This window comes from Notamacropus eugenii, chromosome 1 (genome assembly GCF_028372415.1).
Source record: "Notamacropus eugenii isolate mMacEug1 chromosome 1, mMacEug1.pri_v2, whole genome shotgun sequence".
NCBI lineage: Eukaryota > Metazoa > Chordata > Mammalia > Diprotodontia > Macropodidae > Notamacropus > Notamacropus eugenii.
Genome location: NC_092872.1, coordinates 476965540 through 477458804, shown reverse-complemented (window position 1 = coordinate 477458804; position 493265 = coordinate 476965540). Strand labels below are relative to the sequence as shown.

General features: G+C 42.1%; 3 protein-coding genes across 7 annotated transcripts; 2 read left to right on the top strand and 1 right to left on the bottom strand.

The window, feature by feature from the left end:
* Nucleotides 1-19658: 19658 nt before the first annotated feature.
* On the bottom strand, nucleotides 19659-56160 carry KIF12 (kinesin family member 12). 2 transcript variants are annotated; one of them, XM_072632429.1, is made up of 19 exons: nucleotides 55980-56160; nucleotides 55791-55856; nucleotides 55564-55642; nucleotides 54941-55068; nucleotides 54444-54519; nucleotides 53737-53871; nucleotides 53348-53483; nucleotides 51476-51567; nucleotides 49750-49894; nucleotides 47615-47733; nucleotides 47320-47421; nucleotides 46820-46925; nucleotides 46356-46446; nucleotides 45124-45210; nucleotides 44822-44939; nucleotides 44608-44706; nucleotides 23422-23606; nucleotides 23192-23331; nucleotides 19659-22122 (listed from the first exon to the last, which is right to left on the bottom strand). In XM_072632429.1, exons 3-19 carry the CDS (start codon nucleotides 55630-55632, stop codon nucleotides 21977-21979), a joined length of 1974 nt encoding a protein of 657 aa, XP_072488530.1. In that variant the 5' UTR covers nucleotides 55633-55642; nucleotides 55791-55856; nucleotides 55980-56160; the 3' UTR covers nucleotides 19659-21976. The 2 variants fall into 2 exon arrangements, with proteins under 2 accessions (XP_072488530.1, XP_072488529.1); XM_072632428.1 differs by having other exon boundaries at nucleotides 55992-56160.
* A 77007-nt stretch (nucleotides 56161-133167) lies between these two features.
* COL27A1 (collagen type XXVII alpha 1 chain) lies at nucleotides 133168-376109 on the top strand. 3 transcript variants are annotated; one of them, XM_072632426.1, is made up of 61 exons: nucleotides 133168-133255; nucleotides 143870-143940; nucleotides 149015-150972; nucleotides 161043-161096; nucleotides 167394-167447; nucleotides 185045-185098; nucleotides 186899-186952; nucleotides 204516-204560; nucleotides 205451-205504; nucleotides 212379-212423; nucleotides 216658-216711; nucleotides 217806-217850; nucleotides 238836-238889; nucleotides 242996-243040; nucleotides 253023-253076; nucleotides 253794-253838; nucleotides 258091-258144; nucleotides 259919-259972; nucleotides 260099-260152; nucleotides 261890-261943; nucleotides 262254-262307; nucleotides 265276-265320; nucleotides 266417-266470; nucleotides 268755-268799; nucleotides 280212-280265; nucleotides 283265-283318; nucleotides 284158-284211; nucleotides 295297-295350; nucleotides 306273-306326; nucleotides 307261-307305; nucleotides 307499-307543; nucleotides 307794-307847; nucleotides 308769-308822; nucleotides 312044-312097; nucleotides 318058-318111; nucleotides 320169-320222; nucleotides 324289-324396; nucleotides 334505-334558; nucleotides 334662-334769; nucleotides 336737-336790; nucleotides 337903-337956; nucleotides 342420-342476; nucleotides 342764-342817; nucleotides 343067-343120; nucleotides 344766-344819; nucleotides 349967-350020; nucleotides 350111-350218; nucleotides 350809-350916; nucleotides 355198-355305; nucleotides 356888-356941; nucleotides 358015-358077; nucleotides 359475-359528; nucleotides 359736-359771; nucleotides 359890-359907; nucleotides 360702-360737; nucleotides 361028-361054; nucleotides 362799-362861; nucleotides 369006-369174; nucleotides 370308-370417; nucleotides 372827-373045; nucleotides 373712-376109. In XM_072632426.1, the coding sequence occupies exons 1-61, from the start codon at nucleotides 133203-133205 to the stop codon at nucleotides 373856-373858; spliced, it is 5754 nt and encodes a 1917-aa protein (XP_072488527.1). In that variant the 5' UTR covers nucleotides 133168-133202; the 3' UTR covers nucleotides 373859-376109. The 3 variants fall into 3 exon arrangements, with proteins under 3 accessions (XP_072488527.1, XP_072488526.1, XP_072488528.1); XM_072632425.1 differs by having other exon boundaries at nucleotides 362796-362861; XM_072632427.1 differs by lacking the exon at nucleotides 362799-362861.
* A 24515-nt stretch (nucleotides 376110-400624) lies between these two features.
* On the top strand, nucleotides 400625-404666 carry ORM1 (orosomucoid 1). Of its 2 annotated transcripts, XM_072632423.1 has the most exons (6): nucleotides 400626-400802; nucleotides 401379-401521; nucleotides 402529-402599; nucleotides 402708-402815; nucleotides 403255-403358; nucleotides 404484-404666. In XM_072632423.1, exons 1-6 carry the CDS (start codon nucleotides 400692-400694, stop codon nucleotides 404571-404573), a joined length of 627 nt encoding a protein of 208 aa, XP_072488524.1. In that variant the 5' UTR covers nucleotides 400626-400691; the 3' UTR covers nucleotides 404574-404666. The 2 variants fall into 2 exon arrangements, with proteins under 2 accessions (XP_072488525.1, XP_072488524.1); XM_072632424.1 differs by lacking the exon at nucleotides 402708-402815 and having other exon boundaries at nucleotides 400625-400802.
* Nucleotides 404667-493265: the final 88599 nt, after the last annotated feature.

Sequence of the window (493265 nt, the reverse complement as noted above, 5' to 3'; positions counted from 1 at the left end):
CTATTTTACAGAGAACTCACACAAGACAAGAGCTCACATGGAGGTCAGAAGTGATAGGATACTCTCAAGGTCTCTCTGAAGAACTTTGGAATCCATTGTGATTCATGGGAGACACTGGCACAGGATCTCCCAGTAGGGCTCGCTTCAAAGAAGGCACTAGGTTCTATGAACAAAGTAGAATTGCAGTAGCTCAATGGAAAAGGGAGATGTGCAAATTTAGAGACATATTCATGCCAAATGCTCATATACCCACTAGGGGTAGAGCCTTCTGAGCTCATATTGGTCTTATCCACCACAATCAGCTACGCTGTACCTTGACTCTAACATAGTGACACCATTTTGGTTCTTTTTGAAAACAAAAAGCAACCATTAACCCAATTTGACAGATAAGACCATTGAGGCTCAGAAAGGGGAAATGACTTCATAGGCAATGGCACTGTAAGTACCACCTAGGCCTCTTTCCGCTATCCCTCAGTCACTCCTTCTGGAGGAGGAGCACAGTAGTTAACTCAGTTCAGGTAATTGTCACCCCCTTATTCCACTCACCCTCCTGAACCAAACCAAATCATTCAAAGAAGCAAAATCTTGTGCCCTGTGATTCACTCACTAGTCTGTTTCAGGAAGCTGAACCCTGCTCCCTAGCCCAGCCCTGAGCCCCCCAGGCTCTCACTGCTGTGTGTCCTCTCAAGGCCCAAATTCCAGTCCACTCTTGTGTTCTGCCCTCTTGCCTCCCCAGTCTAAACTGTACCTTTCCTCCCTAAAGTAAGGCATGGATTGGACTCTTTTAGGGGTTAGGGGACCCCTTTTCCTGGCACTTCTTTACCTGTGGTCTGACTATTACCTCCCCCAAAATTTCTTTTGCCTGAGGTGAACAATTTTCTACTTAGGGTTTTAGACAAAAACTGAAGGCAGGGCTAAGGTAAAGCATTTAGGGGCCTAGTCAAGGTCAACTACTGGCCCATCCCCCAGACTTTTCTGTGCTCTTTGTGCTCCTGGGATGATTAACTAAAGCAAACAGGGAAAGAGTAAACTTTGAGGGGCCCCTGAGCCCCAGCTGTCTGCCTTTGAACCTGTTTTTAAAAATTAATCTTTAAGCATCAGAGATACCTGCAGAGATATCTGTTCTCCTCTTGTTCCTGACCTTTTCAGGTAGTGACATGGCATGGGGCCAGTGCTTTCCCTTAATCCCCATTCCTTTAGGTCATTCTAAGGAGTGAAGCCTCCTGCACTATTCTTTTTCCTTCCACTCTCCCCATCTCTACCCCAATTTCCCCTATTGTTGGCCTCATGCTACGTAAAAATCACAGAGCTTTGGGTCCTAAAATACCTTCCTGATTACTCATGGAAGGCCTGTTTGTTTGGGCCTCCATGCTGTGGCCAGGTGACTTTGTGCCAAGATGTTTGTTATTAGCTAAGCTGTAAGGGATAACCCCAGTGAGAAGGAATATATACCCTAGATTTCCCCCAGCTCCTTCTTTCTGGGTTTCTAGCTATCTGTCTACCTTCCAATCCCCTAGCCCCTCAGGGATTGATTTCTTTTCGAATGCCAGCATGACTTCAGACTTGTTAGGGCTCTCTGATCTTCCAACCTTCCCCTATAAACTATTGTGATTGAAATCTGGAAAAATCTGCTTTCCTCGAGGTTCATTTGAGATAGAGTTGGCATTGTTCAAAAGAGATTTTTCCTAGGAAACTAAGGGAATAAACCTCTTCCAATTATTAGAATCTGGGAGGGAACTTAGAAAATAAAATTTTAGAACAGACAATATTGACTGTTAGAGTTGGAAAGGACCTTAGAATGTTAAGAGATAGAGCTGGATAGGACCTTAGAACATGGAATGTCAGGGCATGGAACACAGGACCTTAGACCAAACAATATTATAACATAGATCATAGAATATTAGAACTGGAACCATCCACAGAGATCATTCAATAGCTAGACTCTGTAGCCCAAACCTCTCCTCACTTTGTAAAAGAGGAAACCATGGCCAGCAAGGAGAAATGAATTTGCCTTGTATGGTCACACACTGAATGGGTATCCATCCAGGCCCTCAAGACACAGGTCTTTTGATTTCTAATGCCTTCCCACAGTTGTGCTTGGCTGGCAGACAGCTCCCAATATATACATTTTGTTTCTTTAACTCCCTCTGGGCACCAGTCCAATAGGCCCCCTATCAAGTCATTAAAAGTCTCCCTTCTATTTCAGTCCCATGGCTCCCTTTCTCCTCTTTCCAAGGAAGGAGTTGGCTGAGGGGAAAACTAGATTTTAATCTTTGGGTGTAGAAAGGTACTAGCTGCCAACAGTTGGCAGAGATGTGTGTATGTATATAGTCCAGATGCAGAAATGCATGGAGGGCTTCCTTGACTTGTGAAGACACACAGTAGTCTTAGTCAGCCAGAGGCTAGGCATGTGTAGCTAACTAATTATAATAATAGCTAGCATTTATATAGCACTTACTATGTGCAAGGCACTCTAAGTGCTTTATAATCCTTATCTAATTGGATCCTCACAATAGTCCAGGGAGTGCTATTATTATCTCTATTTTATAGATGAGGAAACTGAGGCAAACAGGGGTTAAAGTGACTTGCTCAGGGTCACTCAGCCAGTAACTTATAAGGTTGAATTTGAACTCTGGCCTAGTGTTCTATGCCCTGCACCACCTAGATGAAAGGTTACGCCTTTGCTGACACACTACTCATGATCCTTGGTGTTCTAGATATAGTAGGCAGGATTAGCAGGTAACAAGTACACATTTTCCATGTCTACCCATTCAAAGCCAAAAAAAACCCAGTTGACATTGTCTCAATATAACCTAAATGTCCCAGAAAATCACTGACTCCCTTCTCTCTCTGGAACTTCCAGGGCCCTTCACAATCTGGTTTAAACATACCTTCCTAGCCTCCTTTCACATTTCTTCCCTTCGTATCTACTAAGTTCCACCCAAATTCCTCAAATTCAACATTCCATTTCCTGCCTCCATGAATTTATACAAGAAATCCTTCTATTTATGCAATAGGGGAACACTGGGATTTTTAATGAACCACCCCAGAATGGCTCCCACATGCCTGGAGTGACTCGTTAGCAAGGGAGCTATTTCCTAAATTAAATGCTAGGATGTCAGAATCTTGTGAGGTCATGTGCTTGGATTTGGGGATTGTGTCGGGACCACAAACTTGGAAAAGGAAGGATGGAGGATAGGGGGCTATATGAAAATGGAGTCTGTGACCTTTCTGAGCAGCCCTGAGCAGAGAACTAAAAAGGAACCATCTGATAGTATAGGACATGGCCTGCTGAATAAGAGATACCAACATTCCAACTATTTACTAGGAAGATGGGAACTCAGGGTAACAATTTCACCTAGAGCTAGGGCTCTTGACCTTTTTTGTATCATGGACCCCTTTGGCAGCTTAGTGAAGCTTATGGATCTCTTTTTAGAATAACAGTTTTTAGGTGCCTAAAATAAAACCAGTTATATTGAAATACAGTTAACAAAGGGGCAGCCAGGTGGCACAGCAGATAGAGTGCCAGGCCTTGATTTAACCCTTAGGTTTGTCACTCATAGGTTTATGTTTTTCTCAATAGTTGAGATATTTTTCTGATCTTGTCTTATTACTTTGTCTGCATTCTCAGCAATAGAATAGCATGTATATCCAGATTTTTTTTGTTATGTTCTCCATATTAGTGATTCAGCATCAGTTTTAATGGTGCAGCTAGGTAGCACAGTGGATAGAGTTCCTGGAGTCAGGAAGACTCATCTTTCTGAGTTCAAATTTGGCATCAGACATTTACTAGCTGTGTGACCCTGGGCAAGTCACTTGATCCTGTTTGCCTCAGTTTCCTCATCTGTAAAATGAGCTGGAAAAGGGAATGGCAAACATTTCAGTATCTTTGCCAAGAAAACCCTAAATGAGGTCACAAAGAGTAAGACATGACAGAACAACAACAATAAAACACTTTTTCTTAAATTTTTTTTAAAGTCATGGACCCCAAGTTAAGAACTCTTGACTTAAAAAGAAGCTGGCAGCTCAGAACCAGAATCTAAATCTAAGAGGTTACAAAAGATCTCCAAGTCAGCCACTGGGAGCATGCTGAGAGTAGATGGGAATATTTAACAGTTTCCTCTGTCTTCAACCCCCACATACTTCTCATGGTGATTCATTCCCCATCTACCACTTCAGGAAATGTAAGACATGACATTCATTAGTAAATTGTGTGAGAATTATTTGAGTAGTTCATTCCCTCTCGTTACTTATATTGCTTTTGTGTCTTAATTAAATGTTTTTGCTATTGAATTGGTGGCTCTTCTTGATCTATGAATGGAGACTATTGAACTAGGGGATCCCTGAGCCATAATTTGTAAAATTATTGTTCAAAGTAGTGCAGAGGAGAGGAGCCAAGATAGCAGAGAAAAGGCAGAACCTCACCTGAGTTATCTCCCAAACCTCTCTGAATCTCTTTAAATAATGCCATAAAACAATTCCTAGAGCAGCAAAACCCACAAATGGACAGGGTGAAATAATTTTTCTGCCCAAGACAATGTAGAAGGTCAGCAGGAAAGGTCTATCATACCTAAGTGAGAACAGAGTGTAGTTCAGTGCAGGCCACACCAGCATAGAATCAGCTCCAATAAACCAGGAATAAACCTTGGGAGTCACTGAATGAGCAGTAGCAACAGCTGCTTCCAGAACTCTCAGCCCAGAGACAATAAGGGGGAAAACTGGTCAGAAGGAGATTACAAAGATCTCTTTGCTAGCATTGAGGCAAAACTCTGTTGTGCTGCACATACTTGGATCTGGGTAGCAGTCTTGGGTGGCTGTTTCAGAGTGAGAAGGAACACTAGCACACCAGAACTTGCTGCCACAGTATAACAAGGACCCTCATCACAGTTCAAGGGAAGAAAAAAGTGTTTATAGTCACTTACAGACCAGAGCACAGGCCAGAAAAGCAGTAAACACACCTCTTCTTAGGTTACATCACCTTGGAAGAACTGAAAACTTATAGGTCCCTAGAAGTACCTCTGAAAACAGCTGCACAAACCTCCAGAGCTTGGAACAATGTGCTCTCTACCGTGGAATCAGGGCCCCACTTTAACAAAGAGTTAAAAGTCAAGAAAATGAGCAAGTAAAAGAAAAAAAATTGACTATTGAAAGTTATTATTGTGACAAGGAAGATCAAAACATACACTCAGAAGAAGATAACAAAGTCAAAGCTCCTCCATCCAAAGTCTCCAAGAAAAATATGAATTGGCTTCAAACTACGGAAAATTCAAAAAATATTTTTAAAATCAAGTAAGAGAGGTAGAGGAAAAATTGGGAAGAGAAATGAGAGTGGTACAAGAAAATCATGAAAAATGGGTCAATAGCTTGGTAAAGGAGACACAAAAAAATACTGAAGAAAGTAACATCTTAAAAAAACAGACTAAGAAAAATGGTAAAAGAGGTACAAAAATTCATTGAAGAAAAAGAAGTCCTTAAAAAAGTAGAATTGGCCAAATGGAAAAGGAGGTCCAAAAGGTCACTGAAGAAAATAATTCCTTAAAAATTAGAATGGGATAAATGGAAGTTAATGACTTATGAGAAATCAAGAAACGTTAAAACAAAGCCAAAAGAATGAAAAAATAGAAGAGAAGGTTCAATATCTCAGTGGAAAACTATTGACCTAGAAAATAGATCCAGGAGAGATAATTTTGAGATATCGGACTACCTAAAAGCCAGGATCAAAAAAAGATCCTAGACATCATATTTGAAGAAATTATCAAGGAAAACTGCCCTGATATTTCCTTCTCCAGCTCATTTTATGGATGAGGAAACAGGTAAACAGGGTTAACAGAATCATATGGCTAAGAAGTGTTTTCTAGATTTGAACTCAGGAAAATGAGTCTTCCTGAAGTCAGGCCTGGCACTCTATCTATCACTAATATGAAAAATATCATAAAAAATCTTGAAAGATCACTCCACTCAATTGCAGACATTACAGACAATGAAGAGGAAGTAATAGGACAGACTCAGAAAAATAATTCAGCTATTGAGAGAATCATAACCTGTATGAGTGACACTTCTAAGGGTTAAATCAAGATTCAGTTTTTTTAGGATTACTGATATCTGGGGAAATTTAAGGGAAAAAATGATTGATTACTACATTCCCGAAAATTATTCAAGTAAAAATTTTCAGAATTAACCAAAAATAAGTGATGACATACAATTAGAAAGAATCCATAGAACCTCATCATGGCAAAATTTAAGATTCAATTATAAAGTAAGTGCATCAAGAAAAGGACACCAGCTGCATAGCTAGGTATTTGTGAGGGTTTATTTTGTAACCTGCAACTTTGCCAAAGTTGTTTGTTATTTCAAGTAGTTTTTTACTTGAATCTCTGGTATTCTCTAAGTATATCATCATATCATCTGCAAAGAGTGATAACTTAGTTTCTTCTTTGCCTCTTCAAATTCCTTCAATTTCTTTATCTTCTCTAATTGCTGCAGCTAACACTTCTAGTACCATATTGAATAACAGTGGTGATAATGGGCATCTTTGTTTCACCCCTGATCTTATTGGAAATGCATCTAGCTTATCTCCATTGCATTTAATGCTTGCTGAAGGCTTTAGGTAGATACTGCTTCTTATTTTATGGAAAGTTCCCTTTATTCCTATGCTCTCCGGTGTTTTTAACAAGAATGGGTGTTGTATTTTGTCAAAAGTTTTTTCTGCATCTACTGAGATAATCATGGTTTTTGCTAGTTTTGTTGTTGATATGATCAATAATGCTAACAGTTTTCCCAATACTGAACCAGCCCTGCATTCCTGGTATGAATCCTACCTGATCATAAGGTACTATTCTTGTGATAAGTTGCTGTATTCTTTTTGCTAAAATCCTTTTTAAAAATTTGCATCTATATTCATTAGAGAAATTGGTCTATAATTTTCTTTCTCTGTTTTGTCTCTTCCTGATTTAGGTATCAAAACTATATTTGTATCATAAAAAGAATTTGGGAGGACTCCTTCTTCCCCAATTTTCCTAAATAGTCTATATAGTATTGGAATTAGCTGTTCTTTAAATGTTTGATAGAATTCACTTATAAATCCATCTGGCCCTGGAGATTTTCTCCTAGGGATTTCATTGATGGCTTGTTCAATTTCTTTTTCTGAGATGAGGTTGTTTAAGTATTCAACTTCCTCTTCTGTTAATCTGGGCAATTTATACTTTTTAAAATACTCATCCATCTCATTTAGATTGTTGAATTTATGGGCATATAGTTGGGCAAAGTAATTTCTAATTATTGTTTTAATTTCATCCTCATTGGAGGTGAGTTCACCCCTTTCACTTTTAATATTGGTAATTTGGTGTTCTTCTTTCTTTTCTTAATCAAATTGACCAAAGGTTTATCAATTTTATTAGTTTTTTCATAGGACCAACTATTAGTTTTATTTATTAGTTCAATAGTTTTTTTAATTTCAATTTTATTAATCTCTCCTTTGGTTTTCAGTATTGGTAATTTGGTATTTACTTGGATTTTCAATTTGTTCTTTTTCTAGCTTTTTCAGCTGCATGCCCAACTCATTGATCTCCTCCTCCTCTATTTTATTCATGTAGGCATTCAAAGATATAAAACTTCCCCTAAGAACTGTCTTTGAAGTATCCCATAAGATTTAGTAGGTTGTCTCATTATTGTCATTCTCTTGAACAAAGTTGTTGATTGTTTCTATGATTTCTTGTTTAACCCACTCCTTCTTTAGGATTAGATTGTTTAGTTTCCAGTTAATTTTTGGTTTATCTTTCCATGGCCTTTTATTACATATAATTTTTATTGCATTATGATCTGAGAAGGATGCATTGACTATCTCTGCCTTTCTGCACTGGATTGTGAGATTTTAATGTCCTAGAACATGGTCAGTTTTTGTATATGTGCCAAGTACCACCGAGAAAAGGTATATTCCTTTCTATTTCCATTCAATTTTCTCCAGAGATCTATCATATCTACCTTATCCAGAGTTTTATTCACCTCCTTAACTTCTTTCTTGTTTATTTTAAGGTTAGATTTATCAAGTTCAGAAAGGGGGAGGTTGAGGTCCCTCACTAGTATAGTTTTAGTGTCTATTTCTTCCTGCAACTCCCTCAGCCTTTCCTCTAAGAATATGGATGCTACACCACTTGGAGAATACATGCTAAGTAATGATATTGCTTCTTTATCTATGGTGCCTTTTAGAAGGATATCGTTTCCTTCCTTATTGCTTTTGATTAGATCTATATCTGCTTTTCTTTTGTCTGAGATTAGGATTGCTACCCCTGTTTTTCTTACATCAGCTGAAGCACAATATATTCTTCTCCAACCTTTTACCTTTACCCTGTGTGTATCCCCCCATTTCAAATGTGTTTCTTATAAGCAACATATTGTTGAATTATGGCTTTTAATTCATTCTGCTATCCATCTCCATTTTATGGGAGAGTTCGTTCCATTCACATTCACAGTTATATGATTATAATCTGTGTCTTTCTCCCTCCATCCTCTTTCCCACCATTTGTGCTTTTTGTTCTCCCATCTCCCATGCCCTCCTCAATAGAGTTTTCACTTTTGACCACTATCTCCCTAAATTTTCCCTTCCTTGTTTCAGGCCCCCTCCCTTTTACTCTTCTTTACCCTTACTACTTCTTCCCTCCCTTTTAGCTTCCCCTCCCCTTTTTTCCCCCTTCTCCTTCTACTGCCTATAGATGTAGTAAGTTTTATATACTTAATTAAGTTTTTTGTTCCCTCCTTGAACCAAATCAGAAGAGAGTACCTCTTAAACAATGCTAATCTCCCTCCCCTCTTTCCCTCTACTATAATTTTGTACTTCTTCCTGTGATGTAATTTATCATTTTCTGCTTCCTCCTTTTCACATCTCCTATTACAATCCTTTCACATTCTTGAATCACATTTTTATTATCACATCATTTACTTTATACCCATTCCCTCTATCTATGTATATCCCTTTTGTATTTCATAATAGATGTACAATTCTCAAGATTAACAAGTATTACCTTCTCTTATAGGGAGGTGAACAGTTTGCCCAAATTGAGTAACAAGTTTTTCTTTTCCCCTGTTTACCTTTTTATGCCTCTCTTGAGACCTGTGTTTGAAGATCGAATTTTCTGAGTTCTGGCCTTTTTGTCAGGAAGGTCTGGAAATCCCTTATTTTGTTGAAAGTCCGTCTCCTTGCCTGAAATGTTATGCTGAACTTTGCTGGGTAATTGATCCTTGGTTGTAGTCCCAGCTCTTTTACCTTATGGGATATCATATTCCAATTCCTTCAATCTTTTAATGTAGAAGCTCCAAGGTCCTGTAGCTCCTCAATATTTGAATGGTTTCTTTCTGGCTGCCTGTAGGATTTTCTCCTTCATTTGATAGTTCTGGAATTTGGCAACAATATTTCTTGGTGTTTTTACTTTGGGATCCCTTTTGGGAGGTGAATGGTGGATTCTTTTTCAATGACTATTTTGCCCTCTGGATCTAGCACTTCTGGGAAGTTTTCCTTGATGATTTCTTGAAAGATATTGTCCAGACTCTTTTTTTCATTGTGGCTTTCTGGTAGGCCAATAATTCTTAAATTTTCTCTTCTAGATCTATTTTCCAGGTCAGTTGTTTTTCCATTTAGATATTTTACATTTTCTTCTCTTTTCATTCTTTAGATTTTGTTTGACTGATTCTTGATGTCTCATAGAGTCATTAGTTTCTACTTGCTCAATTCTAATTTTTATCAAATTGTTTTCTTCAGTTAACTTTTGCATTTCCTTTTCCATCTGTCTAATTATTCCTTTTAAGGAATTATTTTTTCCAGCTAGTTTTTGTACTTCCTTTTCCATTTGTCCAATTTCCCCAGTTAGGTTTTGTGCTTCCTTTTCCATTTGTTCATTTTTCCTTTTTGAAGAGCTGTTCTCTTCATAGAATTCTTTTTTCATACTTTTAAAATCATTGCCCAGTTTTTCTTCTATTTCTTTCTTCAGCTGTTCCAGGAGAGCTCTTTGTGCCTGCAAGCAGTTCATAATCCCTTCTGAAGTTTCAGATAGGAGTACAGTCTCAATATTGACCTCTTTGGTATTCATAATTTGGTCCTTGTCCCCATGGAAAGATTCTATGGTCTTTTCCTTCCTCCTTTGCTTCTTACTCATGGTAGTGAGGCTTTGTGTGTTGTGGCCTCTGGTTCTTTCAGCTAGAAGCTGGAGAACCTGGTACTGAGCTGGCTGGTGTGAGAAAGGAAAGGGCAGGTGCCTTTTTTTCTTTTTGTTTTGTGTTTTCCCAGATTAGTCCTAGGGCTAGCCTGTTAAGTGTAGAGGAGGGGTGTTCTGGTCATGGGAGATCTTCTCAGCTGAGGTAGAACAAAGGCAAGCTCAGCACTTGGTGATCCTGGCTACTCTATTGTCTTCCCGTTTGCCCTGGAGCACTGAGGCACACCTGGGTCCTAGTGAGAGGCTTCACTCCTCTGAGGCTCCTCTCCTCCTGGTTCTCCCCCTGGTTCTACAGTAAGAGGAATATTCTTTAGTGATTTTCCTACCCTCAGGTGCTACGAGACTGTTTGCCCCTTCTGTTGATCCCTCTGATCCAGGATTTTTCTGGGGAAATATTTTATGGTTCTTTCAAGGTCAACAAGGGGAGGGGGAGAGAGCATTTACTGATCACTCCACCATTTTGGCTCCCGGAAGTTCAAGTAGGTGACTTACAGACGTTTAATCTGTGGGCTGAAAATCTCAGGAGCCACTGCAGCTGATACCTGGGGCTCAGAGGCTGTCAAGCTCCATTGGTCTCCCGCCCTGGACTGCCACTCTGCCATTGTGCTGTGCTACAACTGCCTCAGGCCACCCCAGGACTTTCCTGCTTAGTCAAGCTGTAGTGGGCTGCACTATGCTGTATGCTGGGAGTTCTTCTACCCCTGTGGAACAGATCCTTCCCATTGACCTTCCAATCTTTCCTGGTCTGTGAATCTGCCACAGTCTGTCTCCTATGGGATTCCATACCTCCAAAATTTGCTCAGATCTTCTTTTTAGAGGTATCTGAAGGAGTTTGTCTAAGAGCTTAGGTGAGTAGTTGCTCTCGCTCCACCCCCCCTTTACTTCTTAAAAATAAATTTTCTTGTTTTTCATTTTTACACTATAATAACTTCCAAATCTAATCTTCCTCCTCAGTCCCTGAGCCCTTTCTTGTCACAAAGAGAATCAATTAAGTCTCTTGATAAAATGGCTGCATCTCATAATGCATATAATATTCCACATATGGATATATATGCACACACACACACATGCACACACACACACACACACACATATATATACATGCATATAGATGGATAGATAGATAGATAGATAGATAGATAGATAGATAGATAGATAGATAGATATAGTCCACACTTCTCTAACAAAAGGAGGGATATTCATTTGCTCTTGTCTAGGGCCAAGATTGATCATTATAATTACTCTGTATTCAGCTTTGTTTTAATGTTCCTTTTATCAACATTGTTGTAGTCACTGGGTATTTTCTTCTCTTGATTGTATTTGCTTCACCTGTCATCAATACATGTAAATCTTCTCATGCATCTCTGAAAAGAATGCTATTTTTGCACATGGATTATATAAAAAATGTCAAAAGGAGTAAACATATTTGCTTTTGTTTAATTTTATTTTGTTAAAATGTAGGGCATAATTTGCCTTTTTACTTATCTAATCAAGATAGAAATGGTTCAAGTTTAGAAGTTTGGGCTAGCAATTTATCACATATTTGGTTCAATTTTTGGTTTATCAGTATTTCTTATAAATGTTACATTCATAGTAATAATGATCCTTTTGTTTAACCCAAGGGAGGATGAGTTCAATTCAAATTAACAAACACAGTCTCTCAAAGATCACCATGACCTTCTTATTACTAAATTCAATTGCCTATTCTTAGACTTCATCCTACTTGACATCTCTACAGAATTTGAGATCTTTGATCATTATCACCTTCTTGATATCCTTTCTTTCCTTTATGTCCAGGGTCCCAAAGTCTTATGGTTCTCCTTCCTCCTACTTTTATGGTTTCCTTTATTTTTTCTTTGTTGGTTTTCATCTTCTTTATGCTCTTTCAATGTCTGTTTCCCCAAGGTTTTGTCATAGATCCTCTTTTCTTTCCTTGATACAATAGTCTCCCCCATGGCAATTTTGTCCACTCCTATGCCATCAGTTAACATGTCCATGGAAATAACTCCCAAATCTCTATTTTACTCCCCAGAACTCCAGTCTTTATTTCAGACTTGCTTTTGGATATGTCTGTCTAGAAGTCTCACTAGTAACTTCCCAAACTGCCTACTTTGCCCCCTATCTATCCCTTCCAAACTTGCCCAATCCCCTAACTCTATTTTTGTTGATGGGGATGACCATTCTTCAAGCTGCCCAGGCTAAAAACTTTCAAGTTAGCTTTGACTCTTCTCTCTTCTTCATCCAATCAATTGCCAAATTCTTTACCTCTTGAATCAAACTTCTTTCCACTCCCACTGTAACCATTATAATTCAGGCCATCACCTCTTCTTCTGTAGGTTATTATAACAGTTCCCTAATGGTTTTTTAATCTTCTAGTCCATTCTTTTGAACTCATCATCTTTCTAATTAATTCAGTGTTTTTGTCATGTCACCTATTTACAAACCTTCAGTGGTGTCCCATTGCTTGCCACATAAAGCATAAACTCTTGATCCTTGGATTCAAGTCCCTCAACAATGTGGCTTCCTTTCCAGCTTTACTTTAAACTTCTCAACTTTATATACTCGCCATTTCTGTAAAACTGGATTACTCACCTTCCCATGTTCTCAGTTTGCTATTTTCCATTTCTGTTCCTTTGCTTACACCAGAGATTCCCAAACTTATTTGGCCTACTGTCCACTTTAAAAAAAGAAAATTACTCAGTATGCCCGGAAATCTATTTTCTTTAACCTTTTAATATTTAAAAAAATTTATATAATTTCAAAAAAATGCAATTTAAAAAAAATGTCACATGCTAAATGTAATAATTTATTGTTAAATTTGTGGTTCTTTTCCTACATTGAAATTTTGATGACATAATGTATCCGTATAGTATCATATTGTAAACAAGTCATTACACACATATATTCCTACCAATGCATGCTGGAGTTCCTGACAATGTACCACATGCTTGCCTACCAATACTTCCTTATTAAGACCCATTGATGAATTTGACCACTGATTGGTTATAACTTGTGTTTTGTGTGTTTATTTGGAAAATAAGGTAATCACTATGACTTTAACTGTGTTACATAACAGACGAAACATGTCTGAACAGTTTTTCAAAATGTTTTTCTCTTTTTTCCTTATGCTTCCACCACCCCCTTATCTTTATTCAATGCTCCCCAATTGTAGCCAAGGCTGCTGCTGCCCCTCATTGTTCCAGTGCCACCAGGGGGCAGTGTGACCCACTTTAGGAACCTATGGCTTACATTGACCCTATAGCTAGAATGAATTGTCCCCACATCCAACTTAAACTGTTGAACCACCCCCCCAATTATTTTTCAAGGTCCAGCTCAAGTTCAACTCCTCCATTAATCCTGTGAAACTCTACTGGTTTCTCCCTTTTCAAATTTCTAATATCAACCAATCAATAAACATTTATTAAGCACCTATCATGTGCCAGGTAATATAACCTTAATCTAATACCTTGTACATAGTAGATGATAATTAGGTCTTTAGTGTCAATTCACCTCTCAGTTTTGGGGTGAAGTTAATAAATGGATGAATGAATAAAAAAACCCTCCATTTATTAAATGGTTACTATGTGCTAGGTATTGAACTAAGTGCTGAGGATACAAAACCTACCATCAAGAAACTTATATTCCAATAAGAGAGTCACAAGGTTGTTGGTGGGGCCATCAATGTTGGATTTGAATTGTTGTTCCCAGAGCAAGACCAATGAGCAGGGCACCAGGATGGGAGCTGGAGGTCCTCCTAGGAGGCTGCTATAGAAGGAGTAGCAGCCCTCGGTAGTGTGGTGGAAAGACCAAGGACTTAGATGATGGAAAGTTTCCTCTTTTAAAGGTCACCTAGTCCAGCTCCTTCATTTGACAATTTAGACAATGGAGACCCAAAGAGGTTAGGTGTCTTTAGTGCAATCCCTTTGCTGTGTGCAAAGCAATGGAGATACACAGCCAAAATATCAAAAATGATCTCTGCCCTACAGGGCTTACACTCTACTGTGAAGGTACGGTGTGCAAATAGAGATATTTCTGGTTATTTAATGAGGTAATGGCCACTAACAATTAGGGGGAGATTAGCAAAGAGCTTGCTCCAGCTCTCACACCAATGGGCAGCACAGGAGAGATTCAAATCCAAGTCCCTTGACTCCAAATCCAGAAATTTTCCCACTACATCTTCCTTTCAATGCCACCTGCCTCCTTAGGTATAAAGCACACTTCTCTCTTAGCTCCGAAATATTGGGACCACCACTAAATCATGAAGGAAATGATGTCATGGGGTCTTAGTTCCACCAGGTGGAGGCAGAGAGCTTTCAGAATAACTACCAATGGTTTTTTTCAGCATTTAAATATCCCTTGTACTTTGCAACTGGAAGAGACTTAGAGTTGATAGGGACCATAGAGTCCATTGAGTCCACTCCCATCCCATTTACCAGATAAAGAAACTGAGACCCAAAGCCACACAGTCAGTGGAGGCTGTAGGGTTGAGATTTAAACCTGGGTCTTCTAACTCCTAATTCAGTGCTCTTTCCAAAGTACCTGAACTGAATCCTTGGAGATCATTTAGCTAGCCCAACCTCTTCATTTTACAGATGAGGGAAGTGAAACTTAAGAATGACTCTATCCACTGCGCCACCTAGTTGTCCCCATAGAATTCTTAGCTTCTCACAAAGCATGGCTTGAATCCCACTTTTCCTGATCCCCTGTTGTTAGCACTCTTGAAATGTGTGTTTTGTTTTGCTTTATACGTTGTATGCATTTCCTTTCTTTTGTGTATGCTGTATTCTTCACCCTCTGCCCACCACCTCAGCCCCCAGTAGAATGCAAACTCCTTGTTAGTAGGACTATTTCATTTTTGTTTTTTTAGTCTCCAGAACCTTGCTCATAGTAGGCCCTTCATATATTTTGTTTTTTAATCTTATTGAGTACAGAATTCTTAGCTGTCAGGCTCAAGCTTATTCTGCTGTAGTTCTCCTGCTAGACTTCCTTGCTGTGGACTCTCAGTACTATAGACTGTAACACAAATGGCAGATAGGTCCTTCTTGCTTCTTTAGGTCTGGAAATTCTTAAATTTTCAGGGCAGATGGACAAATAAGGGTCTTGGTAAAAGTAACTGGTTTAAAAGAGTTACCAGTTCATCTGGGTGAAAAATCAGTCTGGCTATTGGCATCAAAGGAACTTGAAAGGTCTGTTGGGGCTCATTGGGCTTGGCTGTGGCCTTGAATCATGATGCATGTAGCCAGGCAGGGCTGGGAACAGACATCCCTAGGGGAAGGTCTGGATGCAGTTCTTGGGGCAGGCCCAAAATCAATGTCCTTTGGAGAGCAGGAACACAAAGCTCTCCTTGTGAGCAGTGGTTCAGAAGTTCCTCTTTAGAAGACGACAATAGCCTCCCAGCTCCTGTTGCCAGAGTGGCAATGTTGATGTTGGGGGTTAGAGATCCCTCTCTCCTTGGGATGATCAGGACTGTGGGACATCATAGGGATGGTAAGGAGATAATGCAAATATTGGTGCTTGGTCCACATTCTATAGGTTTAGGCTGGATTGTGATTGCGGCTTTGGTGAAATGTACCCAACGAGAAAACTGCTTCCCCCAAAAAGGATAAACACGTCCCTTTGGGAAAAACCATTTTTATATGTATATGTATATATGTGTATACATATGTATGTATGTATACATATACACATAATTTTTAATTCATGAAACAAAACAAGCATTTCCATAACATAGAATTTTTTAAAAAAAGATGATTACACATGAAATTGCAAATTTGTTATATACAACTTGATATTTCTTTCAAAATTTAAAAAAGTTATCATGTAACTTTCTCTTTTTTCACTTTTTTCTTCCCTCTTCCATAAGATGGCTACTATTAGACACAAATATAAAATCATTCTATATATACTGTTATTTATCAGTTCTTTCTCTGGATGCAGATAGAATCTTCCTTCATAGATCCTTTGCAGTTAATTTGGGTTGTCATAATAATCAAAATGGCTTAGTTGTTCAAAATTGTTCTTTAAAAAAAAGTGCAGGTGGGCATTTTTGTGAATTATCTGTCAAGTGTCTTGTCTAAGGTCATGTGACTATGTACAAAATCACTACAAAAGGGTGATGCTGGGCTTAAGATGCACATCGGAGTCCATCCTGAGTTCTTTCCGTTTGGTTCCATTATTTATTATGTGACCTTGGGCAAATCGGTTCATGTTATTGTAAGACTCCCTCATCTACCAGAAAGTTTTTTCTCTCCCAGCCTGTTGTCTTTCTTTTTCTTGGTCTCATTAAAGGGGCCATCCCCTGGCTACTTCTTAAACACGCCTATTCAATGAATGGGTGTTACCTCACCCTAAGTGACTACCTGCAAAGACCTTGGCCTAAAGGGCCGAAGGTCTGCCAGTGCATCCTGGGTCATCTCCAGTCATTCTGATGAATATCTGGTCACTTGATTCAGATGGCCCTGGAGGAGACGTGAGTCTGGTGACCTTGCACAGCTCTCCCTCACTCAAAACAAAGCCAAGTACAAGTCATGTCATCATTTCTCTGATGGCATGGTCTTCCTCAGCAATGAAAGATGAACACAATCTCATCTGCAAAATGGGGGTGGGTGCCTGACTTGTCTCTTGTTCTATTGATGGACAGTAAGTTTCTTTCCAGTCTAAAATCTATGATCTTTAAGGCTTAAAAAAATTGGGATTAATTTGACTAGATGTCAAGAAAAAAAGTCTGTTCAATCTCTTTCATTCTCTTGCCCAAACAAGAAACAAGTCAGAAGGGAGAATGATAAGGAAAGTTCCCCGTAGTTTTCTTATCCATTTTTACTCTTGACATTGTTCTCTGACTTTCCAAGTCCAGCCCTTGAGGCTCAGTCTCGAAGAAGGTGAGGGGGGTAGGGGAAATAGCATCACTATTGGAGCATCTTCTGCAGCCAGGGTCTCGTTATATAATGCTCTAGTAACCTCCTACAACTCACATGGTGGTCAGAAGAAGCAATACAAGGACATTCTCAACATCTCACTCAAGAACTTTGGAATTGATTATGTGACATGGGAGACACTGGCACAGGACTGCTCAGCACAGTGTGCCCCCATCAGAAAAGGCGCTGTGCTCTGTGAACAAAGCAGAATTGAGACAACTCAAAGGAAATGCAAGATGCATAAATTTGGAGAATCCATCCAGATGTTCTCACGGACTATTTGTGCCTTACCTGTGGTAGAACATTCCAAGCTCATGTTGGTCTGATCAGCCACGGTCGAACACATTGAAACTTGACTCTAACATAGTGATGTCATTTTGATCCTCTTCAAAAATGAAGGACAACAGCCAATGAGTCAGATTCACATTGTGAGGACTTTGAATGACACTTTACCTATCTTGGCTCTTTTGCTCTTACCTGATTCAAAAAAAAGCTAGGTAAATCTGAAGTTAATTCTAGCCTAAGTATTTGGTTGCCCACCATACTAACAGATCCAGGCATTGAAGTGATCAAACATTTAATGGAGCCAAAAATAAATAAGAAGATGAAACAGATTCACTTGCTTCGTCACTTTTGGTCTCTGATGTAGCTCCTGACTTGGTGCTTCCACTCTAAGTGGTCACAGACCATAGTGGTGGCCTTCAGAAAATCTCCATCCTTGTGTGTCAAAAATGTGTTCAGGAAACCTCAACAACTATTGGTAGTCAGGTGGTGGGAATGGTGGTGGTGGGAAGTAAATTCATCCCTATCCCCCAGGATGCCAGTGCCTCTTTCTGCTTCTCTGGCATCTCTTCACCTTCTCTGGTGAAGGGAGGGCATTGCACATAGACCAGCCCTATGCTCTGAGATGCCTCATTCATCTCTCTCTCCCCTTCCTCACTGCTACCTAACAAAAGTTTGGTTTAGCCAGAATTGTTTCTATTTGTCAGTTCATCCATTCTGATTCTGGGTCCTTTCCCGTCTCCTTCCAGAGGCACTGTGATTTCAGCTGAGTTCTAGAGAAGTCTTGTGATCCAGAATTCTAGGGAATAGGCCTTCAAGGCCCTATGACATTCAACAAATCCTTCAGGGTTTTAGACATGTCCAGGATTTAGGTATCCCAAGAAGTATAAGATAGCTTGAGATAGATGGAAGAAAAGTTGTCCTGGCAGTGAGGAAATTTGGATTCCAAGCAGTGTGATCAATCACCTATCTTTACCTAATTTTACTTTCCTTTCAATCTCCTCATTAGTAAAATGAAGCAGTTGGATGAACTCTGAGTGGTAGAACTTCAAGGGAGCTTACTTTACTCTGTTTTATTAAAATCTGCATAGTGCTCATAGCTAATTGGTGAGAGGAGACTAGGGGCCCAGTCTCTCTTCAAACCCCAGACACACTCATCTGTCTGTAGGGCCTTTGCTCAACTGTGCCTTGACTTGCTCAGGGTATCAAGATTTGCAGACTAGTAGTACCATGAAATCTCCAAGCATCCTTCAGTCTTGGAGGCTACGTGTTAGGACATAAATGGGGAGTGTAGGAAAAGTTGCTCCTTCAGCCTCGAAGTAGAGGATGGAGGCGGCTTATCTAATCTGGACTGGAGTGCTTTGGAAAATCCCTGTGAGGCTCAAGTGGGAGAGAAGAGAATCTAAATATAACCAAACAGCAATTAGTGTATTCCCCTTGGGTGGTCCTGGCTTCACTAACAAGGCTAAATCAGAGTTCCCGTACTCAGTGCCAGGGCCTTGGTTCCTTTAGGAGGCTGAGTACCTCCCAAGAAGTGGGCCTGGTGATGAAGCCATAGACAGTGTGTTCTGGGTTACAGGGTGAGTGAGATGATGCTCACTGTGGCCAGAGGGATGGAGGGGAGGGTCCACTGGGGTAAACTAGCAGGTAGTCTAAGGAATTGGCTCCTTTCATAGGTAAGGAGCATTGGACTGGGAGTCAAGAGGTCTGGGTTGGAGTCCCAGCTTTACTCCTAACTAACCGTGTGAGTTTAGAGAGTTACTTAACCTCTTCTCCTCTGTCAAATAAGGAGGCTGATCTAGAATAAAGTTACTACTAGATCTTAAATCTAACCCAGGCTCCATTTACTAGCTGTGTGATACTGGACAAGTGACTTAATTTCTCTAAATCTCATTTATAAAATTTAAGGAGGGTAGCCAAGTGGTGCTTGGAGTCCAGAAGACCTGAGTTCAAATTCAACCACAGAAACTTCCTAGCTGTATGACCCTGGGTAAGTCACTTAGCCTCTGTTTGCCACTAGAGAAGGAAATGCAAACCACTCCAGCATCTTTACAGAGAAAACCCCTTGGACAGAGTTTCACAGGGTCACAAAGAGTCTGACACGACCGAAATGACAGAACAACAAAAATTTAAGGAAAGTGTCTAGGCCAGCCACAGTTTGGTTCCTCTCCAAGTCTCCCACTCCTGAAGCTCTGGACTTTTTCCACCAGGTCCTGGGGGCACCTTCTCCCTCCAGCCCCCCCCCCCCCCCACTCCCGCTTTAACTTCCTTTTATGTATTGTCTCCTATGATTAGAATGCCTGACAGATAGTCAGGGACTGTCTTTCTGCTTATATCTGTGTTTCCAGCCCTTAGCATGGAGTCTGGCACATAGTAAGTACTTGACTTGACTTGACTTGGATTAGCTATACTGTAATAGCTTGCATTTAAAATAGTCAAGTAAGCAAGGTAATGACGATTCTCTTCGTCTTCCCCTCCCACTGCATTCTCCATCCAGCCATATTCTACTCCCCTTCCAATGCCCACTTCTGGATGTCAGGAGCAGCCCCAGCCTATTTGAAGTCCAGTTCAGCCATTTTTATACTCATGTTCAACTCTTCATGACCCCATTTGGGGTTTTCTTGGCAAAGATACTGGAGTGATTTGCCATTTCCTTCTCCAGCTCATTTGACAGATGAAGAAACTGAGGCAAACAGGGTGAAGTGACTTCCCCAGGGTCACACAACTAGTAAATGTCTGAGACCAAATTTGAAGTCAGGAAGATGAGTCTCTAGACACTGCTCTCCTTTCCCCATAAATTCCTTAAATTTAACTGGACAAGTCACTAAAATAGAATGCTGAGGAAGGAATGAAGGCTGCTACAGTAACTCCTTTTAATAGTTCCGATCCTTAAAGCACAGACAGGGAAGGAATGGGGTGCAGGGGGAGTCTTACAGCTTGCCCAAAGGTTTTCAACAAATTTCCTGTAGCTTTAAGGTGCTCAGGGATCCAGTGTCCTCACCTGGTGGGAGCTGATCCCACCCTTGGGATTCCCCACAGGGCTCCCCCTTGGATGGCAGGATAAGAAAGCCCTAGTGTTTTGATGACGTTTGGGCAAAGATTCTATGACTGGGCATTGTTCCATTTTCCTGGATTGGGATTGTGGGAAAACCTTCTGGAATCTGAGGGGAGGGGGCTGGGGGGGATGGCTTGGCTTTTGGGAAAGTTATTCTGGCTGGGCAGCAGTTCCAGATGAGTTTAGTGGATGTTCTTATAGCCCTGGAGATCCCCCTCACTGGTAAGTTTCTTAGCTCCCCCTTCTCAGTTGTCCCTCCTCTGTCGGCTCCCTCCCTCCACCCCAACAAAGGAATAAAGTCTAAAGCTAAAGTCTCCCTTACTTCAGTATCCTTGAGCCCCCAGTGCTCAGGGTTCTCAGAAAGTCCACAGCCCAAAGTCTCATCGATTCTAGTCCAGCTCTGCCACAAATACACTCTGCATTCATGGGCCCTCTGAGCCCTTGCAATCACCCTCTTTGTCTATGTAGACAATGAGATATAGTGAAAAGAACCCTGGAATTGGAATCAGGAAAGACCTAGACTCAAATGTGGGGCAAAACAGGGCTCATAGATTTAGAGAGGGAAGGAACCTTAGGTGGTCATCTAGTCCAATCTCCATATTTTACAGATGAGGAAACTGAAACCCAGAGAGGTGAAAGGACTGACCTCAGACTACACAAGGATTAAAATAGAAGAGTTGGAATTTTAACTCAGTTCCTCTGATGCCTAACCCAGTATTCTTTATCCTAGAGTCATTGCCTCTCCTCTCAGGATGTATAGTACTAAAAAGCACAGAGTTGTTGTGAAGCTTAAGCCAGCTAATGGATATAAGGTCTTTTGAAAGCTTTAAAGAACTTTACAAAAGATGTCAAAGATTGATGATGATGATGATGATGAAGGGATTGGACTAATGACCCTATCAATGTTAAAGTTCTGATTCAGTGAAACTCCATAAATTCCATTGTCCATGACTTCATTCCTGAGGACACCATGGATATTTGGAGTCTTTGTGATTTCACCGCACTCTGGGTTCCTAGAGAGTAGGAGGGTCCCCCTCCCCTATATTCCCTTAATGGAGTGGGATATAGGGGCAGAAAATTCCTGCTGGGCTCATGGGCAATTTCATATTACACCTCCTCACCCTCTGGAAGCTCCCATCCTGTGCCCTGGTTTCATCTGTGGTGGCAAAAGGAACAAGGAAAACCCAAGGAAGACAAGAGACTCATTGTCTCTCTTTGTTAGTATTTTTACTTTCTTGAAGGCTGATTATTTCAGACTTGGAGGACAAAAAAAAAAATAAAAAAGGTAGCCTGACCTCTGCCTCCTATGAGAGATCCTAAGGCAAATGTTTGAGGGGAGCCTTCTTTGAGGCCAGGGATGCAGTACCAAGTATCAAACTACTCTTTCTCTGACCTTGGACTATCATTGCCCCTCCCTTCCTCGATTCCCCTCTTCCCCACCCCAGTCCTACCCTAACCCAAGCAATCAGTCATTCATCACTTGGAACACTGCTCCCAGGTAGAGCAAACAGGACAGATACAATTCAACAGGGTGGAAGGTATTGTCTGGAGCCAAAATGTTTCTCCTGGGAAGTAGGTGGCTTTCCTTGGCCCAGTTGCAGAGTAGAGTCAATCTGGTCCCTCAGCACCTCCAATTCTTCCTCCAACATCCTGGATGAATTTGGGACCCCTGACACCAAGATGATACAATGAAGCCCAGGGACAACCCTCCACCCAACCCCTCATGCTCCTGGAACATGTCACCTGCCATTGATCTCTGACCAGTGACTTCCAGAGCTCTCAATTTACTTTATAATTGAAGCCTACCTATCCCTGTTGGTTTTCTTTCACCATTTCCATCTCTCTAAAGGCAACTAGGTGATAGAGGATAAATCATTGATCTGAGTTCAAAGGCTATCTCTCTTATTAGCTGTGTGATCCTGGGCAAGTCACTTTACCTCTATGTGCCTGTTTCCACGGCTGTAAAATGGGGATAATAATAGCACCTACCTTTCAGGGTTGTTGTGAAGATGAAATGAGAGAATATTTGTAAAGCACCTGGCACACAGTAGGCATTTGATAAATGCTCACTTCTTTCTTCCTTCCTTCCTTCCTTCCTTCCTTCCTTCCTTCCTTCCTTCCTTCCTTCCTTCCTTCCTTCCTTCCTTCCTTCCTTCCTTCCTTCCTTCCTTTCTACAGTGACCTTCCACTGTTAATGCCTATAGTACCTGCCTATTTATTCTAAGGTAGTACCGAGTAATGTTAGCTGGCTAATTTTTAATGTGCTTTTTTTCTCCCTCACTAAACTATAAATATGTTAAAGGCAGGGACCATGCTGCATCTTCGGATTTCCCTCCAGACCTTGCACACAATAATTACTTAGTAGTCTTGTTCAGGGAGGGACCCACTATGCCAGACACCAGAGAGGCAAAGAAAAAAATCACATTAGTGCTTTCAAGTAATTTTCAGTCTAATACTGAAGCACATATACACAAATACACACATATGTAAATATATATGTATAATGTATATATGTATAATATATATGTATATATGTATATGTAATATATATGTATATATGTATCTGCACACGTGTGTATGTGTGTGTGTGTATAAACTGTCAATTAGAAAATGAGTACATAAGAAAAGCACCAAGTGCTATGAGATGAGCTTTAGTGGCAGGATCACCTGAGTCCTTGGTTGCTAATGCAGGATGTTAGGTGTGAGACTTCCCCTTCCTCCATGGTCCCATCTCTTACCTCTTGACCTCCAAGGTGTGGTGCAGGGGCCCTGAGGTAGAGGTGGGGCTGAGGGTGTGACTTGGCCTGCTCTTCCAGAGATTTCCTCCTTTGCCAGGGTCTCTGCCAAGAAGTGAGCCCAGGCCCACTCACTGCTTTTCCTGGGGGAAGGAGGTGAGTGAGCGTGCCATTCTATTTCCCCAGCACCCTCCTTTTCTTTTCCTGCCACATGGCCTGGAACCCTCACCTACCTCTTCACAGGGTGCTCCCTGAGGTTAGGGCCTGGTGATTGGGTGAAGGGTTGGTTCTGGACTGGCGGACTGGGAACCTCCATCTTCCACGGGGTCTTGGAGTGGGCACCAAACACATGGAGTGGAGGCAGTTCTGACAAAATCTGGGAGGGCAGATATCCTGGAAGCAGTGAGGCTTCTCCCCTCTGGAAAGATAATCAGTCTATTAGCATTTCCCCTTCCGGCTCCTCTTCCTCATTCTCCTTTCAGAATCCCCAGATATACTAGGCACTGTGGTAGGAAAGACACTGAGCCAAGACTCCTTCTAGTCCCAATTCCTCCATGTGCAAAGCACGGAAGTTTGTGGGGAGCCAGTGCTTAGAGAATATTTATGGAATTAGATTATTGAATTTCACTCGCTTATTGTGTGATCGTGGGCACATCAAACCTTCTGTGGGTCTCAGTTCCCTTGGCTGTAAAATGCTGATGATGTCTGTCCTGTTGACCTCACATTATTGGTTGAGAATCAATATGAAACAATATAGACTGATAGAATGTTAAAGTTGGCTGGGAAATGAGAGAATATGTAGTTTAACTTCTTTATTTAATGTTGTCTAGAGAAAACTCACTGATTAGATCATATTTATCACAGAAAATATTAGTATATAAAAGACAAGCCTTTGAAAGATAACAAACCAAATATAAGATTAATTTGGCTAAAATAAAGATTTATATGTGGACAAGGGGAGATTCAATATTAGCTCATCTTCCTTATTTCATTTTACAATCAAAAATTAATTTTGAATTCACTTAGAAAAACAACAAAAGGAAGATAGGAAAAGTTATTGCTAATTCCAAAGAAAAATTCCTATCTTAAAGAAAAAAAATTATGAAAAGTAGTAGCAGCAGCTTTTCTAAAACCTACAGATAAATCAGTATAAAATATAGGAATTTTGTTTGATTTGTGAATTTAGTTATAGTAGTAGGTTTAAGAAAGAGAAAAATTATGCTCCCTAATGACAACACAAATAACAAATAAGTAAAAAAAAGATAGAAGTCAAATCTAACACTAAAAATGGATAATACTCTCCTATAAAAAGAAAGTTATGGAATAATGTGAAAATACACAGGGAGGTTAAGATTTAAAAAGTTGATTAAATAAACCATACAATGGCCATTTTGAAATAAAAAACTTGGATAGAAACATATTTGATCTCTGCTACAGATAGAATCCAAAAGCAGAAAGCATTAAGGGAATATTATGACATACTTGTAGAATGACAAGCTACAAATTTTACAATACTAAAATGGCATGTACTATCTAACACAGCAGTTAAGTTCATAAAAGAAAAGCTTATAACATTATTAAAAAAATTGGAGCATACTCTGCCTAATGGAATTAATTGATTCTTTGAAAATATATTAGACAAAGCATAATTATATTTATAAAGCATAAATATATTTATTATATTATAATTATTTACATAATTATATTTATAAGGCAGTTATTTTAAATGCTATAAAGTATTATAAGTTGGTAACTAGCTAAAGTTTATTCATTGTTTGATTATGTTGTATAAGTGACGTTACTGTGAAATGATATTGGTCAGGGAAAGTGTATTTTAAAAAGGTCTTTAGGAAATCCTAACCCTCCATTATCCAGAATATAATAAATTTAGCAAAATGCACACATTGTAACTTTGAATAGTTCAGTGAACAAAGTATAGTCAACATATCTACTTACAACTAAAAAAGGAGAAAATATACATTTTTTCCTTAAGGACACATGGAACTCTCACATATATTGATCATGTACTCAGACGCAAGAAGAAACCCTTAACATACTGCATTTCTGCCTTGCTGAATTTACCATCTTTTGGCCACAGTGTAACAAAACTAGAGATAACAATTTCCTCAAAGGTTCAAGTTAACAGTGGCTTTTTTTTTTAATTTAGCAACAATTGAATCAAAATGTAACCAATCCTGCTGCTACTGGAGAGGAATCCATGTTGGTGTGGGGGTTAGGGCAAGCACAGTCCACTCAAAGAACTGGAAGGAATCCTTAGAGGTTGAATTAAATGCATATCTGAACAGTAATTCTCTCTACACCATACCTGATAAGTGGTCATCCAGACTCTGCTTGAAAACATGCAGTGATGAGGACTTCATTCTCCCCTGAAGCATGTAATACTTCTTAAGGAAGGAGGTAAGGATAAAAATTCCTAGCAATTAGAGCCATCCAAATGGGGCATTAAGACCTAAACTCAATTGTCTAGATATAGTTTGAATAGAAGACTGTGACACTAGTTTGAATAGAAGACTGTGACACTATCAACTCTTCATTCTGGATATGAAATATTCCTTATTAATGGAATTGAAGAATGCTTTAACTTTGGGGGCTGCCATTTCATCCCGTTGAGTGTGCAGCCAACATAACATCTGGCAGAAGCATTACCTGCCCCTGCTGCAAGAGTTAGCTGCCCAATAAGTCAAAATATAGTACCCTGTAGCAACAGTTTGGTTTATTTCATGAATAAAAGGTCCAATACAAAAGAGAATGTCATGTTATGCATTGTGGTCTCCTTCCAAAAGAGAGATGAGGAGCTCAGGGACTAGGTAGAAATGAGTCAGTCTCCTTGGATCAGCATAGAGAACCCACCTGCAAAATTTTCTGGTCAGCTCCTTGGCTTTCTAGTTTAGACCAGGTTATTTGTGAACCTATAAAGCTAGACAGTGCCAGTCCAAACTGACCAAGGTGGCTTTTTGGAGCCTTCTGTCTTCAGTGCTGGTATGGCCTGCTGCCTATTTGGGAACACCAAACCTTAGAGGACAGTCCCTTACTAGGTCATCTGATTACTTGTGTAGCAATTCTACTAGACTTTTCATAACTATGTCTAGGGAAGAAATTCTTAAACAAACAAGGTATAAAGGAGAGCCTAAAAGAGAAAGCAATTTTGACTACACAAAAGCAAAAAAATATTTGCATGAACAAAATCAATGCAGATAGGAAGACAAGAAGGCAAACAATTAATTTTTAAAGTTTTTTTGCATCAAGTATCTAATAAAAGTCTGACACTTAAGGTATATAGAGAATTAATGCAAATGTATTATGAACAGAACCATTCTCAATAAGTGAGTGGTCAAAGGAAATCAACAAGTAACTTTCAAAGGAGAAATGGCAAATTATTAACAGCCATAATCTTGAACACCCAAATCACTAATGACAGAAATGCAAATCAAGGCAACTCTGAAGTCTCGCTTCCCATCCAGGAAATGATCAAAGACTACCAGGCAATTTAAGCCTGTCAAAATGATGATTATATGTCACTCCTAAAGGGCCTGCCCCATAGTTTCTTGCTTCTTTTTTCAACTTAATTGGAATTTTGACCCTGCCTGCTTTAAGGATTTGCCTTCTTGTTAGTCTATCTTGATCTACACTACTCCCTGGTACAAGGCCCACTAGCCAACCTGCAGGTGCAGAGTCTCACAGATGGGCTTATGGGACAGTCATAGAAATATCCAAAGCATGAGCAAGAACAATGTGCTTTTAACGTTATTCATCTTGCTCAAGTAGAATTGATTATTTTCAATTAGAGAATCCAAGGTAATCAACCCAAATGGAGACATGTTAAAAGATAACAACTCTCATTTATGTAGCACTTAAGGTCTGCACTGCTTTCCTCCTAACTAGGCTGTGAGCTAAGTAATACAATCATCCCCATCCTATGGATGAAGAATCTGAGAGGTTAAGCAATCCATTTGAGCATGATCATCCAGCTAGTACAAGGGATGGCATTCAAATGCAGTCTTCTAATTCCAAATCCAAAGCTGTCCACCATATTGCCTTGGAGATATCAAATCACAAAAGTCCCCTACACTGTTTTAGGGTACAAATGAGAGATGAAATGATGAATAAAACACACTGTTGACAATAAATGCAAGAAAACAAATTATTTGCCAAGGTACACACGAGATTTTTTAAAAAGAAAATTATAAAACCCTCATAGGAGAAATAAGAGAATGTAACAAGCAGAGTCATCTTTCCTCCATTGATATTAACATGATAAACATGTTAATCCTTCCCAAATTAATCTACAGATGAAGTTCACAACCAATGTATCTTTTTATAGAACTAGAAAAAAACCAATAAAGTATATATGGACAAACAGCTGGGCAAGAATTTTGAGAGTCTTTGGAAAAACTTTTCATTCCCTCTTCATCAGCTTTTCATTTCCTCTAGATTCAATTAGACAATAACCAAGCTTTCTTCTATTGGTTGAAAAGTCTTGCATGTATGTATATTGTGTGTACATATGTGTGTGTGTGTATGTGTGTGTGTGTCTGTCTGTTTGTCTGTGTGTGTGTATGTGTGTGTGTGTGTGTGTGTGAGAGAGAGAGAGAGAGAGAGAGAGAGACAGACAGACAGACAGAGACAGAGAGAGACAGAGAGTCAGTGGAAGAGAAGGATTCTAGAAATAGAATATACCAAAAGTTAGTGCATAATAAACTTATAAAAAAAACCAGGAAACGAAGCTTCTAATATATGCTTTGGGGAAAACTGGATTATAATATGACACTTCATTATCCCATAAGTCTTTGGCCCTTTTTTCTCCTCTATATATTTTCTTTTGGCAATTTCATGACCTCCTAAAGCTTCATTACACTTCTCTGCAGAAGGAAGGGATTCCAACTTTATCTCCCCACCCTTGATTTCTCCATGGAGCTCTGGTTCATACCTTTAGCTATTGGCTGAACATCATCTGTAACCTCACAAAGTCGATATCTTCCACATGGAATTTGTCTCCCCCTTTCCCAAATCTCTCTGTAAAGCTTCATTCTTTCTGTTGATTCTTTTGTTTTGTCCCAGTTACCAAGGTCTAAAACCTTGACATCATCCTTGAACCTTCCCTTTCTGCCTCAAATGCTTGCATGCAAATCAGTTGCCAAGTTCTTTTGATTCTATGTACACAATCTAATAACTATGGCCTCTTTTATACTTGTGTTTGCCAGTAGCCTGGTCCAAGACCTCATCATCTCCTACCTGAAGGTTGTAATCATCTCCTTCCTGATTATCCTACCTCCAATATCTTCCCTCCTCTAATCCATCATTCACACAGTTACTAAAATCATATTGATACTTAGGTCTGACCAGGGCATAGTCCTCCTTAAGAACCTTCAGTGGTACCTTATTACTAAAGGGTAAAGTACAAACCCCTTAGGCCTGGGAATTAAAGCTCTCTAGAACCTGAATCCAAATGACATTTCCAATCTTATTTCACACTACTTGCATTTATTCAGTCTAAGATTTTCTCCGATCACATCTTTCCCTCTTCTGTTTCTATGTATTTGCCTAGACTTCCGATACGCCTGAAATGAACTTCCTTTAAATCTTCACAAGTTGGAAATCCTCTCCTTTCAAGTACCATCTCAAGTGCTATATTCTTCATTGTTCCTGGCTCCTCCTTAGTTGGTAGCACTCTCTCTGCCTCAGATACCTGCTTCTTAGCTATGTGAACCTGGGCAAATTAATCTCCCAAGGCAGGTTAAGTACTTCCTGTGTAAAATGAACAGATTAGATTACTTCTGGGCATTTTCTATCTCTAAATCTATGAATCAATCAACTGGATTTCTTCTTTTCCCTTTATCACTGTTAACTTTATCTCATTCTTATTTGTATGTGTGTAATATACTCCTGATTAAATTGTAAACTTTTTGAGGCCAGGGTCATGTCATATTTTATCCTTGGATCCTCCAAACCTAGCACAGTACCTTGCACATTTTGGGTCTTTAACTGACACTTATTAAGTTGAATGCTTCACATTTCACATAACAATTACCTACAAACAGAGAAATGAGAAACAGGAAAAAAAAATTTCTTTAAAAAAGGTTAGGAGACAATGAAATAACATTTGTCACAAATATAATGGACAGAAAAGTTTTAGTCCCTGGAACAAATTTCATTACTGGAGTCCAAATAAATAGATTTGATTGGATAAAAATAAAAAAAAATCTATACAACAAACATCAAAATTATCAAAAAGTAGTTGATTTTGATGACATCATACCTGACAGGTTTCCTGAAGGAAGCCAGAGGGAAGGGGTGAAAAAGTAGAGAATTCCAGGCATGAGAGACAAGTGAAAATGCATGGAATAGGAGATGGAGAGTCTTATGTAGTAATGATAAGGAGACCAGAGCCACTAATCACACAGTATGTGGAGGCAACCAAGATCAGAAATGTAAGAAGGGGTCAGATTATGAAGGGCTTTAAATGCAAGTGGAGGATTTTGTAATCTATCATGTAGGCATTTGGGAGCCACTGGAGTTTATTGAAAAGGAAAATGACATGGTGAGACCTGAGTTTTAGGAAGTTCACTTCACAGACCTAAATAATTGGATAAATATTAATTGTTTATGGATAGACAACTAATATAATAAAAATAAGAATATTGCCTAAATTAATTTACTTATTCAGTGCCATATCAAAGTACCAAAGGATTATTTTATAGAGGTAGCAAAAATGATGATTAAATTTATATAGAGGAACAAAAGTTTAAGAATCTCAAAGGAAAAAATGGAAAAAAAAAAGGAATTAAGGAGTCATAGTAGTACCATATCTCAAACTATAATTCAAATACATCAATTTATCAAATATATTCAAATACAATTCCAAATAATAATTATCAAAATAATGTGGTACTGATTAAGAAATAGAGAAGCTACCCAGTGGGATAGATTAGGAACACAACATACGGAAGCAAATGAACCCTAGTAGCCTGGTATTTGATAAACTCAAAGACCCAAGCTACTAGGGTAATGACTCACCATTTGATAAAAATTGCTGGGAAAACTGGAAATTTATCTGGCAGAAATTAAATTTGTTGTGTTTGTCCTTCTTCATTCTCAAAGAGGACCATGACATCAAGGAGATGATGACATGACTTGCAGTTGACTTTGATTTGAGTGAGGGAGGGTTGTGCAAGGTCACCAGCCTCACTTTCTCCTACAAAGAGTCCCTACCCAACCTCCACTCAATGGCTGGTTTTGGACCCTCTTGGCTTAGAGTGAATGTCAATAATAACAGTTTCTCTTCCAAACAATAACTCTGAGGCTCCTGACCTCCCAGAGTGATTTATATCTTTATTTTCTCTATTCTATTAAAGGGGCCATCCCCCTGACTACATTTTTAAAGAGGACTATTCACTGAATGGGCATTACCTCTCTTTAAGTGAGGACCTGAAAAGGCCTTAGCCTAAAAGACCAAATTTTCCCATTGCATCCTGAGCCATCTCCAGTCATCTTGATGAATATCTGGTCACTGGATCCAGATGGCTCAGGGGGGGAAAGTGAGGCTTGGTGACCTTGCACAGTCCTACCTTACTCAAAACAAAGTCAAGTGAAAGTCATGTCATCATTTCTCTGATGTCATGGTCCTCTTCAAAAATGAAGGACGAACACAACATGTGGGTCCAGTGTTGTCCAGACAGTTATCAGGAAAATTGGAGATGGCCCAGGATGCAATGGGAGACCCTGTCTCTTTTAGGTTAAGATCTTTTCAGTTTCTTACTTTCAGTGAATAGGCCTCTTTAAGAATCTAGTAAAGCCTAGCTGTGTGACTTTGGGCAAGTCACTTAACTCCAATTGCCTTACCTTCCCCCCTCCAAAACAAAAACAAAAGAATCTAGTCAAGGGATGGCCCCTTTAAATTTACACCCATATTTCACACCACATACAAAGTTCTGAATGGGTAGATAACTTACACATAAAAAGTTATAGTATAAACAAATTAGAGGAGCAGGGAAGAAATTGCTTTTTGGATCTGTGGACAAGGGAAGAGTTCATGAGCAAATAAAAGAAAGAGAAGATGACAGAAGATAGCTTTGAATATATAAAATTCAAGTGCTTTTGCAGGAGCAAAGCTAATGAATCTAAGATGAAAGGGAAAACAGTTAGCTGATGAAAATATTTCCAGCATGTTTCTCTGATAAAGATTTCATATCCATAGCATATTCACACATACACACATAACATTTGTGTGGATATGTCATGTTTATGAAATTTTTATCAGAGAAACAGGCTGATAATATTTTTCTCAATTAGCACATATAATATTTGTGTGTATATAGAATGGATTCAAATTTATAAGAAGAGTCATTTAATAATGACATGCAAAAAACTCCTATGAATTACTAGTAATTATAAAAATGCAAAATAAAACAATTCTGAGGCACTATCTCATATCCATTAGATTAGCAGAGTTGTTAAAAAAAATAGAAAATGATAAATATGGAAAGACCTGCAGAAAAACAAGGACATCAGTGCACTCTTGGCGATGCTGTGAATTGGAGCAGCTGCTCTGGAAAGCAAATTGGAACTCTGTCCCCAGACCCATATATCTTGCTAAAAGAAGAAAGCTAAGCTGGGAAGGCTATACACACATAAACATAGTTCAAATATAGAAATTGGCAAAAGTAGCAGAAGGGGCTAGAAAAGGAAAAATAATTTAAAATCTTTTAAATATTATAGTTTTAAATGTTGTTTCATATTGAGAAAGAGAAAAAAAGGAAAAGAAGAAGGAAAAATGAATATATTTAGGAACCAAAAGCCCAAGAAATGAAACAATCTATCCTATTAAGTGCCTGCTCTGTGCTAGGCACTGTTAGTCACTGGGAATGCAAAGACAGTCCCTACTCTGGAGGAGCTTACGTTGTATTAGGGAAAACAGCATGTTCATTAATAAGTATAAAAAAAGATATACAAAATAAATTACAAGGTAAATTTTTTGGGAAAGAACTAGTAGTTGGAATAAATCAGAAAATGTTTCATGTAATGAGTTGAATGGAATAAGGAATTCTAAAAGACAGAGATGAAGTGGGACTGCTTCAAGGCATGGTATAGAGGACAGAGTATCATTTGGGGAAAAAACGTCCTGAACCAGATCAACAAAACAGAAAACCTTGAACAACCTGATCTCAGAAAAAAAAAGTGAATAAGCTATAATTAAATTCCCAAAAGGACAAGGGAAATGGTACAGATATATTTATAAGTGAATTCAATTATAGATGTAAAAGAAAAAAAAAACAATTTCTGTAATACAGAAACTCTTAACAAAAATTGAGAAAGCAGGGAGCCTATCAAACTTCTATGACACAACTATGATCCTGATACTCAAATCATGGAGCAATAAAGCCGAATAATTGAATTGAAAAGGAAAAGAAAAACTGCAGAAAAAAAGAAAAAGGAAAATGACATTCCTATAAATTGTTAGAGATAAATCTATATTTGCTTAGCAAATGGAAGAGATTGGCAATAAGGTATATTATTTGCTTGTAAAAAAAATAAAAATTTTGTATACAAAAGAAACCTTTAAGTAGGACAACTATTTAGCGAACATGGTGGGCAGGACTGGAAACCTGTGTGGTAAATATCAAATAAAGACCTGATATCCAGTAGCTAAAAATATAAAAATAAAAGTTCACCAGGGCAACACTCAGTCCTCAATGAATATAAATTTACCTATACATATATTTATTATATATTAATATTTATATATATATATATATATTAAATAATCACAAGGACAGCTTCCAGGTCACAGAAGCAAGAAGATGGTGGACTAGGCATTTTCTTTGATACCCATGACCTTTCAAACCTCTCCAAAACAGAAATTATGTACTAAAGATTAACTTCAGCTGTTTCCATGGTCTGGAACACCCAAAATCCAAAAGAAGGTTGACAATAATGACAACAACCACAACAACCCAGGAACTGACCCTGAGCTCACTCAGCACCCTCCCACACTACCAGCAGCAAGGCTACATGAGCAGATCTAAGGACATGAAACAAGTTTACATAAAAACCAACCCCTACACCCCTAGTCTACTTTCCTTATTTCCAGTGCAGTGGAGACCCTGGATTTAGGTTGTAGGAGATTGTCGACCCTGCTGGGGCTGTGATCCAGAAGCACTGAACTACCAGTGCCTGGGAAAACAGCCTCTGAACTGGTGGTACTGGGCCAGAGAAGTGAAGACTAGAGGGAGTGCACACAGGGGGCTGTGAAGCACTCTACCACGTTTGAGGAAAAAAACATAGCATCCAGCTAGGTCCAGTTCTGACCTTTCAAAAGTTAGTTGGGGCTGAGACTTGCACTGGTAAATTGGGAAGTGCCCAGTATGTGAGAAGTCTGAGATGCTTTGAGATATAAGCCTTAAGGAACCACAGTCAGAGGAGAGGGAGTCAGAAAGTGAGAGATAAGGAAAATAATGAGGAGGGGGAAGGGTGAGAAGGCTGAAAGCACCAAAGATTTCAGGAAGAAGAAAACATAAAGACCTTGAACATAAACAGATAAACCATCAGGAAAAACAGAAAAAAATATGACCTCCAGATCTAGTAAACAAATTCAGGTTTCTATAAAGAAATACTGAAAAATAAAGGACAATTTGATGAGACAGAGATCCCTGTGGAATTTGAGGAGGACATGGAACCACAACATGCTATACCTGAGTGGTTTAAAAATAAAGGGGAGTTACGGGAGCAGAATTTATATCCTGCACAGCAAAAATAATGAAAAGAAGAGAAAAATTTTAATCTGCAATCCTCACCAAAGAAACAAAAGGAGAACAATAAATAGATTGAGAATGCAAAGACATTATAAATGAAGACAGCCTAGAAGAAAAGCAAAAACAAAAACATTAAAAGAAAATCTGTTCAGTATGCAAGCAGTACATAATGATCTTGAAGACAGGATGAGTAGAGAAAACATAAGGATCACAGGTCTCTCAGAAGAACTTGACAGGACAAAAAATCTTGACACCATAATGAAGGAAATAATACAAGAAAACTATCCAGAAGTTTTGAACATAGATAATGAAATTCCAAAGCAAAGAATTCGCAGATTGCCTCCAGGAAAAAACCCAAAGATGCAAACTCCAAGACACATGATGGTTAGATTTAACAATTCAACTCAGAAATAACAAGTTCTGCAAGCCATCAGGAGAAATACTTTCAAATACAAAAGAAGGGACATTTGAACAGTGCAAGACTATCCTGTAGCCACAAGAAAAAAAAAGAGGGAATGGAATAATGTATTCTGCAGAACATACTGCCCAGGGTGATCTGTCTGGCAAATCTGGGCTTAACTATATAGGACAAAAGATGGACATTCAATAACATGAATTTGAAACATTTTTCAAGAGAAAACCAGAACCAAAGAGATTATTTGCCTCTTCAACACTCCAAACAACAGAAATTCAGGAGGAGTGAATGAATGTAGTGAACAAAGACAGCAACAATGAGTAATTACAGAAGAACCAGTAAGCAACTTCTTTCTAAATGTACCCAAAGAGACAGGGGTAAAAGCAGAAATCTTACAGAAGCAACAGTGAAGAGGCAGGCAGGGAGCTTTACAGAGAGAATCTGGTGATACCCTGCCTTTAGGTGAATTAATGCTTCTTTCTTATAGCATGGGAGAGTACATAAGAGCAGAGGACCAGGGTGAGTAATGTGAGTAATGTACTTGGGCTAACAATGAGGGGGAAGGTGACCTTTGTGGTCTTTGAAAGAGAAGAACCTATAGGGAAGTGAGTGAGCAGGACAGGAGAAAGATTGAAAAGCTGGGGGCGGGGGAAAGGAAGGAGTCCTCACATTGAACTGATGAACACTGCTATGAGTGAAGAGAGATGACTCATGAGGGAGGAAACCTTGCACTGGATGAAATTTGGGGGATTTAATACTTAAAAAAATCTACTTGTCCTGAAAGAGGAGGAATTGGAAACCTTAGGGAAATGGACAGAAGGAGATTTCCAGGAAAATATAGAAAAATGAAGTCATCAAGAGAGAGTATAAATCAGTGGTCAGAAAAGTGTCCTGCCATGTTTCAGTGTCCTCTCTGACACCAGTAACAAGTGGCATTGTTCTGAGAGTGAGGCACAATGGAAAAGAGAAATCCATGGAGCAAGCCCTACAGAGAAGAGGCAGAAAGAACCTGGAGGGAAGTAATTAGAATGGAGAAGCTTTGGCTGTATGAGAAATGCAGAGAAAAAGAGAGACCAGATGATTATAGCAGTTATGAATTAGATAATGAGGGTCCAGATTAAATAGAAAGAGAAGATGAATAAGGAGGAGAGTACCCCTTTTTAGAAAGGGGTACCAGAAATGAAATTTAATAGAGGCAGTAACCTAGCTGAACTCTCTCAATATTCCCCTCTAAATAACTTTAAAATAACACCAAAAATCAAATTTTGGAGTAGAAGAGTCAACGAAAGGTCAGGATGAGATTTTTCTGGCCCGAGAAAACTTAGGAGGTCTGCAGGAAAGATCTATGACACCAGGGTGGAGGTCTATCCAGAGGACACACACAAAGTGGCAGCAGTAGCTTCTGGAGCTCTCAGATCAGAGACAGCAACGGTGCTGGAGAACAGATCAAAAGGAAATTACAGGGGATCCTTTGCTGGCACTGGGTGCAGTTGATACTGCTTGACAACCCTATTGTCCATACAGTTCTGGGTCACAGTTCCAGAGTGAAGAGGAATACTTGTGATCAGTGACAAGAAACTGGGGGCCCTGGTCATATGTCCAGGGCCAAGAAGAATGCTAACACTTGGAGCAGCAAGGGAACAGAGCAGCAGAGACGTGATCACATCTCTCCCTGGATCACATCACCTTGGAAGCACAAAAAGCTTACAGACCCTCAGAACTAGTTCTGAAAAGAGCAAAAGTGCTGGGTTAGTGCCTCTCCACCCGCAGGTGAGCAGAAGACAGCTTTAACATAAAGTTAAAATTCAAGAAATAGACTGGAAAAGTGAGCAAATAACAACAACAACAAAAGAAGTTGATCATAAAAAGCTACTATGGTGGCAGGATAGACCAAGACACAAACTCAAAAAAAGATAATAACATGAAAACAGTTACAACCAAAGCCACAAAAATGCTAATTGGACACAAGCCTAACAAGAGTTCCTAGAAGAATTAAAGAAAGAGAAGTGGTAGAGGAAAAATTAGGAAAAGAAATGAAAATTATGAAAACAAAATTAACAGCTTAGAAAAAGAGGCACTAAAAATTTGATGAAAACTACACCTTAAACAGAATTGGCATGATGGTAAAAGAGGTACAAAAATTCATTGAAGAAAATAACTCCTTAAAAAAAGAATAGGCCAAATAGAAAAGGAGAGGCAAAAATTCACTAAAAAAAAGAATTCTTAAAAAGCAGAATTGGAATGGAAGATATATAAAAGCTCACTGAAGAAAGTAACTCTCAAAATTAGAATTGAACAAGAGGAAGTTAAGAAATTCATGGGACATCAAGAAACAGTAAAATAAAGTTAAAAAAAGAAAAAATAGGAAAAAAATGTGAATTATCTCATTAGAAAAACAACTGACCTGGAAAATATATTGAGGAGAGATGATTTAGGAATTATTGGACTATCAGAAAGACATGACCAAAAAAGAACATAGATATCTTATTTCAAGAAATTATCAAGGAAGACTGCCCTGATCTCTTAGCTCCAGAGGGTAAAATAGAAATTGAAAGAATCCACTGATCACCCCCTGCAAGAGATCCCAAAATGAAAACTCCCAGGAATATTATAGCTAAATTGCAGAGCTTTCAGGTCAAGGAGAAAATACTACAATTAGTCAGAAAGAATAATTCAAATATTATGAAGTTACAGTCAGGATCACTCAAGATTTAACAACTTCCATGTTAAATGATCAGAGGATTTGGAGTATGATATTCTAGGAAGGAAAAGGAGCTAGGATTACAATCAAGAATCACCTACCTAACTTCTCCTCTTCAGGGGGAAAATGAATATTTAATGAAAGAGAGGATTTTCAAGCATTCTTGATGAGAAGACAAGAGCTGAAAAGAAAAATTTGATATTCAAATACAAGACTCAAGACAAGGATGAAAAAGAGATCATGACAGAGAAATCATAAGGGACTCAATAAATTAAGCTGTTTATGTTCCCACATGGGGAAGATAATTCATGTAATTCCTAACTCCTATCATTGTTAGAGCAGTTAAAAGGAGTTTACATAGATAGAACAGATGGATATGAGTTGTTTATGTTAGAATGATCTCAAAAAAAAAGAAGATAAAGGTGAGAAAGAGGGACACACTCAGAAAAAGGGATCAGGAGAGGTAAAATGGGGAAATTTTCTTACACAAAGAGGAATAAAAGGAAGAGTTTTTAGAGAGGAGAGAAAAATGAGGAATGGTGGCAGGCAATGCTTGAACCTCACTCTCATTAGAATTGGTTCAAAGAAGGAAAAATATACATACACACACTCAGATGTGTGTAGAAATCTATCTTAAGCAATAGGGAGGTAGGAGAGGAGTAAATAAGAGAAAGGGATAAATGATATAGAGGAGGGCAGATTGGGGGGAGGGAGTGGTCAGAGGCAAAACAGACTTCTGAGGAAGGACAGGATACAAAGAGAGAGAGAAGAAGAAACAAGAAAATGAGATGGAAAGATACACACAGTAATCAGATCTATGAATGTGAATGGAATGAGCTCACTCATAAAACAGAAATAAAGAGCAGAATGGATTAGAAACTAGAATTCAACAATATGTTGTTTACAAGAGATATACCAGAAACAGAAAGACACACATGGAGTTAAAACAAAGAGCTGAAGCAGAATTTAATATGAAGAAGAAAAAAAAGTTATCTACAATCATATAAAAAAATGCTCTAAATCACTATTTACTATAGAAATGCAAATTAAAGCATCTCTATGGTACCACCTCACAACTATCAGAAATGACAAATGCTGGAGGGGATGAGGAAAAATAGGTAACTAATGAACTGTTGGTGAACTAGTCAAATCATTCTGGAGAACAATTTGGAACTAGGCCCAAAGGACTATAAAACTGGGCATAACCTTTGACCCAGAAATACCATGATTAAGTCTGTATCTCAAAGTGACCAAAGGAAAAGGAAAAGACCTGAATGTACAAAAATATTTATATTACTTATTATGGTGGCAAATAATTAGAAACTGAGAGGTTGCCTACCAGTTGAAGAATGACTGAACTATTATTCTATAAGAAATGATGAGGGAGGTGATTTCAGAAAAACATGGCAAGACCTACGTGAACTGATGCAAAGTGAAGTGAGAAGAACTGGGAGATTATTGTGCACAGTATGTGTGTGTGTTCGTCCTTCATTGCCGAAGAAGACCATGACTTGCACTTGACTTTGTTTTTTTTTTGAGTGCTGGAAGGCTGTGCAGGTCACTAGCCTCACTTCTCCTCCAGAGCCATCTGAATCCAGTGACCAAATATTCATCAGGATGACTGGAGATGACCCAGGATGAGGCGATTGGAGTTAAGTGACTTGCACAAGGTCACACAGCTAGTGAGTATCAAGTGTCTGAGGTGAGATTTGAACTCAGGTCTTCCTGACTCCTACACTGGTGCTCTATCCACTATACCACCTAGCTGCCCCTTGTGTACAATAACAGCAATGCTGTAATGATGATCAAAATGATGATCAACTGTGAAAGACTTGGCTACTCTAATCAATACAAGGAACAAAGATAGTTCCAAAGGACTCATAATGAAAAAATGACATCCACATCTGGAAAAAGAGAGTTAATGAGAGAATTTGGAACTCAAAATGTAAAAAGAAAAGAATGTTAAAAAATAAATGACAATTTTTTTAAAAAAGAAAGAAGAAACCTCTAATTCCCGGAATTTCACTACTTTCTAGGTCAGCCTATTCTACATTGAATTTAATAACAAAAAGGTTTTCCTTAAAAAAAAAAAAGAAATTAAATTTTTTAAAAAAGAAACTAATGAACAGGACATGTTGGGGAGGAGAGCAAGGGAAAATCTATTTGACCAAGATTAAAATAAGAGGGAAAAAGAAAACATAATTAGATAAAAGCAGGAAAAAGAAACTAATAAGCACAACTCTAAATGAAAGGGGGATAACAAATGAGAAGAGGGGATTAGGAGTGAGGTAAACAGAGCCAGTGGGAACAAGGCCACCTTTAAAAATGTAACTGAAGTCTAGCAATATCACTTCTAGGACTGTATCCCAAAGAGATCAAAAAAATGGGAAAGGGTCCCACATGAAAAAAATATTGATAGCAGCTCTCTTTGTGGTGGACAAGAACTGGAAATCAAGGGATTGCCCATCCGTTGGGAAACAGCTGAAGAGTTGTGGTATATGAATGTAATAGAATACTATTGTGCTATAAGAAATGATGAACAGAAAGACTTCAAAGAGGACTGGAAATTGATGCTAAGTGAAAGGAGCAGAACCAGGAGAATTTTGTACACAATAACAGCCATAGTGTGCAAGGACTGTTTCTGATAGACTTAGCCCTTCACAGAAATGCAAGGATATAAAACATTCCCAAAGGACTCTTGAGGCAAAATGTCATCCACATCCAGAGAAAGACTATAGAATCAGAATGAAGCAGACTGTTTTCTCTTGTGTTATGTTTTGTTTTGTTTTGTTTTTTCTCATGGTTTGTCCAATTCATTTTAATTCTTCTATGCAACATGACTAATGTGAAAATGTGGTCAGTAAGATGTATGTGTAGAACCCATAAAAGATTGCATGCTGTCTCAGGGAGGGAGAGAAAATTTAAGACTTATGGAAGTGATTGTAGAAAACAGAAAACAAATAAATTAACTTTTAAAAAATTACTAAAAGAACATAATACTGTGTTTACAGTAGGACCAAAAAAATATAACTCAAAAAAATTTTAGAGACAGATGGAGGAAAATATGAAACTAATTCTTATAACTTTAAATGTGAATGGATTAAACAATACAGTAAAATGAAAAAGTGTGACAGATTAGAAAAGAAAACAAAACTCTACATTTTGTTGCTTCCAGAAAGCATTTAAAAAACAGACATACGTATAATAAAACTGAAAGGATGGAAAAAATATACTATGCACTAGGTTAATCCACAAAAGCAGAAGTTGCCATCATGCTATCAGACAAGCAAAAACAACTATTCAAATAATAAAAGATTTAAACAACAAAACTGTATTATTCTGAAAGAAACGATAGATAACAGACCAATATCAATAGTAAGCTTATATGCTCCAAATGACCTAGCATCCACATTCATAAAGAAAAACTTAATTGAGCTTCAAGAAGACGTAGACAGTAATACAATAGTAACAGAACTCTTCAATGACCTACTATCAGTTATAGGTAAGTCAAACAGAAAGATAAACAAAAGAGAAAATATGAAACTAAACAAATTTCTGGAGAAATTAGAGTTAAAATACTTATGACATTTTCCAAATGGAAAAGCAAAATTGTATATGAAAATCTATATGTACATATAGGCACATTTTTGTTTATACATACATACATTTTATATATGTGCATGTTTCTTCACATCACATGGAACTTTTTAAAAAAAAAACTGACCATGTAAATGATGTGTGATGAATACAGAGAAGCATGGAAAGACCTATATGAACTGATGCAGAGTAAAGTAAGCACATCCGAGAAAACAACATTCACAGTAACTACCACAATATAAATGAAAAGAACAGCTCCCTCCCACCATCAAAAATATATTTATTATATCATAACAAAATTATAAAAATCAAGTGGGACTCAGACGAAAAGATACAAGAAACACTCATACCCTAACCCTTTGGAGATGGGAATTCCACAGATGGTACACATTGCACATGTTCTTATGCTTTTTCAATATATTGATCAATTGGGCTGATGTTTTCTCCTTTCTCAAAATATTATTTGTCATATCAGTTACCTCTTTGTGAGGAGAAGGGGGAGGGATATATGGGATAGTATGGTGATATAAAGAACAGAAAATATCAACAAAAACTTATTAAAAATAATCACAAAGACAAATATGTTAACCTTAAATTTGTGGGATTTTTTTCTTAGTAAACTTTTAGAACTACACTTTATGTACATTAAGTTGGAAACAAATTCAGCATTAGTAGAGCTGAGGGGCAACTTGTATACTATTACATTACTCGTGGCATTGCAAAAGGATGCAATCTTTTTGAAAAGGCCAATCTGACTGCACACAGTAAGAGTTATAGATTATACCCTTTGACCCAGAAATTAAATGACTTGAAATACGCTTTCATGGTGTGATAAAAAAAGTATACGTATGTACACACACATATAACTATAGAAGAAGCTAAGGAAGGTTTTGGGTGTTTTGCATCAACTCATACAGAGGATTTCTGGGGAGACATGGATAAAAATATAGGATGATAAGTAAAGGGCAAAATATCCATAACACTGCTATTTGTTACAAAAAAAATAATTTGGAAATAATCCAAGTGACCAATGGTTAAAGAATGCTTTAACATAATTGAGTATAACAACATTAAGAATGAGGTGAGAAATGTGCAAATACAGAAAGTCACATAAAACAGGGTAAGATGAAGTATAACAATATGTATTAGAAATATAAATGGACAGAGATTGGAAAGAAACAGAGGGAAGAGTAGAAAATTTGTTAGTACTATCAGCTTAGGGTGGGCAGCTATGTGGCTCAGTGCTGTGCCTGGAGTCAGGAAGACCTGAATTCAAATGTGGCCTCAAACATTTGCTAACTTTGTGACCCCGGGAAACTACGTAACCTCTGTTTGCTTCAGTTCCCTCATCTATAAAATGAGCTGGAAAGGGAAATGGCAAACCACTCCAGTATCTCTGCCAAGAAAACCCCAGATGGGGTCCCAAAGAGTCAGATGCAACTAATCAACTTAACATATTTTTGGGGGGAATGTATTCATACTGAATTTTTTCTTAAGCTTCTGGTTAAGAATTTTAAAAAGCATAAGCATGTCATTCCAACGCTGTTTTAAAAAGAGTTTCTACACTGGATATATTAAGGAAATACCCTAGAATTACACCTGGATTTCAGCAATCTTGCAATTAATAAATGTTCTTACAATACTCTTATGGACAAGAGAGAGAGAAATGGATTGAATGAGGGTTCAGCTTGTTAGATTTAGAGTTGGTTAGATGAGACACCCAAAATGTTGAGAGAAAGGTCACCCTGAAGGGAGGTCTCTCATGACATATCACAGGGTATGTCCTTTGTCCTGTGCTGTTCCAAAATTTATTGATAAAATATTGATCTAGGCAGGGAATTCATGTTCATTAAATTTGTGTACATCATATAGCTAGGAGAGACTAACAATCTGAGGGATAAAAATCAACATTCAAAAAAATTGATAGGCTAGATTGGTGAGCTGAGGCTAATAAGATGAAATTTAATAGGTGATAAATACTAAGTCCTATATTTAGGTTAAAAAATGAATTGTATAAATATGGCTGGATTTAATGTGAATGTGAAAAGAAGAAAGGAAACATGCCTTTATTAAGTGCCTGCTATGTGTCAGGCACCACTAAACACTGAATTTACCTCATTTAAGTCTCACAACCATCCAAAGAAATAGGTGTCATTATCTCCATTTTATAGTTGAGAAAGCTGATTTAGACAGAAGTTAAATGATCTGCCTAGGGTCACACAGCTCCTAAGTATCTGGCTAAATTTGAACTCAGGTTTTCCTGATTCCAGGTCTAGTGATCTATCTGCTGTCACTAGCTGCCCCCCCCCCCCCCAAAATGGGAATTTTAGTGATTTCAACTATTAGCAAACTCCACATAAGTCAAGAATGTGATGTGACCCCTCCCAGGCTACATTAATTGAAACAAAGTACCCTTTGTACTCTGATCAGATTCCATCAGGAGAATTGTGTTCATTTCTGGGTAGCACATCCCAGGGACATTAACAGGAGTACGTCTACAGAAAGGTAGCCAGGATGGTGAAAGGATTCAAAATCATTAGATATGAAGGAATAATGGGAAGATCACACGATTTAGACATGAAGAGCTTGAGTTTTTATTCTGGCTGCACTGCTCACTACCTACGAGACTAAGGACAAATCACTTCTCCTCATTGGGATTCAGTTTCCTCATCTGTAAAGTGAGCCAAGTTGGCTTGGATGACTTCTAAATCATCCTTCTAAGTCAGTCTTCCAGTTCTAATCTAATGCTACCATTCTGTAAATGTTTAGCCTGAAAATGAGGGAGACATCAGGAGCACATGAAACTGGGAGGGAGCTTAGAGGTTATCCAAGCCAAACCCTTCCTTTTAAAGATGAGGAAGGGCTTTCATATGCGAAAAGGATTAGACATATTCTGCATGGCCACCATAGGGCAGAGGGTACAGAAGCTGATTTTGTCTCAGTGGCAGGAAGAGTTTGCTAACAATTAGTCACCCAATGATAGAACAGACTTCTTCAATATCATACAGATAGATTTAGAACGGATTACTCTCACAAATTGGTGTTCATCCTTCATTCTCAGAGATGACCAATGATGTCAGAAGGGTGATGTCTGGACTTACAAGTGAATTGGATTTGAATGAAGCAGGGCTGTGCAAAGTCGTCAACCTCACTCTCTCCTCCAGAGTCATCAGTCCAGAGGCAAGACAGAAGTTGGGATGATTGGCGGTGGCCTCAGATACAGTAGGAGATGTTGGCCTTTTTAAGCTAAGGTCTTTCCCAGGCCTCAGTTTGTCTGAGGCAATGTCCATTCAGTGATTAAAGACTAGGTAAGAACTGAGGTAAAAGATGGCCTAGTTTGCCTTCTCAAAAGAACCAGCCTGAGAGGGGAAACCTCTCAGAGCTTCTGGCCAGAACAGAAACAATTGCTATTTACACTCACCCTGAGGCATCAAAACCCAAGCAATACTTGTTATTGGTCAATCAGCAAGAGTCTAGAGTCTGTAGAATCGTTTGTTAGGGAAATTGCTTCAGGTAGGATTGGGACTAGGTGAACTGAGTCTTCACCAAGATTCTACAGTCTTTCAACAAGCATTTGTTAAGTGCCTGCTATATTTCCCTGATGGTATGATCTTCTTCGGCAATGAAGGATGAACACAAACTATGTGTGCTTGACATCGATGTGATAAAAACCAAAATGAAACTATTTCTGTCCTCAAGAATCTTATATGCTACTGGTGAAAACAATATAAAAACATCTAACTAATGTGCAAAGTAAATAAAAAGTAATATGGATCTACACATGAAAAAACTGAGACCCAGAGAGAGGAAGGGACTCATCCAAGGTTCCATGGTGAGCCCAGGTGTCCTGTTACTGAGTCTAGGGCTTCTTCTACTAGAAACCAACCATATTCTCTTCCAACCCATTCTTTTCCCACTTCACCACAGCTTGTCCTACCTGGGCCTGACGGAGCCTAGAACCAGCACATGGAGGCAGAGGAGCGTAGCACAGGAAACAGAGTTGGTTGCAGTGACAAGAACAGGGTCGGGGCAGCACCTGCCACATGTAGAAGAGTATAGTGAAGTTACCTGCTGGTTCTGGGGTCCACCCCAGGCTGAGAAGAGTCCTTCTGCTTCTCTGTCTCTACCAAGGGCCAGGAAGCTAGACTCACATGGCAAGGTAAAGCTTGGTAGTGCCCTCGAGATGGTGAGCAGGTGCAGAGCAGGGTGGGACTGGAGAAATGCTGAGGAGGGCATTGGATACTGTGGCTGGCAGAGTTGAGGAGGTACCTGTAAGAGATGTTAAGGGAACAAAGTCTTCAGAAAGGAGGAGATCTTGGTCTCCCTCCTGGAATCCCAGAACCTTCTGGGCTCCTGGGCAGAAGAGGCCCTCCAGAGTAGGGCCTTGATTTCCGTGGCTTCCCAGGGTTCCCAGAGTAGAGGCTCCATCTTCAGCCCCCTCCCAACCACTCACCTCTTGAGTTCTTTAAGCTGTTGAGCCAAGACTTGCTGCTCATTCCAGGCACGGTGCCTGCTGCTCTGAAGCTCATTTTTTTCCTCCCTGGGGGAAGAGCATGACAAGAAGAGAACCCCTTCTTCCTTTCCTCCCATACCCTCTCTTGCTCCTTATGCAGAGAATCACTCTATCTGGATGCCCAGATCAGGAGGTGTCCCTGGGGACAGTCTGGCCAATGATCCAGGGACAGATGCGGGTAGGGGCAGAGATGAATGATCTGAGCTCTAATAAGCACTTACATTCCTGTCATGCTCTGGACAACTTCTCTAACTGGATCCTCACAGAACCTCTGAGATTATTCCATTTTATTGGTGAGAAAACTAAAGCTCAAAGAGGGAAGTGATTTTTCCAAGGTCACCAGTGTGGTTAGAGGCAGAACTGTGATGAGGAATCTAAATCTGTTGATGAACACACATGCACACACATGCACATCTACACAAATGCACAGAGTTAAACTTGGAAGGAACTTTTGAGATAGTCTAATTCAATTTTCTCACTTGACAGAGATCAGGAAGGCCAGAGAGGAGAAATAACTTCCAAGGTCAGAATTCTTAGAGTGTAGGCTCCTGGAGACTATGTCTTGTACAATATATTTGTACTTCTTGTTTCCCCTGCAAAGTCTACCGCATACTATCTATTCAATGAATATCTGTTGAATGAAGAGAGGCCCGACCCCAATGGCTCCCAAGGTCAAGGTTCTTTCTAGCGCAACACAGATTGATTGGGGAAGGATATGGAGAGGGAAGAGGAAGGGTAATACCTGGCTTAGGAAGGCTAGTTTGGGGGTCGGTCGGGGTAGAAGTCCCAACAGCAAACATGTATGTAGAGGTTTTGCTAAGTGCTTCGGGAGGACAAAGGGTTTAGATAGGACACAATCCCATCCTCACAGAGCATGCAGTCTGGTAGAGGGTAGGACACTGACGATGATGATGATTAACATTCATATAGTACTTCAAGGTTTATAAGGCACTTTACCAACATTTTCTCATTTTATCTTCACAATAACCCTGGGAGGGAGCTGCTCTGAGCATTCTCATTTTACAGATAAAGAAACCGAAGCAGACAGAGGTTGTCACCCGAGAGACATCTGAGAGCTGATTTTCATTTCTTTTAAATGCTATGTGTGGTCTGAGGGAGAAGGTTATTATCAAATGGATAGGGGCTGGGGCAAAGATAGTGAGCGTCCCTACCTAAGCTGTTGGTTCTCCAGCATGAATTCCTGTAGCATCCCATAGAGGCTTCTCTCAGCCCAGCCAGACTGGGGCCCCTTGCTCTTGGAGTCTACAGGAGGAATGGAAGAGAAGGGGGATCTACACAGCTGCCCAGAAGCCTTGTGAGAAGCTTGGAGGTCCACTCTCAGCTTCCTACTGGGCTAGGAATGGGAGTAGGGTGGCGATGGGAGGGGTATAGAATCTCTGCTCTTTCTCCTACTCCCTATCAGATCCATAATTAAGGTGGCATGGCTCAGCCTTCATCCCAGGGATGCCAAGAAGGCATTAACAGCAGCAGATTCAGGATGTGCTTCCTTGCCTTTTCTTGCCCACACACTGGATGAACTCCTCCTTGGTTCAGTCCTACTCAGTCTTATCTTTACCACCCCTTTGTCTCAGGCTCATGAATTTCTTGTCATGGGTCTCCTTCCCAATCCTCATACCCCTGTGACCCAGAGGCTGCTCCAGTCTCTGTTTCAGCATCAAATTCTCCTGACGGAGCCGCTGGATCTCCTCCTCAAGCCCAACAGGCTGTGGACCAGGGGGACCCTATAAAGTAAAGGATAGGGGTTAACATGAGAGATAGCTACTGTCTGCTCTGACCCCAATTTTACCCTAACTCTAACCTATCTAGTAACAGGATAGGATTTAGAGTTGAAAGGGGTCTTAGAGACCATCTAAGTCCAATCCCAACATTTTATAGATAAAAGAACCTGAGACCCAGAGAAGTAAAGCAATTGCCCCATTGCCTAAGACAATAAGTATCAGCGCTAAAATTCAAACCCAGGTCCTCATTCTAAACCCAGCAGTCCAGTCACTAAGCCACAATTGTCCTCTAGCCCCAGCTGTAATGGTCCCTAATCTCATCCTTGGCCCTAGTCTTGCCTTCCACCCCTACTTGATCCCAACCTCCTCAAGATTGTCCCAACTAGATTGTCCTCACCTTAGGCATGGGCCGGGTGGTAACCCTCTGAGCTCGGCTGGCATAGCGTAGTGTATTGAGTGTTTCTGGGAGGGACTGGGCTGAAGGGGACACACAGGCCACCTGTGTGAGGGTCAGAGGTTAGTTTTTCCTGAATCTCTGCTTTCCACCCTAACCAATCCATAAGCCTGGCCTAGTCCCTTTTCCCTTGAACCTATCCCGTGGGAGTGAGAGAAGAGCACAGGATTAAAGGGTTGGCAGTACCTAATGACCCCTGACTCTAGGATTCCTTCCTTGTGCCTCCCTCACCCCATACCATGAGAGTGATTCCACTGCCACCCAGAGAATCTGCCAGCAGTCGAGTAAGCTTGCTGTCTCTGTAGGGGATGTGGTGCTTCTTTTGTCGTGGGTCCAGTAGCAGAGAGATGCAGTGGCCTGTGGGGAGGTAGGATGGTGAGTTCCATGGAAAGCCATGAGGCTGCCATATTTCTCAAGGACCTTCCAAGGCGGCTGAGAAGGCAAGGGATGGGATCAGAGTGTAAGATGGGGAGGACACTCGGAAATCATCTGGTACAACTCCGTAATTTAGAAGATGAAGAAGACCAAGTCCCAGAAAGCTTAAATGACTTGGACAATGTCACACAAGTAGAAATAAAAAGAGCTAGAATTTGAACCTTGGTCTTCTGATTCTAATTCTCTTTCTCCAAATCTGAGCTTCTGCTCAGGCCACACCCTGCGTATCTAAACCCTCCGCATCCTTTAAGGCCCAGCTCAGAGTTCCACCTCCTATAGGCTGTTGTTTGTACTTCTTTCCCAAAGAGGACCATGACATCAGGGAGGTGAGGCCATGACTTGCAAGTGAATTGGATTGAAGTGAGAGAGGCTGTGCAAAGTCACCAGCCTCACTTACTCCTCTGGAGCCATCTGAGTCCAGTGGCCAGATATGGACCAGCGCAACTGGAGATGCCCAGGATGCAGTGGGGACCTTGGCCTTTTCAAGCAGAGGTCTTTAAGACGTCTCAGTTTATCTGAGACAATGCCCATTCAATGATAAAGGCTTAATAAGAATGGAGGCAGAAGACGGCCTCTTTACCTAGTAAAAAATAAACAAAATCGAACTGGGAGGGGAAGACGCTCAAGAATTCTGGTAAAAATAGAAATAATTGCTATTTACATTCATTCTGAGTTAATCAGCGCCCAAACAATGACAAAGTAGAGTTCCTACAGGGATCTTTCATTGATTATCCCCACTACTTCCTCATCTAAATTCTATTGTACTTCAGAGGATGTAATAGAATCAAATCCTGAGTGACTTTAAGTTTACTCATTGCTCTTGTTGAGGAGTAATAATAGTCTTCTGGGAGAATGCAGAGACTGGGGGAAAGAACACTAGACAGTCAGAAGATGTGGATTGCACTTCTATTCATATTTACTGAAGGGTCCCGTATGATGATGATGATCCATTGCATCTTGGGTCATCTCCAGTCATCCAGATGAATATCAGGTCACTGGACCCAGATGGCTCAAGAGAAGAAAGTGAGGTTGGTGACCTTGCACAGACCTCCTTCACTCAAATCCGATTCACTTGTAAGTCATGGTCTCACCTCCCTGATTTCATGGTCCCCTTTGAGAAGGAAGTACAATAACAACCTATAGGAGGTGGAACTCTGAGCTAGGCCTTGAAGGATGGGGGAAGGTTTAAATATGCAGGGTGTGGCTCAAATCAAAATCATCTGCAAGTCATGTCATCATCTTGATGTCATGGTCCTCTTTGAGAATGAAGGACAAACATAACAACAATTTACTGAACATTCTCATTACATGAGAAGCAGTGTGGAATAATGGATAGAGAGTCAGCCTTGCAATCTTGAATACCTCTCCAACACATATTGTCTGTGTGACCATGGGCAAGTCACTACCCTCTTGGTACCCCAGACAACTATTTAAAACCATAAGTTGGGAATCAGGGGCTGAAATGCATTGACAGAGGGAGTTTCTTCCCTGCAGTTTCCTATAGAATGAAATCTCAGGTCTGGTCCAATAACCAAACCAAACCAAAAAACAACCTGTTATATGTTAGATGCCAGTTTGGAGATATAATTAAATACAACACATGGACCCTCCCCTCAAGAAGGTTATAGTTTAGCTGTTTGACCAGGTACAAGGCATTTTCCCTTTTGGTGCCTCAATTCCCTCATTTATTCAATGAAAGGGGTCAAACTAGTGGTTTCCAAGGCTTTCATCTCTAACATTCCATGTTCTAATGTTCTATCAAGCTCTGACATTCTATGATTCTGTGGTATCACCACAAGACAATAAGCCGCTTCTAACGGGAACTAGGTCTTTCCCTCCTCTCCCCCCGCATTGCACCGAGGTATTACTTAAGGGAAAATGGGGAAAAAGAAAGTCTGGGTGTGGAGAAGACATCCCAGTCCAACCCTCTTGGCTTACCCAGGGCTAGCAAGCTGCGATTGATATTGCTGGCCTCCAACATCAGCTCTCCTCGAGAACGTGTGGCTGCTACTTTCTCACTGCCAGCCAGATCTACAAAGCACAGCTTTCCAAATGTATGTTCTTTTGGCCTGCTGGGGGACCCCTGTTAAAGGAAGAGTCAGGAGCTTACCTGGAGTGGTGCACTGCCCTCCTCCCATCCAAAGAGGATGGAAAATTTAAAGTTGAAAGGGACCTGAGGAGTCATCTGATCTAACCATTTCATTTTATGAATAAGGAAACTGAAACCCAGAGAGGTTAGTGACTTGCACAAGGTTATACAGATAGGGGACCCAGGATTAAAACCCAGGTCTTCTGGTCCCCAATCCAGCCCTTTCTATGATACCATGATTCTAGAACTGAAACTCACAACACTCGTGAGTGACTCTGAACCATATTAAAATGTAATCAGGAAATATTTAGCAAAATAATAAAAATACAATGAAACATAGATAATATTAATATGTGGTTTTTTAAGTCAATATGTGGCCCTCAGAGATCCTTATGTATCATAGAGTGGCCCCATTTTTATTTGAATTTAACCCACTGGCAGAGATCCTCTAGTCTAAACCATACCTAAGCAGAAATCTTTTAGCAACATTTCTGACAACCTCCATTTGAAGTCCCTCCAGTGATGGGGGCCTCACTACCTGCTGAAGCATCATCCCATTCCACGTTGGGGCAGCTTAACCTTTAGGAAGTCTTCCTTTTGTCAAACCAAAATTTGTTTTTCTGCCACTTCTATCCATTCCTCCTAACTGTGTCCTCTGAGGCTTAGGCAAAACAAGCCTCACCATCTCTGTTCCATATCATAACTCTTTCAATATTAGAAAACAGTCCTCATGTGCCCTTTGAAGGGAGACCCTGGGGACTCTTTGATGAGTTCCCAGACATCTTGGTATGACTAATCTGTCATTTGGTATAGAATCAAATTATCTGCACTAATGGACAGGGAAGTAGTGGTTACCAATAGGCCAAAATAACTAATAAACCCTTAGTTATTTCTATTTGTGGTTCACTCATTTTTCAGTTATGTCCAACTTTTTGTGACCCTCATTTTCTTGGCAGAGATACTGGAATGGTTTGCGCATTTCCTTCTCCAGCTCATTTTACAGATGAAGAAACTGAGGCAAGCAGGGTGAAATGACCTGCCCAGGGTCATGCAGCTAGTCAGTGTCTGCGGCCAGATTTGAATTCAGGAGGAGGAGTCTTCCTGACTCCAGGCCTTGCACTCTATCCGCTGTGCCACCTACCTGACCCAGTTATTTCTATTGGACTTTATTAATCCTACTTCATTAATCCACATTCCTCCTTTTCTTTCCTGCTCCCTATACCTGCCCCCATCTTAGTAGAATTCATTTTCAAACTAAGTATGGCTCAGGCTGTGTTAACTGGAGAGATAAGTCAGGTGGGGAATTATCCCGAAATTAAAATTATTAAATTAAAATTATCCTGAAAGACAAGAAGCAAATGGGAAATAATTCACTAGTGGATAACTGAAAGATGAATTTATTTGACTCTGAAAGAAAATGTCTGTCATCTTTCCTCTGGGAGCTTCTCTTTTAAGGTAAGCATCTTGGACATTGTCTCCTGCCATCCTCCCCTCCCTCAGACACACAGCAAAATACACACACACACACACACACACACACACACAAACACACTCCTTTCTTTGAGGGCAACTCACAATAGGACACTGAATATGGATGGTGAACAGGGCATGACTACGGCTGGAGACCTCATTCAGACTGTGAGCTGAACTCCGACGTCTTCTCAGACCTGGGGAAGACAGAGTGAGGGCAAGGATTCAATCCTGTGCCTGGAGACATGCAGAAGAAGAAAAGTAGTTATATCCACATTCTCTAGGCTGAGTGGTGGAAGTAAGTCAGCTAAGGAATCTCTAGCCCTAAGATATCTGGCTACTCATTTCCATCTAGAAAACTATCTCCACATTGCCTACACGCCATGGCTTTTGATTTTAACAAGCCACATTACATTTACATCTTACTTTGGGTTTACAAAATATGTTCAAATCTAAATCTTCAATTCATCCTTATGCCATGCTTGAGAAATAGGCAGGGTAGAGATTATTATCCTTGGAATATCAGCTTCAATAGTTTCTCCCATAGAAACTATAGATTCTATCCTGTATGTTTAAAAGGCAATGAAATTTTGTCATTACAATTTAACTGTTGTTGTTTGAGGAGTCTCTGAGGAGAAAGGGAGCTTAACATTTGTTCTGGAGGGACTATTAATTGTGATATCTGAAGACAGGAGAGAGAAAAGGGCTTAAGAAAATTTATTTCCATAGAGAACTGGGTTCAACTTTTGTCTTTTAAAGAAACAAGAAAAGAATTACTTGGAGAAGTCTTTAATTGGCATCCTGAGAAAACTAAATGGTAGGGCTGCGTTTACAGAACTGAGGAGAAGTTAGTAATTGGAATGTTGGTTAAACATAATATGACTTTCTCATAACTTGTATATCTTAAATAATTATGTGTGTCTGATTTTTTATTGTTGATCATACTGTTAATAAATAGTATAGTCATTAACCTTGATGTTTATTTAAGCCTGGGCTATCAGGGAATTTTATATAGAGAGATGCTCAAAAGCCTATAAGAACATGGGGAAATAAATTTCTCCAGGCAATAAAATAAAATTTAATTAACTAGAATGGGAGTTCAATATTAATTGATGAGAAAGATATTATACTTTTAGTAACTAATAAGGAAATGTCAAAATATTGCCTTAAAACTCCAGTATGAGAATATTAAAAATGAACTAGTAGCAGGTCAAAGAGGCAATCATTCCACTTAGGCGACAGGTAAGGGTAGTTCCTACCTAAACCCCTGCTAAATCCCAATTTTAAGGATGAGGAAACTGAAGATCAGAAGTTAAATGACTTACCCAAGGTGATAGAAAGCTCACTCAAACCTGGGACTCCTCTTTCTGGTCCAGTTCATTTTCTGCTATATTAGTAGATAATTGAGTGCTGGATTTGAGTCTGGGACCTGTATTTCCATCCAGGCTCTGCTTTGTACTATTTTGTGGCCTTAGGTAAGTCACTTTGCCTTTGTGACTATCAGTTTCCACATTTGTAAAATGAGAGAGTTAAACTACATGACTTCTAAGATCCTTTCCAGCTCTTTAACTTTGTAAACTTGTGTTTGGCTTTCTCTATGCCTTTCTTCATACAATTCTCTCTCCCAAGGGTGCCTTCCTTCACCCCAGCTGTGGGCACTGAAGGTCTATCCATCCTTTAAGGATCCAACTCAGACATCACCTTTTTCATAAAGACTGTGCTCTTCCTCTCACCCCTGCCAAGAACTCTCTTTTGAGTTCAAATATAGTGTCATATCTGATTTGGATTGTCCTTAATATCCTTATCTTATATTTCTAAATGGATTATAAGGTCCTTGAGAACAGGGATCATATTGCATACTTGTCTGTACCCCTTTCCCCGCCTGATTCTTAGGAGCTAAGTCGTAACTGGGCACAGAATCACCCAAAAAGTTTCTTGAGTGATGGTCCTAATTCTGAGGACCCCTGGACTCTGTACCTTCCAGCAGGAGCTCCATCACTTCCTCAAATGTGCCAAATTTGACTGTTTTCAGCTTTTCCACATAGAAGCCCCGGGTCTTGTTCCAGCGAACAGGGAGGTGATGGTGGGGCCCTTGACTCAACAGGTCTCTAACCTGGAAGGTCAAGTAAAGAGGGAGGAGATACAGGTTCTCTGCTCATGGATGACCCTCTTCTATTACTCCCAAGTAGATATAATCCCATGACTCCAGTCCTGAATCCATCTCCTTGACAACAAACCCCTCATCCATATCTTCACCCAAATTCCCATGTCCCTCTTAATCTGACACTCCCTCCCCAAGGCCCAAATAAAAGTCTCCTTGAGCAAGAAGACCTACTTGTTTACCTTTCTACCCCATTTGGCCCCACCTGTTCATTGTAGATTTCTAAGTAAGAAGCACTGAGCATGACGCGGGTTCCAATATGCTGGACTTTATCCAAGAGACAGGCAAACGACCGCTGCATGAGCCCAGTTAAGCTGGGGGGCACAGTTTCTCCTTCTCCCTATGAGGAAAGGGAAGGCTGAGGGTGGAGGTAAGTCTAGAACCAGGTCATGACACCGAGAGATAGAAAAAGCAGTACATTGGTCTTCATGAGACCTGGATCCTTCATAACACTGACTGTCACTAATTTATTTTGTGCAACTCAAGGGACAAACCTTTTTTTTTTTTTTAAACTTTGAGTTTCACTCTCTTCTTTATCTCTAGATTAGGGACAATAGCCCTTTCCCTGCCTACCTCACAGGACTATTATGAGGATCAAGTAAGATGTGAAACAGCTTTGAAAACTGCCATGGAACACAATTGTTACTGATGCCTACAGTATTGGCCTAAGCCACCTTTGCCAACATAGACCTGGAATTGTTTTGTCTACATGGTTCTTCACAGACTTAATTTCTGAAAGTCTAACCTAAATCTCTTTTGTTATGGTTCAAGTTTATTTGCTCCTTTAGCAAGTTTTTTTGGTTGTTGTTGTTGGAGCACTGGAATCAACAATGACTGTTACTATCCATCAGTCAATTTGGTGATCTTTAAGTTTCAGGTTGGTTCCTCAGAGAGAAATGGAGTGGTACTCACCTGGGGAGAAGGCCCTGTCAGAGTATAGGTCTTCCCGGAGCCTGTCTGGCCGAAGGTGAAGGCTGTGCAAGAGAAACTGCAAATAGGAAAGGCTGGAGCATAGATGCTGAGATAAAGGGTCAAAGGTAGATGGGACCCAGAGACTGGGGATCATATAGAGAGTTATTGGGGCTGAATGAGAGAAAAGGAGTAAGTCAGAAAAAAAGTGATGGGAATGGAGGGTCTTAGGAACTGGAAGAGAAAGTCTTGGGCAGGTGTGGGAAACCTGTGAAAGGACACATGTGGCCTTCTGGGTCCTTAAGTGTAGCCTTTTGACTAAATCCAAATTTTACAGAATTCTGGTGTTGGGCTTTTCTACCCTAGCATTGGCCCTAGGAAGTCCTTACTCATGCAGGAAACTTGTACTGGTTGGGAAACTAAGGGGAAAAGAATAGGCATCTAGGAGAGAGTAGGAGTAGTGGGAGCGTGAGAGGAGATGAAATAGACAGGAACCTTACCCACGGAGAGAAAGCTCCACCAGACGCTGGACTCCACTGCCCTGGAACACCTCGTCCTGAGTTCGGGCTCCATCCAGAACCACGCTGAAGTGAAAGGCTACATCCTGGCCACCACCTAGCGGACTCACCTGAGGACGCGTGGAAGCTCAGGATCCAACCAGAAAGGGATGTGTGTGTGTGTGTGTGTGTGTGTGTGTGTGTGAGAGAGAGAGAGAGAGAGAGAGAGAGAGAGAGAGAGAGAGAGAGAGAGAGAGAGAGAGAGAGAGAGAGAGAGAGAGACAGACAGAGAGAGAGAGAGAAGGAGAGGGAGAGGGAGAGAGACAGAGAACAAATGAGAGTGAAAGAGATAGTGAAAGTGGGAACAAAAGAAATTGAGAGGGAGACAGGTGGGGGAGGGGCACGAGGAATCCAGACAGAGACTCAGACAATGCTGGAGTCACTATGGTTGATTCCTTTACCCATAGCCCTGGGAGACTGGACAGGTTGTTTAGATGAGGAGTTTGAGGGACTGAGAGGACAGAGGCCCCTCTGAGCTAAAGAAAAGGAAGATTCAGGCAAAGACTGGGATCAGAACAGGGAAGGGAGAAATCCATATGGGAGAGGAGAGATGGGGAGAGTCTTACCCGCAGAGTCCTGGGGCCAGAACAGTAAAGAACACTCTGCTCTCCCCTGCGCAGCTCAGCCTGGTTCATTGGGCGAACTCTGCAGGAGTACAATCTTACTCTCTGGTCCCTGCTCTGACTTCACTCAGCACTGGTGTCCCTTCCCTTCCCTGGTTTTCCTTAGTCCATGGTCTATTATCTCCCCTTCCCCCAAATTCAAGCAGGATCATGCTCCCACAATTTCTCACCTAAGCACCACTTGGATAGGTGTTTCCGTTCCTTCTGCCCTCTCTCCCCGGGCTTGGGGCAGATACCTAGAGAAAGTCACTGAAGTTACCACCTCCTCATAGCTACTCCCACCTACCCTACTCCTCTCCTCATCCCTGTCCATCCCACCAGCTCCATTTGGAACCATGAAGTCTGTGGGCACAGTGTACCTTGGGACTCACCCAGTGAGACACTGGAAGGGTTGTCCATTTCTGACTTCCATGGTGAATCATGTACCTGCTATGACCATGGCTGGGCCTTTATGTGGGGAAGGCCAATGTGTTCAGAAGAGATGAAGCAGTCTAAACTCTCACACCTGGAGGAAAGGAGACTTCCCTCAGCTTCTACAGTAACTCCTCCTCCCTGATGCCATGCAGAGCCCCACCTCCTCCCCCCACCCCCACAAGGTTAAAAACTCACTCCCCATCCAGGAAGCCATCGGGAATCTGCCCAAGGCTGAATACCATGTGGGTAGTTAAAGATTTACCCCTACAGAATGTCTGGAGCAGGTTTACCACATGGGTGGGTTAAGAGCAAGGTGGAGCCTCGGGGTAACATATTCATAAAGGGCCCCATTCGATAAGACGTTTTGTTTATAATACATTTTAGAATAAAAATGAGATGGAGTGACTTTTTGGGACAATTGTCCTTTCTATTCTTATAATAAGGATTATAGAACATTTGCCTGAAGAAGTACCCTAAAGACCATGTGGTCCAATTCTCTTGTTTTACAGATGGGGAAAGTGAGACCCCAATAAGGAAAGTGATTTTCTCAAAATCAGACAGTGGAGAAAGTATGACTAAAACTCAGATATTCTGACCCTGACCCTGACATCACCTGCCAGAAAGTGACTTGAACCTTTTTGTTTCTTGCTTGAATTATCCTCAAGAATCTAGTCTTTTGTGGCTACTAAGCAGAGAGGGGTAGGATCTGCCTCAGGTCTAAGGTCTGAGCTAAAAGAAAAATGTAATTTCCCTAGCTACCAGCTTTATTCCCTTCTAAAGCCAGGGCTGAACTTGACTGAGAAGATTCTCCTCCCCTTCCCCCCTTCCCCACTGCTGGGATGGGGGGGGGGGGGGGTGGCATGCTGTAGTGCAGATCTGGTTAAACATTGTAGGATTGTCTGTCGAAAAAATGTCTAAATACCAAGACTGGTCTGCAGAAAAGCTTTAACTCCTTGAAGTCTGGTTCTAAGTAAGCTGGCCACACTGGGAAAATATGGGGCAACTTGTGTGCTCACAATCCCACATGAAGTCATAGTCATTTATTTATCCAGCCCCATGCTCATAGTGGAAACTCCTCAAGGAAAGACTATTCCATGGATGCCACCCTGTCTGAAAGGATTGCTTCTCTGGATCTCAGTGGACTGAATTTCACTTAGAAATTCATTTGGGTTAACAAACTTCTCCCAAATAAGGCATTTACCTCTTAGAATGAATTAGTTGAAATGAATGACTCTTTTTCTACCATTGGGAAGGGGAGAAGGGATGAAGGGAATAAGTATTTATTTGATGCCTTTGATGTACTAGGCATTGTGTTAAGCATTTTCCAAATATTATATCATTTGGTGTTCACAGCAACCCTTTGGTGCAGGTACTGCTATTATTCCCATTTTACAGTTGAGGAAACTGAGTCAGACAAAAGTTAAACAACTTGCCCAAGGTCACAGAGCTAGTAAGTGTCTGAAGTCACATTTGAAATCAGGTCTTCCTAATTCCAGGCCCACTGCTTTATCTACTGCAGTTAGTTAACTAACCAGATTTGATGAGAGAATGGGTAGGGCAAGAACATAGTGTGTAGAGAGCTGGACTTGGAGTCAGGAAGACTAGAGTTCAAATCCAGCCTTAGACTCTTACTTGTGTGACCCTAGGCAAATCATTTAACCTCTTCTTGCTTCAGTTTCCTCATCTGTAAAATGGGGATAATAACAGCACCTACCTCCCAGGGTTGCTGTGAGGACAAAATGGGATAAGTGTAAAGTATTTTGAAAAACTTAAAGTGCTATATAAATTCTAGAGATTAATGTTAATGATATCAAAATATCAGAGAAGAGAGAAGACAGGGTCTGGGAAGCTCAGAGAAATATGAAGTCACTGGATACTGGGGGAGACAGGTGGAAGAAGGTTCCTGGAGTAGGGATGGAGCATAGAAAAGGAAACGGTAAATGATCAAAGACAAAACTTCCCCATCCCTCCCATGCACACTTCCAGTATTTTCCAAGGGCTGATTCTTTATCTTTACATGAACGTAATATAATTTATCTCATATGCTGGTCATGTTTCCATGGCTGGTCATTCCTGAAGCATTTGTTTCTTCTGGGAAGGATTCTGGAGTTGATACCTGATATTTCCCCCCATTTTAAAAAGTAGATAATTTAAAATTTTTTCTATACCCTGAAATCATCAATCAAATTCATTATGGCAGGAGAGTTGAGATTGTTCCCATTAAACAGAACTAGCAAACTGAGGCCCTGGGAAATTTCTCCCTTCCTTCTTTCCCATTCCCTACCTCCTAACCTACCTCATCTCAGAGGATGAGGGTGAATACTAGAACATGATTTTCCACAATCAATTCTCCCTTCAAGACTACAAGGAATAGTAGAGAGAACAGGTTGATCTGAATGGAGGGTTAAGGATACCCAGGGCTGAGCTGTCAGTCACCCCTGGGTCAGAGGTGTGTTCAGCACCACGGATAGTTCCCAAGGGGTTGGAAGGCATAGGTCCTAGAATATCTGATTATCTCTAGCTTTGTAGCATTCTATCCTCAAATCCCTAGAATTAAAATCAACAATTCAATGAAAACTATGTGCAGGGCAAACAATAAGCATTTATTAAGCAATTACTCTATCCCAAGTACTGTGCTAGGTCCTGGGTATGCAAAGACAAAGATGAAACAATCCCCAGCCTCAAAGAGCTTAAGTTCTATAGGAGAGACAACATAAATATATAAATGCATATATAAAACAAATGCAAGGTAATTAAGTACTAGCAAGGGGAAGCCACAGGAAGGGCTTCATGTAGAAACTTCAGCTTCTAGATTAGGATTTAGTTGAGGTCCTCCTACTTAGAGGAAGTGACAGGATCAGGGAGAAAAACAAAAATATCCCAGAGCTGGGAGAAAACAGATTACAGGAAGGATGGAAAGTGGCCACAAAAACACTTAAATGAGAAACAAAATGGAAAGTAAGGCCAGTGGGTTCCTCTCTGTAGGCAGCATAAAATGTGGGAAAGATCTATCAGACTTTCTGATTTGTGAGTCAAAGCCCCTGATATTATTGGACTCCAAGAATAGGTGCTCATGGCATCTGCTTCATGCAGAACATTCCAAGTTTATACATTTCATAGTATCATAGGATTCAGAACTGTAAGGGACCCTCTAGTCTTGCAAGAGATCGTCTTTCTCAGCCTCATTATTTTACAGAGGAAACTCCTGAGAATTAGAGAGGTGATGTGATTTGTCCATGGTCATACAGGTAGTGAGAGACAGAACTGGAATTTGAACCCAGGTTTTCTTATTTTTTAATGCAATTTTATTTTATTTTCAGTTCCAAATTCTTTTCTTCCCCTTTCCACTCTCCCATACATTGAGAAGGTAAGAAAAGCAAAAACCATTACAAATATGTATAATCCTGCAAAACAAATTTTCACATGAGCCATGTTCCAGGGGAAAAAAAGAAAAGAAAATAGGCTCCAATCTGTACTCCAAATCCATTAATCTTCTGCTTGAAGGTAAATGCATGTTCCATCATGAGTCCCTTAGAATTATGGTTGGTCATTATGTTGATCAGAGTTACTAAGTATTTCAAAGTATTGTAAAGATACTGCTGTGACTATATAAATTTTCCTCTTGGTTCTGCTCTCTTCACTTTGCATTAGTTCATACAAGTCTTCCCATGTTTTTCTTCATTATTTCTTACAGGACAATAGTATTTGATTGTTTTCATACACCATAACTTCTTTAGCCATTCCCCAGTTGAAGCATATCCCCTCATTTTCCAATTCTTTGCTACCACAAAAAGAGCTGCTATAAATAGTTTTGTACATATGCATCCTTTTCCTTTTTCTTTGATCTCTGGAAACATAGGCCTAGTAGTGGTATTGCTAGATCAAAGGGTATGCATAATTTAATAGCTTTTTGGGCATAATTCCAAACTGCTTTCCAGAATGGATGGACCAGTTCACAGCTCTATCAATGGTACATTAATGTACCTGGTTTCCAAGAGCCCCTCCAGCATTAGATATTATTTTTTCTGTGGGAGGTGGTACCTTAGAGTGGTTATACTTTGCATTGCTCTAGTTGTTAGTGTTTTAGAGTATTTTTCTGTGGCTATCGATAACTTGGATTCCTTCAACTGAACACTCATTCATATCCTTTGACCATTTATCAATTAGGGCAATTTGTATTTTTTAAAATATTCATCCATCTCATTTAGATTGTCGAATTTGTGGGCATAAAGTTGGGCAAAGTAGTTTCTAATTATTGTTTTAATTTTCTCCTCATTGGAGGTGAGTTCACCCCTTTCATTTTTAATGTTAGTAATTTGGTTTTCTTCTTTCTTTTTTTTGATCAGATTAACCAAAGGTTTATCAATTTTATTAGTTTTTTCATAAAACCAACTATTGGTTTTATTTATTAATTCAATAGTTTTCTTTATTTCAATTTTATTAATCTCTCCTTTGGTTTTCAGTATTTCTAGTTTGGTATTTACTTGGGGATTTTCAATTTGTTCTTTTTCTAGCTTTTTCAACTGCAAGCCTAAGTCATTGATCTCCTCTTTCTCTATTTTATTTATGTAAGCATTCAGAGATATAAAACTTCCCCTAATAACTGCTTTTGCAGTGTCCCATAAGTTTTGGTACGTTGTCTCACTATTGTCATTCTCTTGAATGAAGTTGTTGATTGTTTCTATGATTTCTTCTTTAACCCAATCCTTCTTTAGAATTAGATTATTTAGTTTCCAATTGATTTTTGGTTTCTCTTTCCATGGCCTTTTATTACATGTAATTTTTAATGCATTATGATCTGAAAAGGATGCATTGATTATCTCTACCTTTCTGCACTGGATTGTGAGATTTTTATGTCCTAGTACATGGTCAATTTTTGTAAATGTTCCATGTACCGCTGAGAAAAAGGTATATTCCTTTCTATTCCCATTTAATTTTCTCCAAAGATCTATCATATCTACCTTATCCAGAGTTTTATTTACCTCCTTAACCTCTTTCTTGTTTATTTTGAGGTTGGATTTATCGAGTTCAGAGAGGGGGAGGTTGAGGTCCCCCACTAGTATAGTTTTGCTATCAATTTCTTCCTTCAACTCCCCCAACCTCTCCTCTAAGAATCTGGATGCTATACCACTTGGAGCATACATGTTTAGTAATGATATTGCTTCATTGTCTATGGTACCTTTTAGCAGGATATAGTTTCCATCCTTATCCCTTTTGATTAGATCTATTTCTGCTTTTGCTTTGTCTGAGATTAGGATTGCTACTCCTGCCTTTCTTACATGAGCTGAGGCACAATATATTCTGCTCCATCCTTTGACCTTTATCCTATGTGTATCCCCCCGTTTCAAATGTGTTTCTTGTAAGCAGCATATTGTTGGATTATGGCTTTTAATCCATTCTGCTATCCGTCTCCGTTTTATGGGAGAGTTCATCCCATTCACATTCACAGTTATGATTACAATCTGTGTATTTCCCTCCACCCTGTTTCCCACCATTTGTGCTTTTAACTCTCCCGTCTCCCTTCCCCTCCTCAATAGTATTCACTTTTCTCCCCCTCCTCCTGCAGCCTTCCCCTCCTTCTTTTAGCCCCCCTCCCTTTTAGTCCCCTTTACTCTTATTGCTTCTTTCCTCCCTTTTAGCCACCCTCCCCTTTCTTCCCCCTTCCCCTCCTACTACCTATAGAGCTAGTTAGGATTATCTGCTTAAGATTATTGTTCCCTCCTTTGAACAAATCAGATGAGAGTACCTCTCAAACAATGCTCATCTCCCTCCCCTCCTTCCCTCTACTATAGTTTTGTACTTCTTCCTGTGATATAATTTGCCATTTTCTGCTTCCCCCTTTCCACACCTCCTATTACATTCCCTTCTCATACTTAAATCATATTTTTGACATGACATCATTTACTTTATGCCCGTTCCCTCTACATATATCCCTTTTATCATAATAGCTGCACAGTTCTCAAGATTAACAGGTATCATCTTCCCTTATAGGGAGGTAAACAGATTGCCCTAATTGAGTTGCAAGTTTTTGTTTTTGTTTTTTCCCCTCTGTTTACCTTTTTATGATTCTCTGGAGACCTGCATTTGAAGATCAAATTGTCTATTGAGTTCTGGTGTTTTGGTCAGGAAGCTCTGGAAATCCCTTATTTCGTTGAATGACTTTCTCCTTGCCTGAAATGTTATGCTGAACTTTGCTGGGTAGTTGATCCTTGGCTGGAGTCCCAACTCCTTTGCCTTACGGAATATTGGGTTCCAATTCTTTCGATCTTTTAATGTAGAAGCTGCAAGGTCCTGTGTGATCCTGACTGTGTGACCTTGACATTTAAATTGTTTCTTTCTGGCTGCTTGTAGTATTTTCTCCTTCACTTGATAGCTCTGGAATTTGGCAACTATATTTCTTGGGGTTTTGAGTTTGGGATCCCTTTCCGGTGGGGAACGGTGGATTCTTTCGATGACTATTTTGCCCTCTGAGTCTAGTACTTCTGGGCAGTTTTCCTTGATGATTTCCTGGAAGATATTGTCCAGACTTTTTTCTTCATCATGGGTTTCTGGCAGGCCAATAATTCTTAGGTTTTCTCTCCTGGATCTATTTTCCAGGTCAGTTGTTTTTCCAATTAAATATTTTAGATTTTCTTCTATCTTTTCATTCTTTAGATTTTGTTTGACTGATTCTTGTTGCCTCATTGAGTCATTAGTTTCTACTTGCCCAATTCTAATCTTGATCATATTGTTTTCTTCAGTTAGCTTTCGCATCTCCTTTTCCATCTGGCCAATTTTTCCCTTTAAGGAGCTATTTTCTCCATTTAATTTTTGTACTTCTTTTTCCATTCGACCAATTTTCCCAGTTAGGTTTTGGGTTTCCTTTTCCATCTGATCAATTTTCCCTATTAGGTTTTGAGTTTCCTTTTCCGTTTGATTAACTCTTCCTTTTAGGGAATTATTCTCTCCAGTTAATTCTTGAACTTCCTTTTCCATTTCTTCAATTTTCTTTTTCAGATTGATGTTCTCATCAGTGAATTCTTTTTTTATAGTTTTAAAATCATTGGTCAGTTTTTCTTTTATATCCTTCTTCAGACGTTCCAGGTAATCTAGTTGTGCTTGCGAGAAATTCATAGTCCCATCTGAGGTTTCAGATGGAAGTACAGTCTCAGCTCTGACCTCTTTGGTGTTTGTGTTTTGGTCCTTATCCCCATAGAAAGATTCTATGGTTTTTTCACTTTTCGTCTGCTTTTTCCGACTCATGATGTTGGCTGAGTGTTGTAGCTTTTGGTTCTTTCAGTCAGAAGATACAGATCTTTTAAGTTGAGTTGATGTTTGTCTAGGCTAAAAGCAGGCTTTTTGTTGTTGTTGTTGTTGTTGTTGTTGTTGTTGTTTCCCAGATCAACCCTGGGGTTAGCTTGATAGGTGTGTGGGAGGTGTGGTCTGGTCTCAGGATATCTCCTCAGCTGGCCTGAGGCAAAGGCAAGGTCCGGGGATGGTGATCCCAGCTTCCCTATTGTCTTCCCTTTCCCCTGGAGGGCTGGGGCATGCCTAGAGGCTAATGCGTGTTCCCGCCCCTCCTGGGGCTCTTCTCCTGGGCTGAGGCTTGCTTGGGTCTCAGTGCGAATTTTCTCTGCCCTGGGTCGTCTGTCCCTCCAGATAGCCTCCACCACGGTGGGAAGAATCCCCCTTTGCCACTTTTCCAGCCTCTGGTGCTATGAGACCACCCGCCCCCTTCTGCTGTTCCCACTGATCCAGGATCAATCTGGGGAAGAATTTTATGGTTCCCTCACGGTCATCGGGGGGGAGGGGAGAGCACTTACTGATCACTCAGGCATCCCAGCTCCTGGATGTTCAAGTAGTGACCCACTGAAGTCCCGTCTTTAGGCTGAAGATTTCAAAGGCTGTTGCGCTGATATCGTTGGCTCGGCCTGGCTTATCTCCTGCTCCGCTGGTCTCGCCCGCCACTCTCGGGCCCCTCGGGTCGCCTCCGCCCTGTCGCACCGACCGCGCTGCGCTGTGCGCCGGGGTCTTACCCCCGCGGAACAGATCCCTCCCGTGGACCTTCCAGTCCAGCCTGGGCTCCGAATCTGTCAAAGTCCGTCTCCCACTGGATTCTACACCTCCAAAGTCTGGTCAGACTCTCCCCCCAGAGATATCCAAAGGAGTTTTTCCAGGAGCTTAGGTGAGTCGTTGCTTTCACTCCGCCATCTTGGCTCCGCCTCCCCCATTTATCAATTAGGAAGAACCCAAGTATTCTGATTCCAAATCCACCACTCTTTCCATTACACCAGGCTGTTCATAGGAAAATCTTTTTTAGTCAGCACTGTCACTGTCATTCATTAGCACTCTCATTTTCATTACCATGACAACACTAATAGAAGTTCACATGTATATAAACTCTTAAATATAGAAACTAATTTGTTCCCCACAAAACCCTTTGAGGAAGCTAATGCAAATATTTTCCCCATTTACACGGTGGAGAAACTGAGGATCAGAGAGGTCAAGTGATTTAACTAAGGTTATGTAGCTTGCAAGGAGTAGAGCCAAGATCCAAATCTAGGTTTTCTGATGCTAAATCTGGTGCCCTTTTGCCTAAACCCTAACTGCCTCTAATCATTTCCATTACATAATAGTAATTCACAGTTGTATGATGCTTAAAAGTTTGAAAAGTGGTGTCTTCATGAAAGAACATGATTAAGACTCCCAACAAGTTGACTGACTTACTCTTTTTAGGAAGATGTGGATGATATTTGAAAAGCATGAGTAGGTGTGGATAGGTTGCATTCCACTTCATTGTGAAGAACATTTGAATTGATAAGATTCTAGATTCACTGGAATATTTCTTTACAACAGTGCTATGAAGTAGTTATCATATTATCATCCTGAGAAAACTGATTCTCTGAGACTCTAGATAACCTGCTGAAAGAGAAATGACTATTGAGTTGTGGAATTGGGACTTGAGCTCAGGTCCTCTGAATCATAATTCAATTTTCTTTCCACTGTCCCATGACCACCTCTCATCACCATCACATTACTGTCCTTACTAACGTCACTATCACACCACTCTCCTCTTCATCACTGTGATCATCTTTCCTATTGCTACCATCACCTTCATTCTCAATATGATCAAAACCATCCATCCATCCATTTGTCATTTGGCAAGCATGCTTCCCATGTGCCATGCACCATGCTAAGGGAGATGAAAGATTAAAAAGATACCAAAAAAGCTTATAGTTTAGTAATATCAACATAAACTTATTATGTTTTTTGTACTTTTTGTAAATCATCATCTTACTTCACACCAGTGAAGCAGAAGTAAACTTGAAGACAGGGGCTGTTCTGCTTTTTTCTTTGTATCTCCAGTGCCTTGAAAACAGTAAGTTGAGCTGCTCATTGTGTTTATTCAATTGAATCTAGATAACATAAAAAATAATACTCTGCAGGGTATGGTTGAGTAAAAAGCAATTTATATCAATACAGGGAGAGAGCTTCAATCGTTAACATTGGGTTAGCTAGAGAAAGCACAAGAAAAAATGAGACAGCTTCTGTTCTCAAAGAGGTTGCATTGTGGTGGGAATGGGGTGGAAAGCCACATGTACACCAAAAGTGTGCAATTTTTGTGTGTCATGGACCTTTGGGGAGTCTGCTGAAGTTTATGTATTCAAAATAATGTTTTTAAGTATATAAAATAAAATATAGAATTACAAATGAAGCCAATTATATTGAAATTCGAGTATCAAAATATTTTTAAAATAGTTCACATTAAGAATCTCTGTTATTCACATAGATAAATGATATAAAATATATACACAGGAAATATAAAATAATTTCTAGAAGTTGAGACATGACTCAAAATATAATATGATCACCATGATCATTCTTCTTATCATCACCAAATAGAAATCTGTTTCTGTGAACATGACCACAATGGGACTAAATTTACAATTATTATTCTAATTGCATCTCCCGAAAGTATTTGATTTGTGCCTGTTATATGCAGGGAATTGTACAAAAGATATAGAAGACATGACCTATCCTCTAAAGATTTTGCAACCAAATCTGACTGGTCTCTCTCTCCTCTCTTTACTCTTCTTTCTACACATTTCTACTCCCAGGTTTGACCCTAATTTCCCACTGTGAGACACCTTCCCACTGGCAAGTTAGGAAGGTGAAGAACTGGTTTATGGAAGCTGCTTAGTGAGTGGGTCATCAGCCTGTAGGAGTCTCTCCTGCCCCTTTGAAGAAACAGGAGAAGCACTGTCCATAGGACATAGGAGATGAGAGAATAATGCTGCTGTGTTCTTGAGCAGGTCTCTACCAAATCCAATTTTGGATGGAGATGATTCCAACAATTGCCTATAAAGGATGTGGGTGATTCTCCATATGTCGCTGGGGGGCAGTACAGGCTTGTTCTGCACCAGGGCACAAGGAAGCTTTGTGAAGACTTGGAAAGATCTTTCTCCTTCTGGCTCTGTCCAGATAGGGGATGATATACCTTTGGAAGACTTTCCCACCAGAGGGCAGTGGGGATAGTATTTCTGAATCTGTGGTAGGATGTGGTAATGAGTACCTGACAGGAGTTCCATGCCCTGCATATACTAAGTGTATAAGAAATATTGACTGAATTAAAATTGACTATAAGGGCAATTCTCATTCATTTCATGGAATATCTTCATTGTATTTACCAACTCTGAGTGGTTGGGTGAGAAATAGCAATTCAGTCCTTACAGATGGGATGTCCCAGAGAGGTTATTCAATCCATCAGTACCTGAAGGGGAGGGTAAAATAATGGGAACAGCACGGGATTAAGAATCAGGAAATCCAGATTCTAGTTCTTGCTCTGCCACTAGCTAATTAGTGGAATGACCTGGGGAGGATCACCTCACATCCATGGGCCTGTTTCTTCATCTCTAAAATGGGATCATAGGGTCAGAGATCTAGAGTAAGAAGAGGCCTCAGAGGCCATATTCCAACTTCCTCATTTTACAGCTGAGGAAACTGAGGGTTCAGGTCTTTTAACAGCAGAGCCAGAGCCCTTGTATCCTACCTACCTCACCTTTCTCACAGAGAGATTGGGGGTTGGGGAGGGGGAAGCAACCAGGAAACAGAGTCCTAAGAACAAAGGGAATTGTCTTTTCTGAAGGGCTGGAGAAAACAACAGAGCTATCTCTGCCATGACTGTTGAATGGGAGAGATGCATAGGGTTTTCCTTATAAAGAATGACAAAGCCTATGATGGACCTGGGTGTGGATGTGATTTTTGTCCTTTGCCTGAATCTCTGTAGCTCAGATGAAAGATTTTCATTACCAATTGATGGGATAGTTCAAATTTTCACTGCCCTTCTGTCCTCAGACTAATCCCAGCCTGCTTAACCAAAAAATATCCAGCATCTCTGTGACATAAAAATTAATTTTAATTTAGGGACATTTTTGTCTTGGGAAATAGCAGCTCCTGCCCCAAAACTACCTCTCAGTCAATGTATCTGACAGTAGTTTGCAAATGTTGTGTTTCTTTAAGTACATTCCCAACCAGGGCTTACCTGTTTCTAAGCCTTCTGGAGTTTTCTAGTTTTCCTTTCTAGAAAAGGACAGATCACTTATGTCTGTCCACCTTGCTCTGTTGAGTTCCACATCACAGAGGAGCATTTAATCAATACTTCCCAGTAGTGGTGGAAATAAGCCCTTCCACAACTATTTTTTAAAAGTATTCTAGTAAGTCAGAGTTGGAAGGAACTTTAGACACTGTCTATTCCAATTGCTTCATTTTACAGGGGAGGAAACTGAGACTGATAGAGGGGAAAATGACTTGCCCAGTGTCAAAGCATGAGTAAGTGACAGCCAGGTCTCAAATCCAAGTTGCCAGACTCCAAACCTGGTGCTGTTCCCACTGGGTCATGCTGTCTCTTTTAAATTATGGTGGCACATAAATGATGGGGGATGGGGATGGGAAGAGGGGGTCATTTAGAAGAGGCACCCAAAGGGATTTCTAAAGAGTTCTGAATTTGAAGTCAGAGGACCTATGTTTGAATCCTGGCTCCTGTGTGATGCTGGGGAAATTTCTTAACCTCTCAGGACCTCCATGTCTCCTTTCACAAAATAAAGAGATGGAACCAGACTATTCATAAATTCCCTTCTAAATCTATAATGCTATAATCCAGTCCTAGCTTTTCAATCCTCTTTCTTTTCTTATTTGCTTTTAAATAAGTTTAAGGGTATTCTGGAGTTCTGAAAAAAGAAATTCACAAAACTGATGTGAGCTTAGATGTTATCTAATTAAAATGATAAATGTCAATACATTTGATGAATTAAAAAACATTTATTGAGTATTTACTATCTACTAAGTCCTATGCTAAGATGCGCTACAAATGCAAGCAGAAAGCTGAGACAATCCCTCTTCCCAAAGAGCTCACATTGTAATCAGAGAAGACAACATGTGTAGTACAGGGGCAACTATACTGTGGGATTTGGAGGCAGAAGGCCTCCAAAGGCTGAGGGGCTCCATTTCAGGGCAGATGACAAGGCCAAAAAATCCTCAGGGTGCAATAGAAAATAATAGAATCATAGGCTCCCAGAAACTTAGAAATGAATTGGACCTTAGAGACCTTCATGGATAAACCGAGGAGCAGGGGGGATCCTAAGAGGAGACAGAAGAAGAGGTTACTCACATGTCATGATTTGAAACTCATCACGGGCCATCTTAGAATACAACTTCAAAATTTCTCTCCCATCGATTTTCCGAGGGCCTTGAAATTTCACCAGTAGAACCATTCATTTTAGTGAAGGCACTGAAGGCCTCTCCTAGGATATATGTGTGTTGTCTAGAGTAGAGGTGGGATAAGAGAGGAAGGGTATAACACATAAATCCAACAATGCCCAACAATGCTTCACCATAGACTAGATTTTCAGATGAATTTACTGAGTTTTCTGGATCTTGAAGGAATAGGGCATCAGATGGTTACATTTTTATTTCTGAGGAGTTGTTATCATTGTTTGTCCTATGGTTTTGAAGAGAACTATGACATCATGGAAGTGATGTCTTGACATGCAAGTGAATTGGATTTAAGTCAGGCAGGTGAAAAGTCATCAGTCTCACTTTCTCCTCTGAAGCCATCTGGATTGAGTGGCCAGAGATAGATTAGGACAACTGGAGAAGACCCTGGATGCATTGGCCTTTTCAAGCTGAGGTCTTTGAGAGGTCTCAGTTTAATTGAGGCGATACCCATTCAGTGATTAAGGCTTAATAAGAATTGAGGTACAGAATGGACTCTAATCGGAAAAAAAATGGATCTGGGAGGTGAAGACCCTCAGGGTTTCTGGCCAAAATAGAAACAATTGTTATTCACATTCATTCTGAGACAATCAAGGCCCAAACAATGACCAAGTAGGGCTTACCTTGGACAAAATGAAGAGAAAGTCTTGAGCTTGGGGCACTAAGATGATGGCTAGCCAAGGTGACCTGGCACATAACATTGGCCTAGGCACACTTCATAGACATGCCTTTGGATCATATTATTTCCCTGTTTTAATAACCTTCAGTGATTTCTCATTGCCTGCAGGATAAAGTCCCAAATCCTTAGCCTGTCATTCATGGATCTTCACAATTTGGTTCTTATCACAAAATCTTATTATTGTTATTATTTTTAACCACCATTAACCTGCAAAAACTCTCCTCCAATCAAACCAGTTTAATGAGGACCTGTTGCAGTATATTAGTTGTCCCTATACTAAACGGTCCCAAATGGCTGTACTTATTTCTCATTAAAAAAAAATCTGTTCCCTCCTTCACTGTTAACTGGTATTTGTCTCTGCATACCTATACTATCCCCTCACCTTTCTTTCCTTTTCTTTTCTTTCCTGCTTCTAATCTTCTGGAATCCAGCTTATAATGTTTATTAGAATTGTTTATAAAGTAAGAGTCAATATGTTCGGAGTAAGGGCGTGAGAAGTTCTCTAATGACTTAAGTTCATAAGCTCTAGTGTGGAGCCCTCATGAAATATCTTCATGCTCTGCTGGCTTTTTTCTTAAGCTTTTTGTTATACTTAGGGTAGATGATTGACTAGAAGTGGAATCCAAGTGAATGAGGCATTACTCTTTTATCTTTCACTTGTGTGGCTTCTCAAACTTTTCATAAGATACAGAGCTTGTAGAGAACCCTTAGTTCAACCTTCTCATTTTATAGACAAGGAAACTGAACTCCAGAGAGAAGTGATTTTGCAAGATCACACAGGTAGCAAGTGGCCAGAGCATAGATTTCTCAAACTCAGGCCTTCTGCCTCCAATTCCCATATTCTTTCAATTATACCATGCTATTTCAAAGAACTTGGAACAAGGTAGAACTCCCATTACTCAGATGGTCTAGTGACATTTGTTCACTTACGCATCTGGAAGAGATAAAGTCCTGAGGGAGACTGGCTCTGGCTCCTGGTTATTATTATGCATGTGATTAGCAGAAATAACTGCTGTGTGTTGAAGACTGAGGACACCAAACTTTGAATGCCTTGGTTGGTTCCCAACTTGACTGTTGACTTTGGCCATCTAAATAGCACCAGATCCAAGCCAACAGCAAAGCAATTAGCCTGGCAGTTTCAGACCATGAAGTCAGTCCATTTGGATGTTCTGGCCTCCAACTGCAGCCTTCCCATTGGACTGCTCTTGCTGGACTCTAGTGAAGAGGGTCCAATTTAGAAATCAGTAGAAATGGGTTATAGTAGGCCTGGCTGAGATAATATCTCTTCCCACCACAATAAACTGTCTTCATCTGGTGTGCCTGTCACTTTAATTCTATTTTTAAAAAATTTTTAATTTATTTACTTATTTTTAACATGTATTTTAAAAAATTTTGAGTTCCAGATTCTTTCCCTCCCTCTACCCGTTCCCTTACTCATTAAGAGGGCAAGCAATATATCAATTATACATGTCAACATATTTCCGTATTAGCCATGTTGCAAAAAAAAAAAAAAAGCAAGAAAAATAAAGAAAGTGAAAAAAATTATGCCTCATTTTGCACTCAGAATTCATCTGCTCTCCCTATGGAGGTGGACAGCATTTTTAAAATCATAAGTCCATTGGAATTGTCTTGGGTAACTGTAATGATCAGAGTAGCTAAGTCTTTCTTTCTAAAAATAAATTTATTTTATTGAATATTTCCCTATTACATGTAAAAAATTAACATTCTTTTTAAAGATTTTGAGTTTCAAATTCCCTCTCTCCTTCCCACCACTCTCTCTCACTCCTTGAGAAGGCAAGCAATATATCAATTAAACATGTGAAGCAATGAAAAACATTTCCATAATAACCACATTGCAAAAGAAAACACACACACACACAACCCAAGAAAAATAAAGTAAAAAAAGTGTGCTTCAATCCACACCCAGAACATATCAGGTCTCCCTCTAGAGGTGGAGAGCATTTTTTGTCATGGGTCCTTTGGAATTGTCTTGGATCATTTGTCTTTTGTTTAAAAAAATAATGTTTTTTTCTCAATCACAAGTAGAGTCGATTTTTAACATTCATTTAAGACATTTTTGAGTACCAAATTTTCTCCCTCTTTTCCTCCCCTCCCCTGTCCTTGAAAGGGCAAATAATGTGATATAGGTTATACACACTCAATCATGCAAAACATATTTCTGTATTCATGTTATGAAAGAAGACTAACCAAAAGAAACAACTTTTTTTAAAAGTGAAAAATAGTATATTTTGATCTGCATTCAGACTCCATCAGTTCTTCCTCTAGATATGAATAGTATTTTTCATTACAAGTCTTAGATCACTGTATTGTTGAGAATAGCTAAGTCATTTGTGGTTGATCACTGTACAATATTGTTATTACTGTGTACAATGTTCTCCTGGTTCTGCTCACTTCATCTTGCATCAATTCATGTAAGTCTTCCTGGGTTTTTTTTTCTGAAATCACCCCCCTCACTATTTCTTATAGCACAATAGTATTCTATTGCAATTACATACCACAGTTTACTCAGTCATTTCCCAATTGATGGGCATCCCCTTAGTTTTTAATTCTTTGCCACCACAAAAAGAGCTGCTATAAATATGTTTTTTATAAAGGTCTTTCCTTTTCTCCTTTGATCTCTTTAGGGTACAGACCTAGTTAGAGGTATTACTGGATCAAAGGTTAGGCACAGTTTTATAGCCTTTTAGGTATAATTCCAAATTGTTCTCTAGACATTTGGACCAGTTCACAACTCCACCAACAGTGCATTAGCATCCCTTATTTGCCCACACTCCCTCCAGCATTTGTCACTTTCCTTTTCTTTCATGTTAACTAATTTGATGGGAGTGAGGTTTATTGTGAGGGTTATTTTAATTTGCATTTCTCCAATAAATAGTGATTTAGAGCATTTTTTTCTTGTGACTATAGGTAGTTTTGATTTCCTATCATTTCAATTCAATTCCACTAGCATTCATTTAGCACCTACTATGTGCCAGGCAGTGTGCTAGGCATTAGGGGGTAGAAAGATAAGAAATCTTGACTCAGATGAATGCGTGTGTGTGTATGTGTGTGTGTGTGTGTGTGTGTGTGTGTGTGTAGAAAGGATGGTGATAATGACAATGAAGTCCTGTTGTGGGTCATTTGGGGAAGTGTTTCTAAGGAAACATTACTGATTGCCTCTCCCAGATCACAGTCATGCCCTTTTCCTCCAGCACAGATGGAGCAGTCAAGCTTGGTGTTAGATAGATAAACCTAGGGGCCCTGAGACAGGGCTTCCTACCCCCTCCCATTCTACCATAACTTCAACTCTAAGTGTCATTTTAATAGTTATCTCACCTACCAGGACCAAAGTGGATAGTGTGGCTATGTGCTAAACCCAGAAGAATATAATAAGCTCCTTGAGGACAGGGGTTGTTTCTATTTTCATTTTTTCCATCCCCAGTGCAGGCACTGTGCCTAGGACATAGCAAACATCTTATAGATGTTTATTGAATTGCATTGAATTGAATGTCCAAATGCCCTTTAGCCAAGTGTTTCTAGAAGGTATGTAGGGTGAGGGACAGTGAAATGTATTGAGAAGACAGATGGACAGGGATTCAAGAGACTGGGGTTCTTCTAGAGGGGGTCTGCTACTAATGAACTGTATGGCTTTGGAAAAATGACTCTGCTCTCTAGGACTCAGTTTTCTCACCTTACAACATGAAGTGATTGTAGTCCTTTGAGGTCCCTTCTAGCACTAAACCTATCAGCCTATGTTCTGACATTTTAGAAATCTCAACTTTTCAAACTGTAAGTTAGATGTAACCATTAAAGGTCACACTACTCCCTTCGTGCACCCCAGGACTACAGTTTTGAGGTCCTAGTGCCTATTTCTTAGGACCCAGCATCTCCGCTCTTGCTGTGTGCATCTATGCTGCGTTAGATGCAAAGCCCAGCCTGGGTCTTGACTCCCAGGCTCCTGTGGCTCACTCTTTTGACCTTTAATGCTCCCAAGGCCAGAGATTCTGCTCCCTTAGAATAGAAAATGAAAAGGTCAAAGGTTGAGGCCCATTTTTCGGAGGTTCAGCCTTGGTCTCTCACTGGCTGCTGTGGGTGGAGTCATCAAATAAAATCAAACAAATAAATGAGGCTGAAAAATGATAGAGCTGAAACTAATCCCATCCTAGTAGTTATGTTGAGGCAGAGGGAAAGTAATTTTCTTTTCACTTTTGGTCCTGTCTGTTTAAGGGACAACCTTTTAAGACATCTTTGCTACCTTAGGTTTAGAAAGGGAAGGACCAAAGCACCAAGAAATAGGCCTCAAAGCTATGACCCGACAGTGGGTATATGAAGGATGCCATAGTCTCCAACTTGGGAGGTCAGGGTTGGGGAATTTGTACCCCACAGAGGGTCCTCAGTGTGGCTAGACCTGTGGTCAGGTCAGGGTGGGTCTCAAATACCCCTCTCAGGGACAGAGCAATGGGGCTGGGACTCTGCTAAAATGTTAATAGGTGAGAGGGAGCTGGACTGTGGTGGGGGTCCCTAGCCACTCACTCAAATGGCAAGTTAAAACAGAAATAAAGAGAGTAAGCTGGTGCTAGTGCCTTTCTATGAGATCTGAGCATAGAAGCAGAGAATATGAAATTAATTCTTCCTTAAAGTTCAGATGGAGCACTTGACAGAAATCTGGAGAGTATTCATGTTTTTAAAGCATAGAGAGATAGGCATTTCTGGACTCCATTTGTTAAGACAGGCATGGTTCCAAGAAACCATGCTGTTTTCCCTCGTCCCCTTCTCTCCCTTCTCCATCTTTTTCTCCCTACCCTTCCCCTTCTCCTCTCTCTTCTCCTTAACCATGTAGAACTTTGTTCTCGTCATCTCAGGTGCTTATCTCAGTAGATATATGTGGCTAAACATGATCTCCTTTGGGAACGGGGGCAAATGGGATGTACAGCAGGTGCCTGTTCACCTTGATTGCATTCCTTTAATGTGATGAAGAGAACAGAGCCCCAATTCAAAATAGCTGCCTCCTCTTGCCCTGCCCCACCTTGCCCCTCAGAAGAGCTGTCCCACACCCCCTGTGATCTTCAGTGCTTGCTAAATGGAACACCACCTGCTCCTTGTCCTCCCTCCCCACCTCTGCTTCATTGAATCCTTCCAAGACCCAGCTCAAGCACCATATTCCGTAAGAGCAAAAACTTTTGTGATTCCCACAACTGCTAGAGCTCTCCCTTTCCAAGTACTTGGTATTTATTTTATATTTTTGTGGTACACATATACATGGTATCTTCCCTGATAGAATGGAAAGCTCTTTGAGAAAAGGGATCTTCTCTGTCTTGTATGCTCCTCTCCTAAAACCAGACATCCTGCATTATTCTTTGGGGTTCCAGAAGGGCACCCTAAAGGGTTTTGGTGTTTATTCTTTACCATCATCAGCTCAAACCCCCCATACTTGCTGCATTATTCCCATTATTGGGGGCTGGTAACCTATACCCTGGTTCTATTTAATGATTAGCAATGGGTAGCTTTTACAGAGGAACATTCAAGTCAAAGATACAGCAGCAAGAACAAATATAAAAATATTTCCCAAACGTGTTAGGGACATAATATCCCTTGTACCAAAGGTGTCAAACTCATGTCCCACACCAGAAAAACTCCTGAGTGGAGTCTGGGCCAGATTAAAATGTAACGGGGAAATGTTTAACAAAAAAACAAAAATAAAAATAATAAATAAAAATGCAGTACAACATAGATAATGTGAATTGGTAGTTTTCTAAGTCAACATGTAGCCTATAGTGATAAGTTTCTGTCTGAGTTTGAAACATTGCACTACACAACCACAGTCTAGGGATGGGGGATGGGATAGAGATTAAGCTCATAATTTAGCTGAGCTCCTAACATAGCACTGATCCCACCAAGTTCATGTCCAGATGTGGCACGACTGCCAGGTGAGTCCTTCCACTAGGCTGGGGTCCAAAAGATTGTTCTTTGCCCGATTCTAACCCTAAATATTGCTGCTGCTACTGAGTCATTCAGTCTTGTCATTCCGATACTGTCCATGGGATTTTCTTGGCAAAGATATGGCCGTGGTTTGTCATTGCCTTCTTCAGTAAATTAAGGCAAACAGAGGTTAAGCGACTTACCCAGGGTCACACAGGTAGCAAGTGTCTGAAGCCAGATTTGAACTTAAGTCTTCCTGACTCTATGGAGCCACTTAGCTGCCCCATCTATGCTACATTGGATGCAAAGCTCAGCCTGGGTCTTGAATTCCAGGCTCCAGTGGCTCACTCTTCTGACCTTTGATACTCTCAAGGCCAGAGATTCTGCTCCCTTAGAGCAGAAAATGAAAAGTTTAAAGGTCCATTTTTCAGTACGATAGCCTTAGTCTTAGTATAGTCACCCACCTTAGTGTGTGAAGTCATCAGACGAAGTCAAACAAATAAATGAGGCTGACAAATGAAGGAGCTGAAACTAACAGCCCTTTTTGAATGCCTTTGAAGCCAATCAGAAGACCACATGATTCGTCAACCAGAAACAGTCATGGAATGTCTCCACATATTCTAAAATCACTTCAAGGCGTATCCTTTACACATCATCACGGTTCTCCCAGAAGCAAGCTCCCTAGCCTCCCCTTGATAGAAAAGTTGCATCAATCAGCCAACCTGATGGGATCTACACATATGCTAGACACTCATTACATTTTATATTTATATTCTCAGTGCCTAGCACATAGTAGAGGCCTAATAAACATTTCTTTATTTGTTTGATTGATAGTTCCTGAGGCCCTTGATGTATGAATAGGCTATAGGAGGTTAGCACAGCAGGTTAAAGCCCAGAGCATTGGAGGAACTACTTTGATTCCCTGGGGAGACTAGCTCACAGGATTTCAGGCTAGAAATGACCTTAGAAAGTCAACAATTAAGTACCTACTGTGTTTAAGGTGCCAGGGAAACAAAGAAAAAATAGTCCTTTCCCTTGGGGAACTTGCATCTAGTCATACCCCTTCATTTGACAGAAGAAAATAACAGAAAGCCAGAGAAGAGGAGTCACTTGACCAAAGTCACACAAGCACAAAGGTCATACTAAGCAGCAAAGCTGGGATTTGAACCCAGAACCCCCAATGCCAGATCCAGGATTCTTTCCTCTACATCCTGATGCTTTTCCAGCTGGCTTTGCTGGATGCTCCCCCAGCCCCAGCCAGCTACCATACCATCTTTAGTTTTAAGAAGGTCTGGGTAAGTCAGTCAGTCAACAAACATTTATTAAGTGCCTACTATGTGCTAGGCAGGGTGCTAAGCATCAAGTACACAAAGAAAGGCAAAAGACATTCTCTGTCCTCAAGGAGCTTCCAATCTAATGAGAAGGCAGCATACAAACATTGGTGACCAAACAAGCTACATACAGTACAAAGAGGAGATGATGAACAAAGAGATTAAGGAGGACTGGGAAGGGCTTCCTATAGAGTGTGGGATTTTAGCTAAAAGTGTGGATCCCTCGGTGCAACTCAATCCCACCACTTGAGATACAACTTAGAGTAAGTCTCTTGTTGATGATAGCGCTCTCCTTGCAGCAACTCCCTTACAAGGCTCCGAACCCAAGCCTGGGTTTAATAACCTCAGTTCCTCACCAAGTCCAGGGGCATTCATTGTGCTGTGGAGGGGAGAGAAGCTAGACTGTGGCAAAACACCTGGACTGGGATCTGAACTCTGCTACCAAGTCACTGTGGAAGTCTGGGCAGTTAAAAGGATGGACTCAGACCTCCAAACCATCTACCCTGAAAGCGTTCAGATTGTTTGGAAATTCAATTTACTTTAAAGACAGACAAATAAGATCTAAAATAAACAAAAGAAAGAAGGAAGGAGGGGAAAGGGGGGGAGGAAAGGGAGGGAGGGAAGAAGGATAGAAAGAGAAAGAAAGAAAAAGGAAGGAAGGAAAAAAGAGAAAGAAAAGGTAGAGTAAAGAAAAAAGAAAGGAGAAATGAGAGAAAAAATTTCTTATAAATAAAATTCTCTTTTCTTCTCTGTAAAAAAGTGGGGCTAATATTGGGTCATCATAAAGATTCTGTGTCTCACATCTGTGAACCTCAATATGGAGAAAAGGAAATCAACCTACTGACTGATTTTTTTTGACTCTGGGCATGTACAGTAGTGCTTATGTTAATAATGAGTTGTATCTGAATGGTGAAGCCCCACTTGGAGACAAGGGACTGAATGAAATGCACTTCAGAGCTTCCTCACACTGGTAAGAAGGGGAGACCCTAGAGAGATGCAGAAAGAATAGATGGCTGACTGTCTCAGCTGAATTGCACTTTGTCTAGCATGGAGGCAGGGGGCTAGGGCACATATGGGGGGGCCCCCAGGATTCCAGCAGCCTTCATTTCTGGCTTCCTACTGTCTCCCCCCTGCCTGTCTGGTCCAGCTCAAAGGTCTCCTTCTATGAATGTGTTAGTAGGGGGCGGGGGGTGGGGGGAGAGGGAAGGGAAACGTCTAGCGGGGAATTGTAGGCTTCAGGAGGCAGAGAGACAGGGACTATTTCCAGTCAGGTACTCAAGGATGGGTGGGCCAAGGGGGTAGCTATTGGAAGTCCTTGGTGTTTACTTGTGAGATCTATCAGTCCTGTGTTGTTGCAGGGTAACTTGAGAGGCTACCCCACACTAACTTTGATGCCAATTTGCCTTGGGCCTCTTCTTCCGGCCACGACTCCAGGACAACCACCGGGAGGTCAGGCCTCCTTTCTTTCCTCACCCAAGAAAATACCAGAGAAAAGGCAATCTTTCACAGTCAGAACTGTAGTACAGCCTCACCATTCAGTCTGCTCCGGCCCTCTGTTTGCCTTGACTTCCATCCCCTCACTAAGGGGACACCCAGCACCTTCCTCTCCTGAAGGAAGGAAAACAGAGATGCTGATAAGAGGTGGCCTTATCTTAGCAGGTCCTGGTCACAATAAGTCATGTGTGCTGGGTGGGGTGGGGAGACCAAAGGTCTGAGTCTGAGTACCAGGTGGGAGACTGGGGCAGGAGGTCCAGACCCCAACTCAGGAGAGTAAGTTTAATTATGCTGAAGGGCAGTCTTTACATTTTCTAAGTGTGAAAAGCATCTCTAATATTTGTCCTTATAGGATTTAGAGCTGGAAGTGACCTTGGAATCAAGTGGTCCAACCACTTTTTACAATTGAAGAAACTGAGGCCAGCAGACATGAAGGGATTTTGCCCAAGGTCATACAGGAAATAGATAGCAGAATTGGAAGCACCTCCTTTAATCTTCACCAAGTCCTGGGAGGTAGATGGAGCAGGCAGAATGGTCACTGTGGAACAGATGAATTGCCCTAAGAAAATCGTGTTAGGCATTCAACCTCCTAATTGGATATATTGGGAAAATAAAGCTCAGAGAAGCTGCTAACTGATTTGCCCATCACTCAGGGAATGAGAGCAGAGCCTAGATTAAAACCCAGGTCTTCTGAGTCCAGTTCTCTGAATCAGAGTGCTCCATATCCTGCCCACACCTCCCAGATATGTAGCTTCTCCCAAACATGCCTGAAATCACTGGGGTCAGCCTCTTCGGCTGCCATCCCTCCATGCCTGCCGAGGCCCTCTCCTGTGAATAAAGGGACTATTTTGCTCCTGTGATCAGGCCGCATGGCTCACGGCCCTTGATTCCCACCCCCAACACACGCGCATACACATACACACACACACAGAGCTCAGTCACCCACTCGCTGTTTGGTAAAAGTCAATAAGAGCATTTGAAAAGTCTTTCTGTGTGGAGAATCTGTTTGGATAGGAGCAGGAAATGGGGAACTGGCGTATAGGTAGAAATATTAATGAAGCTTGTTATAAAGGCTCCATTCAAGTCTTTCAAAATAAATAGGGCTCTTGTCGGACTGGCCAGTTATCTGCCAAGTTCAAGAATGTGGTTGGAATTGTATTTAAAAAATAGAATTTAAAGGGCTAAGGTGGTGAGTTAAATGGCCTAGTTATCTAACATAAAGCCAAGCACACCCACTGGAATGCCAGTTAGAGAGGACAAGATTTTGCTGATGTTTGGGAAGAAATGCTAAGACTTGAACTTGTCCTTGTCCTAGGAGAAGGAGGGAGAGAGAAACCTTAGGATAAAGGAAAGGTGCTGTGCTCTCTGCTGTGTTCTCCCAGCTTAGGGGCGACTTGAAAGGATGGTGTTGAAGTGCAGAGGGGGAGGGAGAAAGGAATCTGCCTGGATCTGGTTGTAGACCACAGAAAGGATTAAGTGGACTTGATACTCAGGAGGCTGTGCTGAAGAACTGACAGGATAGGGTTTTTCTGTGGGGTGTCGCCTCACTGGAACAACTATGGCTCCCTACCCTTCACCCAACCTTCAGAGATTTGGCTGCCCAGCCCTGGGCTTAACAGAGTCCTTAGCTTTCAGTAAACTGTTCAATGAAGACTTAATAAATGGAATGGAAAAGGAACTAGGACATTTGTTAACTTGCAGTCAATGAGCTTCCTCAATGGCATCTGAAAAGCCCTACTGTTGCTGGGGTAAGCTTATATCAGGTGGAGATTCTAGTTACAGGTCACAGGAACCTGGCAAATTTGGAGGTCAGGGTCCAGGACAACAAGGCTATGTTAGGAGACCTAAGCTACAAGAGACCGGAGTTTATAGCTGTTTGCTAATTTTTGCATGAGTCTGAGAAACAGGACTCCTCAGAGTCTATTTTTGGTTGGAGAAAGAGTAATAGACCCTTTTCCTCTTTGACCTTCCAAAGGGGATGATCCATGTTTACTAGAGACCCTTGGTCAATGCAAATAGAGATGTAGTAGAAAAAGTTCTGCTTTAAAGGGGTTAGAGTATGAATCTCTAAGGAGTCATGGGTCAGGGCTAGAGGTCTGCCCTCATACTCCAAATGATAAATGAAGTAATAACAGCTAGCAGGTATAGAGTGCTTCAGTATTGCAAAGTGCTTTATAAATATTATCTCAATTAATCTTTGCAGTAGTCCTGGGGTGTAGATGATGTTATTATCCTCAGTTTACAGATGGGGAAACTGAGTCAGAGAGTGGTTAAATGACTTGTTCAGGATCACACAGCTAGTAAGTCTGAAGGAGTCAGGTCTTGCTGAGTCCTGGTTCATGTTCTGTCCACTGTGCTGCCTACCTACTTTTCCTCTATCACAATACTTGATTACTGGCCGGGAGGAAATTACAGACATTTTTCATCACCCCTGGGATCCAGGAGGCAGGCACATATTCATGAAGGTTTTCTCTCACCATCATTCTCTGAATACCAAACTGAGTGGTGCTAGGAAGTGAAAGTGACAGTGGACATTCTGAGCCCCATTTCATAACTGGTCATTCTAGGTCTCTCAGTTTATCTACTGACGAAATGGGTAAAATGACTGTGTAAGATGGAGTAAAGTACACCTTGCAATCTATTCTCACTGGGCATGATCAGGTCCAATTTATCCATGGTCATCAGACAAGTTGGATTAGGTAGGATAAAGGGGATTTCGTGCCAAATTGGAGAAATTCTTAAGTTTGTTTTCAATTTCCTTCCCTATCCCCATAGCTGACCCAGACATTCCATCATCATCTAGGCTCCTTCCATTAGCTCTAGACCTTAAGGTTTCCATCATCCTATAAGGACCTCAAATGAAAAAGGATACTTGTCTGCCATTTCTCTTCCTGAATTGCCCTGACTAAATGTGAATCTAAAAGAGTGAGGAAACATATCTTTTCTTTCCCCCTTTTCCTTTTGAAGGGGTAAATTTCCTTCTGAAATGCTCAGTATTTTCCTTCATCTCTTTCACTTACACCCATATCTGCCTTTCTACTTCTGTAACATCCCCTTGCCTGATACTTCATCCTTCCTCCCCTCTCTGCCTCCCCAAGCCCTACTAACTTCAAGATCCATCTTGAGGACCATTTCCTCTTAGAAGCCTTCTCTTACCTTGTTACCATGGAGTAATCTCACCCTTCTCTAAGAATGAGGTGATCTCACTGAGCGAAATGAGCAGAACTGAGAGAACATTGTACACAGTAACAGCCACATTGTGCAGTCACTGACTTTGGTTGACTTGGCTCTTCTCAGCAACGCAAGGATCTAAGACAACTCCAAAAGACTCACAATGGAAAATTCCACCCACATCCAGAGGAAGTATTATGGAGTCTCAGTGCAGATGAAAGCCTACTACTTGATCTCCTTTTCTTTTGTTGTTTCTTTTTTCTTTTTCATAGTTTCTCCCATTATTTCTAGTTTTTCTTTATATCATGACTAATGTGAAACTATATTTAATATGAATGTATAAGTAGAGCCTATATCAGATTGCACACCATCTTGGGGAGAGGGAAGATAAGGGAGAAAGAAAAAATTTAAAACTCAAAATCTTATGGAAGTGAATGTTTAAAACTAAAATTAAATAAATCAATTATATTTTTTTAAAAAAGAATGAAGTGATCTCTAAGGTTCCTTTCAGCATCGATGTCTTATTTTTCTAAAGTTCTAGATTGCATGGTTCATCCTTGTAAGTAATATAAGAGATGAGAGAGAATGGGTATTGAGGGTACTTGGCAGAGCTAAGACTAAAACCAAGTCTAACTCCCAACCAATTACCAATTACTATAACTGATTGGTCAGCTAACTAACTAATCAACCAACCAATAAATCAATCAATATCAGTAAACTTTTTATTACATATTAATGTTATTATCTATGATTTTATCATATTATCATAATATACTTTAAAGTTTTACTTTTATTTCATTCATTTTATTTTGTCATCATATAATAAGTTTATTAGTATATTAAATTATTATTAACACCCTACTATGTGCCAAACACTGTGCTAGGGATACAAAGAAGAAAAGAAAATTGTATTTCTCTTGGGGTGTTGGGGTGGAGAGGAGAAACATATGTATAAATAAGAATATACAAAATAAATACATGGTAATTGGTATTGAAACAAAGGGAATCAGATGAAGTTTCATTTATGCTGAAGGTGGTAAATGAGCTGAGTTGTGATTAGAGATTCTAAGATATATATGTATGTATATGCATATCTATTATATATGTCAAACATAAATACATTGTTGTGTTCTAAAACTCTTTTGTGCCCCATAACTATACCGATAGCTCTTTGAGGTTAGGACCTGTTGTCTTCTCTTGTATTCCTTGTATTGTCCCAAAGCATCGGGTTCACATTTGGTGCTTAATAAATGCTTGCAGGCTTCCTGCTTTCTAGAATGAGAAATGCATAACGACAAAATTGCAATCTTGTTTGGTTGCAGAATGCCTAGGGGTCATCTTCTTGAGAGCTGGAGGGTAGGGCTCCCCTTGACTGAACTTCACAAAGTCAGAGTTTGTCCCACGCCCTCCCACCTTGGGTGGGAGAGTGAGTCAGGCTTTCTCTAACCCTTAATTCTCAATATTCCCTTCTTTTTGAACTGATTTTTCCAGCTTGGAAAATCTGAGCAGAGTTAAAAATCTTTGCTGGCCTCAGTGCACACTAGCATACACACACACACACACACACACACACACACACACACACACTCATTTTCTCACCAAATGCTGCATCAGTCAGTGGTTGAGGATGGCACCAGATGGTGTGATAATTAACACCCCCTGAAAATAGGAGATGCCCAGGAGGGACACACAGATGAAGCACTCTCTTCAGGAGACGAAGGGGATCATTCCAACAGGCTCACCTTGTTGGATGCCTCTGTTTTATGGAAGTCCTGGTGGTTGAAACACACCCTGGTCCAGTGTGGGTACTTTGGCCCTCAGGTGACGGACTCATCCCAACAGCCACAGTGGCCTCTCTCTCCCTGCCCTTATTTTACAAACTTCAGGGTGACTCACCCGGGCTTTTAATAGCTGGCCACCTCCCTCAGTGGCCTCTGTGTGGGGCTAGTGTGTGGAAGATGTTAATCCAGAAACAGTGAAGCTAACAAGGGGTGCCAAGCCCCCGTGGTTGGCAAGGAGGCTAGTAAAATGCCCTGAAGGGCACAGAGGCAGGACAGAGAAGCCAAGTCCTTCCTTGGCTTCTGGATTTGACCCCTGGATGGTCTCCTAGGCTTAGGGTAAGATGCCCAAATAGGTACTCTTCAAGGATTATTCCAGTGACCCCTGCCCCAACAATACCCAGGGGATAGACATTTAATCCCCTTTTTCTTAAAGTAGAGGCAGAAAAAACAAAATGTCTACATACCTCTCCTTGGATTGGTTATGGGGATCTGAGTCTGGGGTGGGGGAAGCCTCTCTGACTCACTGGCCACTAGGATTATCCTGGCAGCTCTTGGGCTCATTGGGCTGTGGTGTGCTGCAGAATCAGGTCAAAGTACAAGAGTGGGAGGTAAACCTTTGGAGAGGAAGAGTGGTGGAAAGAGCATCATAGCATCAACTTTTCCATCTGAGCAATGGGGCTAATTCCTACTCTTACCTAGAACTAAAAAACCACAGAATGTTGGAGCTGGAAGGGAAGGTAGGGGTCACCTTGCCAAGTGCCCTCATTTACAGATGTGGAAGCTGAGACTCAGAGGAGGGACATGACTTGTTCATAGTCACACAAATATACAGACACAACTAGTAAGTGGTAAATCCCCAGATGTAATTCTAGTCTTTCAACTTCTATGCTATGTTTCTTTTAAAAGAGAAGGGAAAATAAGAAACTGTATGGGACTCGGGGGGAAGGAGACCATCTAGACTTCATCTGATGGCGTGGGTACTGACATGACACAGGGCACAGATGGAGAGAACTGCAACAGTGCCCCCCGGGTGGGTCTTGATTGAGGTCAGTGGCTTGACCTATGTCATCGAAGGCATTTGAGGTGGAGGGAGAGGCATGGAGGGAGGCACGGAGTCCTGTGGGAAGGAAACAAAGGGGGCAGTCAGGCTGGGACGGTGAGTGGGTGGAGGGCCAGGGAGCTGGTGGGGCTAAGTGAAGGGTGGGGGCATGGCTGTGGCTGGGAAAAGGTTGGGTGGGACCCAGCTGTGGTGGCAAGGTGACGTGTGACCAACAACAAGGCCAAAAACATGTAGGGTAAGAAAACCCACCAACTCCCAGAGAGAAGATAGCAGCAATGTGTGTGCTATTGAAATCAGGAGTAAGAGTCCTATCTGACCCTGGCTGACAGCCAGACAGTTCTGTAGCACACCAAGCAGGCTTTAAATACCTTTGTCCCTCAAGCATCTTGACTTACACTCTGGTGTGACTATTCTTTATTTAATAGTGGGCAACCCAGAATCATCAGGAAAGCTAGAGACATTCTGGAGGAACCTACCCTACTAAACAGAAATAGGGGAGATTCGCTCAGCCTAAGAACTGTCAGCTATTGTGTATGATGACTTCTATCTAGTTTCCCTGTCTTCAGATCCTCCCCGGCCCATCCTGCCCAGGCTGTCAAATTCATCTTCCTAAAACACAACACTGATGAGGTCCCTCTCTGCCTCAAAAACTTTCTATGGTTCCCCATTGCTTACCATATGTAGTCCAAACTCCTCAGTCTGACATTTGAGATCAGATACAATGTGACTCAAAGCGGTGTTGTGAGCAAAGTGTTTTGTTGGTCTTGGTTGGTTGCTTGGTTATTGTCCTTTACTCTCAAAGAAGACCAAAATGACATAACTATGTTCGAGTTAAGTTACAATGTGTCTAACTGTGGCGGATCAGACCAATAGGAACTCGGAAGGCTCTACCACAGGTCGGGCACAAATAGTCTGCATGAACATTTGGAGTGGATACTCTGAATTTGCCTATCTCACATTTTTTTTGACCTACTTCAACTCTGCTTTGCTGTTTTGTTGACCTTAAAGGAACTACAAAGCTCTAGCTTTATCTTAGGCTGCTTCTCTGAAAGCACGCATCCTCCATGCCCACCAGTCTGATGTCCTCATTACCCCCCTTCTCTCTGCACTACCTTATGTTTTCCCACTTCTTTGCTTTTGTTACTTTATGGATCAGCTTAGACACCACCTCTTTTATGAAGATTTACCTCTATTAACCATGTGCCAATTTGGGCCCTGGTCCCTGAAAAGATGGATGAGGTTCACCTTGAGGGTCTCTCAATAATCATTTCTATGGTTATTTTGGACCAGGCCAAAGAACACTTGAGAACGTTGGAATTAGACTTATCAACTTATCCAAAGTTCCATCTGGAAACATTAAAGCTGGCCTTATATCTATCCAAGGGCCCTTAGTTCCCTTGTAAATATTTAGGCTAATAGGATATTGGATAGAGGATGTGTTTTATTTAACCTGACCAAAACTCAGAACATACTTGTGTCTTGGCCCTGCAAAAATCAGTAAAATTCTCTTTCTCTTTCTTAAGGGTATCAATTGCTCTCCCCTCTGATGGGTCCCACTTTCCTTCTGAGCCTAGAGCTATCTAAGAGAGCATTTAGGTTGCTTTGGGGGGCATATGATTTCCAGCTGTGCTAATCCTTTTTTTGTCTTTGGAATAGATAGACAATATAGAAAGAGAGCCTCTTTCTAGATTTATGTGAGACAAGGATCTGTGTCTCATCTCTTACCTTCTCTCATCAAGGCTCCAAATCTCTTTCCTTTCTTATCAAGGCTACATTTCTGCCTTAGGTGCACGTGATTCTCTATAGAAATAGCATTAGCCTGGAGGTCTCCATAGGCTATACAACCCACTCTTCCTGTATCTGTCCTTCTCAGTTTTTGTGTTTACCTCTTGGATGTGCCCATGTCTCCCTCCTGCATCTGTCTGTGACTTTCTCTTCTATCTTTGTCTTCTCCTAAAAGCCAGGCTAACTTTCTGGAATCTATTATTAATATAGGGTCAACTTGATGAACATCACAGCTGTTTCCTGACCAAAGGATATATTGGTCAGGCTATGAGGAAGAATATTGAGAATTCATGCCTTACCCAGAGAATTCTAACCCTCCTCAGAAGATAGTAGAGGGGAAAGAGATCATAGCCTGATTCCTATGGGTGCCTGCTTGCTACACCCAATCCTCTTAGATTGAAGTAATTTTTCCCTTCTTGAATCTCTGAGAGCACCTTGACCTGATCCTCCATGTTTATCCCATTCCAATTTTTATTGTAGTTATTTTTGTGCCTGTCTTATCATCCTTTTCTCTTCATTTGCCCAGCAACTAGCAGAGGATGCACATAATAGGCAGTTATTGAATGAATACTCATTGAAATAGGTTGAATTGAAATGAACTGGCCATGTCCACATGGTATGCCCTTTCTCTTCTCAAATTTCTACTCATCCTTTAAGACCAAATTCAGGGAAGCATAGGAAGACTTATATGAATCAATGCAAAGTGAAGTAACAGGAACAAGAAAAACAATATACATAATGACTATGACAACGTAAATGAGATGACCAATGACAAAACAATAGAACCTGAATGTTGTGAAATTATATGACTAAGCTTGACCCAAAGAAGTGATATGAGAAGGTGCCTTATCCTTTGCAAAGATGAGGGCTTTGAGGTGTAAACACTGTGGGTAATATAAGAATTATATGATATCTTGGTTGGGTTTGCAGACTATTTTTCCCTTCTTTTAATTGATTATTCTAATTTATTTAATTTTTCATTTTTATTTATTCTTATTCTCTGGATGGGTAAAGGCTAAGGGATTCATGAGGAAATGTAGGTAACAGAAAAAACCAAAAGATATTTAAACAAATTTATTTTAAAAAATAAGATCTAATTCACATAATTTCCTCCTCTGTGAAACCTTCCCAGACCATCCCATCAGTAGTAATCTTTCCTTCTCTGAACTCCTGCAGATCTTATGTCTGTATCATTCATTAAGTGTTCGGTGGGTTTTAACTATGTACAGATTTTTTTTGCATTGTACTTCTGTAAGAGTAGGGGATCAGTTTAATTCCATCAGTCAATCTCCCCACCCCATTTAAAATAACTTACAAAATACTCTAGCTCTGATACTTTTATCAGGTGAGAACACCTCTACTGAACCAATTCAAGGCATTAAATTAATGCACACCCTGTGGGTTTTCTATAAAATAACAAACTAACCCAGCACCTGGATGTTTGAGTGTCTGGCAACTTGGAAGAGAGAAAAGTCCCAGCCAAGCCCCTGAGAAGGAATTGCTTGGTGTTCGAGGAGGGGGAAGAGAGAAGAAAGAGAGCTTGTCTTCTCACCCTCACCTTGATTGAAGGAAGACCTTGGGAACTTCACAGGGTCAGAGGATGTGGACTTCTCATCAGCATCCTGGCAATGTTCCTATAATAGCAATGACTGGTGGTGATTCCAAGATAAGCTAGGCACTCTAAGGAAAGGCTCCAGGACCACCAGGTGCCCGGCAGAAAGTCACTCTATACCTAAACAGAACTTCAAGAGAGCTTCACCAAGGGGTAGAAGGACTTCTGGCAAAAGCGTTTCTAGAAACTATGTTACCCCCCTTTTTCACTCTAAGCTTTAAGACCAATGTATCTTAGACTACATATGGACCTGTAAGAGAATGTGACTCTGCTTTGGTGGATACGTTTGTATCCACACTTCTTACTATGCAAATATCTTACTTAGCAAATATCCATTTCTAAAAGCTAATTAAGTTTGGCTGGGGGAATACATCAGTACAGGCTCATGAGCTATAACGTTAGAAAACCATAGTTTGGCCCTAGGAGTTAACTCTCAGAACCCCGAAGAAGATTGGAATTTCCTCTTTCTGGTCACTTGACAAGCAGGAGGTGGGAGATGTGTCAGTTACATGCTACACCTGTTTAACTTTTTACCTGCTTAATCCCTATCTCCCCCAAGTAGATAAGAATCTCCCTGATGACAGTTGTTGAGTCATTTCAGTCATGTCTGACTCTTCATAACTCCATTTGGAGTTTTCTTGGCAAGAATACTGGAGTAGTTTGCCATTCCTTTTTTAGCTCATTTTACAGATGAAGGAACTGAGGCAAACAGGGTTAAGTGACTTGCCTAGGGTCACACAGCTAGTAAGGCTGGATTTGAACTCAGGTCTTTCTGACCCCAGGGCAAGCATTCTATCCACTGTGCCACCTAGCTGCCCTTCTGATGACAGAGGCTGTGCCTTATTAATCCCTGTATGCTTTGAAGACATGACCTTGCATATAGTGGGTGCTTGGTAAACGTTTGTCAAGGGTACAGGGGCTGCAATAATAACAAATCATATTTATAGAACAGTTCAAAGCTTATGAAACATTTTCCTCCCAGCAATCTTGTGTGCTAGGCAGGATTGGCATCGCTACTTCTATTTCATATTGATGTTTTTGGGGAAAGACCACTATGAAAATAATGGCAACCTATAGAAGATGAAGAGATGAATAAAGTCTATGAAGGACCCTCCAAATTAAATTAGCATATACTTTGATATTCAGTGACTTTGATGTCAAACTAGGAATACATAGTGAGTAAAGATGGTGAGAACTACATTAGGAAATATGGGTGAGGAATAAGGAATGAGAGAGGCTGAAGATGTGCTACATGGAAGTCTTATGTCTATATATGAACACTTGCTTTGAGAAAGAATCAAAAAGTGCTGGACATGGCAAGCATTGAATAATAATATCCTAAAAAGTAGAGCTTATTTTTTTTTAACTGACAGCAAATTCCTTGTTACTGATGGGAGGAGTCAACTCTGAACAGTACTTGTCTATGTATAGTCAGACTAATGACTTGCTAGAGCAAAGATAAAAAAAATACTGCAAAGCTAGGATAGAAATGAGAAAAAGATGTGGCATACAGTTAAAACAACTCCATCCTGACAAATCCAAACAAGTTATTGCTAATTTTTTTTAAAAAATAAGATATAGGAAGAAGATAAGACATAGACTTGGACTATTTGGAGTTTAAATGGAAGTTTTACCAATGTAAATCAGCTATCATAACAAGGAGGCCAAAATAACCTAAAAAGCCTTTTTATTAGCAAACACTTGGCTCATTTGCCAAGTGAAGATATACAGCAGCCAAGAGCAAGGCTGGTTTAATCCTACATTGAAGCATGATGGAAGATTATGAGCAGTAATGCCTCATAAAACATAGAAACAGTGAAGGTTAAAACTAGTTTAAAGAAAGCTTGGTGAGAAAGTCAGCTAAGCCAAGTCATTCAGAGTTCACCTAAGGATAAAAATGAAGCACGAAGAGATAGAATAAAAAGGTAAAATTTCTGTAAAGATTTTTATAACAAACATTTTTCACCTTCAAGGAGTGTATAACTACCACAATTGGACTTTCACGTCATAATCCCAGAAGTGTTTCTTTAGAAGAGCTAGAAATGCCAATAAAGAGAACAAAGACGGGGAGAGTCACTGGATTAGACAAAGTCATGGAGAGAGGGTCCATGTTGGAGGTAACAGTAACACAATTATGAAGGTGTTGAGCAATCATTTTTCAAATGGGCCGGCTATGTGAGGAAGATAGTAACCTTTCTGAAGGTCACTGTAGGAATTCAGAATAAAGGTTGCTAGCTCCAATGCATGTGCACGATGGATGGAGCACTGGACTGGGAACCAAGAAAACTCATCTTTCTGAGTTCAAATCTGGCCTCAGATATTACTAGCTGTGTGACTCTGGGCAAGTCACTTAAACCTACCTCAGTTTCCACATCTGTATCGTGAGTTGGAGTAGAAAATGCCAAACCACTCCAGTGTCTTTGCCCAGAAAACACCAAATGGGTTCAGAGAGTCAGACATGACTGAACAATACCAGCTCCAATGCCCTTAAGTGACTCCATGAGGCTTGTTATAACCCAGCAGTAGTTTATATGACCATGGAGCTAGTTTCCAGGGACATGATGGAAAGTGAAAGGAATTTTTAATCCAGATATTAATTGCGTCTGAAATAATTCCCAACCCAGACCTGAACAAAAATCTTGTCTGTCATATTCCCAACAAGGGGTCATTTGGCCTTTCAATGAAGACCTTCAGTTAAGGGGAATGATAACCCCTGAGATTGCACAATGCACCTTGGGATAGCTTGGATGGTCATGATGTTTTTCCTAAACGTATCTGTGAAATTTCCTCCCACTGATCTTTGTTTTCGCCTAGGGACAGGGGGAGAAACCCTGCCATGTACAATGAGAGTGATCTTGAGCAATTTTATTAACTTTTTTAGGCCTCTCCTAGAGGATAGTCCAAACTTCTCAGTTAATAGATGAGGAAAGTGAGAGGATTGGCCTTTGATATCCCTTCCAAAAAATCTACTAGGGGGAAATACCAAAGGCTTAGAAAAAAAGCCAGACTTCATAAATTATGAAAAAAGTCCACTGGAAGAGCAAGTCCTTCTGAACTACAAATCTACTTTTAATCAGCCAATCAATCATTCAATAAGCATCTATTAATACTTACTATATGCCAGGCATTGTGCTAAATGCTGAAGATACAAAGACAAAAATGAAACAGCCCCTCAAGAGGCTCGTATTCTCTTAGGGGATCAGCTACATACACATAAGTATGAAATGCGCACAAGGCAAAATCCATGTGTGTAATTTTAACAGGAGCGCACTAGCAGCTGGGGAAAGTCTCCGTGTAGGGTGCTCCTTGGCCTGAGCTGTGAAGGGAGCTGGGGATTCTAAAAGGCAGAGGAGAGGACAGAGTACATTCCAGATAGGGGGTGCCTGGCTCAGAAAGGGGAATGCTGGGTATGTAGAATGACAAGTAGATTTATTGGAATGGACAACCCAGTGAGTGAAGGGGAGTTCTGTGTGATAAGCCTGGAAAGAGATGCTGGAGAAAGATTATGAAGGGAAGCTGCTTGAGCAGAAGAGGGCCATGGGCTCTAGACTATTACTTTGGTAACTCTGGGGAGGGTAGATTGAGAATGGAGAGACTGCAGGCAGGGAGACCAATCTGGAGGCTTCTGCTTTTTGGATGATTGGTAGATGTTGTGGCAAAATGAATCTTATGATTTAACTAACACAGCCAATAATGCCCATCTTCCATGTGGATATACATGTCTTGGTTAAAATTTCCTTTTTAGTTGTGACAGTAATTTTAACCAAGTATCAGAATAACCTGAATCTAGAACCAGACCTTTGAATAATTATTTCACAAAAATGTTAAACCAAGATTTTAAAAATTAATGAAGCATTTTCCATCATATTGCTCTTAATCACATACAATAAAAGTAATATTTAGGGAGATGAAAAAAGTTTTTTTGTACTGTTAATAAATAAAAGCGTTAAAATATTCTTTATTTCATCTTTATCTTATCTCCTTTAAATTTCCATTTTTGAATGTTTCATAATATATGTCTGATTTAGTAGCACGTGTATGTAATTTATGAATACATTTACATATGTTGGGGATTCACACCTCAAAAATGTTTTACTGATGGGGCACTCTATCCAAAAAGTTTGGGAGTTATTGATTTAGGCAAGAGGCTTGAACTAAGATGGAAGTCATGTGAGTAGCAAGAAAAGAAGAGATGCCAGAGTTGTGGAAGTGGAATTGACAAGATATGGCAACTTATTTTATATAGAGGTGAGAGGGAAGGGTTGAAGATAACTCTGAGCTTTCAAACCTGGGTAGTAGCAGCAGCAGCAGCAGCAGCAGCAATAGTAGTAGGAGTAGAAGTAGTAACTAGTATTTATACAGTGCTTTGTGGTTTACAAAGAATTTCACAAATATTTCATTTTCCCCACAACATCTCTGGGAGGCAGATGCTATCTTACATCTGTAGATAGGAGAAGAAAACCTAATCCCCATTTAACAGATGAGGAAACGAAGGCAGACAGAGATTACAGGTAAGCCCAGGATCATATTAGTAGGTGACTGAGGCAAGATTCAAACTCAGGTTTTTCTGACTCTAAGTAATTGGTTAAGTGGGTAACTGGGACAGTAATGGTGCTGCAACAGAAACTGGAAAGCTAGAAAGTATTGTGGATTTGGGTGAGAAGTGTCGATACTTTCCCAACTACAGGAAGTGTTGACAAGAATAATTAAGATGCAAATCAAAAGCACCCTCAGTGAGGTTATGGTTACTAGTAGGGAACAGACAGGTATTCACACAAGAGATATTTCCTAGTAAACCAAATCTTTATTAACACACCGTTGAATGAAAGATATAGAGAATATGAGTCGGTTGTGCTTAGTGTTGATTATAAAAAAGCTTATGTTTCATTAAAGGAAAACACCACCTGTAAAGCTCCCTTTCAATAAGGGCTCTTCCATCCATCTGTCCATTCATCCATTCATTGATTCATTCATTCATCTCCCTATCCATCCAAAGAATTCAAGATTCTTTGAAAAATATAACAGAAATAGCCTTCTCTGACAACCCTTTGATCACTAATATGAAGCAAGGCTTAAAAGAGAAAGATCTCTGCTTGCCAAAGATGTCACTCACTGTCACAGAGGAGATCCAGGACAGAGTCCAAATTAAGGAGGGGTTCTCCAGATGCCCCTGTTCGTAGATGACATCATGCCACTGTCATTCATCCCTGGAATTTTGTTTTGTTGCGTTACAATAACTTTAATCTTTGTCTTTGCTGCTTCTCACAGAAATACTGGACATGATCAGTGTGTATTGTTCCAGGGGTGTGGGCGAGGACAGGAAAATTATTTGGTCTTAAACTGTACGGTCTGATGGGAAAGCATGTAGAAGGCCCCTTCAGACTGGGGCCAAAGTACAGAAAACTCTCCCCTTTCATCCCATCCTTCCCCAGACTAACGTCAGTCCCACCCCATGAGGGAAGAAAATGGGTGCCAGATCCCTCAGTCTTGGGCTATCTTCCTATAATCCCCCAAATGAGGGAAGGGAGGCAACGTCTGTCCATCTCATGGTGGATAAAGCATTGGAATTGGAGTCAGGAAGGTCTGAGTCAAATTTGATCTGAAACACTTAGTAACTGTGCGACTTTGGGCAAGTCACTTAACTCTACCTCAGTTTCCTTGGTTGTAAAATGGAGATAATAATAGCACCTAGCTCTCAAGGTTGTTGTGAAGATCAAGTGAGATGATATTTGTAATATTTGTGATATTAGTACAGTACCTGGTATATAAATGCTTTTTTCTTTCCTTTTCCTTTCCTACTTTGATGAGGCATTTTGCATAAAGTGAAAAGACTTAAAGGGTACCAAATTCTGGGCTATATCTATAGGTGCCTTCTCTCCACTCCCACCTCCATCTCTCAGGGAGGGAAACCTTGGGAGAAGAGGGCCTCATTTTTCCTTTCATTTTAGGATCTAAACCTAGAAAATTTCCTGGAAAGATCCATAAGCATGCAAATGACTTTGACCTAACTACTCTCTCCTCCAATCCCCTATTTCCCCAAGAAAAACTTGGATGAACTAGATGAAGAATGCCTACTGCTCACGCAGCAAAGTAAAGCAGCCAGGCAATACAGTAAATAGAATACTGGGCCTGAGTTCAGGAAGACTCATCTTCATGAGTTCAAATCCAGCCTCGGACACATACTGGCTCTGTGACTCTGGGCAACTCACTTAACCCTGTTTGCCTCAGTTTCCTTATCTGTAAAAATAAGTTGGAGAAGGAAATGGCAAGCTACTCTGGGATCTCTGCTGTGAAAACTACAAATTAGAGGAGAAGGATGAAGAGTTGAGCACAAGTAGAGCAAGGGGTCTGGAGCCAAGAAGACCTAAAATCAAATCCAGCCTCAGACACTTACTAGTTGCGTGACCCTGGGCAAGCCACTTACTCTCTGTTTGCTTCCATTTCCTCAATTGCACAATGGAGATGATAATAATAGCGCGTGCCTCTCACTGTTGATGTGAGGATCAAATAAGGTAATAATCATAAATATTGTGCCTGGAACATAGGAGATGCTTAATAAATGCTTATATATAAACCCTCCCAAACTTATGAACCCTGTCCATCCCAATAAATTGTAGACTTTGGGAAGACAGTGCAAATTGAGTTGTGTCCATTGTTAAATAGGAAAAAGACAGCAGGCTGCATTGCCTTCGGGAAATTTCAAAGACATTTTAATAACCATTTCCTATAATCTACCAGTTGTGCTGCATGACTTGGAGTCATAGAACACTATAATTTCCAAAGAACTACGAAGCTGCCCCTCTAGGCTCACTCTTGTAACTCATCCTCCCAATGGTAGGTTGGGTCCCCAGACCTGCTTCCCTTTGGGTTCCTAAGAGGTCACTGAGATTTCTATTGCTATCACACATGAGTCTCTATCTGATATGTTCCTCTCAATATTGAGCGATCACTTGATATCAATTGGTTTCTACAAAGACATGTTTATGGAGAAGCAATGAGGAGGACAAAAGACAAAGGCTTCACCCTCATCTGGAAGCCTCACTTTCCCCTAACACGCAATCAGTCCAGAGTACAATGGGTACACACTTAAAGCAGAAAGATGAGGAGACACAAAGCATGGTAGAACGATAGCTGCAGATACCCGGTCGTAGGTGTCTTTTTCTCCCTTTGTGGAATCCCCAGGTATTTCAAAGCTCCCCAGGGAAGACAGGCATGGAAAATCTGCATGAACCTTTTGTGCAAACCCTCAGTTCCACTTCATCAGCCAATTAAAAGACTCATCACGGTGCCAGTCCCCTCAGCCACTTACGACGAGGAGAAGATTTCTCAAGCTTCCACATGTTGGATTGGGAGAGATTGGAAGGGTACACTTGAAACAGTCAAGTAGTAGGTGAAGTTGGAAAGCTGGGGAGGGCATAGTAAAGTGAGGTAGTTAGAGGGTACAGTTGTGAGAGTTCTGGACCTGAGGTCACCAAAGCTGGTCTCAGATAATTACTAACTGTGTGATTCTGGGCAAATTATTTTAACCTCTTTTGTCTGTACCCACTTGTAAAATGGGTATGATAATAGTGCCTACCTCCCAGGGCTGGTGTGAGAATAAAATGAGATCATATTTTTAAAGCACTTAGCAAATCTTAAAGCCATATATAAATGCTAATGAAACAGTTCTTACTTTATGTTAAGTGAACCTTTCCACAGACCTCTAGGAAAAGTGATTTTTATGCAATGTGAAATTGAAGGGAGGAAAGGAGTCAGGAAAGGGAGGGGACCAGTACATAATTCAAAGCCATGTGGGAGCCAGGGACAGAGAATTGAGAGCAAGAGGAGGAACACTTGGCCAGGCCCATCATGTGGAGGCCTGGCTGGAACTGGGAGGAAGAATGTGGGGCCAGACACAGACACAGGCAGGACAGGACTGGCAACAATATGGACCAATGGAAAATTGACAGGCATGGCCTGATGTGTGGGCACAGAGGGGCAAAGTTCTCCACTTTCTGCAGCACTGGAACCCCCAATCCCACAGCAGCATTGGGGTCAGGGGTCATTCTTCTGCTTTCACTTTTTTTTGGGGGGTCATGTAGGAGGCCAAAGAACCAAGCATAAAGTTTACATAGGTGTGTGTGGTGTTTTTTTTTTTTTGCAATGAGAATGTCTTTCATAATTCTGAGGCTGAATTTGAGTAATGCACCTTTTCATAAAGCAAGAATGGTTTGCAATTATTATTATTATTCTTAAAATAAAGGTTAACCAGGACCTGATAGAAATACCGGGTGTGAAGTGAGGCAGTTATCAGTCAGGAAAGTGCAGAAGTTCTGGAGATGAAAGGCATGGTCTCTGGTGGCCAGGCAGTTGGCCCAGCTTTCCAGAAGATGGTAAGAGTGTAGGGAATGAAGTAAAGCATGACTGGGCTTTGACTGAAATAGTGATAAAAGACACAGATCTGTTTAAGTATTTAACTATCCCTATTTGACACCTGAGCAATGGAGCTGCAATAGCGTGGGGTGAGTGGGACTTTGTCCAAGGGTGCTAACATGGAATCCTGATTTCCTCTCCAGGGGTGTATGTGGAAGGTAGAGGTATGCTTCCTTCACTAAGCCTGGTTTTCTGATTCTCTTCTGCCAGGGAGGGTCCAGTCACAGAGGGCTCACTTCCCAACCCCCAATTCCATTGGAGGAAGACCAGGGGACACGCTCTCCTTTGCTGGTGTGCCAGTACTCTTGGTTGAACAGTTTTCTGGGGTGACTGAAGGCTGACTCTACTGGAACGGAGGGAGCCAGTACAGATATAGGCCCGAGAATGGATGGAGTTAATGAATTGTTGTGGAATGAGGAGGCAGAGGAGTAATAATTGAAAATCCAGCATGGTAAGTAAGATCCTTCCATTTCCTAGAATGAGCAAATGTGGAGATGGGGGCAGGGGGAGGTGGGGATGAGAAGAGCCTAAAACATGTGACTTGTGGCAATTTCTTTTTATAACCTGTTAACACCTTAGGGATTCAATCTGCCCTTCTCTGTCCCCTTCAGAACAACCAATATGTCCAGACAGGCCCCAACTATGCTTTGACAGGCAGAAAAGGAAGCTGACAATTGATATACTCCCCTCTGAAGCTTCCAAGCCCCCCTTCTCATCCATGGAGCCAGTCCCTCCATCTATTTCGCAAGGCTTGATCTAGAAGCTAACACCCATCACACTTGCTACCTCCTCTGGGAAGGGCCCTTGGTCATGGGGTCAGAGAAGCATGGAATCAGAGAACCTCCGTGTTGAAAGGGACCTGAGAAGGCATCTAGACCAATCTGCTGCTAATTACCCATGGGCCCTTGGGCAAATCACTTAACCTTTATGGATCACTCTAGGGAACTAACACAGCAGATCATTTTTTCCAAAGAGAAGTTTAATAAGTTGGGCTTTTGGAAGATCCTGTTACTGCTACACTGTAGCCCAGCTTTCTGCTTATATCTTATTTCAATATCAGTAGCGACTTCTCTTAAGTGCTGCCCTGTGGGCATTGGGATGAAAGAAAGCCAGGCAAGGCTAGGCAAGATCTCTTATCATTTCATTAGGGAATACAACTGTGGTCCAGAATATAGGTTCACTACTAGTCATTCTGTTGGCTTTGATTTTCTTTTCTGTAAGATGGGTCTAAGGATATCTCTACATCAGGAATTAACCTTTTTGTGTGTTATAGATCCCCTTTGTCAGTCTGGTGAAGCCCATGGATCCCTTCTGAGAAAAATGTTAAGTGTTTAAGAGGATCACAAAGTAAATCAATTATATTGAAATGAAATTATCAAAATACATTTTTTAAATTCACAAGCCCAAAGTTAAGAACTCTGGTTATAAGAAAGAGATGAGATGCAGCATAGTTTTCTATTTTTATCGTATCTTTCTAATTACATAGTCATAATAATAGTTTAGTATTCATAAAGTGCTTTAAGGTTTACAAAGCAGTTTATATACATTATCTCCTTTTATATAGATTATATACATTATGTCCAACAATATTGTGAAGTAAATAATACCCATTTTACAAATGAGGGAACTAAGGCTTAGGAAAAGGAAGTGACTTGTCCAATGTCATACAACTCGTGTATTGGTAGAGTCAGGATTCAAATTCATGTGTTCAGATTCCAAGTTTTAGTGATGTAGAAAGAATATTGGATTTTAGAATTCAAAGACCTGGATTCAAATCCTAGAGTTGCTACTTATTATGGAAAGGCAGCAAGGTACGGTGCAAAATGTGTTGGATTTGGAGTTTGGAGAGTTTTGGATATTGGACAGGATTTGAGTTTGAATCTTGCAGCACTGAAGAAGTCACTGAATTTCTCCAGGCCGTCTTTAAAATGAGAGGGTTGGATTAGATCCCTTCTCAGGACCTTTCTAGTTCTCTGTCTGGGATCCTAGGACCTCTACATCCTCAGACAATGTCTTTTCCTTCTGGCTCTCAGTTTCCCTATCTTTAAGATGAGGAAGTTGGATAAGATGATTAAATTCCCTTCTAGCACTAAGTGTAATTAGTGATTACACCAGAATCTGTGTTCTTTCTGCTCCAGGGGAAGGCAGAGGCCCCAAGAATTCACCTCTGTATAGCTCCGAACACAGTGCTACCCCAGCTCTGTGACCCCAATGGGGAAGAATTGGCACAGTGGAGGGCCACATGCTTGGAGAAGCACCTGGAAGGGGCCACGGTTTCCCAACCCAGTTAATACCTCGGTTTTTTACGTGAACTCTATTATGTCCTCTGTGAAAGTAGAACTCCCCATAAAGGAGGGTTGCTTGATGCCCTGTGGAAAGGGGAGGAGAATTTTCTTGAACACACAGGGGCCCAGATACAAGTTTATCCGCATTTTTATTGAGTTAGATTAAGCCTTCCTATAGCACACAGTTTCTTAACCTGGGGTCTTTGACTATACATACCCACACACACATGCACACCACACGTACTCAGATGTGTGTGTGTAATGTGTATATATGCACATATATACATGTGTCCATATATATATACATATACACATGTATACATATATACCTATACATACTTTCACACATATAAAACTGTGTATGTGTATATAAATTATACATGTATGTATATGAATACACACTGTATTTTACTATAGTTGTCTTCCTTTGTAATTCTATGCGCCATATTATACTTTTAAAAATATCATTCTGAGAAGACATCCATGGGTTTCACCAGACTGCCATAGGAGTCCCTGAATCCTAAAAAAGGTTCAGAAAACCCCATCTTCAATTCTGAGCACCTGTAATTCTATAGGATAAGTGTTTGAAGACCAAGGTTAGAACTGGGACTTCGTCTGGACCTGGGTAGAAGACAAATGGAAGCTGGAGACCAGGTTGCCCTTAAGAATTGGCCTGTTCCTCAAGAGTGGCCATAGTTGCTGATCAGAAGGGATCTGCTCCTAAACCCAGCTCTAAGGTAAAGTTCCTCTGATTAAAGCAACAGGGCAGAGCAGACCAAACACTGTTTCAGATTCAAAGGGTCTGAGTTAAAATCCTACCTCCCTCACTAGTGTGACTTTGGATGAGTCACAGCCCACCTGGACCTCCGTTTCTCTTCTATAATATGAGAGACTTGGACTAAATGGCCTCTGACATCCCTTTCACCTCAAGATCTGTGATCCCAGGATTCCTTGAGTAATCTACAAATACAGTTTCTCTGACAAGAAAATATCACCCCTTTCCACTGGGGCCTCCTAAAAACTGGCATTTACAGTCAACACAATCTATAGGCACCGAGATGATTCCTTGGAAGGTCTTCAGTATTGTCAGAGCAGACCACTGTCAACCATACCCATGACAGGTTAGCAGGAAAACCTTTTTAGAAAAGTTGCCTCCATTTTTGGCTTCTCATCATGGGAAGGCTTAACTAAGCTCACTGTTCTCCTGGTTTTCAAGGGGGAGCATGGAATACTTTCCCCACTCCCCAAAGTCTCTCAGAGGCTTCACTGTATTTGGCCATGGGGAGAATGCTTTCTTTTGGCACCTGAGAGGTGGAGCCCAGCAGCATCCGGTTCCTGAGGAAGGAACCTCAGGGAACACAGGAGCTCAGTGTTCTACCCTCAGGGCCTTATTTACCTTAATTAGAAAGTGCACTTGTTGAGAACTCAATTAATTAGGTAAAGCTGTGTCTATTGAAATCAAGTGAAAGGTCTACTGTGTTGGGGAGTGAACCTAGCAAAGGGAGGAAAAAAAGATAATACAAATCCTGGATAACTGGGGCTTTTACCAAAGCCTCTTAAATCATAGAATGAGCTGAGAAGTTCTTAGATCTGTGACAAATGTTTTATGTAGGCATGAAACCTTGACTGTCAACCAGTCCCGTGGCTTTGAAAAAAAACAACCTTAAATCCATAGATTTTATTCTTCTAAATTTCAATCAACCAGCATTTATAATGCCCTTCCTATGTGCCAAGAAAAGTGCCAGGTGCTCTGGATACAATGACAAAATTGAAACAGTTCTTGCCCTCAAAGAGCTTAAAACAGATACATGGACTCATTATGGAAAAGATCACAGAATGAAAGAATCTTAGGGGAATTTAAAACAAAAAAATCTCAGAGTAAAGAGTATAGAGATCTGGACTAGCCTCCTACCTGATGCAAAAACTCACTCCACAGCATCACCTATAAATGATTAATCCAACTTCTACTTGAAGATGGCCACTGATGGGGACCCTACTATTTCCAAAGACAGCCTGCTCCTTGTTACACAACCTTAGTTGCTGGCAAGTCATTCCTTATACTGAAGAATGAAAGTGGGGCTCAGTGCCATGTGGGAGACATGAAGTGGATAGTCTAATTGAGGTAGCAAAGCGTACACATAGGAAATACTGTAGAGATAACAGCCGCTTTGGGGGTATTAGCTTCACCAGTGGTTTTTCCATACCTGTCTTCTGACTAAAATCTGGAAATATAAGCTTTGTTAGGGCAAGGACTCTTAAAAAAATTTTTTTTGTCTTTGTATCCCTATCTTCTATCCCAGTGCCTGGTTTAATAAATGTTTGTTGATTAATTGACTAAACTCCACCTACCTCCCAGCTGCCCTAAAACAGTCTACCACAGGACAGAGGATAGTGATCCTAGAAAAATGATGCTTGGATTGTCTTTTTTACAACAGATGAAAGATCAAGAGATCATAGACTGAGAGCCAGGGACAGTAGAAAAAGCTGTGTTCAGATTCTGATGCTTCTAGTGTGACCTTTGGCAGGTCACCTAGGACATTGAGCCTCAGTTTCCACTTTTTTTACATGGGGGAGGGGTTGGACTCAAAACCTCTGAGTTTCCTTCTAGTTCTAGACCCCTAAACCTCCTCATTTTTCAGACAAGAAGTGAAGTGACTTGTTCCAAGTTCTCCAGTACTGTGATCCAGATTCCCTAGTTCCATATCTAAAATTCTTTCTATCACAGGGAATGAGCTGCAGCATCTGCGTGATGTCGTAGAGAGAACGCCAGACTAGGAAGCAAGCAAAGTGGGGTCCTAGTCCTGGCCCTGACATGATCTTGGGCAGGGATGGGGAACCTTTGTCCTCAAGGTCACATGTGGCCCTCTAGGTCCTTATGTGCAGCTGGTCTTGGGTAAGTCACAGCCCCTCTGTGAGCCTTAGTTTCTCTGCCTGTAAAATGAGATTCAATGGTCCACAACTGTCTGGCTCTTATCATTTGGTCTATTCATGTATTGCTAAGGAGCTTTTTGTTGTAAAGAATCAGTGTTTCCCAAGGAGCCTTCTCCCACTTTCTCTCCTCCATCAGGCTGTTCTCAGCTCACCATTTAAGAGGCGTCTGGAAACAGCACGGGTCGCTCAGCTCCATGGTGGATTCTTACCTGCCCCTCACACTCAAACCCCAAATTGCCTCCTTGATGGAAAAATGATTGAAAAAAAGGTTTTTTTTGTGTGGTCTCTCCCTGCAGCAGAGCCAAACTGCCAGAATGTTTAAAACTCCAGGAATATCTGTAAGGACCGTCTTTGTTGAGTTACCGAGAATGAAGTGAGGACAATCTTTAGGATCACTTCTTTTCTGGGGGAAAGAGGGAGGAGAGGGCTGCCTAGTGTGGACTGGCATTCACACAGCCGAGCAGCTGGCACGCAGTAACTAGAGGCCTTGTACGGAGCAGGCCAGCAAATGGACGCGTCTGAAAATAGAAAAATAATGCCAACACTGGTGTTTTTGTCTCGATTCACCAGTGGGGTGTAGAGCAGGCATTTGAAAGAGGCTTTTAGCCCTGGCTGCGAAGCTCTGAGCAGAGTGAATGACCCTTCAGGCCACCCTCCACCCCCTTCTCTTCCCGTGTAGCCCCATTTCACGAGGGTTGAAACAAAATGTAAACATTTGGGTTCAGCCCTGGCAGGGTAGAGCCCGAGCTTCCAGGCCTTCAATTCAGGCCGCTTTAGCTCTCTGTGGCCCCGCTCCCGCGGACGCTGAATGGACCGCTCAGTTCCTTCTGGTTGTTGGGATGTGTACGCGTTCCTCAGTGTCAAGGGCTGCTGGGTTATTCCCAACGCCCCTGTCCTTCGCCAGAGGGGAGGGGAGATGGGATTTGCTCTGATTCTTAGGAAACCAGAGATCCAGGGGGCTCCAGCCACTGTTCTCTCTTACGGGGGAGGAGGAGGAAAATAGGATATCAAGATGTAGTGAGAAGGGCATTGGCCTGGGAACAAGAGAGCTGGGTGGGGGTCCGGATGCTGTCTCTGCCTAATTTTTTAACCTCAGAGTATAATACAATTTGGGCTTTCCATGTATTATATCTCATTCTGGGGATTATGCATCTAGAACAAGGAAGGCCGCCTGAGGCCCCCTAGTCTAATCCCCTTGTTTAGGTATCATTCCATTGTTCTGTGGCTTGCCTGACATTGCCTGAGATTGGTGGGATTTGTGATCTGCAGACACATAGTAACGCTGATAAAAGACGGATGGTAAAAAAGATGCACTCTTGGCAGCTGGGATCAACTAGGGACCGTTGCAAGTATGAATCAGTTACTCAGATTCAATACACATCACCCTGTTTCCCTATAATGTGAAGCTTCAAGTCCCTCCCTCATCTATTCCATCCCACAAACCGGGGTTAAAGTAATTTTCCTTAAACACATATCTGACCATATGACTCTCCTACCCATCCATGTCCAGTTACTTCCCATTGCCTCTAGGATAGAATATAAGTTCCCTTGTCTAGCTTTTGAAGTCCTACCTGGTCCCAACCTATCTTTCCAGACTTGGTGGATATTATTGTCCCCCTCTGTGATAGAGCCAAACTGTTCTCTTTGTTCTTCATACATGACATGACATCTCCTATCTGCCATCTCTGCACCTTTGCATTGTCTAAACTGAAGATCTGAAATGCACCCCTTCCTTACATTTGCTCATTGAGTCTCTCCTTTTAAGTTGCAGCTTCTGTACCATCTTTTGCATAAAGCCTTTTCTGAGGTCAAACTGTTAGCAACCCCTCCCCAGCCCCAACCAACTTGGATTTAACTACTCTGTAACAAGTAGCTTGATAGCTCAGTGGATAGAGGACTGGGCCTAGAGTCAGAAATTTCCTGAGTTCAAATCTGGCCTCAGATACTTATGAGCTGTGTGGCCTTGGGCAAGTCATACAACCCTGTTTGCTTCAGTTTCCTCATCTGTCAAATGGCAGACTACTCCAGTATCTTTGCAGAGAAAATCCCAAATGTGGTCACAAAAGGTAAGATATGACTAAAAAATATTGAAACAATACTCTGTACATTAATATTTACTAATTTTATATTTTTGCTGCATGGGTCTGTATATGTACTTGCCTCTCCCATTGGAATGTAAACTTCTTGCCAGGAGACAATTGTTTCATTCTTTGTATTGATCTCCCCAATGCCTGACACAGTTCCTGACATGATGTAGGTATTTAGTAAATACTTATTGTCTGATTGATTGACCAGCCTGTCCATCTAACTTTATTTCATGAACTGTTCTCTCTCTCTCTCTCTGTCTCTTTCTCCCTCTTCCTCTCTCCTTCAGATGGTTTCCAGTCCTTATCTGTGAATGTGTTTTATCCTACTAGATGATGTTTCTTGAAGACAGATACCAATTTTGTCTTGGTACCCCTAGAGTCTAAAACAATGCCTAGAATAAAAGTGTTTGTGGAATTAAATGGCATGGATTGTCCACTCTTCATCTGCTGAGTTTTGCTTCTATTATTTGAGAGGCTTATTTCCTTGGAGTAGTCTTAGATCTCTTTTACAGATCCATCTAGTGTTTTGGGTCCTGACACACCACCATCTGCAAAGAGGAGCTACTTGGAAAACCTCATCAATAAGGAGTACCTGGTCCACTTGAATTTTCACAGGACACTCTCCATGGTAGGAGTAGACATCTCTAGGGAACACGTGGTTTTTTTATGTGTCTTGCTTGATATTGATAATCAGAAGATTGTTAAGCAAAGTTCTTTCTGTAACTAGGCAACTTGTGGCACAGTAAATAGAGTATTAGGCCTAGAATTAGAGTCCAAATCCAGCCTCAGACACTTACTAGCTGCATGACTTTGAGCAAATCATTTATCCTCCTTTGCCTCAGTTTCCTCATCTCTAAAATGGGGATAATAATAGCCTCTACCTCCTAGGGTTGATGTGAAGGTCAAATGAGAAGTTTGCTACGTACATATTTGTTTGCATGTTTTCTACCCCAGTACATTGTAAGTTCCTTAAAAGTAGAGATTGTTTTTTTGCTCTTTTTGTATGACCAGAACTTCTCACAGTGCCTGGCACATAGTAGGCACTGAATAAATGTTTATTGATTGATTAATAATTGTAATGTGCTTAGCACAGTGTCCATCACATAGTAGGTACTATATAAATGTTAGTTATTTATCATCATCATTATTATTCTCTGTAGCTACATGTGTCCAGGAATCTTGTATAATCTTAGCATATACATAAGAAATACTTTGCCTTGCTAAAGGAGAGACCTCTTTGGAATAAACAGACAATAAACACTTATATCTTATGTTTTCTACACTACTCATGTTTGGGACTTTGAAGATGTGGTATGCTAGAGAAAAATCTTCATGGAAAATCTATATGTTCTCTTCTCCTGTTTTCATGAAGGATAGTTTCAATATATCCATAAACTATTTCCCTAAAGATTGTCTATGCTCATCCTTCATTTTCGCAGAAGACCATGATGTGAGAGAAATGTTGACATGACTTGCACTTGACTTTGTTTTGAGTGAGGGAGGGCTGTGCCTTGATCACCAGCCTCACTTTCTTCTCCTGAGCCATCTGGGTTCAGCGACCAGATATTCATCAGGATGAGTGGAGATGAGAAAGTTGACAGTTGGGGGATTATTAACAAAATTGCAATGGACAGCGTGCCGGGATCAGATTCAAGAGCATGGTTTCAAAACTTCCCTGCAGCATTTACTAGCCATGTGATGCTTTCTGAAACAACCTACGTTACTTTATGTGTAAAAGGAGAAGCTTGTGTTTTATGACATCCAACATCCCTTCCACTTCAAAATTGAGAATCCTTTGAATCTTTGGGATAGCTTTAGGAGGTAGGGGAGCAAGACTAATATTGACTGTGATCTTTCTTATTCATATGAAAACTTCTTCCATTTGAGATATAATAAAAATTAATCTCTTTATCTTAAAAAAAATCACGTCACTTCCAGAGTGAATTTGTCCCCTGTGTATTTCATCAGATCAAGCTGATTTTTCTGACTTCATTTTCTTGAGTTTGTGGATAGGGAGTATTGATTGCTGTAGAACTCCTAGCAGCAGCCCTGTGTCTTTTATGTATATGTTTGTTGGCCTCTTTCCAAGAATGGCTTTCTTCCAGATCATGGATGATCTAGCTTGGTGGGATCTTTCACCAAGATTTCTCCAGGCTTGTTTTCACCTTTACTATTTTTTGTTTTGTGAGGTAGTCCTGCTTATAATCTTCTGTCCTACTCCTCCATAATGTTTTGCAGATGAACTTGAACTCTAAGCTGATGTCAGCTTTGGCCACCATTTTTCTCTGTTTGGTGATGAGATCATACATTTATTGGCTAAGATGGTTTCTATGCTCTTTTGGTCCCTTTGTTGAGGTGATTGTTTCATATTAGTTAAATTCCAAGAAATGAGTTGGAATTAATATCTTTATTTTTAATCATTTCTCATTTCTTTTCAGGCTCAAAAGCTTGTTCTAATAGGTTGAGTTGATGGCATTTTCATTTCGCAAAGTATCTTTTCAATTTTACGTTTTTTCATGACCTGGTATTAATTTGTGCCTTTGTTCTAACCAAAGTTTCCCAGGCAAAGCAGATTCTGTAATGATTTTGTTTTGAGTAAATGATTGTTTCCTTTCTATTAAAAAAGAGTCAGCTTCTTTTTTGTGTATGTTGTTCAGTGCTTGCTATTTCTGGCATCTTCCTATTATCTTCATGAAGAAAATATTTTTCTGAATAAGCTACAAAGCTTTGGTTTCTTTCATTTCTAAGTCTTGAAACATATTTTCCAATGATTTTTTTGCTGTTTGCCTCAATGCCAACTTTTTTTTTGTGGTCACTGAATATCAAGTTACATGTAACGTGGTCTGGATTTTATCAAGCTCAGAATAATGTGTCTCCACTTCTTTATCCTCTGTAAACAGATGTTGGTACATATGCGGTAAACTGTCTTCATGGTGGTACCCTTGTCTATGTTCATAATAAGGAGGTGACCCAGTGTTGGAAAGAACAACAGTGCTGGCTTGTTGCCCTTGGATATGGGATGAAGCCAACTCCATTAACCCCTTGATTTCCCTCTGTGAACCATCCTTCCATCTATCTTCAGCCTTGGCATGGAATTTGGTTTCATTTGTAGCCAAAACACCAATATGGACATGTGATGCACTCCTTTCCTCCAGGATAATCAATCCTTAGATAAGATTATCCCATTTAGAGGACCAACTGTAAAGCTCATACTCTTAAACAGTCTAAAAATTAGTCTCTAAGTATCTTTTATCCTTTTCTGCCACTGTAGAAAAGAATTTCATAGAACTGAAGGCCAGCTTTGACACAGAAAATAGCTATAAATAGTCATAAATACCACAACATGACATGTGCACGTATGTGTATGCACATAGACATATATGTAACCACATGCATACAATACACATAAATATAGTTGTGTGTATATTTATATTACATTTATTACAGTACACATGTACAAGAACATTGTACATAATGAGCATGTATGCATATACATGTGTATATATGTTGTGTGTATATACACAGACTCAATACATATATCTGTATGCTGTTGTTCATCCTTCATTTTTGAAGAGGAGCAGTGACATCACGGGGTGATATCTTTTTTGCACCGTCAACTAAATTTAAGTGAGACAGAATTGTACAAAATCATCAGCCTCATTCTCTCTTCCAAAGTCATTAAAGTCTAGTGGCAAGACAGAAGTCAGGATAGACTGGTGACTGGTGACAGCATAAAATTGCTGTCATCTAGCAGTAGATGACCTTGGCATCTTTGATGTCTGATCAAGCTCTAAGTGCTCCACAGTACCTGCTTTAGCCGCTTTTGTAACCATTGGAACAAATTGTTCTCTTCTGCCCATTCTACTGGAGGAAGTCTTCACATGCTTGGGGTAGACATCCCTCTAACTCACTGATGGGTTTATGACCTGTAGGTTATCTTCAACCTGGTTTAGCCCATCCACCAAGACAGTTTTACCAGGGTGTGGACACTGCCCATGCTACAGCTTCTTGGAGCCACAGGTGAGTTGGTTGAAGGTGGATGTGTATGTGCATATACTTTATAGATACAGAGATGGCTTTAGAATTTAGTAGAGGAAGAGATCCCTGGAGGTTGAAGTGCTTAGAGAAGGCTTCATGGAGGAAGCAGGACTAGATTAGGTTCTAAAGAATCTAGATACACAAAAGTAAGGGTAGAGTTCAAATATTCCACATATAAAGAGCAGTGTAAGATTTCATACATGGAAGAACATTCCACATGCAGGGAATGGCTCTGTTGCCACCTCTGCCACCCTAAGTCATACCCTCATTCTTTGTCACCTAGGTTAATGTGGTAACCTCTTTCCTATCCTATTTTCCTGCCTCTTTTACAATCTTTACCATCCATCTTCCACATCAGTACACATGTAGTATTCCTAATGCAGATTGTGCTTGTTCTTCTCTAACCTCTAAGCAAAACCTTTTCAGAGGGTCCCCCTTGTCTCCTTAATAAATTTTAAATTCCTGATCCTAACATTCAAGTCCCTCCATAATCTTGTTCCAATCTACCCTTTTCTCAAACTAAGTTACTCTCCATTTACTCATTCTTGCCTGGCCCTCTTGGATCCACGTGCCACTACTCATATTACCCATGTTTGTACATTACCCTCTTCAGGGGTGCTTTACTTGAACTTAAGGGTTGGAGTCTCCAGAAGGTGGCTGACTACTTCTTCCTTTAGGGTTTTATGAAAACCATAAGGAGCTGGGGTTTCTAGTACTTTTATTCATAAGCCCCTACCAGTGTGCTCCCCATTGATTATGAGCCAGAGTTAATTAGCTTTAAGAAAGAATATTAAAAAATTTTTTTTAAAAGAATATTTAGTAAACATGTCTAGTAAGGACAGTGGTTACAGAAATATTTCCCCAAACAAGAGGCATGTCTATGATCTATTGATTAATTCTATCCCACCTCTGATCCTTCTATGTTTACATTAACTAGGTTTAGCACTATTTAGCCAGCTGATATCTCCTTGAAATGCAACAGTATAAATTAGCTTTTACAAAGGGATATTTGGGATATTTACTGAGAAAACCTAGCAAGTATTGAAGTACAAATGCATGTCCCAAGCCAGAGACACAGACTCCACTCTCCTTCCTCAGTTCCTGGGAGAGGTATAGGCTCAAACTTAAAATGATTTCTCCCACCACTGGCTTCAGTTCTTGATTTCTGGACCAATGCACTGCATTGGATTAAACAAGTCAGTCTTACAAAGTTCCTTCACAACCTTAGTTGCTGAACCTCTGGTAGCTCTTTCAACCCTTTGGAAATCACAAGGTCAAAATTTGGTTCATTCTGTCTCTAATACATATTTATCTAGGAGCAGGAAAGACACAAGAGAGACACAGTGTCACATTTTTAAGTGTCACAGTTTTAAGGCCATATGTTAGCCCAGGTAGGGAGAGTAGGTCACTGACACTGCCTCTGTACTCACCCACAGGCTTACAACAGTTCTTGCCTTGCTTGCCATCAAAGAGGGATCATATTTCTGTATTGGAACCTTTTGTATACACACTCTCAGTTCTATATCAGCAACCAATGAAAAGATTTTTCTTCATCATGAAGTAAATAGGCAGGAAACATTTGCAGAATACAGGATGTGCTCTGAATCAAGGGTCAGGACCCCTCCAATGAAGATCTCCACTCATTTTACAAACTTACAACTCCCACACCATGTGGGTTAGCAGGAAGCAAATCTCATTCTGTGTGCATTTTCTCAAAGCTCTTTCCCTGCACATTCTCTGAGGACTGGCCCCATTGATCAGTCCCTCCATGAGACACATTTTGAGGATCCCTCAATCTGATCTGAGATCCCCAATGATAGGGAAAAAGTAGCATGAAAGACACATAGCAGTCAGGAGTGCTGGTTGGGAATCAGGAAGTCTTAAGGCAAAAATCTTATGGTCCAGATTTTAAGAAAGCAGACAGATTGGTGGAAGGGCAATCACAAGGTGAGGTAGTCTCACTTACTCAAGATTACAGGGAATGCAGACAGTGCACAAATCAATCAACAAGCGTTTATTAAGCACTGATGACTTGCCAGACATTGTACTGGGTGCTGGGGATATAAATATTAATAGTTGCTGCTTTCAAGGAGCTTACCTTCTGTCAATGGAGTTCTCTCTCTGACACACACACATATGCACTCGTACACACATATACATATATACACATGTATACAAACATACACACACACACACACACACACACACACACACACACACACACACAAGAAACAGTAATTTGAAATCCAAGTAGTCCAAGAATGTATATAGGGAGTTCACCAGGCAAGGTCTGAAATAGAGGCAAAAATATTAGCAGAAGCTAAACTGGAAAAAGGCATCCTTTGGAATAGAAGTTTTAAAAACTGACTGAGAGTTTTGTCTATCTTTGATGCAGAACCAGTCCTTAGCTGCCCACTTAACACAGCCATGACTGGTCAGCTTTCCTAGTTTTAAAGGTTTCTTGCTTGTTGCTGAAATGATTATCAAGCATTTACTAATCCTGAGACTCCACTTTAAGCAGACTCTCCTGTTCTCCTGGTTAGGACCTTGGCTCCTAAGTGGCAAAGTGGACCTGGAGTGATAGGCCTGAAGTTGGAAAGACCTGAGTTCAAGTTCAGCCTCAGTCACTTCTTATGACTCTGGGACAAATCATTTAGCCTCTGTCTGCCTCAGTTTCTTCATCTCTAAAATGGAAAAAATAATACTACCTAGTGACCAGGGTGGTTGTGAGGATCCAATGAAATAATATTTGTAAAGTACTTTGAAAATCTTAAAGTGCTATATAAATGCTAGCTGTCATTATTTTCTTGAAACATGACATGTCGATCTGGAACTGTCACCTTCAATCCAGATATTGTACTTGAGTTGTAGGCAAATGCAGGATCGGAATAGTGGAGGGATGGGGTGGAATTGGATTTCACACATTGCCATATGTTGGAGAAGCTGCCAGAGGGGAAGAGAAGTCAGGAATTCCAGAGGCTCAGCACTTTGGGGGACCAGGAAGGGTATGGATGAGAGTTTGGAGTGTAATACTCAGCAGTTCTTAGAAGAAATTTCCCTGAAGAGCTGATGAAATTTCCCTTAGGGTTGAGATGCCCATGATGTTAGAAAGAAGTAACCTTCTGTGGAAGAATCTCCTTAATAATATGTAAGTCTCTCTGACACATCAGGATGAGAACTTTGTATGGCAAGCCTTAATTTGAAATATTTTTCTCCCTGGAGTTTTCTTTCCTTGCCATATTTTATATACTATTGTCTTTCTGTTGTGATCTGTGACTCAGGCCCCCATAAGGTCTAGGTCAGGTGTGGGGAACCCACAGCATCAAGGCTACATGTGGCCCTCTAGGTCCTCAAGTGTGGTCCTTTGACTGAATCCAAACTTCACAGAACAAATCTTGAGGCTGCAGGTTCCTTATCTCTGGTCTAGGTTGTATTGGGGGGAGTTACCCTAAAAGATTTGAGTCTTATCTCTAAAGCAAGGGAATAGGCTTCAGTGACTCCTGAGGTCTCTTTCAGTTCTGAATCTGTGATTCTGTGATCACTCACTTTTGGCTGGTTGTGCCCCACCCAGTTTACTCTGGAAATCTCTGAATATGTCTCAAGTATCTCCAGCACTTAGTACAGTGCTGGCCCATAGTAAGTGCTTAATCAGTGTTTGTTGACTGACTGACTGATGTCTGGATTTCCACAGATGTAGGTAACAAGGACTCAAAGTAATGATTCTATTGGGAAAAGGAAAGCCTTTATCTCACCTGACTCACTCAACTAGCATCTACTGTGGGTTAGGTACCGTGCTAATCACTGGGGATGCAAAGAAAGGCAAAAAACAATCTCTGCCCTTAAGGAGCTCACAGTTTAAAGCAGAAGATATAAATGTAGGAAGGAATTCTACTCTCTGCACTTGGGAAAAAAGACTTCCTTCTTGTTTTATAGGTCAGTGCAAAGATCTTGTATTCCAACAAAACCTTGTCCTCCCAAGAGTCCATCCAAATTAATGAAAACCTTTTTGGGGGTAGCCCTAATCATTGAAATTCCTTCCCTAGGAGATACTCAGGGGCATCTCCAAGCCAAGTCACTGAGTCTTAATCTTCTGTACTCTTAATAAGATACCAAAGGACATTCCCTAAGAAAAGGTGATTTACGAGGCGGAGCCAAGATGGCGAAGTAGAAAGACGCACGTACACACAGCTCCGAGCCCACAAACCACAGAGCGGCTAGAGGGGACCAAGCCAGGGCGAATTCTGCACCCAGAGACCACGGAGTATTGGAGCGAGGGAGATTTCTGCTCCGGAGAGACCTGCAAACCTCTCGCAGGGGGTCCTTCGCGCTGTGGACTGGGCGCTGGGACGGGGAGCAGAGTGCAGTCCCGCCGCGGCCACGACACCGAGGGGAAGAGATCCGAGAGGGCTACGGGGACGGGATCTCCAGCGGCCATGCGGGTCCCCCCACCCACAGAAGGACCTGCAAACCTCTCGCAAAAGGTCCGTCGCGCTGCAGACGCGGTGCCCAGCCTGGACCTGCGGCGGCGGCGGCCGCGGCTCTGAGAGACACGGATCTGGGAGGGCTCCAGAGACGGGATCTTCAGCGGCGGCACAAGCCCCCCCACCAACAGGTGACTGACAGGGGTAGGTGAGAGAGTCTCTTTGGCGGGTTGAGAGGGGAGTGGGGTGCTCCCATGGCTCGGGACCCCCCAGGAGATGGAAGCTGAGAGGCGGCTGCAGACAGGGTCTCCCCAAACGGGCGGGAGCCTGGATCCATCGTGGAAGGTCTATACATAAACCCCCTGAGGGAACTGAGCCAGAGAGGCGGCCCTGCCCATGACCTCAGCACCTGAACTTAATTTAACACTGAATAGCAGCCCTGCCCCCGCCAAAAACTCTAAGGCGGGAAGCAGCATTTGAATATCAGTCCCCAAACACTGGCTGGGAGGACCAGGAGGTGAGGTGGGTGTGAGGAGAACATTCAGAGGTCAGGCCACTGGTTGGAAAAAATGCCAAGAAAAGGGAAAAGAAATAAAACTATTGAAGGGTATTTTAGCGGAGAAAAGACACTTCCTCCCTTCCTTTCTGATGGGGAGGAACAATGCTTGCCATCAGGCAAAGACACAGAAATCGAGGATTCTGTGTCCCAGCCCACCCAATGGGCTCGGGCCATGGAAGAGCTCAAGAGGAATTTTGAAAATCAAGTTAGAGAGGTGGAGGAAAGACTGGGAAGGGAAATGAGAGGGATGAGGGAGAAGCATGAAAAGCAGATCAGCTCCCTGCTAAAGGAGAACCAAAAAAATCTTGAAGAAATTGGCACCTTGAGAACTAGCCTAACTCAGCTGGCAAGGGAGGTGCAAGGGGCCAATGAGGAGAAGAATGCTTTCAAAAGCAGAATTAACCAAATGGAAAAGGAGATTCAAAAGCTCACTGAAGAAAATAGATCTTTCAAAACTGGAATGGTACGGATGGACGCTAAGGACTTTATGAGAAAGACAGATATCTCAGAACATACCACGCAGATTCGAAAAATGGAAGATAATGTGAAATATCTTATTGGAAAAACAACTGACCTGGAAAATAGAATCAGGAGAGACAATGTAAAAATTCTGGGACTACCTGAAAACCATGATCAAAAGAGGAGCCTAGACATCATCTTCCATGAAATTATCAAGGAAAACTGCCCTGAGATTCTAGAACCAGAAGGCAAAATAAATATTCAAGGAATCTGCAGAACACCGCATGAAAGAGATCCAAAAAGAGAAACTCCTAGGAGCATTGTGGCCAAATTTCAGAATTCCCAGGTGAAAGAGAAAATATTGCAAGCAGCTAGAAAGAAACAATTCAAGTATTGTGGAAATACAATCAGGATAGCACAAGATCTGGTACCCTCTACATTGAGGGATAGAAGGGAATGGAATAGGATACTCCAGAAGTCAAAGGAACTAGGTCTGAAGCCAAGAATCACCTACCCAGCAAAACTGAGTATAATACTTCAGGAGAAAAAATGGTCTTTCAATGAAATAGAGGACTTTCAAATTTTCCTGATGAAAAGACCAGAGCTGGAAAGAAAATTTGACTTTCTAACACAAGAATGAAGAGAACCATGAAAAGGTGAACAGCAAAGAGAAGTCATAAGGGACTTACTAAAGTTGAACTGTTTACATTCCTACATGAAAAGACAATATTTGTAACTCTTGAAACATTTCAGTATTAGGGTACTGGGTGGGAGTACACACACACACACATGCACACACGCACACATACATAGAGACAGAGTGTACAGAGTGAATTGAAGAGGATGGGATCATATCTTAAAAAAAAAATGAAATCAAGCAGTGAGAGAGAAATATTGGGAGGAGAAAGGGAGAAGTTATATGGGGCAAATTATCTCTCATAAAAGAGGCAAGCAAAAGACCTATTAGTGGTGAGATAAAGAGGAGAGGCAAGAGGAAAACATGAGGTCTACTCTCATCACATTCCACTAAAGGAAAGAATATAATGCACACTCATTTTGATAGGAAAACCTATCTCATAATACAGGAGAGTGGGGGACAGGGGCACAAGCAGGGTGGGGGGGAGGATGGAAGGGAGGGCATGGGGAGGAGAATGCAATACGAGGTCAACACTCATGGGGAGGGAAAGGATCATAAGAAAATAGAAGTAAAGGGGGACAGGATAGGATGGAGGGAAATATAGTTAGTCCTATACAACTCAACTAGTATGGAAATCATTTGCAAAACTAAACAGATATGGCCTATATTGAATTGCCTGTCTTCCAAGGGGAAGGGGTGGAGAGGGAGGGAGCTAAAGAAGTTGGAACTCAAAGTGTTAGGACCAAATGTAATGTTCTTACCACTGGGTAACAAGAAATACAGGTTAAGGGGTCAAGAAAGCTATCTGGCCCTACAGGACAAAAGAGAAGACGGAGACAAGGGCAGGGAGGGAGGATAGAGGAGAGAGCAGATAGGTCACAGGGGCAATTAGAATGCTTGGGTTTGGGGGGGGAGGGGAGAAAAGGGGAGAAAATTTGTAACCCAAAATTGTGTGAAAATAAATGTTAAAAGTTAAATAAAAAAAAAAAAGAAAGAAAGAAAAGGTGATTTACAAAGTCCCAGATAAAGGTTCACTGCTCAATAAGATCACTGAGTTGGCCAAGGAACTCCCCTTATGTGATTTCTTCCCTATCTCTTATTCCCTTTCTTCTGGATTCTTGGTATTGTCCAAAGCTGGGGATTTGATCATAGATATAGAGTAGTGCTGTAGTGCTACTGTAGTGCTGAAAAAAAAAAACCTTAGAGACCATTTAGTTCAACTGCCTATTTTACAGATGAGGAAAATGAGGCCCAGGGAGGGAAAGGTCGGACAGAAAGCAGAGGAACCAGACCTTGTACAGAGGTTGCTCAACTTAGCCCAGGGCTCTTTTCATTGCTTCAAGCTGCTCTCCAAGGAGTTGATTTATCATAATCAGCAGGATCTTTAGCCTCTGTGAAGTTCCCTAGTGATGCCAACTGTGACTGTGACCTTTTAACTCCATTTGATGTCTATAGAATAATTAAAAGTAAATCCTTCCTCTTCTCTTGAAATAAGGATATTTTTCTTAATTAGCAATAGTTCCTTGTCCATAAAACAATGAGAATATGGTGCCCTTGTAGAGTAGATCAAGGGAGGCAGTCTGTAGCATTGGGGCCACCACCAAAGGGCACTGGAAGTGTAGATGGTGCAATCTTCCCTAGATGCAGGACTTTGTTTTTTCTGTTTCTTTTTCCTTCTTCTATTCTCTTTCTTCCTCAATCTTCACTTATTCTTGCCAATGCCTTCCATATATCATAGCCCTGAGACACTGGCTCTTAGGCTTGCTGCATGCTCTATGAACTCTTATCTCTTGCTTCTGAAAGGGAGTCTTCTTTTTCCTTTCTCTCCTGAGAATAATCCACAAGACCCAAGGGTGGGTTGCTTAGATGTTTTCATTATGTCTGCCTTATAGCTGATGATAGATTTTGGGAAAATCAAAAAGCAATTTGGGAAAGTGATATTATTCTCCATCTCACACCTACTGCTTCGTATGGGCAGAGGAAAGAAGAAAAGAATTTCCAAAATGGCGGTAGGCTTGGCAAAGGGAGAAATTTTTGAACAGGTGAGGCCTTTCCATATACTTCAAATCTTACCATCTAAGGTTAGCCTCGGGGCATATTGACATTGACTAGAGACCTGAGAGAAATATGATAATGGATGAAGGAAAGGAAACCTTTTTTCTCCACAATTTCAAGTATTATCACTCCTCTGTGTTCTTGACCCTCTCCCCCGACCCCTTGGGAAAATTATATCTTATTACAGGAGCTCTTAATCTTTTTCATATCCTATACCTCTTGAGCAGTTTAATGAAGCCCCTAGATTCCTTCTTAGAATAATGTTTTTAATTGCATAAAATATAACATATAGGATTACTAAGGAAACCAATTATATTGAAATACTATTTTCAAAATATTAAGGAAAAACAAATTCATGTTATGAACCTCTACTTCATTCTCTCTCTTTTTCTTCCTGCCCCATGAAAGTTTCTGGAAAACCTGTTGTTACAAGATAGCCTAGCATAGCTTCTGTGAGAAGGGATGGGGTTCTCTTAGTTTCCTCTCCTGACCCTGCCCTGTTTTAGGGAAAGGGTGGAGGTTAGGTTGAGAGGATAAGATTAAGAGAAAGGTCATCAGGTTAAGTGGCATTTGGGAAGCCTGTTTGCTGTGGCCTATTGCCCATGAGGAGGTAGAATATTCAGTCACCAGCATATCTTTTTCCATCTAATCCCTGTGAAGTGATGAATACTCATTTAGGTGGTGTTCTTACTGCACTGAACTAGGTCACAGACTTTTGGAGTCTAGAAACCACAGAATCTGCAAATATGAGAATCTTAGTCAGATGTGACCTTAAAGGCCATCTCTAGTCCATCATTCTTATCACTGCAAGACTCCTTTCTCCAGTATCTCTGAAGGATATTGGGATATTATCCAATTTTGCCAATCAACTTCCAACACAGAGGTTAGATGAGGCTAATAACCAGGTATTAGTGTCATCCTCCTAAACAGACACAAAGGTGGCTGACCACCTGAAGGGTGTAATTTAAGGGGTTCAGATCAGAGGCTCCTGCTCTGAAATGTGTCCCCTGGGCCTATTACAGTGCCCAAAATTTCATCATTAAAAATTCATCCCTTTTGGGTGTCACAGGCATTTTGATCTCTAAGGGACCCCTGTAGAAGCTACAGAACATAAGATAAGCCTGTCTTGGATAGTTATGTATGTTCATCCTTCATTGCAGAAGAAGACCATGCCATCAGAGAAATGATGACATGACTTGCACTTGACTTTGTTTTGAGTGAGGGAGGGCTGTGCAGGTCACCAGCCTCACTTTTCCTCCAGAGCCATCTGAATCCAATGAGCAGATATTCATCAGGATGACTGGAGATGACCCAGGATGAGGCAACTGGGGTTAAGTGACTTACCCAAGGTTGCATAGCTAGTGAGTGTCAAGTGTCTGAGGTGAGATTTGAACTCAGGTCCTCCTGACTCCTGCACTGGTGCTCTATCCACTGCACCATCTAGCTACTCCCTTGGATAGTTATTATTGAAACTAGAAGGACCAGAGATTTTTCTGTGTTGCCCATAGAACATTCTAGTCAACAGTCTTTTTCCTCCCACCCCATTTGCTACCACTTTAGTGTCAAGCCTTTTGGGAGAGGAGTCACACCTTTCTCAGCTAATACCTCTAGACAAATTAGTCAATAGTCAGCTGGGAACAAAGTAGAAGGAGTTCTTAAACCTCTGTGTGTCATGGTGCTTTGGTGATCTGATGAAGTCTGTGGTCTCCTTTTCAGAATAATGCTTTTAAATGCGTAAAGTACATAAGATTACAAAGAAAACCAATTATACTGAAATACAATGATCAAACTGTTTTTTAAAGCAAGCTTATGGACCCCTGGTTATAAACTAGCTGCTTAGACAAATAACCAGACTAGAGATATATAAGCCTTTAAATACAGGGAAGGTTTTACATTCATCTTTCTATCTCCAGCACCTAACACAGTGCCTGGCACATAAAAGGCTCTTAATAAAGCTTGTTGATTGAGCAATCAATTGACAGGAGGGAAAAAGAGCATTGTACCACTCACTCTGAATGTGAGGAGGGCTTTTCCCTCAGCCCTTTCTCCCTGCTGGGTAGTTTAAGAATTTGCTCTCTCTATGTATTACCCCTTTCACAAAGTCACTCAAGATCCCCAAGAAAGTGGCCATGGCCTCCTGTCCATGTCATTCTCTGGGATCCCTTCCCCATTGCTCCATTTTGTGTGCTGATGGTGAATTCAGTCTGTTCTTCCTACTTGGGGTAGTTATTCTGAGCAGGGTGTAAAAGCCAGAGCCGTGGCTGGGTTTCATAGCCCCAGATGTACTTACAGCCTTTTGGGGTGAATCCCTGGCAGAGAGTTAGTCTGTAATTAGGGGGTGGAGGCCCGGAGGGTGGGTGAGACCATCTTCTGGCCCAGTGGACCCAGGGGATGGGAGGTGGTTGCAGGGGTTGAAAAATTAAAGCCTTCCCTCCTGCCCGTGAGAATAAAAATATTTATGGCAATTTTCCTCACTCCACAGAGAGCCTGGGCACAGAAACAGGCTGTTTTTTTCCTTGGCTATTCCTGACCTTTTGGTATGAAGGGAGTTAGGTTAGGGGACAAACACAGGCTGTTTACAGGGTTCACAGGAGAGCTCCAGGAACCCTGCCTCTCAAACAGCTCCCCCTTCTTCGGCTTTACCTTGAACTTCTGGAAAGTTACCCAAAGGAATAGGGTGGATTTCTGTCTCTGATGTTAGGCCGCTTGTTGTTGGTAGTGGGGTTTTTCCCTGAGAGATCAGGAGTGTTTTTGTGAATAACATGTTTCCCATAATTTAGCTTTTGAGAAAGTCAGAAAATGTGTGTGTGTGTGTGTGTGTGTGTGTGTGTGCATGTGCCCACATGGGCATATATATATGTGTATGTATAGCTGAAATATTCTGGAGAGACAGCCTTCAGAATACACTCTCTCATTTCTCTACAGCATCAAACAGATACGCTATTCCATCCCACTCCACCCAGCCCCAGATTTGTTGAATTAATAAATGAAAGAATCAATGAATGAATACATGAGCCTGAGATCTGGATTTTTTTCAGAGCAGAGAATCAATAAACATTCCTTGACTGATTGCCCAATAGGGAACTGAACGAGGTGTTCTATAGATTTAAAGAATGAGACATTTAAAGAGCAGGGTGGAACCTCATAATCCATGTGCTCCAGCTACTTTAGAAAAAGGATCCAACTGAATCCCAGAGGAGGGTAGTGACTTGTGGAAGTTCGCATAGAAAGCGGCAGATCTAGGATAGTGACCAGGCCTCCCAGTATACTATTTTTTTCCCTGTGCTTATCACTGGCACAGTTCTCCAATTGGCTGAATGAAACTGATCATTTTGATCAAAGCTTTAGAGCTGGAAGGGACCTTAAAAACTAACCCATTTATTTTTCCAGACATACCCTAGAGAGGTTATGTTGTTGTTTGCCCTTCCTTCTTAAAGAGGGCCATAACATCAGGGAGGTGAAGCCATGACATGCAAGTGAATTGAATTTAAGTGAGGCAGGGCTGTGCAAAGTCACCAGCCTCACTTTCTCCTCCAGAGCCATCTAGGTTAGGATGACTGGAGATGGCCCAGGATGCAGTGGGGGACCATGGTCTTTTCAAGCTGAGGTCTTTCCCAGGTCTCAGTTTGACTGAGGCAGAGCCCATGGTCACACCACTAGTACTAGCTGTGTTTTTAATGTTTTGATCCTGAGATCAAGGTATGGTACATGACGCTGTCTGGGTCCAAAAGGAAACCTAGTACTCTACCATAGAAGTTGGTGCACTGGAGAAACAGGTATCAATGAGATGATATAAGTTCATTTTAGGAGGGGAGGGGAGAGATTCATACCATTCTTATATTGAATGATGAGTGGGCATCCTAGAAGACCTAGGGCTTGAGGTGAATTTGGAAGGGAGAGAAGGGAATGAAACAAGAAGACACTGAGCATGTCAACACCTCAGTAGGCCCAGGATATACACTACAATATCAACTGGGGAAAAAGTTACCTGGAAAAATTCTCAGCAAGACTGTATGCATAGCCAGGGACTCATTGGAATGGTAATAGACATTAGTTTAGGATTTCCCCCAGAGATGAAAGAATGGGGAGAAAACAAAGTTGGAGTGGAAACACATGGAACAGTGCAGGTCTAGAGAGGATTTAGGGATAAAAGAGCTGCCGAGTTAAGCTCTGTCTGTGAGTTACCAGGTGTATCCAAGGGAGAGAGAATTCTGGTTCCAGATGATCAATTCTAATTTTTACTACAGAAATGTGTCTAGAGTGGTGGAGGAAAAATCATCAGGTGACTGGAGTTAGGTGAAAATATCCCCTTATAACAGCCATCTCCCTTTTCTGTGGTTCATTATTGGCCAAGCTACCATTTGATCTGCCATTTTGTTTCTCAAGTGGATCTGCCTAATAGGAAAGAATTGTCCAAGACAAACAATCAATCCCCGTTCTATAAACTCCAAGTTCCCAACCTGGTATTTGGGCTCCTCCCAAATCGACCTGTCTAGCTTTCTTTCCCTTTCCTCATCTACAACAATGCTGTGCTCTAGTTATCATGGTCCTTTTAGCTACTTCCTGAATGGGTCTTATATTCTCCCTTCTCTATTCCCTATAGATTTAAAGGCAGTATGGGAGAGACCACTGGCTCTGGTTTCAAATCCCGCCTCAAACATTTAGTAGCTCATCACACCAGGTAACTTACTCAGTTTCCACATTTGTAAAATGAGAGGGTTGGACTTTATAACTTCTAAAGTCCTTTCCAGCTCCAAATCTATGAGACTATGACTAACAAAATTTCAGAACTGGAAGAAGAAATCTCAAAGGTCTGCTCCAACCATTTTCTTTTACAGATGAAGAAACAGAAACCTTGACCCAGCAGAGAGTTCCATATCTTCAGTCCCACTTTCCAGTCTCCCTGCAAGCATCTAAATTGGTTAAGACTAACCCCAGGGGTGGGAAGAAGAGGGTTGTTGACCAGAGGAGTCTTTGGCCAACGTGCGACAACTCTAGTCCTTCTAGTTTTAATGACAATTCTCCAAGGTCGGCTCACCCTAAAGCTCCATAGGGACGTCTTAGAGCCCAAAGGCCTTTGACACCCAACAGGGATAAATCTGATGAAATCTGGGACGCTGAAATAGGTGGTGGGAGAGACATTTCAGAGCAGGAGTTTCTGACCTGAACCCCCTTAACAGGAATAATAGCTAACATTTATATAAGTCTTACTGTGTGTCAGACACTCTGCTAAATGCTCTGCAATTATCTTCTCATTTGCCCTTTTCCCCCCCAGCTTTGAAACTTTGACTCTGAATGTTTTGTACTGGAAGAGAAAAATCATTGGCCCAACAGACACAACATAGAGATATGAGTCCCCCTCAAGGCAGCTGCCATTTTGTAGTTGTGAAAGAATTTCTTTTTAGGGGAGGTAGTATGGTCTAATGGAATGGGCTTGGAATAAAAGAGCTGAGGCTGAGTCTTGGCGCTTCCTAGCTGTGTATAAGACATAGATAGTCACTGGTCAAATTGCTTTGTATCTCTGAGCCTAGGTTTGCTCACTTGAAAAAAAAATGGAGATGATATAATTTTCTCTAGTTCCCTCTTATGGTTCTGAGTCTCAAAATAGTGAAAGGACACAAATCAATATAGGAATGTAACTGATGCTTATTGTTCTATGTCACGTGCTTTTTCCTATGGAATAGGAGGAAATCCTCTGATGTGAACTGTTCATTGATAGATTCTCATTTGAGGAGAGCTCACTGCTTTCTAGGTCTTAGGGGAAGGTAGGAATAGATGATATAGGAGGAAAGAAGCTTAAGGAGTCTAACTGTGCCCCCAGAGGCGTTCCTATCCACTCCTTGTCTTTTTGGAATACCAAAGGCAAGTGGTCTGGTGAGGAAAAGGCCTTGAGGTGTTTGTAGCAGACAGGAAAGGGTACCCTGGATGATAGTAGTGAGGAGTCAGAAGGATGGATGCCCCATGATATTAAAACCCCCATTTTTGTGCCCATAATCATATCCATGAGCTAAAATTATAGAAATTCTGGAATTTTATTTTAATGTAAATGCACCTCTTTTGCTGACTTCCTGATTGGAATTCATCTTGTGATGACCCCTGAAGCCTGCCATTTCAATGCTCCTAAGAGTCTGGAGAGACCAAACAGAGGTGGACTGGGTTTGAGTTTCAACTGGCTGTGTAACCTTGGGCAAATCCAGGGCCTTCTGGAAGACTCATTTGCAAACTGAGTTTCCCCCACTCACCCAATATATCGAGGGATAAGAGGGTGTAACGGGGTAAAGTTAGGTAAGAGATAAAATCAGCTATGAAGGTTTTGCCACTTTTAGATTTTGAATGGTTGCATTCACAGCTTATAAAAGTCTTGAAACCTTGATTGGCTGATATGGAGTGACCTTTTAGTAGATTACAAACTATGTGGAGTTTATAATGGCCTGTTCTCTTTTTTACCTCTTTCAGACTTTGATGCGACAGTGTAAAAAGTGTTTCTACATATTTACTTCAAGAAGCATGAAGAAGCTCATCTGACAGCTAACAGAATTATAGGACAGTTATCCATTGACTGACCGAAGGATCAATCATGTCGCTTGTGGTTTTAAAATATGATCAGATGTTGAGAAGGGAGTCATCTCTGGCAGTCAAGAAGCGAGCCTGCTGGCCATGGAGCAAGAAATCAGCTCCTGAGAGGGACTCATTTTGTCTCTTCTGTCCCAGAGTGCTGCTGTCACCTGATGGGTGTGCCTTCATACCCAATGCAGTTGCTGGGCCTGTGGACCAATACTTTAGATGCTTTAGAGGAACACTGAGTCAATTACAAACATTACACTGATTGTGTTAGGTCCAGGCTGGGGATATGGAGGACAAAAGGTTACAGATGAATCAAGATGTTGATTTCTATGCTGTGTCTTCAGTTTTGGAAGGCATGGGTAGTGTCATAGTTCATTGTGAAGCATGAGTAGATTATTGACTATGGTGGTAGTCATGTACAATTATGAAACTATTCCCTCTCAGCCTACATCAGGCTATATCCTCACCTTCCCTGTTGTCTACCTGGAACTTCTGATCTTAGCTTTCCTCTTAGCCCTTATTGACCTTGTCTCCTCTCTTCAAATTCTACCTTTCATATCTTAGGAGACAGAGCATCAGAATTAGAGGAAGGAGGGGAAGGCATCTGTCAGAATGGTCCTGCATTAGGACCCTCCATAGGACAGAGTTGAATTGGGCCAGCCAAAGTCTTCACCCCCTTTTCCCCCTCTTCCAGGACTGAAAGCAGGGATGAAGAAGGCCAGGGTGGGGGATCATTTTTTGCTTGGTCACATGAAGAATGCAAGAAAAAGAAAGTTAGATTAAATTGTTTTATATGTTGAAAAGAGAAGGCATCATTCTTTTCCTTTTCCTCTTTTGCGTTTAGCAAACTACAGAAGGAAAGGGAACTTCTTTCTTCTCCCTGCCACTCATTAGCTATGGTCTCTTGCAGGAGATCAACTTACCCAGGAGGAGACTGAACCTGCAGAGAACAAGCCCACAAAGTCAGGTTTTGGAGTCAAGTTAAGCCACAGCGGGGTGAAGACCCAGTGGAATCACATGGTCAGTAGAGGTTTTTGTTGTTTGCCCTTCATTCTCAAAGACAACAGTGACATCAGGGAGTTTATACCATGACTTACAAGTGAACTGGATTTAAGTGAGGGAGGGCTGCACTAAGTCACCAGCCTCACTTTCTCCTTGGGAGCCATCTGGATCCAGTGGCCAGATTTAGAACAGGATGACCTGAGATGGCCCTGCAGGCAATGGGGGAGCTTGGTCTTTTTAAGCTGAGGTCTTTCCTAGGTCCCAATTTGACTAAGGCAATCTCCATTCAGTGATTAAGACTAAGTAAAAAAAGAAGCAAAAAATGTCCTCTTTTACCTGGTCAAAAAAAAATCCATTTGGGAGAGAAAGACTCTCAGGGTTTCTGGCTGAAACACAAACAATTGCTGTTTACAATCACTTGGAAGCAATTAGGCCCAAACAGTGACCAAGTGGGGTTTGGCCAGGGATCTATTGTTGGCCAATCAATGAGAGCCAGAGGGAGAGGAGTGATGTAAGCATACTACACAAAGAGAAAGGATGTTGAGGCCTGCAGTACCGGAGGTGTGGGTTGTCTTGACCACTCTTTCCCTACTCATGTTTTCTTTTCTACTAGTGTATCTATATATGTACTCCCTGGTTCCACTGATGCTATTTATATTTGTGGGAGAGTGTGTCCTGGGTTTATGGAGGAGATGCTTTATTATTTCTGCTCATGCTATAACATTTTAGTGGATATCTCTGCTGTGAGCTAATTGTGTCAAGTGGATCCACTGGTTGGGTCCGATAGTTTTAGGCTGTTAATGTTAGCCCCTCAAGGTACCTCGGATTGGGTTGAGTCACCTCCTCTTTTTTGCCTCAAACTCATCCAAGTTAGATAACCCAGAGGGGGTGCTGTATTAACAAGCTATGGTTTCCAACATGGGAGGGACAGACAGAAACATGGCCAGTGTCTGCTATCACTTCTGAGGTTTCCCAATGGTAGAGAGCATTCCTTTGAGGATGATGAATGATGGCTGACAAGATGTACAGAAGGCTTCTCTGATCTTTGATACAGAGCAGCTCAAACTCAGGCCTCAAAAACTGAAATCTGGTTTCACTAGCTGTCAAGTTAAATATTTTCTTTTTTTTTCCCTGAAGTTCCTATCATTTGATCCCATGATAAAAATGGAAAAATAAAGACCCAATAAAATAAAATACAGGAAAAAGAGAAGATGTTTTGTTTGGAGCCTAAAGCAGATTAAATCTTGAATGAAATGGAACATAAAGAGATAGTCCTAAAAGGACATAGTTGGGGGAGGAGAAGGAGACTGAGTCTGACCATCATCTAGTCTACATATCTGAAACACTGTCCCCTCCCCCATTGTTCTTCTTAGCACAGCCTGATTTTTGTAAATAAGGAGAGTATTAGAAACACAAGTCCCTCCTCATGTTGCAAGACAGCTAGGAAAAAGGGAATTTCTGAGCAAGCTTCGATTTGATTTAACAAATATGCATTAAGCTCTGTTACCTTCCAGGTACTGTGGATACATAGACATAAATAAAATAATATTTGCCCTCAATGAGCTTCCATTCTAATGGAAATAAATAAGCATATATGTGGGAAATTATCACATATGGGAGATTGAGGTGGGGCAGAGTATCAGCAATTAGGGGAGGGTGGAATTAGAAAAGGCTCTATAAAGAAAGTGGCACCTAAGCTGAATCTTGAAACAAAGGAGACAGCAAAGTCTGATGGAAAGAGTGTTAAGATTTGCATCAAAAGACCTAGGTTCAAATCCTAGCTTTGACTGAAGGCAAATCACTTCACTTTTCTGAGACTGTCTCTTCACCAGTAAAAGGAGAAGGCAGGATTAGATGGCCTCTCAGGTCTCTTTCAGCTCTAAATTCATGATCCTATGAGCCCGGGATTCCCAGAATACCCCACTACCACCTCTCCTTACAAGACATCTTAGATGTAGCCCTCCACTTAGGAAAGTTAGAAGTCAACTTATACGCAATGCTGGTGAAAATAACCACTCCTCATTTGCTTTTCAGTAAACAAGCAGAGTGTTGTCTTTTTCTTCTTTATCTTTTAGAGACTAGCTGACTTTCCTGTCTTAACCATCTCCCTGAGTCACCTCCAAGGTCATGAGATTGACTGATAAATTGTTAGCCTCTGACTTTCTGTATTAGAAATTCTTTTTCCCATTCAACACTACCTAGTAAGTCAGTCCTCTTTCCCCCTCCTTTTTTTTTTTTAACAGGATGCTAAATCCCCAGCATTTCTATCTAAGGTAAGCAATAAAATAGTTAGGATCTGTTGCAGCCAATTAGGAGTCTCATTACCACATCCCTTCACATGTTCCTCCTAACTTGAATTTTCTTGCCTCTCTTAAAATTTTTTAAAAAGCATTCTGAGATACCCAAAAAGAGCATTTCTATATACAAAGTAGGATACAAAAATAAGACTATATAGAAGTCTCTTTTTCCATAGTGCTTGCTTTTAAAAAATACAATTCAACACATTATTTTCAAAACTGTCCTCCTTTTTTTGTACTTCCTTCTGAAGTTCTTTCTATTCTCCATGCACTTTCAAAAATGCTTCAGGAGTCTTCTTTTTCTCTTGTCCTTCCATATTCTTGCCCCTCTCTCCCATAGATCAAGTAATATTAGGTCAAATGTAGTCAATTTGTATCTGGTTTCAGGAAAAGCTAGAAGTGATTTGTCTTATCCTGCATCTACGCTTTCTTCCTGTTTTCCTGTTTCCCACAAGATGCTGGAGTTGGAAAGGATCTTAGCACTTGTCTAGTCCAAACTCTTATTTTTGTGGATCGGGGAGGAGAGAGATACTGGAAACCAAAGAAAGGAAGTGACTCACTCAGAGACATAGCAGCAGAGCCAGGATTAGAACCCAGGTGTCTAGGCTCCTGTGCCTCCTCATTGTCACACAGCCAGGGTTAACAGGGTCTAGATAAGTTTTTTCCTCAAGGAAAAGGAAAGTTTGGAAGATAGTCTGAGATCTTTCTCTGTTTTAGTTTACATTATTTTTTCTTCCATTGAAAGTAAGAACTAATGCTTCCCAACTCAAAGTATGCTGCTGTCCTCCAAACCATCCAATCATCCCGTTGCCCTGGGGACTCAGTCAAAAGAAGATAGTCTTTGTGTGGAGGGGTGGGGGAAGAGGAGACAAGTGGACCTTCCACTGGAGCCTTGCCCTAGTGAATGCTTCATCTTCAAGCTACTGCCTCAGAGACTGAAAAAACTGGGCCATCTGTAGGTGATCATTGCCCACAAAAGGGCTACTTTGGCCCCTGGCCAGCCATTTGGACACATATGAAGTATGCTTTTTGGCTTAGACCCACTCACTCATTCCATTGTGATTGAGTTGTTTTCCCTAGAGCCTCATCACCTGCAGGGTTAAAGGATGCAGGGGCCATGTAGGAAGAGGCCAAGTCCTGGAAATATCTTAAGCCATCACTTGCCTGGATGATATTTTGGTGCAAGTGGGTGATGAAAGCAAGGAGTGAGAGGAGGGAAGGGAAGGGAGACTTTGGTGAGAAAACAGAAATGACTTCTTGGAACCAAGGGATGACTAAGGTGTGTAAGGTATATAAGACATGGTTTTAAGGTGTCTTAGCCAGGGAAGTCATAGGGTCAGCAGTCTTGGAAATCTTTAACAATTAAAGTAGCTGTATTTCCTCTTGCACACAACTTTCCTCACATAATGTTTTTCCATTCCCTTTCTCTGTGTCTTTGAACTTGTCCCCAGTGCCCAGAAAGTATTTGTTCATCTCTGCCTCCTAGAACAGGGGTGGGGGACCTGTGGTCTCAAGGCCACATGTGACCTCAAGGTCCTCTAGGGTGGCCCTTTGACTCAACCCAAACTTCATAGAACAAATCCCCTCAATAAAAGAATTTGTTCTGTAAAATCTGCACTCAATCAAAAAGCTGTGCCCAAGGACCTGGAAGGCCACAGATTCCCCAACCCTGTCCTTGAAGCTCTGCCTTCCTTAGGGGGTCTGCTTAAGTACCCTCTTCTATATGAAGATTTTTTTTCCTGATCTCTCTAGCTTCTAGTGACTTCACTGCCCCATATTATCTGGTGCTCACTTTGGAGATTTCTATATTTGTACATGTTGTCTCCAACTCAATAGATCATAAGCACCTTAGGGATTGTTGTTATATTGTCAGTGTCTAGCATGGTGCCCGGCGTACACATAGCAGGTCCTTAATAAAGATTTGATTGATTGGGAGCTGTCCTACTTAGAGACACGGGGACAGGCTAAACGACGATATTGATGAGATTCATTTGTTTAGAACTTTATGATTTATTAAGTTGACCTCACATGGAGATTGTGAGGTAGGAAGTGCAAATGTTTTTCTTCCCATTTTAAAGATGAGGAAACTGAGACTCAAAGGGGATAAATAATATGCCCAAGATTACCTGGCTAGTAATGAAAAAAAAACAACCAAGCAGAACTCAAACCCAAGTTATCAGAATTTAAGTCCGTTGTTCATTTACTCCTAATGACTTTCTCAGCCTTGGGATTCCTTGATTTCTTTATTTGTAAACTCCATCCTTGAAATCCCTAGTCAGAATTTGGAGCATCTACTATTGTATGCTTTGCATTCCATAGCTTTCTGCTCTTAAGGGGCTAGGCATGGCAAATTTCAGCAGGCTTAGAACATGTGAATAGTTCATCTCTTCCCTAGAAGAGAGGTGCCTGGTGAAGTTATCCCGTGGGTCATTTTCCATCTTTCCACAAAATCTCTTTGAGTACCTTGAATCACGGCCTAGGATGAGAACGCGGATGGGGCAGAGAGTAGACAGTCTATCCCTGCCCTGGAAGAGTTCACAATCCTGGTCAGGCTTATCTCCTGTCTGTTGTCCTCTTCTCGTGCACATTTCTGCACTTGGATCTCTCGATCTCTCTATCTATTTGTCTTTCCTTACGCCTTTATTGTAATAACCTTAAGAGATGGATAGTGCTATTATTTTCCCTATTTTATACATGTAGAAACTGAAGCTTATAGAGTTTAATTGATTTGTTTGGGTCCCCAAGATAGTAAATATTAAGAGTCCCACCAAACCTCATCTTCTCGGCCCACTCCATCAGGTGGTCATCGCTGTCTTCCTCTGAATCCCTAAACTGTTTACAGTCTAGATCACATGGTTTTACTCATGTTCAGTTTAATTCAATAAATTCCTAATATGTGAGACTGTGCTGGGGATTAGGAAAATAAAGACAAAAAGGAAAAGATCATCCTCAAGGACCATTTATTCTGAGTCAAAAAACAACATGTACATAAAATACAAGTTAGATACTTTTCTTTTGGGAAATGGCAAGAAAGCTAATTATTTCAGGAATTAGGAAAGATCTCGAGGAAAGCTGGGACTTGTGTTAATCTTCAAATGGAGCAAGGGATTCCAATAGTCAAGCTTTGAGGCAAGAAAGCATTTCTTTCAGAGAGGAAGAAGGAGGGAAACAAACATTTATGAAGCATCTACCACATACCAGGCATTGTAAAATGAGATAGTATGAGAGCTGGTTGTTTGATATATACTAACACACCCCTGTATATATCCTACTTCTGTCTCCTAATATCTCCTGCAAATCTGGGAGAATAATAGTAACTCATATTTTTCTGGAGGAACTATGAAACACTCCAAATATGGTTTTGTCAGGGTGACAAGCATTTGGGGTTTTCCTAGCCCCTACATTCACAGAGTAAACAGATGACTCACCTCTACGATACATCTGTGAATGGTTCTTGAATTAATGAATTGGCTGAATTAATGAATTCCCTCCCCCAGAGCCCATGTTTAGTTAGGTTTCAGGAAGTCCTTACTGTGTTGAGCTCAATGTTGTTGGAGGTTGAGAGCTCCCTAGGCATGAGCCTGGGTCTGAGATGTGGCTGGTGACTAGACCAGAGCTGAGCCTCCACATTTCATGAATATGAGTGACTCTCCCTTTGGGGAATGCAATGACTTTCTTAGGAATTGATTCATGAACAGTGCTGGGAAAATCGTCGCTTGTCTGAGTTGTTGAGAGCTGTTGACATGGCAATGTGGCACTGCTAAATGTCTTTCCACACACTCTTGCTCGCCCTGCCTTCAAAATCCTATTGGAAACTCACCTTCTTGATGAAGCCTGCTCAGCCTAACATCTTTTGCCTCCAGTCACCCTGGGACATTCTCAGCCTCTTTAAGCCACGGTACTGTACTTAGTTGTTTATTCTTAACTTACAAATTCTATTACAGATATGAAATCTGGTTTACCTCAGTTGAGTTTGTCCTGTCTCTTCTATTAGACTGTATGGTCCCTGAAGGCAAAGAACCCTCCTTCTTTCTCTTAATGATACATAGAGGGAGATTGACTGAATTCCTGGTCCAGGGATTAAACCACTGATCTCAGTCTCTGGTGTATCACAGAAGGAGCTTGTGGGATCTCTCTACAAACAGTAACTTGCCTGACTTGGAGTCAGGGCATCCTGGTTGTATTTCCAGCTCCATCATTTTCTGTGTATGAGACCACAGATAAATCACCTAATCTTTGGGAGTTAGAGTTTCTTCATTGGTAAAATGGAGATAATGTGTGTTTTTGTGAGGAAGCACTTAGTATATCTTAAAAGGAATGCATAAATGGAAGCTGTTAAATGTGAATTGTTTTAACCACTACTTTTGCTTGGAACTGAAGAGGTAGAGCTAGGCTATGAAACTAGCTAACTTCTCAAGCTCCCCTTCAGGCCCAGAATGCAGTGTTGGTTACTGAAAAACTGTACTTAACCTGGTTCTCACAAGCTGGGATAGTCTTTGCTGAGTCATTTTCTAACTGACCCACAAAAATTTACCTCCAGCATGTTCCAGAAAGAATGGGACATGGGTACTATGATGCAGTTCTTTTTGGCCATGACCTAGCTGATGAATCTCCACTTCAAAGGGACATGTAAATTAAGAAGTGGGACTATCAGACCAAGTTTTATTTATGCAACAAATAGTTATCATTTTACAGATGAGAAGAGGTAGGTGACTTGTCCCAGGTCATATGAGAAAAAGTGCCTGCATTGTGACTAGTTTCAGGGTCACAGTTAATGCATCTGAGGCGGATTCAAACTCAGGTCTTACTGATGTGAAACCATCACTCTTTCCACCTTACAGCCTAAATACCTATGGTGGGTTGTTGTTTTGTATGATAGTTACTATGGATTTTTCCTTACAGCCCCAACCCCAACCCCACTAGCTTGTAAGTTTCATCAAGGTAGGGACTCTGACTTGTCCAAGCTGCCTCAGTGCCTACTACAGTGCTAGGTACATGTTTAATAAATGCTTGTTGAATTGTTATGCCCAACGAGCTGCAGAGATACTAAGTGCTGTTGAAGAAGACATGTGACCCTCCCCTGGATGCCAAACCTGATCAGAACCTAAGGGGTCAGAGGTGATTTGGGCACTTATCTCTTCCATCAGCCTGACATATAAGGGATTGTGCCAATCTTGCTTATTCCTACTCAACTCAACAACTCCATCCTTCTCCAAGTATTTCTTCCTTGGGGCTGGATTCTTGGGGTTGAGGGAGCTGGAGTTTTGTTTTTTCCTGTGAAGGTGGCATTTTCCACCTCAGGCAAGTTAGACTTTCTTATGGCAACTATGACTTCTCCGGTGACACAGGCAGGAAAATCGAGAAGTACACCAAATCACCTCCAAGCTGGAAAACCGGAGAGGGAGGGTTGTCAGAGGAAGACACCAGGAGGTCGCCTTGACAACTCAAGGGCGGGTCTCACTTCAGGCGCAGGGTAGCGGAGAGGACCTGTAAGCATCTTTCCCAGCTCCTGGTCTGTTTGTCCTTCGCACTTTTCCCAGTCATGGGTACCCTGCCCCCTGCAGGAAGGATTTTTTCGGTATTTTTTTTTTTTTTTTTGCTAGGGACTTTTCTCGCCTGTTTGCTGAAACCAGACACCTGGCTCGGTGGAGCCTAGTGGAGTCCCCATGCAGCAGCTATTTAAAAGGACAAGGGCAGCTTTTACAATCCCCCCACCTCTCCACGCCAGCCCCCCTGACCCCCCCTCTAGCGGAGACTTCAAAAGGCTCAGGTCCCGCTCCAAGCCCCCTCCCGGCTCCCACAGCACCTATGAGCCGCCAACCGGGAGCGAGAACGGCGGGCCAGGATCCCAGGGAAGGATTAGCCGGTGAACTTGGGGTCTCCTTGTCTCTCCCTCTCTAGGAGACTAGAGAAACTGTCTAAGCCAATGACCCAGGAGGTCCCCGCGACTGTCCAGCTCTCCGGTCGCTGAATTACGTTGTGATTATTACTCAACCCCTCTCAAAAGAGAAATTTTACGCCCCTCTTCCCTTCCCATCAAACAAACCCGAGCCGATTTTCCCTTAGCTGCGAGGACCAATGAATACAAATGAATTTAGGGGCCGGAAGGAGAGACTCCTCAACCTCTCGCCTTCGCACGAAGTAAGTAGCAAGTGAATGGATTAGGGGGCCCGGTGAAGATGAGGTTTGCCGGGTGGGGAGGCGGGGCGGTTGTGCGATAACTGAGGAAGACCGGGTGTGGAAGAGGCCGACTCTTTCAACTCTGGGCACGTGTAGGAGTTTGGGGGTGTGTGCGTGTGTAAGTGCTTTCGGTCCTAAACCTTGGGCGTTCCTTTGTCTGGCTTGAACCACGTCTTGTCTTCAGTTAGGGCTGGCTGACCTTGCACCGGGCAGACAAGTGATTGGGTCCAGAGGGCCAGAGACTGCAAGGCTGGAAGGCGGGACGGGTAACCAGGGTGGTGGTAACGGGGAAGGTGGGGGGGGGGGGGGAGGGAGAAGAGAGGAGATAGGGCTCCTCGGAAGGCCATTTCGTGGTCCCTCTTTGGTCTGATTCTATGAAGTATTCAGGGAAGGCAGGGCATTGTCTACAGAGACCGAGATGAGATCCTCGGGGAGAACTGGATTCTGGTACCTCCCTATGAGAGAAGGATGGGGGCAGAAGCTTAGTACTCCTCCTACCCCCACTCCCCACCCGACCCCGCAGTCTGTCTGCCAGACTCTTGGGGACAAATAGTAGAAACACCCGAAACAGAATCGAAAAATGTTAACACAGGAAGGGACCTTAGAAAACCCACATTTGTACATTTGGGGAAATCGAGACCCTGAGAGGCCAAGTGACATACCTAAGGTCATACAACACGTTCCTGGCAGATTCTGGTCTCGATTTTTTTCTCTCTCTGTGTTGGGAAAAGTTTTGGACTCCTGGGTCTCATTCTCTTGGAAGTTTTGGGCGAGGGGTGTGTATATGTGGCTGGGGGCGGAGGAAGAGAGAAGCGGGGGGACCGGCAGAGAACCTTCTTTCGGATTCGATTAATAAGGGGGTGAAGCTCACTGACCCCAGTAACTATTCGCCCGCTGAGAACACCCTTTCGCTCTCCCAAGGAGCCTGCCTCCTCTCCCCTCCCCGGGGGGAGGCCCTGGGAGGAAGGAAGGAAGGAAGGAAGGGGTCCCGGGGTTCCTGGGGCTAGGGCTGAGAGTGTCTCACCTCTCTCTAGTCGGAGGGGGGCAGCAAAGAGAGGGATTCGAAGAGAGGAGGTGGAGGGGGGGGAGGAGAGCGCCTTTAAATCATTTTCAATTTCCCCAAATCCTTCCTTTTCCTCTCCTCCCCAAGTCCAGAGGAGAGTTTCTGGAGGGAACTTTTGGCACGATAGGGCAAGATCCAACCACCCTCCTAAGTAAAATATCCTGTCTCCGGCTTGGCCCTCCCTGCCATCAGGGACTGGCACTAAAAAGCAGGAACACCAATCTCCCGTAGAAAAGTTTTTTTCGGGGTGCGTGGGGAGAGAGGAGCCCCCGGAGTTCCTGCACCCATGTTCCTGGCTCTCTTGTTCACTGGTGCACCGCAGGGCTTGCTGCCCTTGGCCCCAGAGGGAGCGGAGATCCGCTGCGAGAGAGTTCCATGGTGGGACTGAGGCAGCAGCCGAGAAGAGGACTAAGGGAACCCCAGGAGTCCGGGCTGGGGGAGGTGCTGCGTAGAGCTCAGGGCGGCCGGGGCCAGGCCGGCTGGTCGGCGCTGTCGTCGGGGCGCGCGCCGTCGGGGCGCAGGGCGCGCAGCTCCCCATGGATCGCGCTGAGACTCCTTTGCCCCCCGGGAAAGAAAGAATGAAGTAGGAACCCGCGATGGAGCCGGAATCAGCCCCGGTCTCCAGAGTCAGAGCAGCTGCGTCCAGGGGGTGAGTAAAAACTCCCAACTCTGACCAGTGGAGGAAGAAGAGGAGGAAGGGGCGAGGGGAACGTGGAGAGCCTCCCACAGCCTTTGCCCCGGCCTCTGGGAGAGCCAGACTTAGTAGGGATTCTTTTCTTCTATCTTTGGCTACATGAGTTCAAAAGCCCAGTGGCGGGGAATTCCGGGGTCCGTTTTTGCACTGGGGGATGCCCTGGGGCGGGGGAGGCTGGAGCTCCTAGCTTCCTGCCCCGGTGTCGGGTCCCGCCTCGGGAGAGGGAAGGGGAGGGCCGAAGCTCCGGCAGACAGCCTGTAGGGTTTCCCTGCAAAGCTAGCAAAGCTGGGTGCTGAGGGGTCTTTGCGCTGCCCCCGCCTCCCGGCGAAGGAGGGAAGAGACATCCGGAAGGAGAAAAGAAGAAGGAAAGAGCATCCCTCCCACCCCCTTTTGTGCCTAATTTTGGGCTTCTCAGCCTTCCAGTGAAAAGTCTGTTCCTAGCTATCCCACTAGCCCAAAGGGTTCGATAAGAAGCAGGCAGTTAAGGGTTAATGAACATTGCGTTCGTCCCAGGCCCAATGATTTACAGACGCTCCCTTCCGAGGCTGGACTCCTCCGGGCGATTTGCAAGTCCTGGGCTCAATTTTCTTTCCTCTTCCCAGCCTGGGGGTTCTGGGGGCTCCGGAAGCCAAGTGGGGAGGGAAGCTAGAGATCTGCTGTGCTGGCGCAGGGCCCCTTCTTCCTGAGAACCTTGGGTGGAGGGGACAGCTTGGAGCCGTAGTGCCCCTAGCCGGGTGGAATCCTTTCAGGCTGGGCTGGGCTGATCTGGTTGGGGGGGTGTGTCTGAATGGTGTGCGTATGCCATAGTGTGCAAGTGTGCAAGTGTGCAAGTGTGTGTGTGTGTGTGTGTGTGTGTGTGTGTGTGTGTGTGTGTGTGTGTTAGCCAGTCAGTCTGGGACTGTACATGAGGAACACAGTGATTTTAACTTTCCCCTTGTCCAGCTGGGAACTCTTGTCGTCAGCATCTGTGCTTGGAGAAACTCTGCTTTAACTAGAGATTAGTTCCATTACAAGCTTCCCTTTTAAAGGAGGAGTACTGACTAGTCCCACAGCTGTGTGCTCCTACACGCCCCTTTCGTGCCCAGAGTCGAGGTTCCCATAGATGGCCCCCTCCCTGCCTGTTTTGTGAAGGAGAACTAGGTATTTGCAGCCTCAAATGCTTGCAAATCTGCTCCCAAGCTACCTTTCCCAGAACCTGGGCTGCCTAGGACTGCTGGTGACAGCTACTTCTCCTTCTTTGGCCCATGGCACTCCTCATTCCTACTTCAGACCTACTGGATTCCTGGAGACCAGAACTCCTTAGCTTCCTCCCCTAGGTGCCCCAGTCTCTCGATTTATCCCCATACCTCCCTTGCCAAAAACTACAGCTTAGAAATGAATTTCTAGTGCCCTCCCTTGAAATCTGGTGTTAAGATAGATGTCAGTTGGTGGGGACAGGGATTGGTTCAGGATAGGCACCCCACTGATAGAGCTGACCTTAAATAAGCAGACAATAATAGACAATTGAGTGTTTGAAGGAGCAGGAAGCCTGGATAACATTCTTCCCCTCCTCTGAGCCGAAGAAGCAGACAGTGGGGTTCAAGAAAAGGGCCCCAGAACTAGAGTCAGGAAACTTGTTAATCCAACCAGGAAGCCTGAACAGGATAGTTTCCCTATGGGAACCACAAGGCATTTGCTATAGTCTACAGTTCTAAGGAGAGATGATCGTCTCTCCCATACCTGCAGCCATAACATAAAACTTAAACCTCCTTCTAACAGAAGAATCTTAACATGTTGAATCTTAACATGTTGCAGAATCTTAACATGTTGAAAAGAGGAAGAAGGAAATAGGTGAGTCCTCATGGTGGCAAAGCAGAATACCTTCCTGGCTTGGTTATCCCTGGGTGTCTTTTGATGTGTGTCTATTGACATGCTTAGGCACTGCTCCTGAGCCTTCCGAGTTATAGAGAACAGCGAAAGGGTTTGACATCATGGAATGTATCACAATCAGATCAGCTTCATCTTTAATAGCTCTTCATCCTTTATCTCTTCTCTAGGGTGTGTCTGTGTCAAAGGAACAAGAGAGAACTCTGTTCTAGCCCCAACCCTGCCACTTTACCTTTAAGGGCCTCAGTTGGCCTTATTTGTTAAACAGTGATAAGCTTTCCTACCTCCCAGGATTGTGAGAATAAAATTAAATGATGGATGTGAAACACTTCCTAAACAAACACAAGGAATAATTGTAGTTCTTAATGAGCTTTTTTCTCTCAGCATGACATTGGATAAAACTGAGCAAAACCCTTCACCCTCACTTTGTCCCTATAGAAAATCTGTCTAGGCACAAAGAAAGTGATGGATTTTCTGTCCCTACATGTAGTGTTCCTACTGATCTCTTCTGGTAGTCAGTTGGACCAGTATCCTCATAAGCAAGTGAGTGGTGCCACTGACTAATTTCACTCCAGAGTTGATCCACTGAGGAGAACCCAGGAAGAAGCTGATAGGGGAGGGGATGGTATAGTCGAAGAATGCTGGATTTGGATTAGGGGACCAAGTCTGAAGCTCTACTCTGCCGCTTATTTCCCATATGACTGGGGTCAAGTCACAAATTCCTCTGGCCCTTAGTTTCTTCACTTGTAAAATGAAAGAATCCTTTCCAGTTTTAAACCCTGTGAAATTGAAGTCTAGAGAGGTATGTCTGACACATAGTAGGCGCTTAATACATGCTTATTGACTTCAGTATATCATATAGTAAGTTAGTGAGTAGTATAGGTGGGACCTGAACTTGGCCTTCTGACTCATCCCACAATTCTACCAACTACACCACCCCACTTCCCTTAGTATGCAGAAGTCAAAGAGGGGCTTCTTGAAAGGAAAAACAATGACATAGAATCGCAGAGTTGGAAGGGACCTCAGAGGTGGCCTGATCACAGCTGAACTTGAATAGAAATCCTTCCCATACTTTCCCCCCATGTGACCATCATCCAAGTTCAGGATCATAATTCCCTCAACCTTTGTCACCTAGACTATTTCTTAATTGATCTCCCAGCTTTCTAATCCATTTGTGTGGCTGCCAAAGTGATCTTCCTGATGTATAGGTCTGCCTATGTTACTCTTCTGCTCAAAAAATGCCAGTGTTTCCCGCTTTTTTGTTTCTTTGTGTCTGATTCTCTGTAACCTCATTTGCAATTTCCTCGGCAAAGGTACTGGAGTGGTTTGCCATTTTTTTCTCCAGCTCATTTTTGAGTTGAGGAAACTGAGGAAACAGGGTTAAGTAACTTGCCCAGGGTCACAGAGCTAGTAAGTGTCTGAGGCAGGATTTGAATTCAGGTTTTCCTGTCTCCAGGTTGGATGATCTCTACACTGTGCCACCTAACTGCCCCAGAAGGGCCTTGGGTTATAGCACATGATTATTCCCAAGAGAAGTCAGAATCCATATCTTATAATTAATTGGAAGAGGGCCCTTCAGCCTAAAAATGGGGATACCTGCATATACTCTTTTTAAATCCATAATTAGAATAAAAGCTCACTTTTCTCTAGTGGGTTACAATTTCAGCAAAGTACTGCCTTCACAATAACCCTATCCAGTAGGATTTTTTACAAAGAAGGGAACCAGCTAAGAGATGTGACTTGTCCAAGGTCACATAGCTAGAAAGTAGGCTGCTGGTATTGGAGTCTAAATCTAGAACTCTTTATATTACACTGACTTTCTATGGGGAAGACTCTTTACAATGTGGTTTTGGGCTGCTGTCACAACCTTGGGAGCCTCTCCCCTCCTTATCCCTCTTCTTCTTTCCCCTCTCCCTCTTTTCCATTTCTTCTCCTTCTTCCCCCTGCCTCAAGTATCCCTGATTGGGAGCAGTGGCCTCTTCTAGCTCCCCCACACCCCTTCAATAGGCAGAAGGGCTGAGCAAACAAAGCTAAAAAAAGGAAGCCCAGTGCTAGACATTATTACTGATAGTCTGAACAGGAGTGGAAACGAACAAAATGGTCAAGATGTTCTCAAATCATGGGACGGGGAACTAGACTTTCAGCCAGGAGAGGTGAGACAAGTGGACTTTGAAGCTGGTTGCCTCTGATGCTATTAATAATATAATGTAGACCCAGCCTTTCTAAGTTGTGACCATCTTCCCAAATGGTAGCCCTTTGACATCCCCAGAAACTATGTGGGAAGTAGAGCCGGCTAATAGGACCCAGAATGGGGACTTGGAGACAGGACATTGGTTTCTCAGCCCCAGCTCTGTGGTTGGCACAATCACAGTGATATTGGAAGAGTCAACTAAACTCTCTTTTTCTGCTCTCTGCAAAGTCGATTTAATATAGTACCTACCTCACTCACCCATATGACTGCTATCTTAAGTAGATTTTTAAATAACTTTCTGAATAATAACATTACTTAATATAAATTCATCTTTATATAGGGCTAGGAGGTTTATAATGCACTTTTGTCAGAGCAGTATCTTGTGACATAGGTAATGTAAATATTGTCCCCATTTTGTGGAGAGAACTGGCCCTTAGGGAAGTCAAGGGACCTAAGGTTGTACAGCTCTAGAATCAGATACCAGGTCTGCTTACTGTACAGACTCCTTTATAATATATCACAATGCTCAGTGTGTTGGACAGAACCTTGGATTGGATGCATGGGGTCTGGGTTCTAATTCCAGCTCTGACATAAATTTGCCTTGTGATCTTAGAGAAGTCCTTTCCTGTTCTGGACCTTAAGTTTCCTTCTCTGTAAAATGCGAGGATTGGACTAGATCAGGATTCCCAACTTTTTTAAGTCTCTGTGTCCCTTGGTTTTTAGTAAACCATCCTATATACCCCACTCTCCTTCACTATTGAATAGGAAAGGAATAAATTGTGGAGTTCGCCCTGCACATGAGATTAATTTTTCATAAAGAAAATTTGATTGATCCTGTAACGTTTTTTTAGTATTATGAAGTTGTTAAATGTTTATTACAACACAAATAAAGTAGTGAGAACCTTGGTTCTATTTCTTGCCACTGGTAGTCATTTGAATCTTAGTATGGTTTATTTCCTGTTTTTTGATTTGATTGAGAACAGGACTGAGAATCCTAGAGATAAATTGTTATAAACAGGCTGGTGAGCACATTGGGTAAGAAATGAGATATGCTTCTCCAAGAGTATACCAGAAATTTGTAACCTCATTGATTGGAAATCAATTTGGAGTTTCTGATTATTGCAGAGATGTTTTTTTAGCTCATCTTTCATTCATCTTTGCTCCTGATTTTTCTTAGCTCAATATGAGATGGGTTTCATGGTAAAGCCTCATTTGTTTGGTTTTAGTCAATAAGAACGACTCCTTCAATTGCCTCTTTCAGCTTCTTCAGAGGTTCTAGAACAATCCTCTTTCCCATCAGGTACTTGTCCTTCACCATCTTCTCTCCAATCCCTAATTTTTTTCACTAGTACGACTACTTTTGTAATATTTCATTAAGATCATATAGTTGTTTACCAAATAGTCATTACCCACCCCTTCACAAGTTTTTTTTGTGCCCTCTGGGGTACATTCAGGCCCTTGGAGCAGATGGTCTATAACAGGGGTTCTTTACTCTTTGTGCCATGGCCCTCTTTGGCAATCTGGTGAAGCCTATGGGCTCTTTCTCAGAATAATGTTTTTAAGTACATAAAATAAGAGACATGGAATCACAAAAGAAGTCATTTCTATTGAAATACAATTGTTCCAGGGCAGCTAGGTGGTGCAGTGAGTAGAGCACTGGCCCTGAGTGCAAATGTGGCCTCAGTCACTTGACACTTATTCCCTGTGCAACCCTGGGCAAGTCACTTAACCGGGATTGCTTTGCCTCCCCCCTAAAAAAAAGAAATACAGTTATCAAAATATTTTTAAAAATCATGAACCTCCTGAAATCTATGGCTCCTGGACCCCAGGAGCCCCAGCTCTGTGGTTGGCACAATCACAGTGATATTGGAAGAGTCAACTAAACTCTCTTTTTCTGCTCTCTGCAAAGTCGATTTAATATAGTACCTACCTCACTCACCCATATGACTGCTATCTTAAGTAGATTTTTAAATAACTTTCTGAATAATAACATTACTTAATATAAATTCATCTTTATATAGGGCTAGGAGGTTTATAATGCACTTTTGTCAGAGCAGTATCTTGTGACATAGGTAATGTAAATATTGTCCCCATTTTGTGGAGAGAACTGGCCCTTAGGGAAGTCAAGGGACCTAAGGTTGTACAGCTCTAGAATCAGATACCAGGTCTGCTAACTAACAGCCTTTAAAGTCCTTTACTGCTGTAAGGTGTTTTGAAACTATGGCTAAATGCATCTGGATATGAAATTCTCAGCTAAGACTGTTACCTGTGGGGGCTTGGTTGGTTGGGCATAGGCTCTTGAGATAGGAATATTAATTGCAATCCTAACTCGGGTGTTTAGACAGAATGTGCCGTGTTCTGGTCATCCTCTGACTACTCCCACTTGAAAAGTAGGAATAAGAAATCCATCAACCTCACAAGTAAATATAGTACTTTAGGTGTTAGGATTGACTATTTGCAAAGAGTTATTTATAAAGAGGAGAGGAGGAGGAGGCTACCCATGGAAACTCTTGGATTCCCAAACACAGTCCTTCCAAGAAAGCTCAGCACACCCAGCATAGTATATTGCATGCTGATAGTACCAGTGGCTGGGGAGGCTGAGGCTGGTACGTTGCTAGATTTTGGTAGGGCTAAAGTTGGCCAGGTGTCTACACTGCCTGGCACCAAGCTAGGGAACCCTCAGGAAGCAGAGGACCCCTAGACTTCCTAAGAAGTGAGCCAACCTGGCCAGGTTGGAAACAGGAGGTCACAGTATCTCCTTGGTGAGAAGAGAAGAGCTAATCTCCAAAAAGAAAAAAAAAGTTCAGTAAAAGCTAGTTTTTAGAGACAAACTGACAGAAACAACTTATTCACTCTACCTAAATGTTTTTGACAGTTGAGAAATTGTCCCTCCCCCTATCGTGTTCATGCTGTTATAGTTATGATAGGTTTGCAAAGTGCTTTACATACATTATCTTATACTCTGACCAAATTATCCCATGGATAATCCAAAACCAGGGATGCTTTTAAAATCACTTCTTCAGGGCTTTGGAGTACACTGTGACTTTTGGACAGCAGACTGATCTTTCTCATTCACTTTGGCTTGAACTAATATGAAAGCAAGTTTACATTTCCTGAGAATGCACTGGCTGGTGGCCAGGGGAGGCAACCCTGAAGTGAGCTTGGGGCTGGAGGAAGCCAGGCTTGGATGAAACATTGCCAGTTTGGCGATTCACATCATGGATAAGTTATGAGTGGATAATCAAAAGTTAGTTCTATGTGGAACATTTTTTATTGTTGTTCAGTTGTTTTCAGTCATGTCTGGCACTTTACAACACCATTTGGGGTTTTCTTGGCAAAGGTACTAGAGTTGTTTGCCATTTCCTTCTCCCACTCATTTTACAGATGAGGAAACTGAGGCAAACAGGGTTGAGTGACTTGCCCAAGGTCACACAGTTGGTAAGTGTCTGAGGCTGGACTTGATCTCAGGAAGAGGAATCCTCCTGACTCTAGGCCCAACGCTATATATGCTATACCACCTGGCTGCTCCTGTTGAACATTAAGTAGGTAATAAGCTGGGTCCCTTTAGGAGGAGAACTCACAATGGCCTAAAGGGGAGGGAGCACAGGGCTTTGGAGTAGTAGGTTCTGAGTTCTATTTCTTCCATTTGCCCACTTTGTGACCCTAAGTCCTCTGAATCTATGGGGCACTTAACCTCTCTTGCCTCAGTTTCCTTATCTGAAATATTTGAACCACCTATGCCTAAAGGGTTATTGTAAAGATCAGTATAGAAAAAAATAAATGCACATATATATGCACACACATATACATACATATAGACATACATGCATATATACATATATACATACACACATATATACATATACATACATATATATGTAGTGTTTTGCAAACTTTAAGGTGATAGATAAATCTAAATTCCTGTTATTATTCATCATCTTTAGGAGATCACCTGAAGCCTTTGTTGTTTGCCTTAAACCAGTTCCCTGCATATTCCTGGTCCCTGAACCTCTACCTGTGGCCTGGAGAGGATACTAGCCTTCACTCAGTCAAATTTAAGAAGTTCATGGGATCATAGATTTAGAACTAGAAAGGACCTCATCGATCATGTAGTTCAGTTGCCTCATTTGACGTTCCCCCTCCCCTTTCGCACTCCAAACATACCCAGGCCTTTTACTGTGGCTGGCTTGGGCTGGAAACTGTAGGCTGAACTCTGCTGAGGAAGGTGGAACTGGAACCTGTGGGGAAGAGTCTTTCTGGACTCCCCTGGCTCAGAGGTACTCAAGGGGCCCTGGGTGGGGAGCTCTCATGGAAAAATTCAGGAAGGGGAACCTGTCGGGATTAACAGTCCCATCCGTCTCTAGCCACACTTGGAGAAACTGTTCAGTTTTTCCACTAATGCCAGTGTCGTCTTGCCAAAGTGTTTTCCGTCGATGTTTTGGTCTTTGTCGTAGGGCCAACTGTGTTTAGAGTGGGCAGTGGAGGCTGAGCAGCCCGGGGCCAGCTGGAACCCTACCCTGGGCTGTGTCAGTGTTGCTATCCATCAGAAGTCTCTGGCTTAGGGCAAGGGACTGTACTGACCCCAATGTTGAGTTTGCCCTGCTTCCTAGTCTGGGAATTGTATTGTTTTTTGGTCCAGGATGGTACTGAGGCAGGAGCAGTAGAGTCACCAGGCAGGTGGGAAGAAGGTAGGAGACACTGCAATGAAAAGAACCCTGGACTCTAGTCTGAGCTCTTCCACTCATTTGAACAAGTCATTTCTTTTCTTTGAGCCTCAGTCTCCTCATATGTCAAGTGGGTATAATAATCTCTGGTGGTACCTCCCTCCAATGGGTTTTATGAGGTTTCAATGAAGGAACAAATGTGACGGACTTTGAAAAATTAAGTGTAAATGCACTTTGCAAATGCAAAGTGAAATGATTTGTAAGGTTGGAAACAGAGTGGCCAGAGGAGGGTTTGAGCATGGTACTTTTCCACCTGATGCCTCTGGGAAGATCCTGACCCTGTCTTTCTTCTTTATTTGGAGCCATTGGGTGCTCAGTGATCCTTAGTGAAAGGTCAGCCAGTGTATAGTAAGGGTAATCCCTTCCCCTTCTATGTGTGGAGAGTACTGGTTATCCTCAGCCCCTGGAAACACAAGAGGTCAGTCTGCTAAAGTAGAGATGGATTGTCACCCGCACCAGTGTCCTGGGAGCCTTCAGGCATCAGAGAATCTACGTATCCAGCAAAGAGGAACAGGCAGGGCAGTGTGGAAGATGTGAGGTAGGGGAGGGTAAGTCTGGCTGTGCCTCCCATACCTGCCCCTCAATCAGTTTATGGGCTGCTTGTATGTAGCTGAACCTCTAGCCTTTTCTTAGTGTCTTCTAGGGGAGCCCCCTTCTCCTCCTCCTCTGCCCTCTTCAGTTTCTCATTTTGGGGGCAAAACAAGGGGTTGAGAGATCCTGTGAATTAGTTAGACCCCAGTCTTGTTACATAAGCCAATTTATTGCCAAGCATCTGGAATGTACTAGGCACTCTGATAGGTCTGGGGATGCAAAGAAAGAAATTGTCAGACTTGTGTTTTAGAAATAACAATTTGTTAGCTGTGTGATGGATTGATTATTGATTGATTGATTAGGTGCCTGCTATGTGTTGGGCACTGGGCTAGGCCTTGGAGATACAAAAAACAAAAGTGAAACCCTCCTTGTCTACCATAAGCAGTAAGACTCCCTGAAATACAGAAGTTGTCATGTGCCAGATGGGGCAAACCACCACTGCCACCTTCCCTTAGATTATCGTAGACAGAGTGGGATTCTGAAACCCCAAGCCCCGGGATGAGTAGTCTCCTTCAGACCACTGGCCCTGCTTCCAGCGGGACCTTGCAGTGATCACTGGCAAGAAGACTGCATTTGTGATGGTCCCACCACCATGGCAGTCAAAACAGCCTAGCCAAAGCAGCAAATGTCCCAAGGGAAAGATAAGGCGAGGCATATGCCACGTCCGTCAAATTATTGCTACTAGTTCAACCACTACCTCCTCTCTGATTCAGGTAGACACAGCCCAGGACCTTTTGTCCAAGAACCCAGGAATAGAAACCCTTTTCCCCTTAAGCTGTAGACTCTGCTGCCAACTTGACTCCTGTTGCCATCATTGATGGTAGCAACCCTTTGCCACCCCCACAAGCCACTGAACAATTGCTAGCAGTGGGCAGGTGAGCCCAAGAGCCCCAGGAATAACAGTGTACCGGCCTTGCTTCCAGCCTAGCTGCTGTAATCATTGTCTGTGGGAGTAACCCTTGTAGAGATGGAACTGGGCAACGGCTTCTGCAAGAGCCCTGTTTCACAGAAGGATGCTGACTCTGAGTCAGTCCTTGTATCTTCGCTGTTTGGGAGAGATGACCATTTGTGGCTTTGGATGGTCCTGGCCAACTCCCTTCTCCCCTCCCCCAAACCACATTCCCTGGCAGTGGGATCTGGTTACTGGAGCTAGAAACTGATGTGTGTACTTTCTTCCTTTCCCTCTCTGATTCATAGGGGATTCTTCTTAGCCTGGATTGTCTTCTCTTCTACCTGTGGCCTGGCCTTCACCCAGGGAGATCCTGAAGGTACTTTTCTCTCTCTCTTTTTTTTTTAAACATTTTTTTACTTTAGGAAAAGGGAGCAAGGGAGGTAAGCATCATCCTTGGGAGATGTAGCGGAGAAACTCGTGTTCTGAACCACAACTTACCTTTGGATGCTTCAGTTTTCTGCACCAGTAAAATGGGAATAATCGTTATAAAGGAACAAAAGGCATTGTCAGAAATCTATGCCTCTCTCCTGCCTCTGGTTGGACTTCAATATTATTAAGCCCTTTCTGTATGCCAGGCCCCGTATGAAGTTCTGGTCATACAAAGAGAGGTCCCTGTCCTTATGGGAATTTAACAATCTAATGAGAGAGACAACTAAACAAGTACAAAGAAACAAGTTATGTACAGGAAAAACAGGAAAGCATGAATAGGAGGAAGGCACTGGAGATTAGGAAAGGCTTCTAATAGGAGGTAGGCTTTTCTTTGGGATCTAGAGCTTAGCTTTTGTTTTGTGTCATGGACCCCTTTAACAATCTGATGGGGACTACAGAGCCCTGTCTCAGAATAATGTTTGTTACCTATATTCCTAATAAAAGGCAATGCTAGCTTTCAGTTAGAGGTTGGTCAGAATAAAGATGTAATTAATTTCCTGTGTAAGTTCATGGACTCCAGATTCAGAACCCTTGATCTAGAGTTAGAAGGGACTCAGAGGTCCTCAGAGTTCAATGCCTCCCTCCATTTTTTGTCATTGTTCAGTGATTTTCTGAAATGTTCTACTTTTTGTGATCCCATTTGGAGTTTTGTTGGCAAAGATGCTGGAGTGGTTTACCATTTTCTTCTCCATCTCATTTTACAAATGAGGAAACTGAGGCAAACAGGGTTAAGAAATTTGCCTAGGGTCAAACAACTTAGTAATTGTCCAAGGTCAGATTTAAACTCATGAAGATGAGTCTTCCTGACCTCAAGCTAGGTGCTCTATCCCCTAGCTTTCCCTTTATGTTACTGATGAGGAAACTGAGGCACAGAGAGGTTAAATGATTTGCCCAAGGTGACCTCCGTTGTAAGCATCCACTTGTCACAGTGCAGGGAACATGAGTCAGGGGATCCAGGCTCAAATACCATACCCAAGTCCTATGACTCCAGACTCCAGAGCCTGTGCCCTTTCCTCTGTACCAAGTTTATAAAGCTTGGTATTGACAGCCCCAGAATTGGAGGCCAGGCTCCCTGACCCGTGTCTCAGAGTGCGAGGAAATGAGCTTGGTATGTGGAAAACTGGAGTGACATGGAAATGGGAGAATAAATTAGGGGAGCCTGAAGGTGTGTACCCAGAGAAGGGCTAGATAAGAGAGCTAGTGTGGGCTGCTGGAAGAGACTTGATAGTCAGGGTGGTAGGGAAGGAAGCCTGGCCTCACCAGCCTTCTTGCCTCTCACTCCTTGCAGCAGTTGTCCCACTGAGGGCCAGAAGATCCTCTTGGAAGAGGGGCGGGTGGGTGTGACTCTCTCTTTATGTCTGGAGACTGAAACATCTCTCTCCCACATCTGTTTGTCAGGCAGCCACCTACTTGTTCTTAAAATAGCAATACCTCTTTCTCCCTAGCCATTGCTTTAGGGGTGGGCAAAGTAGCCTAGATTATAATCCAGGGATCCTAGAATTGGAGGTGTAAAGGGAAGTTTCCAGGCCTAATCTTTGCTTTAGCAATAACCTAGCTTCAGAGAGAGGATGGGGGTGGGGTGAAGCCCAGCAGGACTTTTTTGCAAATGTCATATTTTCCAAACTTGCTTCCCCCTCCTCCCCACCCCCACCTCCCCTGCAAAGTAGGTGAACAGCTGTCCAGAGCCCTGAGTCAGGCACTTGGGGGGAGGGGGGTAGGAGCAGAGGAGGGGTGTTTTGGAGCAAGGTTTATGTAATAAAGGCATCTAGCCTGCTCCAGCTGGAGAGCTTGGTTGGGTTGGCTCAGTTCTCCCATCTCAGCCATTTGGCCGGTTCTTACTGATACTCTCCTACCCTCCTCTATTCTCTTTCCCCCACCCCCACCTCTGACCCATATCTCTCTCCCTCTCATCCCCGCCCCCCAAATGACCAGATGTTCTTTCATTGGTACTTTTATGACTCTTGTACAGAGTGAGACCCAAGGATCAACTCCGAATGGGCATCAGGTACTCTGGGTTCACATTCTAGTTTTTGATACAGCGAGGTGGCACAGTGAAAGAAAACTGACTTAAAAGAGTAATCCTAGTAACCATAATGTTGGTTTTGTTCAGTCTTTTTTCAGTTCTGTCTGACTCTTTGTGATCTCATTTGGAGTTTTCTTGGCAAAAGTAACTGGGGCAGTTTGCCATTTCCTTCTCCAGCTTGTTTTACAGATGATTACAGATCCCTGAGGCAAACGGGATTGAATGACTTGCTCAGGGTCACACAGCTAGGAAGTGTCAGAGGCCAGATTCGAACTCGGGAAGAGGAGTCTTCTTGACCCCAGACCTGGCACCCTTTTCATTGTGCCGCTTCACCCCAGTAACAATAATTAGAGCGAACATTCACTGTGCTAAGTGCTTTAACAATTATTATCTCAGTTGATCCTCACAATCACGCTGGGAGGTAGGTGCTATTATCATCCCCATTTTATAGATGAGGTAAGTGAGGCAAACAAGTGATTTGCCCAGGTCACAGAGCTTGTAAATATCTGAGGCAGAATTTGAACTCAAGTTTTCCTGACTCCAGGTCCAGTACTGTACCATCAACTACAGACACCTATTGTGTGACCCTGGAGATAATAATAGTACCTACCCCTCAGGGTTGCTGTGAGCACAAAATGAGATCTTATTTGTAAAGCATTTTATTAACCTTAAAATACTATAAATAAATGCTCTCTAAATGTTATTATAATTATTTTTATTTTGCAAGTCACTTACCCTCTCTGGGCTCAGTTTCTTCATCTGTAGAATAAGCGGAGCTGGACTCAGTGACCTCCACGGTTCTTTGTAGTCCTGATAGTCTGCTCTCAGTGACTCCTTCAGTTTTGACATTCTTTGTTCTATGGGCCCTTTTAGCTTTGACTTTTCAAGTTCTTTTGTCTCTTCCAACTCCAACTTTCTAATGTTTTGTGTTCTAACAGCCTATGTTCTAGCTCTAACATTCTATGTTCTTGGGCTCCTTCTAGTTCTGACATTCCATATCCTCAGGTTTTCTCTAGCTCTGATATTCTGGGTTCTAAGTGGCAGTCTACATCCTAAGGTCCCCTATAGCTTACCATTCTTTGTTCTGAGGTCTCTCCGCCTCTAACATTCTGTGTTCTAAGACTCCTTCCAGTTATAAATTGACTGGGTTCTAGAGTCCCTTCCAGATCTAACATTCTATAAATAAATCCTAGGTGGGCTGTGAGAGATGGGGTGTGCATTGTATAACTTCCCCCTTCACTCCAACACTCTCTTCCCTCCCATTGAATTGACTTCAATAACCTTTTACTCCTTCCAAATTTCTCTTTTCTGAGACTTGAACCCAGATTTTCTGACTCCCATCTCTTTTCATTTTTCCAGCTGAGAAGGAGAGAAGAGAGTAGGCATTACCTGGTCCCTCAGATTCTTTGGGTCTCAGAACTGTTTTAAAGAGAAGGGGAGTGGATGATGCTGAGAGAGACTTACGAATCTAGAGGAATTCATCTAAGGCTTGCTTACCAGGGTTGTTAAAAATCCAGGGATATTTGGTGGGGATCCCCATTTGTTTAGCTGGTGATTTTATGTCTCAGACCCACCCAGCTCAGTGAGTTAGCCAAATCTGACCAGGGCTTAGGAACCCACCTTCTTATTGCTAGTTCCCCAGATGCCAACAACTCACTTGACTCAGTCGCTTCAGGGTGCAGAAGGCCAAAAGCAGAAAGAAGGAGAGAAGCTTGCAGGATCTTATATAAACAAATTTGGGAAGTTTTTTTTTGGACTGTTATTTTCTTTGGTCCATCAAATTCCGTGCTGGTAATTACTGGGCGGATGTGGCCTGTCTTGGCTCATGGTCAGTTGTCCAAACTTTAAGCTCTGGCCAGAGGACAGATTTCAGGAGGAAACCGAGACTGCCTCTTCCCCATAGAGAGTTACATTTAAAAGTTCAGCAGGTTGATAAGAATTCTTTCTCCTAGTGTGATTTTCACAATTGGAGCCTTCCTGGAGACCTCAGGACATTGTCTCAGCCAGATCTCATTGAATCTCACTGAATCACTAGAGACCTTAGGGGTTATCTGAGTCTAGCATCCCTCCCTGTGTTTCCACAGTGTATCTGTGGTTCTTGTGATGGAGGCTGGCCATACTTGGCTTGGGAACTTTCAGTGATGGGAGTTTACTCCCTTATGAGGAAGCCCTTTTCATATCTGGAAACTGGGCTACACGGAGGATCCCCTTCATTTGCAGTATGACAGTAACTTTCAGAAACCCTTCTGATTTTTGAAGACAGCTCTCATACTGCCCCTCTTTTCTAGGCTAAATAGAAGGAAGCTGTATGGTACAGTGCTCAGGGCATCAGATTTAGAATCAGAGAGCCCATGTTCACATCTTGGATCTGTTACTTCTTATCTGTGGGAGCTTGGGCAAGTTACTACATCTTTCTGGGCCTTGGTTTCTTCATTTGTAAAATGAGGGGCCTAGGTTAGATGACTTCCCTCTCAGCTTTAAATCTGTGATCTCATGATCTCATGATCATCAGTAGGAGGTGGGAAGGCTTTACAGGAAGAAGAAATGGGACTTGAGCTGAGCTTTGACAGAAGGGCAAAATTTGGAGAAGTGGAAAGTCTTAACAAAAACAGAATAATGAGTTAGTGGTTTAGGGTACATCCCCACTGTGCAGTGGATAAAGGTTAGATTTAGAGTCAGAAATACCTAAGTTCAAATCTGACCTCAGATACTAGCTCCATGACCCTGGGCAAGTCACTTAACTTCAGTTTGCCTCAGTTTCTTTATTTGTATAATGGGTATCAGAGTGGCACCTATCTTCCATGGTTGTCGTAGGATTAACGTGAAATACTTATAAAGCATTTTGCAAACATTAAAGTGCTACTTAAATATTAACAATAATAAGGTTGGTGCATTTCCCCAAGACTGTAACTGGCTCATCTTGTTCCCCACCTCCTAGATGTGGATGTCCTCCAAAGGCTGGGCCTCAGTGGGAAGAAGTCGTCTGGTGGTGGACGGGCCCCGGGGCTGGCCCCTATCCCTCCAGGAGTCATCCCATTCCAGTCGGGATTCATCTTCACGCAGCGGACCCGCATTGAAGCCCCCACCCACACCATCATTCCCACCACCTTTGGTACTGAGCTGACCTTGGTGCTGAGCCTTTGTTCTCACCGTGTCAATAATGCCTTCCTCTTTGCTGTCCGCAGCATCAGGAGGAAGCTGCAGCTGGGTGTCCAGTTCATTCCTGGCAAGATCGTCCTCTACCTGGGCCAGCGGCGCTCCCTGGCCTTCAGTTATGATGTGCATGATGGGCGGTGGCACCACTTGGCCATCAGTATTCGAGGCCAGGTGGTTACCCTCATTACTTCCTGTGGGAAGCACCAGATACCCATGGATTTGCATTTTAAAAAAGATGAATCTCTCGATCCTGAGGGGTCTTTCCTCTTTGGGAGGATGAACCAGCACTCAGTGCAGTTTGAGGGTGCAGTATGCCAGTTCAATATTTATCCTTCTGCCAAGGCAGCTCATAATTACTGTAAATATCTGAAGAAGCAGTGCAGACAGGCTGACACATACCGGCCACTCTTGCCCCCACTCCTTCCCCTCCTTCCCCAGGACCCTGATGCCAATGCCCACCTCGGCCTCCAGACTGATGTCTCTCTGCAGAGCCTGAGGAACCTGACCACTGTGATGCCTCCATTGGCATCCTTTCGAATTGCAAAGACCACCCAGGCCTTGCCCAGAGCACCAGGCAAAGGTGCCAAGATAACGGTGGTGCCTTCAGCACTGACCAGCCCTGGGTTGGTGGTGCCCCCCCCCCAACCTATGAGGACTAGCACTGTGGATCCTTGGTCATCCCGATCCACCCCAATGAGTAGTCTGGTCTGGACCACACCAGTGACTGCAAAGCCATTGCCTTTGTCTTCTGGCAAAGTTTCCTTCCCTGTGCTCAGGCCTGCACTGACCACCTCTCAGAGCCGCCCCCCTAAACCTCCCATTCCTGCCATGATGCCTGTGCCTCCTACATCTAAAGCCAGTGTGGTTAAGACTCCCTATATTCCCATTAAGCTAGTAACTCCTGTCACTGTGGTCTCAGCTAAGAGATCCCATTCCATGGTCAAGCCAGTGCTAACTTCCCCATCTAAGAGCTTCCCTTCTACTATGAAGCCAGTGCTCCCTGCCTCCCACCTCATCCCTGCCAAAGCCCCACATCCTCCTACAGCAAAGCCCGCACTTCAGAACTCTGCAACAGCCAAAACTCCTCTTCCTACCGCCAGGCCAGTGCCTCCTCCTATACGGTCTTCCTTTCCAATCACCACCAAGACAGTGCCCCAGGGCTCCAGAGCCAATATGGCCAGAAGCCTTCCTTCTACCAGCAAGCCAGTGTTGGCTTCTACTGGCACAGCCAAGCTGACCTCCCCTTCTACTAAGCCATCCTTGCCAACCTCAGGTTATACCTTAACCCAGACCCCTAGGCCCCCAGTGAAACCAGTGTTTCCTACCATGGGGATCAAAATGCCCAGAACAATACCTCCCACCTTCTACCCAAGCTCTTCTGGTCTCAATTCCACTGCCAGCAAGAAGGTGGCTGAGTCCACTGTGAAGAGGAAATCAACTCCAAAGAATACTCCCTGGCCACCCAGCCATCCAAGCCCTAGGAAGGCTGGGGATGCACCTAGTACTGTTTCCTTTCCTTCAAGCCTGAAGAATCTGACTACCCAGCCCATCCCCAAACAGTCTCAGCCCAGTCATATGGCTGCCACGATTCTCACACAACGCCTACCCTCCAGCTCACGAATTGGGGGTGCTGTCACCCTCACTCACACGGATGGCTACCTGTTCTTTGATCCAATTGGTCCCACCTTGTTTCCATTGCTGTTGGGACCTCCAGGGCAGAAGGGAGACCCTGGCTTCCCGGTAAGTCTAGATGCTTAATGTGCCTCTTCCCTCCCTTTTATCTTAGAGTGTAAGTGACAGTGGCCATAGAGACCAATATCAAGCCAAGACAGAGGTAGTACCTGTCATCTGATCACTGTTTGCTCCAGCTTTTATGGGTACCCCAGGAAGATTTGATGAGGTTCATGACAGCCATGGTGCTCTAGGAAGAACACTGGACTTGAGGCCAGAGGCCATGGATTCAAATACCAGTTCTGATTACTTTCTGATGGAGCTTGGTTAGGCCACTTCTCTCAGGCCTTCAGTTACTCAGCCATAAAACAAGGGAGATTGGCTAGGTTCCTTCCATCTTTGAATTCTGTGATCCTGTGTTTTCTGACACTGGATAGATATTGATTTATAAATCCAGGCCTATAATGGATGCCCAATGTTTGCCTACTATTCTTGACTTTTCTGAAGTATTAATTATGGCATCATGGGGTTGTGGAATTGGAGCTGAACTTGGAGTCAGGAGAGACCTGGGTTTGAATCTCTTCCCTTGACTCTTCCCTATGTGATCATGAGCAAATTCACTTTGGTTTGATGAATATCTTTTAAGCACCTCCTATGTTCAGAGAACTTTGGAAAGTGTTGGGGATCCAAACACAGGATCCCCAAGAATCTTCCATTCTCCTGGGGAGAATTGCTTCACCTCTCTGAGCCTCAATTGTAAACTGGGATAATATTATCTTAGGGTTGATTTTTATTCTTGTTGTGGTTAGTTTTTTTTAAGACCTAACCATGCGATTTTATTTGTGAGTTAACTCACAGGGAGTTAACTCCCTCTGCCAGTGCAGAACGGCACCTGCTCTGTAATTTACAGAGTTGCCTGGGGCACTGGCAGGTTAAGTGCTCAGGATCATACCCCACATTATGTATCAGAGTCAGGACTTGAGCCCAAGTCTTTCTGACTCCAAGGCCAGCTCTCTAGCTGCAATTGATTTAAGAGACAATTGAGCTTTTATAAAGTGCTTGTAAATCTTAAGGTATTATATAAATGCCAGCTTTTTTTTGTATTATGATGATGACAGATCCTGGGGTAGGAGTTAGCTGATGGCACAAGTTGCTTACTAGGGCTGATAACCAAAGATCATTTTAAAAATCACTCGTAGATTATAGCTGATTTTGGGGGGATCCCTGCTATAAAGACTGAGTTTCCTCCCAGACATTTTGCTGATAATTCTCCACTAGACAGAAAATGACTCCTTCTTGGTTCTGTGAAGAATTTCCCTTCTTGAGTTGTAGGATTTTTAGCACTGGGACTTGAGAACTAACACAGGATCATAGGGTCACAGACTTGCAAGAGATGATCTCGTCCAACTACCTCATTTGACAGATGAGGAAATTGAGCCTTTGAGAAACTTCCTTGGGGTCCCAGAGCAAGTTGACTATAGATGTAGGACAAGAGCCCTGGATTCTTGGAACCAAATCATCAGTTCAGTTTTCTCTCCATTATCTTTCTATTCCCAAATGACTAGTGTTCTTCTAAGGTCTTCTTTTGGCTCCCTCTTCCTTTTCTTTCACCCCAGACACCTGGCTCTTCCCATTCCCCTGCTGGGTCAGGTTTCCTATTGTTTACTAATTCAGTGTTTCTCAATCCAAAGTACCTTAGAGACAGTGACAACACTTCACATTCTCTTCCTTGGACTCCTCTGTCCATCGCATCCTCAGCAAGCAGCTATCAGAAGGTAGGGAGCAGAATTTAGAGAGAAAGAAGAGATTTGGGGTGGTAGCAACAGGATGAAGAGAGAAACATAGAAATGAGGAGCTATTTAAAATTTTTTTTATAGATTTTAAGATGTGAAGACCTTTGGTAGTAAAGAGAGCTGGATGGATAAAGTGCTGGTCTTGGAGTCAGAGAGACCGAATTTGATTTCTACCCCAGACACTAACTAGCTATGTGACCCTGGGCATGCCACTTAACCATTATTTGCCTCATTTTCCTTATTTGTAAAAAGCCCTTACCTCTTAGAGTTATTGTGATGATCAAATGAGATAATATATGGAAAGTGCTTTATAAACCTTAAAGCATTTTATAAATGTTATTTCATCATTATCATCAAAGGTTTGTTAGACCAGGAGAAAGTCCCCAGACAGAGATGCTCTATGGACCAGTGGTGGGAAAAACCAAGAGAGGCAGTGGATCTGCTGTCTGGAGGAAGGGGTGTGGAGATCCATGCTCCAGGGAGATTTTTCATTTCCATAAACAGGTAGTGTAGTAGAAAGAACACTGGTCTTGGAGGAATAAAATCTGAATTTGAATTCTGGTTCTTCAACTTATAAGCTGTGTGATCTTAGACAAATTGCTTTCCCTCTCTGGGCCTCATCTGTGAGAAGGTCAGGCTTGAATAGTTTGGGTTTGTATGAGCAGAGGAGCAGGGGGCAGGAACATTTGAAACATTTTAGATCACCAAGAATTCACATTCACCTTTAAGCTTTCCCACTTGTTTAGGGTAGAGTGACTTTCTCAGGGCTGCCGGGCTGACTCATCAGCAGGTCGGGCCACCAGATCTAGTTTCCAGGGGGCCAAGGCCACAGCTGCTGCTTCTCCCCTGCCTCAAAATGTACCAGCCCCCAGGCTCTTTAATCCCCTGCCCAGGCTCTAGAGCTCCCGGCCAACCACTCTATTTGAAGTCCCTGTTCCCTGCTGAGTGGACAGTGGCTAGTGCTTGGAATTTCTTGATTTTAAAAACACATTTAATTATTTTTGATAATCATTAGTAATAATATTTATACAGCCTGTCTCTAAAGGGACCAAAGCACTATTTTTTATTGTAACCATATTGTAAATCTTATGGAAATGATTTACATTACTTTTCAATTATGTAAATGTTCCCTAAGGCCCTGTTTTCTGAAATCCATTTACTCCATTAAAACAGCACCAACTAACACACAGTGAGGGCATGATCCATGTTCCCAAGGGAAGGACACAGTCACATGGAGCCCTCTGAGCTACATAAGACTGGCCACAGGCAGAGGGCCCAACTTTCATGGCTTTCTCTGACACTACTCATCTCTCTAAGTTTCACGTCCTTCCTTCTATTTCAAAACTGCTCCATGGGGCTAGTCAGAGGATCATAGCATTTACAATTGTCAAGGATCTTACTTAGAGATTTTGTAGTCATTTTGCAGGTAAGGAGTCAGAGACCCAGAGAGTTGAAGTATGTTGTCTAGCGGCTCACAGCTAGTTAGTGTCAGAGTCAGATTTGTACCCCTTCTGACTCCAAATTCAGAGAGATTGCAGCTCCGTTGGAAGGACTGGAAAGGTATTCCCATTTTATGGGGCAGAGGTTGGGAAATGGGGTAGATGATAGTGGGAAACAGGCCCAGCAAGGTGTTAAGGGCTTTGCCCAGAGTCATTCGGGGTGTTTAAGATAAGACTCCCAAACTATTCTTTCCACAGAATTTAAGAAGTTGAAGAGACCTTTTAAGATCATTTAGTTCAACTTCCTCATTTTAAAGATGGAAAAACTGAGTTTCAGAGAAAGAAGGAAGGAAATAAGCATTTATTAAGCACCTAGTCTGTGCTAAGCCCTTTATAAATATTATCCTGCTTAATCTTTACAACAGCCCAAGGAGGAAGGTACTATTGTCATTCCCATTTTACAGTTACTGAGGCAGACAGGTTAAGTGACTTGTCCAGGGTTACAGAACTGGTAAATATCTGAGGCTTGATTTGAACTTAGGTCTTCCTAACTCCAGGCCCAGTGTTCTAACCACTGAGTCTAATGTGATAGAGCTAGCCATTAATGGGTAGAGAGTTACAACAAGAACTTAGGCTTCCCTAACTCAGGAAGGCACGTCTTTCATTCTACCATATTGTCTTTGAGGTCCTAAAAGGAAGATAGTGTTTAGACTACCCTGGCCCCTGGCCAGTTTTCATGTTTAGAATCTGCTTTCCTTCTTGTCACGCTCCTCAGCACCTTCTCCCCTCTGCAGCAAATACTTTCCATTCTGTCTTGCTGTTAGAATTGGGCTTCCAGCTCTTACTGCCACTCAGAGAAACACTCCTTAGACCTGATGGGAGAACAGACGTGTCCAGCGTCCTGGTCTGCCCTCAACCTAGCTTGATAGGTACACTGACTTCTCTTGATTTCATCCCCTACCTCACTAAATCTCCACTTGTACCAATCTCAGCATTCATCACAGCCGGATAATAGGTAGATACCTGAACGTAGAGTCAGGAGACCTGAGCTCTAATGCTGACTCTGTCCCTGTCTCTATGAACTTGAGTAAGTAATTTCTTGCTGAATCTCAGTTTTCTCATCTGTAAAATAAGTGGGTTGGACTAGGTGATTAAACGTGAGAATAAATGTCCATTGCTTGAAGTTTCTATGAATGTCAGCTTTTACATCTCTGGTCCCTTCCAACTCTAATGGCCTATGATTTTTAGTTAGGAGATGTTTCACTCAAGATAAAGTTAGGCAAAAGTACCTGTGCAGCTGCCCCTTTTAGCCACATTCAAATATCATAATTATTTTAATTTTAGGACAGACATAAGCTCAATGGAGACTTTCATTTTTCTGTAGAAACTTTTACTCGTCTTTGTAAATCAGAGCTACTCTTTAGTGTAGTGGAAAAAGGTGTGGAAAAATGGGTGTGATTTTTATAGATGGAAATGTTTTTATCTGTAGAAGTGAGGTGACTCACTCAAAATCATGAAGCCACTTAGTGGCAGAGCTGGGGCCAGAATTCAGGTCTCCTAAACTCTCAGTCCTGAGTTCTGGTAGCTTACCCTCTACCTCCTGGCCTAATATCACTTACTCTACCAGCTCAATAAGCTGAGGCAACCAGACCACTTGCTATTGACTGGATGATTGGACTGTGTTCTATGAGAACTAAACAGTTCCTTTGCCACCAGCCATGTTGGGGGGGAAGGGAATAGGATCTTTCTAGGTGACCCTGGACATCAAGAAGATTCTAGGGAATGAGATCAGCCATCCATGCCATGGATGAGGAACTTCCCTCACAATTTGCACCACAGGGGTAGTGTGAGAATGGAACTTGACCTTCTTCATCTCTCCTTCCAGGGGTCTTTAGCCCCCATGCTCCCCCTCCCACTTTCTTCCATGAACAGAGCAGTTGTGCTGTGTACTGGCCTCAGAGGGCTCGTTGTTTGCTCGAGGTGGAAAATCCCACCCTTGCCTCATGAATCATCAGGAAAGCCACCCCAACTCAGGCTTGGTTCCCTGGAAAGAGATGGCAGATTTTTTTCCACTGCTCTGAGAACAGGCAGGGTCTCAGATTGGTTAGGGAGGAGGGGTGGCAGGAGAAGGAAAGAAAGGGAACACAGCCCACTAGCTCCTTTCCTTACTAACAAAGTTAGTACTGAAAACTTAAAACACCCAGGCTGAGCCACCATGCAGGGACAGCTTAGAGGCTCAGACCTCTCCCAAGATTCCCACAGTGACAGAGCTCTACAGCGTTTCAATGGGTGAGAGAGGGGGTTGGGAGAACACAGATGCTGAATCAGGTCAACACTTGAAGGAATTCATTTTTGCCCCAATATCATCCAATGAGCACATATCTGGACTGAATTGGGCATGGCGACTCTCATTTGAGTAATTACTCTGGCACTTAATGTGTCTGCTCTGGGCAGATGTTGTGTATGAGGTCAGTCTCCCATCCAGGGCCTTTCTGCCCTGGTTATTTTTTGATCATTTCTTCAGCTGAGGAAATTTTAGTGTTCGAGCTGGGAAGGAGATGCTTCATAGTTGTCATAGACATAGAGGACTTTTCACGAGCTGGGTTTCAGGGCTGACTCTATCCCTGACTGTATAAGCAAGTCTCATTGTTTTCATCTGTGAAATGGGAATGATAGTTTTTTTTCCTCTGCCATATTGCAGGAATATTAGAAAGTACATATCAGAGTGAAAGAGTTGGGGAAGGAAACGGACATAGTCACTGAGAACCGTCTTGCCTAGATTCTAGTTCCATTCTTACCCTCAATTAGTTGTGTTTCTTTGGTGCTCCATCCTTTGCTCCTTGGAATTTTCCTCCAGTTCTGAGTAAAGTGGAAGCATAAACCCCAAGGTAGTGGGCTGATGTTCCCCCAAGGGGATTCTGCTCTTGCCACCTTCTAGCCTAGACGTGACCAAGAGCAACCAAGCAACCAAGGATTTGTAAATCTGTGTAGTCATATGTCAGCTTCCTTAGAAATACACCCACGGGAAGAAGGTTGGCCAGTGAATTGGACTGGCCCCAAAATACAAGCACATTTGCTTCAAGGAAAGCCTGTGCCAAAGTCCTTTGTAGCTGGAAGTCATAATTAAAAGAGAGGAATCCAGGAAAAAAAGCCAGGCCTTCCATTTCCAGATGTGAGAGGCAGGGATTATTCTGCCCAAGTGATAAGTAGGAAAATAGAGGCCCTGAGAAAAGGACTTATCCAAGGTGATACTCTGAATTAGTGGCAAAGACCAGACTGCATCTCAGTTCTTTTGATTTCCAGTTCAGATAAGAGACCATGCAACCTTAATCTCTCTATCTTACATGTCTCAAGTGGGGATATAGAAAGGGCAGGTGAGGGGAGTGTTGGCCATATTCTTTTTTAAATATTACTCTTTCATGAGAGAACACATTGTTCTCTTAAATAAGATTTCCAGGAGTGAGAAATGGGAATTAATTATCAGCCAAACCATGCTGAATTTCTTATGCTTTTTCTACTTTGAACTAGAAACCTGGGGTATGGATAGCGCTGAGCAAGTATCCCATACAGGTTACTCAAAAACAAAAGTCTATTTAAAAAGCCCCTAAAAGACCAACTCCTACTGAGAAGAGGAAATCATGGTGCAGAGAAAGGAGTACTGAATTTGGACCCATAATATTTTCTTCTTTCCTTTGTGACTTTAGAGAAGTCTTTTCCTGTCTTTGGGCTTTGATTTCCCCATTTGTCACATGGGGAAAAGACTCCCTCTTTTGTCTCACAAGGCTGATGTGAGAATCAAATGAGATGGTCACTATGAAAACTTTGGAAAAATTTTCAAAATTATAAGTCACTATACACGTTTAAGGGTTATTTTTATTAGGCATAGAGGATGGGGACTAGCCCTGTGATCTCATTATCTAGGGAACTCAGATGATAAAACACTTTCCAATCATGCAGATCAGCACCTGCAAACATTTGACCATAGAGACTTGTCTAGAGACAAGTTCCCCTGGGCCACACAGCCTTGAACTCAGGTGTTCCTGGCTTTGAGACTGGAGTTCTATCTATTAGGCCACACTCCCTCTCCTATTATTGTCATTCCTCTTCAAATGGGGATGGCTCCTCATGTTTCTCTAGACATGCTCTGATGAAATAAGTTTTGGCTTGGGTTCTGGGTAGTGGATTTGGTGGGCCTTTGTCACTGCCCACTCTAATTCCTCCTATCACTGGGTGTGAAATCCTAGCCTCTATCTACAGCAATAAGTTGCCACAGAATATTGGAATATGGACTGTTAGAACTGAAAGGGACCTTAGAATCATCTGATCTAGAGCTGTGAAGGATCTTCAAGAGGGTCTCATACAACCCCTCCTTTTATTTAATAGATGAGGGGTTTACATTTATGAAGGGGCTTACCCAGGGTCACGCAGATAGACAGTAGCAGAGACAGACATTGAACCCTATTCCTCTAATCCTAACTATAGTGTCTTTTCCATTGGGCTAAATTGCTTTCTGGAATATAGAATGTTAGAACATAGGAACTGACTACAGCCAGGCTGGTAGAGACTTGAGCACACAGAGTGTTAGGCTATAGGACATGGTAGAACGAAAAAGGATCTTTGAGAACATCTTGGGGATGACTTAAGCTGAATGAATGTTTCTGCTCTTTACTCTGAATGGGTCTGTCATTCCCCTGGTTACAGGCCTGGAGAGTAGATAGGGATTGAGGGACAGGATGGGTTATTGTCTCTGAGGCTTTGGCCCTTTTAAAAGCCTGGTTTGTGTATGGGGGAAAGAGGAGAGCATACAGATGGAACATCGAGTACCAAGGAGATGGTGTAGAAGGAAGAAAACATTTCAGTAAGATGGACTGCATAGGTAGGAGAGATGAAAGATGCCAGAAGGGGAGAATTCAGTTGGGAGGGCAGTGAGGGAGAAACTCAAAAGGAGGAGATCTAGGAGGCGGACAGCTGGAACTGTGGCTGGGACTGGTTTGGTTCTAAACTGCTGCAGAGGGGCATTGGTTCAAAGGGTTGTCCTCCAGACTGCTCTAGTGTCATTACCCATGCTGATGGCTGGCATAATTGTCAGTCAGTGAGTCAGTAAATATTTATGAAGCACTTATAACCAGGAACTGTGCTGAACAGTGGGGATACACAGACAGGTAAGAGGGTTCCTGCCCTTGAGGAGCTCTCAATCTAATGAGGGAAACAGCATGGCAATAACGAGGGTATAAACAAAATAGATACAGAGATAGATTAAGATAGAGATAGATATGACAAGATAGAGATAAATTTGTAGGTATAAATATATCTGTCTTTACCTCTACTTCGCTGTTTGACTGTCTTTCTTTCTATCTGTCTGTCTGTCCATCTGTGTCTGTTTACTTGTCTATCTGTTGTCTGTCTGTCTGTGTCTATTTAGCAGTTTATTTGTCTGTCTCTCTGTTTGTCTGTTGTCTGCCCATATCTATCTAGCTGTATGTCTATGTCTGTCTGTCTATCTAACTGTCTGTGTGTCTATCTGTTCTGTCTGTTTTCTGTCTGTCTCTTGTCTGTCTATGTCTGTCTAGCTCTCTGTCTGTGCGTCTGTCTATCTGTTGACTATCTATGCCTATCCAGCTGTCTGTCCATCTGTTGTCTGTGTCTGTCTAGCTGTCTATCTGTCTATCTGCTGTTTTTCTGTGTCTATCTAGCTATCTGTCTATGTCTGTCTGTCTAGCTGTCTGTGTGTCTGTTCTGTCTGTTTTCTATCTGTTTTCTGTCTATGTCTATCTAACTGTCTGTCTGTGTGTCTGTCTATCTTATTTGTCTGTGTCTTTCCAGCTGTCTGTGCTTGGCTAGTGTGGCAATAGACCAGAAATAGCAGGAGCAACATGGTATGGTGAGAAGAGCTCTGATTTGGGAGTCAGGAGACCTAGGCTGTATTCTAGGTGTGCCTCCAACTCATTGTGTGATCTTGGGTGAATGACTTCTCAGTCTTCATTTCATCATTTCTTCAGTGGAGAAAATGGTCCCTGGCGTGCCTGTCTTACAGGGTGATATAGGAGGCTAAAACAATTACGTCACGCATGTGTTTTAAAATATCAGGGGATGGAGAGGGGGAATGATGACAACCTGTAAAATGATGATCATTAAATGAGGGATAGCACTCTGTTGTTGCTAAGGTTCCTTCTAGTTCTTTGTGTTCTTCAAATTCTGTGATTATCTTAGCATCTGTCATCAAGTCCCTAGGTGACTCACTTGCTGTTGGGTGGTGTCAGTTTTTGTCTGTAGCATGGGTAGATTAGCATAAAGAAGCCTCTTTGAGAACCTGGGGCTCTCAAAGGGTATGAAGTGGCATGCTGGGGTGCCCCAAATTCTCTGCAGTCACTCCTTCCAATCTCATGTGCACAGGGGATCTCCTGCCTTGCTGTAGTGTGTGGAAATTCGTCATAGCAAAGAATAACTGTGTCATAGTTACTTCCGTTTATCCTGTATGTAGCTTGTTTGCATCTATTTATTTTCTTGTTGCCTCCCCCTTTAGATTGAGAGCTCCTTGAGGGTAGAGGCTCTTTAGCCTCTTTTTGCGTCCCCAGCACTTAGCACCTTGTATGGCACATAGTAGGTGCTTATTAATAAGTGCTTATTGACTGGCTGACTTCTCTGACACAGAGGGTCAGAGAACCATGACTCCAGTTGGACCCTCTCATCTATAAAATGTGGTGGGCAGACTACATGACCTTAGTACCCTTCCATCTCTGACCTTGCCTATGCTGACATTCTCTGCACTGAGGTTCCTTCCACTCCTAATGTTCTCTGCTTTAGTATTGTATGTTTTAAGGTTCCTACCAAGCCTGCCATTCTTTGTCCGTAAGGTTGTCTGTCCCTGGGCCTTATTTAATACTTGCTTCTTTCTCTGTCTCTCTAGGGCCCTCCTGGCTTGCCTGGGTTGCCTGGGATATCAGGCAGAAGAGGACCGCGGGTAAGTGGTTGTCTCTTTGAGCTGTTGCCATTGATGTTATGATGATATATCTTGGATAAATCAGGTACCCCCAGATTTCTTGATGGGTTCCCACCAGAGATTCCCCTGGAGGAGAAACCTCTGGACCAACTACTGGTCACATAAAGCAGAATGTCCATAATGCAGCTCGGCAACATTGCCCCCAAAATGTTCCTTCCTGGGCCAAGCAGCTGCCCTGGGCCATTGACCGAAGCCCTGGAAGACGGAGTGGGATGGCGCTTATTTTTAGCTCATAGCTCTCCAGTATTCCTGGTGAGACAATTACATAAACCCACAGTTCACTCCAGACCTGGCCCCCTGCTCTCTGGGAAGCTGGTCGGTGGAATCCACTCTGGCTGAAGTGATGTTTCCGTTTTCCATTTGTTCTCAGTGCGTCCAGCTCCCCAAGCTGCTGTCAGCAGAGCAGCTCTGGGCCAGGCTTGGGCTTGCAAGACAGGAAAGGTTAGGGGGCCAATGTGGGACTCTTGTGGGAGGAGGTTGGTGATTTGCCTATGGGGTGGGAGCTGTTCCCTCTTGTTCTGGAATAGGACTGAGGGTCTAAAAATGGGCATACTTGTGTCATGGAATAATAAAAAATAATAAAAAATAACATTTATATAGCTCTTTCTCATTCGATCCTCACAACAACTCTAGGAGGTAAGCCCTATTATTTTTCACATTTTACAAATGAGGAAACTGAGACCAACAGAGATTTAGTGATTTTCCCAGGGTCATATAGCTAGTACGTGTTTGAGACCAGAATTGAACTCAGATTTTTCTGCCTCCATATCCAGCCCTCTAACCATTGCTCTTGGTCAGCTCTGTGGAAAATTCATGGATTTGTAGAACCATAGAATGTTAAAACTGGCATAGAGCTTTAACTCAACGCTATATATTTTATAGGTTTAGAGAATGAAACTACAGCGAAGCTTAGTAACTTTCCTGAGATCACATAATCAGTTCATGGTAATGCTGGAGCCAGAACCCAGGTCTCTTGTCTTCCAGTCTTGTGTCCCTTGTGTCCCTCCCTCCTTTCTTCCTTCCTTCCTTCCTGCCTTCCTTCCTTCCTTCCTTCCTTCCTTCCTTCCTTCCTTCCTTCCTTCCTTCCTTCCTTCCTTCCTTCCTTCTTTCTTTCTCTTTCTTTCTCTCATCTCCTTTCTCTCTCTTCTCTCTTTACTTTTTTCCTCTCACTTTCTTCCTTCCTTCCTTCTTTTATTCCTCCCTTTCCTTCCCTTCCCTTTATCTTTTTTTTCCTCTGGTATTCATAGACCCCTATATATAGATTTCAGGGGATTTATGAACTTGAATGGGAAAAAAATCAAATTTTTATTTCAACCTAATTGGTTTCCTTTCTAATCCTATGTGTTTTATTTTGTAAATTTTAAAACATCACTCTATGAAGGGAGTACATAGGCTTCACTAAACTGCCAAAGGATGACCGATGACCCCTGCTCTAGGTCAACCTATTTTATATTCTGGGGAGTTTTTTTTTTTCTCTCTTCCCTTCTTCTTCCAGAATTCTGCCATTCTGCAGGCCAGGGTGGGCTGAGTGTGTGGATGGGGGAATCCCTTGTCCCTTCCCCCACTCTACTTCTTAGGCTGAAGCATTATGCAAACAGTTTGTTTGGCTCCTTTTCAAATATTTGGTTCATTTCTCAGTGAGGCAGAGATCAGAGAGTGGAATCAGAAGGCTAGGAGAAACAGGAAAAAGCCCCCAGCCTTAAACAGCTGTAAATGTAGAAGTCATTCATGGCAGAAAAATAGATAACCATTCCTTGGGACAGTCGCTGGTCTAGAACCAGGAAAGGGTGGCCCTGGCTGGAGTGAGGGGGCTGCTCCTACTTGACTCTGTATAGGCCTGGTGGTATTTGTGGGTGGGAGGTTTTCCTGTCAGAGTTCTCCCTTTATCATCCTCGAACACTGCCCCCACCCCTGCTCTCTTTTCCCCAGAATGCACTGGTTCTCCAGGATGAATTGGTTCTACATAGTTAGGCTTCGGTCCACTAAATTAAAGAGAGAATGGTCCTGAGGAGGAACTTGATGTAATGGAAAGAACAGGGAACCAGGAGTCAGAATCACAGAATCTCAAAAATTGGAAAGGACACTGGCAGTCAAAGCAGGAGATCTGAGTTTGAATCCTGGATGATAATAACTTTGTAAGCCTGGATAAGTCATCTTATCAAATAGGTAATAGGTAATGCAGTCAATAGCGTATTGTAGCTGAAGTCAGGGAGACCTGAGTTCAAATCATGCCTTAGACACTAACCTTCTAACCCTGGGAAAGTTACTTAAACTTTCTTAGCCTTCATTTCTTCCTCTGTAAGATGGGGATAATAAGAGCACTTATCTCTCAGGGTTATTGTGAGGCTCGAATGTGACTATATGTATAAAGTGTTTCACAAACCTTAAAGTCCTATGTAAATGTTAGCTATTATTATTATATGGAAAGTATTTTGAAAACCTTAAAATGCTACATAAATGTTAGATATTAGTATTTCTCTCTTTGGGCCTCAACTTTCCCATGTTTAAAATGAGGACCAGAGGTCGTGGACAGAAGACTGGACTTAGAGTCAGGAGGACCAGAGTTCCAATCCTGCCTCTGACATATTCTGGTTGTGTGGTCATGAGCAATTAACTTAACCCTTTCATACTCTAAGCATTTGTCAAAAGCTACAAATTACAGATGAGTTGTCAACTGTAGTGTTAGAAGGGGTATTTTATACCAAGGCCAGACAAAAGAATGGAGATGATTCTTGCATTACCTGTCTCACCGAGTTGTTGTATACAGTTTTAAAACTTTAAAGCACTACCCGAGTTATTTATGTGATACCTTCTAGGGGTTACCTCCCTAACTCACGACTAGTCACTGGTTTATAGGTTGCGACTTCTATTAGAATCACTACTACTTTCTTCAGTTTTGAAGTTATTCTGTGGGTCCAAACTCCAAAACTGTGTCTCGTGAGGCCCCACTAGTGAACTTACCTTTAAAAGTCAGCCAGTTGACACAATTGTTGACACAGTTGACACAAAGCAAAAGCATGTATAGTATAAACAGTAGCTACAAAATAGTCCCCCTCACACGTCCATGATGTGGGACACACTCTCCCACAAATATATACAGTAGCTCATACCTACATCACTATAGGGTCCCGTAATGCCTTCTCAAAGACCACCCCTTACCTCCTTGCACAGAATCTTTTCTCAGAAGGTCTTTCAACGGAGGTCCCTGGTTCTTCTCCTTTCCATATCTTAACTCTAGGGCTGTAATTATCCTTTGAATCCATAGTTAACTCTCTCTTGTTGTATGGGACAAAACTGTTCCCTGTCCCTTAATGCCCCAATGGCCTCTCTGCTTCCATGTCTGTCTGGAGAGTATGTGTCTCTGCTCCTTCTTGAATGTGGTATCTCCTACTGATTGAGTAACTCCACTGAGAAATGCAATGGCTGATAATGATGAGGAGAGATGAATCTCCTTCCCGGCTGCCTTTTGGCATAGGTCTAGGAGCCACGCTCCATATAGTTGTTCCCTGCCTCAACTAGACTTTGACTGCTTCTCAGGCTGGCAGGGCTTTGACCAATCTTCAAGCATTCAATGAAAAACTACCCTTCTAATTCCATCAGGGAAATGTCCTTCATACTTCCTAAAGGGATAATGGGGTGCAGACATTTCTTTCCACTTCGTTTATATTTTGGCAACTCGTTATTTCTGTTAGAAGTAAGTGAATGAGGGGAAAAATAGAAATCATTCCACACTCCACACCCCCATTACATCTATTGTTGTTGACGTTATTATTTTATTTTAAGGGAGACTTCTAGGGTTCCAGCATCATAGATTCAGAATTGAAAGGCACACGAATGTCACCTGGTCTAATTCCCTCATTTTACAGATGAGTCCAGTACATCCAGAGAAGTTAAATGGCTTAGCCAAAATCATAAAAGTAGTCAGAGAAGAATTGGGATTTGAACTCAGGTCTTATTCCTCCACATCCAGCAACTCTTTCCATCATGCTATCTCCCTAAGCATAGGGGAGGGAATAGATCTTCTTATAAGGTTATCTCACTTCCATGGCTGAGTGCCTTCCCAACAGAGGAGTGCCTTTTCCTAGTCAGGTATAGAAAGGGGAAAAATCAGACCATAGAATCAATTATAGGTCAGGCAGGAGCTTAGTTCAGATCAGGAGACATGGCTGAATGCAACAGACTGCAACTGGGGAGCTAACTTGAGTGGACCAAGGAGAAATCGAATTCAGATGCTGCTCAACTTGTTTAGATGTCAGCAGTCAGAGGTGAGGGCAGTCTTGCTAGAAGCAGGGGGATGGACTAAATGACCTGTTGAGGCTCCTTCCAAGATATTTTTCTGTGATGGTTCCTCAATGCTACATCTAATAGAGGACCTGGACATGGACTTTGGGCAGATGGTAGTAATTATGTAGACCATAGGGCAAGGATCCAGGTTGTTAGGGCTCTGTTTATACGACAGGCCTGGAAGCCTCGTATGCATAGGAACCTTTCTGGAGAAAGTGACCTGAAGCAAGATCTAACCATTTCAAAAGGGTGTGGAAATGCAAAGATTTAGATCCCTTTAGGCTGCAATAAACCTACAAATGCATTTCAGCCGTTCAGTCTATCCCTCTAGTTTTATGGAGCACCTCCTTCACTCATGTTTTCTGACATGGGGGATACAAAGAAATAGAAAACATTTTTTTGGCCTTGGAATAATTGCTGACATTTATATGGTGTTTTAAAGTTTGCAAAGCACATCTCGTTCATTGTTTCATTTGATCCTCAAAATCACCCTGTGAGGAAAGATATTATTATTCCCATTTTACAGATGAATAAAACTGAAGCTGAAAGAAGTTAGAGGACTTGCCCAAGGTCACAAGCAGTAAATCTCTGAAGTAGGATTTCAACCCAGGTCTTCCTGACTTCAGGTCTAGCATTTGAGTTACCACTAATCCTGTTGGAGAGACAAAGCTAAATCATCAAGGGTTAAACTATGTGGGATAGACCATGTAGTAGAAGGTCAGAAAATTAAAAAAAAAAAAAAAAGACCCAAATGTGCTTGAGCAGTCAGACATTTCAGCCTCAAGGGCCATAATATGTCTTTTGCCCTTATCCTGTATTGCAGGAGAAAATGTTACAGAAATGAGGGAAACAGGCAAACCTTAGAAGAGAAGGTTTCCCTTGTCCCTTCCCTTCATCATCTCCAAGTTTACTCCTAATTCTAACAGTCTCTGAGTCCTTGGAGCAAGAGAAACTTGAATTTCACCTTGGAGAATAAATAGATGCTGCACTGGAAGAGTTTAGTCAGGGCATTTCAAGAGAATGGGGGTGGGGTGGGGGTGCATGAGCAAAGATATACTGTGAAGGACAGATGAGAGTCAACAGTGAGAAGTCTGTCCTGGGGAGCAAAGGACAGAGTGGGCAAAGTAAGGTGAGACCAGTCTATGGAGGGCTTTGAATGTTAGACTGAGGAGTCTGGGCTTATGCTGCTCTTACATCAAGATAGGTATGAGGCTATGGGAATGTGCAAGAAGTTGGTAGTAGTGAGAACAGACAGATAGCCATCCCTTTATGCCCTTTTATGTGGCTAATCTCTTCAAGAAAGATGGGGAGGCACTTTTGATTAGGGACTTGAATTTAAGAGCCGGACCTTGTAGATTACACCTCCTGTCTTGGGCAGAGGGAAGAGTTGGACATGGGGATAGATCAAGTTGAGCCATGCCCTCTACGGGCAAGGGGCCAAAAATGAGTAATTATTGATCTTTTATAATTCTACTCCTGAGATGACAGGATTAGAGATCTAGAACTTAACGGGACCTCACAGACAAGCTAAAACAACAAGCATAAAGTATCAGCCTGGAGCCAGGCATTGTGTTAAGCACTGGGTATACAAAATAAGGCAAAAAAGAGCCCCTGCTCTCTAGTAGCTCATCCTCTGATGGGGAAGACAACATGCAAACAACTACATACACGCCAAATATATACAGGATGAACAGGGGGTAGTCTCAGAGGGAAGGCACTTAAAATTAAGGAGCTCTAGGAAAGGCTTCTTTTATAAGCTGGGCTTTTGGCTGAAGGAAGGAAAGAAGGTGGAGGTGAGGGGGGAGTTCTAGGCATGGGGGACAGCAAGGGAAAATTCCCTGAGCCAGTGATCTTTCCACTGTATCACAGATACCCTTGGCTTGGTGTTGGTGGAAGCCACTGGGTACCACTGTGTGTAGATCAGGAATGATCCACTTTCCTCTCACTTTTTCTTTTTTCTTTTTTCCTATTCAGGGTCCCCCCGGGCCTCATGGAAACCCTGGTCCTCCTGGCCCTCCTGGTGCAAAGGTAGGTATTTGTGGCCAGGTAGATTTGATTATCCCCTTCATCAAGGGGGAGAGAATGGAAAGGGTCCATCTAAGCCAGTGAATCCAAGCTTTGCCAGCAATGGACCACACAATCCAATTTATTTTGTGAAGGCTGTAGGAATTTTTTACAATTGTCTCAAATCTATCAGATGACCCCTGGTGACAGACAGATGATTTAGGTTTACTAGTTCATGTGTGTCCTATGTGCTAGCAAGGTAATTAGATGAAATTTTAATTTTTGTTAAAAGACAATCTTGGGTGGGTGGTACCACCATCTGGGTCAGGTGAACTACATTTGAGTTGCAGGATCTATACTGTATGTCCAGGGCAGAGGGTAGGAGTTCTTAACTTGAGTCTGTAAGCTTAAAATAAAAAAAAAAAAGCAATATATATGTATTGTATTTCAATATAATTGATTTTCTTTGTAATTTCAATTATATTTTATGCATTATACAACATGTATTATATTTTATGCATTTAAAAGCAGTGTCCTGAGAAGGGGTCTCCAGGTTTCATCACACTGCTAGAGGGCTTCATAACACACACTAAAAGGGTTAAGGACCCGTGGTCTAGGGTGACAGCCTGGAAGGACAGGAGCTGAGACATGGATGGGGGGTAGGTCCTGGGAAAACTGATCCTTTGGTTTGTGTGTCAGGGTCCTAGATTTAGATAGGACTTTGAAGACCATCAGGCCCTGGCTGATATAGGATTTGAATCTGAATCTTCCTCACTTCAAGTCCCATCCCTATATACTTTGTTAGGTTTGTCTTGGTTAAAATGACCTCTCTCTGGAGCAACATACTGTCCTTCATCAGTAGTGTGGTAGTCCCTGACAGGTTGGTGTGCCAATGGTAGGCTGAACTTTGGGATTAGTCAATAAACTTTATTGAACACTTATGTGCCACTTACTGTCCTGAGCATGAAATAAAAAGAAGGGCAAAAGAGATCCCAAGGAGCTCACAATCTAATGGGGGAGGGCTCAGTGACTTGAATCTGCAGTTCCCAGCGAGAAGCCTGTTGTTACCAGCAGTTTTCTTGGCTGCCTGTGGGGTAGGGGCTTCCTTCTGGACTGGGGGCCAACATTTTAGTTCATTGCATCAGCTAGAACTGATTGTCACAGATCCTGGCTAGTCCATCAACTTCTGCTCTTAGGTACTGTTGCCTTTTGAAGCAGATAGTTGATATCCTCTGTGCCATACAACATTTCTGGTAGCACCTGTTATGACTGGAGTCAGGGTGGGGATGGTAGCTAAAGTCAGCTGGGCATTTGTAGGAAGTAGAGGAGAAATAGTTTAGTTTGGGGATTGGATATGTTGCAGTATCCAGAGAGGTTCTAAGTGGTATTGCCACTTTGGGAACTGGACTGATGCCACCTCCAGCTTGAAAAGAAATCAGCTTCTCTGAGCTGGGGCATCTGTTTTGAATCGGAAATGCACAGGGAAGGTTCTCCCAGTGAATATTACAACCTGGTGTGACCCAATCTTGCCTCATCACTGCTTTCCAGATCATGTTTGGAGGGTAAACCTAGTTGTTTCTGGTCCTTTAGAATGAGACAGGTATAGGAACATGCACAGACACAGACACAGACACACAGAGTTATGAGCTGAATGTCAGAGGCCAGAGTGTGTGCATGCTCTCTCTCTCTCTCTCTCTCTCTCTCTCTCTCTCTCTCTCTCTCTCCTCCATCTCTCCATCTCTCTCTTTCTCCCCCAAACTTTCTCCCCATTTCTCTCCCCATCTTTCTCTTTCTCCCCATTTCTCTCCCCATCTTTCTCTATCTCTGTCTCTCCATATCTTTCTTTCTGTCCCCCCTCTTTCTCCCATCTCTCTTTTCCCCCCATTTCTCTCCCCCTCTATCCCCATCTTTCTCTCCCCATTTCTCTCCTCATCTCTCTCTGTCTCTATCTGTCTCTCCATCTCTCTCTCTCCCCCCCTCTCTTTCACCATCTCTCTTTCTCTCACCTTCATCCTTCCCTCCCTCCTCCCCTCGTTCTCCTTTCTCCCTTTCCCTTCTTTCCCTTCTTTCTCTCTTCCCTTTCTTTATTTTTCTTTGTCTCTCCTCTCTCCTTCCCTCCTCCCTCTCTCCCTTCTCTTTTTCTTCCATCTCTCTCCTCCCTCTCTTTCCCTCTCCCCTTTCCTCCTCCTCTCTTATCTCTCCTTCCCTCCTCCCCCTCCCCCATTCCTTTGGCTATGCAACTTCCAGATTGCTGATAGAAGGGAAAGACCAAGCTGACTCACTTGGAGATCTCTTCCTGTCTGATCTTCAGAGAGGGGCTTCAGGAATCTTTCTTCTTTGGATGGGCAGGTGACCAAGTGGAGTTTTTGCTTCAAGCTCTGCTTTTTGATTTTGTGTTTTCTTGAACCCAGATTTCCTGGCCATATTTTAGAATGAGGTAAAACTGTGCCATGCTTAAGAAGAAAAACGAATGCTTTGTCTTCAGCTCTGGTGGTATCTGAATCTGGCTTAGTGAAAGGGCACTTTTATTTGAAAGTAGAGAACTGGTTGAAATCCTGTCTAAAGTAATGACTATGGGTATATCACCCGAGATTCAGTGTAAAAAAAAAACATTGGATTTGGCATCAAAGGATCTGAGTTCAAATCAAAGACAGTTAGTCTTCCTTATTACTTAGATTACCTTGGGAAGTCCCCTCAATTTTCTCATCTGTAATATGTGGGATAGGACTGAATAGCCCCAAGGTACCTTTCACTTCTGATCTACTCTGGTCTTATCATGGTGGCCATGCCAGGGATCATGACAGGCCTTTGCTACATGCAGACTTAATGACTATTAGAGCTGCAAAGGACCTTGAGAAATCATCAAGTCTAGCAAGCCTTCTCATTTAAAGAAGAATTTGAGATCCAGCGAGGGAGTGGCTGGCACTAACTTCCAGGTGTGCTGCAGGCAACCCCCTTTGCCTTATATCACTCCTTTCTTAGCATCTACCCTCCCTACTTTTGTATCCTTCCATTCTAAAGATTGGATATTAAATTTAGGTCATTGGTGAAGGGAGGGGGAGAGTGAAAAAGTGTGTTTTATATGTATTTACAGATAAACATGTTATTTATCAAGAAGGAATGCCTACAGGCAGGAGAATGGATGATATGATATTGTCATTCCTTCTGGTGGGAGCATCACAAGATTGGGAGCTTGAAGCAACACTCATCTCAAGTTAGAAATGAGAAAAATGGAGACTTAGAAGAGGAAATTGACTTGCCTAAGGTTCTTGCAAGCAGGATTTGAACACAGGTCTCTGACTTGAGAGCCGGTGTTTTTTCTACTATACCATACTAGTAAATCTAGAGTTTTCTTCTTGAAGACTTTCCTGCAGCTATTGCTGTCCAAGGCTTGTTTCCACAGCCAAAGATTCCCCAATGGCTACACCCTCCTCCCCCGCTTCTTCCTCCCCCACCCAGCTGTGCACTTCTCATCATCAAATGATGCCACTCACTTGGGCCCCTGACCTACAACCTCACCAACACTGGCAGACTCGCTCTGCCTCACCCCACCAGCATATGTGGCTGATGGGGGAAGCCAAGGCAAGACTGGGGCTGGGCAGCCACTCAGCGATCAATTTTGGAAAGTAGCTGGCTGGAGTGGTGGGGGAGGCGGGGAAAAGGGTGGGTGGAGACCAACTGGGGAATTGCTGCTAATAGCTGAAAGTGAGTCCAAGTGGCCCAGCTTGCAGTCCTGTGCCTGTGTACTTTGGACTGCCAGGCAAGAAGACTTCAGTCCTTTATAATTTTTAATAGATAAGGGTGCGGATTCTGGGAACAAAAGCGTAGGAGGTGTTTCTCCCACTGGGGCCGTGTCTCAAGCCAAAAGGAGCTGTGTTGTTCTCCTGCTGGGGTCAGCCCGTTACGGATGAACTTAGCCTCAATAATCAGAGCTTACATGGATGTGTCACTTCACGGTTTACAAAGCACTAGACAGGCATTATTTCATGTATTCTTCATGATGGCGCTGTCTGAGAGGCGGAGAGATGTCATTCTTTCCTTTTTACAGACAAGAAAGTTCAGAAGGGTTAAATATGCCTCAAGGTCCCACTCAGTCTATATTCACCCCAGCAGGGTCATAATTTGAGTTTAGCTAGTGGTATAATGAGGATTTAAATCCAAGTCTTTTGTCTCCAAATGCAATGCTTTGTTTTGTTTTGTTTTTTTCTTTTAAATCCTGACTCCAGATTAAGGGGTTTAGATTCTGACTTAAAGGCTAACATGTCATGACAGTTTGCCCTTTGCACCTCTGCTACTACTGGCCTATAGCTTAGGGAAGGGGGGTTAAAACTACCTTGGATCAGGAGGAAAAGCTCAGCAGATGGACTGACGGGCATAACCAAATCTGCATGACTGAATGCTAGTACTTCCAGGGCACAATCTGTAGTCCCAAACCTCCTGCAGAATTTAGCTGCAGCACCATATCTAACCCCGGGAAAGTTACCTGGGGTGAGCATCAGTACTGATGGCACCTGGCAGATGTTAATCATCCGTCACTCTGGAGTGATGAATGGGAACCTTCCAGAGCAGGGGGCTAGGGCTTGGGGTGAAGGATTTGAGGACTTGTTGAGGAAGGAGAGTCCCAGTCAACCATGCATACACCAGGAGGAGCCATGGCCACATCCTTGGGGAGCCACAGTTTTGATGGAAGAGGCATGATTCCTCCTCTTGATTGGCTGAGTATCAGCTCTATGGCAAAGACATAGCCCCCTTTTTCAGGAAGCGCCCACTCTAATGACGGAAGCATGATGAGGGAGGCAGCAGTGGAAAGAACTCTAGTTTTAGATTTAGAGCACAAACATTTCAAACCTGGTATGATCAAGGGCAAGCAAGCTAACTTCACCACCCAAGGCCTTGGTTTTTTTTTCTGTAAAATAGATGTGTATATTGGAGATAGAGTTGGACTAGACTCTGGGGTTATTGTTAAGGTTTCTTCCAATTTTAAATAGATCGTGTAATAGGGATTGAATTCCCTTCAAGCCCATCCTCATGAATGCTCCCCTTGGGTATACTCCAGTCCAACCCTCACTCCAATTGCATGCAATCATTCAACCTTTCTGAGCCTCAGTTTACTCATCTGTAAAAGGAAGATGATAATGTTTCCAATATCATCTTCACAGGGCTGTTGCAGGGATGGCGCTTTGTAATTCCTAAGATACTATGTAAATGTGAATTGTTTCTAGGGTCACTTCTCTACTTAGCTCAGATGGTTTAGTCTAGATTCGATAGATGCTCTCTAGGCCTTGGCTGAACTGCAGAAATAGGCTTGATTGTTCTGGAAAGCTGTGAGAAGAGGAAGGACGTTGACATTGCCCTCAGTTCTTTACTCTTTTGGTGGAGAGGAAGCCGTGAGCTTTTGGCAACCCCTCAGGTATTTGCAGAGATGGACAATTTTAAACCCAGGTTCCTGGGGGGTCAGCTGTCTAATGTGGATTTACTTAGAGAATTTTGTAACCTAGTTCTATTCTGATCTTCTATGGTCATTACATGTTAGTGCTGCCATTTTAGTGTGGATGTTATGCTGTCTTCTTTTGTATAAATGATTGCATCTATACCCATTTGAAGCGATAGTTGTACCATCCAAATGGATTTGGATCCATGTTATTTGACCTGGATGGGAGAAAGAGAGCAGGGCTTTTGCTAAAGCACAAAGGGTGGAATACAATAGAACAGATATTCATAAAGCACCTCCAATGGACATAATGTTGTCTTTGATGATATGACAGATATTGAGTTAAATAAAACAAAGTCTCTGCGGTCAAGGATCTTATGGAAAAATGAAATTACTTGACCTCTCTAAGGCTCAGTTTCCCCTTTTGAAAAATAAAAAAGAGGTTGAACTGATTGATGCCTAAGATCCCTTCTTTAGTTCTAACCCTTTCCATTCAGAGGTTCCTCCTGGCTCTGATATTCTGTAACTTGATATCTCCCTTGCTTTTCTAGAGTTTATAGAAATCTATTTAGTGTCATTGTGTTTGATTTCTTACCTCAAAATTGTGATCCATAGTTCTTTTCTTCCAAGGGCTGTATTCAAACATCGTATTCCTTTCCCGTTCATCCCCTTTTTGAGGTACCAAAGAACGGTACAACCCATATTTCTACTTTGTATGATTGTCATATTGGGTGGCTGACTCTCAGGCTGAATTTAGCAGTTTGGCATGAGATGTTCCTCAGGCAGTTTGACAGCTCCACAGAAAGAACCCCTTCATCTTCAACTGAGGATGGGTTGACCCAGGCCCAATTTTCTGATCATGGAAAGTACTACCTGGCATTGCTACTACTTTTCCGATCTCCTAGCAAACAAAATGATTTCAGACCTGGAGAGTTTTCTTGCTGCATCCCAATATAGGGTCCTGGAAGAACTGTCTTTCTCCATGGCTGGCTCCCAGGGCCAAACTATTAGCTAAAACATTAGACTGTTTCCCAAAGTGCAACCCAGTTTCCTGGTCCGTCCTAGGCTAGAGGAGGGTCATTTTCCATGTTTCATGGGGAATTGTGGTTTGGCACCGTTAGTAGTGGAGATGGAAAACTTCTTCTCACTAGGCAATGGACTAGGTGATAAAGGCTTAGAATAAACGGGTCTCTGGTATTGCCTTTGGCTAGATTAGGATGTTATGCCCAGTACTGGTGGAGAGAGAGTTGCAGTCAGGGGTGAGTAGGTATGCGACCCTTTGGTTACCTGGACAGACCCTCTAGAGGATTCAGAAAGAAGATACCCTCAGAGCAGAGCCTCAACTCCGATAAGGGCTATGTGCATGGGGAGATTAGTTGCATGACTTCACTTACTATTTGGCAGTCTTTGCCGGCCTTCATTCACAATTTGCCCTGATACATCTGTAATGAATCAGCGGTGTTCCATGCTGCCAGCCGCCAAGAACACGTTCCCCTGCTGGAGAAAGCTGGAAGGAATGGGGAAAATAGGCTGGAGGGCTGGGTTAGAGAAAACGATGAGGGAGGAGGGAGGATTGGCTAAGTTTGGGGAGGAGGGGGATGGTATAGGAACAAATATGACTCAAGAAGGCTCTACTGCTTGACTCAGGAAGTGGCATTCCCTCTGAGATCTGTCCCATTACCTCAGAGCTGGAAGAGCCTTTTAACCAAATGGCCCTTTGGCTGAGTGTGGCTGAGCACTTTTTGATGATGCTGAGGCTGCACAGAGTTCATTAGTGGTGGCCACATACCCTGAGAGATCTTGGTAATACCAGACCTTAGGGGATTCTGGACTCAGAGTCCCTCTAAAGAAGGTTCTAAGGAAAGGACCTGGTTCAAGTCTGGGCACAGTAGTTGCTCAGCAGTTCCTGAGGCCAGGATCCCTCTCAGCAAAACAGTTATTTCTGCTACCTCCAACCTCCCCTTCCTGCAGCCTTTCTCTCTCCTGTGGTGCCCTTTTCTCCACTCCTTGGGACCTTTTGCCTCTTGTCCTATCTCACGAAAATCTTTGGCCTATGCTCCTACTGAGTTGCACCTGACAGGTAGGACAATGTAGTATGTTTCTTCCCCTAGGTGCATTCACATGAGAGGATGAAATGAAAATTTCAGGAGACACCTGGGGGAGGTATCCTGGAGGAACAGAACGAATGTACATGTTCTTAAAATGCTACATGATTACTCTTTAGTAATAGTAATCACAGGTTTTGGATCTGAAAGGTCTAGCTCATATACGCCAACCCTCTCATTTTCCCATAAAAATGAAGTCATCTACCTTAGGTCATCTAGGTAGTAAATAACAGAGCTAAGATTTGTCTTATTCTTATTCTTAGACATGGAGAGTCTACATGACTTGTCCAAATTCACTTGGCTATTAAGTGGTGAAAAGGGACCACCTCAAACTTGGCTTTTCTGGTGTTAAGCCTAGTACTTTTCCTACTGTACTGTGCCTATCACAAGACTGCTGGGGGTCTTTTATCCCATGTTCCCCACTATTTGAAGTGCTTTCTTTTTGCTTATTTCTCTTCCCTTCCCCATGTCCTAGTCTTTTTCCTTCCTTGCCTATGTCTTTGGAATACTCGTTGGCATGCCCTCTTGGGACTAAGGTGTCCTAGTGGCCTAGATATTCCTTAGCTGGCAAGGAGAGGATGTATATGTGGGGAGAATCTGGCATCCTTTTTTGGCCATTAATAAATCTTCAGTAGCACAGGGGCAAGCTCAGAGATGTGGACATAAAAGGTGTTGTAACTGTGGGTGGAAACAGCCAACAAGAGCAGAGTTTGGGGGGTGAGGGGTATGGAATGCAGCTTAAGGATGCAGAGCAGAAGGATCCAAAATGCCAAGGTTCAGCAGAAACGAGTAACCTGGAATGAATCAGTGTCAAAGGCCTGGGAGTTAAAAGGAACTGGGAAATGAGGTTTGAGCCCATAACCTGATCCAGTTATATCCAAAGGAAGGTGCAGCTCTAGGGGATGGAGAGAGGGGATTGATGGGGAGTCAGGTTGGAGAGTGTGGGAGAGAAGGGGTGGTAGGTTTAGAGAATTTGTGTCAGGGGAGGATGGAGAGATACTTTTTCTTCCCTTAGGGTATTATGGGAAGAACATCTGGTGTTCTGTGTTCGTTTCTGGGCATCTCATTACTAAAAACACAAAGGCCATCTGGAAGGAGAACCAAGGGGAGGGAACTGTCAGGACACCTGGGTTCTATTCCTGGCTCTGCCATTAACCAGTTGTGTGGCCTTGGACAAGTCCCTTCTGATCTCTGGACCTCAGTTTCTTTATCTGTAACATGAAGAGATTGGACTACATAGTCCTTCAAGCTCTGGCATTCTCTAATTTTCTAAGAATAAGTGATAGCTAACATTTATAGAGCATTTTAACCTTCATAAAGCACTTTACAGATAACAACTCTGTGAGTCTGGCACTATTATTATCTCCATTTTATAGGTAAGAAAAATGAAGCTAACAAAGATTATATGACACAGCTAAATAAATATCTGAGATAGGATTTGAACTTAGATCTGAATGAGTCTAGCATTCTATCCACTGAGCTGTCGAGACGAGAAGTTAGAATGTCTGAACTTAGAAGGAGAAGAAACTAATGTGATATTCTTGGCTTGAGATGAAGTAGAGAAGGCTGGACATGACTTTTTTAAAAATAATTTTATTGACATCTTTTGTTTTTACATCATCCGAGTTTCTCATTGTATCTCTCCTCCCTCCCCAGAGAGCCATCCCTTATGATAAAGAATATAAGGTGGGGGAGGGGGGGCAGAGGAAGCATTTCATCAATCTGTCAATCAACAAGTATTTATTAAGCAGTTACTATGTACCAGGCATCTCTTCCCTCAAGTAACTTGTATCAAAGGAGTCTCACATTCCATGCATGATTTCACATCCCTTATCTCCACCTCTGCAGTGAAGGGTAGAATTGTACTTTCTTGTGTATCTTCTTTGGGGATTGTCTATTACGATCGCACAGCATTCCTTTTTCTTTCTTTTTTTGAGGGGAGACAGTCAGGGTTAAGTGACTTGCTCAAGGTCACACAGCTAGCAAGTGTCAGAGGCCAGAATTTAAACTCAGGTCTTCCTGACTCCAGGGCCAGCACTCACAACATTCCTTTTCAGTTGTTTCATTGTTCTTTCCATTTCTATTGTGGTCATTGTGTATATTACTTCTTCTGGATCTGCTTACTTCACTTTGCATCATTTCTTTGGTACTACAGTAAGAGTTGCTATAAATATTTTTGTGTATATGGGACCTTCCTCTTTTTCTCCCTAGTTCTGCTTATTCCTTTTGCATCAGTTTATTTAAATCTTTCCATGCTTTTCGGGATTCATCATATTCATTATTTCTTAGAGGATAGTAATGTTCCATGAGATTCCTATACCAGTTTGTTTGTTGCTCCCCAAGTGATGGGCATCCACTTTGTTTCTAATTCTTTGCCACTTCAAAAGTGCTATTACAATTTTGGTGGATAAGAAGGCTTTCTTTTTATTAGTGACCTACCTTTGGGGGATGGGCCTAGGATATAAGCATCTTTGGGTCAAAGGATGTAGTCACTTTGAAAAGGTTTCATTGCTGTCTTTTTGTTTTACATCACCATAGTTCTCCCTATCATCCTTCTCCTTTCCCCTCCCAGAGAGGTATCCCATATAATGAATAGTATTTTAAAAAATCCAAACAATAAGGAAAAGGAAAAATTGATGTGACTTATCAATACATAGAAAAAGACTGAAACTATATGTAATGTACAACCTTACAAACCTCCAAACCTTTCCAAAGGGGAGGGGTGGGAGTGTCTTCTCATATGACTTCTTTCAAATCATGTTTGATCTTTATAATTTTGTTACATTCACTTCTAACTGATTAAATGTGGCTATTCTTTCTATTTGCTTTGTTGTAGTCACTGTGTGGGACGGCTAGCTAGTGCAGTGCATGGAGTGCTGGGCTTAGAGTTAGGAAGACCTGATTTCCTAATCCAGCCTTAGGCATTTACTAGCTGTGTGATCCTGGGCAAGTCACTTAACTCCTATTTGCCTTGGTTTCTCATCTGTAAAATGCAGACACACTAGAGAAGGAAATAGAAAACTACCCCGGTATCTTTGCCAAGAAAACTCAGTGGACAAGTCCGTTGGACATGACTAAACAACAACCAAGTCACTGTGTATGTTATTTTTCTGTCTGCTTACTTCATTCTGCATCAATTCATGTAGGTCTTTAAATGTTTTTCTATATTCGTCACATTCATCATTTCTTAGAATAATACTTCATTGTATTCATGTACCATGGTAGGTTTAGTCATCCTCCGGTTAATGAGCATCTTACTTGTTTCCAGTTCTTTGTTATCACAAAAATGCAACTGCAATTATTTTGTTGTGTGTGTGTGTGTGTGTGTGTGTGTGTGTGTCTTTCTTCATCTCAATGACCTCCTTGAGGTATAAACCCTGGGAGCATAAATGAAATCTCTGAGGCAAAAAGTATAGACATTTTAGTCACTTTCTTTACATAGTTCCAAATTGCTTTCCAGAATGGTCATATTGGTTCACAGTTCCACCACAAATGCACAAGGATGCTTATCTTCTTGCAATTCCTCCAACATCAACTATTTTCATCTTATCATCTTTGCCAATTTGCAGGATGTGAGTTGTAACCCCAGGGTTGTTTTGATCAGCATTTCTCTTATTTAGTGATTTGGAGCATACTTTCAGGAGATTGTTAATAATTTGCGGTTTTTCTTTTGAGAACTATTCACATCTTTTGATGACATATCTATTGAGTAATGGCTTTTGGTTGTGTGTGTGTGTAAAATATACACATATACATATAAACATACACATATATGTGCATATAATATGTATATATTATATGTATATTATATGCATTAATTGTTTATATATCTTAGATACCAAACTCTTATCAGAAATTTGATTTTTCCCATTCAACTACATCCCTTTTTATCCTAGGCAATTTTTTGTGTGTAGAAGCTTTTCAGTTTCATGTAATAAAAGTTACCTATTTTATTGTTTGTAATTACTTTTATCTCTTCATTTGTTAAGAATATATCTCCCACCCTTGACCTCTCAATTCTTTCCCAGGATACCTCCCCTGCATTAGTTGCTCTCTCCTCTTTTCTACAACTTTGACCCCTTAGTGAACTAATTTAACCCTGCATTGTCCTTTTTTGAATCCTAGCTCCCTTACAATATCACTGATTATGCCCTGCCAAGCCTCAGCCTTGGATCACTCACTATTCGCTACCTTTGTTCCTCTATGCCATGCTGATGAACAAAGGTGGAGAAAATTGCACAACTGTTCTGCCTGAGTCCATTATAGATTTGTTACACAAACTCAACTGGGTCCTCACTGCTGCTAGGCAATCCTTTTATAACTCCCTTATCATTATCCCACTTTCCACAGCGACTCATGCAGAACTTTTCATCTTCAGATCTCCCATGACTTCTCCTCTTCTCCACCCTGAGGAAAGAACCTGCCTCATATTTTACAAAAATAAAATTTTGAAGCCATTTTCTGTGACCTCTTTTTTCCTCACATCTTCCCTATCTAATGTTACTGTTATTACTCAGATGCCTTTTGGCACTATCTCCTGCTTTACCCCTGGCTCATAGGATGAAGTGGACTTATTTCTTAGCAAGGCTAACTGTTGTACTTGTTCAAGTAATTCCATTCCATCTCCATCTCCTCCAAAAGATTGCCCCCTCTGTCATCCCCACTTTTTCACTTATTTTCAATCTTTTCCTTTCTACTGATTCATTCCCTACTGCCTACCAGCATGCCCATGTCTCCCCCATCCTCCAAAAACCCTCATTTGATCCTTCTATCCCCACTAACTTTTGTCCTGTTTCTCTTCTCCTTTTTTGGCTAAACTCCTTGAAAAACCATCTACAATAGGTATCTCCACTTTTTCTCTTCTCATTTTCTTCTTTACCCCTTACAATCTAGCATCTGACCCTATAATTCTACTGAAACTGCTCCTTCTCTCTTCAAAGATACCATTGATCTTTTAGTTGCCAAATCCAACGGCCTTTTCTCAATCCCCATTCTCCTTGACCTCTCTACAGGCTTTGATACTGTGGGTCACACTCTCCTAAGTGATACTCTCTCCTCTCTGTGTTTCTAGGACACCACTTTCCTGGTTCTCCTCCTACCTGTCTGACTACTCCTTAGTCACCTTTACTGGATCCTTATCCAGATAATGCCCCCCTTACCCTACATTACTGTTCCATAGGGTTCTGTCCTGAGCCCTCTTCTCTCTTCCTTTATTCTACTTCAGTTGATGATATCATCCACTCCTGTGGATTTAATTAGCATCTCTATGCTGATGACTTTCAAATCTACCTTTGCTCCTTCAGTCTCTGATGACCTACAATCTCACATCTGCAACTGCCTTTCAGACATTTTGAACTGGATGTCCAACAGACATCTCAAGTTCAACATGTCCAAAACAGAACTCATTTCTACTCTAAATCCTTCCTGCCTTTTACCTTCTTTGTTACTATAAAGGGCAACGTCATCCTCCCAGTCCCTCAGGTGCCCAATATAGAAGTCATCCTGGACTCTTCACTGTCTTTCACCATGACCACCCCCCCCCCCCCATATCCAAGCTCTTGCCAAGGCCTGTTGATTTCACCTTTGCTACTTCTCTGCACTATGCCTCCTTCTGTCCTCTGATGCTTCCACTACTCTGGTATAGTCCCTTATTGGCAACTAGGTGGTGCAGTGGATAGAGCACCAGTGCAGGGGTCAGGTCTCAAATCTCACCTCAGACGCTTGACACTCATTAGCTGTGTGACCTTGGGCAAGTAACTTAACCCCAATTGCCTCACCCTGGATCATCTCTAGTCATCCTGATGAATATCTGCTCACTGGATTCAGATGGCTCAGGAGGAGAAGTGAGGCTGGTGACCTGCACAGCCCTCCCTCACTCAAAACAAAGTCAAGTGCAAGTCATGTCATTATTTCTCTGATGGCATGGTCTTCTTTGTCAATGAAGGACGAACACACACATAGTCCCTTATTACCTCATACCTTGATTACTGCAGTAACCTGCTGGTGAGTCTACCTGCTTCAAGTCTCTCCCCACTTCAGTCCATCCTCTGTTCATCCACTAAAATGATTTTCCTGGGGTATATGACGTGTTCAAGGAGAACTGACACCTCTGATGTGAGGGCTTGCTGAGATCTTTTCAGGTCTGCTCACCTACCTTTGGTGTCCACCTTCATCCAACTCTCACCTGTGGCTCTAGGAATCTATAGCATGCACAATGGCCACATACTGGTAAAACAGTCCTGGTAGACAGGCTAAACCAGGTTGAGGATAACCATTAGGCTTCAAACATGTCAGTGAGTTATAGAGATGTCTACCCCAAGCATCTGAAGACTTCCTCCAGTAGAATGGGTGGATGAGAACAATTTGTTCCAATCGTCATAAAGGTGGCTGAAGCAGATGTATGGAGAGATTAGACCTTGGTCAAGCATTGAAGACACCAAGGTCACCCACTGCATCCTGGGCCATTGCTAGTTGTCTTGACATGTGTCCTGCCACTGGACTTTGATGACTCAGGAAGAGAGAGTGATGCTCAAGTCAAGCCATCACCCATGATGTCATTGGGTTTCTTCGAAAATGAAGGGTGAACAAAAAAAAAGTGATTTTCCTAAAGCACAGATCTGATCTTGTCACACACACCCCAAACACCCAACCTCCACTCAAAATGAACTCCAGTGGCTTCCTTTTGCCTCTAGGATCAATTGCAAAATGCTCTGTTTGTCATTCAAAGCCCTCTATAATCTAGTCCCTTCCTACCATTCTGATCTCCTTACACCTTACTCCGCAACATATATACTTCATTACAGTGATACTGGCCTCCTGGGTGTTCCACAAATAAGACACTCCATCTCTCAGCTCCAGGCATTCTCTCTGTCTCCCATGCCTGCAATGTCTTCCCTCCTCACCTCTGCCTCCTGTCTTCCCTGGCTTGCTTTAAGTACCAGCTAAAATCCCACCTTCTGCAGGAAATCTTTACCAACTCCTCCTAATTACAGTGTCTTCCCCTTGTTAATTATTTCCTATTTATTCTGTATATAGTTTGCTTTTGCACATATTTATTTGCATGTTGTCTCCCCTGTTAGATGGTAAATTTCTTGAGGCCAGGGAAAGTCTTTTGCCTCTTTTTGTATCCCCACAGTAAACATAATAAATGTTTGATTGACTAATTGATCCTGCCCATACAAAGGGATATCATCTGTTTCTCTGCTAATTTATAATGTTATGATCTTTAATATTTAGGTCACGTATCCATTGAGACTATATTATATAATATGGGGTAAGTTGATGGTCTAAGCCTAATTTCTGCCAGAATGCCTTCCAGTTTTACTAGCAATTTTCATCAAATAGGGAGTTCTTTCCTAGGTAAGGTATGACTTTTGTGCTATTAGACACTGGGTTATTGAGTTCTATTATTTCTTACTCTCCCCTCTCTAGTCTGTTCCATTGATATTTGTATTTTTAAACCAGTATTAAATGATTTTTATGACTACTGGTCTATAGTCTAGTTTGAAGTCTGGGGGTGCTATTCCCACTTTGTCCTACTTTTTCCCCATAATTTCCCTTGATTTTCTAGATCTTTCAGTTTTCCAAATGAATTTTATTATTTTTGTAAAGTGCTGTAATAGCTCCTTTTAATGTTAGTCATGATATTAAAAGTATAAGTTAACTTTGGTAGTATTGTCATTTTTATTATATTGGCGTGACCACTTGCACTAATATTTCTCCAGGAATAGGAATAGGCATATTCTATCCTAAATTTGTTTTTTTGTTTCTTTAAGAAGTTCTTGGATCTTTACAAGTCCTCTGTGTGCTTTGGTAGATTGATCCCCAAATACTTTGTGCATTTGGTAGCTATTTGTAATGGGATTTCCCTTTTTATAATTGCCTCTTGGATTTTGTTATTATATAGAAATGCAGCTGATTTTTTGAGAGTTTATTTTGTAACCTGAAACTTTGCTAAAATCGTTGTCTCAATTAGTACTTTTGCTGATTCACTAGGATTTTCCAAGTATAACATCATATCACCAGCAAAGAGGGATAACTTTATCTTCTCTTTACCTCTTTTATGCCTTTAATTTTTTTTCTTGTCTTAGTGTCACTGCTAGAATTTCTAGTACTATACAAGAAATAGTAAGGAGAATGGGCATCTTTATGTGATGCCTGTATTTATTGGAAAAGGTCCTAGGATATCCTAATTGCATATGGTGCTTGTTTTAATATAGTCACTTTCTTTGTATAATTCTAAATTATTTGAATGTAAATTTTCATTCGGGGGGGTAAAGAATTCTTAAAATCAAAGTGGCTGTAGCTAAGACCCAGTGGATAATGCCAGAGGAATAGGGATGGGGGTTATTTCAGGGTTGTTATCAGAAAAAAAATCTTTATAATAAGGAAATCGTGGCACAGGTGAGTTTTCAAAGAGGCTGTGGATGCTGTGTCACTAGGATCACTTCAGATGAGCTGGACACAACCAAAAGTGATGACATTAGGGAATGACCCTTACCTGATCCCTCTAAGGAGGTATCGATTTCTGCCTTTCCATGCTCTCTGCTGTGGAGTGTATGTTTAATGTATCGTTGGAACATCCACCTGATTTTGGACACTTGGTCAAACAATGAGGCTGTTTGATCTTACATTTGTGCTTATCATTCACAGAGGATGTTGGGCCAGTCTGTGGAAAGGTACAGGTCTTCCCTTCCAACTCAGAGATGACTCTGAGACACTGTGCAATTATCAGCAGTGTAATACCTGGATTCTTAGAATCTAAACCCTGTTAATGGACGAATTATTTCAAGACAATAATAGATCAATAAACATTAGGTGCTAGGCACCAAGCTAAGCACTGGTGATGCAAAGACAAAAACAGACCTTACATTATATAGGGAGAGTATACACATAGGTATATACATACAGGTACATTCACATGATATCTACATAGATATCTATCTACATATATATGAACATATATGTTATATGTATATATTCACAAGTATATGCATATGTTTATATATAAGGGGCCGTTAGGTAGCACAGTGGATAGAGTGCCAGGCTTGGATTTAGGAAGACTCATCTTCCTGAGTTCAAATCCAGCTTCAGACACTTGCTAGCTATATGACCCTGGGCAAGTCACTTAATCCTGTTTGCCTCATTTTCCTCATCTATAAAATGAGCTGGAGAAGGAAATGGTAAACTACTGCAGTATCTTTGCCAAGAAAATCCCAAGAGGGGTCGTAAGGAGTCAGCCATGACTGAAAAACGATTGAACACCACCACCACCACACATGTATGTATATATCCACATAAATATATCCATGTATATGGATATACACATACATGTATACACACAAAAAATAAATTCAGGACATTTTGGGGGAACAAAAAATATTGAGAGAAGAAAGGGTGCTGGATTTGGAGCCAGGATACTTGGGTTTGTATCCCGCCTCTGAAACATACTGTGTAATTTTGGGATAGTCGTGTAAACTCTCTTGACCCTTAGTATCCTTATCCATAAAATGAGTATAATGTAATTATATTATCTCATGAATTATTATGAGGAAAGTAAAGTATATAATTGAAATGCTGTAAAAGTGTCAGATATTATTATGACTGTGCTAGCGTTTACTCTGTATAACGTATACTTGAAGGAGTATTCACTTTCTGGGTACCAACAGATTGAAGGATAATCATGTCAAATAGACTGGGGACAATGTCTGTCTGAGATGCATTCAGGAGGAGGGCTAGAAGATGTTTCTTAACTCCCACAAGGTGACCAACTGAGAACTAACAAGGAAGATGGAGCTAGTGAAAGGTCCTAGGAATGACTAGCTATCCGTGCACTGAGGTGAGGGCCAGTGGGTTGAAGGCAAGTGATGGGTCAGGTTGGTAGACTGACAACAGAGATGAAGCTGGTGAGAAGTCAGGCGGAGCTTGAGGTCCCCTTTTCAAAGGGGGGAGGGATGTGTAGGAAGGCAGGCATTTGAAGGATGTCTCCACCTTCTAAGACTAAGGGACACCTTAGGGCAAAGCTTTCAGGAAGAGTGTCTTTTCTAACATGGTCACAAATTGGACTTTTTTTTCTGTTGTTGTAGGGACAAAAAGGAGATCCTGGGCTATCCCCTGGAAAGGCCTATGATGGTGAAAAGGTAGGTTTCTCAGGAACTCCAAACTCAGGGGTGGAATAGTGGCATGAGCTGATGTCAACAGGACTTTAGGTTTTTGACCAGCTTACTCAGCAGATACAAATCCCATAATCCTCAGGAGTTAGGAGGAGCCTCAGCACTCCAGGGGTAGCAACAAAGGCACTTCCAAGCATTCAAAGACTAGGAAATGCTGAATTGGTCTTCAGCTTTATGAGATGTTGAAATTAGCTAAGGAAATCCTTGGTAAGATGTATTCACCTTCTTCAATTCAGGGAAGTGATGATTTATGTTAAGGGAAAATATTGATTATGTAGACTTTCTATGTACATTCTTCCTAGGGCAGGCTGTTAGAGAAAAGCAAAAACACATGCAGGTGGTTGGGTTGCCTACTCATTTGGAAAGCCGTCAGAGACCATAGTTATGCAACGGAAAAACTTTCTTAAGCCATTATTTAAGCAGCAGGCCTGCATCTTTGTTAAATACCCAGCACTTTGCCAGCTATCCTCTTTCCAGGAGACCTCCTGGAATCCTGGGTCATGTAATATAATAGAAAGAGCAATGAATTTGATGTTAGAAGACCTGGGTTCGAATCTTTGTTTCATCACTTATTCATAAGCTGTGTGTTTTGTGAGCATGATGCCTCTTCACCTTTTCACCTTGGATTTTTACATCTTTAAAATCAAAGAGTTGGACTAGATGATGAGATCTAATTGCTAAGGTCCCTTCCAGTGTCATGGAAGTCCTATGATCTTTGTGATAAGTATTATGGACATGGCCCCCAGTTCCCCTCTCACTCCTGTGATACCTTTTTTGTGGGACTTCCTTTCTCCTTTGCACTCTGCTTCCCAAACACCTAAGTCAGGGAAGCTGAAGGGTCCCTCATCCCCTTTTCTGAATATGTCTTTCCTCCAGGTGCCCCTGGGAATGCTATACTCCCAGCTGTAGTGGGAAGCCCTGCCCGGGGCTCTGGCTCTCCACTCTCATCAGTTATTAGAGATGTGTTAGTTTGCCTTTATGTAGGAAAAGGCAGCCCTGAGTCCAATTGCTTAAATCACATAATAAAGGGCTCTGTGATGCTGGAAAGCCAGGAGGACTGGGATTCTGTACATTGAAGTCATAAAATAGAAACAACTTGGCCAGAGGATTTAATCCATTCCTACAGTGTCCCCAATAAACCAAGGGAGTTGGAGGGTGGTAATCACCCAGAAGCACCGGAAACCTGTAAATCCCCTCTCCTCCCCTCCCCCCATCCAACCCTCCTAAATAGCCAGGAACAAGATCACTCAGCATCTCATATACCAGGGAAAGAACTTTATAGCTGGTTAGTCTGGCTTTCCTCTGGTTGCTATCCAGAAACTCTTCCAACAGAAGCAGATGAACTAGTGGAATCTTTGTTTAAAGTACCAACCCCAGGGACCCCGTGGGATTTAGAAGCAGCTGGTCACTTGTTTTCCATACTGGAGATCATTTTAAGTTGTAGAATTTAGTCTCTGTTAGAGAGAACATAGTCTGGTATCTGGAATTCCCAATCTAGGGGAAAAACATTGTTGGAGTGCTGCATGGAATGCCTCTCAGAGATGTGTGCTTTGAGGAATGAAGGAAGCAATGCCATTCTTAGGGCAGTCGCCATAAGATGAGATGATGTCATAGGACGAAAGCTTCCTCAAAGGGTAGAGGAACCTACAAAACAAAGGGGAATGGCTACATGGGAGGTGTGGTGACCTCAAGATGATTCCTTCCTCTTGCGTGTTGCAAAACTGGTCAAAATAGCTGTTATAGCATCACCCCCTTTTGTGTTTTCAGGGAGACATAGGCCTGCCTGGACTGACTGGGTCTCCGGGATCTGTTGGCAGAAAGGTAGGTTATTTTTTTTCTTTCAGTTATTAGAAAGACCCATCACTTGGGTTGGGAAGCCATTTGTCTAATGCTTTCTCCACAGCCACATGGTTTTAGATGAGGGAACTGAGACAAGAGGCAGCATGGAGTAGGGCTTAGAGAACTGGACTAGTATTCAGGAATCCTGGATCTTTGTTCTTATTCTGCAAACATCTAGCTGTGTGACCTTGAACCAATCACTTTCCCATCCTTAGGCCTCAGTTTCCTCTTCTAGACAGTAATACCTTCTGCCTGATTCCTTCCAGCCCCCTGGCTTAGAGTGCCCTTTCCTCTCCTCTTCTGTAGCGTTGCTGATCTCTTCTCTATTGGCCCCACTTTCCTAAATAAATTGTAAGAGCTTCGAATCTCCAGCAGCATGCTTTCCACATTGCTGGTGCTCAGCACATATTTGTTGATGAGTCTAATGATGCCTGGACCAGGCCACAGACTTTTTAAGGATATAATAATGTCCATGTCCAGTGAGGGCATTAGACAAAGAGCCATTTTTTATGGACAGGGACCTCAACTCCAGCTGTGGTTACAGATGTCTTTGCCTCCAAGGTCATATCCCATCATGGCCAGTTGTGATATTGTCCATTGCCATCCCAGCCAGGTCCTTCTTTAGTCTTTGGTTGTGCAGGATTTCAGCTCTGGGCTTCCTTGGTGTTGGCTGCATATGTGATGGGGAAGGAGAGAATCCTCTCTCCCACTCCCCTTGTTCTCTATGAATTTAGTTGGAGAAAAATGGGTACTCAGTCTTGGAAGGATAGAGGAGCCATACAGGCCAGTTCCAGGCCCCTTAATACTAACCTGGTAAGGACAGACCCAGACAAGAAGCTGAAAGTGTCTGCAGGCTGTGGGGAAATGCTGATTTTTTTGGCCCAAGGAAATATCATGGGCCTCTTTCCTCCTGGGCTACAGCCCTGTTCTGATGGATGAAGTGTGAGTTACATAGTTTTCCTACACTAGCAGCTTATAAAGCAGAGTGTGGTGGTTTTAATGTGTCCAGTCCTAAATCTGGGCTGGAAAATCAACAGATGATGGAGAGAACTCTCTCATTTTGCCCCAAAGGTCCATGTTAATCTGGGGAGGAGTTGCCCATGGCCTGGTTAGAGAGTAGGCCTCTCTTCAGGTAAAAGGAAGCTCATGACCCTAAACCAAGAAGATAAATCTTTTCCCCTAGGTGCAGCATGACTTGTCTTTCTAAATTCAGAAAAGGTCTCTGTGGTTGGAATAATACTTGACAAAACAACACACATTTTGAATTCCCTTCTGGCCTGAATCCAGTCTAAATATCATGGAGCTTGGTCTACCAGGGAGAGGGTATCTCCCTTTCCAAGTGGGCACAGAGAGAGAGAGAGAGAGAGAGAGAGAGAGAGAGAGAGAGAGAGAGAGAGAGAGAGAGAGAGAGAGCCTAGGAGAGCTTGACTCTGGGATGAGGACTGTACCAGTTTGGGCAGGGTGAATGGAAAAGAGTCAGCTGGGAATAACAGGAAATTCTCACGTAGCTTTTTTCTAATTGAGCCTTCCAACTGCAAGACAGTTTCATTTCTGGGTTTTCTCCATCCACCAGAAACATTTTTCTTTGTGAGAATAGATGAGTCTTCTCTTTTCCTTCAACCAGAGTCACCTGTACTGGTATCTTTCCTTTGCCTGGCATGGTGGACATCATGATGGGGAAATGTCTTCTTGGTGGGTCTCTGAGTTGGCCCTACCCTTTGTTCTCCACCACTTTGATTGTGTTCTCTTCAAAGAGAGACAGATCTCAAGTTGGCCTCAGATGGGTTTGATTTTTTTTGACATTAATAAATTAGTTAAACAATCTCATATCTTCCTGAATCTGAATCCAAGACCTGGTTAATATCCTTAGAAGGTCCTTTCAGATGAAGATATAACTGGCTCTATCTTTGTAGGCCCTGGAGAGGTTGGTTTTCAAGGGAATCTGCCAAGACCTGAGGGTTTACTTGATGATGTGTAGGAGATAGCTTATGTCCTGGGAGGCCCCTTGAGAACAAGCCTTCTAAAGTCACCTGCAATAGAGAGTCTAAGGAGAATCAACTAACCCAAGCCACAGTTATTCTGATTCATTGGGGTTCTAGAGCTATGATATCATAACCCCTCCTTGTGACAGCAGTAGACTCTTCATCAATCCAGATCTAAATGCCCAGCCCTGCTGCCCCAGGTCAGATGTTTATATGGCAAGGACCTATTTGGCACAGCCACCATGGGTGTTAACTTTGGTTTTCCATCTGCTGGTTCTTTGTGAGATCTGTGGTCGCACACTGACTCAGACACTGCTTTCCTGCGTCAGGCATCAGACCTTTCCCATGGGTGGCCTTCATGTCCTTTCAGTACTTTGTGCCATTGTTCAAAGCTCAGATTTCCTTGGCAGCCCCTGGGATGTGTCTCCTATTTCTCTTCAGGTAGCTCTCCCTTTTAGCTTTTTGGCTCTCCCCTTTGTCCTAGAAACTCCTAGTTGGTGAACTGGGGTTCTTCCCACCAATAACTGGACAGAGGAACTTGGATACTTGGACAGACTCCTACCAAAATGACTATCAAGACCCCATCTATAGCTGATGCTATCTGCATCCTTTCCTTTACATAGGCTGTGTCAATGTATTTGCAAAATACTATTCAGAATTATAAGAACTGGCTTCAGACTTAGGTTCATTACTAACTTTCTGGATGATCTTAGATGAGTCCAGTCCCATCCCATCCAATTTATTTATTTTTATTTTTTAAAAAGACTTTCTTAATCAGGCTGTAAGTATAGGGAGTATTCATGTGTCCATTCCCACTCTGATCAGTATAAAAGCCTTGACCTGCTGTTTGTAACATGGGCAGAATTGCCCCTCCTTAGGCAACCCGGCAGTCTTCCTCCACCCCTTCTCCTGGGGACTCACCATATTTATGCCAAACTTAGCAAAGACATTCAATCAACTTAGCTCAGTGCAGCTCAGAATTCCTGAGCTGGAGAGATCCACCAGCCTTAGACTCCCTGGCAGTAAGCATCTGCCACCTTACCTGACCTCACTCAAATTCAGTTTACCAAGAGTTTATTAAGCAGCTACTTTGGGGTAGGTACTATGCTAAGAATTCAAAAACAAAAATGAAAGCAATCCCTGCCCTCCAGGAGCTGACATTTTCCTAGAAGCAAACAACATGCACACAGATGAGGAAATGCAAAAAACCCAAACAAACAAACAAAAAAAGAAATAATAAAATAAAATAAAAAAACCAAACAGAGTCAGGGTGGGGTGGGGGTGGGGGGGGCGGGGTTTCACCAGAATTCAGGTTCACCAGATGTCTGCTGGAAAGGACCATAGAACATAGTATTTTTTTTTTTTTAAGTTTCATTGATGGTCTTTGTTTTTTTATACCTTGATCATTTCTGAATATTACCTGATCCTCTTTTGTTATACAAAACATTTAAATAAAAGCAACACACATACACTCTACTTATGTCAGTAATATTTCAGTTATGTGGAGCAAAGTCTTTTCCCTTACCTTTTTCTCTGGAGTTATCATGGGTTATCAGAGGCATCTGGGTAATGTAGCAGATAGTGTTGGATCCAAAATTGGGAAGACCTGAGTTCAAATTTGACCTTAGACCTGTAGTAGCTGTGTGCCCTTGATCAAGTCACTTAAGCTGTTTGCCTCAGTTTCCTCATCAGAAAAATGGATATAATAATAATATCTACCTTCCAAGGTGGTGAGTATCGCAGGAAATGATTTTTGTAAAGTATTTTGCAGACCTTAAAGCCCTATAGAAATACTAGTGATGACGATGATGATTAGTCTTAGTTCAGCTTGTCAGTGTTGTTTTCACCTGTATCGTTGTAGCCACTGTATATAATAGTAGCCCCTACCTTATAGGGTTGTTCTGAGGATCATAGAAAGTGTTTAGCATGCTACCTGGCACATAGTAAGTTCTATATAAATATCACTATCATTATTTTTCTCATGGTTTTGTTTTCTTTACTCAGAAACATTCATGTAAGGCTTCCAGTACTTCTCTTAATTTCTTATCTTCTTAATTTCCTAGGGTGTAATGATATTCCATTATACTTATGTATCACAGTTTGTTGAGGCATGTCTTAGGAGTCAGTGGGTACCTATTCTTTTTCTACTTTTCTGTTGATTACCATCAAAAGGACTGTGAAGGATATCTTGGCATTTATGGAGCCTTTCTATTTTTTAACCTCCATGGGGCATATGCCCAGCAGTAAGGGTCATGGATCAAAATGATACAAACAATTTGGGAACCCTTTCCCCAGATAATTCCAGATTAGAACATAGAATGTTGTACTTGGGTCAAAGGATATGAAGAGTTTAGTAACCCTTTCCCCAGAACTCCAGATTAGAACACAGTGTGACACTTGGAAGGGATTAGAGAGATCATTTTGTCCAGACCCCTTATTTTACAGATGAGGAAACTCTGACCAAAAGAGACAAAGGTGACACAGATCATCATACAACCTCTTAGTGTCTGTTTCCTAGTTTGTAAGAGGGAATAACTCCTTTTCTACCTATTCATAGTAGATTGTAAGGAACATACAATACTATATATGTAAGAGATAAGTGTGTAGAGGAATATGTTACATTCAATAAATATTTATTAAATGCCTCCTATGTCCAATGCACTGTACTTTATTAGGTGTTATTATCAATCAACCAAGCATGCATTTATTAATCACATAGTATGTGCCTGGTTATATGCTGGGAGTTAGGCTTATGAGGATAAAATGAAGCAATTCCTGCTCTTAGGATAGAGACTGTTTCATTCTTTTACTTGTATCTCCAGCTCCTAGCCTAGTACTTGGCACATAGTAGGTGCTTAATAAATACTTCTTAAGTGACTGATTCTATTGGAGGAAACACTTTGTGCATATATTACTATGTCCAAAATATATAGAAGATAGCGGAGAGAGCACTAGGAGCTGGGGGAATCAAGACAGACTGGTGTTTGATCTGAGCTTTGGAGGAAACTAGACATTCCAAGAAGCAGAGGAGGACATGGAGGATAGCCTATGCAAAGACCTAGAGATGGGAGATAGAATGTCATATGTGAATAACACCAAGAAAACCAGTTTGACTAGACCAAGAGTCTGTGAAAGGGAGGAGTATATAATAAGGATGCAAAGGTATATTGGAACCAGGTTGGAAAGGGCTTAAAAGACCTGTATCTGAGGTAATAGGGAGCCATATATAGATTGGTTACCTTACTTGGAACTGATAGCATTGATGTCTAAAACTGGAAAAAGCCAGGATCATTTAGATGGTGTGGACCATATGGATTTTCACTTAAAGTCACTTCATAGAAGAGGAAATGCCACCCTGCATGGCCTTAAAATTTGAATTTTGAAGCTGGCGTCATGTTGTCACATCAAAGATGCCATGAAAATAGATTTGGGTCCTGATCTTTTCCATATAGCTGAGGCCCCTTATATTATGTCACAATCAATGACTCTGGGGGTGCAGAATAAACAGGTGAGCTTTTGGAATTTTCTCAAAAGTGGGGTCTTGGGTAATGGTTGTCAAATTTGTTAGATCCTTGGCCTACTTAGATGGAGACATGAGACTGTGTATCTGCTGAGCACAGCGAAGATAATCTCAGGCTGGAAGGGGTGATGGGGTGCTGTTTTGGATATAATACCAATGAGGTGATGTCTGGTTTTTCCTGAATGTCTTAAGTAAATGATTAATTCAGGCCAGAAACCAAAGTATAAACCTAGTCATATTATAAACATTGATTTTACTAGAGAACCCTCTAGGGGCCCTGCGTAGACTGTCACTGCCTCCCATGAGTTTACTGTTGCGTTTCTGCCTTGGACCTCTGACTATCGGTGAATAGTCAAGGCTCAAGGGGTGCCTCTCACTGGGAAATGATTACCCTGTGGCCTACCTTGTGGTTCCTAGCCGGTAATTGCCAGACAATGTCTGGGGAAGATAGTGGCCCATCTGATTTTGGCTGTCATCCCCCTGTCATTTGGAGCTATTTGAAGATGGACAAAGGCTGGTAAACAGCCCCTGCTCTGATGATCTTCAGGAGACTAGGGGTGTTCCTTTCTTTAGTGACAGAGCTGTCCCTGGATTGTGGTTGCTTGCAGCCTACCAGGAAATTCCTGTGATTGACGCTTTCTTGTACAGAAAGATATAATGGTTGTACGCTACATTTAATGGGAGGAAATTAGTTTAATGGATGGAATACCAGATGGAAAAATCAGGAGAATTGAGTTCTGGTCCTGTCTTTGCTACTGTCACTGCCTCCCATGAGTTTACTGTTGCGTTTCTGCCTTGGACCTCTGACTATCGGTGAATAGTCAAGGCTCAAGGGGTGCCTCTCACTGGGAAATGATTACCCTGTGGCCTACCTTGTGGTTCCTAGCCGGTAATTGGCTTTGGGCCAATGACAATGACGTAAATGACTTTGGGCAAGTCATTTCCCTTTGGGTCTCAGTTTTCTTCTCTATAAAAGGAAATGGTTGGACTAGATGGATAGCATCTAAATTTAGGTGGGGGCAGGTATGGTGGCTTGGCTCACTGAAGAGGTATGCCCCGTAAAAAACAAGCAAACAGAAAACAAAAACATGAACATGTTAGTTAGGGGGAAAAGCCTAAGGCTGTTGCATGTTATTATTTTTTTTAAAAGTTTTTCCTTTCTCGTTCTGAGCCCTATGCACCCAAACCAGCTTCATTCCTGAGCCACGGTTTGCCTATTACATGGAAAAGGGTCCATGGCCATTAGCCCTACTAAGTGTTGGCAATGTTTGCTTCAGTTGACCACAGGGATTTCAGAGACAAACATAGCACTCAGCAGTCTGAGAAGTGAGTAGGTATAGAAGGAATGCTTGTAAAATAACCCGATGACTTGGATCTCACTGACTCTGTTCTGTTTGTAATTAAGCGTTCCAGTTTCCTGGGGTCGTATATGTGAGAATCTTTGTGCGCGCGCCTGTGGGTGTTTAGAAAGACTTGTTGAAGACAAAAAGTTTCCTCTTATTATTGCAAATGCATTCTGGGAAGCCTCAAATCCCCAGAATCTCAGAACGTTAGAAATGGAAAAGAGTATTGTGGTCATCTAGCCCAACTCCCCTATTTTACAAATGGGGAAACTGAGTCACAGAGTGAGGAAGTGAATTGCCCAAGATCACACAGTACCTCAGGGGCAAAACCCCAGTCTTCTGGCTCCCATTCCATTATTCTTTCCATCGTAGGATAATATAAGGGAGCCTCTCTTCATCTTGAGTACAGATCCTGGAAACTTCTACCCCACCAACTTCCAACTTGGTTTTCCTCCTTGCCTATGTGATAGCATGCAGCTATCTTTCTTTCCCTTTGTTTTTTCCTACTCACAGTAGAATCTAGGTGTGTGCATTTATGTGCCAAGCAATCAGCTCTAAAATGTGGGAACTGGCCTGCATGTTTTCTTGTAGCCCTAAAATCCTATGACTTAAGTAGATCAATGACTGATGGGAGGAGGTAATGGTATTTGTATTTGTTGAGTACCTGTTAAATGTAAGGTAGTGCCCTAGACAGGATAACACAATATGGACAAATTAGGTCTTGGAGAGAACACTGGATTTTGAATCAGAAGACCTGAGTTCAAATCCTACTACTTTTACCCTGTCAAATAGGCAAGTTATCTTGGGTAATTCAAGCCAAATCAACAAGAATTTATGTGCTAGGCATTGTGCAAAAAGGCTCCTATCACCTTTAGGATCAAATATAAAATCATCTGTTTGACTTAGCATTCAAAGTCCTTCAAAACCTGACACCTCCCCCCAAATTCCCCCCCCCCCCGCTCTCCTTGCTGTTTTTTGATAGCATTTTATTTTTTCCAATTATTCTTACAATTTTTAGCATTCATTTTTACAAGATTTTGAGTTCCAGATTTTTCTCCCTCCCTACCCTTCCTCCCTTCCTAAAATGGTAGACAATTTGTTATGTTATACATGTCATATCATGTAAAATATATTTCCATATTAGTCACAGTTGTGAAAGAAGAAACATAAAAAAACATGAAAAAGAATAAAGTAAATGAAAAAAGTATGCTTCAATCTGCATTCAGAGTCCATCAGTTCTTTATCTGTATGTGGATAGCATTTTTGTTTGTGAGTCTTCTGTACTTTTCTTAGATCATTCTCTTGCTGAGAAGAGCTGAGTCATTCATAATTAATCATCACACAATGGTGCTGATATTGTGTACAATGTTTTTCTGGTTCTGCTCATTTCACTTTGCATCAGTTCATACAAGTCTTTCCAGGTCTCTTGGAAGTCTTCCCATTCATCAGTTCTTATTGCACAATAATATTCCATTAAATTCATATACCACAGTTTGTTCCACCATTCCCCCAATTGATGGGCTTCCTCTTAATTTCCAATATTTTGCTATCATGAAGAGAGTTGATAAAAATATTTTTGCATTTGTAGGTCCTTCATACTTCACTGTGGTATTTTTAGATCAAAGGGTATATACAGTTTGGTTGCCCTTTCAGCATAGTTCCAAATTGCTGTCCAGAATAGTGAACTATTCAGTTCACAACTCCACCTACAGTGTATTTCCCACATCCTCTCCAACATTTATCATTTTGCCTTTTTTGGTCATATTAATCAAGTGACAGGTGTGAGGTGGTACCTCAGAGCCGTTTATAATTTGTTTCTTTACTCAAAAGTGACTTAGAGCACTTCTTCATATGCCTACAAATAGCCTTATTTCTGATCTGAAAACTGCTTGTTCATATTCTTTGACTGTTCTCATTTGGGGACTGGCTTGTATTCTTGTTAATTTGACTCTATATATTTGAGAAATGAGGCCTTTATCAGAGACACTTGCTGTAAAGATTGTTTTCCAGCTTTCTGCTTTCCTTCTAATCTTGGTTGCATTGGTTTTGTTTGTGCAAAAGCTTTCAAATTTATATAATCAAAACTATCTATTTTACATTTTGTAATGTTCCCTATCTTTTGTTTGGTCATGAACCTGTAGCTCATTTAACTTCTCCTTTAAGAATTTGGATGCTATACCATTTGGTACATATATATTTAGTATTGGTGTTTCTTCATTCTCTATAGTAGCTTTTAGCATGATATAGTTTCCTTTCTTATCTCTTTTAATTAGGTCTATTTTTGCTTTCACTTTGTCTGAGATCAGGATTGCTACCCCTGATTTTTTTTTCACTTCAGCTGAAGCATAATAGGTTCTGCTCCAGCCTCTTACCTTTACTCTGTGTGTGTCTCTCTCCTTCAAGTGTGTTTTTTGTAAACATTATCTGGTAGGATTCTGGCTTTTGATCCACTCTGCTATCTGCTTCTGTTTTATGGGAGAATTCATCCTATTTATATTAACAGTTTTCATTACTAACATGCTAACAGTTTTGTTTACAAGTGTTTACTTCCATCCTGTTTTTCCTCCTGTTTGTCCTCTCTCACCTTTCACCTTTTCCTTCCTTGACAGTGTTTTGTTTTTGTCTTCTGCCTCTCCTGGTGTACCTTCTTTTTTTTTAGTCCCTTCTCCCATTTACTTAATCTCCTCCCCTGCTACTTTCTTGTTGGTTAAGCTTTAGGTGTATATTATTTCTACATTCAACTGATTGTGTATATTATTTCCTCTTTAAGCCAATACTGATGAGAGTAAGGTTCAAGAAATGCCCATTGCCCATCCTCCCATCTTTCCCTCCACTGTAATTAGTTTTTGCACCTCTTCATGTGAAATAATTTACCCCATTCTACCTCTTCCTTCCTTCTACACCCAGTGTACTCCTCTTTCTCATTCCTTAATTTGCGTGTCATTCCCTCAAATTTACCTTATACCTATACCCTCTGTCTATGCATATTCCTCCTAGTTGTACTGTTAGTAGTACAATTTTTAAGAATTACATGTATCACATTCTCATGTAGGGATGTAAACAGTTCAGCTCCAATGAATCACTTATGTTTTCTTTTCCCTTTTTACCTCTTTAGACTTTTCCTAGGTCTTGATATTGGAGATCAAATTTTTTCTTCAATTCTAGTCTTCTCTTTATGAAAGCTTGAAATCCTTCTATTTTATTGAATGACCATTTTTTCCCTTGAAATATTGTATTATGCTTAATTTTGCCAGGTAGGTGATTCTTGGTTGTAGTCTTAGCTCCTTTGCCTTCTGGAATGTCATGTTCCATGACCCCTAATCCTTTAATGTTGCAGCTGCGAAGTCCTCCATAATCCTCATTGTGACTTTCCAATATTTGAATTGTTTCTTTCTGGCCACATGCAGTATTTTTCTTTGTCCTGGTAGTTCTGTTATTTGACTATAATGTTCCTTGGAGTTTTTATTTTGGGATCTCTTTCCTGAGGTGATTGATGGAGTTGTTCAATGCCTGTTTTGCCCTGTGGTTCCAAGACATAATGGAAATTTTTCTTGATAATTTCTTGAAAGATGCTGTCCAGGTCCTCCCTTTGATTATGGCTTTCAGGTAGTCCAAGGATTCTGACATCGTTTCTTCTAGATCTATTTTCCAGGTCAGTTGTTTTTCTAATGGAGTATTTTACATTTTCTTCTGTTTTTTTTTTTCATTCTTTTGAATTTGTTTGATTGATTCTTGATGTCTCATAGAATCATTAACTTCCACTTGCCAAACTCTAACTTTTAAGGAGTTGTTTTCTCTGGTTAGATTTTGTATTTCCTTTTCTATTTGGCCAGTTGTACTTTTTAAGCAGTTGTTTTCTTGTTGCAGGTACCTGACTCTTTTTTCATAATTCTCTTGCATCACTCCCATTTCTTTTCCCAATTTTTCTTATACCTCTCTTATATGATTTTTAAGATTCATTTTGAGCTCTTCCATGGGTTCTTTATGGACTTGAGATCACTTTTCATTTGTGGGGGGTGGGGGGAGCAGTTGCCCATAGATGTTTTGAAATTTTTGTCCTCTGATCTTCCATGTCACCATAATAATTTTCTGTGGTCAGATTCTTTTTTTGCTGTTTTTTGCTGATGTTTTTTGGCCTTTTTCCTTTCTTTTAAATTTGAGCTCTGCTCTTGGGGTGGAAGGGGCACTGACTCAGGCCTTTTGTGCCAGGGGCTGCAGGTTCTAGCTGTTTACCTGGTGTTGCACTGAAGTTGCTCTGAGACCCATGGGAGAACCCTCATGTCTGATGCTCTGATGAGGGGGTAGGGAGGCCATAGGGCCATAGGCTGCTTACCTGGTGCTGAGCTGGGGTCCTAGTGCTGGTGTCTGATTATGCTGAAACTGATGGCGTGTTTCTGCATTCTAGGACTTCATTGAAGCATTTGGTAGTCTGGTGGTGGGCTGTCTGTTTGCCCAGGGCTATTCTGAAGCATGTGGCTGTTCCTAGAGCTGGAGTCTGTCCATTCCCCTGGCTGTGCTGAAGCATGTATGTGGGAGGGATCCTCGTGTTGATGTTTGCTTGATCCACAACACTGGGGCTCAGGATCTCCCACTGGTTTGCTGAGATGGGGCTTGTTTCTGGCTTTCTGGGATGCTTCCTGTTTCCCTTTGCGTTCTCCTTTTACTTCTCTGAGACAGACTTTTCTTGCCAATCTTAGCCAAATTTCTTGGGCTAACAGATTGTTTCATCCCATCTTTTTGCGGGTTCTACTGTTCCAGGATTTGTTTGAGGGAGTTATTTTACAGTTTTTTGGAGGTGAATATGGGAGAATTATGGCAATTTGCTGCCTACTCTGCCTTCTTGGCTCCTGAAATCCAAGCCTTGCTGTCTTTGGAACAAGACAGGGCCTCCCTTGGCTCTGGACATTTTCTCTGGCTGTTGTCCATGCCTGGAATGCCCTCCCTCCTTATCTCCACCTTCTGCAGGAAGTCATTCCTGAGCCCTCTTAATTCTGGTGCTTTTCTTCTGTTGGTTATCTCCAATCGATCTTGTCTGTAGCTTGTTTGTACATAGTTGGTTGTGTGTTATCTCCCTCATTAGACTGGGAGCTCATTGAGGGCAGGGACCATAGTTTTGCTTTTCTTTGTATCCTTAGTGCTTAGCAGAGTTTCTGGTACACAATAAGCCCTAGTCAGCACTTAATAAATATTTATTGGAATGACTAACTAACTGATCCTCACTTTCCTCACCTGTCAAAATGAAGAGGGTGGGATGGGGATAGACCAAATGTTCTTTTAAGGTCTCTTCTTACCCTGTATTCTATATTCTGTGATCCTATAATGAGAACCTTGCCCAAAAGCACAGAGCCTCTCAATAAAAAGGGACATTGAATGTCCTTTAGTCTAGGAATTTCAATACAGAAATTCCTTCTAGACCATCCCTGACAAGTGGTCATCCAGCCTCTGAAAACTCCCAGTGACAAGGAAGGAAAAGAAACAAGCATCCTTTAAAGTGCCTACTATGTGTGTACTAAGTACTTTACAACTATTACCTCATTTGCTCCTCACAACCTTAGGAGGTAGGAGCTATTATTCCCATTTTATAGTTGAGAAAACTGGGGCAGACAGAAATTAAGTGAGCTGACTTACTGGTTAATTGAGTCTGGTTGGAGGTACCTTAGGACACTCCTAGGATCACAGATTTAGAGTGGTAAGGGACCTTAGAAAGCATTCAGTCCAATCCTGTCATTTTATAGATGGGAAAACTGAAGCCAGAGTAGCAAAGTGATTTACCCAAGGTAGCAAATCATAGGTGGTTAATGTTAGACTGAGGATGTGAGCCCAGGTCCTCCAAATCAAGTACTCTTTCAATTACTCCACCCTGCAATCCTGTTGGAATGACATTACCATTCCAAGGTAGTTACCTTGTAATGACATTACCTTCCCAAGGGAGGAATCATCTTTATTAAGCTTCGCTTTATAATCCAAAAACACTAGGGTAATCTGCTTCAAACTGGTGCTTTCCAAGAAGAAAAGAGATGTACATAGGTTACTAGAATGAGCTGCTCAATGAGGCAATGAGATCTCAATCACTCACAATCACAAAGCCAAGTATTCAGAAAGAGACTGGATAAGGTTGTTGAAAATCCTGTAAGGAGAATTACTGAGTGAAAAATTAGACTAAATAATCTGGTGCCAAGAAACATTTGGTATAATGGAAAAGAGTGCTTTACTGGGGGTGGGGTGAGGTGGGAGGAGGAGCAGAGAACCTAGTTTGTTTCCCATCTCTGCCCTTTAATTATTTGGGAAAGTTGTTTTCCTCTCTGGATCTCAGTTTCCTTATCTGTGAAATGAATGTCTGGCAAAATGATTCAGATAGTCCTTTTTAATTCTAAATCTAATAATAGTTAGCATTTAAGTTATTGCTTTAAGGTTTCCAAAGCACTTTATTAATATTAACTCATTTTAATCTCACAGCAACCTTGGGGGATAGGTGGTGCTATTCTTATCCCCATTTTACAGATGAGGAAACTGAAGTGGGCAAGGGTTAAACCAGGTTCTCTGCTCCTCCCAGGTTCACACAACTAGTACGTGTCTGAGGCTGGATCTGAATTCTAGTCTTCCTGACTTAAAGCTGAGAGTTCTATCTACTGTGATATCTACCTGCCTGGCAAATCTATTATCCTAAACTCTTGAAGTTCCTTCAAATTAAAAAATTCTGTGATTTTCCCATGTTATTCTTCCCTGAGGTGGGTGTACCTGAGGTGGGTGTGATGTTCTCTCTAGGTTCTTTCTGTACTGAGGTTTGCTCATTCTAATTGCTCCTTTAAAAAAAAAAAAAAGTCATACTCCACCTGTTACTTACTGAATGTACAAATTCCTGGCTTCTCTAAGAGCCAAGATGATCACTATGATCTTGAAAGAGTAGAGGTAGAAAGGAACTTTGAAAGCCTGCTCTTGGGCTTTCTTCCTTTTAGAGATGAGAAGACTAAAGCCCAGAAAGGGGGCTTACTTGCTCAGGGCCACACATTGAGTTTGTGATGGGAACCTTGGCCTCCCAACTCATGGTGCGTTGCTCTTTCCCCTATTAATGATAATAATAGCTCATTTTATATGGTGTGCTAAGATTTACAAAGCAATCTCCTTACTACAACTCTGTGAGGTTATTAAGTATTATGATTTCCATTTCAGGCTGCTTCTTTGGAGCTTTATTTGGAAAGTGAATACAGGCTGTGGCTTGGATCCCACTGATGTCCTCAAAGCAGTGGCATTTGAGTGACTGGTTGTCCAGGACACTGGTGACAGGTTGGGTGGGCGTCACTGCAGGACACAGGGACTCTGCATCCAAGCATGCCTGGGTGCCAAAAAGAACAGGATACTGCCTCCTCCTTCTCCATCTTTTCCACCAGCCAACACCCCATCCCTTAGGCCACTGCTTTCTGCTTTCATCCAGACAGAATGTCTCATTCAGGCCAGAGGGATGAAGGGAACTTATTGACTTGGGCCAAGTTAGGAAGAAGCATGTTTTTTTCATGGAGCTCTATTTTGGGGGTGTTTGGAAAATTGAAAGTGGCAAGAAGGGACTCCAGCTGTGGCAGGTCCTGGTTCTTGTCACCACTTTCTGCATATACAAAGAGAACTGAGCATTTGCTTTGAGATTCATGAGACAAGACATAGATGGAGGCGAGGAAGAAGGGAGAACCCAGATGGTTGTGTTGAGGAAAGAGATAGCCTCCATAGTTAGCCAAAGACTTCGAGTCCAAAATCCTCAGCTTGGACTTCAAGACCCTCTTCTATCTGTTCTGCCCAATTTGATCTTCATTATTTTTTCTTTATTATTCCTTCACAGGAACTCTCAATTCCAGCCAAATTAGTTTCTTCAATGTCCCCTAAACTCAAAGCCTTTACCTAGACCACTCCCCTGTTGGAACACCTTACCTTTCTTCTTTCTCCTTTTGCAAATCTTATCCTTTCATCAGTGCCCAAATTAAGTCCTAACCTCTCTGTGAAACCTCTCCTGACCTCTTCAAGCCACAGTCCTCTATTCCTCTTTGAACACCAATAACATTCATTTGGGTTTTGAACCATGTGCTGCCTTGTGTTCTGTCCTAACTGATAATCTCTCTTCATCTATCCTTCAGGGTCTTCAAGAGCAGTGTCCCACACCATAATACCTCACCCATTGAAATGCATTTGTCTTTCATTCTCTTCCATCTGGACTACAACCAAGAATCAGGAAAATTTAGGCTATCAGAAAGTAAGACTCAGGAAGGAAGGAGAAAAGGCCTTTGAACAGCTCCAGCAGATGGGGCAGCCTCTATGCCTTAGAGTTCACATACATTGCTCACAATAGGGTCTTATACATATTATTTGTTGAAGATGGTTCCACTGACCTGATGTTTATGTGAGCAGATCCAGAGGCTGGTGGCATGTCATCTTCAATGGCATCTGGAGCTATGGCCATGTCGATCAAAGTTCACTGAGAGCAGAACAGATGAAAGAGCTCAAAGGCAGAGCCAGGGGTCAAATATATCCCAATAGGCAGCAATGATGACTTGAATCTAATGAGATGAAATTTAATAGAGATAATACTTGGTTTCAAACAATCAACCATACAAGTACAGATAGGGGAGTTGAGGCTAAACAATGGTTGCTGTGTAAAAAGTCTGGAATCTTTAGTGGTTTGCAACCTCATTATGATCCAAAAGTATAACATAACAGCAACCCTCTGCCTCCCCAAAATCCATGATACTATTTTAGGTTATTTTGAGATGCATAGCCTCCTGGGTGAAGGAGGTGATTGTCATTGTGTAGTCTTGTCTGGTTAGACCACATTTAAAATATTTTGTATATTTCTGGACTCCACATTTTAGGAAGGACATTGGGAAATTGGAGACCCTGTTATATGAAAATCACTTACAAGAATTATAGTATGAGTAGCATGAGCTTTTTTTGTGGTGGCAAAGAATTAGAAATTGAGAGGATGCACATCTATTGGGGAATGGCTGAACAAGTTTTGGTATATGAATGTAATGGAATACTATTGTACTATAAAAGATGGTGAGCAGGTGGATTTCAGAAAAGCCTCGAGAGACTTCTATGAACTGATGCTGAGTGAACAGAACTAGGATAACATTGTACACAGTAGCAGCAACATTGTGTGATGACCAACTTTGATAGACTTAGCTCTTCTCAGCAATGCAGTGATCTAAGACAGCTCTAAAAGACTCGCGATGGAAAATGCTATCCACATCCAGAGAAGTTTTGTTTTTTCTTTCTTGTGGTTTTTCCCTTCAGTTCTGATTCTTCTTTCACAACATGACTAATGTGGAATTATGTTTAATATGGTTGTACGTTTATACCCTGTATCAGATTGCTTACCATCTTTTGGAGAGGGGAAGGGAGAGAGGGAGGGAAAAAAATTTGGAACTCAAGATCTTATAAAAGTGAATGTTGAAAACTATCTTTACATGTAATTGAAAAAGTATAATAATATTATTGGGGGGGGAATTATAGAATGTTTAACCTTGAGAAGAAAAAGATCATTGGATTATAGATTTAGAACTAGCAAGGACCCAACCTTCTTATTTTTAGATGAGGAAACTGAGGAACAAAGAGATTAAATAACTCACCCACAGTCACACAGTAAGTAAGCATTTGAGATAGAATTTGAACTCAGGTCTTCCCAATTCCAAGTTCATTACTCTACTTATTGTACCTACTTGCTTCTTAGGAGGAACATAGTTTGAGACTTCAAGTCTCTGAAGAACTACTAGGTAGAAAAGGGATGAGATCTGTTCTGTTTGACCTCAGAGGACAGACTGAGGAGAAGTAGATGGGGGCTGAAGAGAGCCAGATTTCAGTTTCCCTGCAAGGAAAAGTTTCCTAATCATTAGGGCTCTGCAGAAATGGAGCAGCCTTCCTTGGGAGGCTGTGAGATCTGGATGACTACTTGGAGGAATGTCAGTCACTCCTTTTCAGCTAGGGCTCGCACTATCTTACAACTCAGGGTCTTCCCAACGTTGAGACTCTGTGATGAGACTCGACATCAAATAAAGAGTGGGGACACCTGTGTACCAAATCAAATCCTGTTGTTGATCAGGACCTTGTGTAAATCTATAAAGTCCTCTTGGCTGTAATTCTATAAAGTCGAGAGACTGTCTTTTTCAAGGAGATGGAGTAGACAAACAGTGGACCATGTCCTTTGTGGCATCCTTTCTTCCTTAAAGCTTTAAAACACTTGACAGCCACAAACTAATTTACATCCACCCGGAAAGCTGCATGTGGGAAAGAGCTTTGGCTACACTTGTGTTTTGTTTTATTTCTGGTAAAGTCGTGGCAGTCTAGCATAGTGGATAGAAAACGTTGGGAAGACCTGGGCTCAAGTCACCCTTTCATGACCACTGTGTGACTCTGGGCAAGTTCCACAACTTCTCAGTATCTCAAGAATGCCAGCTACAGAGCAGGTGTCTGTCTGAACTGGATCAGAGGGTTTCCCATAACCATTGGATGCCTGTGTCCAATTTTTTAAAAGTTGGTGATAAGACCATGGGAATGGAAGGGTTAATGTCAGCCACAAGGCTTACAAATACTTCTCTGAGTCAGGAGCAATGGCTTCTGGCCCACTTGAATAGTTGGGTTGTTGTAGCTGTCTTGCTTCCCCCAAATAGGAGTCCCTTCAAAGCATTCTCTAACTTGGCCTGGGACATTTCTCCTTTCAGGGCCTGAAAGGCTATCCTGGACCACCTGGACATCCTGGAGACCAGGTAAGTGAGTATCCTGGCCCTATGGCTAGCCACAAGGCCTTGATGGGGAGTTTTGGTTCAACCCCAGCTGATCAGAACCTTACTGGTTTTCTCTGTAGCAGCATCCTGTCTTTTTAGGATCTCCCTTCCCATACATGTCTCCTGATTTATGCCTTTATTGACAGTCACAGACACAGAGCACGCCCCTCCCCGCAGCCCATCCTGCATGGATGGACTTCCAGTGAGCCTCTCCCATCCTTCCAAGGCCCTACCTACCACCCTTCTCTAGCCCTTGGGCACTGAGCCCCATATCCTCTGGGCCAACAGAGAAATAAGGAAGCTCTTGCCTTCTCACTCGTCCCTTCTTTGCACTAAATTTGCCACTGGGTCTTTCCCTCCCTTCCTAGCTAACCACATCTTACTGAAAGAGGCAGTAATTCCCTCATGGAGTGTTTGGATAAGCCTGATGTTTGCAGTAAAATCCATGAATAGCTGGGCTGTTCTGTTCGATGTTAAAGGATATTATACATGCATCCATCTAGTTTGCCAGAATCTTGGCAGCATTGACCCAAGGAAAACAGTTCCATATGCCAGAGAAGGAGGACACCTTTGCTTTGCTCCCTGTTTTCAGGGCCAGGGGGCTTTGTGTAAAGAGCTGGTTGAGCCGGTTTCCCTGGCACATGATTGGGAGGGGAGGAGTTGAGAAGGGTTGTAGAGGAGGGCTTCCCCTTCATCTTTTTTCATCTCAGTTTCCTTCCTCTGTCTTTGTCCTTTTGCCATCCTTTTGTCCATTGTAATTGAGATGTTTCCCTTCCCCCTACTCATTCTCTGTCCTGGGCTTAGCTTGAGTGGTCCCTCCTCTCCTGTCCCCTACTCTAGAGGAACTCACTCTTCTCTCCTTTCCTTTACAGGGGGAACCAGGACCTGAAGGCAGTCCGGGAGCCAAAGGCTATCCTGGCAGGCAGGTGCAGTAAATGGCTTCTCCAAGGCTCTCAAGGAGCTGGGTTTCTGCCAGAGGGGAGGGTAGGGGTGGGGAATAGCACTGATGGGAGGTGGACTGATGTGGGCAAATATCTTTAGGTATGACATTAGATTCTGGTATCACGGTCCCAAGGTAGGAGCCTTGGGTCACAATCAGGATCTGGTGATTGAGAGTAGAGGAATACATAGGGGCCACAAGCAGTCTGTTCTGTGGGGAATTCCACTACCCCAGGGATTTCACGTTAGATATAAGTAATCCATAAATTATTCCAGAATCTTTCCAGATTGGCAATATGCATATTCAGAACCACTACTTCAGAAGATAGTTGGGTATTTATTTATGCATTGAACAGTCTGTATCTTGGAAATTTTTGCCAGGTCAAGGAAGGGAGAAGCAGTCTCCTGGCACCCATGAAGATTGGGCCTGTTGGGTTTCCCTTTGACAGGGGCACTGTCTCTGCTCCCTTGTTCTAGTAGTCAGCTTTTATTCCATGAGAGGAAGACTGTCTTCTCATCGAATGCCTTAGAGCCTCCCTCTGGATTTCTACAGCCTTCTCAGGGCTCTTTGGCCACCTCCATGCAGGGAGCCATTTTCAGGGCTCCTTGGGTCCCATGTTTTTTTTCTTGGAATCCAAAGGCTAATTCAGAAGGTTAAGGCAGTGTTCAGATGCTGCCTAGCAGGAAAATGAGGCTACAAAAGGTTCTGAATACACCTTCAGGGAATGATTCCTTGGGATCCCCAGTCCTGACAACCACAGATGGGTGTATACCTTCATAATATATATTAATAGACCTGGCAGAGAGCTCTTATCTAAGTCCCTAAAGATCCCAAGCCTGGACTTATGTGACTGGGAATTCCCACCAATCCCTTTGGGGGTCCCTGGGGATTAAAATATTTCAGTTCTATTCATCTAAGTCCCCCCCTAATACCTACATCACAGAATGCCAGAACTGGAAGGAATCTTGTGATGTGGAGTGTTACATTATAGACTGTAGACTTAAAAGGGACCATTGAGAGTAAGTGTCAGAAACAGAATCACAGCTTTTAGGGTGAGAAGGAGCCTCAGGGACCATCTAGTCCAGTTCATATCTGAAATAGGATACACCCCCCTACAACGTATCTTTCAACTGGCATCCAGCCCCTGCTCAGAGAGCCCCAGTAAAGGAGAAACCATTTTCCCCAAAGCAGTTCATTCCCCTTTTGGACAGTTCCCATCGTTTGAAAGTTCTGTTCCTGACAGTAAGAATAAATTGGGGGTGGGGGGGGAATCTAGGTGATGTAGTAAAAAGAACACTGGCCCTGGAGTCAGGAGGACCTGAATTCAAATCTGCCCTCAGATATTACTAGCTGTGTGACCCTGGGTAAGTTATTTAACACTGACTGCCACTACCGCCCCTCAAAAAATAAAGAATAAATTTTCCTTTTGTAACTTTCATCCATGGTTTCTGGTTCTTCTCTTTGAAGCCACATTGAACAAATTTAATCCCTCCTCCAAGGAAAGATCTTCAGAGACTTGAAAACAATTCTGGTTCTATTCCCCCGTCTCCTGCAGTCTCTCCAAATTGGCTTTTCTCTCACCTAAATAGCTCTACTTACTTCAATCAAAGCTTATATGACAAAGACTCAAGACTTTTCAACAATGTAGATTATCCTTTCTAGGGTAATTAAGCTTTCTAGTTTATCAATGTCCTTTCTAAATTAGATGGGGTCTAACCAGGGTAGAGTAAAGCAGGACTATCACCTCTTTCTTCCTAGAGACTCTGCCTTGCTTAAGATCAGTTTGACTCCTTGGATTGTTATATCATACTATTGATTCATATTGAACTTGCAGTACGCTAAAACCTCCTAGGTTTTTTTCGGAAAGATTGCTATTTGAACATCTCTTGCTTATCTTGTACTTGTCGAGTCAATTTTTTTGCACCCAAGTTTGAGAGTTGACATTTATCAAGGTTAAGTTTAATGTTCTTAGATTTAGCCCCGTGTTTTAGTTTATCCAAAAAAAAATCTCTTTGGTTCCTGGTGTGTAACTTATTCCTTTAAATTTCAGATCACTTTTAAATTTGTTAAACTTAACTTTTTAAAAATTTGATTTCATTTAAAATCAATGAAAATCCATTTTTTCTCCCTTTTCCTTCTCCCTCTCCCCATCAAGAAAGAAGGGAGGGGGCAGAATCTGTTACAAACATGTGTAGCCAACAAAACAAATTCTCACATTGACCTCATCCAAACATATATATATATATATATATATATATATATATATATATATATATCTTTATACATATACATACATATACATATATATATACATATGCATATACATATATATACATATATATATGTATATATATACACATATCTCAACCTATACCCTGAGTCAATCACTTGTCTATCAGAAGGTAAGATAGCATGTTTTGTCAAGAGCCCTCTGGAATTGTGATTGGTTATTGGGTTCATCAGAAATCCTGAGCCTTTCAAAGTTCTTTGTCTTGACTACTGTTGTTATTGTATAAATAATTCTACTGGTTCTGCCCACTTCACTCTGTATCAGTTCATCCAGGTCTTCTTAGATTTCTCTGAAATCATCCTTTTCATCGTTTCCTTTAGCATAATGATATTCCATCACATTGATAGGCTGTAACTTGCTCAGCCGTTTCCAGCTTGATGTACTTATCAAGTTTTTGGCACTCCTGCAGTTTTTGATTCTCTACCATTACAAAAAGAGCATTAACTTGACTTTTATGTCTTTATCCATGTCATCAATATAAATGGCAAATACATAGAGCCAAGTATAGATCCTGGAGCCAATCCACTGGAAACATCTTGCCAAGCTGACATTCATGACCGCTGAGTCCAACTATTCAACCAGTTCCAAATCCATTTCATAGGACCATTGTTTAGCCACATCTTGCCATATTTTCCACAAGAATAGCGTGAAAACTTAATCAAATGCCTTTTTAGAACCCAAGTCAGCCATATCAGCAGAAGTCCCCTGATCTAGTGGTTAAGGAAGATTGCTCAAAAAGGTTTTTTGTTTTTAAGGTTAGTCTGGCATGACCTGTTCTTGAGTCTTGGTGGCTCTTTGTAATCACTGCTTTCTTTTCCAAATGTCACTAGCCATTTTTTAAATAATCATTTCAAGAATTTTGCCAGGAATTGGAATCAACTTCATAGACCTCTAGTTCGCAAACTTTATTTTTTCCTTTTTTGAAAATTGGTACAAAATTTGCCCTTTTTTCCACTCCTTTGATACCTCCTCCATTTTCCACAATTGCTCAAATGCTCAAATGTCACTCATCATGACCTCAGCAACTATATCTGCCATTTCTCTTGATAGCCTTGTATTTCAGTTCATCTGGGCTTGACTTCATTCAGGGCAGCTAGGTGCTCTATTTTTGTCTTCTTATTTATATGGACTTTCAATTCCCTCTTAGCCAGTTTCTTCCTCTGTCCTTTGTCTTATTCTTTGGCAGAGAAAACCAAAGCAAAATGAGAACTGAAAGGATAGCTTTCTCTCTATTAGCCATTGTTATCATCCCATCCACCACAAGCAGTGGTCTTGTTGCATTTGTGGTCCATCCTCCCGCTGAAGATGTCACAACCTTAGAACCCAGAACCCACTGTATCAGACTGAGAGAGACCATAGGGGACAGAGTCTGATTTTACATTCCATTTATACTGTATATATTATTTCAGTTTGGTTGTCACCTCCCCCAGAACCCCATTAGAATATGAATTACCTGAGAGGAAGACTATGTTTTTACCTTTCTTTGGATGCCCAGGACTTAGCACAGTACCCAGCACATAGGAGAGTGTTTGTTGATGGACCAACCAAGTGAATAACTGTTGTGCAACTGAAGGGTTCTTAATTTTTTTGTGTCAGAGTCTCCTCAGAATAATATTTTCACATGCAATAAAACAAAATCCATAGTATTGTAAAGGAAAACAATTATTTTGAAAGAGTTACAAAGATATTTTTAAAAGCAAGTTCATGGACCTCATATTAAGAATTCTTGGTAGTCTGACCCTTTAACAGTTGGGTCTGGAGATGAGAAGTGACATTGCCAAGGTCATACTGTGAATCAGTGGTAGAACTGGATTAGAACCCAGGTCTTCTTACTTCCAGCTTTCTGTAGCCAATCCACTGGGCTGCCTTAGGTCATTTACAACCTTCCCTTTTACCTAAGTCCCTTTGAAGGACTAAGAGGAACCAAAATGATGGACAGTTTCTTCCCCTGTAAAATAGAGGTGACAAGGTGCAAAAGGAGGGGTGGCGTTACATGATGAAGCATACCAGTTACCTCCTGATATAAAGGGTAAACGTTGAAAGATCTGTTTTTTTGATATGGCTAATGTGGGAAATTTATTTGCTTGATGATGCATATTTGTCACAAAAGTCTTCCTTCCTTCCTTCCTTCTTTTTTTTGTCAATTATAGGGAATACAGAGGGAGAGAAAACAGATTTTTATTAATTGAAAAAATTAAATTACAAAAAAATGAAGAGGATTAAACTAGATGATCTCTAAGGTCCCTTCCAACTCTGACTATACCATTAATTAACATAGACCCCCATCTCTGATTTAACAGGAAAATATGAGACCCTTCACACAGGACCAGGCTCCTGCTGTTTCTCTTATCAAAGCAAAGCCAAGTGCTTTGAAGAAAGGAATCAGAGAGATCCCAGATGCAAAAACCTCCTTTGGGAGTTCATGCCTGAAATACTACATTGTCCCACATGTTTTTTATCCCTAAGACCAATTTCTGGATCTCCTCTTAAGGGAGGAGTTTGTAAGCAGAGCTGAGCTATAAGCTGGCAAGGACATCAGAATTTGGGTTGAGTGGGTTCATGGAAAGAGTCAAGACTTGCTTCTGTTTAGACTGGGGCTTATGTAGGAGTGGGGAATCTAGCCTTTCTCCTAGTTATTTTACTCCTCCCACATTTTTGAAGAGTTGAAATCATCCCAAAACATGCCTCCTGCCTTACCCTTCCTTCTTCCAACCCTGCCTTCTCTTTGTTTTACTCCTTCCTATGCCTCTCATCTCTGTTTTCAGTGCAATATTCAGGATGGCTTTCATTAGGGTTAGAGTCAAGAGTATGTTAAGGTGAAAGATATCATAGGGAGCATCATGCAATCTCCTCATTTTATAAGTGAGGAAAGTAAGGCCCAAAGAGGAGAAATTACATGTCCAAGGTCACATAGTACAGTGACTTTGGAGTCAGAGGATCTGGTTCAAAGTCTACCTCTGATGTGTATTATCTGTATGATCTGGGTCATGTTACTTAGTCTCTCTGAGTCTCAGTTTCTCCATCTGTAAAGGGGGTTGGACTAGCTGGTCTGTGGGGTTCTTCTTAGCTCTAGAGCATGACCCTGTGACTTAGGACAGAACATGATCTGAGTGGGAGAGGAGAACCATTTAATTTAGTTTCTCCTATTACACCTTTCATCTCATATTTCTCACCCTTCTCTTTCCATCTCCCTCATGTTTGGACCAATATGGTTACCTGGGTAGCTTTGCCAAGAATCAGGTATAATATTTATAACGAACATTTCATTAGGAAAAAAATATTAATATCTTTTGTTTTTACATCCTTATCATTTCTGAATATCTCCCTTCTGTCCCCTTTACTCCAAGGGCCCTACTTGGAAATGAAGAAAAAATGAAACATAATAGTTCTACCGCAGATGTCAACCCAGTTGTACAGTATAGACAAACCCATAGTTCGCCACTTCTCCTCTAAAGGGAAGAGCTGTATGTTCTCTTCTTTTTTTTGGGAACAAGCCTGGTTGTTATAGTTATACTGCATTCAGGGTTGGTTTGTTTGGGCTTTTCCATTTGAATCAGACAACTCACTTTTCTATGGTGCCTTATTTAGGATTTACAGAGAGTACAGGTTTCATTGGTGTGGAGACTAAGATCTGACCATCATCTCACCTGGTGAGGGCCAATGCTGGGATTCAAACTCAGGTCCTCATAAGATTATAAATTTATATATGGAATGGCTCTAAGAGGCTACTGAGTACAACTCTCTCATTTTGCAGATGAGGAAAGTGAGACAGATTAAGTGAATTTTTTCGGGTCATACAACTAGTAAGTTCTTGAAGTTGGATTTTAATGTAGGTCCGCCTGACTGTAATCCTCCTGTTTCTTTGCACACGCTTTCCATGCCTCTTATGAGTTTCCCAGGGTTGAGGCACTCATGATTTTTTAATCTCCCATTTCAAGGATGTGGGTGATTTGAGGCTCTAGAAAAAGCATTTCTCAGCCTAGAGCTTCCCTCTTCTCCCTCAGATGACTCTGGTTAGTCATGGATCTAGTTAATTGTGAGTGTGGGCATGTTGTGGTGTGCTGGCCATGTGGTGGTGCCTTCCATGACTTAGCTCTGACAGCCATTCATGATTCTTCTGCCTCTGACTACTTCACATTTCCCTCTTGGGTCCAGCTTGGGTCTTTGGCCTTTGGAGGCCCCTGTTCAGAGGCCATCACAATAACTGTTTAAGCAGCCATCAAGATTTCATAAAACCTCTTCCTCACCATGCCCCCACCAGCCCTGTTGTCATTTTACTGCTGAGGCTTCTGACTTTCTCTGGTTCAATGTAGCTAGGAATTAACCAATAAATATTCTCTAAAACTTACTATGTTCTAAGCACTGGACTAGGCACTAGAGGTGTCAAGACAAAGAATGACATAATCCATCATCTAGTAATGGTCTGAGCCAAGACAAACTCAGATCTTCTGGCTCCAGGATCTCTTTTTATTCCTGGTCCATGTACGGAATATAACCTTGACAGTGCTTGTTTGAGGCTACTTAAGGCTTCTTCATACTTGTCTTTCTTTCTTTGGTTCTTGTGTTTCAGGGATTACCTGGGCCAATAGGAGAACCTGGACCCAAAGGCAGTCGGGTAAGTGCCTTTTGGCAGCATTCTATGATACTCAGATTATCAAATGCTACTTAGAACTCAGAGCAGGTTCTACAAATGGATGCTGCTCTCATCCGTCCTGCTCATCAGGGTAACAAGAATGCCCCTTTGTCTCCAGTGTTGGAGATCCTCAAGCACTTTCAGCTCTTATGTCTCTCACTTGGCCATGGGCAGCAGCCACCCCCACCTCCCTGAGTCCCAGGGCAAGGAGATTCTAGGAGAGTGGGAAGAAGGGCGGGACATGGATCAAGCATGAAAGCCTCTTGCTTAAGCCAAGCACAGTGAGCCAGGGAGATCCAGGGTTACTGGATAGCCCCATCTGTGGCACAGAGGAAATCCAGCTGAGGCCAGGATGTTGGAGTCAGTTGCAAGTGATCTTACCACCCCTTGGTCTTCCCTCCACCCCCTTCTCCAACCCCACTCCCCACATTCCTGCCCCTGCTGGGGTAGTCAAATGGAACAGCCAGCATGACTCATATGAACAGGGTGTTGTGGCAGTTCTAATTGGCTGTAATTGGTGGCTACAGCATCCCCCCAGCTCCTGGTGAGTGTCCACAACCTGGCAGAAGTACTCAGGGCACTGGAGTTGCCTACAAGGTATATATATGTTCAGACAGTGGCCAGAGGCCAGGTATGGTAGCCAAAGGTCTGTCCATTTTCTTCTTCCCCTTAAGGGGTCCCTTTGTAAGCTATTCCCATTCTTGAGGAGGGAGTCAGTCTATGGGAAACCATGATGATCCCTGCAAAGCAAAGCACTAAGTGGGTGAAAGAATGAAGCAGTAGGAGTAGGGAATGTGACTCTACCAGTGACTACTGTGAGGGCCAGTTCTCCCTCCCTGCCTTGTCTGCCATCTGCTCCTCTTCTGTCTTGCTCTCGGAGCCCTGGGAGTGCCAAGCTAGATCCTGCATGTGTAGTCTTATGTAGCACCAGACCCAGGTTCTGATGTTGATTCCACTCCTGACTTGCTACTGACATGACTCTGAGCAAATCCCTGGGCTTCTTTGTTCTTCTGTGAAATGGCATTTTTATCCCTACCCTGCCCATTTCCTAGGGTTTCCTCTAGAATCCCATGAGATAATGAATGCAGAATCATACCCTAGACTGAACGGGGCTATGGCATTGTAAAGGGTGATAGTTGTCATTAGGATTGGGGGTGAGCAAAGACATTCTTGGGAAGAGGTGAAAAGGGGCAACTATCCCAAGGAGTTCGAGAGCCAAGTTGGAAGGTCTCATGGGACCTCCCACGAGAAGCTGGAGACAACCCCATTTCTGCCTCATTGACTCTGTCTGTCAGTGGCTGCTGAACCCTTGTCTGTGCTTGGCCTTGTCAATAAGCTCTTAAACATTTTCCATATGCTCACCCTGGTTGCTCCTGTCTACCACATAAGGGTGGGGATATGCCTGGCAGCACTGGGCATGTAGTCATCTGTGCCCCCAAAGAGCAAAGTCAGCTTGTTCCTGAGAAGCCCTTCCCCCAAAGCTGTGCCATTATGACAGATGAGAATTTACCCCACAAAGCAGCTTTCATACACCCCCAAGGATGAGAGGATAAGAAGAGTCCCACATTGGGTCCCCTGGACCAGCCTTGAAGTCCTTGTATGGTATTTATTGGCAGAGTTAGATCGACTTATTGGATGAGGATCAGCTGTTTGGGATGTTTTACCAGGGTGGTATTATACTTGCACTTGAGGGCAGTCTGCTCTAGTCAGCTCCTGAGGCTTGCTTACTGGAGGAACATAGGAGATTAAAAAGCAGACCTCTCAGTTGTATCCTTCCTGGGGCATTGATCTTGCTGCAGCTCTCCAGTTGCAGAAAAGGAATTCTTTTCTATCCAAACCCTAGGAAGACATGCTCTTGGGATGGGGCTGAGGGGAATGATAAGCCAAGGAAATTTGGGACTGATTTATACTCTTCGTGTGGACAACATCTTGATGCCACATGCATGTTGGAAACTGAACCTCTGCTCCCTTCTCTCTGACTTTGGCTGAGATGGTTCTCTTGATGGAGCTCTGGGCTCTCTCCAGCAGTGGCTTGAAGCCCAGAGGGATGACCCTGTGATACATTGCTGATTGTAGCCACCAGTCATAAAAAACCCTGCTCTTCCCACTCCTCCCTTTCTGTGGCCCAAGAATGTGACTAATCAGCTCCCATCTCCTCACTGATGCTCAGCATGCATCCATGTTAGTCCCTCGTGGCTTTGCCTGCCCCCAAATCACTGCTTGGGTGATTAGGAAAGGGGCCTAGGTGCTAAGGAATCTCTCCAAAATCATGTGTCTCACTTCAGAGCCACCTGAGTAGGTGTCCTGGGCATGGAGTGCCAAGAGAATTTGCCAAATAATTAGAATGTTGCTCTCCTTTTGTGACAAGGTAGATTTGCAGGGAAAACTAGGGCATGTGGAAAGTGTTGCTTGTCTGAGGACATTTCCTGAGTCTTGGAGCTAGACTTTAGTCCAGAGTCTTTCCTGATAGAAAAGGTCCTGATTCTACTTGCCTGATATCTGAGATGTAACACAACTCAGCTGACCTCAGTGAAAGATGAACCCCCAAGGCTATACTTCTTCCTAGGAAGAAGGAACCTCATTCAGCTTCAGGGTCTAGATACAACTTGCCTTCCATCCCTGCTCTTGTCTTACATCTCTGGAGCCTAGCACCGTACCTGGTGTGAAGTAGGCACTCAGGGGCTTTCTGATGGACAAATTTTAAAAATGGTTGAACATACATATGCTACCAAACCAACAGCACAGAGAAGGGGCAGTCTGAATGAAAGAACCTGGATCGTGTGTGTGTGTGTGTGTGTGTGTGTGTGTGTGTGTGTGTGTGTGTTGGGGTGGGACGTAGAGTGGATGTACTTTCTGTAAGCATCTCTAGAGAAGGAAGGCCGAGGATACCTAGAAGAAGGTGTGAGGAGGGTGAAGAAGTCTTGTCAGAGCAGCAAAGGGTCATGTGGCAGGTGTCTCAGGACTGTGAACAAATAGGAGTAGGGGGGAAATGGCTTGAGTGGGGATGACTTCGTTTAAAAACAAGTGCTATGCTTCCATTGGGTGCAGAACCATGGGCTTTGCTCTATGAGGATACAGAGTTATTAAAGATGATCCTTGTCCTTCATAATAAGCTTCCAGTGTAGTTGGAGGCCTCCACATAGAGTTGGAAGGGACCTTTTAGACCATTTAGTCTGGCCCATTCATTCTACAGATTGTGAAACTGAGGCTCATAGAGGTTCAGTGACTTGCCCAAGGTCATGCGGCTGGGATTTTCAACCCACATCCTCTGATTTCTACTCCAGTGTTCTTTCCATTGTGCCACATATGGAATTATGCCATTATGCCACATAGCCAATAATGCTATGGCAAGGAATAATTTAAAACAAGTCAAGGGATGGCACAAGGCACAGTAGGATTAAATGGCCAAAGAGTGGCACAATGACCATGAGTCTGTAGGAAGGAGAGATCATAGTGGATTGGAGTAGGCAGGGGAGGCTTCCTATAAGAATTGGTATTTAAGTTGGGTCATAAAAGGTGAAGAGGGACCTGAAAGGGCAAGAAGAGGTGGGAGGATATTCCAGACAGGCGACCCAACAGGGATGTTTTTGGAGAGGGTAACTGGAGAAACTCAAAAATGCTGAGTTAGTTTGGCTGGGAGGGTTATGGTTGGTGGGGTTGGGTGGAAAATTGTATTGGAGGAGGGGAGGGGAAGGAGAAACCAAGGAAGTGGGAAGGAGAGGGCACCCAGGAAACAGCCAGAGGTGCTAAGTATCACAGTAGACATTCTTAAGAGGAGGCAGGTCAAGGAGAATGAGAGGCAGCTATAGAAGGAACTGCTTATCAGCTATCCCTGGAAGTACCGCCAGCACATCCCCTTTCATCTAACCCCGAAGCAGGCTTCCTTTCCTTTAGGTCCCAGGAGCAGCCAGCAAGGGCACGACAGCCTTCTGCCCCTTCCCACCCTGCCCCCACATGGAGAAGGAGCCTCCCCTACCTGCCCCCCGATCCCTGGTGTGAGGGTATGTGCCCTTGGACTACATCGTGGAAGCCAGCACCATGCAGTCCATGGGCATATACACTTGCCTCAAGGTTTATGTCAACGTGGAGCACCCAGGACCAACGCTGGAGGAGCAGGAGGAGGAGGAGGAGGAGGAGGAAGGCAGCCAAGATGGGATGGAGACAAGTCTGCTTCCTGCGGATGACCCATTTGATTTTTTGTTTGCTCTGTCCATAGGGGTATATTGGTCTCCCAGGGCTCTTTGGCCTGCCAGGACTTGATGGAGAAAGGGTGAGTATCCTTCTGGGCATCCTAATGTCCCTTCTCTTTAGCCTAAATGCCTAGGGCACAGATAACCCTGGGGATTAAGTAAAGCAGCTCATAACAGAGCTGGGGATGAACAGGGAAAGGATGAGAGACAGCACTCGACCTCCATGGGTTGTTCTTAATGAAGAGTTGGTAGGGCAGTGGAGGCTACTTGGACCTGCTCCCTATCAACCAGGACCAAAATCTGGAGAAACTGACACAGCCAAGGGAATGAACTAGAACAGTAGCATCCAGGAATATTAGAACTGGAAGTGACCTCCGGACATAGACTATTAACAATAATAATAGCTAGCGTTTATACAGTGCCTACTGTGTACCTGGTTTTATAAATATTATAAGTATTCTCATTTGATCCTCATAATAATCCTGGGAGGTAGGATTATTATTGTCCTCATTTTACAGTTACGGTTGGGGAAACTGAGGCTGACAGGGTTATAGTGATTTGCCCAGGTTCATACAGCTAGTTAAGTGTCTGAGGTTGTATTTGAACTCAGGTCCATCTTGACTCTAGGCTTAGTGTTCTATCCATTACACCACCTACCTGTCTCTATCTAATGTCTATTATGATTCACGTATGTGGGCTGGTAGGTATATATAAGGACCAAGAGGAAAGAGACCTTAGAATATAGAATATCAGGAACCAGAATTATCGGAGCTGGAAAATGATCTTTTAGACCAAGTTCAAGTCTTTTAATTTACATGATAAGAAACTGAGGCCCAAAGGGATGAAGTTAATTGCCCAAATAGCAAGATCCACTACTAGAATTGCTCTCTCCTATTACTAGTGACCTCGGCTACATTGCCTCAGTTTCTCAAACTAACCCCAAAGGATTATTTTGAACCTACCTTTGACTAGGAACAGACACACAGGAACTCACACTGGACACAAAGTCAGCTGGGTACCATCCTAGTTCCTGTTTGTATGGTACCACAGAAACCTGGGCCTCGAGGGAAAGTCAGAGCATCGTGGCAGGATTCTTTGAGCTTCAGATAACTCTCGTTCCTTTTAAGTGATTCCTATCCTGACATTAATTTTGTTTTTTTTTTTGTCCTGACAGGGACCTCCTGGAGTTCACGGCAAGAGGGGCAAGATGGGTAGGCCGGTAAAGTTTTTCCTTGTCTATTATGCAGATTTTGTTGAATGAAATCAAACCATACCACGATCTAGTTGTTTTTGCCTGACTTGGCAAGGTAGCATTTGGGGGTATTTCCCATTATTCTCTTTGGAGAGTTTTGATTTCTGGTCTACTCTGGCTTTTTTCCCAGCCTGTTTATGTGTGTGTGTATGTATGTATGTATGTATGTATGTATGTATGTATGTATGTATGTATGTATATATGTTGGTGGGGGGACAAATGGGGAAGGGAATGCTGTCTCTGTGTAGGTGTGTACACATGTGCCTCTCTTTTCCTAATTCTGTGTTTTTTCTACCTGTTTGCCTAGATGTTTTTCCTGATATACCGTGCTCACTGTATGTCTTCTATAATTCTACATGTGATTGCCTTTTTCTTGGTCATATTACCCTAGATTGCCAGTCCTCTTCCCTGGGAAGGGGAGGAAAAAGCAAAGACTTGACTAGACATGTGCTAGTAGGGTGACTACTTTGGACACCTTATCAGAAAGCACCTCTCACTAGCTCACTGAGCTGGGGATTCAGTCTAAGCCAATAAGCATTAATCACCTGCTATGTGCAAGACACTAGGCTAGGCACTTAGGGATGCAAGGACAAAAAGTGAAAAGCAGTCTGCTCTCGAGTTTCTATTCTATTGGGGTCTATTCACTGAATGGGCATTACCTCACTTTAAGTGAGTACCTGAATAGGCCAAGGTCTCCCAGTGCATCCTGGGTCATCTCCAGTCATCCTGATGAATATCTGGTCACTGGATTCATATGGCTCTGCAGGAGAAGTGAGGCTGGTGACCGGCACAGCCCTCCCTCACTCAAAAGAGAGTCAAGTGAAAGTCATGTCATTTCTCTGACGTCATGGTCCTCTTCGAAAATGAAGGATGAGCACAACAACAGTAACCTATTGGGGGCTAAAATATGGAAGCAGAAAGTAAGTACGAGACAAAGGATAGAGGGGATAAGGGGGATTCCGAAAAGGTTTTCCATGTGGGATGGTATCTGAGCTGAGCCCCAAAGGGAGTTAATTGATCCCAAGTCAACATTTATCAAGTGCCTATGATGTACCAAACACTGTGTGAAATGCTGGGCATACAAAAAGAAGCAACAGAAGGTCCCTGCCCTCAAGGGGCTTCCAATCTAATGGGGGAGACAACAAGCAAACAAATATGCACAAAGCAACCTCTGTACAGGAAAAGAGGGAATAATTAAAAGAGGGAAAGCCATGGAATTGAGAGGGGTTAGGACAGACATCCTGTAAAAGTGGGATTTTAGTTGGAGGTCAGTAGTCAGAGCAGAAGAGGGAGAGTGGTCCAGATAGCCAGAGAAAGTGCCTGGAGCTGAGACATAGAATGTTTGCTTTGTTTTGTTTGTTTGTGGAGCAGCCAGGGCCCAGTGTTGCTGAATTGATGAGTATGTGTTGGGAATAAGGTATAAGAAGACTGGAAAGGCAGAAGGGTGGTAGGTAGGAAGGGCTTTGAATACTGAGTGGAGCATTTTGTATTTGCTGCTGGAGGCAATGGTGAGCCACTGGCTGGGGCTTTTAAGAAGGGAAAGGGAGGGGAGAATTCATTCCAGGCATGAAGGATGGTCTGTGAAAAGTCTTGTCAATGGGGAATGGAATGTAGAGTTCAGGGAATAGCAAATAGGCCAGTTTGATTGGAACATAGGGTATATGAAGGGAAATAAAATGAAACATCTGACAGGGTTGACAAGAGCCAGCTACAAAGGGCTTTAAATGCCACATTAAGGAGTTTGTATTTTATCTTAGATGCAACAGAGAACCATTGAAGCTTCTGCCATAGTCTGGTAGAAGAAGAAGCTCATTCATTTCTTCTTAATTTGGTTCTGTAATCTTGAGCAGCTAGATCAAATGAGAAGGTTGGGGTTTTTCTGCTTTGGGAAACTTAGCATGGATTGGATGTTCATAGTTCTGCTTTTGGTGATGGCAATAGAAATAGATGCTTCTTAAAATTATAGACTATAATGAATTTATCTAATTAAGTTGGGAGGAGCTTAAGAGATCATCTACTTCAGGGGTGGGAAACCTACAACCTCGAGGCTACATGTGGCCCTCTAAGTCCTTGGGTGAGGCCTTTCACTGAGTCCAAGTTTTACAGAACAAATCCCTTTATTAAGAGGATTTGTTTTGTGAAATTTGGATTCAGTCAAAGGGCTGCACTTGAGGACCCAGAGGGCCATGTGTGGCCTTGAGGCCACAGGTTCCCCACCCATGTCCCAATATCCTCATTTTCCAGATGGGTAAATTGAGGCCAGAGAAAGGAAGTGACTTGCTTAATATCACATAAGTATTAAACGGTAAAACTGGGATCAAAACCCAGATCTGATCTTCAGGTACAAAGAGGTATGGGAAGTGATCCTTACCTTCAAAGAATTTGCTTAAAATCTAGGCACTCGGTGGTTCTGTGAACTCGTTTCTTTCCAATAATGATTTGGAGGGGAATATTAGTGTTTACAGAAGCTTCTCATCTCCTACATGACTGTCTGGGTTACTGGAGAACCTCTTTTTGCTGACTCTGTGCTTGTATGTCCTTGGGCCAGTGACTTACCTCTTCAGTGTCTCAGTTTCTTCAGCAGTGAAATGGACTAGATGATCTTTGAGGTCCCTGTCTGCCCTGACATTCTGCAAATCACTAACCAGATTCCAATAAACAAGGAAACTTCAGTTAGATATGTTGTCTGTACTTGAAGTTTCTTAGGAAGGGATGTATTCTCATACTCAGGATATGGCCTTCTCAGTGCATTCCAGCTGTTCCTCTCTTTTTCTTATCACTGTTTGGGATATTTTTTTCCCAGCCATAATTTACATTTGCTGCTGAGATCTCTCCCTGGAATGTGAAAACATTCAGAGCCTTATCCATCCTTCCTTTTCCCTACCTTTAACACCCCTCCCCACAAAAGCAGGAACATTCCAAACTGGTGGTCCTCTGTAATTGGATGGCCAGCTGTCTTGTCCAGTCTCCCTCCCATGTAAGGACTCTGACTCTCATATTCTTATAGATTCCAAGATACAGGACTTTGACTTTAAAATGTTGGAAGAGAGAGGAAGAAAGTTCTTCTAAACTCACAGAACCCAGTTTTTGTCCATTTCCTCCACAACCCCAAGTGTGTTATTTTGCATACTCTTTGGGAAATTTTCACCCACTTTGAAACCATTGAACTAGAAAACTGTTCTTAGTAAGCCAGTCAATAAGTATTGGCTGGTAGGCACAGAGCTAAGCACTGGAGATATAAAGAAAGGCAAAAGCCTGTCCCTCCATGCAAGCTATGTACAGAATAACTGAAAATAATCAACAGGTGAAAATCAATTGGTTGATCAATTAATAAACTTTTATTTAAATATATATATCCATGTCTTTCTATACTATAGGATTCTATGATTTTTCTAGCTCTCTGGTTACCCCAACTCTTACCCCGACCCCATCCTAGCCCACAAATTTGCATTTAATAGCACTTATGAAGTGTCTGCTCAATTTCTTATACCGTGCTAAGGGCTGGATTTGAATTTTGTTTGAGTAAAGGGAGGACTCTTGGGAAGACCTCAGTCCCATTGGTAAGGGAGAGGCAAAGTGGGACACCAGAGAGAGCCTGGGACTGAGAGGACAAGAGCAGCCACCCCAAAAGTGCAGCTCACTCATCATGTGACATCAGGCAAGTCACTCTGTTGAGCTGGATTTCAGTTTCTCCATCTGTAAAATGAGATAATTGATCCAAGTGGTCTTCAAGATCTCTTTCAGTTCTGAGATTCTCTGAGTCTATGACTCTGGGGGAGATTGATTGCTATTGGCAGGGCTCTGGTGCTCTCCCCATTCTTCAGCACTGACCACAGCTCTGCTGTAGGCAGAGAACAAGCCTCTGGCTTCCAGTTACTGGAATGGACCTGCATTTTCCACATTTGACCACAGTTATGCCTGCCTGACTCCCATAGAAGTGCTGACATTGGGATTCCAAGGAACTGGGAAGAAGGAAAACTTTTTCCACATAGGATGTTGTATGTTTCAATTCTGTTGACACAGGGAGGGTAAGTTCCTCTTTCTGGATAAGAGGGAGTAGTTTCCCAGCTCTAGGGATGGTCAGTTCTGTTGATTTTTCCCTCTCCATCCCTTGGTCCATTCTAGTCAGCACCCCTCCATCCTCTACTCTCCCACTCAGAAGGGAACTAAAGTTTCTGCTTTCACCTTAGAATGGGAAGAAATCTCCAAGTCTGACATGAGACTGGAGAAAGCCATACTATTGATGATAATTAGTATAATGCCTTAAACATAGTATACAGCAAGGGGATGTTTATTGCTGGAAATGGCTGCCAGCTGTAGTGGGAAGAGCATTAGATTGTGGGTTCAGAGAACAGGGATCTAGTTCTAGCCCTTTAACCTTGGGCAAAATGTTTATTGGAATCACTTTCTTTACCTGGGCTACAGTTTTCTTATCTGTAGGATGGGAAGGTTGGACTAGATGGTCTTGCAATATCCTGCCAGTCCTATTAAAGACTCTTTCAGCTGTGATGTCCTATGTCTCAATATGGTAAGACTCTTTCTAACTGAGATTCTGGGAGAGGCAGACTGATAGAGTGGAGAGAGGATGACCCTTGGAGTCAGAGAACCTGAGTTCACATCCCACCACTGATGTTGTGTGACCTTGGACAAGTCATCTTTCTATGCCCTCGGTTCCCATCGATAAAATGAAGGGTTGGACTCAGTTGGTCTCTAAGGGTCTCCCTCTAAATCAATAATCCTACAATCCTGTGATGATAATTTGTTTGCAGTAAGAGTCAAAGGAAATGAAGCAAGCTTATTTTGAAGAGTAGAGAGAATGGGATGGGATTAAATTTGGAGGGTTCTGGACTAGAGCACCTGCACAGAAGAATTGTCTTCCTAGCACCTTTCATTGCTTCATCTCTTTCTGTCTCTGGGCTCCCAGCCTCTTTTTTAAAATTCATCGAGAGCTGCAGCTAGCCCTATAAGGGTTTAAGTAACCAGCCAGATAATTCTGGCTGATAAGACTTTGTGAATGAGCAAGAGGGTTTGGGGACCAAAATAGTCCATCTGGGTGTCCTTGGCATAGAGCTAACCAGAAAGTCAGCATGAACCCAGCTCTACTCTTGCCTTCGAAGCAATTGGATGGCTGCCAGGTGTACAGAATCCAGCGATTATGTATGGGGGACGAGGGGTGTTCAAATTGGCTGCAGAAAGCTAGACACTCGCTCACCCCACTGTCAGCATCCCTGTGATGCATCTGGCATAGGGATCCCTCTTATCTAAAGTGCCTAGGGCCATGAATCACCACTGAGGACTGTGAAAATAAACTTTATTGTTCCCCCAAAAATCAGCTTGAATAGCCAACAAATCTATTTTGTCTGCCTCTGACATGATTTAATGTTTTTCATATGATTTCATATCTGTAGATTCCAAAATGAGGGGATCAGAATGGCCCCTGGTATGACTTTGTCAGCCTTCTTGCATCCTCTGTGAAATTCATGTCCTTCAGACTGCAGCAGGCCAGAAAGAGAGCCTTGTACGGTCATTAAGTCCATCCCCCTGTGGTAGACTATGAAGTCAGTAGGGAATAAAGGAGAAAGGGTTGTCATTTAAGAGAAAATTATTTTTCTCCTTAAAGTTTGAATTTTGGAATTTTTTGTTACTTAGGAATGAGTGGACTAGCCTAGGAGTTTGGGACTCATTTAGTTCCCTTCTGAAGTTGGCAATTAATCTTTTCTCCAGGAACATTCTTACTGATGAATAACCTCCTACCTCCACCCTTCTGCATACTTGTACTAATCAGTCTTTTCTAGGTTTGGGGTATTTGTTTTATTTAGGAGGCATTCACATCAAACAGTTTCATTTACCATGAGTATGATTTATCATCCTTCCCACTAAGGCCATGTCATAATTCCCTGGGAGCCAAGGAACTTGTAAGGAGGTAGGATCGAACAATTACTTCCCACTTTCCCCCTCTATGGAACAGTTCCAGAATCTGAATCACATAATCATAGAATGTCAGCTCTGGAAAGAACTTTAGAATATAGAAGACAGAATGCAGAATGTCAGAGCTTAGTGGAGCCTTAGGATATAGTGTCAGAGTTGGAAAGGACCTTTGAACGCAGAATATTAAAATTGGAAGGAATCCTAGATGATAGAACATTATAGCTAAAAGAGAATTTCAAAGATCATCTCTTCTGCTTCATTTTGCATAGTTTCCTCAAATGAAGTATAAGGAAATGAATGAACTTGACTTCAAGGTCATCCAGTGGTTAGTGGCAGACCAGGAATTAGAAAAGAAGAGATAACTGCAGCCTTATAAGGTTGAGAGACTTTCTCAGGGTCACACAGGTAGTAAGTCATAGGGCTGGAAACAGACCTGGGTTTCTTTCATATTAGGGTGCTGCTCTTTCTATGCCATTAATCAGCACCAAAGTGGCAGTAGGGAATCATGGATTACAGGTTGTATCTACATTTTTTTAGCAGAGCCTTTTGGAGATAGTACCTAACCCAAAGGAGCACAGGGATTTCACAGGGATTTCAAGCTAGTAGGAAAGATATTTGGTATCTTCAGGTAGGTATTCTGAAATCACACCCCATCACGAAAGGTAGACTTTGCTTCTCAGACACCTGGAGAGAAGGGCCAAGTGACTGTCTGGAAGCTATGTGACTCCAGCCTAAGAGCTAAAAAGTTTTCTCTCTGTCCCCTGATTAAAAAGGCTTATCACTGACCTCTTTAAAAGCTAAGGGGAAAATTGAATTCTTCTTTCCTCAGACCATGTCAAGCCACCACGGGAAGAACTGGCTTCCCAAATGATTGTCTTTTCTGTTAAAAAAAGAAAAAGAAAAGAACAAGGAAAAAAAAAGAAATGTGTTATGGTTTTTTAATGAGGGATCCAGGTTTGTGGTTTAAAAATAAAAACAAAAACAAACTTGGCTTGGGAGCCTGACAAGATTCTGAAAAGACTTCTCTGTCTTTGTAACTTTGCAGATGGGAAGAAGCAGGGGACTTTGTGAGGCCTGATGTCCCTTTATCCTACTGAGCAAGCAAATGTCCCCTTGACCTGGAATCTCATTTGCTAGCTCTAGTTTTTTGGTAGCAAAATTGTCTCAGGCCATGGAAAATGAGATTCCTGGGAAGAGTTTACCATGGAGCCTGGTGGACATGGAACTAGGAGTTTGCTCTAAGCACTCACATATTCCACCATAGCTTCAGCTTGTGCAGGCTAATAAGCAAAATAACTACACTTATCCAGTTATTTATGGCATCAAGTCAGGAAATCTGGGTTTTTAGTCCCATCTCCTCTCCTATCTAGATTTTGAGTCACCTTTCCTTTCTATAGGCCTCCTTTTCCTCATTTGTAAAATATTACCATGTTAGCTCTCCTGTTTCTTCCTGCACTGATGTTCTGTGTCTGACCGTCCATGTTCTTCTATTCCTTCCAGCTCAAACATTCTCTAATTCTAGAAATAAGACTTCTTTTTGAAGTCACGTTTTCTTAATGAATATAAAATACTGGTCTTGGAGTCAATTTTCTCTTTTGGGCTGTGGGAGTTGTGGCAACTTGTTTGTTCCTTTGTAAAAACGTGGAAGGTTTCAGTGATAGGTAAGCCCTTTAAGGACAGGGAGTTGTGTTTTGGGCTCTGTATCTGCTGCATCCAGCAGAGTGTATGGCCTTCAGTAGATTCTTATTAAATCTTATTGGTATTTGATTGATTGACTCATGACATCCAGCCGTAACCTCCAGTCTAGAGAACTAAGCTGATCATAATGTCAGCAAATGGTAAATATTTATTGCTTGTAGATTGAATCATTTTTTTTATTCAACAAATTTTGTTAAATACCTTCTGTGTGAAAGTCCTATGCTAAGCAATGTAGAGGATGTAGAATGAATAAGGCATGATCCCTTCCCTCAAGGAGCTTACAATATAGTGGCAAAGATAAGAAACCTACAAATATTTAAGAAGTACCTACTGTATATAGTTCCATTGTAGGAAAAGCAGAGATAAGACATGATCTTTGTCCTCCATTATAGTCTATCATTATATGTATATAAACATATGAATACAATATAAAACAGAACATGATAAATGCCATGTGAGTGACACAAGCTAAAAAAGAGATACAGAATCTGATTTCTTTTTTTAAAGTAAGTTTTATTGACATTTTCTGTTTCTTATATCACCCATAGTATCCCATGTATTCTTCTCCTTGCCCCTCCCAGACAGACATCCCATATGAAAAATGATATATTTTTAGAGAGGAAAAAAATCAGCACAGCTGATCAATAAATTGAAAAAGTCTGAAAGTATGTGCTAAGCATAATATCTGTGTACCTCCCACCTCCATGAAGGGGTAGGTTGGGAGTATCTTCTTATAGCTCTTCCTTCAAATGTTACTTGATATTTATAATTTTGTCACATTTACTTTTGATTTTTCATGTGCTGTTTTTATTTCCATTTTTATATTATTATAGTCACAGTGTGTATTGTTTTCTTAGCTATTCTTAGTTTACTCTGCATCAGTTCACATAGATTTTCCTACACTTCTCTCTATTTGTTATATCATCATTTCTTACAACACTGTAATATTCCATTAAATTCATGTACCATAATTTGTTTAATTATTCCTCAACTCATGGCTACATATTTGGTTTCCAATTTTGAACTACCACAAAAAAAATACTGCTTTAAAAATTTTGGAGCATTGTGGGACCTTTTTCTTTTCAGTGGCTTCCTTGGGATTTAAGCCCAGTAATGGAGTCTCTCATTCAAACTGACATTTTAGTCAGCTTATTTGCATAATTTCAAATTGCTTTCCCAAATGGATTGTGCCACTTTGTAGCTCCACCAACAAGGTATCAGTGTGTTTATCTCCCCACAGTCCTTCTAACATTCACTGGGGCAAGTTGTTGTCATTTTTGCCGATTTGCAGGATGTGAGATAAAATCTCAGCATTGTTTTGGTTTGCATTTTTCTTATTATTTGTGATTTGGAGCATTTTTTCCTGTGGTTGTGAATACTTTGCAGTTCTTTTCTTGAGAACTGCTTGTTCATATCTTTTGCCTATACTGCAGAATGGCATATATATACATACACATACATAATATACATATGCATACACATACATATCTACATACTATAGTGTGTGAGTGTATAGTTCCTCTATCTTTGGATATTGGATACCAAATCTTTGTCAGAGAAATTTGATACAAAGATTTCCACCCCTCCATTTTACCATTTCCCTTCTTAATCCTAGATGTATCAGTGCTGTCTGCGTAGTAACTGTTCAGTTTAAAGTAACCAGTTATCTATTTTATCTCTTGCAAATGCCTCTATTTCTTGGTTGGTTAAGAATACATCTCCTCTCCATAGCTGTGAAAGGTATATGATGTATTTCTCTTTTAATTCTTTTAGAGTATGATTTTTAATATTAAGACCATGTATCTATACAGAATGTATATGGTATGTAGTGTAAGGTGTTGGTGTAAGCCTAATTTCCGTCAGAAAGCTTTCCAGTTTTCCCAGCAGTTTTTATGAAATATGGAGTTTTGCTCTGAGGTACATTCTGTTTTCCACTTTACCAAGCAATGGGTTGTTGAGTTTTGTTGCTTTTGAATTTCCCTTGTCTAGTCTGTTCTATTGATCTGTCTGTTCTTTAACTAATACCAGATGGTGTTGATGCCTGCTGCTTTAGAGTTGGAGGTCTGAAAGTGCTATTTCCCCTTCATTCTTACTTCTCTTCACCATTTCCCTTGATAATCTGGATTTTTTTATTTTTCTAAATAAATATTTTTTATCAGTTTCTATAAAGTATCTCCTTGGTAGTTTGACTGATGTAGCATAAAACGTAAATTAATTTTGGTAGTATTATCATGTTTATTGTATCACATGTTTATTATATCATATATATATATATGATATAGAGCTGGGAACTCTGAATATTCCTCCAACTATTTAGTTTGTTCTTTGTTTCTTTAAGAAGTGCTTTGTAACTGAATCTGCATGTCTTTCGTGTGCTTTGGGTGGTTGATCCCTTGATATTTTATGCATTTTGTAATTATTTAGGAGGGGATTTCCCTTTCTATCACTGCTGCTTGTGTTTTGTTATATAAAACGCTATTGACTTTTGAGGATTTCTTTTGTAGCTTGTAACTTGCTGAAGTTGGTAATTGTATTAATTAATATCTTTGTGGATTGTCAGGGGTTTTCCAGGTAAACCATCATATCATCAGCAAATAAGGGATAACTTTATCTCTTCTTTACCTATTGTTAGCATTTCCAGAACAATGTCAAATAGTAGTAGAAAGAGTGGGCATCCTTGCTTCACTTCTGTATTTTTTGAACGAGGTCCTAGTGTATCCCCATCGCATATGATGCTTGCTTTTAGTTTCAGATAGATGCTTTTTATGAAACTGAAAAATAGCTTATTTCTAACTGAAATGGGAAGGGGAGGTGGCACTACAGAGGAGGGGGCATTTGATCTGGGTATTGAAGGACAGGTAGGATTTCAGTAGGCAAGGATTTAGGGGGAGAGCATTCCAGCATTCCAGAGCATACCATTAAACAGGACATGTTTTAAAAAAAAAACAAAAACCTGATAATTCAGTGTGAGTGAAGGATAGTGAGAAATAAAGGCCTTGAATGCCAGACTAAGACTTTTTCTTATAGATAGTGGAGAACGAAGCATTAGATATTTTGAGCAAGGGAGTGAAATGGTTAGAAATAGACATCAAGATGATTAATCTGGCAGTGATGTGTAAGTTAGATAGGAGGGAAAGAGACTGGGAAACAGAGATCCTCTGGTAGGAGGCTATGGTAGTAGTCCAGGAATGAATATGAGGAATTTGGTCTAGGGTGGTGGCAGTGGCACCAGAAAAGAGGAGATGGATGGGAAAGAGATTACCAAGGAAGACTTTTCCCAAGGCATTGCCACTCTCTGGGAGGGGAGCTCTATGGCCCTGTACAAGAGTTCTGTGAGGAGTTCTTGGGGTCTCCTGCCAGAGGGAAGTGGGATAGACCTTCACAGGTCTGGAAAGGTTTGAAGGTTGGTGGGCCTGGAGGTGGGGGCTCATAAACTCATGGACTTATCGCTGGAAGGGACCTTAGAAGTCATCAAGCCCATCCCTCTCATTTTATAATTTAATAAGTAGAGGCCCAGAGAGGTTAGGTGTCTTGCCTAAAGTCACACAGGCAGTAAGCAGCAAAATGAGAATTTGAACTCAGGTCCTCCAACTTCAAATCCCATGCCCTTTCCACTGTCCTAGGCTGCCTGGAGGCTTCTACTCACACCTTTGGCTCGACTAGAAGGAAAAAGGACTTATCCTCAGGTTTTGTGAAACATGATACTACAGGTGGGGAACCTGTGAAGGGTGAGGGGTACCTCTTGAAGCTTCTCTTCTGGCTCACCTGGTCATTGTTTAGCTGAAGAGTAACCCCAGTTTCCCCAAGACCTGAATGGGGATGGAAATTAAGAAAACTCATGGCTGAATGCCTGATGGTAGGAAGCTGAACTCACTCTTTTGGCTGAGGAAACAAATTCTTCTGATGGAAGAACATCAGACCAGAGAGGGAAAACCCTATTCCTTGTTCCTCATTTTGGCTGAGTTGGAGGCATTTTCCATCAGGGAGCACAGAGTGACCAGACAGAAGGACACAGTCAGATTAGAAATGAGGACAGGAAGTCAGAGTCTAAGCAACTATGTACAAGCATCCTCAGTGAGAGCCAGATTCATGGGACAGGCTGCTTGATATAGAATGTGGAACCTCAGAGGTGACCTAGTACTCAAAAGGTAGCCAGCTGAATGACCTTAAGTAAGCCATCCATTTAGTTATTCTCGTCCTCAGTTTCCTCTTCAAAATGAAAGAGCTGGGACTAGATGATGCTGAAGGTCACTCCTTGTTCTGAATTCATGCTATTTTTCTCTGATTATATGATTTTCTGGGTCTTGTCCATTAATAATAACCACCACCACCACCACCACTACCACCTCCACCACCAACAGTACTTCAACAGGTCACAGATAAAGAGCTTAATATAAAAGCCCATTCAGTCTAAGCTCTTTATTATTCAGGAGAAGAAACTGAGGTCCTGAAAGATACCCACACATTGCCTCAGATGTCACATTAGTAGTAAATGGCACAGCTGTGCTTTGAATCCAGGTCTTTTGGCTCAGACTCAATTCCTTTTTCCATGACTGTACGCTGTTTCCTTCAGTGGTTCAGTGATCCATGACTTCCAAAGTCTGCTCCCTTTCTTCTTGAAGTTAGTAAAAGGTCTTTAAGAATTGCTGTGGCTAAAAAGTTCATCCCTTCGAGGCTAATCCAAGCCTCTCTAAATTTGGTGAGTCTGTTCCTTGGACAACAAGCATACATAATCCATCACTCTATTGGATTGGGGACTGGAGCTACAATTTCACTGATGCAGGGAAATCTTGCATGAGGGAACTCCTTTTACCCATGCAGGTTACCGCCTTCTCTGAAAGAGCCTTAAGAAAGCACCAAGCAGGTGTGACTTGCCCAGGATCATATAACCAGGATGTTTCAGAGAAGGGATTTGAGGCCAGCTTTTTAATCTACTGTGCCATGCCTACCTCTCCCACCTGAGATTTCTAATGGTTGCCTGTACAGACACCTAAATGTTTTGTTCCAGAAAGATGGCAGTAGAGTTGAGGGGATAAAGTGAAGAGCTATATTATCCTAATCTATTCATTTATGGGGACACCTGAAGGAACTCAGCACAACACTTTAATTTGCTCAGTTCCGTTTCCTATATGATGCTTTTTAAAAAGTAGTAAAACTGATTTCCCTTTAAAAAAAAGACTAGCAACCACAAAAGCACAATTGCACCTCATGTAACTTGCGGCAAATGTAGATATTTTGCTTACTCTGAATGGACTCTCTCTCCATGTTCGCCTGCCTTAGGGAGGGTTTACAGTGCATGCATGAGGTCCCCTCACCACCACTAAGCAGCATTGAGATCCTGGCAGTCGCCTCCAAGTAGACCAATCATGTCAAACCTCTTAGCCTGGCTTGGTGTGCTGTGAAGCCACTGCTAGTTGTGGCCACTATGAGTGGGGCCAGCCAGACGGCCTGTGTCAAGCCCAGAAGCTGCTTCTGTCTGAGTAAGGTATGACCGCACAGGCGCCGTCGCTCAAGGCACCCAGGCCAGATGCGCACAGCCAAAGCTGGGAAAGGGGCCAGAGGACCATCAGTCAAGGTCATATGTCTTCTTCTGGGCTGCATAGGCATTTCTGTTAATGAGGAGAGAATAGCAGGCTTGGAGTAGGGTTGGGGACAGACCCAGAGAAGGTGAATTGTAGAGTCAGACTGTAGTCAGACTTCCTAACTGCCAGGAAGTCTAGGGGTCATGCTGAGTAGAGCATGAACTTCTTAACTCTTGTGTCTCTGAACTTACCCCCATTCATCCATGCAGTTTGCCCAGCTTCCTTTGTCACAACCATGTCCAATAATATTAGCTGCAATATCCAGATCCTTTCCTTTGCAGGGCATTTACACCCCTGTATCCACCTGACAGAGCTTAGGCAAGATCTCCACCCCTGCTGGGGGACCCTTGGACAACAACTCACCTGGTGTACACAGCTTTGGCCCAGGGTCTCTTGTTGCAGGTGGGGCCAGAGGGCCTAGGAGTTTTGAATGGCCTATCTTGAGCCAACAGGAAAATAAAATCTTATTTCTGGATTGGGATCTGATTGGCATAAGACCTGCTAGAATTCTCTGGAGTGCCTGTGCCAGGCTCCTTCCTTAACTCCTGCCGAGAAAAGACCTTAAACAAATCCAGATGTTCTTTTACACATGCATGGATATTGCCTACTCACAGACAGACAGACACACATATGCATCCTCACACTTTTCTAGATTTCCCCAAGGTATGGAGGAGAATTGAGCTCTGCTCCGCTCGGAGCCTTGAGGCCTGAAGTTTTGGAGAAGGTCAGCTGGGCTAGGACTTGGTATATCATTTGATTTTATGAGCTAGGAAAGTAACAAGAATGTTCTTCACCACTTGGGTGAGTCTTTGATCTTCAGGGTCTGGGGAGACCTCCATTTTTTTTAATATTATCTCCTCTGCTGGAAGGTGTTGCTACCCTCTTTCTGTGTGCACTGGTCCAGGGTCCTGGCCAAGGTGGTAGAGGAACCTACATTCTGTTACTTTTCCTGGCATCAGGCTAGGGCCAGGAATTGGGTCATGACTAACTGTAGCTGTCCCCAGAGCGGCCCCTGGGCCTCGTGCCAGCCCAGATGTATTACATGAGAGTTCAGAGCCCTGCTCCTAGCCCCTGAATGGCGGTCTGCAAGATGCTACAGGATCATGCATACCTCTCTTTTCAGGGAGGAGGAAGAAGAGAAATGGGTGCCCTTCCTTCCCCCAGCCTCTTGACCAGAACCTATGGCCTCTAGTATCCTGAAAGAGACTCTGGAATTTGCAAATTTTAATCACTTTCCTCACTGGCCCCTAGTTGGATTGCATGGGCCAAAGGGAAGGGTTGAGTAACTGAGGGAATATGTGTCCAGGACAGAGCACATTGTCTGGATGTGGAGGGATCAGCAGGGACCTGGAGCCCTGGGAACTCTGCCTGCTTGCCTAGCCACCGAAAGGATTCCCCTTGCCTGCTTGAGGGAGGTTGTGTAACCCTGCCCAGTGGCCATAAGCATCTTCAGAATTGCTGAAGTCGCAAACTCCTCTGTTTGTAGAACTCTGGAAAGCAGATGGGATTATCCCTTAACCCCTTGCTGCCCTCCACCCCTTGAGGGCTGTTTTGCTTGTTCCCTGGCCTACGCTGTTTTGGGGGTTGGCCAGCTCCTAGCATCTTCCTGACTGTGGCTGCCTGGAAAGTTTTAGCCTAAAAGAAGGGAATGGGCATCTCTGACAAAGTCAATGAGTGAGAGGCATGGCCTTGAGAGGAAGGAGGACCTGACTGATAATGTATATAGGACTTAAGTCTTCTTTCCATTGACATGTGAAACTGACCTGGGAGAGGAAAGCAGGAACCATGAGCCCTTATGCCTGGATTTTAGTGTATACGGGGTGTTGGGCCAGATAGTGGGGGTGGAGGGAGTTCAGTAATTCAATTTAACAAGCATGACGTAATGGAAAGAGAAGCACACTAAATGTCAGGAGGTCTGGGTTCTACTCCTGACTGTGACATTAATTGACTCTTTGACTTTGAGCAAATAATCTCCCTTTTCTGGGCCTCATTTCCCCATCTGTAAAGTAAGGGAGTTGGGCTAGAACAGGAGTTCAGAGAAAGGAGAGCTCATCATGGGCTGCAGTAGTCTGGGGAGGCTTCACAGAAATGGTGGGAGAATTGTCATCATTTTTCATTTTCTAGGCTGTTGTTGCCTAATGACAGCAAGCCACTGTAAAAGCAAGGCCTTTCACCATATGTGGATCAAGTGCTGAGCTTCCCCATGGCTCAGGAAGTCCGCTCTTATTGTTTCAGCATGTAGAAAAGTCTTTGTCTCACTCTATTTTCCCCCCTTTCCCCACCTTTCCTCCTCCTGGTTCTGTGTGTCTTGCTGGGGGCTCCTGAAATGCCTGCGAGTCATCCTTGCTCACCCCAGCCCCATGAACCATGCTGGTCCCTTGGCCCCTGGCATCCTAAGGATTCTCTTGGTGCCATGAGGGCTGCAAAATAGGAAGCCTTGTCCTGGCGTTGCTCCAACTATGCATATGCCTCCATTATTATATTGTATTTAATTTGCATATGTTCTGCATTTGTTCATCTGTGTTCTTGCTACTTTTCTGAGAATGTGAGCGCCTAAAGGACTAGCACCGTGGTTTTTTTTGTCTTCGTATATACAGAGCTAGCCCAGTGTCTGGCACATAGTAGGCATTTAATAAATGCTTGATTAATGAATGAATGAATGAATGATCTCCTGTTAAGTGACTTCCTCTTAAGGATCTCTGGGTAACTGGGTGATGTGGAGATGAGCTCAACTCAAGCCAAGTCATCACTTCTGGTTCTTAGTTTCCTCATCTATAGTGTTAAAGGATTGGACTGGGTGATCTCTAGGGTTTTTTCTGGCTCTGAAATCCCATGTTTTAAGGTCTCATTGAACTTTGATGTTTATTGACTTTGTGTTTTGCCCCAGAGACAGTAGGAAATTTTATAGGGGAAGAAGGAAGTCAGATGGGAAATAGCATTTCCAAAACAGGACCACAGTCAGGTAGTCAATGAGAATTTATTAAGCACCTACTATGTGCTGCAGTACAAATAAATGGGAAGACAAGTAAATGCAAAAGAGGAGCTCACAGTTAAATGAGGGAGATCATAGGAAATACTTAGATAAAAAAACAATATATGCATTTGAGGATAAATTGAAAATAATCAACCAAAGGAAGGTATTAGCATTAAGGGGGATTAGGAAAGCCTTCTTGTAGAAGGTGTGATTTTAGTTGGGACCTGAAGGACAACACTGCTCTTTGGGCACTCAGTCTGTGGAATTGATAATGGTCACACTTGCTAGCCTTTAGTGGAGGGTTGGTCCTTTTTCCTCCTGTTACCTTTCTGCTTTGCGCGTCCCAAATCCCCTCGGACAGGCCGAGGAGTATCTCCCTGAGCACAGCAGGAGCCTGTCCCAGGAAGAGCACAGGGTAATGGCTTTGACCCCTGTCCAACCTATTCTCAGGGAGAACTATTCACAGGCTCATTCTGTCTCTGATATCTGGGGGGACCCAATGGGGTGTAACCTGAGCTGCTGCAGGAGGAAGAGACCTGCTAGAAGTGCCAACACCAGAGTGTTCTCGCTGCTGCACCTCCCCCATGAGCCCATTCATAGTTCTTTCAGTGCCTGCCAGCCCCACGTCAGGAGAAGAGGGCTGAACCTACACTGAATGAGACTGGCCTTTCTCATTCCTCCAAATTCCCAGAGCTGATTCTGGGACATAATGCCATAGCCTTTTCTCTCTCCCTCCATAACAACTTTGGGGCTGGGCTTAGCCTTGGGAAGAGATAGTCACATAACTGAACCAGAGAGAACCCAGAATCTTGAATTTATAGGGGCTCTAAAACTTATCTTGTCTACCAACTTTGAATAATTAACTGGAAGGGACTTTAGAGACCAACCAATCCAGCCCACCATTTTACAGCTGAGGAAGTTAGGTATAAAGGTCAGAGACCAGATTTAGACCCAGGTCTTCTGACTCCATTGACAATGCTCTTTCCATTATACTATGCTGCCTTTTATTTTCAGATGAGGAAACTGAGGCATTGAGAAGTGACCAATTAAACAAGGGCTCACAGCTAACTAGTGGCACAAGCCATGACTTGAACTCAGGTTGCCAAGTCCCTATCGAATGGGACTTGGAGATGATATGGATGCAGGGCTCAAAGTATCATCAATTGGAAGCTGGAAAGAAACTTAGAGGACATCTATTCCAATCATCTTTTTTTTACAAATGAGGAAACTGAGGGTTAGCAAAGGGAAGTAAGTAGCATCATGGTAAGTAGCAACGCCTGTATGTGAACCCAAGTCCTTTAACTTACCACTCTTACCCCTGGCTCTTGTTGCCTCCTTAGGACATAAAGTGAGGCAGAGGGAAAGAACCTGAAATGGGATGAGTTGAGGCCAGGGTTGAATCAATGGTGGTATGCTTTCTATAATAATAAAAAAAAAAGTCATTGATGGTTTTTAAAAAAGTCATTATCACTTCACAGTGACTCTCTACCTGCCCTCCCAAAATGGAACTCTCCCTTGTCCCAAATAAGTAAACAGAGTCAAGAAAAACAAATTAACACATTGACCACACCTGGAAATGTAGACCTCATTCCTCACCTACTATCCATCCCCTCTTTGCTGGTATATGGAGCATCACTTGACAGAGATAAAGTGCTAGATTTGGAGTCAGGATGACCTGAGTACAGATCCTGCCTCAAATACATTATAGTTGTGATCTTTAGCATATCACTTCTCCTCTGTCTCTCTCAGTTTCCTTATTTGCAAAATGGGGATAATAATAGCTCCTACCTCCCAGGGTTGCTGTGAGGGTAAAATGAGATAGTATTTGTAAAATGCATTGCAACACTTAAAGCAACATGTGAATGCTGTAAATTGTAATTACAACGTAACTTGTTGTTACAGCTAGGAAATGTGCCCTGCATATTTCTATTAGGTTGGAACCAGGGACCACATCTGAGATAATTATAACTTCAAATAGTGCAAATTTGTATACATATGACCACTTCAGGGGATTCATTATTTGAACTGAAAGGGACTTGGTTATATAATTGTTATTATAATTAGTTGAAGCATTCATCACAGTTCTGAAGTCTTCTAGAGTTATTTTTCTTTGCATTATGTGGTTACTATGTAAATTGTTTTTCTGGTTTCTTCTTTTCTCCCTCTTCATCAGTTCACGTAAATCTTCCCAAGATTCTCTGAATTCTTTATGTATATTATTTTTTATGGCACCATAATAGGGCAGCTAGGTGGTGCAGTGGATGGAGCGCTGGGCCTGGGGTCAGGAAGACTTATTTTCCTGAGTTCAAATCTGGCCTCAGAGACTTACCAGCTATATGACCCTGGGCAAGTCATTTAACCCTCTTTGCTTCAGTTGCCTCATCTGTAAAATGAGCTAGAGAAGGAAGTGGCAAACTACTTCAGTGGTTCACTACCTAGAAAACCTCAAATGAGGTCATCAAGAGCCAGAAACAACTGAAAAATAACTCAAGAACAAATGGCAAATATTCCATTATATCTTGTATACTACCCTTTGTTCAAGCATTGGCCAGTCAGCGCATACCTACTTTCATTCTAGTTCTTTGCTGTTACAAAAAGTGCTGCAATGTATTTGCATGTGTAGGCTCCTTCCTTCTGTCTCTGACTCCTTGGGGGGTATATGCTTAGCAGTGGTATTGCTGGGTCTTTGTCAGTGTCCAATTTAGTGCCTTTTTGGATGGTTCCATATTTGCTAATTACTTTTCTTCCTGTGTCTGAAGGACTTCTGCTGGATTCCTTTCCCACTGTGTAATGCATGGTCCAGCGCGTTTAATGTTTGCAAAAGCTGGAATGCTCTGCTCTCCTCAGTGATTGGTAGCGATTGGGATTTATGTGATACCCATGAGCAGAGGCTTGGGGCCATCCTTTCTTATAGCTCCACTTTCTTGAAGGGCAGTTGGGAGGTGATTGGGACATTAGTTATGGGGTGGGAATTTCACCCCAATCCATTGATCCCAGACAGGTCCTAAAGGAGGAGGAATTTCAATCGAAGCTGAAATGAGTTTGGTTAAGGGGAACTCAGACATTATGGAATCACAAGCATTTCAAGTTCTTGGTTCTTCCTTAAAAAAATGTTTGGGTTTAATGTATTTATTTCTCTAGTAGCCCTAGAAACCAGGGTCTGAGTTACTCTCCAACATGAATCTTTATTGTTTGAATAGTTCAGGCTTTTACTTAGTTAGAAAAACATGTGGTTTGTTTTTTATTAAATTTCCCCTGGAAAACAATGGTTTAAATTCAAGAAGGGGAAAATACTGGGTTTCGCTTAGCCCCAAACTGGTCTTCTGTCTCCCTTTTGAAGTCAGAAGGAAATTGTCCCCTCTCTCCAGTGGGGCTTTCCATGTTTGGCATGGTCCCCTTGGTTCAAAGGCCTGGCTTTTTTCCCTAGAGTAGAAGAAGCCCTAATTCAGTCTTGCCAGAGCCAAGACTTTCCCCCTTGGCAGTGCCCCTGAACTCCAGAGCTTCCTCAGTGAGCTCCTTTTCCTTCTTGACATGCTTCATACACATGTCTTAGGCTCTTATAAGCCTGGGCTTAGTGCCCAGGATTTATCAGTATTAAATTAATGAGACCTCCTGTGAGAACAGGCAGTAGAAAGAGCACTGTCTCTGGAGTCAGAGGGTATGGATGCAGATCCTATCAGATTCTTCATGTGTGATGTTGGGCAGGTCACTTAACCCAGAGGTATCAAATATGTAGTCCATAACACTCCTGAATGTGGGAAATCAGATTAAAATGTAATTGGGAAATATTTAACAAAAGAAATAAAAATACAATGTAACATAGATAATGTTCGTTTGTGGTTTTCTAAATCAGAGATCCTTATGTACCATTTAGTAACTTCTATTTGAGTTTGACACCACCAACAACCTATCCATGCCTCAGTTTCCTCATCTGTAAAATGAAGGATTGAACTTGATGGCCTCAGGATCCACTCCAAGCTTTAAATCTATGAGCCTATGATTCCCCAGATTTCCTTGTATATGGTCTAAGATTTGAAATTTAATAAAATTCTCAGAGCTTTGGACTAGTCAGGGAATCTGCATTCTAGACCTGTTAACCAGCTGTATGGCCTTAGGCAAGTCACTTCCCTTCTGAGTCTTAGTTCCCTTGTTTGTAAAATTAGAGTCTTGTCTATATCAGATTGTTTACCTTCTCACTGAGGGGGAAAAGGAAAGGAAGGAGAAAATTTGGAATTTAAAAAGTTTTTTAAAAAATAAATGTTAAAAATTGTTTTACATGCAATTGGAGAAAAAATAAAATATTAAATTTTTAAAAATTTAACGGAATGAAAAGGATTGGATTAGTTGACCTTTCAGATTCTTTTAACTTCATAGAATCACCAGATTACAGATTTAGAGCTGAAAAGGGCTTTTCCTTTTTTATAGAAGAGGAAACCAAGTTAAGTGGCTTGCCTAAGGTTGTACAGGTACACAAGTAGGCCTGGGATTTGAACTTGGGTCCTCTAACTCTTGATTTTGTGTTCTTTCCATTACAATGAAGTTCTGAAATTCTCTGAAATCTATAGTGTTTCCTCCTTGGGAGATGTGAGATGATGTATTTTAATCTCTGGAATAAAGGAGTGGAAATAAAATGGGAGCTCATCCTTGTGTTGCAATTTGTCCACGGCTACTTCTTGCCCTGGCCAGGACACTATTGACTAAATCTGGAGTGACATGAATGGTCTGTGTTCATGTTTTGACTTAATTTTCCTCTTTCTCTCATCCTTTTAGGGGTTTCCTGGTGACTTTGGGGAAAGAGGGCCCCCTGGATTGGATGGCAACCCTGTAAGTGTTTGGAGATAATGTAGAAAGAATGTGGGGTCTGAGATAGGAAGGCGGGGGGAGTTGGATATGGAGAGGAGGTGAACTGTCTGCTGCTGGATCAGGGAGGCCAAAGAGAAAAGCACATTTATCAATTTAAGGCCACTTTGCCATGTACTGCTAATTCTCCACTGTCTGATTTAAAATCTAACAAGCAGATCCAAGGTGTTCGTATCCCCCTACTTCCAGTCCCCTGAGGCTTTCTTCATTTTCGTTAATCTTGAGGTCCAATTCCAGATGGGGTACATTACTATTAGAGAAAGTTTCTGTGGCCTATGGTCTGATTATAGCCCCTGGTATATCTGTGAGCTGAAAGAGACTAGACTGGAATTGGGAAAGAAATGAAACCTCTCTCAGCAGGTTTTGTGAACTTGCCTTGGAAGTCTTGTCTATCCCATTAAGGGTATTATCAGTTCAAGGAAGAAAAGAGAAGGCACGTTTTTAAGTGCCTACTACGTAGCAGATACTGTGCTAAGCACTTTACAAATATTATCTCATTTAATCCTTAAAACAACCCCGAGAGGTTGGGCTTGTTGTTATCCCCATTTTACAGTTGAGGAGATTGAGGCAGACAGAAGTTAAGTGACTTGCCCAGGGTCACACAACTAATAGGTATCTGAGGCAGGATTTGAATTCAGGTCTTCCTGACTCCATGGACAGCATTCTATCCACTGCATCAGCTAGAGGCATGAGAGGCATAGCAGCGGAGGAGGCAGTAGTTCAAGAGACAAGACAAGGAGGTCTAGGTTCCTAATTGTCATTCCCTGTGTGGTGTTGAGCATGTCATTTCTCCTTTTTAGGCCTGTTTCCTTCTCTGTTCATTGGAATGGTTGGATTATCTGATCCCCAAGGTCTCTTTTAGGCTGGAAAAAACAAATGGCTTCGCTGTCATTGACCAGAAAGAAGGCCAGGTGCAGGGAGCGAGGGCTCCAGCCCCTTCTGCTTTTTCCTGTCTGGAGTGTAGAGTATGAGAGCGCGTTGATTTCTCCCTCTAGGTCCATAGGCAAATTCCTGGTTTGCCTTCTGGGAGGATCTTACCTGGACCCAAGGATGTTCATGCCTCTGCCAGCCAAGAGCATCTCCGTGCCAGAGGGCCTGGGGGCACAGGAGAGTTGTAGTTGCTCATTGAGCTGGGAGGCCCACGCTGCCTGGGAACATTCTCCAAATATTTATGGCTAGCAATGGGTTTTGAATGAAGGCGAGATGTTTCCAGATACTTGAACTTGAACTATAGGGAGATAACCCCTTTCTATAAGAAGAGGGTGGGGAGGAAATCCTCCCTTGTTTATAGAGTTTACAAATAATTGGAATCCTCCAAGTGCAGGAAGATGTTCAAGTTTGGTTTGAGATGTTTGGCTGCAGTATTGCTAACCACAGAGCCAGGTCAATCTGCCCCAGGGTCTGGGACCCTTCTTCAAGTGCTTCCTGTTCTTTGGAAGGCAACCTAGGGCTTTGGACCAGACTGAATACCCAAGAGATTCCAGAGCTGGATGCTGTGAGGAGTGAGGAGTGCCAGGATCTCAGCGTGCGCCTATGTGCAACATTTACTGACCATTCCCCCATTCCTTCCTGAGGAGGCAGTGAGACAACAGTGCTTCACTTCCTGTCCTAACAGCTGTGCCCAGCTGTGCCCATCATGAAGGGGGCTAGCTTTTGGTTTATTCACTCTCCCCTCCCACAAAGTTCCATTAATCATTAGCTGTAATATGTCTGAAATGAAGAATCACAATGAATACCCCTAAAATGTCCCTTATCAGGTCGATTAATAATAAATAATAAAAAACCCAGTATCTTGCTTTATTCAAGGACCCTCCCCCTCAAGGAACTTCTACTTCCAATAGGGTATTGGACTGAGAGTAAAGAGACTTGAGTTCTAGTTCTGATTCTAGAAGTCTAGAGACTCGAGTTCTGCTCCTGATTCTAGGTGTATAATCTTAGGCAGGTTAATTCACTTCTCTGATCCTCAGTCTTCCTTTCCATACAGTGGAAATAATAATTCTTTTCCAGCCTAGCTAATACACAGAGAAGCTGGAAGTATATAGGGTTGTAAGCCTACTGACCTAGCCATTGGGCCATCCCAGTTAGTGGATATAGTGACAAAGATAATTAAATTAAAATGATAGCTATTCATTTCTGCTGGCATTATTCATACCTTACTTTTGTATGACACCTTTATATTTCTCAAAGCAGTTTACATCTCTTATTTTATTCAGTCCCCACAATCTTGTGAGGTAGGCAGAGCAAGCATTTTTATATTCATTTTATGGTTGTAGAAACCGAGGCTCCATGAAGTTCCATGTCCCTTGGTAAGTTAGTGATAGAACCAAGGCTTATGCACACACCACTTGATTCATCCTCTAATAGTCATTCCACTGTGGATAAAGTGCCCTGGAGTAGAGAAGACTTGAATTCAAATCCTGCCTCATGGACTTACTATCTGGGTAACCTTGGGCAAGTCACTTAATTTCTCTCTGCCTCAGTTTCCTGAACTGTAAAAATAGGATGATGATAATAATACCTACCTTCTAGGGTTCCTGTGAAGATAAAATGAGATAATATTTGTAGAGGGCTTAGTACAGTGCCCAGTCAATAGTAAGTACTTAATAAATACTTATCCTCCTCTCTCCCTCTTCTGGGGTTACAAGCACAGTTGGGAGAACCAAGGAGGGAATTTATAGGGGTTGAGAGACAAGGTGGGCACATCCCGAGATCCTGGAAATCTCAGATATGACTAAGCTTGTTTATCCTTCAGCCTTCCCTACCCTCTAGAGGAGAACTTCCCTCCCCCCATCCTCCTCAACCCTACTCCCTTGTCCCACCACCCCCACCCCCACCCTCCTGTTACCGAAGCAGAGGATTTGAACGGATAGTCTGACTTCCTTCCTGCTGTTGTCTGACATGAAGGTGCTGATGCTGGAAACATGATTCCATTATATCTTTTAAGCTCATCGACTCTTTAGGGAGAACAGAAGATGAGTTTTCTCAGCAGCTAAACACCCTAAGGTCTCTAGTCTAACTTTCAACAGAGGCTCAGAAAGAGGGGGATTAGTTGTCTAGAGCCACATATAGAGTTTATGATGTGAGGAAAAATCTCAGGCAGGAAAGGAGCAATGCTCTCTGCTGTTCTCCAGCCCAATTCTGACAGCCTGTGATTCTGTGACTCGATCTGGGGTCTACCCACTTCCCTGTAGGCTCTGGCAGAGGGTACCCAAAGACCAAGCTGGCACTTCTTCTTATATGGGAAAATTCTGTGTCCTGTGGAAGGTGATGATCAAGGAAATCTTCATGGCTGAGGTGGCGCTTGAGCTGGGTGCTTTGAAGGGTGGGTCCAGTTTGTTTAGGGAGACAAAAGAGAGAAGGGTATTTGAAGTTCAGTGGGTGCCATGAACAAAGGCACAGAATAGTGTGTGTGTGGAATAGAGAGGACTCAAGTAAATGTGGGATGAGAATAGTGGGGGATGAAGGTGAAGAGGTTTTAATGCCAGCATAAAAACTTTGTCTTAAAGCAAATACAGACCATTGGAAGCCTCCCATTTCCTCAATTTTACTTTCTTTTCCTGTTCTACACTTCTTGGATTTTCCTTTTTCTTGCCACAGAACACTACTTTCACCTCTTTCCAATGACTTGCCCGCAGAGCTATGGGGATACCCCAGTAAACCACCTGTTTAGAGAGGCAGCGAGGGCTACTGTAAAGCATGGGTGCTAGACTTGAAGTCAAAAGAGTCGTGGGTTCAAATACCAGTGATGATACTTGCTGTGTGACCTTGGGCCAATCATTTAATTTCTCTTAGCCTCAGTTTCCTCATCTGTAAATGGGGTTTAATAATACCCTTAATTCATATCTAAAAGGGTTATTGGGAGGGCCAAATGAGACGATGCATGTCAAGTGATTTGCAAAACTTACGGTGACATGTGACTGTGAGCTGGTGTTATTATAGTAATCCCCTCTCTAAGTGATTGACTGTGGAAAATACCACCACCAGATGAGAGTGGGCCTAGTACTGTGATCCCCCAACAGCCCCTGATCCCTTGACACCCCTTAACTCTGTTGGTTTTATTTCATTTTTAGGGAGAGCTGGGTGCCCCAGGCCCACCTGGAGTTCTTGGACTTATTGTAAGTATGAGAATATAACCTAAGCCTGACTTGGGGGCCTGGGAACAAGAGGAGAGGAAGGAATTGAAACCATTTCCTTTGCAGGGGGGTGGCGGCTTTGTTTAATGTACAGAGCAGGGAACTGGAAGTCAGATCTGGCTTCTCATCTGAGCTCTGTTACTAACCAGCTGAATGACCTTGGTTAAATGAGTTAACCTTCCCTTCAACTCAATTCCAGCCATTTCATCAACTCTTTTGGAAGAACAGGGTCTGAGTTTTCTCTGCAGTTAAGAACCCTAAGGTTTCTAGTCAAAATTTCAGTAGAGGGCCAGAACCATGCAGAGAGTTCATGATGTGACCTTGGGGAAGGTAATTTTCCTTCTCTGGTTCCCTCCCTTGTAAGAGGAAGAAGTTAAGTTAAATGCAAGGTTCTTAACTTTTGTGGATGGATCCCTCTCAGTGTAATGTTCTTAAATGCATAAAAGTACAAAAGATAGGATTTCAAAGGAAAGCAATGAAATACAGTTATCATAGTTTATTAAAATTTATAAAAAATGCATTAACCCCAACTGGACTAGAGGGCTCTGGGGATTTACTTGGGGAAGCAAACATCCTAGGCCTCTGAACCTGCCTGTATCTACTGACAGTCTTTTGACTGTGCTATCATCTAATTAATTAAATCATCGCCCTCTGCATCTAAGCCACTCTCCCTCTAGTCCTGGGCCTTCTACAGGCATCTCTACAAGGCTTTAGAATGTCCCAGGGTGGAATCTCAGAAGACCTGGGTCCATACTTTGCTATGGGACTTTAGGCAATTCTTGCAATGTGTCTGTAACTCTCTAAAATTCACCTGTACTAGGGGCAAGTGTGACCCTCTATGGAAAGCAAAAGTGAGATGACGTAGAACACTCAGAACCTGGATGTAGGATGAGGGAAGATTCTTTTGAGGAAAATTCCTTTCCCGAAACATGGGCGCCTAGAGATTCCAACAATTTTGAGTCCTAGGATATTTCTCCCTAGTAACCCCTAGAAAGCCCCTGTAGCATCATTAGAAAGGAGCAGAGCCAAACTCCTTGGTCCTATTACCAGATCAACTTATTCTTGGGAATTGAAGCCTCAGTCTCTTACCAGTCCTGTCTTGGGTTATATGCTTTTGAAGGTCCCTTCCAGCTCTGAGATTTGGGTGTTCTGTCCTAAGGCCCTTTCCATAGCTCTGATGGTCCAAGTCTATTGAAGCCTTATGCCAGTAGAGTCCCATAGTTGAACTTTACCTTTACTCAGCAATGAACCCCAAGAGTCTGCCAACTGTGGGTGACTGCAGCCACAACAGAGAGAAGTATTTCCCTGCATCTTTTCTTTCTGGTCTAGTGGTCAGGCCATATTGCCAACAGTTGGACCAGACAAAGAGACTGGAGATGGCAGATATGTGGATTGGATTCTCCCACTGCCCAGGAGAGAGCCTGGAAATGTCTGTCTCAGTCCTCAGCAAGATCTACAATACATTCCCACACACCAAGTCTTCAAGTCCCTGAATCTGCAGATCTTCCAGGAAATTTCTACTCTTCTCCAATTAGGAATGGGAAAGAATGTTTAAGAGGGGATGGCTAGGTGGTGCAGTGGATAAAGCACTGGCCCTGGAGTCAGGAGGACCTGAGTTCAAATCAGACCTCAGACACTTGAGACTTACTAGCTGTGTGATCCTGGGCAAGTCGCTTAACCCCGATCGCCTTGCCAAAAATAATGGCGCTTAGAGTGGTGTGACCCTGGACATGATACAACTTCTCAGCCTTTGTTTCTTCATCTACAAAATGGGGTTTCCTAATACCCTAGGATCTACCTTGAGGAGTTATTGGGAGCATCAGTCAGAGCAGTAGGATCACAACAGGAGCATGGTTGTAGAGCTGTAAAGGTATTTTAGAGATCATCTCATCTAACCCCCTCAATTTCATATGAGGAAATTCAAACCTGTAATGGGGAAGTGTCTTGCTTAAGGTCATACAGGTGGCAGGTGGCAGAACTAAGATTCAGTTCCTCTAAATTTCCAGTGGGGTGTGTGTGTGTGTGTGTGTGTGTGTGTGTGTGTGCGCGCGCACGCACTTGTGCATAAGCACTTCTTAGTGCTGCATTTTGAAACTGGGCTGGAGGGTCCAGTAATTGCAACACTGCTGACCTTGGGGATCGTGGAACAGACCTCTGCCAAGCCATTGGCATTGTCACATCAATTCAATTCAGCAAAAACATCTTGTCTAGTCCTTTGCATCTAAACCACCCTAAACCCATGGTTGTCTATTACTTACTTAAAGAAAACATAGGACTTCAACTGATGACTTGCCTCTGTCTTGCCACTGAGGTGTTCCTTGTATCTGATCTAATAGGAACTCTAAGTTACAATCACTATTGTAAAGTGGTGAGGCTGCACTCAGACATCTCTTAGTCATTCCTTCCTACCCCAAGCTGGATAAGAGAGATTTTCTGGCAGACTTACAGATCCAGAGATAGAAGACTTAGGAGATGTTATGGGACTTGCTTAAAGATTGGAGCACTGACAATGAGAATAAGCATCCAGTTTTCAGACACTAATGTTGGAGGATTATTTGACTATATTTTTCTAGTGCCATCTCAGGCCTGTAGGGTAGGGGAGCATTGCTTTACCCAAGACCTGTTCTACAGAGGCCACCAAATTAATTCACTCACTCCTCTTTCTTTTTCTACTTGGAACTCAGGGCTCGGCCCACGCAAGGCTCCTTGGGGATCAGCAGATGCCGAGAATGAGGTAGAGTGGGCTGGTTGTATAAGGCAATCGCATAGTCGTTAAGTGGGGCGAGCTGTCAGGGCCTGGGCTGGAGCCAGAGTATTCTATATCGACAGGAGGTCTGCTACCATTGTTATGGAGAGAGGGGAGACAGTTTGAGTAATTGTTCCTTCCAGCTTTCGCTTTAACGAGAATCCCAGACATCCCTCTGGCCAGCTGTGGGCAGGTTTCTGCATCTCCTGCAGTTGGGAAAACAGCTGTGGGAAGGGACCACCTACATCTCGGGCATAATTAAGAAGCACCAAAGTCACCCCGCTGCAAAGGCTATTGGTGCCTCCCCTGAGCAGACTGACTTTCTCTTTTAGTCGACCCGGTCAGGCTGAGGGGTTGGTCTCCAAATGTTTGTTGGAGCCAGCAGGGTGGAGAGGAAAGTTAAAAAGAATACCACATGTATCAGCTGCTTCAGTCACTGTTCCTCTGTAGCCTGGGATAGGCTAGGCCCTGGCAGAATGAGCAGGAGACATATAGGGCTTCTAGGAGCTGATGCTAGAAAGAGCCGCGGAATCTTCTGTGACCAGTCCCAACCTTGTGGCAGGTTTTCATCTTAGAGGTGTAAATGCTTTCTGGCTTTTTTTTCTAGACAGTTATCATCATATCTACTAGGTCTAGAACTCATTGGGAGATCCTAAAACACCATGCATGTTTGTATGAAAACCTCACTGAGCCCATGCTGTGGGTCCTCATTGTACCCTCTGGTTTTAGCGCCCATCTAAAGCTGTAAAGATAAAAATTTCCTTCCAAATACTAGCCTTCCAGATACTTGAAATCTCTGGTCATATCCCCCTCAAGCCTTTTCTAGAAGTCAAAAGAGATGCCCCATATTGGCTTTGTAGTGGATATAGTTCATAAAATCTTGGAATCGCAGCTAGACCTACCTGAGATCTGGGAGGCTTTTGCAGCTGGCAAAAGACCTTAGGAATGGTCTAGCTTATTTGGCAAGTACTAAGTTATGCAGGGCACTGTGCTAGGGGCCATGGGGAAGAGGGAGGAGGGGAAGATATATTTGACAGATGAGGAAGGTGAGACCCCAAGAAGAAGCTAAATGACTTTTCTCAAGGTTGAGGACTGAGTCAGTGGCAGAGGTGTGGGATTAGAGCCCAGGGCTGCCTAACTCCTGGGCCAGAGCACTTTTCACTAGGCTAAGCTCAGTTGCTGAGGCGTGAAATGTGGCAGAACCATAGAAATGACTGCCCTTCTCAAGCAAAGGTCCCAGGAGGAGCTTGTGATACAATAGACCTTTTTTTTTTCTAGAGTCACTCCTTCAGAGTCACTGCCCTCTCTTGGCAGGGGGGAGTAGGGTGAAGGTGGGGGTGGAAGGGAGTGTTGCAGATGGGAAACTCTCTGATGCTGCCTTGAACTTTAATTCTTCTCATACTAAAATTCACTTGACTCTGCTAGTTGTAACCACCCTGGAAAATCTAGCAGAGGAGGCAGAAATGGAGAAAAGCAATGGGGACTTTTTTTTTGGAAGAAATCTATCTAATTCTAAAGTCTCTCCCCTTGGCCCTAGAGGGTTGTGGTTTGTCAAGTTGCCAGGACCCCTAGAAGAAGCTCACCTTCCAATACAAAGAGGGTTCCTTCAACCCCCAGCCCAATCCCTCACCCTCCCTGGGAGAAGCCTTGGCAGCCAGGAAGCAGGAGGCAAATGTAGCAGACATGACAGGCTCTGGTCCCAGTGGAGTCGGTCTCCTGGAGGAGCAGTGGAAGGAAGGAGCCCTCTGACTTGGAACTAAAGGGAAAGGGAGAGATTATGAGTCTGGTTTTCCACAGACTAGGAGGAAGGATGTGGTTTTGGTTGCTTTTTTTTTTTTTGCTGAGGGGATCAAAATTCCATTTATTAATAACTATTTTAGTGGCAACCCAGATTAATTCAGTGCCTTATTTCTTGTGAACCCAAGGCATTGTACATATATGTCAAAATCTCATGGAAGCCCATGTTGTGGAACTGTAGCCTTAATAACGAAGAACTTTAAGGAATTTGAGTAGTTACACTCCCTTGAAATAGAGCCACAAAAGTCTCACTTTATATTAAGTTGTATCTTATAAAAATGTGATATTTGGAAGTTCCAGATAACTGTTTTATTTATTGTAGTGAGTTCACAGGGGCATCACTGTCCTACTGTTTAACAGAAGACCAAGAATCAATAATTGTAATTTGTCCTAAACCTTGTAGAAAAAAGGCTTAGACTAGACCTACCTGAGATCTGGGAGGCTTAGCCCTAGTTCCAACTCTATTTCTAACTCACTCTGTGACTTTTAGTGAGTAACCTTCAGTCTCCCTTGGCCTTATTTTCTTTTTAAAGTGGGGATGATAATACCGGCCTACTTAACTCCTCTCTCCCAGAAAGTCTGTTGAATTAATATCTGTAGAAGGCCTTTAGAAAGTTGGAAGTTCCTTATAGATGCAATTTCTGTGAAGTCCCTGGAGGACAGAAAGGAGGTGCCTCCAGCCTACAACAACCCCTATTCTTAATCACCCAATTTGTACCATCTTCTTTAGCTTAGCCAGCTTGTCTGGTTCTCATGGAAGTTCCCAGCAAGTGACCTTGCCTCTTCCAAAGACCAGTCCTGAGGATGCTATAGGAAAACTGTCACCATAGCTTTGTCTGTGCCTCAGGGAAAAATAGTGTTGTCTGGGTAGGTTAAAAAACAAGATAATCTTCCATGCCTAAAGACTGATTGACAAGAAAAACAAATCTGTAGCTGTTGTGAAAAAAAAGAAATGTTTATTAGCCTAAGGAAGAAGCCATATTTTGATGACCAGTAGCATTCTAGGAAAGTATTTCCTTGTCCAGGGTCACCGCCGTGAAACTGAAAATGTATGCCATTTAAACCCATGCTGTAATAAAGTCTGCAGACCTTAGTTTTGCAAATGGTTAGCACTGACAATAGAAGTACAAAAAGAACCTCAACGAATGGTTTTGCTAATTGTTTTTTCCATGTTTGGGACATGAACTTCTATTTATCTTTAACTCTGATACATAGGAAGAGGGACTGAATCTGTGGTTTCATTAGTATAGGGAATTCTCCCTACCAGTGCAACTTATGGTCTTAGAGAGTTGCCCGGAGAACTGAGAGATTAGGTGACGTTTGTTGTTGTTCAGTTGTGTCTGCCTCTTCTTGATCCCATTTGGGGTTTTCTTGGCAGAGATACTGGAGTGGTTTGCCCTCTCCCTCCTCCAGCTCATTTGACAGATGAGGAAACTGAGGCAAACAGGGTTAAGTGACTTGTCCAGGATTACTCAGCTGGACACACAGCCAGATTTGAACTCAGGAAAATGTGTCTTCCTAACTCCAAGACTGGCACTCTATCCATTGTACCACCTAGTTACCTCTGTGCCACCTAGCCATCCAGCATCAATAGCTAGCATGTATTTAAGACTGAATTTAAACTCAGGTCTTATTGGCTTCAAGGAGTTCTCTCTGTCCACCATACTATGTGACCATCTATCTATCTGTCTATCTATCTGTCTGTCTGTCTATCTGTCTATCTATCTATCTATCTATCTATCTATCTATCTATCTATCTATCTATCTATCTTTCTTTCTTTCTATCTATGTATCTATCTACATACATACACACAGAATTTAACTGAACAAATATTTAAGAAAGGAAAAAGAGCCTGCTTAGAGAGCTAACCCCAAACAAGTTGACTCTCCTCCATTCAGCCATCCCTCTCTCCCCCTTGAATTCATGAATGTTGCAACGGAGAGAGTTCTCAGTGAAAGATCTAAATTCAATAGCAAATAACCTCATCCTCTAGAGTTTCTTTGCTATCATTACCCCTTCAGTGCTTGTGGCCCTTTGGGGTCTCTGCTGCTACTTTGAGGCCTCCCAAGGTAGAGATTGTATCTCAGAAGTCCCCATGTCTGAATCAGATGCCTCTGGAGTCCCTTGTGCTGATCCTGAACTGGACAGGGGCTGCGTTGAAGTTTACACCCTCCATGTAAGAAGCCTTTATGGCCAGAGCCCTGAAGAAGGGGACCTGTGTTCCTGAAGGCTCCTAGTTCAGGACTTGTCAGTTGCTTATAACCAACCACACAGCCTCTGGTGAAGGCAATGTTCCTTCAGTCCACCTAGCACCGTTTATTTATACACCACCAGAGAGGCTGGGCCCTCCCTCACTGGCTCCTTTTATGAAGAAAGGGCCAATACAAGTAACAGGGGCCTGTTAAAATGCAAACCTCTGAAAGGTTTTCCTCCCACCCTTGCTTTGCCACACAGCCAACACCCCTGTGTTTTATCCCCTCTCCTCCATCTGGGTTCTCTTTTTTTAAATTGAGGCCTCAAATTCCTGATGGGAAGATACCTCAGCCACTAGCTGAGGTTCAGTCAATTGCAAACTTTTCCAGTGATTAATTATCTGGGGGCCTTTAAAAACCTGGAGTTCTGGGGAAAAAAACCCACCTATGTTCTTGAGGGTTCCTGGTTCAGCCCTTAGAGCCACAGAATGTTAGAGTGACCTTTGAGATCATCTAATTCAATTCCCTCTTCTTATCAATTGGGAAACTGAGGCCCAGGGAGGGGAAGTGGCTTACTCAAGATCATAGGATCCTAGATTTGGAGCTGTAAATTTGCCTTAGGAGTCATTAAGTCCAATGTCCATATCTTCTAGATGAGAGAGTGAAGTGAGTTGCTCAGAGTCACAGAGCTAGCAGATATCTGAGATCTAGCATTCACCCTGTGCTGCCTCTTACAGGGAGCATGATTTCAGGGTACATGAATCAGCCCAAAAGCCACATGTCTCATGACTTCTTGCCTGGCACACCCCACATTCCTTTCTCAGGCAGAGACCCACCATGAGTGCTGGATCTTTGATCCTCATAATTTTGTAGTCACTAAGACCCTACTCTCAGTCCTTTTCCCAAGAGTCACTTAAAATGGTTATTCATTTATTCCTTCATTCCCAAGGAATCAGTGAGCACTCATAGAGTGTTTGCCCTCCCCCTCCCCCCAAGCTAACTTCCAGGAAAAGTGAAGACTGAGTCCAAGAGAAAGAACTTGAGGTCCAAGACCCAGGCCAGCATTATATACTCCTAGCACAAGGTAGAAAAGGAATTCTCCCATGGCTGTTGTGGGACTGGAAGAAGCCAAGTTATATGGATATGAATCCCTATCAATGGGTTATGTTCTTTTCTTTCTTGGACATCTAAGCTGACTCTGGCTGACTTGAGAAGGAGCCATCAGATGAAGAAAGTTATGGCATACAGCATTAATGGGGGGAAGGACTCTGGTCCCTGACCAAAGTCTGCCACTTAAGTGGGGAGCTGATAGCAAAGCAGGTAGAAAGTAGGTTAGAAGAATGTACCATTTTGGAATTAACTTTTTTGAGACGATCTTAGATTTGGAAAGGATAGGTCAGATCTTTACTTTCCTGGAAAACTGAGTCACAGAGATGGGTCCCAGTGGCTGAAGTCATCTGTTTGAGGCTAAGTCCACCCCTAAAGAGGGCCCCTGTCATATAGTTGGGGAGTGGGGAGTGAGTCAGCCTCTACAGTATGTTTGCTTTTTTCTGTTCTTGTCTTGGCTGAACCAGCTTTACAGGGGTTGACTAGTGAGAGGGAGAGAATGGGGATGGGTAGTTCAGCTGGAATGAGACCCATCAAGAGGCCCAGGGCTGGAAAATTCAGATCCCTTCTGTGATATCTGTGATGTAAGAGCTAGCACCAGAGGTAAAGCCATACCTGCAGAGGGAGCAGGCCTATTAGATCCAAGCTGCTAGCTTTTTCACCTCTCAGTGGCATCTTTCCATACCAAGGCTAATGTCAGGTTGATGGAAGGTGCTTCACATGGTCACCAAGGGGTCTGGAATCCAGGCATCTCACAGAAATGAGAAAACTGAGCCTGATGTCTTAGAAAAAATAGATCCTAGCACTTTTTTTGACCTCTAAGTTCATCCAGTTTAGGGGTTCTTGGCCATGTGTGTGTATGTGTGTGTGTGTGTGTGTGTGTGTGTGTGTGTGTGATGGACTCCTCTGCCAGGCGAACCCTATGAACTTTTCAAAATAATGTTTTTAAATGTATGAAATAAAATATATGGGATGCAAAGGAACTATACTGAAGTACAGTTGTCAAAATGCTTTTTTAAGTTTACTGACCCCAGGTTAATAACCCTTGATCTAAGTCCTCATTTTATAGATGAAGGACCCTCAGGTCTTGACTTGGCTAAGATTATACAATGAATTGAAGAGTGCAGGCTAGAATTCAAGTCTTCTGACTTAGTCTTGCATTGGGGATGGACGGGAGTGAGTTAGGGAGGAAAGAAAGTCAACTGAGAAATGTCTGTCTCAGATTTGTCCAAGCTCATGGAACTCTACTCATTCTCTTTCCCTTGAGGCATCCCACAGCCCTGGTTTCCCATTGGCTAGAATCAGTGGATCATAGAACAGAATGTCATTCTTTATTTTTCCTCCTACTCCTTCCCTCTGAGACATCTCCAAACAGCTTGTCAGAGGAACTTGAGTGTGTATTTCCAAGCCTGGGGGACCTGGTGAATCCATTACTCCTTTCAAATGACTTCTGCTCCAGTTTTCCACTTTGTCTTTGGCAAAGAACTGGCCAAGTCCCTTTTATTTACTTTCCCTTGCCATAGCCGAGTAAGGATGTCCGTCTTTCTCCCTTTAGTAGGAAGGGAAGCCATAGAGAATTTGATTAGGGTGGTTGTGTCCCCATAACCTGTCTGCTTGTCCCCTCTGTGATCATAAAGCTTTTAGGAAGAGCTTTTTAAAGACTCTGACTCACAGAAAATAACATAGGATTTAGAACTAGAAGGAATAACCTAAGCCCAGAGAGAAGAGACAATTTGCTCAAAATCACACAAGTAGTAAATAGTAATGCAAGCTGGGTCAGAATTCAAAGCCACTAAGGCCAAACCCAGTGCTCTTTCTATTACACTCCCTACCTGTTTGCCTTTCCCAGTCTTAAGGACTCTGGAAACACAAAAGGAAAGAAGATTTCTGTAGGAGAGGGGAACTTTGACGAAAGCCCAGAGGAATCTTGGGCTGAATAAAGAACCTTCCTTGAAGGTCTCTAATTCTGAGAAAGCTCTGGATTTGTGTGGGTTAATAGACTAAAATGGCCCCTAAGGCACAGGTCATTCTAGTAAGACCTTTTATAATACATTGTCTGGCTGTGAGACTCTAGCTGTTCCCTTAACACCTGAAGTGTCTTTTTATTTCCCCTCTTCCTAGGGTGACATGGGAGCTATTGGTCCAATTGGCTACCCAGGACCCAAGGGAATGAAGGTAAGTGAACCACTGAACCTGCTGTGTCCTATAACAGCACGTGGAGTGTCTGGTCATTGATGCTGTAAATTTTAAGATGTCAAAAGCACTCCCCTTGAAGGGGAGTGGAGATAGAGAGAGAAAATAAAGTGGGGAACCCAGGGAGAAGAGTTTGTACAGTCTTGCCCTTTAAGGGATATTATAATCCTTGGACTATGTCTTGTCTGGTTGTGTTATGATGTTGTGATGGGATTAGAGACTGGTAGGAATTGCTAGATTAATTTCATGAACCAGGAATATGGTGGCTGTATGGTACAGTGGAAAGAGTTCTCACTAGAGTCAGAGGACCTGGGTTCACTTCCTACCTTATTACTTCTTTTGTCACTTAAGCACACTGAGTGCCAGTGTCCTTCTCTGTCAATGAAGAAGTTGGACAAAATGACCTCTAAGTCATCTGGCTCTAGATCTAGGCTCCTCTGATCCTTGCTGAGATGCTCAGTGAGGCAGTGGGAAAAACAGGAATGAAGACATCTGGATTCTAGTTCCAACTCTTTCCCTGACTGATGCTGTAACTTTGGGCAAGTCATTTGACTTTTCTGGGGCTCAGTTTACCCCCTTGTAAAATGATGGGGTTGGACTAGATGATTTATGAAGCCTTTTTCAACTCTAAAATATTTTAGGAAGCTTTTCTTTTCTTTTTTGGGAGCTTGGCACTTAGACAGGGTTTCTGTCTTGCAGGGGCTTATGGGAAACATCGGAGAACACGGACTGAAAGGTGATAAGGTGATCTGAATACTCCCTTATTGCACTGTATTTTATTCTGCATGTAAATTCCTCCTCCATATATCCCCTACTGGAAGCCTCACTATCCTCTTTGCTGGTATGTGTCCTCTGTACCTTTTCCTCCTCCTTCTATTTCTTCCTAGAGCTAGGCTGCCCCTAGCCTTCTCCCTTCGGCACCATGTCACAGGCAGCAGTGAGAGAGGGTAACCCTTTGCAGAACTGAAGGCACATTGTTAATTCAAGAACAGGAAACTGTATAATGTATAACATGGTCTGCAACTAAATTTTTGAGTGTGGTTCATTTAGAAATGTGAAAACCCAGGAGAAAATATATTAAAAAATTGTGCAAATATTTTTTCTTGTGATTTTTTTGGGGGGAAGACAACCCCCAAATTTCCCTCTTCTAAATTTTCCATTTTCCCCCTCTGGTTTTCACTTTTCTGAAATATTTCTCCTGCCATGAAAGAAGCAGCTTGGTACAGTGGCTTTGGAGCCTTTTGGAGCAGGAATAAACAATTTTAACCTTTTTGTGTGTCATGGGCCCCTCTGACAGTCTGGTGAAATCTATGAACTTCTCAGAAAAAAATGTTTTTTTAATTATTTAAATAAAATAAAAATACATGGGATTACAAAGGAAATAATCATATTGAAAGACATTTGTCAAAGAAAAATTTTGTTTAGGATTATAGACTCCAGGTTAATAAACCTTGCTTTAGAGAAAGAGGATCTGAATTTAAATCCTACCTTGGGTAAATCATTTAACCTCCCTTGGTCTCAGTTTCCTCATCTGTAAAATGAGAGGATTATATGAGATAGCCTCTCTGAGGTCCTTTTGTCCCTGGTTCTATGATCTTCCAGTCATTTTTTCTGTGATTCAAGTATATTCAGATTCTCACCATAAGGCAGAACCTTCTAGAGGTCTCTTTGACTTTTTCCTGATGAAAAAAACAAAACAAAAAACTGTTCCTTTTTATCCCAGTGACCAGTCCTATACAGAAGCCCAGGTTTTCCATGACCTACGTTGGATGGGTTCCTACTTACAACCACTTGGCTTTCTATGCCTCCTGGCTTGGAGCTGAGCACTGGAACAAAGATTCCTGTTTGAATTGAACAACCCTCCAAATCTATTTTCCCGATTTCTTGGGTAGCTTTAATTTTTTTTTCTTAGCCCATTTCACATTTGGACTAAAAAAGGCTCCTTGGCTACCAGGACATGGGAATCTACACAGGATTTTCCAAATTGGAAAAACCATTTTTTTGAGGCCTGACTTGATTATTGGTAGCAGAATTCTCCTGTAGGGTTATGTCCTTAGTAATTTGATACCAACTCTATCACCTCTATGGAGCTGCCCCATACTTTACTTGACTCTCTGGGCTCATGGTGGACCAAAACTCAATCCCCTTGACAGGCCTAAGAATGCCTGGGCTGCATGAGACACCCTCCGGGAACTAGAACACCACAGGAATTTGTTTTCCCAAATCCCCTTTGTCCAGTACAGTCTTGGTTATCTGAATTTCAGGCCAATTCAACCTTTTGGAATAGACAAAAAGTGAGAGAGAAGGGGCTTTTGAGAAAAGGGGCAAGTCTGAGGGAGATTCTTTTAGGTTCGGTATCAAAATATCTCTTGTATCTGGAGGTCATTTTCCAGAGACCTTACCTATGTGGAACTTAAGAAAGAACTAAGAAAAAAATGAAATGCCTTTGAGCAGCCAGGCAAGATGTCACAATGTTCATGAATGAAGTCATGCACTTTCCAGTCAAGAGAGCCCCTCAGGCCTTTAACGCAGACCTGGTTTCCTTTTCTCTGAACTATTTCTAGTATTCTTCCAGCATATTCATAGTAGATTAGAAGGAAGAAAGGTAGTGATAGAGAAAGAGTTCTTTACTTGGCATCTCCAGATGCCCAGGCATCTATGGTTAGATTCCAGGGAGACTATGACTTCAAAAGGGGCAAAGTCCCCCCCAAATCCCACATCTTTGTTTTTGCTAACTTTTGGTTTTCTTTGTAATCCTATGTATTTTTTGGTATACATTTAAAAGCATTATTCTGAGTAGACAGGCTCCACAAGATGATCAGAGGGGTCCAGGGTACTCATGCAAAGGGTTAAAACCCCTGGAGTACAGACAGGTATACTTCGTTGACTTTGAAATGAAGTCAAGCACATACTTTCTCCCAGAGATACCTTCATCTTCCATTTACCTGACCTACCTGCCACCAAGGAAGCATAGGATATGAGAGTGGAAAGGAAGAAAGGGACCCTGTGTAACCTACTGAGGAGTTAATCCAACTGACTGGAACCCTCTGCCTCCTGCTCAGAATTTATGGCTGGAAGGAACCCAAGAGGTCAGGTCCAGTTCCTCTCTATTTACAAATGAGAAAAGTGATTGAGGATCCTAAGTCTGGACTTCTAACCTCTCACCCTGTTTGCTTGCTACCACACTATGGAAGTACTACTTGGAGCCAGGTGTCCTGATAGCAGGCAAGGCAGTGACAAAGAAGCAGCTGGTCAGTGAGGGACGAGATAACAACTCGGAAAAGAAAGCACTAGCATTTAGAAAGCATAGAAGCCTGGGGCTATCAGGGGCAGACTGCACCAAGCTCTCAGGAGGCCCCAGGGTGTCATTGTATTACAACCCACTCTGGTCCCTGATGAGGGGAGGTCACCTGATGAGGGGAGGTCACCTGAATAATAGGAAGAATTCTGTTGTGGCAGTGTGTGTTCTAGGCCTGGCTCCCTCATGATCTCTGGGCCTGTTTCCATATTTTGGGGGGCTGGTTAGGGGGGAGAGATAAAGAAGATTGAACTAAATCAATCTCTAAAGTCTTTTTGACTCTAAAGTTCTTCAAATATCTGCCCATCAAGAGAGGCAGTACCATGCATTGGGAAGTCTGTTGGATTTTAGTCAGAGAAGCTGGGTTCAAATCCTGACCGTACCACTTCTGAACATGACTTCGTGCAAATAACTGAATCTCTCTGGCCTCAGTTTCCCCAGTCTTTGTTTTGGTTGTTGTTCAGTTGTTTCAATCTTGTCTAATTCTTTGTGACCCCGTTTGGGATTTTCTTGGCAAAGATACCTGAGGCATGATTTGAACTCAGCTCTTTCTGGCTTCTCAGAAATAAAGTAATGAGACTCATTTTCTGGCCAGTAGTAGAAGCATGATACACTGCTTTGTCTCTGGAATGTTCTCACACGCATTCACCCCAGCCCTCTTAATTCTAACCTTCCATCTGTTAATCACTTCCTACTATCTGGTTTATGACTTGCTTTGCTTTGTGTGTATTTGTTTGCAAGTTGTCTCTGCCCTTAGATTGTAAGCTCCTTGGGGGCAGGGAGCATCTTTTGATTCCTTTTTGTATCCCTATTGCTTAGTATGGTGCTGGGTATATAGGAGATGCTTAAAAAAATGTTTATTGTTGGATAGATCAACATGTACACACATATGCACACATATGTATAAACACATACATTCCCCCTCCTTGGCCTGATTGCAGACAACTACAAAGTAATGAGACTGATTTTTCTGGTTTATAAACCAGTTCCAAAGGTACTTACAATGAGGGGGTCCAGATTTGGTTTTAGCAAGGAGAACATTGTCAGAATAAGTGTAGGACCTTGTGATGAGGCCAGTACCCTTTGGATGAAAAAGATGTGGATTAGACTAGACTTTCTCATTCTAAATTCCAAGTTCAAATCTTTTTGTTAAAAAAAAAATCAGTCTCAATACTTTTAGAGTCACATCTCATTAGTGATTATTAGATCATCCCATTCTCTGTTACCACAGATAACCTCTTTGAGCCCTTGTGAGATTAACTATACACAGGTCCTAGTTGTTCTAGGCTTGGGAGGGCAGTGTGGTTGCACTAGCTAATGATCTGTACTCTCATGATCCTTTATGAGGTATTTCTGTATTAGGAACTTCCAGTTGAGCATGACCCCAGAGAAGCCAACAGGCCAAATATAGTTGCAACGGGACTTTCAAAGGTCATTTAGTTCCTCTTTAGTGTTAATCCTAGAATAAGTCTCTTTGGCCCTGGTTTGGCCCTGGTCCTCTTTGGCTGTGTTTGGAGACCATCAAGTTCCAGCGACCCCAGCTTATGGGCCCTGACAGTCAGCCTTCTCCTCTCCATCATGGCCTGTCTGTCGGCCCTCTCCTGAGGAAGGAAGGCTGACAGTGGGATGAGGGTTGGGGGGATGGGAGTTTGCCATAGCTGGGGTCTATTGTAACTCTCTTTGCTGATGTGTATTCAGGGCGATCAAGGGCTGCCTGGTGTGCCCGGAGATATTGGATTCCAAGGAGATAAGGTAACTGCATTTCATTTCCTCTGCTCATGCCCAACTTGCTTTCTTCCCTTCATAGATAATGTGCCTTGAACCTCTGAGCTGTTTGCCTTTCAGCCTCACAATTCCCCTTGGGCTCTGGGGACCAATGGCATTTCCCAGAGTGGAATTCTGAGCTCTGGCGCTGTAACTTCCTGCTTATAAATCACCCCCTTCAGAAGGAAAAGCACAGTGCTGTGAGTTATAGGCAGGGTGCTCCAATGCTTTATATCCAAGGGCCACAGAAGCAGGCGACACCATTTCCACCAGCCACAGTTATAAATATTCCTGGCATCCCCATCAAACATTTTAACCCTAGTAATGGATGGAGACAGTGAAGCTTGGGAAAGCGAGAAGACTTGTTCACAGTCATATAGTTAGGGTTAGCAGCTCAGGGTCTCTCAGTCATTAGCTACCCTTCCTCCTCCTTCACCTCTACAGATATCTCCCCAACACTTTCCTTGGTATATACTGAAAAATAGTCCTGTGTGTGTGTGTACAGTTTACATACTGCCTTAATCTCTCTTATTTGCTTCCCATTTGACCGTGGGCAAGTCACCTTTCTGGGCCTCTGTTTCCTCATCTATAAAATGGCAGATTTGTATTCATTGAACTCTCAAGTCCCTTCCAGTTCTAAATCTACAGCCCCGCGATGACTCAGTTACTCACCCCAATTCTGTGAAGTAGACAGGGCAGGATTTATTATCCCTATCTTAAAAATGAAGACACTACATCTCAGAGAAGTCAAACAACTTGCCCAGGCTGACATGGCTAGTAAGTGTCGAAGCCAACACTGCAACCATGCTCTTTCCATTCCAAGGCCTCTGTGCCTTTTAGGGTGCTGTGTTGCGTGTGTAGGCTTTTCTGACCTTTTCCTAAATGAAACGCTTGCTGCCAGCTGTCCCAAGATCTCTGGGAACTTTATGAAATGCTTTCTTGCTGGATTGAAGCCGGGAGTGAAATAATATCAGCTGAGCATCTTGGGAAAAAGCTTGAAAGATTGCTCCAAGACTGCTTTGCCAAGGGTGGACTTCCAACCTTGATGTCTACCCAACATTCCATGCTCTTCCTGCTTCTCTCTGGCTTCTGTAAAGGAGAAGGCCCCTCTTCGCCATTGGCACCCTCATGAGGAGAGCATTTATGTCCCCCTCTTGGGCTATTGTAGGAGAGAGGCGGAGCGACCCACATCCAGTGCCCACTTTCTTTTTGAACTTTACTTGCATAGATAGCTAGGGCTCAATAGAGGCATTTGTATGTTTAGGTGTGGATACCTTCCTTAGTGGACACCCAAGGCAGACAGAGTGGTTGACTGCTCTAAACTCTACTCTACTAGATGGACCCTCAGCTCCATGAGAGAAGAGACTGTCTTATCTAAATTTTGCATTTCACCCAGCACCAAGATGTGCTATGCTTAATTAACATAGCAGGTGTTTAATTAAATTGAATGCATAATCCCTCTCTTCCTCAGTTTCTTCATCCATCAAATAGTTATACTCATGCTGCCCACCTCATGGGGTTGTTGTGAGGATCATCCAGTCAGCAAGGATTTTTTAAGAGTTTATTAAGAGCCAAGCATTGTGTGAAATGTTGAGGATACAAGATTCTGATGATGTTTGTAGAGCCTTCTGTAGCCCCAAATAGAAGCTATAACTATTATTTCCTGAATGTGTGCCCCTGCTATTGACTTACTGAGACCAAAAGATGTTTTCCTTGAAATTCTCTTCCTTCTCCTAACGTCAGACCGCTCTGTGCTTTGCAGGGGAGCCAGGGAATGTCAGGGTCACCGGGTGCTCGAGGAAAGCCAGGCCCCCCAGTAAGTAAGCCTTTTTCATTTGTTTCCAAATACCCCACCCCCTCACTTCAGCTTGAGGGACAGCAGTTCCTGGGGAGATTGTGTTTGGCACTTACCTCTTTCCTTCCTGTCTTCTCTGCCCCTTAGGGCAAATCAGGTGACAAAGGACCAGTTGGCTTTCCTGGACCTCCAGGCCCTGAGGTATGTGGCTGCTTGGCTTGTTTGTGCCCTAGAACTAGGGTGGCAAAGTATTGCTTTTCTCCTTCTGTCTTCTTTTCTCCTTGGGCTCCTGACCTTTGGCAGTTGCTGGGGAGTCCCCCCAGAGTTCCCTAGAGCACTTATTGGCAGGTGCACAGTTGGAAGTTGGGGAATGGAGGGGTTAACATTTTAATTTGAAGAGAACTAGCCAAGAGATCTAGTCTTTCTTTCTTTCTATCTGATCAAGGCTACGCTTATGGCTCATTCACAGAGTACTTGGGCTCAGAAATGTTGGTTATATAGAGTTGTGGGTTCTTTACTGAGACTTCCAACTCCCCTCTTTTTGAACATCTCCTGAGCTCTGGAATCATGTGCACAGTATAATCTGGGTAGATTTTTTGATGTAGCTGATACAATTTGACAGCCATATCTAATGGTATGATGTTTTTCCTCCTTTTCATTAATGTTATATCAAGGCCCTGAGACCTTAGTAGGGTGGAGTTATGGGGGACTGTGGAGAGTAAAAGGAGGAAGTTTAGGGGGAAAATTTATCTGGTCTTCTCAGGGTTCTCAGAACCAGGGATCTTTCAGTAGAGGGAGCCCCAGGCCTGACTGGTCCCAGTCAGATCCCAGTTGAAATTGGGCTGGCCTCAGGAATCCACTGAGCCCAACAGCAGCCTGACCTGCTGTACTTGGCCCTCAGTGAGGCCTCTCTCTGTCCAAGACAAAAGGTCTTTGGCTCTAGTCAGCTTCCTGAATCATTCCAAGGATTCTCATTTCCATGCCTCTGGGGAACCCTGCAGACAAGGGAATGTTTCCTGTGGTGCTGGGATGTCTCTATATCTTCCAGTCTCATCTTTGTGACCCCGGCAGATGCCTGATTAAGAAAGGGATTTGGAGGCCCATAGAGAGAGGTGTAGCCTTTTGTTATGTGGTACAGTTCCAAGGTTAGCCATGTTCTTGCTCCCTGCCCTGCCCAGCCCCACTGTGGGCTTAGCAAGCAGCTCTTACCTGTCCCTAAACAGGGCCCACTAGCTGGGACATTTAATTCATCACAGTGCTGACTTTGGCCTTGGAACAGGACTATCTTTAGAACTCCGAATTCAGCCACTTTTCAATGGCCCTATCTCCTTTCATTGGTCCCCAAGGAGAAGGCTCTGTGAGTACCCAAGAGCTTCTCTCCAAGGCTGGCTGACAAGCCTTAGCCTTTCATCAGCGTCTTGGCATTTGGCTGTGACTAAGGCTCTCTGAAGAGCCCAAGTGACAGCTCCTACAGCCCTCTTAGTTTTTATGGGACGGTAGGGCATCTTTTTCATTTGTCCTTGAACGGTGGGGTGGAGTGGACAGGATTTAGCTTAGTTGCAGACAGAAGCTGATGAGCATGTCATCACTCTTCACTTTTCCCCTCCCTTTTCCTGTGGAGAGAGGAATACTTTGATTCCTCAGAAAGAACACATGTGTGTGAACACCAGCCACTGATTAGCAATGTAATAGCCAAATTCTCATTCGAGGAAATCAAGGGCATCTCCAAATGTCCCACCCCTTCTCCCATCCTCTTCCCAGGACACAAAATTCAAAAGAGCCTTGAAGAAGAGGATGTGTCCTTGCTCAGTCCAATGACCAATGTCATTCTGTGGTGTGTTTGAAGATTGTGTCGGGCATTACCTCCCCCTAGATCCTGATTGTTGTGCCCTATGTCAGCAATGCATGCATGATCTCTACCTTTCTTCTTCCATGTAGGGGTTCCCAGGGGATATAGGACCACCAGGCCAGAATGGTCCAGAAGGTGCGAAGGTGAGTTGGTGGCCAATAACAGCTTTGTGCTTAGATGGAAACAGCTGAGGGAGATGGGTAGGGAAACTTGGAGGAGGGGGCATGAGGAAATAGAGGGGGGAAAATGACTAGAGATTGTTCTGGCTCAATGCTGGCTTTGGGATGTTTGCATTGAGGGCCCTCCAAGAGTTTTCGCCACGGCGGAATTGATGTTGGATGCTGTCCCATGGTAGCATGTGCTAGAAGGCCAGAGGCATCTTGTCTGTGTCAATGGTCCCTTGGAATACAGGCTCCGATCTTCTGAGACCCCTTTCTTTTCTCTTCTCTCCAGGGCAAGCCAGGAGCCCGAGGCTTACCGGGACCGAGAGGAGAGCTTGGGCAGGAGGTGAGACAGCCTGGCTCCGTCTGCTGCCCTCCCTGGAGTCACCTCCCTGGCATGTTTCCCTGTCTCTGAACTTGAGCTCTTGGCCGTGCTTGGCTGTGGGCATTTGGAGGTTGGAATCCTTCCCTCACTGTGCCTGGAAGCCACTGGGGAAGAGGCCCAATAGACTGGGGTTCAGTATTCATATTGGAGACACATGGATAATAGTGGGTTGGGGATGGGATGTCTCCAAGCAGGGACATGGGGAACACTACTGTCTCAGAATATCTTGAGGTCCCTGTCCCTGGAGATCTTCAACAGGATGGATAACCACTTTTGAGGAATGTCATAAAGGGCTTCTGAAATGCATTCTAGGTCTAAGAGTTCATGGATCCCATTGTTTTCTTCAATCTTTTTCTCTCTACCCCTACAAGGGAACCTTCTTACTATTTTTTTTTAAAATCTTTTCCCTTTCCACTCCCAATGTGATTTGTTTTAGTAAGAAAATTGTGGTAATAATGAGAAAGAAGAGAGAAGAGAAATCAAGACATAGCTTTCAGGCAAATGAAGAAAGCATTGGCTTGAGGGCTGCTGGGGGATGTAAATGTGAACTATGGTCTGTGAATATTAAGCAGATGTTCCAGAGACTAAAAGGACTGGAGGATTTGGAAGTGGAAAGGACCTTTGGGATCATCTTGACAGGAAACAGCATTGTGCAGTGGGAAAAATCCTTGATTTTAAATCAGAAGGTTTGGGTTCAAATCTTGGCTCTGATATTCACTACCTGTGTGACCTTAGATAAATCACTTCTTGAGGCCTCAGTTTCCTTATCTGTAAAATGAAAGAGTTGGATTAAATGACATCTAAAGTCTTTTCTGGCTCTAAATCTAAGATTCTAGGACTGAGTCCAGCCTTTTCTAGGAAATTGAGTCCCAGAAGGGAAAAATGACTTTGGAAGAACCAAGGCAGGATTTAAACTCAAGTCTTCTAACTCAAATCTGACATTCTTTCCATTTATATTGTTTCATCTTACTCTCCAGAACCTTTCTTACCCTCGTATGTGAGTCCATTGTGAGTCCTGATACAGAGCACTGGGTTAAGGAGTCAGGGAGAGTCTTGTCTTCCTACAACCACGCACAGACAGTCTGCTGCTACATATCCCCTTTCCCTGGCCTGGTTCAGAGCCATTTCTGGGAGAGATTGCTTTGCCACTTTGTGGTATGGTTTTCCTGGAAGCCTGTGCATGAGGAGCAGCATGGAGTAGGTGACCTAGAGCTGGCAGGACCTCTGTGTGTGAGGAGAGGATAGGAGATCAGTGAGAGCTAAGATGTCAGAGGATCCCTGAGACCCCCTCATTTTATGTATAAGGACACTGAAGTCTAGAATAATTAAGATCATAGATTTAGAACTAGAAGGGATATTAGGAGTTACTTGGTTCAGTCTTCTTATTTTATATTTGTGTAAACTAGCTTGATAAAATGACCCCCCTAGGGTCACCCAGGCAGTAAGTGACCTCACCAGGATCCAAACCCAGCTTCTTTCTCTCCAGATGGCACTTTCCACAGCACCAGGCTGGGTAGGGAGTAGAGCCAGGGATATGTTCTTTGACATCAAATTTATTCCTCTTTCCAGGTATTCATGGGGAAGTTTAGTACATTCCAGAACCTTTTTTAAAACCTAAGAAAACCCTCCATGCAGTAGTTTCATCACTGCAGATTTCTTCTCTGGTTTTGACATTGTATAATAGTATTGGTGGCTTAGCTGTTTAAAATATTTTCATGTAAACGGCTCTGGGCTTCATTTTCCAACGTATTCTTTCTCCTTCTTCAAACCCTGGTGATACTCTCAACACAGTCCCCTTTCGGAGGGCAGGGATTTTGCCTTGTGCTTCTTTGTGTCTTCTGCAACTTTTAGCTCAGTGGCCTGTACCTTGGTTTTTGTTATTCAGCCCTGTCCTACTTTTTGTGACCCCATTTGGGGTTTTCTTGGCAGAGGTACTGGAGTGGTTCGCCATTTCTGTCTACAGCTTATTTTATAGATAAGGAAACTGAGACATGCAGAGTTAATTTTGTTGATTTGTCCTGAGTCACACAGCTAGGAAGTGTCTAAGGGAGGATTTGAACTCAGGAAGATGAGTCTTCCTGACTCCAGGCCCAGCACTGTGTGACCTAGTTGCCTTGTACTTATTTAGTGTTATGTCCTTCACATTGAAGATACCTACCCAGTATTATTACCTAGTCAGCATTATATGTTGTGACATTTTCTTTTGCCCCTTCCCATTGGTAAGGAAGTGCTTCATTTGTTATCCGCACTTTCAATCACAGATACCATTTGTAGATGACTGGCCAGGGTTAGGCACATGTTATGTAGCCAGGTAGACCACATGAACTTCAAAGCCATGGATTTGGCCTGTAGAACTTGAGTCTAACACACTAACTCTGCAAATACACTTATCAGAAATATTCACCTAGATGTTTCTAGTGAGAATTTGCTCTTCCTTCCAGTCCATTGAGGTCTACAATTCTCCCAATAGATTGAGGTTGGTCATAGGCTCACTCAAAGACAATCTCATCTACAACGTGGAAGCCAGGGGGCCATGAGATGGTGTGAGTCCTTTCTCCTGAGGCTAAAGGTGTCAAGGCTATGCCCTCCTGAGAAAAATGTTCTGAGTTCACTATTTTTCTAGGGCCATGGACCATTTTAGGGCTATTTTAAAGTGTTACCCAGTTACAAGTTTACCCAGTAAATTGTCTTCAGGATGAAGGTATGCAATAGCCAGTACCCATTTCCCCTCAGTAGCTTAGCCCTTCCCTTTAGAGATGCTCCAAGTACTTTGCAGGCCTGTTCTCCTTGGGCTAATTAGTAACCATGGGGAAGGAAAGAGGGAAACTCGCCTCAGGAAGTTTGTGTCATTGTGTTGGCACGAAGCTAATGGAGCTCCCTGACTTTGTGCTCTCCATCTCTTTTTCCTCTTCTCTCCCTTGGTCTTTAGGGAGATGAAGGACCAATGGGGCCACCGGGATCCCCTGGGTTAGAGGTAAGTGTCCTAGTCACTGCATCATGTGGAATTTTTGGTAGATCCAAGTTAGGCATGGTGGAAAGGGGAAGACAAATACCCTGAGAATAAACTTGGCTGGTGTTCGTAAGAGCACAAGAAAAAGCTAGAAAAACTGTCTCTGTTGTCAGGATGCCAAGTTCACCAACTTTTACCTTGGCCTAACCAGTAATCCCTTGGGATCTTAGGCCTGGAGGAGACCCTGATTAGTCATCTGATCTAGCTCTCTGCGTCAGACAAGTAATTGCACAAACCAACTGATGTTTGAAATAGCCTCGTGTTATTTTTTCCAGTTCCTTTTTAATCCTGCCTCCAGCACATACTGGCTCAGTTACCCTGGGCAAGTCATTGAGTTTCTCCGTGTTCCTGGCAACTTAGAAGTTCTCTATATCAATTAAGTCAGAGGTCCAACCCCTCTCCCTAACCTATTTTAATTTTTACAAAGCTTTATTTGATCTGTTTCACTTCTCTTCATTCTCCCAGCAATCTGTAGCTGGAATTGGCAGATATTATAATCACCATCCAACAGATGGAGAAACTGAGGCCCATGGAGCTGCAATGGCTTACCCAAGCAATGCTTGACTAAGTCAAATAGTCAAACTGGGAGTAAAATCTGGTAAAATCAGGACCTGTCCAAAGCCCTTTCCACCATATTACTGTGCCTCTACAAGACCAACAAAAGGATATTTTGAATAGCTTCTCTTCGTGACATTGTAGCCTCTGTTAACTGCCCATGTTAGGGGTCTGTTCTGGCTAATATGGAAATATGTTTTGCATGACTTCATGTGTATAATGGGTATCATATTGCTCACCTTCCTGATGGCTAGAGGAGGAGCTAAAGGGAGGGAGAAAATTTGCAACTCAAAATTTATAAAAGTAAATAAAAATAATTTTAGAAACATATTTTTAAAGTTCTTGCTCTCAGTAGACAGATTTAAAATAATGAAGGGTCTGTTACCCAACTCTTATCATTCTTCATGTACCTGTACTGTTCTCAGGTACCCCCGGTAACCAGAGGGCTTCAGTCATACCTCTTACCTTGACTTTGTCCTCCTTCCAACTCACTTTTGTTTTTCAGGGTCAACTTGGCAGGAAAGGATTTCCAGGAAGGCCTGGCCCTGATGGCTCCAAGGTAACAAGGATTTTAGAATGACTGTGCGACCAAGACTAGAGATGCTGGGGGATAGGGACTTGGAGAATAGGGGTCTGACAGTGGAGATGAGTTGAGTGATGGAGAAATCAAACAGCACAGAGCTTGAAACCAAGCCCTGGCCTACGTGCCCATGGGTAAAAATCTGTAATACTAACAAATGACAGTAATGATTAGGACAACTCAGGTGGAAATCTTTGAATCTTTGGTCACAAAGCTCTTCTACTTCCTTGATTTCATCTGATCCTCACAACATCCCTATAATGTAGACAAGATAGGGATTATTATTCCCATTTTATAGTTGAAGAAACTGAGGCCCAGAAATGCCAACAGGTTCTCCCACAGCCAAATAGCTGCTAGTAAGTGGAAGAGCCAGGCTTGGTTTTTTTCACTATTCTCAACATTAAGCACCAGGTCTCATGAGTAATTTGCTGTCCCCGGTACTCTGCCTTCTGTTCCCTTTCATGCTAATGGGATACTATGATGGGGAGACATTTGTACCCTCAACTCTGTGACAAAGAGGGGTATGCAAATGATGCATTTTGTGTGGAATACCAAGAAGGGGTTGTAAATGCAATCGACCCAGTCGAGTTTTAAAGTTAAGGGATCGGGAAAACTCCTTGCTAGGCACAACCTGTGGTCAGCAGCTCCACAGAGGCCTGGACCCTTCTTTATGCATCTTGGCTTGGTTTCTGTGGCAGAAGGAATGACGAGCCTTTAGCATATTACATGTTGTTTTACAAACCCATGTGGCTTCCCTTCTCTGTTTGGTTCTTTCCATGTTGCTGGTCTTGTGGATATGATGGAGGTGGGGGGAGGAGAGGGACATTGAGGTTTCTTATTTTCCCTCCATGTCCTCTGGGCCTTAAAGTAACAGCCATTCCATCTCCAGGCTGTGGGACCAGTCAGGCAAGGTCAAGAAGGGATGAAAAATTCAGACGTGATAGACTCATAATGGCTTTAATTAAGGTCATTTATGGGTGTTTGAGAAATAGAATGTCATAGCTGGAAAGAACCTTAAACATCATTCGGTCCAAGACCTTTATTTTACATAGGCAGAAACGGGGGTCCAAACAGGGGAATTAAGTTGCCTGGAGTCATATGGTAAGTGTTAAAGCCAGACCTAAAATCTGAGTTTCCTAATTTCTAAGCCCTGTTTTCTTCACAGGATGTCCATGAAGGTTGAGTCATAGAAGATAGCTGTGCCCTCCCGCTAGTGGTTGATGTTCATATTCCTGGATTAGGTGGTTACTGGAGCTGATTCAAGGGGCATTTCTGATGTCCTTGTGGAATGTTCATGCCTAGGGCTCTGGAGTCAGTCAGACCCTGCTGTGAATTAGCATGTCTTGTGCATGGGACCATATGCATAAGACATAGTCATTGTGGACACAAGCCAAGTAGAAGCAGGCATTGAGCCCCATTACAATGTGTGAACTGGTAGAATGGAAAGGATACTGAAATTAGAGTCAGAAGACCTAGTATTGAGACCTGTGTGATCTTGAGCAAGTTCATGAACTGTTCTGGATCTTCATCTTTTACAGATGAAGGGGTTGGGCTAGATCACTTCTAAGGTCCATCTCAGCTCTAAATTTAAAATTCAGTAATCTATGGCTTATCTGTCCCTTAATTCTTGCCCTCCCTTGTTGGAAATGACAATCAGCTACTGGGAAGAGAATGAGCATTTATGTAACATTTACTATGTGCCAGGTAATCTGTTCAGAACTTTACAAATATTATCTCACTTAATCCACACAACAACCCTGGTAGATAGGTGCTATTATTAATTTCACTTTACAGTTGAGAAAACTGGGGGAACAAATAACTTGCCTAGGGTCATACAGCTAGCAAGTGTCTAAGGATAGATTTGAACACAGATCTTTCTGACTCTAGGCCCAGCACTCTATCCATTGAGCCACCTCATTGGCTGTAGATACAATCAACTCTTGGTTTTCTTATCTCTGGTCTATTCTGTTCCCTGTTCTTCTGTAAAATTTTATTCTACAGTCTATGATGGCCTGTGGCCAAGATAACTCTGTCTAAAATGGCAAAGTATTGGGAGGCAGAGCCGCTACAGCATAGAGCCCCTTGGAGAAGGCAGCTTATTCCACAGCTCTGGAGTAATTGACTGAAAAATTCTCCTGAGCCCTGCATCTGAGTATTCCATAGAGAAATCAGAAATGGACGTGACCACGGTCCAGCTATTAGCCCCAATGGTTGGGCTTCCTTCTCTAATCCCCGGCTGACTTTTGTCCTGGTCTCATTGCAGGGTGAGCCAGGAGAATCGGGCCGGCCTGGAATAATGGGTGAGCAGGTATGTTATTGACTTTCTTTCTAATTTCACTCCCTTAAACTAGCGCAGGGGTGGGGAACCTTTGGCCTTAAGGCCACATGTGGTCTTCTAGAGTCTTGAGTGTGTCCTTCTGGCTGAGTCCAGATTTTACAGAACAAATCCATCCCTGAACTAGTGCATCAGCCCAGCCTTGGGACTCAGGGCGTGATTATCCATCCAGCATAAGGGTTCCCTAGTTGCTTCCCTTCTCTTCCTCTTCTTTTGTAAGTTTTTGGCCTTTTCACTGCTGGTTTTAATCTCCCTTTGTGAATGGGTCCCTATTATTGATGAAAATCATGATAATATCTTACATGAGTATAGAACTTTTATTTACAGCTAACAGAGCACTTCAGCTACATCCCCCAACTTATGTTATAGTAGCTCAATAAAAAGAGAAGTATTATTCCTAATTTACAAATAAGGAAACTGATGCCCATACAAGTAAAGTAATTTGCCCACTGTTGCACTGCTAATAAATCAAAAAGCTGGGACTAATCTTCATCTCCTGATTCTAGTTGGTGATGAATAATAGTGGCCAGTAATAGGTATTGGACTTGTGACTTCACTGGTGTACAGAACTCCCAGGTGAGGAAATGCCCTCTACCAATGCAAGTTGGCACCCTCTCTATAACCTATAGCCTTTTTTTTTTAAGCCAAAGGAAAACAGAGTTTATTAAAGATTCACCATCTTGGGTTGGCTCTTAAGGAGCTTAAGCATTTGTAACGCTTGTATTCACAAGCGGGCCAGATACAATCTCAGCTAGGCAGAGTCTGAGCTGGATTGGATCTGAGCGCCTTCATGGAGGCGAGATGGAACTAATACAGAAAAGACTATAGGAGGGATCTGGGGGTGGTCTGGTAGTCCAGGGTGAGAGGAGGAGGGGTTTAGAGAGGGTCTTGAGGAGAAGTCCAAGGAGAATAACTATAACCTTAAGAGAGCTGTCCAGAGGCACGGAGAATTTAAGTGACTTGCCCAGGATGTGTCCAACTTAGAACTTGGACCCAAGGTCTTCCTGATTTTGAGGCCAGATCTCTATCAACTATGGCACACTACCTTGAAATATATCCTGTCTTTATATATTGTCAGTCAGTAAGCATGTATTAAGTGCCTGCTACGTGCCAGATGCTGCTAGGTGCTGATGCTGATGCTTACATTGTCATGTGACTCTCACAACAACCCCACAAGCAACTAGACCATTATCTGCATTTTTATAGATGAGGAAATTGGTTGAAAGGGAAGACATTACTTTTTTGCAGCCACAGGTCTAGGAAATGGCAGAGGCCAGACCTAAATTCGATATTCAGTATCAAGCGCCAGGCACCGTGCTAAGCCCTGGAGACACAAAGACAAAAATGAAACAGTCCTTGCCCTCAGGTAGCTTATATTCTACTAAGAAATCGTGTGTATGCAAGAAAGTTTAAGACAATGAAAATCAGGGAGGCAGAGAGCACTGATGATTGGGGGCCAGGGCCCCTAAGATGAGGGAAGACTGGGAAGGAGGAGGCTTCTGAGCTGAACCTTGAAGGAAGACAAGGATTGAGAAGGACAGAGATGAAAAAAGAGAGTATTTCAGGCCTGTGAGATGGCTTGTTTGAATGTATGGAGACAAGGAATGGCAGGTCAAGTTTGGAAAACATCTAGCAGTCCAGTCTGGTCACCTGGTGGCTATGACTTTGTTGGAGGCTCTAGCAAAGGCCTAAGCAGAAGAAGAAGTCATCACTGGTTATGAGAAGGATCTGCAATGATTCATTTATCCAGCAAAGTTTGCCCCCACTCCAGGGATATCAGAGACCTAGCATTGGGGATATTTGTGGCTGGATCCAGACTGTGTTATCTCAGTTACTCCCAACTAGGCTCACTAATCTCTGAAAAGTAAAATCTCCCTGAGGTAAAGGGATGAAGCCCTTCCAATATTTAGGCAAGACTTTGACTTTGGATGAAGCCAAGATAGAGAAAAGCTACATGTTTGTTTCCCAGTTCTCCATCTTCCTTGACCCGAAACCTCCTTGGAGAAGCCCTGTAAGGCATTATTCTCAGAACTGAGGTAGAGAAAAGGAGTCTCTGGAAGCTGACATCCAGGAGCCCTGGAGGAATTATCCATAATGGAAAAGCCTGGACTTGGAAGGGAGGAGGGGGACCTACAACGTAGCACCTAACCAATTTGCCTCAGTTTGGGGATGGGTTGGAGAACTGGGGGAGAAAGAGCAATCTGGAATTTTAAAATAATTCCAATGTTACTTAAGCATGTTCTGGAGGAAAACTGAGAATTTAGAAGGTCCATAGATACCTTCGTTTTTTCCCTATTAGAACAAATTTTAAAAAGAAATTAGTGAATTTATTTCAGCGTCATAGTAGTGATAGGTACTCAGGAAACAAATACATAATGGCAATGAGACAATAATGATTAGTATTTACACAGCAAGGTTTGCAAAGTGCTTTACATGTATTATCCTATTTGATCCTTACAACATGCCTGTGAAGTAAGTGCTGTTATCACCATTGTACAGAGGAGGAAACTAAGGTTAGAGAAGTTATGACTTGTTCAGGGTCATACAGCTACTAAGTGCCTGAGACTGGATTTGAACTCAGATTTTCCTGTCTCCAAGTCTAACCCTCTGTGCTGTACATCATCTAATTGTCTAGCATTGTTGTTGAGTCATGTTCAACTCTATGTAACCCCGTGGACCATAACATGCCAGGACCTTCTATTCTCCACAATCTCTCGAAGTCTGGTCAAGGTCATGTCCATTCCTTCCATGACACTATCTATCCATCTCATACTCTGCTGCCCCCTGTTCCTTTTGCCTTCAATCTTTCCCACCATCAGTGTGTTTTTTCAATAAGTCCCATCTTCTCATTATGTGGCGAAAGTATTTAAGATTCAGCTTCAGTATTAGACCTTCTAGTGAATAGCCTGAATTAATTTCTTTAAGAATTGAATGATTTGATCTCCTTGCTGTCCAAGAGACTCTCAGAAGTCTTCCCCAGTGCCACAGTGTGAAAGCATTGATTCTGTGGCACTCAGCATTCATTGCTACTGGAAGACCATAGCTTTGACTATATAGACCTTTGTCAGCAAGGTGATGTCTCTGCTTTTTAGTATGCTGTCCAGATTTGCCATAGTTTTTCTTTTCAAGGAACAAGCTCAAGCAACTTTTAATTTCATGGTTCCAGTTGCCATCTGCAGTGATCCTTGAGCCCAAGAATTTAAAATCTGGCACTGCTTCCAGTTCTTCTCACTCTGTTTGCTAGGAAATGATGGGACCAGTGGCCAAGATCTTCATTTATTTTACATTAAGCTTCAAGCCAGCTTTTACACTCTCCTCTTTCACCCTCGTCGAGAGGCTTCTTAATTTTTCTTCACTTTCTGCCATCAGAATTTGCCTAGTAAATATTTGATTAATTAAAGAACAAACATCGTGAAACTAAAGGTGTCCTTAGCTCTTCCTACTAGCAGGCAGAGGAAATTTGGAGAGCATTCAGGTCCAGTTGGATGGAAAATCCCCAGGAGCTTGAGGTGGAGATGACCATTTCTCTGAGTGGATTTTAACCACAGCTTGGGTTGAACCAAGGAATGGCCATGTCTAGGAGAGTACCAGGGTCACACAGCAAGTATTTGTCGAACTTGAACCCAGGTCTTCCTAATTTGGGAGCCAGCTCTCTATCAACCATGCCACACTCTCTTGAAAACTATCTGATATATGTCAGTCAACGAGGATTTAATAAGTACCTACTATGTGCCAGGCACTGTGTTAAGCTCTGGTGCTTTCACAAAATTATCTCATTTGAGATGTCTCATTATCTCAATGTTCTCTCTGCTGGAAGATGTCACCCTGTATCTTTATGAGGAGGTTGCTTAGGGGGCTTCTCCTAATTCAGAACAGAGCTCAGACAATTGAGGAGGAATTCATCAAGAGGAAGGAGGAAAGCTGACTTACTCTATGTAAGCTCAGCAGACAGGAACTAGGACCAGTGTGTGGAAGGTTCACAGAAACAGATTTCAGCTCAGTAGAAAAGGAAGAATGTTCTAATGATCAAAACCATCCAATCATAGATGAAAAGTCTGCCTTAGGGAAATTATGAGCTCCTTTGTAGGGGTAGTGCTCTAGTAAAGGTTGGATAGCTGTGTGTTGGATTTTCTGTAGGGGGTTCCTATGTTAGTGGGAAGAGAGACCATGGGACAGCTAAGGTCCATTCTAAGGTGGCCATGTACTGAGTACCTGCCATGTACAAACCTCTGTACTGTATCTATGAAGGTACAAAGGAGCAAAAGATATGGTAATTGTCTTCAAGGGGCTTACTGCTGCATGAAATTTTAAAAAGATATTGTGTGATGTTGATGTACATGCATACAATCAGCCACAGGACCTTGCCTCTGGTCATCACTAAGTGTAACTGGAGGTGTAAATGGAGCTGGCCACAACGCACCCTCCCTTGGATCCTTTTCACATGCCCACCTCCAGCTGCAGGTGGCTCTACTCTGACATCTTTCCCTCCTCCAAGACCTCCCTTGATGTCCATTTAGCCAAATTTGACCTGGATATAGTAGGCAGTGGGAGACACAGTCTGATTTGGTCTGGCAAGGAATGATGAGATCTCATGGAATATCCCATGGAGATAATCTAATTTCATCATTTCCCAGTGTTTGGGGGAGAGGGAAGCATAGTGGCAGAGAAGGTGAAGACCCCCAAATGAGGCAGTCATTAAAACACAAGTTATGGACAAACCCATTTCCTTCCCTTCTTCCCCATCCATCTTGCCTGAAGCAAAGGAGCAGAGAACTGTGGCTTAACTCCTTTCCAGTGGGTCAAGAGGAGTAGGTACTTGAGCCACAGGTGGCCTTGGAATAGCTTCCTTAGCAGCCCAGCTTCAACCCTTTCCTTTTCCCCCATTCACCCTGTCTGCACTGTGTTTGCTCAGAGGGAGCTAGGAAGGAGTTTTTGAATTGTGAAATCTGTATAGATATTTTGCATTCTTTGACAGGAACAATGATGCTATTAATGAGAACCGACTTGTGCTGAGTTGCTGGGCACGCTGGTCTCATGTGATTTTTCTATAGTCTGTCCCAGTGCCATGAATGGTTCCATAGAACTAACTAACAAATAGTCTGTCTGACTCCCCCAGGGGAACTGTGAGCTATTGGGTTCCTCATGGTTATCTGGAGCCCTTTGAAGGCAGGGACTGTCTTTTGCCTCTTTTTGTATCTCCAGTGCTCAGCAACGTGCCTGACATATAGTAGGCACTTCTTAATTGCTTTTTGATTGATTGATAGTAGAGGATCCTTAAAGCAGATGCAGAATTGCAAATGAGAGGATGGTTCTTCATTGCCCTGACCTTCCTTCCCCTCCCACATTATCTGTTGTTGTCCCATATGATCATAAACATAGAGCTCAAAGAGACCTTGTAGATCCATTCAGACCAAAGCCGCTTGACATATTTTGTTGTCATAGACCCACTTGACAATCTGGTGAAGCCTATGGAGCCCTTCACAGAATAATACTTTTAAATGCATAAAATAAAATATATAGAACTGCAAAAGAAAATAAATATACTGAAATACAGTTATCAAAACATATTTTTTTAAAGTTCATGGATTCTAGGTTAATAACCCATGAGATCCATCCCTTTATTCCACAAGTAAGAAAGTTGAGTTCCTATTGCTTCTAGGATCAAAACCAAATTCCTCTGTTTGCCATTTAAAGCCCTTCACAATGGTCCCCTTGCTGTTTTTCCAGTCTTTTTACACGTTACTCCCCTCCACGCACTGTTTGATCCAGCTTTCTTGCTGTTCTTCTAATAGGATGCTCAGTCCCCTGGCTCAGTGCCTTTCTAGAGGCTGCCTCCCTTGCCTGCAGTGCTGGATCCTTGTCTCCACTTCTGAGAATTCTTTTCTCCTTTCATGACTCAGCTCAAACTCAAGCTTCTATAGGAGGCCTCTCACCTCTCACTCCAGGCTGCTGGTGCTGTGCTATCTAAGGCTACCTTTCATCTGCTCTGACTCGCAGCTCAATCCTTGTAAATGTATCATCTCCCCATTAGAATGTGAGAGCATTAGCTTAGAAGGTTCTGTGCATCTGAAAAAAAATACTTTTTCAGTTATTCCTTCATTTGTACTCTGTATATCTTGTTTTCATTATTTTATCCTTGCTATTTCCCTCATTAGAGTATAAGGTTCTTGAAGGCAGGGACTATTTTTGCTTTATTTTTTTCTTTGTCTCCCCAGTTAGCTTAGTGGCTGGCACATAGTAGATACTTGCATAGTGACTGGTGCATAGTAGGTATTTGATAAATACTCACTGATTGATTGACCAAGGTCACACAGTAAGTGCCAGAGCTAAGACTTGAACCCTGGTTGTCCAATGCCAAATCTAACAGACCTTTCAAAGTGAAAGGTCTCCTCATCAGTAGTCCTTTTGGCTAAGCCAGTAGCCAGAGTAAAGACATAGAGCCAGGACTGCTGGGCTGGCAGCTTCTCCAAGGCACAGACCAGACTTTTTTTCTGCTTTTATATCTGGGCTAGAACAGTGCAGTAGGTGCTTAATAAATACCTGGCAACTTATCTTGAGCCTAGAGCTGATATCGTTAATCAGCTAACATGGGAGCCGGAGTCAAAAAAAAAAAAAAAGAACAAATATTGAAAAGGGAACGATTAGGATGTAAGAGTTCTGTAAGGGACGTTAGAAAAGTGATAACTGGAAGAGTCCTTAAAGGTCCTCTAGGCTCATTTTCCTGGTGGAGAAAGTGGGGCCCAGGGGCAGAGAGTGGTTTGGTTTCAGTTGTACAGTGAATTATTAAAAGGTCTGGGAGGAGGCCCTAGATCTCCAGACTCAGAATCATACATTATGAGTTGAATGAGACCTGAAAGACCGTAGCCTAACTCCCTTATTTTACGGATGAGGAAACAAAGATACTCAGAGATTGTGATTTGCTCACAGTTATGTAGTATATCACACAGTAGTGAGAGCTTTGAACTTGGAGTCAGGAAACCTATAGTCAAATCTTGGTTATGACCATATATTAGCTTTCTGACCTGCTGCCAGCTTCAGTGTCCTCTCATGTAAAGTGGGGCTACACCATTCACTTTACAGGGACATGGTGAGGAAAGCATTTTGTTAGCCTGTCAATGCTATATCTAAATGAGTTAATATTGATAAGTAACAGATCCAAGGTCCAAGTCCAAGCTTCTTGACTTTCAGGTCAATTTTATTTTCCCTCCACCTACTATATTCCCAGTACTTAAGGCGAAGATTTACAACCAAGCCATCTCTCTATTAGCAAAACTGAGAGTATGTGTCGTGCAGGCAGTGGACCAAGGGCTTCACAGTACCTACACTACACTTGGGATAGTGTAGATCTGTGGGGGGAATGTGATACATCTCATGGCATGAGGAAGTGTTCAGGTTGTTGTCTCTTTCCTCCATGGTCTTCTGCCTTCATCTGGAGACACTTGGCATAGAGGTAGCCTAATGTAATGGATAGAAAGAGACCTGGATTAGGAATCAGGATACCTGGGTTCATGTTCCAGACCTACCATTTGCTACTTATGAGACTTTGGGCAAACCACTTTCTATTTCCAAGCCTTGGTTTTCTCATCTGTAAAATGGGAATAATAATACTTGTAACACCTGCCTAGAGAATTAATGAGACTATATATGGTGCTTTACAAGCTTTTAAGATCCCTATTAATGTAAGCTAGTATATTTTATAAATGAACCTATAATCTAAACAGTGTAGAGACCTCAAATATGGAGCTTTCACTACCAAATGCAGACCTGGTACCTTCTTTTCAACTTACAGTCTTAGAGAATTGCTGTTAATTATTAATTATTATCAATTAATGTCAAATGTTAGGACCCAGAAGGGAATTTCTCCTCTTCTGCTTGGGTGCTAAGCAGGAGAAGCTGACAGGGTCGTCAAAACCAGGTTCTTAGAAAGAACATGGAGAATCCGCAATCATGGCGGCCTCAGCTGGGAGATTTCTGCCCTAGTCTTCCAGGTGTTTTCTGGGGTGGTGTATTTAGCAATATGCATGCCACTAGGCTGGCCCCAGGAGGCCTGACTGTATGAAAGCTATTCATTATAATTCTGTTTGAATTCTTGTTAGAGGTTTATGACCTGTCTGGGATCCAATACCCAGTAACCCATAAATATAAAGTAGCTATGAAATTTCTGCTTTTCCTCAGCCAACCTGGCAGGGAGTGGCCCCTTAGCACAGAGCTTCCTTGATGTACTTCCATTGGCATTCTTGGGATGGGGCCCCGTGCAGAGTGACCATCTGTCGTTAACCCTTTGACTATGGGGTCCCAAGGAGTCACTGGCAGAGGTGAATGGAAAGAGACAGTCAGAAAACTTGTTTCTAAGATGTGACTGGGAGTAATAATAGAGAAAGCAACCATCTCTACCCTAGAAGTCCCATGAGTGCAGAGCAGATGCTTCTGGGCTATTCAGAGCTTTCAGAATCAGAGGAAATTGTTTCCCTCAGAGCAGGCAAGGAGAAATATTCTTTGGCGAGCAACAGCGTGTTCCCCTTTTCCATATTATGTCTCAAGCTCCAGGACCATGTGCCTTTTTCTTGCAAGCATCCTCATACTGTGCCTTAGAGCATCCACAGAATTCAGACTTTCAAAAGAAAGGCCATTGTGTTCATCAGAATTCTTAAGTCTTTTCAACCAGTGGGTTTTTTTTTTATAATTTTGTTGTTATTATAGAAATTGTTCTCCAGGTTCTGCCCATTTTATGTCAATTCATAACAAATCTTTCCAGGTTTGCCTAAAACTGTCTTTTTTCTTCCTATCTTAGAGCATTCCATTCCATTCTCATACCATAATTTGTTCAGCCATTCCCCACTTTATGGGATACCATCGTAGTCAGCAGTTTTTTGTCACTACAAAAAGCTGCAATACATATTTTTGTGCTTGTGCATATATGTCCTTTCTCTCCTTCTTTGATCTTCTTGGTGGTATAAGTTTAATAATAGTATGGGTAAGTCAGAGGGAACATCATATATTTGCAGGATATCTGAATGGGAAGAGACCCCAGAAGACATCTAGTTAATCTCCTCATTCTTAAGAGGACAAGTCAGACCACCAGTAAGTGGTAGAGCTCACATGCAAGTCCAAGATCACAAAGTTAGTAAGTGTCTGAGCTAGCATTTGAATTCAGATCTTCCTCCTTCCAAGTCCAGTGCCGTATCCACTACACCAGGCAGCTTCTCTATGCTCTCTTGTGTTACTTACAAATAATGGTGTCTCTGCACTTGTTTCTGGCATAAATGAATAGTGTTCTAATTGTTGTTGTTTAGTGATGTTTGACTCTTTGTCATCCCATTTGTTGTTTTCTTAGCAAAGATATCCAGCTCATTTTATAGATGAGGAAACTGAGACAAAACGAGGTTAAATGACTTGCCCAGGATCACACAGCTAGGAATTGTCTGAGGCTGGATTTGAACTCAGATCTTACTGATGGCAGACCTACTGTTCTACTTAGTGCCACTAGCTGCCCCGTGTGCCAGTGTCACCAAATAAAATCTAACCGTGAAGTCCTTTGTTTTGGTTCCTTCATAGCAGTACTATTCTTCTGTTTCTGGGCATTGAGGGGGGATGATTAGCTTCCTAGAAAGTGGCAGTAGGTAAAGGAGGATGTCTGAATTGTCCTGGGCCTTCTAAAGTGGGGAGGAGTTATAGAAAGCCTCTGTTCCAAATAAAAGGAAATAAGTGTAGCCCATCCTGGAGTACACTAGCATTGAAGGTGGAGTTGCTGATTCATCTCATGCTGTTCCATCAAGTGCCATCTAATTCAGTGAATAAACCAGGACTAATACTACATTTGCCTGTAGTAGGCATTTGATAAATATGTGTTGAATTAAACTAAATTAATTTAATGTGAAAGAATTTGCATTTCTAGGAGAGAAAAGGTGGAGAAATACAAATTCTTTTCAAAACTTTTTCTCCCTCCCCCACCCCCACACATGCCCAGTGCCCAGCGCAGTCCTCTTGCTTTACAAACATCCATTGAATGTCGAATGTTCTTTCTGTATTTGGCAACAATTTTATGCCCTCTTAAAATCTCCCTTTGGATCATGAAGAGTTAATCAAATGGTTGGTTACTTAAGGTTCTTCTAATTAATCTGCTGATAACCATACAACAGTACAATGTATCAGAGCAGGTAACTTCTTTTTCCAAATGGGTGCAAATAAGTATCACTCACTTCTTGCCAAAAATTTGGCAGATTAAGAAGCAGGTCTTAGTATGTTTTAAAATTCATTCTGCAAAAGAAGTCATCCGCTGAAAACTGAATTGTGTTGGCCCTCTACCCCCCATCCCCCATTCTCTCTACCCCTAAAGCCATCTTTGCAAAATTCCATCAAACCTCATCTTCCAGTCTCCTTCAAAGGAGAAAGCAAAGGGTCTACTGGAAAGGGAATCAGATACCCGAGCTTCTAAGTGCTGTCTGTCTGTATGACTTTTTTCAAGTCCCTTACTGGGCTTTCTGTCCCCATCCTTTTCCCCCCTAAAATGGGAATAAACTTTGAATTCTGGCCCATAGGGCAGGCATTCTTAGAACACAGAGTAATTTTACCACGACAGTTGAAATTTAAAGGAACACCAACAATTATTATGTGTTCCCTTTCAATAATGAGAAGAAGAAAGGTTTGCAAAGATAGTAAAAGTTCTCAGATTTCCAGATTTTGATCAGCTTTCTTGGCTTGGTCTGTGTACATTCAGTTTCTTTATCCAGGTGCGGGATTTCTTGATTTCTCACTTAGTAGCAACAAGGACACACAGAAATGGGAACAAAGTCCTAATGGGACAGCTTCTTCTCATTGCTTCCAGGCTATCTTTCCCCCTTCTCCTTTGAATTGTATTAGATCAGAGGTATCATACTCAACTAGAAAAGGAGGCCAATAAACCCTTTATAAGGATCCCTTAGAAAACCATGTATTAGTGTTATCTATGTTCTATTGCATTTTTATTCATTTTGTGAAATATTTTCTAATTATATTTTTATGTGGTCTGGGCAGCATTCAGGAGTGTTGAGTCCCTCAGGTTGCTGTGTTTGACACCTCTGTGTTAGAAGACTTTGCTGCCCTGGCCACCCGCCAAAACCCATCCCTGGGGTAGGCAGAGGGTGTGCAGCTCACAGAAACCCTGGCATTCCATCCTCCAGTTGGCTCAAAAAGTTGAACCAGCTGGAGCGAGGGAGGCTAGAGTGGGACAAACCCTCCTCTCTCCAGCAGTCCTGCTGTCCGCCAATAATTACTGTTCAGTAAACTAGAGACACTTGGAGAATTCAGCTAAGGGAAAAGAAAAAAAAACACAGCACCATTTTTTAAACAGCCCAACACATGCCCAAATTCACTTTATTTCCTTCTTAAAAAAAATGTTTCTCATAGGGCCTGATGGGATTTATCGGACTGGTTGGAGAGCCAGGAATCATCGGAGAGAAGGTAGGTTGTATTTTTAAAAATAAATAAAGGAGCCCTGCACATTTTGGGGGTGGGGGAAGGTGATGGAAGCTGCTGTTTTAGGAATTTAAAACCCTGTCTCAGTTTACTCTTAGCTCTGTTGTTCCTTGTCCAAGGACCTGAACAAGCTCTGTTGCCAGAAGTTGCAACTTGGCATTTGGGGGCTAGGGACTGAGCTGTCAAAGGACCATTGTCTGCTGTTCTCCATGGCTGCCTTGCATTTGTTTCCTGGCTTCCATTCCTTTTAGTGCATAACTATCCCTCCCTTCAGGACCACTTGGCTTCCCCTCCATATATCAGGTCTCTCTTTACTTTCTCTTACCTGCCCACTGTGATTTCTCAGGGCTATCCAGAACCCTGAGGGCTGGTTAATAGGACCAGAGTGGCACAGCCACATGGGCCTCAGTATGGACTCTTTAGATGTGTCCATCCATTTGACTACATAATAGTGCATTAGGTGATGGATTTGGGAAGTGATCCACATGTCTTGAGTGGATTTGCTTTTTCTCTGAAAATACTTTATTGAGTATAAAGCTAAAAGAGATGGCCATTTCCATTTCCTGATCCCTCAAGGAGAGAGAATTTTATTTCACTTTAGCCCACCAGAAATCTATTTGGGAATGTGATACATTGGTAATAATAATAACTAACATTTATGTAGCACTTACTACAAAACACTTTACAATTATTATAGCTCATCTGAGCCTCTCAATAACCTTGAGAGCTAGGTGCTGTTATTAACCCTATTTTACCGATGAAGAGACTAAAGCAAACAGGTTAAATGACATTACAGATTGTCACTCCCACCTCCCAACCCAATACACATAAAGTATATCTTATGTAGATACGGTATAGACACAACCTGGTTCTCCAGAGGTCACAACAGCCAGGGTAGTACCTGCTAAGCACAGAGCTTGGTTCTTGAGTAGATCTATCTTCTCTGTGGATTCAGGATGCTTCTCCATGGGCAGGGCCACTTCCAGAGAGGTACCCCTAATGTTAGAGATGACCATCCAAACAGAGGCTTAGCTAGACCCAGGGACAAAATCTTGGACCCCGAGTGAACGCTAAGATTGTAATGAACTTATTGAAAACAAGGTCAGTCTGTGAATGCCCCTTGTAGGCAGAGTCCACATCTTACACACCAACATCCCACCCTGCACAAGGCTCAGTCCAAAATAAATGTTCAGTGTAACTGCCCATTTGTTGAGCACCTGATCCATCGATCAACTCCTCAGAATCCAGTTCTTGTTCAGGCAACCAGGGAGTTGGGGTGTATTAGTAGAAGAGTGAAGGGATGGGAAGGGTGGGAAGGGAAGGAAATGCCTTCTGTTGACACATCGACATCTGTAGGTCCAACCTAGCCCAAGCCAAACTTAAACCAGAACCAAATGGTACCAAATAGGAATCAAAAGGAACAATATAATTAGCAGTTCCTTAATCAGAACCATCTCTGCTGAAGGAAAACCCTCACTTGTGTGTGGGAGGTGATTTCAGAGGGCTGGCCACCTGGAGATTCTGGCCCTGTCTAGGTTTACATGTTGTTCAGCAAACATTTTGGAGCCCCCGAAGGATGGTACCAGACTAAGCTTTTGGGGAGCTCTCAGAGAACTTGTCATCTAAGGCTACACAGATAACGACAGAAGGTAGATCGCAGTAAGGAGGGGCACAAACAATGCTTTGAGAATTCTGCAGAGGAGAGATTTTGCTGGCTGAAATAATCAAGGAAGACTCATGGAAGAGCTAGTATTGGAAGGTTGAGTAGGAGTTTAACAGGAAATGAAAGAGGAAACATTCCAGGCAAAGGGAATAGCTTGAATAAGGTATGAGACAGCATTTTCAGGAAAAAATGAGTAATAATAATGACAGGAGCTGAAGGGCTGAATGTATTCATATCATTTCATTTGATCTTTACAACAACCTTATGCTGTTAGTAGTTCAAGAATTATCATCCCCATTCTACAGATGAGGTGAAATTACCAGCCCGGAGTACCCCAGCAAGCACCTTATAGATCCAGCATTCAAAGTCAGGCCTTCGGAATACATATTAGGTGTCTTCCCTCTAGCCCACAGTTGTTTCCTGCTGGTTGGAGCACAGGGTATATAGAGACTGGATTTAGATTGTGAAGGGCCTTGGATGCAATCTTTATCCAGGCATGTTGAATGGTAAAGGGGAGGGAAGGCGTCAGAGGTTGTGTGAATAGATTGGGACTAGGGAATTTTGTTGTTCAAGGATTCCTAGACAAAGTGAAATGTTATATAAAAGAGGGAGATGGTGACATGGCAATGGGCAGGAAGGAAGAAGATTGTTCCATGCCATCAATGGGAACTTTATCCCACTAATCTCATCCCAATCCTGTATCTCAGTTGGGAATAGATACATCTGTGGCTGATGACTGATGCCAGACATGACTAGGTGATGTCCATATAGACAGGAGCGGTTAAACCCCAGGACAGCAGACATTCAGAAATATGGCAGTTCCCATAACAATCCTCGCTCTATATGCTAATGATAGTAATGATAACTAACATTTATATCACACTTTAAACACTTATTACACTTGATTCTCATATCAGCTCTGTGAGGTAGGTGCTATTAGTATCCTCGTTTTACAGATGAGGAAACTGGGGCTGAGAGAGGTTAAGTGACTTGCCCAGGGTTACACAATTTTTAAGTATTTGAGATGAACTCTGAGAATACCTTGTGTCCTTTAAGACTCAGCTTAAGTGTCACTTTCTAACCCCTAGCCTGCCTTCCCCTCCCCTCAAAATCACCCTTGCATTTATTTTGTGCTTAGATCATGTATAGTGAGATATTTGCAGGAAATACCAAAGGAATGTTCCTTGAGGGCAGAGACTATTTCCCTTTTGTTTTTGACCTTCCCAGCCTCGCAGAATGCCTGGTACATAAGAGGTGCTTAATAAATGCTTATTGATCACTTAATTCCCATGCACTCATTGATGTTTCTCCTTTACTGAAGGGTGGCCGAGGTGCAATGGGACCACCAGGTGCTCCTGGAGCCAAGGGGTCGATGGTAAGGAGTAAGTCTGCATTCCCTAACTCTATCTCCACTCTCTCTTTTCCTAAAGTGCAGGTCTGATCATGCCATTCCCCTTCTCTATGAACTCCAGTGGCTCCCTATTGCTGCTAATAGCAAATAGAAGTTTCTCTGTTTAGCTTTTAAAGCCCTTCATGACCTAGCCCTGACCCAGTTTTCTAGCCTTATTATTCATTACTCATTCCTACATTCTCAGCTCCAGCAAAGCTGGCCTTCCTATGGTTCTCACTCCATTGGTGGTCCTTGGTGGTCCCCCATGTTTGGTATTCTTTCTCACCTCACTTCTACCCCTTGGTTTCCTTCAGATTTCTGCTCAAACCTTGACCCTTTTCCTGGTCTTTCCCAGCTGCTAATGCTCTCACCTTCCAAATTTACCTCATACTGATTTTGTGAATAGTTTTTGTTTGCCTGTATATCACAGGTTATATCATCCAATAGAATGTAAGCTCCTTGAGGTCCAGGACTGCTTTGTTTTTGTTTTTGGCTCCCCCTGAGCTCCAGTCTGATATTTTCACCTACAAAGTAATTGCTGAATAAAGGCTTGTTGTTTCATCGATTGTCTCTGGCATGGTAGTTCTCCTTTCATCCCATTTCCTTCTCTTTGCCTTCTTCTCCTCATAGCTCAACTAGATGCTCCAAGATCCTTCCATTCATCCTTCCCATCATTAAGGAGGAGAGTGCTTAGGGTTCCCAAGGATCTGGCCTCTTGGTCCATGACCTTGATGCTCCCTTAGCTACAGATAGGGCAGGGCTTAAAGTAAGAAGTTGTATTTCTATGAGCTCATCACAATTATTCCCCCCACCCCTCTTTCTAGGGTCATCCTGGAACAGCAGGTGGAGTCGGAGATCCTGGAGACCCCGGGCCCCCAGTAAGTATTATCCCAAGAGTAATCCCTGAGCAAGGACTCACTTGGGAACACTGTCTCTCCAGTCAGAGGGCTTGAGGTCACATCCCACATTCTCTGATGTCTGCCACTTTATTTCCCTATCCTCAGCTTCCTAATCTGTACAGTGAAGGAGTTGAATTAAGGGATAAAGTTGGATGGATAGGTTTGGTCCAGATTATGGGAGACCTTGAAAGGCCAGATTGTATTTGGTACTAAAGCGAAAATGAAGTCACTGAAGATTTGAAATGAATTTTTAAAATAGGGAAGGGAAGGGTGAAGACTCACAGAACTGGTTAGAGAAACATCTTCCACCATTCACAGCAGAGATAGGAAATTGGGTGGAGATGCAGATTGTGTGTATATGTAGTTACACATACGTATGCATGGATGTATATTATGGATATATATAATTTTGCTTTTATGAATATCTTTCATTTTAACATTACATTCTTTTCATTTTCATTTCATTGGCCCCTCCCCTTTCCTCCCTAGTAAGCCATTCCTCGTAGCAAAACTTTAAATAGAAGACAGTTCAGCAAAACCAATTAAGTCTGACAGTGTATGTAATACACTTCCTCTTCAAAGAAAGTCCATTTTCGCCTCTCTCCTAGGACCAAGCTTAGCTATTATTAATTACAAAGTGTTCAATTTGTTCTTTCCATTTCCATTGTCATCACTGTGTGTAATTTTCCTGCTTTTCTCTGCGTCGTTTCACATCTTTCCTTCACTTATTGTGCTTTATTCTTTGTGTTTATCTCTTACAGCACTCATACCCCATGACATTCAAGTGCTGGAGTTTGTACACATACCCTTTTCTAAACAATAGCCACCTACTTTGTTTCTAGTTCTTTGCTATCACAAGAAGTCCTACTAGGAATATTTTGTCATCTTTCTTTCTGTCTTTGAACTTGTTGGGGTATATACTTAGCAGTGAGATCTCTGGGTCAAAGGGTATGGACATTTTATTTTTTAAACATAACTCTAAATTGCTTTTCAGATTGCTTGGAAACCTTCGACCTAGAAGCCACATGTGGCCTTCTAGGTCCTCAAGTGTGACCCTTAATCCAGTCAAAGGACTGCACTTGAGGATCTAGAGGGTCACATGTGGCCTTGAGGCCACAGGTTCCCACCTCTGGCTTGAACCAATTTATAGGTCCACCTATAGTATATGAGTATGCCTGTCTTCCCATATGAAACACAGATTTAGGAGGAAAGAAGACAGGTTTTGTTTTGGATTTGTGGAATTTGAAACATTAGAAGTACATTCAGGTGAAGGTGTCCAGTAAGCAGTTGGAGATGTGGGACTGAAAATCAAGGGAGAACATAGGGCTGAAGATACAGATCTGGGAGTCATTTCATAGTCATTGTTGAGTGTTCCCTCTCTTGAGTCCCATAATTAATCAATCTCTTCAATTTTTCCTCGCAGTCTCTGTCCCATGTAATTCATTTCTGTCACTAACACTCTGGTTCATGACATTATTACCACTTGTCTAATCTGGTTCAGTAGCCTCCTACCTAACTCATGAGATTGCTTTGAGCAAAGTGCTTTATAAACTGGAAAACATGATGTAAGTAAGCATGGTGGTAGTGGAGATGAAGCTGATGAGGAGAGCCCCACCCTGCCCCTTGCAAATTCCATGATCCACACTGATAGTTCTTCTCTATATGCTTGCATTGATCTTTGGCAAGGGACCCCAGTGCTCCCAGGACCAGATGTTGATTTGAGCTGGGTATCAGGAGGCCGAATCTGGCTAACTGGACTCCCATTGCTCGAGAATTGCTTAATGAAAAACAAGCATCTTGTCACTGCCATCTGCTGACAGTTCCACACATATTCTATCAATTATCTCTTTCCAGGCAGAAGGAATACCCTGTCCTTGATTTATGTGTATCTCCAAGGGGAAATCTCTCCTGTTGGATGAGAAGGGGCCAGTCCCAGCCAACAAATCAGATAAAAACTTTTCCCTATTCTGCAGGAATTGAGTAATAATAATTGTTATGGTAGTAGTTGCCATGGAAATAAGCCAGAAAAAAATAAGAGACTCAGTTATAGGGTAGAGAAAGGACAGAGAGGTAGTATGGTCCAGTCATAGAATGCTGGTTCAAAAATGGGAACCGAGTTCAAATCCTTATATTACTACTGGTCTACTGTGTGACTCAAACTCCCCCCACCTTTGCTTCCTCCCTGGTAAATTTATTCCTGCCTCCCAGGGGAAGACAGATATTCCAGAGAACTGGGGTTTTCACTATAGACAGCAAGATGCCACCCACCCACCCTTTTGACATAACCCATTCCCTCCTAGGGGTGATCCTGAGGGAGCCAGAGGGTAAGTGCCTTTCACATGATAATAAGTCACATTTCTACAGCCCTGTAAGGGTTACAGAGTGCTTTCCTCACCCTGTGCAGTAGGTCACATGAGCTTTTTTACCCCCCATTTTGCATAAGAGAAAACTGAGGCTCATGGGAGGTAAAAATGGTCACATTCTCATATAGCTAGTATCGAGGAAGATTTGAACTGAAGATTTCATTCTGGACGTTGAGTGTTCTTTTCAGTAGTTAAAGGAACCCAGGATCCTTAACTCTTAGTCTATATCTCAAGCCACAAGTTCCACCATCACCTTTCTGCCAGGGAACATCTACCCTACTGTATGCCATCTTTTGGGTGGAAGGGCTGAAGAGGCGATCAGGCTGCTTCTATCCTGCCAGTCAAATCACTTTTCAAGCAGGCAGCATGAAACACATTCTGTTTCTGCCTCAGGGAACCAGTCATGTGCCTAGGTCAGTCAGCACAGGCCGGGGCCAAATTGGGACTTATGGAGCCCCCAGCACAAAGGGGCTTTAAGGTTTCTGCCAGTAGGGCTGAGCTGCCTGTGCCAAGTGGCAAGGAGAAGAGACTGTTTCTAGCCTCCCCATGGGCACCCACAGAGCTGGCTGGATGCCTTGCTCTTCATCTTGGCCATATATACCCCTCCTCCCCCAACACTGGTCATACCTTTGCTGTAGTCACTCCTTGGCTACAGCTCAACTCCCTTGTGGCCTTCACCCTTCAAGGTGAGGCAGCTGATCAGTTTCAATGAAGAAGCATTTCCTTGGGTACTCATTGTGTATCTGGTCCTGTGCTAAATGCATGAAGACATGGTCCCTGCCCTCAAGGAACTTATCCCATCCAGTGGGGAGACAATACTAACACTATGGAATCAGGGATAAATTGTTTGGTTCAGATTCTGAATTCAGAGAAGGAAATTAATTAGATCAGGAAAGGTCAGAGCATTTAGAACTGGAAAAGAGAGATCATCCAGTCCAGGGATCCTTAACCTGGGGTTGGTGAACTTGTTTGTTTTTTTTTTTTTTTTGAACTTGTTTTTTTAAAAAATATTTTGATAATTGTGTTTCAATTATCAGTATGTTTTGTAATCCCATGTATTTTATGCTATGCATGTAAAACATTATCCTGAGAAAGGAGGGGGCTATAGCTTAACCAGATTGCCATAGGGATCAATGACACAAAACAGGTTACAGGAGTGTGCTGGTAAATGGTTAACCATTTACCTCATTGATTGGGGGGGGGGGGAAGAATATGTGCATGACACACTTCTAAATTTAATCTGCACTATTAAAATTTTTTCCTGCACTTCCTTAAATCTGGATAATCTGCAGAACAATACCTCAAACCTTATTTGGAGCACTTTCTGATTTTCCAGGTGTAAATTCTCATGCTGAAAATTTAGTAACCAGCTCTCTTAAGCCCATATGAGCTAGCTCCGGTCACCACACGTGTTAGTACAATCCCTCTATTTTATAAATGAGAAGACGATGGCTTGCAGAGGTGAAGCAATTTGCCTGGGAACATTTAAGCAATGAGTAAGAGAGCTGAGATTTAAACCTGGTGCTATAGTTCCAGGTTCAAATCTCTTTCTGCTGTACCAGAGGAGGGAGCTGAGCTGGGCTTTGATAGATAGATGGGACTCAGAGGATTCTGATTTCTCAGAATTCAGAGAGGAGAAAGGAGGTAGTTTTAAGCAAGAAAAACTAAAATGAACCAAGGAATATAAAGTTCCTCCTGGAGGATTCAATAGAATCCCTAGAGTTGTCAGTAGAATATAACCTCATTGAGGGCAGGAACTATATTATTTTTGTTTTTGTGTCACCAGCACCTGGCACATAGCACATAGTAAATGCTTGCTAGTTGATTGATTGATAAGCCTGGATGGGTGCAGATTAGCCTAGAATGCCCAGTAGAATAGTTCAGAGTTATAAACCAAAAGACACAAGACATTGGCAGACCAGATGAGAATTTGGAATGCAGGCAGAGGTCAGGAAGACAGACCCAGAGAGGAGGGCTGGTATTAAGCTCCATTGATTGTCTGGGTCTTTGCACCTACTTATCAAGAGAGTGCTGACCAATTGCCACAGTGGAAGGGCAGGGTCAGGCTGGAGGAAAGCTGCATGTGAACCAGAATCCACACCTGGTCCAGGAACTCAGGAAGCCAAGTCAGTCTTGACACTACAAATCAAGTTAGTCCAACCTTCTATCTCAGCAAGTTGACTGGGAATAGGGCCAGCTTGAGGAATTCAGTCAGAGGGAAGGGTCACCTTGGCAGCTGGAGATGCTGTCTCAGGATGGATTCCTGGGTCCCTTTCCAACTCCCGGGACAAGGCTCTTAGCCATTCTTTGAAAAAACCTCTTTTGTACTTTTATTTTTAAAAATATATTTATTAGTTATTTATTTTTAACATTCTTTTCTTTTTAAATTTGGAGTTCCAGAGTCTCTCCCTCCCTCTCACCCCTCCCCCCCAAAAAGACAAACAATATGGTATCAATTAAACATGTGAAATCATGCAAAAATTTCCATATTAGCTATATTGAAAAAAAAGTGATAAAAGTATTCTTCAATTTTCATTCAGAGTTTATCAGTTTTCCCTCTGGCAGTGGATGGCATTTTTTCATCATGAGCCCTTTGGAGCTGTCTGAGGTGACAGATCAGAGTAGCCAAGACTTTCACAGCTGATCATTATTACATTACTGTTGTCACCATGCACAGTGATCTCCTGGTTCTTCTCACTTCACTTAGCATCAGTTCATATAGGTCTTGCCATGTTTTTTTTCTGAAATTACCCCTCTCATAGTTTATTATAACACAATAGTAATCCATTATAATCAGATGTCACAACTTATTCAACGATTCACCAATTGATAGGCACCCCCTAAATTTGCAATTCTTTGCCCCCACAAAAAGAGCTACTATAAATATTTTTGTACAATTAGGTCCTTTTTCTTTGATTTCTTTGGGGTACAGACCTAGTAGTGGTTTGGTTGGACCAAAGGGTATGCACAATTTTATAGCCCTTTGGGTTCTGGATTGTTCTTCAGAATGGTTGGACCCGTTCACTACTCCACCAACAGTTCATTAATGTATCTATTTTCCCTCATCTCCTCCAGCATTTGTCATTTTTGATAGGTGTGAAGTGGTGACTCAGAGTTGTTTAATTTGTCTTTCTCTAATCAGTACTGATTTAGAGCATTTTTTCATATTCCTAATATAGCTTTGATTACTTCATCTGAAAATTGCCTGTCCGTCTCCTTTGACTATTTATCAATTGGGGAATGATTCTTATTTTTATAAGTTTTACTCAGTTCACTATATATTTGAGAATATATTTCTCTTTATCAGAGAAAGTTGCTGTAATTTTTTGATATTACTTCATTGTATGTGGTACTTTTTAGCAAAATGTAGTTTCCCTAATTATCTCTTTCAATTAAGTCTATTTTTGCTTTTGCTTTTGCTTTGTCTGAGATCATTACCGCTACCTCTGCCCTCTTCACTTCAATTGAAGCATAGTAGACTGCTCCAGCCCTTCGTTTCAACTTTGTGTGTCTTTCTGTTCCAAATGTGTCTCTTGTATACAACAAATTGTTGGATTCTGTTTTCCAATCCATTCTGCTATTCACTTCCATTCTATGGGCTAACTTATCCCATTCACATTCAGTTATGATCACTAACTGTGCATTTCCCTCCATCCTATTTTCCTCTCTCTCTCTCTCTCATCCCTTCTCAGAAGTCTGTTTTGCTTTTGACCATTGCCTCCCCCATCTGCCCTCCCCTTTATCATTCCCCCCTTATCTCCGTATTGGGTAAGATAGATTTCTATACCCAAATGAGTGTGTATATAGATTCTTCCTTCTTTGAACCAATTCTGATAAGAGAGAGGTTCAGGCACTGCCTGTCAACCCCTCCCTCTCATTTTCCCCTCCACTATAAAAGCTCTTCCTTGTGCACCTCCTTTATGTGAGAAAATTTGCTCCATTCTACTTCTCTCTTCCCCCTTCTCCCAGTGCATTCCTCTTTCTGTCCCCTACATTCTGTTTAGAGATCATCCCAACATAATTGATTCACACCAGTGCCTTCTGACTGTACAGACTCCTTCTAACTGCCCTAATAATGATGAAGTTCTTAGGAGTTACATGCATCCTCTTCCCATATAGGAATGTAAGCAATTTAACTCCATTGGGTCCTTGTGATTACTCTTTCCTGTATACCTTTTTATGTTTTTCTTAAGTCTTGTATTTGAAAGTCAAAATTTCTATTCAGCTCTGGTCTTTTTAGCAGGAATGCTTGGAAGTCATCTATTTTCATTTCATTTCATTAAATAACCATTTTCCCCACAAAAAATGATACTCAGTTTTGCTGAGTAGGTGATTTTTGGTTGTAATCCTAGCTCCTTTGTTTTCTGGAATATTCTCTTCCAAATCTTCTATTTCTTTAACATGGAAGCTTCTAAATCTTGTGTTATCCTGACTGTGGTGCCAGAAGATTGGAATTATTTCTTTCTGGCAGCTTGAAGCATTTTCTCTTTGACCTGGGAGCTCTTGAATTTGGTTACAATATCCCTGGCAGTTTTCATTTTGGGATCTCTTTCAGGAGGTGATTGGTGGATCCTTTCAAATTCTATTTTACCCTCTGGAAGATATCAGGGCTTTATAATTTCTTGATATATAATATCTTGGCCCTTTTTTTGATCATAGCTTTCAGGTAGTACAATAATTCCCAAATTATCTTCTCTTAATCTACTTTCTTTGTCAGTTGTTTTTCCAATGACTTTGTTTTATTATTTTTTGCAATCTCATGGAGTCATTAGCTTTCAGCTGCCCAATTCTACTCTTTAAGGAATTCTTTTCTTCAGTGAATTTTATTATTAGGCCAATTTTGTTTTTTAAGGTGATTATTTTCTTTAATATTTTTTGTATCACTTTTTACCACACAGTTAATTTTCTTGTATCACCTTTATTTCTTTTCCCAATTTTTCCTCTACCACTCTTATCTCATTCTTTAATTCTTCTAGGAATTCTTGCTGGTCTTGGGTCCAATAAGCAATTGTCTTTGGCTTTGCTTATAGCTGTTTTCACATTGCTGTCTTCTAAATTTATGTCTTGGCATTTCCTGCCACCATAGTAGCTTTTTATGATTGAGGTCCTTTTTTTTCTATTTGTTCATCTACCCAGCTTATTTCTTCACTTGAACTTTATGTTAAAGCTAGGCTGTGCTCACCTAGGGGGGTGGGAATGGGTAGGAAGACATTGTCCCAAGCTTCAATCTTTTTTTGTGCTACTGTTTTCAGAGCTAATTCTGGGTGTCTGCAGGTTTTCAGTGCTTTCAAGCTGATGTTATCCTGAGAGGTGTGGTGACTGCTCTCCTGGTCTTCTGTCCAGTGTTTACCTGGGAAAGTCTCTTACTCCTCTGCAGCTACAATTACTACTGCTCCTCCTGGCCCTGAAACTGTAACCAGCATTGCTACTCTCTTGTGACTAACCACAAGCTCTCCTCTCCACTATGGAACTGCAATCCAGAACTAAATATGGCAATAAAGTTACTAATCAGTGCCAGCTATACCCAGTGCCAACAAAGGGTCCCTTCTAATCTCTTTCTGACCAGTTATCCCACCCCCTTACCATCTCTGGACTGGGAGCTCCCAAAGCTGCTGCTGGTGCTGCTGTCATGACCTTCTTCAAAACTGGTACTCTACTGTGCTCCAGGCCTGAGCCCACCCCAGTGATACAGACGTCTCCTACAGACCTCCTAAGTTGTCTTAGGCTGGAAAAATGTCTCCCTCTGATCTTTTGTTGGCCCTGCTGCTCCAGAATTTTATTTGAGGTGTTAATTTAAAGTTGTTAGGAGGGGAATGTTGGGCAAGCCCAGTTGGGTCCCTACTCTACCATCTTGGCTCCCCCTCCCCACTTAACCCTTCTAATTCTCAGTCTTTCTAGCTATGTATTGGGCATCAGAGAGACTGGAAAGTCACAGGCCCCACAAAATGATGGGTGAATGAATTTTGAAGCACTTTGCTTAAGGAGGCATCATGCCTGAGCCTCAAGAATGAGACCTCAGGGATATGGGACCTGAGGGTCTGGGAGATCACCACGTGGAGATGAACTGCTCTCTTGCATGTGAAATCTGCAGCCTTATTAAGTCCAGCTGTGGCTCATTCTTCCCAGCTATGTGGATGCTGTAGCCAAATCCTAGCCTGTGTGCCTTTGAGGAGGCTCTAACCTGAGCTGTAATAATACTAGGAACTGGGAAGGGAACCTTTGGCTCCATCTGAGAAGGAGGCTCAGAAAGGGGAGGGAATAAGCCATGTCTTCCTTTCTATTGCCATCATCATTGATTGATTTCATTTTGAACTTTGTCTGAAAGCTGGACCCCAGGGCTCAGGGTAGGGTGGGACAGCTTCCTACCAACCACTTGCCCCTCAGAGCACCCAGGTAATGACACTTTTAGGGGCTGAGGGCATGTATTAAATAATATAGGATCATAGATCTAGATTTGAAATGAACTTCAGAAGCTATCTGGTCTAACCTCTCCTTATTGCAGATGAGGAAACTGAGGCCCAGGGAGGTAGTGATTTGTTCAGTGTCATACATGCAGTAGCCCCTGTAGTAGAAGCAGGGTTCTAATGTACTCTGACTTCAGATCAGAAATGAATTTGGGTTTAGGGTTATAGTCAGAGGCAAACTTAGGGTTACATCTTTATATTGAACCAAGCTGTCGTGTGTGCGTGTGTGTGTGTGTGTGTGATTATACAAAACTAACAAACAGTGTGACCTTAGGCCAGTCCCCTTTTCTGAGCCTGAATTTCATCATGTTTGAAATGAGGATGTAAAACTAAATCTCCAAGGGGACCTTTCTCCTCTGATTTAATTTCCCCAAGTGATTGATTATTGGATGAAAGGATAGAAGAGAAGAAGGGGAGGAAGAGAAAAGAGAGGAAGCAAGTGTGCCCACTGCCTCATTTCCTCCAGACCTGGAGCCCCATCTGTGTGACTGTGTGACTACACATACCACAGTGACTACTGTAAAGACCTGAGTGGAAGTATGAGTAACAGAACCCTTTTGGAGGCTTGGGAAGATTCCCCTGCACTCCCATCTCTCTGATTCCCAGACCGGGTGTGTTCATTTTATGAGCATAGAGAGTCTCTCTCCAGCTGCCAGCAGGGAAGCCACAGCCCCTCTCTGGTGTGTGGAAAAATAACTCCATCTGCTGCTCCCATCTTCACTCCTTCCTCGGTGCTCCCAGTGCCGAGGAAGAAGGCCATGCTGCCCAACATGAAGCAGACACCAGGCTGCTGATGGGGTCAAGGAGGGGCGGGTGGGGGTGGGGTGAAAACACAGGGCAAGCCCTGTTCTGTTAGCTTCCTTGTCTGGAGTAGATCTAGGGTAAGGAAACTAGTTTGGTCCAAAGAATCAACAGATCTGATTCCTGGATACCAGAGACAAGGCGACTGGACAAGTATCTGCCATTTTTATGGGGCTATCTACTAACCACAATACATGTCCAATTTGGAACTGGGAAATTCCAAAAGACAAGGTGAGAAGTAGGTCTGGAGTCAGCTCCTGGCTCAGCCTCTAATTTTAGGTGATGGTCTTGAGCAAAGCACTTTCTTTCTCTCAGTCTGTAAAGTGGAAATAATAATCCTTACTGGGCCTACATCATTGTAAGGAACAAATGAGATAAAGGATTTTTTAAAAAGTCATAGGAACGTAGATTTGGAATTGGACAGGACTTGAGAACTCATCAAAGTCAACTCCTTCATTTACATATGAGGAAGCTGAGACCCACAACATGCATTCATCGACTAGCCCGAGGTCACAGAGTAGTAAGTGACTGAGGAGGCATTTGAACCCAGGTCTCACTGACTGCAGGTCCAACACCTCTCCACCATTCTAGAGAGTGTGTAGTAAATGGTACCTAGGGTCACCATACATCCCCATGTGATTGATTATTGGATGAGAAAAAAGGGAGGGAAGTAGTCAATTGAGTGATATTGTCACCTGTTAACAAACTTCCAAAAATGGCTTAGACTGACCCCACTCTCTACTGACTGATTTACCTGGCTCAAACCGACCAGTAATTAGCAGCAGGTTGATGGTTACACCCAGCCTTTTGGGGATGAGTGCCGCTGATCCTGCCACAAACACCTGACATACTAGTTCACCCCATACCTCTGATTCCTTAAAGCTGAAGGTTATTGGGAAAATCCTTACCTACCTATACAAAGCAGATCATTTAATGAGTTGCTGTTTCCAAAGGATATTCTGAATCTGATGGTCAGTTAGAGGAGACAGGCACATGTCATCACTGGGCCCATGTGCTTATTTTTTCAGGATTTCGAGGGCCTGCCAGAGAATACAAGTTTATTGGCATCCACTTAGCTGTGTTGTGTAATGGTTAGAGAGCCTGCATGGAAACAAAGAGGTCATTTGGTCAGCTCTCACCTCTGATACATACTGACCCTGGGCAAGGCACTTGACCTCTTGCCTCAAGCAATCCCTAAAACTCCAAGCTGCAGAGCTGGTGATGATCTACCCTGGGAGAGCTGGTTTCCTCAATGTAAAGTTTACTATACCAAGGAAATTTCAGATCTAGACCCAAAAATCCAAATGGGGTATCCAGTCCTCTATGGCTTTCAGCACTATTTCTCTTTCTCTGGGAGACATAGTGCTGGTCCCCAGTATCCTTCTACCTCCACCCAAAGAGGACACTTTTCTGACTTCATGGTTTTCTCACTGCAGGGACCTCCTGGAACTCGTGGGCCACAGGGGATACGAGGAGCCAAAGGACGTCGGGTAAGCTCCCTCAGAGGTCTTTAGAGGCTGGATCATCTGCTGGGTTAGGAGACCCAGGGAGGCTGTGTTAAATGGGTGGGACAATGAGGAAAGGAAAGGAGAAGGCAGACAACAGATACCAATCCTGACAACCTCCAGGATCTTTGCAAAGTGACTTCTCTTCATCTGAGCTTTCTAGACAACTCCTTTTACATTCCTTTGAGGATCACTCCATCTGCCCTGCCCTGCCCTCCCCCACTGCCACGCATGGGAAGGAAAGGGGTCAGCATGCCCTTTGGTCCAGTAAACATCTTTGCCTATGTGGCCAGATGCAGAGGCCAAACCCAGGTCTGTGTGCAGTACTGAGCTCAGAAATGCCCATTTTTCTTTTCCTTCTGCACTTTGGAAAACTAGCCTGTCCAGCCAGCTGTGTACAGATGTACTCTTTGGCTTCTGTCTACTATCCTTTGCATTCTCACGTCCCCATTCAGCAGCATCACCCTGGTGTAGGGAAAGTAAGGGAGATGAGATATCAGGGTATGGCCTAGCAAATACTGAAATCGGCAGTATTAAACATATCCGTTTAAGCTTTCCTGTAAAAAGGCCTCTTTTCAAAACCCTGCGATGGGTGATAGAAGGGTTAGGAATTATTTTTTCTTTTTCCAATGCCCTTTTCCCTTCAGATGGATTTTAAGTGGATTTGGCTTTTTCCAAAACCAGATGGTCTGATAAGCCTGTTGGGCTTCAGGGAGATTAGGAGACATTCCTCAGACCCAGGCACGAGCTCCTAACTATACTTAGTGTCACAGGACTCTGTAGGGGGATTCAGTCCTTGTGTTGAGGAAGCCCCTACATGAGCCTAATGCTTCCCTCCCATCCCTCACTATGTGCCGAGAACTCTCAGCTACCCCAGATATTTGCAGCATCTCAGGCTGGGGACCTAGGGCTTGTTTCTCCAGCCCTTCTGACAACTGCTTCTGTTCCCCCTTTCTTCCCCTTCCTAGAGAGACATACATTCATTTGAAAGCTTGATTCTGCAGCTTTGGCCTGTATTTCCTCTACAGATGTCAAACCCAAGAGCTCCCCAGGTCCTAGCCCCTTCCACCCTCCCCTTTAGCAAGCTCGCCCTACTCTTTTCCCAACACTGAGTATAAAAATGCATCTTCTACTTGAGGAAACCCAGGCCCCAACCACATCAAAGTCCCCCAAGCTGAGTATTTTAGGAGGCATCCAGAACCTGCAGAGTCAGGCCTTACTGGAGCTGTGTATTGTACCAGCAAGATGCTCAGAGGGTTTGGGATCCAGTCTTTTAAGTCTTTAAGTCATATGTCCCCATATATAGAATATAGAAATATGAATATAGAAATAACCTCATAATTTACTGTCCCTACCCCCCTTTCTGTAGAAAGTGGTAATAATACTAGACCAAGAGTTAGGAGTCCTGGGTTCTAACCCCAGTTCTTCCACATACTCATTGCAAGACCATGGACAAGTTGTTTGCCACATTCTCTGTGCCTTAATTTTCTCTACTGTAAAATGGGTCTTAGACTAGGCAACCTTCCAGTTCCCTTCTAGCTCTGCCAGGCTGGGAGGCAAACCTCAATAATGTGGGTGACACAGGCTTTTGGATTTGTGTAATGTTGTTGCCCTTCCAAAGGAAAAATTGGAGCTGAGGAGAGTTAGTCAATTTATGGAATGGGGAGTGTGTAAGGAATGGAGTTCTCTTAATCAGTAAGAAAAAAACATCTGGATTTGGAGTCAGAGGGTGTAAGTTAGAATCTTTGCTCTACTGTGTACTGAGCCTCTCTTTCCTCATCTGTAAAAGCCTGAACCTCCTCACAGTGCAGACAGATCTTTGGGGTCCCTCCAGCTCCCCAGCCCCAGCCTTGAGAACTCCCAGGTTCACGTTAAGTTTAGAGACACCAGGCGTGGAGGATGAATGGTCTGAGAAGAGACCCTGAGAGGTAATTGGACGGAGTTGTCATTCACAGTGGGTTTCCAGTACAATCTTAATCAGGTCTGGAATGGAAACATTCATGAGATGGAGAGTGTTCATTCCAGGCAAGCCAGACTCCCAGGCCCATCTTCCAGGACTTAATGAAAAACATCTCACTTGGGTGGGGGGCGGGGGGCAGATATGAAAGCATTGTCATATGGCTTTGATTGTAACCAGTCGCCACAACCTGGAGGGCTGATGAAGTCTGCGCTGTATTAGTTTGGGAGTGGGGGTGGCAGAGGGAATGTGTAGTTGAAAATTTAAATTAGCAGCCAGTCACAGTTTGGTTCAAGCCTCTTGTTTTGGGCCATGTTTATGCTTCTGTCCCTGACCCCACATCCAGGGCCATCCCTAGAGAGGCTTGTAGCTCAGAGATCATACTTTATCTGACCACTCCTGCCCCAATCCCCTTAAACATGTGGATCCAGGTGAAATCTGGTTAAAATGAACTTTAGAGATGCCTTGGAGGGAGAAAGAACAGAACTGAGATTTAGCATGGAGCCCCACAAGCTATCTCCCATACATCAACTTCACTTCTTTTTCACATCAGCTGAAGGGGCCAAATCCTTTTTCTCACTTTCTTCTTCAAAGCATGGGGCCTGGGAGTGTTGCTCTGATTTTCCATCTTATTTTAGACTCAACTTCCTGCTCTAAGGTCTCAGAGTGGGATTGGAACTCATAGGTTTGCCTCTTTCCAAATCTCTCTGGTCATCTCAGGGGAGGGCAGAATCACTACCTTCAGAGAAGGACATGGGATCATAGAATCCAGTGAGTGGTGAGGACCCCATGGTTGGCCCTCTGTTAACTCTAAGACTTGTTTATACTGTAAGTCTTGGCTCTTCTCAACTTTAAGAGATGTTGGATGAGAGCTTTCCTAGAAGGGTCAGAAGAGAATCCTTAGTCCCTGCTAATTAGGAGGGTGCCAATCCTTTACCATTTGTAGGTAAAAAAAAAATACCCATTAAAAATATATAAAATCACTCCTTCTCCTCCTAACTAAAACCAAAACTCAGTTAGGGTCCTAGACTTCTTTCTCACCTCCCTATAATCATAGGCATGATTCCATCAATAACTTTCTCAGTCCTATGGAAGGAAATTGAATTACTGTATTCATGCATGGTCCTTGGAATCTTAAAGGGATATTGAGCTAGGGAAGAAGGCATTTTCCTTGGCTATCCAGTCACCCACTCCCTGGGCAGAGGACCACCTGTCTTGGAAAGTGACCTTCAAGTCAGTATCTCAGGAATGTTTAGACCAGAGGCTCTTAACCCTTTGTGTGTCATGGCAGTCTTTGGCAGTTTGTTTAAGCCTATGTGCCCTTTCTCAGAATAATGTATTTAAATAATTAAAGGAAATGCTAAATTTCAGTTAGAGGTTAATGAAAATAAAGATGTAATTTTTTTTCTGTCTAAGTTCATGGAACCCCTGATATCTGTTCATGGGCCCATTGGGGGGTCCATGGACCCAAGGTTGAGAAGCCCTGGTTTAGACAGTCTGGCTGGTCCAATGAGGCTATAAGATCTTTGACTTCATCCTCCCTTCATTCTAGGAAGGACTCAAAAAAATCATAAATTTAACTTCTAAGCCTTCATGAGCTATGCAATTGGGCCATTTACCAGACCACTCTGAAACTCAGCTTTCCCCCTGCTAACGGAGGACAACTCCTACCCCTCCTTTCCTGGTGAGATCACATCCCAGTGCTTTATGACTGTGTGGTGGATGGGTATATCACCAATGGAGCATGATGGATCCAGCTCTTTGGCTAGCCTGCCTTGGAACCAATAGTCAGGCTATCCCCCTGCTATATTCATCCTTAGCTTTGTCTTGCCCACGGACTGCCTGGCCCCATGCCTCCTCCTTTGTCTGACTCCCTTGTTGCTTTTGACTAAACAGGGAAGGGCGAGTTTTGTTCTTGCACTCTTGGCTCAGAGAACTGAGTTCTTTGGCAGTATGGTGTCAACCTCTGGCAGGAGTCTATAGGAATGTCAGCTGTACCCTTCTGGGTCAAACTGATGGTCTGTCCAGCTCAAGACTCTTTCTGATGGGACACCTTGGCAAATTAGCTATTTGGCATAGTGGATTGAGATGAATGAGGGTACTCTAGACTACAAACTCCCCAGGATAATGTTTAGGGCACTGGGCTTGTAGCCAAGACCTGGATTCAAATTCCACCTCAGATACTTGCTAATAGTGTGACCCTGGGCAAGCCATGTAAGCCTCAATTTCCCCAATCTGTAAAATGGAGATGAGAGTAACATCTACTTTAGGGGTTGTTGTGAGGATCAAATGAGATGACATATAAAAAACGTTTAAAGCTGTAAGTGCTAACCATTTTCATTATCGTGGCTGAGTGTGGGACACATCTTCTCTACCTAAGGAAGTTAGTGATGTTTCCTTCACAAGGAACAGATAATGTTAGTGCCAGAAAGGACCACCAACAACATTTAATTCAACTTTTTTATTCTATAGATGAAGAAACTGAGACCCAGAGAAAGAAAGGGATATGCCCAAGGCCACATGGCTAGTTAGGAGTGGAGCTGGACTTCCAGTTTCCTGAATCCTACTCAAGCATTCTTTCTGTCACATCATTCCTATCTGATATCCTGAGACTGGGTCTTTCTTCTACTGATGAAGATGAATTTTTAAAAGCAAGTTTCTTTCAGTCACACTCTCCTGGTATCAGATACATTTAAAAACCTGGTCCTTCATTCAGACTTTTAACACACTGATTTTTCTTGATCCAATGTTTGACTGGGTTCTAGGACTGGGGCCTAACTAGGGTCATAAGATTTTGATCTGGAAAGGATCTGAGAGGATCCCATCCAGCCCTTTCACCCCACAGATGAGGAAACTGAATAAAGAAAAAGGAAATGGGGTATCTATGGTAATACCAATAGGAATTGTCAAAACTGTAATTTGAATGCATCAGACCACCTAGGCCAACCCATACCTGTCCTGGATTCCTTGACAAGTGATTATTCAGCCTGTGGTTGAATACTTTCAGTAATGGGGAGCCTATTCCGTTCCAAGATAGTTCTAATGGTTCGGAATTAGAAAGCTCTAATTGTTAGGGAGTTTTTCCTTATGTTGAACATGTGTTCTTTTCTGCAGCTTTCCCTCAGTAGTCCCCTGGGGCTAAGCAGACAATATTAATTGTTTTAGTACATAGCTCCTCAAATGTTTGCTTCCTTCTCCCACCCTTAAGACTCCTTTTCTCTAATCCGTATTCCCTAAGTGTTTCCTCTGGGCCCAGCTTGGCACTGTGAAGGATACAGAAGAATAAGATAAAGCCCCTGCCCTCAGGGTGTTGTAGTCTTGTTGGGCAAGCCAGACCAATACATGCAAAGCAATTAGCAGACCTTCTACTAGGCTGAATGTAATTAAGTACTGAACTGTATAGTATATACTAGATTTTTAACAGTGCTGAAAAGTTGATTTTGTTTTAAGTTCAGGACCTTACATTTATTCCTGTCAAACTTCATAATTCTCCAACCAGCCTCATCTCCAATCTCTACCAGAGAGCTTTAAAACAGCTGATGTTGGCTAGACAGCATCCTTTCAGCGGGTTAGGGAAAAGATCAGGCTTGGTAACAGGAGCTTTCTTGTCTTTTCTGCCGGCTCCTTGAAGGACAAGCTCCATTTGCCAGCTCCCTCCCAGTCCCCATCCCCAGTATCCTTGGCCCACAGAGAGCCACTAGGAATACAAATGTCACACTGTTCTTCATGTAGAGGAACTCAGCAGGAGAACCAGGAAGGAAGGGAGACCTCGGTCAGGTCAGCCTGCACAGAGTCCTGGAGGAGGGGGTGCCTTCTGCCCTTCCTCTTGCAATAGGGGCTTCTGGATTTTTCAGTCTTGGACCCAGGACCCTGGAGTGTCAAATCAAAGTCTTCAAGTTGGGAAAGCCCTTAGAGACTGCCTAGTCCAACCCTCCTCTGAAGAATATGTGTCTCCCACTCCATCCCTGACAAGTGGTCATCTGGTCTTTGCTCATGCATCTCCACTGATGGAAACCTGATGCTTTACAAGGCACTCTATTCTATTTCCAAAAGTGTAGAAATCTTTTCCCTATATTAAGTGAAAAAACTACCTTTCTATGGCTTCTATCCATTGTTTTCAATTTAATCTTCTGGAATAAGACAGAATAAGTGGAATAAGCCCCAATCCTCTTCCAGAGGACAGCGCCTAAAATATTTGTATACAGTGATCGTATTCTCAGCCCCCCACCCATCTCGGAATCAAGAAGACTTGAATTCACATTCTACCTCAGCCATACACTAGCCGTTTGATCCTAGGTGTGTCGCTTAACCTCTGTAGGCCTCTGTTTCCTCATCTGTAAAATGAGGGAGTTGTACTTGATGACCTCTCAGAATCCCGACAGCTTTAAATCTATAATTGTTCCTCATGACATGTGGTTCCAAGTATGCTTTTTGTGAGAGATTCCAGTTGCTAAGTGTCTTGCATAAAATGTGTTGCTCAGGCATGGGGGTGTTGAATGTAGCCTCCCAGATGTGGTGTGACCAGCAAAGAGTACACAAAGGACTGTCACTCTCCTATGCTTCTCTTCTAGCACATCGGGCAGCTAGCTGTGTGGCATGGTGGATAGAGTGCTGAACCTGTAGTCAGGAAGATGGAGTTCAAATCTGGCCTCAGATACTGACTCTCTGTGTGACCTTGAGCAAGTCACTTAATTTCTGCTTGCCTCAGTTTCCTCATCTGTAAACTGGAAATGATAATAGTACGTACTTCCCAGGGTTGTTGTGAGGATCAAATGAGATAGTAATTGTAGGGAGCTATGTAAATGATAACTATTGTGATTATTATGAAGTCTAATATCCCATTAGCCTCTTCAGCAGTCACATTACACTCTTGCCTCCAGTTGGGATCAATTATATTTTAGAAGATTCTTCAGAATGAAACTCTTGGCCACAGTTCTGAGGATCATGTGCAGATGGGAGGGGGGACCTGAAAAGAGTCTCCAATTACCTCTGACCTTCATATAGCTTTTAGAAAACTGTTTAATTCCACATCTATTGCCTTATTCCTAGAAAGAGTTCATTGTCACCATACCTGGAAGCCTGAGAAGGCTACTAGCCAATGGAGATGCCTTCCTCAAGTCAGATCCAGCAGATTACTGGGTCACTAGGTCAAGTGTGGAGACACTGGGAGAGTCCATTTACCCCATAGCCCTGTGGGTCACTTCCCTCCTTCTCAAATGCGTGGCAATCAGTCAGTCAGCATCTATTAAGAGCCTACACTTGATGAGGCACAAGAGATGCAAATACAAAAATGATCTGGCCCTTGCCTTCAAGCAGCTTAGTTTCTACTGTGGGTGGCCGAGAGTAACCATAGAGTCCCAGGTATGTAAATACAAGATCTATACCTAATCAATATGTGATGATTTTCAGTTTGTTTTTGGTGGGAGACTAATAACTAGGAAAATAAGGAAGGGCTTCTTCATGACATCGTAGATTGTAGAATCGTAGATCTAAAGCAGGAAGGAACCTCGGAGGTCATCTGGTACAATCCTCTCATTTTACAGGTGAGAAAATTGTGAGAGAAGTGATTTGTTAAAGGTCATAGAGGTTGTAAGTTGCAGAGCTGACTTTTGAATTCTGGTCCCAAGATTCTAATTACAACACTCTTTCCACTGCCATGTTGCCTGCCACAGCGCCTCTTGAAGGGGGCAGCAATTGAACTGTCTTGAGGGGAGTGAGGGGTTCCAAGAGGTGAGTAGGAGGAGCATTCTGGATACAGGGAAATGCTTGTACAGAGCCACAGAGATGGAAGATGGAATATTTGAGATGGGGAACCGCAAGTCGGCAAATTTGACAGGAGCATCGAGTGCATGAGGGGGAGTGAGGTGTGGGCAGCCTGGAAAGGTCTGAAAGGCTTCAAATGTCAAACTGAGGAGATTGTTTTTGATTCTAGAAGTTAATTCTGGAAGTAGTAGAAAGTTATGTCTGTAGCTTCTTGAGCAGGAAAGTGACATGGTCAGAGAGCATCAACTAATGGGGATAAAATTTGGAACTCAAAATCTTGTGGAAATGAATGTTGAAAACTAAAAATAAATAAATTTAAATATTAAAAAATAAAATAAATAAATGATAACCTAAAAAAAAGGAGCATCAACTTAGCTATTAGGTGAAGAAATATGGATGGGAAAGGGGAGAGATGTTGAGGCAGGGATACCAGGTAGGAGGTAATTGCAATAGAAGAGAGATGAAGAACTGAACTAGGGTGTGGTTAGAGGAATGGAGAAGAGGGGATATATTTGAGAGATATCAGAAGGCAGAGTTGATAAGACTTGGCACTTGATTGGATATGAGGGTAGCGGGGAGGAGAGTGAAGAGTCAAAGATAGAGAAACGGGGTGACTGGAAGAATTGTGGTACCCTCAACAGAAAGAAAAATATTTGGAAGAACAACCTTTCTTCTTTCATCATCCAGAGAGCCAGACCTCAGTTTCTTAGGGGACACTAGAGCAAATAGGAGAGACTAATCACTACGGTAGAGCCAAGTCCTTCTTTCCCTGAAGAGTGTATTCTGGGATCCCAGCCAAGAGTTAAAGGAAGTCTATCACTGTGCCTCTGATAAACTCAGATTTTTCTCCATTGGGCTCAGTGTCAATCAATCCCTTCTTTTCTATTTGCTCCCAAGGGACATTCCCCCACCCCCACTTTTCTTCCCTCAAATGTTTGTTGTTCTTCCTGGGATGGGAAGCATGTGGCTGCAGCTGTTTTGACTTACAAGTCAAAGAACTGGTCCAGAGAAGAAGAGAATGGGGAGGTGGAGATGGCCCAAAGGATCCCCCTCTAGCCCTGCTGCCTCCTCTCACCGTTCTTATCTTCAGAACTGACAGCTTGGATCTTTCAGCCTACTCCCAGCCACCCCAGGCTCCTCACTCTTGGTTTCTACAGGGAGGGGTTCCCAAGAGCATCCACCCCTCAGACCTCCCCCACCCTCCATCCATTGGTTCTTTCGGTAGCCCCAGCGGGAGACTGTCTCCTGGTTCTGTTGCTTCTATGTTGGCCTCTTTCCCATTCACTTCTGATCTGTCAGCATGACCAGATGGAGGCCCCATGCAGATCAACTCTTCATTTCGTTTTGGGGGGTTGGGGACATTCCCCATTGCCTAACTCCGCTTCCCAGGGCCTTCAGTGAAATGTGGTTTGTTCTAGGATCAGTGCAGTGACTGGATTGGAGTTTCTATCCATTTCCCATTCCTCCCTCCCTGTGTTTCCCCAAACTCCAATGAATAAACCATCAGTCACTCATTTTTTGACGATTTACCTAGGGGCCTGATTCCTAACTAGCCTGTGTTATTGCCTTAATCCCAAGATATTTTCACCATCTCTGTAGGCAGCTGGAGAAGTCATAAGATCATGAAATTCAGAGCAGAAAGGAATATTAGAGATTATCGAAAACAACCCCTTCCTTAGACAGATTGAGACCATGTGTAACTTGGCCCAGGTTGTACAAGTCATTAACAGTGCTGGGATTAGAACCCAGGTTTCCTCCTGCTCCTCATCCAGTGGTCTTTGCACTCCTTTTACCCTGCCTTGCCTCTGCCCATCTGTGTCTGACTCTAATGCCAGGTGTCCAGACAGATCACCTCTCCCATGAGCCTCCACAGAGACTGCTTTTTCTACTGTTTTGGCGTTTGAGTTTTTTTGTTTGTTTGTTATAAACCTGTGCCTGGCCTCCCATCTCTTTACCCCCAACCACAAAAGGGTACATGTGCACTTCTGTTCCTCTTATGCTATCTGGTATCTCTTCTACAACCATCTGCTGTTAAGAGGGCTAGGGGTCCTAGGCAGATGGTCACTGTTCCTCTGCCAGAGTGGCAAGGGGAATGAAAGTATTACTCCCCTAGCAGGAACTGGATTGGGCTTAGTGGGACTGCAGTAAGAAGGCTGAGGGCAATCAGCAAAGTCAGGCATAGGCGGGAGGGGGATTCTACAGCTGCCACCACCATTCCAGCCTCCATCCCCTCTTGCCTAGACTATTGCAATAGCTTCCTAATGTCTCTCTGTGCCCCAAGTCTCTCCCTTCCTCAGTTCATCCTCTATGCAAATACCAAGCTGATTTTTCTAAAGTATAGGTATAACCATATCACCTCTCTCTCTCTCTCTCTCTCTCTCTCTCTCTCTCTCTCTCTCTCTCTCTCTCTCTCTCTCTCTCTCTCTCTCTCTCTCTCACACACACACACACACACACACACACACACACACACACACACACACACACACACACACACAACCTCAAGCAGCTCCAGCAGCTCCCAGTTACCTCCAGGATCAATTATAAACAATCTATTTGTCATTTAAAGTCCTTCACAAGCTGGCCCTAACTTTCCTTTCCTCTTTTCCAGTCTTTTTATTTCTGACTCCCCTCTACAAACTCAACATATAGCTACACTGGCCAATTTTCAGCTCTTCAAACATGATATCCCGTCTCCCAGGAACCTCTCTTCCTTTGCATTGGTTGCTCTCCATACGTTGAATGCTCTGCCCCCTGAGCTTCATCCCCTCGCTTCCCTGCTTTCAAGATTCAGCTGCAAACCCATCTTCTTCAGGAGACCTTTCCTGATCCCCACAACTGCTCCTACCTTTCCCTTTGAGATGGTCCTACATCTACTCTGTACATATCTGAATGTACCCAGATAATTACAAATCATTTCCCCTCTAGAATGTACACTGAAAGAGGGAACTGTTGTGTGTCTTTGCAGAGAAGGCCAGAGAGCTGGCCCCATGCTTGTTCTGGGAAAAGCCATGGAGTGGGAGTTGGAGGGAATAGGGAAAGTATGGGCTGGAAGGGAGTGGAGGGGCCAGGTTGTGGGTTGGGGTGGAAGCTGGGGGCGGGCAGCACTGTTCTGGTCCTCCCCCTGTTTATGGCCCAAGGGAGACCCCTACTGTTCACACCGCTCTTCTGACTGTCCTCTCTTCAGGGGCCCCGAGGACCAGATGGACCAGCAGGGGAGCCAGGGTCACAAGGTGTCAAGGTATGTGTCCTTCCCAAAGTGCATGCTTCCCGACCCAGAGATAGACCATCCCTCCTTCCTGGATGGATTCAGAGGGGTGGGAGTATGATTTTCCAACAGCTGAGTCCTGTTAAATCTCTCTGCACTAGTCACCCCCTAAGCAGTCAGTATTCCTGTCCAGGGCAGTAGCTGAACTCCAGATCTAGTCAGGGACACATACACAAAGCCCTTTCAGGATTCTTGGATTGGAAAGGAAGTTGAGAAAAGTTATCCTATCCACCCTTTCCTCCACTCTTCTTCCACAGGCAGGACTGCCCTAAAATTGACTTGGCAGTTCCAAGAAGATCATTCTGGAGAGTCAGGAGTGGGGAACCTGCCACTTAAAGGCCAGAGGTGGCCTTCTAGGTCCTCAGGTATGGCCTTTTGACTAAGTCCAAGTTTTACAGAACAAATTCTTTTATTAAGGGAATTTGCTTTGTGAAGTTTGGATTCAGTCAAAGGACTTAAGGACCTAGAGGGCCACATGCAGCCTCAAGGCCACAGGTTCCCTACCCCTGGGTTAGAGTCTCACATACTCACATATGGCCTTGCTAGCCACAGGGATTGGGGAGAGGACGTGGAGGGCAAGGGCACAAAATGATCCATGGGAAGCTCAGTGTTTTTCTCATGATCAGGAGTGCTTCTCCTTTGTAAGAGGAAGGGCTGGACTCTAAATTCCCTTCTAGCTCTAGCAATCTCTAATTCCGAGATCCACTCCACTTACCTGAGGAAGTTTGGAGTGGAGAGGGATGAGGAACAATGACCCTCTCCCCTGCCTCAGACCCCAGGCCTTCTGAGTCAGACAGCTATACCTGGTCCAGTGGCTCCAAAGAGTGTGGACCTCTAAAACTATCGACATTTGCCTACCCCTCGCAATGCCAAAGCCCGCCTTTCTGTTATTTGCTCTCCTTCTCAGGGCCCTCCAGGAACACAGGGCAAACAGGGCCTGGATGGACAGCAGGTATGTCAGCAATTTCCCTGGAGCCAAGGGCATGGTGCCAGACTGGCCCCCTGCCAATCTCCCCTTCCTTCCCCCCCAGACACACACACTCCCTTCACTGTCATACATGCCTTTGATGGACTTCCCTGATGCAGGAGCATGAGGAATTGGGACCCTGATTCTCAGCCTCTAATTATCCCAAATATGTTTATAGGGCCAGGAAGGCGAGAGAGGAGAGATGGGGCCTCGTGGCTTCCCGGTAAGTGTTAAACACTGGTGGCTTTCTTTCTCTTTCCATGATATAAGCAAGTGGACAAGGGGGAGGATGTAGTAGAGGGAATGACTTCAAAGATAGATTTGCTGGTGAGGCTTATTTTGGCTTCATTCAGTTCCAGGACATGTCTCTGTCACTTTCCTCCAGAGTGACTGAGACCAAGGTGGTGGGCGGGAGTCAGGAGAAAGGTGGTGGTAACTAGAACAAAAATAATTCCAGGATCTGATCCCTGCAGGGAATCCCAGGTCCTTCTGGCCCCCCAGGGGCTAAGGGCATTCCAGGAGAACCGGTAAGTTATCTCTCTCCCTATTCTCTTCCTCTTGCCTTCCTGTTTTTTACTCTTCTCTAAGCTCATAGGAGCCTCCAGGATCCAGGGAGGGTGCAGTGGGGGGGTGGGGGGGAGGGGTAGGCAGTGGGGAAAGGGGATGACTCCTGTCCTGCCAATATCATGCATGATACTCAAAGGTTGTGGGGAGAGAAAATGTGTGGACACTGTAGGAATGACCAGAAGTGTTGTCTGCAAAGAGGGACAGGGATTGTTTTGGGAAACCCCCCGAGAGAGGATGGAATCTTTGCTTTCTAAAGAGATAATATGGAGTCAGGTGAGGAGGGCGAGGTGAGAAGGAGAGACAGGAGAGAAGGTCTGAACACCATAGCCTCAAAGAAGCTGGGAAGGCCCCAAAGGAAATTAGGCCCTGGGCCTAGAAGCACTTCAGTATCTCCTCCACCTCTCTTATTTAATCCTTTTTACAGAGCCAATCTGGACTGCCTAGTTTTCCCAAATGATTAGTCCAGGGGGAAAAAAAAAGAAATCTATTTGTGTGGCTGGCCTGAGCTCCGAGCTCTGTGGTGGAAAGAGGACTCCAGTGGGAGTCTGGCAGAAACGAGTTGGAGGAAGGCCGGGGACCAGGCTCTGGTGGTTTGGAAGCTGCTTGTGGGCCAGGTCTGCACAGACCAGAGGCTTTACCAGTGCTCCACAAGGCGAGGGCACAGGTTGGCCTTTGTCCATGGTTGAGGGAGGAATGAAACAAAGACTCTTGAGAGAATCTGAGCCTGCTCTTTGGGCCAGTGGTGGAGCCTACCCTTTGGCTAGGACCTGACTGGGAGCTTCTGACTGCTTAGAAGGCCTGATTGCAGCTGGCTAGAAAGATAACTTTCCATAGGAGAAAAGTGGCATCTTAAAGAGATTTTTGTCCATCTGTCCTTCTAGGGCCCTCAAGGACCACAGGGACTGGTTGGCCCATTGGGAGAGATTGGACCAAAGGTAAAGTGTTTAAATGGACCTTCTTGCTGTCGTCTTCTGTGCCTTTCTCCCAGCCAAAGCCTCCTCACAGGGGGTCTCCTGGCTTCTTCAAGAGGACAGGGAAGAATTTTCAGCAGGGATTACTCTGGAAGTATCGACAAGTTGCCCCCAACCTCCATTTTCTTCATTCTGCCTCCCCTATAGGCCCTCCTGAGTTTTCCTTCTCTCCTTATGAAAACTTATTATCAAAGAACGATTTAATAAACTTGTTCACTAATAAGGTCCAAATGACTGATAACAGATAAATCAGTCTTCTTTCTCCCAGAGATGTTTGTGTTCTAATAGAGATCAAAACTTGAAGCTAATGGAATTCCTTTCCATGAGGCAGGTAGATGACATAGTGCCTGGAGTCAGGAAGACTCATCTTCCTGAGTTTCATATCTAGCTTCAGACACTTACTAACTGTGTGACCCTGGGCAAGTCCTTTCAAGTCCAGTTTCCTCATCTGCCTCAGTTTCCTCATCTATAAAATGAGCTGGAGAAGGAAGTGGCAAACCACTCCAGTATCTCTGCCAAGAAAACCCCAGATGGGGTCACCAAGAGTCAGATGTAACTGAGAAGTGACTAAGCAAGAAAATCCCTTCAGAGTACTCATGATTTCACATACATTAGTTAAGTTCAGCAGTGCTGTGAGGTAGGTATAAGGGGTAAGGAACTATTATCTTATTGTTATTATTGCAGATAAAGAACCTGGGGGTCAGACAAAGTGAATTCTGCTTAGATTCTCATTGTTAGTAGCTGGCAGAGTCAGGATCCTGACCTAGGCCTCCTTTCCATTTCAAATCCCACTTTCACCTTCTGTGTTTTTTCTGTTATACCTTACTGCCTCTTACTCATACCGAAATTTCAGGAAGATGAGGGTGGAGGAGCTTTCCGGGCCTCCCCAGTGAAATGTGGGCCAACCCTCTGAAATGATACCAACTTAGCAGCTGCCTGCCTTGCCTCTGTGTAAAGCTAATCTGGATGACTACTCCTCTCCAGGCCTTTGGGAATTCCCAAAAGGGCTTACTGTGAGTTCAGAGGTCAGTCATCTGAACTGAAGGAAATCCTATTCTCTTTCTCCCACTGTAACCTACGAGGAGTTTTGTGACCTCTAACTATCCTGCTTCTTTTTTTCCATATACTAGATCCATTCTCCCCATCCCCTTTTTACAGAAAGGACACAGAAAATTTAAGAGACTTGCTCAAATATGCACAGTGAGTTAGTGAGTCAGGACTAGAATCCAGAATAGCTGGAGAGCTATAGAAGATAGCTTTGCTTCAGTGCCTCACTACTGTGGTGTCAAAATAGCAATTACCCCAAAATGAGAGAAAAGATGAGTTCAGGGAAGGAGATAAAGACTCCTAGATCTATTTCCTGACTTTACCTAACTAGGCAGCCTTACCTTGTGCAATGAACATAGGCGTTACAAGACTTAAATTAAGATTCTGGCTGTGGTTTGGGGCAAGCCACTCAAACTTTCTGGGCCTTAGTTTCTGCATCTGTGAACAAGGGTGTTGGACTAATGCTCCCCAAGGTCCCTTCTAACTTAAGATCTTATGATCCTCTCACTATTCAATGCCTCTCTTTCCTTCACCAAAAATGGGAGGAGGCATTTCTCTCCTTATTTGACTTATGGGAACTTTACTGCAGTATAGAACTCTGGCAATAAGACAGAGAAATAATTGAGATTCACAGAACTTAGGGTCCTTTCCAACACACTCCAGCTCCCCAAAGCAGAGCCCTCATCCCTTGGGGTTGGTTGTCTGTCATCTTTTTGCTCGACCTCAAAGAGAATGGATGTACTCATTCAGCTTAAAGCTCAGCTATCAGGAGATTCCTAACCCTCCCTCCCCCATAGTTGGGTGAATCACAAGATTTTCCATCCCAGACCTGCCAAAAGGCTCTTAATGTGGTAAACCACACGAATGGGGAGCTCAGCTCCCAGCCTGCCTCCAAGCAGCTTCTGGGCTCGGCTAGGTTGTACTCATCTTAAACTCTCATCACACATGGCCTGGCATGGGTCCTCCTTCCTATGTTCTGATGCCCAGAAAGCCTTTTGTGTTGTCACAGTGGGGAGTATGGCCCCATAACCCCCCCGCCAGTGACTGAGCCCATGCCTTCCAACCTCTAGGAAGAAAAAGAGAAGAGTGTTGGGGCTCTCTCAGATAAGAAACTACCACTCCTCTTGTGGTTCTGATACCACTGAAAACAGTCTTCTTCCATGGGACCCCCATCAGGAAGCCTGATGCCTGCTGTGGAGAAGGGCACAGTGCTTACAAACTGATGTCTCCTTGGAGCTCCTCGTAGTTGAGATTGATCTTCCTCTGATCTGATAACCAGGCCCAGGGGCTAGATTAAAGAGAAAGGGGCTGGGGGAATAGCTCTTCAGTTACAAAGCAAACGTGTCTCATTTCTGTTGCTGCACCCAGAGGTTTTTACAAGAGACTTGCCCCATGCCCCGAAGGGGGTGCTACACTCACAACAACCCTCAAAGTAAGTAGTGAGCATGTGATTACCTCCATCTTCCAGATGAGAAAACTGAGTCTCAGAGAAAGAGGAAGTGGCACAGCTAGGTGAGCTGAGGCTCACCCTGGGTCTTAGGGGCACAAGAGGCCAGGTCCAGTGTTGTTGTCCTTCTACCTGTCAGTCACTCCCTCAGTTTGCCTTCAAGGTTTATTTATCCTGCCTTCCAAAGTGTGTTTTCAGCTGGCTTGCTGGTCCCCTTTGGCTACCGCCTGGGTGAGGTCCTCTATTAATAACCCTGGGCAGCAGTGATCATGCCATGGGAGGACATAGCTGCCTTTCTCCTAAGAGCTCCAAGGACTTCACAGGATCCTTTATCCTCCCATCCCATGTCCTTGGACCCCCAAAGAGAGCCAGTGTAAGTTTTACCAGAGGTGCTCGGAAAGGTTAGGGCCCTGCCTAGGACCACACAGTGAGTTGATGGTAGAGCTAGGGCTAGAACCCAGATTGAGAGAGTTGACTTTCCGGTGATTCTTCTTGGAGACCACAGTCTCAGCAGAAACAGCATCTTCCCTCCTTTGTCTTTTCTGAGATCTCCCCTCCATCCCTGTCTATTGAGCTGAAGCAGGTGAACAATAGTACTTCCCTAAGGGGGTGTGGAGGGCCAGGCTTCCTCTCTTCACCCCTCCCTGCTGGTGGTCAGCTCTGGCATAGTTACAACAAAACTTTCTTGCAGGGACCCCCTGGTGCTTTGGGAGAGCCTGGCCTTCCAGGTGAAGCTGGGATGAAGGTAAGTGGAATCCACAGTTTAGTCTCCCCTGCCCTGTCCCCACCCCCACCCCAAGACCAGGAGAACAGAGGTCTTTGTTTGTCACTGGCTGACTGTAATGCCTGGGACATGCCTTTTGAAAAGGGATCTGGGCTGTGCTACAGGGCCCCACAGTTCCCAAGAGTCATTGGCTTCTATCAGCCTTCCAGGGTTGATTGCTCTGGTGCCCCACAGGAGAGACTGGGCTTTTCCTCAGCTTTACCCTATCCATGAGTAGGGTAATAGAATCTTGGGAACCCCAGAGAGAAAACAAGGAAATCATCTCCAGGGGCCACTCAGCTTTCTCAGGCAGCTGCAATTGGAATGTAGGAGAGAAGCCTTGGGGAAACACCCAGAGCCTGGTTGGGACACCATTTGGAAACCCCAGCTTTCACTGCCCTTCCATTCACCTCAGAGCCTTGAATGTATGGGAGCCCATTTTGGCGTGTTCCAATGCTTGCATTTTTATTTTAATTTTTCTTAAGTTCACTTGAATAGGTCAAACCCATTAAAGCTTCCAGGACCCACAGAACCCAAATTCAGATGTCATCTCTACTGCTTACTAGTTATGTGACTTCAGGCAAATCCCTTTACCTGCCTGGGCTTCAATTTTCCTCATCTGTAAAATGATCTGGTTGACCCTGGTGGTCTCTAAGATTCCTCCCAGCTCTGATTTCCTCTATACTAATAATCTACTGAAACCCACCTTTTGAGCTCCTCTCCCCACCCCACCCCCAAAAAAGGCTTGCCCAAAAGCCAAATTTTCCCTCCCCACCCTCTGCCCAAGCATTCCTTGAGTTCCCAGGGGGTTTTGGACTTGATCTTAGCTAAGTCAGAGTCAGCAACATTCTGGATAGCCTGCCCCCAGATCATGTCCAAAATGTCCATGGAACTTAAAGAATACTGTGGGAAGGGGGGCGGGGGAAGGAGACATGGGAGGGTCCAAAAGAACTGTCCACCATCAGACAGCCCCTAGCCCTCTGGCTCCCTGTCCAAGCCTTTTGGCAGGGCTCAAAGGATGGGTTACATCTATTCCAAGAGCTTTTCATGCTTTAAATAATCTGAGGTCCCTCCCTGTTCTAAATCCTACAGCAACCAATGTGCCCAGGTTTTGGATGGGATTGAGATGCTAACAGCCACCACTGTCCCCCCACCCCCCACCCCCAGGAAAAGAAATATCTATCTTTTTTAGCAACCTAGTGAAAACAGGAAGCATTGTGCTGAGCCAGCTGAGTAGCTCTGGACCAGAGGGGACTTTGTGTAATTCAGCTTGTCCTAACTAGGCTCTCACACACTTTTCTGTATCTCTCTTCTCTCATGTTTGTTCTGGCAGACTGACCTTCTGATACATCTCTAAATCTACTTTATCTTCTGATGCTGATACTCAATCTGAATCTTAACTCTGTACCCACCCACTTCCCTCGCCTACCTCCTGCTCTATCCTGTGCCCCTAATTACTTGCCTAGGGAACAAACCTCTATTGATCCACTTGGCTATTGAGGGCCTCTCACCTGGAGGGGATGGGGGAAGACCTCTGAATTGAGAAAGAAACTTGTGCCTCACAGTTCCTGTGAAGTTGATAAGGAATGTTGGCTCAGGGTAAGGGTATTGTTGGAGTCTAGACCCCAGGAGAGGCTATGAACACCTGAAAGTAGTGGGACCTGAGAGAAAGGAAAAAAGGAGGTGTGGTTTAATGGGAAGAACACCACATTTAGTGTCTGAAAACCTGGATTTGAATACTGTGATCTTAGGCAAGCCCCTTACCCTCTCTGGGCCTCAGTTTCCCTCCCCTGCCAAAATGAAGGACTAAATGATCTCTGAGGTCTCTTCTAGCTCTGGGTCCTGTAGTGTAAAAGCAGAGGAAACAGGAAGATCAGGCTGTTGCAGGATCCCAAGAATAGAGGGAGTTTTGAGGATATAAAGCATGGGACTCAAAGCCTTCCAGGCTGGAGAAAAGCCATTTCTCTTCTCAACCCTACCTCAAATTTCATTTTACTTGCATGGAAAGAGATACCAGGGCCATGGGTAGCAAAGAGCCTTAACTCCATCACTGAGAATCATCAGGGGTTGCAGCCTGGAGGATGGAGAGAGAAGAGAGGGGATTCTATATACACTTGACCAGCAGCCTTGCACAACTATTTTCTCTCTCAGGCCCTCATTCTTTAACTCATCTCCAATTTTGTCATCTCAAAGTTCTACAAATGAAATGATGGATGAGTGAATAAATGAATGAATGAATGAATGAATGAATGAATGAATGAACAAAAAGCAATTATTGGGCACCTATTAGGTGCTGAGTATCATGCTAAGCAGTGGGGCACAAATACAAAGACAACTCCTCACATTCTAATGGGGGAGACAACACATAGCAGAGAATGGTGGCCAGAGAGGAAGATGTTTGACTTGAAAAGGTTCAAAGATGGGGAGTGGAGCCATAGGGGAGTAAATTGACACAGCTTTGAGTGTCTTATAAAAATATTATGTGCAGAAGAAAAACCAGCTTGGAGGCATAGTGGATAGAGTGCTGAGCTTGGAGTATGGAAGACTTGAGTTCAAATCCTTTCCCATATACATTTTATCTGTGTGATCCTGGGCAAGATTCTTAACCTCTCAGTTTCTTCGTCTGTAAAATGGAGAGGTTAGACTTGAGAGTATCTGTGATCTCTTCCAGCTCTAAGTCTAGGAACAGTGCTATCAGTTACTCTGTTCATAGTCACTGAGTTACACTTCATGGCAGGATAATAGGTTGCTCAGTGGCTCATTGAAAACAAATTTTAACATATATACATATATATGTACATATGTTTGATTTACAAATAAAATTTGGCATGAGGAAACTCATATGAGAACTCTACCACCTAGTTCAGGTTACTGCCATTTTTTCCTCTTTAAGACTGTCCTCAGTTTGAATAATCCAGACCTATGGGCAAGAGGAGCATTTTTCTTTGCTTGCTCCCCCCACAAAAGAGTTACAAAAGATAAGAACAATGAACCAAAATAATTGCAAAGAACTTTTGTACTTGCCCGATTTTAATATTTTTATCAAATTATTTTCTTCAGTTAGCTTTTGCTTCTCCTTTTCCACCTGTCCAATTGTTCCTTTTAAAGAGTTATTTTCTCCAGTTAGTTTTTGTACTTTTCCATTTGCCCAGTTTTCCCTGTTAGGTTTTATGCTTCCTTTTTCATTTGTCCAATTTTCCTTTTAAATTCTTCTGTGATTTCTTTTTTCATATTTTTAAAATCATTGGCCAGTTTTACTTCTATTTCTCTAATTTGGCTTTTAAAATCTCTCTTCAGCTCTTCTAAGAATGTTTTTTGGGCTTGCAACCAGTTCATATTCCCTTCTTAAGTTTCAGATGAGAGTATGGTCTCAATGCTGACCTCTTTAGTATTTGTGTTTTGGCCCTTGTCCCCATAGAAAGATTCTATGGTCCTTTCTTTTCTGTTTTGCTTCTTACTCATGATAATCACCCTTTTCCTGGTTTTTTTTTTTTCACGTGTCAAGTTTATTTTAGATGTAATTCTTTTTTTTTTTTTAATTTTGTAATGTTTAACAATCACTGCCATACAATTGTGATTTTATCCCCCCCACCTACCCCCCACTCCCCCCCTCCCTCCCCACGACTGCATACAATTCTGTATAGATTCTACATATACTTTCCTATTGAGTATATTTTCACTATAGTCATGCTATGTAGTCAGACTAAGATAAATGAAAGAAATCGTATAACAAATCAGAACATGATACACAAACACATACACATACACAAATATGATCTGCTACAATATGTGAGTGACTTCCATATTTCTCTCTCTGAGTGTGGCAGGCATTTTGCCTTGAGATCCTCCATTGGGATTTTTTTTTTTTTTTTTGGTAAGAAGTTCTTGTGTTATTACAAAAATCTAAGTCTACCAGAAAAAACTCTCACACACTGTGGTTGTTGCTGTGCATAAAGTTCTCCTGGTTCTGCTCCTTTCACTCAGCATCAGGTCATATAAGTCCTTCCAGGCCTCTCTGAAGTCTTCTTGTTCATCATTTCTTATGGCACACCTTTTCCTGGTTTTTAAAGTAAATCTCTGCATCTGGGGCACAGGGGGTTCTGTCCCATAGTTCTTATGCCTGAAACTTGAGGCTTTGTGCGTTGTGACCTCTGGTTCTTTCAGCTAGAAGCTAAAATGATGCAGCTTACCTGGGGCTGAGCTGGCTGGTGTTGGAAAGCAGAGGTCTGATGAAGTGTTTTTGAATTTCCCTGCAGTTACCCTGGAGCTACCTCATTAAATGTGGGGGAGGGGCAGTCTGGCCACAGAAGGTCTCCTCTGCTGAGCTAGGGCAGAGGCAAGCTCAGTGATTGGTGATCACATCTGTGCTAATGTCTTCTCGATTCCCCTGGGGTGCTGAGGCACACCTGGGGTCTTGGTGTTGGCAGTTGCTGGCTTTATCCCACCCCACCCCACCCTCCCCCTGGGCTCAGGAGGTTCTCCTGGTTTGTTGAGGTGGGGCTGTCTGAGACAGCTCTGATTCTGCACTGATCCCCTTCAGCCACAGCAAGAGTGACCCTCCTTAGCAATCTTTCTAGCCTGACGGTCTAAGAGACAGTTTACCCCTTCTGCTGCTCCCACTGTTCCAAGATATTCTGGGGAAATATTTTATGGTTCTTTCAAGTTCAACAAGTGGAGGAGGAGAGGATTTACCAATCACTGTGCCATCTCGGCTCCCGGTAGTTCAAGTAGGTGACTTATAGGCATTTAATCTTCAGGCTGATAGTCTCAGGGGTAGCCACTGCAGATACCTGGGACTCCGTGGCTCTCACTCACTCGGTTCCACTGGATTCTCTTCCTGGGCTGATATGCCCAAGATTCCGTAGTGCAGCTGCTGCTCAGACCACCCCGGGACTTCCTGCCGGGCCCTGCCACAGTGGGGAATGCACTGGTACAGCCTGTGCACTGTGTGCTGTGTGCTGCTCCAGCCCTGCACAACAGATCCTTCCCATCAACCTTCCAGTCTGTCCTAGGCTGTGAATCTGCCACAGTCTGTCTTCTATGGGATTCTGCCCCTCCAAAATTCATTCAGATTTTTTGCTTAGGTGAGTAGTTGCTCTCACTCCACCATCTTGACTCTGCCTCTGCAAAGAACTTTTTTGAAGACACATTTAGTGATAGCCAAATACCACCAACCACAAGAAAGCAAGGAATTGGATCTGTCATTTCATTGGCCTGACTCTGCTCAGAGATGACAGAAGACTCCCTATACTGCTTTTCTGGAATTGGCCCACAAGGAGCTTATAGTCTACCCAGAGAGGCCCTGGGAAGGTCAACTGGGCTATAGAACCATCAGTGAAAGAGCAGGTAGCTAGAGTCCTTTGGGACACAGTGCAGAGTTGATTGTTTAGTTGGTACATATTCTGAAAAAACTTTTTGTCTCTATGATCATTCATTTGCCCTTCGTTCCATTTTCTGCCTCCACATCTTTATATAGGCTCTGTCCCTCATGCCTGGATTGTACTTCTTCCTCATCACCACCTCGGAGAATCTCTAGTTTCCATCAAATTTCAGTTCAAATACCACCACCTTCATTAGAGCTTTCTTTATCTACCCCAGATCCCAATGGTTCCCCCAAAACGTTACCAAGTATTTATTTTATAAATACTTAAATGTAAGTACATTTTCTCTGCCAGTTGAATGGAAGTTCATTGAGGGAAGGAATGATTTCATTTTTTTCTGCATCCATAGTTCCTGACATGTAGTAGGCACTTAATAAATGATTGATAAAGAGGAGTATCCCAGACTCCAGGTCCCTCATTGGTACAAATAAAGGAGCAAGGATTAATCTGACTACTGGAAAATATGGGAGGCTTATGACTAGTGGGACAGGGGAAAGGGAACGTTGGTGTAAATGATAGGAATTTGAAGTTTGTCTCCATGACACTGTTTGGGTTTCATAGGGCGATTTTGGACCTTTGGGCATCCCTGGAGAGCAAGGTCTGGTTGGTCAGCGGGTAAGTAGAAGCCAATATCCTTCTTATCCCCAAGACAGTATTGTGTAGTCTAAAGGTCAGTGGACTAGTCATCAGAAGACTTAGTTTTCATATCAGCTCTTCTACCATCCAACTGTGTGACCTGAAACGAGATTGGACCTGCTCTAGAACCCAGTTCCTCCAAAGTTAAAAGAGACTGTTGCTCTAGAATATCTCTAAGGTGACCATCAGCCCTGAATTTGGGATTCTCTTCTAACTCATTCCTCTCCTTACCAATCCTTCAAGAAAAAAACACAATCACTCTGATTTTACATAAGGAAGATCTGGGCTGTAGTTTGCTCTTCATTGCCTGTTTCTATGCTCCATAATGATATCTGACTCTTCAAAGAGCAAGGACCCAGCCTCTAACAGCTCCCTGTTGATCCTTGGGCTGCTACCAGCTCAACTAATTTAGCATGGCTGATTTTAATCTATCCTGACTTGGAGCCCAACTCTTCAAGCCCAAGATCCATGAATGTAGCCACAGCAGGTGGTGATGCTCCCCGTCAAAGTCATAGACATCATTAAGATTGAGTCCCAGCCTAGGGTACACTGGCATTTACTTTCACAAAGGAATTCCCATGCACAGAAGCAGAAGAGAGTGTGTTTGAGTTAAACAAGCGAACAAAGACTGTAGTCATGCTCAGTGGGACTGATAGATGACTGTACAGTACAGTATGTTAAATGCCTTTGCATGGTTGGGTGTTTCTTCTATGGTTTTTTTTTAACTTCTCAAAAGACTACTCAAGAAACAAAGTACTTATTAACGGATTCATTTTTCACTCTGAGCATAGAATATTAAGGAGAGGGTGAAGAAAGGGTAAGAGGGAGGGAGAATTCCAGAGGTGGAGAAAAAGCCAAGTTCTTTTACTAGTAGCTCTGGAACCTGTGTCTCCAGACATAGTTACATAGAGGAAAAGCGTAACAAGACACATACCCTTAAAGCTAGATGGGACATGTTGGTGACCAGAGATTCAGGTGCATGCTGGGACCAGCTCATACTGGCTTTTGAGATCTCATTTAAATTGTCAGTATAAGCATTTACATGTTAAAAATCAGTAAATGCTACAAATTAGGTCATGATTTATTATTCTTCTGATTACCTAGACTTAAGAAAGTATGATGGAGAAAATGTTAATAGTGCAAATTAAACTTAAAAGTGTGTTTGATGTATATTTTGGGAAGGGAGCCCATTGCTAGCACAGCTTTGAAAGCCAGCCTTGGAGTCAGCAAGACCTGGACTCAAGTATTGACTTTGACATGTATAGGCTGTGTGACCATGTGTGACCTCTCAGTGTCCCTGATAAGTCCCTAAAGTTCTAAGTTGCCAAGCAGCTGTTAGTCTGCATTGGTAGAAAGCATTTCTTTACTGAGTATTCCCTATTCCAGTTCATGGGTCCTGTCATCCCTTCTGCCAAAAAAAGGGAGAGGAGATGTTGATGACCCTTCAAGGTCATCCAGTCCAACAGTCTCATTTCAGAGGAGTGGAAACCAGAGTCCACAGAGGGGAAATGATTTGCCCAGAGTTCCTGGGAAGAGTGTGATTTTATTTGGGGGAATCTGTTTCTGCATTCTACCAGTAACTCCTTGAAGGGTATATTGGAGTCATTCTCCAATGGCTAGATAAATGAACTTAAAGCTGTGACTGATACACCAGCTTTTGGTCTTTGAGGAAGCATGGGTGGCAATAGGGAGAAGGGGTCCTGGCTTGGGGAGTATGTCTTGGGGCAGAACTAGAGATAGAGATGACTTCACAGAAGAAGATGTATTCTCCCTAACACAGTCTCTTCTATTTCTAGGCATGGATTGATGGCCTGAACAGCAGACTAAGAGTCCCTAAGACTGAGTTCAAGGCCTAGGTCTGTCACTTGTATGGGCAAATCATTTCATCTCTCAAAAGCCTTAATTTGCTCCTCTGTAAAATGGGGATAACAGTGCTTACAGTATCTACTGCGTAGAGTTGTTCAGAAGAAATGGGATAATGTGTATAATTATAAGTACCCTATATGTGCAACCTATTATTGTTCTTATTTCCACAGGGAGAAACAGGGCTGGAGGGAGATGGTGGCCCAGCTGGACCTGATGGTCTGAAGGTATATGGTGAAATGGGTTTGGGGAGGTAGGGATGTCCCTTGAACTAATCTTCTAAGACAGATGGACCCTTTCTATCATGTCACCAGAAGCAGACTCAATAAGCTTCAGTTTTCTCCTATGGTATTACAGGGCATGAGGATTTATTGGTGGGAAGAACTGTAGAGATCATCTAACCCAAACTCTTCATTTTTATGTAAAAGGAAACTGAGGCGCAGAGAGGTTGAGTGTCTTCCCAGTAACACAGGTAGTAAGCAGCTGAGTTGGAATTTAAGGGTCTTCTAACTTCAACCACAGTGAAATCTTACTGCCTCAACTCTTACTTTTTGCCTTCTCCAAACTCTCTGGGAATGCTATCTCCTGGGTGATCTCAGTGTCATGGTGGTTACATAGCTGTTTCTGGCAGGTGCTCACTGACTCCTCCTACCCTTCTCCTCTTCCTCCTCTTTGACCACATTATCCTAAAACCAGTGGCCAGCAACTGACTTGCTCTTGAGACATGAAGGGGAAGAGCTCTGATTTAGGATACTAAGGTCCAAATGGGCTCCAGTTCTTTTGTCATAGTTCAGCCAACTCTTCTCCAGTTGTAGAATAGGCAGGAGAATCTTCTCTTCTCCCAACAGAAGAGTCTGAACAAGCCCACATCTGTTCTGGGTGCACCAGATTTTCAAAACCACATCAAGTTATTTTCAGATCATAAGCAAATACCCAGATGTTTTTAGATGAAGCCTCTGTGTCTAGTCTCTTGGAATTGGAGTCTGCCTCTCTATTAAGGAATCTGAAGCTACAAATAGGGCAATCCCTTCTTCTGAGCTTGGTCAACAGCCTTGGTCTCCTTTCCATAGCACTGTTCCTATTTCTTGCATCACAGTGAAGTTGTCTTTGTTCATTCAATATCCTCCATGTCTTCTCATCTCCATTCTTCCTGAAGACTTCTAATTGGGTCCCAGGACTTTGGATTAGAAAGAAACTTAGATCAACTAATCTAACTTTCTACATTTTACATGAGGGAAAACTGAGGCTCAGAAAGGTTAAAGAATTTGCCCAAGGTAATATGGTCGTGAGAGCACAACTGGGATTCAAACCCAAGTCTTCTAACTCCTAACTGAATCCACCCTGCTAATCCTCCTTTTTTTGCTGATGAATAGGTCTTTGGGTGACTGTTTCCCTTTGGTCTGCTCCTGAGCCCTATAGGATTGAGCAGAACACTCCTGACGTGTCTTTTTGGCTTTCCAAAAATTTCATTTATGCGCCCAAGATTCCTAAGTGACACCTAAGATTTCTGGTCTCCCCCAGGCCCTTTAGCTTGAATATTTTCTGACTGGCCAGGAGATGTCAAGTCCTCCCATCCTGCAGGGTTATCATTCCAGCCTCCCTCTGTCTCTGTTTTCATATAAGGGTCTCTTAGTCTCCTCTCTCCCAATTCTGGAAGAATCACTACATGGCATCTTCTGACCTAGAATTCTGGGAGCAGAAAAGAAGCCAGCCACACATCCCTCCCTTTGCCTTCTCCCCCACCCTGTTGCATTCCAGAAATCCCCCAGGCAGGAATCAATCATGAAATTCCTGGCTCCCAGTCTCAGGTTGGAATCCTAGCGTTCCAGAGCCCTGGCCCCACTCTCTCAATTCCAGGCATTTCATGCCTCAGGCAAGCTGCAAGAGCCAAGGGAGTACTACTGTATCTGAGCCCACCAACTTCATTCTCCAGGTGTCTGTCCTGGAAGCCCAACTGACTTCTCTTGGGGGATAGTTCTTTGAAAAATACTGAATCTTGCTGTGGCAGGCTAGGTAGCCTGGTGGGACCAGTACTCAGCTGAGCATTGGAGTTTCGAGTACCAGCTTTCAAAGCTACTAATAGAAGCATGTTCTTGGAAAGACTTCCAACTGTCTTTGGGTCCTTGTTGTATGATCTGATGTTCATACTTACCCCAACTCACCACCTCAGAAAGGTTGCAATGACGCTGTCAGTGAAATTGAAGGTGGGATTTATAAAAGTCTGTTGTAATACGGTTGCATTATTTTTCACATCAGCATCTGATGATGTAAATATCAGCCTGAAGAGTCTTCTGTCAGTCAGAATTTCTTCTCCCCAGACGGTGCCTCTACTGGGCCTCAGTCTCTCATCACACGTCATTAGTTGAACAGCAATTCCCTTTCAATTAGTGTAATCCTCAGGGCTCTCCCCTAAGTAGTAACAGACATTTCAATTAGGGCTTTGAGGTTTACAAAGTGCTTTCCCATCAGCTGTGTAGTGAACATAGCACCCCCATTTTATAGGTGGGGAAGCTGAGGCACAGAGAGGCAAAGTAATTTGTCTAGCCTCACATCTAGGAAAGGTCCAATAGATATTTGGAGCCTGGTCTCCTGTCTAGAAGTCCAGCGTTCTTTCAGTCACTATGCCACGCCTCTTTCTATTTGGTCTCCATCCTAGCATCCTATCCTTTCATTTCACCATGATCCAGGATGAAAAGAGTTGTTCTCTTGCCTCTCGAGTCTTAGTCTTTTCTTCTATTTTCCCAGTTTTCCTAGGTAGTATCCCTAACTTAGCTTTCAGTCCATATGGCTCCTGAGTATCCACAGTTTTGTCACAATTATGTCAGGGGACCAGTGAGCTTCAGTAATTTGGGGGGGGGGGGTTCCCTTTTAAAAATTTGTAATTCATATTCATTTAATAAGCATCTATTTTCTTGTCCTTCCACCCTATCCTCTCAGTTTAAAAGAGAAAAAGAACAAAACCTTTGTAGCAAATATGCAGTCAGGTGAAGCAGATTCTCCTCTTGGCCATATCCCAAAAATGTAGGTCTCATTCTGCATACTGAGTCGGTCTGTTAGGAGGTGAGTGTTGTGGTTCATCTCGTGTCCTCTTGAACCTTTGTCGGTAACTGGATTTATCAGAGTTCCAAAGTCTTTCAAAGCTGTTTGCCTTTACAATGTTGTTGTTACTGTCTAAATTGTTTTCCTAGTCCTTTAGCTTCAGTAATGTTAATGAGGCCAAGGTCATGAGCTCAGACCCTGTGTAAACTATGTAAGCGCTTACTATTCCCCAGTTACAGGCTGAAACTCAGAACCCATCTGAAAAGAGGAAGTACAAGGAGCTCTGTATCTAGGAAAGAAGGTCATGGAGACCTCCAGGGCTCATATGGACCATTCATAGTAGCCATCCAGGGCCTTAGAAGTTCACACAGTACTAGAGCTAGAAGAAGTCTTAGGCATCATCCCCTTTTTCCCCTCTTGCCACAGATGAAGAAACTCTAAACCAACCAAGAAGAATAATTCCCCCTACATGAACACCCCCTTGATCATCAGCCACCTTCCTTAAACTGCCATAACTTCATGCCACTTCCTCTTAGTTTTCTCTAAGCCAGTCTCCAGTTGTCAGACCACATGTCAGATCTCAGTGGCAGGCCTGTCACCCTCTATTTGAGATAAATATCCCCAATGGTAATGAAAAGGGCTCCCAATTGCCTGTGAGATTGTTCTTTGGCATGGGGACCCTTATTACTCATATCGCTACAGTGGGTTAGGCTACACCTGATGTTTGAGGATGGCCCAGATTGGGGGGTGATAGTGCCACGGAAAAGTCTTTCCAGGCATAAAGCAACCTATCTCTATGGTCTGACAAAATGATTTATCTCTCCCACATCTCTGGGTCATCAGAAATCAGAACACATTCATAAATGAGCTAAGGCATATTTAAGATGGGGAGAATAGTCAGGGGTTAATTTTAAACCTTGGTCCTGCTCAAAACTGATCTCATTCTGCCTGGGAAGAAGCCACTGGGTCCATGGGACGAGCACAGGAGAGTAGTGTTTGAAGATTCTCCCCCCTCCCATTTCTTCAATGTCCTCATACCCCAACTGGACGGCTCCCTCTGCCTGGCCAAGGACATTTAAATTATTACTCTTTTTCTCAGCTGACATGGCTGCTGTAATTCCACATGACTCAATTTTTGTTTTGAAGATGGAACATGAAATCATGGGTCGTAGGGCACCTAACTCTCCCCCTCCATGTGGCAGTATCCTCATGTTGCATTGGCTTGGGTAAGCTGATAGCTCTTTCCTTTCCCAGGGAGACAAGGGTGAGCCAGGCCCAGATGGCGAGCGAGGAGAGAAAGGCAAAGAAGGCCTGAAGGGCAAAGAAGGTCCCCCTGGCTATCCTGGCGTCACAGGGGTCCGGGTGAGTCAACAAAGCCAATCTGCCTGTTTCCTTGTCACTTCTGCGTTCGTCTGCATGGGTCTCTTTCCCTCTTTCTGGCTGTACTTGAGTGAAAACAACTGGTGTCAAGCCAAGAGATCCAAGAGGGCGTTTGAACTCTCTTGGCATGGTCTATAGACTGACATTCTGCCATCATAGTACACTGTGCTTTCTCCAGGTCACAACAGGATACCAGTCAAATTGGCCTGAGGCTAACTATGTTGATTTGTTCAACAAGCCAACTAGTCAAAGACTTCAATCCAACAATGTCTTAAAGAAAGGGGATGAGTTAGCCTTATGGATAGGATCCTAGAATGATTGATTTAGAGCTGGAAGCGACCTTGGAGATTAGTCCAAAACCCTCATGTTACTATAAGGAATGTGAGGCCCAGAGAGGCAAAATTACTTGCCCAGAGTTCTACAGTTGGTATTTGAGGTAGAATTGTAACCCCGATCTTCTCCTGGCTCCAAATTCAGTATTCTATCCATTTTTTAAAAATCAGCACCCCGTTATAAGGCTTCCCATTGGGGCTGTGGAAGGAGATGGGACCGTCCGCATTACAGTATGAGAAACATTCTGCCCTACTTTGTACCTAATAGATGTGATTTAATCTAAGTCTGAGACATGGCAAGTTGTTTCATGATGGATTTCATTTATTCATTCAACTATTTTGCACTCTGTACCTCCTATGTGCAAGGTCCATAGCATAGGGGAATCTAGAAAAAAACCTTCAAAAAGCTTATGGTTTAGTAGCAATGTAATTAGGGAACAAAACAAGAGAGGCTAATTGGAGGAATATATATCATCGCTGTCTTTTTATTTGAAAGAGCTCTCCTGGGAGAGAGAGAGAGATTAGACTTAGATAGCCCTCTTAGCCCCAGAGGGCTTGGAGCTGGGAGTAGTGGGTGAAAGGTGGGGGAAAGTGAATTCCAGTTGTTTGTAAAGACCCACTTCCTCATAGAACTGTTTAAAGGTAGAGTGGGCAGTGGTGGAAATAGCCCTTAACAGAAGCTAGCCACCTCTAAGCAAAGGCTGAAGGGAATACTCTTCAGATAATTCCTGTTGGAAATGTCACAAAATCACAAAATCTCAGAGTTCACAGGAACCTTAGAGATTACCTAGTCCAATCTGTACTTTTAGAGGAATTGCCTCTGCAGAAATCCCTGACAGAGAGTCATCCACCCTTCACTTGGAGACTTCCAAAGAGGGGAAACCCATTATCTCCCAAGGCAGGTCATTCCACAGCTCTGATTCTTAGGAATTTTTTCTTTACTTTGAGCCTAAATCTGCCTCTCTATAATTTCTGTCTATTGTCTCTCCTGCTCTCTGGGGGAAAGCAGAACTTCAGTCCTTGAAGACAGTGATCATATCTCTCTCCACCCCCCACCTTGCTCCAAGTATTCTCTTCTTTAGACTAAACATCTTCAGGTCTTTAAGCTGATCTTTATCTATGATGTGGCCTCCAGTCTCCTCCCTACCCTGATGAGCCTTCTCTGAATGCCCACCAGGTTGTGTGTTGGAGGTAACTCGCTGGACTTTGTTGTGTTCAGTTGTTTCAATCGTGTCTAACTCTATGACTCCATCTGGGGATTTCTTGACAAAGATCCTAAAGTGATGTGCCATTTCTTTTTCCAGTTCATTTTACAGATGAGGAAACTAAGGTAAACAGGGTTAAGTGACTTGCCCAGGCTCACATAGCTAGTAAGTGCCTAAGGCCAGCTTTGAATTGAGGAAGGTGAGTCTTCCTGACTCCAGGCCCAGCACTTCATTAACTGTGCCATGTAGCTGCCCTATTCATTAAACTGCTTGACCCCAAAAGTTCCTTTCAACTTTGAGAGTCTGTGACTGAGGCAATGTCAATATCAGATTCCATGCAGGAGTTTAGAGAAGGTCCTGGGAAGACTGTAACACGATCTTAATGGATCAACAGTTAATCAGCAAGCATTCATTAAGTACCTACTGTGATCTAGGCACTAGGCATAAAAGGGCAGAAATGAACTCATCCTGCTCTCAATGAGTTTCCACTCTGTCAGATGGGAATAGGAGGCAGAAAAAGAGAAGGTACGACTGAGGCAGGGTATACTGTATGATGTCTGAGAGAACAGTTGACAGACTTGACGAGAGCCTAGAGGGCATGTGAGAAGAGGAGGGCAGAAAGGCTGGAAGCAGATCTGAAAGTTCTGCCATTAGATGGTGGAGTGCCAAGAGAGGGGAGCCAGGGAGACGTTCCCCTAGCCTCGTGTGTTTCCATGTCTGTGTTCTGGCTGCTCGGCTTGTCAGTGGCCTGGCCTCGAAAGCGGTGGTCACAGGGCCCTGTCTCAAGAGGCCTTGAGGCTCACCATGTCCAGAAGCAGGCACTTCATTAATATCTCCTTATAGTGACTCCCTTTCCCCTTTGTCCCTTTATGAAGACATCCCCAAGGGTCTAGCTTAGGAGGGACTGGGATCTTCAGAGAATCCTCTTGCCAACAGGCTACTCTCCTTTGCTTTGCTACCCTCCTCAAATTCACTGTGCTCTGTGCATTCATGACTGCCTGGACTGGATGACCCATTTAAGACCAGACTTATTTAAAGTCACACAGCATCTATGAACCTCCCCTCCCCCGCCCCATCAGATCTTGGCACTGGAAAGATCTTTTCTCAGAAAAGCATTCAGTAAATGCTTTGATGATCCTTGTCTTCCCAAGGATATTTTTTCTGGGATCAGACATTCACTTTTCTGGTAAATAAGATTCCCTCCCCAGCATGGCGAATGAATCTTATGGGTCTCCCTATTGCCACGCTCCCCAAACCTGCAAGGGTACTAGGTTTGAGTTCTGATTTCATTAAAAAGTGGACATTTTTCTAAAAACTTTAGGCAAGAATCAAGATTGTGCATATAGAGCTGGTAGGGACCTTAGAGGTCAACTCATCCAACTTCTTCATTTTATATTCGAGGAAGTTAAGCCCCAAAGGAGGTAAGTGATTTGCCCAAGGTCACTTGGATAGCACATAGCAGGGGTGTACTTTAAACCCTGACACTGTGACTTCAAATTGCTGTTTCCTCTTAGACCATACTGTGTCTCAGGGACCTTAGAAATTACTTAGTGTATCTCCTCACATTTTACAAAATGAAGAAACCAGCCAGATGACCATGGGCAAATCACTTTGCCCCTCTAAGCCTCGATTTACTCATCCATAAAGTCGGCCTGGTTATCAAACAATTTTTGTGAAGATCAAGCCAAATGGTATGTGTGTGGAAATCATTCAGTAACCCTTAAAGCAGAATACAAGCATCTCTGCAGCTCTCCAGTTTTCTTTGGACCCTTGGCTGTTGTGGATTAGAAAGGGTTAATTAGGTATGACTCAAATGTCAAATTTCAAAACGCCACAATCCCTTTGGCATTTGATCTGTGTTTTAAAATAATAATAACAATCCTCAGCTCAGCTTCCGATAGACTCTTTGCCAGAACTGTAGCTGAGAAATGGTAGAATTTTTTAAAAAAATAAAATCTGATGGGCAGCTAGTGCCTGGGAATGAAATGTTGTCTGGCATTTCAAAAAAACATATATATGTACTGCAAAGCAGCCAAGATGCTAATTCCATCTCAGCAGTCATATTTCATTGGGAAAAAAAATCTACAGCCTTCTATTCTTTTGGCCTGGGGAGGTAGCTGGTTATAACAACTGTGTAGCCTACACTGTGTGGGGTGAGCTGAAAGGGCGGGAGACCCAGAGGCACTCAGAGAGAGATCGCGTGTCTGATCGTGAGTCTGAGTTTTGGCTCATCATCTTTGGATTCTTATTAGTTGAATCACTTTTTTTTTGACATGAGAATCTGTTGTTGTAATCTTCTATTTGACGAGAAAAATTACCTCCCATGATTTAATAATCACCCTGCTGTCTGGGGAGCATCTCTGGCCAAAAGGAAGGTCCATTACGTGAAAAAATTGAGAATTTCAGGTTCTAAATTCTTTAGAGAATGCTGTGCAACCCTTGGTAGGTTTTTCTCCCTCTCAGAGAATTGAAACTATACTGTAGACCCTTTTGAGATATAGTACAGATGAGATATGTTTATCTTCCTGGTCTCACCAAGATGATAAAAGCCTGATAGTGAAGAAGAAGAAGGTGAGAGAGAGAGAGAGAGAGACAGACAGACAGACAGACAGAGACAGAGACAGAGACAGAGACAGAGAGACAGAGAGAGAGAGAGAGAAAGGAAAAGAGAGAGGAGAGAGGAGAGAGAGACACCTTGTCAATAGGTCCATAAAACCAGAAACAGAACCCAAACATCCTGCCTCTGTGCCAAGTGCACAAGTATGAGTTGGTCATTGGAAAACACTTTCATTCAATATGATAGGCATATATTAAGTGTTTGTGTTCACAGAACTACTCTAGTTGCTATGAACACAAAGATAGATACAACACAAGCCCTTCTCTCAAAGGAGACTGGTAATGTAATGGTAGAAGAAGAAAGACAAATATGGCAATAGCTGCGATACAAGAGACAGTGTGATCATTTACCAGAAAAATCCTGGTGAAGTGCTCCAAGAGTGTAAGGAAAAGAGTAAATTGTCACCCTGGGACAGCAGGAAAAGTGGAAGAGGGAGAGAAGAGAAGATGGTCAGAGAAGATTGTATTAAAATAGGTCTTTGGAAAAAGGGAGGCTTTCATTCAGAGTTGAGAGAGGTGGAGGTGGTGAGGGAGTCTACTCCAGGCCTGGGACATGGTGGGAACAAAGGCACAGCAAAAGGAGAGGCAGGCTGAGAGGGGGAGATAAGCGTTGTCCAATTTGTCTGAAATAGAGACTCCATAAAAGGGAGTAGTATAAGATGAATTTGAATGAGTAAGTCTGAGCCAGAATGTAGTGAGAGCCTTGAATGTCCATCAGGAGCTGTTAATAAATAATGGAGATCCATTGGAAGTTTCTGAGGGGAGGAGTAATATGAACGTATTGGTTCATTAGAAAGACTACATGGTTAGCTACATAGAGGATAAACTGGAGAAGGGTAGTCTATAAAGGCAAGAAGGCCAGGGCAGATGATATTAAGTGGTCCAGTTTAAAAGAGATGCAGGCTCAGACTAGCTTTGTTGTAGCAGGAGCAGGAAGGAAAGACTGGGTGTGAATGATATTAGAAAGGTAGAAACAACACAACTGAACAGCATAGGATCGGTGGGGTGAGAGAGAGACAGAGAGAGAGAGAGAGAGAGAGAGAGAGAGAGAGAGAGAGAGAGAGACAGAGACAGAGACAGAGACAGAGACAGAGACAGAGAGAGGGAGGGAGAGAGGGAGAGGGAGAGGGAGAGGGAGAGGGAGAGGAAGAGGAAGAGGGAGAGAGGGAGAGGGAGAGGGAGAGAGGGAGAGGGAGAGGGAGAGAGGGAGAGGGAGAGGGAGAGGGAGAGACAGAGACAGAGAGAGAGACAGACAGACAGACAGATAGACAGATAGACAGAGAAGAGTGATTCTTGGATTTAGAGTTTGAGGGCTGGGGAAAAGATGATGCCTTTAACTGAAGTTGACATTAGGGTAAGGGAACGAATTCATAGAAACTTATTAGGGTGATGAGGTCGGTAGGGACAGAATCAATCGATCAATTTACCAATGCTTATTAAGTGCTTTGTCATATGTCAGAAACTGGTAGATGCTGGGGATAAAAATACAAAAGAATGAAACAATCTCTACTCTCAAGGAATTCAGAATGCATAATGGTAGAGCTGATAGAGACTTTAGAGAATGCAGTCGAAGCCCCTCCTTTTCCCTCCTCTAGAAACTGAGCTTAGAGAAGGGAAATGACTTTTCCAAGAATGTGCATATACCTCCTTTGCAGCAGAAGTAGGATTAGAACCCAGGGCTCTTGACTCCCATTTGAAAAGTGGTTCTACTTCACTGAAGCTGCCTCAAGAATTAAAGGGGAGAAACAAATGAGATGAAAGGACTGTGATCAGTGGAGATCAGCACCTTCTCTCCAGCTTTGAATCTCAGAGTTGCCTAGAGCACTGAGTTAAGTCACTTATCCAGGCTCGTGGAGCTCGTCAGTGGCAGAGTCAGGGCTGGAAGCCAGGCCTTTCTGGCTCGGGGGCTGCTTCTCCATTCACTATGCTAGCTGCTTCTGATGGGAAAGAAAATGAATTGGTGACTTTTTTCATCTGAATTTTGTGAACATGATGATCTTGCTATTTTCCTAAATTAAGCTCAGTGTCTTACAATGAAACTCTTTCTCCCCTCCATATTCAAAAATCATTTCCCAGCAACCAAAAACATTTTTCTCCCAAACAAACTGAAAAAGTCCCTCACATGTCACAAAAGGCCCTTCTTACAGACCCATTTATGTCAAACTCCTTCTGACTATTAGAGGGGTAATTACATTTTCACTGGCCCCTAATTTGTTATTTCACTGAGACTCAAAGCAGTACAAATTTACCTCAAGTCAATTAGCTTTCTAAACTCACAGTCCTTCATAAAAGTTCAGAAGAGGGAAGGATTGTAGTAGATTTTTAAGGTGGTGATTCCTCATCTCTGTATACTGGGGTGACAGATAAATCTATGTCTTAGGGTTTATAATCTGGATTTTAGACCACTGAGGGCAACAAGTGGGGCCAAGTCTTTCATTTTCACTTGGGCAACAAAAGAAAGAACAGACACAGCCCAGGGTGGGATGGAGCAAAGGCAATAAATAGTCCCAGAGAAGTGCCTCAGGGCAAAATGAAAAGGAAGAGGGACACATCACTGAGATCGGAAAGTCTCTGATTGACCCATATCTAGAAAGGCCAGTCCTGGGCAGGCAAAGGACATTTCAAAGGCCAACATCTGTTTCAGCATCAACTCAGTGGGACCCAGAGACAGAGCAGGCAGTGAGAAAAGTATCCTTTTGCCCTTTAGAAGGACACAGCAAGGGAACTGGAGATGACGATGTCAGCACTAGCCGAGAGATGTGGGCTGACCTTCCAAGCACAATGGGCCACTGTCAGGAAGGCACCTCTGCAGACTCAACTAGCTGCCCACTCCTGGCCTCTCTCTGGGTTCTGCCCCAGTTGCAGAGAAGGCAGATAAGATGTGACCAAGTTCCAAGATCCAAGAAGAGTGACCCGCTAAGATGCACAAAATGTCACTCTGGCAACTTGGAAGAAATAAAATCATGCCTTAGAAATAGAAGAAGCATTAAAGCTCATCTTGTCCAAACTCTTCATCGTATGGAGAATAAAACCTAGGAAGTGGAGGCGATTTGGCTAAGGTCACGCAGGCAGTTGGTTGCAGAGCCAGGTCTAGAATCAAGGTTTCCTCTTTTTAATGTCTATGCTCTTTCCACTGTACCATAAATAGCAGGTGACTATGTGTCTATGTAGATGACTCCCAGATCTAGACATCTAGCCTTCTCCAGTCACATCTCTCTAACTGCTTGCTGAGCATCTCTCCCAGATGTCTGTTGTGCACCTGTAACTCAACATATTCAAAACAGAATGCTTTCCCCCTAAATCCATCCTGTAGAAGGCACCACCAATCCTTCCCCATACCCAGGTTCACAACTTTGGAGTCATTGTTTACTATTTCCTCAACCCCCCACATTTAATCACTTGCCAAGTCTTGTTGTTTCTACCACCACAATATGTCTCACATCTACATTATTATGACAATCAGTATAGTCCTTGTCAACTCTTTTCTGGACTATTACACTAGCCTCCTAATCAGTCCCTCTGCTTCCAGGTGCTTCCCTTTCCAATTCCTCCTTAATACAGATGCTATAATCTTATTCCTAAGGCAGAGATCTAACCATGTCATTCCCCTACTCAAAAGTCTCAGTGGCTCTAAATTCATTCTAGGATAAATCAATCAATTAACTTTTATGAAGCATCTTCTATGTACCAGCATTAGCTACAAAGATACAAAGAATACTGTGCTAAGCTTTACAGATACAAAGAACACTGTGCTAAGCATTGAAGATATAAAGAAAGAGCTCCAGGCATAGGGGACAGCCAGCAAAATATAAAATCAGGAGATGGAGTATCTTGAAGAACAATATGAAAGTCACCAGATCTGAGTATGTGGATAGGCCTAAGGTATAAGAAGACTGGAAAGGTAGGAAGGGGCTGGGTCAGGACGGGCTTTAAAAATCAAACAGAAGATTTTATATTTGTTCCTAGAGGTGATAAGGAGTCACCAGAGTGAGAGAAATAATATGGTCAGAGCTGCACCTTAGAAAGATCAGTTTGACAGTTGAATGGAAGATGAGGAGAGACTTGAGGCAGGGAGACAATGGTTGGTCTATGGCTTTTGCAGTAGTCCAGATGTGAGATGATGAGCCTGCTCCAGGGTGGTGACAGTGTCAGAGGAGAGAAGGGCAAGTATATGAGAAATGTCGTGAAGGTAGAAATGGCAGGGCTTAGCAACTGATTATCAAGGATGATGTGTAGGTTGTGAGCCTGGGTGACTGGGAGCATGGTGGTACCTTGGACAGCAATAGGGAGGGTAATAGGAAGAAGAAAGGGTTTGGGGAAAGATAATGAGCTGCATTTTGGACATGTTAATTTTAAGATGCTTTCAGAACATCCAGTTCAAGGTGTCTAATAACAGTTGGAGGTGTGAGACTAGAAGCTGAGTGGGTAGGGCTGAGTCATCTGCATTAAAAAAAATTTGAAACCATGGGAGCTGGTGAGATCACCAAGTGAAATAGTGTAGAGGGAGAACAAAGAGAGTCTAGGACAGAGTCATGGGGAACCCCAGAGGATAAAATATAAACTTTTTAGCCTAGCATTTAAAACCCTTCACAATCTGTCCAGCCTTGTCATTTTATAGATCGGCAAACTGATACCTGGAAAAGGGAAGTAAGTTGCCCAGTACCACAGAAGGTGGTGATCTTTTAGTAAACCTCATATGCTTGTAGGGTTTTTGAGTTAATGAAGTCCTAGCAAATAAGTAATCTTATTCCAGCTTCACTGTAGCCCCATGAGGGCCACTCCAGAAGGTATTTTTGTCATCATTTTACATACAATGAAATAGATACTTAGTGAGATAAAGTACTTGTCCCTGGGCATGCAGCTAAAACACAGGACAGCTAAGTATCCACAAACAAGTCTTTTGATGCCAAAGACTTTGTTGTTTCCACTGACTATCACTAGATCCCTATTGGGTTCAGTAGATTTCCTATAACATAGGAAACCCAGGGGCACTGGTTTTTACCATCATAGAGTCTTTTTTAGCTTTTTATAGATCTCACTCTGTGAAGCTGATGTGTTTGTATGACATTCATTCTTCCAATTCCATGTTTTTCCTGAATAACTGTCCAGATTGAATTACTGATCTTCTGGCACCATGTTCTAGTACCTACTGGTTCTTGGGCTTCATGCTGGAGAGGTCAGGCCCCCTCCTCAGAGAGGTCAGCCTTGAAGACACTTCATGGAGCCTGACCTGCAGAAATCTCTCTGCTAAAGGCCACCTGTAGGATCTGTCAGGTTTTGGAAGGTCTCATCCCATAGTCTCACCCAAGCCAACTAGTAGAGATTTTTATGTCACCATTGTTGCAGACATCTCAGAAGAAAAGTCTGAAATCTGGGGTTGAGAGATATAATTTGGGAGGAGAGCCTATTTGCAATATTTTATCATCAATGTAAAAACACATACACCAGAACCTTGGACTTAAAATTCCCCTCCACCCCCACTATCCTTGGACTTGGTGCAAAGGCAAATAGATTTTTCTTTAAAAACTTAAGAAATGTCTCCAGTTCACCTTTGAGTGAGGAGTGACTTTCTAGAGACAGGAGAACCTTACTCTTCCCCATCCCATCTGGTGGCCTGATCACTCCAGTTCATATTGTACCTTATCCCTCTTCAATGTACCCAGTGTAGGGACTGGGTTTTCTACTTAAGTTGATCCTCTAGGAGTCTGTTCTTTCCTGCCTATGAGCATGATTTGGTTACATATTGGGGTACTGAACTCTCTCAGTCCCAACTCACCAGGGCACCTAGAGATTCATGTCCATAGTGAGGGATTAGGTATTTTTTTTCATAGGAAAAGTAGGACATGTGGTGAAGTGGAGGTGAGGGCGTGGGGAGAACCTGTTGGGTTTCCCATTGAGTAAGCCTCATTTCTTTCTTGGTTTGGGTTTTCACCATAGGGTCCAGAAGGAAAACCAGGCAAGCAAGGCGAGAAGGGACGAACTGGACCCAAGGTAGAGTTTGCCACTTCTTTCTCATGCTCTTACTGGTCTTCCCCTTTTTCTTGTAACATAGTCCCAGAGAGAATTACAGTTTCTCTCCCTTTTACTCTTATAGGGTGCTAAGGGCTACCAAGGGCACCTTGGTGAGATGGGTGTTCCAGGAGAGCCTGGGCCAGCCGGCAACCAAGGCCCAAAGGGATCGAGAGGCACCCTGGGACCAACGGTGAGAATGACCCTGCTGCCCATGGGAACTGTGACTTCAAAGTATCCTGGGACATGGGAGGCCTGAGTTCAGAAGGGCCAATGAATGGGTGAAGGGAGAAGAGATTAATTTGTAAGAGCCATTTGTGCTCCAGCCAGTTGGGAGATGATTTAGGGTATAAAGGCAGCTGGTTCCTTTGGCACTAATGTCAATATTTTATCCAGCTGTTAGCAGAACAGCTGAGAGTGTTTTATAGTGACATCTCTTTTAGAGGTCTGTGGTTGATCCCAAACATTGGGACTTCTCTGTGCAGTCAGTCATCTGTGACAAACTGACCTTTAAATCCTGGAAGATGCTGCAAAGGTCTGGAATTTCCTCTGAGATAGACCCAAACTCATTTGAGCCTTTGTAAGCCCACATTACATCAACCTTACTATCCCACCCAGGGATCTATGAGCCAGACAGAGAGTGGGTTGGGTCTTCCTTCTGTTCCTTATCAAACAAAGCAGAGGAAATCCAGGAGCCAACCAGTACAGAGAACAGAAGGGGGATAGAAGTGGTGGGCATGCCAACTCCTGGGATAAAATCAAGGGAAAAGTCAGTGAAAGAGAAGAGCTAAGGAAGGTCGTCTGTATTTCAATGAGGAGCAGGGATACCTGCTATATTGGCTTTTACTTTTCTTGTAACTTGATAACTCTCTCCTTTTGTTGTTTGTTAGCTTAAACCCTATCTAATCCCCTTTAGTCGCTACCAGTTTAAAAAAACCTTTTAGATGAAAAAACAAACAAACAAATTAGAAAAGAGCTTTGTGTTTCTTTGAGAGTCAACAGAGAGGTGGAGAGCTGTGACTCATTTCTCAGAGTCCCTAGGTCAGGGAGAGTCCAGGTACAAGTGTGGGAGCTGGGGATGCCAGGTTGCAGAGGACTCTGGATAAAAGATTCCCAAGAGAGAAGAATGTGGGGCCCTGGGGACTCAGAGATGTCCCCAAAGGCTCTTAATTGGCAGGAGACTTCATGGTGCAGCACACCACCCAGAGGAAATCTAGAAGACAGCTTTTTCCCTTACACAAAATAATCCAGATCTGTTGAGTCCTGTCTTATGTTTTATCTCCCGTCAGAATTTCTGCTGGGAAGTGGATTAAAAATAGTTCAGTCAGTTCTTGCCAAAGGATTTGGAAATGGGTTCAAAACATTTAAATCCTGTATGGAAAATTCAGACCATGGGATCATAGATCATGGGATCATGGAACTAAAATTGGAAAGGACCTCAGAGGCCATCTGGTCAAACAGTCCAATGAGGTTTTCCCTCCAGAGAGGCTGCTTCCATAGGGAAATGTTGCTGAGGTATAGGCCATCTAAATTGGCTCTTGGCTACTATAATAATACCAATGATAATTATGATAATAAGTGATGTTTTTAAAGTACTTTAGAGATTACAGAGTGCTTTACCGACCTCATCTAATTTGATCCATACAACAACTGTGGCAGAGAGATGCTAGGTATTATTAGCCCCAGTTTTACAGATGAGGGAACTAAGGCACAGAGTAGTTAAGAGACTGGCCCATGGTGACACAGCTGGTAAGTGTCAGAGGTGAGAGTCAGACAAAGGTCTTCTTGATTCTAAGTCCAGAGTTCTATCCACTATACCATATTGGATATACATGTCTCTGAGAGGGTTAATAACATGGAGGACATAGCTTAGGGATCTGGGTCTGCATTTCTTGACTTCCCCAATGGAACCCTAGTTTGAGAGGCCAATAAGAAAGCAAACAGAGGTCAGCAGGGACTACATGGCTCTGGAGCTAGCTCTTCAATTCAACCACTATCTGACTAAAGCATCTGGTTTCATGACAACCAAAAAGGCCAGAACAGCCCAGCCACTTGGCTGACTCCTGGGAGAGCACGACTCCCCAGGCAGGGCTTTCTTTCTAAGCACCACCCAGTAACAATGGACATCCTATTTTTTCTTCTCTCTGGCTCCTTCCATAGGGTGCTCCAGGAAGGATGGGAGCTCATGGAGAACCTGGATTGCCTGGTTATGATGTAAGATAACATTTAAATGTTTTTAAAAGATTCTCATTTCTCCTTTCCTTGAGAACTCTGTCCTGCTCCCCAGTAATGCATTGTATGTAACCTTGCACTTACCAGAAGGGGAGGAGGAGATGATAAAAGGGAAAAGGAGGGCCCCTTTGTACACACTGTTCAAATAGTGATTCCTAACCTAGTTTATGGAACAGTGGCCAGTTGGTAAAATATCCTACCAACACCTGCTTGCCAATTTGGTTAAAATATGAGATCAAAGGCTCTCTGTATCCTGTGGTGGAGAAGAAAGAAAAATAGGAGGAGAGAAGGGGGGGATGGGGAAAGGGGTGATAGGGAGGGTATCACATAGACAGAAGTGAGAGAAAGGAGGGGACAGAAGAGGAAGAGGGATAGGGCAGAGGTGGAAAAAGCTGAGTAGGAGAAGGAGAATGAAAAGAAATTGGAGGAGGGGAGAAATGAAATAAGACACAGAAGAAGGAAACACAGAAGAGAGGTGAAGGGGGTAGGGAGACAAGCAGGAGAAGGTGAGATGCTAGTGATGCCATCATGATAGGCTACAGGAAGGTTTCAGAAGCATCATAGCCAGGACTACTCGAGAAAGCCATGCAACACACAGGATGGGAGGTGGGCCCTATAGAGTCTCTCCAGAGTAGGAGCATTTGTTAGCACTAGATTAAATAACTTGAAGGCATTGCCTTCCCATCCAGATGTTCTACCTGAGTCATCAGCTAATACTTGACTTCCTGAAGTGCCTGTTACTTTGGCTCAAGAGTGAGTACCAAAGACCATGTGTTTGTGCCTAGTAACCTGGAACGGTTGATCAAAGTGGCTGAAAGGTTAGTCACAAAGGCATGGAACCTTCGTGATAGAAGGGCCTTTCAGTATCACTCAGCATAATGCCCTCAATGTTACAATAGCGTAAATTGAGGTCCAGAGAATAGAAGTGACTTGTGAAAGGTCAAAGAATTGATGATAGAACTCAGATCAAAGCCACACCTTCAGTCCAGTTTCTTCATTTCTGACTTCTCCTCCTCTCTCCTCTGCCTTACCAGCTTCTTTAATTTCTGATTCCTTGGACCTGGGACACTTACACTGTATTCTGTTTCCCATAGGGACACAAAGGACTCCCAGGACCCATTGGACCCCCAGGGCCAAAAGGCGAGAAGGTGAGTGAGTCCCTAGTGTCTGGAGAGAACTATGGGGAAGACAAGCCAAATTCTTGTAAGTGAAATCAATGGTGTAAGCGCAGTCCACACGGCTTCTAGGTGCAAGGAAAGCAGTGAGCTCATCCTGTCCATGTCACTGGCAAATTATTGTCGCATGGAGAGGCAGACATAGACCAAGAAGCCCCTTTGGATGGCTGTGTTCAGAGAAGCAACATAGGTGGATTGGATAGGGCTCCTGTGACCCTCACCCTGTGAGCCAAGACTTGAAACTGCAAGGCTCCCATCAGCCCACTGCCCTGGGCTCCAGGCTCATTAAAGCAAAGCAATCATCTAATGTTAGATCTGGAAATACTTTCATTTACCCAGATGAAGAGAGTGATGCATCCAAAGTCACACCATAACAGGGACAGAGCCCACCCCTAGGGTCTTCTAATTTGGTATGCCATTCATTCTACTCCTATATTGAAAGAATTCTCGGTAGTTTGCTCTTTTTCCCCTTCCCCTCTTTGGTCCTGAAGCCAGAGTGACTCAGAGGAACCATCCGACCACTGTATCCTTTTTTTTTCTCTTTCCCTCATGCTGTCTTTTCTTCTCTCTTCCCTGGACCTTTTAAAGAATTTTGCTGAGTCAGCTCCTTTTTAACCACTCCAAGCTGTGAGTCACACAACCCTAGCTTCCTGTCAAGCGCCAGCCCCTTCCCCAGCCCAACTGGCTGAGACCATCCCTGAAATGTGTTCAAAAGTGGGCCCTGAGCCCTGGCAAACCCAGAGCCGCAGACGCCAGTGAAAGTGGAATCTGTTACACCAAACCCTTGCACTTATCATGTTCTCAGTTATTCCTGCCGTGACTAGAGTCAGTGTGGAGGAGGTTAACATCTCCCCTTCTAACGATTCCCAATGACCTTTTGCTCCATGAAAAATTTAAGTCTGTGTTCTGTGTCCCAAGCCATCTGCAGCCAGAAGAGTGTCATCTTTGGTCAGGAATCAGGAGAGATCTAGATTTCCATCTCCGCTCTGCTACTGAGTCACTGAGTATCCTAAAAATAAAAATTTTAAAAAAAGTCATTTACCTCTCTGAGCCTTAGTTTCTTCCTCTTTAAAAAGAGAGGATTGGACCAAATAATCTCTTAGGCCCAAGGAGTCACACAGTTGGGGAGAGAGTCTTCCAGGGTCAAGGCAAGTAGAATCATTGTCTCAGGTGTCTAGAAGCATTGTCCATGCAGGGTTCTCAGACTTTGGACAAAGAAGCTCCACCTTCAAGCTTTGCCTGTGGAAGCTTTTGTGGTGAGGGAGTAGGCAGGAGAACATGCTGAGATGTAGGAATGGGCAGCAGTTAGGATTATTCCTGAGGTCCTTATCACCAGAAGTCATGCTCTTCTTAAATTTCTTTCTGGCTGAGCCTACCCTCATCAGAGAGCGTTGGACTTGGAAGAATCATTAGAGATCTTTTCCAACTCTCTTCCCCCATTTTACAGTGAGGGAAAATGAGGTACAGAAAGAAGAGACTGTTCCACAGGCTTCCCTCAAAGACCATGGCACCCCAGTGTCAGCTCCTGAGGCCATAGTGGATACTGAACACAGAGGAATACTCAAGGATATTGAGTACAGGAAGGTCATATAATTTGTTCAAGGTCACCTAGCAAATCGTTCACTTCTCTAGATCAGTATCCACAGAAACAAAACTCCTGGGTCATTTATCAGTATTAACCTCTCATGCTGTGGTACAACCATTGACCAATGTCTGGTAAGATTCAGCTTTTGCCATACTACAGGCTTCCAACACCTGTGAAAGGAAGAGTCTGTGAGATAGTTAGAGGTTGTCCAACTGAATGTTGGGGCTGGGAGGGGCCTTAGAACATGGAATGTCAGGGCTGAGAAGAACCTTAGAACATGAAATGTCAGGTCTGGGAAGGGCACTAGAACACAGAATATAAAGACTGAGAGGAACCTACAACACAGAATGCCAGGGCTGGGGGGAGCCTTAGAACATGAAATGTCAGGGCTGGGAGGAGTCTTAGCACATGGAATGTCAGGGCTGGGAAGGGCCTTAGAACACTCTGGATAGCAGATGTTCAAACCTCTTTTCTTCCTGAATCCCCTTACACCACTATCCTTCCAGTCTCCTAGACTGACAACCCTTGGCTCTTCTTAACGCTAACCCTTCACAACCCATCAGTCACCAAGACCCGTCAGTTCCTCCTCTACATCTCTTGCAGACATCTGTCCCCCATCTCTCCCTTCACATGACCACCAGGCCTTGAATTTTTATTTTGCTACTAACAAAGTGTATGATTTTGAGCATGTCTACAGGCCCTCTTTGAAGTCTCACTTTGTTCATTTGTAAAACGAGCAAGTTGAACCAGAGTTTAAAGTCTTCTCCAGCTATCATCATCTCTCATATGGTCTTTGAAATAGCTCCTTGTTCACTTCCCTGCCCCCAGTCCCATCTTTCTCCAGTTCATTCTTCACACAGCTGCCAAAATCATCATTTCTTTGCTCAAAAATCTTCGATGGCTCCCTACCTCCTTTAGATAATACCCCAGCTTCTCAACCTGATGTTTTAGGCCCCTCACAGTCTGACTCCAGCTTGCCTTTGCATATTTATTTCACGAGTCCTCCTTCACAGACTCTGAATTCCAGGCAAACTGGACCGTATGCATTCCCTGAACTCGGCCTTCCACCTCCTGCCTGGATGTGTTTGCTTCCTTTGCCTGCTTTGAGGCTCAAATCTGGCGCCACTTGTGTGGTGGAGCCTTTTCCTCATGTCCCTCGTTGTTAGTGCTCCTTCCCTCCTCCTCCCCCAGCCTTGCATCCACTTGTCTGTTGACATCATGTAGGTTCCCCAAGCGCAGAGGCTGCTTTTCTTTGTGTATCCTTGGGGCCTGGCGTAAGACCTTGGCCCATTTTGTTTCACTGCTAGAAAGAATTCTCAGGGATGAAACTACTCCCCTGCCAATGAAGATGATCGGCTGCTCTAGGATTGCTAGCTTTAGAGACTCTGGGGCATTGAAAGTTTAAGTGACCCAGCTGATCCAGCCAGGGCAAAAGATGACACTTAAAGCTGGGTCTTCCTGAATTCAAGGCTCATTTTTATCCACTAAAGACACTCTACCTCTTTTGAAAACAGTAGACACATAATAAATGTGTATTGAGGTGTTGTTGAGTAGACTGTTAGAGCTGGAATGAATTTTAAAACAGAATGTTTGAGCTAGTGTGGACTTATTAGAGACCTTTTAAAGCAACCTTTTAATTTTATAAATGAGGAAATTAGGGAAAAGAGGCAGTATGACCTGGTGGCTAGAGTCAAGAAGACTTTGATTCAAATCCACTTCAGATACTAACTAGCTGTGTGACCCTGGATAAGTCACTCAACTGCTCCATGCCTCAGTTTCTTAATCTGTAAAGAAAAAATGAGGGGGGTTAGAGTTGATGGCCTCTGAGATCTCTTTCAGCTCTAAAGCTTTAATCCTGTGAAATGACTTGCCCAGTGTCACATAGCCTATCACTGTTCACTATGTTCTGTCACTACCTTCCCTTCTAAAAGGCATCTTTTGCTTCTTTCTGTTCTTTCTTCCCCCAAGGCAATTTGCCTTCCATAACCAACCTGACCTTGGTGAGTTGTTGTAGCGCAGATAATTGTTGCTTTGGAATAGCTGTGTTTTAGGAGGGAAGAACCGTGTTCTCTTTATTCTCATCTCCTCTTCACCTCATTTCCCCCTCCCTCCACCCTTGGGGACACAGGGGACACTGGGCAATGTTGCCGTGAACCAGAGTAGGCCTTAGGAAGTGCAACATAATGATGGGGGAGATTATGTCTGCCTGTTCCAGAGTGCTTTTAGAGTAGCAAATGCATTCCTCCTCCTTACAATGTAAGGAAGGACAGGTGGTATGGCCAATGGAATAGCTGAAGTCCAGAGTATTTAAGGGAAACCAGAACCAGTCTTCTTCCTTACTGTCCAGGACTGATTTCTCTGTAGAATTCCTCTCTCCCTAGGCTTGGTTTGGTTTTTTTTTCTCTTTAGGGGCTTATTGTTGTCAGATAGGAATCTGAGGGTGAGGCCCATGTGTGGGAAGAGATTGATGATTTTCCCAGAGGGAAAAGGTTGGCTGTAGGCTGCTTCTGTTGTCCCATAGGGTGGGAATCCCCAGGGGAGGCTGATAGGCTCAGACACCCACACTTTAGCAACTGCCCTTACCAACCAGATGGGAACCTTTAAAAAAATATATATATATGTGTGTGTGTGTGTGTGTGTGTGTGTGTGTGTGTGTGTGTGTGTGTGTGTGTGTGTGTAACCATCTCTCCTCTGCTGACTTGGCTGCTAGGGAAGTGGGGAAGCCTACAATAATGTGGCAGCTTGGTGGAATTTGACCCCTGACGGAAGTATGGAGACCTTTACTGGCTAGCAGGATGCTCACCACAGCTCTGTGGGAAGTGCTTCCTAAAGTCTGGCTCTTTGTCCACAGGGAGAACAAGGTGATGATGGGAAGACTGAGGGCCCCCCGGGGCCTCCTGGAGATCGGGTAAGGCCTTCTCTTCCTTTTCCCCATCTCTTGTGGTATTAACTTCCCCAGGAAAGATCAGCCTTAGATTGAAGAAGGCCTTGTATTTCCTGTTCCACTGGCTGGATTTTTGTTCCTTTTTCCATGGAAGATACTGCAAATGTGACTGTGACAGGGACAGGGAAGGTTGTTATAGTTGGAGTTTGGAGATAGCCATGGATCCAGACCTACCTGCCCTAACCTGTGCTAAGTTCAGTAATCCCCTAATTAATGGTGATGACTTAGTTTCTGTTGCTTATGACCTTCAGGGTCCAGTGGGTGATCATGGAGACCGAGGAGAGCCTGGAGATCCTGGATACCCTGTAAGTATCAGTAGTGCCAGGTCTTGTGCAAAGGCCATGATTTCTTGGGGGTGGGGGGTACTAGAAAGGCCCCTTCTCTCTAGCCAAAGACTATTTCCCCTACCCATTAGTCAGCAGCAAAATGAGTGGGAGGGGTGACATGTCAAGGGGAAAAATAGCCCAACAGGGTTGGCCAAGAAGTCATCATGAACCAGTAGGGGCAAAAGAAAACCCGATGTACCTATTCTCCTCTGCACATCTGCATTCCAGGGCCAGGAGGGTGTTGAAGGAAGCAGAGGAAAAGCTGGTCAGCAAGGTTTACCGGTAAGTAAAACTTATAACTGTCTTCTCTCTAATGAAAACCTTGCATTAAAATCCTCAAGACCCTTTCATGTCTTAAAGCCACTGTTCTATAGCTTCTTCTCTTCAAAACTTTAGAGGCAACATTCTAGAATTCTAGACTCATGAGCTTTCAGCCTTGGGACCTGGCAAGGAAGGGATAGGGGATGACAGGCATCCATACCATTGCTTTTCGGTGATCTTCAGAGATGGCCCCATGCCCCAGCCTACCCTATTCCTGGTTAGGGACCCCAGAAATTTCCCTGACCACAAAAGGTTCTCTCCTCTCCTCTCCTCTCCTCTGGTGTTCTACCCAGGGGAAGGTCTGCTCCATGATCAAAAGCTGCCTTTTTTCCTTTGGGTTTGCTGGATACATTTCTTGGTCAAAGATCAGGCCTTAAACCCAATTCACTCTGGAGCTCATAGACTGGACAACAAGTCCCCACCCACCTAGCACAGAGTGGATGTAATTACTAAATAGTTGTTATTGTTGGGTTCATCCTTCACTGCCGAAGAAGACCATGCTATCAGAGAAATGATGACATGACTGGCACTTGACTTTGTTTTGAGTGAGGGAGGGCTGTGCAAGGTTACTAGCCTCACTTTTTCCTCCTGAACCATCTGGATTCAGAGACCAGATGTTCATCAGGATGACTGGAAATGGTGCAGGATGCAGTAGGGGACCTTGGCCTTTTTAGGCTGGCCTTTTCATGTACTCATTTAGAGGGAGGTAATAACCATTCAGTGAATAGGCCTCTTTAAGAAGTAGTCAGGGAATGACCCTTTTAATGAACAAAAGAAAAAAAAATAAATCAAGCTGGGAGAGAAACAGAAACTGTTGCTATTGATAATCACTCTAAGCCAGCCATTAAGTGGAGCTTGGACAGGGACCCACTGTTGTCTAGTCTATGGGCTTCAGAGTACACTGGGTTTAAGGTTTTGGGAAAGACAAGGAAGGAAGGAAAGGGGAAAGAAAAGAAAGGAAAGGGAAGGGAAGGGAAGGAAAGGAAAGGAAAGGAAGGAAGGAAGGAAGGAAGGAAGGAAGGAAGGAAGGAAGGAAGGAAGGAAGGAAGGAAGGAAATGGAGGACATCTAGCCAGTAAACCCCAAAGGAAGGGGAGGAGGAGACAGAAGGGATGAGACAGAAATATGAGCTGGGTTACCCCTGCTAAATAGTAATTGTTTCTCTTTTACCCAAGAACACTTAGGGTCTTCTCCCACTTTGATTTTTTTTTATTAAAGGGGCCATCCCTTGAGTAACTACTTAAAGAAGCCTGTTCATTGAATGGGTGTATCTCACTCAAAGTGAGAATGTGATAAGACCTTAGCCTGAAAGGGCCAGGGTCTCACATTGCATCCTGGGCCACCTCCAGCCATCCTGATGAATATCAGGCCACTGGACCCAGATGACTCAAGAGAAGGAAGTGAGGTTGGTGACTTTGCACAGACCTCCCTCACTGAAATCAAAGTCAACTGCAAGTCATGTCATCATCTTGATGTCACGGTCCTCTTCTAGAACAAAGGACAAACACACAGCAGAACCACAAAAGAGCTATTCCCCCAATTGGCCCTGCATCCCTCTGAAGAAAGAATTCCAGACCAAATCTTCTTTATTTTATTTTGGTTTCCAGGGGCATCCTGGACCCCGGGGACAACCAGGACCCAAAGGATCCAAGGGTGAAGAGGTGAGTCTTTCTATCTTTCCCCAAGACCAGTGTCACCCCTTACCCTGATCCAGAACCAGATGAGTCATAGTCATAAAATGTTAGAGGATCCTCAGACCCTTGAATTATAGAACTAGAATATTAGTCTAGAAGTAGAACTGACCATAGAAAGAAAAAATGGTAAAGGTGAGAGGATCATTAGAATACAAAATATTATCCTTTTAGAGAATCTTAGACCATGAAGTACAGAGCGGAATGACTGTGTTTAGTAGCGAGAAAGCAAATGGCTGTCTGATGAGGACAGTTGAGGAAAGGTGGAAAGGGAAAGGAGAAAGGGAAAGATATACCCAACTGAATACAGAATTCCAGATAATAGCAAGGAGCGATAAGAAAGTTTTCTTAAATGAGCAGTGCAAAGAAATAGACGAAAAAACAGACTGGGAAAGACAAGATCTCTTAAAAAAAATTAGAGATAACAAGGAAGCATTTTGTGCGAAAATGAGCATGATAGACTATAGTGAAAATATACTCAATAGGAAAGTATATGTAAAATCTATACAGAATTGTATGCAGTCGTGGGGAGGGAGGGGGGTAGTGGGGGGTAGGTGGGGGGGATAAAATCACAATTGTATGGCAGTGATTGTTAAACATTAAAAAATAAAAAAAATTAAAAAAAAAGAAAATGAGCATGATAAAAAAAAACAAAAATGGTAAGGACTTAACAGAAGTAGAAGAGATTAAGAAGACGTAGCAAGAATACTCAGAAAAACTATATGAGAAAAATTTAATATCACTGATAACTGGTAACTACAATGGTGTGGCTACTGATCTAGAACCAGATATCCAGGAGAATTAAGTCAGATGAGCCCTGGGAAGCATTGCTAACAACAAAGTTAGTGAAGTGATAGAATTTCAGCTGAGCTATTTAAAATCTTAAAAAATGATGCTGTTAAAGTGCTTCACTCAATATACCAGCAAATTTGGAAAACTTAACCATGGCCGCTAGTTTGGAAAAGATCCGTTTACATCCTAATCCTAAAGGGCAATGTCAAGGAACGTTCAAATTACCAAACAGTTAGTTATGCTTATTTCACACTCCAGAAAGCTTATGCGTAAGATTGTGCAAGCTAGATTTTAGTAATCTGTGAATCGAGAATTACAGAAGAGCAGGCTGGTTTTCAAACGATTGCCAACATTTGCCAGATGATGGAGAAAGTAAAGGAGTTCCAGAAAAACATCTACTTCTGCTTCATTAACTACAGTAAAGCCTTTGCTTTTGTGCATCACCACAAAATGTGTAAGACCTCAAATAAATGGGAGTACCAGATCACCTTGTCTCCTGAGGAACTTGTGTGAGTCAAAAAACAACAGTTAGAACCAAACATGGAATGGAAGATTGGTTTGTAATTGGAAAAAGAGTATGACAGGGCTATATATTGTCACCTTGTTTATTTAACTTATATGCAGAGGGCGTCATGTGAAATGCCAGGCTGGATGAATCAAAAGTTGGAATTAAGGTTGCTGAGAAAAGTATCTGCAGTCTCAGATATGCAAATGATACCACTCTGATGGTAGAAAGTGAAAAAGAATTAAGTCTCTTCATGAGAGTGAAACAGGAGAGTGTAAAAGCTGACTTGAAGCGCAGTATAAAAAAATGAAGGTCTTGGCAACTGGTCCCATCACTTTGTGGCAAATAGAGAAATGCAAGCACTGTCAGATTTTATATTCTTGGGCTCAAAGATCACTGTAGATGGTGACTACAGCCATGAAATGAAAAAATGCTTGCTCCTTGGAAGGAAAGTTATGGCAAACCTGGACAGCATACTAAAAGGCAGAGAGAGATATCACCTTGCTGACAAAGGTTCATATAAGTCTAAGTAATGATTTTTCCAGTAGCAATGTATGGCTGTGAGAGTTGGACAATGAGGGAAGCTGAGCACTACAGAATTGACACTTTCAAATGGTGGTGCTAGAGAAAACTTTTAAAAGTCCCTTGGACAGCAAGGACATCAAATCAGTCAATACTGAAAGAAATGAATTCAGACTGTTCCTTGGAAGGTCAAATACTGAAATTGAAGCTTAAATACTTTGGCCACATAATGAGAAGATGAGACTATTAGAAAAGACCCTAATGCTGGGAAACATTGAAGGCAAAAGGACAAGGACAGCAGAGGATGAGATGGATAGAAAGTGTCATGGAAACAACGAACATGAGCTTTGGACAGACTTTGTGAGGTAGTAGAGGATAAACAGGCCTGGCATGCTATGGGCTCAGGAGGAGTCAGACACAACTAAATGACAACAATGTGTGTATAAAGACCAGTTAGTTCAACTGCCTCATTTGACAAGTGATAAAGCTTAAATGCAGAGAAAAAAGACTTGTTTAGAGTCACACACAAAGCTAGGGGCAGAATTGGGACTACATATTGAGCTCCCAGGCCAGTGCTTTTTGCTGCATGCTCCCCCTTTATCACCTTTAGATTTCTTGGATCTTGGGAGAGATGATGATCAGCCAGGCTACCCACCTGGCTCAGCCAGAGGGTACAGCCGAGCCTCAGCTAGCTCTTTGGTCATTAGGAGCTCCTGGGCAGCATAGCAGGATTGGTGGCTTACCCTGGCAAGTCTGAGTGAAAGCAAAGGAAAGGAAGACAGGGAGAAGACAAAGGAGGAAGCGAAGCAAAAAGGGGAAATGGGGCAAAGAGAGAAAGAGAAGGAAAGATAAAGAGGAATGGGAATAGAAATGGAGGAAGGAAGGGGCAAAGACCCAGAAATGATGAAAGTGGAGAGAGTCAGTCAATCAGTCAGGTATTGCTTAAGCATCTACTGTGCATCAGGCCCTGTGCTGGGACCAGCAGTCCAAAGAATGCAACAATCCGTACTTGCCAGAAGCTTGAAGGTGACAGCATGTGCACATAAAATATATGTAGCACAAAGTAACCGAATGCATGTATGTTGTAGACACAAGCACACGCTTGTGTTTGGGATTTTGAGAAGGAGGACATTTGCAACTGAGGGGAATCAAGAAAAGCTTCTGGCAGAAGATGGTGCCTAAGGACACAACTGACCCTGGGAAGCCCCTCTGTGACCCCCAGGGTACTGGACCACTCCCCAGATCATCCTTCCTTTCTCTTAACTACATTTGGATCTTGCCACTTTCTTGCTTGTAACCCACAACTGTGGTCCCCTGCTCTTGAGGAACATGCTGATTTAACAAATGTGACTTTGGGCTCAAACCAAAAGCTGTCTGCTGCCATCTCCTGGTCATGAAGCTCCTCTCTCTGGTCTTCCCCAAGTTCCTCCAGCTGCTGTCAGAATCAATCATTTACTAAGCACCTACTGTATACCAGGTGCCTAGGCAGAGAGGAGGGACTGCTAGGCATTTCCTGACCCAGAGGGTTGCAAGGGGCCTCTTGGGTCCGCCATGTTTGCCGGGATCCCCTATCCCACTCTATATCCTACAAGTGGAATTTCTATCTGTCACTTTGGGGCTCTTTCTGCTCATGGATTCTGTAAGGCAAGATTTGGTCCCCCTGGTATGAGTCAGTGCATGGAAAGAAGAGGATCCTGCTGTCCAAGTGGGTCACATGGTTCTTGGTATGGAGGGAGCACCACCGAGGCATAAGATTCTTTGTGATCGAGTCATTGTGAGGCAAGTGCTTGTAGCAATTGTTAAACGTTGCAAGAATGTGAGACTATTCTGAGAGGCAGGAGTAGTGTGGTAGAAAGAGTATTGGGCCTGGAGGAAGTCAGTTCGGATTCCTGCTCTTTGACCTGTTGACCTATGTGCTCTTGGATAAGTTGCTTCCCTTCTCTGGGCATCAGTTTCTTCTTTAGTAAAATGAAGGGACCGGACTAAATGATCTCTGAAATTCCTTCCTGTGTGGAGTCAGCTGCCAGACCTTCTGCTTTTCAGAGCACTGCCCCGGCCAAGATCTCATGTTATTATTATTGATGCTAATAATGACAACAGCTGTTACGTCATGCTTTAAGGTCAACAAAGTGCTTTTAGATAGCTTATCTCATTTGAAGGCAGAATTGAAACTTGGGTCTTCTGGACTGCCATGTCCAGGACTCTATCCACTACGCTATATAGCTGTTTTAATAAAATGAAGGAATCATATGAGATGGCCCCTGAAGTCCTTTTCAGCTCTGGTCTATAATCTTGTGGTCCATAAACAACTCGTATAAGATAGAATGAGTGACTATTACTTACCTTCATTTTACAGATGCAAACACTGAGGCTCAGGGTGGGATTATTGATCTCACCTGATTCACATAATGTGTGTGCAGCAGAAAGAACCTTTCCAGTCAGAGGACATGAGATCAAATCTTAGTTCTGTGGGACTGCAGGTCACCTGCAGGACCGTGAGCAAATCCTTAACCTGCTCTGGGCCTCAGTTTCCTTGTATGTAAAAATCAAGGAGGGTGGACTCGGTGGCTTCTAAGTTTTTTCCCTGCTCCAGATCCTATCATAGCAAGGATTAGTGGCAGTCAGAAGGTCTCCTTAGCTCTCACTCTGAGTCTCACTAGGGTGTTTCCACCATGGGCAGAGTAAAGGGATTTCAGGGTTGATGGAATAGAGACAGATACTGACATAAATAACAAATACACCCACGCATCAAGGAACTCTGATTTCTTCAGTATGGGTCCATTCCTGCACCGATGCAGATTAAAGCCTCTTTGTGACGTAGGTAATAGCTGTCAGGAGAAAACATGTCTGAAAAAGTCATCACCTTGCGGAAGATTGGTTCTCCTGTGACAAACGGATATACAGTCTCTCACTGGGCCCATCCTTCAAACCTTTACAGGATAATTGGTTTTTGGTAGTTTCAGTCATGTCTGACTCTTCATGACCCCACTTGGAGTTTTCTTGTAAAGATACTAGAGTGGTTTGCTATTTTCTTCTCTAATCCTTTTGTCAGATGAGAAAATTGAGGCAAACAATTAAGTGACTTACCCATGGTCACACAGCTAGTAAGTATCTGAGGCCAGATTTAAACTCAGGTCTTCCTAACTCCAGGCTTAGCACTCTATCCACTGTGCCACCTACCTATCACTTTAAATCTGCTTAAATCTTGAATGCAAGGGAAGTCTGATCCTCTTTTGGAGTTCCCCTCCTCCAGGCAGCCCCTTGGCTCAGTCCTGAATGAATTTTCTTGGCTTTTCAGGGTCAGAAAGGGAAACAAGGAAAGCGTGGAGAGGCTGGCAGCCGAGGAATGCAGGTGAGTGGTCCTAAAGGCATACCCTTCATCTTGATGACCCCCAAGCCTAGGGTCTTTTCCTACCTCATCTGGTCTTTTTTGGGACTCCAGGGTCTGATGGGACAGCCAGGGCCTCGAGGTGTGGTGGGAAGACAAGGCCAAGAAGGACTCCCTGGTCAGGATGGAGTTCCTGGGAAGGATGGCCAAGCTGGAGAGCAGGTGAGTAGAGTGGCTAGGACTTTGTGTGTGGATTATCTCCTACAGGGAAGACCTGAAAAAGGATATAGAAGCATAGAGATGGAAGAGACCTTAGCATTTAAAATAGCAAAGGCCAAGTGAACCTTAAAACATAGAATGTCAGTGATTGAAGGAGCCTGAGACCAGAGGATGTCAGAGCTGGGACAGACCCTAGAGAAGAGATTGTTGGCTTGAGTTGAATGGTATCAAACAGAGTTCTGTTGAGTTGGCCAGCATGCATCTATTAGTCGCCTACTACGTGCCAGGCACTGTTAGGAGATATAAATACAAAGCATAAAACAATCCCTACTCATAAGGAATAGGTTTTAAATTCAGTTAAAGTCTATACACACACACACATTCACCACACATCCCATCCTACCTCAATTCCATCTCTTTCAACTACTTGTTCTGATAATACCTCCCACACTGGCATTTCCTTCTTAGGTATGATATTCACCCCTCATCTCATAGCTCAAGTCCATGCAGTATTTCCAGACCTCTGCTTTCATGTTTCCCTGGAAGCCTGTGCCTTCAGAAACCAAGTTATCTATATGTCTCACTCCATGTAGGGGGAACAGGGAGATGATGGAGAAGTTGGACCCATTGGCCCTGCAGGCAGGAGAGGAAATCCAGGTGTGGCTGGTTTGCCTGGAGCTCAGGGACCCCCAGGATTCAAGGTGAGTGTGTTTCCATCCTAATGTTAATTAGGATAATGTTGTGGCATGGCTATGAGGCACAGCTTGTAACTATGTCTGAGAGTTATACCTTTGGGGAGGTATATGATGGTGACCCAGGATCATAGATCACAGATGTAGCTCTGGAAAGGGCCTTAGAGGCCCTCTAGTTCTTATTTTAAATATAAAGAAACTGAGGCCCAGAGAGACTAGGTACTTGACTTGTCTGAAATTGCATAGCTAATAAGTGACAAAGGCAGAATTTGAAACTAAGTTCTCTGACTTTCAAATCTAGGATTCTTTCTACTATTCCAGGATACCCTATGGGTTTCTAATCTTTCTTCAGAGTTCTTACCTCAGACCTCTTAAAATTAGGGGTTTTTTTAAAACACAAACAATAAATCATGCAGGATCAAAGAGAGTCAGAAAAATTCCAATCTACCTAGCCTCTTCAAATACTGACTTCAGTGTTGAGTTGAGCATTGCTGCCCCCCACTGGCTAAATGTAGACAAGTAGGCACCATCCATTGGAACTGTCTTCCTATAGACTAGGACCAGTATTCATAGTTTCAAAGACTCATTGATTTAGAATTGGAAGGAACTGAAGTGATAACCTGATCTAACCTATTTATTTTACATGTCAGGAAACCAGTGCCTAGAGAAATAAAGTGACTTGCCCATGGTGTCACAGGTTAGAGGAACTGAAATTCATAAATTCATGGAATGGTCAAAACTAGGAGGGTTTTTAGAGATCATTCAGTCCATGATGTGTATTTTTTTCTTAGGGACTTTGCACTCTTTTTCAAATTACTATTAACAATTTCCTCCTTCAAGAACTCTCTGTTCATATCTTTTGAACAATCAATACAGTAATTAATAAGCATTTATTATGCTTGTCCAAATGTGTCAATGCTTGTCCAAATGCTTGTCCAATGTCCAAAACTGGGCCTTATGGAAATGAAGACAAAAACAAATCCAGTCTGTCTGTCTATCTCTCTCCCTCTGTATGTATGTATATATACATATGTATACATACATATATGTATGTATAATTAAATAAAAGTTTTTGTTATAAATTATAAATAATTTAAATATTTAAATAAAATGTGATATATTACTAAATATAAGATAGTTTAAGGAGAGAGAACACTAACAACTAAAGGGGAAGATCCAGAAAGGCTTTATGGAAGAGATGGCAACTGAACTGAGCCTTGAAAGGAGATGAGGATTATAATAGAGAGAGGTGAGGGCGGAGTGTAGTCTAAAATGACAGGTTTGGAGGCATAACGATAGGAGAGCCATTAGGGAAAGTCTGTTACTCATCTAAATTTGTATCTATTTCTTAGAGACTCAGATTTTTATGAGAAATATTACTGTAAATATTTTCCCCAATCTGTTTCCTTTTATTTTATTTTGTATGCACCACTATTTGTTGCACCAAATCCATCTATTTTGTTTTCAATAGTACCTTCCATTTGTTCTATAAATAAGAATTTCTCTCCTCACTTTTCTTTTCCTCTCCTCTTCAGAAATGAAATCAACATAGTACTCTTTTTTCTTCCACTTTTAATTTTTTTTAAACCTCTACTAAAGCTCTCCTCTGATGAGCTGTGGAAACAGCCGTGAGTTCTTCAAGGCTGTGCCAACTGAGCACAAGCTCTGGCAGAACCTACTGAGCTGGAAAGACTTTGAGCTCTGGCTGGATGAGGGAGTGATTGTGTTTGTGGCCAGGTATCATCTTGGCCAAGCTTAGAGAGCTCCTTCCAGAAGGAGCTATAGACAAGGAGCTTTTTCAACCACCGCATCTCATCCAAGGCAGTCTAATTCATAGAGGAGTTTGAATCTGTATTGGTGAAAGGAATCACTGACCCTGCTGAAATTTTAAAGTTGATATATTTAGATTCACAATCCAGTCTGAATTTATTATGTTATGTGATCAGAAGTGTGAATCTAAACTAAATTTTTGCCATATTGTTATCGTACTTCCCCAGTAAGTTTTACTGAGGAATCATTTTGATCCCAACATATTGTAATCTTTTCATATTTTTAAATATTACATTATATTGTATCTATAGGAAAGAAAGCAGCCTTTATTAAGCACATACTTTGTGCCAGTCATTGGGTTAAGTGCTTCACAAATACTATCTTATTATATATGTATGTGTGTGAGATATAATATATATATCATTATTTGTGTGTGATATAGATTATATATGCCATTATATATCATTATATATGATATGTCATCTATATCAAATATGTATCGTGTGTATACATGATATATATGTCCTTGTATATGTGTGTGAGATAGATACATCTATCTATCACACACACACCTTTTTTCTTCCATAAGAAGCCTTGCTCACTTTCTCATCCCTTCTCTTTCCCCTCCTTCTTGCTCCTAGTGCCTTCCCTCCCAGATATCCTCCCATATACACTTTATCTATCCCGTGTATACATCTTTTTTGCTTGTTGTCTCCCCGCCACCCCCAGCTCCCAAAGGTCAGGGATCATGTTTTTGCCTTTCTCCCTAGGAGCAGCAGTGCCTGGCACGTTGTAAGCCCTTAATAAATGCTAATTGATTGATTTTACTAGACCTGTGGCTTCTTCAGCGTATGGAGCTCCTGATGAGGCTCTTCCTCTACCAATTCAGTTCTGTACCTTCTATGCAGTTTTAGTCCTAGAGTGCTACGTACCTGAGATGCTGAGAAATTAAGTGCCCTGCCCAGGGCCACACAAGCCAGTATGTGTCAGAGACAGTACTTGAACCCAGCTTCCCCTGACTCCCAAGATCAGCTCTGTCTTTGCTATGCACAGGGGCTATGTAGGTCTTGTATGTTTGGTTCTTATTCTGAATTATCTATTCTATCCCATTGTTTTCTTTTTCAGATCTTTTAAAATCAAGTCCCTATAGTTTTGATAATTATTGTTTTATAGTATATTTTCAAAATGACACTCCCACCCTTATACCTTTACTGCATAGAGGTGAAAAGCGAGGTCACCTAGCAAAAACAGAAGAAGAACCTGAGTGTCCTGAATCTGATCCAACACTCTTTCTGCCGCGTCACGCTGCCTCTCATTAAAAATAAATAAATAATGCTTACTGAACTTCCACTCTGCTTCACAGTCCTAGGTACACTCTCCCTGCCCTTCAGGAATTAGTAGTCCAGTTTGGAAAACAGAACTTACACAGAAACACAAATAACGATACAACAATCAAAGAAATGTCTGAACCAGGTTTCAAATGAGTGGCAGAAAAAATTAGAGCCTTGAGATCAGAGGAGAAAGATTACTGTGGGCTGGGATGGTCAAGGGATGCTTCTCAGGAGCAGTGGGACTGCAGCTGGGCCCTGGAGGACTGGTAGGTTCAGATAAGTAGAAAGGAAAAAGGTTGAGTATTGTCAATAAGGAGATGGCATGAGCAAAGATGGGGCAATGGAAATGTACAAGGGGACTGGAATGGCTGGTGAATAGGAAACAGGGAGAGAGATTAACAAAGATGAATCCTATTGAAGTCATAGCCTCTACAAGTGATTGATGAGAAACATGGCTAGAGATACAGAACAGAGCTGGACAATGGAAGGCCTTGAATGCCAGGCTGGGAAATTTTGACTTTATCCTGTAGACTATATGTTTGTCCCTCAGCTTTATTCCTAACCCCTACTTGCCCATCTCTCCCTCCTAGGCTTGAATCTTTACAGTCTCATTGGACTGATCTTCCATGAATGGGAAATAGCCCTGCCTGGATTAGCTTAGGAGAATGACAACCTCTCTTAATCTCAGTATCCCCATCTGTAAAATGAGAGGATTGGACCACATGATCTCTAATATGTTTCTCTGTCATTCTAGTTTCTAAGGTCCCTTTCAGTTCTTATATTCTATGTCCTAAAACTTTCTTCCCATTTTAAATCCTATGATCTTAATATGGAAAATATGTTTTACATGGTTACACATATATAACCTATATCAAATTGCTTTCTGCCTTAGGGAGGAGGGAGGGAAAAAAATTTGGAACTCAAAAATATTATTTAAAAAAAGCGTTAAAAATTGTCTTTACATGTAATTGGAAAAAAGTAAAATACTATTTTTTAAAAATCCCATGATTTTTTGAACTGCCACATGGACCTAATATTATTGATAACTTTTCCTCTGGGTAAGGTCACTTTTGGTAGTAAAGAATACCAGAAAATGTTCTTTGGGCAGAATGAGAATATGTTTGGTCCCTGGTGCTACCTACATCTCCCTATACTAGGCTGCCTTTTAACATGTATGTGTTTCTTTAAGGGTGAAAGTGGGTTGCCTGGACAGCTGGGCCCTACTGGCAAGCGAGGGACAGAGGGAGGAACCGGGCTTCCTGGGAGCCAAGGGGAACCAGGATCCAAAGGCCAGCCGGTGAGTGACCATGGAATGACTCCCACACATTGCACCACTAATTTAATGTAAGACCCCCTTCTCTCATCCCTTCCCCCCAGAGAGAGAGGAGAGCTGGGCCTTGACAAGTCAGCCTGACCAGTTAATCAAGGTTGCTTTGGGGAAGGTGTCCTGCCCTGTCCTGAAGGAAAAGGAGCAATGGTTAGGGGGAAAAATGGAGAACAAGAGTTAGGATTTTGCAAACCACTATTAGCAGCATGGGAAAACAAAAACCAAGCAACACTAGCTTGGGAGCTAGGTGACCTGAGTTCACATCCCAGCTCTGCCTCATGCCAGCTATGACTTGGGCAGCCACTCCACCATTCTGGCTCTTAGTCTCCCAAACTATGAAATGATCATAATGAAATCTGCTCATCTTTGTTTCACAGAGACACTGTGAGGATCAGACAAGAGATTTGAAAGGATTTGAAATGGCTTGAAAAATACATAAAGTGCTATGTAAATGTTGATTTTTAGGAAAGAGGGAGCTTGAGAGTAAGAGAGAGGACATGGAATTGCTTTAACCAGATTGCTTAGGTCCAGCTGCTCTGAGACCCCCTTCATTGTAGCTTAGTAACTAATGGAGAGAGAACCAGTATTTCTTGGTCTGTTGGGCATCACCATTACCCCTACTTCATATCCCATGACTTCTCTATCCCCTGGATCACAGAAGCCTATGTTTCATGCTAGAAAAGTACTTATTAATTTGGCTTTGGTAATAAGATGCTGATTGAAGAGTCCCTAGTATCTGGTATTTGGAACTGCTAAGGCATTCTTCTAGGAAGAGGGGCAAGTCTCCAAGTCCCAATTTGTGGCTGCTGGCAAGTGGTCCTGGGGGCTGCCACTGATCACAGGCTATGTAAAGATCTTACACTGGAGATCAGTGACAACCCTCCTTCTTTTCTTTCCTCCTTCCCCTCTCCCAGAAGGGAACCACAAACTATGGAAAGTGAGGACGCTATCATCTAAGAAAGGGAGCCAGTGGTCTGAACAGAGGCCAGAAACTCCTGAGTCCTTTTCTTGGCTCTGGCATAGTCTAGTCTCATGGCTCTGGCTCATTCCTGCCTCAGTTTATCCAGCTGGGAAATGGAAAATGTCCAGTAATGAGGGGTTAATTCCAGTTAGTATGTGACATTATTGCTTTTAAAGTTTCTGACTCCATCTGATGCTAGGACTAGGGTGCTGGGCCCATGAACTCCCTCCCTCTCTCTCTCTCCCTCTCTCTCTCTCTCTCTCTGTCTCTCTGTCTCTCTCTGTCTCTGTCTCTCCCTCTCTGTCTCTCTCCCTCTCTGTCTCTATCTCTCTCCTCTCTCTCCCTCCCTCCCTCCTTCCCTCTCTGTCTCTCTCAACTCTCTCTTCTTTCTCTCTCAACTCTCTCTTCTTTCTTTTCTTTCTTCTCTCTTTCTGTCTTCTATCTTCTACCTTTCTCTACTTTCTCTTTTCTCACTCTCTCTCTCTCTCTCTCTCTCTCTCTCTCTCTCTCTCTCTCTCATACATACACACACACACACACACACACACACATATTTGGGTGTTTTTTTTAAAAATTTCACTTTTTTGGCAGGGTGACTTTGGAGAAATGGGCTTCCCTGGGATTGCTGGCCTCTTCGGACCCAAGGTATAATACTACCCAGGCCTCATGGCCCTCACAGCCCCCTTAGCTGTTCCATCTGTGCTCCCATCCTTAGAGGAAGTCTCAAGACCCAGCTCCTGAGGATGCCTCTCACCTCTGCCAACCGTAGGACTTGGCCCCTCACTAATCTAAATTGACAAACTTATTAGTTGTCAACTTGGACAAGTCACTTAATTTCTCTAAACTCCAAATTTCCCATCTGTAAAATGAGAGGTTTCTTTGGTCAAGGATTCTTAACCATTTTTGTGGCATGGAACCTTTTGGCAATCTGTTGAGGCCTATGAGTCCCTTAAACGCATAAAATAAAAGATTATAGGGGAAACCAATTATACTGAAACACAGTTATCAAAATATTATTAAAAAATAAGTTCATAAATCCCAGGTTAAGAATCTTTGGTCTAAATTCTCTCCAAGGTCTCCTTCAGTTCTTAGGTTCTGTGAGTGCATAGACCTGTTCTGTGGTGTTGGATTTCTACTCATGTTCTTATCACTGCGCCCCTGGGGAATCTCAGGCTGCGGCCAAGGTGGGCAGACTCCTCGGGTCCTGGCAGGTCAAATCATCGATACAGCTCCCTCCTAGCTATGGGACCCTATGTAGTGGAGTGGAGCATATAGAACCTTGAATTGGAGTTGGAAAGGACTGGGTTTGAATTGCACTGTAGACAATTGCTAGTTCTGCGTCCCTAGACAAAGCTCTTCACCTCTCAGAGTCTCAGTTTCCTCATTTGTAAAGATAATGCCCGCTACCTCCTAGAGTAGTTGTGAAGATCAGATGAAACAGTATATTAGACTGTCAGATAGACAGACAACATTTTTGTAACTCTTAAAGCCCTATATAAAAGTTAGCAATTATTATTATTATCAACATCCCTGGAACAACCCCTCTATCTCTTCTAGTTGTTGAACAGAGAAATAGGGAAGATTTCTCCAAATTAAATTGACTATCTGAATAAGTCCTATGTGCTCCCTGACCCTTCCATATCCAAAATTGGGTTGTTGTTCCCATACCATGGGCTCTGATTCATAGGGATCAAACAAATTCTCTTTGTTTCCTGTAGGGCCCTCCAGGGGATGTTGGTTTTAAAGGAATTCAGGGTCCTCGGGGGCCACCAGGTTTGATGGTAAGTTTCTTCCCCAAGGAATCTGCCCTGTCCTGCCTCAGGAACCATAGGGCCCACCAGGCTGTGCAACACTGAGGCATGAGCTTCTGGGCCTCTTTTGCCCTTGAGCAAGGTATCTGATACTTGCCAAGCTACATTCTCACTAATGGCCAGGCACAGTCCAATGACAATTTTTCCTGATACTCACTTCTGTTCGCCATCATGGTCTACTTCCTCCTCACTCCCTCCCTTCACTCTTCCCCTTTATCTTTCTTCCTGGCTCAGTGTCTTGGCAAGGGGCTTTTGCTCCATATGGAATACCCTTCCTTTCCCCCCTCCCCTCTCATAATAATCTAACCCATTCTTCGTAAGGTAGTTTAAGTCCCATCCTCTGTGAAGCTTTTCCCACTGAGGCCTTGCCTTTCTCTGACCACCTACAGTAGCACTGGTGGTTCTGCTTATGACTTCCCTGAAACCTTCTTTGAGGGCCACCAAGGGCCCCACTCTTTTTTGGATTCTACCATCTGCCCATGAAATTTAGCACTTCATTATCTACAGGCTTCCTGTCTTGTTTTGTGCTCTACTTGTCTTCCTAACAAACTTATAGCTGCTGTGAGAGCAAGGTCCAAGTTTTCTGGGTGCTGCTTCCTACTCTATCCCCAAGATGCTTACCATGAGGTTGGCCCTAATAAATGCTTGTTTTCTAACTTTACTCCTGCTACCCTGTGTCTGGGATTCATCTTTGGTATAGTGGGAAAGACAGTGGTCTTTAAAGTCAGGAAGCATAGGTTCAGTCCAGGGGTATGTTGGTAAATGTTTAACAATCAGCACTCCAGGGGAAAAAATAAAATATGCATAACACACTTTTAAGTTTAATCTGCATTATTAACATTTTCTCCATTCCTTTCTTAGTTCTAGAAATAAATAGATAAGTAGATAGATCAGTCAATCAGTTAATAAATCAAGCCCTGATTTATTGTGTTTGCCAAATTCCAAGGTGTAAATGATCATATTGAAAATTTAACATTCAGCTCTCCCAAACTGGTGGAAGCTGGTTCCAACACAACCCTGGTTCAGATCCTAACCCTGCCAAGTAAGCCTCTATGAACCGAAATGTCTTCAGCTGTAGAATGACCATAATAATATTTGTAATGCCTATTTCATAGGCTTGTGAGGAAAGTACTTTATGACCCTTGTAGCATTATAGAAATATGAATTATTTTTATCATCACTCATCTTCACTCATGGACCATCTTGTCCTCCCATCTCTCTCTCTCTCCCATTTTCCATCTTTCCCCGCTTCCCCCACTCCCACTGCTTCCCAAATAGGCAGCAGAGATGTAGACCAGATTCTTCTTCTAGGCCCTTTGATTCAACAGTTGTATGTCTCTTTTCTTCTTCTTCTTTTCTTCTTCCAGGGAAAAGAAGGTGTCATCGGACCTTTGGGGATCCTAGGCCCATCTGGAATTCCGGTATGTTTTCATTTTGCTTTGTAAGAAGCCAGGGGTCAGGAACAGGGAGGGGAGGTGGGACTAATGGGTCTCAGACCTCCTTTGTGATCAGAGTGGCCCCCACCTTAAGCCTCAGCTTCCCCTATATATGAAACAAGGCATCCCAGGTTAGGCCTAGAGGCAACAAAAACTTGCAGATCCCAACTTTGCTGTGTGGTTTGTCCACAGGGTCCAAAAGGGAACAAAGGAAGCCGAGGAGATCTGGTAAGTGGCCTGTGGAAGAGCTGGTGATGTGGAATCACCAGGGCCTGGGAACAGAGGAGCAGCCTGGGTATGTGGGCTCTGCCCTTTAACCAAGTCTTTCTGTTTTATTTCTTTCTAGGGATTACAAGGCCCGAGGGTGAGTGGAGAACAAGTAGTAGAGGAGGGAATGGGAGAAGGAGGAGAAGGGAGAGGAAAACTCAAGGAAAGCTTGACGGTGTGTGATCAGAACCAAAGGAATGAGGACATCCAGATGGACCAGGAAATGTGTTAAAAGATGATGGAATGTGTTAATCCATCCAGCCATGCTATGTCTGATTCATTTCTCACCTAGCCTTTATCCCTCTGGCATCTCCAAATCTAATCTTGTCCCCAATAGCACTAGTCAGACCAGAGAAACCTCAGAGTCAGGCTGCCACTTCCCACTTCCCTCCATCTACTCTATCACTAACTCCTTAGTCAGAATTTCATTCCCACCCCAGGTTAGACCTGAGATAACCCAGGACCAGGTGGGCCTATAGTAGAAATACACATGTACAGGATCTTGGGACAGTATAGCATGATGGATGGAGTGTTAAAATTGTAGTCAGGAAGCCCTGGGGTGCAACCCTGCCTCATCATCTGTATGACACTGAACAAGTCACTTAAATTCTCTGGGTCTCATTTCTCCTATGAGAGGGCCAAGCCTTGATGACCTCTAAGGTGATTTCAGCTGTACATCTCTGATCCCGTGACCTGCTTCTGTCTGAATTCTTTCCCCATCCAGGACTAGACCAGGGGGCTCAGAAAGCACTTGGCTCTTCACCCTGCTCTTTCCTCTTGCCTATACCCCCACAGGGTGGGCAATGGGGAAATGGGGAAGAGGGTTAGGAGGAACTAAAACTTTGCTTTTGATGACAAAGACCAGCTGACTCCATACTTATCTCTCTCTAGGGTCCTCCTGGCCCCCGAGGACGTCCTGGCCCACCGGTAGGTACACCACCACTTTTCAGTGGGCCCCAGGGTGGGGAAGGTGAGGAGAGCAGGACAGTGGTGGGTCCTTTGTCCTGGGAACAGATCCAGGAAAAATAGGGGCTTTCCTTAAGTCTAATAAAAACTCTCCTTCTTCCTGTCCTTCTGCATCATTACATTACATAGACCCTGCTGGCTACTGTCTGTTCTCCCCATTTCTACCCGCCTTCCCCACTATGGAAAGGGAGAGCCAGAATGGATCAAGGACAGGAGTTTGTGGGTAACACCCTATTTTCTTTCTTTTCCAGGGCCCTCCTGGGATCCCCATCTCATTTGTAAGTTGGGAATTTTTTTTTTCTAATCTTACTTGGAAGGAGTTTGGTACAGTCAAAAGAGCACTGAATTTAGGGTTAGAAAACCTCATTTTGACTGCCAGTTCTGCCATTTGCCACCTAGATGATTCTTGAGCAAGACAATTCTCCTGCCTGGGCATCAGCTTCTCCATCTGTAAAATGAGTGTAGTTACCTGAAAGGTCCCTTCTTTCCCTCCCTAGACTTAGACTCTAGTGGTATTGTGGAAGGAGACTGTGCTTGTGATAGCCTGGGTTGGAATGTCACATCTCTAGAAACCTCAGTTTCTTCCTTTGTAAAATGAGAACGATAATACTTAGAGTGGAGAGTTGTTGTGATAATCTAATGATATAATGTATATAATATGCTTTATGAATGAAAGGAAATTATCAGTATTATTACCAGTCAAGATGTATGCTATTTTAGCCTCTTGAGAACCATATTACAGTGGGTACAGTAATCTCTGAATGGGAAAGGGAGGGAGGGAATAAGCATTTATTGAGCACCTACTATGTGCCAGGCATTGTGCTAAGTTTAAGCACTTCACAAACAGTAGGTTACCAAATCAACACAGTGCTTTTATTATCCCCATTTTACAGTTGGGGAAACTGAGGCACATAGGTCCGTGATTTTCCCAGAGTCACACAGCTAGTAAGAGTCTGAGGCAGAATTTGACCTCGTCCTCCTGATTCTAGGCCCAGAGCACTCATCTACTGTACCACTTAGCTAATGAATCCTTAATGATAATAATAAATTATGAATGATGATGATGATGTCCCAGAACCATTTCTTTCTGAATGCCATTGGGAAAAAATCGAGAAGGAAATAATAACAGTTAATGATGAAATTAAAGTCATTTGGAAATGGGATGGGATCCCTGTGATCAATGCCATCATTTATATCACCGGATTTATTTAAAGGATGCTTTCAGTGAGCCTTTTAAAGATAAATTTACATCCAAATACTTTTATTCAACAATGGGTACAAACACTACACTCACAGTTAGGGAGACTGGGTTCAAATCTAGCCTCAGACACTTACTAGCTGCATGACCTTGGACAGGTCATTTAGCTTCAGTCTGCCTTATTTCCTCAACTCTAAAATGGGGGCGATAATAGAGACGTTGTAATCGATACGATAACTATATTAAGTGTTTTGCTAAAGCCCTAGCTAAATGCTAACTATGGCTATTATTTTAGTGAGGATTTTTATGATTATTATTCCAGAAAATGATTATTTTATCTGCTTGCATAATAACTCACAGAACGTTAAATATAAAAAAGTAATAGTAGAGTAGTCGCTTGTCCCGGAGCTGTTTCTAGCCAGTCTCTATGGAGTAAGATGACAAGAATTTTACAAGAATGATAATAACTCATGTTTAATTCTCACAACTCACATAAAATTCTTTAAAGTTTGCAATGTGCTTTAAACAATTTCATTTAATTTCAGTTAATTAGCTTGTTTTGATCCCAAGAAAAATGAGGCTCCTTTAGAACCCACTGTGGATCCCTTCGTCCCATTATCCTGAACATTTAACAAAGCATTTCCCAGAGACCAAAAAGGTCTTAAGAACTGACAAAGAAGGAGAGATTTGGGGTTAGGAATCCATCCTCGTGCTGTGTAGCAAAGAGAAAGAGAGATGCCAAGGGAAGCTGGGCCGGGACTATTCCAGCCTCTGTGGCTCAGAGGAGCTTGGGAACTGAGTGCATCTCTCATCTTCTCCAGCAGCAAGATGACCTCGGCGCAGCTTTTCAGACGTGGATGGACTCCAGCAGTGCACTTAGGACCGAGGTAGGGTTGCTATAAGTCATGTTGGGTGCACAGCCCTCTGCACCTGCCTGTTGTCCATACTTCGATTCCAAAATCCACGGGCAACGTAGGGCTGTTGGTCCCCTTTGCATTATGACCTTCTCCAGGAGAAATAGCCTTGGCCTGCCTTCATAGGTTTTGGCAAACATGCTAGGGAGAAAAAGTGAAGCAACATTATGGTTCGGTAGTTTTCAGTCGTGTCCAACTCTTGGTGACCCCATTTGGGGTTTTCTTGGCAAAGGTACTGGAGTGGCTTCCTGTTTCCTTCTCCAGCTCATTTTACACATGAAAAAACAGAGGCAAACAGGGTTAAGTGACTTGCCCAGGGTCACACAGCTAGTAAGTGTCTGAGGTTGGATTTGAACTCAGGAAGATGAGTCTTCCTGATTCTAGGCCCAGCACTCTGAACACTATGGAGCCACCTAGCTACCCCTGTGGCAGCATGGAATGAGGGCACCGTGCAATAATAGTTCAAGTATAGTATACTGGAAGTTAGGAGACTTGAATTTTAGTCCTACATCAGCTACTTCATCACTGCATGACTTTAGGCAAATTATTTCCCCTTTTGGGGTCTTGGTTTCACTCTACTTCAAAAGATTATATCCCTGTTTCCCAAACTGTGTTCCACTGAATTCTCATGTTCTCTTCACAGTGACTAGATTCCATACTAGGAATATTTTTTGCTCCAAAATATTAAATATAAAATTATATATAAAAATAATTTTATTTGTAGCAATTTGGGGGGGAATTAAAATTGTTTTTTTTAAATGTACTTATACATACACAAACACACTATATATATGTGTGTGTGTGTATACATATATATATGTATACACACACATACACACACATATATGTATGTATATAGTGCTCTAAAATTGCATCCTTTATTCTGAGGATAAACCATGCTCCTACCTTTATGGGTTTCATCAGTATAATTTCTACCTCAATATATTCTGTAGTCAAATGACTTTGGGAAGTGTGATGCCAGATGATCTGTAAGTCTCCACCCAGTGGACCAGCGTGCCTGCTCCTTCCTTCACCCTCCTTCTCTGGGATATCTCTTGGGAATGTACTAGCTTGATAGTTAGGAGATTTGGATTTTTAGGAGGTTTGCAATCTTTGCCATCCCCTTTTTATCAGCCAAGTATCCCTTGTCTCTTTCTCCTACTTCTTGCTCCCATCTTTATCTGTAGCTAAACATCAATTAATTCAAAACTCAGAGCAGCATTTGTCAGGAGTAGGCATGGAGTGACTTGGAATACAAAACAGATCCTCGTGGACCCCTCAGGCTCTCTGTCCTGGGGTCGGCCATCTTCTCCCAGAGTCCACTGATCGCTGGAGAGGAGGAGGGTAGAATGTGTGCTTCTGCTTTTAGTTCTCTCATTTGTTGAGAAAGTGTCACCAGTTTCTAGCTCATACAGGGCTAGTGTGGCCAAGTCGTCAGCAAGAGGAATGCTGAGCAACATCTGGCTACGGGCAGCTTTTAAGACCCTGATCTGGCTAACTTTAGGGAAGTCACTTCCCTGGGTTTACTGTGTCATCTGTATAATAGGGATATTAGCCTCTCTTACCCTATCTGCTGCATAAGATTTTTAAAGTTCAAATGAGATCATGGGTTTGAAAGCTTTTTGAAAAGTAAAAGTGCTGTAAGATTATTGCTTACAAAAGATTCGGCCCAAAGAAGGAAGGGAAAAAGCATTTATGAAGTGCCTACTATGTGCAGGCACTATATTGAGCACTTTTTACAAATATCCCATTCGATCCTTACAACAATCCTAGGAGCTACGCTCTATTATTATTCCCATTTTACAGTTGAGGAAATTGAGGCAGACTGAGGTAAAGTGACTTGCCCAGGGTCTTGTGTCTTACAATATGTGTCTAAGACCAGATCTGAACTCAGGTCTCCCTGACTCCAAACCCAGGGCTCTATCCACTGCACCACCTGGCTGCCTACACATTCCCTGTAACTGCCCAAGGGATCCCTAGCCCACCCTCCATGTCTGGTGGGTCTTTCTAGTAATGGCTAGAGGAAGGAGAGATATCTCTTGAGCAAAAAGTTACTGTCTCACTGTATCTTGACCTTCCTTCTCCAGATCAATTTTTACAAATGCTGAAACTGAGGCAAACAGGGTTAAATGACGCGCCCAGGGTCACACACCTAGTAAGTGTCTGAAGCCAGATTTGAACTCAGAAAGAGGAGTTTTCCTGACTCTAGGCTCAGTATTCTATCCACTGTACCACAGAGCTGCCTCCTGAACCTCATCTAACCCATCCCAGAACTCAGTAGGAGTCCCTCTTGCAACATCTCTGGAAAATTCAGCCTCTGCTTGGACCTCCAGGAAGTTTTCCCTTACAAGGAGCTCAAATCTGCTTTTCTGCACCTTCTAGCCATTCCTCCTAGTTTGATTTTTCTGGGGCCAAGTGGGTGAGTCTAAGCCTTGTGCTACACAGCCTCCTTTCAGATAGGTGAAGATAGCCATCAGGTACCCCTTACATCATCTCTTCTCTCAGCTGAACATCCCCAGTTCTCTCACCTGATCCTTTTCTGGTATAAACTCCAGCACTCTCAACATGCCCTGGATTATCTCCAGTTTGTCAGTGTGACCCTAAAAGTGTGGTGCCCAGATGTGGCTTAATCATGGAAGAGCTTAATCACTTTCCTCATGCTGGACATTGACTCTTATCAGAGAGGCCTATGATCTGAGGCTCTTATACCACACTGCTGCTTACAAGTCACCCAACATCGTGGTCCTGGAGAATTCAGATTTGTAGACAGGACAATAACTTTATGCACTGAGCATATAAATTGTCTATAACATATCACCAATGATAACTTGTGTGTAAGAAATGATCGAGAGCATCCTGTCTAGGAAATGGAAGATCAGAAAAGGAGGTGGGACAGCTCACCTAGTAAGAATAAGGGAGAAGAGAAGAATCCAAGTGAGGCACTGGTATCCATGGAATGCCCATAGACCAAGAATAAGACCCCTGGTGCATTGGGTGGATCCTCTGTGCATAATTTCTGGGAGAACAAGGTCAAGGAGAACAGAGGATGGGAAGAGGCAGAGAGAATGTGATCTGTATCCTTGAGGAAGCACTCACATTAATGAGATGACTGAAGTATTTTTACATACTTGTCACTATTGAATCATATGGTGCTGGTAGTCTTCAGATCTTTTTCAAGTGAACCTATGTCTCACCATATTCCCTAATCTTGTACTTGTGCAATTTGTTTTATTTTTTAACCCAAGTAGGATTTTGTGTTTGTCTATATTAAATTTCATCTTATTAGAGCCCACCATTGAGGCCTGTTAAGATTTTGGGGGATACTAAATCTGTCAGTCAGCATATTAGCTGTTCCTTCCAGCTTTAACCATCATCTGAAAGTTTGATAAGGATTCCATTTATGCCTTCATCCAAGTCATTGAGAAAAATTATCAAAGGTAGGCCCCTGGGGCACTCCACCAGGGATATCCTTCCAACCTGACATCAATCCACTAATTCTTTGCATCTTGTCATTTAGTTAGTTAGTTCCAAATCTACCTAAATGTAGTATCATTTAATCCACATAGTTCCACCTTATCTCCAGGGAAATCAAACATAACCTTGTCAAATACTTTGCTAAAACCCAGATGTACTATATCTATGGCATTACCTTGAACTACGAGTCTAAAGTCACCCTAAGAAAAAGACAATAGGATTAGTATTTTCTCTCCTACAACTTTCCCCCTAACCCTATTGAAAAACATGATCTTTGTAACAAATATATAGTCAAGCAAAATAAATGTCTATATTGATCATGTCCAAAAAATGTATATCTCCTTCAGCGTATTGTGATTATTGCCTCTCTGTCAGGAGGTGGGCAGGTAGCAGGCTTCATCACTGAGCCTTTGGAATCATGGGTATTTATTGTATTGGTGAAAGTTCTTAAGTCTTTCAAAGTTGTTTGTCTTTACAATTAGTTTATTACTTCTGAAGAGCTATATCTCCTTCAAAATATTGACTTATACAAGTTGTCCCCAAAGTCTTTAGCAGCTGAAGCTCAAAACTGCAGCAAGACTTTTGGGGCAGTAATAGTAATTATAATAATTGCCAGGTACTATAATGACACTGTTACCATGTCATTCAGTTCTTACAACCAAACTGGGAAGTAGGTACTAGTATTATCCCCATTTTACAGATGGAGAAACTAAGGCAGATTTGCCCAAGGTCAAATGTTAGTAAGTGTGTGAAGCTGGATTTGAACTCAGGTTTTCCTGACTCCAAGCCCAGGATTCTATCCACTGTACCACTTACTATCTCATTAAAAAGCAGGCTTTGATGAATTTAGTCCATCCTCATTCCAGTTTTCCATGACTAAGTGCAACACCTGTACTCTAAGTCATTCATGCCACAAAATCTGGTCAGCTTCTTAAGGCCCATGGCTTGGGCAGAGCAAGTATTGCCAAAGACATCGTTCATATCTTTTGATCGTTTTTCTGTTGAGAAATGGCTTTTAGTCTGATTTATGTGTGTTAATTCCTAATGTAACTTGATTATCAGAGCCTTGCCAGAAATACTATATACAAAGATTTGTTTTCCAAATTGACAGCTTTCTTTCTTATCCTAGCTGCACTGATTTAGTTTGTGCAAAAACTTTTCTGTTTTATACAATCAAAACTATTGATTTTTTCTTTTGCGATTGCCTCTGTTCCTGTTTGATGAAGAACTCTCCCCTTAGCCATATCCGGTCTTATTCTCTGCTGGTATTATTTTTTATGCCATGACCCTTAATATTCAGGTCATGTATCTATTTTGAGTTTATTGTGGTGTATGATGTGAGATGTTGGGTGAAACCTAATTTCTGCCTTCCAGTTTTCCTAGTAGTTCTTGTCAAATAGTTCTTCACTCAATAATTTACACTCTTGGGTTTATTGAACTGGGTTATTGAGTTCAGTTGTTTCTGATTCTTCCTTTCTAGTCTGTGCTGCTGATCTGCCTTTCTATTTTTTTTTTAACCAGGACCAAATAGTTTTGATGCTTATGACTTTATAGGATAAGTTGAAGTCTGATATGGTTATTCCCTCTTCATTACTTACTTTCTTTCATTATTTCCCTTGAGTTTCTAGACCTTTAGTTGCTCCAAATGAATTTTGTTATTATTTTGTCTGGCTCTATAAAGTACCCCCTCTTCTCCGGTTTTTTTCAAAGATCACCAACAACAGCTCAATAATCACATTTCCCAATTCTTTCAGGGTCATGGGATGTAATTAATCTGGGCCTGATGATGTGAACTCCCCAAGGGAATAGAGGAGCTCTCTTACCATGTCTCCACTTGGGTTTCAGCTCTATATTGACCATTCTTGCTCTTTCTTTTCTAGATTCAAAGATAACAAATTAAGTTTTTCTTCCTGTCATTTGTTGATATCACCTTATTGTTCTCATTACCCCAGGACTATGTGAAGTTCTGGGCACCACATCTTAGAAGGGATGTTGATGAGCTATGGCGCTCAAGGACCAGGATGGGGAGGGCACTGGCCCCTGCAGTTTAGAAAGGTCCTTAGAATGAACTGGAAAATGTTTAATCTGAAGGAGGGAAGACTTCCGGGGGAATATAATCTCTGCCTTCAAATATTTAAAGGGCTGATCTGTGGAAAAGTGTTACACTTGGCCCCAAAGGGCAGAGCTAGAAGCAGCGGGGACATGGATGGAGTTAGCTCAACACAAAGAAGAATTCCCTGACTATTCAGACTATCCAACAGTGGAATGAATTGCCTCTGGAGCCACTGAGTTCCTTGTTGCCAGAGGGAATTAAGCAGAAGTAGACTACCCACTGGTCTGAGATCTTGGAGAGGAGGTCCATAGAATACTTTTTTTGGTTATTGGCACTGACTTTATTTAATTCTCAAAGGTGGCATAGGATAGTGAATAGAGCAGCATCCTTGGAGTCAGAAAGACCTGGGTTCAAATCCTCTATCTGAAATATATTGCCTGTGTGACAAAGGACAAGGCCCCTAATCTCTCTGTTCTCCAGGCAGCTCTTTAGGATTCTAGGTTACAAATGTATTGCCAAGCTGCCATGCATACTAAAATTCTGTGCCTCACTGGTTCCAGTCATCCTTTTCTTGCTTCTCTCCCCTACAGGGTTACTCCCATTCAGACCTCCTAGTGTTGGACCAGGGTGGGGAGATCTTTAAGACCTTACACTACCTCAGCAGCCTCATCCAGAGCATCAAGAAGCCTCTAGGAACCAAGGAGACTCCAGCCCGGATCTGTCGGGACCTCATGAACTGTGAGCAGAAGATGGCCGACGGTAAGGGGCAGGGGTCTGTGTACAACGTGCAGCCTTTGTTCTCTCCCCAGCAACCTGACTGCAGCCAGTGAGATCAGCAGGAAGACTTGCTGCTGGGGAACACCTCATCACTCAGTGACCTGGCGAGGAAAGCCCTCCTTGTCAACATCTGTCCCTTGTCTTTTCCTTGTTCTCTTTTTTTCTCTTCCTTCTCCTCCTCCTCCTTTTTCTCTTCCTTCTCTTCCTTTTTTCTTCTTCTTCTTCTTCTCCTCCTCCTCCTTTTTCTCTTCCTTGTCCTCCTTTTTCTCCTTCTTCCCTTCTCCTCCTTCTCTTTCTTTTTCTTTTCCTTCTCCTCATTCTTCTTCTTCTCCCTCTCCTTCTCCTTCTCCTCCTTTTTCTTCTCTTCTTCCTTCTCCTTCTCCTCCTTCTCCTTCTTCTTCTCTTTCTCCTTTTCTTTCTTCTCCTTTCTATATTTCTCCCTCTCCAATCTCTAGTTTTCTCCTTCCTTATTTCTCTTCTTCATCCTTTTCTCTGATTTTCTTCCTCTTCCTTTAGTTGCCTCACTCTCTTTCCTTTGACCTCTTTCCCCTGCTCTCCTCAGCTCTCCCCTTCCCCCATCCCCTCTTCTCCTTCTTGCTTTTCTTCCTCCTCCTTTCTTTCTCTGCTTCTTCTTATCTCTCCTTTCTCTCTTTTCTCTCCCTCCATGTCCCTGACCATTGGTGTTCAAAGGCACCAGTGACTCCTTTGAGTTTATTCCAGTCTGAACTTTTACCCCAAATTTAGATCAAGGATTCCCAGTGTATCTCACAATGGAAATCCATATTTTACTATCCCTGAAACAACTACCTTGCCTTCATCTGGCTTCTGGGAGATCAGAATCATGCTCTGTTTAAGATCTATTTTTGTCATTGGCAGAGGTTAGACCTACAGATGTTTCCAGAGGGAACAAAACGAAAACCTTATGCCTGTGGCAGCAGCTGTCCCCATTCTTTGATCTGGCCTAGACATTTGAGGTTTCTTCCCCTATCCCTCCATACTAGCCACACTAATCACAGGAGCTTTCTTTCCTTTGAGTAAGGGAAAGAGAGCATCTAGAATCTGAGGCTCCCAGAGTCCCCTCTCACTCTTATCTTGGATGCCATCACATCCCATAGGTACATACTGGATTGACCCAAACCTTGGCTGTTCTTCAGACACCATTGAAGTCACCTGTAATTTTACCAAAGGTGGACAGACATGCCTCCGGCCCATCACTGCTTCAAAGGTATGAACAGAGTGGAGGTGATGACCATCTCTTTTGGATAGCCTGACCCAAAGCACCAAGACCATGTCTCCCCCAGAGTGAGCCCCCTTTGCCCTGTAATTTCCTTCCCTGCCTCTGGATGGTAGTGAGTCAGCTTGGCCTTCCGCAAGCCTGGAAGTCAGCATTTATAGGACCATCAAGTTTAGAACTAGAAGAGGCATAGTGAACATCTAGGCCAGTCCTCTTATTTTACAGAGAAGGAACTGAGCCAGGAGAGAGGAAGTAACTTGCTTAAGATCACAGAGCTAGTAAGTTGCAGAGCTAGGATTTAAACTCAGGCCTTTTCCAGTGTACTGTTCACCATACCATGGCTATGAGAGTCCTCCTTTCTAGTCTTGGCTCCATCTTGACTGGCTGTCATCAAATGGGCAAATCATTTGCCCTCCTGGCCTATTGGCCTTCTCCTCTCTACTTCCCAAGACAAAGGGCACCCTATGAGAAGGGAGTACCCTTTAACTATCAAGTGAAGGTGACAATTCCTTACGGAAAGTCCTCCTTGAACCTTAGAGTGAATGTAATAAGTTACTTGAGCTCTTTGTACCTCAGATTAGATCTTTTAAAAGGGAGGAGATCTATATCTCTCAAATTCTTTGAGTTCCCTGCAGAAAGATGTTAGAAACTAGAGAAAGTGATTTTTCTTAGAAATTTAATAGGGTAACTAAGTTTGGACATAGCCCTTCTGTACCTTTACTCAAGCTGCCTGAAAGGAAGAAGGTAGGGACTGGATTCAGTAGCCCTGAAGGGTGATGGACCTCAGGCACTACAACTACCCAGGAACTAGAACCCAGAGCTTGGACAGGGTCAAGCAGGGGAAGCTGACTTTCTTCTCATTAATTCCTGAAACTAAGGATCATCCTGGCTCTGGCCTCTGAAACCTTCTCCCCTGCCCTGTCTTCTGCTTTCCAGGGAACCTCATAGTAACTGCAGATCCCAGTCTAGTAAGGGGCCCTGTTAATGGCCCATTTGAAAAATATGCCCTTTTTCATCTCTTAGGATCCCCCTCTCCACAAAAGGGACAATCCTTACAGCCTCACTCCTACACCACTCAGGGCTTACAAGTACCATTACCGAATCCTTCACTACTACTGAAGGCCACTAGGTGGTGTTGTGGACAAAATGTTCAACTTGGAGTCCAGAAGACCTGAGTGTGAATACTGCCTCAGGAGCTTACTAACTGTGTCATTACCTTGGGCAGCACTTACCTCTTTCAACTTAAGTGTCTTCACCTGTAAAATGGGGATAGTGTTGTTATGAGGAGAGAACATGCAAAGGAGAAAACATACGTTACAAGCCTTTGCAAGCCTCGAGGCACTATAGAAATGCTAGTCGTAATAATGATAATTACTATTGTTATAAATCACAGCTGTCACTGAGGGGAGAGGGAGATGGGGAAGTAATTCACTCCAAACCATCGTCCCTTTCTGATCTGCTGCCAACTCCCTTCCATGTGCTCCTAGTGTGATCTGTACTCGCCAGATCTCCAGTGCCACCTGGTGTAGCCCAATTGTAGACCTCCTCCAATGCTGCCAGCCCCCACAGCACTCTTAGTATATCAGGTGGCACATGCAGTTGTAGGTGAAAGGTCATAGAATTTTTCACTGAAAATTTGGATTCCCTGAACTGGGATCTCTCTGCACAGAGAAGAGAGTAGGAAGGAGAGGCAGACAAGTTATGTGTCTGAGTCCTTGTCAGGAAATGGGAAGAGTGTAAGTCCTTTTTGGATGGGTCCAAGATAAGGGGGATCCATTTTATAAATGGTCTATTAGCAGGGGCCCCTACAGGGATCAGGCTATTGTGAGGGTCCCTGGGGAGCAACAGATGGAGGGAGGGAAGGTCTCTAGACCTTAGAGATCACCTGACCCCATCCCCTCATTTTACTGGTGAAACTCAGAGAGATTTAGTGATTTGCCCAGGGTCACCCAGTTTGTATCAGAATGGGGACTAGAAGCCAGATCTTTGTCCCAGATCAGAGTTCTCTCCATTCTATCCCACGTCTCTGGTGGAGGGTTTTGTACTCAATTTTATTATTGCCTAGCTTTACTGATTGGATATTCTGAGTTCTGTGGAGCCCTAGTGATTGGTGGACGCAATATCATATCGCACAAAAATGTGAATCCTGAGCCTTGAACTCTAAGCCCCTGGGGTTTTAGTCTTCTACTTGTCCATGGCTGGTGTGGGAAGTAATTTGACCATCGAGACCCTACTTAAGAAAAGCGAGGGCATTGAGGCCCTCCAGGATGCATGATAGATGTTTGTTCAGTTAGGAGGCTGTGTGGCACTTTGGAAAAAGAAATGAATGTGAAGTCAACCCTCATTCACATCCAAGGCTCATTACTGTCCTAGCCCTGTTGTCCCCCTGCTCCCTTCCAGGTGGACTTTGCCATTGGCCGGGTCCAGATGAATTTCCTTCACTTGCTGAGTTCTGAGGTGATCCAGCACATCACCATCCACTGCCTCAACATGTCCGTATGGCAGGAAGCGACAGGCCAGGTGTCCCCCAAGCAAGCCGTGCGCTTCCGAGCTTGGAATGGGCAGATCTTTGAAGCCGGGGGCCAGTTTGAGCCAGAGGTGTCCTCAGATGATTGCAAGGTAAGGAACTAGCCCTTCTGAACCTTACATATTGATATTTTGTCATTTTTAGTTGTGTCCAAATCTTTGTGATCCCATTTGAGGTTTTCTTGGCAAAGATACCGGAGTGGTTTGCCATTTTCTTCTCTAGCTCATTTTAAAGATGAAGTAACCAAGGCAAACAGGGTTAGGTGACTTACCCAGTGTCACATAACTAGTACGTGTCTGAGGCTGGATTTGAACTCAGGAAGATGCGTCTTCCTGATGCCAGGCCTGGCATCCTATCCACTATACCACCTAGCTGCCTATGAGCCTTCTACATAATCTAGTACAGGGGTGGGGAATGCAATCCTCTTTTCAGGAGAGAGTGGGAAAGATATGGGCTTCATCCATTTTTATCCACTATTGGAATATTCCTCCTAAGGGGAGGGTTGGTCTGGTGGAAGATACTGTGATTCCAATGAATTCTTGATAATTATTTGCAAAGCTAACTGAAGGAGTCTTTATTTCTCTCTCTTGCTGGCATCTTTCTGGACCTCTCTGTTCATTCCCTGCCCCATGCATTCTTGCTTCCCTCCAGACCTGTCCTTAGAAATTTGAGAAGTATGGATTATCCTCATCCTTGGAGTCTCACTAATGACTTTTCATTACCAAAACCTGATTAGCCCTTTTCTTCTTGGTCCTCAGGTTCAAGATGGTCGCTGGCATCAGACACTGTTCACTTTCCGGACACAAGACCCCCATCAGCTGCCCATAGTCAGTGTCTACAACCTCCCACCAGCTACCCCTGGAAAGCAATACCGCCTGGAAGTTGGACCTGCATGTTTCCTCTGAACTATGACCTCCATGACATTCCATGTCATTCCAGGCCTCTGTGGATCCAGGACATGGAGAGGATAAACATGGAGGAAGGAGTGTCCAACCCTCTTCTGCAGAGGCAGCTGGGCAGAGGAAAGAAGAGGAGGAGGGGCCCACACCCTCTCTATCTCCAAAGTGGGCTGAGTGTCCACTGATACACACTCCACCCCTGGGGAAGGCCCATGGACCCTAGGACAGGCCATGCTTGTCATCTGCAGGGTGGAGGCATGTGTGGGGCATCAGGGGAAGGGATGGCCCTGGGATCAGCTGTCCCGGGGTCAGCTCTAGCCAGTAGCTATGAGGATGAAGGTGTGAGGCCCGCCCCAAGCCATCCCATCTCCATCCATCAACCAAAGAACCATCCAAAAGTGGTGGCAGCCACAACCCAACCCACATTCCCCTATTTCTCTGTTACCAAGTCTCCATGTCTCCCAGATCCTTCCCTCCCCAGTTCTCTGCCAGGCAGGGAGAGAGGGACTGAATAATTCAGGCTCTCCAGTAGCTTTGAGAAGGGTTGGGGTTGGGTAATCTTTCCCTTCACTCCCTGCCAGAAAGCTTTTGATGTGCAATATTAGAAAAAGATGGATGAAACAGGAAAAAAAGTATAAATATATATATTTTTTATTTAAACAAAGAAAATAGGAAATTACTGCTCCTTCCCCATAGGTGGCTACCTAATATCCCACAATGGGAAGGAAGAGTGGGGGGAAGAAAGAGAGCAAAAGGGAAGGGCGGGGAAGAGAGGGAAAGAAAGGGCACTACAAATGATCAAGTGGAAAGATCTTAGGGGCCAGGGTGAACACGTTTGCTACCTCCCACTGTGAACTCGCTGGTGCTCAAAAACTATGTTGTATTGTATGTGATGTTTTTTTAAAAGAAGAAAACTAAGACACATCCTATTTAAGGTTCTGAAGGTGCTATTCCTTTAGTGGCAGACTCTGAAGATCCTATCCAATGTGGAAAATTCCCACATCTGCTTCTCTCCCCAAACAGAATGACAGAGGTTGGGGAATGCCTTTCCTCCCCTTTTCTTCAACTAGTCTGCAAAAGAAAAGAAGCCAAAAACCAAAAAAAAAAAAAATTTTTTTAACAACCCCAAAAAACCCCAAACCTACCAGCAGTAGAGATCTACCTTTTAACTTAAGTATGTGGAAGTATTTTAAAGGGACATGCTCTCCTCTTAGATGGCAGGGATGGAAAAGGCTGAGGAAGGAACCTCAGCTGTTTAGCACCAGGGGCTGGAAGGGAGGTAAGAGCTGACCCATCTTCTCCCATGGGAGGGTGGGAGGTGCCTGCTCAGTCCAGCTCCATCCCTGGACACTGAACAGATGTTGGCAAAAGCCCTGCCGGTTAGGGGCTGGGCTTCGGAGACTGAGTGGAAATCTTAAGGCCTGTCCTTCTGGCTGCCTGACAGACTACTCCTAGGGTGCCTCCCTCTACCTACTCTTGGCACCCTTTCGAACCCCAGCAGTCCAACATCACTCTGGGAGCTTTGTCCTTTCAAGAGTTGTTTGTGTTTTATTGTGTTGTCGTGTTTTTTTAATTGTCATTGTTAAGTTTTGTAGAAATCTTACGTCGCTAGTCTATGTGTAAATTTGGAATGAACAAAAAAGAGGATAATTACGGTAACCATGGAAGTCTCTATAAGGGTAATATTATTATTGTAAGCCAAGCTGTACTATATTGGAAAAAGCTTCACTGCTTGGGTGGTTGGCATTTTTGTGTTTCAAGGTTATTTTGAATATGGGATTCTTTTGTAGAAAGGGAAGATTATATGTGAAAGTCTTTATTTGTGTATATTCTCTGGGAGAGGGCATTGTCTCCCTTTGGGGTTTAAATCTGATTTTTTTAATACCTCACCCTGCTCTCCTTCTGCCCCTTTCCCTCTGGCTCCTCCCAGAACCCTTGCCCTCCTCACCTTTTCCTGGCCTAAACCCTTCCTGTACACCTCAGCCACACCCCCTTTCCTCCCACCATTCCCACCAGACACAACTTTCCTGAAGCAGGTGCATTTCATCAGTTACTGTAGCCAAGTGACCAGGGGCTGGCTCCTCCCCAACCTCTGGATTTCCTCCTCTAGTCCTGTTCATGGTCTTCTGTCTGTCCTTCCGAGTTTCGTCCATTTTTCCAGTCTGTGTTCTTTCCAGATGTTTTTGTGTTAAGACCCTATTTTGTTTTCTCCCTCCTGGACTTTCAATAAATATTTAAAGCCAAGGCAATGAAACAACATGGCTGTGGTTGACCTGCTTCTTCATCTGGGCTTCCTCTTTCATTTCTCTTTCATGATATGAAGCATTTTCTATGGGCCACGCCCTGGACTGAGCACTGGAGATATCAAGACAAAGATTAAAAGTTCCTGCCCCTATAGGGCTTATGTTCTATTATAGGTAACCTGCACAAACGTGAATAAGCACATTCCTTTTCCCATAGATATGTTTCCCTTTTGCACATATATTTTCCTTTCACAGTTTTGTGATGTTAGGGAGCAACTCCAATCACCCCAACCTGAAAAAGTTACAATCTCACTTAATCTTATGCAAACTCTCTTTTGTATAAGTAAGCCTGGGGAGGACTTCCAAGAAATGGTTTCTGCAATAGGGTCATTTCCAGACACCAAGGTAGGAGGGACATTACAACAACTGTATTACGAGGTTCAACAAATGGCAATCACCCAGTGGATGGCAGAGCATATGCAGTTGGAATGGGTTGGTGAGACTGGCTTTTATGCATAGGAGTAAAGAGGCAGGGACTTTCCAGGCAGCTCCAGGGTGTCTCTTGACTATCAGAAAGGTACACAAATCAAAATATTGTTCCGTTTATGGAAGAAACTGCAATATCTGTTGCAATACCCATGGGGCCATAAAAGGGTGCAGGACCCTGAGGTAGATAAGGACAGGGACAAGAGAAAGGGACTTTACAAAGCAGTCACTTTGGTTATGTTGCTATCTACACTGCCTCAGTTCCCCCCAGCAGGTGTTTGGCACTAGGAATATTCAGCCAGCTTTGAATCTGGAAGAGCTAGGTCCGCTTCCTACTTCAGACGTGTATGTGCTATGTGTCCCTGGACAGGTCACTTAACTTCACAATGTCCCCAGGAAACTCTTAAGACAATAAGTTTCTGATCTGCATTGGAAGAGGGAATTTTCTCAACAGGAGTTCCCTTCATCAATGTAATACAGGAGTAGGGAACCTTTAAGGACTGTACTTGAAGAACTCAAAGGCCATATGTGGCCTCAGGGCTGCAGGCTCCCCACCCCGGTAATAGTAGGTGGGGATCCACTCCTACCTCCTTGATCCTTTGTCCCTTCTTACTCCCTCCAAAATATCTTTATGTGGTACTTCGTGGTTATGTTCTTTGATCATGACAAGTCTGTACCATAATCATTACAGATAAGAGTATATCCGATTTCACAGATGAGGAAACAAGTGCTCAGGGGATTAATGGGTAAATGAACTGCTTGAAGTTATGTCGAGGTCAGATTTTGGGAGAGTGGTTCAGGTGTGAAAGAATTCACTTAGACCTTCTCTGTAGCCATTGGGAGCTTTATTATGTAAAGCAACTCGGGTATCCTTAGCAAGAAAGTTAAATGAGAGCCTGATATTTGGGGGAGTTGTATTTATGTAGAGGTTTCAGAATGATGATGTTGTTAGGTTTTTAGGGGGGTTAAAGATTAAAGACACAGGACAAGAAAGGATTTTATGACTTGGGATGGGGGAGACAAAGGGAGTTCTTCATGGTTTAAAGCTTTAGGGACAGGGCAGGGGACATAGGTTAAAGATTAAAGGACAAGGGTGGAGAGATAGGGGTACAGAAAATCCAAGATTGGAGTTCCCTGCGTGGACCATCTGGGAAAGAATTCACAGATTCAATCATTGTTGAGGTCAAAGTAAAGATTTATTACGTTTTTCAGCTGGCAAGAGTTCTTAGGGAACCTGCAATTTGAATGGGGTACAGGTAAAGTTTATATAGGATATTCTATAGAAAAACATGAGCCAAACAAGACTCAGGGCAGGATTAGGGAGTGGTTAAGGAATGATTAGTTCTTAAAGGAACATGCACTTTTAGTATCTAATGTGCAGGTATTTTACCCAGAGTACATTGTGATATAGCCCAAGGTGGGGGATGTTACATAGAGGTGTGGTTTTAAGCCTGAAACAACACTAAGTCAACTAGCAGTCAGGACTGACTAAGGAATACCAGATTGCTCTCACCAATGTCTTGTTAGACAAGATAAATGAAAGGGAGTATATATATATGTCTAAGTCTAGGATACATATGATTGGTCAGTGAGCAGTAAATGTTGTTATGACCCAGTACACAGCCAGCTCAGTCAGTACATAGCTGGTTCAAACTAATAAGTTCTATTGGTGCAGCTGGCTGCTGTAGCAGGAAGGGAGATAACAGTTGTTGCTGGGGCAGGCTATGTCCTTGGGCTGGGGAGAAACTGCCTGAGATAGTGTTTTGAGAAATGTGATTTTAGAACTGGGGTCTAAGCACATGCACCCAAGCATCCCATCAGGAGGAATGCTTGACAAGGGAGACAAAAGCAATTCTTTTGGTACAATTTCAAAATAAAGGGGAAAGGACTTTAGGATGCCCTCAAGTTACGGAATAAACTATGGGACTTCACAAAGTACTGGAAAACAAACCTTAATATTCTTTTTAGCCCTTAGGACACCATTTGTATCCACATCAGTTACACAAATGATTAATGGCAGGCCAAGATTCCAGCATCTACCAGATTCCAAGTTCAGCATTCTCTCAGCCTCCCCTGCTCCCTTCCCAACTTTGCCTTGTGATTGAGGTTATGTGGATCTACAGGAACACAGCTGAATAGGAGAGAATTAGGTTTAACTTCAGAAATACTTTTGAACTTTGTGATACTTGAGAGGCTGATGTAAAAACCTTGACTGATAAATTTAAAAAAATAAAAAAGTATTTGATTGGAAGCATCCAGTAATTAGAAAGACAGTACCTAACATTTTGGCAGCTAGGTAGTGCAGTGGATAGAGTGCTGGGCCTGGAGTCAGGAAGATTCCTCTCCCTGAGTTCAAATATGACCCCAGATACTCATCAGCTGAGTTACCCTGGGCAAGCCACTTAACCAATTCATCTCAGTTTTCTCATCTGTAAAATGAACTGGAGAAGGACATGGCAAACCAGTCCAGAATCTTTGCCAAGAAAACCCCAAATGAGGTTACAAAAGTGGGACATGACTGAAAAACAACTGAACACATGGCAACATTTTTACATGAGCTTGGACAGTTTCCCCCAAACAAATTTTCCCCTCCTGCCAATGAAAGAGAAAAGAATTCTTTGTGGGTATGGGGGACTATGAGTGTTAAACACTACATCTACTGTAGAACTTGGTTATCCTCATTAAAAGAGCTGTTCCCTGGGTGGAAGAGGAGGAACAAATGTATCAGAGAATGAAACAAAAGATATCAGGAAAAAGAAAGGAGAGTGGAGAGAAACCTAGATGGGGATTCAGGAGATCAGTTCTAGCTGTGGCTCCGGCAATAACTTATCATGTGACTCCTCCCTGGACCTCTACCACCACACCTCAAAAATGGATCGGCCAATCCCTGTCCTACCTTCGTCTTGCAAGTATAACTAGCATGTGGCATTGTGGAAGAGAGGCTATTATTTATTCCTTAATCCCTCTTCCCAACTGGGAGAGGACCAAATCCTCAGAGACCTTCTCTCTCTGTACTCCCTGGGGCTTGGCTTTAGATAGTGTTTCCCCTTTGGCTGCTGTCTTCTTTTTTAATCCTCACCCCCCCCCCCCATTCTCTCACATCAAAAGAGAAGAGTGCTTAGCCTTAGGCTCCCTTACTCCCTGCAAAAAAAAACCAAATCCTCAAACTAGATTATCCAGAAACAATGGCCCAGATCCATGGGCATTCTTTCTTTTGTTAGTTGAAAGAGTTCACCAAAAAATTGATTATTAATGCTAGTTATTAATAAAATTGTAATCACTCAGGCCTACTTGGAGATGAAATTCCTTAAGAATTGGCCAGAGAATGGAATTTCTGTCATATCTTAAATACCGTGTAAATTGCAGTTAGCCATAAACTTTCTTTAACCCAGGGCTGGGGAACTTGTGGTAGTCTAGGTCCTTGAGTGCAGCCTTTTGATTGACTTCAAGTTTTACAGAACATACCTTTTCATTGGGGGATTTGTTCTGTGATGTTTGGATTCAGTCAAAGGGCTTGAGGACCTAGAGGGTCGCATGCAGCCTCGAGGATGTAGGTTGACCATCCCTGCTTTAAACCTTCCTTCTCTATCCCAACAAAGAATAAACACACATACGCAAAGTTTTCATGATCAACCATGATTTTGTAAAAGTAAAAAAAATGGAGTCAGGAAAAAAATGAATGACTTAAAATATAATGAAAACATCAGAAGCAGGCACCAGATAATTGTCCAGCTCTGGAAATGAGGAAGGAATTAGAGATAGAAAACCTCTCACTGCTTTTCTTCAGTTTTTAAAAAGATGTTTACTGCAATACTACCTAAATCAATTTATTTTTTCAGTACTCTACCACACAAACTACCAAGATTTACTTTATAGAGTGAGAGAAAAATAATTATAAAATTCATCTGAATGAACAAAAGGTCAAGAATCTCCAAGGAAATAATGAAAGTGAGTAGGAAGGGGACCCAGAAGTATCAAATTGTACTACAAAAGCAGTAATCATCAAAACAATTTGGTACTGACTTAAAAAGAGAGGGAGATTAGATCCACAACATGCAGAAGCAAGTGGACCTAGTAGCCTAGTATTTGATAAACCCAAAGACCCTGGCTATTGAGATAAGGAGATTATTTGACAAAGTATTGAGAAAAACAGACAACAGTCCAGCAGAAATTAGAACAAAACTTCATATCATATACCAAGATAAGGCTCAAATGGACACGTGACTTAGATCACACCATAAATTAGAGGAAAAGATGATCAGAGAGTTGATGACCAAGCAAGAGTTAGAACACAGAAGAGAAAATTGGTATTATGTAAAATTTAAAAGCTTTTACATAAGTAAATTAAATGCATTTATGATTAGAAGAGAAACAATTAACTGGGGAAAAATCTTTGCATCAAGTTTCTTTGATAAAGGTTTTATTTCTAAGTTATATAAGGAAAGGATTCAAATGTATGAGTAAGCCTTTCTAAGAGGAGCCAAGATGGCAGAGTAGTGTTAGCAACTACTTACAGACAAGTTGTACTGCACACCTCCTCCACACAGATCTGAAAAAATGCCCCAGACCAAATTCTGATCAGAAAATACAAGAAAAAGTCACAGTAAGTCATTTTTCCAGCCCAGATGAGCATAGGGAGGTAGACAATGAAGTCTGTTTACAGTAGGAACAGCATCTAACAAGTAATAGCAGTACAGAGCACTTCTGTACAGGAATTTAAAGAGGACCAATACTGTGTTCTAAGGAAAGAAAGGTCCTAAAGTCAGTGCAGAAGTGTCTGATCTTCTTCAGGATACAGGAATGGTACCAATGGGCAGCTATGTTTCTCATTCTGCAATTCTGGGGCACCGAGTGCCCCAGATCCAGGGTGTACTGAGAAAAGGACCAATGCCTAGGGGCAGTAACTGCAAACACTAGGCTATGTATTGAGTAAGAAAAAAGCTTAGAAGCAAGGAGCTGCTGGGTGACTATGAATGCAAGAGCTAAATGGGGTCTCAATTCCATATTCCAGCCCAATCTCAAGCCTGCAGCAAGTTTAATCATAGCAGGAATCCCAGACCAAAAATAGTTCTGTCACTTTCAATCTGCAGAGCTTTCTAGCTGGTTGATAGTAGCTGAATCCAGCAAGAGTCTACTGGAACTCTAATGGGAGCATGGACACAACAGATGTGTTGCTCAGACCCTAATCCAAGTCAAGAACTTGAGCTCAAACTAGAATGGTAGCAATCAGATTTTCCTCTGTATTAGACCACTATAGGAGCATTGAAAGCTTGTAGGTCCCCAGCTTTAGGTGCCCCTAAACTTCTGAAATAACACAACACTTAATACATCAAGAAAGCAGAAGGGCCTTCAGCTCAGACATTGCTTCCAGACATGCACAGAGAACAACTCTATCATAACTTACGAAGTCAGGAAGAATGGTTGGAAGAATAAAAGATTCTCACCAACCTGTTATGGTAGCAAGAACACTTGAGAGGCAAACCCTACAAAAGAGAATGACTCTAAAACATTTAGAGTCAAAATCTCAAAGAAAAACACTGATTTGGACAAAGTTCAACTAAAATTTCTAGGAAAAGTGAAGCAAGAGTTTTAAAATGGCTCTGTAAATGAAAAGGAAGCACTAGAGGAAAAGTTAGAAATTAAATGACAGCTATGGAAGAAAAAATAGGAAATAACAGAAGAGGTAAAAAGGTATGAACGGCACAAAGTACAAAAAGGTACAGGAGGTACAAAACTTTACCCAAGCAACAAACTTACTGAAAATTAAAATGGACCAAATAGAAGATAATGTTTGCTGAGACAACAAAATCATAAGTCTGAAAAAATAGAAGAAAATGTAAAATACTTCATAGCAAAAACAACTGATCTATAACACATATCAAGAAGAGATAATTTATGAACCAATGGACTATTTAAAAGACATGATTAAAAAATAGCCTAATCATCATATTTCAAAAAACCTTAAAAGAAAGCTACCCAGATTTCTTAGAACCAGGGGAAATAGTGAAAACAGAAAAAAATCACTGGTGTCAACCCCCAAAAACCAGTGTTTAATCTAAGGAAGACAAACTAGATTTGGTTGGGTCCAGGTTTTTATTTCTCTCAAACTGGTTTGACATGCATTGCATGGGAGTTCTAGTCCAGAACTGGCTAATTTTGGGTGTTGGAGATACAGAGTTATATGCCCTTCAAAGAGTAGGTGTTCTTTCCCAAGGGGTGCCAATCAACTCTGATTAGTCAACATACTGGGAGGTGGGCTATATTAAGATGAGGGCCTTGAAGTACTGACAGGTCATTTAATCTTGGTCAAAGAAACATCAATTTCCATAGCATCTGTCTTGACAATAGGGAGGAATTAATATTTTCCCAGTCCTGTCTTGGCAACAAAATCAGCAGGAATAGAGCCATTTAGATTAGTTCTTAATGTCCTTCTGAAGAACTGAACTTTGAAAAAAAGAGGGATGGGGAAGTTCTGAGTCTCCAAGATAACGATTACTAAGGAAAATAATATTTCACACTGGTCTCCTCCTGAAAGAAATCCAAAAATGGGGAGTAGAGCCAAGATGGCAGAGTAGAAAGGCAGACCAGTAGAAGCTCCCCCACATAGCCCATAAAATACCTGTAAAAATGACGCTAAACAAATTCTAGAGCAGCAGAAGCCACAAAACAACAGAGTGAAAGAGATTTTCAGTCCAAGAGAGCCTGGAAGGCTGACAGGAAAGGTCTATCACACCAGGTGTGGAGTGGAGTACAGCTCAGCATGGGCCACATGGCACAGCAGGAACAGGTCCCAGAACAGGCTTCAGGAAGACATCAGCAGCAACAGTTCCCAGATTGCTCAACCCACAAATGCCACAGACAGCTTCAAAGGTCAGGGAGAAAGTTTTTAATCTGGATGAGAAGAGAATCTGGTCTGGCCCCACCTGCAGCAGCCACTGCAGCAGCCCCTGCAGCAGCAGCTGCCATTTTCGAAGCACTCCCCCTAGACTCCTGGGGGAATTGAGCAGCTGATCTGGATCTCAACCCTGAGTAGTGGCCCTACCCTCTACCCAAAGCCCCTGGAGGAAATGAACAGCTGATCTAAATCTCAGCCCTGAGTTAGGCCCTGGGGTGAGGAGAAGGAGAGCTGGTGTGGTGGAGCTGGAGGTGACTATGGAGAGGGAATTCTACTCACAGATTCTGGGCAGAAAAGTTTTTCATTGCTTCTAAATCAGTGCACAGACCAGGAGAGGAGTAAACTCCTCTCCCTTGATTGTGCCACCTTGGAAGAACTGAGAACTTACAGGTCCCCAGAGTATACCCTATTCTTGACAAAGAAATCAAAAGTCAAGTAACTGACTGGGAAAATTCCCAAAAAAGGGAAAAAAATAAGACTATAGAAGGTTACTTTCTTGGTGAACAGGTATTTTCTTCCATCCTGTCAGATGAGGAAGAACAATACATACCATCACAGGAAGTCAAGGCTTCCAAAATCTCCAAAATAAATATGCAATGGTCTCAGGCCATAGAAGAACTCAAAAAGGATTTTGAAAATCAAGTAAGAGAAGTGGAGGAAAAACTGGGAAGAGAAATGAGAGCAATGCAAGAAAATCATGAAAAGTGAGTCAACAGCTTGCTAAAGGGGACCCCAAAAATGCTGAAGAAGATAACACCTTTAAAAATAGGCTAACTCCATTGGCAAAAGAGGTCCAAAAAGTCAATGAGGAGAAGAATGCTTTAAAAAGCAGAAATAGCCAAATGGAAAAGGAGGTTCAAAAACTCACTGAAGAAAATAGTTCTTTAAAAATTAGAATGGAGCAGATAGAAACTAATGACTTTATGACAAACCAAGAAATTACAAAACAAAACCAAAAGAATGAAAAAAATAGAAGATAATGTGAAATATCTCATTGGAAAAAACAACTGAGCTGGAAAATAGATCCAGGAGAGATAATTTAAAAATTATGGAACTATCTGAAAGGCATGATCAAAAAAAGAGCCTAGACATCATCTTTTGTGAAATTATCAAGGAAAACTACCCTGATATTCTAGAACCAGGGGGCAAAATAAATATTGAAAGAATCCATTGATCACTTCCTAAAAGAGATCCAAAAAGAGAAACTCCTAGGAATATTGTAGCCAAATTCCAGAGTTCCCAGATCAAAGAGAAAATATTGCAAGCTACTAGAAAGAAACAATTCAAGTATTGTGGAAATACAATCAGGATAACACAAGATCTAGCAGCTTCTACATTAAGAGATCGAAGGGCTTGGAATATGATATTCCAGAAGTTAAAGGAACTAGGATTAAAATCAAGAATCACCTACCCAGCAAAACTGAGTGTAATACTTCAAGGGAAAAAATGGCTGTTCAATGAAATGGAGGACTTTCAAGCATTCTTGATGAAAAGACCAGAACTGAATAGAAAATTTGATTTTCAAACATAAGAATCAAGAGAAGCATAAAAAAGTAAACAGGAAAGAGAAACCATAAGGGACTCTCTAAAGTTGAACTGTTTGCATTCCTACATGGAAAGATAATATTTGTAACTCTTGAGACTTTTCTCAATATTTGGGTAGTTGGAAAGATTATACACACATGCACACACATATCTATAGATAAAGAGTACAGGGTGAGTTGAATAAGAAGCGATAATATCTAAAAGAAATAAAATTAAGGGGTGAGACAGGAATATATTGGGAGGAGAAAGGGAGAAATGCAGTGGGGCAAATTATCTCCCATAAAAGAGATAAGAAAAGCTTTTCGAATGGAGGAGAAAAGGGAGGAGGTGAGAGGGAAAACATGAAGCTTGCTCTCTTCACATTTGGCTTAAGGATGGAATAACATGCTCACTCAATTTGGTATGAAAATCTATCTTACACTACAGAAAAGTAGGGGAGAAGGGGATAAGTGGGGTGAAGGAGGGATGATAGAAGGGAGGGCAAATGGGAGGAGGAAGTAATTAGAAAGTGAGCACTTTTGGGGAGGGACTAGGTCAAAAGACAGAATAGAATAAATGAGGGGCAGGACAGGATGGAGGAAAATATAGTCTTATACAACATGACTATTATGGAAGTCTTTTGCAAAACTACACATATATAACCTATATTGAATTGCTTGCCTTCTCAGTGAAGATGGGTGAGGAGGGAGGAAAGGAGATAAGTTGGAACTCAAAGTTTTAGGAACAAGTGTTGAGAATTGTTTTTATATACAATTGAGAAATAAGAAATACAGGTAGTGGGGTATAGAAATCAATCTTGTCCTACAAGAAAAAAGAGAAGATGGGGATAAGGGAAGGGATGAGTGTGATAGAAGGCAGGGCATATTGAGGGAAGGGATAATCAGAATGCAAAGCATTCTGGGGTGAGGGAGGGGAGAGATGAGGAGAAAATTTGGAACTCAAAATTTTGTGGAAATGAATCTTGAAAACTAAAAATAAATAAATAAACATTAAAAGAAAAGAAATCCTAATATGAAAACTCCCAAGAACATTATAGCAACAATTCAGAATACCCCGAACAAAGAAAAAAAATATTACAAGCATATGAAAAGAAAGACTTCAAGTACCAAGGAACCACAATCAGGATCACATAAGATTTAGCAACTGCCTCTCTAAAGAAGCAGAGCAATTGTAATGATATTCCAGAAGGCAAAGGACATAAGCTTATAACCAAGAATAATTTATGCAGTAAAATTAAAAATAATCCTAGAAGGAGAAAATGCACTTTTCTATGAAATAGAGTATTTCCAAGAATTCCTAATGAAGTGGCCAGAGATGCATAAAAACTCTGATGTGAAAACACAGCTGTGAAGAGAAATGTAAAAAGGCAAATATGAGACAACAATAATGGATTAAACAGAGATAAACTGTTTACATTCTAATAGAGGGAGATGAAATATGTGTCCCATCATCAGAGATCATAGAGGGAGTCTAACTAGATAGAGGAGCTGAGAGTGAATCTACTGATCTTAAAAGAACAGGAAAAAAGAAGGAAAAGTAAACCCTGATGATACACAAAAATATTTATAGCAACTCTTTTTGCGGTGGGAAAGAATTGGAAACTGAGGAAATACCCATCATTTGGGGAACTGCTAAAGAAGTTATGGTCCACTTTGCATCTGCAACTCTGCCTGATTTCAGCTCTGGAACAAGATATCCCTCCCAGGATAATCTCATCACTTCTAATCTAATCACCCTACTACTAGCTCAAGCTTTGATACCAGTTTCCCCAGCCTCCTCTCCCTTCTGACTGGAGAGCTGGAGGGTGGAACATTAAACTCCTCCCATCCCAAAGTCTTTCTTTATATGGGCAGGAACTGGACTTTTGACTTACTCCATTTTACATATGCCAGGGTTCAACTCTCTGGCACAAGATTCCCTCCACTTCTGGCACCAGGGATCCACTGGTGTTCCCTCTGCTATAGTCCCTTCTTTTGTGTTTTCCTTATTAGATTGTAATCACTTGAGGGCAAGGACTGTCTTTCTTTTTCTTATTTTTATCACCAGTGCTTAACATAATATCTGGCACATAGTAAGTGCTTAATAAATGTTTATTGAATTGAATTAATACATGAATACAATGGAATACTATAATGCTATAAGACAAGATGAAGGGAATGATTTCATAGAAAACTGAGAAGATCTGTATGAACTGATATAAAGTTTAATAGGGGAAGAATTTCTATACTAACAACAATATTGTAAGACAAACAGCTTTAAAGACTTAGGAATACTGCTCGATGTAATGATCAACCATGATTCCAGAGGACTTGTGATGAAATATGCTGCTTATTGCCTTATAGAGAGCTAAAGGACTCAAAACACAGACTAAGAAATGCTTTTTTTTCTCCAGATATAATCAATTAGGAAATGTGTTGTGTGATTATACATATTTGTAACAGAGATTTTGTTTTTCTTTTTCAATGTGTGTGTGTGTGTGTGTGTGTGCGTGTGTGTGTGTATGTTGGTGGGGTGGAGGTACTGGGAGTGAGAAAAGACAGGTTTGTATTAATTAAAAAATAAATTTTATTTCTGAAAAAGTATAAGAACTATTCACTAATTGATAACTAGTTAAAAGATATTGACAGGTAATTTTTAAAGGAATACAAAGTATCTATAACCATTTGGGGAGAGGGGAAATGCTCCAAATCACTAATAATCAGAGAAATGCACATTGAAGCTCCTCTGACGTTCTATATAATATCCATCAGGTGGGCAGAGTAGCCAAAAAGAGAAAATGACAGATGATGGAAGGAGTGCACGGAAATGGTTACATGGATACACTGCTGGTAGAGCAGTGAGTTGGTTCAGTCATTCTGGAAAACAGTTTGGAACTTATGCCTAAAAAGTCACTAATCTGTGCTTGCCCTTTGTTTCAATGGCCTATGACCCAAATAAGTCAAAGCAAAAAGCCCCATGTATCTACAAAAATGTTTATAATAGTTCTCTTTGTTGGGGCAAAGAATGGGAAACTAATGGGGTGCCCATCAATAGGGGAATGGCTGAATAGGTGATGATATCTGTGTGTTCATCCTTCATTGCTGAAGAAGACCATACCATCAGAGAAATAATGACATGACTTGCACCTGACTTTGTTTTGAGTGAGGGAGAACTGTGCAGGTCACCAGCCTCACTTCTCCTCCAGAGCCATCAGAGCCATCTGAATCCAGTGACCAGATATTCATCAGGATAACTAGAGATGACCTAGAATGAAGCAAATTGGGGTTAAGTGACTTGCCAAAGGTCACACAGCTAGTGAGTGTCAAGTGTCTGAGGGGAGATTTGAACCCAGGTCCTCCTGACTCCTGCACTGGTGCTCTATCCACTGCACCACCTAGCTGCTTGACATTCTCTAGCACAGCCCTCACTCATTCAAAACAAAGTCAAGTGCAAGTCATGTCATTATTTCTCTGATGGCATGGTCTTCTTTGGCAATGAAGGATGAACACACACTCACACACACATCACATACAGGTGATGATATATGAAGGGGATAGAATATTATTGTAGGAAATAAAGAGATGGTTTCAGGGAAATCTGGGAAGACTTGAGTGAACTGATTCAAAGTGAAATAAGCATAACCTGCAGAATAATCTACACCCTATTATTGATATCAAAAGGGACAATTCTGAAAGACTTTAAAATTCTGATCAGTTCTGATTAATCCTGATTCGAGAGAACCAATGATGACGAATGTGTCTACTTCCTGACTGAGAGGTGGGTGACTAATGTACAAAAGGAGACACACATTTTTGGAGATGGCCAACATGGGAATTTGTTTTGCTTAAATGTGCTTATTTGCTATAAGAATTTTATGATTTTATTTCTCTTCTCTTAATAGAGAGAGAGAAAATACAAATGTTTAAATAACTGAAAAAAATTGTTAAATGATCCTTTCACCTCACCCCAGAAACAGGTGGTCACTTGTTCAGATTAGTTCAAATTCATTAATCCATGGAGCAGAGGCTGTCTTGAGGCTTAATACTTAATTGGCAGACGTGAAGCATTGGTAACCTGAGGTCATCTTTAGGGATCTAATCTTCATATTCCATGGAAGCCTTCCAAACACCCTTTAAACCAGGATCAAAGAAGGAAGATGTATATGAATGGAGTTCTGTCATGCTGGGCCTGGAGTTAGGAAGACCTAAATTCAAATCTAATCTCAGACAGTTACTAGCTATGCGACCCTGGGCAGGTCACTTAATCTGTTTACCTTAGTTTCCTCATTTGTAAAATGTGATTTTTTAAAATGGGGTGAATTCCTCCCATGTTGTGAGGATTAAATGAGATGAGTCTAGTGCTTAGCACATAGTAAATATTATACAGATATTAGCTAGTACTAGTAGTAATAAGATCATTTTGAAGCCCATTATACATGATGCCATGCACCATACTTCACAGATATGTAGGTTAATCTGGATTGTTCATCTGGTTGAATTTTTCTGTATTTGACTTGTGGGAGGAAGATGATAATTACAAGGAAACAAGGTAAAGCCGGTGATCTTGTGTGAAACAAAAAAACATTGTATGTGTGTGCTGGGTTGGGTCCCTCCTCCATCTCCCTCATCTCCATTTCCAAACCAGGATCACTGAGGATCAGAAGGAAGATCTGAGACCCTGTGAAGTCCTCATCCCCAAGGAAATATTTCATCATTCTTTCCCTAATCAATTTCCCTGCAGCAGAGACAAAGGTGGAGAACCACAAGGTTTGGAACAGAAGGGATTTTCCACTTCAGTTCAATCAGTAATAATTTTATGGAACACCAGGGAGGTGCTCTGTTCCTAGACTTTTGTAAGACCTCAGAGATCATATGACTCTACCTTTTCATTTTTTAAAGCTGAGGAAACTGAGGCAAAGAGAGTTGTAATGACTTGTAAACAAATAGCAGAGTCAGGGCTCAAACCCAGACCCTGTGATTTCAAATCCAGTGTTCTTTCTGCTGCACGGTATGGTTTTACCTTTTTAAAATTCTTCCAAAGATTTCATGGTTGAATTATTGTCCTTACTATGTAGATAAAATAGTTGGGATTCAGAGGAGATGAGTCACTTGTAGTAAATGTACTTGGGACAGTGGATAGGACTTTCAGGAATATGTATTCTATCCCTGGCTTTTTTTTTTTTTTTAATAAAAGATGGTAGCAAAAAGGACTCCAGTGTCCTCAGTCTCATTTTCATACCAGATCAGTTGGAGGTCTGTTTCAGGAAGAAATCCATGAATAGAACTTCAATCAGTGATCAATCAGTTAGCATTTCTTAAGCACCCACTAGATGCCCAGCACTGTGTGAAACTCTAGCCTGGAATAAACATCTGCCTCCCCAACAGGGGCCCAGTGGTTGTCCCAGGACCATGACTGTAACCACTGAGCAGTCAATCACTGAGCCTTTTTGGTCTGTGTACCCATGAGTCCATTTTCCATTTGCTTTAATCTACTCGCAAGAATAGGGGAAATCCCTAGATTCAAGTTGCCCAATGGTTTACCGAGAAAGCGCTTAAAATAAACCTAGAAGTCCCAGGGTCATGGTTTCTTCCCCTGGTCAGTGTTTGCTTTCAGTCCCAGGAGTTAGGCGCTCACATGATATTCAAATTATTGCCAGTAAAGGCAGCTTGGGCTAAATGAGAGGACAAAGCTGGTACCTCAAGTAAACACTGGATTTAAAGTCAGCGAATGTGACTTTGCTACTTAGTCAAAGGAAACTGCAATATTAGGCTCTGAAGGGACCTTTGGGAAAGATCTTTGCCCAATAGCTGAATTGGGTCTACTCAACCTTGGACAAGTCACCTTACCCAACCTCTGCAGGAAGTTAGGCCGCTAATACGTAGCAGGCGCTGCTAAGAGCTTTACAAGTATAGTTTGGTTTGATTGTAATAATAACCCTGGGAGGTAGGTACTATTTTTATCCACATTTTTATAATCATGGAAACTGAGGCAGATAGTGTCTAGGGTGTAAGGGTGGATTTTAACTCAATTTCCCTGGCTCCTGACTCAGCAAAACCCACTGTACCACCTAGCTGGTACTCAGTGTTCTCTTCTATGAAAATGAGGGTATTGGACAAAATCAGTTCTGTTGGGGCAGAGTCAAGATGATAAAGTAAAGACAGGGACTCATCTGAGCTCTTCCAAATTTCCTTCTGAACAACTTTAAAGTAAGGCCTCAAAACCGGAATGGCAGAACCAGCAAAAGGACAGGGTAAAACAATTTTCAAGTCTAAGACAACTTAGAAGATCAGTGGGAAAGTTCTATCTTACTGAGGTCAGGATAAAGTGCAGTCCAGCCCTGGCCATGTCCCAGCAGCAGGCCTTGGGGACAAATAACCTAGAAAATAGATCAAGGAGAAATAATTTAAAAATTATTGGACTATCTGAAAGGCATGATAGAAAAGAAAAGAGTAGACATCATATTTCAAGAAATTATCAAGGAAAACTACCCTGATATCCTAGACCCAGGGACAACTAGGTGGTGCAGTGGATAACATGCCCACCCTGAAGTCAGGAGGACCTGTGTTCAAATTTGGCCTCAGATACTTACTAGCTATGAGATCTTAGGCCAGTCACTTAACCCTGTTTGTTCTCAGTTTCCTCATCTGTAAAATGAGCTGGAGAAGGAAATGGAAAACCACTCCAGTATCTTTGCCAAGAAAACACTGAGTGGGGTTGCAAAGAGTCAGATAGGACTGAAAAACTCAACAACAACAATCCTAGAACAGAAAGAAAAATAAAAATTGAAATAATTTACCAATCAATCACCTCCTGAAAGAGATCCCAAAATAAGAACTCCCAGGAATATTGTGGCCAAATTCCAGAACTCCCAGGTCAAGAATAAAATATTGCGAGCAGCCAGAAAGAAACAATTCCAATGTTTTGGAGCCACAGTCAGGATAACATTTAAGGGTGATGGGACTTGGAATATGATATTCTAGAGAGTAAAGGAGCTAGGATTACAGCTAAGAATCACCCATTATATGCTAGGCACTAATTGCTGGGGATACAAATATTGAAAAGAAAAATAATCTCTGCCTGCAAGGAGTTTACAGTCTAATGGGAAAAGACAGTAGTAACAACAATAATAACAGCTAACATTTATATAGCAGAAAGAAAGAAGGACAAATGGAGGAAGGGGTGAAATAGAAAGAAACACACAGCAATCATATCTATGAAAAAATTTACAGCACATTTGTATGATAAAGGCCTCATTTCTCAAATATATAGAGAACTGATTCAAATTTATAAGAGTACAAGTCAATCATCAATTGATAAATTGTCAAAGGACATGAACAGGCAGTTTTCAGATGAAACCAAAGCTATCTATGAGCATATGAAAAAAATGCTTTAAGTCACTATTCATAAGACAAATGCAAATTAATACTACTCCAAAGTACTCCCTCATACCTATCAGATTGGCTAATGTGATAAAAAAAGGAAAATGACAAATATTGGAAAGGATGTGGAAAAATTGGGACACTAAAGCCCTCCTGGTGAAGTTGTGAACTGACCCAACAATTCTGGAGAACAATTTGGAATTATGCCCAAAAGGCTATAAAACCATGCATACATCTAGCAATGCCACTACTAGATCTGTATTTCAAAGGAATAAAAGAAAAAAGGAAAGGACCTATACGTACAAGAAATATACATAGAAGTTCTTTTTGTGGTGACAAAGAACTGGAAATTGAGGGGATGCCCATCCATTGAGGAATGACTGAACAAGTTGTGGCAGATGGTTGTGATGGATTACCATTGTGCTATAAGAAATGACAAGCAGGATGATTTCAGAAAAACTTGGAAAGACTTACATGTGCAGTCTGAGAACTGTGACTGGGAAAAATTTGAGGGGATAACCAGCATGGCCTAAAGTAGAATCCTCTTGACTCAGTTTCCTTTCTGAACAGGAAATTTTCCCACCTGGTTGGTTAATCCTGAGTCTTGCTTTTGAAACCCTGTGACTTAGCTGTCAGATATTACCCATGCCTGAATCACCAAGAGTTAAGGGACTTTTTCTCCTGTTACCATATGTGTCAGGTCAGTCCCCGTTGAGGGGACAAGTCTTGACATTGCTAAAATTGTATCCTTCATTTTCCTTTCATAGGTAATTTCTATAATAAGATCAGGTGAGCAGTAGAAGCAAAAACTATTCATTGATGGATACTGAAATATCTCCAAGTTACTATAAAAAGATGTAAGTATGAAAAGTCTTACAATTTTAATCTTTATTTGTGGTCAAGTTATAATATAGGAATGACATCTTCCTAAAGCAGGAATTAGGCAAAGTAGTAAGACAAAGATGTAATGTAAAAGTTTTCTAGTTAAATGGAATAGAGAAAGCAACAGGATTAGACTTTTTCTCTAGGAACTATATAATATGTATATAGGGGAGGGGAGGAAGAGAGGGAGAAAATTTTGAACTCAAAATTTTAAAAAACAAATTTTGAAAAATAAACGTTAATTGTATATGTAACTGAAAAAAATTCCACACGCACACACACACATATATAATATATGCATATATATAAAAGTTCAGTTTTATCCAAGGCTCTACTCAATTCTATTCAGTTCTCAGCTCTTGAGGTGATGTAAATATGACAAAAACATTTAATGATGCCCTCCCCCAATGAAATATTTAAATACATAAAGGAGAATAGAAAAAAGTTTAGGAGACAGACAACTTTGAAATTAATGTTTATTATATATTTTTGAAAAATTAGCTGTGTAATAGATTTATAACTTCATATCCACAGCCTTTTTTTCTGTTTCTTGGATATAGATATGATCATTTTGTTGGTGTTTTGAGTTCTACATAACAAAAAATAAAAATTATTTTTAAAAGAAAGCAATAACAATAATTATAGGACCTTAAGATTTGCAAAGCATTTTATACATTGTCACATTAGATCCTCACAAACACTCTGTGAGGTAGGTGCTATTCTCATCTGCATTTTGTTCTTATCTCATTTTACAAATGAGGAAACTGAGGCTAAAAAGGAAATGACTTGCTCATGGTCACAAGACTAGGAAATGACTGAGGTAGGATTCAAATTGAAGTCTTCTTGATTCCCGGTCCAACACAGGTCCTCTAGGCCAGTGGTGTCAGACTTAAATAGAAATGAATCCCTGCAGGTACATATTGACATAGAAAACCACAAATTAACATTATCAGTGTTATGCTGTATTTTTATTTTTATTAAATATTTCCCAATTATATTTAATCTGGTTTGGATGCTCTCTCTATCTCTGTCTCTCTCCTTTGGTTTCCTTTACTTCTCAAATCTCTGAGGGGTTGTTGATTCCTGTTGAATCTTGCATTTTGTTCTCCCCTGCTTTGCCCCTTTATAATACTTTTAATCTTTGGTCTTTTTTATATTCAGTTGTTGATGGAGGGAATCTTACATTTCTGATGTACTTCTTTGTTTTCTGAGTGTTCTACAGATTTCTTGCTTTTAATTGAGCAAATCAATGGTCAAGTTTTCTACTGCCTGGAAAAACCACATTTTGATGTGATTTTCAGCGCCTTTCCTTTAATAATTCTTTCATGTCATTTCTGCCATGGTGGTGTTTGACACTTGTCCATAGGGATATTCCCTTAATTAACAGGGGTTTTTAGCCTGGAGTCCTTGTTTTCTGTATTCCAATGTATTTGGTTTCCTTTGTTATCTTGTGTATTTCATTTCATACATTTGAAAACTTCCTTCTGAGAAGCGGTCAGTACTCAGCCTTCCCAGATAACCAGAGGGGTCCTTGACATAAAAGGCTAAGAACACCTGCTAATAATTCCACCTTCCTTCCTGCCGTTTTCACCATGGCAACAGCTGCTGTCTATACTGTGCTATGTAGGACCTGAAATGTTTTTTGCCTTCTATCAAACATTGTGGAAGAATGCACTTGTTCATGAGGTTTATTAGCAAATATCAGCTTTTAAAAGTTCATCTATTTTGATGTCATTGGTCTCTTACTTGTATGCATGCAAATCAATTTATCATGTATATTTTGTTGGCCTATTGGTTTTCACAATTGTCTCTCCCATTAGACTGTTAGCTCCTTGAGAACAGGGACTGATTTTTTTCCTTTATTTTCATCAATCAGTCAGTCAGTCAACAGGCATTTATCCAGCACTTGTTCCGTGCCAGGCACTGGGCTAAATGCTGGGGATATAAAGAAAGGCAAAAGACAGCCCCTCCCCTGCATGAGCTTATGATCTAAAGAGGGAAGCAGCAGGCAAAGAAATATGTACAAGCCAGCTCTATACAGGATGAATGGGGGGAGGAAAGCACAGGGAAGGCTTTAGGATCCAGAGGAAATTGGACAAGCTTCCTGTTGAAGGCAGAATTTTAGCTGAGACTTAAAATGCCCCCAGTGTTTAGCACAGGGCCTGGCACATAGTGGGCCCTTCACTAAACAGACTTGTTAACTGAAAAAGGGCTTTTTGGAATCTTAGTCTAAGTATACCATCTCCCTTTCAAAATACATCTATGTTGCATGAATGTATTTTGATGTTGTTTGCTTCATTTCATAATTTTCAGAAGATTACATTAAGCTTTTTGATGACTTCAGATTCTTCAAGTTGACCTTCACACTTTGGTTACACCTCAGTGTCATCCTTTATTTTATTTAATCTAGGCAAAGAGATTGTGGGGCAGTTAGGTAACACAGTACATAGAATCCAGGGTGTAGAGTAGAGAAGAGTTGGGTTCCAATCTGAAATTCATATGGCTGGGGAGCATAAAAGAATGGGCACCTGTGCCAAGAATACACGTGACCATAGCAAGTCACCTTGCTACCACTGCCCAGACCCTGATGTCCTCTGGCTATGCTGTCATACTGCTCTGTGCCAGTACTCTGTCTCTCTCTTTGTGTTCAGTGTTGTCTGTCAAGCACAGATCTTTGGCAGGTGTCCTGTCTCTATTTTCAACCATGGTGTCTCTGCTGGGTACCTGAAATGGTGTTGCTGAATGATTCTTCTCTATCATCTCCAGGTCTTCAGCCTCCTTGAAGCCCTTTTTGTTACTACTTGCGAGGGGGTAGCAGCTACTAAACTGGCCTTCTTCCTGCCCTATAGACCCTAACGCTGTTACTGCACACACCAAATCAAGCTTTCAGAGACCAGACCCTGGAAGAAAAACTGCCACCTTGGGGCTATGCTGTCCTTACTAATTCACATAGCCCATTATGTGTCGCCAGCCCCAGACTTTGACCATATTTTACCCCAGCTATCTTCCTGATATGGAGCCCTTCCATTTCTGCTGCTGCTTCTCCCCTCCCCTCATCCCAATCAAACCTGCTCCCACTACCTCTTTCCACTTCATATTTTGCTGAATAGAAATCAAATCTTCACTACCATTGTACCTGGAAACGGTTTGCCAATCAATTGCCCATGACTTTCCTAAATAATTCCTGTGACTTCTAAGACCAAAACACAGTCACTCCTCTATGGTTTTTTTTTTGTCTTGCCTTGTAAGAATATAACTTCCTCGAGGACAACAACCACTAGCCAACAGAAGATTCCAAACTAAAATAATAAATCTATTATTTCAACTACTTTCTTCCTAATGCTAACTCAGAGTCCTTGGTCCAAGTCAACTATTTGACTTAAGGTTAAGAACACTCCTTTTAACTCCTGTCAAATTTCTGAATATTGATTTGTATTCTAAACCTCCCCCCCCCCCCTCCATTTTTGGAGCTCTACTATCAAAACTCCACAGAAACTGCATAGAAACAATGTTTCCTGATCAGCAGGGAAGTGAATATAGAGTCAATGACAAAAAAGAGAGGTGGAACCAGTAGGACCATTGGCCTCAGCCTTGTTCCCCCATAGTCACCGCCTTGTGCAATATTCCTGACAGCTCATCTTGCTCTTTTCTCTATACTATTTCTTTCTATTTTGCAAGGTTGTTTTGAAAAAAGTTCTTTATGAACATTAAAGCACTATTAAAATGTGAACCATTATTCACTATAACTAAAAATAATCATTATTTTAATTATCACTATTACTGATAAATGCGAGCAGTCTGGTACAACCTAGGTATATACCGATACCTTGCACCATATACTAAGGTTAGATGGATATATAACATATATAAGATGAAATCAAATGGTTACATAGCTTAGACATAAAGAGTAACATCATAAACACTGGGAGAGCAAATAAAGATATTACTCATCAGATTTGTAGATGCGGAAGAGTTCATGACCAAATAAGGGACAGAGAAGATTATACAAGATAAGATGAACAATTTTTAAAATGTTTGTGCACACACATACAAACATATTAAACTAAAATAAAAATAGAAGCAGGTAACTGGGGGAAATTCTCTTGAAGAAAAGTTCTATGGTAAAAGTATAATTTCCAGATATAGGAGAAACTGATTCAAACTTATAGGAATGAGTTTTTTTCATAATTCACAAATGGTCAAAGGATATGAATAGGCAGTTCTCAGGGGGAAAAATTGAAGCTATCTATCTGAAACCACATAAAAATGCTCCAAATAACTAATAATTATTAAAATGCAAATTAAAACAACTAGCATTCCATTTCATATCCTATTATGACATTGGCAAAGTTAGCAAAAAAGGAAAATAAAAAATTATGGAGGAGCTAGAGAAAAACAGTAACATTAATGCACTGTTGGTGAAGCTGTGAACTGGTCCAGCCATTCTGGAAAGCAATTTGGAACTATTTCCAAAAGTTAATAAATTATGCATATTCTTTAACCTAGTGATGCTATTACTACTAGCTATCTAAAGAGATCAAAGAACACCTAAAATGACCCAGACACACAAAAACATTTATAGCAGCTTTTTTTTTTTAGTGACAGAGCCAGATACTAAAATGTTTATAAATTGGGAGCTCACTGAACAAATTATGGTATATGGTATAATAGAATATTTATATATGAAAGAGATAGTTTCAGAAAAAATATGGAAAGCATCATTTGGGTAATGGCTGAACAAACTGTTTTATTTGATTGTGATGGAATATTACTGTGCTGTAAGAAATGATGAGCAGGATGATTTCAGAAAAACCTGGAAAGACTTATGTGAACTGATACAAAGTGAATTGATCAGAACATTATACACAGTAACAGTGACATTGTACAATGAACAACCGTGAATGACTTAGCTATCCTCAGTAATACAACGATCCAAGACAATCCCAAAGGACTCAAGATGAAGAATGCCATCTGCCTCTGATGGCATGTGAATACAGACTAAAGCATACTATTTTTCACTTTCTTTTTTTTATTTGTTTTCTTCCACAAAAAGACTAATACAGAAATATTTTACATGATTACACATGTATAACCTGTATCAGATCACTTACCATCTCAGGGAATGGGGAAGGGTACAGGGAGGAATAGAATTTGGAGCTCAAAACTTTATTTAAAAAATGAATGTTAAATAATTGTTTTTACATGTGATTGAGGAAATTTTTTTTTAAATGAAAAATGTGGGAATAGTTACAAGAATTGCAAGATATGAGCAGAACCAGTAAAACGATTTATACAGGGAAAACATTGAAAAATGAACAACTTTGAAAGACTTAAGAACTCTGAACAATGCAACGAGCAACAGTGATTCCAATGATGAAACACAGCCTACTTCCTGACAGAGAAGTGATTGACTCAAGGTATTGTTATTGAATTGTTTTAGTTGCATCTGACTCTTCCTGACCCAGTTTAAGATTTTCTCAGCAAAGATACTGTAGTAGTTTGCCATTTCCTTCTCCAGCTCATTTTACAAATGTGGATCTGAGGCAAATGGGGGGAAGTGACTTACCCAGGCTCACACAGTTAGTTACGTTTTTGAGATTATATTTGAACTTAGATCCTCTTGACTAAAATGAGGCATATCTTTTTATCATAGCCAAAACATTTTGGGACATCATTTTGTTTGACTACCCTACTTTTCTTTGAGTCCCAACTAAAACCCCACCTCTAACAGGAAGCCTTCCCCAACCCCTCTTAATTGTAGGGTCTTCCCTCTGTTAATTATTTCCTATTTATCCTGTACATAGCTTTCTTTGTATATATTTGTTTGCATGCTGTTTCCTTGAGCTCAGGGACTATCTTTTGCCTCTTTTTGTATCCCTAGTCCTTAGCACAGTGCCTAGTATGTTGTAGGTACTTAATAAATGTTTATTGAATTGGCTATGCATATTTGTTACAAGAATTTTTCCTTTTTTTTTGTATCAGAGAAGAGACAAAATACATTTGTTAAATGAAAAAATAAATTTGTTAATTGACAAAAAATATGACCAGAAGTATTACCACATTATGTATGACATGCCTGGGACTGAAATCTATTTGTATTTCAAAAGTATCCTGTTGCATCTTCTTCGGTTTCCTTATCTGTAAAATAGGGCTAAATAAGACTTACAGTAAGTGCCTTATAGGGCTGGGGTGAGTCTCAAATAAGGTGATGGCTAGAGAGTGCATTGTTACTGTAGAATATGGAATATATAGACTATAGAAATACATTTCAAGTATTGAATAACCATCATAAGACTATGTTGGTAACACCACTTCTTTATTTATTAAATGCTGCTAATTCCCGAGTGTCTGTTCAATTTAAAAAGTATTTCTTTATGAAGCTCCTCTGTGTCAGGAATTATCAGCAGCCCCCCCTCTCTTTGCTTCAACATTTGAAGGGAGAAGCCATGAGTGAATATCAATTTCAGCTGTGAGGGAAGGCAAAAAACACTGAGGAACCCTAGGTTTGAATCCCCAATGTTTTATTGGCTTGTTAGCTTTGTCAGCTCTGACATGTCATGACTTCTCTGTGGTTCAATTTGTTCAAAGAAAAGCCTTGGTAGGGGTCAGCAAACTACAGGCTGAGAGCCAGATCCAGCGGTGGCCTACTTTTGCAAGGCCCTTGTGAGCTGAGAATGGTTTTTTATATTTTTTAATTTATATTTTTAAATGTAAAATAAAAAACTTTATTTAAAAATGTAAAAACTCTTCTTAGCTCATGGGCCATACAAAAATAGGTACCATGCTAAATTTGCCCCTTGAGTTATAGTTTGTAGCCCAAAGAAAGAGTGGAAAGAGTTAGAAAGCAGAAAGATTTAGAGTCTGGACAAGCCTGGGTTCAGATCTAGTCTTTGACCCTGATTAACCATATGCTTATAGAACCTCAGTTGTATCACCTGTATATTGTTTTCACAACCCATCTCATGGTGCTATTGTGAAGAAAAAGTTCCTAAAATCTTAGTGCAAGATAACCATGGGAGCTATTATGACCTCCAAAGCTTTTATGCTGATCTTTGGAAATAATGGATATTGACTTCATTCAAGAAACATTTCTTAAATATTTTCCAGATGAAAGGCACTATGAAAGTGTTTTCTAAACCCTACAATGCACAGCACACTCTCCACCATTATTGTTATCATCATGAATACTATCCATTATTAGAGCAGTTGTCAGATCTAGGCTTTTAGATATTACACAAGGCTAAGTCTGGTGAAAGAAGATATTTTTTGAGCACACAGTTTCCCAAACATATACCTGATTGCTTCATAAAGGGGCCCAGAGCAGGGCTGAGGTCAATGCCCTCCTACTAGTTATAAAGTCAGACTCTGTCTCAGTACCTCATTCCCCTGAGACTCAGCTCCAGCCTCTGGTGCCTACCTCCCCCACAATCATGGTGCTCTACCGGGTTCTTTTTGTCCTGAGCTTTGCGCCTCTACTCATGTGTCAGCAGCCAGAATGTGCGGATCTGAATCCAGTCTTCAATGATACTCTTATAGACCAGGTGAGTACTCTCTCTTCACTGCTGATGTTGAACTATGCAGAAAGTTCACCTAGCTCTATAGAAGGAGAGTGGACAGCCAGCCAATGGCTAACCATGAATCCTTAGGCCGGTGGTGTGACCTTTCTAGATTTCATTGATATGGAGAGTTGTGTGCCCTACTCCAATGGGGACCTTGAGTTTTTAACTCTCCTAGTTATTGTCTTTTCTCATGGGCTTTCCAAAGTCTAGATTGGGTTAGAGACAGAGAGATCTCTCTGTAGCTACTGATCCCAATGCTTCTCTGTCCTTGGATCACAACTGGGTGCAGTCCAACATACACGTCTTGCCACTGAGGATAGCCTGATCCCCAACTCTAAACGCCCTAATTGATTGGCAGGGAGATGTGATCAGCTACCCACAGCAAGATGGCAGGGCTCATGTGCAGTGATCATAGCTCACACTTATGGTGCACAATGGGATAGTATCCAAGTGATCTCATGGGGCAGGGCATAGGAAGAGTACTTTCCTATAATTTCTGACATTACCTCAACCTACCCCAGACTCTATATTAACAACCAATGCTTTTTGTTTCTCCAGCTGTCTGGCAAGTGGTACTACATTGCCTCAGTATTTGGCCACATTCCATACCAACAAGAGGCCAAGACAATCCAGTCATCCTTCTACTACCTGATCCCCAATAAGACAGAGAATGTATTCCAAGGAAAAGAGTACAATACCATGTAAGAGTTCTCAGTACAGAGGCGGGCCAGGAAATTGGAAAGAGGCACATTTAAGAACCGTGTTGCTTCCCCTCCTTTACTCTGTCTTACCCTGTTCTCAACTCTCTTGGCATCAGAAGATCTGGTCTCAAGTCCTTGCTCTGTCACTTATCAGACACATGAAACTGAGCAGGCCACTGCAACTCTGAACCTCAGAGTTTTTCCATAATGTTGGGTGTTTTTTCTCCTGCCTACATACCAGTTCTAGGTAGCTTTTTCCTATTTTTATCCCTGCTGTCTCTCCAACTTCCTTTGTCCTCCTCCCCTTTGAATCTCCTCTGTCCTGCAATGTGTGATGATTTAAAAAGTTTGAGAGACATGCTTTTTCAGTAATTTAATAGTTTTGTTAAGAAGACCAACAGGTTATCAAAAAAAGGCTAATTATTTGCCCATTTTTCTTACACCAAAAGGACCCCTAATGGCAGTGGGATTCATAGTTAATATGGCCTTTGAAGAGTAGGTGTTGCTGAGGGATGGAAATCAACTCATAATGGAAAGCCTTGGGATACATGATTTAGGGTCTCAAATCTTTGTCAAAGAGACATCAATTTCCATATCACCTGTCTTGATAATAGGAAGAAAATCAACCTTTCTGCCAGACCTGTCTGAGCAAACACAGTGAACTAGAATATTCCCATTAGTCTAAACTTAGAATTTCTAATACTGTCTAATTAGATCTTGGCCTGGGTAAATCTCAAGAGAGATTTCCCACACTGGTTGGTTTCTGAATGAGAGAGTAGAAAAGGGGAAAAACCTTGGTCCTAATATAATAATTAGTTGTTAAATATAAGAGAGAAATGTTCATTTCTTGCAACTGGGAGGAAAAAGACGCAGGATCTAGTCTGAGTTTCCTTCACTAACAAGCTATGTCTCTGCTCATGACTCTCTCATACTTTATGGAGGCTTTGGATTATGACTTTGAAGTCCTTTTCATTGGATGACATTATATGGAATATCTCTTGTTTTAGTGGAGACAGGTGTATGTATCAGGAATCTCCAGTCTTTTTCAACAGAACCAGTGGAACCATTTTTAAGAATGGTAAGATACTCCCAGGAGAATTTAGGATGGGGGAGAGATGGTGGGAAGGCAAGATTCTGTTTCTGATTAACTAGAGGTGGTCAGTGGACATTCCATCTCTCCCACTAGAGTCAAATCAGCTACATGTTGGTCATGTTGCACTGACCCCGGACCCAAATGTTTTTTTGTCCTTCTACTTTCCAAATGACAAAATTCTTCGAGGAGCAGCTCTTTCTGGTATGTTTCCTCCATGGAACCCAAGTGAAAGCAAATGGCAAGAGACAGAGATTCTGGTCCAAGCTCTGATATTTAGTATGTGTATGGCCTCAGGATCCATAATTTCTTTCTCCATCATAGCAAGCAGTCAGTCTAGACAGTCTGAAGGGCATCTTTCCATGATTATTCAGACATCCAGCCTACCATCCTCTCTCCTCATGAGATCTCCTCCCATGGGACCCCAAACTTTAACCCTCCCTGACTCTAACTCTGCCCATGCACCAGACCCCACTCTCCCTTTCCAACCTTCATTTCTTCAGTCACCAGTCCCAGGGGCTGCTCTAGTCTGAGGATGATGCCCACCCTCCACCCTCCCAATACCATACTATTATGGCTACTGCAACCTCCTCCAGCATGGCTTTTGGCCTTTTCTTGACTCTCCTCATTTTCTTTTCCAAAGTTCGAACCCAGAAGGCCTCTGAGGAGCAGCTCAAAGCATTTCGGGAGGTTGCCAAGTGCCTGGGCTTCCAAGAGGAGGAGGTTCTATACACAGACTGGAGCAAGGTAAAGTTCAGGGGCTAGCACAGAGGCTGAGCAAAGGGGGTAAGAGAGAACCTCTGAAGGGCTTTGAACAGAGTCAGTGACATAAACAATGCTTTGGATCTTTAGGTCTGGCAACTTATTCTGTTATGAGATGGAGGGTGTTCAAACAAGTTAGCAAAAGAGCATTAATTAAGTACTCACTACATAGTAAGGAAAAATGACAATAGTCCTTGTCCTCATGAAGCTTACTTTCAAAAGCAGGAGACCACATGCACCGATGTGCCAAACACAGACACAGGGTAACCTGAGTGAGGAGGGGACTAGCACCTCTGGGGACCAGGAGAGGCTTCATGAAGAAGGAGATGCTTGAGCTGAGTCTTAAATAAGATCCAAGAGGGGAAGAGCATTCTGGATATGGGGTATAGCTAGGGCAAAGACAGAGAGGGTAGACCAAGTGTTAAGGAGAATATAGCTGGTTATAGAGTGTGTAGAGGGGAATTGTTGCAGAGGATCAGGAAAATAGGATGCAACCTGGTTTTAAAGGAGTTTAAAAGCCCAAAGGAAGAGTCTGTATTTGACCCTAGAGGTTAACAGGGAACCCTTGGAGTTTGCTGAATAGGAGAGGATGATGTTGTTACACTTAGAGTTTAGGAAAATCTCTTAGGGGGCTGTGTGGAGGATGGATTGGAGAGGGGAGAAATTAGAGGCAGGGGAACCAATTGGAGGCTGTGACAGTTAGGCTTGGGCAAGGGTGGAAAGAATGGAAGGGGAAAGATGGAGCAGATGAGAAAGATTCTATTGAGGTAGAACTGGAAGATGTTGGTGCCTGGAGAAGGTCAGGCAGAAAGAAGAGCTGAATATCCTCGAGGTCCATTATGAGGGGTCAGCAGACTGGTCAGGCAGAGGTGTCTTGGAGTAACTGGGGACAGAAGCCTGAACTGCAAAACCCTCAGGATGTAGGAGGATGAAAAGAAGGTGGTACTTGGACCTTCTCTACTGACCAAGAGATAGATGCTGCCTAGTGAGCCTGGTTTGGATGGAGCCAGTGATCCGACCCTCCCTTGTGCCTTCATGCTGGCCTGGTCCACACAGTCAGTTCCCAGGCTATGGTTCCTAACCTTGCTTTCCTACTTGTCCCACACTCAGGATAAGTGTGAGCCATTGGAGAAGGAACACAATCAGAAGGAAAACAAGGACAAGGACAAGGATGTCTCCAACGCGGAAGCGTTCTCCTAGAACAGAATGGCGCAGTGCCCCAGTGGCATCCCTTGTCAATCAATCCAGAGGCCAGTTAAATAAATAAACATGGTCACTCTTTTCAAAGCCAAACCAACGAACTTTTATTTATTCACACTCACTTGGTCCTCAACCAATATTTACGTTCTATTTAAGGAAGATTAGACCTGTGGCAAACCTCCTGCCGGGAGACACACGGGTGGCATAGTGTCAACAGCACTGGATTTAGAAGCGGAGGAACCAGGTTCTAATCCTGCCTCAACTTCTTACTAAGGATTTGACCTTGAGCAAGTCCTTTTCACTTTTTGCATCTCAGTTTCCCCATATACACCATGATTAGATGTAAAAATCATGAGTTGCTCTCTGAGACTATTCACTTCTAGTTCTGAGTCCCATGACTAAGGCCATGGTCCAGCTCTAGGCCAGGACTTGGAGGGAAATTTTGGTCAGCTTCACAGGATAAGTGGTTGAGTTCTTAAAATCAATGAATGGCAGATTTATCAGGGCAAAGTTAGGCCTGATGTAAGAAGAAACTTCCTAATATTTAAACCTATCCAAAAGTGGAATGAGATGTATTAGAGGGAATGGATTCCCCCTTCCTGGAAGACTTCAAGCCTGTCTGGAAGATCACTGGGTTTGTTTTAGTGGGACTCTTTTCAAATATCTGCATTGGTTGGTCTAAATGACCTCCAAAGTCCATTCTGCCTTGGAAATTCTGTGATTCTAGGATCTGAAACCTGAGCTGGCATGGTTGGGACACCAACTCAGACTTCAAATTTGGCCACAAAGTGGCAACAAAAATTCTATCCTCTTATAATTTGTTATTGCTGGGATTTTTAACTTGAAAAATCTGAGACTTAAGAGAAGGAAAGAGAAGAGGCAGCTAGGTAGCCCAAGGGATAAGAGGGACCTGGAGTCAGGAAGGCCTGACTTCAAATCCAGTGTCAATTGCTTACTTGTTGTATGACCCTGGGCATGTCATTCAACCTTTATCTGCTTCAGTTTCCTCAACCATAAAGTGAAAATATAGCAGTACCTACCTCCCAAAATTGTTTTGAAGATCAATTTAGATAATATCTGTAAAGCTTGTGTTTAAGAAATGCTTGTCCAAGGTCACACAGCTAATGATGCTAAGTTGGGATTACAAGCCAGGTGTCATGACTCTCAGGCTCAGGACTTTGTCCCCCTTGTCCTGTCTTGGTCTATTGTGTATATCAGCCTATTTCTTGTTCTTAGTCATCAGACCCTACCCTCTCCTTCCTCCAAGGGATGCTCATAGGCCCTGTTGTTTGGCCCCTTGACAGAAGGACTCCTGGACTTGATCTGAAAGGTGTGGTGGAGAGGTCATGGAGGAGGAGCAGGAACAGCTCCAGATGGGGGACCCTAGGGTCATTCAGTTTGGAAAGTAGGGACTCTTTTATTATTTTTGTATACAGATAGTATCCTAGCACCTAGCATTGTGCCTGGGACAGAGCAGACACTTAAAAAAATGTTTGTGAAATGACTGATTGATCAGGCCTCAGTTTCCCTAGATATAACATGACTCGATAATCTTTAATGCCCCTTTCAGCTCTGAAGTCTATGACTATGACCTTGCCCAAGGTTTTGCCAGGGCTCTGAGTGAAATTTTTGTCAGCCTCTCAGGATTACTTTGGATCTTGGGATCAATGGTAGGGGCAAATTTAGGCCTAATGTAAGGGGAAGTAGAATGAGGTGCCTTGGAGAGTGTGGTTTCCCCTTCATGGGCAGGAGGTGCAGGGGGGGAGGTTTCAAATCAGTATGGATTACTATTGCTGTGAGTTTTAATAGGCAGTCTTTTCTGATATAAATGGGCTTTGATTCATGCCCAGGTCACTTAAAATGAAACCATGCATAGGAGACGCTAAGCACCTGCTTCTGGGAGAAGATATCCTATGTCCCTCTACTGAGTGGGTGGGAGTAACCTCTTTCAATTGGCTGCATATCTGGAACTGGCTGTGTCTTTAAATCTACCTTACAGAGATGCTCCCTTTCCTTGTTTGGTGGCATTCAGGGATAATATACACAGTGTAGGTGCCATACACTAAGCCCAATGGGTGGGGAAGGGGACTGGGGGGAGATGTCTCCCCTCCCCTTCCCCTTCCCCATAGGTGCTTTAGTCCCAAGAATAATGCTTGAGGTTTTTTGTTTCATTTGTTTTCTTTGGTTTTAGGAGCAGGGAGTGGGGACACTCTCCCCCCACCCCCTGCCCACATAGAGGGGTTCACGTTTCTCTCCTTCCCAGATGTTGGGGCAGAGAGAACGTTTATACATTTGTTCATGGTATGACTTTGAAATTAATATACCTCTGTGAAAGAGAATCTGATTAAATGGCTAAATGGAACTATGATGTTAGGGACCCCTCAGGTTGAGGGATTCCAATCAATGGGGACTTGAGGCAATGACAGAGAGTCCTTAATTGAGGCAGAGGACCCTGGGGGAGGGGGAAAATGTAATATACTTGGCCTTCAGAGGGGCCCAGGTGAATACTACTGTACTGATATTGGTGGGATTGAATTACTTCCAAGCACTCTTCCACCTCAGAAATTCTGGGATTCTGTGACCTCTAGGTTGTCCCTGCCCCATACCTCATTTCCACCTACTGAAATGCTCCTCTTCCCTCAAGGTCTGGTTTAGGTACCACCTCCACCAGGAAGCCTTTTCTAATCCTTCCAGTTGATTAATTGATGGCATTGTGGTCTCAATTCCTGCCCCCACTGGGTAGATCCCAAATGTAGTCAGAACCAGCAGCACTGTTGATTCACTGCCCTGGCCAGCTTAGCTTTGAACAGTGGCTCAAACTGTGTCCCCTATCTCCCTCCTTCAAAGACTGGAGGCTTTGTGTATACCCCTCACTAAGAGTCCTGGAGACAGACGGGACGACTCTGTGGACACTGCCTCCATTCCTGGCAATTTGTTGGAATCCTGAACTGGAAAGCCTTTCCTACCAAAGAGGTGCAATCTGGTCAGTGGCCAGCAGGTGGAAGCACAGGGTCAACTCCACCCCTTCTTTCCCATCACAACAGCTCCACATGAACCCTGGGCAAGTATTGATTCAACAATTCATCAATGGAGAGTGAAGCCTCTGTGGTCTGTGCTGGGGGAAGGGTTCAGAAGGCAGAGAAATTTCAAAGTATAAATGTGAAGTCATTTAGCATCCAGGTAGTGCCTGGAATACCCTCCCTCCTCCTTTCCCTGTGTTAATTAATGCTTTTTACTTCCTCAATTCCTCCAGCTCAGACTTCACCTTCTCCATGAAGTTGGTCCTGATTCTCTGCAGCTAAAACATCTTCTTTTCCTTTGATTTTCCTACAGGATTTTGTATTTCTTCTTTGCCCATATCATGCTTTTGTCTGCATATATGCTTGATCTTCATGCCCTTTCCCCTCCAAGTAGAAGTTAAGCTTCTTGAGGGTAAGGACGAAATATTTTCTTTTTATCTTTGTACCCCCAGCACCTAGCATAGTGACTTACATACACTAAATGATTAGTTAATGTTTATCGACTTGAATTGAATACATTGTCCTCATGGAACTAGTATGGAACTAAGACACAGTACTCAACCACCATACCACTTGATAAGTATATACAAGGATAGGAGTTGACTGAGTCAATCAATATACTACTTACTCCTCCCCACTTAAAATGGCAAGATGCCCTGATACCTGTGTCTAGTGAGACAATCAAGGGGTCAGAGGTGTCAACTCAATATGCATCTCTACTGAATCCTTCAATCAATCATAGGTTTCAAACTTAATGGGGAAAGTCTTTGATTAATTTAGAAGTTCTTGAAAGCCATTGGATGAAAGGTAATGTTGCTCCACAAGAAGTGTATTGTATTGGCTGAGGAAACTTGGTTGTGCCCTGTGAGTTGTCTATAAAATAGCAAGCCAATGTGGAACCTAGATTCGAATTCCTAGCAGCTTGGTGATGGAGTAGTCCAGTCAAGCTTCTGAGACATTGTTTATCTCAGTCAGTCTTCTTCCTTGGTCTCTGATCTCAGGGTCCTGATGACTCTTTTGACTCTTCCTTAGGTTCTTTCCTAAGTTTATTTGTGCAACAACTCGATGGATTCACAACTAAACGAATCATCTCCCACTTCCTCCTCCCCCCTAACCCAGATATAACAGACAGGAGTTTTGCTGAGGAGTCTATTTATATAAAGACAAGTTAAATAAAAGGCCTTTCATGGTTTCAGACATGTAGTGATCTCTGCCTGAACAGATGCCAGAATCCCTTTATTTGATCTTATGTGTTGTATAACGCCCAAGGGCTAAGCCATTTGGTGATACCTGTTGTTTGAGGTCCATTTGGGAGATGATACTCCCAAACTGAGGAATCAATTTCATATAAAAAGTACAGGCATACCTCATTTTATTGTGCTTTGCTTTATTGCACTTCATAGATATTGCAGTTTGGGGTTTCGTTTGTTTGTTTTACAAATTGAAGGTTTGTGGAAACCCTGAGTTGAGCAAGTCTATCAGTGCCATTTTTCCAACAGCATGTCTCTGCATCACATCTTGGTAATTCTCACAGTATTTCAAACTTTGTCATTATTATCATATCTGTTATGATGATCTGTGATCAGTTATCTTTGATGCTACTGGTGTGATTGTTTTAGGGCACCACAAACAATGCCCATGTAGGACAGAGAGCTTAATCCATAAATGTTGTGTGTGTTCTGTCTGCTCCACCAACTGTCTGTTCCTTTATCTCTCTCCCTCTTCTTTGGCCTTTCTATTCCTTGAGATATAACAGTAATGAAATTAGGCCAATTAATAACCCCAAATGGCCTCTACGTGTTCAAGTTCAAGGAAGAGTCAATTGACACAACAAACTTCATTGTTGTCTTATTTTGAGAAATTGCCAGAGCCACTCCAACCTTCAGCGGCCACCATCATTCTGTCAACATTGAGGCAAGACCCTCTACCAGCAAAAATAGATTACAACTCACTGAAGGTTCAAGTGATGGTTGGAATTTTTTAGCAATAAATATTTTAAATTAAAGTGTGTATATTTAAAAAAGCATAATATACTTGCATACTTAATAAACTGCAATATGATAAAAACATAACTTTTATATGGAGTGGGAAACCAAAAATTTTGTTCCTTGCTTTATTGTGATATTTATTTTGTTTCAGTGGTCTGGAACCCAACCCATAGTATTTTCAAGGTATACCTGTACTGCACTGGCCTATCTCAGGCAGGCTTCTATCCAATTCAAACCCATGCTGCTAGAAGGCAGCTGTCTACAGTTGTCCTGATCCATATCTTGCCAATGGATTCAGATTGGTTCTGGAGCAGAAAGTGAAGCTGGTGACTGCACCCTGCCTCACTTAAGTCTAATTCACTTGCACGTCATGGCATCACCTCTCTGATGTCACAGTCTTCGTTCAGGATGAAGGATAAAGATTAACTATAACAATGCTGCTGGGAGCTTTGATACAGTGGGCCCACTCCACAGGGATGTTTTCAGGGGCTCCACCTGTTGTTAGAAGCATAAGCTTTCTCTCCCTTATCTTTTCCATCATTTGAATAAAATTCTTGGTGTGGTCACCATCACTGTGAGTGCTCAATGATTGAGCTTAGATCCTTTGTGGATTACACCACCCTTTTCCAAACTTCCCTGTTTATAAGAAGAAAACCCCCACTGTTCTTGTCTCCCAGGTTTGCAAACTCAGAATTATCTTCCCTCCAAGGTCTCCCTCATCACACCTTTCTAATCAGTTGCAAACCCTTGTTGTTTCTTCTTCCACAGCATCTCTAGTACTCATACCCAACACAGACACCCCCCTAGCTCATCGCCTCCTGGCTGGACCATTACAATAGCCTTCAATCTGGTCTCACCGCATCAAATCTCTCCCCTCTCAAATCCATCCCCACAAGGATTTTTCTCAATAGCAAAGTGAGTCATACATAGTGGTAGGAAGAGAATTTATTTTTTCCCCAAAATACAATTTTGGGGTTGATTCAGTGGATCTCCAGCTTAGAGTTCGTTTGCTTTTTCAGGCTTTCATCATCCTTTTCCCAGGCCTCTAGTTTCCTCGCCCTCCAGACTACATTGTCTTAGCCTCAGGGACCTGCAGGAATGGTTCCTCCAGAAGCAAAATGACCTTGGCATTCTTCTTCTGCTTCTTGTATTTCCTATGAATTTTCTTTGGCTGTTTCTTATTCAATATTTCCTCCTCCTCCTCCTCCTCTTCTTCCCCTTCTCTTCCCTCCTCCTGCCTTCCTTCTCCATAGGAGTCAGTTTTGCCCAGGGGCAAGGCATGGTAGAACTTGCCCTCCTGACCATAGGTGACCTGGGATTTGAGTACTATACTATTTTTCACCAGTCTTTATCTGGACCAGCTTCTTGTTGCATGTGTGGTTGAGTACATGGCCCATCTTAGTTTTCTCAAATAGTGCTTTGAACCCTATAAGAAGCGGCCCACATCCAGCCTCAGTATTCAGGGCTGACACCTCAGGTTGTTGACACCTCGAATTCCTACTATATCTATTCATGGAGAGCCACAAAGAGAGGAGAGGAACATTATTAAAGAATCCACAAAACTCAAAAATCCTGGTTCTGATATTTACTGCCTGTGTGACCTTGGGCAAGTGTCTCTTAACACATCGAAACCCCAATTTCCGCATCTATAAAATAAGGATGTTGGACTCCACAACTTCTGGTGTTCCTTCTAGATGTAGGTCTTTGATCCTACAATTTTAGTTTTTGAGTCCCCAGTGCCCAGCACAGTGTCCAGAACATAAAAAGAACTCAAGAAATAATCAGGGATTGATTCTATCATGTGCTACTAGCACTCCTGATATGCTGAAATAAACTTCCTTCCTTTGGTTTTTAGCCAAAGGTGGACATAAGCGTGGAGCAGACCATAAGGAGTTCTTAAATATCTACACTTTGCAAACTGGCAAAACTGACAAAAGATATTTAATGCTGGTGCTGTTGTGGAAAGCCAGACACATGGTGGAGCTGTGGACTGGGCTAACCATTCTGGAAAGCAATTCAGAATTATGCTAAAAGAGAAATTATGCTAAGACTAAAATGTCCACATTCGATCTAGCAATCTCACTGATAGACATATATGCCAAGGAGGTCAAAAATAGAATGAAAGGCTCCAAATACCCCAAAATGTTTGTAGCAGTACCTTTTTCTAGAAACAAAGAGGTAGAAAGTCAATGCCTATTGAATGAGGGATGATAAGCAAAAATAATTGTGGTACATGAATATAACAAAATATTACTCCTAAGAAACTAGTACTCATTAAAGAGAATTTTCCTAGTGTGGGCTGGGATGGAGGGGTAGCGGCACATAATGATCTAGGATCTGATGGGATTATCCACATATACACACCTTAGACCAATGAGAAGGAAAATGATACAGTTCTAAAAGGGGAGAGAGTAGCTAGCTCTCCAAGAGACAGAAAGAGTAGGAAATGACCCCAACATTTCTCTAGTTTTGAGTGATACTCATGACAAATAATGTTGTCCACTTGCTTTACAGTGCCTACTTATAGAATAGGGTCCAAGGTCATCCATCTATAAGATGAAGTCCCTGGGGTGTACTTGAATCAGCTCCTATATTCTCTAGCTGATTTTTAGTTTGAGCATTGACATCTTTTAAAAGAGCAGCTAGGTCAAGCAGACTCAGGGAGACTCATCTTCGTGAATTCAAATCCAGACTCAGATACTGACTAGCTGTGTGACCCTGGGCAAGTCACTTAACCTTGTTTGCCTCAGTTTCCTTATCTATAAAATGAACTGGAGAAGGAAATGGCAAATCACTCCAGAATCTTTGCTAAGAAAACCTCAACTGGCGCCACAGAGACTTCAACAATTACATCTTGGAAATCAGCAAATGGTGCAAATCAGGGCTTTGTTTATTGTTTTATTGATTTCCAAAACTAAGGAAGTATTGGAGAAAATGTGAATAGTGCAGATTAAACTCAGAAATGTGTTTCTTGTGTATTTGGGGGGAAGGAGAGAGATAGCTTTCCATCATATCTCTGGATAGGGCACATTCCACAAAACCCCATGAGGGAAATATAACATCACAGGGTAACTCCAAAGGTAAGTGCTCAAGCTCTGGGAGCAAATGGACCTAACTGTTAACAGGTTGTCAGCCAGCTTGGTAACAGGTTTGATTCCCCCTACAGTATCTTTTCGTGCCACTAGGGGGCAGGAGGGAAGCATAATCAAAAAGCCTTCACAGGTAACTGCAGGAAAACCTCCCAAGGAAGTTACAAAACTAACATTTCCTCTAGTTTCTAAACAATCCTTCTTCTTAAACATGATGGATTAGCCTCTCTGATTCTTTAGCACCCTGTAAAGTCTCCTTACCTACATTCTTGGTATAGTGGAAATAGTACTAACACTGAAGTCAGAGGGACTAATTCAAATGCTGCCTTGATGCTTAAGATCCATGAGATCGTAAGAGTCAGGTAGCCACCCTGGCCTCAGTTTCTTCATCTGTAAAATGAAGGAAGTGGATCGTTAGATGATCCCTAAAGTCCCTTAAAATTCTAGATTTCTTTTCTTTTCTTTTTTTTTTAAAGCATAGATGCTGAGGGGTTTAGAAAACCCAGTATTTTTCACTAATCTGTTGTTGTTTTGGAGAGGTTAAGTGACTTGCCCAAGGTCACACCTCTAATAAGTGTCTGAGAGTCAGATCAGAATCCAGGTCTTCCTGACTTCAGGGCTGGTGCTCTATCAGCTCTGCCACCTAACTGCTTCAGGAGTTCTAGGTTTTTGATCCTACGATGTTGATCCCCTATCACGGGAGGAAGTTTTATCCCAGCATATACACACATCGCTTGGTTGAAGAAAAGTCCCATAATTACAGTGGGGAGCAAGGTTCTCTGATTCTCCTGAGTGCAAGGAAGGGATCCATTTCCTGGAAAGCCCATCTGTACAGAAGGTAGCCAGCGTGGGCACCACGTGGGTGGGCCAGCAACCTCAAATTCTAATCAATAGCAACAATGCAATAAAAACTCTCATTCATTTCATCTAGTAGAAAACAGAACTGTGGGAGCACATCTCTGTTCTCATGTGTAATAATAAACGTAACTCATATTTCTGGAGTGACTCAAGGTTTATCATTGACTTTCTTCATAGCAACCCTATGGTACAGGTGGTACAAATATTATTGCCTTCATTTTATAGAAGGGGAAACGGATTCAGAGAAGAGAAGTAAGTAGAGGGCCATATAGCCAGCAAGCAGCCCAAGTAGGACCCAAATCCAGGTCTTCTCATGATAAAACCTTTTCCTCCTAGATCTCCTCCACTTTATAGATGGTGCAGTGGTTAGTGTGCCAGGCCCAGAGTCAAAAATACTTGAGTTCAAATCCAGCCCTAGATACTTACCAGCTGTGGGACCTCCGTTTGCCTCAGTTTCCTCTTCTGTAAAATGGTGATAACAACAGCACCTAACTCCTAAGGTTGTTTTGAGGATCAAATTAGATAATGTTTATAAAGTGCTCAGTCACAGTGCCTAGCACGTAGAAGATGGGACATAAACGTTATTATTACAGGGGGAGAAATAAACAAAGCAACTTCTGCTCAGTGGTTTCTTGGAGAGATGGTCTTCTTGAAAAAGTCATTGGATCACAGTGTAATTTGGGCTCTGACAGATGCACAAAGGAGCTCTTATGGGGTCTTCCCAAGTGAAGATGCTTCCGATAGAGGTGTGAAGATATGGAATGGAAGAACCTGGCAGAGAATGGAGCATGGGTGAACATTCTATAACAAGTTCTGGTTGGCTAACCATGATGAAGATGAGGCTACAAAGGCCTATCAGCCCCAGTCACCTCCTCTTTGCCTTCACGCTCTTGGGGGCGATTGGTGACTTCCTTTTACCCATGGCAACCAGGGAAGGAAATGGAGCCCACAGGGCCACCAGAAAGGCTCCCTGAAAGAAGGGGCATTTGAGTTGGGTCTTGTAGGAGGAATTTGAATGTAACAGACCATTTGGGAATGAGAAGAAAGACCTTCCCCTCATCCAGAACATTGTGAGTATTGACCTGAAAGTTTGGTTGAAAGAGACAAACAGGCTAAATTCATATTGTTTATTCCCTTAAAGTTAGCAGATACATGATCATGGAGTCAGAAGGAAGCTTCTGACTGTCTAATACAAGAATGACCAAGCTTAAAACTGTTTTAGGACAATCCCAGGATGTCTGTGTCCCTCAGATTTATGATCTCTATATGTGTTCAACTGTACCATAGGAAAGGAATTTTCTTAATTAAATAAGTTATAAATACAATAAGAGTTGACAACATTTCGATTGAAATTATGACCCAAGCTATCTGTGTTTTCTTTATATTTAACATGCCATAACATAGTATATGTCCACAAAATATTAAGATACAGAAAAAGTCCCATTATTCAAAATAGTATTTTGGGTTAAGGGTCTCATAAAGAATACTAAGTCAGTCCCATCTGGACTTGTTGGCATAGGAAGAGATATTCTCTGAGTTTACTTTTAGAAAATGAAGCAACTGTTAGGTCCAGGCTCTTCTGATTGATTAATTCAGGCACTGGCCTGAAATTAAAGTCTAAAAATTATATTAAATGACTATCATGAGCAAAGGCTGAAAAGTTGGAGTAATGCCTGATTATGGAATGCCTTAAATACTAAGCCAAGTAATTTGAATTTAAGAAACAATGAGGTGTATAATAAGGAACAGGAAGTGCAATAAAGATATTTGAGGAGGGAGATAACATGACCAAATCTACGCCCAAGAAAGGTTGACATGGCAGTAGTATAAATGGTGAATTGGAGGGGAAAGAGAGTGGAACGACCTTCACTAGTGCAATAGTTCTGCCAGATGCTCATGAGGGTCTGTGCTTGAGTGGTTGCCATGGGAATCAAGAGGCAGGATAGATTAGAAAGGTATTATGGAGATGGAATTAACAGGACTAGGTAAAAGATTGGATATGACAGGTGAGAGAGAGGGGACACTCAAAGATAATCCAAAGGTCATGAACCTGAGAGGGACATGGCTCCTTAGGACATGCTTCCTATGAAGTAATGAAGTTATAAAGAAGAGTAAGTTTAGAGAGAGAACTGGAATGCATTTCCTCCTTATCTCTGCCTCTTCCTTTAAAGGTCACTTCAAACATCACCTCCTTGGGAAGGATTCCCCTGATCCTCCTCCCCTAGCTGCTGGCAACTCCCTCCCCTCCCCCAGAAGAAATTACCTGGCACTTCTTTTGTATGTAAGGATTCCTTTCTCCTCTCCATCTCCCCCCTCCCCCCCACCTCCCTACACACACAGCATGCACAGAAATTCTTTGCCAGGCTCTAGTCTCTCACATAGACGCTTCGGGGAGGGGAATCTACTTCTGGCCATGTGTAGGGGCTTGCATTGTGTGATGATGAAGAGCCCCCTAATTGGAAGCTGAGCTGAAATAGCTGATGACTATAAGGATATACAAAAGCAAACTAATGGATTCTTAAGAATTTCTCTTCCTTTCTGGTTGTGAAGCATGACAACTCCTTCAAGCTGCACCCAGATAGGTGGGGGAAGGGGAGGCTGCCCTGTCTCCCACCCAGCCTCTGTGTAGTCCTACACATGCAGCTGCCTCTGTCTCTGTTTATTCTCTCCTGCCTTAGGTTAGCATCTCGAAATGGAAGTATCCAGGCAACCTAGTGAGTTTCGAAAGGTCTGGAGGTATGCTGCTATGGCATTGATGACAGCAGTACAGTGCTCACCACAGCATCAGTGGAGAACATTAGGGAAAGCTTCTGCATTGGAGAGTTCAGCCATCTCCAGGGGAGGGGCTAAGCCTGGCCCATTTTACCAACAGAGATGATCAGACTGGGCCAAGGCGAAATGTGAAATGGCTGACAAGTAGCCTTTCAGACTGTTTAATATATTGGTGAGGCTTAACCATCAGCCTCCCAGAAGATTGTAACCAGTTATAAGTTATTGAATTCTGTTCTAATCATTCTGTTAATTCAGGCGAGTATTCTCTTAGGCCTAGTATTCCTTTTTGGAAACAGAAATAAACAACCTGTCCCACACCTGTTTCATGTTTATAAAATTGTGTACCTCATTTCCTTTCCCCTTTGGGAAGACCTAGATACAAACCATAAATCAATCTATAATTAACATTGTCCCTGGGATGACAGGGTGGGAGTTTGTTAATGAACCAATGGGTATGGTCATAGGGAGCCTAATTTCCTCAAATCAGGGGTTCTTAATCCAAGATCTATGAACTTGTTTTTGAAAATATTTTGGTAACTATATTTCAGTATAATTGGTTTCCTTGGTAATCCTATGTATTTTAGGCTATGCATTTAAAACCATTATTCTGAGAAGGGGTCCATAGGCTTCACCAGACTACCAAAAAGATCCAAGATACCTCTTCCTCTCATTACAGGTCAGGTTTCCCCCCCACACTGAAAGAGGTCCAGGACCACAAACAAGTCTGGGTATAGGACAGGGAAGACCTATATGTAAAGCAGCTGTTCCTCAATATTAGATGTATTACATCTTGTATTTGGAGTGTATGGGGTGTTCAAGGAGGACTAGTACCTCTTGTTTGAAGGCTATTGAGCCCTTCTCGGGACTTCTCATCTTCCTCTGATGTCTACCTGGCACTCAACTCTCACCTGGGGCTCCAAGAAGCTGGAGCATGTGCAGTGGTCACACCCCAGTAAATCACCTTGGCAGATAGGCTAAACCAGTTTGAAAGTAATTGATGGGTCATAAATCCAACAGTGATTTCGGGGTGGGGTGTGCCTACTTCAAGCATCTGAAGACTTCCCCTGGTAGAATGAGTGGATGAGAAAAATTTATTCCAGTGGCCTTGAAGGTGCCGAAGCAGAGCTCAGGTCAGACATCAAAGACATTAAGGTCATCTACTGCATCCTAGGCCATCATGCCATCCTGACCTTTGTCTTGCCATTAGACTTTGATGACTCTGAAAGAGAAAGTGAGGTTGATGACTTTGTGTGACTCTGCCTCACTTAAATCTAATTTATTCATGAGTCAAGACTTCACTCCATGATGTCTTTGATCCTGTTCAAAAACAAAGGACAAACAACAAAAAACAACACTCTGTATGTACTAATCATTAGACATGTTGTTTCCCCCTTAGACTGTAAGGTCCTTGAAGGCAAGGGACAGCTTTGTGTCCTTGTATTTTCACTTCCTACTACATAGCAGATATTTAACAAGTGCTTGTTGATTGATCAAGAAGCATGACGACTGTGGCACGGAGGGACATATCTCTAGGGATGGTCGTGCTCACACATAGTGTGAACTATTACAGGGAACAAACAACGATGAGGCTGTAAGATCAGATCCACACCAGCTCTGCTTCTCTGATTCTTATCGGCTGAAAATGCAGCCACTTCTTTCCAGCAAAATCACAGTTGGGGGGTGGGGCCCAGTGTCTGCCATTCAGCTGCTCCTTTGATCTTTTCTGCCCCCTGATTGTCCCTCTCCCCTCCAAGTCTAATCTCTCAGGAAGGGCCAGGTCAGGGCAGAAGGTGACTAGGTGACTTTTACTTGAATATCAGTGGGATTCTCTCCCAGAGACATCAACCTGACATGGTTTAAGAATGGGAATGAATACACAATGTCCACTAGGCTATAAAGGTAAAGGACAAAAAAGGAAATGGAGCACTGTATTGTGTAATTATAATGAGCAAATTTGGGCAGTAAGCCCAGAGAAGGGTTGAGGAAATATACCTCCTCCCCTTCTGTGCAGAGGTGGGGGAATCATAGAACAGTGCGTAGAATCATAGAATATTACACATACTGCCTAGAACTGCTGATATTTAAATTGCTTTTTGCCAATCTAATTTTCTCTTTAGCTAGGTGGGACAATGGATAGAACACTAGACCTGGAATTACGAAAATATGAGTTCAAATCCAGTCTCAGACATGTACTAACTATGTAACCCTGGGTAAGTCACTGAACCTCTTTGTTTCCTCATCTATATAATAGGGATAATAATAGCACCTACCACCCAGGGAAGTTGTGATAGAAATGAGATAATGTTTGTAAACTGTTTTGCAAACCTTAAAATACTTTACAAATGCTATCATTATTACTGGTAATAATAATGATCTTTATTACTATAAATGAACCAGTGTTTAGGAGTAGAAGGAAAATATACTATATATATGTATATATATATACATATATATATACACACACACACACACACATATATACATACACACATACACATTATGTAAATATATAAACGTAAATTTGGGTGTGAAAATGAAAGTAATATAAAAATAAAATATAACAAATAAAAATAAGATTTTAAACAAGAACAGAAACAGTCTGGTCCTGAAGTGAGTTTTGAGTTGTAAACATATCCAGGAAGAATTAGAGATCTAGACCTATCTCTCTACGTTGGCCAACTGTTATAGTGCCCTGTCCACTATGAAAAGATAAGAACCACTACCTGCTGGAGAGTGACAGAACTACAGAAGGCATTGGAGGCAAAGTTAGAAGCGAAACCGTACAAGGTGATGGAATGCCAAGCAAACCTGTAGGGAGCTGGGGGCAGAAAGGAGGATGTAGTATGAAAGACTGCTGCTTCAGGACTGGCAGGACCTGTTCAAATCCTGAGTCTGCCATTTCCTTCCTGTTTGACTTTGGGAACTAATTAATCTCTCTGGGCTGATGTATCCTCGTCTGTTAAATGGGGATGATCCCTGAGGATGCTTGCAGTTCTAAGGTCGTGGTCCTGGGATGGCCGCTGGTTGAGTTGCTCAAGGCAGCTACAGAAGATGGTGGTGAGACAGAGACAGGGAAGAGCAGCTCTGCTTGCCCCTCTCTGCTGGAACCCAACCCAGAGCAGTGCTCTAAGGCATGAAGACTGTACGGGCAGGTGGCTTGGAGGAAGGCCTCACTGAAGAATGGGATGGGGGAGGACTTCTTGGATCTCCAACATCTCAGATATGAGTTCTTCCTTCTGCATCTATTATTTGGTAAATAAAACTTGAAAAAAAGAAAGGAAAAAGGAAAAAACAGCCTGGGAATGAGCTCCCCAGACCGGCTGCCAGACTAGCATTTTCTCTTCTAAGACAGTGTCTGATATGGTGGCACCAGTGATACATTTAATGCTGTTTACTATGGGAGGACTGCCCCTCAAAGCCGTTTCTGAGGTAAGGCAGAACGTATAACAGGACCACTATTCTCCTCTACCCCTGACCCCACCCTGGCCAATGGGGAACAGTTATTTCATTGTACCCTCAAGGAAAAGAAGAACCAAGCCCTAGCTCTGAAAGATTCTTGCATCAAACAGAAAAGTAAGAGAAGTGTCAAGTGCCCCCTAGGTTCCCCATCATTATGCTTTCCCCAAGCAAAGTGTGGGGAACTTCTAAGTCCCTGCTGCCCCTCCCACCAGGCACCTGCCAGAAAGCTGTAGTCCTGCTTTGTAGGGACACAAGAGGTTCTGCACAGGACATGCAAAGGCCAAGGTTGGGTTTTTGTTTTGTTTTGGGTTTTTTGCTGTGCACAGAAATATATGACAAGGGCAGGATGTGGGCCAGGAGGGTGGAAGACAATGGCCTCGTAGTCTTCTCCTAACGTTTGTGCTTGCTCAGATCCATTTGTACGTCAATCTGAAAAGGAGTTGGAGTTGGGGTAGGAAGTGAGTTTTGTAGCCTCAGACTCCACCCTGCTCCTCTGGGGTATCTTCAGCAGAGTCTCCTAACATGACTTTCAGATCCCATGATTCCCATTAGGGAGCTGAGTAATTCTAAGGAATTTCTAAACCTATGATGCAGGCAGGGCAAAGGTTTTTGCCATTGTCACGGGAGAGATCTCACAGAGTCCAAACTGAAGAGCTTTTCTTAATTGACAGGATTAAGATTTTCCTGTTTGTGGATGATGGGCTGATTACATCATTGTGGAGCCTCCCAAATATGATCCACAATCACATGGCTTAACCATTCGTGCCAGAAAAAAACAAGTGGCCAAGGAATATCTATAGTACAGACTAAGATAGGCAGTTGGATAGACAGCTTACAGAACTTATCCCTCTCTTTCTCTAGATAAATATAGATACATGGGCAGGCACTGCAAATGATCATAGGATCATAGATTTAAAGCTGGAAGAGACCTCAAAGGCCATTGAGTCTCACCCTTTCCCTTTATAGATGTGGAAACTGAGGTAAAGAGAGATTAGGAGACTTGTCATGAGTCACGTAGCTTGTAAGTGTCTAAGGGGGGGATTTTAAACCGAGTCTTCTCAACTCTAAGTCCAGTGTCCCATCCTCTACATCACAATGCTTTAGGATCTGGGTTACACATTAGAGAAAAGCCTTTGGCAAATTAAAAAGTGCTTTTAATAATCCCAAGCTTTGCCCTGAAACAGAGGCCCATTTAAAAAAATACCATTGTTCTCCTGGTGCTGAGTCAAGGAGCATAAGGATGTCCAAAGGGTTGAAGTTAAAGCTCACCCAAAGGACAATGAGAAGAAGCCCATGGTGAACATAAGCAGGCTGCAACATGTGAAAAAAGATACTTGACGTCTGTGGTTTTAAAATGGATCATACTGAAGGGCAAGAGCAAAGGATAACAGCAGGGTAGTCTGCATGCTCCAGGGACATCCTTGGGATGAAGGAATCTCCCTGGATGCTGGGCAGACTGACACAACAAATATATGGGAGGATATGGTTAATAAGTCATAGAAGGTGGGCAGGAAAGGGTTGATTGAAGTCTGCATGGCTGGTGGTAATACTCACACTGATGATAACCCAGCCTTTCTGGAGTGTTTGAGTCCAATTTAATAAGCATCTATAATGCACCTACTATGTGTCATCTCTATATTAAGTACGGCAGATACAAAGACAAATAGGAAAACTATCCCTGCCTTCCAAAAGTTTACAGTTTGGGGGGAGATATGCAAAATATAGGGTGTAGGCACTGGATGTGTGATTTCATTGATACAGGGAAATCTCAGATGAGAAAACTTCTTTTATCCATGAAGGTTGGAAGTGTTTTTGCTGCTTAATAGTCCTAAAGACTGGCCTAGTACTAAGTGGTAATGTGACACCCAGGATCATGCAGCCAGTATATGACAGAAATAGACATTGAACCCAAGTCTTCCTTACTCTAAGTGTCCAAATATTTTTATTTATTTATTTTTAGATTTCAACATTCATTTCCACAAAATTTTGAGCGCCAATTTCTCTCCCCAGCTCTCCCCTCCCCCCATCTCAAAATACCTTGCATTCTGATTACCCCTTTCTTCAATGCATGCTCTCTTCTATCATACCCCACCCTTCTCTTATTCCCATCTTCCCTCCTTTCCCATAGGGCAAAATAAATTTCTATACCCCATTACCTGTATTTCTTATTTCCCAGTTACATGCAATAATGATTCTCAACATTCATTTCTAATACTTTGAATTCCAACTTCTCTCTCTCCCTCCCTCCCCACCCATTCCCACTGAGAAGGCAAGCAATTCAATACAGGCTATATATGTGTGGTTTTCCTAAAGACTTCCATAATAGTTATGTTGTGTAAGACTAATTATATTGCCCTCCATCCTACCCTGTCCCCCCCTTTTTTCTATTCTCTCATTTGACCTTGTCCCTTCCCAAAAGTGTTTACTTCTAGTTACTCCCTTCTTCCATCTGCCCTCCCTTCTATCATCCCCTTCACCCCATTTGTCCCCTTCCGCCCTACTTTCCTGTAGTGTAAGATAGACTTTCATATCAAATTTAGTGAGCATGTTATTCTCTCCTTAAGCCATATGTGAAGAGAGTAAGCTTCACCCCTCCCCTCTCACCTTCTCCCTCCTCTCCTCCTTATCTCTTTCATGAGTGATAGCCTGCCCCATTCCATTTCTTCCTTTCTCCTCCCAATATTTTTCTTTCTCACCCCTTAATTTAATTTAGTTTTTTTATGAATATCATCTCTTCTGATTCAACTCAACCTGTACCCTGTGTATGTGTGTGTGTGTATGTGTGAGTGTGTGTGTGTGTGTGTGTGTGTGTGTGTGTATAATCCCTCTACCTACCCAAATACTGAGAAAACTCTCAAGAGTTACAAATATTATCTTTCCATGTAGGAATATAAACAGTTCAGCTTTAGAAAATTCTTTATGATTTCTGTTTCCTGTTTACATTTTCATGTTTCTTTTGATTCTTATGTTTGAAAGTCAAATTTTCTATTCAGTTCTGGTCTTTTCATCATGAATGCTTGAAGGTCCTCTACACCACTGAATGACCATTTATCCCCTGAAGTATTGTACTCAGTTTTGCTGGGTAGGTAATTCTTTGTTTTAACCCAGTTCCTTTGAGTTCTGGAATATCCTATTCTAAGCCTTTTGATCTCTTAATTTAGAAGCTGCCAGATCCTGAGTTATCCTGATTGTATTTCCACAAGACTCAAATTGTTTCTTTTTAGCTGCTTGCAATATTTTCTCCTTGACCTGGGAACTCTGAAATTTGGCCACAATATTCCTAGGAGTTTCTCTTTTCAGGTCTCTTTCAGGAGGTGATTGGTGGATTCTTTCAATATTTATTTTGCTCTCTGGTTCTAGAATGTCAGCACAGTTTTCCTTGATAATTTCATGAAAGATAATGTCTAGGCTTTTTTTTTGATCATGGCTTTCAGGTAGTCCCATAATTTTTAAATTGTCTCTCCTGGATCTATTTTCCAGGTCAGATGTTTTTCCAATGAGATGTTTCACATCACCTTTTATTTTTTCAATCTTTTGGTTTTGTTTTGTAATTTCTTGGTTTATCTCAAAGTCATTAGCTTCCCTGAACTCCAATCTCTCCTTTAAAGAACTATTTCATTCAGTGAGCTTTTGAACCTTCTTTTCCATTTGGCTAATTCTGATTTTTAAAGCTTCCTTCTTCTCATTGGCTTTTTGGACCTCTTTTTCCAATTGAGTTAGTCTATTTTTAAAGGTGTTATTTTCCTCAGCATCTTTTTGGTTCTCCTTTAGCAAGCTGGTGACTTGCTTTTCAAGCTGTTCTATAGCTTGAACCCATTTCATATTCATTTTGGAGGTACAGGAGGCAGAAGCCTTGACTTCCTCTGACAGCATGAATTGTTCTTCCTCGTCTGAAAGGATGGAAGGAAATACCTGTTCACCAAGAATGTAACCTTCTATGGTCTTATTTTTTTTCCCTTTTTTGGACATTTTCCCAACCAGTTACTTGACTTCTGAATCCTCTGTCAAAAGAAGGATCCTAGTGCTCCTCCTTCCCCCAGTACTGTGCTCAAGGCTGAGAATCAGATCAGCTGCTCAATTCCCCCAGAAGCTTTAAGCTGAGCTGCCTGGACAATTAACCCAGGCTGCTTCTCCAACTACCTTAGCCACCCAATGTCTGCTGATGTTGCTGCTGCTGCCGCTGCCTCTGCCACTTCCTGGGGCCAGTGCTGAGGGGACCCCACTCCCCTCTTGCCCAGCTGGGAAAACTCTGCCACACTGACCTTTGGAGCTTTCTTTGTCGCTTGTGGGTTGAGGGATCTGGGATCCTCCCTGCTGAGAATTCTGCCCCAGAGGTCTCTAAGTGTCTAAATATTATACCATATGTGGCTAAGAATTGGAAATTGAAAGGATGCCTGTCCATTGGGAGATGGGGAATGTGGTATATGATTGTGATGTAATACTATTGTGCCATAAAAAATGATGAGTAGGATGATTTCAGAAAAACCTGGAAAGACTTACATGAGCTGGTGCAAAGTGAAGTGAGCTGAACCAAATGAATCACATACAAAGTAACAGCAATATTGTACAATGGTCAACTGTGAATGACTTAGCTGTCTGTCCTCAGCAATGCAATGATCCCAAGACAATCCCAAAGGACTCCTGATGAAACAAGCTATTCACCTCCAGAGAAAGAACTAATAATGTCTAAATACAGACTGAAACATACTATTTTCACTTTCCTTCCTTCTTTCCTTCTTTTCTTTCTTCCTTTCCTTTTTTCTTTCAAGTTTTCTTGAACAAAATAGGTAATATGTAATATTTGACATGATTACACATGTATAACCCAAATCAGATTGTTTACCCTCTCGGGGAGGGGGAAGGTATAGAATTTGGAACTTAAAACTTAAGAAAAAGAATGTTAAAATTGTTTTTACATGTAATTGGGGAAAAAATAAAGTATTATTTAAAATATTATATGATGCTACAGTACAGCACAAGCACATATACAAAGATACTATATAATTTTAGGGTATGGAGCTTGGGGATAATAATAACTAGGAATACAAAAAAAGGGTCTCTTGTTGGAAGTAGCATCTAAGGTGCATTGTCAAGGGTTCAAGGAAGCAGAGGAGAGAGCTTTGGAGGTGTGTGGGATAGCTTTAGCAAAGACATGGAGGAATGCCATGTCCAGAAAGCAGCAAGTAGTCCAGTTTGCCTAGAATATAGCATGCATGAGAGAGAATAATGGGAGATCAGTCTGGAAAGATGGGTTTGAGCCAGATTGTGGAGGGTTTTAAATGCCAAGCAGATGAGTTTCTATTTTATCCTAGAGTCAAGAGGGAGCAAATGAAACTTTTTGTGTGAAGGATCAACATGGTCAGACTCAACTTTATGAATATTAATTTGGCAGTTCTGTGGAGGATAGAATGGAGAGAGTAGAGGCCAGGAGATCAATGAAGAGGCAAGTGTAATAGTCTAGATAAGAGGGAACAACGACCTAAACAAGGGTGGTTATGGGGGTAATCGAAAGAAGGGGACAGATGTTAGGGAAGTAGAATTGACCAGGCTGAACTCAAATTAAAACTCACTTGAGTAAGGGAAAGTGAAGCATCATAGATGATGCCATGTTTGTCCAGTGACAGGAATAGTAGGGTCATCATGAGAGAAGGAAATTGGGGGAAGGGTTGCTTTTGCTTTTGGAGAGGAAGGTAATGAGTTCCGTTTGGAACATGTTGAGTTTGAGATCTCTATGATATATTCAGGTAGAGATGTCTAGAAGTTAGTTGGTGAGGCAGGATTGTAGAGGAGACAGATGAGGTGTGGATGTATGAAGATGGAAGTCATCTGCACAAGGATGGGAATTAAATCCATGGGAGCTGATAAGATTACGCACACAGAGAGAGAAAGAGAGAGGGGGGGGGGGGAAGAAAAAAGAGGAAACATCCAGGAGAGAGCTTTGTGGTACATGCATGCAAAATGGATGGAACATGGATAATGGTTCAGCAAAAGATATTGAGCAGAATAAGTCAGGCAGGTCAGAGAAAAACTAGCATAGGTACAGGTCATGAAAATCCAGGGAAGAGAGACTGAGGGAATAGTCCATTGTGCTAAAAGATGTGAAGAGAAAGTTGAAGACTGGGGAAAAACAAATGGATGACTTAATAGTCAGGAGAGCATCAGTAAGCTGGGAGAGAGAGAGAGAGAGAGAGAGAGAGAGAGAGAGAGAGAGAGAGACAGAGAGACAGAGAGACAGAGAGACAGAGAGACAGAGATAGAGACAGAGACAGACAGAGAGAGACAGAGAGACAGAGCACGCATCATTAGCTGAATGATAAGATCTGAAAGAATATTGAAAGGCATAGAGAAGTAGATAGGAAGTGAGGAAATGGTGGCAAGGCTTTTTCTGGGAGTTTAATAGTGAAAGGAAGAAATGAGAAATTGATCCCTTGAGATAATGTCAGCATCCACTGAAAGCTAATATGTGTGTGCGTGTGTGTGTGTGTGTGTGAGAGGGAGAGAGAGAGAGAGAGAGAGAGGAAGAGAGAGAGAGACAGACAGACAGACAGACAGACAAACAGAGAGACAGAGAGACAGAGAGACAGAGAGAAAGTTTAAGGAGGGGGATATCTGGACATGTTTGTGAGCAGTTAGGTTGTACAGTGGATAGAACTCTGAGACTGGAGTCAGGAAGACCAAAGTTCAAATTCAGCCTCAGATACATACTAGCTGTGTGACCCTGGGCAAATTACTTAATTTCTGTCTGCCTCATTTTCCCCAGCTATAAAATTAAGATAATGGTAGCATCTAGCTCCTAGGTTGCTGTCAGAATCAAATAAAATAATATTCATAAAGCACTTAACACAGTATCTAGAATATAGGCACTTTCTTCCTCCTTTCCTTCCTTCCTTCCTACCTTCCTTCTTTCCTTCCTTGTTTCCTTCCTTCTATACAAAGAGAATGAAGATTATAAAGAGGAAGGAGGTGACTTAAGAGGCAAGTTCATGGAGGAGAGAGGTCTAGATGGGATCAGGGAGCCAGGTACCAGGATTTGCCATAGTTAGGAAAACAACCCCCTCTTGCCCTGTATCCAGAGCAAAGAAAAGTAAAGGAAGACGTTGAAAGGGTTTAAAGTACAGAAATTGGGGGGAAGTAGAAAAAAGTCCTAATGGCCTCAATTTCTTGGTGAAGTATGAGGTAAGGTCATCTGCTGAGATGAGGGGTGAGAGGCTTAGAGGAGGTATAGAAGGCTTAAGAAGAGAAGGTTTAGAGCTGTCACTGTGGGGAATGCAATAAAGAATCATTCAGGGAAGAGTGGAAGGCTTTGGTACAATGCATTGAGGGCCAAATTGAGATGAGATACCATAAATTTGTAGCAGACCCAGTCAATACTGCTCCGTGACTTCATCCAGGAAGTGTTTATCAACTTGTGAACAGCAACAGAGGAGGATGGTGGGAATAGTATGAACAGAATTCAAAAAGATGGGCTGAAACCTGATGGTGGAAGACCTTATCTGCCAGACGAAAGAGTTTGTATTTTACTCAAGAGAAACACTGCAGGATTTTAAGTGTGACGTCAGCTCTGTGTCTCAGGAAGATGATTTTGATGACGATGTGGGGAATGGTTTGGAGAGGGAAGAAACCAGTGGGAGAGAAGCACTCTATTTTGACTATTATTTGACTACTAAATGATCCAGGTAAGAGACAGCTAGGTAGTGCACTGGGTAGGGTGCTGAACTGGAGGCAGGAGGACCTGAATTCAAATCTGACCTCAGATATTTAATAGCTGTGTAACCCTGGACAAGTCATTTAACCTCAAATGCCTCCATATAATAAAAATAACAACAACAATCCAGATAAAATGTCATGGGGGCCTGAACTAGAGTTGGGCAATATGAGTGAAGAGAAAGGGATACAAAGAAAGGCAAAACCAGTCCTTGCCCTTTCTGGAGCTCTCATTCTTAAGGGCTAGAAAACATGCAAACAGCTGTGTACAAACAAGATCTATACCGGATAAGCTGAAGATAATATCAGAGGGAAGATCCTAGAATTAAAGGGAATTGGAAAGACTTCTTACCTCTCTGGAATATGAGCTGAGACTTGAAGCAAGCCCAGGAAGCCAGAAGGCAGAGGTGGTGAGGAGGAAGAGAAGAATTCCAGACATGCTGGGGAACATGGCAGAATTCTCCCAAATCACAGGACCCATGAAATCTCAGAATGCTAGAATTTTAAGTGGGAATAGAGTCCCGGGGTGGGAAACCTGCTACCTTAAGACCACATTTAGCCCTCTAGGTCCTGAATTCAGTCAAAAAGCCATACTTGAGGAGCTAGAGGGCCATATGTGCCCTCGAGGCTATAGGTTCCCTCATCTCTGGAATAGACCATCGAGTCCAGTCCGCACCTGAAAAGAATCCCTACTTATAACCAAAAAGGTGCCCCGCCAGCCTCTGCTTGAGGGCTGCATTTATACCTCCAAGGCAGCCCATTCCCTATTACTTACTGCTCTAACTGGTGGAAAATTTGACCTCTTTGTAACCGTTCTGTCTTTGGGTGCCAAATGGAACAAACTTAATCCTGCCTCCTCTTGAAAGCCTTTTACCTCCTTGCACACAGCTATTAAAGCCCTTGTGAATCTGTTCTTCTTTAGACTAAACATTTCTTCCAACGGATCCTCATATGATGTCAACTCAAGAGCTTTCATCATCCAGCTTACTCTCCCCTAGACACTTAGCACTGCCTTCCTTAAACTGCGATGCAAAGAGCAATGCTCCTGAGATCGTCTACCTGGGGCTGAGTACAGAGGGACTGAGGACTCCTCACTCCTGGCTGCTACTGTAGCACCTTCTTTGGGTCGCTTCTTCCCAAGTACTCACAGGTTGGAGTCCCCACAGGGTGACTGCTTTCTCCTCTTCTCTGGGTGCTAGGAGTAAGCCTGAAAGGCTGGAGTTTCTAGTATTATTACTCATAAGCCCCCATTAGTATGCTTCCCATCAACAATTAGCCAGCCAGACTTAATTAGCTTCTATTGTGTTATTTGAAAAAATTTCTAACCCTAAACACACACGCACACACACACACACACACAAAGTAGTACATAAAAGATTTTATATGGAACTGTGAATTTTCATTACATATTATTGACTTTTTTAAAAAGGACATAAATTTCACACATTATTTTTGAAAATGTCCTTCTTGTCTGTGCCTCCTTCTGTTCTCGGTGCAATTTTAAAAGTTACAATGGCCTTTGTTTTTGGTGCCACCGTTGCTAATCCCTTCTCTCATTAAAAACCAAGAGGAAGAAAGAGAGGAGGGGGAAACTCTTGTAAAATATAAGCCTAATCAAGCATAATACATCAGTACAGTTGCCATGTCCAAAAATGTACGTCTCTTTCTGCACCTTGGACCCATCACTTCTCTGTCAGGAAGTAAGTAACGTGGTTTATTACAAGATCTCTGGGGACATTATTTTAATTAGATTTCTTAAGTCTTTCAAAGTTGTTTTTCTTAATGATGTAAAAATTGCATAAACTATTCTTCTGGTCTGTTCACCTTACTCTGTATCAGTTCTCATTTCCCAAAATTCTCTGAAAATGTCTTTCATCATTTCTTATGGCACAATAATATTCCATTACATTAATATATCACAAATTTTCCACTATTCCCCAATTTTCCAAGAGGCAATCTAAAATGCCTCCTTAAAATCTAGTTTTTTTTCCTTTCCCATTTTAATTCCTTTTTCCAGATCAGGAAGTATGTTCTGTTTGTGAATATTCCCTTCCTGGTATTATCCTTCCCCTTAACTCTCCCCTTACATATCCTCAGTTGTTCCCCTATTGAATTTGATGTATTTTTACAGCAAACTCTTTGTGTATGTTTGTGTGTGTGCACATGTTCAAGCCTCCTTTGTCCATATCAGATGAATAAAATTCATCTGATGTTTCCTCCCTTCATCCCTTCCTCCATGTTTGTTTACTCTTCCTTTTATGAACTTCCTTTCTACACTGGGGTATTCCTCCTTTTACCCTCCCTTCTCGTAAAACTCTCAGAACAAAACCAATCCACTGAGATTTAAGGTTTTGAGGGGATTCCTATTTCTTCTTCTCTCTTAGAATATTAACCCTATATCATCATACGGCTCTTTCCAATGACTCAAATAAATTTTCCTTCCCAGGTTTCTTGGGACTTCTATGTTTATATTTCAAAGTTCTTACTCTATTCTGGTCTTTTCATCAGAAATTTTTAAGAGTCCTCTATTCCATTAAGGATTTATTTTTTCCTCTGTTAGATTATACTAATTGTTGCAGGGTAAGTTATTCTTGGCTTTAAGCCTATCTCATTAGGTCTCAATTCAGAAGATTGTTTTCCAAGATTTCCCCGGGGTTTGAAGTAGAAGCTGTCAGTTCTAGTGTGATCCAAACTCCAGTTTTTTAGTACTTGAATACCTCTTTTTGGATACTTTTATTCTTTGATGTGGTAGCTCTGGATTTTAACCTATGACAATCCTTGGACTTTGGGGGTGGGAGAATCCTTTAAAAAGGTGGTGAGTAAAGTCTATCTTTTGCACAACTACATGGCATAGGTGGGGCAGCTAGGTGGTACAGTGGATAGAGCACCAGTGCAGGAGTCAGGAGGACCTGAGTTTCAAATCTTGCCTCAGACACTTGACACTCACTAGCTGTGTGACCTTGGGCAAGTCACTTAACCCCAGTTGCCTCATCCTGGGTCATCTCTAGTCCTTCTGATGAATATCAGGTCACTGAATTCAGATGGCTCTGGAGGAGAAGTGAGGCTGATGACCTGCACAGCCCTCCCTCACTCAAAACAAAGTCAAGTGCAAGTCATGTCATCTTTTCTCTGATGGCATGGTCTTCTTTGGCAATGAAGGACAAACACACTTACCCTGTATATAGCTTGGTTATACGGTGGTTTGCATGTCGTCTTCCCCTCAGTTATGGGCTCCTTGAGGGCAAGGGAATGTCTTTTGCCTTTCTTTGTATCCCTAACACTCAACACAGTTCTTGGCACAGAGGAGGCCCTTAATAAATGTTTATTGACCAGTTCAACTAATATAGTATTTGGGATTTTTTTTAAACCTTTGTTTCCCAGACTTGTTTTTCTGGTCAGTGTTTGATATCAGATAGCTCACATTTTCATCTGTCATATTTTGAGTCTCTTTATTTTGTTCTAATATATCTTGCCGTCTTATGGAGTCATTGATTTATGTTTAGTCTATTCTAAGGGAGTACATTTCTTGGCTAAGGTTTACCACTTTCTCTTCTATTTCCATTCCAATTCTTCTTCCATAGCTTTTATTTGATTTTTTAAAAATCTCTTTAGTTTTTCTCCTAGATATTGGTCAGTATTTTGTTTTGGCTTTTGTTTTAAAATATACTCATCTCTCTAACTTTAGACACTGAATCAGAGCTTCATACCAGAGTCAGGCTAAGTCTCCATCTATATCTTTAAATGGGGTGGCTGGCCCTGTTTGGTCTTTATCTGCCTGGGTTGTCTGGATTCTTAATCTGATCTCCACCTCCTGGATTTAGCCCCCCCGGCTCTTTGAGTTTCAGAGAATTGGATCTTCAAGATCTATCCTCTCTAAATAGAGTGTTTGGGGACCTCAAATTCCCTGGGCTTATAGTGTTTCCCAGTTTGAGTGCTATAGGACTTCACTGGTTGACACCACTGGTTGCTGCCTTCTGGAACACCCCATGGCTTCCAAAGTCCCCATACTGTAGCTTTTTCAGAGGAGATCTCAATCTTACTACCTCTATATGCTAAGACTTCCAGGTTACACATGTCCTGACTATAATCACAAAAATTCCCTGTGCCAGTGCTGGTTTTGCCAGAGAAGTTCCCTTTAATTGCCTTTGGGCTTCTAATTATCTTTTTATACTGCTTGGGGATGGAAGAAGTCACTTATTATAGTTTCTTGGAGGACTTCTTGATAATTTTGTTGGCCTACTATGAACTTCAAGGCTTTTGCTATAATAGGTATATGAGATCTGGGTACTTTGTCTCCTATTCAAGTAGCCAAGACACCTTTGGCAGAGAGCAGCTTTCAGAAAAGGAATTTAATGGAAGGTGTAGCAAAGAATGATTACAAAAAAACATTGCCCCTGTTTACATTCTTCTTAAACCTACAAAGTCCCTTGTGCCCTGTGGGCACAAAGTGCAGAGGTAGTATGGCACATGTGTGGAGTACACACTTGGCCAAGGTGTGACTCATAGGCCTCTTCTCTCTTTGTAGAGTTCTCATGCAGATTTCTGCCAGGCTTCTTTGAGGATCTGTGCCTCTCTAAAGTCCATAGTATACACTTCTCTCAAGTGCAAGGGGGATGCCACTCTTCTCTTGGGTGGCTATCCTTCTAAGGTGGTTTGTGTCTATATTTGTCTATGTTTGTTCTTGATGGGTCTTTCTCTTTCTACTCTTAGCCAACTGCCTTCTTTTCTTTTCTTTCTTTCTCTCAGGTGACACGGATAATGGGAGGGGGTGAGGAGCGTAAGAAAAGAGAGAGAGCAGAAGACACTTTCCTCCCTCCTTCTTCCACAAGAGTGATTCCCTGTGAACCCAGAATCCTTCAGTACTGGATTGCTCCATGAATTGACTGACTCACTTCTAAAATTCCTCAGCTATTTAAAGCCCCCAGGGGATATGATTAGTTTGTTTGGTTAGCCAATCAGTCTGTTTCCTTTTTTACCAAATTGAAAAGGCATTCATACCTGACAGATAGATCACAGGGTGTAGACTATCTTGTTTACACATTTTAAAAACCCAACCATATCTGTTAGTTGATTGATTGATTGTGATGGGGTTGTCAAACCCTCTCCCTTACACTGTGTCTCACTCAATGTAGCCCAAAATTACATTAGTTTTTTGGATCCTTTGTATGTTTCTTGGTGCTTTTTTTTTTTTTTTACTGCCACTCACACTGCAGGCTCCTGTTATGCTTGCAGGCCACTAAAATGCCCAGGGCTTTTTCAAACAAACTGCTTTTTAACTATGATTCCTTCATCCACTTATGAAGTTGATTTTTTAAAAATCCTAGCATAATGCTTTACCTTTATCCCTACTGGATTTCATCTTATTGCATTCAGTCCAGTGTCTGTCAAGATGTTTCTGGATATTTACTGTCTCATCCATGTATTACCTTTCCCTCCTATCTTGGCATCATCTACAAATTTAATTAGTTTTCCATCTCAATGCCTTTGCCCAAGTCCTTGCTAAAAATGTTAAACAGCACAGGGCCAAACACAGATCCCTAGGGCAATTCACCAGAGACTTCTAGCCAAGTTGATATTGAACCATTAAGTACAATTATTTGAGTTGGGTCATTCATCTGGTTTCAAATCCATTGAATTGGATTGCCATCTAGTCGACATTTCTCTCTCTTTCCCAGAAGAATAATATGAGTTCCTTTATAAAATGAATGCTAAAATCTAGGCAGATTTCTATAACATTCTTCTGATCTACCAATTTAATAATCCTTTTAAAAATAGAAAACTAAGTTAGCTGAGCATGACCTGTCCTTGATGGAGCCATGCTGGGTCTTGATGATCACTATTTCCTTTGCCAGATGCTCAAGAACCATTTCTTTAATTAACCCTTATAGAATATTCCTGGGAATCACAATCAAGACCTCTGATCTACAGTTTTTTTGACTGTACTCTTGATCTTTTGAAAATCGAGAGAACATTTCCTTTTCTCCAGGCCCGCGATCTCTCTCCTGTTTTCCATAACTTTCAAATATAACTGACATTAGCTTAGCAATCATGTATGACAATTCTTTCAGTGTTTGAAGATGTCACACATCAGGGCCAGATGGCTTGAGTTCATCAAGGCCAACTAAGTGCAGCACTCTTAATATCTTTTTAGTTATCTTGGGCACCAACTCCCAGTTCACCATGTTTGTTTAGTTATTTCCAGAATAAAGGTCATTCTCTTTGGCAGAGAAAATGAGCAAAAACAAAAAAGATATAAGTAGCTCCTCTTTCCCTCTTGTCAGTTATCATCATTCCATCCACCCCTGAGCCATGGCCCTGTCCTCTCTTTCATTCTCCCCTGCCTCCTCTTTGTATTTCCAAATTAAGCTTAGGTTATTGTTAGTTTCCCTTGCCAAACTCAGCTCATGCTCAGATTTAGCACTTGGGACGTTATTTTTACAGGGCATGCCACACTCACATGTTAACTTCTATGCTTCCATTTTCAGTATGTAGCTACTGAAACTCTGACTTGGCCAGTGACTTTTTTGTGCATTCACATTGGTTTCTTCAGACAACTTGTCTGTCTTTTTTTGTGACTGTCGCATTTTGTTTCTTGTTTTTCTCATCCCTCTTGAGTTTATTTCCCTGGGATCTCTGCCTCATTTAGCTTAATGTCCATTTGATTATATTTTCAAAACCTCCAACAAGTACGTTCTTATTAATCTTCAATAGGTGTGCATTTAATAGTTGTAGATCATGGAGGCATGGTATAGTGAATAGAATATGGGACGTGGAATCAGGAAGACCTGAATTCAAATCTAGCCTCAGACATTTGCTAGCTGTGTGACCATGGGCAAGTTATTTAACTGTTGCTCACCTCAGTTTCCTCATCTGTAAAATGAGAGAAAGTAGTACCTACCTCCCAAGAAACGTGAGGATCAAATGAGATAATTGTTGTAAAGCACTTGGTGAGCATGTATGTTGTTCATTCATGTCTGACTCTTCATGACCCCACTTGGGGTTTTCTTGGCAAAGGTACTGGAGTGGTTTGCCATTTCCTGCTCCAATTCAGGAGAACGAGGCAAACAAGGTTAAGTGATTTGCTCAGGATCACACAGCTAGTAAATGTCTAAGACTGGATTGGAACTCAGGAAGATGAGTCTTCCTGACTTCAGGCCCAGCACTCTATCCATTGAACCACTTAGCTGCCCTATAAAGCACTTAGCACACAGTAAAGTCCATAAAGGACTGGATAGTCTTGCATATAGTAAGTGCTATATAAATGTTAACTCATTATTATTATTCATCCCTGGTCAGGAATCTGTTATTCTTATATTTTAAACTATGGTCCAGAAGTCAAAATCACACACACAGACATCACCTTCTTAGCCAACTGCTCACTTCCAGAATAATTTTTTTTTTCTTTTCTGCATCACTCACTTTTAATGGACAATAATGAGGAAAATATAACCTGTGTCCCAAACAGTCATTACTCTTGCCCAAGATTTCATAATTTTCTGTGATACTCCTTTTGGTAATATAATATGTATTCACAGGTATCATCAGAAGTGGATAGGAATCATTTATTTTAATAAGTCTTAGGAGGATCTATTATGTCTTGTCTATGTGCCCTGAGAAAATAATACATCTCAATGGACAAAGGCCTGGAGTTAGGAAGACCTGTGTTTGAATGTGGCCTCAGACCCTTACTAGCGGTGTGACCCTAGGTAAGTCACCTCAGCTCTGCTACCCTCAGTTTCCTCATCTGTAAAATGGGGATAAAACTAGCACCTGCTCAGCAGGGTTGTTGTAAGAATCAAATAAGATAATATTTGTAAAAAACTTTTACTATTGTGTCTGGCATATAGTAGGTGCTGTGTAAATGCTTATTCCATTCTTTTCCCTTTTCCTCCTCTGTTGTTGTTATCAGATCAACAAGGAGCTCCCTTAGAACATTTGAGAAAGACATTATCATATATATATACCATATACTTCTGAGTAGCATGGGAGGAACTTGGGCCCAGGCCTGGAAAGCCCATGAGAAAGGATGATGTTCACAGAGGGCAAGGAAGCAGACAGATGATGGTCACAGCCTTGAAGCAGCACAGTGACCGGAGGAGAGCTCCTAGAACCCTAAGAACATACCAGTTGCCAAGCTGTCACCTCTCCCCATTGGTCCACAGTTCTGTGTGGGGCTGGAGGAGATGTCAGGGAAGTACAAGAACATGATGCTCTGTGATTTCTCTAACTTTAATTAAAACAAACACACACACTAACACACCCAGATATACACACATACACACACATATACATCCCTCTCGCTCAATTACCATTTCTCAGTTAGGAAGTAGACACTGCCAGGCTTGTGGACCAATTATCTATAAGCGAATCATAGCTCATTCTCTGATACAGGGAAGATATCACTTCTTCCCCATCTTCCACAGAAAGAGTACTGGGGCATCTCCTGCAGAGGAAGAGAGGTGAGAACAAGAAGAATGGGCCCCACCAAGTTCAAGGCTCCATAACCACCCCTGCCCCACCCACGCACACCCTTTCCTTTACCCAGTTCTGCTCTGGTTTCTCTGCCACTGAACCTATTCTGGGAAGTTTCTGGTGTAAGAACTCAAGGACAGAAAATCTGTCAACTCAGACAGGACCCCAGCTGTAGTGGTGGTGATGAGGATACGTAAGGCAGGGAGTTAGGTGACAGAGTAGACAGAATGTTGGACCCAGAGTCAAGAAGACCTGAGTTTAAATCTGGCCTCAGATACTTACAAATTGTGTGACTCTGGCCAAGTCACTTAAGTCTCTGTCTGCCTCAGTTTCTTCATCTATAAAATGGGGATCATAATAAAAACTATTTCCCAGGGTTGTTGTGAAGATCAAATGAGATAATATTTGTGAGGTGCTTGGCAAACCTCCAAGTCCTATAGAAATACTAGTTATTAATTATCATTTATAATTATATTATTATTACTATTTATTATTAATAAGAAATGGGAGGGGCCAAGTCCGCAGGAAGACAGTATTACTTATGCTCTAAGAACTGGGCCTTCATTGGCCCATCTTTTCCCTCTCCTACATTGCATACAACTGTGTAGGAAATTATGCAGATATTTCTCTGTGTTAAATAGTCTCTTTCCATTCCAGGAGCAGGCTGGCCATTAAAACCAAGAGACCATAAATAAGACAGCACTCTCCATCTGATTGCCTTGTATCTTAATTGCTGACAAAGTACCTGGAATGAAATAATCTCATTGACTCCAACTGATACTGTGAATGCAATGTCACATGAGAAGCAGTTGGTCTAGTACCACAAGCCCTGGGCTGGGAGTCAAGAGATCTGGGCTGGAGCCACTGGCTGGGTGACCAAGGGACAGCTCATTTCTCCTCCCTGGGACTCTATTTCCTTCTTTGCAAAATGGGGTTATTATACCTATTGACCTCATGGGAGCAGTATGCCAAGAAAACCTCTGTAAAGAGGTAGAGTGCATTTTAAATAAGATTTATTCTTTAGTTCATTAGAAACATAATTATTAAGCACCTACTGTGATAAGAGAAGGTCCTTGGATTTCCTGGAGTTTAGGGGTTAAGACACAAACACAGGCAGCTATAGTAAATATAGCAAGTATTGGAATACCCTTTCCTTTTTCTTCTCTCTTTCATTTGAATAAATATGGGAAATGAAATGTGCCTTGCCTAAGGTGTGCGTAGTAGTGTACACATCTGGTAAGTGAGAAGGCCTGAAGAACATAGAAGCAGGGACCTACAGAGAAAGAATGATGACAAGTGGGGAGAAGAGAAGGATCGAGCCAGGTTTTGCCACCATCTTAAATGGGAAAGATGGCTCAGAAAGAGCTGACTTGCTTTGCCTGAGAAACTGGAGGCCTGGCTTGCCTTGCTATGGAACTGAGACCAGAGAAGTTACTAGGGCAGGCCCTCTGGACCTTAGTCCTTAGAGGATGTTGACAGTTCTATCAGAGAAAACACTTCACGCCTGCTCCACTCTCTACCTCTCCAGTCTATATTCTGTCTGATTCTGCTTCCAGCAGCTGTCTCAACCTGAGTACACTTCCTTTCTCCTTTGGCTGGGATATTGAGAGCTGTCTGCACGGTACTGACTTCCTTTGTCTCTTCCCCTTCCTCTGACTGTCTGGGGCCCCACAGTGGTTACAATCTACCCCCCTACACACACACACACACACATAGGCATGCATGCACGCATGCACACACACATACATCATTTCCTTCCAGTAGAAATGTCCAATCCTAAAACTTACATATTTCAAACAGTCATTAAGCATTTATTAAACATTTAATATGTATCAGACTGTATGTTAGGTGCTAGAAATTCTAAGACAAAAAAATGAAGAAGTTTGCCCTCAAGCCCCTGAGTCCCAAGTGACAGATTCTCTCATTATTTTGTGGGCTAGTGGGGGAGAGAGTAGGAGGTACAGGGATGGGGTATTTCTTTGATGATCAAACTCTGAGATGCAATTATCCCTTCCACATCAGGGAGGTTAGGGGTGTGGCACCCCCAAGATCTGGAAAATCTGAGTAAAATTTTTTGGCCTTCTCTTTGTATCAGAGAAGAAATCTGTATTATTATGGTATTAAAAGACAAAATATATTAATATTATACTATATATGTATTTTATGCATTTCTGAGTTTCTAAACTTTTTCTACGTTGTCTGCTGGTCTTTGCGTACTGTCTGTGACTTCTGCAAAAATCTCCCCCCCAAATTCCCATTTAATTTCTTATGTTGACCCTTGATGTATTGAAACCTCAATGGGGAAAGTCCCATTGTGGAAGAGATCACTGTATAGCACTTTTTTCCAACCCCTTCACCTATCTAGCAAAATGGAGTGTGGCTTAAAATTGGAAAATATCAGATCCCAGAGCTTGTTGACAGCTGTTAATTAAGTAAATAGCCTTCATATGGCTTGAAGTTCTTCAAGGATTAGAATCAGAAGGAAAAGGGAATGTTTACCATGTGCAAAAGTGAAACACTCCTGGAGATCCCAAACTTAGTGCCCAGGAAGTTAAGTCCAAAGAAGAGATTGAGCCTGGAGGTCTTAGCTACCCAGGAGGACTCTGTCTTTTGTTCTAGAGTTCAGTGCTTGGGACCAACGATTTCCCATTGGAGATGACTGACCAAACAGAATGAGACATAGAAGACCTTCTGTGGGTCCAAGACAAGGGCAATTAGTTTTCTAAAAAAAAATCTATTAAAAAAAAGGTGGGAAGTCTGCAGGTATTACATATTGCACGTATTTTCTCACTCTGTCAATGTATTAATCAATTGTACTGACTTTTTTTCCTTTAAAAAAAATTCTTCACTTGTGTTTGACTCTTTGTGACCTCATTTTGGGAGGGTTTTCATGGCAAAGAGTGATTTGCCATTTCCTTCTCCAGCTTCTTTTGAAGATGAGGAGACTGATTGCAAAAAGGGTTAAGTGACTTGCTCAGGGTCACACAGCTAGTAAGTGTCTTAGGCCTGATTTGAACTTAGGCAGATGAGTCTTCCTGACTTCTGCCCTGGTCTAGCACTCTATTCATTTCCCCACCTAGCTGCCTTAAAAAGAATGCTTTTTGTCATAAGGGATGGCTCTTCAAGAGGAACAGGAGAGGGATACATGGGATACTCTAATGATGAAAAAACCAAAATACTAATAAAAACTATTTTTAAAAAAACTATTTTTTAAAAAGTCTTTAGTTTTCAATAGACTATGGCAGCTTCCACCTTTCTCATGAGGAAGAGATAGCCAAAAATGGCAGTGGAGCTAGGAGTTGGGAGCTAAAAAGCCCTTATATGTCCAGGAGAATAGCACCTGCAATCAGCAAGGCAGTCAAACATTTATTAAGTACCTACTGTATGCTAGGCACTGTGCTAAGTGCTGGGGATACAAATACTAAAAAGAAAGATCTCTACCCTCAAGGAGTTTACAGTCTAATGGGGAAAGACAACAATAATAGCTAATATTGATATAGTCCTTGCTAAATGGCAGGGGTCAATGGGGTGTTCCAGGAGAACTAGCAACTCTGGCATGAGGGCTGCTCCTCCACTTTGGTATCCACTCACTATGCTCCTTTGGACTTCTCTACCATCTCTCACCACCCCCCATCCCCCCACCTCCCTTCAGCTTTCTTTTATTTGTTGTCTATTGTCAAGAGGCAGCTAAAGAAGAATCTGCAGGCCTGGAGTGAGGAAGACAGGAGATCAAATCCAGATGTTACTAGCAGGGTGCTAGTCACTTGACCTCCACTGGCCTCCATTTCCTCATCTGTAAAATAAGGATAATAATAATACTTACCTCCCAGAGTTGTTATGAGGATCAAGGGAGACACTGATTATAAAGTGCTTAGCAGAGTGCCTGAATAGCTGAGCGGGAAATGAAGAGATGGAGGGTCTGGGCGGCCTTCCTTGAGGAAGTTTTGGGAGGTGCTCATGGATCTCTGTCATCCAGTCAAGGACAGTGCTGAGGGTACTGATGAGACTAGATTTAACTTGCAAGCTGATGAGGTCCCTGAGGATGACAAAGTCCAAAGGAGTCTGGCTGGCTGGAAAATGAGACCCACTATGCGTCTAGCAGGAGTAGCATTGGACAGAAATTCCAGTAGAGTGATTGCCACTGGGACAACATCTAGCAAAGGCAATGTGTCCAGTGAAGGCCAGAAGGAGCAGAGCAGAGACATCACAAATACAAGCCACAGGTGTCCCTTATATGTGTATTCTCCATACGTGTATACATCCTGGTTGCATATTTATGTGCATAAATGTGTGTTTTTCTACGTATGTTCCCTATGTGCACACACTATTCTTACAGATGGCATGGTTATTTGTGTGAAAGTGTACCCCAGGATTATGGGAGAAATATGTAATTGCTATTTTTTCTACATGCTGTTTTATCAAGTATCAAGTATTCGTGACCTATATGGTGCTAGTGGCTACATACCTGGAACCTGGGATAATCATTCCCTGAAGGACCGGTCCTGCAAGTTGGGGAGTGCCCCAAACTACAATTTTCTTGGGCATCACCCAAGAGCTAATTCTTGGATGCACTAATCTTTCCACTGAGGAAAAATTAACATTTTTTCTTTTTATTTTCAGGCTGTAATTAGACAGTTTTCCAGCATGTTTCTTTTATATCAGACCAGTTAATATAACTTTTAATATAACTTTTGCACGGTTATGCGTTTAAGCAATGATACTTTTTGCATTACTGTGTCCGTTATGAGGATGAAAGCTGATATGAACCGTGTGAATATTACATCCTTATGTAAGGCTAAGTCCCATTCAGACCGTATTTGCACCTTGTGAGCCCTTTTCAGATTTTCATGGATCATTTTGTGCCTTGTAAAGGATATACAACTTTGAATAGGCTCATTTATACCTTGTAAAGGATGTGAGGCTTTGAGTAACTCATTTGCATGTGAAAAGGCTAGGAAAGCTGCTCTGCAGCCTGCAGAGATAATGAACTTGCCTCCAGGGCATAGATTACCTCTGTCCCTTTTCCCTAGCCTCCCTTTTGCTTGGACTAACCAGAGAAACTTAAAGATTGAGAGTGGGTATGTTTTAATTGGGACCAGAGCTGTTGGGTGAATTGAGAGGGAAGAGTTAGTTATTGCCTAAATACAGCTTAGTGAACATTTAAGAAATGTCCTGAGTAGTCACCATAAGTTAGGTTGAGATCTCTGGAAAAGAGATGCCAAAGTCTGAAGGGCATTTCTTTGTAGGAGTGCCCCTACCCTCTCTCCCACCTCCTGCCTGAGAGGAGATATGCCTAGAGGCCCCAAGGGAGCACAACTTTTATCCTGGTTTTCTTTCTCTGAAAGTATTAGAAGTAGCCTCCTTCCCAACTCCCTACTCAAGAACTGCAGCTGAAATTAAAGCTGGAGGTGTTGAGACTATAGCTACCTATTCAGGTCAATTTGAGTGACTCCAAAAAGGGATCAGATTAGAAGAATTCAGATGCTGATGAGATAAATAGGAAACATTTGCAATGAGAGAAAGAGCAGTCGTGAGAAGGTATGTGAAACTGAGAGAGGAGAAGGAAGTCAGCATTTTGGTAGCTGTTGCTCATCCTTCATTTCTGAAGGAGACCAATGACATCACAGGGTGATGTCTTGCTTCTCAAGTGAATTGGATTTAAATGAGGCAGAGTTGCATAAAGTAATCAACCTCTCTCTTCCAAAATCATAGATATCCAACAGCAGGACAAAAGTCAAGACAGTTGGAGGTGGCTGGAATGCAGGAGGTGACCTTGGCTTTCATGTTGGTGTTCATATGCTTGGGGTGGCCATCCCCCTACCTCACTAACCAGTTTGAGGCCTGTCTGTTACTCTCAGCCTGGTTTATCCCATCTGCTGAGATGGTTTCCTGGAGAGTCACTGCTGTGCATGTTACAGTTTCTTGGAGCCATGGATGAGAGTTGGATGACAGGTGGGCACCAAAAGTGGGTGGGTTCCCTTTTGGCATAATAAGAGAACACTGTATACAGTAACAGCAATATTGTTTTAAGAATGATTTTGAATAAATAAGTTATTTTGTCTATTATAAATAGCCAAATTAACTCTGAAGGACATATGAAGAAACACACTATCTGCATCTAGAGAAAGAATTGATAAATAGAAGTATGTATAGAATATTTTTAATACATATACCTATTTGTGTCTAATGGTGGTCATCTTTAGGGTGAGGATGGGGAAGGGAATTAAAAAAAGAAATTTACTTAATAAATTTGTTGCCTATTTGAAAAGAATAGCAAATTGTGCATTGAACATTTGCAGTTTCTTGTACAATTGTCTTTTTTATTATACTGTGTTATGGAGATGCTTGTTTTATTCCATAAATTAAAAAGAAAATAAAAAAAGGAAAGAAGCTCAGCAAGTCCTCATACCAGAGGTGCTAGCCTTCCCTGAGCACCCTGGGAATAAATGAGAAATGTTAGAAGCTGTGTTGCTCACACTCTTCCATTCTATCTCTCAGATCTTTCCCTCTGGGCACTGGAAGAATCCATTTACTTTTCTTTGTTTAAACATTTACTTTGTCTTTATAAGTCAGTCAGTCAATAATATTTGTTGAGGACCTACTATGTGCTGGACACTGTGTTAAGTGCTGGAGATTCAATTATGAAAAGAAAGGCAGTCTTGTCTTTAAGAAACTTATAAGCTAATGGGAGATCCCCCCAAAAAAGGAAACTAAAAAGAATGGAGTGTAAGGGAACTGGCCAGGGGACATAATGGAAAAGCCCAAAGTGCAAGGTGGCACAGTAGATGGATCTTTGGGCCTGAAGTCAGGAAGACTTATCTGCATGAGTTCAAATCTGGCTTTAGACACTAGCTGTGTGACCCTGGGAAGTCACTTAACTCTGTTTGCTTCAGTTTTCTCATCTGTAAGATGAGTTGGAGAAGGAAATGGCCAACCACACCAGTACTTTGCCAAGAAAATCCCAAATGGGGGTCTCAAAGAGTCAGACATGACTGAAATGACTGAAAAGCAACCAGAGGGATGCAGCAGACTGGAAAATGAAGAGATGGTTGGCCTATGAGCCCTCTTTAAACAGCTTTGGGAGGATCTCTCTGTTCTGCCTTCCAATCAGAGAGGTAGAGGAAACTGATGAGATGTCAGTACTAGGGCTGATGCAGTCTTCTAGGATGATGAGTTTCCTAATGATGAGGTTCCTGGGGCCAAGATGAAGTCTATTCCAGGCCAAAGGAATATTGCCAGGTGGGAAATGAAAAAAGGTTAACCACAGTTCTTTGCTAGTCTGGGTATACTTACTGAAAATTCATTTGGGAGGAGGTAATTGAAAGGGAGAACATTCCCAGAAAAGTGAGATAGATTTAACACTGAGATGTTCTGCTACAGTATTATTCCTGACTGGAGAGAGAAAGATTTATTGCTTGTAGGCTACTTTTATCACTTTATTTTTACTTTTCCTTATTACTGTTCAGTTCTACCTGACTCTTCCTGAGCCCATTTGGGGTTTTCTTGACAAAGATACTAGAGTGATTTACCATTTCCTTTTCCAGGTCACTTTACAGATGAAGAAACTGAGGCAAACAGGGTTAAGTGACTTGCCAGAGTCACACAGCTAAGAAGTATCTGAGGTTGGATTTGAACTTGGGTCTTCCTGACTCCAGTCCGAGCACTCTATCCACTGAACCACCTAGCTGCTATGTTTCTTACATATTGTTTTATTAAGTGCCTTTATTTTTAGTTAATTGTATGCTCTGGATCATTTAAATAAAAGCCTATTTGTGGGGGCTCACGACCTATGACGCTAGTGGCTGCATTCCAACAGAGTATCTTGAACTTGGGATATCAATTCTGAGAGAGGAACAGAGACAGAGAAACAGAGAGAGACAGAGACACACAGAGTCAGACACACACACACACGTAAAATTATAGATCCTTTAATACAAATTTCCAAAGCATGGAAATAGTATAACACCAGGAAACCCATCTAGGCCATTAGTCAGTAATAGGAGAGAAAGGGCAAAAGTCAAAGTGGTTGAACCCCTTGCTTTCTGCACCTTTCCACCACCACTTGACTTAGAACCCTGTTGTACAGCAAAGCATTAGTGTCCCAAGAGCCAAACGGGAGGAATGAGTCAAAATAGTGCCTCTTGACTAAAGCAGTAAGCATATCAAGAGCATTCTGTGAGATTCTATAGATACTTTGGAAGATGTGAAGTGCTTTCTCAATGATACAAGGAGACAGACAAAAACCTTTCTGTATCCTGTAAATTACCCTAACAAGTAGATTGCTCTAGAATTCCTACTGAGATTGTTTTTAAAAGATGGGGGGAGAAGGGGGAGTAACAGATCCCCAGGATACTGCCTAGAGTCAAAAGTCTACTAACTAAAGAGGAAGTATGTGAAGATTGGTTGTGAGGACTGACCCTGCCAGAATTTAAAAAAAAAAAAAGGCTTTCATGGGGCCAGGAGTAGTTTAAGGTGACAACAATCCTTCATGCTTCCTAGCAGATTGTTCTGAATCCAACAGGGGACCCACAGACTCAAGTTAGGAATCTTCTCAGGAAAGGGCCCAGGTTCCCCTGGGGGAGAATGATGGGAAGTTTGGACCAGTCATGTAAATGAATTCTTGCAGTCCTGACACAAACCTGAATTGGGGGAGGGGAAAAGTAAGAATAAATGCCTTGAAAAATTTAAGAAACCGCTTTTGTAACTGTATAGAGTCTGAAAAGGTTGCAAGGCTTGAAATCTCAAGGTAAAAATACTTGCAAAGACTTAGAGAAGCAGTTTGGCAGTGGTGGCGGTACTGAGACATCACTGAACACATGGGCAAAACCTCCTGGTCTATCATTTAGTACAAGGTGGGGAAAGGTCCCTGACCTTTTGTGGTACATGTCTATTACAGAGAAGGACAGAGTAAGGAGCAATAAAACTTGATTGGAGCAAGTGTGGGAAGGTGTGCTATACCACTGAGAGCTGATGGTGCACCTAATTGGCCTCGAATTAGAACAGAAGCAGCTGGATTATGATCAGCTATATCACAACAGAGAATATCAGCTCAGGAATGATACCACAGCTGTAATGAATGCTCTAATTGGGGAAAACCCAACTTCTAGCTCCAGAAAGTCTCACCATAGGAGCCAAAGAAGTAAAACCCTACCCTAGTTTTCTCAGACTCAGGGGAAAGAATTTGTAGAAAACCGACTGAGATATGGAACAAAGGGCAAAAGCTTGGGCAGAATCATTCCCCTAAGAGAAGCTGGAGTTCAAGGGGCCAGATGCCACATTGATCCAATGCAAGGTCACCACCGACAGAGAGCAGGAGAGAGGACAAGGTTATTGCTGTTACAAATGTGAACTAGATGGCCATATACTTGACTCAGCAGAAGCCAGAGGCCCATAGAACTAGCACTGGGAAATGAGGATAGAGCCAAGGGCGGTGTTCATCCTGATGCTCAAGGATATTGAGTTATCATCAGCTAGATAGAAGAGTAGAGAAAATACTGGGGCTAGAGTCAGGAAGGCCAAAGTACCCACTCCTCAGGGTTATTGTGAGGATAAAATGAAAGGATACTTGGAAAGTGCTTTGCAAACTTTAAAGTTCTATATACATTCTAGCAATGATGGTGGTGGCTCTGTTCAACTTAACTGAGAGGACCTCATAGAAATCTCCATGTAGATAAAAGATTTCTTGTCTGTTGAAGTCATAACAGAATCCAAAATACTCCTCATGCAAGGTAACTCTGCAAGGAGACAGAGATTTCCAAGAAGGATGTGTGCTTCAGGGCCTTCCAGGAAGCCAATGAGGTCTTTGATTTTATGTCCTGTTAGGATCGTAGCAGGACACAAAGCCAGCTCCCTGTCAAGATCATACCAAGGAACAAAGCCAGCTTCCAGCAGGAGACTAAACAAGATGTTGCAGACAGAAATAAAACCATGTTGAATCACCAAGAGATATCAGCAGAAGTCAGAAACTGAGGCAGAGAGTGAAGCCTGGTCCCAACACTGCATCCAGCTCTTTCTCCAAGGTCAAGTTTGCTGAAGAGGGATGGGAGGAGGACCAGGACACAGTCAAACCATCCAGAATTGCAAAGCAGCAAGCCATAGCACAGAAGTGGGGCAAAATGGTGCTGTTGTTTTCCATCAAGGAGTCCCACAGCAACTTATCTACTTTACTAGATACGAGGTGGCAATAGGAAAAAGAGAACTGGGTTGATTCTGAGGGATTCTTTTATTTGGACTTTTATTTTTGGCTCAGTAGCCAATTGAAAGCCTGTTTCTTTACCACATGGTTAATAGACTAGAAAGAGTCATACCTGTGTACTCTCTGAAGTGGAAAGTAGGATCTTCCATTACATGTCATAACATACCTCCAGAAGCAGGCTCACCAAGCCACCCTATCTGATTTGGAAGAAGGCTGTTGCCTGAGAATAAAGAGCTTAGAAGAAAAGATGAAAAATATGACCCAAGTAGTAGATGGCTTGAAAGACAGACTGGAGTAAAAAGAACCCAATAAGTCAATAAGAAATATTACAACAAAGTCAAAAGACTGAAAAATTAAAAGAATATTTGAGCTACCTACTACATAAACAGCTGATCTGGAAAATGAATAGAGAAAAGATAATTTTAAAAGTACTGGACTCCCAAAAAAAGAAATGAGCAAACAAAGAACCTGGTTACCATGTTTCAAGAAATAATCATAGAAAATTACTCAGAACTATTAGAATCTGAAGGAAGGACCAAAATACAAAGAATCCACCAATGATCTTCTCCAAATTGAAACCCCAAGTTGAAAATACCCAGAAACATTATAGCCCAAATACAGAGATTAAGTCAAAGGAAAATACTGCAGACAGCCTGAAAGAATTCAAATTCCAAGGAACTTATCATGATCACACAAGACTGATGCAACTATTAGGTATAATTAGGTATCTAAGATAAAGTTGAAAAGGTTACAGGTCAGACAAAACCCCACTCTCTACCCCATCGCCTCAGTTGTCTGCAAGTAAGGCCACAATAGATCAGAAAGGTGCCTTCGTGGGGCAGTGGGAATTTCATTAGAACCAATTCCCCTTAAATTGGACCTTTTATACCCCAGGAAGCCAGGAAGACATATTAATGATAATCTGGAGTGTACCTTCCCTGTTTTCTGTCCCCATTAAAGGGAAACCATCTCAGTTTGCATAAAATAAATGACTTTTCTACTATATAGAAGAAATACATGGATAAAAGCAACCAGAATGATTAGTAAATGTGTAGGTATGACCACAGCACCAAAGAAATTGTGCCAACTCAGATGTGAATTCTTCTTTTAAAAATTCATCATAGGAGTGCTTTTAAAAAGTTCTTCCTCCACAGACACTGTGTAACATTCAAAGGATTCACAGGCAGGCATGAACAAATATAGAGAACATAAAACACTCAAAAAATTATACTCATTAGACTCTCTTAAAATGTTAAAGACATCTTACACTGAATTTCCTATTCACTCTAGGCTTACATCATCTAAGCAATTCACAGCAATATCATGGAGGGTTGGCAAAAGCCACATCTCCTGTCCAGTCATGGCAGGGTTTTAATCCTTCAATCATAAGATCTTTCTATTGGTAGGACTCTGAAAATCTTTTTTTAGGGTAGCTGGTGCCAGACTTTAAAAAATAATAATAATATTTTTCCCCAATTACAAATAAAAACAATTTTTAAAATTCATTTTTTTAAAGTTTTGAGCTCTAGATTCTATCTCTCACTCCTTCCCCTCCCCTGTCCCTGAGACAGTAAGCAATCTGATATAGGTTATACACATGCAATCATGTAAAACATATTTCCACTTTAGTCATTTTGTAGAAGAAAACTTGAAAAAGAAAGAAAGAAGGAAGGAAGGAAAGGAAGAAAGGGAGAAGAAAAAAGGAAGGAAGGAAAGAAAGAAAGAAAAGTAACATGCTTCAATTTTTATTCAGATGCCACCTCTGAAGGCAGATAGGAGTTTTCATCATGAGTCCTTTGAGGTTGTCCTGGATCATTGCATTGCTGAGAATAGTTGTCATTCACAGTTGATCGTCATATATTGTTGTTGTCACTGTGTACAATGTTCTCCTGGTTTTGCTCATTTCACTCAGTATCAGTTAATGTGAGTCTTTTCAGGTTTTTCTGAAATCATCCTGCTTATCATTTCTCATACAACAATAATTTTCCATTACAAATCATATACCGCAACTTGTTCAGCCATTCCACTATTGATGTGGAGCCTGACTTTTAATCTAAGAGGATCTTAATTTCAAGAATGACTTTTTTTCTATTAAAAAGCTAGATTTTGGAACTACATTTCTTAAGGAATTCACAATCCCTTTTTCTTTACACAGAAAGCTGGAGTTTAGGAACAGTGTCCTTGAGCTCCCCTAAAAGACCTAGTGCAAGCACATATCTTTTATTGCTATGTGTATCTGCTGTAAATCACCATTACTACTCTTGGAGGGGGGGATTTTTATTTGACTTGTTGTTTGTCCTTTTTGTTCATAAAGAACCAAAATGACATCATGATAGGATCAATGTACGGTGTGTCTGGCTGTGGTGATCATACCAATATGACCTCAGGAATCAGGAACAAATAGTCTGTATGACCATTTAAGATGGAGATGTCTCTAAATGTGCATGTTTTGTATTTCTTTTGAGCTACCACAATTTTAATTTGCTCACAGAGCACAGAGCTTTCTTTGATGTGGGCACACCATGCTGGACAGTCCTGTGTCAGTGTCTTCCATGTCTCATAATTGACACCAATATTCTTCAGAGAAATCTTGAGAATGTTCTTATATCACTTCTTCTGATCTCCATGTGAGTGTCTTTCTTGTGTGAGTTCTTCATAAAATAGTCTTTTAGGCAAATGTATATTTGGCATTCGAACAATGTGGACAGCCATCAGAATTTCACTTTCTGTAGTAGTTTGAATGCTTGGCAGTTAAGTTCAAGAAAGGACTTCAGTGTCAGTAAGGTAGCTGAATAGTAAAATAATAAAATTATGAAATAGTAAAATAAAATAATGAAATAGTAAAATGGTATGGATACTGTCTTTTAACTGGTGTATAAATTGGATTTAAGTGAGGCAGAGTTTCAGGAAGTCATCAGACCATCTCTTCCAGAGTCACTGAAGTTCAGTGGTAAGTCAAAAGTCGAGATGCCTGATGATGGCCCAGGATGCAGTGGCTGCAGGATGCAGCATCTTCGATAGCTGACCAAGTTCTAAGTACTCCAGAACATCTGTTTCAGAAGCCTTCATGGATATTAGAACAAATTTTTCTCATCCACCCATTCTGCCAGCGAAGTCTTCACACGACTGGGGTAGACACCCCCTGACTCACTATGGGTTTGAGGCCTGCAGTTTACCTTTTACCTGGTTTAGTCAGTCAGCCGAGGTGGTTTTACTGTGGCTACTTCTGGGTTATGTCTGCTGCTTGTGCTACAGCTTCTTGGAGTCACAAGGGAGAGTTGAATGACAGGTGGACACCAAAGTTGGATGAGCAGCCCTGAAAATGGCTCAGCAGCCCTCACACAAGAGATGTTAGTCCTCCTTGAACACCCCATACACTCCTATTTGAATTACTTATGATTGGTACCCTGTTTTATTAAGGTAGGGTCTTTTCTTACAATAGAGAGATATGGTTGTAACTTGTTTACTCTCTAATATAAAGACTCAAGATAGCTTAGTGGCACAGTAAATAGAGCTCAGGGCCAGGAGTTAGGAAGACCTGAGTTCAAATCCAGCCTCAGACATTAGTTGCGGAACCCTGGGCACCCCAATTTACCTAAATTTCCTCCTCTGTAAAATGAACTGGAGAAGGAAATGGCAAACAGCTCTAGTATATTTGCCAAGAAAACCCCAAGAAGAGTCACAAAGAGTCAGAGATGACTGAATTGACTCATCAACAACAACAAAATAAAAGACCACTTATAATTAGTCTTCAGTTCTGACTGAGATGGATTATTCTTGGTTGGACAAATGGAGGAAGCAGGCAAGGTGAGTGGGACCCATTAGTGGTTACACTTGTTCACCTCTATCCCAGGAAGCTTTGCAGTAGAAGAATATAGGCTCTAGGGAGAGTGCTTACTTGGGAGCAAAGGAGTCAAAATAGTATGGCATGAAGGTAGGAGCAAAAAGAAATGGAATAAAAATTCAAGGGGACTTCCTCATACAATTAGACACAAAAGTTGGTTTGGTGATGATGGTGCTGGTGGTGGTGGTGGTGACGGTGGTAGTGGTGGTGATGATGGTGTTGTCAGTGTAAAGGATTCTTGGTATAGGAATTTTTCCCACAATATAGATCACAGTTTCTCTCTGACACAGTGGAAATAGCACTGCTGGTGAAGCAGGCACTCCTGAGTTCAAATCTTACCTCTGATGTTTACTAACCTGTGTGACCTTTGGCAAGTCATTTAACTCATTGGGCCTCAGTTTCCTCATCTATAAAATGAGTGAGTTGGACTATATGGCCTTGGAGGCCCCTTCCAGTCCTGAATCTGTGATCCTTATAGATAATTATCTGGGCACTGAGAAGTTAGGTTACTTGTCTGTGGACACAGAGTCAGCATGGGTCAGAGTTCAGACTTTGAAACCAAGTCTTCCTTATTCCCAGGCCAGACCCCTATCCTATAACACACTCTCTTTCTCCACAACCATAATGATATTTGCATGAAAAAACAGTCAAGTAAGAACTTGAAGGGGAACACTAAAGAGAACAGCTGATGAAAATCGTTGTGTGCTTCCAGACTTTAAGATATATTACAAAACAATTGTCGTCCAGGTTTTCTGACAAAGGGGAAGAAACAAACAACTAGATCAATACATGCAAAAGACAAATGTGAGCAGAAGATCAATGTGTAGAGCTACAGAACTGGGGATCGTAGCCTTGCTTTGTGTCCTGGGCCTCCCCGGCCACACTGATGGACCTCTGCTCAGAATGTTTTTGCTTTTGTTTTAATGCAAAATGGTAGGAAATGCTACATTTCAGGTAGAAGCAAGTGAAACCAAGATGTAATTTTTTCATATCCAAGTTCATAGACTTCCTGAAATCTAACCGTAGACCTTTGGGAGTCTGTGGACCCCAGGTTTAAAAAAAACAAAAACCCTCTGTTGTTGAAGACAAAAAACCAGGGAAAGAATTCATTATTTAACACATGTACCACTGGTTGGCAATCTGGTGGTAAAGGGATTTATGCCCACTCCTTTTTCTATGTACCTCAGTGAATTACCATCTGGATGAGAAACTTCAACATTAAAAAGACAAAGTGCAAAAAAAAAGGTGGAAGAAAATGGAATAAAGTGTTTATCTCAATGACAGAGAGGAAATGAATTGTTTTCATTCCAACAAATAGAAGGAATTATTCAGAGCAAGATTGGTGTATTATAAAGAAGCAGACCATTTTGTATAACAAAAACAGTATAATTTTTTTTAAAAAACCAACTAATTAAAAATGGGAAATACAATAGATAAAGATTTAACACTGAAAATTACATAAGGAATTACAAAAAAATCAGAGTGGTAATTCCCAGAACGCAATGAATTAAATGGTTGATGGATATGATCAGATAATTTTCAAGAGATCAAATTAATAAATCGCTAATAAGAACTTGAAACTTGTTCAGTCTCAGTAATAAAATGATATAAATTAGCACAATTTAGAAGTACTACCTCACAGCCATCAAACTGGCAAAAATAACAATGAAACAAGATGTTATTGGGATAGTAGAAAAACACGTTATACTCATTCATTGCCGGTAGAATTGCGGAATTACAGGGTGTTTTCAGGGAGCAACATTATAGTACCCAGAAAAAACTGCAAATGTAATCGTAGTACTTGGGCAGCTAGGCAGTATAGTGGACAGAGCGCTGGGACTGGAGTAGAGAAGACCCAAGCTGAAATTTGATCTCAGACACTTCAAATTTGATCTCAGTTGTGCTACCCTAGGCAAGTCATTTAATTCTGCTTACCTCAGTTTCCTCATCTGTAAAATGAACTGGAGAAAGAAATGGCAAACCAATTCAGTATCTTTGCCAAGACATCCCAAGTGGGGTCACAAAAAGTCAGACACAACTAAGTTAACAACAGAACAGCGTTATCATTGAACCTATTAGGACTTCCATTGTTAGTAATGTCAGCAGAGTGTTTTATAGAAAACAATAGATCTTCATATCTACATCATATATAATTTCATATAACTGAAGACAAAAAGAATGGAATGATTAAATAGACTATGGTACACAAATATGATGATATGATTCAAACTGCCGAATATGGGGAATGCAAGGAAATCTATGATGAACTGCAAGAAAAAAGCAAAATGGAAGGACAAGGAAGAAGAAGAGAAGGAAAAGGTGATGATGATTCTACCTCGAGGAAGTGATTGGGAAGTTACAATACTTTTGGCACTGAAATAAATGAATTTAAATGCAAAGTTACCAAGCAAATTTGATTGACTTTGCTGATGTTCCTCCTCCTTTCATTTTGCGTTTTTCCCCTCTAATTGAAACAATTAACAATGTTAGCAAAGATGCAGGATATAAAATAAACTCACATGAATCATTAACATCTCTATATGTTACCAACAAAATCCAAGAGGAAGAGACAGAAAGGGAAATCCCATTTAAAACAACTGAGGAGGTTATGAAGGCTATTGATATTAATCAATACTAAACATATATGCACCAAGTGGCATAGCATCCAAATTCGTAAAGGAAAACTTAAATAAGTTACAGATTCATGACCAAACAAGAGATAGAAAGCATTACAAAATGCAAAATAGATTTGATTATGTTAAATTAAAAAACTTTTGCACAAATGAAACCAATGCAAATAAGATTAGAAGAAAGGCAGAAAGCTGGGAAACAGTCTTTACAGTCAGTGTCTCTGATACAGGTCTCATTTCTCAAATATACAGAGAACTGAGTCAAATTTGTAAGAATACAAGCCATTACCCTAATGATAAATGATCAAAGGATATGAACAGGCACTTTTCAGATGAAGAAATCAAAGCTATCTGTAGGCATATGAAGAAGTACTCTACATGACTTTTGATTAGAGAAATTAAAACTAAAACAACTCTGAGGTACCACCACACACTATCAGGTTGGCTAATATGACAAAAAAGGAAAATGATAAATGTGGAAGAAGATGCAGAAAAATTGGGATAGTGATGCACTGTTGGTAGAGTTGTGAACTGATCCAGCAATTCTGCCCAAATGGCAATCAAACATACTCTTTGATCCAGCAGTATGACTACTAGGTCTATATCCCAAAGATCATAAAAAAGGGAAAAGGACCTACATGTGCAAAAATATTTATAGCAGCTCTTTCTGTGGTGACAAAAGATTAGAAATCCATCAATTGGGGATTGGCTGAACAAGTTGTGGTATATGAATGTAATGGAATACTGTTGTGCAATAAGAAATGTTGAACAGGAAAATTTCAGAAAAAACTGGAAAGACTTATACAAACTGATGCAAAATGAAATGATCAGAACCAGGAAAAAATTGTACACAGTACCAGCAACAGTGTATGATAATCTGCTGTGAATGACTCTCTTCTCAGTAAGTCAGTGATCTAAGACAAGTATAAAAGACTTGTGATGAAAAATGCTATCCACCTTCAGAAAAAGAACTGATAAAGTATAAATGCAGATTGAAGCACACTATTTTTCACTCTTTTGTCATAGTTTTTTGGGGGAGTTCTGCGTTTTCTTTAATAAAATGACTAATGTGGAAATATGTTCTGTATTTTCTCACATGTATAATCTATATCAAATTGCTTACCGTCTAGAGAATTTGAAAGTTAAACATTTCAAAATTGAATGGTAGCAATTGTTTTTATGTGCAATTGGAAAAATTAAAACATTATTTTAAAAAAATGACAGGGGCAGCTAAGTGGCTCAGTGATTAGAGCACCTGCCCTGGAGTCAGGAGGACCTGAGTTCAAATCTAACTTCAGACAATTGACACTTACTAGCTGTATAACCTTGGGCAAGTCACTTAACCCCAAATGACTTGCCTCCCCACCTCCGAAAAGAAAAGAAATGACAAGAACTATGGTTTCAGAAAACTTATGCAAAGTGAAGTAAGCAGAACCAGAACACTATACAAAATAACAGCGATATTCTAACAATGATCAACTGTGAAAGCCTCTGATCAAGACAGTGATCCAGAGAAAGAACTGATGAACTCTGAGAATAGATTGAAGTACAATTTTTTCACTTTATTTTTCTTGCTTTTTACCATATTAACAGGGTTAATATGAAAATACATTTTGAATGATTTCACATATCTAATTTCTTGCCTTCTCAATGCGTTGAGAAGGAGAGAATTTGGAACTCAAAAAATTATTTTAAATGAATGTTTAAAATAAATAATAATTAAAAAAACTTCTTAGCTGTGTGACCCTGGGCAAATTTCTTGCCCTCTTCAAATCTCAAATCCTCATCTGTAAAATGAGTATCATAACATTTGCACCTCCTACCTCATAAGGTTGGTGAGAGGAAGACCTTATGAGCCCTTAGTGAATTAAGAGCTGTTATTACTTTTTTATTATTTAAAGGATGATTCCAGGAAGCAGGGGTAGGTATATTGTAAGGAAGAAAAGGATATATGGGAAATCAGTTCCTCGGACTGAGGGATCTCCCAAAGGAAACTCAGATTATATTTGGTATTCACAGATAATAAATATCTAAGGGCAAACTCTGTGTCAAACTGGGGCTCCAAAGCAAACCAGTAAAAAGAGGGTTGTTGTTTTTGGAGTTTGTACATCATTCTCAAAGAGGACCAACGACAAGGAAAAGGAAGTACTCAGGACAAGTGCTCACTTACTTCAGATAATGTCTGATAAATTCTTTTTCTCTCAAAGAGGAGTCCTTAATATGCTGTGATGGACCTCATTACAGGGGACATCACTAGCTATGAGCATTGCTGGCACTGTGCTAATGTTGTTGTAGGAGATATTATCACCCTCAGGCAAAACCCTGGTCCTGAAGGCCCAAGTCTTTTTCCTATTTTTTGACCATTTCAGGACCATGTCTTTGGGAGAGAAACCAATCAAGTTACAAATGAAACTCTCCTTCTGATTAATGTTTATTCTACCCTGGAACTGGACACCAAAGGTACAGGAGGTTTGTCTGGAAACAGAAATAGTTATACTAAATAAATGCCTTCCTGCCATCAGATCAAACTATATAATTAATGTAATGCACCTTGTAAATAGTAAGGTCTTTTGTAAATGTCAGTGTCATCATCGTTTTTATCGTTTTGATCGACCATTGAACAAGGGAATCATTAGTGTGGTCTAGTCTCTCTTAGCCTTTGTATTGATTACTGCCACCTTACCTGCATCAGAAAAAGGTTTGTTGTTGTTTTTAAACAAAAAGGTAGGATACATATTTATGATGTCAAGAACATGGCTCTATCGATTACAGAAATTACTTTTATACACTACTTTTTCTATTTAGAGTGACAAAGGAAAGAATATATGGTTGCACAGAAAGGCCAGGACAGACCCAGCAATGACTTATTGCTGGGAAGGAGGAGGAGAAAGGCGCCTTGTCCTTCCCCGACCAACCCCGTCCTTGTGACTTGCACATAACAGAGGAACATGGTGAGTGGGTCCAAAGCAGGTCCCTCACCTTGGTTTCTCCCTTTCTAATACATGGCTTTCCTTTTTCTGCTAGTTATTTAAATGTGTACTTCCCTGTCATCCAGTAGTTGAGAAATGACTTGGGACAGGTAGACAGAATCTACTTCTGGCTTCTCTGCCCTGTTTGACTACAAAGTTATGTAACAGCCTGTCAGCTCCCATCATAAGCCCAGGGGCTTTCACCCCCTCACTCTGGAGACTGTTAAGGAATAGGATGTGGGCTTGCTGGGGAGTCATTACTTTGCCAAATTGCCCCTCTAGCTTTTCCAAACATTCCAACACAGTGACACTGGAGGCTTGTGATTTCAGTCTGAGTATGAGATCGAATCCAGATCCCTGGGGACCTTCCATTAGTCTCCTCCGCTTCTCCATATCAGTCACCTGCCACTGCTGTAACATTTCAATGGCATAGGCTGCCTAGGACTTGAATAGTTCCCCTCCAGAGGGGCACAGCTACTCCCCTGAAAAGCTTCATAATTTGGGGAAGGGAAGTCCTTGCACTGGCTTTTATCAAGCTCACTTTACATCTCAAGATGCTAGCCTTCTCCCCTACATGCCTCACAGCACTTTCAGACAATCCTTTCACTTTCAGGACAGTCTTGAGACTTTTTTTTCTAGCAATTTAGGGAGTGTGTGGGGTCGGGGTAGGGGAAGAGCAGGAACCCATTTCTAGATAATTTTTCTCTCAGCTCATTGGGGATATTAGAATATTCTATGGATTCAAATAGTTTGCAGAAAACAGTTTCCACCTCTTTCTACTTTCCTCACATCCATTCTTAGGGGTCATTCGTGTCTAGGGCACAAATGTATTGAGGAGGAGGCACTTCACTCCTCTGATGTACCTTTGACCGTATCATTGCTGGCATCTTTGCTGATATCATTGCCTTGTCTGATCATGTCTTCCCCCTGCTCCAAGAGTTCCAGTGGTTCCCTATGATCTCCAAGATCAGATATAAAGCCCTGTGTTTGACATATAAAATTCTTTGTAACTTGACCCATTCTTTCCTTTCTAACCTTTTTACACCTTACTCCTTTCCACATACCCCACGTATACTAGCCAGCTTCCTTGAACATGACATTCTGTCTCCCACTTTTCCACCTTTGCACTTGCTATCCCCCATGCTTGGAATACTCCCCTCTCATCTGCACCTCTTAGTTTCCCTGCCCTCCTTCAAAGCCCGGATTCTGTTGGAGGCCTTTTTCTCTTTTCTCCAATTAATGTTTTCTCTCTGATATTACCTTCTATTTATTCTCTATTTATCTTGTATGTAGATAGTTATTTACATGTTCTTTCCCTCATTATCATGCATGCTGCTTGGGAGCATTTGTGTGTGTGTGTGTGTGTGTGTGTGTATTTCTTTGTATTCCGTTGCTGGGCATAAAGAAAGCACTTACTCAGGCTTTCAACTAGAGAGATAGGTAATAGGGTATTACTTCTCTACTGCTGCTAGTTTTCAACATTTACCTGTTTGGGGGGCCAATTCTTACTCTGTTCACTGGGTTAGAAGGTGGGTTAATAAGCCTCTCCCCAAAAGGCCTACAGTGTTCTTAGTAAATAGTTATTAACCATTTTCCCTTAGCCAGATTGCTCCAGAAGGTAGTAGATGCCCCAGTAAGGAACACATCTGCTCTTTCAGCTTCTCTAACTTCCTCTGTGTCCTCTAATTCCCTTCATCCAATTCTCATCTGACTGGTGGTTTAAAAAATACATTTTAGTTCTTCAATCTTATAATAATTCCCCTCCCCTGCCTTGTTAGGGGTAAATATTTCAAGAGCTCTGCTTCCGTGAACAGAAAAGGAATTGAATCAAACTGTGGTGATGTAACTGCTTCCAACCTCTTTCCATCATGCTGTTGAAGGGGCAGGGACTGAAATGGCTGGTGACTTCTGTCCCATACACAATGCAACCACAGGAGCTCCTTGTTTAGCAAACATATAAGCCATCCTGGGCCATTTCCAGTCATCCTGATGAATATCTGGCCACTGGACCCAGATGACTCAGGAGGAGAAAGTGAGGCTGGTGACTGCCCTCCCTCACTCCAATCAAAGTCAACTGCAAGTCATGTCATCATCTTGATGTCATGGTCCTTTTCGAGAATGAAGGACAAACACAACAAGTCATATTTAACACATAATAATATATCTGGCAATTGTACACAAAGCACACATTCCAATGAAGTCCAGAAGAGAATGTCCTCTTTTTTTTATGGTTAACCACTTCTCCCTTTTCCCCTGAAACTTTATAAGTAATCTTGGTATCTGAATGAAAAAGCCTCAACTCTTTCGCATGACCCTGGAGCTCCAAGGCATTTTTGCCTTGAGTTGTACATCCTGAATTTGTGGGTCAAGTTCACCTTGTCTTCCACAAGATAATCTCTTTTCTCTAGGTTTTCATGCTATTATCTCTCCTAGTTCTCATACCTATCTGATCATTTCTTCTTTGCTGGATCTTCATCCAGGTCATGCTTGTTAACCATACATGTCCCCCAAGGTTCTATCCTGGACCCTTTTCTCCTTTCCCTTTACACTCTGTCACTTGCTCATCTCATCAGCTCTCATATGCAAATGATTTTCACATCTTCTTATCAGGTCCCAACCCCTGTACTGACCTCTAGCCTCCCATCTACAACTGTTTATTGGACATCTTGAATTGGATGTCCCATGGATGTCTTAAACAAATCAAAAACTGAACTCATTATCTTTGACTACAAACCTTCCCCAATTCATTTTCTTATCACTGTGGATGGTACCCTCAGTCACCCAGGCTCACAACCTAGGGGGTCATCCTTAGTTCTTCACTCTCTCTCACCCTCCACTCATATCTAATTGATTTTCAAGGCCTGCCATTTCTACCTTCTCTCCTATGACACTGAAACCACCCTGGTGCACCACTCACCTCCTCATGCCCAAACTATTGCAGTGTCTGACTGGTTGGTCATCTCTCCACATTCCAATCCACTCCTCACTCAGCTGTCAGTGATCTTCCTAAAGACCAGGCCTCGCCATGTTGTCTATTCAATAAACAGTGCCTCCCTTTTACCTGTGGAGCAAAACTGAATCATCTGGTTGGCCTTAAAATCCTTTATAACTTGTCCGCTTCTTACCTTTCTAATCTTAATGCTTTATTATGTTCCATGTGCTCTACAATCCAGTGATACTCTCTTCCTTCCTATTCCTAACATAAGATACTCCATCTTCTGAATCTTGTGAATTTTTACTTGCTGTCTCCCATTCCTGGAATTCTCTCTCTCCCTCTTCTTCTTTGCTTCCTTACTGCCTTCAAGTCTCAGCTAAAGTGCTATCTTCTACAAAGACCTTTTTCCAGTCCTCCACAACCTTACTGCCTTCCCTCTGAGATTATCTCCAATTTATCCTGGTTGTATCTTGTTGGTACACAATTGTGTGTGTGTGTCTGTGTGTGTGTCTGTATGTGTGTGCATCTGTGTGTGTGTCTGTGTGTGTGCATCTGTCTGTGTGTGTGCATGTCTGTGTGTGTGTCTGTGTGTGTGTGTGTGTGTGTGTGTGTGTGTGATGTCCTTCATCAGAATGTAAGTTCCTTGCAGGTAGGAACTGGGTTTTTGTTTGTGTGTTTGTTCATTTTGCCTTTCTTTGTTTTCATCCCCAGAACTTAGCACAATTCCTGACGTATAATAATGCTTATGACTTAGAGTATGGTTATTACCAATCAATCAAAAAGCATTTATTAAAAGTCTGCTATACATCAGGCACTATTCCAGGCAAAGGGATGCAAAGACAAAAATGAAGACAGCTAGGAACCTAGGTTGAATGCTGTTTAGTGCCTTGTACATGGAATCAGAAAGACCTGAGTTCAAATCCCACTTCATACACTTACTAGCTATATGACCCTGGGCATATTGCTTGACCTCTTTCCAATTCAATTTCTTGATCTGTAAAATAAGGATAATAATTACAAATAATTGTACTTATCTCACAAGGCATTTGTGAGGATCAAATGACATAATATATGTAAAAGGAGTTTGCAAACCTTAAAGTGCTACATAAATCTTAGCTATTAAGAAGTGTTGTGGTTTAATGGATAGGGTGCTGGACTTGGAGTCAGGAAGACACAAACATTCAGTTGCTGTGTGACTCTGGGCAAGACACTTAACCTCTCTCATTCTTCGTTGCCCTATCTGTAAAATTAAAGAGTTGGACTTGATGTCCTCTAAGCTGCTTTCAGTTTCTAAATCCATAGTCCTATGAAATAGTGCCTGCCCTCAGGGAGTTTCCATTCTATTGGGGAAACAACAAGTACACGTATAATTCAATACAAAATATTTTCAAAGTAAAGGCAAGGTGATTTCAGAGGACGGCACTAATAGCAGGGATATCAGGAAAGGCCTCGTGTAGGAGGTGCTGCTTGAGCTGAATATGGAAGGAAGCCAGAGATTCTAGGAGGCAGAGGTGAAGAGAGGGAATATATTTTGGGCATGGGGAACAGTCTGTACAAAGACATGGAGACAGGAAGTTGAATCTATGTGCAAGGAATAAGTAGAATTTAGTTGGGCCACAGATTGCAGGAAGGGGAGTCATATTTAATAAGCCAGGAAAGTCAGGCTGCAGCCAAACAAAGGAATTTATTTTATTTCCAAGTCTATGTTTCCCTGTGTTCCCCAGGGGTCTCCGTAGCTAGAGTATTAAGCAAGAAAGGGGCATTCTCTTGAGTTCATCTTTTCTCTCCTTTTTAAAGAGAGGCCTGCCTGAGGCTGGGAGAGGCTTGGCTGAAATTTCTGATCCTTCAGTGAGTGCCAAGAATCACTGGTATCATCCTCAGGGCTCATCTGGATCATCCTCTTGCTCTCTCTTTATGTTTACTGGGTTCCCCTTAGTCTGCTAAGATGACTGCCCATCATCCCTTTCTTCTTGCTCAGAGGGCAGTTTTACTAACTCCCCAGTGGGCGAAAGGTAGTTTTGTGGTTTTGTGGGCCTCCAGACATTTTGAGGGACATTTTATTAGCTTGGCAAGTTGTCCATTCTTTCTATAACTTGGTATGGTATTATTTTCCAATGGTTCATTCTTTTCCAGATTCCTTTTTACCAAGATGCAAGAAGACACCTGGGGGAGAGATAGGAGTTGGCATGTGCTGGGCAAGTGAAACCACTATTACCATCTCAACCCCCAACACCTCTATGATCCCAACGGAGATAGCCCAGGAATCTGAACCTGAGAGCTTGGGAAAGGCAGTGGTCTTCAGACCATCAGCCCTGCTTCCAGCTCAGGCCCCATAACCATCATTGAATGAAATAATTAGGGTGCAGAAAAGTCCCACCTTCCTTGCTACCACTGTTAGTCACCAACCAGCAGGTAAACTGATGATCCCTGGGAATGGCAGCTCTCCCCAGGCCACCAATTCTGCTCCCAAAGTCACCATCCTGGGGACCAGTCTGGCCTGGCTACAACTTCAGTAGGTGCTGCAGTCACAGTTCCTAAAGACCTAGAAAAAAAAAGTTCTCATCATCAGTCCTTGGCACTGTCAAACGGTTCAGCATCAGAAACTGGCATAATTTAATTAACGGAAATGATTTTGCTATAGTGCCCAAAGTACCATGGGACCTTTCCATCTGATTTGCAGCTCTAAACTTTCTACGTGAGTTGTCTCCCCCATCAGAATGTGTGCTTCTTGACAGTAGAGACGTGTCTTACTTTTCTAATTATATCCTTAGTTTTACATATGTAGTAAGTATGTGATAAATTTGTTTTCATTCAAATATTAGTTCATTTACTGTTTCATCCAGGTAGCTAGGTAGCATTACACAGAGCAGTGGACTTGGAGTGAGGAAGACCTGAGTTCAGATCCTACACTTACTGGTTGTATGACCCTACGCAAGTCACTTTAACTATTTGCCTCAGTTTCTTTACCTGTAAGATGGGGATAATAATAGCACCTCTCTCAGAGTTGTTAAGGATCAAATGGAATAATGCATGGAAAGTCCTTTGCAAACCTTGAAGTGCTTTATAAATGCTAGCCATGGTTCATTCATTCATTCAAGATTTACTAGCAGATCTCTATCCCCTTGCCAAAAACCTGGACAACAAACTTGAATATAATGCCATGATTTGTTTCTCTTGTAGTTTTTATGAACTGAGGGCATAGCTAAGCAGTGGGCCCCTTTTAGTCTATCTCTCAACTGAGAGACGTTATGGTTGTGTATTTTCCTATCTTTTCCATGTGCTAAGACTCCAAAGCATACATCAATAGGTAGATGTGGACCTTGCCCATGAATGGGAGACATGGGCTAAAGCCTGAAGCATCATTCTTGGTAGCATTATATCTGTGCTCTAAAATTCCATGTATTTACTCCACTATGTCTTTGCTCAGGCATTACTGTCCCCAGTTTGTACAGGAGGGTATGACTCAAAAGCTCAGGCTTTCAGTCCCCCTGAGGGTGATAGGTACCGCTCCCTTCCCCTACCCAAAAAGAATACTTCCTTAAGTAATTTGCTCTTAAAGGTTCTGCTATGGTCAGAATAGACACTGGCAGGAAGTCCATAGGCAGAAAATGATTTCTCTGACAACAATTTAGCAACTAAATAGAAACATTGCAATTCCTGGCTGGATATGCTTGTGCATACCAGGTGAAATGGTCTGTCAACACTAGGAGATTGCTTATATTTTCCTTATCTCCCTCCAGAGATTAAAAAGTCTAAATACACAAGCTTGCTAATCCTCATGCTCTCCAAGTGTGCAATATGAGTTGGCAACACTCTTTTGAACACATCAAGCCCGAGTCTCACACTTCTATAGATATCGGCTGCCATCTTGGGCCAGTAGAATCTGTTTTGCACCAGCTCCAAGGAGTGTGATAAGATCTAAGAACGAAAATGGGTTTTCTCTTTACCCTAGAGTCCAAAGTTAGCATACAGTGCTTTCATAGCAACAGAGCGGCAGAGCAAAAGACCTTGGCTAGCGCCAATTGTTTCCTATGTGGGATCCGTTACAGGCTAGTATAGTACAGCATTTCAGAACTCCAATTTCTGCCATTCTCACAACACTAGGGTGCCTTTTTATAAACAAAATTGTATTCTCCCAAGACTATACTCACTTCTTGGCTTGTATTGCTTTTATTAAGTCTTCATCATGCAGTTGTCCTGACTGTCAGTCATCCAAGGACAACTGGGAAAAGCAGGATGGGTTCCATACAACAAAACTCATATCCTGTGATGGGACCATATTCAGCTGCAGTCACAGACTCTCAGCTGAAACTCACAGTGTAAAGAGGGAGGCAACCTGCTAGTAACTATGTACAAACAAGCTATAGACAGCACTTCATTGTAGTTAACCATAGAGGAAAGGCACTAACATTAAGAGGGATGAGGAAAGCCTTCATGTAGAAGATGGTGCTTCAGCTGGGACCTGAAAAAAGCCAAAGAAGCCAGGAGGGAGAGATGAGGAGGGAAAGGAGGCTCCTTGACCAAGGTTAAGTAGCAACATTATCCAACTATACATTTAGTGTTCACCATTGAACAGGAAAGACTGGCATGGATGATGATGATGCCCAGTCCCATCAATCATGTGACAGTTATGGTGATATACATGGAAGCAGTGAAGGGAATCTGTGATATTCAAGGAGTGGGACCTCATCAAATGAAGTTTCAGTTGAGAGTTTGTGACTGCCACCAAATACTGTCACAAAGGGCATGGTTGAGGCACAAGATCTGTAGCAAAACGGGCATTATCAAGTTATGATTGGATGAATCATGCTGTTTGCACAACTTGGGAAAACGCCAACTTGAGTCTCATGGGACAACTTGACATCAGCGTTTCATAGAATATGCTTAACCTTCCTCTCATGCAACAGAAGAACAATGAAAGCTACATGAGTAAGTGTTGGGGGTATAAGCTTAGTTTTCATGTGAACAGTCTCGGGCAGGTAAAAGTGAGGACTTCTAAACCTCAGAGTTCTCACGAGACCCCCCAGGGAAAACCTGGGGATTGAGGCGTGAAACACGGGCTATCTCGTGCATTTCCACCTCTTCTCAGTGGAAACTTGCTGGGGAGAGCATTCCACCCTTGAGATTGTTCCGTGGTCTGAGCACACCTGTTGCTAATTAGCGCGGGGCTGAGAGCATGCACGGTATTCACGTGCAAACTATGTGGCTGGGAGAGCTTAAGTAGGGACAGGAAAGCCTGAAGGCCCTCTTCTGGCTGCGGGGCCCTTAGAGGGAAGAGGATCCCTCTCCTCTTCTGCTCCCATCCTCTTGCTGTATGATCCTTGCCCCTTGGGAGGAGGAGGATTCCTTTCTCCTGGGAAAGAACTCACCCTGCATATGGATACGTAAGTAAGACTCTGAATAAAGCCTAACCCTTGTTTGACTCTGGAAAGTCTCTTCTCTCAATTCGTTTATCTGGCTGATCACTGAAGACCTGCAAAAGGTAAGAAGACCCTGGTAACCCTCGGCCTCTAGGCCGAACAAGTAAGGAATTGAAACTTACACTGAGGGTGAATAATGGATACACACTAACTTGATTAAGCCTTGACAACATAGAGGAGATTATCAATTTATAATTTCAAAAAATAAAAAGAAGGAAGGAAAAAAGGAAGGAAGGAAGGGAGGGAAGGAGGGAGGAAGGAAAGAAGGAAGGAAGGAAGAAAAGAAAGAAAGGAGGAAGAGAAGGAAAAAAGGAGGAAAGGAAGGAAGATATATGTTGTTGTAGATGATGGGGGAGGTGGGTTAGAAAGGAATTAATACTGAATCTATTGGGAAGGTGAATTGTGGACTATGGAATACTCAGTATTCACAGCAGGAAAGAGGACCTCATTCAGCCTAGCACCTGAATCTGGGAGTCTCTCTGATTGGAGGGGGTGCAGAGTGGACAGTGGAGAGCTCCTCCATTTAAGGGCAGCCATCTCATCAGCCAGCCATCATCTGGACTTTCTCCCTCTCCCTCTGTTTCTCCTCCCTCCCCCTTTTTATGTTGTCTTCTATTAGATTGTGAGCTCCTTGAGGGCAGGGACTGTCTTTTTTGCCTTTCTTTGTAACTCCAGTGCTTAGCACAGTACTTGACCCATAGTAGATACTTAATAAATGTTTTTTGACTGACTCTATGCATACTCGAAAAGACTTTCTCTGATCCCACCTAGGAGAGCAATCTCTGAAGGGATGCTTTGTGGCAAAACAAGACTTAGTCAAACCCCAAGATCTAGCAGTGTCACAGACCCTGATGGGGACAGCCCAGGATCCTGAACCCAAGAGCTTTGGGAATAACAGTGATCCCTACACCACCAGACCTCCTTTGAACCCAACCTTCAAAGAAATTTTGAAGGGAAAATCCTGGTGGAGGGGGGAGTACCTTCCTCATTATCACTAGCAACAACTATTGATCACCTGTCCCCGATAAGCAGGAATCCTAGAAGTAGCAGACATACCACCATTCCTGCTTCCAGCCCAGCATTCATGGCCACCATCCTGTGAAAAAGGAGACAGCCATCCTCATCAACTGCCAGCCAACTGCTATACACAAGGCAGTTGAGCCAATCTAGCAGGAGTATCAAGGCAATTTGAGAGAGAGATGGGAGGCAGCATGTGCCAGGGAAGTCCAGTCACTATCACTACCCTGACCACTATCTCCCCTCAGACCATGATGGAGACAGCTTAGGACCTGGAGAATGCTTCCAGCCCAGTGCCCACAACCTCCACAGAGATGCAGCTTGGCATAAGAGTACAGGAGTGCGAGCCAAAGCTACTGAAGACTCAGAAAAGAAAGTTCTTGCCACCAAAGTCCTTGGCACCATAAAATGGCCCAGAATGAGAGATTGGCATGAGTTTATTACTGGAAATGGTATTAAAGAGGAGTCATCAATGTCTGCTTTGTCACTTCCCCTTGAGGACCATGAGACTTTTCTATCGGACTTAAAACTGAAACTTTCGATATGTGTTGTTCCCCCTCCCCATTAGAGTTCCTTGAAAGCAGGAAAGTCTTCCTTTTACAAATTGTATCACCAGTGCTTAGCACAGTACTTTGTACACAGTAAATGCTTAATAAATGTTTCATTTATAGGTGATAGTGAAGTGAAAAATCAGAGAACTGAATGCTACCAGCTACAGAAGTCTCTTCTCTAGCAGTGATTAAAACTACTGAGTGGTTCATCTCTAACCAAATGGAACAGTAATATGCCACAGCTTCTCTATCTTAGCAACTCAAGAAGAGAAAGAGTGACCACTGGGTAGGATCAAGGAGGACTGCCCATCATTCTTATCTCCTTTCCCTCTCACTCCCCATGGAGGAATGAAGGAGGTCCAGAATACCCTCCTGTTTCCTCGCTGCTTTTCCCAATAACATTCCCATTTTTCAAAGCCCAGTTTAAACTTTATCTCCTCTAGGAGAGCTAGACGGTACATTGGACAGAGTGCCAGGCCTGCAGTCAGAAGGATCTGGGTTTAAATCCAGCCTCAGACGTTTACCAACTATCTGATCTTGGAAACATCACTTAACTCTGTTTGCCTCACTTTCCTCATCTGTCAAATGGGCTGGAGAAGGAAATGGCAAAGCCCTCCAGGACCTTTGCTGTGAAGACTCCAGATGGGTTTATAAAGAGTCAGACTTAGTAATCAAGTAAGCAACAACTACAACAAAGGAGAGCTGTCCTGATCCCCACGGAAATCTCTCCAATCTTCTTCCATCCCAGCTCCTACAACTTTGCCCCTCATAGAGCAAGGAGGGTTAGAGATACTACAAGATACAATGGAAATAACACTGAACTTGGAAGCAGAGGGCCAGGATTCAAATCATCACAGCCCTGCTGTTCTGCCTGAGTGACCTTTGACAAGTTATCTCCCTTCTTTGGGTCTTTACGTCCTCATTCATAAAATCAGGAGGGTTGGAGTGGCTGATGTCTAAGGTTTCTCCCAACTCTATTTCTTGTAAATGTGTTTTACCAGGACCTTAGGCTACGATGACCTTTGTGTTGGTGCCAGTCTTACCCCCTCCTTTCCCTGCCCCTCCCCCCGAGCCCAGACAAGAACTACAGCTTTATTTAGTGGGTCTTGGTGTTCTGCGCCACTCTCAACATCTGGAACATAATCACCCCACAGCTGGATGAGAGAGAGAAGCAGTTTGATTGTCAAGATTCATTCTTTACCCTCAGCTGGTTCAGAAAAACCTTGAGTTCCCATGTGCCACCTACCATGGCAGAAACCGCTCTCCATACAGACACCTCCCCGGGGTTCACTTTGGAGGTAGGAAGCATAAGACCCCCAGGCAGAGCTTCTGAGGGTACTCTGGGGCTGGTACAGAGTGCCCTGACTGAGCTCTCTGACTATTCCAGTCAAGGGTGCTTTCCCCAGGGGGAAGTTTGGTCCCCACTGGTCACACTCATCTTCTGTATTTTTTTGTGAGAAGAGGAACTAAACCAGTCTGTGTGAACAGCTTCCCCCTGGGGGTGGCAAGCATTTGAGAGTCCTTCCTGATCATCTACACAGCCCTAGCCATGAGACTGGTGGACAGAAAACCCCATAACACTACGGAGTCTTGTCTTCCTAAGGAAGGAATCTTAGGGACCATCAAACCCCACCCCTTCATTTTGCAAATAAGGAAAATGAGGCACAAAGCAGTTAAGAGACTTGCCAAGAGGCACAGAGCCAGTGAGTATCTGAAATGGATTCAGACCTAGGCTTTCCTACCTGTAGCTTTAGCACTCTCTCCACTATAGACCACAATGACTCTTACTAGCTATCATTTACACAATATTTTAAAATTTTGAAATTCACTTTATATGAGTTATCTCATTTGATCTTCATGACAACTCCATTAGATAGGTGCTATCGTTATCCCCATTTTATAGAAGAGAAAACTGAGGCTGAGAGAACCTAAGTAACTTGCTGGAATCATAGAACTAATAAACGTCGGAGGTGGGATTTAAACCAAAGTCGTCCTGACTCCAAATCCAGTGCCTTATCCATAACACCCTGCTCCCTGTTTAACAAGTATTCATTGGTCACGTACTTGGATAATGAGAAATCTAAATCAATTTGCTTCAATTCATTTCAACAAATATTGAATACAGTCAGTCCTCAACATATCTCTTTAATAAATCTTCTTTGGGCATATTCATCTTTCTGCATGCATTTCTTGCTACCTTCTTCTGTTGTTTAACTTTCATTACTTCTGGCATTCATGTGATTTTATTAGTAACCTCATTCTCACTTTCCTGCGTCTATGGACAGGTGAGAAAAAAATGAAAGGCTTGAGCAGAACAAGTCTACAGAGCAGCAAGTATCCTAGGAGCTCCACTGGTCTGGCTCACCCTACCACTGGAAAGAACTCTCCATGCATTCATTGCATATTTTCATCATTTGTCTTTAAAACTCAGGTTTTGTATTTCAGTTATAGCCATAAAGCACAGCCCAAGTCCTTTGGGCTCTAAGCCTAAGCGTGCAAAGTCAGTGATACAGTTTAGTGAGAAAATAAAGGTGTTAAATAAACCTCGTGTTGGAATGTCTGCAGCTGCTGTCAGCCTGGAGTTTGGTGTTAATGAATTGACAATTCGTTATATCCACAAAAAGGAGGAAAGTATTTGTAAAAGTGTTCATGAATCCTCTCCAGAAAGTGCTAAAGTAATCTCTCAAGTACTCAATGAGGGAATGAAAATAATGAAAGAGTGGCTAAGTTTGTGGATCAATGAGGTGGAGGTTACCCCCATTCTTTAGCCAGTGCTAGTAGGGCAGAGTAAGATTTAGCCCCAGTCCCAAACCCACCCTGCCATGCCTTCCCGACTGAGCTGCCTGGTGGGAGTTCTGAGCCAGAAGCATGTGCTTTTTATCCGGGAAGAATTCAACCACTAAACTGAAAGTACCTCAAGGTTCTTCTGACACCACTATTCCTGCCCTTCCCCATCCTGACCATGTTGTCTTTCCTCTCCCTGTATTTTATGGGATATTTCATGGTTACTGTGTTAGGAAAAGTGCATATGCCTAGAATGAATATTCTGTGATAAAAAATTGTATGCAGAAAAGTATATTTTGAACAATCTCTAGCAAAAGATTACAGTTTTTGGTGGTCATAGGAACCTAACCTTCTATTTCCCATAGGTTCAATATATCAGTTTTTGGGTTTGTTTTTTTTACTTTTGTGCCATTTTCTAGGCACTTTATCCCAGCAAGAGTTGAGAGATAACTATATATAACCACCATGGGCAAGGTGAGCTCTTTGTAAAACACAGTAGCTCTTCACATAGCTGCAGGGACAAGGCTCACAGGAAACCAGCAGGAAAGGACACAATACTTGATTAAATGACATCATGAGTGGTCCAGACAGAGTGCAGGGGAGGGAGAGCTTAGGGCTGGCTGGAGAAGTCAAGTAAGACTTCCTGGAGTTGGTGTGCCAGGGCCAACACAACTTTGACTTGTCATGCTTTTCATAGTGTTTGAACTCTGTAGCTGTATGCCAGTCTATTATAAGGATATAATTTTGGTTCACAGAGTTTGGTAACTACAAATATGATCCTTCTTCCCTCAGAGGAATATAAATTAATTAATATTTCTTGCTAGATATGAATATGTATATTTATGCATAGTTATGTTTATAAGATCATAAAGCATAGGTCTGGAAGTAAAGGGAGCAGATAAAGTCCTGTTCCACCAATCAGCATCCTGGAACTCCAGAAAAGGAGGGAATGCCTCCAACGCTGAGAGGGAATGTTTTCTGCACAAAAAGGGGAAGCTGAGAAACCATCTTTTGAGCAATTATACCACTGCAGTCCAAAGATGACCCACCATCTTCTCAAATGTATTCAAGTTTGGAAGCCTACAGCATCTTACTCCCATTTCCAGATAACTATAAAGAATCATCTTTAATAAACCTTCTTTGGACACATTCATCTTTGTACATGCATTTCTTATTCCCTTCTTCTGGTGTGAACACAGGGTTACTACATTATCACTCTCTTGAAGAGGCATTTGCTGCCAAATGAAGGAATTAAAGCAGGCAGGAGAAACAGATCAAGTCTTCTCAATTTCAAATTCTTTTTACTCAAGGAGCCTCCATTCCAATTGTTGCAGTGGCAAGTCCAATTCAGGAGTTAGCTTGTGCTAGGGCCTGAAAGATGAGCAGATTTTAAGAGGTGGTGGGGAGAAGTGTGTAGAGAAATGTAGGGAAATCAAGGTAGACAAAGGGATAAGGAATGAGTCTGGTACTGGTTTATTGTGTAGTAGGGGAGGGATGTGTGACAACTCCAGAATCCAGCTATGTATGGAGAGGATCTCATTTCTTTTTACCCTTCTGTCTTCTCTGTCCTGCCCTGTTGCCAGACCAATACCTCTCACATCTCTCCCCTAGACCAGAGCTATCAAACTCAGTAGAAATGGAAGCCACTAACTAAACCTTACATAAAGATCCTTGTGGGACACCTATTGACTTAGAAAACCAAATATTACCACTATCTATGTTATGTTATGTTTTCAGGTGCTTTGTTAAATATTCCCTAATTACATTTTATGGGGAACTAGGTTTTGCAGTGGATAGAGTGCTAGATTTGGAGTCAGGAAAGCAAGTCATTCAACCCTGTTTGCCTCAGTTTCCTCATCTGTTAAATGAGCAAGAGAAGGAAATGACAAATCATTCCAATATCTTTGCCAAGAAAACCCCAAAAAGGGGTCATGAAGAATCAGACATGACTGAAAAAGGCTGAACAACAACAACAATTACAATTTAATCTGTTTGGGAACATACCCAGGAGTTTATTGGTCTGCTGTTTGGCACTTCTGACCTGGACCACTACAACAGCTCCATAACTGATCTCTCTGTCTTTAGTCTTTCTGTCTCTAATTTATTCTTTAAATCTATGAGTTATTTCCTTTAGCTACAATATAAATGGACAGATATTATATAAGGACAAAGAATGCCAGAGATGAAAGAGACAGCATCTGTTGTCTGATTTGGACTCATCAGCTTACCTATCAGGAAATTGAGGCCCAGAGGGGAAACGTGACTAGCCTAAGATCATACAGTGAATTAATAGCAGAACTGAGACTTGAACCCAGATCTCCTGATTACCCATTCCCAGGATATTACTCAGATCCTTTCTTAAAGAAGATTTTTTCAGGGATAAGAAACACAAAGACAGTTGTCTCTCTGATTTGGTGGGGAAAAATGAAAAAAGGGAAATATCTGACCTTAGAATTGAGGGCATAATAATGGAAAAACAAAGAAAGGAACCGCACATTCCTACTTTGTTTTGCTTTTCTCTACCATGTAAAATGACTCTCCAACTGAAAAGGATTGAACCAAAATTATTAAGAGGGAACTGAAATCCAAGCGATGTGAGGAGTTAGAGGACAAGAGAACAACAGACTTCTCGTAATAAATATAAGCCCCTTGGTCAGGATGAACTTTATCCCAGGAGACTGAAAGAACTCCCAGATGTTATTACTGAGTTTCTTGGTCTTAGAATAACTGTGCCAAATGGAAGAGATGCCATATGATTGGAGACAGGCAAATGCTTTTCTGAGACTGAATTAATGGTCTTGGGTAGCCTTGTGCCCTCCCAGGAACTCATCTCCAGAAATGGGAGCTGCTAGCAAGCTCAGCTATGAGCTTTGCAAGTTGCACTATTCAGACTCTAACTTTATATTCTCACCACTGTTTACTCCACAGGAGTATATGTTGTATCTTGGGTATTAGAACCACTAAGTCACACACCTTGGCCAAGAGAAATATTACACAGTACTCCTACCCACCACGATGGCAATATAGGTGAAAGAGAACCAAGTCAAATGTTTAAGTACTGTCTTCACAGATGTGCCTTCCAGCCCTTTCTGTTCCCTACTGATACTTAATCTATGTTCTCATGCCAATAACAGACAGCTCCCATAGCTATGGGCACTCCTACTATACTTGAGCACTTTTAACACCAAAGACTGGTCTTACATCTTTCTTCATATACCAACAACCTGCCCATGTTCTAGCTTCCCTAAACATGCTTCAATACTTCAATGTATCTATGATTTCACTGATCTGGTTACTTATTCCAAGGGTATAGATAATAATGAGAATGATAATAATATTATCTAGAATTTTTATAGTGCTTTATAGTTTGCAATAGACTTTATGTATGTCATCTCATTGAAACCTCAGCACAACCTTATGAGTTGTGTGCTATTATTTTACAGATGAGACTGAGCAACTATGACTTGCCCATGGCCTCATGGTGGTTGGTCTTCATTTTTGAAGAGGACCAAAATGCCATTACTATGTTGGGGTCAACGTACAGTGTGTCCGATTGTGGCCGATCAGACCAATAGGAGCTTAAGGGGCTCTGCCATCGTTCAGGCGCAAATAGTTCATATATGAGCCCATGGCCACCTAGTTCCTAGGTGTCTGAAATAAAGTTTAAACTCCAGGTCTATTCTGATTCTAAGCATGTTACCCTACCCACAGCACCAGCTAGCTGCCTCTAGATAATAATTCTTTAACGCCCTTTTATTCAGTGCAATTCATGTCTTCCAAAAATCTTTCACAGAAAATATATGTCATATGCTGGAGTCTCTCCTCTAGATTCTTTTATACATGGTGCACATCCGTGCAGTTCTCAGTCTCCCTACTCGGTATATTTCCCTCTTATTATGTGGGAAACACACTGCCTTTTCCAATCATCTATTTTCTGAATGATCTGTCATGTCATTTCTTGCCTTCAAAACATCATTGGAAATATGCTACCACTTACTCATACCCATGTGTCTCTTTTCATTGTTCTTTTGAATTTTTAGAGATTATGGCATTTCTTGCTTCACAGACATAGAATTAGCAGGAAAATATTGGTGTTTATAAAAATGATTTTTTACATCAAGGATCAGTCTGGGATCACTGGAAGCTCTGTGTCATTTCCCAAGTGCAAACCAGTCTGCTTTTCCTCCTGTTCAGATCTGAGCCCAGACCAACTTCCATCTGCTGTGCTGATCTGACATATATATATATATATATATATATATATATATATATATATATATATATATATATATATATATATATATGTATGTATATATGTATATATGTATATATATATTGTGTGTATGTGTGTGTGTATGTTTATGTATATGTATATATATGTGTGTGTATATATATATATATATATATATATATATATATATATATATATATATATATATATATATATATATATATATATATATATATATATATACATTCATGGAACTGCTCAATGGGCTGTCCATCCAAATTAGTGTGATAACCTGGGCAATAGGTATTCTTCATCCACTTGGCTTTTCCTTTAAGAAGTGTTAGTCTTAATTCTTTTGAATGGTCATGGATTTCATTGATGAGACTCTGTGGGGCTTGATGCAACAGTGAACATAATGTTATTTGAAAACATAAACATCTGGGGGGTAGAACCAAGATGAGAAGTAAAAGCACTGACTTTCCTGAGCTCTCCCCCAAAGACCTCCAAATACCTGTAAAAAATGACTCTAAAGAAATTCTAGAACTACAGAACCCACAGAATGACAGAGTGAAACAAATCCCCAGTCGAAGACAACCTGGAAAATCAACAGAAAATGTCTTTCACACTGTGCAAGGAGAGAAGCACAGTCTGGCATGGACCACACCAGCACAGACTGGCTGGAGGAGGTCTCAGGGGACTAAATCATTGGAAGATGTGGCAGTTTCCAGATTTCTCAACCCACAGACACCAAAAAGATCTGTGGGAAAACTATGTGGGACCTGGGTGAAAGAGGAGTGCAGCTTCTGGCCAGGTCTGGCCCCAGTACCAGGGTGGTGGAGGTGGTGGAGGAGGTGGTGGCAGCAGCAGCATTGGCAGAGGCTGCCTCCAGAGCTCTGGGCCCACAAACAATGGGAGATTGAATGGTTGATAGAAAATCCTGAAGCCTGTGACAGTACACCCACCTCTACCCCTATCCTTGCCCCCACTGGAAGCAGAGTCCTACCTTGATAAAGAGTTAGAAAGTCAAGTGTTTGTCTGGGAAGATTAGTTAATATTGTAGAAGAACTCAGACTATAGAATCTTACTTTGGAGACAAGGAAGATTAGGGCATACAACCAGAGGAGGACAGCAGAATCAAAGCTCCTACACCAAAGGCCTCCAAGAGGAATATGAATTGGTTGCAGGCTATGGAGGAGCTCAAAAAGGATTTTGAAAATCAAATAAGAAAAGTAGAGGAAAAATTGGGAAGAGAAATGAGAGTAATGCAAAAAAATCATGAAATTGTTTGCTAAAGGAGACCCCCTCCAAAATACTGAAGAATGTAACACCTTAAAAACAGACTAACCCAAATGCAAAAGAAGTCCAAAAAGTCAATGAGGAGAAGAATACCTTAAAAAAGCAGAATTGGCCAAATGGAAAAGGAGGTCCAAAAGCTCACTGAAGAAAATAATTATTTAAAAATTAGAATAGAGCAAATAGAAGTTAATGATTTTATGAGAAATCAAGAAATTATAAAACAGAACCAAAAGAATGAAAAAATAGAAGACAATGTGAAATATCTCATTTGAAAAACCACTGACCTGGAAAATAGATCCAGGAGAGTAATTTAAAAATTATTGGGCAACTGAAAGCCATGATCAAAAAAAGAAATTCTTTCAAGAAATTATCAAGGAAAACTGCCCTGATATTCTAGAACCAGAGGGTAAATAGAAATTGAAAGAGTCCACTAATCACCTCTGGAAAGAGATCCTAAAAGGAAAACTCCTAGGAATATTGTCTCCAAATTCCAAGGTTCCCAGGTCAAGGAGAAAATATTACAAGCAGCCAGAAAGAAACAACTCAAGTACCGTGGAAATACAATCAGGATAACATAAGATCTAGCAGCTTGTACGTTAAGGGATTTAAGGGTTTGGAATATGATATTCTGGAGGTCAGAGGAGCTAGGATTAAAACCAAGAATCATCTACCCAGCAAAATTTAGTATAATCCTTCTGGGGAAAAAATGGACATTCAATTAAATAGAGAATTTTCAAGCATTCTTGATGAAAAGACCAGAGTTGAATAGAAAATTTGACTTTCAAATACAAGAATCAAGAGAAGCATGGAAAGGTAAACAGGAAAGAGAAATCATAAGAGACTTATTAAAGTTAAACTGTTTACATTCCTACATGGAAAGATGTCATTTATAATTCATGAGACCTTTCCCACTATTAGGGTAGTTGGAGGAAATAGATAGATAGATAGATAGATAGATAGATACATACATACATACATACATACATACATACATACAAACATACATATATAGAAACTTGGATGGATGGATGGATGGATGGATGGATGGATGGCACAGGTTGAGTTGAATATGAAGAGATATCTAAAAAATAAAATTAAGGGATAAGAGAGAATATATTAGGAGAAGGAGAAAGGGAGAGATAAAATGTGATAAATTATCTCACATAAAAGAGTTAAGAAAAAGGTTTCACAATGGAGGGGAAGAGGGGGGAGGTGAGAAGGAATGAATGAACCTTACTATCACTGGATTTGGCTTAAGGAGAGAATAACATATGCATTCAATTGGGTATCTTACCCTACAGGAAAGTCGGGGGGAAATAACTTAGTGGGAGGAGACAGAAGGGAGGGCAGATTGGGAGAGGGGGTAGTCAGAAGTAAAAACTTCAGAGAAGGGAAAGGGTCAAAGGAGAAAATAGAATAATTGGGGGGCAGGGATAGGATGGAGGGAAGTATAGTTAGTCTTTCACAACATTACCATTATGGAAGTATTTTGCATAGCTATACATGTATAACCTATATTGAATTGCTTGTCTTCTCAATGAGGGTGGATGGAGAGAGAAAAAGGGAGAGAATTTGGAACTCAAAGTTTTAAAAACAAATGTTAAAAAATTGCTTTTACATGCAACTGAGAAATAAGATATACAGGCAATGGGGTATAGAAATCTATCTTGCACTTCAAGAAAGTAAACGGGAGAGGGATAAGAGGTGGGGATGATAAAAGGGAGGGCAGACTGGGGGAAGGGGTAATCAGAATGCATGCCATCTTAGGGGAGGGGAAAGATGGGGAGAAAATTTGGAACTCAAAATCTCATGGAAACGAATGTTGAAAACTAAATGAATAAATTTAAATTTTAAAACATCTGGACATCTCACCATGTTATTTTATTTGCATTCTACACCTGCTAACATTGTTATCTAAAGGCTCACTGGAAATTCATAAGGAGAGGATTGATGAAATGTTATGATAACTAGCTATACTAACAATATTAATTGACTGTCTTTCTCTCCAACTCAAATCCTGCCCTCAAACTTGGGGACTTCAGCATATACAATGAAGTCCCCTAAAATATCCTGATGTCCCAGTTCATCTGTCTCTTAAATTCCTATGATCTACTGTTTCATTCTACTTAGCCAACCCCATGGACTATCATACTTTAAATCTTACCATCATTCATAACCTCCATGGTTCCAAATTCTGAAATTTCCCTCTCTGATAATAATCACCATACTTCATTTCCTCCTATATTCCTGTACTCTTATTCCTTGCCTTCCTTGAAACCTCCGGAACATATATCCCTTCCCTCGTTATTTTCCTTAGTCCATAATCCTTGCTCAGACCTTACTCTCTCCTCTTCACAGTCTTGACCCTATGACCCTTTACTGAAGCTTATACCTTACCAGTCTTCAAATTTGGATCATCCCACCAATTACCTTCTCTGCTTGTACTCCAAGGCTACTCAATGCCACTGGATAAAGTCATATCAACAGGGTCTACTACAAATTCATGCTCTATAATCACCGTGGCTATATGGCAAAATGTTTATTCTTCCTTGTTTGACTCCATTTCATTGTTTCAGCTTCCATTCGCAAACTTCTCTTCCCTCAATGCAAATTAAAGCAACTTTGAGGTATCACCTCACATCCAGAGGATTGACAAAGATAAAAGAGAGGAAAATGAAGAATGCTGGAGGAGCTACAGGAAAATGGTACACTGACATACTGTTGGTGGACTTGTAAATTGGTTCAAAAGTTCTGGAAATATGTCCTAAAGGTGATTAAATTGGGCATACTTTTTGAGTCAGTATTGGTACAACTAGGTCTATACCCCAAAGATATCAAAGGAAAAGGACTCCCATATACAGTCCACTCCTTTACACTAGAAAAAAACTGGAAATTAAATGAGAGCCCATCAATTAGGGGAAAGCTAAATAAATTATGGTATATAAAATAGTGGGGATATTATCGTATCTTAAGAAATAACAAAAAGGACAATTTCAGAGGAAACCAGGAAGATGTCTATGAACTGATGCAGAGGGAAGTGAGCAGAACTAGGAGACCAATGCATACAACAACATTAACATTATAAAGAAAAACAAAACCATAAAAAACTTTAGAACTTTGATTAATGCAATGAAAAACCATGATTAGAAGATTGAAGATGAAGCACTCTATTGACTTTCTATCAAAGAGGTGATGCAGAATAAGAAATAAATTTCTGGACATGGTCAATGTGAAGATTTGCTTGTTATGAGAATTTTCCTTCTTTTTTCTTGTCCAACTAAGAAGGGAAAAGTGAGAGAAAACAAATATTAATTAATTGGGGAAAATTATACAATTAAATTTTAAAAAACCTTCTGTTTTCAAGTCCCCCAAACTTCCCCAACACTTTTCTCTTAACAGATGTTTTTGCCTCCTACTTCAGTGAGAAAATAGAGATTATCTGGTATGAACTAGCCCCAGAAACTCGTAAAGAAATATCTACCAAGACTTTTTGAAGTAAACTTGGGATTAGAGGGTTCTCTTTTCTTCACATTCTTTTTCTAAATGCATTTTACTGATTTTTTTTACATTGCTAAAATATGTCCAGTATTCCTCTTCCTCCCTCTTCCAGTGTGCTATCTTCACAAATAATACTTTTAAAAAAGAGCAAAATTAATCAATACATCTAAAAAGTCTAAAAATATATGCAAGTCTCACCCCAGTGAACTTCCTACCTCTGCAAAGGAGTGTGGGTACGTGTATGCCTTTTTTTCTCTTGGGGGGGGGGGCGGTTATTTTTGCAGCATTTGCTTTTGACTGTTTCATGGTTATTGTTCTTTCTATTGCCATTGTCATTATCATTTTTATGTTGTTTTCCTGGCTCTGTTTCCTTCATTCTTCAGTAGTTCATGCAAATCTTGTAAATCTTTCCATACTTCTCTGTATTCATCATATTTATCATTTCTTTTTTCTTTATTTATTTTTAGTTTTCAATGTTCATTTCCACAAGATTTTGAATTCCAAATTTTCTCCCTATCTCTCCCCTCCCCCACCCCAAAACGTCTTGCCTTCTGATTACCCCTTCCCCAGTCTGCTTGCCTCCTATCACACCCCACTCTTCCCTTATCCCCATCTTCTCTCTTTTCTTGTAGGGCAAGATAGATTTCTGTACCCCATTACATGTATTTCTTATTTCCCAGTTGCATGCAAAAACAATTCTCAGCATTCATTCCTTAAACTTTGAGTTCCAACTTCTCTTCCTTCCTCCCTCCCCATCCATTCCCACTGAGAAGACAAGCAATTCAATATAGGCTATACATACATACACACATACATATGTGTGTGTGTATGTGTGTGTGTGTGTGTGTGTGTGTGTGTGTGTAGTTTTGCTAAAGACTTCCATAATAGTCATGTTGTAAAAGACTAATTATATTTCCCTCCATTCTATCCTGTCCCCTATTTATTCTATTCTCTCTTTAGACCTTGTCCCTCCCCTTAAGTAATTACTCCCTCCTCCCATTTGCCCTCCCTCCTATCATCCCCCCTTCTCCCCTTCTCCCCTGCTTTCCTGTAATGCAAGATAGATTTTCATATCAAATTGAGTATCACGTTATTCACTCCTTAAGCCAAATGTGATGAAAGTAAGCTTCACTTTTTCTCTCTTACCTCCCCCTTTTTCCCCTTCACTGAAAAAACTTTTTCTTGCCTCTTTTATAAGAGATAATTTGCCCCATTCTGTTTCTCCCTTTCTCCTCCCAATATGTTCCTCTCTCACACCTTAATTTTATTTTTTTAGATATCATCCCTTCCTGTTCAACTCACCCTGTACCCTCTGTCTCTCTCTATATACACATGTATGTATATGTGTATATATATATATATATATATACATATACATATATGTACATATGCATGTATAATCCCTACAACTGCCCAAATACTGAGAAAAGTTTCAAGAGTTACAAATATTTTCTTTCCATGTAGGAATGTAAACAGTTCAACTTTAGTAAGTCCCTTATGACTTCTCTTTGCTGTTTACCTTTTCATGCTTCTCTTGATTCTTGTGTTTGAAAGTCAGATTTTCTATTCATCTCTGGTCTTTTTATCAAGAATGCTTGGAAGTCCTCTATATCATTGAATGACCATTTTTTCCTCTGAAGTGTTATACTCAGTTTTGCTGGGTAGGTGATTCTTGGTTTGAATCCTAGTTCCTTTGACCTCTGGAATGTCACATTCTAAGCCCTTCAATCCCTTAATGTAGAAGCTGTTATATCTTATGTTATTCTGATTGCATTTCCACAATACTCAAATTGTTTCTTTCTAGCTGCTTGCAACATTTTCTCCTTGATCTGGGAACTCTGGAATTTGACTACAATATTCATAGGAGTTTTTCTTTTGGTATCTCTTTCAGGAGGTGATCAGTGGATTCTTTCAATATTTATTTTGCTCTCTAGTTCTAGAATATCAGGGCAATTTTCCTTGATACTTTCATGAAAGATGATGTCTAGGTTCTTTTTTTGATTATGGCTTTCAGGTAGTCCCATAATTTTTAAATTGTGTCTCCTGGATCTATTTTCCAGGTCAATTGTTTTTCCAATGAGATATTTCACATTATCTTCTATTTTTTTTCATTCTTTTGGTTTTGTTTTGTGATTTCTTGGTTTCTCATAAAGTCATTAGCTTCTATGTGCTCCATTCTAATTTTTAAAGAACTATTTTTTTCAGTGAGCTTTTGAACCTCCTTTTCCATTTGGCTAATTCTGCCTTTTAAAGCATTCTTCTCTTTAAAGCATTCTTCTCCTCATTGGATTTTTGGACCTCTTTTGCCAATCAAGTTAGCCTATTCTTAAAGGTGTTATTTTCTTCAACATTTTTTTGGGTCTCCTTTAGCAAACTGTTGACTCATTTTTCATGATTTTCTTGCATTGCTCTTATTTCTCTTCCCAATTTTTCCTCCTCCTCTCTTACTTGATTTTCAAAATCTTTTTTGAGCTCTTCCATGGCCAGAGATCATTGCATATTTATTTTGGAGGTTTTGGATGCAGAAGCCTTGACTTTCGGGTCTTTCTCTGATGGTATGCATTGTTCTTCCTCATCTGACAGGAAAGAAGAAAATACCTGTTAACCAAGAAAGTAGCCTTCTACAGTCTTTTTTCCCCCTTTTTTGGGCATTTTCCCAGCCAGTTATTTGACTTTTGAGTCCTTTGTCAAGAGGAGGGTATACTCGGGGGACCTGTAAATTCTCAGTTCCTCCAAAGTGGCACAATCAAGGGAGAGGAATTTACTCCTCTTCTGGTCTGTGCTCTGGTCTGGAAGCTACCAAAACTTTTCTGCCCAGGATCTGCAAGTAGAATTCCCTTTCCAGAACCCCTACCAACTCCACCCTGCCAGCACTCTTCCTCACCTCAGGACTGCCACTCACGGCTGAGACTCAGATAAACAGCTCAATTCCCCCAGAGTCTTTAGGCAGAGGTATCCAAAAATGGACACTGCTGCTCCTGCTGCTGCCACCACCACCTGGGGCCATGACTAGGGAAGGACCCTGCTCCTTTCTATCCAGGTGCAAATGCTTTCTCCCTGACCTTTGAAGCTGTCTTTGGCATTTGTGGGTTGAGAGATCTGGAAACCACAGCAGGTGCTCCTGGGGATCCTGCCCCCGAGGCCTGCTCCTGTCCTGTTCCTACTGGTGCACCACAGCAAAAACTGGGCTGGGTTCCATGGGCTATCCTCCACTCAGTGCCCCATGCAATAGACCTTTCTTGTCAGCCTTCCAGGCTACTTAGGCTGGAAATCTCTTTCCCTCTGTCATATTGTGGCTTCTGCTGCTCTAGAGTTTGTTTAGAATCATTTCTTGCAGGTATTTTATGGGCTATGAGGGAAGAACTAGAGTAGGTGCATCTTTCTACCCTGCCATCTTCCATATTTGTCATTTCTTACAACAATATTCCATTACATCAATGGACCTTAATTTATGTAGTCACTCTCCCAATCAATGGGCATCTACTTTGTTCCTGATTGTTTGCTACCACAAAAAGTATTATTATAAATATATTAATGTATACAGCATCTTTCTTCTTATCAGTGCTTTTTCACATTTCTAATAATCTCTCTATTGTATGTTATTTCTGAAATTGTATACATAGCAAGGGTTGTCTTCCTGTATGGAGCACAGGGATGCTGTGTGACTTGATGAGAGGCAGAATCAATGTCTCTAGGCTCTTCTCCCCCAATTCTTTTTCAAGGAAGACTGTTTTTCCTCCCAGGATGTTGAGAGTCAAAGGCTACTGCTCAGCTCTCCTCAAAGAGGCTAGAATTATATCAGTCCACTCCCTTAAATATTATTAATCTAGGTTATATGGTTTTTAGATTCAACAAAATTTCTGATTGCTATTTCTTACAGGGGAAAGGACCCTAAGTTTTACATACAAGACTTGAGCCCTTTCCTACCAAATACCAATTCTGCAATGAGCAAATAGCCAGTAGTAAAGAACCACATCAGTCCAAATCAATAACAAAACCGAGATCAGAGCAAATTTACATTGGGGGATTTATACCAGACACTACAGAATAAAGAGGATCTCCCATTGAGAGTAAGGTAACTCAGCTCAACACAGAGAGAGAGACAGCAACAGAAAGAGACAGAGACACAGAGACAGGCAGACAAAAAAAGAGAATGAACAAGATTTTGTCCAAGAGAAACTTCTAGTGTAGCAAGCTGGGGATATGAATGTGATTGAAGAATACCACATTCCCTCATGTTGGCTTATCCCAGAATTGTATTCTTTTAGCAACCTGAAGTGAGATTTGGCTTTGTCCATCATGTCTCTTGAAGCTGGAAACTAGAAGTGCCTGAAGTGACTGCAGAAAGCTAAGAAGACTGAAAGGACTTGAAGTGAGTCCAAAGAGAATGCCTGCTCTCAAACTAACTGCTCTATCCCTCCACAGGCAAAGGATATTGATCTCTCCTAATGAGGAGAGACTACCATACCAATGTGCTTTGGGACTTCGGTTACATGTATAATCTATCATCTTTTATGTAACTGCCAGAAACTCCACTGTAGTGATTTGGAGTATGCTGAGGGAGGAGAAAAGGGGTAAGACAGAGTCAATGGGAAGCTTGATACACCTGTTATGTTATATTGTTAATTATGTATCAGATGGATTGGTCTGGGATGAGGTTCTGGGAGACAGGCAAAGGTAAGGATTTTCAATTAGCTAAGAGTGAACATGAGATTATAAAAGGACAAATATGCTTGGGTCATAGCATTTACTATGTCAGCCTCAAATCAGCGGGACTGTTGTTCTAGGGTGAATTGCCACTTTTCTCTCCTCAAGAAGGCCTGAGGTAGTGCAACAGATGGAGCATTGGGCCTAGAGTCAGAAAGATTTGAGCTTAAATCTGGCCTCAGACATTTGCTTTCTGCATGACCCTGAGTAAGTCTCTTAACCTCTATTTGTATCAGTTCTTCATCTGTAAAACTGGGATACACTGGAGAAGGAAATGGGAAACCACTCCAGTATCTTTGCCAAGAAAATCTCAAATGAGGTCATGAAGAATGGGACACAACTGACCAACAACAACGTAGGGTAAGAAAATAGTGAAAGAGAAAGCCTAGGAGGCCAAAGCTAATCATGCTAGCAGCTGAGGATGGATTGGAGTGTGGAGAGATCAACCATAGGCTTTTGCAAATAGTCTAGGTGTGAACTGATGAGGGCCTGCACCAGGGTGGCAACAGTATTGGAAGAAAGAGGAGGCATATGTGAGCAATGTTTATAAAGATAAAATTGACAAGATTTGACTAGATTGGCTATAAGGGGTGTTTGTGTGTGTACATATGCACATGTATGTGCATATATGAGTGTGTATACATATGTGTGCATGTTCATGACTGTGTGTGCATGTGTATATGTGTGTGTGTGTGTGTGTGTGTGAAATTGACAAGGAACTGAGGATGACATCTAGATTGCAAGTTTGCGTTACTTGGAGGATGGTGGTACCCTTGACTATAATAGGGAATTTAAAGGAAAACAGAGAGTTTGAGGAAAAGATAATGAGTTCAGTTTTGGACACATTGAGCTTAAGATGTCTGTGGGATGTGCAGTTTTAGATGTCCAATAGGGAGTTGGAGATGGGAGACTGGAGATCAACAGAAAAGTAAATACTAGATAAATAAATCTGAAAACCACCAATTTTCATTCAGAGATGAAAACTGAATCCACTGAGCTGATGAAATAACCAACTGAAACACTATAAAGCAAAAAGAGAAGAGGGTACAGGGCATATCCCTGTGGGAAATCTACAGTTAGTGGTTGTGATCTGGTTGAAGATCCAGCAAAGAAGACTGAGAAGGAGCAGTTAAGTAGGAGGAGAACAAGGAGAAAATAACATTACAAAAGCTTAGATGGAAGATGGTATCAAGGATGATTGACAGTGTCAAAGGCTGAAGAGAGGTGAAGAAGAAAAAAGATTGAGAAAAGGCCATTAGATTTGACAATTAAAACATCAGTAGGGCTTCCAGGGGTGGAGCCCAGATCATGATATTGAGAAAGCACTCAGCTCAGCTCTCTCAACATTTCCCTCCAAACAACTTTAAAATAACACCTCAAATTGAATTTTGGAATGGCAGAAGCAACAAAAGGTCAGAGTGAAACATACTTTCAGCTCAAGACAATTTAGGAGTTTAGAAAGAGACATTCATGACAGAGGGGTGGAGGTTGGCCTGGAGTCCACGTGAATGAAATCCCAGTGGTGGGACTAGGTGATGGCAACAGAAGCAACAGCAGCTTTGGAAGTTCCCAAGCCAGAAACAGTAAGGGGACAGCTGATCAGAAAGACACTACAGGGGACCCCTGTGCTAGCACTGAACACAGAACCAGACATTGTTTGACAAGTCCATTGCCTATACTTACTTCTGGGTCATAATTCAAGGGCAGGGAGAAGCACTCTTGGTCTAGAGGGAGTGAAAGGCGTGAGAGGCATTATCACTTCTGATCCCAGGAAGATCAGGGATATTGAGGAGGAATACCCATTGCAATCCTGAGGGATCAAGGGCCCTTCCTGGGCAAGGACCAGAGTGCAGACCAGAAGAGCAGGGACCACACCTCTTTCCAGATCATACCACCTTGGAAACACAGAAAACTTCTAAAACCCCAAAACTAGCTCTGAAAACAGCAAGGCAAAAATTCCTGAAGCTTGAGACAGTTTTCCTCCACTCCCCATGCTAGGAACAGACTCTAACATTACCATACAGTTTCAAATCATGAAATATGCTGGAAAATGAGTAAACAACAATGACAACAAAATACCTAATCATAAAAAGCTACTATAGTGACAAGGAAGTTCAAGACACAAACTCAGAAGAAAACAATGAAGTCAAAAATGGTATAAGTCTCAAAGGAAAAAAATGTGAATCGGACACAAGTCCAACAAGAATTCCTGGAAGAACTAAAAAATTATTTTCAAAATTGAATAGATGTGGTAGAGAAAAAAATTAGGCAAAGAAATGAAAGCAAAGGAAGAAAATTGTAAAAAGACTATTTTAACACTATTAACTATTAACACATTGGTTAAAGAGACACAAAAAATACTAAAGAAAACACTTTAGAATGGAAAAAGAGGTACAAAAATTTACTGAAAAAATAATTCCTTAAAAAGTAGTATTGGCCAAATAGAAAAAAAGAGACACAAAAAGCTCACTGAATAAAATAATTCCTTAAAAATTAGAACTGGGACACTGAAAGTCAGTGGCTCAAATGAAACATCAAGAAACAGTAAGGCAAAGGCAAAAGAACAAAGGCAAAAGAAAATGTAAAATATTTCATTAACAAAAAAACACATTGAGGAGAGATAATTTAAGAATTATTGGACTACCAAAAAACAATGATAAAAAAAGAACTTAAACATCATATTTCAAGAAACTGTCAAGGAAAACTACCCAGATATCCTTAAACCAGAGGGTAAAATATAAATGGAAAGAATCCACCAATCACCACCTGAAAGAGATACCAAAATGAAAATTACCAGGAATATTATAGCCAGATTCCAGAGCTCCCAGGTCATAGAGAAAATACTTCAAGTAGTCAGAAAGAAGCCACTCAAATACAGTGAAGCCACAGTCAGGCTCACATGAGATTTAGCAGCTGCCACATTAAATAAAGGAGCAAAGGGTTTGGATTGTTGGGGACCACAAAGGAGGTAGGATTGCAATCAAGAATAAACTACCCAGCAAAACTGAGTATAATCCTAAAGGCAGGGGAGGGGGAGGATGATATTTAATGAAAGAGAGGGCTTTCAAGAATTTCTGATGTAAAGACTAGAACTGAATGGAAAATTTGACTTTCAAATATAATACTCAAGAGAAGCATAAAAAGGTAACCATGAAAGAGAAATTATAAGGGACTCAATAAAGTTAAACTGTTTACCTTTCTGTATTGGAAGATGATCCATATATCTTCTAAGAATTTTAGGGCGGTTAGAAGTATTCTACATAAAAACAGGATGTGAGTTAATTATGTTGGGATGATGTTTTAAAAAATGGATAGGCAACAAAGAGGAATCCTCTAAGAGAACAGGGAAGGGAGAGGAAGAATGGGGAAATTATCCCACATAAAAGAGGTGTGCAAAGAAGACCTTTTACAGTGAAGTGGGAAGTGGGGCAGAGGAGCAGACAATGCTTGAACTTTGCTCACATCTAAATTGATTCAGAGGTGCGTGTGTGTGTGTGGGTGTATGTGTGTGTGTGTGTGTGTAATTGGTGATAGAAATCTATCTTACCCAACAGAGAAGTAGGAGAGGAAGGGGATAAGAGAAAGAAAAATGTTAAAAGAGAGAGTAGATATAAGAAGGCAATGGTCAGAAGCAAAATAGAGTTCAGAGGAATGACAGATTAAAAGGGAGAGGGAAGAATAAACAGAAGAAAATAGGATGGAAGAAATTCACAGTTCCTTGAATGTGAATGGATGAATTCACCGATGAAAATAGAAGTGGATAGCAAAACGGATTAACAACCAGAATCCAATAATATGTTGATTTTTTTCCAATAATATGTTGTTTACAAGAAACACACTTGAAGCAAAGAGACATGAACAAAGTCAAAACAAAAGGCTGGAGCAGAATCTATTATGCTTCAGCTGAAATTAAAAAGGCAACAGGAACAATCATGATCTCAGACAAAGCAAAGGCAAACAGAAAAACTACACCTTGCTAAAAAAAAGCTATAGATAATGAAGTAATAGCAGTACTAAGCATATATGCACCAAATGGCATAGCATCCAAATTCTTAAAGGAAAAGTTAAGTCAATTGCAGGAGGAAATAAACAGTAAAACTATACTAGGGGGTAACCTCAACTTTCCCTCTCAGAGTTAGATAAATTTAACCATAAAATAAGTAAGAAAGAAGCCAAGGAGATGAATGGAATCTTGGAAACATTAGCTAACATAGACCTCTGAGGAAAACTGAATGGGAATAGAAAGAAGCATGTGTTTTTCCCAGCAGTACATGGTACCTTCACAAAAATAACACTATATTAGGGCATAAAAACCTCAAAACCAAATGCAGAAAGAAAAAAAATATTAAATGCATCCTTTTCAGATCATAATGCAATAAAATTTCATTTAATAAAGAGCTATAGAAGCATAGATTAAAAGTTAACTGGAAATTACTTAACATAATCCTAAACAATGAGTGGGTCAATGAACAAATCATAGAAATAATTGTTTTATTAAACAGAATGACAATGATGAAAAGCATTCCAAAATTTGTGGGAGGCAGCCAAAGAAGTATTTAGGAAAAATTTCATATCTTTTAATGTATACATCAATAAAATAGAGAGAGTAAGTCAGAGAATTGGGCATGCAACTTAAAACAAAAATTAAAAATCCCCAATGAAATATCAAAATGGAAACCCTGACAATCAAGGGAGAGATTAATAAAATTGAAAGTAAAAAAATCCAACAATATTGAACTAATAAAAAATTAAAATGGAAACTGGTTTTCTGGGGAAAAAAACAATAAAATAGAGAAACCATGGTTAATTTCATTTAAAAAAAGGAAGAAAATCAAATTACCAGTATCAAAAATGAAAGGGGTAATACCACCACCAATGAAGAGGAAATATAACAGTTATTAGGAGCTATTTTGCCCAGATATATGACAACAAATCTGACAAATTAAATGAAATGAATATTTTCAAAAATATAAATTGCCCATATTAAAAGAAGAGAAAATATAATATTTAAATAACAACCTCTTAGAAAAAGAAAGGTAACAATCAACGAACTCCCTAAGAAAAAAATCTCTAGGGCCAGATGGATTTACAAGCAAATTCTACATTACATTTTTTAAAAAATTGATCCCAATACTATATAAACTATTAGGAAAAATAGGGAAGGAATCCTACCAAATTCATCTTATGACACAAGGATGGTATTAATACCAAAACCAGGAAGAGTGAAAACAGAGAAAAAAAATTATAGACCAATTTTCCCAATGAATATTGATGCAAAATTTTTAAATAAAATCCTAGCAAGGAGATTACTGCAATATGTTACAAGATTATACACTATGACCAGATGGGATTTCTACCAGGAATGCAGGGCTCATTAAAAATTAGAAAAACTATCAGCATAATTGACCATATCAATAACAAAACCAACAGAAATAATATTACCTCAATGAATGCAGAAAAAGCCTTTGACAAAATACTATACCCATTCCTATTAAAAACACTAGAGACTATAGGAATAAATTTAACTTTCCTTAAAATGATAAGTAGTATCTGTCTAAAGACATCAGCAAGCATTATCTGTAATGGCAATAAACTAGAGACCTTCCCAATAAAATCAGGGATAAAACAAGGATGCCCATTGTTACCACTTTTATTCAGTATTGTACTATGTCAGCTATAGCAATAAGAAAAGAAAAGAAAAAGAAGGAAGTAGAATAGACAATGGGGAAACAAAACTAGCACTCTTTGTAGATAATATGATGGCATACTTAGAAAATCCTAAAGAATCAATTAAAAAGCTAGCTGAAATAACTAATAACTTAAGCAAAGTTGTGGGATATAAAACAAGCCTGCATAAATCATCAGCATTTCTATATATTATCAACAAAGTCCAGCAGCAAGAAAAAAAGAGAAATTCCATTTAAAATAACTGTAGACAATATAAAATACTTGGTAGTGTACCTGCCAAGACAAACCCAAGAACTACATTACACGATTACAAAACACTTCTTATGCAAATAAAGTCAGATCTAAACAAATAGAAAAAAATATTAATTGTTCACAGGTAGACCAAGACAATATAATAAAATGACAATTTCACCTAAATTAAACTACTTATTCAATCCAATCAAACTACCAAAACATTATTTTATAGAGCTGGAAAAAATAATAACAAAATTCATCTGGAAAAACAAAAGGTCAAGAATATCAAGGGAATCACTGAAAAAAAATGTGAGGAAAGGTTGCCTAGCCCTACCAGATCTCAAACTGTATTATAAAGTGGTAATCATCAAAACAATCTAGTAACCACTAAGAAACAGAGTGGTGGATCAGTGGAATATATTAGGTATACAATACATTGTACTAAGAGACCATAGTAATAGATATAGAACAGAATCTCACACCTTATCCCAAGATAAGGTCAAAATACATATATAATTTGGATATAAAGGATAATACCATCAGCAAATTAGGAGAACATGGAATAGTTTACCTGTCAGATCCATGGGTAGGGGAAGAATTTAAAACCAAAGAAGATATAGAGAGAGCATTACAAAAGACAAAATGGATAATTTTGATTTTATTAAATTAAAAAAGTTTGTACAAACAAAACCAATGCAACGAAAATTAGAAGAAAAGCAGAACCCTGGGGGAAATTTTACAACTATCTCTCATAAAGGCCTTGTTTCTTAAATATATATAGAGAGAACTGAGTCAAAGTTGTTAAGAATATAAATCATTTCCCAATTGATCAAAGTTCAAAGGATATAAATACACAATTTTCAAAGAAATCAAAGCTATTTATAGTCATATGAAAAAAGTCTCTAAATCACTATTGATTAGAGAAATGCAAACTAAAACAACTCTGAGGTACCACTTCATACTCATTACATTAACTAATATAATAAAAAGGGAAAATGATACATGCTGGAGGGAATGTGGGAAAACTAAAACACTAACACATTGTTGATGACTTGAACTAATCCAATCATTCTGGAGAGCAATTTGGAACTATCTCCAAAGGGCTTTAAAACTATGCATAACCTTTGATCCAGCAATACTACTACTAGGTCTGTATCCCAAAGAGATTTTGAAAAAGGGTGGATGGGAAACATCTACATGAACAAAAGTATTTATAAAGCTGTTTTTGTGGTAGCTAAGAATTGGGAATTGAGAAGATGTCCATCACTTGGGGATTGGTTGAACAAGTTGTGGTATATTATTATAATGGAATATTACTATGCTATAAGAAACGATGAGCAGGATGATTTCAGACAAACTTAGGAAGACTTACACGACCTAATACTGAGTGAAGTGAGAAAAACCAGGAGAACCTTGTATACAGTAACAACAATATTATATGATGAACAACTATGTATGACAGCTCTTCTCAGTAATACAATGATCTAAGACAATTCCTAAGGACTCATTATAACACATACTATGCTCCTCCAGAGGAAAAAAAACCTGATAGCATCTAAATACAGACTGAAGCATACTATTTTCTCTTTCTTTCTCAAGTTTTCTTCCACAAAATGACTAATATGGAAATGTTTCCCATGATTGCTCATGTACAACCCATATCAGATTGCTTACCATCTCAGGGGGTAGGGAGGAGAAGAAGGAAGGGATAGAATATGGAACTCAAAACTTAAAAAAAATTGCAATGAATGTTAAGAATTATTTTTACATGTAATTAGGGGGAAAATAAAGTTTTAGAGAGTATGTCAAAATGATTTTCCTAAACTGTAGGTCTGAACCCCACTTAATAAATTCCCCTATTATTGTAGGGGGTCTCCCTATTGCCTCCCATAAAAAATGTTCTATTTAGCTATCAAACATTTTCACAACTTAGCTCCTTCCTACCTTTCTAGTCTTCTTATATGTTATTCTCCTTGTACTATATGATGAAGTGACCTTCTTACTGTTCCTCACACATGACACACCATCTCCCTGCCTTTTCTCTGGTGGTCTCCCATATCTTGAATACTTGTGCTCCTCACCTCTACTTCCTGTCTTCCCTGTGTTCCTATGAGACTCAGCTCAAATCCCATCTTCTGTCAGGGACCTTTCTCAGTTCACTTCTCTTCCTCCAGTAATGCTTTCCCTTTGGAGAGATACAGATAGACAGATTTGTTGCTTGGTCATTTCAGTTGTGTCCAACTCTTTGTGATCCCATTTGGCAAAGATACTGGAATAGTACACCATTTCCTTCTCCAGATCATTTTATAGATGAGGAAACTGAGGTAAATAGGGTTAAGTGACTTGCCCAGGGTTGCATGGCTAGTAAGTATCTGAGGCTGGATTTGAACTCAGAAAGATATATCTTCTTGATTCCAAGCCCAGTGCTCTATCCAGGGTGCCACCTAGTTGCCCAATTAGACAGACAGGCAGATAGATAATATTGTATGGATACTTTCTTCCATGCTTTCTTCTCTATTAGGAAATTAACTCCTTGAGGACAGAAATCATATTTTTGCCTTTCATCGTATTCCCAGGACTTAGAATAGTGTCAGTTACATAATAAATCCTCATTGACTGACTGACTAACCCCAGATTCCTCACTATTAGATAAGATTTTACCAAGATGCCCCATTCAAGTTCTGGACCCTGGGGCTCTGGCTCTAGGTTAGAGTCAGTGATCTTCAAAATTCATACTCCAGAAACCTGGATCCTGGCTGAGTTCCTCTAGAACTGAGAAGGCATCAAGCAAACACATTCAGTGTTTGGTACATAGAGTGCTAGATTTAGAGTCAAGTGAGACCTGGGTTTGAATTCTGTCTTTCACAGTTACTAAATGTGACCATGGGTGAGTCACTTAACATTATAGTTTCCTCATCTAAAATATGGGGAAATAATAAATCCAGAAGTACTTTTCTCTTAAAGTTATTTTGAGGAGCAAATAAAATAACGCATCTAAAGAAACTAGCAAACCTTGTTTGTTATAATTAGTACTCAACTGGGACAGAAGATCTTGTCTTCTCTAACTGGTCACATGAAGATTTCTTTTTATCATTGTAGAAAAACTATCATCTTGGGTGACTCTGATGATAAGCCAAAATAAACAATAAACAGTCTAGGTCTCTGCCAACCTGCTCATGATGAGGGTCCAGTCTTGCTCAGGGTTACCTCCTCTGTGCCATCCCTTTCTGCCAGGAGTGTTCCATCACGTCATCATCAATAATCATAATCAGACATTGACAATGATGATAATGGTAACAAAACAATGATGACAACAATAATAGCATTTATAAAAAGTTTTAAAATTCACAAAGCACTTTACAAATATTATTTCAGTTTGTTTATTTTATTCATTATTTCTCAATAATTCTAGGTGGGAGGTGCTATTATTATCCCAATTTTAAAGATGAGAAAACTGAGGCAAGGGACTTGCCCCGGGCAACACAGTTGGTAAGTGTCTTACTTAGTGAATGATTTGAACTCAGGTCTTCTTGACTTCAGTCTATCCACTATGCCACCTACATGAGAGGAAATGTGGGTCCCGAGCTAGAGGGTTCTGAAGCCCACCCTACATCACCCATAGGCATAGGGCTGTGTGAACCCACTGGAAATTGCCAAGAGCAGAGTAGGAAGTAGGGAGGACAAGGAAAGAGCTGAGAAGAGGCGGGGGAGCAAGATGAAGGGGACCCAGGGCTTGCTCAGTTTGTATTTCTATCATAGAATTTTGAGCAGGAAGTGGGCATAGAAGCTGCCTAGCCTAATTTCCTCTTTACATCTGAGGAAATTGGAGCTCAGCAAGGCAAAGTAACCTGCCCAGGAAACTTGAGAACCTTTCTCTAAGTTTCCTAGAGCAGTGACTAGATCTCACTTTTGCCCTAAGCATAATCTATTTTTTTATTAATACTAATTTTTGTGCATGCCCTATCTCCCCTAGTTTACTGCTATATCCCTGAGGATATAGACCATATTACTTTTCATCTCTGTATAAAGATTTTTCAGATTTTTGCTGATCGAAAGGACAAAAACAAATATAAATGTGAGAGTTGTATATGAAAAACAGTAAGAAAGTATCCCACAGAGACAAGGTGTTTATCCAGGGCAATGAAAGCCACAATATATTATTTCCCAGTTCATCCAAGAAGCAGAGCAGCCAGTTTGGAATAAGCCTGTACCAAGAGAGGAGCAGGTGGGTCCACAGTAGAACACAGCATATTAGCAGAGTTAGTAACAGAGACACCAACCAACCTATCATTAAATGGTGTGAGGACAGTCCCAAAGAGTTGTGAGTTACCTGGGTCACGTGTGTTCCCTACATATGTGCCTCAGTACCAGATTTTTAAGTGTATACTCATTGTTCCCCATGGACACTGTGTGCATTGCAGGAAGAGTGTGCCACAGGCTTATGGGTGGAATGTTATATAATTGTTACTATTGTTTTTATTTTTTTAAGTAAATGTTTTTGTTAAGAGTTGAGTTCTCTAGCTTATTTGTTTCTGGGAGGCACAGTAGTAGGACTCTGGAGCTACAGTAGTAGGAAACTCTAGAGCTACAGTAGCAGGAAACTAGTCATCCCTGGGGCTAGAAAACTAAGAGTAAAAGTAGGACCCCACCCCTGCCCAATATGTAATTATCGGTGCAGATATGGTGAATGAGTCAACCCAGAGAGAGATGGGAGGGGAGAGGGACATGTACTCACACTATATATGTATTCAAAATTCTAAGCATAGGATCTTACACATAATAGGCTTTTAATAAATATTCAGTGAATTGAGTTGTAAAGGACTTGAAAACCATTAAAATCACAGAATGCCAGTTCAAATCCTGGTTCTTCTAACCAGTAGTTGCATATCCTTGGGCAAATCACAATTCAATTTCCTTAACTAAAAATGGAAATGATAATACTTGAATTACCTACTTTACAGGGATATTAATGTGTTTGAAACACAATGGAAAAGGTAAAGTGCACTAGAAATATAATCTATTATCTTATTATTCTCTAATTCTTTCATTTTAAGGATAAGGAAATAAACCCAGAGAAGTAAAGTTACAGAATCACCGGAAGTTAATACACTGAGCTAGTAGTAAAGCTTGGGTTTATAATCCAGGAATCTGACTTTCAGCTCAAGGCTCTTTCTACTTCATACTATCTTTCTGGATACTGGTTGACACAGAATAGTTGGAGGTTGGCAGATCATCGGGAAAACCACAAATATACTGACAATGGAGAGAACAGAAAGAATATTGGATTTGGATTCCAGAAGACTGGGGTTTGAATACCAGCTAGGACACTTA

Excerpts from the sequence above, each read along its gene's own strand:
- COL27A1 (XM_072632425.1), top strand. The coding sequence starts at position 133,203 with ATGGAGCCGGAATCAGCCCCGGTCTCCAGAGTCAGAGCAGCTGCGTCC. Across the intron at positions 167,448-185,044 it reads CTGGCCCTCCTGGTGCAAAG|GGACAAAAAGGAGATCCTGG; the intron begins GTAGGTATTTGT and ends CTGTTGTTGTAG. Across the intron at positions 259,973-260,098 it reads GAGGAAAGCCAGGCCCCCCA|GGCAAATCAGGTGACAAAGG; the intron begins GTAAGTAAGCCT and ends TCTGCCCCTTAG.
- KIF12 (XM_072632428.1), bottom strand. The coding sequence starts at position 56,032 with ATGGAAGTCAGAAATGGACAACCCTTCCAGTGTCTCACTGG. Across the intron at positions 54,520-54,940 it reads GTGGAGCTTTCTCTCCGTGG|TTTCTCTTGCACAGCCTTCA; the intron begins GTAAGGTTCCTG and ends TCCTATTTGCAG. Across the intron at positions 44,940-45,123 it reads CAGCTTAAAGAACTCAAGAG|GTACCTCCTCAACTCTGCCA; the intron begins GTGAGTGGTTGG and ends CATCTCTTACAG.
- ORM1 (XM_072632423.1), top strand. The coding sequence starts at position 400,692 with ATGGTGCTCTACCGGGTTCTTTTTGTCCTGAGCTTTGCGCCTCTACTC. Across the intron at positions 401,522-402,528 it reads GGAAAAGAGTACAATACCAT|TGGAGACAGGTGTATGTATC; the intron begins GTAAGAGTTCTC and ends CTCTTGTTTTAG. Across the intron at positions 402,816-403,254 it reads TCGAGGAGCAGCTCTTTCTG|TTCGAACCCAGAAGGCCTCT; the intron begins GTATGTTTCCTC and ends TCTTTTCCAAAG.